This window comes from Motacilla alba, chromosome 24 (genome assembly GCF_015832195.1).
Source record: "Motacilla alba alba isolate MOTALB_02 chromosome 24, Motacilla_alba_V1.0_pri, whole genome shotgun sequence".
Taxonomy (NCBI): domain Eukaryota; kingdom Metazoa; phylum Chordata; class Aves; order Passeriformes; family Motacillidae; genus Motacilla; species Motacilla alba.
In genome coordinates this window covers 326,031-901,208 of record NC_052039.1, presented here as the reverse complement: position 1 = coordinate 901,208, position 575,178 = coordinate 326,031, and the positions used below count along the sequence as shown (strand labels likewise).

Sequence of the window (575,178 nt, the reverse complement as noted above, 5' to 3'; positions counted from 1 at the left end):
CCAGGGCCAGCGGGGGCCTGTGGGGCTTCAGCAGGGCAGGGGATGGAGCTGGAGGGCTCGAGGGAGGGGTCATGGCGGGGTGAGCTCATGAGCAGCAAACAAGCCGAATTTATGCAAAAAGCAGTCTGGAAGAAATGACATTCCTGCTTGTCTGCATGTGTAACACACAGAGATCCTAAAGAAAGGAGCCAAAGATGTGCCCATGAATCAGAGCTTTATCCTGCCAGCCCCCAGAGCCCAGCCCGTGGGTTAGGGGCAGTTTGCCTTGGTAATTGCCCGGCTCTGCAGCACAGGCTGCACCACCAGTGCCCTGTTGGAATCAAACAGGTCCTTTGGGCCTCGGATTTTCTCTGGTTTTCCACCCTCTTAGACAACAAACAAGCCATTAATGTCTGGAAGCACAGCCTGGATTCCCACTCCCAGTGCACAGCTCAGATCTCTGCTGGGGATGCCCAGTTCAATCCCATGTCCGTGCCCAGTGCCACCTCCCATGCCAGGGGAGGCACTCTGGGTTCACAGCTCTGGAAATAAGATCCCGGTGTGCCTTCTCCTGATGGAAAACTCCCAATAAAGAGCAAGCCCAGACTTTACTCTTGACCTCTTTTGGTTCTCCACTGGGATAAGAGTGTTTGCAGAGGGTCTCTGGGCTAATTTCTGATCTGTATCTTCATTAACAGGAATCTTTCCCTGGAATAACCCCTGGTTCACTCTGCTGGCGAGTCATAGACTCATGGAATGGTTTGGGATGGAAAGGAGTTTAAATCCCACCCAGTGCAACCCCTGCCATGGGCAGGGACACCTTCCACTGTCCCAGGGCTCCAAGCCCCATCCAGCCTGGCCTGGAACATTCCAGGGACGAGGCATTGACAGATTCTCTGGGCAGCTTGATCCGTAACTCCAAAGCTTTACCCATCTGTCCCTATCTGCAGGGTCTCTGCCCAAACCCAAACCCCTGGGCACATACCCAGAGTGCCAGCCTGTGGAAAGCTGCAGGTTTTCCCCAGGTTAGCCCTGAATATTCCCAGGCACAGCTGGCAGCTCCAGGATATGGCAATTTTGGCTCAGGCTGAGAGTGGGCGAGAAGGGGAGCCTGGCTCAAGGGAAGGGTGATGGAAGGAGCCATGCAGCAGCATCCTGAGCTGGCATTCCTGCTCCAAAGGCTGGTCCCACATGATGCCTCAGGTTTAGCTTTTGCATTTTTCAGATTCTGTGCTGCTTTAGTGGGTGGGTCTGGGCTTCACATTATGGGATGTTGAGCTCTGCACAGAGCAGGGAGACAAAACTATTCCTGCTCCAGCTGGGCACCAAGGACAAATGATCCAAACCTCAGCCCAGGAGCACAAACAGCGTGGGCTGGAGAGAGAAAAACAAGCAGGGTGGGAGTGCCTGGGCTGGGGCTGTAATTGGACAATTAACTCCAATATGCAAATGGAGCAGAACTGATCAAAGTGAGACCCCGTGAACGGTCGTGCATTTTGGGACCATTTTGAGTTGTGCTGCCCAAGGTGGATCCATTGAGACCTCTTAATAAATCCCAACTTTATTCTTTAGCTCTGTCCAGTCTCTGTTCTAGGTGAGCCTTCCCAAGGCATCACAGATGGGAGCCACCCCAGCACTCACTAGGCAGTGACAGCACAGCCTGAGCCTCCTGCCGGTCCCTTGGGACAGACCCAAGAGTGACTTTGCTCCCTTTTTCCACCTGGATCTGCCGTGTCAAGTGGGCACTGGGGATGCTGTTGCCCATGCATGGCCGGGAATGGATTTCCCGGGGGAAATGCCATCCTTGGCCAGCCTTTCCCGGCCCTGCAGGGATTTCCCCCACAGCCCCAGCTCCAGGTGATGCTCCTGGTGGGCAGGGAGAGCACACCCCACGGGGTACACTGTCCTTGTCCTTGTCGCTGCTCAGAAGGACTCAGCTGCTACCGTCCTGGGCCTTTTGAAGTCAGCAGGAGCCCGGCCTGGGGAAGGTTTATGGGGTGAGCCCGGCCTGGGGGAGGTTTATGGGGTGAGCCCGGCCTGGGGGAGGTTTATGGGATGAGCTCTAGCAGTGCTGACTGAAGCTGTGTCCAGAAATCAGTGAGTGTCATTGCCAGCACTCCGAGGGGAGCCGGGGCTCCAGCGCTGCTCCTTCAGTGCCTGTAAATCTGCCCCTGAGAATTCACCAACCTCAGCTGGAGTTTTATCTCATTTGGCCCCTGGGCACTGCCATGGGCATGGATAAGCCTTGCAAATGGGATGATGAATTATTCTGTTTCAGTCCTATCCTGTGGGCTGAGAGGGACCTTGCTGAGACCCAGCTCAGGCTGGATTCACCTCCTCCCTCAATGGGCTTCATCAGCTCCAGCTTTTCATGGATGCAGCAAATGAGAGAAATAAATACTACAATCAAAGTGCTCAAACCTACGCTTTGCCTATGCCAACACAAACCCTGAATGGGAGGAAGTATTAGGCTAAATTTAGCTCCTCAAGCAAAATCCAAGAGCTTTTATTTTTTCTTTAATTTTTTTTCTCTAGGTTCATACTGTAAAACATCTGCTGAACAGTTTCCTATAACTGTTTTTGGCTTTTAAATCAAAGAAAGAAGAAACAATGCCCCATTTTTGTAGAGAGAAAAGGAGGAGGGGAATAACAGACCTTCCTCTCAAAGGAGGATGACAATGAGGATAGAAATAGAAAGGGGGGAGCTTTGAAACATCTTGAGTCCAGACAAGGAGTGGGTGGATGACAGGTTCAGGTATCTCTGCTTGCTTTGGCCACTTCCCATTCCAAGAGAGGGCTGGCAGAACTGCTGACAGCCAGAGGGAAAAGCCACGGGCAGGGCTGGATCTGCCTGGGTGAAGGGGGGCTGGGAATGGGGTGCAGTGGGGCTGGGGCTGCACACGGAGGTGGTGGAGGAGGAAAACCAAAGTCATTTAGCAGGAAAAAGAAAGATGAGTTGTGCTCGGTTGTGCTGGCTTTTCCCCCAGCCCGGGAGAAAATTCCCTGCTCCTTCCAGCATCCCGTGGTCCAGCTGGGCTCCTCGGGGTGTCCCACAGCTGCAGCCACCTCCACCCACCTGCAGCATCCCCGACACCGGCGTGGGTGGCCCTGAGCTGCCACTTCTGTGCTTGGTCCCCTGCCAGTCTCAGGCCATCCCCTGCCTGGAGAAACCCGCTCTTCCCTGCCCTTCCCTGCCCTTCCCTGCCCTTCCCTGCTCTTCCCTACCCTTCCCTGCTCCATGGAGACCATAGAGCCCCTGCCCCGGGGGCACACGCAGCCCCCAGGGGGAATGTGCAGCCCCTGGAGGGATGTGCAGCCCCCAGGGGGAATGTGCAGCCCCAGGGGGAATGTGCAGCCCCTGGAGGGATGTGCAGCCCCAGGGGGAATGTGCAGCCCCTAGAAGGGATGTGCAGCCCCAGGAGAGATGTGCAGTCCCCGGAGGGATGTGCAGCCCCCGGAGGGATGTGCAGCCCCCGGAGGGATGTGCACCCCCAGGGGGAATGTGCAGCCCCCGGAGGGATGTGCACCCCCAGGGGGAATGTGCAGCCCCTGGAGGGATGTGCAGCCCCAGGGGGAATGTGCAGTCCCCGGGGGGAATGTGCAGCCCCTGGAGGGATGTGCAGCCCCCGGAGGGATGTGCACCCCCAGGGGGAATGTGCAGCCCCTGGAGGGATGTGCAGCCCCCAAGGGGAATGTGCAGCCCCCGGGGGGAATGTGCAGCCCCTGGAGGGATGTGCAGCCCCCGGAGGGATGTGCAGCCCCTGGAGCGACGTGCAGCCCGCGCTGTCACACCTCGCGGGCTCCTTGGCAGCGGGGGCTGTGCACAGAGGCCTTTCCTGCCAAGTCACAGGATGCGATGACGGCGCGGCTGGGAAAAGCTTCAAACCAGCCCAAACAATCGGAGATTGTCTGCGGAGAGCGGGCTCTAAAATTGGCTCCTTGGATCAGCACCAGGCTCACCCCGGGGCCTTTGTCGGGAGCGGCGGCCGGCAGCGCTGCCGGAGGAGCTGATCTCGCTTCCCGGCCGTGCCCGTGAGCCGAGCACCCCGCGCCTGTGGGGCCGCACGCCTCAGGGGCCAGCAATGCCGTTCATTTACCGCCCGGAAAAGGGGCTTAGGAGCGTGCATCCCTATTCTTGTGAGGGCTGGGGGATGGAGGGAAGAGTTGTGCTTTTCAAATGGATTTAGCACCAGCTGGGCTGGATTTGCTCCTTATGAGTAAATCCCAGTTAGGTGGTGGCAGAGCCCTCACGTCCCTTGGGGTTTCTCATCCTGAGGGGCTCTGCCACAAAGCTGCTGTAGCAGCACCAGGGGCTGGGGCAGGCATGGCAACACATTCCCATTAGCCGTGAATGTTTTTCCCCACCTTTCAGCCTTGGCCCGGCATCCCCCTGATCCCAGCAGCCCCGCAGCTCTGCAGAGCTTCTCCCGAGGATGGGTCAAACACGGGCAGCGTGTGTCCGACGGCTCCGGCAGAGCCCCGGCTGGGCACACCGGCTGCTGCCAGCCCCACCCAGCGGCATCCCTGCAGCACCCCTGCAGCACCCCTGCAGCATCCCTGCAGCCCCCCTCTGGCATCCCTGCAGCATCCCTGTAGCACCCCTCTGGCATCCCTGCAGCACCCCTCTGGCATCCCTGCAGCACCCCTCCAGCATCCCTGCAGCATCCCTGCAGCATCCCTGCAGCACCCCTGCAGCATCCCTGCAGCACCCCTCTGGCACCCCTGCAGCACCCCTCTGGCATCCCTCTGCCAGCCCAGCCCAGCCCAGCCCGGCCCGGCCCAGCTGGGAAAACTCAGACAAAAGAAGCTCAGAAGAAAATCCAGGAGCGGGGAAGTGGCAGGTGAGGGGCTGTGTCAGATCAGCTGGAGCCCCGGGAGAAAATAACCAGAACAAGGCTCTGGCACATGCCTGGGATGGGATGGGAGGGGATGGGATGGGATGGGATGGGATGGGATGGGATGGGATGGGATGGGATGGGATGGGATGGGATGGGGTAGGATGGGGTGGGGTGGGATGGGATGGGATGGGATGGGATGGGATGGGATGGGATGGGATGGGATGGGATGGGATGGGATGGGATGGGATGGGATGGGATGGGATGTGCCGTGCCAGGGTCATTCCCTGCCAGCCCTCTCCGGGCACTGCAGGCAGGAGCAGCCATTCCCCTGCCCCAGCCCACGAGAGGGTGAGGGAGATGAGACCAGAAAATGGCATTTTGGTGGAAAATCCTCTCTGTGACTGAACTCCTCAGTCTCCATGGAAGGGGCTTTGCTTTCCTCTGGAGATTCCTCTCAATCCCACCAAAGCTGGAGAGAAAAGTGTTTTAGGCACTTCCCAAGCAGCCAGAACCATCCTGCTCTGCACACACCTTCTCCTCTAGGCAAAAGGGGTCTCCAAACCCTGAACACCTCCAAGGCCCTTTTACCAATCCTGATCTGCTGCAGGGGAGCTGTAGGGGATGGGGGCAAGTGCCCAGTGCCAGGGGGGCTGTGGTGGAAGCCCAGCACTGGAATAAATCTGTGAAACACATTTCAGCTCCAAAGGGATGTCTGTGGGATGAGGGCAGCAGTGGGGGGCAAAATCATTTGTCTCTCCAGGAGAGCAAGCTGTGTGCAGGTTCTGGGGCTCACACAGGGGGAGGGCAGGGACTCAGAGCAATATTGGGAAAACCATGGGAATTGATGGACAAACAGGGAGAAACGTGGAAAAACATGGGGAAACAGGGCTGGGGAGCAGTGGGGCTCCCCAGGGCCACCCTACCCTGGTGAGGACCCACACCGAGGGGAGAGGTGCGTCCGTGCTTCCCAGGGAACCTACCCAGGATCCATGGCAGAGCTGGAATGGGTTTGGATCTGTGCATGGACACACAAGCAGGTCCTTGTACCTTCAGGTGCACCCCAGTGGGCAGGACACCCCGGTGCTGGGGCACGGGTGGCACAAGGGGTCCCATGGGTGTCCCCGCAGTCGGAGCAGGTGTCCCGTGCCCCAGGTGACAGGGAGCGATGCCAGGAGTGCTGCCGGCAAAGCCGAATTCCCGGGCTGCGTTTACATTCCTGCAGGCTGCCTTTGCCAGAGCGCTGATTGCAGGCAAAGCTTTGCAGCTTGGAAACTTGGACGGCTCCGGCTGTTTTCACTCTCCCTCTCTCTCTCCCAGGCTCTTTCATTCATGCTTCCTCTCTCTTTTCCCCAGTGCATTTCTCACTCACGCTCTCATTCATGCTCGCTCGCTCATTCTCATTTTCCTGGCTGTATTTTTAGCTCCCTCGCCGTTCGGAGGATGTGAACATTATCCCTGAGTCATGACTTTGTGAGGAAGCAGCCAGCCAGGGCTCCCATTACAGCCCGGCAGGGCTCTTATCAGCTGCAGCACAGCCTTGCTGGGGAGGGGGCTTTATCTCTCCACTCCTCTCCCCCTCCTTTCCCTCCAGCTGCTGCAGCTCTGGCCCCTCTGCGAGCCCACGAGCCTCATCCCCCCCGGCCGTGTCGTGATGCAGAGCCCGAGGAGTTCAATCAAGATTGGCAGCCAGGAAATGGGAGTAAAGCGTGGGGGCCAAAGAGCATCATCCACCCTCTATCCTCTGTCCTCCATCCTCCACCCTCCATCCTCCATGCTCCATCCTCCACCCTCCATCCTCATCTCCCTCCTCCCTCCTCCATGCCTGGCCCTGGGGTGCTGCCGTGGGATCACAGCCAGGGAAAAGGTGTCTGGCAGAGCTCTGACTCCGAAAGCCGCCGGGTTATTCCCAGCCCGAGCAAACAGCCATGAGGTAATGGCACCTGTGGGCTGAGCGCGGAGCCTGCTCCGCGTTTGCAAACAAAATCCCCCCCAAGGACTTCGCTGGCTCACGGTCAGGTGGAAGCAGCGGCAAAGCTTGCAGCGGCTGTTCCCACCCCGGCATGAGCCGTGGAAATGAAAAACATCCCACACAGAAAGGATTGGAGCCGCTCATTCATTTGGGATTCGTTCCCGAATGGCAGCGACACGCTGCGTGTCCTTTGCAGGGAACAACCAGGGACAGGAGCAGCCTGGCCGGCACAGGCCGTGCCCCTGCCTGCGTGGGACAGCACGGATGACTTCCAGGTGCCCCCGGGTCGCTGCCGGGGGCAGGGGGAGGCCGGAGGGCAGATTTTGGTGTGTCTGACGCAGCCCCGAGCATCACGACAGGGCTGGGCTGGTCACGGCGCTGGGCGGGAGGCGCAGCTTCACCTGTCGGTGACATCCCGGCTGTTTTCAGCTCACTTCCTCTGCCTTCCCTCTCTAACCTTTCTGTTATCTCCCTGATACTCTCCCCTCCCTTTTCCACCCCTCCGCTTATTTTAGCTGCTTCTTCCTGCCTGCTCGTGTGGCTGCTGCCCTGCCCTGGTCCCTTCCTGTGCCCTGTCCATGCCAGAGGAGGGGTCACTGCCCTGCCCTCAGCTCCAGGGTGGAGTTGGCCCCATTTTCATCCCCATTCTTCCTCCCCAAATGTTGCTTCACCCCCAGTCTCTGGGAGCAGAACTTCTTGCCCCCTTTTCCACGCTCACTGCTGGGCACAGGAGTCCCTGAAGCCTTTTCTCTGGCATGGATTGTGGTTATCCCTCATCATCTCCCTAAAAAACCCATTTCCACATCCCAGACACCTCTTCCTGCTGGCCCTGCTGATGCTCAGCCTCGGGCTGCTCTTTCCAAGTTTAAACATCTCTGATCTGAACAGATCTCCTGCCCCCAGGGGATGCTCCTGGTCCTTCACCCCTGACTGCAGGAGGCTGTGCCAGCAGCCAGGAGCCAGACCTCGCTGTATTCCACCCTCAGGGCCATTTGTCCACCCCAGGAGGACAACAGAAGAGATGCCAATGGAAACTGCCAGGAGAGATTAAAGCTGACATGGGATCAGGAACCAGCTCAAGAAATTCATGGAAGAAAAAATCCACTCAGGGCTACCAAAGAAACAAGCTTGGGTCAGGAAATCCCAGTGCTGTGGCTCTTGGAGCTCAGAGAGGATCCCAGGGATGGATCAGGCCCTTTTCTCCTGTTTTCTCTCTGGTTCTCAGTAGGAGCCAAGAGTGGAGCTGCTGGTTTGGCTTAGCAGAACCATTTCTCCACACCCCTCTGAGCTGGGAGATCTCTTCCCTGGGACAGACACAGAACTCTGGGAAAAAGGGATCTGGGCAGGGAACTTTTCCATCTTGGGCCATGGCAAGACACAAGGCAGAGGAGGGGGTGCTGATGGTGCAGGGTGTGTCCCTGTGACACCCTGGGGGTACCCGGGGGCAGGGGGGACCTGCAGGAGCTCGGGGATTTGGCTGGAGGTGTTTGTGCAAGAAATGAGCCCTTTGCAGTCCCGAGTCAAAACACTCCCACAGTGGCAGCCGGGGCTTCCTGGGCTGAGCCCCGTTGCTAAATAAAAGACAAAAGAAAGAGTAATTAGGTGCCATAATTGTTGTTAAAAGGATTTTTGCTGGCAGCCAGCACTCCTCTCCAGGGCCACAGCCCCGGCCTCACCCAGAACGGCTGCAATAACACTCACTGTGGATTGGGGTTATGTCCAGTGCCCTGACTGACCCTTTTCTGCCAGCCCCAGTGGCCACCAACCCTTCCATCCTCCCCATCTCCTCTGGCTGCGCTCACACAGAGGCCAGGGGTGCTCTGGGATGGGGTTGTAAGGAAAGGAGAGGACAACCCAGCACCACAGTGGGATCTGGCCCATTCTAGGCTAACCTGGAACAGCAAATCCATAGATGCTCCCAGGGTGGCAGCCCTGGGAATTTCAGCTGCCCTGTTTGTATGGGAATGCAGTGCAAGGCAATGTGGAAATGATTTTTCTGCAAGGAGAGGCTGAAAGAATTAGGATTGTTCAGCCTGGAGAAGAAAAGCTCCAGGGAGACTTTTCAGTCTTCCAGGGCCTAAAGGGGCTTCAGGAGAGCTGGAGAGGAAATTTGGACAAGGAATGGAGGGACAGGACACAGGAAATGGCTCCCACTGTCAGAGGGCAGGGATGGATGGGATATTGGGAAGGAATTGTTCCCTGTGAGGATGGTGCAGCCCTGGCACAGAGACGCTGTGGCTGCCCCTGGATCCCAAGGCCAGGCTGGATGGGCCTTGGAGCAGCCTGGGACAGGGGAAGTTGTCACCCAAACCATTCCTGGATTTCATGAACATACTTGTAATGTGTTTGGCTTTGGGTGAGCCCTGGGGATGTTAAAAGGCTCCTGTGCCCCTGTCATTCACCTGTGCTCTGGCTTCTGTGCACTCCCATTAGAGTTTATTAATTATGATGGCTGTTATCTTCCTGCCTGATGGACACAGCCCTTGGCAGGCCCTGGGACACGGCTGAGAATCAGAAGCAATTTAATAACGAGGAGCCAATGGTGAGGCCCTGCTTTCACTCTGCCTCCCTGGTGAGGATCCCACTGCTTCTCATCCAGGGCAGAGTTCAGCCAGAGCTCTGTCCCCCCAGCTCCTCCTGGTGCTTTCACAGTGCTCCTGAAACTCAGAGAGACGTGGCTCAGATTGGAAATCAGGAGGAAATTCCTCCCTGCGAGGGTGGGCAGGCCCTGGCACAGGGTGCCCAGAGCAGCTGTGGCTGCCCCTGGATCCCTGGCAGTGTCCAAAGCCAGGCTGGATGAGGCAGGGAGCACCCTGGGACAGTGGAAGGTGTCTCTGCCATGGCAGGGGTGGCACTGGATGAGCTTTGACTCCCTCCTGACCTAAACTGTTCTGGAATTCTGTGATCCTGCTCAGAAACATCACAGATTTGTGAGGCCTAAGCAAGGATCCAAGCACTGCTAGAGCTGTTCCCAATCTGGAGAAGGGGATGCCAAGAGGGAATGCAGCCCTGGGGAAAGAAATAAGGGCATTTGGGGCTGAGACTTTAACTCTCTCCAAATTATTTTTATTTTTCCTTCAGTTGTCCCCAGGCACTACCCCTGCCCCTCCCTCTGCTCAGAGCAGGCATTCCCTCCCTGCAGAGGCCGCGGGGCAGGTGAGGAGAGGGCAGCCACTGCTGGGTCACCAGAGGGACCCAGAGTCCTGCAAACCACCCCATGGGGAGGAGACATGAGCCCAGTCTCCATCCCAACGAGGAAACAACATCCTTTTAGGGACCCTGGTGTAGGCACACAGTTTGAGGTAATTGGGACGGGGCAGTGGCCCAGCCTCATCCCCCATGGTACAGCTGTGAGCAGCACTGACAGCAGTGAGCCATGGAGTGCCCAGGTGTGCTGACCAACCCCAAAGGGAACAGAGGGCACACAGGTGTAAGGCATGAACAGGAGGGGTATAAAAGGTTGGGCTAAAGAACAAGAAGGGCCAAAGCTTGCAGCCTTCTGAAGTGGTGTGGCGTTACCCTGTGTGGGTTGATGCCTTCTGCCAGTCTGTGGTGATGTTCTGTGGCTATCTGTGCTGTGCCATAGGCTGTGACCCCATCTCACATCGGAGCCCGCTGGGGTCGGGGAAACCCCGCATCCCACGGCAGCACTGCAGCCCGGAGTTTGCTCCCATTTTGGCATCCTAAAAGTTGCGTTTGCCTTTTCCAAGCCCCGGGCCTTTGCAGCTCCCCATTAAAGGCGCTTCTCGAGCTGAACTCGGGGCGGCAGCGCCTCCCCCAACGCCGCTGTGAGAGGCTGTGCTCGGGAGCTCGGGGAGCCCGCGGCCGCCGCCCGGAGCGCTCCTCGCCTGCCCTGCCCTGCCCTGCCCCGCTCCCTCGGCTCCCGGCGCTGCTCAGGGAGGCTCCGCGCTCCTCCGACGGCAGCAATGTGTTATGCCCGAGCCGATGCCGGCTTCGGCAGAAATCCCGGCGCTGCCCTGAGGGTTGTGCTCCGGGGATGGGGCCGGGGCGCCCAGGTGGGGTTTTGTCCTGCCCTGCCGGGTTGATTCTTCCCCCTCGCAGCATCTGGAGAAGCTCAGAGCCCTCGGGCTGTTCATCTCCGCAGCACAGCCGCAGGGCAGGGGATTGAGCTGCGGGGTCAGGAGAGCGGCTGGGAGCGCAGCAGTGCCGGAGGGCAGGCACCTCCAGGAGCAGCGCTGGAGCACCCAGCACAGCGAGGGATCGCAGAGTCCCGCAAGGGTTTGGGCTGGGAGAGACCTTAAAGCCCATCTCATTCTACTCATCTCTGCACCTCCCACTGTCCCAGGCTGCTCCAAGCCCCGTCCAGCCTGGCCTTGGACACTGCCAGGGACCCATGGGCTTGGCCAGGTCCGTGCAGGGCATCCACACACAGCAGAACCCGTGGGCACAGCACGGGACAAAGCCCCAGCTCTGCTGCAATTCTCGTCCCCAGCACAAGCCAGTGGCTCCCTTAGGGATTTTGTTATCTTCATTATTCAGCTGGAAACTGGAGCTCAAAGAAAGAAAGGGATCTGTCCACTGTCACCCATTGCTTGGCAGAGTCGCTGCTGAGTCCTCTGAGCTCCACAAACCCCTCAGGCTCAGTGCAGGACGCTGCCATTGCTCCCCCTCCAACAAACACCACACACCGCTGGCATTTATTTCAATTGTGTTAAAAGCCCATTTTCCAACTCAAAGAAAGAGCAAATAAAATCACCACCGGTGTTACAGCAAAGCCCCTCCATTCCTACACCTAAAAATCAGATTCCTTCCTTCCTTCCTTCCTTCCTTCCTTCCTTCCTTCCTTCCTTCCTTCCTTCCTTCCTTCCTTCCTTCCTTCCTTCCTTCCTTCCTTCCTTCCTTCCTTCCTTCCTTCTCTCACTCTTTTTCTCTCCTCTTTCTCTCTCTTTTTTTCTCTCTCTCTCTTCCTTCCTTCTTCCCTTCTTTCTCTCTGTTTCTTTCGTTCTCCTTCTCTCTCTTTCTTCTTTCTTTTTTCTCTCTCTCTCTCTTTTTATCTCTTTCTCTCTTCTCTCTCTTTCCCTCTTTTTCCCTCTCTCTCTCTCTGTCCCTGCCCTGGGGGAATGCAATAACACATTTCACCCCGTCTCCCTCCCCTTGCTCTCGGCGTTCCGCCAGTGCCACTCCAAGCTCCCATCCATCGGCACAGGCACTTGGCTTACAACGTTCTGGTTTTGTTCAAATTAAAGGAAAAAGAGGAGGAAATGTAGAGGCATTTCTCCGCTGATGGAGCGGCTTGTTTGGAAGGTTCCGGTGGATCTGAGCTCTTTAAGGCAGTTTCAAACTGTCGACTTCACTTTAAAGACTTAATCCTACATGAACAGCCTCGAGCTGCAGCAAAGCCGGGAGCACTCCCGGTGTGTCTCATCACTTGCAGCCTTTCCGGGCATCTCTCGTTAATTTTTGCCGTATTTTTCTTTTTTTTCTAGGGCGAAATCTATGCACAGACTTCACATTTTGCTGTTCTCTGGAGTGACACTCTCTGCTCCGCTGTGTTCTGGGTTTTTTTACAGCCTGCAGCCAGCAGCGTCCCTGGGAGCCGCCTGCCCCCGTCCGGCCGCACTGCAAGGCAGGGCTGGAGCCCGACCCGGGATGGGGATGGGGATGGGGATGGGGATGGAGCCCCCCGCTCCCCAGGAAGGGAGGGATGGGGATGGGGATGGGGACCGGGACGGGGATGGGGATGGAGCCCCCCACTCCCCAGGAAGGGAGGGATGGGGATGGGGATGGGGACCGGGACGGGGATGGGGATGGAGCCCCCCGCTCCCCAGAAAGGGAGGGATGGGGATGGGGATGGGGATGGGGATGGGGATGGGGATGGGGATGGGGATGGGGATGGGGATGGGGATGGGGATGGGGATGGAGCCCCCCGCTCCCCAGGAAGGGAGGGATGGGGATGGGGATGGGGATGGAGCCCCCCGCTCCCCAGGAAGGGAGGGATGGGGATGGGGATGGAGCCCCCCAAGCCCCCGGGAAGGGAGGGACGAGCTCGCCCAGCCAAGGGCAGCACAAACCACCTTCCACAACAAGATCTAGCAGGTGCAGACAGTCTCAGGGCTGAATAAAGGCTCCTTTTCTCTGCCCTTTTCTCCTCCAGGGAGGTAGAAGTCGCAAGTGAGATGCTTTTTCCTATTAAATCATGTTAAACATGTCCAAGGATTAAATCTCCCAAACCCCCAAACTTTGGTCTCTGTGCTTTTGGCTTCACCTGTGCAAGACCTGGAGAACAAAGTCACTGTTAACACTCGCTGGATCGAGATTTTCATCTTCATCTTGAGCTCAGTGGATCCCCTCCCTCCTGGCTTTCCTGGCTTGTTTTCCACATCCATCTCCTAAGTGCTGGGAAGAGCCAAAAATAAGTTCTCCAAGTTCATCTCCTTTTGGCCACTCTATTGCAGGGCTGGGGAGTTTGCTCCAGCTTCTCCTGCTGCAGTAATTCGCTGGAGTTTAATTATTATGAGATTGCTTGGGATGAGAGGGTGGAGGAGAGGCACCTCCAGGTGCTGAAGAGCTGGGAAGGGGAGGGATGGTGGAGAACCTTTGGCAATCACGGAGTGCCCAACCTGGGAGCAGGAACCTGGAACAGTTGGAGGCGTTTGGGGGTAGAGTGAACCAAGTCCAGAGCAGAGATCATTTCCTGGGAAGTGACACTGCCTCAGGTGCCAGTGAGGGGAAATCTGCAGCACTGGGAGCTTTCCAAGCATTTCAGAGGCTTTCCTGCACCCCAGGGCGCTGCTCTGCCAGAGGCACGTGAGGAGCCTCCCACTTTGGCTGCAGATGTAAACCTGCACAGCCCTGGGAGCCAGAGAGGACCATCGATTATCCAGGCTGACTTCCCGTCTAACGCAGGCCAGATGAGCCAGCCCCTCACCCTGCTCTCAGCTCAGAGCTCCTGCTGCCTCCACTTCTCCAAAATGCCATCCGGTCTTGATTTAAAGACTTCAAGAGATGGAGAATCCATCACTTCCCGTGGCAGCTTGTGCCAATGGTTATTTCTAATAAAGGAGGAAGTGATTTAGAGCTGGGCTTACATGTCAGGAGCCTCTCTGGGTAAAGGATGGCTCCCAGGCTGCCTCCCCCTCAAACAATGCACAGAGCACTCGCAGAAGAAGGATTTGCCCCCAAGTGTGTCTGTTCTCTCCAATGTTGCAGTTGATATACCTTAAGTTGGTCTTTTCTCTATGAGCATCATCTTCTGAGGCCCATTGTGGCTGTGAAAACATTCCCTCAGCACATTCCTTAGAAGTTGGTTCTTTTTCCCAGAAAAAAATCCCAGCACATTTTTCCAATGCTCACAACAAATCCTCCCTGGGAGCCTTCAGCCACCCTGGTCCTTTCAGCCCCCACAGGCTGCCAGACCAGCAGAAGTTCTGCAGAAAACAGCCCCAGAACTCCCCAATCCCTGTTAATCCACGGCTCCTTCAGCCTCTTTCCCATCCTCCTGGAGGAGCAGGGAAGAGCCCACTGCTCCCAGCCCTGCTGGGTTATCAGGACACACATGGACACCTGGGGCTGCCTCATCTTTCCAGGATTTCTGAGCTCCCGTCCCCCACCACCAGGGCGGGACAGCCCTGGCCATGGCTCAGCTCACCTGGACAGGGCACGTGGGAGCAGGGACAGGGGTTGGGAGAGCTGCTGACAACTGGGACATGCCTTGGGGGTGGGATGTGTGTCCCCTCCCTGTGCTCCTGCCTTGGACTCATCTTACTTCTGGATTCCCCTTGGAGCTGGCAGGGAACTCATTCTTCAGTGCCAGTTTTCAGCTTCTCTTTTCTGCCTCTGTCAAGGTTGGGATTGAAGCTCTTGAGATGGAATTTTGTGTTCAGGTTTAGCTGTTTATTATTTTTTATCTATATTACAAATCATGAGTTCTACAGTATTCTACTAACAAGCTACAAAATGGCTCACTTTCTCACAAGGCCTTTTAAGGCTAAACTGTCCAGTTAAGAAATGACACCTAAATTATTTTTACTTTTAACCCAATAACCAACCACCTGTGCCCCACAATGTGGATTTTTTTATCCAATCACACAAAACCACCCAAACCCATGGAGAAGAAGGTGAAGATGAGGTGCCCCATATATATTGCTATATTCTAAAACTCCAAACTCTAAGTTTTCCACCACGTAATATTCACAGAATCACAGAATCACTGGGTTGGAAGAGACCTTTAGGATCATCGAGTTCAACCCAGCCCCAACACCTCAACTGAACCCTGGCAGCCAGTGCCACATCCAGGCTGTGTTAAACACACCCAGGGATGGGGACTGCACCACCTCCCTGGGCAGCCATTCCAGAACTTTATCACCCTTTCTGGGAAAAACTTCTTCCTAATATCCAACCTGTATTTCCCTTGGTGCAGCTCGAGGCTGTGTGCTCTGGTTCTGTCAGTTCCTGGAGAAAGAACCCAACCCCATCTGGCCACCACCACACACTTCTCTCCAAGCCCCACACCCACAATCCCAGCTCTGTCATTCCATGTTGGGAGCCTTCTCCACAGGCTCAGGTCAATGCAGTGTTCTCCTGGGGGTCAGAGCCTGTCAGCACAGAGAGTCTGAAATTCTCAGCATCCAGGACTCCAGCATTTGGGCAGGCTCAGAGGGCCCTGCTGATCCCCAGGGCCCTGCTGTGGCAGAGCTGGGATCTCTCCCAGCTCCTGTCCCGGTGCCTTCAGGCCACACGGAGTGTGCAGAACCAGATGTTCTCCTGGGTTATTTATAACCCTGGAATATTTGATGTTTGCTACTTTATTAAAGAGCTCCAGGTCCCCAGGTCATTTTTCAGAGCATCAAGGGCCACAGGAGCTCCTGGAGTGTCCCAGAGTCTGTCCCTGCCAGGAGCAGCACAGAGCAGGAGAGAGCTGCTCCTGGTGATTTAATGCTCTGAGATGAGAATTTGTGCGTCCAGGAGGGCTCTGAGGGAGGGAATTTGGCACACACTGAGCACCTGGGTGAATCCACCTGAAAGTGCAGCTGTGGGAACTCCCTTGTTGCAATGGATTGAACACCCCTTCCCCTGCTGGACAGGGATTCCCAGCACTGCAGCTGAGTCCACCTGCAAAAGGAGCTGGAGAAGACCTGAGCCAAACCCACTGAGATTTTTCATCCCTGTCTGGCACTGGCTGGAGGGGACAGAGCTGCCACCAAATCTCAGCTCCCTCAGATCTTCCAAAGTCAGATGAGAGGGATCTCCAGGATGAGGGAAAATGTCTCATGTGGTCTCAAGCTCCTCGGCTGATTGACACAACCTCCCAGCCCAGAGACCACAGGCAGGGCAAAACATGGCATGGAGGAAGAACGGGGATCAAAATCCATCTGGGAAGTTTGTTGTTTGATAACCACATCCTCTGAAAGGGACAGGGCTGCTGCAGCAGTCGGGGGGTGGGAGGAGCAGGACTTCCATATCCCCTCTTCCCCCGAACAAATGCGCCCAATTTCTCCCTTTGCTTACCAGAATTCCATCCCCATCCATCGGGATCCGAAAGAACAGGGCTTTCTCAAAGCAGCAGCTTTGGCCTCAGTAGAAATGTTGTTTTCCCAAGCTGCCACAAGATGCCAGCATTTCAGAGAGTTCCTGAGCTGGGAGCCGGGCGGAGGGAGCGCAGCTGAGCCCCCTCTGCTCCTCCAGCTCCTCCGGGATGTCACCGAGCCCCTCTGTCCACTCATGGACAGGGGACGAGGGCGGGCAAGGTGGAGGAAAGCATCTGCATGGGAGGTGAGGGAAGAATCTGCATTGGAGGGGTGGAAAAGCATCTCCATGGGAGGCGAGGGAACACATCTTCTGCGGGGATGGGGGGAAATATCTTCCTGGGAAACGGAGGAGAGCATCTCCCTGGGAGGTGGAAGAGAGCATTTCCATGGGAGATGGAGGAAAGCCCTTGCTGGGAGTGGAAGCTGTGGCTGTCTGGGCTGCAGGCAGAGCAGGCTCTGCATCTCTGCAGCTCCCTGAGGGTGCCCAGCCCGGGCTCCCCTGCTACGGAGCACATCCCTGAGCCTGGCAGGGCCACGGACCCGCCAGCTGGGCTGAGGCTGCCTCTTTCCTTGCTCAAAGGAAACCTCCTCCTCCTCCTCCTGAACTGTGCACATGCTTCTGTGAATCCTTCCTCAGCATCCCCAGGCACTTGCAGTAGCAGTTTTCCCTCTCACTTCCCCAAACAGAGAGAGCCGAACGAAGCAGTTCCCCATTTTCTCCTATCAGTTATCCCTGGCAGCCCCGGGGAGCTCCCAGCTCTCTTTCAGTTCTGTTTCTGCCCCACCTGCTCCACCCTCAGCCCTCCAGCAGGTCTCAAGCAGGAGGAGAATGACTCTAGGGGCCCAGCTCTCCTTCAGGAGTCACTGCCCAGGGGCACAGAACTCCTGGATGTCCCTAAACCTGAGAGTGCCACTGAGAAGGAGCAGCTGAAGGGGCTTTTCCAACTCGGAGGAGCTTTTTCCTCCTGTGGAAAGACATGGAAGAAATACAGCTCCTCCCTCCCTGATAACCTGCTGACCCCCCCTTGTTCGCCAGCAAGCCTTGGGTAATTCCCCTAATCCTCCAAACATCCCAAACCCCACGTGGGCCCTCCCAGTCCATCCCTTCTGCAGGGGATGAGGGACAGGGGATGCAGGAACTGCCCAAGGCACCTGAAACCCTCGCAGCTCCTCTGTGGCTCCTTTACAGCACATCCAAGGTGGCAGTGGGCTGGAGGACACCCCTTGGCACCCCTCAAAAGCTCTCCAGTAAGATCCAGCAGTCCCTATCCCCTTTTCTGTCCATTCCCCCAGAGATGGGGAGATGGGAGAATCAACACCCATGTTTCTACAAATATTTGTTTCTATAAATAAATGTATCCCTTTCCCTTTTTTTTTCTTGCTTCATGGATCTCCCTTCCCACCCAGAGGGATAAGGCAGATAATTGGAAATGATGGATAATGTACTAGAAACCCAAATCCCTGTTTGCTTTGAGGGTAGCCAGCTGGTTTGGAGCTTTATTAACCAGGCCACAGCACGGGAAGACAATTTTCCCTGGGAATTTGTCTTTGCAACAACAAAATTCCTCACCTCACTGCAGCAAACCGGGATTGATGTCAGCAAAGAACTCCGTTTTCACAGCCTGGAGCCCAGGCCAAGGACTTTTTGTACCTTGCCATGATTTTTACACTTGCCAGTCTTCCAGCACTCTGCTTTCCGCGGCTCCACAGAGGTGTTGGATAAATTTCCTGTTTCGCTCCTGCAGCAGTGAGCCACAGCTTTATCAGGGAATATTTAGGGAGGCAGACACTGCTTCCAGACAATGCTGTCTCCATAAAAGAGCTGGGAAATGGGGCTGTGCAATAATTCCTGTCCTGCTCACCACAGGCTGGCAGTTCAAACCCTCAGCTGGAGCTGATAGTGTGGGCTGGCCTGTGGCACACAGAGACGCTCAGAAATGGATCTTTTTTTCCACACACACTCACATAAAATGGACTTCTCTGCTCCAGAGTGGAAAATCAAATGTTTTACCATATGCTCCTAAGTTATTTTTGTTACAGAGCACCTTATCTCCTTCTTTAACCAACCACAAATTTGTAGTTTCCTGATAATATTTCCACTCTGCAGCTGAGGCTGTGAAGTCTTTGCACCCAGAAAATAAAGGAGTATTTCACCATCACCTTTCCTCAGGGAAAACTTCCCACCAGAGCTTTGGTACGTGGCAGGCTGGAAAGATTTCCCAGGTCATGGAGCAAAGCTCAGCCCTGGCCCCACTGGTTACTCCGTACCACACCCCAAACCCAGCCTGCCTGGCACTGGGAATCCTGGGGGCTGCCCAGTTTAACTGGGACCTGCTGCCAGCCCCCCAAGGCACAGCGTGCCCCTGGGCAGCAGCAAAGGCACCAAAACCTCTGGATTGTGCAGATGTGGCAGGGACATCCCCCCACTGCTGTGTCACCAAGGCAGCACAGAGCAGCTTGCAGAGCCAGCATGCTGTGGCCAGATGTGTCCAACATCTGCTCAGACTAACAAAGCAAAAACAACAACAACAAATAACTGAAAGAAAAGGGAAAGGAGGAGCATTCATGGATCCTGAAGGGTGCAGGGTCTGGCTGACATGGTGGGCTCCTCAGGAAGGGCTCTGGCACAGTGACAGCTCAGCTGGGAGTGACATCCCTGCTCCCAGGGAGAGCACTTCCAGCCCTGAGCAGGCCATGGAGCCCAGGGGGACTGGGACACTCCAAAGGGGGGCTCCATGGGGATCTGCATCCCTCCTGCTGCCCCAGAGCCTCAGATGGACACAAATCCATCTGCACATGGCATAATGGGGTCTGGACTTAGAGCGTCCCTGAGGGTGAGGAGGTGTCCTCATCCCCTCCTGCAGGCTGATCCCAAAGTGCACACAGGCCCCATGCTCCAGGGAAATGCCATCTGGGAGCCAAAGGGAGCAGGGCACGGCAGGGCCTTGGTGGCTCCTGCCCAAACGTTGGCCAGGATCACCCACGAGGTGAAAACCAGGAGTGTCCAGCCAAGCCCTGGATCCTGCTGGGATGATCCAGGATGCTCTGAGCACAGGACAGCACCACGGGACATCCCTGAGCCCGCCCAGAAACACTGCCCCAAAAAACAACACCCCCATTCCAGAGGCAGGAGGGCACAGCCCCAGAAAGGGAAATAATGCTGGGTTCCATGAAGAGTTGGGGCAATCCCCTGTGGGGACACCCTGAGCTGGTGTCCTCCTGCTTGGGGACATCCTGAGCCAGTTTTTTTCCCCATGGGGACATCCTGAGCAGGTGTCCTCCCCCATAGGGACATCCCGAGCTGGTGTCCTCCCCCGTGGGGACATCCTGAGCTGGTGTCCTCCCACTTGGGGACATCCTGAGCTGGTGTCCTCCTGCTTGGGGACATCCTGATCCAGTTTTCTCCCCCATGGGGACGCTCTGGGCTGGTGCTCTCCCCTGGGTGAGCCAGCCCTGCTGAAATGGGGCCATTCTCAGCCTCACCCCCAGCCCGCCTCCTGCACTGGTTCATTGATTTAAGCTCAGCCTCGGAGCTCTCCAGGTGTAAATCCAAGGGAAAACTCCCCTCTTTTCCCCAGCCTGACTTCACCAATCAGTCACAGGTCCCAGGACATCAAACCCCAACCCCGTCCCTGCCTCTGTGTGCTCCCAGCACCCCTGCCACCTCAGGGGCCTGATTCTGCTTGCAGCATTCCATCAGGGCTTGTGGCTGGTTAAGGAAATCCCAGCAACCCCAGCTGGCAGGTTGGGATTGGGTCACGTGTTGTGTTGCACTATGTAGTTATTTAGTTGTTTTGCACTGGATGATTTGGGATTTGCACGGAACGGTTCGTGTTGTATCATGTGGTTTGTTATTCCCTTCTCCCATCACACGGTCTCTCCCTCACCCCTCTGCCCTGTACCCCCTGGTCTGTCCCCTGGTTACCCTCCCCTCACCCCTCCGCAGGGGTGTCCCGTTGGCTGTGGTCCTCTTCCCCCCGCCCCCATTCCCTCGGGTATAAAAGTCTCCCCAGAAGTTGGGAACTCTCTCTTTTCTACCTGGGGGTCGCCAGAGTCTGAGGTGTCCCCTCCAAGCCAATAAACAGAGGAGGCTCATCCCCACGTGGAGAAGAGCGCTTCTGGTCTTTTGCTTTCGTCCACGTAAGGCCGTGTGGGCTGGGGTCCATAGCGGACCCTCAACAGCCCCAGAGACACGGATTTACAGTCACAGACTCACGGAATCATGGAGTAATTCATGCTGGAGAAGTCATTGGAGGGTCTGGATCCACTTGCATGATGCTCACCCCGCAGTGGAGCGTGGGCTCTGCTCCTCTGAGCCCCCTGTGTGGGGCTGGGGAGGGATGGTTTGTCTTGCTTGGGCTGAGCTCTGCTGCAGCTGGGATTTGAACCCAGCCCCGTGACCCTGCTCAGAGCAGCTGCCCCAGGAACAGCCCCCCCCCCCAGGCCTGGCTGGGACAGGGATCCCTGGAGCAGGGCTGGGGACAGCAGGACACTGTCACCTTGCAGCCAGCACAGAGGTGGGTTTGCTCTGTAAACGTCTCTCTATAAATACATTCCATGTCTGAAGTCAGGAGAAACAAATCACTGGGCAGAGGAGGAGCTCTGCTTTGGTGACAGGCTCTGGCTGTCCAGCAGCTCTCCTGGAGACACCAGGGGGTCACAGTTGAGACAGCCACAATACCCAGAGTGTCACTAGGCAATTTCAGAAAGCTTCAACCCAGACAGAATAACACCACACCACTTCAGGCTTCAAGCTTTGGCCCTTCTTGTTCTTTAGCCCAACCTTTCATGCCCCTCCTGTTCATGCCTTACACCTGTGTGCCCTCTGTTCCCTTTGGGGTTGGTCAGCACACCTGGGCCCTCCATGGCTCACTGCTGTCAGTGCTGCTCACAGCTGTACCATGGGGGATGAGGCTGGGCCACTGCCCCGTCCCAATTACCTCAAACTGTGTGCCTACAATTCCTTTTTCTTTTTTTTTTTTCTTTTTTTTTCTTTTTTTTTACTTTTAAATCTACTATTTCTCTACATCAGGGCCTGGTGCTGCAAAGGACAATCCCTGATCTGGGCTGAGTGTCCCAGCAGCTGGAGCCACGTGCTGCACAGGTGACCTCAGGGGCAATGGACAGGGGACAGCAGAGCTGCTTCCAGCTAAAACACACAGGTATCCCCCAAGGAGCCTTCCCCAGCCCCTCTGGAGCCTGCCCTGCTTGTTCCTCCCCAGCAATTTGAAAAGGCCCCGGCAGAAATGCAGGGAAATCCCTGCACCAGCAAACCTGATTTCCTTGCCACTCTGCCCAGGCCAGAACTCTCCTCTGTGCATCGCTGAATCCCACTGGAGTGAGGGGTTAGGTAAAATAAATAAGGAAAATGGAGTTGTGATGCTGAGAGAGCAGAAATTGGCTTCTTTACACAAAGAACATTTCTTCCTGTGGGTGCTGCTGTCCTGTCCCTGCCTGATGTGTTTCACATCTCCCTCCTTGTCTGCCAGCACTGCTCGCCTCCAGCAGGGCCCATCTGATGCTGCCCAGCCAAGTGGAAGCTGTCATGATGTGCACCTTTCCTTGGCAGTTCGGGCATGCAGTGAACAATCTCCAGCAGCTGGAAAAGCTCCTGTGGCACTGCTGTGAGTGAGAGCAGGAGCCTGGCCAAGGCAGGGATCAGCCTCAGCTCCCAGCCTCACTGAAGAGATTTCCCAGTGTTTCCACACATCACCAAATGCAGAATCCTGCTTAGGCAACTGTGAATTTCTGTAAAAATGAAGAAAAATCTGATTCTAGAGGAGCTGGCTGTGCCTCCTGTGCAGGGACAGGAACATCTCTGGAGCTGGGACCATCCTCATCACCTCAATAGGGGAGCTGAGCTTAGAGCGCAGACATGGGTGGGTATGGGAATGAATCACACAGACTCCATTTTCTTCATGCTGGAAAAAGCCCCTCCTTTATCCACATAACTCCTTTTTCTACAGTTTTACAGACCTCGTGGGTGACTCCAAGTGGTTGGTAGTTTCTTACCAAGCTCTTTATCAGTCAGTAACAAGTTTTTATTCTGTATTGATTGGTCACTCAAACCTCTAGGGTGTACCTGCAGGTACAGTTATTTGTGAGAGACAGTTTTCATTTTTCTGTCTAACTGTGTAAAAACACTTTATACAGGTGCTGCTTGTTTGTTTTTGTTTTTTGGTTTTTTTTTTTACCCAGGAATAGATTGTTATGTTAATGAACTGCTCACAACAGGATTGTTTTCACGTGAGAATTTGCAAAATGCTGGCTTTGACAAGGCCAGCCACTGATTCCAGGAGAGTAGGCTGGATTTCATGAAGCTTTTCTTTATGACTTTTCTACCTAGCTGCAACAGGTGGGGGAACTTGTGAAGAGCTCAGGTATGCTGGCAAATCTGGATTTTGATATGTTTGAGGTAGCCCAGGAGGGGAGGGTACACACTTTTTCCTGCTGTTTCAGGGTGCAGCCATCGAGGCCAGCCCAGCTGGAAGCTGTGCCCGTTTTCCTGCAGGAGAAGGACAGTGAGGCCATCCAGGCTCTGCAGTGATCCCTTTCCCAGGGGCCAGCAGGCACAGCAGGTGGCACAGAGTGTCCCAGTGTCAGGAGCCCCTTGACAGACACACAGACACACCCGGGGCGGGCAGGTCACACCCGGGGCTGTGCCCGTGGCAGGGGGCACCCACTCCTGCCCCAGCCCCTGCCAAGCCTCCCGCAGCAGGAAAGGCCTGCCTGTGACCTCCCCAGCAGGAAAAGCTCCAGGAACAGTTCACCCTCCCCAAGGCTTGGGAGGTGCTGTTTGCCCAGGGAAGGGGCAAGGAGCTGCTGGGGATGGAGAGCTCCTTTCTCAGGGCTTCTGGAGACACCCAGAGCAGCCCGGAAGCTTCCGTGGACACCACAGCAAAGCCCCAGGGGATCTGGGCTCATTCCAGCACTAAACCTGGATTGTGGCTTTGGAGGGGATGGGAAGAGAGAGGTGTGGGGTGGGAGATGATGGTTTTCCTCACAGACCTGCCAGCCTGGGAGAGGACAGCCCGTGGTGCTGCCAGGAGAAATCTCCTCTGATGGACACGAATCTCCACCCTGGGTGACATCAGGGCTGAATTCCAGCACTCCCAGGCAGACAGAGCCTGGGCAGGGTGTCCATGCTGCCCTGCCCTGCCCTGCCTGGGGCTCAGCCAGGCCCTCCTCATGCCCCAGCCCCAGCCCTGGCCGAGCCCTCTGACTCTGAGGGGGCCCAGGAACAAAGCCCCTTTGGTAGCTCTGCATTCATGGCAGCAGTGGCACCATCCTTGGTGTTTACAGCAGAAATGTCACCAGCCCTGAGCTCCCAGACCCAATCCCAGCGCTCCCCATCCTCACAGCTGGGGGGGTTCTGGTCCCAGGGGGAGCAGGCCAGGAACAGCCACGGGCCAAGCACCCCAGGACAGGCCATGCACCAAGCAGGGTGAGAAATGCACTTTCTGATTCATCAGGGATTTTGAAGCTTTGCCTGTTCCAGATTTTTAAAAAACTAATAAAGAAAAAGAAGAAAGGGGGGAAGGAATCGTGAAAATATTTATTTTATTTTATAATTTTTATTGTTTTATTTTCTTTTTTATTTATTTTTTAATCTTGAAATATTTATTTTTGACAGAATCAAACCACCTGAATCCTGAGCTGTTGTGCTGTTTGATGTAGAATTAAAGGGCTTTTTTAAACCAAATGGTTCTCAGGGTGCAAATAGAAAACATTTGACTCTTACCAAACCAGGACATCTCAAGTTTGAAAACACTGGGAAGAAAGTCTGAAACTGAGAGACATTTGTGAGGTATTTCAGAGCTGCAGGGAAGCTGAGCTGGGCTCCTGACAGTGGAACCTGGAGCGATCCCCCTGCTCATCCATCTGATTTAACTCCTTCTCCTTTCCACCTCCTAGACCAACCCCAACCACACCCCAAAGCATGGATGTCCCAGTCATGATTAGATTTCTACAGATTTTATAAAAATCAGCAGCTGGGTGGAGGGAGGAGCCGGGCAGGGCCCTGGTGTGACACCTTCTGCTGGGCTCAGCAGGGCCAGCCCAGCCCGGGTGGTGGGAGAGGACACAGTGGGAGGAAGGGGATGAGCAGGAATGGGATCCCACAGGAAAACAGGCTGGAGCCATTCTGCTGTCCACAGGACATCTGTAACCCAGAAAGGATTCAAAAAGCAGTGGCCATGCAATGCTGTTCATCCTCCTCCAGGACACTCCCGGTACCTTTGGGGGCAGCTGGGGTGGGCAAGGGTCAGGGCAAGGCTGCAGCCTCCCCTCTCTGATCCCGAGTGCAGGCTGGCCCCCTCCTGCTCCCCCTCCTGGGGCTCTGCTCTCACTGACGTTCTGCTCCTCTGCTTCTGTTTATTTGTCCTCGAATGTGTCTTTGTCTTAGCCAGGAACTTGGAGAGCTCCTTGGAAAGCTCCTTGGAAAGCTGGCTCGGGCTGCCTTTGCCATCTGGCTGCTGCTCATGGCTGAGGATTCCGGTAGCAAACCAAACCCAAACACTGGGATAGGGGCCTGGGGAGAGCTCGTTTTTATGAGGAGGAAAATGGGATGGGAATGGGAGAGAGCCTGTCTGCTCTCAGGCTGAAGAGGAGCTCTCCCCAGGGCTCCTCAGGCCCCTGGAAGCTCCCGGTGGTTTTGTATCCCCTAGGTCCCGATGAACAGGGTGGGGAAACTGAGGCACAGGGCCACTCCTTGTGTGGCAGAGCTGAATGTCCTGACCCCCAGGAAGAGTCTGGAAGCCCAGCCAGGGGAAGGTGGCTCTGAGGTCACCTCTTCCCCCAGTCTGGGTGCTGACCATGCTGGGGACAGTGGCAGCTCCTCCCGGGGGATCACTGGGAACGGGGCAGTGACAAATGGGCTCTGGCTGAAATGAAGTGATGTTATCATGGCCTCTGTTCCTCCCCCTGGGGGCACCACCAAGGGCCCTGGCTGCCTGGGCCAGCTCCCATTTCCCTGGGTGGTCACGGGTGGCCGGGCACCGTGAATCAGTGTCGGAGCAGAGCAGGAAACGGTGGGATGGGAACGGGAGCTGGAACCACTCTGCCGTGGAGGCTCCACCAGGGAATCCCGCACAGACCTCATCTGCCCTCACCCAGGCACTCAGGGTAGTATTTGAGCAGCTCCCCAGCCCTTCAGAATCCCACCTTGGAACTTTTGAGGCCATTTTTTGATGGCTCAGCCATAAAAGCTGGGAGTTTGCAGCTGGCCCATGTTCTCATTGCCCTCCTCCTTCAATGGCACTGTGGAAACATGAGCAGGTAAAGGATTTTCCTGGGGGAGGCCAGAGATGGTGTGGGGAGATGATGGAGCAGAGAATCCCCATGGACTGAGCTGTTCTTCCTTCCTAAAAACCCCATCTGGTGCTCCAGGCACTCCCTGTGTGAAAGCTGCACTGGTTTCCCTGGGAAAGCCTGGGGCAGGGATGCTCTGCGGTTCACTCTGTCCTTTCCCAGCTCTGCCCTCAGCCCTCCCAGCAGCACCCAGCCGTGGCTGCCATGGCACTGGGCACAGTTATCTCTCAGGGACTGGGGAATGGAGCTCTGCTCCCATCTCCAGTCTGCAGGACAGGCTTGAGAAGCAGATTGAAAACTGCCAGGGACAAAGCACATCAGTGCTTCATCCCCACAACCACAGCCATTCATCCCCACCTCCAACCCTCCCCACCTCCAACCCTCCCCACATCCATCCCCTCAGCCATTCCCTGGGCCCAGGGGTTCTGCCAGTCCCACCAGGACCCCTTAACTTCCACAGGTTCAGACTTCCTTGCACACAGCCTGCTGCAGCTCAAGGAGCTGCTGCTTGGTCCCCAGCTCAGTCAGCAGCTCATGTTCCCCTCCCAGCTCCTGGAGCTCCATCAGCTCTCTCTGATCCCAGGAAATGAGTTTTCCAAATGAGCCGTGCCCAGCCCATCGATACAGAAGGCATCAATGGCCAGCCCACTTTGTCCTTTGCTTTCTTAGGCCCTGTAATGGATGAGGTGAGGAAAGTGTCCCTGCCCACGGCAGGGCTTGGAATGAGATGGGCTTTAAGGGCTCTTCCAACCCAAACCATTCTGGGATTCTGGGATTCCACGATCATTTCCTCCTGCTTCTGGTTGTTTCCAATGTGTTTGTTGCCAAAGTTGTGTAAAAATGTGGCTGTTACCTGCACCTTGGAGCTGCCTGGATCTAAAGTGTGTCCCGAGAGGAGGATCAGCCCCTCGGGTTTCCCTGTGCTGGCTGCATCCCTGCTGGATCCCAGCTTCTCAGGGAATGCATATCTGCATCTCCAAATTCATCCCCAGAGAAGGTCTAAACCTTGTCCCCAGTGGAGACAACAGTGGGGTCTGTTGGCTTCAGCAGCACCAGGAATCAATCATAGATTAACACAGCAATGCCGGGCTCAGGAGCTCCCTTTATTGCTCCCGTCGGCCCTGGGCTGCCTCGGGCCCTGAGCCATTACCTGATCCAGGGAGCCCGGGGTATCTCGGGACCTCAGAGATCAAAAGAAAACTTTGCCCGGCTCAGAGGGAAGCACTCCGGGCTGCTGAATGTGCTCCCCCTGACCGTGTCATCTGTGAGAGCTTTGTCACTGTGCCCAAACCTGTGCTGGAAATCTCTGCCCATGGGCTGCGGTGACACAGCTGAAGGGAACACCCCTGCCTCGCCCAGGGCCACTGGATAAAAGGGTTTACAGCCACAGATCTCCCCAGTTTCCTCCACCCTGAGCATTCTGCCAGCACAGGAGTGTTCCCACACCCCCAGAGCCCCACAGCAGCGAGTCCTGAGCTCCCCCTGAGCTTCCCAAATCCTGCAGAGAGTCCTGAGCCCCTCCTGAGTTTCCCAAAGCCTGCAGAGAGTCCTGAGCTCCCCCTGAGCTTCCCAAAGCCTGCAGTGAGTCCTGAGTTTCCCAAAGCCTGCAGTGAGTCCTGAGCTCCCCCTGAGCTTCCCAAAGCCTGCAGTGAGTCCTGAGCCCCTCCTGAGCTTCCCAAATCCTTCAGTAAGTCCCAAGCTTCCCCTGAGCTTCCCAAAGCCTGCAGTGAGTCCTGAGCTTCCCCTGAGCTTCCCAAAGCCTGCAGTGAGTCCTGGCCTGCTCAGGACCTGGGAAAGGAAATAAGTTTGTTCTGCTGACGAGAACAAGTGACAAGGGCTCACCCAGCACTGCAGGGACATGGAACACAGAGCCTTTTTCATCCATACAGGAGGACAGACTGCAGGGATAGAGGTTTCCTGCTGTCCCAGTTTGAGCACTGGGTATAAATGTGTTTACACTGGGATTTCTGGCTGGTTTAGGGATCAAGTCCCACCATGGGACTTGGCAGAACTCTTCTCATGGGGTGTCCCTCCCCAGGAGCTGTGTGTCAATCCAGCCAAACTCAGCCTTGGGGAGCCTGGGGGAGCTGCTCACCCCAGGGCTGTGCACTCCCCTCCTTTGGGAATGGCCCAAAGTTTGGGCCCAGGGCAGGACAAGGGGAGCACAGGGGCTCCAAGGGCCTCTGCTGAACTCCCCTCATCCATCTCCATCAATCCTCCCTCTCGTGTGCCCCGGTTTGGTCTCTGGACCAGCTCCCTTCCTCTTTCCCCTGCCTCCCACTGCCCCCCAGCACACACAGGCACATTTCCTTTTCCTTAAGCAAACACTTTTCAGATTTAAAAGTGAACTCCGGGTGCAGGCTGCAAAAAGACAATGTGGCCTGGCCCCTTATCTGCTGCTATCTGCTCCCGACAAGCTGCCAGCCCAGATTGGCCTGCAGGAGAGCCAGTGTTTATGGCCACAGGAGGAGGGAGAGGAGGGGAAATCTGCTGGGCCAGATAAGTGCAGGAAATGGGGCTGGCGGCTGGAGCAGAGTCAACAAAGCTGAGCGAGCAACCGGACACCTCGGGAGTGCCAGCGATGTGACTCAGTGTCACGACTCTGTCACGACTGCAGAGAGGATTCGCCTGCAGTGGTCCCTGCCTGCCATGGAGAACAGAAACATCCTGATCTCTTTACACACCTGGAATGTTTGCCAGTGAAGAGCCCAAACTGAAGCTCCTCAGCCCATAAGCAGGCCCCTGAAATAACCCTTTTGGTTCTGCAGGACAGGGAGCACGAGCCGGGCCCAGCAGCAGCTCCCAGCTCAGTCCCACCTGGGGTTTATAAGGTGCTGTGTAAATCTGGAAGCTCTCTGGGCCCCAAAGGATCTCCTGGTCTTTGTCCATGTGCCACCAGTGTGGCTCAGAACCCAGAGCAGGAGGCAGGAGCTGCTCACATGGGCACCAGGAGATTTGTATAACCACCACGTTATTTTTATAATCACCTGCTATCCCCATGTGCACGAGGGGTTTGGTGGTAACTGGAAAAGCCTGTGGGCTTCGTCTGTAACGTATTTCAAACACAAAAATATCTGGGCTAATTATATCCAAGAACAGCAGCTCACATTGTTCTGGCAGCCCAAAAACTGTTGTAAGCATGGCTGTGGAATGGAAAAGTGAGGCTGTCTGCTCTCCTCTGGAAAACCAACTGAAGGGAGCTTTCATGCTCTGACGGCTGCTTCTAAGCAGGAAAACTTCTGCAAGCTCTGTTCTTTGGGGCAGCTGCTCTGGTTTTACCTTAAACTGTGTAATTTATGACAGAGCCTTCATATCTGAGCTCCTGAGAGGAAAGGCAGCCTCATGGAGAGCAGAGTGCCACTGATGTCCCACAGCCTCCAGCTGCAGGGCCCTGGGCCACCCCAGCTCTGTCCTGGTCAGGTTTTACTGGCTGAACTCCCTGAGTTCAAGCATTTTCATCTGCTTGCTGATGGGCTTTACCCTGTGCACTGCTCCAGCCCTGCTTTGGATGCTGCTGTTCCACCCTTACCTCGCTCCAGCAGGTTCCGTTCTGCTGCCACAGCCCTGGCCCACACCAGCTCCAGCTGAGAGCCCCACAGTGCTGCACACACCAGCTCCAGCTGAGAGCCCCACAGTGCTGCCACAGCCCTGGCTCGCTCCAGCTCCAGCTGTGAGCCCCACAGCCCCAGGGCTGGTGTGTTGGACTGAACAGAGCTCTGGGCAGTGTCCTCAGCCCAGGCAGTGCCCCTGCCCCAGGCAGTGCCCCTGGCCCAGGCAGTGTCCCTGCTCCAGGCAGTGCCCCTGGCCCAGGCACCTCTGGGGGCATTCACAGAATCCCAGATTGGTTTGGGCTGGAAGGACCTGAAAGCTCACCCAGTTCCATCCCTACTGTGGATCCCAGGATATTCCTCTGGTGCTTTCCTGGCACAGAGGAAACCAAGCCTTCCCTCCCCCTTCCCACGGATTCCTCTTTCACCCCACACCTTTCCCTGTGAATGGTTTGAATCCAGGTTTCGTCCCCTCCATATTTTGCTGTCCGAGGCTGGTGGAAGATTCCTTGCCCACAGCAGGGCTTGGAATGGGGTCATCTTCAAGTTCCCTTCCAACGCAGGCCATTCTGTGAAATCTGCATTTCTGCCACCTCCTCTCCTTGCACAGGGAACTGCTGGTTCTTGGCTTCTTTTTTTTTCTGTCGAGGTCGGGATTGAAGCTCTCGAGACGATATTTCATGTTCAGACTCAGGCGTTTGTTATTTCTCAGCAATGTTACGGTCTCTCAGCAGTGAGCTCTGCAGCGTTTCACTAACAAGGCACAAAATGGCTCACCATCTTTCTCTACAAGGTCTTTTAAGGCTAAACTGTCCAATTAAGAAATGACACCTAAATTATTTTCACTTTTAACCCAATAAGCAACCACCCCTGCCCCACAATGTGAACTTTTCTGTCCAATTACACAAAACCACCCAAACCCATGGAGGAGAAGGAGAAGAAGAAGGTGGAGAAGGTGAAGAAGAAGGACCAGCCTCTGCTCTAAAACCTCCATCTTGCTTTATAGATATTACTATGTTCTAAAACCTTAAACTCTGAGTTTCCCACCCTGTGACATCACACCCTTCTCTCCAAACCCCACACCCACAATCCCAGCTCTGTCATTCCATTTTGGGAGCCTTCTCCACAGGCTCAGGTCAATGCAGTGTTCTCCTGGGGGTCAGAGCCTGTCAGCACAGAGAGTCTGAAATTCTCAGCATCCAGGACTCCAACAGGGAGCAGCTCTCCCCTCTTGTCCCAGGCAGTTTCTTTGGCCCAGACGTTGGGCAGAGCCGGGCTCAGCCCCTCCTGCTGTCCCTGTCCTGGTCAGGATGCCCCGGGGGCCCTGGCAGTGCATGGCAGAGCCCTGACACAGAACCATCTCATGATGCAGCAAACTCTCACTCGCAGCATTAGCCAGGGACATTTCCCAGATCGTGGCTCCTCCAGCTGGGAGCAGTGACTCCCCAAAGCACCTTCCCATGGAAAAGCTGCTCCAGGAGCCCTTTAATCTGCCTGGAGCCCCCGAGCTGCTGGGACAGTGTGGAGACAAGGGCCGAGGTACCAGAGCTCCTGAAGGGAAAGCTCTGAGTGGGAAGGGCTAAAACACCATTTTTCTGTGTTCTTCTAAATTTCCTCTTTATTTTATGGTTCATCAGATTCAGTGAGAAACCTTCTCTTTGGAGGAGTGAAATGGGAAACACACTTCCATGTCGAAGCCTTGGAATGGCATCAAGCTGCTGCTTTAGTCGTTTATTTTCCTTTCATTCACCTTGGGGTTGGGGTTCTTTTAATCCTTTTCATCCCTCTGCCTGTTTATGTTTTTGATGGCTGTTTTTGTTTTGGCTGCCTTTCTTCTCCCTCCCTTCCCTCCTGCTCTCCTGCACCATCCACAGTGGATCTCACAAGGTGAGATATTTTCAAGAAACTGATCTCTGGGAAGAAATAATGGATGTGTTTTCTTGGTTGGATGTTTTTTCTGTGGAGATCAGAGAAGGTGGAGGCCCTTTAGAGCTCCAGAAAGGTCCTCAGGGGCTGCCTGGTCTCCCCTAAGCTGGAGAGCTTAACTCCAGGTTGGCCAGGGAGGCTCCAAGGGAGAATCAGGACAAGAATTGAGGATTTTGCTTTAAAAAAAAAAAAAAAAAAGGAAAGAAGTAATCCCAGAGTGAGTAAAGACCTGAAGCTGTGGAGCTGGGCTATACAAGGAGGGAAAGCTTTACCAGAGGCAAGGGCAACCTCAAGTTTTATATCCCAAGGAAGATTTGTATCTCTGTATCTCTTCTTGAAGAAGTGCTTCATGTAAAATTTACTGAAAAGCAAAGCAACAGCAAATCTTGCAGGGAACCTGGGGTCACTGGGGCCACTTCTCTTTTCTGAAGAGGCAAAACTCCTCTGGAGGAAGAGGTATGCTTTTCATTTCTTTTCCTTCTTTTCTTCTGTTTTTCCAGCCAGCATCAGCTGGCCAGGGATCTCTGTGGGGAAGGGACCTCAGAGGGTGGCAGAGCTGTCACCAGGGCCACCCAGGTGAGCCTCTGCAGGTGCCATTGTGAGGGTGACATCATGGCCCATGGTCACTAAAAGGATGCTGAAGGGGCTGAACACAAAAATCCTGGGCTAAAGGAGGAGTGTCCAGGGCCATGTGTCCAGCAGAGAGGTCCAGGAGAGTGGAGGCTCCTGCTGGGGACTGCTCAGGGGGGCAGAGCTCGTGTGGGGTGAGGCTTTGTGGGATTCCTGTCCTGCCTCTGCCACAAGGATGAAATTCCTGTCCTGCCTCAGCCACTACGGGATTCAATCCCTCTCCCACAGGAATTCCTGTCCCCCCTCTGCCACAGGGATTAAATCCCTTGCCACAGGGATGAAATTCCTGTTGCACCTTTGCCACTATGGGATTAAATCGCTCTGATACAGGAATTAAATCCCTTTGCCACCATGGGATTAGATGCCTCTGCCACAAGGATTCCTCTCCTCCCTCTGCCACAGAAATTCCTGTGTTGCCTCTGCCACAGGGATTAAATCATTTTGCCAAAGGGTTTTCTGTCCCACCTTTGCCACTCAGGGATTTGATCCCTCTCCCACAGGAATTCCTGTCCCACCTCTGCCACAGAGATGAAATTCCTGTTCACCTTTGCCACTATGGGATTAGATCCCTCTGCCACTATGGGATTAGATCCCTCTGCCACTATGGGATTAGATCCCTCTGCCACTATGGGATTAGTTCCCTCTGGCACAGGGATTAAATCCCTTTGCCAAAGGGTTTTCTGTCCCACCTTTGCCACGGGGATTAAATCCAGCACAGAAATTCCTGTCCCACCTCTGCCACAGGGATTAAATCCCTTTGCCACAGGGATGAAATTCCTGTTGCACCTCTGCCACTACAGGATTAAATCCCTCTCCCACAGGAATTCCTGTCCCCTCTCTGCACAGGGATTGGATCCCTCTGCCCCGGGATTCCTGTCCCTCCTCTGCCCACCCCACTGCCTTGGGGTCTGAGGTTTGTCACCCCATCCCTGGTCCGTGAGGCTTTCTGTGTCCAGAAAACGTCACTGTCACCCTCCTGGCCTACCCCACACGGCCTCAGGAGGATCTCTCCAGGGGCTGGTAAAAACCCACAGGAACTGGGGCTCACACCAGTCCCCGACCCAGACTGGTTTAACAGGAGCTCCACGGCATCCCACAGACAGTAAATCATTCCCTTGAATGTTTATAAACAAGGGGAGTGGAAACTCCATGTTCTGTAAATGATCAGGACTTTAACAACACCAAACTCTCACTTTTTGTAACTCCACAATAAACACTCCTCGAAATAAATGCTCCAAACATGTCCTCAAACCCAGACAGTGCGAAGAGAAAGGTTCTCATTCCCATCAAACAGACAGGGAACAAGGAAATTGAAATTCCTGGGGCATTCATGAACCTTCACCTAACATTCCTTTTTCAGGAATAATATAGCATCCAACAATGACAGCAATCCCTTTTTCCCTATGCCCTCATTTTAACTCTGGAACTAAAGCTTTCCCTGTGTTGTGATAACGATTTTATCAATAATTTATGATTATTTATTTGAATACAGCGATCACATCCATCACTAATATTAGAGTGAAGTGTATTCTATTTCAAAGGTGTTTTTCCTGCTAGAGAGTGATTTAGCAAAGCTGAAATATTTGTCCCAAAAAATATTTACAGTGGGTTTGCTGATTTTCAGTGGACTTCATTAAAGTGCCTTTAATAATTCAATTAATGAGTGGAAATGAAGGAGCAGATCCTTGCTGAAATGGGGCTTCCTGAGCTCTCTGAATGAAACCTTTTTGCCTTGGTAATTTATGACTGAAAATAGTTTTCATGCTAAAATTCTAAATTTGTCCTTCTTATCGATGGAAAATGAAAATTAATTCTAACAGAGAGGAATTTTCTCTCAGACTAATAATTTCATTTCAGGAATATGCTAATTTTGATTCAATTTAACTGCTCCTTGCACCTCCAGCTAGGCAAAAGTACCTTGTATCAGATGCTGCTTTCAGATAGCACAGGGAAAAGGCAGAAATTGCAGCCACAGAGGGTTTTTATCTTGTCCCCAAACCCCCAGCAGCACAGCAATGCAAACCCAGCTGCACACCTCTCCGTGGCAGTTGTTTCACCATTTCTTCCCCGAATCCAGGGAAGTCGAGGTGCCTGCAGCAGGGGCAGGGTGTGGAAGGTGTTTGGAATCCTTCGTTCCCGGGAGGGTCTGCCCTCGGTCACTGCTGGATGCTCCCGTTTTCCCTCCCAAACACCCAAATCGGGTGGTGTGGTGGCCAGTTTCACCGAGGCAGTGGTCACCTCCCCTGTGGCTGCTCTCCCCAGCAGGTTTTGAGGTGCCATTAAATTGTGGGCCAAGCCTGGGAGAGGAGCAGGGGCCAACAAATTGTCATTATTTGCCCATGGCACGTGGGAGCAGCGGTGAACAGTTCTAAACCCCACATTTCCCTGCCAGGAAGGAGAAACTGAAGCGCAGCAGCGTGTGTGTGGTTCCACGTCAAGCACTGGAGCTCCATCTGCCTTCCCAGACTTTCCCCTTATTCCTAATTAACATGTTGAGGAATTTTAAAATGTAATAAACATTATTTCCAAACAACCCGAAAGGAAAGCTTGCTTCTCTCCGGTTTGATGTAAACATTTATGGCGCAGCTCCATCCTTAAACAGTTAATCTTATAGCGACCTATTAAAATAAAATGAATTGTGTTATAATTCATCCTAAAGCAACCTCGGGGTGAGTGTATCAGGTAACTCCTGCTTTTGCAGCCCTCGTGACGTTTTTAATCAAATTCAGCTGTAATTGCTGGAGCATTCACATGCCTCTTTTAATACCCTGCCTCCATTTGGGACTCATATGAGTCTGTTTTCTCTTAACGTAGCTAATAAATAGAAAACATGAAAAGAGCACATTTTGCGGGGCTCGGAGCTTTTGCAGCGTTCCGTTCGTGGCAGCGATTGTCTGCCGGGCCGGCGGGAACGCGGCACTTGTCAGTGCCCGGGATAAATCCCTTTGTGGGGGGGAAGCCGCTGGGTTTGTGTCGCTCACACCCCGTTAAAGGGGACAGGGACAGGCCCGGGAGCCGAGGGAAGGATTTCATCGGCATCTTTACAAACCCACGGCCGCTGATGGACGCTGGAGCGTCGCTTACGAACAGCTCACCCCCGGGTTGGGCAGGAAAAGCTGAAATGCGGGCTCTGCCTCCGAGATGTTCGTGTAAACAAAACTCCCGCGACTTTCCCTGCCCAGGAGCAGGGGGATGGTGCGTTGGGGGTTTTCAGTCTCCGACGCTACAGCTGTTTCCAATTTGCCAGCAATTTTCTTTTGGGCTAGTAAAGCTCCCAGGATGGCTGCAACTGGCCGCATGGCTTTCTCCCTCGGCTGTGGGGTTTGGTTACAAGGGGCAGCAAACCCAGCTCGGGATTCGGGGCAGGCGTTTCCCCTGAACTTGGGAGCGCTTTACATCCCAAATTCCTGTTAACGCCAGCCTTTAAAGGATTTTTCATCACAGGTTGCGGTGTGCTCAGGGGTCCCTGCCGGAGCCAGGCTGAGATTGCTTTAAAAGTGCAGGAAAATAAGAGGAAAAGGAGATCGGGGCAGAAATGCACCCGCGGGTTCCCTGCCCCGCCAGGAAAAGGGGAAGAGGCGTCAGTGAACACGAGAGGAGCCCTCCGGTTCCTCCCGAGCCGTGTTCTGTGCAGTTCACACGTGGAGACGTGAGAAAAGAATGAGCGATGGCTTTGAAACGCGAGCCCGTGCGGTCCCGCCCGGCCCGGCTGGGCACAGAGTTGTTCCCATCCTCGCAGAATAATGAGATTAAGGCTTGGAAAGAGCATTTTTAACCCCGTGCACGCGATTTTTAAAAAGCCATTAATGGTGACAAAGCTGCTTTGATTTCAGAGGGTTTTTTCCCCGATTCCCTCTCTGTCCTGATTGTTGCCCCGATCCCTTCCCTCCTGCGCACCTCGCCTGTCCCTCCTCTCGCTTTGCTTTTCCCTCCATCGCAAGGAAGCTTCTCCCTCAAACCCCGTCCCCTCACCTCGGGAAAGGGTTTCTCTCGCCACAAACAACAACAATTATAATAACAACAAAGAATGCGAAGAATTTCTATATTAAAAAGTGGCGAGGTCCCTACTTGCCGGGTCCAGGTCTGAGTCTGTTTTCCTTGGAAATTGGGAGGAATGCTAAACGCCTCGTCTACCAGGGAGTAAATTGTGTGCGGAGCTCAAGGCACGGCTCCCAGGTTGCCCTTTCACCCCTTCACTTTATATGTTCCTCTTATTAAGGAGAAAAATGTTTCAATATGTTGGAATTTGGGGCAAAGCCGGGAAGGGGAAAAAGAGAATAGAGAATGGAAGAACATTTTCCAAATAGTTTTGGTAACCCTTCTGAGGGTTGCATTTAAAATTGATGTTGTACTAAAATCCCTGGAAGCTTTTGCCCAGGTTAGTGCAAAATATTGTCTGTGAAGGTTTCTGAGATGACAAAATGCACCAGGAACGTGACTCCGAGGGGGAAAAACCATCCCTGGATTGAAGATGTGTTTCCTTCCCCCCTGAACACGTTACTGGTGAAATAGCAAAAAAGAGCAGGAGGTTTCGGCTTGCAGGGAGAAATGCGGAATTCTTTAAGCAAAAGAATCGTTTGGAGCCGATTCCATCGCGCTCTCCCAGCCGTGTGCGTCTGCAGCGTGCTCCGTCATGCTTTGGGTTAACTCTTTTCTAGGTAAGAGTCAGGAAAGAAAACCTAAAAATAAGGACCGATGATTTAAAAACGGATATTTGAAACTTCCTTATTTTTAAAAGGGGATTTAAAGTAGCACTTGAGCTCCACTCAGCGTTTCTTTTCGGTTTGACTCCTCAGCAATATATTTTTTTTTAAGTTGCGATTTTTTTCCCTTTTTTTTTTTTTTTCCCCCTCTTTTTCTGTTTTTGGTGCGTTGTTTAAAGTCGCTCATAGCGCCAGGAGGGCTCACGGGGCGAGGATGTCCCATGGCCACGAATAATCTGAGGGAACAGCTGGAATATTGATAAGGGGGAAAACGGAAATCAAATGAAAAGTAGAGGGCAGAGAAGCAAGGGAAAGGAAAGCAAAGCACGTCCTGGAGCTGCGAGCAGCACAGAAGCCCCCTGAGGAAATGCCTGCTTGATGCAGCCTGTCTGGACGGGCTGGGAATTTTAACTTCAGCGCTGCTTTGGATCCAACAAGTTGAAATCTCTCTTCTCCCCGCAAAACTGCAGCGGCGAGGGCAGTGCTCCACAGCTGGGGGGGAGCCTGGGTTTGCTCTCAACCTGGATCTTTACAAACTGCTCTGCCACTGGCTGGGGGAAAGGCTCTAAAAGGTGAGTCCTTTCAACCATAGCAATAAGAATAAGCGATTCTAAAAGTAGTTTAAGAGGCCTTTTTCTATCGCGGCTGACGCTGGCAGGGCGAGCCGATTGATAAATAATCCGCTGCAGGCTCTCGAGAACCGCTCCAAAATATGCAGATGTATTTATTTACATGCACAGGCGTAATTGCAACAGGGAGGTAAAGGAGGCGGGAGGGGGACGCTAATCAGGGGTAAAAAGGAGAGCGGGGAAAACCAATATGGGAATCCTTGACCCCAGAAAATTTACTGGCGAGGCAAAATTACCTTGTCCCTCCGCTCTGCCTGCCCCCACCCCCCGTCGCAAGTTCAGAAGCAAAAGAAACTGGAATGTGTTAGGAGGGAGGACGACAGGAAAAAAAGAATTGTACTTATCAGAAACACATTGTCCGCCTTAGAGCCGCTTGCCCTCCCGTGCCAGCTGGACGGGCAATAAATACTTTAAAAATCAATTAAAGGGGGGTTACGTGCAGATAGCGAGCTTTTATTCTCCAGTTGTGGGGCTGAGGGTTTTGTTTTTTCTTGTTTCTATTTCTTTTTTTCCTTTCCCTGAACTCCACGGACGGTTCCGCGGCTCCAGGGGCCGGGGGTGTCTGCGGGCTCTCAGCCTCATTAGCGCGGGTCTGTAATTAACCCGGGGCTGGCTCGGATCAGACCGGGACAAGCCGTCAGGACCCCACAGCTTTTCCTCAGGAGCCTGGAGAAAAGCCCCAGCCCAGCCCCCGGGCTGCGCGGCTCCTGCGCATCCCTCCCGTGCCGCCGGCCCCTCTCCCTGCGCTGATTCCCGGCTCCACCTCTGCCCCTTCCTTCCACCCGGGAAACAGCACGGAGCGGCAGGCGGGGTGTGTGTGAGGGTGCCTGCGATTCTAACGATGCGCCACTTACACTTCGCTAATTACTCCCAGCTAATTGTTTCTGGCGCGTTCCAGAAGGGCTGAGGACCCCGAGAGGATCGGGGAGGACAAATAAAATCGGTCGGTGGGATGCTTTGGCGGCTGCGGGTTTGTTTTCCCGCACAGCATCGCGTTTTGCACCGTGGTTGTCACTCTGCGCGGTTCTGCAGTGACGATTTGGGGGCTGGAGGCAGAAAACAGCCGGCTCATCTGGAGCTCCCCAAGTCCGGGGAGCACGGGAAAACAGATGGGGTGCCTTGAGCCTGAGACAAAGCCTGAGCAGGACCCCAAACAGAAACCGGATCGACAACCCTGAGAGTTCTTTTAATATTTGCAGCGATGCTTCCTTTCGGAGTATTTTTTAATTTATGGTTTAATTATTGTCGGTGGGGAAGGTTCCTTCAATCAGTCGGGGCCGGCGGGTTAATGGCTCGGGATGGTTTCAATGAGCCAGGAAAGGCAACTGCCCCTCACTCAGCCCAGGGAAACCTCGGGGTCCGAGTCAATGGGGTTAACTAGGCTCGACATGAAAACACGAGTATTTCAGCTGGCTTTTAATTGTTGGCTAAGAAATTCAGTTAATCAAATGTCAGACATTTCCCTGTGCTCTGGTCTAACGTGAAGAAGGCTCTTTTCCTGCGGAGGAGGGAGAATCCAAAGGAAAAACCAAACTGGTGTTTAAAAAGAGAAATAAACCTCTGCTCTGTGAGTCTCTTACTTGATTTTAGTTACTGTGTTGATGTGGTTCTCTGTCCTTTAAAAGTAGCACTTAAACGCTTGATCATTCCCCTCTACATTTTATTACCAATCTTATTATTTAAATCAAGCTTTATTCCTTTATTTTTCTATATGCATAGAAATGACTGGGAACATTTTTATTATTTATTTCAGGTCAAATTTAGGACCTTTAAATATATCTAATAAACAAGTAAGGATGTTTCAGACTGTACCAGACACTTCGTCTTACGTCAAGGTAAGACATGACAGCATCTTTAAACAGGTAATGTCAAAAATTACAATCCTCCCGAATTCACAGTCGTTTGTATGGGTTGAAAAATCTCATTCCCTTTCTTACTAAATTTAGCAGGAAAAATATCACTTGATCTCCAGTGGGAGAGGGGTCAGAGAGTGAAATATCAGATGTATCATTTTGGAAACGTGCAGGGGTGGGTCAGAAGTTGTATCATCGGGGACAATGAGTTCAAGTGGGTTTCTCTTTCACCCTTCATTGCTGCCGGGTTATCCTGTGGTCAGGCAGTGTCAAACTCCAGTGTAGTGCTGGTTAGCTGCTCTGGAACCAGCACACCCCTGGGGCTGTGCTCCCGGGCTATAGCCCACAGTTGTCACCGTCCTCCTTCAATTTCCTTCCAGCTCTCTGCTTTCCCAGCCCCCCTTAGTCCGGAGCCAGAGCTGAATTTCCTTTCTCTTCTCTGCCTCGCCAGCTCCTGAGCTCCATGTGCAAGGTGATCTGTGGAGCTGGGTGGTTTCTGCAAGGTCCATTTCAGAATGGACTCGGAGGGGGAAAATACTGAATGAGTTAAAGGCAAACATCTCCCTCAGCGGCTGAAGCAGCGGATTGTCACACCAGGCAGTGCTGTGTGACCCCGGGATTTCTTTCTGTGCTCCTGGAGTTTATTTCTGTGCTTGAATGTTTCCATGCAATTTGGTGGGGAAATTACCTTCAGTTGTTTTGGTTTTTAACTGGTATTACCAGATCTTGCACTTTAAATACTTGTTTGCATTTCTATATTTATTTATTTATTTTAAGTTTAAAAAAAAAAGTATCTTACAATGTATTTTGATGGGCTATTTCTGCCTCTTTCTTTTTTAAGGATTAAAACAAAAACCAAAGCAGGGTTGGCACAGCCTCGTCCCTTTATCCCTCAGTTGAGCTCTATATTATATTTGACATCATATAAGGTTTTTTTCACAACAGCTCCCAAGAATGTAAATAAACCAAGCCTGGGACATCTGGGTTACACGTTTGAGGCAAACCCTGCATGCAGCAGCACTTAGGGAAAATCTAAACCACAAGCCTCTCCTGTCCCTGTAGAAACACAGGAGGGTGTTAACTACAGCTGGGTGGATAATTTGTAATGAATAATTTATTACAGGAATTTGGTCTCTCTTTTTTCCCCCTTTCTCTCTCTCAGTGATCTGTGCCCCAGAATTACTGGGGATGATCCACTGAATGTTGGCTGTGAATAATCCCGAGGGCATGGCTCGGTTTGGGCACTTGTGGGACAATCAGCAGTAGAAATGCAGGCTTGGGATGATCCCAGGTCGTGTGGCACTGGCTGAGCTTGTGCAGCTGCTCCACATCACTACAACAAATCCAACCAGAATGGGCAGGATTCCCTATGGGCTGATCTCCCCCAAAATCCCACTCCCATCCTGGTGTTTCAGGGAATCTTGGGGTAATTTTGCTCAGTAAATTTGCATAGCTCTGGATCAGGTTCTGGAACAACAGAAATTGTGGAAAACAGCTGAAATTCCAGTCTGGGGACTGGCTTTCTAAAATAAATTGGGCACAAGGGAAGGCAAATTCCCTCTGAGTTCAAGCACAGGAAAGTGTTCCCCGGTGTGTGACTGGCTGTGACATCGGGGGATGCAGGAAATGCCCCGGGATGCTCTGACTGCAGTGAGGAGAGGAAGGCCCTGTGCCATCCTCTGCAGTGGAGTCACTGCCCTGGGCTGGGAGGCAGATCCAGGGCTGCTCCTGTTGGGAGCAAAATTCCTTTGGAATCGTGGAAGTGAGCCCCGGGCCTGAAAACTGACCCTGGCAGCAGGACTGGGGAGCCTCAGGCAGTGCAGTGCTGCAGGAAAAGGGCTGGGACAGGGTTCTCTTCCCAGGAGTTTGTGCTGTATCCACCAGGAAGAGCTCCCCAGGTGGGGCTCTCAGTGTGGAGGGAGGGATGAGCTGTGGGGTGCTGGACTCTGCCTCTGGCACAGCCTTTCCTCCTCAGCTGATGGCATTTTGGGCAAGGACACTGTCTCTGCTGGTTTGTCTGCTGAGCTTCTCCCACTCTAGTGGCATGGGGTAAATTATTTGTTCCTGTGCTTAAAAAATCAACAGTATTTTCATGGAGTCTGACCCAAAATCCTCTGGAGACAAAGGAAAAGTGTGCCACTGGCTCTTCGTGGTTTGAGTTGGGCAGCTCTGTCCCAGTGGCACCAAAAGGTGCCTGGGCAGCTCATCCAGAGCTGTTCATAAAGGTGGGAGTGTGGTGGAATTCAGGGAAGTCTGAACACATGGGCGAGGTCAGTCTCTGCCCCTCTGGGTTTGGTGGCAGCTTCCAGTGACCCAAATGCACCCAGAGGCAGCAGAGAGGCTCTGACAGTGCCTGTTCACAGAATTGCTGGGGTGATGAGTGTTCAGGCAGTGAGAGGGGATGTGGATCCCCTCCCTGGTACAGTGAGCTCCGTGCTCCTGGGCAGGGCATCTCCACCCTCTGCTGCTGCATCTCCCCATCTTTGGGTGTGGGTGCAGCTGAACCAGGTCCCACTGAGACCCCCCTGCCTTCCTTCCCTTCCTGCTGCCCCACCCTCACCTGGGAGGGCTTCCCAAGCTCTGGGGAGCACAGAGTTTGAAAATGAGAAGGTTGAGAGATGATTGAGTCCCAATTCCTCTCTCTTTCTGTGTTTAGTTTTTTCCATGTCATTCTTTCTCCACAAAGCCTTATTTGCAGTCCTATAGAAGGGAGAAGTATTTTCTTTGTTACTTTTATGGGATGTGTACACCACCCCCACCAGAAAAAAGAGAGATGGGGACTGATCTTTTCTACAAATCCTCCCAAACAGATGGACAGTGTGCATTCACCTCAGATTTACTCTGTGCCTGGACAGAAAATGCCTCATCCCTCTGGGCTGGAGCCCAGAGAGGGCAGCTGCAGGGTGTTCCACACAGCTGCAGGGTGTTCCACACACCTACAGGGTGTTCCACAGGAATCCCAGGAGGAACAAATTCACCAAATAGCCTGGGACACCTTCAGGCCACAGGGTTCTTGTCATGGCTTTCCAAAAGCAGGCTGAGGGGTGAGGTGAGGTGAGGGAGCTGCAGGAGGCAGAGGAGGATTTCATCGAAAATGCTTTGTTTTAACAAGGATTTCTGTGTGGAGTCACTTGGATTGGAGCTCAGGGCTGTATCCTCAATTTCCATCACAGCACAGAGGGGTCATCGAGAGCACTGAAAACAGATCCCATGGAACAGGGGAACCCAATCCCACAGAGCTCCTGAGAGGGGAACCCAATCCCATGGAACAAATCCCACTGGAACTCCTGCCATGGGAGACCAATCCCACAGAGCTCCTGACAGGGGAATGCAATCCCAAGGAACTTCTGAGACAGGAACCCAATCCCACAGAACTCAAATCCCATAGAACTCCTGACAGGGGAACCCAATCCCACAGAACTCCTGACAGGGGAACCCAATCCCACGGAACTCCTGACAGGGGAACCCAATCCCACGGAACTCCTGACAGGGGAACCCAATCCCACAGAACTCCTGACAGGGGAACCCAATCCCATGGAACTCCTGACAGGGGAATCCAATCCCATGGAACTCCTGACAGGAGATCCCAATCCCTCAGAACTCCTGACAGGGGAACCCAATCCCACAGAACTCCTGACACAGGAATCCAATCCCACAGAACTCCTGACAGGGGAACCCAATCCCATGGAACTCCCGACAAGGGAATCCAAGCTTCTCTCTCACACCCACTTCTTGTAGGGGCCTTAATTCAATGAAGGGCTGGGAATTCGTAGAAATAAAAAATAATTTTGATCCTTCATGGCTTATTCTGCATAAGTGTTGAAGAATTTCTATTCCTCAGACCATTAGGGACTGGCTGATCTGCAAGTGTTTAATAATTCACAGTGGATCAGAGGGTGCTAATCTCATCTGAAGACGAGGACTTTACTTTAGAGAATGAAACACGGAATGTAATTGGAAAATTAAATTTTAAAAGAAGACAGCACTGGAATCCTGACTGGAGGAATATGGGAAGAACCAGAGCCATAAGCGAAGCAACATGACCTCTGAATTCTGATTTTTTAATTATTACCATTGCGACAGCTCCTCCAGGTCACAGCAGCCCTTGCTCCCCTCCGGCCCCCCATCTGTGCTTTCAGATGTGTGTAAAGCGGCACAAGGATCATTTGGGGGTTCATTGTTCACCCGCGCTTTTCTCTGCCCTTGAGCAACATCCAAACGCTTCATTCCCCTTCATCGCCTCCTCCTCGTAAACTCAGCGCTTCTGCTTTCGCTTCCCGTGCCCTGCCCTCCCGAGACAGCCCGAGGCCGGGGTGAGCCTCTCTCCCTTCCTGCTCCTGGAGCTCCATCCCTGCTCCTGGAGCTCCTTCCCTGCTCCTGGAGCACCTTCCCTGCTCCTGGAGCTCCATCCCTGCTCCTGGAGCTCCTTCCCTGCTCCTGGAGCCCCTTCCCTGCTCCTGGAGCACCTTCCCTGCTCCTGGAACTCCTTCCCTGCTGCTGGAGCTCCTTCCTGCTCCTGGAGCTCCTTCCCTGCTCCTGGAGCTCCTTCGCTCTTCCTGGAGCCCCTTCCCTGCTCCTGGAGCTCTTTCCCTGCTCCTGGAGCTCCTTTCCTGCTGCTGGAGCTCCTTCCCTGTTCCTGGAGCTCCTTCCCTGCTCCTGGAGCTCCTTCCCTGCTATTGGAGTTCCTTCCCTGCTCCTGGAGCCCCTTCCCTGCTCCTGGAGCTCCTTCCTGCTCCTGGAGCTCCTTCCCTGCTCCTGGAGCTCCTTCCCTGCTCCTGGAGCCCCTTCCCTGCTCCTCGAGGCCAGACCCCGCCGGGAAGGTGCCCTGGAGAAGGGGGGAAGCCCGGGGCGGAGAGGAGCGGCTGTCCCGGTGTCACCCCCGTTTCCTCTCGCCGTGCCTGCGGTGGCCCCGCAGCGCTGCCGCCCCAGCCCTCGGGAAGGGCACGGAGATGGATTCTGCTCGGGAAGGAAGCTCAGAGCGAGCGCGGGGTTCCCGCTTAAACCCGGGTTTAACGCAGCCCTAAGGTTCGTGGTGCGGCACAAAGAAGGATATTCATGCAGGGAAAAGGGGCTGCGTGGCTGGGAACAATATTGGGCTTGTTCTTGGTCTCCCTCCGCCTGGAAAGTTTACAGAAGCCCTAAAGAGAGAGGGGGTAAACTCTTACTTTAAGGACAAAACAGTAGAGGTTTCTTTGGAGCGGGCACTGGCGAGCCTGGCACGGACATTTCCCTTTCCCGCCGAACAGGAGCAGAGGACAGGTTGCCGGGAAAGAATATCCCGGGATTTCGTTTGTTTTGCAGCGGGGTTCGTGTCCGGTGGACCGAGCGCTGCAGGGGACCCGTGAGGGGTCCACAGGTACTCAGGGATGCTCGCGGGGAGCGGGCCGAAACCTGCCCGTATCCCAGGAGCAGCTGGAGAGCCTGAGCCCGGCAGGAAAGGCAAAACCAAAGAACCAAGAAAACCAAAGAACCAAAGCCTCCCTGGACTGGTTTTTCCCCGCTCCGGGCGCTGATGCTCCTACTGAGTGCATCCTCCAGCGCTTTGTCCATTTCTGCTTTTTCTTTTCTTTTCTTTTCTTTTCTTTTCTTTTCTTTTCTTTTCTTTTCTTTTCTTTTCTTTTCTTTTCTTTTCTTTTCTTTTCTTTTCTTTTCTTTTCTTTTCTTTTCTTTTCTTTCCTTTCCTTTCCTTTCCTTTCCTTTTCCTTTCCTTTCCTTTCCTTTTCTTTCCCATTCCTGGCATCCCGGAGGGTTCCAGTCCTGCTCCCCCGGAGCTTCGCGGGCAGGAGCTGCTGTGAGCTCCTTCTCGCTCACCTTTCGCGATCACTAATTACGTTTATACCCATTCATTTCTCTTTCTTTCCCTTTTTGACACCAATTTCTCGGGGTTCAAACGCTGCTAAATTGTCGGACTTTTAGCAAGTCGTTGATTAACGTCTTATGACGACTTGCAGCTTAAGGATTTAGGTCTCGTTTGCCCCGACCTCTCTGCTTGAAAGAGAAAAATCCCTCTCCGTGTCCCCGTGTCCTGCCTCTTTCCCGTGCTCAGCCTCGCGCTGCGTGGGGACGGGCTGGCATTGCTCCTTTGCCTCTTTACCTTCAGGACACGGCTTGAATTTAAGTCGAGGTGGGAGAAAAGTTGTTTTTCTCCTGGAATTGTGTCACGTTGGAGCTTTCTAAAATAAATCGGGCACAAGGGACGAGCTTTTCCGGTGACCTCCGTCTTCAGGCAGCAGCAACCAACCCCCCTCCCCAGCTCTGCGACCTTTTAATGGCTCCAGTCTTTCCCAATTTGCAGGAAAATCGTCCCCCTCCCAACATGCTGGATCCAGGGAATTTTCTATTCCAGCCCTCCCTATGCTCGCCCAGCCCCGTGGTTAGAAGAAGAGGAGGTGTGGAGGGAAAGGGGAGCGAAAAGGGAAGAAAAGAGAGAGTGAATGCTAAGGGGAAAAATGCTTTAAATCTTTCCTGTAAATCTCCAAATATATGAAGTCTGAGGAACAAATTCAAAGCAGGCACGGCCGCCTGAAGAGAAGTTAGAGAGAAATATTCTGTTCCATTCAAGCGCATCAAGGGTCTCGCTGAAGTCTTGTTTGGCTAAGGTCAGACGAGACTGGGTTCTCCAATAAAAATAAATCTCAAATTAATTATGGCCTCAAGCGAGGGGCCAGACGTTCGGAGCTAGTGCACTGCAGTCTGTTTTTTTGGCCTTCAGTATTTTTGGTTTTTGTGCCTCAGCTTTTCAATAACTGCGGGATGGGGGAGGGAGGGCGGGGGCTGTTTTATTGGGACATGGAACTCAAATAAAAGCATCCAGGACACCCCTGGCTCGCCCCGCTCGCCCCTCATTGCGATGCAGCTTCAAAGCTCCTGCATCTTCTCCACCCCACTTTTAAGACATTATGTTTTACTTAGTACCGATTAGCGGGGAATAACTTCCCGGCTTCAGCTTCCAGATCTCCTGGGCTGTTCCTGTCGGGAGGAGGGACCCGATCCTTCAGTTCTGATTCCCTCTCCCGATTCCCTTTTATTGCTGCAGCTGAAAAGCAGAGGTTTGCCAATTAATTTGGTCTAAAATTGGGATTCGTTTCTGGGGATAAGATTCCAGGGCTGCAGTTTGGGCTTTTTGCTTGTAAGAATGTGGGGTTAGAAAAGAAACAAACACGTCGCGTTTTCCTTTCCGCGATGGGGTCAGTGCCAGAGGAGAGTCAGAGCCGGGGATTTTAGACGTTCACTAGAGCTGGGGGAGAGTTTGCCTCCCGTGAAGGCTGGAGAGGGATAAACTCTGGCCCCCTGCAAGTCCAGGATGACGGGAATTGTGCACACGGTCAGAGAGAATTAAACCTGTGGCAGGTTATCTGTGAAGCGGTATTATTAGATACAGAACACACACAACGCACCCGCGCGGGCTGTGTAAATACACGTGCGTGGAAAGGTCGTTTTACAGAGGGGACACTTTGTCACATTTAGTGGGAAATGAGGCACTTTCTAGCCGCAAAGCCAGGGCGTGGGTGTTGGGGTTTCTTGAGCTCCCCTCCCCTATCGCCGCGTTAGTTCACAGCGACGGCTCCAGGCTGGGCTCAACGAGAGCTCAGCTGATGCTGTTGGGGTCAGAGAGAGTGAGAGAAGCCAATCCCTCTCCCCTCCTCGGAAAACCACATTCCCAACCCGCAATGGGGCTGGGGAGGGTTTTCATTCTGTTTGTTCCTAGGGAATAACGGGACGGTTTTAATTATGAAGTGATGCCCGCTAATCCCGTGTGGGTAACAGACAGAAAATCCAAATCTTTGGGGTTCTGCGAGAGGCTGGCACAGAGCTACACCGAGGGTTAACTCCTGTGGGTCTGGACACGAAACAGCTCCAGGCCACATCCCCCCGGTGGCTCCTCATTCCTTTCGGATCGCGGCGTTTTCACGTTCTCCGTGTGGGGCTGCAGCCGCTGGGACCAGCCCTAGGGACGGGGAGAGGGGCTGGGGACGTGCCAGGCGCCCGAGATCAACACTGAGCTAATTAACAACGCCGCTCGACAATTCCGTTCCATTCGTTAACGGAGTGAAATAGAAGTCATAATAATAATAATAATAAATAACAATAATAATAACAATAGAGGAGTAACTGATTTCTACCAGCCTGTCCCGATGTAAGCATTTGAAATCTTCCGTGGTTGCCAAGATCAAATGATTTTCCAGCTGTCTAGCGCTGGCCACATGAAACAGATCCTAATTCCTTTGCTGTACGTACATGTGCATCCGAAGGGCGAGCATCAGATCCAGAGTGGCAACAGATCCTGCTCAGCCCCGTGCCCGCCTTTCCCCCGCCTGTCTCGGCTCCCTCCTTCTTGGTTAAATGCAATAACAGTTAAAAACTCAGATAACAGTTAAATACTCAGGAAAACACCAGTTAAAACCTCAGTCAAATACTCAGTTAAATAACAGTTAAATACCCAGAGTCACGGCACAACCACCTAGGATGATTCAGAGCTTGGCGTCCGGAGGTTATGAATATTTCGGCCTTTTCCAAAAAGTATGGCATAACTTCAAAGGTGCCTTTGGGCTTGGTTTTGAGGTTTTTAGGTGTTGTTTGGTTTTTGTTTTTTGGGTTTGGTTTTTTTTTGGGGGGGGGGAATGGGGTGGAAGGTGGGGGATAAAAACAAAAACAGAAACAAAAAATAATGCAAAGCTTCTATTTGCCGTTATTTGGGCGGAAAAGAGCAGATTGCTCGGCTTCCCTTTAGAGTGTGTAACATCTTCGCTCCTTCCCTTGTCTCTTGGATTCTCCCAAATGTTGCTTTAGACCAAACACGCGGAGCATCCCTGGCAGACCCGGTATCACAAGCGACCTGAGCAGGCTCCGCTCTAGTCGTCCCCAGACATGCAAAATAAACCCCTGCGGGTCACGGTGCCCGTCTGGCCATAAAATGCAGAGCTGGGTTCCAAAAATATCTCCCGGTGGGATGGCGGGGGGTCTGTTTGGCAACTTCCCGTCTTTGGGAGCGCCGGGGACGCGCGGCGGGGGCCGGAGATGTTTGTCCCTTCAGCCCGGAGCTGGGCAAAGGGGCTTTGAGGCTGTCGGGCTCAGGGGGTTTTGGGGTTGTCGGGCTCAGGGGCTTTGAGGGTGTCGAGCTCAGGGGCTTTGAGGCTGTCGGGCTCAGGGGGTTTTGGGGCTGTCGGGCTCAGGGGGTTTTGGGGTTGTCGGGCTCAGGGGCTTTGAGGGCTCTTCTCCCGTGAGCTGGGCCCATTTTTTCTGGTGGTTCCCCCCGCCTCTCCCGGATCCTCAGCTCCCCCACTGTCGGTCCCGCAGCCCCCGAAGTGCCCTGTGAGGTCGGTGGGTGACAGAGGCTCCTTCCAGGGAGGAAGGAGGGGATTTTTTCCCCATCCTTTCGCGGTTCAGAGTCCCAACCTGTCCTCTCCCTCACCCCCCGCCCGCGTTGTTTGTCGGGGCTGGTGGGGAGCGTTGTCTAGAGAGGAAACCATTCGGGTTTTGAAAGGATGCGTTTCACTCTTCCCTTTCACCTCTCGCTCTTCTGGTCGCTGCAGCCTCCTGCCATGCGGGAACGCCGAGGGGGGAGCCGGGACCGGAGCACTGCCGGGGGGGCAGGACAGTGGGCACGGGAAAGCAAGAGGAATGAGGAAAGCAAAGGGTTAACGGTGATTTCTTTTAATTGAACTCCAGTTTTGTGGCCCTAGGCAAGGGGGGACCTGACCCCGCTAGCAGCATCCAGATGTGCTGCTCTCGGGGGACCCCGGCGCAGCCCCGAAGTGCGGAGCAGACAGGAGAGGCCGGGAGCGCGGGGCCAGGGGAGGCGGCCGGGCTGGCCCTGCGCTCCCCCCTCACCTCCCGGCTGCAGGCGGCCTCAATCGCTGGCAAGCAGCGAGCCAAAAACCTCCAGGTCTGGTCACGTTCAGCCCCGTGTCTAAATCCGAACTGAAAAATTGTAGCTGAATTGATGAGGCTAATTTCAGAGGAGGGGGAGGGAGGGAGGGGAGGGAGGGGCAAGGGGGATCTGCGGCTCTCTCCTGCCAGCTTCGGGCTTGGAGAAATAAAGTATTAATAAAGCATCCCTGCCGCAGCCGGGGAGAAACACTGGTGGCATTATTGCATTTCCCTGTTGGAAGGAGCAGGGGCAGGATAACTTTGGATATAATTTTGCTTCCCCTCATCCCCTTCCCCGTGGCTGGACTAAGGACAGGGGGAGACAAAAAGCCTGGACACGACTGGCACTGGACAAGGTAACGCTCTCCACCGACGGGCAGGGCGTCCTCCTGCCCTGGCACGTTTCTCTCTTGCCTTCACCCTCCTTTCCCTCGCTGCTCTGCCCCGCTTTGGGGAAGCGGGGCAGGAGGGCCGCCCGGCTGTTGCATGATGTGTTCCGCCGTGGTTACTTTGGCAAGGGCGGGGAGCGGGGGAGCTGGACAGGCGGGTATTGTCTCATTTCCCCGGTCCTTTGGAAGGGCTCGGCTTTTCCCGGAAAGAGGAAAACGCGTGTTTCTCCTGTGCCCCTCGCTCCGGTTTGAATGAGGGAGGATTGCACGTCAGGGGCTCGCCAGGTCTGGAGCGAGGTTTAAAGGCTGCTGGCTGAGGGGTTTTGTTTGCTGTGCCCGTCAGGACACGGCACCGGAGCGGCACATTCGGCTGTTCTGATACTGATTGTGAGGTTCTGACACTGATTGCGAGGTTCTGACACTGATTGCGAGGTTCTGACATGTTTATCAAATGGGGGTGTCCCCCTCGCTCTGAGGGGGTTCAACATCTCTGCGAGGAGCTCGCACTGGGAGAGGAGGCTGAGAAAGGGCTCCCGGCACCTGAAAGAAAGCACGGAAAACCACCCGTGCCAGTGCCTTCCCTTCCCGGCCCCACATCCCACCCCGCGAGACGAGTGCGGCTGAGGGAAGGGGCGAGGGTGGCCGAGAGCCTCGGCTTGCCCGCAGCCCCATCCGCAGCCCGCGTTCAATCCGTCTGTCTGTCCCGCATTATTGCACTCAGCGCTCGCTCCTGGCAGCGGCTGCACCCCCGGCTCACGCTCCGTGCTGGGAGGCGTGGAGGAGAGGTCTCGAAATATGCTTTAAATACGTTTTAATGGCCAGACTTTTTCTTTTCTCCCTCTGCCTGCCGTCACCGAATTGCATTTACGGTTTTCTCCCCTTAATTTTTCCCGTTGACTGGAAAACGCATTAATAAAAAAATCTGTGGGAAGAGACGGAAATTCAATGAGTCAGGCTAACACTGCTCCAGCCAAAAAAAAAAAAAAAAAAAAAAAAAAAAAGAAAAAAAAAAGCAAAACCCTACGTTAAACGAAGCCGTGAGATGACACAGGCTGGCTAACACGGGCTGGGGTGCGAGGCAAGCTCTGCCCTGGCCGGGCTGTCCCAGCGACAAACAGGAGCTGTGACAGAGGTGGCTATTGTTCTGTCCCTTCTTATCTAAATGAAGCAAATATCCTGTATGTAAAATATATATAGTTTCATCAAGAAGGCAGGACCAGCGTAGAGACGAAGGTTTCCTCCTCGAGTGACTTCACTTCCCAAAATTAGCAGAAAAAAACGTTTCATCCGGTTAACTGTCTCTTTTTCGCTCTGCTGCAAGAAGGAAAGTTAAAAAAAGAGAGAGACCGAGAGGGAGGGAGGGAGGGAGAGAGAGGGGGAGAGGGGGTACGGAGAGAGCAACAAAACCGCTGGAAGGGCAGCGAGAAGAGCGAAAAGAGGGAGAAGGATAAAAACTTCAGGAGGCGTCAGTCGCAGGCTAAACCGGGTCAATGTGTGGAATATTGCTGGTCCCGGCTGGAAGTTATTCCCGATGGACGGCACTATTAAGGTAAGGTGGCAGGAGGGGCTGGGGGTCTCCTCGGGTTAGGGGGGGCTCTGGGAAGGGGCGCGGGGCCGGGGGCCGGCTCCGGCCGGGCTCTCTCCTCCTCCTCCCCCTCCTCCTCCTCCTCCTCCTCCTTCTCCTCCTCCTCCTCTTTCGCCGCCGCCGCGTCTCGGGGCTCTCCCGTCGCCTCCCCGGTGCTCGGGGTTCGCAGCCGGCTCGCAGCCCGAGGAGGCCCGGGCAGTGCCCGGCTCGGGGGCAGGGCCAGCGGCAGCTGCTGCCCGCGGCGTGGCTCGGAGCTGCTCCGCTGTCCGTGTGTGCCTGGCCCTGGTCCCCCGTCCGGCCCCGGCCGAGGCACTCTGGCTCTGGTGGTCGCCCGTGTTCCTCCAGCAGCTTTTTTGGGGTTTTGGCGGGGAAAAAGCCCCGGGCTGGAGGAGAAACATCACCCTGGCTTGGGGGATAGGGAAGCAGAGTGAGGCAAATAAACCACCAACATAACCAACCTCTGGTGGCCTTGAGCAACCAGGGACGCTGCTGGGGCTGCGAGAGCAGTTCCCCCTCCTGCTCTCCGGCCGCTCCTTCAGCCCCTGCAGGGATAAACCGAGCCCTTCCGAGCACCCCGAGTGCTTCTCCAAGCCGAGGCAGCACAGGGCTGGCTTTGGGGGACCCTTGTGTGATTGTGACAGGCTCTCCTTGGGGAGCGCTGAGGAACAGAAGCCGCTCGAACAGAGGAGCCTTGAAGCGAGAGACGCTGTGGGTGTGTTTGGGTTGGAGGATTTCGAAAGATGCCTATCGCCTGGCTGGGTGGGGTGTCGAGCTCGCCTTAAAAGTGCCTCTTTTTTGCTTTTCTAAATTTTTTTCTTTTTTTTTTCTTTTTTTCTTTTTTTCTTTTTTTTTTTTTATTTTGCTGACTTGGGTAGAACAGAGCTGCAAACGGGCAGGAACTGAAACTGTGTCCCTTAGATTGCAGCTTGTGACAAGTGCACGGTTTGGAAAGGTCTCAAGAGAAGGGGGAGGGAAGGAGATGGGCAGGAAGAGAAAATGGAAAGAGGAAAGAAAGAGGGAATGAAAGGGTGAATGTCAGAAAGGAAGAGAGAAAGCTGGAGTGTTGAAAGCACAATATTTGGGAGGTATGGCTGGAATAAGACAGGTTTTCCCCTCCACCTCCTCAGATCTGTACCAAAAGTAACCTGGGCCTCATTCAGGATACATTTAATGCACCACAACTTTCTTTGATTTGCAGAGCTCTAAATATTGTGCAGTGAAAGTGCAGAAATTCCCCATCTGTGCCTTTGCTGTGGTGCACACGTGGACCTGCTTTTCTGCACAGGCCAGGAGCCCCCTGCCCCATCCCTGAGCAGAGCTGGGCTGTTCCCCTCTCCCCCTCTCCCCTGGAGCCCCCGGGAGCTGCTCCTGTCCCCGCTGCCCTGAGCTCTCCCCCCGGCTGCGGTTTGGGGATGAGGAACTGCATCCGAGCTGGGCTCAGTCACGCTGGAGGCTGCGGCCAAAGGAGGAACTCGGCCACAGCCCAGGTCACTGGCCCGGGCTGGGCCTGCCCTGGGGCTGCTCTGCAGCCTCTGCCACTGCCCTGCTGCCCTGCTAGGGCAGGAATCTGACACTCTTGGGGCTGGGAGAACCAGGATCCAGAGGCAGGACCCAGAGGCAGGACCCAGAGACAGGATCCAGAGACAGGATCTCCTCCTGGGCTCCTTTATCGAGCCGTTCCAGGATCAGCAGGTCCCCATGTCCTGTTTGTCCCCTCTGCCAATGTACCCTCTTTCTGTGCTCCTGTCCTGCCCAAAGCATTAGCTGAGACTTCTTGTAAATTCTCGTGCTGGGCAGAAAACTGTGGGTTGGAGGCAGTGCCAGCCTCCCCACGGAGAGATTGGCTGCAGGGAAGGGTGAGACCCCCTTGCCTGGCTTCTCACAGGTGAAGGGCAGCACGAGAGGATGTGGCTTGAGATGCTGCAATGCTTTTGGCGTGCTGAGCTCTGTGTTTAACCTGTGCTGCAGGGTGGGTGTGACTCCGAGGGCACATCCAGAGCAAAGCAGTTTAACAGCAATCGCGCCCTCAGCTCTGCTCTGCCATGCAGGCATTGATTTATCTCAGAGCTCTGCATTTGTGTTGGGAAAAATACAGCAGAAAGATGCACATGAGTGACTGCAGAGCAAGAAAAACACAGAGAAAGGTTCTTTCATCATCTACAGCAAGAACACGGGGCGGTCCCAGATGAAATCTGAGTTCCGGCGTGGGGAAAGGCGCTTCCCACCCCAAACTTAGAAATATTACTGTCCTTGGAGAGGACAACTGCTAGATTGGGACAGGGCTGTGCCCTCCAGATGATTTTCTTCTTGAGCAATTTAAATTCGACAAGTGGCTGTTTTTTTAAACCTATGCAATGCTACTGCACAGACTAATTGTTTTAATTTAGCTGAAGCCTTTAACTGCAGGCTGGCAGACGCAGGGGTTTGGGTACAGCCTACTTTGCAAATCTCTCCCTTTGCCTGCAATCTCCAATATTTGGCTTTGTCTTAGGTTGCATTACCAAGACAGGCTTGTACTTTTACTCTTCATCTTTTTATCAGAAAGGATCTTGATGACTCTCTGACTGCTGGTTTCATCTCTCTAGAGTAATTCACCTGCACACCTGCCCTGCTGCAGGTGAAGGGATGAATCCAGTGGAGCCTTGAGCTGTCCCGAGGGCTCAGAGCCATGCTGGGGAACAGGGCATGGGCAGAGCATAAATGTGGTTGGGGTGATCCTTGTGGACATGGATCCCATGTGGACATTGAGTGCAAGTGTGAACGGAGTTGTCCTCAGGCTTTCAACCCAAGCAGGGAATTCCATGGATATAAACACAGACCACAGGATCAGCTCGGGATTTTAAGTCATCATTCCCCACCATGCACTGACTGACATCACATGTGACAGTGCTGAGCCAATGCACCATAAAAATGAACATATTTGTATTTATTCACTAAGGATTTTTTATCTTGAGGAGAATCAGATCACCTGCTGAGGAGGTTGGTGGCAGTTTTTGCTGCATTCTCTAAATAATCTGTGTAATACCTGCCGTGAGCAGAACTGGCTGGCTTGGGAAGTGTCCCCTGCAGCAATGCTCAAAGGGCTCTGTGGAGGAAGACATGCAGGAAATCTCAGTTATTTCCACCTCCTGTTCATATTCTTCCAATAGCACCACTGGCAGATGATGATTGCAGCCAGTGAAACTCCTGACTCTTGTGTTTGCACTAATTTTAATTAGTCACCAAGATTTTTATTGTGCCCCTAGACATTCAAATCCCATCTTCTTTGGGATGACTTGCATTGTGTTTGGGGGACTTGGGTTTCATTGCCTCACAATAAATCAGAAAAGGGCACATCTCATCAACAGCAAGATGCTCATGCATGCCTTCCTCACAATAACAAATGGTGTGGTTTTGAGCTGCTTTAATTGTTTCAGTTCCACTTTATGTGTGGAGAATAATTAACGCAAATATACTGGCCAGAGCCTGCCTGTTCATGAAAAAGCACATTTCGTGTGGCTCTTGCCTTCATTCCAGGAAAATATAATTATCCTGATGTTGTGGCCATCAAAAAACCCCTCTGAGGGACGTTCAGTGAGGATTTTGCATTATTTAAGGGGAGGACAGCCGTGTCCTTGGATGGAGGACTGGTGTGTTGGCGTTGCCATAGCAAAGGGTGGGGCCGGGTTTTGGAGCAATCCCTGTCGTTTGTGAGCCGGAGGCGTTTGCTCTCGCTCTCAAACTTGGCCATGGGGATCTCAGACTAAGAAAATGCTTCCTTTTTGAGCAATTTTCGTGTCTGTTTGGCTCTTTTTAATCACCCCGGCTTTGGCCCCAGAGGGATGGCCTTTCCTGGCTAAAGGGTGTTGACTCCTGGGGCAAGGCTCCTAATCTCCACATTGGAAAAATAATAAATAAATCACAAAGATTTGAGGAACAACAACTTTCCATGTTGCTGTCCCTCAAAAGCAATTTGGAACAAAACCATCTGGAATTTCCAGAGCATGAACAGCAATGTTCCCTCCTACCCTAATCCTCATTCAAAGATCCTTATATTGCATAATAACTTTCTAACATCAAGAATCATTTGGAAAGATTTTATGATGAGGATATTTTGATGGTGATATTTTGGGGATATTTTTTGATGGGGATATTTTGAATTTTTCCCTTGAGATCTGTGTGCAAAGGGACATCTCCTGCCTTAGCATGAACCTCCAGCCTTGGTGTCCTGCTGGCTGCTGCCAGCCTAGCGAGTTCACTGCTGACTCCCACTTGGCAGCAGACACTGGGAAAGCCTTTTCCAAGCCTGTAGTGTACTTTTTCCTGCTCATAAAAGGATGATTTCTCTGAAGAAAATCTTTACCCAACAAAACAATGCAACTGCTTGGATTTGAAGCCCTTGGGGTTTCGCTGCGAGGCTTTGAGGAGGTGCTGAGAGCCTGGTGTAGTTTCTCTTCACCTCCACAGGATGTGGTCACTCAAAGGAGTAGCAATGTGTGTCTTGAGGATTTCATGCTTTTATTTGAGTTATTGATTTTAATTCTGGGCTATTCCTTCTGTGAGATGAGGGAAGGAGCAGCCTCTGTCCCTGCTCGCAGCATTCCTTGCCCTGGCAGCTCTGTGGGGTGCAGGATGCTGTTCCTTGCAGGGTCACCAGCAGCAGCAGCACAGGGGAGGCTGCACCTCGGAGTGAGCTCTCAGATGACACCCTGAGAGGTGAGATGTGCTGGGGGAAGGGCACTTGGAGCAAGGTTTGCAGGCAGCAGAGTTTATTTCCTTCAGGTCTGCCCTTCCTGGACTTAGAGGAGCCTTTTCCTCTTGAGTTCAGCTTCCATCTGCTCTGAAGGGTCAGGTCTGGAACACATGAATGTACAGCCTCAGCACAGAGCACCTCCCTGCCTTTTTTCTCCCACAGCCCATCGGTGTTTGAGGTTCCTTTACAGCCCCTCATCAGCTGCCCTTGAAACACAGAAGTGTCTCCTTGTGCCTGAGTTCACCTGAGCACTTACAGAGAGACCCTGTGTCCCACCTCAGAGCAAACATGCACCAGCAGGAGAATTAAAGAGGCCAGGAGAGCATTAACTTCAGGGTTTCAGGTATTTGTGGGTTTGCTGAACCCCTGAAGCTGCAGAAGCCTGGTGTGCATGGATGTGCCCCTAGAAAAAGCAGGTCTGACACATCCAGTTGAGTTCTATGGCTTGGTTTGACGGCAATTTGCACCAGAAATGTGAAATTCTCTTCAGATCTCTCACCTGAATTGGACAGCGGTCTGTTTTCCTGCCTGTGCCTCTCCTGTGCTCTGGTGCACACCTGAACACAGTGCCCCACGAAGCTCTGGCATCTAAAAGGAGCTGCCTGAGGGCACCTCAGTGACAGGGGCCTGTCACACAGCCCTGGGCGAGGGCCAAGGACATTTTCTGAGCCAACAAGTATTTTCAGACAAGAGTGTGGCGGCACATTGATAGCTGGGTTTGAAATACAGCCTAAAATATCTCCCCCAAATGTGGGTGTCTGCCTCCTTTGGGAATTATTTGTCTGAGGTGGAGTTGAGTCGTGGGTGCTGTGTCACAGGTGGGCAGGCAGGGTGCCATAGGCAGGCAGGGTGTGCCCTGGGCAGTCAGAGTGTGCCCTGGGCAGGCAGGGGGTGCCCTGGGCAGGCAGGGGATGCCCTGGGCAGTCAGAGTGTGCCCTGGGCAGGCAGGGGGTGCCCTGGGCAGTCATAGTGTGCCCTGGGCAGGCAGGGGGTGCCCTGGGCAGTCAGAGTGTGCACTGGGCAGGCAGGGGGTGCCCTGGGCAGTCATAGTGTGCCCTGGGCAGGCAGGGGGTGCCCTGGGCAGGCAGGGTGCCCTGGGCAGTCAGAGTGTGCCCTGGGCAGGCAGGGGGTGCCCTGGGCAGTCATAGTGTGCCCTGGGCAGGCAGGGGGTGCCCTGGGCAGTCAGAGTGTGCACTGGGCAGGCAGGGGGTGCCCTGGGCAGGCAGGGGGTGCCCTGGGCAGTGAGGGGGTGCCCTGGGCAGGCAGGGTGCCCTTGTCACCCTTCAAGCTGTATGCACAGCAATGTGTGTGCCAGGACAGCGCCTGCTCTGCTCTGCTGAGTTCCAGGTATCAAAGCCTTTAAGATGTTGATGCATTTTCTGCTTGTTTTCTTCCTCCCTCTCATTACCAGGCCACGTAATTACTGATGTGTATCTCCCCCGCTGGTAACACCCACCTGGAAACCTGGCTCTGGTACTGAGCTTACCACAAACGGTGCCTCCCTCCTGCCCTCCTCCCCCACCTGAAGCTTTCCTTCAGCCCGAGGCAGAGCCCCAAACCAAAGGGACATGCAGCAGGAGGCTCAGGCTCTCCTGACCAACCTCTTGCTTCTCCAAACAGCACCAAAGGAAAATTTGGGAATAACACTATGGCAAGGCCCAGGGGAAATAGGGGAAGAAGGTTCAGTCACCCAGGCGTTGTGCAAAATTCCAGCCTTTGCTTCTCTTCAGGATGCTGTGCAGAAAATAACCCTTCATGTGTGATCAGCATTCTTTCTTTTCCTGATTTTTCACTATAATCCAGTAAGAAGCACAGCCCAGGAGAGGAAGTGTCATGGATAAGCTTGCTACTTTATTTGTATTTATTTCCTTCTTGTTCTTCCAGCATAGACCAACCCAGGACTCCACCAGGGCTGTGAAGGAGTCAGAAACAATTAAAATAAATTAGAAAGCCTTAAGCCCAGCCTGCCAAAGCTGCACACCCAGGAACTGAACGTTACAATCCTTGTCAATCATCCAGAGGCAGTGAAAAATAACCCAGCGGGCAGCAGAGCCTCTCATTACTCATCTGCTGATTCCTCATTCAGCAAAAAAACTGCCCTTCTTAATACTGCTGGTTTTGATCTGAGGGGAAGAGATAAATCAGTGAGAATACAGTTTTTTAAGTTGGTTGATGAGTGAAAGAAAGAAACTGGAGTAAGGTATGGTGGGGTCAGGGGAAGGTGTGGTGAGTTCAGGAAACCGACTTCTGTATGATGAGAAAATACTCATCTCAATGGCTTTTGTAGCAGCTTTACTTAAAAAAAAAAAAAAAAAAAAAAAAAAATTAGGAGCGGTTAAAATACTCTTTTTACAGCTAAATACAGAATTTGGCTCTCTGGTTTCTTCTGAATATCTCTTCTTGTTGTTCCAAGCTTGATTGACTTATAACTGCATCTGAACCAACCTCACATCAGTTCCTTTTTATCAGCCAGAGTGAGACTTCCTGTGCTCTGCAGTCTGGTTTCCTGATGTGTTTCCTTTTTCCTTTTAACAGAACAAAGGAAACTGTAACTCCTCTGCTGCTCCTGTTCCCAATCTCCTTGGGACTGCACACACTCTCACCATCCAAGCTTTGCCTTGTCTTTTCTCTGCCTGGAGCTCCAGTGCCCTCTTCATCCCTGCCAGCTGCAGAGGGGCAAGAACACGGTGCTGTTGAAAGGAAACCGCTGCCACTGGCAGCTCTTAGCAGCTAGAATGTAGTAAAGCAGAAAGGGAAACTCTTCACCCAGAGGGTCAGTGCGTCACTGAAGATGTGGGATTTTTAATGTCCTGCCGAAGCAAATATCAGGTGTTGAGGTCTCAGTGATTTGCTCAGGCTGATGTTGTGAACTTTGATACCTCCTGAAGGGCAATTGCCCTCTTCTTGCACTGGTTTTCCCTCACCTGTGAGGGGCTGCAGTCCTGCCATTCACACAAGTAATATCCCATGGCTGCAAAATCCAAATCCTGCCCTGCAGTGAGGATCCTTTTCCTTGGGAAAGCCCTTTTTCCCCAGCTGTTCTGCTGAGATGCTCCATCGCTTTATAACCCCGTATCTCAGAGCTGAAGCTTTTTCTGCACAAAAATCCCAAGTTCTTGTTCACTTGACTGATAAGGATCCCTTGTTTTCCTGTTCATATAGAGGAACACCAGGTCAGAGCAGGACTGAGTAGATGCCTATAAAAATCCTTCAAACACAGCCAGAATCCACTGGACAAGTGCAGAGTTGATGTTAGTGCAGAGTTCAGAGCAAAGCTGGACCTGATTCCGAGGAATAGACATTGGATATCTGCAAATTCCCACTGAAATCAGTGTAAAGAGTTCATGCTAAGGTTTTATCCCTTCATCCAGACCCAGGAGCTCAGCAGGATTTCTGTGAATTCTGTGAATTCTGTGATTAGAAAGGAGAAGGGAAATTGGGCTGTGCAGCCCCTTGGCCACCCAGGTGGGTGTGGAGGCAAGGGAATTTGCCAACTCAGCCTGCCCAGAGCAGGCAGCTGAAATCCAAGGCTCATTTATTCAAACCATCAGCCCTCAGGAATGGCAGAATATGGAACAGGATTGGAGATTCTGGACTTGGCTGTTTCCTGGACATGCCTGAGCGTGTGTCCGTGGTGTGGAAGGGTGGCCAGAGCAAGGCCCTGGTTACACCAGGCTGAGGCAGCAGAGGATTCCTGCACCATATCCAGGGCCAGGCAGGCAGGGTTTCCAGGGAATCCTGCTCACCCAACACTGAGGAAGCTGCATTACTTCAATCCAGGAAAAGAATTATCATCATTGCCCCCCTACAGAACTGCCTTTCTGTACATTTCTGTGCACTGCTTTGAGGTGTTCTCATGCACTTTACAGTCAGAAATGTCATTTTTAATCAAATCACTTTGGGCTGCCCAGCAAAAGGCATCAGAAAATTATATCCCTACTGTAAAGTCCAGGGGAAAACCGAGGAAGTTTTGCCTTTTCTGCTGTGTTCTGTTTATGGAACAATTTCTATACAGTGTAATTCAATTTCCATAAAAACTCCATTGATTTAATCCCTATTAAATTCAGAGGATTTGTCTGTGAGGGTTGTGCTGCAGCTCAGCCTTTAGGACTGGCTCATGATTAGAACCAGAAGTCGTGGCTCTATGATTAATTCCCTGTATTATGGGAGCTGTCCCCAGAGGTTCCCATCAAGGAGAACCCTGGCACATAGATAGAATAAGAGCCCAAAATCCAAGCAGGGGAAGGGAAGAAGGAAAAACAACCAGGAGATGAAACGCAGAAAGCATCTGGTCACTCAGCAAGGCACCAGCAGAGATGCAAAGATTCTGTTCACAAGTTCCTGGTGTCAGAATTGCCCAGAGACTGCTGAATTTTAAACACCTTCCATGGTTTTACAACAGAAAAATCACCAGAGGCAGCAATGATTGATACAGTACAGGCTGAAAAAGGGACAGATCCCTTCAACATTGATCCCAAAAGCCTGAGAGCTGTTTTGAGCAGCTGCTGGGGGTGTCTCCAAGGCCACTGAGGATCCAGACCAGAGGTCCTTCAGGGCCACTTTACTGCATCAGGGACAATTTTTCTGTCCATGACACTCCCAACCCAAACCAGAATTCACATGACACGAGCCATAACAGCTTTCCTTAATTAGATCTAATATGCCCATGTATATCTTTGCAGAGCACAAATATTTATATTTAGCAGATATTTCTAAACTCATACATCTGACTTTGTTAGAACCAACCAAGCTTTAAAATAAGCACTCGCTGGAGTGATTTGTTAGGCCAGAAGTCTCAGTATCATCCTGCAAATATTACCAAAATTGTCTTTAACAGCTCCAGTGATAGGGGAAGGAATGAGCCCTGGTGAGGGACAAAAAGTGTAGGTCCCTGGTCAGGGTCTGGGGTGCTTTGAGCTGCACACATTTCTCCTGAATCTGTTTTTCTGCCAGACAAGTGTGTGTGCAAGTTTCACGTGTGTCACACTTTACCCCAGTGATGGTGAATTCCCCCAGGATGCTGGGATTGTGCTGGAGATCCAAGAGGTCTCCAGAAGGTGAAGGGAGGGATGCCACGGCTCCAGCTCCAGCTCCTGCCCTGCCCACCCTCATCCAGCCTCTGTGCCCAGCCTCCCAGGGCACGGTGTTGTCCTGCCATCTAGGCAGCAGAAAGGGGAGCAGGAGTGTGGGCAGGTCCAGGATAAAAAGTGTTCTTACCCACACAGGAACTGGACAAAGAAGATGCAGGACAGGACTTTGCCCTGGTATCTCTCGGGCCTTTCCTCTGTGCTGCTCTTGGCAGTGAGACTGGATCCTCTGGAGTGTAAGCAGAGTGTGCAAGGCTGGGTAAAAACCTTACTCACATGCATTCTTTTTGTAGCAGGAAAAGTGTGAATCCAATTTTAACTCCAAACCCAAACTCATTCCTGCCAGGGACTGAGCCATTTCTGTCTGTCAGCGTTGAAGTTGCGTCTCTTCCTTTGCTGCTTCCCACAGGGCACCCCAAACCCAGCTCCACAGCTACAGGAATGCTTTCCCAGAGCAGCAGGCAAAGGTTTCAACAAAGGGACAGAGTTCATCCCCTTCAGAAAGGCAAAGCAATGCCCTCAAGTTCAAGCTGGCTTGTGATAAATCCTCTGGATTTGCACCACGGCATGTGAGAGCAGACGTGCTCTCATCCTCACAGGACACAGCCTGGTCAGTAATGGATGGAATAAACTCGCAGTTTGCTCCCTGCTCCTCGGTTTTGGTATTCTCCTATGTCATGTCTGCTGCAGGAAGGATGTAATTATGGCTGGTCGTTAGTGTGAGGAATTATTTGTGCTGCAGCAGTGCCTGGAGACCAATGTGGTCTCTGCTGTGTGTAACAGGAGAGTCCTCCTCAAAATTCCTGAACAGTGAAGAAAAGTTAAGGCACTTAATTTGAACTCCAGAATGGGAGCAGTTCTAGGACTCCGCTCTGCTGTCAGACAGGACCAGGTTCTGTCATTCCTTTTCCCAAAATCTCCAAGGTTTCTGTAAAGGATTTTCTTTCCACCCCCACTGCTCCCCATTGAGCAGGACTTCCGTAACTTCTTCCTTCTGAGGTCTGGACACTTTCTTCTGACTTGGGGCTGGCATTTGCTCATGACTGATTCATGCCTTTCTCATGCCAGCACCACTGCAGCACTTTCCCTTCCCAGGACTTCTGTCCCTGGTGCATTTACAGACCACTGCTGTACCTCCCTCTTGCATTTGCTGGGACAAACAAAACCCTTATGATCCCTTCACACCTTCCTTCTCCTGCTTATTCCTTAGGCCTCAGCTGCACCTGATCCCATCTGGATTTGCCTTTTCTCAAAAAGTGGCACACGCTGTTCCCAGGGCTTGGCTGGAAATGCCCTCCTGATGCAATCCTGGGATTGGGATGCTTTGGCTTTTTTAGGTTCTGGTGAATCAGAAAAATCTGGGCGGTTAATTGACTCCAGCCTTTGTGTCAGCAGTGCCCAGCCTGGCTCAGTCAGATGTGGTGCCACTGTAGGATCTCAGGCACTTCACCTCTCTGTATCTCAGCTTCTCCTCCGTGGGACACAGCAAATCCTCTGTACCCTCCCTGCCTCCTCTGCTCCAGTTGCAGTGATGCTGTCCCAAGCTGGGAATGACTTTGGCTCTGTTCAGGAGCAGCAGAGATCTCAGTGCAGGCCTGTCCTGCAGTGCCATGACCTGGACAGAGAGATCAGTGGTCACTCCCGTCCATGTCCTTCATTAACATCCCACAACCCTCTGCCTGTCCTGGGAGATGGGCGTAGCTCCCAACCTTTGGGGTCCTTCACGTATTTGTACATGGCTGTGGAGAATGGCAGAAGTGTTTTCCCACAGTCCAAAGGCCATTCCAGAGGAGGAGGCAGGGTGTGAAGGCCTCCAGGTTTTCCAGGGGTTTGCAGCAAGTGCCCTGGAGGAGGGGGAGGCAGCAGAGTCCATGTGTGTGCCTGAGGAGCTGCTCCATGGATCCACACACACAGCACTGCCAGCGTTTCAGCGGGGCCTAAATGCCAGATGGCTTCTTGCATGAGCCAAACTTGATGTGTTTAAAAGCCAGCCGCCAGCACAGGCTCAGGACTCTGCTCTGCTTCTCTCTTTCATCCATCCGTTTCTTACCCTATTGCAGGGTGAGGTTCTGTTGTTTCAAAACTAACAGCTGCAGGCTTCCAAAAATAAAAAAGAATTCATGAATTAACATAACCCTAAGCCACAGAAACTCCACCAAGTGAGCAGCCCTTTGCTCACCACGTGCAGCTCTGTGCCAGGCTGGGGGAGCTCAGGTGGCCGGGCAAACCTTTCCAAAAGTGGGATGTGGAAGGTGTGGGCACTCCACAGAGAGGGGAAATGTGGATGGAACAAGGAGCAGAGGAGCAGAGAGGGAGCTGGCTGTGCAAAGAAATCCCTCCAGGTCCTAACAGACCATTGTCCCATGTGCCACCAAGGTCTCTCCTCACCCAGCTAGCCAGATCATGACCTCAGCTGTTTTCAGGTCCTGAGGGCTCCATTCTGGTTGAGCTGAGACTCCACAAGGTGTGTGGAGTGGACACACCAGGCTGGACTTTCACGGCCTCCTAGCACACAAGAACCACTCTGTGGTCCCCTCACATTTCCATCGGTGCCTCATGTCCTCCCCAGTCTCCTCTCCCCAGCCTGGGTGTCTGGGGTGCCACAAATGCAGCAGTGGGGGAGACAGGTGGGCACATGCAGGGTTTGTGCACACAGGGCTCAAAGGATGGGCAATGCCCTGAGTAAACAAAGAGCTCTGGAGTGTCATCAGCTCAGGGATTAAAGGGATGTGCTCTCACCCTGTACAAACAGCAGGGAAACGTGGTGGAGTTAAGCAAACAGCTGTAAAATGGCTCAGTCTCAGGCGATGCTAATTTCTTATAACACAGAATCACTGCACGGGGTGGGTTGGGAGGGACCTTAAAAATCACCCTGTTCCACCCCCTGCTGTGGGCAGGGACACCTCTCCCTAGACCAGGTTTTGTCCTGGCCTTGGACCCTTCCAGGGATGGGGCAGCCACAGCTTCTCTGGGTGATCTGTGCCAAAGTCTCAAAATATGAATTTATGATCCAGGACACCTGACATTCACCCCTGGCTCTGCCAGTGACTTTTTGTGCAGCCTGGAGAAGCCACTGAGCTCTCAGGCAGCCCTGTCATTCCCTGTTTATCCCCTGCTGGCCCATCCTTGAGCTGTTTTGAATAGGAGCCATCTCCAGGGTGCATTTGCCCAGCACAAGCACAGGGGCAGCTTGAGGGTTGCTCATCCTGGGCTGAGAGGTGAGAATTTCCCCAGGAATTGTGTCCAAAACCTGCCCTTGGATATTCACCTACTGTTATGACTCAGTTAAAGGAGATAAGGATACTTCTAGAAGAGAAACTTGTTCAGAAACCTGCCATTATCTGTGACAAAGTTTTCTTAGCATATGAGATCCTAATCAGACATCTATTATTTAGTGAGAAGATAAGGAGGAGAGATCTCTCAGCTGGTATCTGCTCTGCTCAGCAGATAACAATCAGCTCACATGGCCCTCTTCAGAAACTCTCAACTTTGGGCAGAATCAAACCCTGCAAGTGGAGTCGCCTTGGCTTTATTCCTCCTCCTTACCCAGAAACCCAGAGCAAATCATCACAGGTTTCTGTGCCTTGATTTTCCTGATTGTAAAATAATAATGGGAAATGGTCTTTTGAGGTAAAGCTGAGAAGTGACAAATCTCCACAAAGAGTTTTGTAAGCCCTGGATAAAGAACGTGCAGGTGCCTGAAATGTCAGCAGAAAATCTCTCTGAAATCCAGTTCAAAGCAGCTGGATGCAAGAGTTGCAGCTTTTGAAACTAGGAAAGAACTATTTATAGGAGATGAAGTGTTCTGGTGCTTGTGAAACACAGAGAGAAACAGTCTGTGCTCTGCAGCCCTGCAAGCTAAAGCAATGCATTTACAGGGGCCTGCTGGGACACCTCGTACCGGGCTCGTGCAGCCCGAGCCTTCAGCCCCAGCAGGGATGGGGGATGAATCCCACAGCATCCAGAGCCCCTGGGATGGGGCGGCGTGGCCTGCTCTGTCCTCCTGGGACACTTCTCCACCTTCCAGCCCTGACAATCAGAGATGCAAAGGCCACATTAGCCAGGGGCTGCTCTTCTGGGGCAGAGAGGTGTGTGGCGTGTCTGGTGGTGTGGTGCCCAGAACCTGAGAGCAGCAGAGGAGCACGGCTCCCTTGGCCGTGCTTTGGCTCTCTCAATGCTGTCATTGTTTGATTTTGGGCCGCTGGGACAGGTGCAAATCTGCTTCCAGATCACACCCGGGTACATGGCAGGCAAATTTTCCCAAGAGGCTGCAACAAGAAGAAACAGCTCTTGTCTCTCAATGCTCCATAGAACTGGGAGCTCTTCTGCAGCACCTGACAGGGCCTTTCCTCCTCTGCTGCACCTTTGTGTCTGCCTGGACAGTCATTTAGTGAGTGCCATTTGTGGCAAGCTGATTCTTAAAAGACAAAGGGGTGAAAAAAAGGCACTTGAAATGAGTTTTGGTTTTTGAGCAAGCCCAGAGCCCTGGCTGGGTACGGGGGCAGTGCAAGAGTGAGTGCAGGTGTGGGAGGCTGTTGCTTCATCACTCAGAGAGAAAGGATGCAAAGGCTAAACAAAAAGATGCAGAAGGCAAATGAAATGGTGCTGAACTTATATTAAAAATACACAAGTTATACTAAAAGATGCACTAACTAAACAGAAAGATGCAGATCCTAGATAAAAAGATACACAAGCTTGATTAAAAGATGCCCAAGATGTATAAAAAAGATGCCCAGGTTAAATAAAAAGGTGAGCCAGGCAGGCAATCTGAAGCACAGAGGACCTGGTCCCCTGATAAGGTCATTCACCTGCTCTCCTGGGCATGAATTAGTGTGTTTTAGAGAAGTGTTTTTTATCTCACTAGGTCAAGGATATTTCTTAGTGCAGGAGCTGAGAAAGGTGCCCTGAAGTCCAGGCTTCCTCCCTCTGGTTGTACCTCAGTGGAGTGAGGCAGGGTGGGATGAACTTCTGGAATATTAGGACATTCAGGAATATTCTCTGCACATAAACAGCAGGAACTTCAACTGTTACCTTAGTGAAGGAAATGAGGACAGCCTGGAGTTTGTGAGGTTTTTTTATGGACAGCAATATTGCAGATTCAATGAGGATTCTGCACCCCCCAAAGGCACAGAGGACCCTGGCATGAGGCTGGAATGCATTCCCTGTTTGCCAGAAGAGGAACGTGAGGAGCTGGTGGGAGCCATCAGGCAGGTGATAGCAGCCATCAAGGCCCCTGCAGCCACTGCTCCCCTGGCACCGAGCTGGGCCCAGCACAAAGCCCGGGTGTGATGGGAGTGCCCGGGCCAGAGGTGATGGGATCTGAACACCTCATGGCCAGGAAGGCTCTGGGAAATCAGGGAACTCAGAAAAGCCAGAGCAGGGACAGTGTGGGGCCAACTGGCTGCTGCAGAAGGATGGAAAGAGGAACGCTGGGTGACATGGCAGTGCTGCTGCCAGCTCTTGTGGGATTTGGTTTTCATCAGGAAAGCCTGAATTATGCTCCAGCTGCATAGGAATGCCACCTTTTATTTAACAGAACTGAATTTCTTAAGATTGAAGGGAAGAGCTTGAAATGATATCCTAAAAAGTTTGAAAAGCCAGTTATAAATACAATTTAGTTCAATTAAGCCTATGTTCAATTAAAGCACGGGACTGGAAAGTAAAGCCCCTCGTGGCTTGCTGTGTGCATCCTACTAAGGCTCATCAGCACCTGCCATGAATAAAGGTGTAAAAACCAACAGCAGGATGGCTTTAGGAATATAATTTTAGTCTGTGAATGATGAACTGGCAAGGGAGGATCAGGTAGAAGCTGGGGGTCAGGGATGGACAAGGATGACTTTATAAAGGAGATCTGAGAGGACCAAAGCAGACCCACCTGGGGGAGCCTCGAGCCCCACGAATTTGTAGCATGGAGGAAGAAGCCCTAGGGCAGAGCACGGAGCCGGTGTCAGTCCTGCCTCAGCCATCACTCCGGCAGGGATGGGAGCTCTGACAGGTACGAGCTCATCACTTCAAAATTAAACCTGGCAAAGCCCCAGCAAAAGCCTTTTTGGGAGATGAGGTCAGATTGTTCTGCCCCCAGCACTCCCCCCGGCAGCCTGTTCGGGCTCTATTCTTGCCTCTCTCCCACAGACGATGAAAGGAGCGGGGCTCGGAGCATGTTTATTAATTCGGGATGACAATGGGACACCTGGACCAGCACCTGTCAGAACAGGATGCAAATGAGCCCGGGGAGCTGCCCGCGCTCCTGCAGCCCTAATGAAGCACTAATAGCACTGATAATGCCTCGCACGGCATTCACGGGGCATTGGCTCGATTGCAGTAATTAATGCGCCCATCCCGAGCCGCAGCTCCCATTCACGGGCACTTCCTGATGCTTTGCTCTCGCTGTTTGGTTTTAAACACACAAACCCGGGACTCATTATATTTGTAAACAATGGCCTCGTGGAGATGCTCTGATTTACTGCAGAGATAGAGGGGGATGATCTTTGAAAGCCTAAATTAAAGCAGGATTTCCTTCTGTTTTCTCAAAGGAAAGGTTAACATTTGCTAATAACTGTCACAGGCTGCAAACGGTCTCAGTATCATATGATGGATTTTTCTGATTGCTTTTAATCAAGGTTTTCAGATATCATGGGGTGTAAACAGAGAAATGAGCTGAGCGCTCATGAGTTGAACAAACCTCAGGAGATGTGACTCAGATAAGGAAGAACTGTTCTGACAATGAAGTAATAGGAGGTTCTTTGCTGCTTGAGTTCCACTTTTTATCAATTTTATTTTAGCGTTCCCCATTCCATATCTGTGGCAGAGATAAACTGCTCAGCAGGGATGCACATGTGCTTGCAAAGGCTGTGAGGGAGGGTGGAGGGCTCTTTACACCACAGAGATATTAAGTTGCTGCCCTATCTACTTCACCTCCCATATTTGGGGGGGTTTCTTGTCTCTTCAGGGAAATTTAGATAATGGGAATAATTTAGAAAAAGTTTTCTTACATGTTCAAATCAGAGAGAGATGGCAGAGGTGAGGCTGGGGATATGGAGATGATCTGTCAATGAAAATTATTACTTCTTGCTGGATGCCTTCCCTCAAAAAGGGGATAAATGGGGAGGTGTTTCAATACCCCATCTGAAAATATAGGACACAGAAATGATCCCCAAGAGAACTGCAGGAAAGGAGCAGTCTGCTGCAGAGCTGAGCTCTGATAAAAGCCATTTTGTGCCATCAGTTTCTTTGTTAATAGGACCCAAAATGTGAGAAGAACATTGGTGTGGCTGCAGCAGGGCCTGCATTTCTCAGTGACTCAGGTCACTGGCGTGTGAGAGGTTGTTTTCCCCTCCTGCCATCTCAGGGGGGATTTGCAAACCTGCAGAAACCAAGTTTTGGGCAAGCCCGGTGGTACCAGGACTCACTGGGGGAGGGGCGTGGGGGGTACTCCTGGGGCTCAGCAGAGCTGGAACCGTCCAAGGAAAGCCGAGGGGGCTGAGGGAGTCTGGCAGGAGCACATGGGGTGAAGTGCATGCAAACCTCCAGCTGACACAAGCTGTGTCCTCTCCCACGAAAAGCTTCATCATAATCTGTGCAAACATCACTTCAGGATAAACACAATCCTGCTATAAATACCCCCGGCCATTTCCTGTTGTTCTTTCTGCAGCTTGCACAGGGTTTGTGTCTGGCTGAGGGTGTGACTGAATCCACACAGTCACACACATGTCCCCTGCTCTGTGCTCCAGTGAAATGGCTTTTTCTGTTTAAAATCAGCCACTCTGGGGTTTGTGCCACTGAGCTGAATGTTCCTCCTCAATGAACCAGGAATATTCTTTATGGAAGGAATTCAGGGCAGCAAAATGGTAAATTCTCCTGCTATTGAGATGAGTTGAGTTGAATGTCTGTATGCACTTAGTTAAATTAATGACACTTCATTAGTTAATTACACTTTAATATACACTTCCCATCCCTGGAAGTGTCCCAGGCCAGGCTGGATGTGGCTTGGAGTAACCTGGGTAGCAGAAGGTGTCCCTGCCCATGGGGTGGAACGAGATGATCTTTAAGGTCTCCCAACTCAAACCACTCAGGGATCCTGAGGATGCCACGGTTTGTCACATCCATCCACATTTCCATCCCAAGTTATTTCAATTTATACCCATTCTTAATTTTGACTGTCAAAGGAAATCGAGCACATTAAAACCGGAATTGAGAGAAGCAGAAATGCAAACTTCTCCTGCCTTGTTTTATGCCTGATATTTACTGAATTTTGTGTTTTAAGTGGATTTGTTATTTCGGTGAAAATGGAAGCAAAAGTCACACTCCCATCTGCTTGTTAATCACAGAAATACCTCAAGGAGAAAGGAAACAAATTAAGGGGAGGGCCCTGGATCCTCATGTATGAATTAAGTCTTTAGAGAACCAGATTGAAAGTTCCTGCAACTACAGAATTTTTAGCTCAGCAGTTTCATTCAAACCACTTTTTAAATTTTTTTTTAAGTAGTGTTGGCAATGTCCTTTTTGCTAAACAGAATGAACTGAAAGCCTGGGTTATAAATACTTGGCTTAGGCTTTCTACCCAAATAGAGCTAAAAACTTAGGGTCATACATTAAAGATAACTTGGGCACATCCAAGGAAGATACTGTGCTGTTCGAGTCTTTAAAAGTTCCTTCCCAAAGTGGAAAACAAACCCCGATTTGCATTGCCCAGACTTATTGAGCTTGGATCTGTCATTGTGGTTGGTTCTAATCAGAGAGTCATTCCCATCTTTATGAAACTCCAGAAATTATAAATTGTTCCATCAGTTTACTTGAGAAAATGGGAAGGGAATTTTTGAGATCCTGGACAGACTGGAACTCCCCCACTGGGGAATGAACCAGGGCCCAACTGATCCCTTTGCTCCTGCCCACAAAATCAGGCAAGAATGCTCAGAAGCAGAATATTCTTTTAAAAGACGACTGTAAACCAGTTTCCCTGTAACTGCAAGGCAGTGAGGCAGAGTGGGTGTGTGCAATGGAGCTGCTTGCTGTGAGAGGCAAGGAAATGGGAATTGCAGGCAAGGCTGGGGAGAAAAGGCCTAATGAATGAAGCAGAGACAGAATGTTCTGACCCTGCTCTGGCAGGTTGAGGCTTTACCTCTGTGCTGTTTTATATGAGCTGAGTAAAGGCACAGAGTGGGATCTGAGAAGGTTTAAATGAAGGATAAAATGTATTTGCTTGCCTGATTCAGATTTTCCCCCTCAAAGATGCCCCTGAAGAAAACCCCTTGTTTGCACATCCCAGTGTGGCTCAGCACCTGAGGGAGTGCCCTGGGAAGCCAAATCCTTGTGCTCTCAGCCCGATTTTGCTGCAGTTGTGCTGTGTGATCCCCAGTGAGTGACGTCCTTGGGCCTCCTGTGACTGTGTGTTACAGAAAAGTTGTTCAGAGATGAGAAAAGCAGCGTGAAATCTGCCCCTAAGGGTGACCTTGAGCATGTGTGAGAGAGGCAGGCAATATTTTGACATGTTTAACAATCCCCACCAACATTTTTCCTTGATGACACTGAAAAAGTTGTCTCCCCAGGTTAACCCTGAGGTCCCCTGGCATTCCCAAACATGTTCTGTCTGGGGTGGCATGAAGGAGGAGGGGACAGTAAAACATCACTGATTACATCAGCGTAAGATATGTAAAACGATCTGCCCATGATCTCCTCTGCTCTCCCAAACCATTTATCTGTGTAATTAGAATGTGACCAGAGGCTTTTGTCCCACCAGCTTCTCCTGGGAGCTGACTCCTGTTTCCAAGCTATTCCTCCTCACATCCCTGGCAGTGCCCAAGGCCAGGTTGGGCATGGCTTGGGGCACCATTGGATAGTGGAAGGTGTCCCTGCCCAGCGGAGGGGTGGCAATGGATGGGCTTTCAGAACATTCCAGCCAAAACCCCACTTCAAATGACCCTGCAAATCTAATTTTGAAATGCTTTATCCATTTTCCCTCTTCCCCGTGTTTTGTAGTAGCTCCATCAGGTGTTTTGTCAGCAAGTCCCCAGCCAGGCCCCAGGTCCTTTCAAAGCTTTGTTCTTTGTGAGAGAATGATTTTTTTTTTTTTTTTACTGACAACCCTATAAACATCATCTGAAGCAATGTTTGGGATCTCTTTGTTGCCCCCACGGAAGAGAAATTCTGTCATCACCCTCATCTCAGACCCTCAGGAAGAGGCAGGGCAGCCCCCAGGGAGGCACTGCTGAATTGCTGAAATCTCACTCCCCGAGGATGCTGATGAGGAAGGTGACTGTAAGACCTGCCATGAGGCACTCCTGCTGCCTTCCTTGGATGTTCCTGTGGGACCCTCCCAGTCAGGGAGAACCTGTGCCCTCAAAGGTTCACTGAGCTCCCTGAGTGCTGAGGGCTGGGAGGAAAAGCAGACCCCCAGAAAACTCAACTCAGGTTTGCAAGAGCTGCTCAGACCAGTCTATGCCAGGTATCCCAGGAGGATCCACTTTTCCTTTGGTCTCTCTGAGACCTCCATAGTCCTGCCAGGATAAGAATCTGAGGTAGTTTGAATCAGCATGATGTCAAAATGCCAAATGTTAGTGATATTGAGGTACCTGTGCAGTCAAATGGCATCAGCAAGAGCCAAAAACAAAACTGATTTTCTTAAATTATTTCCAAGCATCCAATTGCTTCTTTAGTGTTTGTATAAAGTATTAAAAAAAAATTAAAAGTCTACAGACTCCACCTGCTTGGCTATTGGAAGTTTTTCAGGACAGATCCTGTGTGAGTTGGAATCATTCTTGCATTCACACAAAGCACAAAAATACAGAGTTGCAGTGAAGGTTGGATCACACATCACCCCAAAGGCAAAGGCAAAGCTTCCAGTGGCTGTGCTGGCATGGGGAGCCTTAATTTGGCCCTGTCCCCAAAGGCTGTGACAGAATTCACTGTGTTTGTGCCAGGGACAGATACAGGAGATTCCTGTGAGGTACAGTCTGACCTTTTCCTATGTGGTGTCTTTTCCTCAGAAAGATGCAAATGGATCCAAACCCTCCTGTTCCCTGGAAAGGCTGAGTTCTGACAGGCTGCTCTACTTGGTGCCTTCTCAGGTTTTTCAAGTCTTCCTTTGAAACTCCACTTCAGTTGGAAACCAATTGCAATATTTTAAGGAAACTGAAAAGGTTAAAACTGCAATGAAACACTCAGAATATCCAAAGCAAACTTTGGTTAATTTAAGGTGGAATTCTCTGGATAATTGTTTTGACCTTCTGTCCAACATTAGGATTGAAAACTTTCCCCCAGCCTCCAGAATTTTTTCAGGATACAACAAGGATCTCTGACCACATTGTGGACTTTTCCATCCCTTACCCCATGGCCTTGACACCCTTTTTTCACAAAAATCTTTGGCTAGAGCTGAACAAACAGCTTTGCTGCCGAGAGAGATGGTAAATGAGCCCCCATTTCCCAAATGTCACTGTAGTACTGAAACCACAGGACCATCTTGCGGCCGCTTCCTGGCCATTTCCTGCTTGCTTGAAAGCTGAGGAAATGAGGTATGCTGAGGTGTGAACTCTGTTTGTTTGTATGGGGAGAGCTCTAAGAGACAGAGATACAGCCCATGACCAAGGTGCTGGGCTCAGAAAATAGAAAAAAACCCCTAAGAGCCCCTTCCCAAGGCATTCACAAACAGATGTTAAATACTGCACTTGGATTAACCTGCAGGGACTGCCTGACACTCTCACCAGGGCAGAACCTGGCCATGGCTTAGGACTCTGCCAAAGTGTACCTCAATTGGTTTTCTTTGGGTTTAAGCCCTCAGTTTCACTAAAACCAGGAATGGGTTTTGAGGGGTGGTTGGTTGTTGGTTTGGTCGCGTCTGGCTTGGTTCAGTTTGGTTTGGTTTGGTTGGGTTTGGTTTGGCGTGGTTGGGTTTGGTTCCATTTGGTTTGGTCTGGTTTGGCTCGGTTCGGTTTGGTTCAGTTTGGTTTGGTCTGGTTTGGTCTGGTTTTGTTCAGTTTGGTCTGGTTTGGTTTAGTTTGGTTTGGTCTGGTTTGGTCTGGTTTGGTTTAGTTTGGTTTGGTTTGGTTCAGTCTGGTTTGGTTCAGTCTGGTTTGGTTCAGTTTGGTCTGGTCTGGTTTGGTTTGGTTTGGTTTGGTTTGGTTTGGTTTGGTTTGGTTTGGTTTGGTTTGGTTTGGTTTGGTTTGGTTTGTTTGGCGTGGTTGGGTTCGGTTCAGTTTGGTTCGGTTCAGTTTGGTTTTGTCTGGTGGGGTTCGGTTCAGTCTGGTTTGGTCTGGTTTGGCCTGGTTTGATTTGGTTTGGTTTGGTTGGTTTGGTGTGGTTGGGTTTGGTTCAGTTTGGTTTTGTCTGGTGGGGTTCGGTTCAGTCTGGTTTGGTCTGGTTTGGTCTGGTTTGGAACAGTTTGCTCTGCAGTGCTCCCGTTCTCCTGCCAAGACAAGAGCAGGGCCACCCCTGGCTGTGACCCAGCCACAGGGACAGTGTGAAATGCCAGCCCAGGGACTGGCACCGTGGAGGTGCCCCCGAATTCCTTGGGCTGGGATGGCCCCTTCTCTCCACGTCTTGAGGAACCCAGGTTGATACCAATTGTTCCAGCCCTCTTTAATCAGAGCTTTGGCAGCCTGCAGGTTCTCCCCCGAGCCCTGCTGGCAGAGCTGGGTCTCTGCAGGGTGGCTGCTGCTCGCTGCGGGCAGGGCTGGGAGCAGGCTGGGTTATTAGCAGGGAAAGCTGATTGATTTATGAGAGCAGAAGTCTCCTGTGCTGCAGCACAGGTTATTCTCCAAATGCAAACTCTCCCTCACTTCACACACACAAAGTGGCCAAGTGCTGTGTTATGAATGGGCCCCTTTGTTACCCAGGGCCCGACACCACAGACTGTTTAGTTCATGTCTGTGCTTTAGCAAAGGAGGACAGGGTCTGCAAGACAGATGTGCCCTTTAATTGCAGGGAAATATTAGAAGATCGTTAAGCCATTTCTGACAGGGCTTTCCTCTGGCTCGGGGAGTGGGGAGTTGTTTCGGGAAGACCAAGGAGCAGCCCTGTCTTGCCAGCCCCACAAACAGGACCTTGTCCTGCTCCCTCACCCCAACACTAAACAAAACCAGAGGAGGCTCACTCAGAAGCCCCTCTTTGCTGCCAAAGCTGCAGAGCTACATCTCAGACAGAACTCTCCTTACACTGCATCTGATAAAAGGCTTTTCAACACAGCTCAGGGGACTTGCCCTACTGAAGATAAGAGCAGCGCTATCAGCTCTGCTGAGAACATGGAGATGTGCCGAGGGTTCTGCTTCTTATTTGTGTTACTGAGCCCAGGCTGAGTGTAAGAAACTCTCCAGCAAAAGGAAGACACGCTGCAGTTGGCTCAAAAAACACCCCAAAGTGCAGGGGGAAAGGCAGATCTTCTCTATAGGAGAGAGAGCTTCAGGGGCAAGCTGGGGTTTAGTCTTGGTTTAGTTACACTGACACAATGACTTGGAGCAGTGTTTGGGTGCTTTGTGTTCATTCCCATGCTGAAAAATTACTGAAACAGCCTCATCTGTGTCTGCAGGGCACCCTTGAGATGGTGGCTTTGTTTTTTGGGATCACTGCTGTGACAGAACTTGACAGCCCGTACTTCAGTTATCAACTCAGAGCTAATGATTTTCATTTAAAATACAGCAAAATAAACCAGGACAAACCCATCACATTGATTGTACAGGTGGGGATCTGCTGAGGGATAACATGAATCCCACAGAGGTCTGAGGAGAGGTCCTGGGGATGGCAGAAACCTGCAGAATCAGCCCTCACTGGCCCACACTGGGACAGTGTGAAAGAGAAGGAGAAGGATACAGAGCTGAGTGACCTGGCCAAAGCCACAGCACTGGGTGGGCTCCAGGCTGGGATTTGCCTCCTGGCAGCCCTGGCTCCCAGCCCCTCCCAAAGCCACCAGGAGCTCTGATGCAGCTCTGGTCTGCCCCCCCTGGAGCAGAACATCCAAAATCCCTGCCAGCGGCTCACCCACAGACCTGCTGCACCAGACATTGGATCTCCCAGGCATGGAAAACTATCTCTGGGCACAGACTTGGACCATTCTATGGTTCTGGGACTTCTCAAGATGCTAGGGAACCTAATTTATCTGAGCCGGGCTCAAAGCCTTTCTCAGTACCGCACTGATAAAGCCAACAGCCTTTCTGATAATGGTCACTGATAAGAGATTTTGGAGGGGTTTTTTTTGCTCAGCTTCAGAGGAAAGTCAGTTTTTCTTTTCTATCAATCCTACCCCTGGGATAACACTTGGCTGTTCTGTGGCCTCCTTCTCCAAGGACAGGGGATTAAAAAAATTGGAGCTCTTTGGGGGGCAGCATCACCCAGACAGGGAAACTGAGGCATGGTGACATTAATACAGCTGTGAAAGAGTCCTTTTTTCAGTTTTACTCTCGTGTCTGCTGTTGGGTGAGCCAGGAGCCAGTATTGACTGCCTGGTTCTTGTAGATTCTTGCTGATTCAAGCCTGGTTCTTGTAGGTGAAACACCAGAGAAGGCCTTGGATGTGTTTATTTAGTGGGAATGTTTGTCCTCAGCAAGCACTTCACTACGTTTATGCAGCAGAGGCTCCTTCCCTGCTGCAGCTCCCTGGACTTGTTGGTGGTGTGGTCTTTGCCCTGCCATGTTTGATATCAGAAGGAGGAACAGCACCTTGTCGACTCCTTTTTGTATGACAATGTAAACTTTGGGCTCCAGCCCAGATGCCAGGATGGGATTCAGCCTTTTTGTCCAAGAGGTAGGTGTGATGGCAATCCCTGAATCCTTCCAGGACCTTCCTCTTGCACCAAAGTTAAAACATCGGTGTTCCTTTGTAAAGAAATCAAAAGCTCCTGGGAATTTCCACTGGTGTAAACTGGGTTTTCCTGTTCAAATATCATGATGGAGATTGACAAAGAAAATATCTCAGTGTAATCCTGCCGAGCTGTTTTCCTTGGAATGCCATGGGCAGGCTTGTTCACAAAATCTCTGCTTTTGCTATAGGCGTAGGCAGAAACAATCCCCTCACTGGAGCCGCAGGGGCTGGGCTCGGTGCACAAGGAAAACACAGATTCTGCCATCCCAGCAGGGTGGCAGCCCTCAGCTCCACTGCCAGGCTCAGCAGAGCAGCTGGGGTGTGGGTCAGGAGCCAGCAGAGGCTGCAGCGCTGCTCAGGGGCACCCGAGTGTGCCCAGGGGCAGGGAAATGCAAACCTGAGCCAATCACGAGATATAAACCTGATATTTGAGAGGCATTTAAGGCACTGTGGCTCCCAGCACCTGTCAATGGGAGTGTGATTTGTGTGACTTCAGGCTCTTTAGGAATCTCTCTGTCAGAACCTGTCTATCTGAATCAGAGCCGTTTGTCTGGTGCAGAGGCAGAAATCAGACTCCTGGTGCTGGATCAGGAGCATTCATGTGCTCCTTGGGGAACAAACAGGTTCCTCTGAGTCCTGGACCACCTCTTGCCTCTCCTCTTATCTCTGGGTTCTGTGTGATGCAGGCCCTGACTCAGCCCAAGCAACCTGCTCTGGCCTCAAACCCCGAGTTTGTGCTCTGATGTCTTGGGCACCCAGATCCTGAGCTCAGACTTAACCCAAACCTGGCTCAGGGCGCAAGCTCAGGACACAAACAGACTCAAGCTCTCAGACTGGAAAACCATCAAATTTTGGATTCAGCTGCAGGATTGTGTTGGACATGTGTTTTCTCCCATAGAGTGTCCAGACCTTTGCTATGCACTCTTGGTGTCAGTGATGGATTATTCCTTATACTTCCTTTTAGTTGAGCATTCCCTCGAGAGCTGCTGAGGTGCTCCTGGCCCAGGGAGCAGCGCAGGCTGTGCTCGCTCCTGGAGATGCTGCTGGGATCCTTTCATGCTGTTGTTTTTCCTTAGTCTGGGATAAGTCATCTCGGGCTGCAGGAGCTTGTTTTGTTCTCTGCGGATGGAAACAAACCAGCCCCCGATGGCTGCTTCCTGATGGGCTTCCTGCGATTGTGCAGGGAACGGTGTCAGGAACAAAACAGGATACGGCACGGGCTTGTGAATGTAACGGGGACAATGGTATCAAAGTGGAATAAAAATAATGAATGGGCACTGCTGGAGCCTTGAGTCACAACCTGAAATATTTGTGTCTCCTGAAGCTGCCCCCTCCCACCTCTTGAATTCCTGGGAGAATGCTCTTTTTACAGTTTCCAGTGCTTTGGCAGTAGGAACCCAAAGAGAAAAGATGAGGTTTCGTGGTTTGCATCTATTCCTTCATGCTTTTAAGACTCTGCTCTCTGTCCTTTTCCAAGGCAGCCTGAGAGGAAGCCCAGAGACGAGACAAACCTTCTCTCATAACAAACCCTTAGTATTTTTGGGTTTCTCCATTTGATGTTTTCCTTTCTAGGGCAAATGATTTATATTGAAAAGCTTCAATTTATCTCTGCGTGTTGGAAACAAAACCAGGATTTTCACAGTCTCAGTTTCTGACAAGACTAAAAATACCCCCCAGAAGCTCAGCTTTGAGGGACAAGGTGACACCACTGCAGTGGTAGAGGCAGCTCGGGGTGAGCTCAGCTCTCCTGACACGGTGCTGGGTCAGTCTGCAAAGTCCCGATGGAATACTGGCCACTGGGAAGAGCCTCTGGCAGCACATCAAGGCAAGGGGCTGGGCACTGGGTGCTCCAGGACAGAGCTGAGGTCAGCACAGCATTTCTGCATTTGTGCTCTGGGATTCTTGGGGTTTGTCAGCAAGCCAGACTCTGAAACCATCTTGCAGTTTCCCTCCCTGTTCCCTCAGCAGAGAAGACCATAAAAATGCTACAATAATATTTACTGAAGGGTGCATGTTCCCAGTTAGGTCCATGTGTCTCTGTTTACAAACACATCTGCTCAGAGCAAGGCAATTATTTTAAAAGCGTGGGGAGACGAAGAAATGAAATTTAAAGAAAGGTGAGCTAGAGCTGGGTGCATTTGAGTGCTCAGCCCTGGGAAACAATCACCCAACAGTGTCAGTCTCAGTGAGAAGGGGATACAGTTTTGGCGGAGAAAAGCTGTGGGCACAGAGTGGAGAAACCAGCACAGGAAAGTGACTGAGGAGAGTGTTAATACCTGGCAAAGGCTCATTGATTTTCTGGGAACATGACGCGGCTTGGAAAGGATCTTGTGAGATCATACAGTCCTCAGCCTGAGCAGGGTCAGGCTGGTTAATCCATAGAGCTGAATCCTTTTGAGTTTCGTGTCACTTCAGGCTGCTGGGAAAATCTCCAGCTCAGGACTGTCCATCCCAGTTAGAGCCATTTTCTGGCTTTTATCAGATGCCAGATTTCCAGTGATGCAGTGAAATTACCTGCCAAGATAAGAAACCTGGCCCAAGCCACGGCAAAGGTTCCAGCACTCAGGACAGGTTTCACTCTGGCCTCATCCTGAATTGTCTCATGCGTCCTGGCTGGCAGAACCGGGCAGGGAACAGAAGCCAGGGAGTTCTCTGAGAAGGGCAGCCAGAAGCTATGCTTTGTCCCAGTGGACACCCACCTCATGCCAGTGTCAGTCCCAGCAGGGTGGGGAGCACTGGGAAGGGCAGGAGTGCTTGGGGAGCTCCCTGCTCACAGCCCAGGGATGGGGTGAGCCATCTGGGGGCTGACAGGGCTGTTCCTGCTCCAGGCACAGCTGCTGCTACTCATGTTCCAAGGGAAGAGATGCAGCACACTCCAGGATTTTAGGGATGGGATGGTCCCTCCAGCCTCAGCTTTCACCACATTAATTTCCAGAGGTCAAGGGGCCACAGAGATAATTTGGGCAGGTTCTTTTTAAATTCTACCTCCATTCCTGGGCCTGTGCTGAGACCTCACAGAGCCTTTTCCTTGGGATTTCCCACAGTTCCAGGCCTGGTTTAAGCCTTCTTATCATTATGCTTAATGCAGCAACTTGCTGGGAAAGAGAACCTGTCACCTGGTTATTCCCAGTTGGCTGGAAACAGACCAAAATAGGCCCTGAAACCATTAATGTGAAGTCTAGACTGAGGGAAAAAAAGTCTTTGGTCCAGGTCCTATAAAAGTGTGCCTGAAGTAAAGTGCTTTTCTGAGAAGTGAAGTACAGAAGAATGATTTATGTTTTTATCCTTTTTGAGTCTGCTTTTGGGGATCTTGAGATGAAAGTAATAGAGCACTGATTTTAGCAGCCTTCTTTTACCCACCCACTTGATACAAAATTCCATGGAAATAGTGAGCATAAAAGTAACCCCCAAAAGATAAAGATACATATTTGTTGTTTTTTTTTTTCCTTCTGAGGAGTTTTGCCAAATCATTTTGCCCCAGTTTTGAGCTAATTTCAGCATGATTTTGGTGGCTTTCAGTGTTTTTGCTGTTTCTGCTGCTCTTACTCCTGCTTTGTTTCCCCCTAACATGAGTTACCATCTTGTGATTTCCCATTCATTCCCAAGGATGCCAAGCTACCCTTGGATGGAGTAGCCTGGGTGGAAAGAGAAGGAAAGGGGAGGAAAGGGAAGAAAAGGCAGCCTGGGCCAAGTGGGTGGCTCTTTTTCCAGGTCACTGTCCTGCTCTGTGACTCTGAGCAAGTCTCCAGTGCAGACAGGGGCAAAAACCTGCAGTGTGGGATGCCCTAAAATTAATGAATGAAACCCCTCCTTTATACCCACAGAAATCCTCAGATCTGCAGAGACTTGGGCACAATGTTAGAGGTTTACTGCCATCTTAACCCTGAGTGCTGCTGTGGCAGGGAAAGGGGCTTGGAGCAGCCTGGGATAGGGGAAGATGTCCCTGCCCTTGGCAGGAGGTGGAATAGGAGGAGCTTTAAGGTCCCTTCCAAGCCAAATCATTCCATGACTCTGGGACAGCAGCCTGCATCTCGTCCCATCCCTCCTGGGGCCGGGCCAGCTCTGGGCAGGGATTCCAGCAGCTGGGATGTCCCAGCCCCACCACCAGCAGCAGTTGGGAAATGCTGTGAGCAGCACAGTGGGGGACACAGGGCAGTGCTGCAGGTGGGTACTAGGGGGAAGAACAGGGCACCTTAAAGTGACAGCTCTCATTCTGCTGCACTCACCAGGGGGATGATGGATCTCCAGCTGCAGCCAGGAAACGCTCCTAAGCAAGACTTCAGTGGATTGTGAAGGGCACAAGATTGGATTGAGGTTGTTGGCAATCAAATGGTCATTATTACACTTTTCTAGGGGGAATTCTGGGGAGTCCCTGCCCCAGTCACATCCTCTGAGGAAGGTGGAATAGCAGGAGCAAACCTCAGGAAAATTGGTCTGGAAAAGCTGCAGAGGGAATTCTTGGTTTGCTTGGGAGCAAGGGAAGAGTGGATATCTGAGAGTGTGTCCAAAGGATTGCTGTGTGTGTCCCAGAGGCAGCACTGGCCAGGGCTCAGTGTCCTACAGTGTGCACAGTACAGGGCAACAGAGGAGGGGAAGGGAGGAAGAGGGGAATGCTCCCAAAAATCAAGGGCAGGGATGAGAACACTCTGTCTTTCAATCCAGTGCTAAATCCTCCCTAATGTGCTGCCCCACAATCAACACAGACCTTGCTCCTTTTTTTAATTTCTAATTTGACTCATTTTCTTGTAAGTTTGATGTTATCTCTGTGCTTGTATGAGATGTTGGCAGCAGAAATGCTGACTTGTAACACTGCAGTGCCGAAGTTATCTCTACTCCAGGGCTGCTCCTCGGTGCAAACCCTGGGCCGTGTGTGACACTGCTGGACCTCAGATTTTGGTGTTTTACATCGTTAGGTCTGGGCTCTTCAGGTCTGTGTTGGCAACATTCTCTTTAAAGAAATATTTCAGGAGTGATTTTCTCACAGGAAGAGACCAGGACCAGGAGTGGTGAAATTTTGGGGAGGGGGAAAATGGAAAGAAAACAACCACCTCTCTAGCAGTGGAGTCATCTCTCCATGGCACAATGGTTAGGTACTCAGCGCTGTCTTCTCTTGTAAGGCAGCCTTTGTGGAGGAGGATGAAGCTTTGATCTTTAGCAATGCCTTTTAAATGTGGTTATGGCCAGAAAAGCGATTGTAGAGAGCTAAAGGTTGATGTTCAGTGAAATCTCATTGCACACACATTGCACACCTCAGTCACTGGGGACACCTGGGGTGACAGCACTGACTACTCACCTCACCAGCCCTTGTTCCCCTGGCCTTTCTCCTTTCTGAAATGTCCTGTTCAATTCATTAACTAAGTCAAACCTTAGGTAAAGTGTGTGTGTCATCTCCCTTTGCAAGGAGATAAGGAAAACTTGGTTGAAGCACTGGTGGCGTGTCAGCCCTCCCAGAATGTGAGACTGGCTGTTCCTGCCCTCCGGGCCAAAGCCAAACTGTGCCTCCCGCTATGTACCTCTCACACCTGGGACCTGGGTCAGGATGGCTCATCCAAATAAAGGCAAACCTGATAATTCACTCTCTTGCAACTGGAAACTGCTGTATAAATAAGAGGCACAGCACAGATTCCTGCCTGAGGGATGCAGGAGTGTGTGCCAGCTCCTCCTTTGGGGCAGCCACTGGTGGGCTGCCCTGGAGGGGCTGGGGCTGCGCTGCCCAGGGAGCTGGACGAGCTGCCACGGCAGCATTTCTGCCAGGAATGTGATTAAAACCTGGAAAAACTGAGGCCAGCCTATTCCCAGAGGCACTATAAGGTAACAGAGATGCCAGAGTAGCACACACAGCCCCTGTCTCGGCCTCAGGCTGTGCGGCCCAAGGCCACAGGCTGAGGCAGCGCCGTGGGGGGACCTGGCGGGCTGTGCCCGTCTGGGCAGGCTGTGTTGGCACCTGGACACCTCGGAGTGTTTTCCCAGTCCCCAAACACTGAGCAGCTCTCGATTCCAGGGGAGAGAAGCTCGGTGTGTCACGGAGCTGCTGCTCTGTGCCTCAGGCAATCCCCCCTGAGCAGGCCGGGCCTGGCCAGCTTGCTCGGGGAGCTGGGCCCACAGGAGGGCTGTGCACGTCCCCACAGCTGGGGCCGAGCTCTGGCCCCTTCCAGGAGCGCTAGCCCGAGTCCCAGGCAGCCCTGGCCTTGCCCAGGGGTTCCCACCAGCACAGGCTGTCTGCTGCTTGCCCCCCGTGCTTTTTCTGTGAGGTGGATGTGGGCACAGGGCTGAGCTGGTGGCAGCGGGGCTGGCTCAGTGCCACCCGACCTGCCTTGCATGTCACCAGCGCTGCTCGTGCTGTGCCCCTGGCGCAGAGCAGGTGTCACCAGCCCTATCTCTCCTCATCTGCCGGGGTGGCTCAGCTCCCCTGGGGCTGAGCCTTTGTGCTGCCACCAGCTGGGGTTTAGCTGGAACCACTCCTGCCCCAGGAGCTGCCAAGAGCAGTCCGAAGCATTTGGATCTCTCCTCCTGTTTTCAGGATGAGACTGTTCATGCAGCACAAGGCAGAGCTGCTCCGTCCCTGTGCCCCAGTGAGGTTATTGCTGTCCCAGTTAACACCAGTTGCATGCAGGCAGGTCTGAGCAGCCACTTTGTCTTTCAAGGAAGATCCTTATCTGAGGAGGCTCTCTGTCACATGCTCTGTGTCACAGAGCAGTGTGTACTTGCTTGTATATGTAAAGTTGTACTTCGTGCAGCCCCAGGGTCTTGGTCCAGGGTTATTCTGTGGAGTGTTGATAAGTTTGGTGGATTTTGGGACAGCCAGAGAGATCCCTACTTTCCAATTTCTAAACCACCAGAAAATTTCTTCAGAAGAAAAATTTCTTTAGGTAGAACAAGCAGCCTGGAATTAAGAGTGCCTGACTAAGCTTGAATTCAGAAGAATCCTCCAACCCATGCAAAGGTTGTGCTGAATTGCCACTAAAAATCTTGTGAGCAACCTCTCACACTGTTTTTGTGGGATAACTCTCATTATCATTATTTTCCCAGAAATTGTTTCCCTAAAACAAAAGCCAATTTTTGTATGTTTTTAGAGTATGTTTTTAGACTGAAAATCTCCAAGCTCAAACATGCAGAATCTTTATCCGATGAATTTGCAGTGGTATTCACATTTGCCTTGTCTCTGCCCAGCTGAGACTTGGTCTAGAGGGCCCCAAGGCCGTCCTGCAGCCCAGTGTGGGGTTCACCCACCACCTCAGGTAGGAAATCTGACACTTTCTGTACTGTGAGGCAGTAGAAGCCTGCAGAAAAGGTGACATTGGGAACCCCTGCCTGGGGTGAATCCTGACCTCAGTGAATCAGAGGAACAGCAAATCCTGATCTGTGATGGGAAGGCTTTGCTCCTTTTTAAGACTGAACCATCTCTTGTTCTTGTACCTTCCTGCACAGACAAAGTTTGCAGCCTGGAGATAAAGCTAGACCTTTGAGGGGTTTCTGACACAATTCACACCAATCCTTCCCAGGGACACCTTCCACTTACTCTAAATCTTCCCTTACTCTAAAGGGAGGGGTATTTTTGAAAGGTTGTGAATCCACCAAGGAAAAGCTGCAGGAAAGGTTGAACACAGCGTGAGCTCCTTTCACCAGCCACCACTGGGCAATGTGGGGTAAAGCTCCTTTTTGCTGTTTAGTGGCTGTAACTGGTGTGATAGGTTGGCCACAGAGTGCAGCAAGTGCTGGAACTTCAGCAGGATTTATGCAGATGTTTGAGGGTTCCTCTGAATTCAAGCTTAGCCAGGCTCACTCCAATTCTAGGTCACTTTGGCTTGTTTGGGTTTGTTACATGATCTGAGATCAGAGATAGAAAAGTGCTGGTTTTTGTAGGCCTGACTCTCTTTAAGTGGGTTAACTTGAGGGGGATTTTCATGTTTACCCAGCAGACTCTGAATTACTGATGTTTTTTGTGACAATATCATGAGCCTGGAGGTATCTGATTTGTGCTTAGATTCTCGTGTCATTCCAGGAGCTGCACTTCTCTAAGCTGTCAGAATTTCTGTTTCTCTCCCTGGTTATGGAAGAATTTACAAAACAAACCTCTGAAACAACTACTTGGGGGAAGGGGGCGGGGAGAGAGCAATAAATTATTATTTTTAGAAGCTCCCTGTTGAGGCTGTGCCCTGTGAATGTTGAGCATAGTGGTTAGCACACACCAGGTTTCAGCTGTGTTCAGTGAGCCTCTGCAGCCCACACACCACTGCTGGGAGGCTTTTGAGCACTAAGTGCCCAGAGTAGGTGAGTCTGTAGCTTTGTTTTGGAGTCTGCTCCATCAGCTCACATGAAAGTGGGGGCTGCTTTCAGTGCGGGAGGTTCCTCCTTCGGTTTCTGCCCTGCCACTCATAAAGGCAGCTGTGTTGTGTGTGGTTAGCTGAGCTCTCTCCAGAGCAGGCAGCCCTTGCCAGATGCACTTTGAGTCAGGCAGGGCTGTGCCAAAGCTATCAGGAGCCCGGCACTCCTCGCTTGGAAAACCCGAGCACATCCACACAAGGAAATTGATAGCCAGAACTTTTTGTCAATATTTGGAGTTTCAGCAAGGGGGGGAAAAAATTAAAAAAAAAAAAAAAGGATAACAATTTCCTGTTTTTAAGCATTTCTAGAAATGCACAGTTGGGTAACACACAGCCCTTCATTTCCCACAAAATAAACAAAAAGTGTAAAGTAATGCATTTTTTCCCCTACCACAAACACCCATAACTGTGACCTGCTCTGGCTGCTTCTCCTTCAGCAGCAACCTCAAAACACAAACAGCACACAAACCCTCCAAGAGGAGACGAAGAGACCTTCACATGCCACTCCAGAGGGGTTGCCATACACACCAGTTGGCTTTGGAGGGGAAGGTGGGCAGGTTGGTCACTGGGACTGGGGCTGAACTGCTCGCAGCGAGCATTGGGGTGACACAGCCCGTGTAAGGTGACACAGCCCCTGTGAGGTGACAGCCCCAGCAGCTCCTCCGCTGTTTGCAGAGCTCCAGTGAACCTGAACGCTGCTCCCACCCAAAGCCAGCAGCCACCAAAGCAGAGCAGAGCAAGCCCTGGTTTGCATAGGGGCTCCTGGACCCCAAAGGCTCTCATTGCCCCTGGCAGGTGGAAATGGCAGCCAGTAAAGCAGAGCAGAGCAAAAGCAAAGCCCTGGTTTGCATAGGGGCTCTTGGACCCTGAGCTCTTGCTCCTTGGGCAGGTGGTGGTGGCAACCAGCGCAGGGCAGCTGTGGGGCCCTGCAGGTGCTCCCAGCTCAGAGAGAGAACCAGAGGGCAGTTCCTGCTTTAGCCACAGCTCTGAGGGCTGGTTCTGTCTCTCCCCAGGAGGCTCTGTCGGTGGTGAGCGACGACCAGTCCCTGTTCGACCCCACGTACGGCGCGGCCGCGCAGCTCCCCAAGGACATGACGGCCTCCGGCAGCCCCGACTTCGGGCAGCCCCACAAGATCAACCCCCTGCCCCCCCAGCAGGAGTGGATCAACCAGCCCGTGAGGGTCAGCGTCAAACGGGAGTATGACCACATGAATGGATCCAGGTAAGGAAAGACCCTTTCCACACTTACAGTCTTAAACATGGAATCACAGAATGTCCCGGTTGGGAGGGAGCCGCAGGGATCATTGAACCCAGCTCCTGAACCCAAACCACGAGCCCAAACGAAGGCAAAGCACACATTGTCCATTTGTGTTCTTGTCCTGCACATCAACACACCTCTCTGTGCAGGACCATGCACAGGACTCTCCTGCAATTCCTTCTTTTGTGACTCATTTTTAACAGCCTGAGCACCCTGCTCGTGCAGTCCTGCAGGATGAGCCCCTCCCAGTCTCCATGGACACTCCACAGACTGGGCATCAGACTGCCAGGGCAGAGCTCGTGCTGCAAATCCTGCTGTAAATCCCACATTTCACCTCTGACTTCAGCACCCCATGGATGTGCTGTGTTTTCAGGGGCTCACAGAGGGAATATGCCGCAATAATCGGATTTTGTGCCAGTGAAGCACTGAAAGCTGCACTGCTGGGCTGCCAGGGCTTCCCTGAAGGACACCTTTTATTTGTGCTCTACCAGGCCATAAGCAAACTTCTGGAAATGGAAAGCCTTTTGATGTCTCAAGCTGCATCAAGTGAACTATAGGTTGGATATTAGGAAGAAGTTTTTCCCAGAAAGGGTGATAAAGTTCTGGAATGGCTGCCCGGGGAGGTGGTGCAGTCACCATCCCTGGGTGTGTTTAACACAGCCTGGATGTGGCACTGGCTGCCAGGGTTCAGTTGAGGTGTAGGGGCTGGGCTGGACTCGATGATCCTAAAGGTCTCTTCCAACCCAGTGATTCTGTGAATTCTGTGGAGAAGGCAGAAGGAGGAGACTGAGGTCCTTTATGGGAGTCTGCGAGGTGGAACAAAACCAAAGGCCTGTGCCTGTTGGAGTTCTGGATGCTGAGAATTTCAGACTTTCTGCGCTAACAGACTGACTCCCAGAAGAACACTGCATTTAACCTGAAACTGTAAAAAAAAATCCAAAATTAATTGATAACAATAAAATTACACGTGTATCATTAATTAAAAGTATATAATATCACAAAGTAAAAAACTTAGTTTAGAGTTTTAAAGTAAAGTAATAGATATAAAACAAGGTAAAAGTTTTAAAACAAAACCAAGTTATTTTTCTTCACTTTCTTCTTACTTCTTCTTCATAAGTTTAAGTAGTATTTTGTAATTAAACAGAAAAGTCCACATTGCAGACTTTGAATAATTAGTTATAAAATTAAAAATAGAAATAGAAATAGAAATAGAAATAGAAATAGAAATAGAAATAGAAATAGAAATAGAAATAGAAATAGAAATAGAAATAGAAATATCATTGTGCCCACCCCTTCTGAGTGGATAGAGGTGACACAGGGAATTCAGGAGCCATTGGAGAAGGTTCATTGTGTGAAGCCCCACAGGGTGCCTGGGGATGGTGTAACCTGCCCAGCTCACAGCAAAAGGACAGCCCAGCCCCTGTCATTTGTACCAAGAGGTGAATCCTTTCCCTGGTCAATGGGAAATTGAATGGCTTGAAAACATTTTGGTAATGGATTCTTTGCTTCTTTTCTGCTAAGGCTGGGATTAAATCTGAGATGGTATTTTTTGTTTGGACTCAGATGTTTACTAGTTTTTATCTATATTGCAGTCTCACAAACTGTGAGTTCTACAGCACTTCACTCTAACAAGGTAAAAAATGGCCCCGTAGCCCTGTCTGCAAGGCCTTTTAAGGCTAAACTGTCCAGTTAAGAAATGACACCTAAATTATTTTCACTTTTAACCCAATAACCAACCCATGCCCGCAGTGGGGACTTTTTTATCCATTTACACAAAACCACCCAAACCCATGGAGGAGAAGGAGAAGGACCAGCCTCCACCCTAAATCTCCATCTTGCTTTATGTATATTGCTGTATTCTAAAACCTTAAACTCTGAGCTTTCCACCCTGTGACATCACACACTTCTCTCCAAACCCCACACCCACAATCCCAGCTCTGTCATTCCATTTTGGGAGCCTTCTCCACAGGCTCAGGTCAATGCAGTGTTCTTCTGGGGGTCAGAGCCTGTCAGCACAGAAAGTCGAAAAATTCTCAGCATCCAGGGTTCCAACATTTTGTTATAGCAGCCCAGGTGGCCCCTTTTAGAAACATTACCAAAAATCCACAGCCTGGAAAAAAAGTCACCTTCTTGAAAATAATTTTTAAGTGTAAAAATGTCTATAATTTTTTCGATTTTAAATATAGATATAATATAGACACGCTTTTGGTTTTTAGCAAAAGCTTTTAGAGTTCATGTTAATTTTAAGTGTGATTTGAATGTCTAAGTCACAAACATCTCTGCATTTGTAGTGTTTCATGGTGAAACTCTCAAGGGTTTTTCTGCTTTAGGGTGAGTTTAGCAGCACATTTTCCTGGTTTCTGAGAACACAGCAGAGCACAGAGTTGGAAACAGAAAGCAGCCTTGCATCTCTACGGAGAGATGATGCTGTTAAAGACATCAAACAGCAGCATGGTGGTTTTCCCTCGTGAGTGTACAGTAGATGCTGATATTGCCCTCGGATAAAGGCCTTTGTGGCAGTTGCTCTCTTGTGAGGATTGTTTGCAGGCTGAACTCTATCTCACCCTGACTGTACCTCAGTGGCATTTCTTGACTCCATGAAAACCCCATGGGTATTTGCACTGTGTTCCAAATCTCAGAACTGGGGTGAAACATGGGAAAAGGAGTTATTTCCTGAAAAAGCATAACACAGAGAGAAGGATGGATCTTGAAAGTGCCTGGGGTTTTGATAGTCATGGGGGTTACCTTTGGCTACCAAGGATGGTTTTCTCAGGAAAAGGAGGAAGGAGCCTTTGCAGTGTTGCCAGGCTGCCCAAATCAAGGCTGGGGCTTGGATGAACCTGGGGTAGTGGAGGTGTCCCTGTCCATGGCCGGGGATGGGATGGGATGGGATGGGATGGGATGGGATGGGATGGGATGGGATGGGATGGGATGGGATGGGGTGGGGTGGGGTGGGGTGGGGTGGGGTGGGGTGGGATGGGATGAGCTTTAAGGTCCCTCCCAACCCAAACCATCCTGGGATTCTGTGTTTGCTGCAGTTGCTCACACCCCCAGTGCCAGACCCATGCACACAGAGGGGTTCCTCCCTTTCCACTCCTCTATCCCAGGGAAATCTGGCAGGGAAAAGGAGCTCTCCACATCCTCTGAGCTGCCATGAACCACATGTGTCAGGCCCCTGCAGGTCCTGTAAGCACAGGCTCTGTATCATCCTGAGTGTGTCCATACTTGTACACCCAAATTGTCCGAGTGATCTGTGCGCTCTGCAATGAAAGGTCCTGGGCTGTCCTTCCGTGATGATTCCTGTGTAGCCATTTCCTCTTCTGCTCAGAAAAAAGGGAAATAGCTCTGCCTGGACAAACTGATTCATGAACAACTCTAGGAGCCCTGGGAGCCATGGAAAAGACCCCTGGAGTGTGCTGGTTCTGGGCAAACAGGAAATCCTTCATCACAGACTTGCTCAAGACTCCAAGGTTCTTGGACATAAAACATGTGCCCAGTGTCCCTAAAGAGAGGTAACCCCCTGTCAGGAGAGAAGAAAAGGCTGCTGTGAATGTCAGGGCCATGCACTGGCAGAGCTCCCACCCTGCCTCTGGATAACTCCTTAGCATGGGAGCTTCAGGGCACCCAGGACAGGAGAACATCCCCTCCATCCTCTTGTCCGTTCCCTGCATGTCCATCCCAGTCCGTGGGGATGGACTGGGCCACTCCAATCACTCATTCCCCTGCCCATCAGCTGCCTGGCCAACCCCACACATGTGTGAGTGGCCAATCCCAACCCCAATGCCAATGCCAACCCCAAGATAATCCCAGTCCCAATCCTAACATCAGTGCCAATGCCAACCCCAAGATAATCCCAGTCCCAATCCTAACACCAGTGCCAATGCCAATCCCAACTTCAATGCCAATGCCAACCCCAATCCCACCTAACTCCAGCTGCAGGCTGTACAGCAGCCAGTGCCCCTCTGGCTCTGCCACTCTTGCTCTCAAGTGTCCTCTCCCGGGTTGCAGCTGTCCCCCAGCAGGCCCAGCCTGGGCTGCGCTGTCACCAGGGCGTGCTGCGGGGCTGGGGGTTGTTTGCTCTGCCAGGGACAGCTCCAGGGACTGCCAGTGCCAGGGGACAGCAGGGACAGTGCCTGTCTTTGCTCTTTCGCTCAGACCAGGAGCAGGGCTGAGGGTGTTGTGGGGGTTTGGTCCTCAGCACTGTGGGAGAAGGGTCTTTGAAGGACCTCTCCAAGTGCTAGCCAATATGGAAAGCCCACCCAGCTCTCTACCCCATGCCAGGATCCCCTGGTTTACCCTCAAACTGGAAAGAATTTTCCAGATAAGTGCATCCTAACTGCCTGTAGGGGATGCCCAGGCAGGCATCAATGTTTTAGGGGAGAAGAGGGGAATTCTGTATTATTGTAACATTCAGAGGTAGAAATTTCATGAACTTCTCTACTGTTATGAGACCCTGAGGCAGGTTATGGCCTCAAAATCTGCCCTTGCCCTCAGCATCTTGCTGAGAGCAAAACCCATTTAAAATTATATTTTAAAACCAAAACAAATTTTTAAAAAATTCACATTTTAAATTTTACTGAATAAAGGAAGAGGATCATTTAGATGAGTGCTGGGTAAAGTTTAACCCACTTTAGAACCAATGTTAATAGTAGAGTTTTCCTTATATTTTACATAATTTCAAAATGAATTCCAGATCTTGACTGTATTTACTGAGCTTCCCTGAATCTGTATTTGCAGCTAAACTCAGTGAGCAATTTTTAAAAAACATTACAAAATGTATCTGATCAAATGTGAAAGAAAGTTCTCCTGTGCTGATGGATGTGGGCAAACTTCCCTGGGCAATGCCAGCTGTGGCACGGATTTTGTCCAGCTGGAATAATGAAATTTAGGAATGCTTTGGAGCTGTTCTGCTGAGACATCCCAGAGCAACTGTGGCTGTCCCTGGATCCCTGGCAGTGTCCAAGGCCAGGCTAACGAGGCTTGGAGCACCCTGGGATAATGGGAGTGTCCCTGCCCATGGCAGAGCTGGCAGTGGATGGGCTTGAAGGGTCCTTCCAGTCCCAACCCCTCCGGGGTTCTGATGTTTCTCTTGCTCCAGAACATGAAAATACCGCCAAGGTTCGGGCCTCCAAGTTGTTTGTGCCCCGGGGCTGTGCCAGCCCAAGGCAAGGGACCTGCTCTGGTGCGTGCAGGGATGAGCTCCCCGCGGAGCCCCGTGTGAGCCCTCTAGTGGGATCTGCCGGCTCCTTCTGCCCCTGCACCTCCCTCCTGTCTGCCTTTACCTGGCTGGGACAAACCACCCGAATCTTGCCATCCTTTTGGCCGTTCTGCTGCTTTTTTCAGGGGAGTTTCCCTCCTCCCGAGCATCCCTGAGAGCAGGGTTGAAGCACAGGCAGATGCAAGCTTGGAGGAGCTGGCTGTTCCCTCTGTGAGAGGGGACCACAGGCAGAACTCCAGTGTCTGTTCTTCCTTCACCCAAAAACAACAACAACAAATTAAAATGGGGCTTTACACCAAAAAGCAGCAAATTTTAAAAGAAAAGAGGGGTGGAATAAAGGAAGAATGAAAGGATAGAAAAAGAGGGATAGAAAGGAGGAAATATTCCCCTGAGTCAGGTTCAGAAATTCCTGAAATCTGTTTCTCTTTCAAGCAGAAGCCAAAGGTGGTTCCTAGACAGACCTAGGACAGTGATGGTTTTATTTCCACACCTCTGCAGCCCAGGCTGGAGCTGCACAGAGGATTTACTGGTCAGTGCCAGGCGAGCTGCTTGTCCATTATGGCCAGTCTAGGAAAAACTTTCCCAAACAAAAGATGCAAACTCTTGGCATCCCCAGAGAGAGCTGCTGGAACAAGGAACCTCTGGACAGTGGGAATGAGTTCTGCTTCCTGTTCCTTGGACTCTGCCCCTGCCACAGGGGCTGTGCTCTGGAGAGCTTGTGAAACCAGCCTGTGCCCATTTACCTATGGGCATCCACAGCCTGAGCAAATCCAGCATGGACAGCCACTGGAATCTCTGGAGTCTCTGGGAAAAGCCAGGGATTGATCTGGCAGCTGAAATGCCCTGGCACAAACCCTTGCAAATGATGAGGGAGTATTTCTATGAATCCCAGCCTGCCCCTGTGGGTGATGCAGGAGCTGAGGAAGGAGCAATATTCCTTGAATTCATCCATGGCTCACAGCTCCCTGCTCTCCTCTGACACTGTCATTGCTCCCCAGGCTGAATCCTCCCCTGTGTTACCCCCCTCCTGCTGGGGTAAATCTGTCACCTGGGGCTGGGGCAGGGCAGGGGCTGCAGGGGTGACTCAAGCTGGCAGAACTTCTCAATTCCCAAGAAAAGGCTGTATTTGGTAGGAAATGCTGGGTTCCAGAGGACACAAAGTTAAGGATCTTCTCCCTTGCTGTCACTGAAGATTCCATGGTGCTTTCTCAGGGACAGCTCAGTCTCTTGCCCAGTTGGGTGATGCTATTCCCAGTTATGTGCGTCCTACAGGGTCAGCTCTGGCTGCAGCCGTCCCCAGAACTTCCCCAGAGGGAAGGGAAGCAGCTCTGCAGGCACAGGGACATGACCCTGCCAGGCACCTGGAGCATATTCAGTGTCCTGCAGGATTCATGGAGTGGCTCCTCTGCCCACAGTGCCCAGCAGGGGCACCTCAGTCCCTTAAAATCTCTTCAGACCTTTCTGCCAGAGGTTTCCGGTACTTGGCTGTCTGGGTTGGGCTGCTGAGACACAGAGGAAGGGATGGGCAGGGTCTGAACTGCCAGAGCAGGGTCTGTCATGTGAAAAATCATCCCAAAAACCTGAGGGGATCTCACAGCCCCGGGGTTATTTTGGTTGCTTCACTGCGAGGGTCACTGTGCACGATGTGTGTAGGGAGCACAGCCAGCCAAGGACTCTGCTCTGTGCCTGTGCTCATTCCATGGCAGCAGAAACATGGGGAGGCTCTTTACAAGATGTTGGTATCCAAGAGTCTGGATATCCCAGAGTCACAGAATCTCTGAGAGGTTTGGGCTGGAAGGGACCTTAGACACCATCCAAATCCAAACCCCTGCCATGGGCAGCGACACCTTCCACTGTCCCAGGCTGCTCCAAGCCCCATCCAGCCTGGCCTGGGACACTGCCAGGGATCCAGGGGCAGCCACAGCTGCTCTGGGCACCTGTGCCAGGGCCTGCCCACCCTGCCAGGGAACAATTCCTTCCCAATGTCCCATCCATCCCTGCCCTCTGGCAGTGGGAAGCCATTCCCTGTGTCCTGGAGCTGTATGAGTGAAATATATAGAATTATTTGATCATAAATAGTGCCTGTCCCATCTGCAGGGGCATTTTCCAGGGAAATTTTACTCCAGAGCAGGATGGGAGAGAGAACTCTGATCCCCAGTCAGGGCAGTAGAGGAGGTTGGTCAGTCACCAGAGACAGTGACCTATGAGCACAACAGTCTGAGCCCTTGGAGAACAATGTGAGACCCTGGAGAAAAATGTGACCCCTTGGAGAACAATGTGAGACCCTGGGGCACAGTGTCACACCCTGGAGCACAATGTCACACCCTGGGACACTGTGTGACACCCTGGAGCATCATGTGACATCCTTCAGATGCACAGTCTGACATGCTGGAGGACAGTATGAGCCCTGGAGCACAGGGTCACACCTGGATCATCACACCTAGATCGCCATGTCACACCTGGATCACTCTGTCACACCTGGAACACAGTGTCACACCCTGGAGAACAATGTGACATGCTGGAGGACAGTATGAGCCCTGGGAGCACAGGGTCACACCCCTGGGCATGGTGTCACACCTGGATCATCCTGTCACACCCTGGATCACACAGTCACTCCTGGAGCAGTGTCACACCTGGATCATACTGTCACATCCAGATCTCAGACACCCTGGCCATCCCCAGCCCAGGCTGTGCCCAGCAGCACTCAGCTCTGTGCCCAGCAGCACTCAGCTCTGTGCCCAGAGGACTCTGTGCCCAGCAGGACTCTGTGCCCAGCAGGACTCATCTCTATGCCCAGAAGGACTCAGCTCCGTGCCCAGCAAGACTCAGCTCCATGCCCAGAGGACTCTGTGCCCAGCAGGACTCATCTCTGTGCCCAGAAGGACTCAGCTCCGTGCCCAGCAGGACTCAGCTCCGTGCCCAGAGGACTCTGTGCCCAGCAGGACTCTGTGCCCAGCAGGACTCTGTGCCCAGCAGGACTCTGTGCCCTGCTGCTGCTCCAGGGCGTTTCCTGGCAGCACGGGCACTTTCCCACCTGGCAAGAGCAGTGCCCCAGGGACCCAGCACTGCTGATTCACCCCGTGAAAGCCCCGTGTCCTTGCAGCTCCTCAGCCTCTCCCGGCTGCCCCGAGGAAATCGAGCCTTCAGCAGTTGCCTCTCTGAAGGCAGATTTTGGTTCCCTGCCTGGAAAAACAGTAGGCGAACTAGTAAACCCTTAAATTCGAACATGTGTAAGTTATACATCTTATTTCCATTTTCCAGCAACATTCCCTTCGTCAGACATGAGGAAAAAATTACCGTCTGCCTTGGAATATCTCGGTGGAGCATTTATCTCCCAGCCATGATAACTGAATTTCAGGCATTGCTCCCTCCCCCCCAGCTCAGGTTAAGAGGCAAATTTGTTTAGTGTCCTGTTTGGACCTCTTGCCAGCTGAGCTCGGAGGGTGGGATTTGTGCACTGTCACCATTCTTACCCTGCAGGGAATGGTTCCCTCCTGAAGCTCTTGGCTTCTGCCAGAGGAGGAGGACAGCTCTGGGATTAAAGCCTGGGCTTGCTCTGTGCAGAGGTTGTGCACTAATTCCCCCCTTGGGAAGGTGAGGCAGTGATGAGCCCTTCCCTGGAAGCCCCTCGAGGTGGGATGTGCTGTGTGTGCCTGGCAGGCTCCGGCTGGGCTTTGAAGGGACAAAAGGCAGGAGCTGCTCCTGCAGCTGGAGAAAAGCACAGTCCCTGCTCCCTCTCAGGCTTTGGAGACTCACAGTTCTCTCAGTCTTCCCAAGGGTCTGCAGTAGGCCAGACCTTAGCACGGTGCCACCTGAGCTGCTGGATGTCGCCTCTCCATCACTCCAGCACCTCAGGAGTTAAACTGGGGCCAGAGCCCTTTTCACACCCTGTACTGAGGTCTGCAGTTCCTGACTCATGCCTAGGGCATCCAGGATTCCCAGATTTCCTCACCAGATAGTGAACTGTGACACTATTAATCAGAGAATAATAGAATAACAGAATAATAGAATAATTGAACAATTGAACAATAGAATAAATGAACAGGCTGTGTTGGAAGCGACCCACAGGATCATCGAGTCCATCTCCTGTCCCTGCACAGGACATCCCAGCAATCCCACCCTGCCCTGAGCGCTATCCAAATTCTCCTGCAGCTCTGCAGTCTCAGAACAGACAAGCTCTGTCCCGTTCAGCCCTGGATAGACCAGACTGTGCTGCCATGGGGTGTTCTTGGGGACAGCCCTGTCCCTTTGGGTGGGTGTTCTGGGTTCTTTGTTAATGAGAGGGCTGTTCCTGTGTCCCCGTGAGCTCTGCAGAAACATCTCAGGGCAGGTGAGCAGAGCTCCCGTGTGCCACTGCCAGGCTCCAGTGCAGCACGAGGGGTGTTTTGGCATCGCAAAGGATGGAACAGCCCAACAGGGGCTCCCTGGAGCAGCCAGCCTGCCTGCAGGACTGCTGGAGTGCACTGAGCAGCCAGGGGTGAGGGAGTGGGGTGTAACCCACAGGCTGCTGTCCTGGGCACTGGCTCCTTACCTGCTTTGGGAGTGTTGGTATTTCAGAGCCACTGCACACAGTGCCTTGTCTGGAGTCATTCCCCTGGAGCCTCCAGCTGCATTATCAGAGACCCCCTGTGTGCCCCACAGACCCCTTATGACACCCAGTAACAGGTCAGGAATGGCCTCTCCATGAGGGAAAGGGACACCTGAGCGTCCCGCCGTGGGCCCGTGTCTGTGTGTGAGAGCCAGCCCCTCCTGTGTGCAGGGGTGGAGGGGCTCTGATGGTGACCCAGCTTTGCTTTGCCTTGCAGGGAGTCCCCCGTGGACTGCAGCATGAACAAGTGTGGCAAGCTGGTGGGAGCAGGGACGGAGTCCAGCCCCATGAGCTACAGCACCTACATGGATGAGAAGAACGGGCCTCCCCCCAACATGACCACCAATGAGAGGAGGGTCATCGTCCCCGCAGGTACCGCCACGGGCTGGGGCAGTTGTCCCTGCTCTGCATGGAGGAGATTTTTGTTTGGGTTTGTTTATCCACTCCCAGAGGAATTTTCTCTCTTACAAACTACGCAAAAAATAAGGAAAATATCAGAGTTTCTGGCTAGTGGGAATTCCCATGTCCCAGTGCATGATCTGAATCAGGATCAGGCAGCAGATATCTGGTGCTTTTTCTTTCCTTTTTTAAAATTTTCTTTTAATTTTTTTTTCCCTGGAATGAAGTGTTGTTTTGGTGTGCTGAACCAAATCCATCTCCTGTCATGTGTTAGAGGAGAATCTGCTTCCTGGGACACGCAGGGGATGATCAAAGAGGAATGAAGTGGGCCCAAGTTATAACTCCCCATGTGCTCTCAGGATCCAGCTGCACTTAAGTCATACTGATTGATTCAAAATGAGCTATTTTGCTTCCTTTTTTTTTTTTTTTTTTTTTTTTGTTAGAAGTAGAAACCCAGAAAAATTCTATTTTGCAGGAACTGTGTTATCCTTCCAAAAATTGTCACACAGAAACATTCCTGTCCAGCTTTGTTTGTGTTTGGTATCCACATCTGCTGTCTGGAGCTGGCAGGGTGCTCTGGATGCATTTGGACACTCAGGGGTGAGAGCTGCTGTGGGGGGAAGCCTGAACCTGGAGTGAGGAGCAGTTTCCCTGTGAAGTTTATGAACAGCCAGGGCCAGGAAGTTTCCAGCAAAGGAGCCAAGTGCTGGCCCAGTGACATCCCAGAGGTCACCCAGCTCTGAGGCTTTCAGCAGGGCAGGAGGGCAGGCAGACAGTGCTGGCAGGAGGAAATGCTCTCGTGGAATTCAGCTCCTTTCTCTGAGCGTGGTTTGACCACGAGCAGATGACAGTTCCCAAGCATTTGTTTGCCATTTAGGATGGAAAGGCTTGAACTGAGTGCAGTGAAGAGAAGCCAATAAAGGATTGATGGCAAACCTCTAAGTCCCATTCAGGCTGACGTTTGAGGGACTGGCTGAGCTGCCTGGGGACAGCAGCATAGTTGTGTCCAGTGTCACCCTGCCTGGAAAGGTGCAGCTGGCACCAACCAGTCCCTGCGTTATTAAAGAGTTTCCAGGGGCAGTATTTATCTTGTATGTTTAAAAAAACCAAGGGTGAGCTGAAGTTTAGCATTGTTGAAATAGGGGAAATTACTTTCAGTGCCCCCAGTGGAAGAGAAAATTTGGAATCTCCTCCTTGAAGGAAAGTGAAGAAAAGGACTTTTCCTCCCCTTATGACCATTCACAAATCAAACCCTTGAGATCCTTGTGAAAGAGCAGAGATTTACCAGACTTTGGAAGACAATAATGAACATCATCCCAGATCTCTGGCTGCAGGAGAGGAGGCCCCAGTCATCCAAGAAAGGCATTTGGATATTTTAATTTAATCCAGAATGGAGATTTATAGCGCATTAGGGCGAAGATAAGCAAGAATAATGTCACATTAGGCTTACAATAGTAGTAATAATGAGCTCTAAGCCATGTTTCAAGAAGGCAGTTTTTCAGACACCATTCAATGTCTTTTACAGTGTTTAAAGGGAGGCCACAAATTCACTCTGCCCTCAGATGTTTGGTTGTTTTCAAAACTCCAGACAAATAAGTCTTTCAAAAAAAAAAAAAAAAAAAAAAAAAAGAAGCCTCCCTTGAAAGCATGCATTGTAAAATTCGCAGCCTTTGGCCAGTGCTTAGAAAGCAGACTTTCAATTAAATATTGCCAAAACCTGAAGGAAATCCATCTGTCGTTCTCAGAGCAGACCTGCAAAGGTGTGGGGTTGTAAATTCCTTGTTCTGAATTCAGCTTCCAGCAGCCCAGGTTTTCTGGGGATTCAGTGGGGAAAGGTCTCAGTTACAATTTCAGTTCCTTTGGTCTCAGTTCCCTGCTTGGTGCTGCTATTGCAGGGCTCAGGTGCCCAGGAATGCCAGGTGTGGGCACCTCTTGACCTTTTGTGCCCAGGCTGCCCTCAGCCCGAGCAGCCAGTGTCCAGCCCTGGGCTGAGGCATTGCTTCATGCCCCCTAAATCCAGGCAGAGGCATTTCTTGTTCACCCAGAGCACTCCCAGAGCCCTGGGCATGTTCCTGATCCGTGTTCTCAGCTCCCTGGGATCTGAGTGTCTGAGGTTTGTCTCAGAGCTGGGCCAGCTGTAAATGACACATCAGACATCTCCACAGTCTGCACTCCTTTGCAATCCTGCGCAGCTGCAGCAGAACGTGAATGTGCAGCTCCGGCTTGGAAATGGGATCTGTGTGGAGCAGCAGCACAGGAAACATCTGAGAATGCTGATATGCTCTGAAAATGACTGTCAAGCACTGTGGCACCAGCTCTTGCTGGGGCCCTCTGATCTAATGCCCTTTGCAGAATTCAAAGGCTGATTGCTGTTTCTAACCACTGCTGCAGCCACTCATCTCCACGGGCCCTGAGCTCCAGCCGGGCTCCAAGCGGCTCTTACGTCAGCAGCAGCAAGAAAGATCCCACAGCTGGAGCTCTGCTGACACTCAGGGACGCCCAGACAGCACAAAATCCAGCCTGCCCTCACACAGCTGGCTGCCTTTACAGGGACAGTGGAGGCAGGATTGTGCTCCTGCCCCAGAGTGAATAACTCTGACTCACACCCAGAGCAAGCGGCTCTGTTCTAGCAACACCATTTTATTTATTTTATTTTATTTTATTTTATTTTATTTTATTTTATTTTATTTTATTTTATTTTTTTATTTTATTTTATTTTATTTTATTTTAAAATTTACTTTATTTTATTTATTTTAATTTTTAAACTTTATTTATTTTTTATTTTAATTTTATTTTCTGAGTCCCTTTGCTGACCATGAACACCCCATACTCAGGGTTTCCCCTGCCAGCTGTGGGCTTCCTAATGCCCATGGTGGGACTTGCCCAGCCCCGATGTCACTGCACAGCCTTGCAGAGCCAAACTGGGACAGGAACTCCCTCTCAAAGAGCTCAGCTTCCTTTGGGAAGCTTTTTTCCAGACAGAGAAGAGTCAAATGTTACCAGGGCTATTCCCAAGCAGAGGAGGGAGCTTTGGGCAGGTGGGGAAGGCAGAAGTGACCCGGCCAGGTTGTCCATCCTGAGCCCTGCTCCAGCATGGTGCCTGTTCATCCTGGCAAAGGGGGTCAGTAAATTCAATACATCTGCTTGTGGAAACAATGGCTCGTGCTGTGACAGGGCTGCAGGGACTCTGGAGGTGTGTGTGTGCCCATCCTCTGTTCTCTCCTGCCAGATCCCACCCTCTGGACCCAGGAGCACGTGCGCCAGTGGCTGGAGTGGGCAATCAAGGAGTACGGCTTGATGGAGATCGACACCACCATCTTCCAGAACATGGACGGCAAGGAGCTCTGCAAAATGAACAAGGACGACTTCCTGCGCACCACCTCCCCCTACAACACAGAAATTCTGCTGTCTCACCTCAGTTACCTCAGGGAAAGTGAGTATTGCCCTGGCCCATCCCAGCCCTCGCCCCAGGGATGAACTCCCAGAGCTCCTCCTGCAGCAAGGGACAGGGAAATGAGCAGAGAAAGGCAAGCAGAGAGAGCAAACAGGGAAAGAGGGAGTAAAATGGGCTTGGAAAGTTCAGCCGAACACGGATGGAGCTACTGGTACTATCAGGGAGGTGAAGAACTGAGCAGGGCTCTGGAGGAGATTAGATAAGTCATACAGATAACAACATCTGTGGCTATGTGATAAAAATACACAAATTTGCCATGGAGATTAAGCCTGACATTAACTGATTTGTCTCAGGCAAACAATTCCACAGCTCTGCATGTAGAGGGCTGTGCCCTCCCCATAAGCAGGACCCACAACTGGCCGGGGCTGGAGCTTTCTTGTGTTCCTGCAGGCTCAGGTTGTTGGACAGAGTTCAAAACCCAAGAGTGATTCCCCATATGTAAATCTGCTGCTTGCCGATGTTGTGCAAATGACCCAGGACTCTGAGAAAAAGGTTGTGGAAGCTCTTTATTGCTCCTTTCTGCCCCAAACTTGAATATGGGATGGATCCAATCCCCCTTTTTGCTCTATTAAGCCCCGAACCCAGGAGCTGTGAGCGGCCTGGAAAAGTGTTATCCCAGCACCCAAACAGGAATGATCACACCTTAGGGGTGGCACATGCACCTGATGCTGGGAGTCTTAGATTTCAGCTTCTCCAAGACTTCTGTGCAATCATGATCACATCCACAGCTTCCAAATGGCTCCTCTTCACCTATAAATGGAGCTAAAAGCATTTCCTTTCCCCCAAAGGTGTGCTGAGGGTAATGGTGCTGTGATGAGCCAGAGAACTGGAGCCAGGCCCCACACGCTCTGCTGTTTTTCCCAGTGAAACAGCTTTTATAGGACTATCATTATTTAAGCACTCAAAAATCAGGAGAAGGTGCCCTAAGTCAAGGTGGAAGGGCAGGGAGAGAAAGGCAAAAGTGTATTTTCTCCACTAGAAAATCCAATTGTGATGAAAAGGCAGCTGAAGATTACTCCTCTGGCCAGTGAAGCAGAGATACAGAATTTAGGGTGTTTCTTCAAAGTTGATCTCTCCCTGCCCAAAATCAGTGGGAGTTTCACAGATTCCAGTGGCACAGAAGTTAGATCACAGATGGGTGCCTCTGGAAGCCCCACCTTTATTTTTCTTGAGAAGTCGAGCCAAGGAAATGATTCACAACAAAAAAACCCCAAACTGTTGGATTTGAACAGTTGTCCCTTGTGACTGGACAATAAAACAATTTCCCATCCAAAATCATTGGCAAGTTTAATTCTGTTCCATCAGAAAAGAGTTGCTAGTCCACAGGAAGCTTTTGAAGGATTGCCTGTGGAATTAGACAGTGTCCTGGGAAATGGGAAGGCAGTTTTGTGCAGGCAGCAGTGCTTTGGCCAAACCTGCTGACTGGGGCTGGGATATCGGGCACTTTGTAACCGGAAACTCTTCTAAATTCCCACAAGATAAACACCCATGTGAGACACTTGAGTTGTGTTATTGATAAGGTTTGAGAATTGTCAAAGAGATGGAGTTGGATGGAGTCAAAGCACACGAGCAGGCTGGATTTGGAAAGCTTGGCAGAGGAGTGGAATTCTCCAGGTTGCACCTCCAGGATCATCCCCAGCGTTTGTGTCCCGTTGTTTGGGCAGACCAAAGGCAGTATCAGGGGAATTGCATTGTTGATCTCATGGCATGAGCCCCAAAACCTGGGTTCAGTGTCCACTTTTAGCATCTGCTGCTGCTCATTTCTCAGGAGCAGCTTCCTGCTTGATCCCATGGACACTGGGCTCTGGTCACAGTGGTCTCCATGGCCAGCAGGGCAGCGCCAGGGCACGCTGGCATTCAGGACAGCAGTCCCTGGGTCACACCTTGCCTTTAAATACCTGAAATGAGGAGGTTTTGCTGTCTGTAAGGTGGCACCAGCCATCCTGCCTTCTCTCTGGGCCCTTCCATTGGGATTGTGAGGAATGATACTCGTTTCCAAAAGTTTAGAAGGTTTATTAAAACCTCATAAAAAATACAACAGAAGACTGAATAGAGAAAATATTATGGTGCCAGGAGTAGAGGATTTTTCCCACCATATGCTCATCCACACAATGGAGGTTTTGCTTTTTAACCCTTTAGCCCCTCCCAAAATCTTGTCCAGTGACTCCTTCTTCGCTGTCCAGTGGTGGGGATCACTTCCTGACATCTTGAGATCACTTTCTTACACATTGGAGGTCAGGTGTTGCCATAGTAACAAGCCAACCCTCCCAAATGTCCCAAACCCAGGCCACCCCCTGGTAACAATGTAAAGGGGGGTGAAACATAACTATACATCTGTAAAACTTCTCTTAAAATATACTTAATATTTGCCTTTTAATTGTGAGAGTCAGCCATGGCATTCCTCATCTCCCACAGGATGGTGGGTCTGTGGAGCAGGGGCTGTGCCTCACACCTCCACAGCCCAGCACTGCAGCCCTGGTGCAGCTGCAATATTGAAGCGCTGCTGCAATAATGATCATCAAACATCCTGTCCTGCCAGGGCAGTGCCTGCAGTGATTTCTGTGCTATTAGGCCACTGCAAAACCCAAGGAACTTTGCTGGACTCAGGCAGACTGCTCACTCCTGTTTCTCGGGGAATTCAGTGCCCAGCTTAGGATGATGGATCTGTGCGTGCTGATCCCAGACGTGCTGCGAGTGCCGGGCTCATCGGAGCAGCTCCTGGCTGCTGGAGCTGGACAGAGCATTCCTGCTTCCCTGCAGCTGTTCCCAGCCCCAGGACAGGCTGCTCTGGGTGTCTCCCTCATGCAGTAACCCCTTCAGAGGAGCTGATGGCTTTTCCCGACCAGCTTCCAGTGGATGTTCAGTGCCGAGCTGGAGCTCAGTGCCATGGGGATTTGGGCTTTCATTTTCACAAGTTTTCCCCTTTTGGAAGGGTGTTTGTCCCACAGACATTTTTAGGGTCTGCTTAGTGTAGGGAATAGGTGATGGCCACCAGTACAGGAGGGTCTGGGGGCAGTGCATACCTACAGGCTGGATTGCCTCTGCCCAGGCTCTCTAAAGGTGTTTGTGGTCTCGGGATGTTAAGCTGGATATGTGATGATTTATGAATCCTCAACTTTGGGGTTTGTTTTCCAATAAACAAAGCTGATCTGAACTTTCCTCACCCCACAAGGAGACCCCCTGAAAATGAGCTTTCCCAGAAGGTTCTCAGCATTTTACACTCCTAATCAGGGTGAAAACTTCCTTAAAGCTGCCGATGAAATACATTATTTTGGCACATCTGAGTCCAGACTGAAAAAATAAACCAGCAACATCTGCATGACCTCAACAAAAGCTCAGTCTCAGTTTTAGCAGTGGAAGGTTCAAGGTGAGCTATGTAATGCAGTTGAGAGTAACCCAAACCCATCCCACAGCACCTTTAGTCTCCAGCTTAGGCCTGGCTCAGAATGGTGCAGTTGTTTCCTGTTGCCACAAGCCATGGAAGCTGGCAGGAATTCCAGAGCCTCTGTGATCTTCAGGAGCCCAGTCCTGCAGCACTCTCCATCCTTTAGAGGCTCCCAAAACACCCCAGTGGCTCTTTCAGGGAACTCCCTGCCCACCCCCTCAAACATCATCTTTCTTTGCATGTTCCTTTTAGTTCCCTCTCCAAAATCATGAAGCCATGCCTTGATTCGCCTTCTTTTTGTTCATCTCCACACACCTTGGGGCTCCAGATTGATCTTTCTCCAGCACATTCTGCCGGGTGAATCCTCTCCAGGCAGCAGTCGGGGAGGGGAAGGGAGTTTTGGATGCATCCATGCTGTGTTTGGGATGAAGATCAAAAGAAGCTGAGCTGCCACCTCCATCCTTTCCCTCCCTGGTGGTGGGGGCCAGGCTGTGGGGGGTCCACAAGGGGGAAGAGCCTGAAGGGGAAAGAATGAGGCTGTGGTGAGAAATAGAAAACTGTTCAGTGGTTTTGAGCCATGTGTTAATGCCCAACAAAACCATCCTGCCAAGTGCAGCAGGACCTGGATTCCAGCAGGAGCCCTGCAGGGCCTGGGGAAGGTGAGGGTGAAAAAGACTTTCAAATTAAATAAACCTCGAGACTGTGGAACCAAGATGTTCCTGCCCCTCTGAAGGATGAGCTGTCTTGTGAAAGGGAAGGGTTTATGGGAAAAAACTCTCCTGCTTTTCAGTCCTTCTCCATCTTTTTGTAATGAATGCAAGGGAAATAATAGAAAGGGAAAGGTGGGGGGGGGGGGGGGTGCCATAAAAGAACGTGTTTAAACATTAATTACGGGAGAACAGCCCTCCTGCATTAACCATACCAGAGAGCTGATCCATCCATGGTATCGCTGACCCAGGGAGGGGGAATAGGAACAAAAATGAAAATTCATCACCCAAAGCTCTGCCCCCGAAGGAGAGAGGGAGGAGCAGCCTGGCTTGTGTCTGTCTGTCTGTCTGCTTCCCTCTGTCCTGATCTGGGTCTCTGCCTTTCTCCCTTTCCCTCCTCCATTGAAACCCTTAATAGGAAACACATTTCCCTCTCTGTGGTGTTCCCACCAGAAACCTCAGACTGCCGGGCAAAGGTGAGAACTTTGAGCAATTAAACCGGGGGAGGCGCCGGTCCTTTCCAGTGGCTTGGGCTGCATTTTTTACCCTAAAGTAGCTGTAGGTTGATCCTGCTCGCTCAGTGCTATTCATCACCCCACCCCCACCGCCCCAGCCACTCATTTGCAGCCCATTTAGTCATAGAAAACCACGTTTCTGAATTCCCCAGCACTTCCCTGTCTGGCAGGGGGAAGCTGGGCTGGGCGTTGCGCTCAGGATTTCTTTAAATAACCTGAAAAGGAGAGAGTGGTGGACAGGAGTTTCCCCACAGATATTCAAGAAAGAAATGCCAAAGCCAGAAACCATCCGATGAAAACATGAGTTACGTGGACAGAGTTGTTTCAATTCCTCCAGCAGCCAATCTCTCTAAATATTCCAGCCAATCCCTTTGGCTATTGGCAGCTTTCAGAGCCAGGGTGCCCTTGGGATCCCTCTGAACTCTTTACCTCCTCGTTCACCATCCATCCTGGTCTTTGGAAGCATCCCCTGACTTGCAGCATCTGGTACCATCCATCCTCCCCTCCCTGCGAGCAGCTTTGTTTCCCAGCACCTCCTGCCTCATGTCCTGCTGGCGTGTGCAGTCTCTGGCTTATTTGCCTTGGGGAGGACAGAAATCCACAGCAGCAGAGGGCCAGCAGCATCCAGCACCTGCAATGGCTCTCCAATCTGGCAGGGACCTGCCCAAACCTCAGCTCTCACAGGAGAGACACTAAGAGTCCTGAGGGGCAGCTGAGGTCATTTGGGACCATGTGCACCAGAGGAACGTGGCTCTGCAGGGCTCAGCCCCAGTCCTGCTCAGCTGGTGCTGTGGGACCTGCAGGGAGGGCTTCCTGCCCTGCTGAGGGGTGGGGATGCTCAGGGGAGGGTCGAGGGTCCCCTTCATGGAGATGGTCTGCAGGGCTGTAGAAGCACTCAGGGTAGGATTGGTGCTGCTCCAGCCACAGCCTCAGGACAAACAGGACCCTGTGCCTCGTCAGGGCTGTCACTGACCCAGCAGCAGCTGCTCCAAGAGCTGCAGGAAGGTGAGCCCAGGGGTGATGTGAGCACACTTAACCAGACAGCCATGAAATGGGTATTTCATGCTGGCTTCCCTGGACTCCCAGGATCTCCTCCTCCATTTCCAGGAGAGTTTACAGGAGAACCAGAGGGAAATGCTGAGAAAGGAACATTTCCCTCACCGACTGCACAGAACTGAGAGCCTTCCAACAGGTTCTTTGTGTGCTGCACTTGTGTGTTGTGTGGAGCTGGATGGAAAGGCCTCTCTGAAGCAAGGGAGCTGCTCCCAAATTCCCCCGAACAGGGAGATGCTGGAATCCCAGTGAGAGCTGTGCAGCTGCTGCCCTCAAACCAAGCATGTGACACTCTAAAAATGGCCAAAAGGTCCTGACAGTGCAATTTGTGTCTTTTCTCCTGCATGTTCCTCAAACAGGAAATTTCTCTATCACAGCCAGAGAGAGAAAAGCTTCTTCCTTATCCTGTCACACAAACTGTGCCACAGGCATTTCTGGAGGCTGTGCTGGGATAAATCCTGTACCTGTACAACCTCAGATCAGTTTTCAATGGGGGACATCAAGATACTCAGTAAAGGAGACAAATATCTTTATTTTTTGCAAGTGAGGGAACAGCAGCACATGTGCCCTGCAGCTTTTAAATGAGTTTCACAGAAAATGTGTGCCTAATTAACAGCAAAATTAGCTTTTTTTTCCCATGCCATTAACAGCATTTCCTACCTGCCCTGATGGCTCCCCGTGGCTGCCCAGACTGCTCTAACTCCCTTTCTTTGCCTTGCAGGTAGCTCACTGCTGGTCTACAACACTCCATCCCACACAGATTCCTCACGTCTTGCCACCAAAGAAGGTCAGTGTCTTGCATATAAATGTCCTGGGTTTGATTGGGTTAAAACTAGACCTTGATAATAATATCCTTGGCAGAAAATGTTCTGCTCCACTCTGCATTCACAGCACGGTTAAAAAGGAATAATTCTCACTGTGCAGCCCCACCCAGGCTGGAAATGCCATCTCTGCTTGTCCAGCCAGCCCCATGGCATCAAATGTGTCACTGTCACACTGGTGTTTTGCTGGGCTGGTGAACCGGTGGCACATTTTCTCTTCCTGACGTGAAGAGTTTGGAATCTCACACAGACAGCAAGGCCTGAGACTGTTTCTCTCTGAGTTCACAGTTGAAAGGATCAAATCTTCTCACAATAAATTTCACTACTGTAATGGCCACTCAGTATTCCAAACCATCCATGGATCTGTAGCTCGTTTCAACCAGCAAGCAAGACAAGATGTATCTTTTTGACACTTTTATTTTGGACTAGTTTGTTTTTCTTTTTTGTTTCAAATAACCCACTTTTTTATCTAGTAGAAGTTCTGACCATGTAGCTATAGCTTAGAAACCTTGGAGTTTAAAAGTTAATAACACTCTTGAGGCTCCTTCAGGCTTTGGAGTTGTTTGTGGGTCCTTCAGTCAGGTGTTTCAGGTTTTCCTCTGCAGCTCCAGCCCTGCTCCTTGTTCTTATTTTTTGACAAACTGGACACTCAGTCAGGGTAAATTTGTGAGAGTTGGTGTGATGGGTGTGATCACAGAATCCCAGAATGGTTGGGGTTGGAAGGAACCTTAAGTATCATCTGTTCCAGTCCATGGCCATGGGCAGGGAGAGGATGAAGCACATCCCTTACCTACACAGAGAAGTTGAATTGATGCAGTGAATATTTGGGTGAATTTATCACCCCGAAGTAGGGTGATAAAGAGCAAAAATCTGTTCTGTGCTCTGTAACTCCTGTGTAGGGACAGGAGCCTGTAATGAGGTTTTCCTTTCCCTTTGTGCTGCTGCAGGAGCATTGGGTTTGTTCCCTGGGCTCTGTTCAGCTCCACCTTGGAGAAGTTTCTGGGGAGGGGTGAAACCCCTGCCCACTCCCTCTGGAGCCAGCCTGTCCCTGTGCCAGCTCTCTGGCTGTCACAAATGGTTCTCTGCTTTTCAGGAGAATGTGGCTGCATGGATGAGCCACAGGTTTGGATTAAAAGAACACTGGAGAAAGGCAGAAGGTCTTTTATTGAAGCAGCTGGAGGGACAAAACCTCCCATTGTGCTGAGGGGGCTGCAGCAAAAAGAGCCCACCTTTAACACCTCCTGAAGGGAGGGTCTGGCTGCCTCCTTTCTGTGCTGCCCTCAGAGCCCACCTTTCCCCTTGCATTTCATCCATAACATCTGCCTCAGAGCTGGACATGAGATCAGGGCTTCCTCCAGCAGCTCCTTTTGACAACAGGTAAATGCCACTGGAGCTCCCTGGCACTGTTCTCTCCTCTGAGGCAGCACCAGTTGATAAAACAGGGGCAATACAGGGACAGAGCCACTCAGGCTGTGCTCTGACTGCTGCTTTGACATTAACAATAACTATTTAAAGTCCATCCGAGCTGGGCTTGCACTGTGTAGTAGGGATATAGTGGGAATAAAAGGAATAAAGTAGGGATATGTGCTCCTTCACAATTTCCCCTTACACCCAAACCTCTACTCCTTCTGTCTCAGGCCAGGTAGTTGCTAAAAATTAAGTCAAGAAAAGTCTGATTTTTTTTTTTTCTTCAAGAGAAAATCTCTGTGTAGAACTGCACTCCTCTGAATTTTTAAACACTTTGTCACTTGGGCCTAGAGTCACTCAGGCTGAAAGAAGTTTGAGGGGAAAGTGTCCCTCCCCCTGCATTTTTAGTGGCCTCGAGGGTGTCTCTGTAGTGCAGCTGACAGAGCTCTGGGTTCACTGCTGTCAGCGTGGAGCCCTCAGCTTCACATGGAACTTTCATCATGTGTCAATAAAGGACCAAGCACGCCCAGGAGAGAAGCAAATAAAAATTAAGAACTATGTAGAAATGTTGAAATCCCATCTATTCCTCCCCCATTTCTTCCTATAAGGAATAAATTCCATCATTCCTTCCACAGTGGTGTTGGTGTAGCATAAACTGCCCCACTCCAACCCACAGCTGGCTGAGGTTACTGAGATAAGGTCAGGAAAAGGGACAGGAGAGCACGACAGGCTGGCAGATAAGGGACTGGGGGAGCAGAGTGAAGTGGCTCATCCAATAGCACAGCAGAAACTCATGATGCTCATAAAACCGGACTTGGAATTCCTCAGTCTGGTTTTTTTTAGGGAACAGGATTTTCCTTGTTTCCTTTTCAATGGGCTCACTTCAAGATGATATTCTCACTCCAAAAGATGATATTCTTTTGGAAAAGGAATTTCAGGTTAAAAATTATGATTTAAAAAAAAAAAAATTAACTTCTCAAAAGATTAAACAGTTTTGTTCATGCCAATGCATCTGTAATCTACCAAACCTGTAAATATTTCTCCTCTCTACATCTGTGAATAAAAACAGATGAGTTTTTCTAACCACCTTCCCCTGAGGATTCAAAAGCAGGTGATGAAATAGTACCAACCATACCAAAGATAGGAAAAAAATACAATTTTCTTCACTCTTCCTGTAGGTTTTCTACATAACTAGTGCAAATAACCTGCTTGTGCAGATTGCAGGGAGAGACAGGAGCCTTTTGCATACATTTACACTGCGCTTCACACAACATGTTCCATCCACGGCTGGAAAAAGAATCCACTCGTCAAAGAAAAAAAAGTGCAGCTGCAGCACAGACAGCTGCAGATGTTCCAGATGCAGCACAGGCTCTGCTCCCTCCCCCAGGTCGATGTCCCCAGGAGCACAGGGAGCCTGGCCCTGTCCCAGTGCTGTCCCTGGGCTGGCTGTGATGCCCTGGCTACAGCTGGAGACCTGACTCCCTTTTTCCCTTCTGTTTTCTGCCCTCTCCTTCAGTGCCAGCTCTGCAAACAGGAGCTGCAGCTCTGCTTTGGGGGACCCCAAGTCCTCTGCAGCAGGAATTCTGGAAATCTTGACAGCAGATCCTGAAGTCCCACAGTGGGGCCCAGGGCAGCTGAGTGTTCTCACAGCAGACAGGTAGAACCTTGTCCTGTTCCAAGGCCTCCTGCTGCCTCAGCTTCTCCCCTTCCCAGCCTCATAAACACTCCAAAGGATGGGACTGAGCGTCACTGGGACAAATTGTCTTCAGCTGCCTCAGAGGAGTAAATGGCTCTAATGAAAATCACCAGTGGTTTTTGGCTGGAGAGCAATTTTCTGGGAAATGAAATGAGGCTGCTCTCATGGCTGAATGGAAAGAGTTGTGTCCCACTCCCACTGCAGACATGGTCTGGGTCATTTTCTGGGACTGTTTGGAGAAACGAGTGATCTGCTGTGGGTACTGGAGACAGGGACAGGAATCTGAACCCACAGATCTGCCCCAGTCCAGGGAGACCTTAAAATGCTCTCCTGCAGAACGGTGCCATTTGAGCAGGTTTCCATAGGGAAATGGAAAGACTATTCACATACAACAACATTGGGAGGCCAAAGGGCCACGTCCCCAAAGGGCTCTGAGCTCTCTGGCCTCGCTCCAGCACAGTTTAAAATTTTTAGTGTGTCGGGGTCTGTGTAATTCCTGTGTTTAATACCAAAGCAGAATGCTGTGCAGGAGCTGAGGCCAGGGCAGAGCTGGGGGCTCCCAGTGAGGCAGAACTCTGGTGTGTGGATGTGTAAAGTTCCCTGGGTCCATGCAGCCCGTGGGAATGGCTGGGCTGGGATGTGTGGTACTTTCCAGTTCACAGAATTCAATTCACAGAATCACTGCGTTGGAAGAGACCTTCAAGATCATTGAGTCCAGCCCAGCCCCAACACCTCAGCTGAACCCTGGCAGCCAGTGCCACATCCAGGCTGTGTTAAACACACCCAGGGATGGTGACTCCACCACCTCCCCGGGCAGCCATTCCAGAACTTTATCACCCTTTGCATGAAAAACTTCTTCCTGATATCCAACCTGTATTTCACTTGATGCAGCTTGAGACTGTGACCTCTGGTTCTGTCAGTGCTGCCTGGAGAAAGAGCCAAACCCCCCTGAGCACAGCCACCTTCCAGGAGTTGTAGAGAGTGATAAGGTCACCTCTGAGTTCCCTTTTCTCCAGGCTGAGCACCCCCAGCTCCAACACTTCTGATCCCAGGGAAGTGGTGTTTGTGCAGGGAGGTGGCAGAGGGTGTGAAGGGAGGCTCAGCATCACAGGTGACAATTAACCAGAGGGCTTCCTGGGGCTGTTTGTCTCCAAGTTGTTCAGGATCTTGGTTCAAAAGCTGCATTCAGCACAGGTCTGTCCTCTGCACACACCATGCTCAGCCCAAGGTAACAGAATCCTAGAATCATTTAAATTGGAAAAGCCCTGCCAGACCATCAAGTCTAACCTGTGAACAATCCTCACCCTGTCCCCAGCCCAGGACACAGAGTGCCACCTCCAGGGATGGAGACTCCAAACCTCCCTGGGCAGCCCCTTCGAGTGTTTAACGACTCTTTCAATGAAGAAATTCCAACCTGAGCCTCCCCTGGCACAGCCTGAGGGTGTTTCCTCTCATCCTGTAGTTGTTCCTGGGAGAAACCCCAGCCCCCACGTGGCTTCTGGCAGGGAGTTGCAGAGAGGGATTTGATCCTTCTTGAGCCTTCCCGACTTGGCTGAGAACAGTGACAAACCAGCCCAAAGCCTCAGAAATCCAACTGAAACTGAAGCAGAGCACAGGAAAAAGGGATGTGGTACCTTTCAAAGAGGGAAGAAATCTCTATGTGAATGCATGAACAGGGATGAAGGGGGAATTTTAAGGGTTTATTCTGTGGCTATCCCATATTTATGATCACATTATAGAAGTTGTGTGAACAATGAGGATGTTTGGGTACAAGGTGTGTGTTTGTGTGTTTGGTGGGGATGTTGGCAAATTTACGAGGATAAATAAATCAGTGAACTCTGAAATCCAATGTGATTTTCTGGGGCTTTGTACCAATGTTGGTTGTGAGGCCCTAAGAAAGAGTTTCCTGGTGTTGGAGCATCAATTAAAATCTCTCTCACTCCAATTCCGTGGTACCTCACAAAATATGAGTCTGTGCAGCTGCTTTTCTCACCATCAGGGCTGCAGCCTCTGTTCCCTTTAAACTGGCAAGAACTCCTCAAAACTCTTCTCTCCCACTTGTTAAACCGAGTGACAATTTGGGGTAACAGGTTCAGAGTTTGGGGACTGGGGAGCCAGGGGCAGAGACCGCAGGGAGTGTGGTTGCATAAGCACAGTTCCCACAGGAAAACCTCTCAAATTCCTGCATAAAACCCTTCTCTGAAAAGGCCATTTTTCAGATCTAAAAGGCTGTAGTGAAAAATATTGACCACATCCAATAAACTCTCCTCTGAGTGTGTCAGTGCCGCCCCTTTTCATAGCAAAGGTTTTAAACTCCCCAGCTTCATCTGTGGCAGAGGAAAAGCAGCTGCAGCTTTGTGCCTTCCTAATTGTCTGTACTTGCTAAAACATTTCTTTATGATATTTGTGTGCCTGGTGATGAAATATCCCATTTTTAGCTCGGCAGCAGAAAAAGGGGAGGCTTTTTCAGGTCTCCTTTCATTTTGGCTGTGTGGCCAAGCACAGATTTATGAGTTCAGGGGAGACAGTAGCCAGCGCGCTTGGATTTTGCTTTTTATACTTTCTTTTTTTTTTTTTAATTGTTTTCCTTTGAAATTCCAGAGTTAGTGTTTTGTCTGCTTTCTCCCTGACCCTCTTCGGAGGCAGGCGTGTGTTTTTTCACCAGAAAAAACTGGAAACAAAGAATCGTTGTCTTTAAGCTGTAGCAGGCAGGAAACCCAACTCACAAGGGATCACCCCGAGCCAGCGCTGTCCCAGAGTAGACTCCAGTTCTCTGAATTCAACCTGACAGCTTGTCTGGAGCACTTTCTAAGTAACCATTATCCTTCCTTTCCCCCAGCAAAAGAGCCATTATTATTTTGCCTGGAGTGCAGTGCAAGGAGTGTTTTTGTGCTGGGGAGGGGGGGTCACACGTTTGCTGGGGTGCCAGGCTCTCCCTCCCAAAGCCTTGGAAGTGCTTGGGCTGTTTCCTAAAACAAGAGTTAATTTGTTTCCTGATGATGACTTAAAAGCTGTAAAACTGCCATGGCTGTGCATGTGTGTCTTCCCTTTTCTCTCATGTGTGCGTAGCCTTTTTCTCCATGGATGTGAGGTTTGGGGTTTTTTTACTTCTGCATTTGTGTGTTTTTCAACAAGAGCAACCTCCAGCCTGTCAATGGTTTGGTTTTACACCCTGTGCTGGGGGTAACATCCACACAGTGCTGTGGGCACATTCCTGCCTGCTCCTGGCCGTGTTTGGGTGGTTCTGTAGGTGTGCAGAGCATGTGCAGCTGTGCCTTGGCTGTGCCTGCAGCCCTGCGTGGCTCAGGAACATCTCTGCTGGCTGGAGAGCATCTGCTTTTCCAGGCTGGCTCTGGGAAGGGTTCTCAGGACACATTCTTCAGCCTCTGTGCACTGTGCATTGGGATTTCTGCTGCTGATATTAAAAAAGCAACAACAAGGAAAAAAATCTTCTCATTACTTCCTCCTTTTCTCCATAATGTGTCTTTGTGAGGCCAGCAGGGCTGAGGCAGACGTGGCTCAGGAAGTGCCAGTGCTGCTGGCTCGGGATGTTTTCCAGCCCCAGGCACCAATGGGGGCTGTTGCCTCTGGCTGGGCCAGCAGGGAGAGACTCTGGGGCTGAGTGGAGAGCAGAGCTGGGCTCTCTGCCCTGTGGGAGCTCCTTCCCTACACCCCTGCTCAGGGACAGGGCACAGGGCTCAAACAGATCCACCTGTCCTGAGCACACCCCGCCTCAGGAAATCCCCTCTGGAAATCACAGTCCCAGCATGGGTTGGCTTGGAAGGACCTTAAAGCCCATCCAGTGCCAGCCCTTCCACTGTCCCACACCTTGCACTGTCCCAGATTGCTCCAAGCCCTGTCCAGCCTGGCTTTGGACACTGCCAGGGACAGCAATAATGACTCCCAGTTCTATTCCTGCACAATCCAGATCCTGTCTGACTCTGGAAATAAGTGGCCTCCAGCCACAGGGCTTTAATCCACCCCTGATTTAGAGCAGTTCAATCAGAAAGGTTTGATCCCTCTGATCTGTATTTCTATAAAGGCAGCAATTCATAACCAGGCTCTCAGCTACTTTCAGACACTCCCCAAGCTCAATCTGTCCTTCACATCCATCTCTGCAGCAGATTTCTCACCTACATCCAGCAATCAGTCCCTCCTCACTTGGTTTGAGTTGACTTCAGGTCAAAACCCAGTGTTGTTCCTGGATATGTGAAACAGGTTAAGAGCAATGTAGAGATCAGAGAATCACATAATCATTCAGGCTGGAAAGGCCTCTGAGATCATCGAGTCCAACAGTGCACCCAGATGGATGCAAAAGATGGCTTGGTAATATTTTTCAATTGTGAAGCAATCAAATTGCCTGATAATGTAAAATAGAAGTAATTTTGAAATCATTCTGCACCCAGTGAGTTTCTTCCTCTTAGTGAAGAGACTTAGAATTACTGATTTCCTCCTCTGACCCTGGGAGTGGTGGCTCAAGGAACAGCACATTGTGTCTTGAAGGGGAAAAGAAACATTTGGGGCTGAAGGGCTGGGAAGTCTCATGTAACCATGGGAACAGTCCCAGTAACACTGGCCAGCAATGACAAAGACATGTGGCATGTGTTAATGAATTGTTTTAATTAGCCGAGATAGTAAGTTGAAAAGCAGTTCCTTGCAGGACAAGTGATGCTGTGAGGTTTTGAGGCTCAGTGTGACACACATGTCCCTGCATCTGGGTAAATGTGATGGGAGAGCCTTTGGAAAAGGCCACAGGAGTCCTCAGACCCTGCCCTGCTCCAGTTCCTGTCCCACCATCCCTGCCCACACCCAGAGACAGGTGAGAGCTCAGAGCCTTCACAGCTTGGTGCTGAGGGGTGCTGGAGCTCCTCTGCTGCCTGGGAGGATTGCACTGGCTGAGGGGCAGTCAGAAATGTCCTCCGTGTGTTTGGGGCAGTCAGAAATGTCCTGGGTGTGTGTGTGGGGGGCAGTCAGAAATGTCCTCTGTATGTGTGGGGCAGTCAGAAATGTCCTGGGGGTGTGTGTGTGGGGCAGTCAGAAATGTCCTCCGTGTGTTTGGGGCAGTCAGAAATGTCCTGGGGGTGTGTGTGTGGGGCAGTCAGAAATGTCCTGGGGGTGTGTGTGTGGGGCAGTCAGAAATGTCCTGGGGGTGTGTGTGTGGGGCAGTCAGAAATGTCCTGGGGGTGTGTGTGTGGGGCAGTCAGAAATGTCCTCCGTGTGTTTGGGGCAGTCAGAAATGTCCTGGGGGTGTGTGTGGGGGGCAGTCAGAAATGTCCTGGGGGTGTGTGTGGGGGGCAGTCAGAAATGTCCTGGGGGTGTGTGGAGCACTCAGAATTTGTCCCTGGAGCCAGGGAGGGATGTTATGGGCCCCACAGTTAAATGTTTCTGCCACCATGTAAAGCAGTGCCCTGGATGTTTTGAGGAGCAGCTGGGGGTGGTTTTGGCCCCCGGGTCCCTGCAGAAACTGCAGCCTGGGTTTCTGCTCTCCACTGGCTTTGGACCCAGCCCAGCTCCTCGCTGGGGTCCCCAGGAGGGGAAGGGGCAGCCTGGGGGCTGGGTGCACACACCTGGGCAGGCTGGCAGACGGGCTGGGCTGGCAGCAGCAGAGGGGGCTGGGTTTGTTCCCATGCTGGGACCTTTCCAAGGCACGGGGGGCAGGGTGCCACCACTCCCAGCCTCACCTGGGCAGGAGAGGCCCTGGGGCTCTGTGCCCTCCTCTCCCTCTCTCCCCATAAAGTGGCTGCCACAAAATAGACCCCCAGGGACCACTTGGATTAAAGACAGGTCTGCACCCCCAGGACACCTGGGTCTGCTTTCCCCATTTAGGAAAGCTAATTTAAATTCCAGCCACCAGGCCAGGCACCTTTCTTCCTCCTGAAGCAGGAGGTCTCCTTGCAAAACCTAGCCTGTGTTGTGCATGGAAAGTCCATGGCCCAAACCTGGCATGCAGGAGGAACTGTTCTGGGGTGACCTGTCTCATCTGGACTGGGAGCACGGGTAATTACAGGCAGAACTTGGCCTTTGGGATTTCAGTGAAGCAGATCAGGAGAGAGGGAAGGAGAAGGCTGCAAATCTGAAGTGGGCCATGAGATTCACAAGATTCTCCAGGTACCTGACCCTCCTTTTCCTCTCTCCTTTTAAAGTGGTTGCCACAGAATAGACCCCAAGTGACCACTTGGCCACATCACAAGTCTGGATCCCCCAGGACACCTGGGTCTGCCTTCCCCCTTCCTGGCTCTGTCTCCATGGCTTAGGACAAGCTCCTTCCCACCCTCCAGCTGCTGAATTTCCTTGGAGGTGCCAGCTCCAGAGGTTCCTGGGCTCTCCATCCCTTCCCAGTCTTGCCTGTAGTGCCAGCATGGGTGGCATTCCAAATCAGATTCCTCTATAGTGCCCATAAAGCATTTAGTCCATAAATGACCCAGCCCCACTGTATCCATCCTAGAAAAATAAAGGCCTAAGAAATGTGGCTATTCCAGGCCCCAAGATCATTCTCCTGGAAAGCCTCATAAGGCTGGTAGCACAAAGTGGGGCCTGACTCGGGCCTGACTGAGAAAGCTCCTCAGAGGGAGCAGGATGAAGGGGCTGTCAGCACTTCCCAGCAGCTCAGGAAGCGCAGGCACTGTGAGCCCATTGTTCACTGAAACCCCCCCTCGCCTCCCCTCTGTCCCAAACTCTCAGATTTATAAAACACCAGGGTTGTTTTTTTGGTTTGTTTTTTTTTTTTTTTTTAAAGTTTATCAGAGAGGGTTTGCTCCCTAATACATCATATCTCAAACACAGACTCCCTGAAGCCTTGCTCACTGGGCTGCACTCAGGCTGACAGGACCGACAAGGATTTGGGATGGTGGTGTGGGAATCCACCTAGGTGTTTTCAGGCTGGTTTCCTGGGAAGGGAGTCTGTGTGTCTGTCCATCTGCCCCCAGCTATATCTATCAGTCTGTTCAGACTAAATATGCCCCAGAGGTGCTGGGAGGGGACACAGCTCCAGGGGAGACAGGGGCTGTCTGGAGAGCTGAGCACAGAGTGCCAGGGGAGAAGCCGAGGCAGATTTGGGCTGAGAGAGTGGAGACCAGGGCTAAAAGGGCACAGAGAGCAGAGCTGCAGCCTGCCCCCCACAGCCTGATTCCTGGGGAAGGCAGTGCATCTGGAAAAGGCAGCTAAAGCCTGCAGAAGTGCATTTATGCCTGTGAATAAATAAAATGATATTTAACCTCCTTCCCAGGCGCGCTGTGAGTGCGAATGTTTGCAAAGCTGTGAGATCCTCGCTTGAAAGGTGCTGTGAAAGTGCAAAGCATTATTAATATCCTTTACCTTCCTCCTAATAGACTGAGCATTCATGCTGGGGAATTTCTGGACATAAACCAGACAGCTGCAGAGTGACAGTTCTTGAAAGCATCTATGATTTATTTTCTGCTCTTTAATTCCATTTTGTATTGAACACACATTTGTCATAGGGCTCTTGTTGCATGGGGCCTTTTAAGTCTAAACCAGACACGGGGACCTGATCCTTTTTGGGATAAATTTGCCCCACTTCACTGTAGCCATTTGCTGATTTACACCAGGAGAGAACCCCGGTCCTAGTCTTTTAATTGAATTTCCATCCCATGGCAAGTTTTGGTGTAAAATCCGAGTGGTTTAAATGACAGATAAGACTATTCCTGTCACTGTCTGGCTGCAGTTCTGTAGGATCTCTTCGAGCCACTGGGCATCAGGTCCTGGGAATGATCCTGTTTTTGCAGGAACCTGCAAAAGTCTGGAGGGGTTCCCTGGCTCTGCCTTTTCCATTTTGCTTTAAACACATTCGGCTTTTGAGCCTGGGCCTGGAAGCCAGCAGGGCTTGTGTGGTTCTTTCACGTTGCAGAGATTTTTGTGAAATAAAAATAGCTTTCTGCATTTGGATTTGGGGTTTTGTTGTTGGTGGTGGTGGTTTTTTTGTGTGTGTGGGTTTTTTGTTTGTTTGTTTTTGGGGTTTTTGTTTGTTTTTGTTTTGGTTTGGTTTGGGTTTTTTTGAAGGGGAGAGAAAGAGTTGGAAACTTGCAGTAGCTGAGTGCACACGGTGTTTCAATAGCAGGGCTGATTATCATATTTAACCCTTCTTATTATGGCCAAGTCACACTTAGGGTCGAATCTCATCCTACAACACAAAGCTGCCCCTATACATTCCCTCACTTTGCTCCATAATCCATATTTATAGAGGAAAAACTGAGGCAGAGGGACTCAGTCAGCCTGGATTAAACATGAGGAGGAGGAGGAGGAGGATAATCTCTCCAAATCATGGCCTATTTATTTGCTCAAAACATGCTTATGACTCTGGATTAAGCAAGCCCTTTGTAGCAGTTGATTCCCTTGAGTCAATGATTTAGCCCCCCAAAAAATCAGAGAAAGCTGAAAATTTGCAGTGAGTTCCACTACTTTTTGGGAAGGAAATTTTCCCCTATTTTGAAAAGGATTTTTCTGTTGGAAAAAGAATTGCTGCCTTTAACAGAATCATCATCTGGCATTTCCATTAACGTTACACTGCAGAACTGTTTATGGATTGAACAAACCAAAACGTACATTAACATCTCAGTTGGTGGACATTGCTGAGGGTTTTGCTTTTCTCAGAGCAGAACTTGGGTTTTTCAAAGCATTTCCCCAAACATGGCTCTGATAGCTGTGGTTGTAGTAACTCAGAGGGATGTCCCAGGGGAGCAGTGGGAGTCAGAGCCTGGCTGCAGGGAGGAGATGGGAAGAGGCAGGGCCTGCCTCAGACCCCTCCCTGCTCTGCTGCTTTTGGTCACTGGGACGTCCCTGTCCCTCTGGGATCCATCGGGATTGCAGCCGGGAAACACCCCTGGTGTAGAGCAGGGACAGCTGCTGGACACTGGGGCTGGGGAAGGGTCCCAGCAGCACCAAGGCAGGGGACAGCCCTGCTGCTGCTTGCGTGGCCATGGGAGCGGGGACAGGCATCTGGAACGGGGCAGGGATCCAGAATGGTGGCAGTGATCCCTAATGGGGACAAGGATCCTGAACAGGGACAGGGATCCTGAATGAGACAGTGATCCCTAATGGGGACAAGGATCCTGAACGGGGACAGGGATCCTGAATGGGGACAGGGATCCCTAATGGGGACAGGGATCCTGAATGGGAACAGGGATCCCTAATGGGGACAGGGATCCTGAACAGGGACAGGGATCCTGAATGAGACAGTGATCCCTAATGGGGACAAGGATCCTGAATGGGGACAGGGATCCTGAATGGGGACAGGGATCCCTAATGGGGACAGGGATCCTGAACAGGGACAGGGATCCTGAATGAGACAGTGATCCCTAATGGGGACAAGGATCCTGAACAGGGACAGGGATCCTGAATGGGGACAGGGATCCCTAATGGGGACAGGGATCCTGAACAGGGACAGGGATCCTGAATGAGACAGTGATCCCTAATGGGGACAAGGATCCTGAACAGGGACAGGGATCCTGAATGGGGACAGGGATCCCTAATGGGGACAGGGATCCCTAATGGGGACAGGGGTCCTGAATGAGACAGGGATCCACAATGGGGACAGGGATCCCTAATGGGGACAGGGATCCCTAATGGGGACAGGGATCCACAATGGGGACAGGGATCCCTTTTGGGAACAGGGATCCCTAATGGGGACAGGGATCCAGAATGGAGACAGGAATCCTGAATGGGGACAGGGATCCTGAATGAGACAGTGATCCCTAATGGGGACATGAATCCCTAATGGGGACAGGAATCCCAAATGGGAACAGGGATCCTGAATGAGACAGTGATCCCTAATGGGGACAGGAATCCCAAATGGGAACAGGGATCCCAAATGGGAACAGGGATCCTGAATGAGACAGTGATCCCTAATGGGGACAGGAATCCCGAATGGGGACAGGGATCCTGAATGAGACAGGGATCCCTAATGGGGACAGGGATCCCTTTTGTGAACAGGGATCTCTAATGGGGACAGGGATCCCTAATGGGGACAGGGATCCACAATGGGGACAAGGATCCCTAATGGGACAGGTCTCCTTGCTAGAACAGTATAGATGAAGCTGTCACCTCCCTCTTTCCAAGCTGTCCCATCCCACTCTTTGTCCCAGCTGAAACCACAGTGGTTTGTTTTCCAGTCTGATCTATTTGCAGTGGGGTTTGTGGTTTCTGCAAAAAGGGAAAAAACCAAACAAGTAAAATAAAAATAAGAACAGGCAGATTACACGAGCTCTGTTTTCCCCCATTCCTCTCTCCTCCCTCCTCCTCTGTCTCCCCCTCCCTCCCCTCTCCCATCCCTCTGTGTTTTCCTCTCCGTGCCAATAACTGCAAGGCTGTAATTTCACAGCCCCAGCGGCTTTCCCAGCGCTGGAGGAATGTGCCAGTGCCTGGGATGGATCCTCAGGGAGCTGCACAGCCCCACAGGCAGGAGGTGCTGGGCAGAGGGGTACTTGGGATGTCCCTGGAGGATGCTTTTCCCCCTTTTGCATCTCCTTGAAACGGCCTCCTTATTGTCACCTCAAATCCTCAGCCTCCCCAGGTTTAAAATGTGAATTTAATTTCTGTGAAATAGTAACAGGGTTCATCTCCTCCTCTGCCTGTGGTCTTGGGATGAGAGAAAGGGGTCTCCTTGTGGCTGGGATGGGTCACACTGAATTCCACTGAGTGCAAGGACAGCACTTCATGGTGAGAGCATGCAGGCTTGAGAATTGCCCAAAGAGCCCCATTGCTGCATTTACAACCCTATTTATTCTTCTGTGAGGGGCTGGGGGAGCGCTGGAGATGTGGGAGAGGAAAAAAATGCAGCCCTACAGAAGCCAAGCCAGCTGGGACCACGAAGCAAAGCCAGAGTCTTACAAGTTTTTTTCTAAGAAAAGTTCTTTTCAACCCCTCTGTGCCTGTTGTCTTTTGTCATTAGATCCCTCCTATGATGCAGTCAGGAGAGCAGGATGGGGCAGTAATGGGAATTCTGGCCTCTCCAAAAGTAAGTTGTCCCAGTAGGAATCCCAAACTGTGCAATGGAAGGTTAAAATGAGACTTGGGCACAGCTGGCCTGTGCCAGAGGGGCAGAAGATTTGGGGACAGATAAGAGGTAGAACTGGGGACAGATAGGAAGTAGAATAATGTCATGGACAGAGTAATATTGTAGGGTTTGGTTAAGGGGCAGGAGCAAATCCTCTGCACAGACACCCTGTTAATCACAGGCCTGTCCCCTGCTGTGATGGTTTTAGGGACGGATCTGGACATTCTGAGAGCTTCTGCCAACTTTGCAGAAAGGCAAAGTCCAGCAGGCAGATGGGGCCCCTCTGCCCCAGCCCTGCTCATGCCCAGCTCTTGTTCTTGCTGGGTTTAGGGTGCCTTGGATTCCAGTAGGGGGGTGTAGTGGTTTTGGTTTGGTTTGGTTTGATTTGATTTTTGATTTGTGATTTCTGGACATCCCAGACCAATTCTCTGTCCCTAAAATCCATGTTGCAGCTGGCCCAGCCTGCTGGCTCTGAGCCACTGTCCCTTGTCCCACTGCTGGGTCTTCTCCCTGGGCAGGGTGGGCACATCTGACCCTCAGCAAGGTTCTCCTGCTGTAAATCCACGTGGCAGCCCCTGGCAGAGTCCCCTCCCTTTGCTCTGCAGCTACCTGAGCTGTGCTCACCCCAAATGTGAGAATTATTCTTTGAGTCACAGTTTTCTGTTGTGAGAAATGATACAAAGAGGAGAAGCAGATCCTCCTGTTAAAGGGATTTATACAAATCACCGTGATATTATCAACTAAATGTTTGATGAACCCCAATTTTTTTGCCTAAAAAATAATTTGCACTTGCAAAAATGTGGGAAAAGCTCCAATGTGGTAGGAGGTTGGCATTTGTACATTTAATAATTCAATTTTTTGTTCACAGCATGGATGCACACTAGAATGGAAGTTCAGTTGCAATAAAAGACAGAAAATTAATGAAGTATCTACATAATATTTTCCTTGTCTCACTGACTATTTGGCAAATTATAAATGTCTATATAATGCTTTCTTTATTGGTGTATTTTCATCGTACACTGAAAATTTAAATTTCTAGGGACATCTCTTTATTTTATAGTGCAATCTCCAAAATATCAGCAGTTGCTGTGGTCCCTGTGGGATGTGTTTTGTACTTTGTACCTGTTCTCTGTCCCTATAAATGCCTTGTCTCTTTCCAGGCCCTCCTGTCACAGGGACACAAAATGTGAATAAGACAACGGAGCAGCAGCGGCCCCAGCCAGGTGAGAGTGGGGTCTGTGACCTTGGGCTGGGGGAGCAGCCCCAGGCAGGGACAGGCAGGGGAGGGCTCAGGACAGGGGCTGGGCTGTGCCAGCAGCTCTCCCCAAGGGCTCTGTGCCTGCTCTGCCCCTGCCCATCCCTGGGCCAGGATCTGCAGGGTCCCCGCGGGCTGATCCCCCTGGAGCATCCCAGCCTGTCCCATCCCAGCAGGGCTTTCCCGGCCCACGGCGGGGGCGGGTAAGAAAGCAGCCCCTTGGGGCAGAGCAGGGAGTGTTCCCTCCTGCCTCCCCACCCTCCCTGCCTGGGAAGCACAGCTGCTTCCCATCCCCTTCCTCTGCTCCGGGCTCGGCTCTCTTGGAACTGGTTCAATCCACCAGCAGACTGCAGATCCAATTCACCACAACCAGACAGAGGCAGAGCACAAGTGTAGAGATTAGGGCTGAGGAGGCCCCACAGAAAGGGAAGGAATTCATTCCTAATAAATGCTTTGTGGGGTTTTCAAGAACCACTCAGCCTTGGTGGAGCCAGCAACAAACTCCTGTTACTCTCATCTCCCTAATGCTGTGTTTGCTTCACAATGAGAGACTCGGGTGAACATTCCCTGCTCTCCCAGGGCAGCAAGCTCAGCTGCTAACCAGTGAATCTGAAATTCTCATCTGCTCTCCTTTTTATTTAGCTCTTTTTTGTTAGGAGGAATACATTTGCTTCTGCTTTGTGGCTGTTCTCCTATTCCACAGGTTTTTTTTCCATGTTTGATGTGTTCTGGTTGCCACACAGTGCAGAGTATGTCCAAGGAGATCCCAGACTGCAAAAGCAGGCAGATCTGAGAGCAGTGCCAGAAACTGTGGCTGTGCCATTTTGGATGCCAGAACTACCTGGTGGTTGTTTGCTCAGAAAAAAAGAAGGAGCACTTCCAGGCCCTGGGAGAAGGGACAGAAGGAGTAAAGAAAGAAAATTAAAATTTGGTTTCTAGAACAAACATAATGACCTGGAGTTTCTTTTTGATGAAACATCCTTTAAATTTTGTTGAGTGATTTTTTTTTGTTTGTTCTTTATTTTATTTTTTAGATCCCTACCAAATCCTGGGGCCTACCAGCAGCCGTCTTGCCAATCCAGGTGAGTTCATTTTATATTTCAGACCCCCCCTTATCAAAGAGGTGAATTTTCCTTTGGAGCTGCTGCTCCAGCCTGCACTGGGGGAGCAGCTGCTGTCCCTGCACCCTTGGGGGGACCTGTGAGAGCCGCTGAACTCAGCAGCTGTGACCTCACAAGGGCTTTTGCCAAAATCCTTACAGAAAAGTGAGGAAAGTAGTGCAACATCATCAGTGTTGGGACAAAATCCCCATCCTGGATGTTCTGACCCAAGCCCAGCAATTCCTGAGAAGAGTTTTATAGGGGGCTTAAGTGCTGGTCTGTCAGATTTGCAGTACAGATTAATTTTTCACTGCCTGCTGTGGGTTACAAGAAGAAAGGCAGAAAACATCTCTGAAAGTGACAGTGTATCTGTCCCTAACACATCATCTGCAATAAATAATCCCTGATTTTAAGGAGCGAGTAATTTGCCTGGAGCAAATCCTGCTCGAACTAACCAAACTTGTACACATGAGATGCCTGTAAGGAAACATCCTCCTGAGGCTCTTAACTTACCCTTAACTACTTGTACAACTACACTGAGTAAAACCAGGAGTCATATGGGGAACAAATCATCCCATGTAACTCAGATCACCCACTGGAAAGAGAGCTGGAGCTATCCAAAACAATCTCCGTGGCAAACGGAGCAGTGGAGGGGTGAAGTACACTGTGCTAGGCAGTCAGTGAAAACTCTAGAGAGCAGTGTCCTCAGAGAAAGCCCTGTTTATGAGTAGCCCGAGGATTTTAAGGCCAAAGGCAACCATTATGAAATGTAGTGTGACCTCAGGCCCAGGCCCAGAACAAAGGGCTGAGTAACTTGTTTGCTGGGAACAGTTTATCCACTGCTAGGGCCGCCTTTCCAAGGCCCGAAGGAGCAGTTCCCAGTCGAGATCGAGATAGCCCTTCTGTTTCCTGCCTTTGTGTGTGCCCTGAGCAGGAAAGCCCGAGTCATTTCCTTTCCCCTGGCTGTGTCTGCAGGGAGCGGGCAGATCCAGCTGTGGCAGTTCCTGCTGGAGCTGCTGTCAGACAGCTCCAACGCCAGCTGCATCACCTGGGAGGGCACCAACGGCGAGTTCAAGATGACGGACCCCGACGAGGTGGCGCGGCGCTGGGGCGAGAGGAAGAGCAAACCCAACATGAATTACGACAAGCTGAGCCGGGCGCTGCGATACTACTACGACAAGAACATTATGACCAAAGTGCACGGCAAGAGGTATGCCTACAAATTTGACTTTCACGGCATCGCCCAGGCCCTGCAGCCCCACCCCACCGAGTCCTCCATGTACAAGTACCCGTCGGATCTGTCCTACATGCCGTCCTACCATGGCCACCAGCAGAAGGTGAACTTTGTGCCCCCACACCCCTCCTCCATGCCTGTCACATCATCCAGTTTCTTTGGAGCGGCCTCCCCCTATTGGACCTCCCCTGCAGGAAGCATTTACCCCAACCCCAACGTGCCCCGCCACCCCAACGCCCACGTCACACCGCACTTGGGCAGCTATTACTAAATGCTTTGATCTGCCAGTGGCCTTGAGCAGTCTGTTTGGACTTTTTCATTACTCCTGGGATTTGTATGGTTTTTGGGGGGACCCATCATGGATAATTGTGGCCTTTCTGGGGAAGAATTAAAACTGGATATGTGTTATTCCTGGACCAAACCTTTTACTTTTGTAACTTTGCCTCTTGTGTCTTGAACTGAGAGATGGAAGCTCCTGCGGGCCAGTACTCTGCATTTTCCTTGGGGTTTAAGGCTTGTGTCCTCTGTAGGAAGTGACAATGAAGATGGTTCACCATTCCCTGGAATGATTATTAGCTTTTGGATGAGAGCAGTTTTTAAGTATTTAAAGGCTTTTACAAGGCATAGATCCAGCAGTGGGTCATAGGAAAAGATGACCACAATGGGGCTTTTCTCACTGACCATTTGACCATTCAGTGGAGGACACTGGACTGCAGGGGACCACAACTGGAATCTTAGCTCTAAGGCAGAGGAGGAATTTCACTCAACTGGAAATTAAATATATATATATATATATATTCATATATATATATGTACATGTATATTTTAAGAAGGGCATTGAAGGAACTTCTCTAGAGTACAACTTCATTTGACTGTGTGTGAACTCAGCAAGCAGCAGAAACCAGAACAAAGCATAAGGCAAAGTCAAGCACAGGCATTCCTGGGAAGCAGAAGGGAAGTGAATAAACGACAGCAGGTCCCTGGCTCCGCCCGAGCCGCGGGGCTCTGGAAGCACCGATTCGCGAACGCTGTGCGTTTGTCAGGCCGTCAAACCAAGGTCAACAAACCAGAAGGCAAATTACTGTATAAATTATGCAGAGTTATTTTTCCCTATATCTCACAGTTTTAAAAGAAAGAGTAAATAAAACGAGTTGACCTCGGTCACAAATGCAGGTTTGTTTTTTACTATCAGCTCGGTTGTTTTTTGTTTATTTTTTTAATGTAATTTGTACATCTTTTCAATCTGTACATTTGGGCTGTAGCTTTGTACTTTTTGCTAAAAAAAAAAAAAAAAGACACGAGTAATGTATCTGTTGGAGATAGGCTTAGTCCTGCAATTGGATCCATGACTGACCCCCGAAGTGGCCAGAAACCCTCCAGATTGCCCTGGGTTTGTCTAGAGGAGAGGATTTTCTGTATTAGTCTGTTGTAGCTGTCTGCAAATTAACTCCACTTACTCCCATGTTTGCATTGAGGCTGATTGAAAACAGGCCCAACATCTCAAGGCAACCATTGCAATATTCTGTGATTGCTTTTCACCCAAATCCTGAACTTTGGGAAGATCTTAACCACTTCATAGATAAAATGACAAAATATTCCTCTTTTTGATGGCTTCTGCTGGGGGGTTCTGTGGAAATCCAACCCCTTCCAGACCTCTGAGCCACCCCGGCCTTGCAGATGGGAATGTGACGCTGCACAAGCGGCGGTTTGGTGCCATAAACAGAGGGTAAACCACAAGCGTTTGGGGTTTGGAACAGATGTCTTGGGGGTGAGATTTCCATGTACAACCCATTAGCTGACTTGTATTAAGTGGCAGCCAATTAACAGGATCACAACTATCTAGTCTAGACCAACCCCTGGGACTGTGGGGGCGGGATTTGGTCCATGTGCATCCCATTGCAGGAGGGGAGTCTGAAACCAGAGCATTGGAGTCTGCTCAGAACGTTAAACACAAGCACTGATGCCATTATTTAACAAAGTGGGAAGAGAAGATCAAGCTAATACAGTTAGGTCTTAGTGCTTTCGGGGTGTTTTTAAGCAACATTTCTGCAATAATCGCGAAATTTAAGTATGAAGGAGCTACCCATGGAAATGGGGCTTTTGCTACTATATATATGCAATGTACTTTTTGGATATTAAAATATATATAATTTTGCAAGCTATCTTGATGGGTTTTTTAAAAAAAAATGTATTAATGTTACAATGAAACATTTGTATGAAGAAGATGATGTAAAAAAAAGTGACAAAATAAATGGTGGTTTTCTTCTCTAAGGCATCAAATTGTCCCACTCTCTCCCTCCTCTCTCACACTTGCATGCACTTGAAATTAAATTTAGCTAAAAAGAGAAAGAAAGCAGCTCCACAGTAGTGGCAACACATCCTGATCCCTGTAGTATTGACCACTCATTCCAGAAAATTGTTGCCAGAGATGGTCAGACTGGATCTGGTCGTTGAAGGGATTAAAACCCAGACTCTGGCTTTTGTCCATGGAGAGGCAGAGAAAGTGGGAGGGCAGCCAGAGCTCAGAAGCTGAAGTGTCGAAGTGGCTCTTGGGGTGCCCCAGGGCCCCCCAGGAATGTCAGTGTGTGCCCAGCCTGCTCCTGTTTCCCACCTATCCCCAAACCCCAGGGACAGCCAGTGCTCCACAGCATTCCTGAGGCAGAGGCTGCAAAAACAAGCTCTGCCAAGGAATCTTCTGATTGTGGATAAAGGTCAGGCCGAGGCACTTCCTGCACTTTTGCACGGTGGTCCTGAGAGATATCTGGAGCTCCTACAGACCTGATAAAGCCTTGGGAAGGCAGGGCTGCACAAGTACAGCACTTCCTTCCTGCACAAAACCTTTTGTTGCTGAGCACCAGGACAAAGCTTGATTGGCTCGGGAAAAGGGCCACTTCCAGCACCCCAGAGCTGCTCCCTCTCTGGATTCCAACAGAGTTGCTCAATTTAGTCACAAGAGCGAGTGGTTTGTTGCTTATCTCCGTTGTTTTCCACTGCAGCACCAGCGAGATTGATTCTGGCTGTGCAGCATCAGTGGAAATATCAAGTATTTTATTTGAATACCATGTCCTGCCCGCCTGCCAGTAATAGGAAAATCAGAAGATGAGATTGCACAAAAGCATCTAAAGGCAGAATCTGAAGGTTATCAGAGTGCAAAGATGTCTCTTATAGCAAAATTTGGCCAGCAGGAACCTTGAGGGGGAAAAAGACATTTGAAAATAACCAACAATTTAAGAAGCATCTGATTCTGGGCTGCCCAGGGTGTTAAAGGAGCCCTCCTGAAATGGGAGGTGATCAGCAGCATCCCAGCTCAGGTCTTCTCTGCCTCCTTTCATCCTTCCCTTCAGGCATTGCTGGCATTAATCCTTTCTAAATATTAGTATTCACTAATATTTATCTTTAATTTTTTCTAGTATTTGCTAATATTTAGCTCTAGACAGATTTTGCCTCCTACTCCGGGCATTCCCAAGGAACCCAGAGATCTTAGAGCAAGGAGATCTCACCCCAGAGTGCCAGACAGCCTCACACCGCTGGGACACTTTCCAGGCACCTTTTTAGAGCATTTTCACAGGATCTCAACAGTTTACATGCCTCACACAGAGAAAGAGTAATAAGACAGAGATTGGAGTAGGTAATCTGTACCCCTCAAAATCAGCCTGGCTTTGCCAGGTTGGAAGCTGCAGGGATGGGAACAGGGGGATCTGCCCTCCCAGCCCAAGTTTCTGGGGCACACTGGGACAAAGCAAACAAGGAATTTGACAGCCCTAATGCTACTCTCTCTGCTTTTCCCAGGAGGACAAGGCAGATTGAATTCAAGTATTTCAGGCTTAAATCAGAAAGTTCACCAGGCAGATGGTTGGGATCACTTAGCTGTGAGCTGGGAGTCAGCAGGGGCAGAAGAAAACCTTCCCTGCATCAACTTTCAGGACTCAGAGCTCCTCAGGAAATCCAGCTCCCATTGCAATCAGGGTGAATTCAGCTGCTGATTTCCAGGGATCTGGTATTTCCCCAGGATTTCTGTTCCACCAGCCTCAAACCCTGAATGGGATCTAGCTGAGACATGCCAAGCTGGAATTAACTCTACATAGAGAGTGCAGCCTGCACATGGAGTAGAATCAGTAATGGCTTTACAGGCTCAGAGCTCTGGCTCTCTTGGCTGCATCTCTGTGCTGCTTTTCTCTCTTTGAGCTGGTCCTGCCTCTGTGTGTGAATTCCTCCTGTTTAATTACAACCAGCAGGTTTAGAACCTGCTTTAAACGGGGTTGTGAAGCAGGCTTTTTATCCCCACTGGAAGAAGGAGCTCCCAGCTTAAGCACTTGTTAGCTGCTCTAAATCAGGGGATAACAAATCCTTCCAGAGCCAAGCACCTGAGATCCCTCCTGTCCAGAATCCCTGCATGCCAGAACCCACGTCCTGTGCACACTGGTGCCTTCTTGCTTTATATGCCTAAAAATTGTGTTTTAGCCCTGAGGATGAACTTCCAAACAGCTGCAGATTTCTAACAGAGAATGTAGCAAAGCAGAGGGATTTCCCAGTGCCAGGACAGGGGAGAGGGATTTCCCTGTGCCAAGACCTTTCCTTAGTAAAGACAAAGACAGATTCCTCATACTCATGCCCAACAAGTACACCCCAGCCCAAATGAGACATTATTATGAGGGAAATCTGCCATAACTTCTGTTGATGTAAATATTTAATGTGAGGCTGGAGTTGCCCAGCAATGTTCCATCCACATCCATGGCAGTAAATGTCCAGGCCTGAAGCTTTGTGCTCAAAGGAGGGATGAACCCAGCTGCTGTTTCCCATCTCTGTGTCACAAGGAAAGAGCCATCAGTCTGTAAATGCTGCATGAAAGCAGCCAGCTTCACTTCATTATCCTATTACAATAATAGAGTTTTTACAGGCTGCTTTGCTGTGCTGATCCGGTATTTTTAATAACTTCTGTGAAATTAGTTGGTGAGACTTCAGCCTGCTGCCTACCTAAGTCCGTTCTCCCACATCAAACCAAGTGTGGCTGCATTTGGTGTTAATTAGAGCTGCAGTCCAGGGGCACGTCAGGGGCTGGCATTTATGAATTCACTTCAAAGACCTTATTTGTATATTTTTGCACATTACCCAGCATAACACACACATGACAATTTTAATCTGTGAAATCAGATGAAATCAGATGCAAATAAAGCTCAGACCTTTCTGTCAAATCAGAAACGAATTTAGAGACCTCTGATTAAGGTCGTGTGGAGAATGACAACACGTAATTTAGCTTGTGTGTTCTGATTTTTTCCACTACAGAGGTGGAAATCCCTGCACATGAAGCTCAGATTCTTCCATTATATCGGAATAGAATTAGAGATCCTTGGCAAAAATCAGCTCTTCAGGCTCCAAGAGCAGCAAACAGAGCGTGATACCAAACCCACAGACTGTGAAGACCAAAGGCAGAGCAGTTTTGAGGCCACGACAGCAAGAAGCCGCTCAGCCCTGCGCCCCACACGGGGGGAGCTGCCCAGGGAGCCCCGGGGAACTCCCCGAGAGGCAGGGGATGGCACAGCTGGGTTTGCAGCCGAGCAGCCGCCCCGACCCGGACAGTGACTGCAGCGGGAAGGGCTTTGGGCAGGGGGGGTTCCCAGGTGAAGAGACCGTGCTGCTCCGAACCAGGGCAGGCGCAACAGGATTCGGTCCTGGAGCTCCTGTGTGAAGCCGCAGCGGTGAAGGAGGATGGGGCTCCGGCAGTTCGGGCCGATTTCACCGCCAGAGCCGGCTCTTTCCTTTCCAGGAACTGCTGCAAACTTGTGATTTGCCTTGGCTCCTGCCTGAGTTTGTGTCTGCCGGAGCTGTAGAGCCCAGGGCTGGGCACACCGCCCCTGCTGCGGCTGCGAGCGCCGCGCTCAGCCCGGCGCAGTCCCCTCGCGGCTGGCATCCCGGGCTGGCGGGGACACGGCCAGCCCGGGGCACGGGGTCCGTGTTCCCGGTGTCCCCAACCCGGGCTGGCGGGGACACGGCCAGCCCGGGGCACGGGGTCCGTGTTCCCGGTGTTCCCAGTGTTCCCGGTGTTCCCGGTGTCCCCAACCCCGGCCGGGCAGGGACACGGCCAGCCCTGGGCACGGGGTCCGTGTTCCCGCTGTCCCCAACCCCGGCCGGGCAGGGACATGGCCAGCCCTGGGCACGGGGTCCGTGTTCCCGGTGTTCCCGGTGTTCCCGGTGTTCCCGGTGTTCTGCAGTGGCTGAAGGGGGTTGTGCTAGGGGCATTGGCAGAGGGCACCTGTAGAAACCTGAACACCTTCCCTGGGTTTTTTGTTTCCCTCAGGACCCATGTATAATACATACATATCTATCTGTCTGTCTGTCTGTCTACCATCTATCATATCTGTCTATCATCTATCTATCATCTGTCTGTTATACATATACACTTACCACACCCCTGGAAGTGTCAAAGGCCAGGCTGGATGGGGCTTGGAGCAACATGGGATAGTGCCCATGACAGGGGGTGGGATGGGAGAGCTTCAAGGTCCCTTCCAACCTAAACCACTCTGTGATTCCACATAGATTTATGTATATTTCATAGAACAGTATAGAGGTACATACATCTTTGATACAATTGTGTGTGTGTGTATACCTATTTGATACAATTGTGTGTGTGTGTATGTATACCTATTTGATATAATTGAGAGAGTGTGTGTGTGTGTGTGTGTGTATACCTATTTGACATAATTGTGTGTGTATATATATTCCTATTTGATATAATTGTGTGTGTATATGTACACCTATATGATATAATTGTGTGTGTGTGTGTATATTCCTATTTGATATAATTGTGTGTGTGTATATATATATTCCTATTTGATATAATTGTGTGTGTATATGTACACCTATATGATATAATTGTGTGTGTGTGTGTGTATATTCCTATTTGATATAATTGTGTGTGTATATATATTCCTATTTGATATAATTGTGTGTGTATATGTACACCTATATGATGTAATTGTGTGTGTGTATATTCCTATTTGATATAATTGTGTGTGTATATGTACACCTATATGATGTAATTGTGTGTGTGTATATTCCTATTTGATATAATTGTGTGTGTATATGTACACCTATATGATGTAATTGTGTGTGTGTGTATATGTACATATCTGACATAAGAGTGTACTGCGGTGTTAGGGTAAAACAAATTAAGAAGGAGCTTCAGCTTGGGGCAGATGTTTCTGTGGAGGATTTAAAACTTCCCTTAACGCTCCATTTCTGAAGACTCAAGGCTGACAGGGAGCTGAGCAGCTCCCCAAAATCCTCAGCCAGCACATTCCAAGCTCTGCAGACACAGTGGCACTGGCATCGCACCCTTGCTTTGGGAATTTGGGGAGCAGCATCCTTGTCCATGAAGGACAGAGGGGAGCAGGGGGCCTGGCACGGGGGTGGAAGGAGGTGAGCTTTAAGGTCCCTTCCAGCCCAAGCCATCCTGGCATTCTGGGCTGGTTCCATAGCACTGTTTGGGGAGCTCCAGGCACAGCAGCACAAAGGGATGTGATCTGGGCTTCCAGAACCATCCCAAAGGTCTGCAGGCCCTGCCACAGTGACAGTGACTCCTTGGGAGGGTTGGCTCCCTGCTGCACCAGGAGCACTTCAGAGCACGGGGGAGCTTTATCTGAGCAAGAACCTTGGGCACTGCTGTAAACTAACACAGTGAGGACTCAGGGCCATCCCGGGGTGGTCTGTGGTGGAATCATGAAATCAGTGAGGTTGGAAAAGCCCTCTGAGGTCATGGAATCCAAGCATTAGCCCAGCACCGCTGTACTGTTGGGTTTTAACATCTGGGGAAACTGAGGCACAATGCAGGGAGCAGTGTGTGGTCTGGCCTTCCAGAGCAGAGTTCCCTATGGAATATGCGTCTCCCCAGACCCAACCTCGCCGTTCCTGATCCCCTCTCTCTGCTTTGGGTGCAGCAGCAGCCGATGTTTACAGCCCCCAGCCCTCCACTCACACATCAGCTCTGAATTCACCACCGAGAATTCCCAATACTTCTGTGAAGGGGCTAAATACATCCTGCCGGCACGGCCCGTGCCAAAACCGAGCCACTGAATGCATTGAACTTTGTGTAATAAAACACGGAACAGTCCCAATAAATTCTTGCTTTGCTTTTCAAGGTTGCCGCGGTCGCCCTGCGGAGTTTGGGGATGCGGAGCGGCTGATTCGCAGGTGAGCGGTGCCATCCTGTGGCGGCGGCACAGAAACACCGCGGGGATGGCTGCATCCCTGCATCCCCGATGGTCCCAGCATCTCCGATGGTCCCCAGCACCCCTGTGCTCCCCTGCATCCCCATGCTCCCCAACACCCCTATGCTCCCCTGCATCCCCATGCTCGCCTGCATCCCCAATGCTCCCCTGCATCCCCAATGCTCCCCAGCACCCCTGTGCTCCCCAGCATCCCTGTGCTCCCCAACACCCCTGTGCTCCCCAGCATCCCCGTGCTCCCCAACACCCCTATGCTCCCCTGCATCCCCGTGCTCCCCAACATCCCCGTGCTCCCCTACATCCTGTGCTCCCCTGCATCCCCATGCTCCCCTGCATCCCTGATAGTCCCCAGCACCCTGACCTGTCTCCGTGCTGAGCAGTCACAATGAATTAACCTGGTGATTTTGCACAGCTGGTTGGGATGTGGTTGCCCAGGAGAGCGAGGGCTTAATGTTTTATTTGCTTGAATATGGCCAGCAGTGTAAAAAAAGGAGACACCAAGTGAGTCTGTCTCATCTCCAGCCTCCCCTCGCTCATCCACCTCCCCTGACCAGGCAGAATTTATGTGCAGCAGGGAGTTTGTTCAAGTGAAAGTGTCCCCAGGCAGATGCTTCCACCACAGGAATGTCAGCTTGGCCTCAGGAATTATCTTTTGTGTGTATTCGAGCAGCCATGGAGAGAGCTTCAGCCTTCCTCCCTCTTGTTCCAGTGATGCTGTCACAGGGTTAAATGTGATTTAGGGCCAGTGCTGGTGCTGTTAGAAGTTCTCCAAGCTGCAGCAGGAGAATTCACTAGAGGGTTTAGGAACTTGCACATTTTCCCTCTCTGCTTCCCTGTCTCTGCTCACATTCCTGGCCTGGTGCTGTGTTTTCTCCCTGCTCTTGTGGGGAGCAGGAGCTGGGCCAGCACCATGACCATGGACCAAGGCAGGGCTGATTTTAGGGGGAAAAAATGAGGCGGAAATCCTGGCTGTTCCCAGCAGAATTCCCAAGGGTTTGCCTGGGGAGAAGGAAGGGGATGGAACACCTCAGCTGCCACCACTTGTGTCTTTGCTCCCTGCTGACGGGTCTGTGGTGAGCAGCAGAGTTTCCAGGGAATTGTGTCCAGGCAGGAGCAATCCAGGCATTCTCTGGCAGCCTGTGAGCAGTGGTCTGCCACAATCCAGCAGAGCGAGTCAGTGGGAGCATCTGAACAGTGTGCCAGGGGCTTTTATTATAATTATTGTTGTTATTTTTCTTTAGGGGTGTCTTTTCACCAGCTCCTCCCAGAGCATGTGTGCAGACAGACAGCAAACCAGCACATGTCAGTTTACCAAAAGCAGTTATTTTAATTCATGGCCCTTTCTCCAGCAGTCAGCAGGATGCCTTATTCATTTGCCAGCAGGAGGGTAAATCTATTTCAAAATGATTGAAATATTATGCACAGCTTGAATGAGTGTTTAAAATAAATACAGTAGAAGAAACATGTTGTTTGTGAAATGAGAAGATAAATTAAGTTTAGTGCAGACACATTATTCCCAAGCCTGGCTGCTTGGCTTTCCCAGTGAAATCCTTTAGGCCTTAACCCAGCAGGAATGGTCTGGTTTGCTCCCCTGAAGGGCAGAGTATGGACCAGGATGTCAGCTCCATGGGGTGTCCCAGTTTTTGGGGAGGCCCAAAGGCAGGAGGGCGCCCCAGGGGAGCAGGGACCCGAGCAGAGCTGGAGAAGTGAAGCCCTGCCAGGGTGAAGAACCCGAGCTTTGTCTTCCAGTATTGGCTCTGTGGTCCCCTCCAGCCACTTCTGCTCAGCAAGATTAAATTTATTTTCATCCTCTTAACTGAACTTTCTTTTAATGGCAGCAGGGGTGACAGCCCCCAAAATAGCTTTCCTCTGGAGCGTGTCCCGAGTGGCCTGTCCCCGATAACCTCCTTCCTGGGCCTTTATCTGCAGGGTGACAAACTGCTCTCCCTGGACAGCCAGAGGAAATTCCACTCATTGTTGTGCTGCTGCTGAGCTCTGCCTCAGCTCTATCTCCTGCTGCTGCAGGGCTGCCAGGGCTTCCTGGGGTGGCAACCAGCGGGAGGCTCGCTCTGGGATTCCCAGTCAGCTCCCAGCATGGTCCCGCTCTAAGGGAGCCCGATAGCTCAGCCATGGCCCTGTCAGCTTTGGATCCCTCCCCTCGAATTTCCTCTGCTCCTGGATCCCTTCCAGTAACACCAAGACACACAAGAGAACACAGCCACCCTTCCCCTGGTGCAGCTCCCTTGTGCTGCAGGCTCCAAGGCAGGTGTGACTGTCAGGAGAGGGAGCACAGGCAACCGCCCCCACAGGGGGATCAGGTGTTTTCTCTTTGAGCTGTGGGAGCACTTCATGTTTCCAGAAATGGAACAACACCTCCTCATGCTCACACTGCAGAGACAGGGCAAAAGGTTCCATTGCTGGCTCAGAAGAACACTGAGGTTTAGGATTTTTGAGGAGCCTTTCCAGGGGCAGTACCTGGGGTTTAGGATTTTGAGGAGCCTTTTTAGGGGCAGTACCTGGAAGTGCATTGTTTAGGGACCCTCCAGGCTTTGGAGGGTGTGCATCACCTCTTGGGCAGGCATTGCAGAGCTTTTGATTTCTTTTTCCCACTAGCACTAACATCCCAAACCAGTATTTAAAGTAGGAATCTTCCTTGACTCCTCAAGGAAGCTGGGTTTGACCTTTCAAATGGATTTCCCTTGGACTTGCTATTTTTGTCCAGTGGGGACATTTTTCTGCTTCTATTAAAGGCATCATGATGCATCTCTTCTCCCAGGGGTAAGAGGTGCAGCTTGTGAGCCTTGAGCACTGACAGTGCCACTTTCTGGAGACACTACACCCAGGGAACTGTACAGGAAGCCTTGGGAGGAAATGCAGCAGCAGCTCTGGAAGGATGGAGCAGCAGCTCTGGAAGGATGGAGCAGCCTTTTGGTTCAGACCACTCTGGGACTCTGGACACATCATTTCACTTCCCTGCTCCCTCTGAGATTTCTGTGCATGGCCACTGATTTCTTGATGTTTGTTTTGGGGGATCAAAACTGCCCTTCCAAGCTGATTATATGAGGGGCACTAAGGTGCTATGGTGATTGGGACTGTAAAGTATTTTTTACACTGTTGGTTTGCAATGCAGCACAATTGCAATGCAGCACAATTAAAATATCAGGCAGCATTTGTGAGTTACCTCAAAGGTCTCACTCCTGCTTCTTCATTCACAGTTCTGGTGCAGCCACTGTTGGTAGCTCTGATGTGTGATGGGAGCAGAACTTTGTGTGCTGACCTTTCCATCCGGAGTGGAGAAGGGTGTGACAGTGGTGCACGGAGGAAAGATTGACACAGCTGACAATTGGCTTTTAAAGTGCTTTAGTGACATAATTGTTCATATCATTGCTCTCTGTACAATGTCAGTGTTTATGTCCTGTGTTACCAATGGCAAATTGGAGATACAGAGTAGAGTGATTTGTTCTGACCCAAGAGGGGAGTTCACACTACACTGGGACTATGGCCTGAACACTCCTGGTTCCCAGAGTTTGATTTCTGGACTCACACCATGCTCACTTGCACCACAATTTTCTCTTGTCATCATCTGACCTGCTGAATTCTCCCCTTCTTCTAAAACCACTTAGTCCAGCAGCTTTTAACACTATTTCCATTTTACCACAGCATTGAAAATTTATGAGTTGAGTTACATCACTGGGAAGAGTTCCCAAAAACTCTTTGGTCTGCCACTAGGACTCTCAGTAACAGAATGAATTGGGGGGGAAAAAAACCTGACTGTGAGGAAGTAGAAATTCACTAAAAAGGTATTGAAGCTTCTTGTTGCGTTTATGTCAAAAATCACCACCAGGAAATGTTCAGCACTCCTCAGCTCCCACTGAGCAGGAGTTGTTTCCTGTAGGTATGCACGTTTGGCCGTGGGGGGATGAACAGTTTGGAACCAAATCTGAAGCCAAATGTTGGTAGGAGGCTCCTGGGCTCTGTTTTTGTTTGAACAAAACCTTTGTGCTTCAAAGGGGAAGATAATCTCTGTTTGTATTGGGGATTTTCTGGAAGGATACACCCAGAGCTGGGAACTTCCTCTTTTCTCTCAGTGGAGTGCTTTCTGCCAGGTGTGAAGGAATTAATGTGTTCTCCATCTCCCCACCTTTCTGGAGAGTTGTCTTCAAATGGTTCCCTATTCCCCATCCAGGCAGCTCCTGGGGCAGTGAAGAGCAGCTGAAGGCTGGGACAGCTGGGAATAAGCTGCAAAATTCCTTTTGTCCCAGAGTGGGTCTCTGCTTCAACTTGGTTTTTCACTTGTCATTTCCATTTGGCTCTTTTTCCCTGAAAGGAGTCAAAGGCTTTCAGAGGGAAGAAGTCACATTTTGGAGTTGGAGATGCAGCAGCTTCACCCAAGCTCTGTCTTCTCTATTTCCTAGGCTTGTCCCATCCCTTACTGCTCTGTCCTGCAGCTGTACCAGCCCCAAAAAAAGAGGGAAGGAATTGTTCCAGAACATTCAAAGGTGCTCAAGTTCCAGAGCCAGAGACTCTGTTTTCATAGAGGACTTTGGAAACCAGAAAATTTTTTGAGGTTTTGGCTCCTAAGTCCTTTAGGTTTCTTTAGCTTTGCCTTCTGTCTCACCTTTCGCGTTCTCCTTCCAGCAGCTGTGTATCTTTAATGTCCTAAAATTTCTTTCCATTCTTTTCAGGGTTTTTAACACCTTTGCATGCCCCTGAAAACTTCAGTGAGTTGGACATTCCAACATAGCAGCTTCATTAAATGTCCCATGGATATAAAAATATAAATTCTATTAAATATACATAGTGTAGTTAAATAGCGATCACTGGTATGCTGCTCCTCTTTGATTGGAGGCTTTTGAGAAAACAAATGCTGGGTTAGAGCAAACCCAAACCTGTCTTTCTGTTTTGTTTTACTGATTATTTATTAATCCTCTCAAGACTGAATTCTCTCTGAAAACTCAGCCCCACGAATGCCTGGCACTACATTTTTGTGTCGCTGGTTTCATTGACTTCAGACAAGACAAAGCCAGGATTGTCATAACCTTTCTTCTCTTTGGCTTTGGCTTCCTTCTCATTGTAGAGACAGAAGGCACAGTGGGGAGTCTCCACAGCCACTGTCTTGCTGAAGTTCTGGAAGTCCACTCTGTATTTCCCTTCTTTGGTCTTGGACACGATGGGAGCGAAGCGGTACCCCCAGAGCACCTCCTCGGGGATGTAGGACGTCCTCACCTGGCAGGTGGCACTGGTGGCCTCCACAGTGCCATCCAAAAACACCACCAGCTCAAAGTCCTGCTGCAGGAGGGTTTCTGCTGCCATGTGGAAGAAGGGGCTGTTCTTGTCTATGATGTGGTAAATGGTGAGGGGCGAGATGAAGAAGAGATTCTCGTTGCCAGCATCCACTACGAATTCGATGTTGACCTGGTCCAGGATGATGGTCTCCCCCTCGGGGGTGATGGTGGTCTTCAGCAGCTTCCCGTAGATGTGGCTCCCGATCAGCAGGCTCTTGCGGAGGTTGGCCACGCGGATCAGGAGGCAGAGCTTTCCCCCACGCTTGCTGATGACAGCGTTCTTGCTGAACGTGATGGTCTTGGCCCGGTTTTTGGATCTGGAGATCTTGGCCAGGATGGCCCCACACATGAAGGAGTTGATGATGACACCCAGGATGGACTGGAAGATGAGCAGGAAGATGGCAGTGGCGCACTGCTCTGTGACACACCTGAAGCCGTACCCGATGGTCACCTGGGTCTCCAGGGAGAAGAGGAAGGCTGAGGTGAGGCCGTTGATGTTCTCCACGCACGGGGTGTGGTTGATGGAGGGGTTGAACTCGGGCAGGTCTTTGTGGATGTAGGCCACGACGTACCAGAGCAGCCCAAACAGGAACCAGCTGCCCAGGAAGGCCGAGATGAAGATGGTCATCTTGTACCTCCACCTGAGGTCCAGGATGGTTGTCCATATGTCGATCAGGAAGACAAACCTGGACTGTTCCACGTTGCCAAATTCGATGTTGCACCTCCCATCCTTGGAGACGAGCCTGGCCCGGCGCCGGCTGCGCTCCCGGAGGTGGCTGGTGAAGCGCTCCCGGAGGTAGCTGAACATCCCCGCTGCTGACAGGGCTCTGCAGGGCGAGAGACAACCACCAGGGCAATTTAACCTCTACCTGCAGGCCAGGAGGAAACTCTGACACGGGCTCAAGACGCTTGATTAGGACAAAGTTATATAATTTGCATATTTTCCCGCAGCTGGGGGGGAAGAGTTCCAGTAAGCTGGTGAGGAAACTCAAGAGTTCCTTGCCTAAGGAGCATTCCAGCAAAAACCAATCATTTAGGCTTGCTCAATAAACTTTGAGCAGTCAAGTGTTAATATTGTCCTGTGCTCAGTTGTATAAGTGAAGCCTGAAGCAGCAATAACTCCATCATGGGCATGTGTGGGCAAAACTGCTGGGTTTGGAGGCCTTTTAGGAGATGAATCCTGGTGTGTTGATGCAGTTTTGTGTGCATCTCAACATTAGGAGACCCTGGATGAAACGTGGATAGGAAATTTAGGGACAGAGGGGAGCAGATGCAGAAGGCACAATTAAACCAGACACGCAGTTATTTTTAGCATGGTTAGAGATGGGTTTGGAGGTGTGAAATTCAGACCCTGGAATCACACAAGCATCTCAAATAGGATTATTAAGTGAGAACAAAAGAAAAGATGAAGTTCTAGCAGGAAAATTTGGGAGTTTGTTCACCACAAAGGCAATGCTAAGACTAAGAATGGGTTTCTGAACCTGATCCTTTAAAGGAAAGTGTATCTCTCTGTCCGTCTTATTTTGTCCTGTATGTCCAACCATGTTAACAAGAGGCCCAGGGAATAAGAGTCATTGATGGAGAAAATGCTACAGATGTGTTCAGACTGGAATTTTGATCAACCTATGTCTGAAGAATTCCAGTCTTGGAGTTCCTCAGACACACAGGTGTGAGGACAGGCTGATGTACTGCAGAATCAGACACTGCCTGGGGTGTTCCTGGACCATCCTAGGGCCTGATTTTGACCCAAAACTTAGGAGTGTTCTTAGAAATCATTGATTTCTGAGTTTATCACCCTTGAAGCATAAAATGTGTTTGGTTGCCAGAGAGGATGTTGTTAGTGCACAGTGAGCCTGCCCATGACCCATGTGTGCCTTTTTATCTAGCTTTTGTTGAACAAAATCCTTCTCGAGTGCCTGAATGAGCTGTGTGCTGTGATTATGTGTCCTGGGGCAAAATGCTGCAGCTTCCAAACAAAGAAAGAACTTGAAGGGAAAATATTCCCAGGGCTGACTCACACAGGGTTGTTCTGAGCTCTCCTCTGAGGAGGAGAATCCCCAGCCACACAGAGAGAGGGTTTGGGGTTCCTACAGCTACCAGGGGATGCTTCTTTTGGGAAAACCGGTGAGTGCACCTGGAACGAGGAGATGTCGAGGGCTTTGTGTTTCTGTTGTTACTTTACCTTCCCAATAGGAGGGGACAGTAAAAAAAGCCTTAGGGATGACTTTGTTAGAGCAAGCTAAAGAGGCTAAACCCTTATCTGAAACCCTGCCTCCTATCACCAGCCCACCCAGGCTTCCTTTTGGTCAGCAGCAAAATGCCTGAGCTCAAATTGGTGGCAAGTGGACTGTCCAAGTTTTGCTTGATTTCATGTGCCTAAGTATTTGTGGCAGGAGCTGTTTACCTCTCCTAAACTCTAATTTCATATATCCAAAATGAGGATAATCCCAAGTGAGCATTAGACACTGGTGGGAGTTTCTTGTGAAATGTGTCTCATTTAACTGCAGCCATTTAAACACTGGGGAAGTGTGTGCCAGTCATACAGCTGACACAGGGAGCACCAAGTGCCCCTTCTGAGGGTCCCCTTGCAACCACAACTGCTTTATGAAGTCAAGAATTGCTGTTTGGCAAGGTCCCTTTACCTTGTAATATTAATTTAGAAAAGCTGCCCGATGTCTCAGCTGGCTAAAGCAGAAATCCTCCCATTGGACCCAGTTACAGGTGCCAGAAAACACCTTCACAGGCGTCAGTCAGTAGCAAAAAAACAAAAAATGATCAAGGACGGAGTCTAAGTACAAAATAATTGCATTTTGTAAAGCCAGAAGTAATTCTATTATATCATGTCCTATCAGCAGCCTTCAGAATAAACTCATTTCTATGTCTCTTACAGCTGCCTTCTTTCTGCACTTGGACTGAATCACCTTCCTCCCCTGCTCAATAAAAGAAAGAAATGAAGGTCACTTTGTACTGTACCTTTTCACCGTTTTGCTGTTGAATTTATTGGCTGCATATGGAACTGACAGAGGTTAAACTTTAAGCCTGTATTCAAGGAAAGGGGAATGAGGTCACACTTTCCTGAGCAATTCTCAAGTTTTATTTTCCTGATGCATTTTTAATATGTCCATGTTAATGCATAGTTTGAGCAGAAATAAAATATTCCTGTGCAACACATTATTCCAAGAAATTTTCCAGGGTTTAGACTTACTGTGCAAAAGCACCCAACTTCAGCTGGCCCTTGTGTTCATTTTCTGCAGGAATGTGAACATTGCCTTTACCAGAACAGCAGGGTAAAATTTTGGGATGCCTCACCTTGTACATCATGAGCTGCACATGCACTCCTTCAGCGTAGAGGGGCTCCTGACCTCAGGGAATAGGTGTGAAGGGGAGAAATCTGCAGGAATTCTGGTTTCTAATCTGCCCATGTCCTCACAGTAGGGGTCATGATAAATTACTGTCACAGTTCTGATCCAGCCTCCACTGGAAACCCCCTGGAATTTGGGTGATGATTTGGACATGCGGCTGAACAGATAACAGCCAGAGAAGAGCTGAGAACAAGATGCTCAGCCTGGATCCTTCAAAACAGGTCCCCAATTCCACCATTCTTCTCCTGCCTCTTTAAATTATCCATGGCCCCTTCTGAGGCTCCTTTACCAGCCCTGCTTAAGCTACCCTGGAGCAGATCAAAGAGGCAGAAGAATTACACCTCTCTTCAGGCAGGTTGACAAAGGAATTCTCCTTTCAACAAATCCTTTGCCCCCACATACAGCTGAAATGTGTTGATTTGCTTCAGCAGGAGAAAAATTCCCTCCTGGATAAGCATGCTGTGAGCATATCACTGACTGTCTGGAGAAGATTATACAAAGTTATATAATACAGCAATTAAAAGCCTTTTAATTCAAATCAGCAAAGGTGCCTGACTACATCCTAGCTAATGTTTACCAGGTATGTTTCCTGTTGGCCCCAGAACAGGGCACTGCTGTCTGTGTGGAGTGTGGAATTCTGTGTTGTGGGACTGGGGGAATGCTGCTGTCCCCAGGCATGGAGTGTTTACAGAGGGTGCAGTGCTCCGGGTCCTGCACAGGGGGACATTCACCAATAAAAACCCCATGAATAAACACGACCTGTCAAGGTTAGCTGTGGAAACACAGAGGTCCCACTTCCCTGGCCCAGTCTTGTATTTCCCAGTGATCACCAGAGGAAGGAAAAACTTCCATGTTTCCATTCTCAGCTTTCCCAGCACTCCAGCAGCGCCTCCACCCCAAATATCTGAGAGCTGCTGCCTGTATTTCTGCCTGCTCTCTGCAGCCCTGCAAGTGGCTGACACCAATCCTTGCAGGTCCTGAGCAGCTGGAGCTCCTCTGCTCCCTCAGGAATGTTACTGAGTGCTTCTCTTTGCTCTTACTTCCTTTCAGCTGGTCTGTTTTGAAAAGTTTGGATGTGGGGGATAATGACGTTCAATTGTTCCTTGGGTAAGTTTTAGACCAGGGAATTGGTTTTAATCCCAGCCACGTGCAGCCCTTGAGGAGATCAGAGGGGGGAGGAAGGAAAAGGTGTTGAATGTTTGATGGGAGCCTGATAAGAACAAGGTTCCATCTCCTGCTCTGTCTCTGAAGTTTGGTGTCTGTGGCTCTAGACTCCTTCCCTCCCTGGCAGCAGTGGGTGAGGGAGCCAAGGGGATCACTGGGGGGAGACAGAGCAGCTCCCGAGCCCACAGCCTGCCTAGAAACACATCTTTGTTAGGGATTCAGAGGAAGTTCTAAGCAGCTTAAGTAGAAGAAAGGGGATACAGAGTTAAAGGATTATTTTTTTCAGTCCTGTTCAGTTCTTTGCAAAACTCAGATCTTCTTTCAGGCCTTTCTGTGTTTTTCTTTTTGTTGAACTTTCTCTGAACAAAGTACGTGAAATATCCAATCCCTAATACCTTATCAAATCCATTTTTATTAGAATAGCAATCTCTAACACTTACTCTCATGGTGTATTATCTGCTGGCTGCTTCACTGCTGAGCCTTTTAGGGAGGAGAGCTCTTTTGCCCTTTGCCAGCTGCCCTGGGCAGAGCAGGAATGGGCCGGGATGGCATGGCATGGCATGGCATGGCATGGCATGGCATGGCATGGCATGGCATGGCATGGCATGGCATGGCATGGCATGGCATGGCATGGCATGGCATGGCATGGCATGGCATGGCATGGCATGGCATGGCATGGCATGGCGAGAAAGAACAGGCCTGTTGGGATGGGATGGAGCAGGAATGGGCCTGTAGGAAGGGGATACAATTGCATTATTCTGTCTTGTTTTTTATATCAAAATCAGAATCAAGGACTGCCACAGAAAGCTGAATCAGTTGGGAGTGGAAGAAAATCTAAGGTCCCTGCAGCAGCCAGGTGGCCTTGGGTTCTGTCTGTAGAGATCCTGATTTGAACCATCCTCTGAGCATCCTCCTGACGGACGCATCTGCCAAGGGACCAGACCTGCTGGCACTGGCAAGGTTCCTTCTTGGCCCTGGCAATGCCACCATGGAATATTTATCCTTGGCAGCAGCTTGGAGCTCTTAACACTGTGGCTGTGCCTCAGAGTGTCGCCTGACATGCCAGCTCCATGTGGGAAATGTGATCCTTCCATCCGGCTCAGAGCTAAGCTGGAGTCTTGTCACAGCTCCAGCCCAAGGGACTGCATTTGCCTAAAGCCCAAGTGGAATTTCAAGTGGATACCCCAAAGGATCTTATCCCCTGCCTTGCCCTCTCTCCTGCTAAACAGAATTACTGTGAGCTCTCCGAGCTGCCCTTTTCCATCAGGACAGCCAGAGGGACACCTGCCTGCTTGCCTGCCTGGGAGCTGGGCATAGTCCATAATATCCCCTGGGAAAATGGAATATCCTTGGAAGAGGTGTGTCCCAGCCCAGATTCTGTGGGAGTACACAGCTCTGTGTAAGCAGGGAGAAGGGGGAGGTCTCCTCCTGTTTCAGACCTGCACGAAGCAGGACTGGCCAGGCCAGGCCAGCAGGGCCATAACCAGGACATGTACTGTCCCGTCCCTTTTTCTCCTCATGTCCTGACTGCAGGAGCAGAACCCTGCCAGCTCTGACATCCGTGGGATGTAGGGACTCCACAGGAGCAGTTGGTTGCTCAAGGGACTCAGTAACCTCAGAAGTGCTGCCCTGCCCTGCCCGGGGGGTTCTGCCCCTCTGCCTTACATGAGATCATCTCACTGTGCTTTGTTCCTGGTAACCCTACAGCCTGTAGGGTTTGGTGCTGATGTGCTGCTGCTGAGCAGCCCCAGTGTGACTTGGGTGCCCCTTGGAGCCACTCTCCATCATATTTCTGTGACAACAAACAGTCACTAATTCCACCCAGGAATGCTGTGCCCTGTACACATGGTTTGAAAGGAGGGGCTGCAGTTCCCCCTCCAGATCTAAGGGGAAGAAATAATTCCCTTCTGGGAACACAGGCCAGTGAATAAATGAAAGAACAGGCACTGCAGCACTGGAGACTCAAGCAAATCTTGTTTTCTGAAAGCTTAGGAGTGTTTGAGGTCCTCAAAGGTTAAAATATTTACCTCAGATGTATAAATAAAGGATTTACAGCAATAAAGACATTACTGTCATTGTTAGCAATTAATAATACTGTAATTAGTGCTGCACAGAAATTAATCCAGGGCTGCATTTGCTGGGGGAGAGTTAAAGGCTCCAGCTGAGGGAGAGCAAAGGACACATCCCATACACAAACCTGGGAAGGGTTTGCTAGAGGAGCAGAAGCAGAATTTCCTCCTGTCCTGGCCCTTGGAAACACCTCTGGCTGTACAAAACCATCTACTAAAATTACTTCACAGGCACCAGGGGAAAGATCATGGCTGGATATTTTTGCAGTGCCAGGTAAGTTCCATGGCTGGCCTGAACCTCCTGCTGCACCTTCTGCTGGGACAGGGAATTCCCAGGCACCAGCTCAGGTGCAGCCATGCTGGGATGTTGCCTCTGCACACAGAGAACTGGGAGCTGAGCTGCCTTCCCAACAGGATTTCTCAGAAGAACTCATTTATATTTTCAGACAAATAGGTTTCCACTGAAAATATTCAGGTTTTAGTAGGAAATTGCTGTCTAGGAGAAATAATTTCTCAAGCAAATTATATCTTTTGGGATTTTTAATTTGGCCAAAAAATACCTGCAAATAATTCTCATTGCAGTAGAGTTGTGTGTGACATGTTGTGGTTGCATGAGAAAAAAAATAGAGATTTAACTCACCCCCAGTGTTGCACTAGATTTCCGTTCTACTTTAAGACAATTGATTTTGATGGGCTGAGGAGCCTTGAACATAAAGCCTTTTAGCTGAAATGGTTAATGGAGAAAGGCAGGTTTCGTGTGGCTGCTTCTGCTCTGTGTTGCCAGACAAAGGCTCTGCCCTGTGAATGTGTGAGAAGGGCAGATGGAAATGGGTTCTCACCTGGACATGTGGGATTGATCTGAATGCAGTGAACCCTCAGCAGCAAGGCTGGAAGGCAAATGCTGCATAAACACCCCCAAAAAGCCACAGGGGAAACGGGCAGAGTCATGTGAGCCAGTTCTGCACATTGCCCATGCTGGTGTTCTTTGCTGAGGCATTTAAGGGGTTGAATCATTAACTTCCGTGGTGTTTCTCCAGGCTGGCAATGTCAAGTGTCAGTCACAGCTGCTGCAGAGCCCAAAGGCAGCTGGTTCTGGGCTTGGGGACACAGCAGGGGACAGACTTTGCCAATGCAGAAGCACCTGTGAGCACGGACAGGTCTGACCCTGCTCTGCTGTCAGATCCCTCAGCACCCAGCACTCCCTGGCAGATGAAAGCTTTGCTCCCATCCAGGCTTTCTTCCCAAAGTGCTGGTGGATTTAAGCTAATACTGCTGTGCTACTGCCCCAGACAAGCCCCAGCTCCGGGCTGGGGGCAGAGAGCTCAGCACTGGTCACCTCAGTGGGTTGGGAAAGGGTTCCTCACTCAGGGCACAGGAGGAGCATTGCAGCTCCTCTGCCTGGGCTCTGCACAAGGACAAAAACCAGACAGCAAATGCCGAGTGACAGAAAGCCCCCCCACGGTAGCTCAGAGAGCAGTTCCAGGTGTGGAGCTGGGACATGGGAAGGGGTGCTCAGAACACACCCAGGGGCTGGCTGGCCCTGCCACAGCCATACTGCATCCTTAGGGCAGGATTTGATGGGAGGCTGCCTGTGTGGGAGCCTGAGGAAGCTAAGGGAAAGGCAAAGAAACCCCAGTCCTGTGTGGGACTGCAGCAGGAAGGACTGCTCTGTGGTTTTGGGATACAAAAAGCTGCTGGTAGCCCTGGTGTGAGTGCCACCCTGGGGGTCACTGCTCTGCTGCCATCTCTCCCCTGCTTACAGCACCAGGGAAAACCCCAGTCAGCGGGGGAATGTTTCCATGGAATGTGAAGAGCACTGTCCTCACCTGAGGCTGTAATTCCAGCAGCCCAGACTTTGGTGCTTACCAAGGTGACTTTGGTTTCTAAACTCCCCCTGTGCTGTGCTGGCTGGGTGCCAATAATCCGAGCAGAGCACAGAGGTCTGTCACACTGGTCTGGATAAGCCAGACTCAAACCCTGCTTTGCCAGGTTTCCATGGGGAATGGCAGCCCCTGAGCACTTCCCAGACAGCAGGATTGGAGAGGAAAGGCTTGGAGATGTACAGCAGGATGTGATGGGTGGGAGCTGCGCTGCCCAGCCCCCTGAGATGGTTCATGTGAGGATTCGCTGGCCTGGAAACAGCAGTTGCTGAGCTGGGGCCCTGACTCTGCATGCTCAGATGTTTCCATCTCTCTCTAACTCCTGGTCCCTGACTGCAAAGGAAATAAGAATCATTTCTCTACTTTACATGCAAGTCTGAGGCTATTTTAAGGCTGAGGCTGGGGTTTCACCAGGTGTTGTTTTAGTGCCCAGCACCCTCTGCCCTGCCCTGTTAGAGTAGTACAATTGCTTCAGTAGTAACTGCAGTGATCCCTGGGCAAGCTGTCAGGGATTCTGGGACCTTTCAGGAGCACCACTGTGCTATAAATAGAATTTATTGCGATTTGTTTCCCACAGAAGGCAGTTCTTTCCCATTTTCTCTTTCCTCATGTAAACACAGAACAAAGTGAGGAAGGCTTCCTCTCAAGATCAAAGCGTGAGTGGAACTCTTCCCTTGGATCATTCACATCACTGCACTGTGTGTGAAGCATTTCCCAGCTCTGCTTGTCTCACCTGCCAGGGATTAAAGGCTGCACTGCAGCCCGAGTTCTGTGCTGCTCACGACTTAGCACCTCACATCCCCGTCTTTAAATAACAGTACTTTCATAGTAAATCCCACAAGTACATAGTTTACAGAGGGCTTTTCTACTCTTAGTTCTTCTGCTACTGTTCTGTCTGTTCCTGACTCCGCTGTTGCTTGGATTTGGCTTTGTTTTGGTTTTGCAGTCAAATTGTCCTTGTTTCCTGAACTTCTGTATGTAGGATCAGTCTCTCTCAGACAGGAGTATTAACAGACCCTGTGCTTCATGGGCATGTGCTAGGTTCCTCTGAATGTGTCCTGCCTCTCATTCAGTTTCCCAGCAGATGTGGTGAAAGGAACATCACTCCAGACTTGCTCTCCATTAATAGACATTTTGGACTTCAGCTTCTGAACTCACTTTTTACCTCAGAAGCATAAAGGCCCTCCCTGATATCTGCAGTCAAAGTCAGCTGGGCTACAGTGGCACCACAGGGAATGGGAGGATCAGGGAGAATGCAGCCTCTTAATTCTCCCTGTACCTCCAGAAAGCAAAGAAACCTCTCATGATCCCACAGAATTGCTCAAAAGGGAAAGGATTTGTTGCATTCCTGAACAGATGCACTTTTCCTTTGGATAATACAGGTTTTCTGCCCTGTGAATTCCTTTAAGTGTCTGCCCATGTGATGAGCTGAGCTGACACTGAAGCACATCAGCCACTCCCTGTTGATTTTCCCTGCTCCCCTTTTGCTCCCTGGCCCTGCTCTCCTGAGCTGCTCAGGCTGGCCCCTGCAGGCTGATGCTCCACCATGAACCAGTCCAGGCTGCACAATCACAGACCAGACACCAGTGGCTGGGAGGATTCCTGTCCATCACAAGTGCTCCAGACTGGGACTGATGGGTTTTGTCCTGCCCCTGGTTCCTGAGGCCTGATTCCCATGATTTTCAACAACATCCAGTGCCATTCCAATCTCACCTCAGCAATTTCCATCCCTCAGCTCTCCCTGGCTGCCTCCCAAGGTGTGGATAACAGCCCTAATTCCAGGGGTGCAGAGCACAGCCTGCAGCCCCTGCTGTGGCCTTTAGGCTCAGCCCAAGACCTAGGCTGTGAGAAGCCTGGCTTCAGAACTTCCCAGCTGAACCCAGAGCTGCTAAAGGCATTTTGTGCTCTTTCCTACAGGGTCTGATGAAGCAGATTTTGTCCATCTGGATTAGAGTCTGCTTGTGCCCAGCAGATTGCTTAAAATGTTCCTGGGATTTATTACAGTTTAATGCCATGGAAGCTAAACAAATTTCAGAAACAATTTTGAGGCTCAGATCTCAGCAGGCAGCTATTTGCCTAATGTCCTACTTTTTTATACATCTCCTGCAGAAAGAAAATAGCTTTTAGTTACACAGGAACCTGGTTATTGCCTGAAATACTGGCACTGAAAATTGCCCCTTTTCAGGCCATTTCCTGCTGTCAGGGGAATGCTCAATGCCCTTGGAAGGTGCTGGGGAGCACGAGCTGCACATCTAAAGGCAGGAACACTCTGCTTTGCCTGGGATATGCAATATTTCACCAGCAAGGCTTTTTCTATCCCCATCCTCCAGTTACTTTTGTGCTCCTAATTATTTCTAGGAGTGTAATTGACTTACAAGACATTCTTGGCTTGCAGGGTGCACGGAGTGAATTATTGACCCGTCACATGGGTCATTGATGTGAGGAGACGTCAGAACAAACTGGGTGCAAAGCAGCTACTCTGCATTCCTAATAGCAAATGTAAGCCATTAATAACTGTGCTGCCTGCTGCACTCAGAGCCTGCCCAATTTGGGTTTGACATGCATATGGCTGAGTTCATCCTCAGTGTAATTTGAAATTCATTGGGCACGGACTTCATCTCCTTCTGCTGCTTGAAAATCTCTCCTGTGCCGAGATGTGCTATGCTAATTCCAGAGTTTATGGCTGACTTGAGATGCTACATTTGAAAAATCAAATCAAATTAAATCAACTTATTAGCAAGGTCAGAGACCAGCATTCAGTACATTCATTCCTTGCTATTTCACAGCAAGGAGTAAACTTAGGGAGCAGATTCTGTCTTAACCCAAAACCCAACTGATCCATCCTAATCTAATGGCTTTTGGCTGCAGAACCTAGGAAGTGCAGTCAAGTGATAAAGCCTTCCCCAGAGTCCAAATAGCTGAGCTGAATTTCCAACTTTCCACTTTTTTGTGTACTAGGGGACAAATATTCTCCTCTTTGTGCCTGTTTCCCCATCTGCTCGTAAGATGGCAGAGGAAGGAGGGGGTTGGGTGGATAAATTCAGCGATTGCAAAGTTTTGAGTGTGGAGCTGTGGGCTGGTAACAGCATCAGCTTGCTGCAGTCAGAGTTGGAATGGTGCACAGATTTCAGGAGAGTCTCAAGAGATGCCCCATTGCTTTATTGGCAGGCACCTGTTTATTATCTGTTAAGGGAAAAAAGTTCTGTGAATATAGTATCTCAATGTTCTCGGCAAGGAGTGAAACAGAGGGAATATGCAATGGCTTTTGGAGGGGTACAACTATAAAGGTGATTTGCAGATCCTTTTGCAAATTAAAGTCTTAAGTTTGGATTTATGATGAGCTCCCACACTGTGCGAGGCTTTGTATTTAAATTACACCATCACCAAGTGCCCAGTGGCTCTTTCTGACTCTTATTTTTCAGCACCTAATGCAGTTCCTGCAGGAGGTCCTTATGTTCCAGACAGAACCAGACAGAAAAGCGAGAGCAGTGTTGACCTCTTAGACTCCCTTTACATATATCCCACTGTTTCATTTCCAGGGAAAAACAGCTTAACCTGTCCAGGCATCTCACATCCTTCCCACTCATTTAGGAGCCTAAATCTCGATGGAATTTTCTGTGGTGGTGATTCATTCCACCAACCTGAGGGAACTTATTCAAGTGATTCCGGTGCCTCAGAATTCCGCTCAGCTCTCAGAAACTGGCATTTCAAAGTGAATTGCTTCAAACTTCCCTGGATCATCAGCTACATAAGCAGTTCTAGGTACCAAGATTCCTACTTTAAGTTTCTGCTTCTGTTAAGTACCTAAGTTGAACCTGGGACTAAATTACTTCCAAAACTGAAGCTCTGACCTCAGCCATTAATGAACCTTTAAAAATCTTGTATCAGTTGTGCCACTTCATGCAGGATTCGATTATGCAGCAAACCTCGGGATGTTATTTGAGCTTTCCAGAGTTCTACCAAAGTGGAGTAAAACCCATGAAGGATTTACTCTACCTCACTTTACCCCTTCAAACATTTGAAGAGCCTAGGCAGATCATTTAAGAGAGGCACCAGAGCTGCAGTTTAAATTTGAGGGCTGAAGGAGATGCTCTTCAGAGCGTCTCCTCTCACCCAGCGTGACAAGCTTAGACACAGCCCCCAAGTTTAAACAAGAAAGAGAAGTGAGAGGGACTCCTCTCGATATTAACAAACCTCCGCACACAGGGTGGCCATTCAGGTCGCAGCAGCTCTGCCCTGTGATGCACATTTGCAGAACTGCCTGGTTTTCTCTTTGGGACGGGCATTCCAAGGGCTTTGAGCAGTACCTGGCAGCTTGTTACCCATTCTGGGCTCCTCTACCCACAGCACACCGTGGCTGGGAGAGTTTATTAAAGCCTGAGCTGCGTTAAAGTCCCTTGCCTTTCTCATGGAATGCTGCAGAGGAAGCAGGTTCCCAAGTCCCAGCCTTGCTTTCCTCCTCACCAAAACCAAGCTCTTTCAAATCACCATATTGGGCAAAGCAAGAAGGGAACGAACCCTTACCTGAGGAGGCTCAGCAGGGAGGGTGAGCCCTCATCAGCCCCGTGCTGCTCCCAGCTCCTGCTCTGGGGACAGGACTCCTGATGGGGGGGACCCAGAGCACTGGAACTGAGCTCTAAAGCTCCTTTTCTCTGTGGGCAGGCTGAGCTGCAGTCCAGGCAGGATGTGTGGTGCTGGTGCAGCTTTGGGATTGCGTGCCCAGGGCACACACAGCGGTCACTCCTGCAGCAGCCTGGCTGGGAAGGGGAAGTTCCGTTCCCGTGTCAAACTGCCCTCATTCCTGCTGTAATCCAAAGATTTAGGGATGTGCCTTGGTCACAGGGGGCTGAGGTGAGCTGCTGAACCCAGAACAGCCCTCTGGAGCTCTGAACTCCTCTTGGGAAGGGCCTCTCCCACCACCACCCCTGCAAGAAGCCCACAGTTCCCCAGGATGTGCTGCTCACCAGTGCTGGAGTGGGTCCACAGGACTTCTGCCAGAGAGGTGGATTCCCAGAGCTGCACTCTTACATTTCTCCTGTCAAGGACAAACAACAAATCTGGATGGAGCTGGAGCCCAGCAAGAATCCCATGGCAAGAAAACGAAGCATGGGAGTCTCTTTCCCTCACCTCCCGCCTCCATCTCCTTCACATCCAAGCACAAATCCATGATTAAGGCTTAGTGCCCTTTGCCCTCATCCTTCCCCACTCCACACAACACTCCCAACTAAGGGCTGTGTTTCAAAGTCTCCACACACTCTCCCCTCAATGTCTTCTTGCCAGCCTAGGTTCTGTCTGGAAGTAAGAACCTCCTGCAGGAGCTGCAGTAGATGCCAAGCAGTAAAAGGCACAAGGGGTCACTGGACAATTGATTGAGGTACTGAAAGAGCCCATCCCTAGAGTTCCATGCCCTCTGCATCCAGCTCCAGCTCCTCTCTCCCGTGCTCTGTGCTGCCTTGTCCAGCTCCCCCAGACTCTGCCAGGCAGAGCCTGGAGGGGTCCTGCAGCCCCAGCTGTGATCAGGGACCCAGAGCCAAAGGCTCTGTGCCTGTCTCAGGAACACTGCCCTGTGCATGGAGAACACCTGTAACTGTGAGAAGCTTTCACACTGCACCTCTTTGGGCCTTTGGGACAGAGTTTAACTCTAGAGTGGCAGCTCTCAGATAAGCACCTATGGAAAAAGGCCATGGTATGGGAAATACAGGCCGAGTAGGAATAGCCACTTGGTCCTTTGTGATCATTCAAACCACTACCTGGTTATTTTTGTAATTCTATAGGGGAGCTTTTCCCCCTCTTGTGCACTGAAGTTGCATGATGCAGAAAATTGGTTTGTTTAAGCAAGAGCTCTTATGGTGTCTTTCATCAAATGTTCTCTGAGAACATTACTAATAATTCATTAAAGCAGGACTGTCAGCTGGAACACTTTTAATTACCATTTTCTGACAAGTCAACCCTTAAGTGGTATGCCCTGATTTTTAAATTTATTACTAACACATATGCAGATTTTTCTCTTTCCCTGCTGATGTTTATAGGGGTTGAGAAATGCAATTGACTGTGAGATTAAGGAAGTGAACCATGCACTACACGTTGTTATGCCCAAAATGGAAGAGAATTTAAGGGTGGTTACTTTTTTTAACTTTAGAAGTTTTGAGAACCTTGTTCCTAGAGCTCTGAGCATCTCCTGCAGCTGATCTGGGGGAACTTTTGCTCTGAGCCGTTGCTTCTGGGGAACTGAAACACCTCCCAGCTCAGGTAGGGCTGTGGAAACCCTGAGCTGATGCTCATTAACTGTCCACTTACACACACCTAATTAGCCCTTCAGTTACTCTGAAGTTACTGAAGTCATCTTGAAGCCCAGGTGGCTGCTGCTAACACAGGGTTAAACAGCAGTGCTGGCAGGTCCCACACAAATCTAACATGCTCTGAGCTTGTACCAGTTTATCCCACCCCAGTTTTTCACAGAGCTGAGGCTGAAGGCCCTTCTAGCTCCATGCCAGAAATGCACTCAGCATTGCCAGAGAGGAGCAGTGCCTGAACTGCCATCAGCTGCACTCGGTGGCCGAGGGGACTCCAGCAGCTGCAGAGATTTTCTTTGGCAGTGTTCTCCTCAGTAGCTGCTTAGTGGGAGCAGAAACGGAGGCAGAGAAGGGGCAAAGACCTACCCAAGGAGAGGTGAGCCAGTGGCAAAGCAGAATAGAATCCACTCATGCTATTCCACACACAAAAAAAAAATATTTTGTTCCCTTACTGTAGTCCTGACATGGCAAACTTGTGCAAGGAGACAGAAGAGACAGTCTCTAGGGAAATATGGTGGAGAAGCAGTAGAACACAGCCCCTTACCTTGTGTCTCACCCAGTGCAGAAGGGAGATGGGAGAGGAGCTGCCTGTGTCCCCCAGAGCAGGGAACTCCCACAGACCTCGGGTCCAGCAGCTCCTGCATCAAGAGAAGAGAGCCCAAGGCCCTCCTTGGCTTTTATGTGTGGCTGTGGCAGGTCAGACTGGCTGCCAGCTCATCTGTATGCAATGGCTCATTAATGCTGGGCCTCATCTGCACGGGGCATGGGGAAGGCAGGGGAATGGGCTGCAGGATGGATGGGGAGGCAGTGAAGAGCTGGGCTGCCAGAGTTAAACAGTAATGCAGCCTTACCTGGAGGAGCTGAGCTGCTGCTGAGTTACTGCTGCTGCCCAGCGCCCGAGCTTCGCGTCCACCCCACCAGCACAGGCACGGCACAGGTGCCTTGGCCACCTGTGAGCTCCAGGCCTTGCCTTTGCATGGGGAGATGGTTTGGGCAAGAACCAGGTGCCTCTTGATGCCCCCATTTGCTGCAGAACCCTCTGCAGCCTGATTTAATGGGGCTGTGCTCTGTGAGCTGGCTGTGTCCTTGCCCAAACTCCTGGTCTTACTTCCCCCCAGATTTGAGCTGAACCCCTGAGTCCATCTGAGCTGTTTACAGAAGGGATGCTGCAGGAATGACTTCACTGGGGCTGCAGGAGTGACCCCACTGCTGTGGGGCTGCAGGAATCACCTCATTGGGGCTGCAGCAGTAACCTCACTGAAGCTGCTGTCTCTCTCTGCACTGCTGTCACCTTGGAGCTTAAAGAAATGTCCGTCTTTTGTAGTTCTCCATCCTCTGCATCCTGAGGGACCAAGTGACCAAGGCCTGGGATGATCCCACCCACCTGCAGGCACACAGACACGAGGTGTCTGACAAAGCACTTCTGGTTCCCCTTGTGCTCAGGAGGCATCTCCTCTTCTCCCTCTCAGGCAGGTGTCCAAGGCTGCACTGCTTTGTTGAGGTGCCCATCCCTCTCCATCAGCAGAGGATGGCTGGGGAGGCTGTATCCCTGAATTTTGGAGGCTGTGCTGTAAATAAAGGAGTTCTTCCCTCAACACCACCAGCCTGGAAGCTGCTCTCCCCTTGGGGATAAAGCAACAAGCGCCCGGTGCCTCTGGCCACCGCCAGGGACAGCTGGAGATGGGATCCTCCAAGGCTTGAGGAAATTTGGAACAGGATTTGGATGTTCAAAACAAGTTCTTTAACACCTAGGCAGAGCCAGGTGTGCTCAGAGTGAACCAGAGGAGCTCTGTGGCTCAGGGAGGCAGCGTTGGCCCCGCAGCGCTGTGAGGACAAAAGCACAGGAACAAGGAATTAACTCTGCTATTAGACACCCTTGTTCTAATAGCTCCATCATTAATAACAAATTTGATCTCAGGCAGCCCATTTCATCTGCAGAGCATGTCAATCCCTCTGTTACACCTCCTGGCAGGCAGGTGTGTTACACCAACACCTTTGGGCTTTTACAGCACCAGGAACTGAGGATGGAATTGCTCCAGACCCTTTACCAGGAGCTGATTGATGAGGTACACCCTGAAAGAACCTGGTTATTTTTATACCCTATCTACTACACTCAGGATTCCCATCTTTTTCACCTATTGGCAGTTCATGATGGCACAAATTAATTTTCTTGCATCACTTAACACACTGCAGATTGTTTAACATAATTTTCCAAAGCATCTGGCTGGTTCTTCTGCACTGAAACTCAATGGGATTTTTCCCTCTAGCTTCAAAGAGCATAGCTGAGCCCTTAAAGGGATTTACTTCTGTTAAATATTATCCTCAAAACTGAGAAATTAAAAGCAAATGAGCTTTCTTCCTTTTTCCTCTAAGACATGTCAAAAGAATATTATAAAATAGAATAGCCTTCCCCAGCTTTCAGAGACTCCCCAAGTGGATTTCAATTGCAGGTTTTTAGGAAAGAGTGTAATTAACAACTTTATTCAGTCTGAAGCCAGAAAATACATTCTATATTTAGCACGGAAAAAAAGCAGAGCAGGAGGAGGGGAGTAAATGACCTAGATTTTCACAAGTGACAAATGACTCCAAGGTGCTTGGAGCCCCCTTGGATGGCAGGGATTCCCATAAAGTGCAGAAGGATTTCTCCTCCTTGTCTCTCATGTTGGACATTCCAAACCACCCAAGGCACTCTTAGAAATCCAAGGAGATGTATTTGTGAAACTGTTTATTTTATTCACCTCGGGTAATATTCCCAAAATTGCATCCATAACCAAGCAATTAAATCCCATTTTCAGCAGCGACCTTGGTGTGCTGGCAGCTCTCCTAATTTCCAACACTGCCCACTTTTCTGAGCTTCCTTCATTGTTTTCCTGGAAATGTGTGTGATGAGAGCATCTCCCACCAGGAAAAATGGGGAAAACAAGGCATGACTGAGCTCCCATTTCCAGAATGTCCCTAGCTATATTTGCATTTTCTTGTCTTTCAGCATTCTGTTTGCCACGATAAAGGCAACATTTTCTATAAAAAGCAAGAGCCTGCTTGCCTACCAGCAGTTTTTCTGTCTAAATGCTGATAATCTCTGTTCTGTCAAAGGAAACATCCAATGCTTTTATCTCTTGGAATGGTTATTTATGGAGAGGTCTCTCGAAGATGCAATCAAAGATATAGACATTAAAAATAGGAGGCGAGTGAGTCCTGCAGGCGGTTGTTTATTCATTAACCTCGGTGCAGGAATCCTGGCAGCCTCCCAGTCCTTATTTACTGTGTGCTGGCCATGGGATGGATCTGAGCTGCAGTGCACTCTTGGGAGAGGTGATCCTTCCTTCCCAGGAGAGGTGATCCATCCTTCCGGGGATGAGGTGATCCATCTTTCCTGGGGGAGGTGATCCTTCCTTCCCAGGAGAGGTGATCCATCCTTCCGGGGGGAGATGATCCTCCCTTCCCAGGAGAGGTGATCCATCCTTCCAGGGATGAGGTGATCCATCTTTCCTGGGGGAGGTGATCCATCTTTCCTGGGGGAGGTGATCCCCCTTCCTTCCCAGGAGAGGTGATCCATCCTTCCTGGGGGAGATGATCCTCCCTTCCCAGGAGAGGTGATCCATCCTTCCGGGGGTGAGGCGTGCTCTGAGCGGGTTCCAGCCGTGCTGGAGCAGCAGGGATGGGGGGCTGAGCACTCACTCTGCTGTCTGAGCACCTCTGAGTCGCTCCCAAACCTCCTTCCCTGGGAATAAGTGCCGTCACAGCCCAGGGAATAGTGAGAGCAGGGCTTTGGCTCCTCTTGGCTTCCCCTAAATAATCCGAGCAAGCAGGCAGGCAGAGTGTGTAAATCTCTGAGCACCTGCAATGGAAGAACAGCCTTACAGATGGAGTAAATTATACCCCTCATCCCTCCCAGCACCTTCAAGCCTTGCTAGTAATGAAAGCAGAGGGTTTGTAATCACTTCACTCTCACACGTTCTGAGCAGCAGCTTGGTGAAGCCTTGTCCTCCTCTGCTGAGTCTAATGACAAAATTTTAGTGCACAGGCTGTTTAAATGCTGGGAGGGCATGTGGGACCCCAGAAAGGCAGAGACCAGTGGGATTAGACTCCTGGAGGCCAGACACAGCAGCAGAGCCCTTGTGTTCTCTGCTCTCTTCTTTACAGAGCACTGAGGATGGGCCCAGAGACGGGACAGCCCTCCTCGGACTTGACAGCATGAGAGATGCCTTGGTGAGTTATCATGGAATCACAGAATCACGGAATATCCTGAGCTGAGAGGGACCCACAGGGATCATCCAGCCCTGCACAGGACAGCTCAACAATCCCACTCTGTGCCTGGAATGTTGTCCAAACCCTGCCCCTCCTGAGGATGCTGAAGTCACCCTGAGGTCTCCCCTCAGCCTCCTCCTCTTCAGGCTGAACAAACCAAGTTGTTTTGTGTCTTTCTGACACGTTCACACACTTCATTTTTCTATCATTTTCAAAGAACTGATGATAAGAATTTAGCACTATCTTTAAGTTGTTACACTGGAGCAGCTCAGCTGCCATAAAAAATTCCTAAAACCATGGGATCTGCTGCGAGGTCCCTGGCAAGGCCTCAGGGGACAACACCTCTGCTGGCAGTGCCACGTGGGGAAAGTGGGGCTTATGCAACTCTGCTGATGGAGGGAATTATCCTCCAGCAAAGCTCCTTACCTGTATTTACTTGTAAACTCGGCTGCTCGGCAGAGCAGGGAGCGCCAGGGAAGTCCTTCCTTCCCTGGAAGTGTAGGGCATGGGGGCACTGCACAGAGGCTCCTCTCTCCATCCTGCTGGGCTCGGCTGGGGCTGGGGGCTGCGGAGAGTGAATCCACCCACCCCCGTCCAGGGACGGGGCACGGAGCAGAGAGTGCCATGGGAGTGGGATCAGAGCAGGATCAGAGCAGGATCGGAGCAGGGACTGGAGGAAGGAGTGGGATCAGAGCAGGGAGTGGGATCAGAGCAAGATCAGAGCAGGATCAAAGCAGGGAGTGAGATCAGAGTAGGGATCAGAGCAGGGATTGGAGCAGGGAGTGGGATCGGAGCAGGGAGTGGAATCAGAGTAGGGATCAGGGCAGAAAGTGGGATCGGAGCAGGGATCGGAGCAGGGAGTGGGATCAGGGGCTCATGGCACCTCAGGTGGTGGGTGTGCAATCCCTCCTGCACAAACAGCAGCAGGGTTACTTCCCTTTTCTAGTCACTGAATCCTTCTTTCAGAGAGTTAAGCTGAGCCTATAGAAGATAAGATAAGATAAGGCTTGTAGGGATAAAGAGCCATATTCCTGCATTGGCAGCCGTGTCTTTGTCCACTTCCCTGCACTCCTAAGCAAAGGAATCCATGGAAAAAATGAGTGAGTGCTCTGAACACTGGCACTGGCACCTGACTCAGAGGTATCTGAAATCTCTCCTCCTGCTTGAAGCTCGAAAAACAGAAGCTTGAAACCCTGTGTGTAGGAAAGTGTTTGAAGCCACTGAAGAGCTGGCCAGCAGGTAACACCTGCTGGAGTTCTGTTTCCAGATTTTCAGCTGGGTTTGTCTGGTACCATCAGGTTTCTGAGGGACGTCGGAGCTCTCAAGCTCTCACCCTTTCTGGTGCACATGATGGTAATAAAAGTGTTAATTGGTAGCTGCAACTCGGTGACAAAGTTAATTAATTGGGTAGAAGAAGGAGCACAGATGTCCCAGGTTCACACAACCTACCAAGGTTTTTCTGAACAGCAATCGATCAAATACTCTGAAGCCTTAAAACGAGCTCACACTTCATTTCATCCTCTGCATGTTTCCTCTCACATTGGTTACCAAATAAACACACTTCTGGAAGCCCTAAAAAGGGCATTTGGGGAAATTTAAGTTTTTCTCAAGGGCCTGAGATGTTCCTAAATTGCCATTTGTGAGGTGCTGATCCCACACCAACCCCAGAGAGCCCCTGAGGTGTCTCCACACAGGTTTTCCTCTGGAGCATTTGACATCCTGCTTGCCTGAGCCAGCCTGGGAGCTGGATAAGGGGCAGGATGGCACAGCCAGGCATGGGGACTGTCTGCCAGAGCGAGAATATCCAAACAGGAAATAGCAGATATGGGTATATTTGGCTTACTTCAGTTGTTTTCTCGGGGCTGTGTTCAACATCACCAGCAAAATTCAGTTGGGAATGGAATATCAGCTCTAGTTCTTGAGAACGAGTTCTGGAGAACCAGATGTGGACTTCTGGTAAATCTGCTGTCTGTGCCTCAGTTTTTCCAGCCCTGGTACTTCCCAGATGAAGAAAGGAAGAGTTCTGTGTAGCTACAGCCCTGCCTCACTCTGCCCAGCAGCGGCCACTCCTCGTGCTGCTGTTCCCAAAGTCCCTTGACAATCCAATGGGCTGATCTTGTGGCTCCCCAGAAGTTCCCAGCTATTGTCATGGCTCTGGTCTCCTCTGCAGCAGGACCTGCTGGTGGTGGTCGTTGTCCCCTTTGGGATGTGTCTCTAAGGTCACCCTTTGGCTCAATGCCCAACTGACCATTTTAGCCTTCCCTTCCTTCCAGCTTCAGGAATTCATTCCATCTGTTCCTTAAGCAGGCTGCCTGGCAGCCTCAGCTGCACTTCACAGACTTTAGGCTCAGGTTTTACTTGGGTTTGATTACTACTACTGCTTTTACTTTGGACAGCGTCAGTAGGTGCTTTGAAAAGAAACAGTGCAGCACAATCCTTGTGCAAGGTAGAACATTCTGTGGTGCCTCACCCTGAGTCTCCTCATCTGCACGTCCCCAAGGGCTCAAAGAGAGCATCATTTATTAATTATCATCACTAATAAATGAAACTCACCCTCTCTTTGGCAATGCAGGTGAGGCAGAGAAAGAGGCAGGAAGCAGTCGCCATTCTGCTTTTCCCAGAGGATAACCAAGGTACAGACAGGCAAAGCAAGGCAGAAAGCCTGGTTTGATATCCTGACCCACTGAAGTCAGGCACTGATCTCCCCTGGGAGCCATGCAGAAAGTGAGAGCACATTGTGTGAAGGAATTACAGCCCTGCTGAATTCCCTCAGCAGGTAATGGCTGGGATGGAGCCCACGGTGACAGGAGAGTGAGGAAATGAGCGAGTTGTGTGCAATGGTTGTTTATTTAGTCATCTCCCAAGAGCACTGAGGTCCCAGAGGCTGCAAAGACACACGACAGGCTAGTGAGGAATCCAGCACATCCCCTCCACATGTGTTATGCTCTTTGTTCTGCTCTTTCCCTGGGAGAAGGGTTATCTTTGGCTGGTGTCTGAGGGTAGCTCACAGGCCTGTGGGGCCTGGCGCTGTGAGATTTAGGCAAAGCTTCCAAAGGAAGAGCTGGACCCAGGAGCCAAGCCTGTACCGCTGAGCAGGAGTTTGTGCTCCAGGAAGGCAGCGCCAAGGGGAACTGGAGGCTCTGAATCCCTGCCTCCCTCAGGAGCTCCCAAGCCCTGGGAACAGCAGAGCTGGGTGGCAGCTTTGTTCCTCAGAGCAGCAGAGAGGGCTAGCAGTCCCACACTGCTCCCACTAATGTTGCCATTCCTTTTGTGTGTGGTGGTTGCTGCTTTCAGAAGAAAAAAGCATGGAGCCTCCAGCAGGGCTTTTCCCCTCAGCTGGGGCCTGCAGATGCCTCAGTGCTCCCTTTGCAGGAGCACATTTCCAGAGAAGGGTGCACAAACCCAGACCTTGCTTTGGAAGGTCAGCACCTGAGGAATGAAGGACGGCTGATCTGCAGAGTGAGCCCATCCAGGCAGTCACCCCGGAGGGCTCTGCCAGCAGGCAGGGAGCTGCTGCCACCCAGGCTGAGGGAAAGCAGCCTCAGGTGCCAGCTCACCCTGCTCCATGTGCCCCAGCACTGGCAGGGGCTGGAGAAGAGGGGGGCAGTGCCAGAGTGTCTCCTCCTAGCTCAGTTTGGCCAAGCTGCCCTGGGTGCCACACGGCTCCCCTCGGGAGGCAGCTGGCTCCAGAACCTTCCTGCTGGAATGGGAAGCAGGAATTCAGCCAGCTCTGAGTCAGGTTGGCTCCTTATCTCTCTCAGCCTGACAAAAGCCTACCAGGCTGGGTAGATGAAACACTCCTTGCCCTTCCTCTTACCATGTGTCCATACCCTGAGGTCTCTTTGTGCACAAGTTTCCCCTTTAATCCCCCTGTGATTTTATTCCACAGAGACTCCTTCTGAAGAGGAACTTGATTTATGCCCAGGCAGGCACCTCCAGCTCCTGTACCAAGGTTTTTGGGAGGTCTCCATCACTCACACTGAGGTGAAACTTGACTCTGCACAACCTTTTCTGCAGATGTCCCAAAATGTGTTTGTCCTGCACAGTACTTTCTAAAACTGTGAACTCTTACCTAGGCCTCATATATGGGTAAAGAACTGAAAATCAGTGTGTCTTTGCCATCAGACTATGGACAAAGACCTTGTTTCAGTAAAGCTTCTGCTTCATGCTTAGAATCATAGAATAGTTTGGGTTGGAAGGGACCTTAAAGATCATCTGGTTCCAGCCCCTGCCATGACCAGGAGCACCTTCCACTAGAAAAATTATGCTTAACAACAACAACAACAAAAAAGTTTAATCTTTCTTTGCAAATAGGGTGTGTGGTTAAATAATGTCTTAGAGATGTGTGGCTTTACCCCAAGACTGGGCAGGAGAGGAAAAACCAGTGTGGTGACCCACTCCCCTCTGCTGGGCTGTGCAGGGACTGCTGGAGGCAACACTGGCTGCTTGTGGTGGGAAAACCTCTGGAAAACATGAAATAAAGGTGGAGGAAGGGGGAAAAGGTGAAGCTTTGGGCAGGAAATGTTTTAGCATTTTCATGCCATACCTGCCTGAGCCCTACAAAGATCCATCCTGCTCCTCAAAATAGGGCCAGTGTCATCAATTAAAAAAAACACTCAGTCTTTTGTCAAAACCCTTTTGCACAGCAAATGGTGAAATCAGAGAGGCTGATCTTTCCACGAAGGGGTGGTTTTCCTGCTGATGTTTTGGGGATGGGGCGGCCACACATGGGAGCCAAAACAAGGGTGGTGGCAGCACTCCCTGTCTGTTGGTTTTAGCAGTTTTAGCTCAGATTTAACACAGCTCAGATGAGAGCAGCATCTGGTCCAGGAACAGCAGGGAATTTTCTTGGCCTTGGCTCCGAGTGCCGCATAAGTCTTGGATAAATCAGCCAAAGCAACAATCAGAGCCTTTCTGGCACCTCAGGGACTTTGCTGGGTGACAAGGTGTGTGCAGGCTATCAGCACAGATGAATCAATTCTCCACGACTAGGACAGTGCAGAATGCACAAGTTCCAGTGCTTTTGTCGGTGTGGAAACACCACAGCCCAAGGCAATTTCCGTGCTGAGCTGACACAACCCAGCGCTCCTGCTCGGAAACATTCTGCCGTGGCAGTGCCTGGGGAACTGCCAGGAGCCTCACCACAACAAAGACCATGTCCATATGGCATCCTATTTCCTGGGAAAGCTTATTTTTATGCTTTTTGACATGCCTACAATTCTGGTGTTATGCCTCATTTACACTGGTACGTCCTGGGAAATCCAGTCCGTAATTCCTCGTGTCTGTTCCTGCACGGAGCAGAGGGACCCTGCAGTTGGCTGAGTTATGGCTGTGGTTGTGCTCCACACTGAGAAGGTTTTATAAAACTGAGATTACACTGATCTCCTTCATCTTGGGCTCAGATACATCAAACAGAGGATGAAATTCATGACTAACCAGAAAGTAAAGTAAATTTCATCCATCTGGGTGAAGCATCTTTTCTCGCACAATTTTAGCACTAAGCAGCAGTAAAATTTGGTGTGTGGAGTGGCACAGGAAGAAGCCCCAGGCAGATCCAGGCAGAAAAGAAAGTTCCACTGAGGGCCTGTGGGGTGAATCCAACAGTTTTGCTGCAATTTTAGAGAGGTGTTGCTGCTCAGTGACAGCATGGGAGGGAGCCCTCCAGTGTCACTGAATCCTGCAGCGGATCCAGTTTGTCTCCCAACAGCCCAGCCTCATTCCCAGGACTCCCTGAAAGGTCCCTGGCTCTGACCTGCAGCAGGTTTCACACAGGTCACAGCAGAACTCATCTGTTCACTCCTCAGGAGGATTGGGAACTCTTTGAGGAAGGTCTGCCAGTTAAGGGTTCTCCAAAATGCTGGGCACTGCCCAGGCTCCCCAGGAATGGGCACAGCCCCGAGGCTGCTGGAGCTCCAGGAGAGTTTGGGCAGCACTGCCAGGGATGCCCAGGGTGGCATTGTTGGGGGGTCTGGGCAGGGCCAGGGGCTGCACTGGATGATCCTGGTGGTCCCTCCCAAGCTGGGCTATTCCATGGTTCTGTGAAAAGCCATTCTGCAGCTGGGTTCCAGGAGGAACAGCTGTACCGGCTGGAGAGGGGCAGGGTATGGCAGCAGTGCCTGTATCCCTCCTTTTTCCAGGGAATTCAGATCCCACAGTGCAGCACCCTTCTCTTGGGCACACAAGGGTGCTCCAAAGGGTGTCCCCCCTCCAGCCCCTCGGGAGGACAGGAGGGGGTGTGGAGAGGGCTGCCAGCCCCTGCTGTCACAGACAGAGGCTTGAGGCACCTGAGTCCCACAGCAGAGGCTCCATCCTCTGCCCTGTGGGAGCAACAAGGGACACGGAGCCTCCCAGAGCCAGAAACTGGGGGAGGCAGGAGCAGGGGCACCCCAGAGCTTTGGCACATTTTGTTTTCAGTGCTTGAGCCAGGCACTGCTGCAGTTTTATATTTATGAACCCGTGCCAGGGGATTGCTGGAGAGGTCTTTAATTTCTTCTGGTTTCACTCTGAACATGCCTCTCTTGGGACAGAGGGAACATTTTCGGTGTTATTGAATGTCATTTCTGTGCAAACTGAACAGAGGAAAAATATTCTGATAATAACTGGAATATATGGAGGGTGGTAGCTCCTGGCTGCTGATTTTTTTTTATTTTTCTCCCTCTGATGAGAGTTTCAAGGTCAGCTGGCTCCACAGACACAAATATGCCAGGAACAAAATGTGCAGATGCTCAGGAGTGTGGGACAGCCACGCTGGCTCTGTAAACAGCCCTGGCTCGTGGCCAGCACTGCCTGCACCCAGCACACAGGAGGGCTCAGGAAAAATCACTTTATTCCAGCCAGATCAAGATTTATCTTTTCTCTCAGCTGCATCATTAAACGTGAGTTATTCGTATTTTTGTGGGAAAACCTGGATTCAGCACAACCTCAACATTTTATTTGGAGGATCAGGAAGGGTTTTATTTAGAACCCAAAAGCAATATCGGAGTGCATAACAGCACTGAATGAGTGGCTTGAACAAAAACAGGGGGAAAAAATTGTTCTTTTCCTCATTCTGCTGCTGATTTATTGTGTAAACATAGACAAATCTTTCACTGTAGCTCTCGCAGTTTCTTACACAACCTCTCTTTTCCCTCCTAGATATGTCTGCTTTTGTCAGTTACTTGTGTGAACTAAATATCAGCCAGTCAGGCAAAAGCTGGCAATATCTTCCTCCAGCAGTCTCAGGCAGACTTAAAATATTAATGTATTTTATAATGTACTTATTTTTTGTAACTGTCAGTCGTTGCTACCAAGACAGGGAATTCCTTATAAATATTGAATGCTGCTGCAAGGTCTGCAAATAAAATTCTAGAAATGGTTCTCTCGAGCTCACAAATGACTGAAAAACTGCTGAAAATCTTGCTAATTTTAGTAAACTCTGTGGAAATCCGAGTTGCGTAAGTGTTTCTGGGGTTTTCTACTGAACAGCGATGGAGCAGTGGTGGGTTTGAATTCAAGCAGGGCATGCAGATTCCTCACTGGCCACACACACTTTGGGGGCAACTGGAATGATTGGTTTCACTGTGTAGGACTCCCTTGAACGTGTGGATGCACCTCAGAAATCGGCTTGAAGGTCTATCATGTGTAAAAGAATAAAACTTAATTGCAGAGGAGATCCAGTGCCCAGCTCAAGGGCTGGAATTGTGACAGAGCAGCAAATTCCCCTGTAGAGCATTTCCAGCCCGTGCAGGGGACAGGGAGTGCAGCCAGGAGGGCTGTGCCAGGTGTGGCCAGCAGCCACTCCGTGCCCCTGCTGTGGCAGCAGGAATTCACATTTTGGTTCTTTGGGACCCTCCCACCTACAGAATCCCAGGGCAAGACTGAACTGGGAGTAAAGGGTGGGTGGGACAAGCTGCAGGGGCCAATCTGCTTTTAGTTCCTGAGAATGGATTGCAAATAGTATCAAAACATGGCATTTACACAAATTGGTGCTGCAGGGCCTCTCGTTGCTGCTTTTGCTCCACAGATTGTGCTTTCTGCTCAGTGACCACAGGATGTGCTGGAAGAGGCCGGTTATAGTGCCCTGATCCCTCTTGAAGGGATCCCTGGCTCCCCTGATCCCTCTCCAGCAGATCCCTGGCTCCCCTGATCCCTCTCCAGGAGATCCATGGCTCCCCTGATCCCTCTCCAGCAGATCCCTGGCTCCCCTGATCCCTCTCCAGGAGATCCCTGGCTCCCCTGATCCCTCTCCAGGAGATCCATGGCTCCCCTGATCCCTCTCCAGGAGATCCATGGCTCCCCTGATCCCTCTCCAGCAGATCCCTGGCTCCCCTGATCCCTCTCTAGCAGATCCCTGGCTCCCCTGATCCCTCTCCAGGAGATCCATGGCTCCCCTGATCCCTCTCCAGGGGATCCCTGGTTCACAGGGACACAATCCAGGCCTGGAGGGGAGCACACTGGGCTTTGGCTGAGCTGTTTCCAGTGCCCAACGGTAACACTCATGCAGAGACATTTATGGAATCTTTCAGAACCAATTAAATCACCTGGAAGATTCCTCATAGGCAAATGAAGGAATTGCTGGCTCTGCCTCCTGACCCTCTCCTGCCAGCGCTGGGAAAGCCGCGAGCTGGAGCTGAGATCCGTGTTCAGTGAAGGGGTGAATGAGTGGCTGGTTTGAGAACCGGACTGTGCCTTCCTGTCACACCCTGTACCCCCCACCCCATCCCCCCAGCAAAGGGAAGGCTTTGTGCTTTAGGAGGGAATTAATGTAACAAGATCCCCACCTGGAAGAACTGAGGCGGTGGCTTTTGTCAGAAACCTTTCCAGGTCTGACAGCCTAACAGGGAAATTGTCTCCCTGGTTTGCCCCAGCCAGGGTACCTCTGGCCGGTGCCTCTGTGGTTCCCGAGCCGTGGGCAGGGAGAAGCCCGCTCAGGAGCGGTGCTTTGCTCACGGGGGTGGCACACAGGAGATGTCACACGGCTCCGCACTGTGCCCCTCCCGGGCATCCTCGCCCTGGGAAGTTCAGCCTTAGGTGCTGCTGCTGCACCTGCAAAACAAGATTTAATAAGTGTTAATCACCACAGCAGCTGGCTCAGAGCAGGACTAACCCACAATCCCGAAGGTACGAGACCCAAGGGCTCGGCTGGGGGGATCGGCGGCCGGGCCCAGCCGCTGCAGCCGGGACAGAAGCGCATCCCTGCCGGGCTCGGGTGGGATCCTCGTTATCACACCAAAGCACGTCCAGCCTGACTCCTCCACAGCCGAGCGGGGGAGTTGGCTGAGGAAACTTCCCCTCGCCTGCCTCTGCGCCTGCTTCCCAAGTTTCATTTTGATTCTGGGGGCTGGATAAGCCCCAAACACAAAAGGAAGTCGAGACAGAGTGGGTGACTGTCACGTCAGGAGTCTCGGAGCCTCAGCTCCCGTTCAGGCGAGTACCAGGGGAGGCTGGAGGCGGATGAGCAATCCTAGGAGCTGTTTCCAGCACTGCCTCTTACAACTCTGTTTTCTTCTAGTGGGGCGGCTGACAAACAGGAAGAGACATCTCTCATTCCAGAGATCAAATTGCACAACAAATTAAAACACTCCCTGGAGGCACTGCTGCTCCCTCTCCTCTCAAAGCCAAAGCCTGCCCTGACTGCAGAGCAGGTGCCCCTGTCGCCAGGGCTCACCGTCCCTTTGGGTGACGAGTGTCAGGGCCAGGCTGGCCTCAGCAGAGGCGGTGGCTCATTTATATCCCGTGAAACCTCAGGGAAATGCAGGGAACTCCCCACTGGCTCCTGACAGATCAAAAGTGGGGCTGCCCTGCTGTGTTCTACAGGAACCTGCAAAAATCCAAACTGTTCATTTTAGGCAAGCTTTTGATATATGTAAGATCCTCAGAGAGCAATTTAGCGACACCACAATGAGATTAGAGCTTGTTCTTGTTGTTCTGCTTACAGCTCCAGGAGCTGAGCATTCCACAGTTGCCATAAATCCCCCCTGTAAATAGCTCTGGATGTCCTTTGAGCAGTACAGCTGTTAGAGCTTATGAGCACCCCCAGGAAAATCAAGATGTTGCACTAATGTGAAATCTGTACCTCTGTGCTCCTGGAATTGGATCCTTCATCCCGTTCCAGCACAAGGTTTAATTTGGCTGCCTCCTGCTCCTACCTGTCTCTTTGCATCAGCTGGAAGGGAAGGAGCAGGGCTGCTCAGACTCAGAGCAATGCATCCTGAATGCCACTGCCTAAGGTGAATCCCATCCTGAACAGAAAATCAATCCCTCTGCATTTCCGTGTTTCCATCCCAGCCCAAAAATATCCAAACTGTGCTGCCATTTGGTGTTAAATCAGCCCTTCTGCAGCCTGCTGATCCCTGCAGCTCTGGAACATATTTCAAACCTGTGAGGCCATTGAAAACTTTTTCACCACCTCAGCAGGGGCCCTGTGATGTCACCAGACTTGGCTTACAGCTGAAAAACTGCTCTTAGGTCTGGCTGGTCTTTAATCAGGACAAATTGGGAGATGTCTGTTGAAATAATATGTGAAACAAAGCAGAGTTTGCAGTGTAGGGATAACGAAGCAAAAGCAGGGACTCACATGGACCAGAGGAAGGTGATCCTGCTTGGTGATCAAAGAAAAGCTCTTGAAAGGCCTTTAGTACTGATTGAAGCAGTGCCTCTCAAGAGCCCTGCTTGGTGTGGCCTCGGCTCTGCTTGGTTTGGTGCACCAGCCCCTGTGACAGGCACAGAAAGGCGCTTCCAGCATGTGCGGGGTGGGTCTGGGGTCAGGAATTCTGCTCTGCTCCGGGCTGAACCTGGCCAGAGGGGTAGGCACAGCGCTGTGCAATCCCAAGGTGGGCAAGGGTCCCAACCATCCACCTGCCATGGACAGCCATCCTTAGGGGAGAAGCCTCTAAGCCTCTGTGTATTCTCCAGCTGGAGAATCCATGGAGGATGTTGGGGAAACTGGGATTTCTGCAGCCGCAGGGGCTGGGGGGACTGTGAAAATCCAGAGCCCCGTTTAAGCCCCCGCTTTTGCGGTGGTTTTGGGGCCGGTTTGGAGGGATGGCCGCGGTGCCGGCAGATGGCAGTGCCTGTCAGAATTCCACTGTCGGGAGAGCAGAATTCCAGCGCCGGGAGCCCCGGGAATCTGCCCGAGCCGGGAAAGGTGTCAGGGACATACACGAAGCACGGAGCTCCTCCGCCATGGGAGCCGTGCGGGCTGGCAGACACCCAGCCAGCACAGCGGGCACCCCCCGAGCCCGCCCCGCTCCCGGCCCCGTTCCCGTGCCCGGGGCGGCCGCTCGGGACAGGCCCGCGGGGGGACGGGAGGCTCCCCAGCCCCGGCCATGGCTCTCCAGCCTTGCAGACACGCCGCTCCTCCAGGGCCGCTGGCTGGGCGGCACAAAGATTCCTTCTACATTTCCTAGCACAAAAATTCATTCCAAATCTTATTAACAGAGATGAGATGAGATGAAGGAGAAAGCAGAGCTGATGCCATTCTGAAGGTGGCACTGTCCTTAGTGCTGGGGAAGCAGCATCCAGGGACCTGCTCTGAAAGCCAATGCTGTGATTTAGGGGGGCTGACTCTCCCACTGAATGAATTTACTCTTTAGTGCTTTTTAAGGAAGTTTGAATGCTCATTAAAAATACCCAAACTGTGACTGTATTCCCCAAACAGCACTTTTATAAAGTTATCACAGATATACCCCTGAAAGGTAACAGTAATTCTGCTGAAAAGACATTCCCAGCAGTTATGAGCAGGCAGAAGATCTGATGGAATTTCACAGAATTTGGTTAACAGTTCCTTACCATGGCTTTTGCTTTCCTTGCAGGGGGTTTCACTGCTGACTGGAATTCAGCCCTGAGCTGTTGCAGCCTTGCTAGGCCACCCTGAGCTGCTGCTGGGCAAACAGGAGCCAGGCTGGCTGGGCTGAGCTCGCTGCCCACGCTGTGCTGCAGTGACAAACATGAACAAGCATGTGGAAAAGCAAAATTACATCTCAAAAACTGATTTTGATGGCTGAAATCCTTGGTCTGGCTCCAGATTCCTGTCCCATCTGGACAGATCCAACATCTACAGAAAGAACCAGAGCACGGATAAAAGGAGTGTGTGTATAGAGATGGGCTTTCTTCTCCCAGTCCCTGGGCAATATGACTATTAATAATATTCAAACCTGTGGTTATTTCCCTTTCTTCAGCATGTCTGTCTTTGATTTTCCCAGTTTAGTCTCCATAATAAGGTGTTATGTAGCCTAGATTTAAGCTGGTTAAGACCAAGTTTTCTGATCTGCATGAAGTTCCATTAGTTCCCTTTCCCTCCTGTTAAAAAAAAAAAAAAGAGTGCAAATAACAAATTACAAAATGTCGATTTAGGAAAATAAAAATATCATTCCAATGCTAATGCATTTCATTAGTGATAGGGTAATTTTTAAAAAGAAAAAATTGAAAATCATTCAAAGGAGAACAAAAAGTAGCTTGCAGGTTCCAGAAATACCCACACCGTGGGTAAATTCTCTTTTCCCGACCAGACAAATCTTCTGTGAAAGCTTTTCTGATGGGCTGTAATGTGTGTGCTCCTGGAATAGGGAATTAGGGAGGACAGGGGGACAGGGCTGACAACAAAGCCTGGGGGTAACCTGCAGTCACCAGGCAGATCTGCCTGAGAGATGCAGCTGGCCTGACATTTGCTTTTCAGAAAAGGAAATATTTCACTAAGCTGGGGAGACAGTGTGGTATTATCAATGACAAAAAAAAAATATAAAATAAAAGAAGAAGAAAAAAGAGGAAGACAAAAAATTACGGCAAAGCACTGAAGCGCTTCGAGAGCACTCCCGGGGACCGGCTGGATCCCAGGCAAAGCCCACAGCTCCGCCGGCAAACACCATGGGAATGGAATGATGGAATCACGCTGTCCCCCTTGTTCCCACCGTCCCCGGTCCAGCCCGGCGGAGTTTCCACGGCGCCGGTGACGATGTTCACACGTGCGAAATGCGCGGTTTCCGCGCTCTCCCTTCCTCCCGCCTTTGGGAGATGCTCTGTTTGTGTGGGGCTGAGCCCCCAGCCCCGGAGGATGCCAGCCCAGCCCGACTCCGGGCAGGGCGATCCCGGGGCAGCGGCAAGCGCTGGGGGAGCCGCCCGGAGCCCCTCGCCGGTGGCTCCGGGGAGCTCGGAGGTCTTTCCCGAGCTCCCCAGGCAGGGATTCGCCTCTCCGCCTGCCCACCCTCCCTCCCGGCAGCGCCCAAACCCCTCCCTCGCCCCCCGCCCCTGCGCTCATTGAGAACAGATAAGGCTCCGCCACACGCAGCCTCCGCGCCCTCCTCTGCCCCGGCCCTTCAAAAGCTCGGGAGCAGCGCGGGTCCCCCGGAGCCGGAGAGGGCACAGCAGGGCAGAGCAGAGCAGGGCAGGGCACAGCAGGGCAGGGCAGGGCACGGCGGGCGGAGGAGAGGCAGCAGTGGCACCGCAGCGGCGGAGGGCTCGGGGCAGAGCGGGGATACCCGGGAACAGGGGCGTCGGCAGCCTCCGTGCCACATCAATGTTCGCGGCCGGCGGGCAGCGGGAAGGAGGCGGCAGGCGGCGCGGGGCCCCGAGGACGAGCCCGGCTCCCTGGTGATGGCATGGACCGGCCGCTGCTCCCGCAGCCTCGCCCAGCCCCGCTCCTGCCCCCGGCCAGCCGCCCCCCGAGCCGCGGCGCGACCGATGCGGAGCCGCTCGTAGCAAGTAAGTTACGATTCCTTTGTTATTGCGGGTCACTCCCGATCTGCTCTGGCTGCAGAGCATCGGGACAAACGCGGAGCTGTTGAGCCAGCGGGATGCCGGGCTCCTGTGCCCAAACCTGCCCGGGAGTGAGCTCTGGACGGGCTCCTGCCTAACTCACAGCTGCCACGGAACTCTTTGGGAAGGCAGGGATTGGATGCCGATCTCGGGCAAAAGCACTGCCAGATCTAAAGGTGTGATGCAGAAAAAGACATTAAAAAATAGGAACTGCTCAGATATAGGATTAGTGGAGATCGCTGGAATGCAAAGGGCACCAGGAGACTGATCGGTGAGCAGCCCTGAATTATGGAGCGATTCCATAATCCTTATCTGGAGTCCAAGATTGAATTCTTTCATAATTAGGATACTTGCCAGTCAGCTTGGAGTTACAGAGCCCTGGCAGTGCAGCCTCCAGATGAGCAAGTGGCATATTCAGCCCTTGGAGGGGACAGGGAATGCAGTGCACTGGGAATCCCTCGGGGGTTATGGCTCTGGGAGGTAAAAGCATGACTGATTTTTTTACCAATGTCCTGTTGCATCACTCAGAAAGGCGCCTGGGGGTCTCCTTGTGCCAGCACATAGTGGTTGGGAGCACCAGGTTAACTTTTACACAGCCTCTCTCCCTTGGGTTTGAACAGGGAGTGTCAGGAACCAGCCAAGAACTGGCAGGAACTGACCCTGTCCCAAAAAACTTACCTCTGGCTTTTGGCGATTCTCATCAAGCAGCTCCTTCCTCCTGCACCCTTTTACTTTAAAGCAGACCTTGGATTTGTGGAAGAGGAGCTCGGAGGAAAACCAAACTGGCTTTTCTCACTGGTTCTCTGAGCAGTCCCAGCAACCAGGATCTCCCGAGAAGGTGGGGAGCGTGTGAGGCAATGTTTGCTGGGGGGTTATTTCACTTCTGGGCTTCAGTTCTTTGGCTCACTCTTCCTACCCAGTTGGACATAAAGGATTAGGATAATTTCTGATTCCCATGGCAGAATATTTTCCGTCTCTGGAAAGTTCCAGCCCAATTATTTGGGGGGGGAAAAAAAAGAGCTTTGGAGTAATATTCCAAGGCAAATCTCCAGACTCCACTGTTTAAGTCACCGACTTTCTGCTGGGTTTGAGGTCAGGAGAGGCCCTTGGACACTTGGGGCGAGCACTGGCCCTTGTCCAGCAGTTTGGTATGAGGTCAGTTTGTCCCTCTGTGACTCTGACTCCTTTCTGCACTGGGTTCAAACACTGCTGAAGGCCTTGGGGCAAAAAGAGCCTGTGTTTGGTAAATCCATCTGTGAACTCTTTGGGTACAAGGTTCTGCAGAAGTGTGAAGCGGTCCAACCGTTTAATGTAAAGTTTTATTGCATTTTTTAAAATTTTTTGTTGTATTTTTTAAAGCAGCTGCAGATTAGAGTGATTCTCTGTTGCTGTGATGGTAAATTCCTAAACAATGGAGAGTGGTAACATTGCTGTTCCTGGAGCAGGATTTTCTCCTAGCACTGAGATTCTGCGTTCTCAGCCTTCAGTGTTTGCTGCTCAGAGTGAACAGCCAGGAGCAGGAGAAACAGGAGTGTCTGATGAGGACAGAGGTGTCCCTGGCTTTGTTCAGTTGTGTTGGTTGAAAGACAACGGTCAGATTTTCAATGACACCATAAGTCCCTAAAATAGAGCTGGGGTGAGAGGCCAGGGACAGAGAGGCTGCAGAGTGCCTCAGGCACAGTCACTGCCTTGGAGGTGGAAGGCTCAAATTGATTTATTTCCAGGCTTTATTTGTTGTTGGTAGAGAAAACATCATTTGACTGTTCCCAGTCATGGAAAACACTTAAGAGCACAATATTGTGGTTGCATCCTTTGCTCAGGGACTGGTCATGCTCAAGGTCTTCAATGCAATGAAGTACAAGAGAATTGCCTGGGAGTTACATGGATTAAATCCTCCCATCCTTCCTGTGCAGTGCAACTGTGCTGTAGGAGATAGTCCCAACCTTAGGGAGACTCCATATTCTCCAGTCCTTGTGCTCTAACAAGTTGTAAAAGCCTGAATGATGCCTCAAAAAGCATTTTCTAGTTTTCATCTTCTTTTTCTGTAAAAAAACCTACTCAGTCTCTCTCCTGATCATGGTTTTGTTTCTCCACTCTGTTCTGTATAGGTCTGGAGTCATTATATTTAATGCAGCTGTGAACTTGTGACATGTGTGGGGGTTTTATACTTCAATCCGTAGCTGAGGGAAAATGTATTTGAAACCTGTAGCCATTTGAGAGAACAGAAACTGCTTAGTTGGCTTTGGAAATAAGCTTGGTGGGTTATTCATCAGGTGCATCAGGAGGCTCTGCAGAGTGATCTTCAGATACACCTGAGGCAGACAGGGACTGCATTCCCTGCTGCTGGAGTGGGGGAAGGAGGAAAGAGTTCTGCAGTGATCCCAGGGGCTCATTTAGGATTTTGGAACTGCAAAATTTAATTCCTGCCCTGCCACAGACTCCCAATTGAGGGTTGAAGAACTAAGTGTCTTTGTGAGTGGCTCCCCTGTGCTGAAATATGGGACATAGAGCCCTTCCTTGGTCCAGACCTCTTGGAAAATACATAAATAAAGTTTTACAGCATGTGATATCTGTGCTGAGTGTTGTAAAACACTTGGATGCTCTGAGAGTAGGAGAGTCACGTTCCTCCCTCACAACTGACAATGGAAGGGCCCCAAGATCTCAGAGGAGAAGGATGAATTGGGAGGTAACCCACAGGTAAAAGGAAAGTGCAAATGTTCATAAACCCTTCCTTGGGGTCAAATTGGCTCCCTGGCCAGAGAGATTTTCTTTGGAAAGACTGAGCACCTTCTGTTGGGGTATTCTGAGCCAGGGCCACTCTGGGCACCCAGGAGCTGTCTCAGCCCAGCTCTGTGACAAGCACAAAGCCACCCTGGCCCTTCAGGTTAACCAGCAGCCACCCATCTTTGTGACCTGGCAGTAGGGTGAGGCCTCCTCCAGCCCCAGGGGAATCTGCTGTCACATCCTGAGTGCCAGGAAAGTGGTACTGAGACTTACCCAAAACTCACAGAGGAGATGAGAGGCACCTTCCCACTTTAGTGCTGAGTGAGGTGACTCTTGGAGAGGCAATTACTGGGGTCAGGGAGCTTTGGAACCACGTTTGTTTGCGAAGTGCCACAGGTCTCCCTTCTTGGGCAGTGTCTTTGAGTCTTTTTCCCGGGCTTTCAAGGGCACAACTCTTCTGCAGCCTTCCCTCCACCTGTGGATCCCCAAGCACTTCCCAAAGAGGCAGCCACCAAAACCCCAAACCTCTATTTATATCAAGTCAGAAAGATGGAATATTCCATGGTTTCCCCCAAATCCACCTGCCTTTCCTCACCTTGCATGCACAGGGGTGTGTGGAAAGGCAGGCTGGTGGAGCTGACTGCTCAGTCCCACTCACACACAGGCAGGGAATAAAAGGATGGAGGAAAGATGCCTTTCTCAGGCATCTTTCAAAGCCCCACCTCAGTCAGAGCCTATCTCAAGTCATTTTTCTTCAGATTGTCAAAGGCCATGTTCTCCGAAGATTTCTCCCTCCTCCATCTTTCCATGAGCACTCAGTGTTCAGCAGCCAATGCTTTTATTCTTTTCAGATGCTGCTGCTTTGATTTCCTTTATTCCTGCACCTACTTCCCTATGTTGCTCCTGTCTGACAATTAAGAGTTTCATTCCCTTGCAGCACTGTAACCTAAAGCAGAATTATGTGGCCCAGAGAGAGCTGGGCACGGTAACCTGGTTTATGGGGTGTGGGCCAACAGGCAGCAGAAGAACCAGGTCAGGTTTTTCAGTAATCTCTCTTCAGTATTATTGGTTGCATGTTGAGAAGTACAGGGCTCATTGTCTGGAAAAAAAAAGAAGATAGGGTTAAGTGAAAAAAAAAAAAAATTCTGGGAAGTTGTGGGAGGTTTGCTAAAGAACAGTTGCTCAATTATTCTCCCAATGTGAGAAAATACAGGCATCGGGTTTAAAAGAAACAAAAAGAAGTCTGCTTTTACACAAACTTGATGACAGATTCACATCTTTAAACTGCACCTGCCTGCCTGTTTGGTCCTCTCCAGCATCAAATCCCATCCCAATGGAAATCTGTGTGTTGACTGCAGCCAGATCAGCAATTGTTTAAATGGAAAAAGCCCCCCCGGGTCAGCAAGGAAAGAAGTTTCTTCAAGTGTTTTATAGTTCTGACCTCCTTGATGTCTCTGGCAAATTGCTGGACCTGCCAGGAGCACACCAGCTCTGTCAGGAGGGGTTGGGAGCTGTTCTGCCAAACACTGTCTCCTGGCGATTCTCACCCAACCCCAGCCTGACTCCTGTGCAGCAGATGCCAGCCCCTAAATGTCACTGCCTGCCCCGAGTGTGTCATCTGGGCAGAGCTGAACATCAGCAGGGCTGATAAAAACCTCTCTGCAAGGCTGATAATGCACTGACTCACAGCTCCTCATGCAGTAGCCTGTCCTGAAGGAAGGCAGCTTTGTACAGAAGTGACATTTTTATTATCCTGGCCTCGTTTAACCAAAGACAGTAAATGCCAGAGAAACAGAACAGTGCCTGTGACTGTAAGAGGCAATTTCACCCCATGGCTCTCTGTGCTGGAGGGAGCAGGGATTTACAGACTGCAGCTGAAATCTCTGGGAGATGCATGAACAAATTTACTATGATCTGGCAGAGATGCTTATGGCTGGCAGCAGTGGCTGTGCACTGCACAGGGAAGAGTTAACCAGGTCCTTCCACAGTTACATCGCTCCTTTCAGCACCTCCTGTCATTTGGGCTAAAGTTCCCCAGGGCAGTTAAAATCATGAAAGAATGACAGCAAATTTTCTAGAAGATTCTGCTGCCTGGGATCTCACAGACCATCCACATCCATATCACAAATTTTACTGTTGAGGAATTAAGGCAGAAGGAAGAGCAGTGATTTGCTCAGAATTAGAAAACCTTGGAATCATTTGGAGCAGAAAGCTGGATAGTGTGCAATCATCCAAAGCTGTGCTCAAAGTGATAACCAGGAACATTCTGTTTAAAGACTCTGAAGCAAAAATTCATATGCTTAATTATTTTCAATAACCACCGACTGAAGTTATGCTCATACTACAGTGGAAGAGTTAAAGATGAAATCTTGGTCGGAATTGTAATGCCACTGAAGCTGTCAGTGGACTTTTTATCCAGCAGGAATTCTGCTTTACTGGATCACTTGGAAGGTGTTCCTGAAGGTTTGCAGAGATGTTTCAGCTGAGCTGTTTGCTGGAGATCAGTAGCACCACCAGGGATGTTGCCAGCCCTGTGCTTTAGTTAAAAAGGTTCCTCTGTACATTTGTTAATGGGCAGTTCCGCAAACCTGCTGCACCAGGGTGATCTTTTCAGGGATTTACGATTTTTGGTTGCTTTTCCTCTATTCTGTTCTTTGTAATAAGTTTTAAGATCTTTTTGGTCTCTTTGGTGTGAATCTAGAACATGTAACCTTCCACTCCAGACTGAAGTCTGAAACTGGATTGTTTTCTCTCCATGGTGCCAGTGATAGCTTCACATTTACTGTTATAACAAAATAATCTTTAAAACAAGTCTTTTAAAATTGAAAGCAACAGGCAACACTTGCCTGGTTTTACATTTAGATTGATGACAGGCTTTTTAGTCCAAATGGAGTAATTTTAGATTAATCAATCAATGCAAACATACATCAAGACTATTATTGGTAAGAAGGAAGTGAGGAGGTTTTTCCCTACCTGATTTTCAGTGGATGGAAGGCTTCTTTCCCTATTAAAGAGGGGGGGAAAGTGCATGATTGTTCTGCCATGTGTTTTCACATGTTGGGAAGTGAGAGTCAAGCTGTGCCCCTGTCAGTTTTCAGGATCTTGAAGCACTTTGCCCATGTGTAAGGAGAGGAACCTCAGAGAGCAGAGAGAGCCAGGCCAGCGGGTCTGCAGGTTTGCATTGCAGCAGGCAGTGAAAGGCAGCTGAGGATGTGTGTGAATACACCCTGAGCCAGCTCTCAGGAGGGACAGACGCAGAGCAGGGGTGACTCTAGTGTCAAAATCCTGTCTGGAGAAAGGGAACCCGCAGCCCTGGGATTATCTACCCCGTGTCCAGGGCAGGTGGCAAACCCGATCCCCCCGATTTCCCATCCCAGCCCCTGGAATTGCCATTCCCAGCCCCTGGTGAGGCTGCAGGCTCAGCCGTGCCCTGCGAGCAGGGGCTGTGGCAGCAGGCAGCAGCGCTGGGCTGTGCTGTGCTGGCACAGATGGTTGGGCTCCCTGCAGAGCCGAGCCAGTGGGGCCGCTTCCAGCAACAGGCTCCGGCTGCTTCGTTGGAGCACTGATCGATGGTGACTTAGACAAGGGCCACGAGGAGTTCTCTGCCATTAACCAGACTTGGCTGCAGCCGAATGGAAGTGAAAATTTGTTGCTTCATTTATTCATCCTGCCTCTGCTTCCTTCCCGCCCACCCTTTGTGCTTTTTAATACCGAAAAGATGGAGCTACTTTGCTCGGTCTTAAAAATTGTCTCTCCCAAGATACTCTTAATTGTAGCTCTACACCTTTTCTCATTCAGAGGCGCATAAGAAGATTAAAGACAGAGGGAACAGTAATAGATTTAGTTAGGTTTTAATAGGATTTGCAGAGGACAATAAAGGGAATGAGCGCCATAGAAAATATTGCTGCTCTATCTTTGATATCCCTAAGGCTCCTTAGGTAGTCTTTGACAGAGATTTTGTCTGTGCCCTGCATCTAGAGTCAAGACTCTCATTTTTTAAAGGAGTATCTAATCACCTCTGTAAACAGGATGTTACATTAGGACTGGCAGACAGCATTGCCACCCTCATCTCGTGTTATTTATCTGTATCCTGGTAAGCATTACTCTGAATGTCGACAGTGGGCTTTTTTATAGCTCTGATGCATTCCTAAAAGTGCCCAGTGATTTTGTCTAATGTCAGGTGGAGCAAAGGGGTGAGCTCTGATAGATCACATTAACAGCAGGTCTGGATTCATCACACCCTGACACATGGGATTCAAGACGCTCAATTAAATGTTTGTTTCATGTTTAAAGCCCAGGCTCAGGAATAAACTTCCAGAAGGTGATTCAGCACTCCTGAAATCTGAGTTATCCCTGGAGATGCCTTTCTCTGCTGACTGCAAGGGAAGCCTTCATGCATAATTTAGACTCATGTGAGTTTTAGGTAGACAGTGGTGCTCAGCATTTTCTCTTAATTTCTAAGGTTTCTCTTGATATGCACCCAAAACTTGAGGCATGAAAAAGCTCCAGTCCCTCCTGAAAAGATGTTCATGTATCTTACTGAGTTGTGATCTCAAGCAAATTTGGTGTGTAAAAAAATCTAAGGACAAAAAGAAAACCCCAAAATGTTCCAAGGTTTAAGTGTTCCACGCTCCCACAGCGTGCCCATCACCGCAGTAGTTGCTGATGTTTGAAGGGCCTGTGTGTGATAAATCAGTTTTTAATTCTGGGTCACTGCAGGGCTGTGTTTAAAATGTGGCTGTTGTGGGAGAAGTGTGAACCCTCCAAAATCAATGTCCTGTTGGTCCAGACTGTGAAACAAAATGGCTTTTTTCTCTTTGCCTGCTGCCTGAAACTGTCTTTGTTTGTTGTGCAGCCCAGCCATGGCTGGAGATTCCCGGATCTTCATGAACCAGGACATGGACATCGGGGTCACATCCCGGGAGCCCAAGAAGATCCCCAAGCAGGCTCGGGATGATGTCCCCATCGCCACGGACAGGACCCGGCTCATTTCTGCCGAGGGCAAGAAGCCACGGCAGCGGTACATGGAGAAGAGCGGCAAGTGCAACGTGCACCACGGCAACGTCCAGGAGACCTACCGGTACCTCAGTGACCTCTTCACCACTCTGGTGGACCTCAAGTGGCGCTTCAACCTGCTGGTCTTCACCATGGTCTACACCATCACCTGGCTGTTCTTTGGGTTCATCTGGTGGCTCATTGCCTACATCCGGGGAGACCTGGACCACCTGGAGGATGAGAACTGGATCCCCTGCGTGGAAAACCTCAGCGGGTTCGTGTCGGCATTCCTGTTTTCCATCGAGACCGAGACGACCATCGGGTACGGCCACAGGGTCATCACGGAGAAGTGTCCCGAGGGCATTGTGCTGCTCCTGGTCCAGGCCATCCTGGGCTCCATCGTCAACGCCTTCATGGTGGGATGCATGTTCGTCAAGATCAGCCAACCAAAGAAGAGGGCGGAGACCCTCATGTTCTCCAACAACGCCGTCATTTCCATGAGGGACGAGAAGCTCTGCCTCATGTTCCGGGTTGGGGACCTCCGCAATTCCCACATTGTTGAGGCTTCCATTCGAGCCAAACTGATTAAGTCCAAACAGACCAAAGAAGGAGAGTTTATTCCCCTGAATCAAACGGACATCAACGTGGGATTTGACACGGGAGACGACAGGTTGTTCCTGGTGTCCCCTCTCATCATCTCACATGAGATCAATGAGAAAAGCCCCTTCTGGGAGATGTCCCGCACCCAGCTGGAGAAGGAGGAGTTTGAGATTGTGGTCATCCTGGAAGGAATGGTGGAAGCCACAGGTAAGGACCTGTCAGCAATCAGTCGGCAACTGTTGTGAGGAGGACAGGGGCACAAAACATTGTGGGCAGTTTGGCATTAGGATTTCACTGTCCACGTTACCTGGCCTGGGAACATAGTGAGGTTTGTCCTTGGGTAGTGCCTGACTCAGGTGGGGTGTCTGAGATAAGCAGCAGTGAAAAGTCAGGCCTTTAGCACGTGCCGTGGGGTTTCACCCTCTTTTTTGTAGTGTTTCACCCTCTTTTATAAGTCTGGGATTGAGGTGAATGGGTTAGTCTTGGAGCTCCTCATAATCACTTGGAACTGATCCAGCGGAAGAAAAAGCAATGGATTAAAGGAATTCTTGAAGTCTGTGGTGGTCCTGTTTCCTGTGATCAAAATTCATGGTGCAGATCTTCTCCCATTTCTTCTCTGTATTAAAGATAGGCTGTAACTGTGCTATTTTAGGTACTGCTGTAGGGTTGACTTTAATGGGGGCTATGAAGTGCCCAAGTCTCACTGTATCCCATAAAGCAGCACGTGCTGAGGCTGAATGACTTGCACGTGGTGCAGGACACACATTCCCAGAAGGAGCTCAAAGAGGAAAAATACAGAAACTGCTTTTGTGACTCTTGCAGCCCTGCAGCTGCTTAGCAGCTCAGACAAAGCTGGGTAATGGGAGATTAGGAGATATCCTCAGCCCATTCCCAGTTTCTCCTAGGGGTGTTTTTGTGGCAGGCGAGGAAAGAACTCTGTGTCCGTGTAAAGTGACTCTGGAAAAGGGATAACCCTCAGCTTTCCACGGCGTGGGAAAGGCAGCTGAGGGAGGGATGGGCACAGAGGCTCCTTCCCACAGGTATCTCCCACAGGAGCTCTGGCTGCACCTGGCAGTCATTTCCATGGGTCATTTCCACTCGCATGAATCCCTTTGCTCCGGGTTCGGGGAGGAGCTGGCAGCTCTTCCTGCTGCACTTGCGGCACAGGGAGTGTGTCCAAGCCCCTGCGATGCTCAGGTGCATTCCAGGCAGGATTTTCCAGCCTGGGGTGGGCAGAATGCCTTAATGGAATCAGGGTCTGCAGGGAGAAAGTGCTGCAGGCAGCTCTGGGGAGAGAGCTGCTGTCTAAAGATGGACAAACAAAGCCAGAGATGCAAAAAAAGCTTTTATAAGCAGTTTCCTCCTTTGGTGTTTCAGAATTTTAGTTATGAACACAGAGTTTTCCTGTGGGTGATGGTTGGATTTTGTTTTCCATCTCAATGAGGTTCTCTCTGAGTCATTAGCAGGGGTTTTCAGCTTGTTACAAGTACTCAGTGGTGTCAGCACCCTGTCTCACATATTCTGCCCCTTGCTGACTGTTAATGTTATCCTCTCCTGGAGATTTGCTCATTAGTTACAACAGCCAGAGGAGGAAAAATCTCTCAAATTCCTGCCTCCCAAACCTTTGCTCCCAAAGGCAGCGGTCCAGAGAGGTAATTCAGTGTCCCGGAGTCTCCCTTTAGATGGTCAGCAGTGGCTGACTTCCCCAAACAGAGCTGATGGGAGGTGATGGATAAATTACATTCCACTGGGGGTAGAATATGTGCTGTGGAAGTGGAATTCACCTGGCATGTCCAGGGAAATGCTCTTCCCCAGCAGAGCATTGTAGAGACATGGCAAAGGAAGGGGTGGGTGGAAAAGACTATCAAAGGCAAGGATTTGTAACAGTGACTTATTCTGGCAGCCTAAACATTTATTAGAGGCTGGAGCCTCCTAATCTGAGCATGGCATGCAGCTCCTTGTTTGTCCAAAGCTTCTTTCCTCGTCACACAGTGACACTATGAATGCTTTGAACCCCTGCTGCTCTGCCTTTCTCACAGGAAGGCTCAGCCTCTGCTGGGGATGTGCGAGAGGAAGTCATTATCAATAACAATGTCGGAATTAAAAGCATGGCAGAGGAATAATATTGCCTTACAAATGGGCTCCTGTCCCAGAGGGATTGCACAGGCCAGGCTGTAAGAATATTAAGGAGCATACATCTGTGGAAATGAATTATCCTGGGCTCAGAAGGCAGCCTGGGAAGTCCCACCCTGGAGCTGGAGGAGGCATTTTGCACAAACTCAGAGCTGAGTGGACCTTGGATGATTCCAGGATCCAGTTTGGAGGCTGGGATGGGTCCTGAGGGACCTGTGGCAGCCAGGGGAGTGGGATATTTTGTGACAAGAAGAGTGGTGTGCAGAGACAGTGTTTGTGCTTTCCTGCTTCATCCTCACACTTGGGAATATAGATAAAGCATTTTGAGGTTATTAATCCCTCCCTCCACACCTTAAAATCTGCTCCAAACAAATTCTTAAGGTACTTCCCAGCCCATGGCACTGCTCAAGCCCCATCTGCTCTCAGGAGTGGTGTGATATTTACTCCCAGCAGGACTTCTGTTAAATCCTGACACTGTCACAGCCTGATCGGGTTCAGGGCAGTGTAAAATACAACAGAGCATTTGTTCCCTTAGCAACTCCTACAGAAAATGAGGACTCCCCCCCGAGTTCAGAGGTACCGCTGGTCAGAATATACAGCTTTATTTTCCGTAAGGTGTTTGGAAAGCAGGTTAGAAAGGTGATTGACAACATATCAATGACTACAGAAATTGAAGCACGACTGAAAGGGGGGATATTTTTCACTGATAATTTGGGACAGTGATTTTATAGCTGTTTTCAGTAGATTTAACCAGGCACACATGTATTACAAATGTAATGTATTGTCTCCTCTCAAACAAGCAGCTCTATTTACTGACATTTAAGTTTAATTCTGACCCAGTGCAAGGCAAAGATGGTAAATAGCTTCAAATGAAAAGTGTAGAGTAAATTCTGAGGAGTTCACACCCTTCAAGTCATAGGGTTTTTTACAAAGCGAAACACTGTGACTTAAAGATTTTGTGTTCAAGTTGCCTTGGCTTTTCAAAGGCCTGAGTAACAGCGCAGTGAAGAACAGCAGCTCACCAGCTAGCCTAAAATCAGCAGGTTTATTTGGCTGAAAAAGATAAAAAGCTGGTGCTATTGCAGTGAGAGCTGTGTGGCGCCCGGGGCTGCTGCCCTGAGTGACCCTCGGAGCCCGGCACAGCCCCAGGCGTGGCTTTTCCCATCCTTGTTTGCGACGGGTGAGGAGGCACTGGGGCTCTGGGAGCAGAGGGAAAAGGCCAGAGGGAGAGTGAGTTTCTGGGCAGATCTGTTGTGGTCACTGCTGGGTAAAATGAGCACTGTGAAGACAAAATCCATATTGCTGACAAATGTTCTGACTCCCAGGGGGCTCTGGGGGCAGCAGCATCACCCCCAGTGTTCCTGGTGAGCTGGGCACAGGCACTCCTTCAGGGAATTGGTTATCTTTGCCTTATCAGAAAGGGACTCTTGTCAACATCAGCTGCCCCAAATCTGATTTGCAATAGAAGGGAACAAAGCAAAGATGGAAAATCTGTTTGCACAGTGAATACCTTTTTGCTTTCCTTGCCTCTCTGCTCCCTAAAATCTCAGGGCCACCGTGGTGAAGGACAGCTTCTGCTATTGCTGGCCAAAGTTCCTGCCCTTGCCCTGCTGATCCCAAACTGAACAGAGTGCTTAAAAGCTGCTGGGACAGGGGAGAGCAGGGGAGGTCCAGGCCCCCTCCCACGCGGCGCAGTCAGCTGGGTTATGATGAAGGATTTGGCTGATCTGGTTAGGGAACATTAGCAAGTCCAATTTTTTAAAATACTGTTTTTCTCTGTAAGCCATCACTACATGTGCTGGCACACTCTGCATATCCTACAAGACTTCCTGGCAGGTAATTTGAAGGGACTCTCTCCTCTTCCAGCTTTGTCCTTCCTCTGCTGTTTGCTGACAGTTATCCAAATCCTGGATCCAAATCCTGCTTTTTCTGCGGCTTCCTGCTGCCCTCATTCCCTGGGCACAGCATCCAGCACTGCTGCTCCCTGGGCACAGAGGCAGCACAGCTTGTTACGCCAGTCCTGGTCCTCCCTGGTTTTCATTGCCTCTTTTTCCCAGCACAATTAAATAAGGCACAAGAAACACTCCAGATGCCTGATTAGTCCAGTCACTAAATGAAGTTTTAATGAACTCTTATGTAAGTACAGGTATATATTTTTCTGGCTTAGAATCAATGTGATAAAAAGGGATTTAATGATTAGAAGTAATTAACCCATCCTGTCCCTGTGGGAGTGTAGGCAAACAGCAGAGTTTTCACACCTCAATTTATCCACCTTTGCAGAGGACAGAGTACAGTTTCCTGGCTGTAAATGTAGGGCCAAATGGAGTAGTAATAACAAAAGATATGCTGAAATTAATCATGATTTTCATGGGAGCACAAAGGAAGAGTGAAATTACTGAATGGAGTTTCTGGGCATTCATCATCTGTTTTGGGTTGTCTTGTGTTGCTTTGCATTTTGCATATAAATAAGTTTTCTGCAAGGAATACCTTGCAGAAGTGTTACAGACACTGCCTAAAAAATGATAGGAAGAGATGTCTCAGGTCATTGTGTTCATGAGCTGAGCTATCCTCTGGAGGCAGAGGCTGGCAGTGGTGTCTGAGGTGCCTCTGCAGTCACTGTAAACCCTAAATAAGTTACCTGGTGTGAGCGTGGCTCAGGCTGGGCCTGCTAGAGACATGGCAATTGAATCCAAGGTCTTTACATCATAAAGTCCTTTTATTACATTTTTTTCCAGTGCTTAGGAGCTTTTGCATGCCTGGAGAGCATTCAGATAAATTAAAATCCTATTACTCTCCTCCGGCATAAATATCAAAGTGAATCAAGCCATGTCCTCTAAAGGAGACAAGCACAAATAATTGGAGGATCATGCTCCTACCTTCTAATATTCCTTTTCAAGCTGGAAGAGTATTGACTTTTTGGATGTTACAGTGTTCTTTGGTCTAATTAACACAGAGGGAGTAATAACTTTTATAACTTACCATATGCTAATGCAAATTGAAAGACACATATTGCTTAATTACAGCAATAGTACTTAAATTTTTTATACCTTGCCACCCGTAAACTTCCATCACTGGCACTGCACCTCCGAGGCAGTCAGCTCCTGGGCAGTGGGTGTTCCACAGCTTCGGAGCATCCAGGGGAAGGAGAAACATCATCTTGGCACAACAGAATGGGCAAAGGAGGGCAGAGGAGGGAGATCACTGCCAGCAGGGTCCATGTCCCAGGGGGCCGAGCAGATCTGGCCCAGCCCAGGCAGGCACATGACATTTCCCAGCAGATAATCACTGAGCTCCCTGGCATTTCAATGAGCACAGTTAATTTTAGCCTGATGAAAAATGTTGTCTTGACAGCCCCAGGGGCTGGGCTGTCTCTGCCCACTGAGGAGCTTCAGGCCGTGGTGCAGCACTGGAAGGTTCACCTCTTCTGGGGATGGGATCCCATGGAAGCCTGGTGAGATCTGGGGTTGGCAGAGCACCCTCTGTGTGCCCTCGTGCTCTCCCATTAACTGAGGTCACCTGGGATGGGATGTTTGCCAAAAATCGGCGTCCCCAACAGCTGGAGAGAGCCTTTGGTGGCTCACCCAAGCAGCTGCAGCTTTGGGGTGGTGAGGTCTGGTTTAGCGGGGCCCCGGGAGCACTGGCCCCTTCCCGGCGCAGACTGTGCTCCAGGGCAGATCAGAGGGATCAGCCCGTGCTGAGCCGGCTCCTCCCGCTCCTTGGCAGCAGCTCAGACATTCCAGCTCTTTGATAACCGATTGTGATGACAGCAAAGAGCCTATTGCAGAGTTCCCGGCACTTGTTTTACACCCCGGCATTTGCTCTGCTCTCAGATGTGATGAGACACCGCCTTTAATACACATCACAGTCTGCTCTGGATGTTTCCTCTTCTGGGAAGCAGAACGGGGCTGTTTAAGGAGCATCCCTGGCTGCCTTGAGCAGGAACAGGCACAGCTCAGTTATTGGTGTGTGGCTCCAACCCACAGACAAAAATTCCACTTCTTAGGATTCTGCTGTAATGAAATCATCATTTAAAACTCCATGCAATGCTTATTGCACAGCTTGAAACCAGGACACAGTGCCCTGGTCTGCAGCACCTCTAAACCCTGGAACTGGTTCTAGCTTGACTGAAAACTTGGTGCATCTGCTTCTAACTGTGAACAAGTTTTATCATTAAAATTGAGTTTTGTATGCATGCAACTCAGCATGAAGCTGAGCTGCTGCATTAAGAGATGAGAAAGCTGCAACTAAAAGTGGACATCTGAAGATTTCTCATATCATTCCATGTTTTCCTCAACAGACAGATTGCACAGATTTATATTAAACATACTTTTTCATTTTGAACTAGATTGTTTAGGAGAAAATGAAACTTCTAATGGCCTTACAACCCAGAAAATATGTTAGAGTTGAAAAATATCTGTCTATGAATTCAAGTAGATCTACTTGGACTGAAAGAAGGAAAATGAGGCTATAGGGCTGTGAAGATGATGGGATGGAGCAGCTCTCCTGTGAGGCAAGGCTGAGACAATTGGGATTGTTCAGAAGAGAAGGCTCCAGGCAGAGCTCAGAGCCCCTTCCAGGGCCTAAAGGAGCTTCAGGAGAGGTGGAGAGGGACTGGGGACAAGGGATGGAGGGACAGGATACAGGGAATGGCTCCCAATGCCAGAGGGCAGGGATGGATGGGATATTGGGAATTAGGAATTGTTCCCTGTGAGGGTGGGCAGGCCCTGGCACAGGGTGCCCAGAGCAGCTGTGGCTGCCCCTGGATCCCTGGCAATGTCCCAGGCCGGGCTGGACAGGGCTTGGAGCAGCCTGGGATAGTGGAAGGTGTCAATGTATAATGTCCCTTCCAACCCAAGACATTCTGGGATTCTGTATTCTTTGGCATGAAGTTTATTTAAATGAAACCCCCAAATACCACTTCTCTATATCTGCACAGTTTATACCCAAAATGTGTAGTTATATATTCTTTAAGGAAAGGATTAACAGCCTTTACTGGGGCCATACGTGCTATGATTAATTCTGCAAGAAATTCGGAGAGTCTGGAATCTCTTTTGAGCTCTTGTGCTCCCTAAAGTGTCAGTGCTTCAGGGCTGCATGAGTGATAGAAGAGCAGTAATGTCACAGTTGGTGAGGTACCCAGATCCGGGTCTGTTTGCAGCCAGGGGTTGCATTTGGTGATCCTTGTGGCTTCCTTCCAATTCAGGATATTCTGAATTCTGATTCTGCTTGATGGATAGGAGCATATGGCAAATGATTCCCTATACCAAAGGCATCCCACAGGCTCAGATAAACCAGAATGAAATGAAACAGGTGATTTTTTCAGGGATACGCAGTGGTCCGAGTCTGGGGATTGCTGTGCCTCTCTACAGGGTGGCACTGGGATATTGCAAGCATGGAGGGCGCACGTTGTGTTCCAGTGGCAAGTGGCTGCATCCATGTGCTCTTAATAAAAACAAGGTTTATTGTTTCCACACCTCTTCTGTCATCTTTTCGCAGTCACAGAGGCAATAATTAGCTAGGGACATTACAGATGCATTAATTAACCAGGCTGGAGAGCACAGGGCAGCCTGCAAAGCAGGCACTTAATGGAATTTGAAGCAGAGACAATGGTGTTGTTTACTGGGTGATGTGGGAGTTGCCAAGCAGTGTGTCCCCACGCAATTAAACACCACTGCACATGTGCTAAAAAGGAATATTTGAATGGGATTATGGAGCAATTACAAGTTGTCTTATTGTGCTGGCTCAGTGTCCCCCTGGGGTTACAGAAAGCAGCTCCTGCAGGAAGCTGGCAGCAGCAGTGTTTGCTTGCTGAAAGCTTTCCATTGTTCCTGCCCTAATTGAATACTTAAGAGCGGGACTGGGATGGTGTCCCAGGAGCTCAGGTTCACTCAGGTGCTCCCCCAGGGAAGGAGCTATTTCAGGCCTGGATTGTAAGACAGGAGTTCCCTCAGAGAGCCCCAGGCCCCCACATTTCACAAGGATGCCCCATCTTTGTCCTGGAGACTCCTTGATGGTACCTTGATGCAGCACTTGGAAAATCAGGATAAGAACCAGCTGGTTCATCCACAGGACTGATCCTGGAGCCTGCAGGCTCCTGGATCCTCCTCTCCTGCTCTCCTTGCTGGCTCTGGAGGAGGCACTTGGAGGCCTTTGGGATTTCTGGTGCCAAACCAGCTCTGTGCAAAGGGAAAAGGACTGGTTTGTTTTAGCCAGCTGCTGGTTTCCAACCTCCTGGCATGAGGCAGCACCAGGAAATGGGATTAGCCCTGCAGCCCTGACCCCCAGACAACAGGAATAAAAGCCCTTGCCCAGGGAGATCAGGGTAGCATCAGTGCCTGTAACACAGCTCTCCTGGCAAAACCTGTACCAGGACTGGGAAACCAGCAGCACTCTTGGGGCTTCCAGGGAGTGAGGAGCTGGTCCAGGGCAGGAGGGCTGACCCTCCTCACCCCAGGGCTGGTGATGCTGCACATTGCAGAGCCACCAAAGGCAGGAGTGGCCTCACCCTGCTCTTCAGCTCTAAAGCAAAAGCTGAGTTTCCTGAAAAGACGCTGAACTTCCACAGAGCTTCTCCTTGAGGCAGCAGCACTTGGGGTGATTTTCATTCCCTGGCTGTGTTTCTCATGGCAGCCTCTGCACTTCCCAGTTCCTTCCAGCCCAGGAAGCAGGCATGCTGGAACACTGTGACTAACGCTGTACTTGTTGTTCCCGCCCAGAAGCAAACACTCCTGCAGATCTTCTTGAGGGGAAAGATTAGGTTTTCAGCCTGTGCTACAGAACTGCAGATGTCTCAGCATTGCATGTGTCACTGTCTCTTCCCCTTTCAAGGAACAAAATACTCCTGGCCTGGTGGCTTTAAACCATGGAAAGCACTAAGAGGCTTTCAGCTTTGCAGAGAACTTGCCTGTGTGGGTGTCTTTTAATGGTCTGTAGCAATTATAAGAACAAAATATTCCTCTTTTCAGAAAGGTGGGGGGTTTTTTAAAGGAAAGAGGTTTTCTGATTGCTCTGAGATTTCAGTCATGAGCTCACAGAGTGAGGATATGTGATATGCTCTTCCCTGACGCATCTGACACTGAGATTTTTTTTTTCCCCCTATGCATTACTTTAGATTTCTGTCCCTGTGCTCTGGGCTGCAGGAATTAGACTTGAAAGTATTGGCCAGAAACTGGATCAAGTGCATGTTTTGAATCTATTCTAGTCAGGCCAATCCCTCACCCTCTATGAGAGAACAGTGGGAGGACTTTGTGAGGTTAGCTTTTCACTGGAAATTAATTCCAAAATCAAAACATAATTAGGAAAAAGAGAAGAAAAATGTTTGGAAGAGAAGACAGCCTTGACACTGGGGGGTGATTCCAAGAGGATTTGCTCGCAGGTGTGCTTATCCCTGCTCTGCAAAGCTTCTCTTTAAACTTTTTCAAAGTAAATAAACTCTGACCCATGGGGCTGAGAAGCAGCTTGTCAAGTACCAGCTCCTGTGAGCCACTGCTCGTTCAAACCACAGCCCAGCAGCACAAGGGCTTGAACCCTCCTGGGGGACTCAGAAACCAGCTGGGTTGGGAACCCCTCACCTTTGGGCTGAGCATCCAGGTGTGTGCAGCTGTGTGCAGGGGAATTGTGACACTGCTGCACAGGGAATTGTGGCACTAATGCAGGGAATTGTGGCACTGCTGCACAGGGAATTGTGGCACTAATGCAGGGAAATGTGGCACTGCTGCACAGGAATTGTGGCACTGCTGCACAGGGAATTGTGGCACTAATGCAGGGAAATGTGGCACTGCTGCACAGGAATTGTGGCACTGCTGCACAGGGAATTGTGGCACTAATGCAGGGAATTGTGGCACTGCTGCACAGGAATTGTGACACTGCTGCAGAGAAGTAGGGATGGTGCCAGCCCCAAGGAGGGCAGGGCAGTCCCTGTGCTCTGGGCCATGTGAGTTGGGGCTGGGGCAGATGCAGGGCTGGGGGTTGTTCCTGCTGGATCCACCGGGAGCTGTTTGTGTCAGGCACACAAACAGCACCTCAGCAGAGCAGGGGGAGGCAGAGAGAAGCTGCTTAGAGCCTGCAAACCCCTAAGCACCAGGTTCAGTAGGTGGAAGATACTGAGGTGAATTCATCCCTTTCCCTCTGGGTGCTCAGCTCGTTCATGATAGAGGCTTTTTTGCCAAGACTTTTCCATGTCCCAGAGCAATCAGGTATGGAAACGACACAGAAGTGCTTTTAAGTGCCAGGCGTGGTTGGGTGAGCACATAAGGAAGCTTTGCCTCTAACATCCCTCTCTTTCCACCCAGGGATGACTTGCCAGGCTCGCAGCTCCTACATGGACACCGAGGTGCTGTGGGGACACCGCTTCACCCCCGTGCTCACCCTGGAGAAGGATTTTTATGAGGTGGATTATAACAGCTTCCACAGCACCTATGAGACCCACACGCCCGTGTGCTGTGCCAAGGAGCTGGCCCAGTCCCGCCGGGAAGGGCAGCTCCTCAGCCCCTTGCCCAGCCTTGGTCGGGACACAGGGACAGCCAGGGAGGACGAGGAGGAGGAGGAGGAGGAGGAGGAGGAAGGCAGGGAGCCGGCAGGACTGAGTGGAGCCAACGGGACTGCGGGAGAGGGGAAGGAAGAGGTGCCTGTATAACCCCGGAGCCGCTGGAGCACAGCCACCCTGCTGGGACACTGGACTGGCCAGCCAGGACCCCCCTGGGAGCCTGAACTGAGATTCGTGTCCTGCTGCTCATCCTGGGAGTCACTGCACTGCACTGCACCGTGCCTCAGTTCCCCTCCCTTTTCCTAAGGCTCTGAGCTTTGCCCTCCTCTGCAAAGCATCTTGATTGCCACGGACAAGGCCCTCTCTTCTCATCACTGTCAAAAGCTAAATTCCCACTGCTGATTGTTTCAAAAGGTGTTCATTGGACCTGCAGAACTCTGCCCCTCTTGCCAGGGTGTTTGACCAGTCCAGAATGTCCTATCTCAGTATGAAGAATGTGATCTCATACCTTCACTTAACTTGTGAGTCAATGTATTGTAGACATTGTTCCAGCTAAATTAAAAGAAAAGGTAAAAACCTCCCTGCTATGTAGTGAAGTGTTTTGCCTTCATGAATTTTACAAACAAATGTTAGTGTTTGCTTCCAGGATCACAGCCATTGGAATTTATTTTTACAAAATGTCTGATATGAGCAGGGCACCTTTCCCTGCAGACCTTTAACACGTTTATCCAATGTTTTTGTCTTCTCCAGCTGAAGTGTTTCGTGTGCTCTTTTCATGGAATCTCTGACACATTTCATCGGCTACCCACGGTCAGAGAAAGTTTAGATTTTGTCCCAGTGAAGGCTTTTTTCTGGCCTGAATGTCCCAGTTGCAGTTCCAATTGATGATTTAAAACTAAGGACGTAGTCCCCTGCAGGTTGGAATGTTCTGGAATTTCAGAGGCACTGGAGTAGGGAGACTGGGTAAGTGGCAGTTTGCAAAATTCACTGCTTTTCTGCAAAGCACATACTTAAAATAAAGGTTGAAGTGCTGATGTTCCTGCAGCTAATGGGACATAACTGAAGCCAACAATTTTGATCTTTAGAAAGGGGCAGAAAACCAGATTTTCCAAAGAGGATTGTCTTCCATCCAGAAAAGGAATGAAGAAAAGCAATCTGCGAGATAAAAGATTTCCACAAATTTCAACAACACAGGAAAAAATAGCCTTGTTGGGGAAAATCTCTTCCCTTGCTCCTAAAACTTTGGTGGAAAAAACAAGCTACCTGCAGAATTACTTCTTTAATAAAATAAAATGAGGAATACATAATATGCAAGAGTTATTTTCCGTAGAGAAAGGACTATATCTGGGGAATAAATGTGCATTGTCTGGATTGAGCTGCACACTCAGGATCTGAAATACAGTTTTGCCTCTTGATTTTAATACAAAGGCAAGATAAACTGGAAATAAAAAGCAGTGGTCTTATTGACATGGAAACAAGGAGGAGAATGCAATCTGCAGGGGTCAGAGATACCATTTACTTAGAGATGCAATCTTATAATGTAGGGAAAAGAGAAATTTGTGGGGGTTTTTCTGAGGGGGTGGAAAAATGGCCACGACAAGGCTGTGTTGTACTTAAACCATCTTAGGAGCCAGCAGCCAGCTTTGCCTCCACAGGAATTACCTCTCACTTATACAGCACATTTCAAGGGAAGGAGCTCCACTGGAAATGCTTATCAGTTCTAGAAAGCATCTTGCAGCCTCAGAGTGGGCAGAACTTTTCCAGAGGTCTCATTTTTGTTTTTCTGCTCAGGTTCTTCTTTTTCTATCCCAAGCCTCAGAGGAACAGAGAGAAGAAAACAGAGAGAAAAATTAGATCATTCGGATGGCTTGTTCATTTTCTGAGACCTTCTCACCCAACCTCTGCACAATAATTATGTGTCAAAAATCCAAACTGTGTTTCAGATTTTCTTCTTCTGTAGCTGATCTCCTACTGCAGGAGATGGAAATGTAAAGCAAACCTGTAATGGGTCTGTGCAAGTCAGAGGCAGTTGGAGCCCTTGGAGGGATGTTACAGAAACCATCCCAGTGAGTGCCTTGTCCAGCTCAGCTGGACATGAGAGAGGTTTGATGGGTCCCTCCTGTAAGGCCAGAGACAGAGCCTGGAATATGGCACTGGACTCCCTCTGCACCTTTCTCCTCCCTGGCACTTGCCTCCCAGAGAGAAAATGGCCATCTTCAAGTATCCCAGAAGCTCTTCAGTCTGCTCATTGCCCTCAAGGTCTCATCCCACAAAACTGCTCCTTCCTAAGACCATCGAGCCTGGGAGTTCATATATCCTCCTGTAAGGAGTTTGGGTTGTCTGCTGAGGGGTGGGTTGTGCAAATCCATCCCAGGGCATGAGGGGTAGCACAAGGCTTGTTCTGTGTTTGGAATCTGAAAATGTGCCCCAGTGACTTCCTGAATAGAGGTTTCAAACTGTGTCTGCATGAGCTGAGCCCAGGAATTTCCCTGGTTCTGGAGGATGGAGAAACACCTTCCTGCATTCCTCATTGAGCTGAGCAGATCCAGAGCAGAGGATCCCCCAGGGCTGGGGGCACCTTATATGCTTCCAGTATTTTCAAACCCTATTTTCAAGTTGTGCAGCCTGGCCACCACTTCTGGGGGTTTGGAGACCCCTTCCAAAGCCTGTCAGGCAGGCCCCAGGGTTGTCCTTTTCCTGAAAGTTTTAATTTAGTGAGTGTATTGAACTTTCCTGAAAGTGAGGGAGAGCACCTCTTCCAGAATTGTCCTCTCTGACAATTGGATCCGTTTCCCTGCTGTTCACCAGCGTGTGCAGGACAAAAAACCATGGGAATAAAATCATAAAAGACCCACTCTTTGCTGTAATGAACATTTAGATACAAAGCTGCATCTCTTTTGGGAGTTGAAATAACTCACACAGATACATCCACCCACGTAAATACCCCATATAAACTCTACACTCATCAGTGTACTTTTAAAAATGTTAACTAATACTCCACAAGAAACATTTATAACCTGTAAGCATGCTATTCACCCATGAATAACCATTTCTATAATGGACCCAGTAAACAAGCTAAAAATACATATTCAAAACATGGAAAACATCTGCTTTATGAATGTATCACTGATAAGGCAAAGTCACAACAGAATCCATCCACAACTCATGTAGGAGCCACTTATGCATAAAGGGGCTCTCAGAAGCTGCCAGTGTTGTGTGTGCAAACATTTCCACCTGAACGCTGCATTTTAACACAGCACCTGAGGGCTGGCTTATTAAACATGAGCCCAGGTGCCTCTCTACACACAGTGTGTCCCCAGCAGGCAAAGCTGTACCTTCAGAGCATTTCCCAGCAGCACAGGGGCAGACCCCACATGGCCCAGCACAAACACCCTCAGCAGTGCAGAGCAGGAGGAGCTGGATGCCAGAGTGTGCTCCTGCCCTGCAATCACCCATGAAAACTTTGGAGCAGCCAAAAGCTGCATTTCCTGTGCTTTATTCTCCTCCCTCTGCAGGGAGGGTGGCCAGCACCTTAAGAAGAGAGTTGAGGGGGCAATGGACAGGCAGGGGGAGCACAGCAGAGGCTCTGTGCTCAGCTGGGTTTCGTGGGAGCTTTGGGAACACGCTGGGAGGGAGCCCTGTGTCTCCATCTCTTATCTGGGAGCCTTCTCAGCAAAGCCCGGCTGGCCCCGGCCGGCACACAGCGTGGGGGCAGCCCCCAGAGCGGACCGACAGCCGGGGACACTCTCTCGTTCCCGGGGTGCTGCTGGCTGTCAGGCCATTTGCCTTTGCAGCAGAGAGACTTCTGGAGACAGCGGTAGAAGATAAAAGGGCGACTCTCAGCAGGAGGCCAAACCAAGGTTTATTCAGAGCCCCAGAGGGACCCTGGTTGCCTCAGGGGGGGCCTCTAGCTCAGAGCCCCGAGGGAAATGCAGAGGCTACATTTGAAGATGGGAGGGAAGGGAAGGTATATACATTGCTTGACCAATAAAGATCCCCAGGACAGTAGTTGGGGGGCTGACCTTTGCCCCCTAGTAAATCACCTGATGACTTTGTCCCAAAGTTCTGGATATAGGGGACGGGATACCAAGTGATTGACAAGGAAACTAGGGAGGGGGGTTTGGGGATGATCTCAGCAAAAGGAAATGCCTAGATAGGCAAAAGGGAAGGGGCACACTCTGGGATAAACGTTTGGGAACAATGAGGGAATATAAAATCATGCGATTATAAAGTATTACAAAATATAAATGCACAATACTACAGCCCTGCACACCCTGTGGTTTTATTTGATCAGCTGCTTTCCCAGACCCAGCCTTTGTTCTGTCCTTGGGCAGTGCCATTGGTGCTCATGGAGGGCCAAGCTGCCCTGTGTGCCTTGGATGCTTCTTTCTCCTGTATGAATTCCCATATTTATGCATATTAAGACTTTTCATTTTGACTGGAGTTAATTTCTTAGACTGATCAGAAGATAGAGTGGAAAAAACCCAGCCTTTGCCTTGGCAGATGGTTCTGGGCAGGGGTTAATCAATATCCCTCTTAGAAATGTACCTTTATTTTTCATTTTAATTATCCTGGTTTTAATTTTCACTCATTGCAAGACTCATCACTCATCTTAGGCTTAAATTTACCGCCCCATTGTTTTCTCTCTCTTGTTACTATGAATATATTTCCATCCAAAAGGGTGGATCATGGACCTGAGAGAAGAGGGAATGTTTTTTATGCTCAAGTAATTAATACCCAGTGATAAGCTCTGTTTGCTGCCAGCCATATCTCCTGCAATATATGAGGGGCAGGTTGCCAGGATGTGTTAAACAGCGGTGTGGTGGAGGATAGAGGAGATGCTTAATTAAGGTCCAGGGAAACCAGGCAAGCTTTCAGAAAAGTGGTTCCATTCAAAGGCCAGGGAAGCAGTGATGAACTCCTGAGAGTCTGCTTGGAGTGACACCAGTCAGGGCTCCATTTCCAGGGGTGCTTGATCTCTTTGGTGGCTGTGAGGAGCAGCAGAATCCAGATGCTGGCATTTTATTCCATGAGGAAGTCTGGGCTGAATTCTGATTTCATTTTGGATGATCATTCTCTCTCAGGGAAATGGGGAAAAGTTCCAGGGGAGCCCAGTGGGTCGTTCAGTTTTGCCAGCAACTATCAGACCAGAACTTGGTTCTTAAATCCTGCCTTAGGGAGTGGAGGGGAAAGTTGTACTTTCAGTCACTGCTGTGTATAAGAAAATGCACACAGGGGTGTCTGTGCTGAACAGCTGGTGCTGGTGGATAATTTTTGCTGAAAAGTAAAATCTAATTCTGCAGCTTTGCTGAAGGGAGTTTGTTTTTCTCCTTGCAGGACTGAGCTGTCCTGCTTAGCTAGAACCACAAACATGGAACTGCTGCACAAACGTGGAACTGCTTTCCCAAGAAGGTGAAATCTGAAGTTCCACTAAAATCTGTGCTTCACATGTTGGGGTGGATGCAATTCTAGAGCTGCTCCAGTTTAGCAAGCACTGAAGGTGTGGGCAAATACAGACTCTGGTTCAGCTGAGTGATCTGAAAGAATGAATAAAAAAAACCAAACAGCCTGGTTTCATTAACTCCAGTAAAACCAGGAATAACTCCTCGAAATCAGAGCTGTATTTTGGTTGGATTGGTGATATAATTTTCTCCATTGGGACATGAAGTGGTTGTAAAGCTCTGCTTTAACTCGTGAGTATTTGCATCATGGTCCATCTCTGAATAGGACAGAGGAGGAAATCAGGGGCCTTTCTGTACCTGGGAATAGAAAGGAGCTGATCCATTCAGCACAGTGGAATTTGCTGCTCTCTGGGTGTCTCTCAAATCCCAAAAGGACAGGATGGCCTCCTGATGCAAAGAGGGGCAGGTGTAGCACTGCACAGCAAAGAGCTGAGCCTTTCATTTACCAAATACTGTAAAGAACAGCAGATGAGGAGGAGGGGAGGTCTAGAGCAATCAGACAGGGCTTGTTTGCCCCAGGGGTGACAAGGGCCTGTATCTGTTCAATGAAGCCAGGACTGCTCTGTTCCAAGCAGCAAAGGGGGGCAGCCAGGGGGTTCCAGCTCAGGGAGCTCCATCCTTACCCAGTTTGTGTCAGATTTAACTGAATCTTGTTTCCTACCAAATAGGGCAAGTTATTTAAGGAAGGGTGATTCAAAATTGAAACAACTCTATCCTTTCAAGCCTCATCTTGTAATTGAAATATTCATAAAGCTCTTCATTCAGCATAAGACCATTGCAGGAATATTTTAAGGATTTCATGCCTTTTGCAGTTACAATGTGCAAATTCAGCAAGACTAGCCTGCATTTTAGGAGTGCAAATGAATCATATTTTTGACCCATCTTTCTTTCATTATATTTTCCTTTATGGGATTTTCATCAGATTGAAAGAGATTGTGTTTTTACTGTGTGTACAAACAGCTGCTATGGGTTAGGCTGAGAACCACTGAATTCACTGTCCTGCTTGATGAATGTTTTGGGGCTGGATGTAAAAAAAATAGTAATCTTAAAATCTGTTCTTTCTTAATTTTACTCAGGTCCTCATATCCTGTGTGATTTAGAGATGAAAACTAAATGCAGATAAAGCCCAAGGTTAATAAAAAACATATTTCCATCCCAAAGAAGAGCAAATGCTTCCACAATTCCACAATTCATGGAGGGCCAAGCTGCCCTGTGTGCCTTGGGTGCTTCTTTCTCCTGTATGAATTCCCATATTTATGCATATTAAGACTTTTCATTTTGACTGGAGTTAATTTCTTAGACTGATCAGAAGATATAGTGAAAACCAGAGTACTCAGAAGTGCCTCATGTCCTGGTGTGCAGCTCACTGAGCAGGGACACAGCCGTTCCCACCTCCCAAAAGTGCAAGAAATGCACTGTAGGAAATCACAGCAACAGACCTAAAAGCTCCCAAAGAGAATCAGGCTGACAACTTCAACCCTCCGCATTGCTGCAGATTTATCCCTGAATGAGGAGAAATCTCACAGTAACAGGAAAATGAATGATGAGGAAAGCTGCTGGGTGCTCACCCCGTGTGTGCTCCCGCTTGTTCCATTGCGTGCCTGTCATTTTTGTGCCAAACAAATGAGCAGCACAGCCACACTGAATCCGTGCCCCATCTGCCTCCCGGTCGCAGCAGGGCTCAGCTGCTTCCCTGCTCCCAGAATAGAAGGAGGGGAGGCAGTGCCAGGTGCAGGCAGAGACAGCCTTGGCCTGCTGGACCCTTCCAGGGAGCCCAGGAGGGCTTTGTCCTTCCCTGGCAAAGCCTCTCTGCGCTGCCAAGGCAGATAAAGGGACAGAAACAGCACTTGGGCACAGAGAGGGAGCAGGGCCAGGACAGGGCTCGTGGGGCTTCAGGGACAGGGAGAGGAGGTGTTCTTCCATGATGGGTTTCAGCATGTCTGGTTTTATGGGATCAGGGCTGCTCGCTGCCCTGTGCTTCACCCACCCAGCTCCTTTCCCCATCCACTGCTGGGAGAGCTCAGCTACCGGGCTTGTGTCTGCAGAGCCTGAGCTGGGCAGCTCCTCCTGTGTTACACACCCAAAAATCAGCACCTGTGCAGCTCCTCCTGCATCACACACCCAAAAATCAGCACCTGTGCAGCTCCTCCTGCATCACACACCCAAAAATCAGCACCTGTGCAGCTCCTCCTGCATCACACACCCAAAAATCAGCACCTGTGCAGCTCCTCCTGCATCACACACCCAAAAAACAGCCCCATGAGGAACTGGTCCTGGCTGGTGTCCCTGAGTAGCCAGCCCAGCACAAGGAGCTGCCCCTCACTCCAGACAATGTGGGGAAGGCACCATGACCGAGGCTGCCTCCAAGCCCTGCGTTTGTCCCTGGCTCCCACTGACCCCACACAGTTCAGTGCTCACACCTGTGGCTTAGTGGGATCTGTTAGGCTCCAGCTCAAGAAGGCCCATGAGCATGTCCTAAATTTTAAATGGGTTGGTTTTTAGAGCTGGGGCTTTATGGCTGCGATTTAATCTGTTTGTTCACCCAGGTTTGTACAACAGTGGGGTGGGGCACTGGCACAGGACATCGTGCAGCCCTTGAGTGCAGGGTGGGACAGCTCTCTGAGCATGGATGCTGGGGATAAGAGCCCAGAAGAACTCAGTCCATATAGAGGAGACCGAATTGGAGACTCAAACAGAGGGGAGGAAAGCCCTGGGAATATCAGACCTTGTAACCATGCAAACCTGGGACATTTCCTGCCTGCAAAACCTGCAGGCCCTCAGGATTTTCCATTCAGAAGGTGGGGTCTACAAACAACATCCCAAGTGGGGTTTGGGACACACCTGCACGAGGTAGCCTGGCAGAGGTGGGAATGGCTCCCCATCCCCAGGCTGAGCTGTCCCTGCACAGTCCAGTCCTTACAGGGACCGTGATCAGCCCTTGCTGCGTTTTGGGGGTGGACAGGGAGGGTCTGTAGAGTTCTGACAAAGACCAGGTTCCATACCTGGAACAGTAATTGCTCCATTTACATAAAACATATCCATTAATTGCCTGAGTTTCTGTACTCCCTGATGAGCTCCCTGCCTCCCCAGACCTCACATGCCTCAAGCTTTATTTATAGGTTCCCCTGACCTTTTCATTACTCAGAGTCTCTCATGGATCCTGTCCTCTGTATGTTACCACATCACTTTTTCTTGTCCCATCTGACATTTAATTTTTATTAACTGTGGTGTGAGGTAAAGCTGGTTTTCTTTGTTTTCCTTACTGTGTTCTTCTGCTCTCCAGGCCACAGAAAGTCACTACAGAATCACTTGGGAGAATTTTTTCCTTGACATTCTGAGACTTTCCAGCAGGACATGGAAGATTAAACCTGGGTTTAAGATTAATAATGTCTCCTGAGCCCATGAGAACTGTACAGTGGGTGCATGAACACGAGCCTCACTGGACCTGCAAGGGTCTAAGTGTGGGTCAGTCTCCTGTACACACCAGAAGGTGAGCACTGGTCACTGGAATGACCCTCTGCACCTCCTGGTTCTTGAGTGGCTGGCTCTCATTCCAGTTTGTGCAAGAAGCAGGAGCACATGCTGGGATTTGGGTATGATGGAGACATGTTGCAGTTTTCCAGCCGTGTTTAACATTTGCCACGCCCTCTGCTGAAGAATCTCTTCTTGTTACTCATTTAACTGAATAATCACATTAACTCGTACAGTTTAAGCAGAACACATCCAAACTCCAAACCAGGAATATTTGGGAGAGACAGATAAAAAAATAATTCCATTAGCAGCTCTTCATTTGGGAGGTTCCTACCAATTAATAGCAGCCTTCATTAACTCTTGGATGATGTGTTGTCTCCTGAACTACACTGACTAATTAAAAAATCCTTCCCTCAAAAAAAATTAAGTCCTCTTCATTTTTTTTGGTGAGTCACGATGCATGTTTCAGTGAGAAGTGCTTCACGCTGAATTTATAGCCTGCGTGAATCTGTATACAAACATGTTTGTACAAACATTTATTGGAATAGATCCATAGCTCAGTTCTGACACTAATGGACAGCAGAGAAGCACGAGCTAATGCCAAATCTCACTAAATTAAATTTTTTAATTCTGTTCAATAGAGCAGCTAAATTCCCAAATGCTGGAAAGGAGAATCTCAAATGCAGGCACTGGGATGAGTGGCTCTAAAGCAGAGAGGGGGTGCATGGGGGGCTCCAGCCCAGGGAGCCTTGGGGAGCAGAGGGAGCTGCCAGGGATCCCCAGCTGGTGCCAGAGGCAGGAGCAGTGGTGGCCAAGCCCCCCCAGCCATGGAGAAGCCCTAAAAGGACCCAGCACACACTGCTGGGGGAGGGACAGGCTGTGGGTCCCCATACCTGGGCTTTGGTAAAGCCTCTGCCATCACTCCCCAGAGTAAAGTATATACTTCCCAGAGTATACTTCCCAGAGTATTCTGCTGAGAACCCCTCTGCTGGTGGCCTGGCCGGTGTGCTCAGGTAACAGCACGGCGGGGAATGGGTTAAACCCAGCTGGGCAGGGCTGGTGCTCCCCAAAGCTCAGCCTGGCACCCGGCCCCGGAGAACGTGGTGAGTGGATGGAGAGCACCCCTGTCAGTGCCACCCAGCTGGGTGGCTGTGGGGCTGGGTGGGGTGTGCATGGGTGTGTGTGGCTGTGGCTGTGGTGGGTGTGCTGTGGATGTGGCTGTGGGTGGCTATGGGTGTGCTGTGGGTGTGCTGTGGGTGTGGGATTGGTGTGGGTGTGCTGTGGATGTGGCTGTGGGTGTGGGATTGGTGTGGGTGTGCTGTGGATGTGGCTGTGGGTGTGCTGTGGATGTGGCTGTGGGTGGCTGTGGGTGGCTATGGGTGTGCTGTGGGTGTGGCTGTGGGTGTGGGATTGGTGTGGGTGTGCTGTGGATGTGGCTGTGGGTGGCTGTGGGTGGCTATGGGTGTGCTGTGGGTGTGGGATTGGTGTGGGTGTGCTGTGGATGTGGCTGTGGGTGGCTGTGGGTGGCTATGGGTGTGCTGTGGGTGTGGCTGTGGGTGTGGGATTGGTGTGGGTGTGCTGTGGATGTGGCTGTGGGTGTGGGATTGGTGTGGGTGTGCTGTGGATGTGGCTGTGGGTGGCTGTGGGTGTGGGATTGGTGTGGGTGTGCTGTGGATGTGGCTGTGGGTGGCTATGGGTGGCTATGGGTGTGCTGTGGGTGTGGGATTGGTTTGGGTGTGCTGCGGGTGTGCTGTGGGTGTGTGCGTGTGTGGGTGTGGGATTGGTGTGGGATTGCTGTGGCTGTGGGATTGCTGTGGCTGTGGCTGTGGGATTGCTGTGGCTGTGGTTTTGCTGTGGCTGTGGGATTGCTGTGGCTGTGGGATTGCTGTGGCTGTGGGATTGCTGTGGCTGTGGTTTTGCTGTGGCTGTGGTTTTGCTGTGGCTGTGGGATTGCTGTGGCTGTGGGATTGCTGTGTGTGCTGTGGGATTGCTGTGGCTGTGGCTGTGGCTGTTTGCTGTGGCTGTGGGATTGCTGTGGCTGTGGCTGTGCTGATTGCTGTGGCTGTGGTTTTGCTGTGGCTGTGGGATTGCTGTGGCTGTGGGATTGCTGTGGCTGTGGGATTGCTGTGGCTGTGGCTGTGGCTGTGGGATTGCTGTGGCTGTGGGATTGCTGTGGCTGTGGCTGTGGCTGTGGGATTGCTGTGGCTGTAGGATTGCTGTGGCTGTGGGATTGGTGTGGCTGTGGGATTGCTGTGGCTGTGGCTGTGGCTGTGGCTGTGGCTGTGGGATTTGCTGTGGCTGTGGGATTGGTGTGGCTGTGGCTGTGGCTGTGGGATTGCTGTGGCTGTGGGATTGCTGTGGCTGTGGCTGTGGCTGTGCAGCAGGGCGGGGTCTCTGCAGGGCGATGGGCATGGCTGGACCCTGGATCCCACAGGGCCACCAAGCCCCGTGCTGGCTCCCGCACCAGGGTCACACCAACCCCGTGGAGCTCCAGGCTGCGGCAGAGGGGCTGGGGAGCTGGGAAAGGCCCTGGTGGTGCTGTGCCAGTGGCTGGACACGAGCCCAGGTGGACAATAGGCCAAGGGCATCTGGGCTGTGCCAGCCAGGGGACAATCCCTGCCCTGGGCATCTGGGCTGTGCCAGCCACAGATCCACAGGGCAGGGATTGTCCCCTGTGGGCCCTGCTGGGGCACCTCCAGTGCTGAGGGCAGCCCTGGGCCTCTCTGACAAGGAAGACATTGAGGGGCTGGAACATGTCCAGGGCAGGAACAGAGCTGGGAAGGGGCTGGAGAGTTCCTGAGGGAGCTGGGAAGGGGCTCAGCCTGGAGAAAAGGAGGCTCAGGGGGACCTTGTGGCTCTGCACAACTCCTGACAGGAGGGGACAGCCGGGGGGGGTCGGGCTCTGCTCCCAGGGAACAGGGACAGGAGGAGAGGGAACGGCCTCAGGCTGGGCCAGGGGAGCTCAGGGTGGATACTGGGGACAATTTCTTCACTGAAAGGATTGCCCAGCCCTTCCACAGCTGCCCAGGGCAGGGAGGGTGGAGGGTGGAATTCCCATTCTGTAGCACTTGGGGACATGGCTTAGTGGTGGCCTTGGCAGTGCTGGGTTGTTGTTGCCAGGTGGCTGCTGCTGGACTTGATGGTCATAGACGGTTTTTCCAGTTCTGTGGCACTAAATACAAAGTTTTCTATGTGAATATTGATATAGTCAATATTCCAAAATGATGGAATATTTCACAGTGCTTTTAGATTAAAAGTTGAAACAAAATCTCTGAATTTCTCTGGTATTATTTACTGAGCAATAGTATTGTGCTACTGTGTGTACAGGGGAATATCAGATGTCTGGAAGAATTAATGAATATTCAAGGAGTTCTGCTTTGCAATGAGCTTCAGCTGAAAGCTGTGTTCATTCATATATATTTAAGTAAAGCTTAGATTTGCTCGTTTTTCATAAATCTTCTTTCGAAGAAAGGGAAACAATCAGGCTGTGCTTTTATAGGGTGAATTTAAAATTAAAATTAGACATTTAGGTGTCATTTCAGTTGTAAAGTAGCCCTTAGTCTGACGGTTGGAACAGGGTTTCAAATTATGTTTCATTTGTATGCACAGGGCTTGGTTAGACAAAGCATTAAGAATTCTTACTTGTTCATAATATTTCTATCATGTGCAGGGCTTTTCAACACCCTCACTAAATTAGTTCTTGGAAGCCCTTGTTCACTATATTAACGTAATCTATCCCACACATAGTAAAACAAACTGTTTGGCCTTTCAAATGAGAGGACCCCAATCTTAATAAATATTGAATTATAAAACCCCTGCGTGGGGAATACAAGCTAATTCTTTTCTCTTTGCACCAGCTGTGAGCTGCTCCGTGTGATGTATGGCACAAACTCTCCAGGAAAGAGGAGCAAATTGAAAACACCACCCCTGTGGGTTCCCTTATTAGACTGGAAGTGACTGTGAAATTTGCAGGACACAGCTCATTAAAACAAGGCTGGCAATCTGTGACCCTGGAGTGGGAAGAGGCTGGAAAACAGGCTGTTGCTTTGATTGGGGGGAACTTGGCTAGGGAGGAGGAAAATGTGTGTGGCTGCTTGTTAACCCCCTCCTCACCAGAGCTCCTTACGAGGTGCAGGAGGGAGGGCAGCAGTGGCTCAGGCCCAGTTGGAGATGAAGGGATGGGTTCCTGGAGAGCTGCTGGTGTTCCCCATCCCAGCTCCACGCTCCCAGGGCTGTTTGTGCTGCTTGGGCACTGAGTGGTGCAGAGGAAATATCAGTGCCTGGGTATTTCATCAGTGGGAACTCAGCATGCCACAGGACCAAGGGCTACAGAGCTGCTTGTTCATTACTGAGATATTTAATTGCTATGAATTTAGTGATAATTGCAGTGAGCCCCCTGACCCAGACGAGTGTATCAAGAGAAGATTTTCACAAAATCCCAGCATGGGTCAGGCTGGAAGGGATCTCAGAGGGTCATCAGCTCCCTGCTCCAGCAGGGCCATCCCGGAGCACAGGGCACAGAACTGTGTCCATGTTCTGGAATATCTCCAGTGAGGAGTCTCCACACCTTCCCTGGGCAGCCTCTCAGGGCTGGGCACTGCCCAGGGCAGGAGTTGTGACTCCTGGGCAGGGGGAATTGCTGGGATCAGCCCCTGCCCGTGGCTCTGGGGCCATTGCTGGGCCTGGAGCAGAGCCTGGGCCTTGCTCTGACCTCCTGCACACAGGGACAGGCAGGGACAGACTGGGATAGACAGGGACAGATGGGGACACCCAGAGACAGACAAGGACACCCAGGGACAGCCAGGGCTGAGGCCCCTCTCAGCTGGGGCTCCTCTCCAGGCTGAGCAGCCCCAGCTCACTCAGCCTTTCCTGGGCACCAAGATGCTCCAGGCCCTTCCTCAGCTCTGCAGCCTCCACTGGCCCTGCTCTAGGAGGAGCCAGAGCTGGGCACAGCACTGCAGATGTGCCTCCAGAGCTGGGCACAGCACTGCAGATGTGCCTCCAGAGCTGGGCACAGCACTGCAGATGTGCCTCCAGGGCTGGGCACAGCACTGCAGATGTGCCTCCAGGGCTGGGCACAGCACTGCAGATGTGCCTCCAGGGCTGGGCACAGCACTGCAGATGTGCCTCCAGGGCTGGGCACATGGGCAGGATCACTCCCTGACCTGCTGGCAGTGCTCTTCCCAGTGCTTCCCTGGACATACCACTGGCCTCCTTGGGCCCCAGGACAAAGTGCTGGCTTATGGACAGCCCCATTCCATTCTGGGCTGTCCATGGAATGATCTCTTGGAGTACCTGGTGTTGAATTCCATCCTTCTGTGCTCGGTGTGTGGAAAGCCTCCACTGCAGAAGAGCTGTCCTGGCTCTGTAAATCAGCTGCCAGCACTGTCAGAAGCCAGACCAGACCCAGACTGCACAGCCAATCTCACTTGCCCTCAGGCACAAGTCTTTAAAATTCCACTATGTGAGTGTGCACTATCCAGGGTGCTCCCAGACTCAATCTAGTGCAGTTTGGTGCTGAATATTCAGATATCAGTTGTTTGCATTGAAGGAAAGAACAGGATAATTTACCCCAAACTTACTCCAGGTTCTAATAAATCCCATTTTCATGCCACTAGAACCCAGGGAAAAAAAAACAAGGCAAGAATATTAACATTTTCTGCTTGAAAAAGCAGCTCTCATAGTAGTTAAGTTCAATCCCTTAAGTGATCATCTAATTCTAGTCTGACATTTTCTGTAAGTGAATAAACCTGTATCTTAATTCTCCCCCGTCAAAGATTAAATAATGCTACATCAGCTTTTAGTGTGATTGATCCAAATAAAGACCATGAAAAATGTAGCCTGGTTGGAAACATTCAATGAAATAATATATGTGGGGAGGGCTGCCCCCCATCCCTGCTGATGTGGAAGAGCTGGATTGTGGGAAAAGCTGGGATGACAACACTTAAGCTGACGTTGCTCTGCATGAGGGAGAGGAGAGGCTGAGTACAAAAGGAGCTCAATAATTGTCAGTGAGATCCATGCTCTGATGGCTTGGGAAAAGCATGTTCCCTTGAGGCACATCTAGCTGGATTTCCAAAATGACCACTCGGTCACAGATGAAGATTTTGACCCTGTTTACCATGACAGAGGAAAGAACCAAACCCCTTACCTGTGACATGTGGGGGATTGGTAACTTCCCCTTGGACCTGGAACTCTCCTTTAGGAAGAGTGGGAAGGGGGGTGGGGTGCAAAAAATGAAAGTCCTACAGATTTCTCATGCCTTCTGTGCCAGTATTGCTTTCCCCTCAGGGAGACTGAGGGATGAAGGGACACCTGACTTGAAGTGACAACAAGGAAAAGGCTTTATGATTTTAAAACTTTGTGCTATTGTGGTAGTTGTCCATCTCATCCCTGTGAGTATTCTGGAGTCTGAACCATTTCATTTGTTTTTCAGTTGAAAATAAGTTCTAAATTCTTCCTGCTGTAATTCTGACATGGAAAAGCTGCCTTTTCCTCATCCAAATCAATTCAGTGATTCACTCCTTACACAGTCTGCTGATGGTTATGAGGATGGAATTACAGGCTTTGTAAATGATTGTAAAACACAGGCCTGGCTCCAAAGTGGTTTGTTTTCATATCTGTGATTTTAGAAAGTGAACTTAAAAGTGCTGTTGTTTTCCTTGTGTGCTCAGAGGCTGGAGAGAGGAGTTTTTGAATATTTGATCCACACAAAGTGCAGATGAGAAGATTGCTGGATAGGTGGGCAGAAGGAAAGAGAGAAAGAAAACAAACAAAGAAAGAAAACAAAGGAAAGAAGAAAGCCAGGAGAGCACACGTTTATTTTTAGGAAGTGTTTATTCTTAGAGTGGGAGCTCACAGCCAGGCTGCATTCAGCAGGGCATCTGCACACAATGTTCTGACCTGCAGGTGCCCAAATACCCTTCCAGAGTCCCACACAACCCCAGCAGCTTTGGGTCATCCCAAGAGAAGTGGCTGATTGCTTTTGCACCTATGCTATTAATAACTGAGGTGGAGGGCAAAACGGATAGGTTTTAAATACTGGGATCATTCCTTAAAGTCAAATTATATTGGGCTTATGCATTTGTTCCCATCCCAATTAAATTTGTGGTCCTCTCTCTTTGAATAGTGCACGTTCCAAAGATTAAGTAGAAAGTTACTGGAAAAACTCTGAACTGATAACAAGGGATTCATATTTCTTACCTAATCGTCACTGAGATGGATGGTTTGGGAATATTTCCAAGACTACACTTGGTTTAGTAGCCACACCTGGAGCACATCTTGCTGCAGCCTTAGCAAGTGGTGAGGGACAGGGATGTGTTTCCTGCATGGCGACCCTAAGGACTCTGGGGTGAGCTGACCCAGCCCGGCCCCATGATCCCAGTGATTACAAGGGAATCTTTAGCACATTTGAAATGTTTGTTCAGTAATTAAATTACTCATCTGGGACTGTGAGTCTTAAACTTCCTCTGTGGATACGTTGGAGCCCTTGTGGAAGGTTGTGCTCCCACACGGAGAATTTCAGGAAAGTTCCAGCTGGGATGCAGTAATTCAGGCCCTGACTGGATGCTCTTCTTGACGGCTTCCACTCCCAACTGGTTACAAGGAGAGAAGGGATAATCAGGACAGCAGCTGAAGGAGTAAAGATACCCCCCCTTGCCCTTTTCCCTCCTGACCCCCCAGAGCCACAAGTGCTGACAGCAACTCCGGTTCCCATTTGTCCTCCCGTTCCAGGGGAGGGATCCTTTCCGATGGCCAGGTCCTTGAGGGCTGTGAAGAGTAAACGAGGTGTGAACAACACATCAAGTGGGCAGCACAGGGAAGCGGAGCCGTGAAAGCATTTGGTCCGTAAAAATAGAACGGGGCTGTTGGCAGCCAAAGGTGTCTGGAACAGATAAAGGCGGCAGGGAGTGATGGGAGTGGGGTTGTTTTATTAACGCAGCAGTCTGAGCTTCCTGACCTCATGAGAGAGGACGGAGCTGGGCAGGACAGGTGAGCCTGTAACTTGTTCTTCAGCGCTCGGAGGATTGCACCTCTCCCGATTCCGGACGGAGCAGCCCCGAACAGTGTTTGACCCCGGACCTTCACCTCCTCTCTCAGCTGGAATGGGGAGCACAGGGCAGATTAACACCTAGCAATGATCCCGTGGAAAGGCGTGAGCTGCACGCCCGTTTGTTTTAATGGGCTTTTCTGTGGAGGAGCTGCAGCTCTGGAGTCCCCCTGGAGCCCCAGCATCCATCCAGCCGCTGCTCTTTGATCATCCCTGGGCACTGGGAAGCTTGTCTGTGTGCTTGGAATTAGCGTGGATGTTCTTCTCAGGTGAAATATTTATAAATCAAGAGGAAATTTTCTGACTAAACAATAAATCACAGCGTGGGTTTGCTATGAACATCCCTCGTGTATAACTGTCATAGCACAGCACTGCCTCCAAGCCAGGGATCTCATCCATCCCCATCCCACAGAGATCAGCATATCAACAGCAGAAAGTGATTTACCAGACAAGTCCCAGTTCCTGCTTGTATTGTTCAATGATTTATGGCCCATCTGATGTGACTGTAGCTGGAGTGCAAGAAAGAACCTGTTCTGCAACACAAACAAAGGGTATTAGACTAACAGATCTGATATTGAAAGATGGATATCGCTTTGCATGGCAGCTCTCTGGCCTGTTGTTTATTTGCTGTCTCACCCAACTGCAGCTGTAGCCTTGCTGCTCTGCTGCCAGAAAGGCTAAAGCATAAAATGGAATTACAAGTATTAACATCTGTGGGTAATGTCACTTAGGAACACACAGCAACTGCTGGAATGGCCAGCAAGGATGGGCAGGGACAGCAAAAGGGAGCTCAGCACTCAAACACGTGAGGCTTCCCCCACTGGCTCCAAGATTTCAGGTTTGGCCTGATGGAAGCAACAACTCTGAGTGAGATTTCAGCCACTCCGTGGCTTTTAAAAACATTAATAGATAATCTAAATTTAGAGCACTGCACTTTTGTTTCATTAAGAATTCCACTTTAGATGCAGACAGACTCCATGGAATGTGCCCCTGGAGCAGCCCCACTCTGCTGCTTCAGGGACTAACAGGAGCTCCCACTCCTCACCCTCAGCTGCTCCCAGCTTGGGGCCTTCCTCACATCCCTCCTCATTCCTGCACCTTGAACCTCAGCTGACCCCCGTGCTTTACATGTCATGGGGCAAATGCTGCCCAGCTGAAAACAGAGCTGGTTTTAGCTTCCAACTGAGTGAGCAGGCCTGGTGTGAGTGCCCGCAGACAAAAGAAACTCATGCTGGTTTGCAAACATCACTGGTGTTTGCATTGCCCTTCTGTGCCATTTTGGGGTGAACAGATAGATACATCCAGGGGTTCTTACAGATCTCATGGAAGCTGAGACTCAAAGGTGCTGAAATCAGGCTTCAAGCAGCACTGCAAAGAGCTGAAATCAGGCACTCCTCTTCTGAACACCTCAGCCCAGCTTCGGCACTGAACCTCTCACTTGGAGGGCTTTGGATGCTGCCAGGTGTCCTGCTGGTGGATCGTGTTACCCAGGAGCCAGCAGAAGCCCTGGGGCAATGAGCTGAAACTTCGGGAAAGACAAGTACTGGTGTAACAGATGCGACCTTGGCCCAAAGCTTAGAAGTAATGAGAATTAGAAGTGTGTCACCAGGGAAAAGCAAGATCAAATGCTTTAAATCACAATACAGCACAATAAATCGCTTCCCCCCAGCACTTTAGCAATATACAGCCTTAATGCTTCTTTTTTGCCCTTTATTAGGAGAAAGAATGCCTCAGTGTGGACTTACCTAAACAGCTTGGGAATTTTTTAGCACTTGATTATTCTAAAATATTGAGGGTTTGTGGCACTTGAGCAGATGGACTTGAAATCCCTGGTTTGCATCTTCATGGTTTTTCTCTTTGGCCTCATTTGTTAAAGGCAGAGGGATTGTTAGCCACAGGCATTTCTGTCATCTCTTGTGAGATGGTGCATGTGACTTTCTGTTTTCCGTGGAAACCAGAGCAGGAAATAGTTAACAAAAGGCTCCCAGCTCTGCAGTGTGAGGGAGCAGGTTAAAAGGTCTGGAGAAAAAAAAACTCCAGAAAACAAGAGTATCACTCTCAGCAGCAGCCAAGGGCAGAGCTCTCCAGATCTCCTGTCAGAGCCTGTTCCTGGGGCAGTCAGGCTCACTCTGTTCTCCAGAGCCTCGTGTGGTTTGAGGGCTCCACAGACCTTCCTCACCCTCCCCTTTAGCCTGAAAAGCCTCACTGAGGAGCTCTGGCAAACTAGGGGAGATAATTTGATCTAAAGCTTGCAAAAGCACCTGTCTGGCCTCCTCAAAGCAGGAAACCTCTCTGGTTTAGAAGTGATTATTCCAGGGCTGTTTGGAGCCCTGGCCACTCCCATTTGATTGGAGGTTTCCTTGCTCTGGACATCACCTCTGGAGCCTGACCCACCAGGCAGCTGGGCCCTGGGGCTGGAGAGCAGCACAGGAGCCACAGGGCTGTGCTGCAGCCAGGAAGGTGCCAGTAATGGACTAACACAGCTTGGCTTCCTGGCAGGAAAGTGTCCACCAGGGATGTCTGTTGGGACATCCTTCCCCCTCTGGTGCCTCAGTTTCTCCTTTGGTGTGCAATGGGAGATTTCCCTCTCAGCTCTTCTGTGGCTTCACTGATGCTGATGAAATGTTAGTGCTCGAGAGGGGTCATGCTGGAGGTCTGTTCTTGGTTCATTTTCTCCTCGTGGCCATGGGCTGTGGACAATTTCCCTGCTCTCTCCCAGGGTATTTTGTCACAGCTCGACACCTCCCCTCTGCCAGGCAGCTGTTCCCTGGGGAACTCCAGCCTCTGCTTTTCCCTGGCAGGCCATGCAGGAAAGGAGGGCTGCGATTTAAGAGCAGAGCAAAGCACTCAGAGCCACAAAAGCACCCGGAGATTCAAAGCCTCCCCCACGTGTGTTCCCAGGGAACTTGCTGAGTCTCAGCAGTCTTTTCCTGAACACAATTGTGCCTGCAAAGAACCTGTCTGAGCAGCACAGAGCAGACTTTTAAGTCCTTTTTTCTTCCTTTTATTCCTGTATCCAAGGCCTTTCTCTCTTTGATTTATGGATTTGGAGCCCATCTTTAATTATTTGGCCTGCAAAGCTGCATGAAGCAGGGCTCAGCAGGAGTCAGACAGAGGCAGCTCAGCCCTCCTGGCTTGGCACGGCAGTGTTCCATGGGAATGACCATTCCCAGGGGTGTGTGAGGGGCACAGCTCCCTGCTTCCTGCTCTTTGGGGTGGGCATGTACTTGGGTGTGCTGGGCAAACTCAGGCTCCAGCACTTCACATCCACCCCATCCCCCTGCCCCACAGGGCACACAGGGACTGTCACAAGGCCCACTATAGACACAGAACATTCCAGCAAGGCAAATCATCATGGATGTGATGCCCAAAGGCATTTTCAGTGCTAGGAAATAAGGGCTCATTTATTCCCTTGAAGATTTCTGCTCCAGGATGAATAGCAGTGATGGAATTCTGCCACAGAGCAGGCAGGTCTGCACAGCCACACTTGTACGGCTTAGGAAGACCTGTTTGGGTCTGGGAGCTCCATTTTCCCTGTCTCAAGATGCTTTGAAAGGCTCTGCCTTGATTGCACTTCCATCCACTCGAGATAAATAATTGTGTTATCAGTCCACAGCAAAGCCTGAGCCTCCATGTCTTCACAGCAGCAGCACTTCCAGCCTTGCAGCAGCCCTGCAGCTCCCTGTGCTCACACGGCACGGGGACCCAGAGCAGCTGGGGCTGCCCCTGGATCCCTGGCAATGCCCAGGGCCAGACTGGACGGGGCTTGGAGCAGCCTGGGACAGCGGGAGATGTTCCTGCCATGGCAGGGGAGTGGAACTGGATGGGCTTTAAGGGCCCTGCCAACCCAACCAGCTCTGGGATTTTGTGATTCTCTTCCCCACTGGCTCAAGGGATCATCCTCCACTGTGCACGGTGGGATGCAAACCTGGAGCTTCTTCCTCTATGGGCAAATCCTATTTCAGCTGCCTTAAATAATTTCTTCCCCAAAAAAGCTTACAACGGCTTTCTGCTGGAAGCAGGGGGATGGTTATCAAAGCCTCAGGAAACCCCTTTGATGTGGGGCAGGCAGCTGGGAAAGGTGGTAATGAGGTGCTGGGAGAACTTCAGTCACCAGGGAGGGAGAGCAGCAGTTCTGAAGCTGCCCGAGCAGCAGGGCCCCTGTGCTGACACACCACAGCGTGAGGGGATGGCTGATTGAGGCTTACAGGCCTCCAGTGCTTTAGGGACAGACTCATTCTGAGGCTCTGAACAGAATTTCTGGACCTGCAAATTAATGGAAACACTTTTTTGGGCAGTAACGGGGGGAGCAAACAGGTATTCAGTTATCGGGTCATATTTGTGTGTCCACCACACTCCAAAGTGAGCTCCCTGCTGGCTGCTTAAATTGAGAATTCTCTGGGGCAGGACTTCTGCCCTTGTGCTCTTGCAGGGCTCAGAATAGAAAGGGATTGGAGCCCCGGGACGAGTGCACTGATACTGTGGCTATAAATACAGTGCTGGTGGCAGCACTCTCTGCTGGGGCTTCATGCCAGCCATGGCAAGTGAGGGCCTGATGGAGGCTACAGCAGCCAAAAACAGACCTGTGTACTGCAGATAGTCCTGCTCCTTGGCACAGGGGCACATCCCTCGTGCTGCCATCCCAGGCACCTCTGAGGCTACTGCTGTAGGGCCACATGTGGCTGGGCTGGCTTAGGGACCTGCGCCTGTTTCCCAGCAGGAGACGTGTCATCCTTGAGTCTGAAACAACACAGACTCTCCACAAGGCTGCTTTGTGTAGAACACCCATCTTTACCTCTGATCCTCTCTTTTTATACACTGTTCAATACAGATGGACCTGGTTGGTCAATTAATCAGTACATTTCACCTGATTGGCTAATTAACAAGACACCTATCTTATAAACAATCTTTGAGAAAAACAAGAAAACAGTAGGAAAACACCACCTGCGGGTTGTTTATAATACTAACCTATCATTGTTTATCTTCAACTCCCTAAAGTCTCTCAGGCCGATTCTGGGAAAACTTACCCAGTTTTCTCGCTCTCTGACCAGGCTGTCACATCCACAGAGATGTGCAGGGACAGCCAGCACTGTCCCAGGCTGTCACCCAGGATAGCTCCGCAGCTGGGACAGCAGCCACCTCCTGACATTTCCCCTGAGCCTTCCCACCTTTGCTTTCCCCAGAAATGCTCCTGCTGCTCTTTGTTCTGTGGAGTTGGGTCGTGTGTCCTGCTGCTGCCAGCCCTGTGCTCCAGGGACACTGAAACCTGGCTGGGACAGCTGAGCCTTCCTGGGAATGCTGTGAGTTATGGGATGCTGAGTGCTGTACCCACAGCATCCATCTGGACCAAACCTCTGCCTCCTGACAGCTGCTGTGAGACACAAACTCTGGATGCATTCCCCATCCAGGATCCTCCCTCACAGCCCTGCTGCAATCTCAAAGGCAGGACCACAGCTCACGTCCTTTGCTGAAGAAGGCAGAGCTGAGCTTTGGCCTGGGCTAAGCCTCCACGACCTGACTGCAAATCGCAAATACAGATTGTGTGCCAGATGGATTTTTATCTTTTCCTGACTAAAGTACTGCTGGTAGCTCCAAAGTGCTGGCAGGAATTTTCCCTGCTGTGAGTGTGGACACTGGGGAGGATAACAAAGTGTGTTTGTGTGGCTTGGGCTGCTACTTAACTCGAGAAGGGACTCCAGCTTCTTTTTAAAAAGTACCATTTTACCTTTTTATTGTTTTTTAATGAAACCATTTCTTCCCAAAAGAGAAGAGAATTGCCTTTTTCCTAAGTGGACATTTTCATGAAAAAATAATCCCTGAGTTTTCATTACAGTCTTGAACAAGAACTTGAAAATAAAATCTGCTTGTTTCGTCCCCTGGCACTCTGCAAAAAGGAAAAATAGAAGAATAAGAGAGCAAATGTGAATTCTCAACACACATTTTTGTGGACAGAGAGGAAACATGTAAAAGCTTTTACAAAAGGCTTTGAGATGCTACGAATTGAGTTGACATTTTCCAAAGTCCTCATAAACCCCACAGGATTATTTTGGGTGGATTTCAGCTCTAAGCCCCAACAACCAGAGTTACCAAGTGGGAGCAATGTGGTTTTGCTCCCAGGTACCTCCCAGGCCCTCAAGAGGACTCCCTCCAGCTGCTGAGAGAGCAGAGCCTACTGGGGTCCCTCTTTTGTGTTCTCCTGGGATGAAAAGTGTGGTTTTGCTCTGGGAGGAAAATAGCTTTAGTTTGGTTGGAGGGGCTGAACTCTCCTGGTGGACATGGCGGGCTTCTTCTTGACTTCTGTGCTGCTTTGGGGTGGGAGGGACAGGCTCGGGTCCCCTGCTGCCTCCTGCCCTGCTGCACTGAGGACATGGAGCAGCCTCGGGGGAGGGGAGGAACCTGGAAGGAGCTTGCCTGCTGCCCTCCTGGTGTATGTGGCCAAAACCAAGCTGGCTGCTCTCTGAGGGGCTCACCCTGTGTGCTGTTACTGTCCCTGGGGTGCCCAGGGCTGGTGCCTTTCTCGAGGGGGGGTTGTGCAGTGGCTGTTTGGGTGCTCTGGCTGTGCTGCCAGTGCTGGTGTGAAGGATGAATGCACCAAGCTGTGTCTTTGTCAAGAGGTGCTTTTTGCTTTGCTGAGCACTGAAATGAGGACAGTCTCACTCAGTTCCATCCTGCTCTGACCCTGGGGTTCTTGCCAAAGCCCCCTTTGCCCCTGCCCCCCTAAAAGCTGCATTCCTTGGTCACAGCAGGAGCACAAGCTGTAGCTGGTGTTCAGGGGTTTGTGTTCCAAAGCCCCCATGGGTGGCTGGTGCCACTTTCCCCTGTACAGAGGGAGAAACTGGAGCACGTAGCAGTCAGGTAATGGGATAAATGTTAAAAACAGGTTTGTATGGAAACTTGCTGGGCCTGAGAACTTTTTATGAGCCCTCTGTTGAGCTCTCTGACCTCCTTCTCAGCTGCTGACAGGGCTGTGATAGCACAAAAAGCAGGAATTCCTCATTGGCTACAACAAGAGTCCAGCCCAAAGAGTCAGCGAGGTATTGCCCACCTTGTCCTTAGACCTGCTTAGGGCCCACTGGCCCTCTGTGACCCATCTGTGAAGGGGAAACTGAGGCACAGAACTCGCAGGGCTGGTAAGCCCCCTGCTTGTGCAAGCAGGAGAACTTTGCTAGAAACTGTAGCACTTCTGGAGAAAGTTGCTGGTGGCAGAGCAGGTCCTTCTCCTGTTTGGCATACCTGGCACTGAAGTGCTTTGTGGGGTTTCTCCTCCCCTTTGGCACCACAAGGGCAGCACCTTCCCCAGGCTTGGCCTCCTGCCTGTCCTACTGGATTCTCTGGACACCTAGAACCATTGTCTCTTCTCTCCCCTCCCAAATTCAGTACAAAGCTGCTTTTTATGCTGCCTGAAATCCCTGACACAGGAGAATTTCCACCCTGCTAGGATCATTAACCTTCCTGCCTTTCTAGTATTTGCAACTAATGGATAATTTCTTTGTTGTTCTGGTGATTGTTTTGTTTTTTCAACTGTTATTTATTCAGGGAAGCTCTGGGACTGCCACCTGTCCTGGTCCGTGGGCAGAGCCTTCCCTGCACCTCAGCAGGGCTCTGAGAGCACCGGCTCAGGCCAGCATGGAAATCACACCAGTGGAAGCCCCTCACAGGGCACCATTTGTGTTTGGAGGTTTTGTTTTCACCAACGGGACACACTGCTGGGGCACATTCCTTGAGCTTTACTGCAGCATCAGCCTCACTACAGGGCTGAGACAATAGGAAGATGACAAAAGCTCATGTACAGCCAGCAGCAGCCAAAGATTGCTTTGTTACAGAGCATTTAAAAAACTTTCTAGCCAATAGCACATTGCTAAAGCTTACAGACAGTTGTTTTAACCAATTGCTACAAGCACACATACACCTGCTTCACGCAATGCTGCCTCGTCTTCTTTCTATGAACAGTACACAGTGCACCAGTATTAAGCTTAAAATCTTCTGCTATCTTATTAAACATATTTTTCTGTAGTCTTGATGTCTATCTTAACCAAACCTAAATCTCAAGCTATTGTTCCATGTCCTTATTTGCTGTACTATTGTAACTTTTTCTGCCTTCAGACTTTGTAGCTACAACTAGTTCTGAGTTCTCTGTTCTTTCTGTTTCTAAAGCCTGCTTTCCAAAAGTCTTCTTACCTTTACTATTTCCCACAGGTGCTCCTTGTTAGGGCGTTGCAGCTGTTAAACCTCACCTGTCCCCAGTTCGGGGCAAGGAGCAGAGAGGTTCCCTACAGCATCATGTGCAGGGAGGGGGCTCAGTGCTGGCACAGCACAGCACAGCTTCTCCTGCCCAGGAACAGGGAGCTGTGGGGCTTGGGATTGACTTGTGCAGTCCCACAGTGATCCCTCAGTAGGTAAAGCACAGGTGCCCTGGAAGTGCCAGGAATTCACCTGTGGAAGGCAAAGGAGGAGCTGCTGTGCTGGGCTGAAGTGCCTCTGGGGGCCTTTTCTCCAGCCCCAAAGTGAGATCATTCATGTGTTCAGGAGGCACCAGACTCTTCTCCTGACATCAGGAACACTCAGAGCCATCAGGAACAGGCAATCCAGCCCACCCCTGGGACCCTGGGCAAAGTTAGCAGCAGGGTGCTGTGCCACGAGGTTGTGCAGTGGGAAATCCTTTCAGGTTGCTCCCAGTGCAGTAGGGAGGGTTTCCAGCCATGAAGGGGAACTGAATTCCTGCTGTATGGAGATTCATTTGCTGTCTCAGCCACCAGCTGGCTGGAAAAGCAGCTGAGGATGCAGCAGTCCAGCTGTTAATGTCTTTATTGGGATGAATATTATATATAATTCTTGGAGCAGTTCTGTTTCTTTGCAGAAGGCACAAACCACAGTAACAGGATTTAGGAATATGGACAAGCCTGTGTTCCATAAAGCCATGTTTGATGGCAGGACACGATGGAGGTGTCTGTCACATGAACACCCAGTGTTAAAGGTTTGATTAAAGCTGCCCCATGATCCTGTGGAGCTCCTCATGTCCTTCCAGGCTCAGCCTTCCCACTTCCTTATCCATTCCCAGTCTGCAGACTTCTCATTGCTGACCAGGTTTCTCCTTACAGATTTATAATCTGCATTTCTTGTTCTGTAGAATTGGACCACTCTGTTCCCCTGGCTTACCTGAATTCCCCAATCCCCACTCTGACCCTGCTGTAGTTGTGTTCTGTGCCATTTCCTTCTCCTGGACTCTGCTCAGGTGTTTCCAGTTCTCTCCCTTTCTTCCTCATGTTCTGCAGCTTCTGCCAATTCTGATCCAATCCTGTGCTGTCCCACCCCCAAAGGCTCCTCCTGCTCTCCCTTTGAGGTGTCCCTTTTCCCTTCTGCTTCCATCAGGTGAGGGGGCCCAGAGGGGACATTGCAGGAGTGGGGGATGCTCCCTAGGGAAAGGGGGGTGTGTTTGCACCACTGTTGGAAAGGGAGGAACTTGGTGCTATTTTAGAGCCTTCAAGGCAACTCCTGCTTCAGGTGCGTTGTTTGGGTAACAAGGCAGATAAGGATGTGCCTGGATGCAAACTGGAGTCCAGTGGATGTTTTTCCATATCCCAAGAGATGTGATGAATTTTCAGTGAGGCTTTGCTGGAGAGCCCTGTTGCACTGCCTGGATGTGCTGGGCAATATTTCTGTGGCTCCACAGTTAAGTTTTTATGGAAGCCTCGTTCTGTTTAATGTAGCTGTAGTTGGGTTATAAATTAATAATCCCTGCTGCTGGGACTGCTGTGTAGCAAGATGGCTTGTGTGTAAATAATTCATGCCATTAAATTCGTTGTGTTCCCTGTCTACAGCTCATTTACCTGCTGCGACTTCAAATATTCCTCTGCCCGGTGGAGAAGGTGTTGGGAGATGCCAGGCATGAGAGGTCTGTCAGGAAGAGGCTCCTCCCCTGCTGAAATGGAACTCCTGGGACAGGGAGTGCCAGGACAGTCTGGTTTGTAAACATGACAGGATGAGGATTGCACCTTGGGTTTGGAGACTGGGGAGTCCAGGCTGTGGGAGATGGGCTTCCGGCACATCCATCCTGGGCATCAGGAGGAATTTCTTCATGGAAGGGGTTGCCCAGGGAGGTGTGGAGCCCCCATCCCTGGAGGTGGCACTCAGAGCTCTGGGCTGGGGACAAGGTGGGAATGGGGCATAGGTGGGACTCGGTGATCCTGGAGGGCTTTCCAACCTCAGTGATCCAGTGATGGCAGCTCTGCCTCCTTTCCAAGCTCTCCCTCTTTGTTTGTAGCTCTTCTAGAATTATTTCAGTGCTTGTCCTTACCAGTAAGCCAGGAACAATTGGAATTCTTCCCTGCTTCACATGCAAATTCCATGGGGTTTCCAATGTATTTTTTAAATTTAAATTCCCCCATGTTTCCTTGGAAAGCAGCTCCCAGGAAGAAGTAAAGAATCCTCTCCAGCCTCAGGCACCACCACTCTGTGCTGCAGTGAGCAGAGTAAGGTAATGGCATAAGCCCTGCACAGATGAAGGTAAAAGGAGTACAAAATGAAATAAAATTTAAAAAATTATTGTGTCCAAAAGATGTTTTCCAGAGTTCTAATGCACAGTGTCTAAAATGTTTGCATATTTGTAGAAATTTGTGGAAACCTGATGTTTCCAAGAGCTTTGATGCTGCTTTATTGCTCCTGTATTAGGAGATTATTTCAGACCACACTGGTAATGCTTTTCTGTTGTGTTGTTGTCAATTCTGGTTTGTTTTCCCTCAGCCTTGCTGCTGCTCTCATCTGCCTGTGATGATCCAGGGCAAGACTTGAGGGAATCCAGGGAAGACTGTGCTGGAACAACTTTCATCTTCTCCTCACACACCAGAAACCTGATCCTCTGACAGTAAGTAATATTTATGTGCTTTTATGCATCATATATAACCTGTAAAATTGTGTTATTGTCAAGTTACCATCATATATTATCTAGAAGCAACTTTAAAAGGTTGGTTTAGCTTTATATATAAATATTGATGAGAAATCTGAGGCATGTTTTTCTGCAGAAAATACTTATATCAGACACAAAATTTATCTGGAAAAGATGTTATCCCTTTTGTTTCTGCTGAAGTCTACTTAGGAGACAGCCTGAACAAGGCTGTGTCTGTATAAATAACCAGGACTATTAGTTTGGGACCAATTTATTCACTGCTGCCCTGCCTGGGTGTGGTGAGGGGGTTTGGAGGCTCGCCCAGCCCAGCACTCTGTGTGATGCTGTTTGCACAGAACATGGGGCATAATGGAACATGAAGTATTGTGCCTCTTCCCTAACCTATTTACATGACTTCATTACCATTGAATTTTACTGAGCATGTCAGGAGTGGAGAGGGAAATATAATCTAATAGGAAGGAATGTACCTCTCTGGAGCAGGGAAACTGTGAGATAAAAAATGGGGTTTAGACAGGCAAATGAACTGATGCATGGAGGAGGGAAGTGATCACACTCTTATTCTTCCCCCAAAACCAAGTTAAAATTCTTCCCACAACTGAATGTTGTGGCAATATTCAAGTGTCCCAAACAATATATTTAGTAAGCATTGAAAGGAATAACAAAGCCAAAGGTGATGGAAATAACTGGATTGTGCAGTGGACAGCGGTCAGTTGGGACTGGGATGTCCATAGCCCAAAATGCATTGATCAAATGCATGAATGTATCTCAATATTCCAGATTGTTTGCCTTGAAATGGAAGCAATTTAATCTTTAAAAAATGTGAAAGAGCAAACTGTAAATGAGACCTTCTGGCAGCAGGACAGGCTGTGGTCCCAGAGGCAGCAGCACAGGCCAGGATGACAAATGAGGTCATTAAAGTAAATAGTGTAAATTGAGTTTTGGCAGTGGGAAGGAATCCTTATAATGATGAAGGGCATTAATATGGGAAGAAGAAAATGGGGAGGAGGAATTCACTGGTGACAGGCTTATCTGGGGCAGGGAGCAGTGTAATCCTATGGCTGCTCCTCCTGCCTCCCTCATTGCAAGGTAAGGAGTCCGTTTAATTTCACAGGGTTTTCAGCAGGGCATGGTTTCAGAGTGCATTAAAGATTGTAAAGCGTCCCCCCTTCAAACAGCATCCAGGAGGCTGCTGAACCAAAGCCTTGGATCCTTTACTTACTGGGTCTCGTCTTTGACATCACATTTGCAGCACACTTATGCTTTGCCTGCTGATTTTTCATTTTTAAAGGGTTTCTTAATATGAGTGTTCAAAACCTGAGCACTTGGTTTCCTCTGGATAGGCTTTGATTATGGAAAGTGTAAAACATGGTGTTAAAGTGCTGTGGCAGCCAATTCCCACTGCCTGACCAGCCAGGGAATTCTGGCCTCTAAATCTGGGCTTCCTTAGGTGCTAGTGACAGCCAAATTGATTATCCAGCTCAGATTAAAGGGGAGTTGTGACAGTCCTTAAGGTCACAGGGACTTCTTAAGGTTGTTGAGCTTTTTGAAATCAGTGAGAATCAGTGGATAACTCAGAATCCTCTGTGCAAAGTCTTGGGGTTGTTTTTGTCTGCACTGATACTGAAATAAATCCTTGCTCCTGTAAGAGCAGATGTAACTGCCAAGTTTGGGCATTGCCCTGGGAATCTTGAGCCCTGAGTGTCACTGTCCTCTGGCCTTTTTGTGGCCACTCTAATGGCACTAGTGATACTTACACTGTGTAAAGGCACCTTAAAGGATGTTACTAATTAGGTAAAAGTTCACATGGTCCCATTAGTAAACTAGAGTTCTGTGGTTTTATTCTCTGAAGTTCAGTTCCTGTGCTCATCCTGTTGTGAGGATGAATCACTTGTGAAAAGCAGTTTGAATTAATGAAAAATAGGTTTTGGCTTCAACGAGATTGTCTTTGAGGACCCTTCCAACCAAAATCTGTGCCTAGGGCCAGGTTTTCCTACATCCTCCTGAGCTCTCAAAGAGGGCTCTGAGGCATTCAAAGGCATGGAAAAGCACTTTCCCTGTTTAGCTTGCAAAGACAGATTTATCTCCAAGTGTAGCTCCTACTCTTTCGCAACATGCCTTGAAAAAAATGAAAGCCCAACCAAAACCAAACAGAAATTTCCTCCCTTTTCCTTGGGAATGCTGTTTTTTGTTGAGCCCATCATGGTGCGGTAATAGAGGTTTGCATGGGCTGTTGAAAGGAATGAGCTCCAAAGCTGCTGGGAACGGCACTGAGCTGTGGGAGGAGGAAGGAGCAGCTTAGGGACAGTTCAGGGTATTTGCACACTGCTGGGGCTGCAGCTGAGGAGCTGAAAGAGTACATTTCACAGCAGCATCTCTGTGAGTGCAGCAGGATGAAGGAACACTTCCACAGGGTTTTGTGGCACACAATTGGAAGAATTGCTGCAGAATGGATGGGCAAGAGCAGGGAAATGGGATGTGAGGGAGCTCAAGCAGCACCTGAATTCATGACAGTCTAGACAGAGAGGAGAGAGCTGCTCAGGGAATTTTGCAAGACCTCTAAAATCAGTGTGCACATAAAGACATTGAAGGATTGTTGTGTCAGACTGGAGACCAGGGAAAGGTTCTTCCCCCAGAGGGTGCTGGGCACTGCCCCGAGGCTGCCAGAGCTCCAGGAGGGTTTGGACAGAGCTGCCAGGGATGCCCAGGGTGGGGTTGTTGGGGGCTCTGGGCAGGGACAGGGCCTGGATCAATGATCCCTGTGGGTCCAGCTCAGGATATTCCATGGTGGTGTGATGGGACCATTCTAGACCCCTCTGGCATTTGGGATTGTGTGGGTCCCAGCTGCTTTCTTTGGCTTCTGCCTCGCAGGCACAGCCTCCCTGTGCCGGGCCTGGGCAAGCCCTGGGGTGCTCCCAGGTGCCACCCAGGTTTGGGGAGCACTCACCAAGCTGCTTGCCCCCCTGCACTTGGGATTTCCTGTGAAACTCTGATACCAGGCACGGGCAGCCTGCTCTGTCAGAGCCCAGGGAAGCATGAAACAGGGGAGTTGAAGGTTGAGGGTTAATTTGCTCAGGTTTTGCCTCTAATTGCTGCAGAGTGAGAGTCTGCTCTGCTTTTCTGAGGGTGTTGAATCCAACCAGAACTCAAATCAGAGGGCAATAAATGCTTCTAGAAAATGGGAGTAGGAGAAAAGTGCTGATTCCTCCAGCTCTGGGAACTAAGGAAAGTTTGTGGTGAGACTCAGCCGTTGCTGAGGGAAAGCCCTGCCCTTGAGAAGATGAGATGGGTTTTTTGTTACACTGGGTTGAGGAGTCCCAGCCACATGCCAGGTCCTGACGCTGGGAAAAGATTGTGTGGCATGTTTTGTGTGAAATCTGTGTGGCTTTGTAACAAAACGTGTTTGGTGGTGTTTTGATGATCAGAGATTTTCTGTCATGAGAAGAAGCAGGAAGCTGAGCAGAAATGAAAACTCTGTCTTCAGCTGTGTGCCCTGGGTCAGGAGAAATGGAAGGATTCACTTGATGCGGTTGTTATTAGTTAGAACATCTATATGCTGGGAAAACACTCCTAGAGTATTAATAAAATGACTATAATTTTTTTTGCCAAGAAATATTCAAAACCTTTTAAGTAAATACTGGAGAAAAGCATTTATTGGAAGAAGAAGGGGAAAAAAGGATTGATTCTGAAAAATGGGATTTCAAACACCTCCCTCACTTATAGAAAAACCTGGAGCTGTGCTTCATCAGTAGGAAACCAAAAATGTGGCTCCAGTGCCACAAATCCCTAAACAAATGTGGCTTGAATAATAGATTGCCTTGCTTAGGAGAGCTTTTCCCTAAGCAAACTTAGGGATCAATAACTAATTATTTGCAGGAATAGCCTTGCAAATTTCCCATCATAAATAGATCCAGGAAAACTCTCAGTTGCTCCAATGCATTTGTGACCAAAGAAGTAAAAGTAATTATTCTCTTAGCTCACATACTGATTTATCCTTGGGTTTTTTTTTTGTTTTTGTTTTTTTTTTTATCTGCTTGTTTTTGATGGAACAGCTGCACTTAACCCATGGCCTTGTTTATGCTGGGAAAAACAGATCCTTTAACTGCAAACACATCACTTGTAAAGCTGAGCCAGTTCCTCAGCTGCAGGTTCCCAGTGTAGGTTCCATTGCTCTTTAGAACCTGAGTGCCCTGGGAAGGGTTTGGATGAATGAACTCCTGTCAGGCTGGGATCAGGGGCTCTGCTCCGAGCAGGGGCTCTGCAGCTGCCTGACCTTTGCCTGCTGTGGGAGCCTTTCCTGCCACAGGGCTGCTGCAGTGGGTTCTTTCCCTCTGCCTGGCTGCTGTTTCCATAAAACTTGTCAGATCTTCCTTATCGCTGGGGCTTCTCTCCTCCAAAGTGATGCCCTCCCATGAGCTCCTGGCTCTGCCCAAGGTGTGGCCTTGGTACAGGGGAATGCACTGAAACTTAAAGCTTGTGACCACCAGTGTTGTAGGTGTGTTTTTCCTTGCAGAGGACAGAATCTGTCTCAGATATTTATATGTCTTTGTATTTGTTCTTTCCCCAGATATAAATCTTCTCACAGGGGCGAAGCAGATCATGTGTCCTGATGGGTCTCTGTCTGCAGCTGAGCTGCTGCTTATCTTATCTTGATAAAACCTCTCCAGAATGTCTCTTTCCAGCTCAATGAGTTGCTGTGTAATATCCTCAGTATTTGCTGTTGCTGTTGTACTGGAAGCAGGCCTGTGGAAATTCCTGTCTGTGGAAAATGGGGATGTAGGATCATGAGTGGGATGAAGCATCACCCGCCTCGCCTGGAGCTGCTCTGATCAACCCGAGGCTGGCAAGGAACTGCTGCTCCTGCCTCATGTACAGAGCCTGTCCTGAGCATCTCTGCTTTGCAGTGTCTGCTCAGCCTTTTCATTTCTCCAGTGTCACTCTGGCTCCATCCCAATAACAATTCCTGGGGCTCTGTCTCTTGTCAGGCACTTCCTCTCCACAGTATTTTATTTTGCTCATCGACAGCAGCAGCTTTATCTGGAGAAGCAAAATCCCTCCTTCCCTCCCCCTTCTCCCCTGGGTTCCTGTTAAATAACCTTGTGCACAGCCAAGCCAGAAATGGCTCTGGGAGAAGATCAGGCTGAAAGCCCCAGTGCTGCCTGGGCACTAACCCAGGAGCAAATCCAGCAGGAATCCAGAACTCTGGGGGCAATGAGGGACTGGACCATGAGGACAGACTTGGAGGGTGGCAGAGCCCCAGAGCAGCTGCCCAGGACACTGTGGGGTCTCCTGCTCTGAAGATGCCCAAACCCCACCTAGGCTTCTTCCTGTGCCGTGGTGACCCTGCTGCAGCACAGGTTCCCTCCCTCTCACCCTGAGTTTTGGGTTCTCCATGGTGACAGAACCTTTATACTCCTGTGCCAGACTGGAGCAGAGAGTCCTGGCCTGTGGTGCCAAAGGGGAATCTAAGCTCTGAGTATGGAGCCATCCTCAGTGTGTGAGTTTAGGAACCCCCTCTGTTGTTTCTGTGCCAAGGGACAAAGGAGGGGACGAGGCAGATGCTCAGTGGGATGCAGGGCCCTGCAGAGGGGTCAGGGCTGGCCCCCACCCCATCCCCTCAGCTCTGAGCTGCAGCAGCCCCTGGTGCTCTCCAGAGGCTCCAGGCTTTGATCCTGGCATTGTTTTGCCAGCTGGGCTCTGCTGTGGTCTCTGTTCAGCCCCAATGATTGAGGCAGCTCAATGTCATTGCAGAAGGAGCTGAAATTGTTCCCAACTTGCCTGATCCCGTTGCTGGTTGGTGTTGGATCTGTTTGGCTGCCTCCAAAGCACTGGCTGCAGTCAGCTGAGGAGGACTCTCTGTCCTGCTTCAGCTTTGTTTGGTCAGGGATACTTGGGTGAAAATTAGTCCAGATTAACTAATGGCAAGGATTGAAGGTGGATCACTTCACCTACACTGGCATGGCTGCTCTTGATCAGAACAAAAGTGGCCTTAATTAATTACTTCAGAGCTAAAATAAATAAAAATCTTGCTTCTAGCTGTGCCCACACAGTGGTTTAATCCAGTTTATCTATGCCAGTCTTACTCAGATGAGCTGCCTTGGTCATCTACCTGTGAGTAACTTTTCTGAAAGCAGGGATATTCCAGAGAAGGGGAGAACTTGGTCCATGGATCCTCAGTGTGTGTGTCACACACATTTCCCTGGGGGAGCCTATGGGATGTGACAGCTTTTGCCATCCATGGCAGGAGTCAAAGTGGTCCTTTATAGTCATCTGTGTATTCTCTTAAGTCCTGGAGCCCCCCATCCCTGTCCCCTGTCTTGGTTTCTTTATCCAAGACCTCTCAGTGGTGGATAAGCACCAATTTCCTTGTCTAGAAGAGCTGGAGAAGGGAAAAAACCAACCCCAATTTGTATAAGTATAGGGAAAAGCGAGCACTGCTAATATTAGTGTTGCTTTTGTATTAATAATTCTCTGATAAATGCCTGGGTTTTTTTCTTTGCCAGTCTAAAAATACTCCCCCAGCTTGGCAGCGTGTTGTGACTGTGATAATGAAAGTGCAGCAGCATGTGCCTGCCACAGCTCCTGCCCTTTCCTCCTGGGCTGGCAGAGCTCTGGGGTTGTCTGAGGGAAGAGAGGGCACACATACTGAGATGAAGGAAAGCTGGTCCTGACTCCTGCCTTCCAAAAGGCCACAGCCTGGGAATTATCTCAATTTCAGTGGAACCCAGTGTGTTATGGAAATGTCACGTCCCTGAGCCAGGGAGAGAAGTGGAGTACAAAACCAAAACAAGAATGACACCAAATTTTAACAGAAGCAGCTCATTTTGAACTGAAGTTAAATCTACATTTTTTAAAAATATTTTTTTAATCTCCAAGACTGTGGAACTCCCTGCTAGAAGTACTTGTGGAGCCAAAGGGACTTTGCATGTGTTTAGGTGATGAATGTGTGGTTTGCAGTGCCCTTGGCTAGGAGAGGACCTTGTTATTGTTACAGTTTAATTGTTGTTATTGATGCCGCACTGTACCTGTGCCCCACAACTTTCACTCTGCCACAACATTCAAAGCAGAAGCTGCAGCACGAGGTTGACTGAGTTCCTGCCCAGATGCTGGGGATCATCCTTCTGCTGGCTTATGGCTTGTGCCTACACAGGATTTTTGGGGTGCAGCTCTGCCAGCTGAGCCTGGGGTGCCTGGGGTGGGTTTGGGGTGAGCTGGGTGGGTTTGGGGTGAGCTCCTGCTGGGACGTGTGGGAAATGGATTGGTAGAGAATTCTTAAAGCTTGACAGAAGGCTCATATAGTATGCATCTGTATTGGGTATTGTATTGTCTCACGCTCCACATAAGATTGAAAATAGAGTAAAAGTTTTTAAAATGGCTCTCAGTTGCCCCATCTCTAGGTCAGGAAAGAGCATAATCCAACAGGAGGCAGCTTCTTGCTGGGAGCTCCAGGTGGCGGCAAGAGAACTCTGCTCTGCACTTGGGTGTCGTTCCCTCCCTCCCACCCTGAGTTTTGGGTTCTCCATGGTGACAGAACCTTTATACTCCTGTGCCAGACTGGAGCAGAGAGTCCTGGCCTGTGGTGCCAAAGGGGAATCTAAGCTCTGAGTATGGAGCCATCCTCAGTGTGTGAGTTTAGGAACCCCCTCTGTTGTTTCTGTGCCAAGGGACAAAGGAGGGGACGAGGCAGATGCTCAGTGGGATGCAGGGCCCTGCAGAGGGGTCAGGGCTGGCCCCCACCCCATCCCCTCAGCTCTGAGCTGCAGCAGCCCCTGTTTGCACCCTGCAGAAGGTGCCTGCTGCCTCCCCAGTCCAGGCTGGAGCCAGCACTGGTTCCTGAGGCAGCCCCTGGCAATGGGAGAGGAGCCAGGGAAGGGGAAGGATGGATCCACAGGGGTGCCAGCCCCTGGCCTTGCAGAGATGGGTGTGAGGAGCTGTGTCCTGTCCCTTGGGCTGCCTCAGCTCTTCTCCCTTAGCTGGGGCTGTTGTGGTGCTGAGCTGGACTGGGATGGGTGGTGTGGATTGGGGAGCATTGGGGCAGCTCCCCTCCTCTCTTCCTTCCCTGTTTCAAGAAATGAGGCAGTTCTGTTTTTATAAAGCTGCTGTCTCATGGCAGCCAGGGTGCTGATGGTCCTGTTGGCACCAGAAGTCCAGTCTGGGGTGTTTGAGCCCCCAGCAGCCTCCTGTTGGGAAACAGGAGTGGAAATGCTCTCCTAGAAATGAGCCACAGCTCTTGAACCCACTCTGTGGCCTCAGAGGCTGTGGGGAATCACTTTAGGAGGCAGCTGAAGGATTTATTGCTGCTTGCAGAGGCATTGGGAGAAATGTCCTTATCTTGCACGCTTTCCTTCAGGTTTGTCTTGGGTTGATGACTGAAAGGAAGGATTGCATTTATCTCCCCAGGACTCAGGCTCAGGAGGCTGCTCAGGACAAGAGGAGCCCAGAGAGGGGTGGCTGAGGGACTGGGGAGATTTGCTGTGGCCACAGCAGCCAGGCCAAAGGAAGCTTGAAAGGCCACAGGAAAATGAGGTCAGCTGTTCCCTGTCTGCCTCCTGCCTCTTTCCACAAGGACAGGGAGCTGCCTTCCAGGGTTTGGATCCTGGGAAGTGTCCCCAGTGGGTTTCCCTCTGCAGGAAACATCCACCACTGACCTTGTCCATGACAGAGCAGGGCAGGAGGAGTGGGACCAGCAGGGTAGTAACAGCTTTTTCTCTCAGGTAGAGCAGAACCACTCAGGAATTGACTCTGGGGGTGGTCCCAGCACAGTCAGAGCTGGTTGGTGGCCTTGGGCCCCGTGACTCCTGTTCAGAGCTTTCGGGCTCAGTAATTTGGCTTTTCCCCACTGTTTGAGGGGTGTCCAGTGGCACATGGGTGGTTTCCAGGCACATCCCAGGAGTTCCCCTGACTATGGCTCAGGGAAAACGCTTGGATGAGGGTTAAAATGGGAAATGTTTTGTACACACTGGAGGAAAATCACAGAATTTGAATGGATAGAAAAAGAACCTCTTCAGACTTAATTGCTTTGACATTTCTATTCCTCAAGTGCAGAGTGCCCTCCTGAGCTCAGGATGCTTCAGTAGGAGTCCTGTGAGTGTCCAGAAGCAAACCTGCAGGATGGGAAAGGCTGAGCAGAGGTCTGTCTCAGCTCCTGGCAGTGCTCCATGCTACTCTGCTGCCTGCTGAAATAAAGGGGATAAATCAGATTTGTATGTTCAGAGGCCCAAAACTGATTAGGTGCATAATTCCCTCTGAAGGTACTGACTTGGTTGCTGGTGTCACCTGAACCTGGGAGTTGGGCTTTGAGGGCTGAAGAGCCTAGGAAGGGTCTGCACTGGGACCTGTTCCCCACCACTGTGCAAGGATAACCAGGAGAGAATAAATCTGGAGTCTGCAGCCAGGAAAATCGGCTCAGTCCCTTGTGGCAGGGTCCCCTGGGGACACTGATGTTTCTGGGGTCCCACTGTCACATCCCAGCTACTCTTTGCCTCCCTAAACTCACTGAGGTCAGCCTCTGGTTTTCCTTCAGTAAAATGGGGATGAAACCTGCTTCCCAAGGCCTGGGAATTAGAAACTGGAGTGTTTTGAAATCCATCTTCATAAAATGGTTTTGGTTGGAAATGAATATCAAAGTTCATCCAGTTCCACCCTCTGCCATGGGCAGGGACATCTTCCACTATCCCACTTTGCTCCAAGCCCTGTCCAACCTGCAATCATCCATTCCCCAATCTTTTAGGGAATGGTGTTTCACAGACAAATTAGTGTCCCTGTCATGAGCTGGGAGTTTCTATGAAGGTGCTGCTGGCCCAGGTTCACACTGCAGGACCCCTTCTCCTCATGAATGAGAAATTCTGTGAGCAGGGTTTTACTGTTAATGAGTAATTAGCCAGTGGTAATGAGGTCCTGGTGGGGGAAAGGCCTCCCAGAGGTGAGGATGGATCATCTCTAATGCACTGCCCAGCTCAGGGATGCTCCAGCCCATGGCACCTGGCAGGACATGGATGATCTCGATCTGAGTTTGTCTGTCTTACACCCAGAAAGCCCCAATATCTGTAGGGGAAAAAGGAATGCAAACCTAATTCCTTGTTCTCTTTATTGCCTTTTATGATGAGGGGCCTTGCCAGAGCCTCCCTCCCGCTGGTGCTTTTGTGGTGAGACACAAACCATCAGGGCTTCTTCCTGCTAAGTCAGGTGCTGAGCTCCTCTGTGTCTGTCTGACTCCACATGGGCGTTTCTGCTCCCTCCTGGTGCTCACTGTTCCATCCCTCATTCTCCTGAGCAGAGCTGAAAGGGAGCAGGAGCAGGAACACTCAGCTGAGGTGGGGCAGGATGTCGTGGGGGTGTGCAGGAGCAGAGGTGGCATCTACAACACAAACCCACAAAAGAAGTCCTGAGGTGAAAAGTGAGGGACCCAAAAGCAAGGAACTGCCAGCAGAGGGATGGCTGGGGAGTCCCAGTCTGCACCTTTGTGTCTAAGCATTGTGATGGTTTTTCTCTGTGCAGCTCTACTGTCCTTTCCCAAGGCTCCCAACCCACCTCTCGTGGGGTGCAGGATGGATCATGTTCACCTGCTCAGCCCCTATTAAATATTCTTTTTTCCCATGGTCTCATGTCTGTCCCTTTATTACTCGAATCCTGCTCTGGAAAAGGGAGTGATTAACTTAGAGCCTCGTGGGCTTTTATGCCGCCAGTTGCTGTTTCACCAACAGCAAATAACCCCTCTGGCTCTTGGGAAGGAGCTTTTCCTTATTTTCCTGATGGCCCACCTGTCCCTCAAAACCTGATGTGAAAATCACTCTGTTAAGTTGGACAAGATGAGCTTGAGGGGTTCCTTCCCACCCAAACCATTCCATGGTTCCTCTTGCCCTGCAGGTTCCAGGCTCTGAGAGCCCTGAGGGAAACCTCCACTCCCATCCATGAGAAGATTTCCCTGTGGGTGGGGACGCTGAGCCTGCCCTCATCCTTCACCTTAAAATCATCCTTGAGGTGCAAGGGACAAGGCTGTGGATTGGGGGTGTTGTTACAGTGGGATTGTTTTGCTTTTGAACTTATTTTGTTGATTGAGGAAAGCATTTTATAAAGCAGCAGCACTTTAACATTGGCTCCTTTTCCAAGAGCCTTTCACACAAGGAAAAAGTGAGGACGTTTGAGGCAGCCTCTCTCGCTCTCCTGCAGCAGCTGGTGGCTGCTCTGGAGTGTGTGAATGTGCCTTTTGTGTTTGAGATTAGTTGGGAAGTTGCTGCATTACCAGCGAAATTCCACTTTCTCCACATCAGTGGGGTTTCTGGCCAGCACAGTGTGGGTTTGTGGTGGGATCCACCCCCCTGCTTTTGCTGTGCAGCCATCCCTCCCCAGCTGCCTTTGGCCACAGAGGATGAGGCAGATCTTGCTTCAGTTCCCACCCTTGTGGGGCTGGATCAAGGGAGAAAGGCTGGCAAAGCTTGAGCTGGATTCAGAGAAAAGAAACTAAAGGCTTGAAACAAAAACCCCATGGGTGAGGTGATGCAGGTCCCCCTCAGAAGGCAACCCGGGGGAATGTGAAGAAAAGAAAAAAGAAAAGATGGGAATAAATAAAAAGCAGGGATGGGGAGGAGGAGGGGGCAATGCAGATGTCTGCCCGTGCTCAGTGTGTTTGTGCTGCTGGCTGCCTGCCTGCTTGTCTGAAAACCTGGCCCCGTCTGGCACCTCTTTTTTTATTCTGATGTTTGAATTTATAGCTTGAAGTGCAGCAGAATGAGGTTCTCTGGAATATTGCTGTGGATGGGATTGGCTGCCTGGGAGGGTGAGGGTGGATTTGGAGGAGGAGGTTGATTTGGTTTTCCCTTGCAAGTTTCATGTGGGCTGCTGTGTTCTCCTCCATCCCTCTGCCTTCCTGCTGCATTTCCGTGTGTGTTTGCACCACTGCTGTGTGCCCCCGTGGCTCAGGAGCAGCTTCTCCCTGGTGCATCCTGAGTGTGCCCCGCTGGGGTTTTGGTGTAGTCTGGGAGTGCAGGGGAAGCAGAGCTGCTGTGAAATGCTGGGGTGCAGAGCAGAGCCACAATCCATGGAAACCATGGATTCTGCCAGGAGGACACATCAGCCACACTTCCTCCCTGGGAACATGCCAGGAGACTTGTTCTCACTGAAGGTTTCCAGGTCTCCAGGCTTCAAACGGAGAAGTTTCACACAGTTTGAATAATGCATAAAGTTCCAGCACTTGCTGGAGTCAAATACTCTTCTCCAGCATCTTTAAAAAATGGATGAACGCATTTTTACTTGAACACCTCCCCCTTTGTGTAACCTGTCGTTCTTTTCTCACCTGTCACACCTACAATCATTGTGTCCTTCTAAATGCACAACCCCATCAGGCTCAGATGTGCACGAGGATCTCATTCTGCTGCCTTTGGTATTTAGAAGGGCATCTTTCATTGTTCAGAAAGGTGGGAGCCTCCTGACTGCATCTGCCTGTAATTAATGAATTCAGACACTCTACAGATGATGGTTCTGGGGAGATCCATCTCCCTCTTTCCCTGGTGAGGGAATCAGAGCACTGAGGCTCCCCCTGTGATGCTGGGCGGGCCCTGATGGCACGACAGGGATTGTGCCACAACAGGTTGGACAGCAGCTCTGGCCTGGAGGAGGCTCCGTGGGGCAGGGAGACCTTTCCAGGCAAATCCTGGGGGAGTCTGTCCTGCAGTTTGACCATAAAACAGACACAGTCTGGACTCAGGCTGATGACTTTCTTTGGCCCATTGGGAAGGATCTGGAGCTGGAAGGATTAAGAAGCACAGGATGAAGTTGAGGCAGCTTTAATTTCCCTGTAAAATGCACCAAGCCCTCCTTTTTCCAGAACAGCCCATTCTCTATTCCAGGGATGCTTTCTGGAGGTCACACCTTTGGTTTGGGCTCTGCTGACTCTTGAATTGATGACTTTAGGGGTGGGAATGCAGTTTGGTCACCCCACAGGACTGCAGTGACTCAGGGTGTGCTCAGCAGCCCTGCTGGAGCCTGCAGCCCCCAGGTTTAATCAGGCAGTGGGCGATCCCTTCATCGGGACACCTCAGCCCTTCCCAACACCCCAGACTTCTCCCACTGCCTCTGAGCATCCAAATGGCTCAGGATTAACAAAAACCCTTCAGGAAAGGTTGATGAAGTGACGGCAGAGGGGCAAGGAGTGGTGTTGTGACAGTTCCTGATGCAGTGCTGCTCAAAGCTTTTGCAGAGGCAAAGCAAAGGGCAGGACCCTGCCCTCTCAGCTCTTCCCGAGGGAGGAGTGGGAGGAGGCTCCTGCTGTCCTCAGGAAGGATGAGAGGAGCATGAAGGATTGCTTTTCCCATCCATTTTGTTGCTGTTGGCCCCACATCATGAATTCTCCCTTAGGAGGGGCCGGTCTACGCCTCGGCAGGATCCTTGCCCTCCATGCCAGCTCTCTGGAGGGGCTGGCAGGCAGTTCCTCCACCAGGAATGCCAATCCAGGGGATTTGGGTGACCTCTCTACCCCTCCTCTGTTCCTGTGACACTACCAAACTCCTGTCAAGTCCTGCTAGAAGGGCACCAGCAGCTCCAGTTTGGAGGGATCTGGGGCAGAATCACCTCTGTCCCCTGCCCTGCCCGGCCCCCAGGCAGGTGATGGGAAGGTGAGAATACAAATGCAGGCTCGGCTGTGGGAAAGGAGGAAGGGAACAGGAAGGGAGGCTCAGCCATGGCATGGCTGGGGATGTATTTGCCCAAGCTTTGCTCTGGCAGGTGCTGGGCTTGGAGCCTGTGCTGGGGGCTCTTCTGGCTCTGTGAGCTCATAATGAGTCTTAGCAGGGCATCCGTGCACCAGCTGGAGGGAGGAAGGAAGGACCGAGCATCTTCCTGGCTTTTCCAGCATCAGTTGCTGGTTTTGGATGACTTTTAGTGTAGAAGTGAACATATTATTGTGTTCCTTAGGGATGAGGTCCTGGAGCTTAGTGGAACTTAGTGGCTTCCCTAGCGAGGTCTGCAGGTCACCTCCCAGTGGGGTGCTCAGTATGTGGGGGGAGTGGGGCTGCTCAGCTGGGTGCTCACAGGGGCTGCTCCTCAGGATTGCCTTGGGATGCTGCCGGCATTGACCACTCTGCAAATCCCTTCTAAATGAAAAAATTAAAAGGAAACCCATCCTTAGACAAAAGGAGTTTGAAAGCCGAGCAGAAACTGCTAGAAAGGAACATCATCATCTTTTTCAAGGGCAGGTCGGGTTTGAGAGGCAAAGGCTGTCTAACAGCGCTGCCTGCTGGAAACTGCTCGGGAGGAAAAGAGATTCTGCGCCCCGGGTTCTGCCACTCCTTTGCACAATTTAAACCCATCCTTTTCCCTTTTCCTCAACCTGCTCTGCCCACAAACCTCAGCTGCTTGGGACAGGCTGTCAGAGAGGGATGGAGTTTCCATCCTGTCTATCCTTACAGAGTGGCTGGAGAACTGGGGGCAACCGGGCAACCGAGCTGCTCCCAGTGCTGCAGGGGCGCCCCGAGCCCTCTCCTGGTGTGTGGAAGCCCCCGCCCGCAGATTTTGGCTCACTGGATCTCGGTGGCATTGAAGGAAATGCCCGTGGTGCTACTTCTGGAGCACTTCAGGCCAAGCCAAGCTAGGGAGGTGGGTTGCCACTTCTGGGGCTGCTCCCTGAGGAAACACCCCTGAGGTTCATCCTCCTGCTGTTCCCTTTCCCACCCAGCCTGACGTCCTGCCATAGATTTACCCACCCTTGGCAGGGTGCTGTGCAGAAAACGGGCTGACCAGCCACCAACACTTCAGTTAAGATGGGAATTAGTCCACTGAACTTGAAAGTCAAGATTTTTATTTGTCAAGTCAGCCTGGTCATGTCCTGCCCTGCAAGGGCAGCTCTGGTATCCTCCCATGAGGAGGGTCCCTGTGGCACAGCCTCTGCTCCTGGCTCAGGCAGGAGGGGTGCGTTGCTGGGTTTGCTGGTGGGACCGTACAAGGACAGAGGTGCTGAGTTTGGATGTGGAATAAGCAGATCTGGACTGGAGTGAGGATTTGGGAGCAGATGAGGCAAAGATTTCCAAAGGCCTAATGCAGCCCCCCTGCAGCCACAGAAATCCTCTGGGCAGAGCTGGACTGCACAGCAGGAGCCACCCCACAGGTCCACGAGCAGTGGGGTCGCCTGTCCTCCATGCAGAGAAGGATTAGGTTGCTTTTATTCCTGGCAGCAGGTCTAAACTCCGTATTATTTACTGGATGAAAAGACTGTGAGAGATCCTCCTTTGAGTGTTAAAAATGTCTGAAATTCACTTCCTTTAATCATCTTTTTGCTATTAATTAACTATGAGTAGTATTACTGTGGTGCCCAGAATCCCTCCCAGCCAACTCGGAGGTGGCCTGTGCCATCTGTTTATCCTGACTTCATCTGCCCTGTGCCTTCAGTGCCAGGGCCAGGCTGTTTCTGCTTGTGCTGTCGTGCTGGGTTAGAGGAAAGGGATGCTTAAACAGCCCAGGCAAGTTTATTTATTGTTAGGAAGCAGCAATGGGCACAGGTGGAATGGCACAGACAAGCCCAAGCCTTGGCATGGGACTTCAAAGTCACCTCCTTCATCCTTAGCTGCCTGCCAGCATCCATCCCTCCAAGGCATGGCCCCAAGCTGGCTCTTCCTGTTTTGTTTTTTAAGTACATTGTTAATTAACGAGGCAGAGGAAAAAATACACACAGGCACACCTGAGTAGTTTTTAACCTGGCTTGATTAATGCTGTCAAGTTGCACATCTGAGTGTGAGCTCAGTGGGACTGTTGCTTTTGTTTAATACCACAAGACACCTCAGTCTGGATTGTTGCATTACAGTACAAATAAAAAACAGAAACAAAACCACATCTGCATCATACAAGGTGAGAAGAATATGAGAATTCTAAATATTTACAGAGAAGGGCAAGTGGGGAACCACAAAAAATATTTACATAAAAATACATGAGCTTGTCGGCATATACATTTTACACCAGTTCACAAAAAAAGACACTCTATAAATTAAAGTGAAGGGAACTCCAAAGGTAACCCAAGACTTTCTGGGATGTTTCTCTCATGCGGCTCAGGGAAAGAAAAATCAAGTCTTCTACAGCAGGAAAATGAACGGCAAAACAACCCTTTTGTCCCCCCTCCCTCCCCCCAGCTGGACGAGGCAGGGCTCTGCACACAGGAGGAACGTGGTGTTTGCTCACACCACACCATGCCTTTCACAGGGATCTGGGCTCCGGGGAACAGAACATGCCTAAGCCGCCACAACGAAAGGAGGGAAAACAACTTCTCACCCAGATTTCCTGACATGTAACACACCACTTCAGTCAATGCCCTGTCACCAGCCCAGGGGATGGCAGAGGACACTTGAGGTTCTGTCCCTTCTGGGGTCAAAGAGGAACAGAATGTTTTCAAGTCGGTTTTGGTTTTGTGTAGCAACTTACTACCACTGTGCAATCCTCACTGATCCCCCAGCGGTGAGCAGGGGCGGGGGATCACTGCAAAGACATAGGCACAAAGTTGTGGGGGTGTTCTCAGAGATGCATATAGATATCACCTGATAAGACTCTGCAAAAATCAGAAATTAATGCTTTACTTAAGACTTCATAGGGGCCAAGTCCTCATTACTCACCTACGACTGCACTCCCCTTCCCAAGGAAGGTCTCCTGTGGGTCATGTCCTGCTCCAAAGCAGAGGTGAAAATCCAGAGCTGGAGCACACTCCTGGAGCCTCATTCCTGCATGCACTGGGAGACCCCCTTCTGCAAACAGAGGGAGTGGCAGCTCAAGATGCAGATAAGTGTCCGTGTGAGGGAACTGCTGAGGAACAGAGCTGCTGTCACCTTGTGGGGATGTGGTCAGGCAAGGAATTACTGAGCCTGAGCACAACTGCACTTGGATTAGAGGATTATCTGCGTTGCTGTCCCCCTGCTCTCTCCACTCTGGGACACATGACTGGGCTGTCACCATCCTCCAGCTCACCCAGCTCAGACTCCTGGAGTCACCTGCCTGCCTCGTTCTGATGCATGACACCCTTTCCAACCTCACCTAGGAATTTCGGGTTAATGAGGATGTAAAACTCTCTGTATGACCAGCAGACTGAGCCCAGAGCAGGAGCAGGACTGCATAGTTCAATGTATGGCTTGGCAGGGCAGGATCATGCAGGATGCTGCTGAAGCCGTGGGCAGGAGCAACAATAAAGGAAAGGTTTTGGTCTGTGTTACCTGGGAAAAGCTGGTGCCTTCACCTTTTAAAATTCTGTACGGTGGCTCAGCAGTGCTGGACATGAGTTTGGGTTCTTGGAGATCTTCCACCCTTGGGGCGCACCTGGCTGTGGCTGTGTGCCAAGGGGGAGGTGGCTGAGAGTCACTGCTCTGCTGTCTTCTTCCTCTCATTCCCAAAAGGCTGTTTGCAGCAGCCCTCTGGGGTAGGGTACAGGTATGCACTTCCAAAAGCCCTTTGGGAGAGGTGCTGAAGGGTTTGTTTCCAATGGGGTGAGCGGGTGCTTCGTACCTGGCACTTCACACAATGCAGGGAGAGCAGCACAGCACTGAGGAGCAGAGGCTGTCAGGGATGGCACTTGGGCTCTGCAGGGAGACAGTGGCTTCGAGCAGGAAAATCCAGAGGCGTTTACAATTAACAGGAGCTGGGACCAGCCCCTCGTAGTGGAAGGAGAGTCCTGGCTGACATAAGGCCCAGGCAGAGGGAGGGAGAGGCTGCGGGGCAAGGGGGGAGTTAAGGCTTTCACAGAGAGAGAGGTTGGACCTGCAGCTCTCTTTACCTGAATCCCAAATAGCCTGAACCAAACACTTATCCCTGCTTCAAATGGAGACCTGGCAGGTAGCCAGGGGCTGAGGCTGGTCCTGGCCCTGGCACAACACAGCTCTGCTGGGGAGCACAGTTAATCCAGCCTGGCTCCTGAGGAACCAGGGCAGCTCAGCCTTGCCTGGGGGTTACTGCCAGTGGAGACAGGGTGGCTCACCCAGTGGTCCCTTTCTGTGCAGTTCTGTCAGTTTTCCTTAAAGGAAAACACTAAAAAAAGCATTCCCTCACCAAAAACCCCAACTCCTCTACCTGGAAATTCCTCATGAGGAGATTGTGGTAACCTGGATCACAGTGCTGCTTTTTTATCTTTTTTTTTCTTCTTTTTTTCTTACTGCCAGATTTTGTTCCATAACATGTGAGAACTCTTCTGAACAAAATGCTTAAAACACCAGCATTGCACAATAAAATAGAACCAGAAGGTAGTTACTGAAATAGCCCCAGACAAGGCTCCAAGGTTAAAAGAAGCAAAAAGCTACAGAGTAGTCAGCAACTAGAAGCAGGCTTTCCTTAGGATTTAAAAGTCCCAAAATAGCCATGAAACTTTTTGTTCAAAAAGCCCCACCTAAGCAGCTGTGTGCTAACTGCAGGACTTCCAGGTTTTTCATAAAACATTAGAGATTCAAAACAGGTAGAGGAAGTTATTCAACCACATGGAACAGGAATGGCCTTGGAATTTATCAGTGAACATTTAAAAACTGCTAAATCTCAAGTATTGCTTGCAAGCCCTACCTAATGGAATGGATGTGCTTTATTTGTACAAGGGGGTGTGAGTCCGGGGGAGTCTGAGAGGCAGCACGAGGGGCTGCCAGGCTGTTTTTACACTATCACAGCCTTTCAACAGCTTGGACACCGTTTTGGGTGTATTTTAGAGTGCACTGGCCTTCTGTCCCTATTCACTGAGTGCTGGGGGAACTGCACCTGGGCACATCACTGCTCCCTGTGTGCCACAACTCCACAGGGATCTCTGCCCAGCATGGAACTCAGAGGCTGCAGAGAGTCTGGACACCTCCAGCTTAAGCTCAGCAGGAGCATTCCCAGATGGAATTGCTGCAGGACTTGGCCCAGGGCAGCTGCTCATGCAGACAACTTGTCACACACAGCTGGCAAGGTGGGCTCTGATTTACATAATCCTATAGACTTTTTTAAAAATCTATTTTTCTAGTATTTTTTGCAGTGAGATGACAGTCTTGCCAGCCACAGGATGGAACAAGCTTATCTGGGCCACGGATAATCTTGCAGCAAAGAGGAAGGACTGGCATGGAATGGGTGTGCTGCTCCCAGCTCTGGGGGTCGGGGTTTGGTGTAGTTTAGTGGTTTATTTCTTTTGGTGTGAGAAATGCAAACCTGCCCTACATGGCTCCTGAAGTTGGCCTCTGCTTACAACAGAGAAATGTGAAGGAAATGGACTTCTTGTAGGCAGAAGCAGCTTGTTAATAAGCAAGAAACATAACGAGTGTGTTGTGTTCTGAGCTGGCTTCAGAGCCTAATCCTCAGGCTTGAAGTCAAAACAGGCCCCCCCACAGCTCAGAGCAGCTGCAGTGGGTGCAGCCATGGGAGAGGCAGGGCCTCAGCAAGGAGAGGATCTCTGGGGAGCCCTGCCCAGCCCCACTCCCTGTGTAACTCCAAGGTTCCTCCATGGCCCTTTCCTGGGAGCCAGCCTGGGATGGGCAGTTCGCAGCAGGATGGAGCTGCAGGCACAGTCCATCGTGCACAGCTCATCATACATGGGACCCAGGGCGTGGGGAGGAGCAGCCAGTGTCATGTCTGGGAAGGGAAAACTCCTTCCCTCCCTGCCCCAACAGCATCTGTGTCAGCCCTGCCCGGCCTCTGGCAACCCCTGTCTGCCAACAGCCTGCCCTGTCCTCCCAGGTGGCTCAAAACTACATGAAAATCTATACCTCTACTACATAAAAACAGTGAGTGGGGGCCAGGGGAGGACTTAGGGGGGTTTGCTTTGCTCACTGTGGCAGGGTGGGGGAGTTTTTTACTGTCACTGAAAAAATAAAACAGTCCACTGTCCAGCAGAGGCTGCTTAGACTCTATCCCTCATCCCCCCCACAGCTCACTCGACGTGCACCTCTGTCTCGGGCCTCTGCAGACACAGCTCTGTGGGGAGGAAGGCTCCCTGTCCCAGCGCCGTGGCGTAAGTTCTGCTGTGCACGTGGGGGAAGCCAGGGGGCACGAAGCCCCCTGCTCCAGCATAGCCCCCTCTTTGGTGCTGAGGCAGGGTATGGTAATCCTCCAGATTATCGTACTGGGACACCACAGTCATCGTGCTTTGGCGTTTGCCCAGGGTTTGGTAGGGGTACAGCAGGGCAGAGTCCCTCTCCATGGGCTCGGGGTGCTCCCGCATCCGGAGGCTGTGGCTCCGCTCAGGCTTGGGCGGCGGCGCCACGGGAGGGGCAGCGTGTTCCTCCTCCTTGTAGCAGTCTCTGGAATGCTTCTCCATGGACGCTCTGCCTCGGAGCCTCTCCAGGTCCGGCCTGTCCTCTGCCAGCCTCCCCTCCTTGTGGTTCAGCCTCAGGGTCTCCTGGCTGGCTGGGATGTACTTGCTGCCCGAGTGCTGGTAGCCCATAGGCTCGGAGGGCTCCAGGCTGCCCTTGGGCCTGTACTCGGGGTAGGGGGGCCCATTTTTGGGTTCGGAAGGCTGCCTATGGTTGGCTTCCTGCTGCAAATACGTCCTGTGCTCACTGCTGCTGCTGCTGCCTGGTTCATGCATCTTCCTGTTTCGGATGCTGCTCTGCTTCTGGGGCAAGGACGGCTTCTCGGGCTGCCCGTTCCCGTAGCCCCCGCCATGATAGAGGGCTCGGTCCAGCTCAGGCTCCACGTGCTGCCCATAGTAACGCTCATCCCCTTCGGGCGTGGCCGCCTTGGCTGGGTACCTGCCCTCCTTCCCTTCTGCCACCGTGAGCAGGCCGCTCTTGCCAGGATCCGATTTGCTGCGCAGGTGGATGGCATCCAGGCCCCCCAGCTCGTCCTGCAGCAGCGGGGCCACGTTGTCGTACTGGGACATGAGGGGCCCTTTGACCTTCTGGCGCGTGCGGCTCTCCCGGCGGATGGACTGCATGCGGTACTTCTCCATGTCCTCCAGGTCCCAGGACATGTACATGTGCTTGATGTCCGGGGCGGGGGGCACATCCCTGCTCACGAAGCTGTGCTCTTTGCCCAGGTGGTTGATGAGCCCTGCCCGGGGGTAGGCGGCCAGGCTGGGGTAGCGGTACAGCCCCTTGCCCTGCAGCCGGGACACGTAGGGGCCGAACTCGCGGCCGGGCAGGCCGTGGAAGGGTCGGGCCCGCACGGTGCTGTAGGGATCCAGATCGTAGAAACTCCCGTCGGCTGCAGTGTAGTAGGGGGAGCTGGAGGAGCTGGAGTAGGGACTGTAGCGATAATGGACCCGCCCGTTCTCAAAGTAAGGCTGGAGCTGCGTGACGTGGTAGTCGGAGTGGGGCTGATATGGCTTGTACTGGTAGAGGGGCCGCGGGCAGTACACGGGCTCGTCGTCCGGGGGCACCTCCGTGCGGGAGATGGGCACGGAGCGGATGGCGGCGGCGGCGGCCGGGCCGGGCACGTGCAGCGACTGCACCCTGCGGATGGTGGGGTACGGGGGGGCCTCCTCGGCGTAGCTGGTGCCCCGCAGCCCCGTGGGGCTCACGGAGGACACAAAGTCGGTGCGGCCGCGGGGCTTGGGGTGCAGGCCTGTGGCAGAGCCCTTGCCCTGCGCGCCGTAGGAGCCGTAGCGCGTGCCTGCGGCGACAGGTGGCTCCGGGCGGGGCGGGTAGGGCTGGTGCTGCTCGGCCTTGCCGTGGTAGCTGTGGGCAGGGACGCTCTCAGGCCGGTACTGGTGCTTGGTGTGCAGGTAGCCATCAGGCCCAACAGGCTCGGGGAGGCTCTCCGTCTTGGGGTGCGGCACGTACACCGGCTGCAGGGACGAGTGCTTGGGAGGTGGCGGTGGTGGCGGCGGCAGCAGAGCCTCCTCTACAGAGGATGCCAGCATGGAGGAGGCCAGGAAGGAGTGGTAGTTGGAGTTGTTGATGGTGTCCGTGTTGTTGGAGTGCATGGCCGCGGCGATCTTGCTCTCCAGTGTCCTCACGGGTGGCACGGGCGGGGTGAAGCTGTAGGAGGAGGGCGCAGGGACTGACTCGGAGCGCAGGTGCAGCGGGGGAGCCCTCGTGCTCTCCCGAGGCTTTTCCAAGTGGCTCTGGTGGCCTGCAGGCATGGAAGAGGAGCCACGGGCACTGGAGCTGCTCTCAGGGACAAAGCCAGGCGTGGGGTCCGGAGGCTTTTCAGGTGCAGCCGTGCTCCACATCTGTAGGGAAGAAACAGACAAAGTTAGCCCAAGCAGCTTTTTCTCTGCTGTTCTGTAGTTGGAACATCCCAGACACTTGTATGGACCAGCTCCATTCCAGCATGTCTGTGCCTGGTTTCTGTTTGCTGGGGACTGACAGATGTGTAGGTTCCCTCTCTCAGCATGGGAAGGCATGATGCCACTGGCAGTTTTTAGGGACCCATCACAACTGGTGTGTTCTGCAAATGCCAAACCAGAGGAAGATGGCTGTCTCCTCACACAGTACCCTTAGTGTTTCGTTAGGTGGTCTGCTTTTAAATGTCTGATGTTAATGAAAACGTTCCTGGATTTAACCTCCTCAGGCTCTGGTGAGCAGATCAAGAAGTGCAGTAAAGCAGAAATTCCTGCCTGAAATGTGGCTGCAGGGCTCAGGATGGGCTGCAGCCAGGTGTGTTTCATGGGCTGGGGGCTTTGGATTTCTGATGAAAATCTTTCAATCCTGCACAAGCAATCTGACCTGCTTTGTTTAACAGAATCACTGAGTTTCAAAAAGACCTCTGAGACCATCGAGTCCTACCTGAGACCAATCCCCACCTTGTCACCAGCCCAGAGCACTAAGTGCCATGTCCAGTTACTCCCTGGACACCTCTTGTGATGAGGACTCCACAAGCTCCCTGGGCAGCCCCTTCCAGAACCTTATCACCCTTTTGTGAAGAAATTCTTCCTGTTGCCCAACCTAAACCTCTCCCAGTGCAGGACTTAAAAACTGTGTCTTCTCATCCTTTTGCTGACTGGGCAAGAGCGTAACCAGCATCTTGTCAGAGGATGCAAAAATTCTTTTCTGAGCATTCTGAACTATCAATCTCTCTGTCAGCTACCCCTGCAGATAATTTTTTCCTTAAAACCAAGGAGAGTAGGTATTCTGGGATGCTCCCTTAAGAAAGCAGCACAGGATTTCCTGCAAGGCTGTGTCTGTGTTATACCCACGTCACTCCCGGTTTCCTGCAAATTACCCCCCTTGCCATTTGGATTTGGACCGACATTCCCAGTGCTCAGCATTTCAAAGGAGCTGTGCAGGGAGCAGCACGTACCTGCCCAGAGCCGCTGGGTGCTTTGGCTGCTGGCACCTGTCCCACGGCTGCCTGGTGCTCCTGTCTCTGTGCCGGGGCCGGGGCCGCACGCGGAGCGGGTGGGACGGTGACATCTGCCTGGGGGGCGGCCCCGGGCGGGGCACGGGGCTCGGCTGTGGTGCCCGGGAGGGTGCTCAGGTATGGCACCGCAGCCGGGACGCCCTTGTCCCCAGCAGGACCCACGGAGGGAGACTGCAGCTTGTCCTCGGCCGTGCAGGGAGCGTGCAGCTTGTCCCCAGCCAGGCCCACACGAAGGTGGGGCTGTTCCACAGCCAGCTCCGTGCCGGGCAGCTCCCGCTCCGGCAGTGTCCCCGGGCCGTGGAGAGCCGCGTGCTCCCAGTCCCCCACATGGGCCGGGAAGGCCTCCTTGTCCCCTGCTCTGCTGAGGTGGAAGCTGGACTGCTCCTGCTCCGCATCCCTGCTGCCAGGCACGTCCCCAGGCATGCCCGTGTCGAGAGGCGGGGGCTCTTGGCCTCCAGGTGCGCCGGGCGGGTGGTTCTGCTCCCCGGCCGTGCCTTGGCAGTCCTGCTCTAAAGGTGCCCCGGGCTGGAAGTGCAGGCGGTTCTCGGGCAGAGCAGTGAACAGGTGGAGCTTGTCGGGAGGGCCCGCAGAGAGATGGAGCTTTTCTAGAGCTGTGCCAGCTTCAGCCTCTCCATAATTTGTGCTTTCAGCATGAGCATCTCCTGGCCTTTTGTGGGACTGGGCGGATGCTTGCTGTGCGGACTCGGCTAACGCTAGGGCCAGCATGCGCGCTGCGTTTTTCGGAGGAGGAGGAGGGATAAGAGACACAGAACTGACGGGAACAGGATCCTGGGGGGAGTCGAGGGCAACTGCTCCTAATGGGGGGAAAATTGAGAGAGAGAGTGATTTTATGTTACCCAATAAGGAGAGTGACCTTAACGACTATTATAAAAAAATAGATGCTCTCCACACTTTCACAGTGGCAGTTCCTTCTGATGTGAAACACTTGTGTCTCACAGGCAAACGCTGCTTGACAGCACAGCAGTTCATCACAAAGAGGAAAAAACCCAAGAGATTGTCTAAAGGCTCCTCTTGCATTTCTAGAGGTAGGAAGGAGGTAGCAGAGAATGAGATACCCTTACACAATTTTGATCATAAGGTTTTAGGCGGAAAGGTCCCTTCTTCGAGTGTTGGCAGATTTTTAATTTAAAGAAGGAAAAGTCTTAGATGATCTATTGGCTGAAATGATTGAGAAGGGCATGCTAGAGATTTTCACGTATGAGAGGATGGAAAAAACAAAAGCGGAATATAAAGCATTATGGAAATTATCCGAGATTTGTGTGATGTAGGGAGAAGGCAGAGGTTAAGACTTTACTGATCTGCACAGCCCTGCAAGACACTTTTGACCAGAACTGACGGGCAATCCCCTCTCCTAAAGGCACGCAGAGGAGGACGGTTCTGAGAGCAGCTCCCCTTTGGAATTTAAAGAAAGAATGGAGGAAAATGCACTGTACCTGGCTGGGTGTGTCCACTGGGTACAGTCTTATTCTGACTGCTTGGCATGGCTCTCTCCCCTTCTTCTGGCAACTCTGCTTTGCAAGCAGCCACTAGCTGGGGGTGCTGCGGCTCTTGGTGGGCTCCTTCCCCTGTTCCTGTTTCACTGTTTTTCAGGGGCAAGGACATCTGGGTTGGGGACCTGTTTGTGATCTCAGTGATGCCAATCTCTTTGCTCCAGCTGGAAGCAGAGGAGTTCCTGGATGTGGTGGGCACTCCTCCCATGGCCTCTGGCACACGGCTGGGTAGCACAAAGGAGGTGGGTTCTGTGCTCAGTGGTGGAGATTTGATAGGCTTTCGGGCTGTCTTGGGCGAGAAACTGAGGGGTTTGCAGGCCTGCTCTTCTGTGGGGCTCAGGTCCAGCGTAAAGAAGGGACTCATCTTCTCCTGGAAAGGGGACACTGGCTCAGAGCTTGTGGCACTGCCTGGGGTCTGGGACTGGCTGCCTGATTCTAAATCCTTCTTGAGCAGGCTTGGCTTCTCCTTATTGATATCGCCGGACTCCAGCAGGGAGGCGCTGCTGTCCAGGCACTCGGACTCCGCCTGGGGGGGGCTGCACTGGAAGGACATGGGGTCGAAGTCCAGGCTGGCAACGCCAATGTCCGGCGGGCTGAGGTCCACGTCCTCCGAGGAGCGGGGAGAGATGAGGGCAGGGACATGGATGAGCCCCTCGTCCCCGTCGCTGTCGTCATGGGGGAGGTTGTCGTAGGAGTTGCAGCGGTTCATGTTCCCCAGGAGCTCCCCGTTGAAGGAGGCAGACAGGGCATCACTGCTGGACCTGGGCCTTCTGGGCCGGAACAGTTTGGATTCACCTGGAAGTGAGGAGACACTGTGGGTCAGTGACAAGACTTCCTGCCCAGGCGGCCAGGCCCAGTCGGGGGTGGGGGATGGTCAGAGCAGTCCTAGGGCAGCAAGAGGCTCCCCCGTGACCTCTGCAGACAAAGTAACATCACTGGCAGTGACTGCTTCTTCCATTTGCCTAAACTCTGTTACAGCACTTGCCGGGCATGATTTAGTGTGAAACTAAGCTGTGTGCACTAGCAAAGACACTTTAATTGTGCTGAAGGCCTTTCTCAGAGAACATTTTCCCCCACAATGCTGTCCTGTCAACCTTGAAATAGCAAGGAGAGGAGCCCAGGAATGAACATAAGCAGCGTCAACTACACCAGAGCAAGAGGTTTGCTTTTTTTAACCTTAAAAGCAGGAAAAGCCATGAACAGCATTTCTGTGAGACTCATCTGTGCTGTGAGCAGAAAGCTGCTTCATCAGTTAGCAAGTTCAGCTTCCCTTGGAGGGGTGGAAAACCTGCCCTGTTGAATATCTACAGCCAGAGATGTCAAAGTGCCTCCCTTAATGCCCATTTCTTGGAAGTGCAGGTAGGATTTTGCCTTACCATCCACGGCATGCAGGGAGGTGAGGGACTCCTCGCTCTTGGCCGAGCGGAGCGTCCCGCTGTCTCCTCGTCCTCCTGAGGGAAGGAACCACACAGGGAAAGGATCAGTTAGCAAAGGGGCTTACATTTAGCTGGTAATGGTGGCAGAAAAAACACAAATACATTTCTAGCACCAACATCACTGTCCTGAGAGTAATCTTGTTTTGAAGGTGGGTTTCTGATGCTCATTTTACCTGGAAACAGTGACCCGCCCAAGCGATGATTGCTGCAGGTGACAGACAATTTCCCACAAGCAAAACCCCTCAAAAAAGGGGAGGGAGGGAAGGCAGGAAGGCAGGCAGGAAGGAAGGCAGGAAGGAAGGAAGGAAGATTTACAGACCCTGTTTTATGGGCACTAAACAAGTACAATTTCAGTCTCTGAGGAGACAGTCCTGAAGGGCATCATAAGAGAGTGTGAAGACTGTGAGGGTAAGAATTTAAAGATCAACCTTGGTAGATGAGGGGATAAAAATTCTCCTGGGCCCATATTTTAGGATTTGTGATGTGTTTTGCTGCAAAAACATGTTGTTGCTATTTTTAAGTTTGGAAAGAAATAGAAAATTATATATGGAAAAGGCTGAGAATTTCACCTACATATACTGGCTGTGGCTACAAAGGATTGTTGGCTCCCTTCTCTGGGTACTCTGGTACAGCTTTTGGAGGGAATGTGTTTGTGGGAAGGTGCCTTTCCCTCTTCTGAGAGCAGCAAGGGGAACCAGAACTGTATTCTCATTTCATAATGAGAGTGTCACAGAAGGAATTATCCTGTGACTTATGAGAGCAGCAGCCACATCTTATCTTTCCAAAGCCGTTCCAAGCAAAGCACAGAGCTGTGAGCTCCGGCAGGCTCCAGAGCTACCCGAGATCCATTGGGAAAGAGCTACTGGAGGTGTCATGCACGGCTTGGACGCTAGAAGGAGATAAAAGCCCACTGGAAACATCACTCTACACTGCTGACAGCTCCGGGTTTTGGAAGGGGGCCTCACCTGCCAGGGCTATGGCTTTCATTTCCGAGGGCTCGCTGGGGTTGCGCTGCAGTTTGCGCTTGGACACGGAGGAGGATTTTCCCAGGTTGAAGAAGGAACGCCAGCTCCCCACTGGAGACTTCTTCATCTTGCTGGGAGGCCTTTTCCTGGGGATAGAAAATGGAACACATGAATGAAGGGTGGGCTGCAGCTCAGTCCTGGCTGCTTGTTATCAGCACTCTCTGCTTTCTGCTCAGAACCCCTGGTTTCTGCTTGGAAGCTCCCTCTTTTCCACAGCTGAGGATGTTTTCTTTCTTCCAGCTCAGCCCTCAAGTCATGCTGTGTAAATTCCCCCAAGCTCCACAAAGCAGCTGCAGTGCAGGTGAGGAAAGGCTCTTCCTTGTCCTGTCTAACAGCCAAGGGATGGATTTTCTGGAGGAAGCCCCAGTTCTCTGGGAAGCTGGGCAGCCATAAAGGTGTTCAAAAGCATCTCTCACTCCTGCTGTAAAACCACCTTAGTCTCCTCCACTGCCATTTAATTTCCAGTGTCCTGGAGCCTGTTCAACTGCTCCATTTCAAGGGAACCTGGATTTGTGACAAGCACTTAGTCCTGGAAAACCCCAACATCTGCACGTGTTCACCCTGTTGACATTTCTGTGTGTCACTGGTCCAGGCGTCTCTGCATCACAGACAGCACGGATTTATACATTAAATGATATCCGTGGTGAAAACAAGAGGGAGTGGAGCACAAATTATTTGGCTAAACCAAGACCAATGATATGAGCTGAATCCTCCAAGAGTCAAAAGCAGGTGGAAAACTGGCCACAATATTTACATATATAACAAGTCTCAAGCAATATAAGCAAATTCCTCCTGTATTCAAAATAACACAGTTATGACACATGCTGGAGAGGAAACCTGTCTCTACCTTTCAGATGGGAAGTCAATGACTGTGTGGAATTTCCCCTGCAAAGCTGCTGGGCCTTCTCCCACTTCGATGTACTTGCTGTCTGCCACGATGGGAGAGTTGATCTGGGCCTGTGTCCGTGCCTGAGCCTCCTCCAGTGTGAGCAGCTTCGTGGAGGGGGAGGACACCAGCAGAGACTTAGGCCGGGATAAAGAGCTGTGTCCTGCAAGGGAAAACCACAGGCAACAGGGAGAGTCAGCAAACAGCAGTGCAGAGATCAAAGCTCAGCTCTGTGTGTCTAGGGAGGTGCTGTGTTTTTCTGTGCCTTTGTTATCCCAGCCATTGAAAGATGTGGACAAAACGTGGTCACAACATCACAGATATGTTAATGACTAAAAGAATAATGGCTTAGTGTATTTAAAAAAAAAAAAAAAAGCAGAGGCAAGCAGGTAGGATGGAAACTTTTGTGACACACTTTCCTTCATCTGTATGCAAGAGCCTGTAAAGAAAATGATGTTTGTCTTTTGTATAAAGCCTGTCTGGGTCATTCCCAGATTTCACCTCTCAGTGTAGCAGGAAATGCCACGTGTGACTGAAGCTGCTACAAACCAAAGTGCACCTGGACACAGCAAGCAGAATCTGCTGTGTGGTTTGCCCGTGACCTTTAGAGCTCGTGCCTGGTTTTGGTGATGAATGTGCAAAATCTGAAAGTAGCTGCTGCTGCCTCCTGCTGCTAACAGCTTCAGTGGAGAGATTATGGGGAGCCTGTTGTACAAGCAGCTCTCCTGTGCCTGCCATTGCCTGTTGTACAGGTGTTTCTAGGGTTATGCCCAGGTGAGGGAATTCCCTGAAGGGCTTTAGGGGAGATGTGCCAGTGCAGAACATCCTGCTTGGTCCAGTTCCATGGCTGTCCCTGAAACAGCACAGCTCTGTGTGAAGGATGCAGAGTCTGTGGGGGGTGTGGGAGCTGTAAACTTCACCCAGCTGTCCTGGGTCAAGTTTGGGTTAAAACAGGTTTGGCAGCACCATTTCCCCCTCTCACAGGTGGGTGCAGGAGCTGTGCTCACACACAGAGGCTCCCAGGAAGCCATTCTGGAATGCAGAACTCCTGCACTTAGCCAACCCAACAGCCTGACCCTCCTCCCTGCCAGGTCTGTGTCAAAGCCACTGAATGCAAATGACCAAGTCGTTAAACAATTAGCAGAATTTACATGGGCCATTCTAAGCCTGGATAATCATCTGGCTGGGATTCTGAGCATGCTTATCTTCCTTCCCCTGGCAGAGTCAGCCTGCTGGGGCTGGCACTGCTCAGCCAAGCTAACCTCTGGCTTCCATGGACTTAGAACTGCCCTACAGCAGGAGAAAAAGCTGGACTTGGATCAACTCTGCCAGCCTAAGCAGAGGAAGGGTTTGTTTAAAAGAAGGGAGCAGCAAATACAGTGGAAACATATCTCTCTGCAGTCCCCAGGTGGTGCTAACTGCAGTAGCTGTGCATGTTCCAGGCACAGGCAGGTTATCAAGGCAGATGAGGCAGCCTTAATGCTGCTTAGGAGCAGGAACAGCTTGTGGCAGCCATTTTAACACAGAGAGTAAACTTTCCTCCTGGTGCAACTCTGCTCCTTCTCGATGGAAAAGATACATGGTCTCAGTTACTCAAGGAAATCTGCAGGCTCCAAGGCTGGATGACATATCAGGTGCTCCAGGTTCATTCCTCATCCTAAAGCAACACCAGCCTGAGCAAGTGCAAGATTTCAGTTTCTTAGCCTCAACATAACTGAATGCAGAGAGACTGCTTTACACCAGCTTGTTCTATTTGTGTTCTAAGGTATGGATGAGGGCAGACAGACTTAGCTCCAATGGGTAAGTATGCAGAAGCACCAGTAAAGGTGGTTTTAAAAAGGAGAGGGAGCAGGAGAGACGAAGATTAAAGTGATTCCTTGCAATTTTTCAGAGGTAGAACATAAAAGCAGAAGCCAAACATTCATCTCTGCATTCCTGTGGGGGATCCTTGGCTTTTAAGAAAGGTACTGACAACAATTTCTAAAAGCAGGCCATCTCTGTCTGGGTTCTGGCACCCTGACTCAGAAATGTGCCCTCTAGGTTAAAATAAAAACCGTTTCTGTGTCCCAGAGGAGGCTCAGCCAGCCGTGGAGTGCTGCTGCTCCTGCCTGAGGGAAGCAAGCCCATGAGACACACCTGCCCCATCGCGGATGACGGAGCTGAGCTTGGAGCTGAAGAGCACATCCACGTGGTTCAGGATGAACTCCACCACCACCGACTGGATCCGCACCTCCATGAAGGCGGCCGTGCCGCTGAAGCAGGCGGACTCGATCTGCTTGGACCTGCAAAGGGACACGGGGAGAGGAAGAGGCTCCTGCTGGGCGAGGCCTGGGCACCTGTGGGGCTGCAGGGCCTGGGGCTCAGGCAGAAAGGGCTTTAGGGCAGTTCCGGGGTTAAATCTCAGCAATGCTCACGAATGATCAATAACTGTGGGGATTTATGGCTGAACTTCAGATCCAGGTTCAAGCCTTACTGATGGGGCAGAAGGAACACTGGGCGGGGAGGAAAAGGGACTGTGGGACAGGTCTGAAGGTTAATACACTGAACACCCAAAATCAAGAGCTTTTTGTTAACTCATTTCCATGACTGGTACAGTTTAAGGCGGTGCTGTTGTACAAACCTACTGTGGCCTTTAAGAGGATTCTCCCTCAAGCATGGAGTGTCTCCACCTGATCCTACTGAGTGAATGCCCCAGGATTCACCACAGCAAACTCAAACACGAGGTCACTCCACTGCTTGTGGGAGAATTGCCAGAAAGAAGAGCCTACCTGCATGAACTGGGGATGTCCAAGGGCAGATTGGACAGGGCTGGAAGCGACCTGGGGAAGGTGTCCCTGCCCATGGCAGAGGGTGGCACTGGATGTTTAATACCCCTCCCAACCCAAACCCTTCTGGCATTCCATGATGAACTGCACACTCAGATTTCTCAGGTTGATAACAACAGCAGGTCAGAAATCAGTACAATAAAGGGCAGGGGGATAATATTTTTTTTCTTTTAAAGCAAAATTTTAAAGTTACACCATTAATATTAAAGTGCCCTATCCTCCAGATTCAAAACAGATTTATCCAAGTTAATTTCTGTAAGTTTGAATTCTTGCAGCCAAAAGCTGTCAAATTAGACTCTAGAGACTTATGCAGTGGGAAATCAGTGGTGCCACTGTAGAAATTCTACTGAATGATCAAGGACACATCAGTCTAATCTAAGCAAGAGAGGAGAAATTATCCTCTAAAAGAGGGTTCAGGGAATTCTTCCTTGTCACTACTGACAGAACTGCAGCCAGTGGCCTGTGTTGTGTGAGACAGGATAACACAGGGGCTGTTTTACATCACTAGGTCAGGAACTTGCCAGCTGATCTCAAATCCTGCTTAGAATAATTTCCCATATTTTACAGGAGGAGAAGAGTGCACTGGGTGAAGAGAGGAAGAACTCTTTCCAGCTGCTGAAAGCTGGGATTTTCTGGAGTATCTGTTGCTTATGAATGTAAACATTTCTTTTCTATTAAAATGGGAAAATCCCAGAGTACCTGAGGAGGTTTGGAGCCCAGACAATGGCCAAGTTCTTGGTGTGCATATTTGTGATGGAGCAATAATCAGCCAGACGAGCCAAGTGTCTCATTAGGAACTCCAGTGTCCTGGAAAACAGGAGAGAGGCAAATGTTCAGCACCACTGAGCAAAGCCAGACCGTGATCCACAGCACAAACCCAGCTCATTATTTCCTTGTGGTTTGACAGCTCCCAGAAAGGAATGCTGAACTCCTTCCCCTCAGCCCCACCGTGGACCGGCTTTGGCAATACTGACACAGGCTGGGCTGAGGGGAGTCTCTCCTGACTGGTCCAGGCTCAAGGAAAGGACAGTTCCAGGAAAAACCCTTTGCAGCTGTGTGACAGCTGTGAGGGGCTGCTCAGGGATGTGTGGGGAAGGATGTGGAACGCTAATCCTGGGATGGGGGGAGTATTGATTTAGACACCCCAGAACACTGAAAATACTGGCTGCAGGTTTCTCAGAGGTGGGTAAGACACATAGAAGGTTGAACTTCAGAGGCTTCTGTTCACATTAAAAAATGGTGGGATTTGTATATTGAGCACTGTTGTGTTCAATATACTTTAGGGAGGGAGCAGGAGGTGGCAGTGAAAATGCTGCTATACCCTCCTGGTGCCCTTGTCTTCTGTCTGTCTCACAGCCTATCCTTTTTTGGGGGGAAGGGAGATGGAACAGAGAGGATGTTCCGGGGCTCAAAATTCCACAAATAGACAAGATTGGAAGTGAAGAAAATGGCTCTGTCTGGAAACCAAACAGACACCTCCTGCCTGCAACTTCTTATCACTGAGTAGCAGAAAAATGAAGTGTTTTTTCCTTTTTCCAAGCAAACCCCAGGAAAGGAGAGCAGCACCCTGTGACCTACAGCATTCCACATCCTGCTCTTGGCAGTGCCCCCTCTCTGAGACTCCCGTGCTGCTGGTACCAGAACCCAGTTTACCAGCCGTAAATTAAAAATAATTTCAGGGAAAAGGTGAATGGAAAAGAAAGAGAACAGTTTATTTTTGAAAGGGCCACACCCCCTCAATTAACATCAATATTGCAATTGCTACTACAAGCAGCAGCTGTTGCACCAACTAGCCAACCTTATTTAAAGAACAAGTAACACAGTTGTAGTTTATAACACATCCGTTAAATCCCAGTTAACTTTTATAATTAGTTATTCATACCACCCATTGCAGCATTGCAATTGTCCAGCTAATCACCACATATCACAGTTACTGAAATTTAAATATTTATAGGCAGAAATGACTATAAATAGTTATCAATAGCTGTGCTCATGTGTTACACCTGACCCCTTAGACCAGAATTCTGACTTCACCAGTAGATTAACATACATTACAATAATCAATTGATGATCATAATGAAGTATTCTTATTAGGCATCAATAGCCAAATACTGCCTGCATTCACCCCAAATGGTCACCTAAACCACCGGGGCACATCAGGGGAGCTGGCCCAGCCAATTAAAATAGTTACCTATCTGTAAATAACCTCCACCATATGTTGTCATTAGCTATTTCTAGCAATTAGAATTCACAATTAGTGAATGCTACATACCACACATCAGTAGTTATTACTATTAAAGTCTCATTAACATACAGTATTCTATATAGTTATTAATCTGTCTAATACCTTTTCACCATACCCTGCCATAATTTTTAATACTAAAGACTGTTAAAATATTGTTGTTCTTAGTCAAGACTCATTACCATATACCATGATTTCTTATTACTACTAATTAGCTTGAATATAGTATTTTAATTGGTGATTTTTAAACACCATATTATGCTACTCTAATACATGACACTAATATAATTAATTACATCAGTTATTCTCAGAGCATTGTTGTTATTTGCTAGTTACTATTATTGCAGGGAGGGGCAAACTGGAGACAAAATACAGTTGACCAAGTCTGGCTGAAGGCCTGAGCAATTTTTTGGCTACATTTCACTTTTTTTTAAAGTGGTCTTAGCACTGGTATTGTGCCCCGCCCCCAATAAAACTGTTTTCTTACTCTGACATAACAAGCTCCTATTTCCCTCCTAGATGGAATTTCCAAGGACCTGAAGTAAGACCATGTTTAGTGCACAGTGTTTGGTAAGGAGCTAGTTAAAATATAAACCAACTTTCTACAGCTATAACCATTTCAATATGCAGAGGCACAGTGTGGCTGTCTTGAGAGGGAAACTGGAATTACAGAATTCCTCTCACAAAATGCCCACAACACCCCAAAGGCTGCACTCACCTATAGTGGGGAGGGGGCAGCTGCTGGATCACATCGTGGATCTTAACCAGCCTTTCCTCATCTGTAGCAGCAGAAACAGCATCCTGGAATGAGGCAGGAAAGGATTTAGCTGCAAATAAATCCCCAACGCGCTAGCCTTGGCAGTGAGGCGGGTTTTGTTGCTCTTCTCCCCCTTGGGTAAGGGGGTCTGTCTTGGAGACAGAGCAGCACATGGATCATGTAAGGAAGGGCAAGTAAGTCATGACCTGGGGCATGCTAATGGCACAGAGAATTCCTGCAGAAGACATTCAGCTCAGAGCAGCATCTGCTTCCAATCCCATTCCTGGGAAATGGCAAACAAGAGGGGAATTCCTGCAAAGCATGGGAATTGTGCCAGGGACCATCTGCTGTGGCCCCACAAGTGGAACCAACACAGACAGCATGGCACAGAGGACAAAGGCACCTCTGAATGACCTAAAAGGGACACGGGAAAGGCCCCTCAGACCCTGGGGCACTGCCAGCCCCTTCTGGAACGGCAGGGTGGAATCGGGAGTGTGGGCAGCACAGTGTCAGGCTGGCAATTTTGGTGACACACCCTTCTGATGGCTCTAAAAACCCCAAGTGAGGCAGAGCAGAGAGAGAGGGAAGTGTGTGGAAGGCAGGTCCAGCTTCCAGGATTTCTCTGCTCTGCTCTGAGCTGAAGGCCCACTGAAGGGGGAAGTGCCCCACATTTGCCTCACACTCACGGAGAACTTCTCGTAGAGCTGGTAGGTGAGCAGGGGGTTGGGGAGCTCTCGGAAGTACAGCTTGCACAGGGAGCCCACACAGTGGATGTCCTGGATGTAAATGTCCTTGGTCAGGTCGGGAATCTGCTCGGAGTCAAACTCGTGGCTGGCAATGAGAACAGAGAAATGGGTAAAGGGCTTTGAGGAGGAGGAATGAAATCAAACCCAGCACAAATTACAGCAAGGCTTTCCTGATTTACAGGAAAAAATAAACACTTAATCACCAAAATCACATGACCCATGACTGTGGGGCAGCCAGTGGGGATATTTTTCAAAAAAGAGACTTTTCCTTTTTCTAATTAAGCATTTTCAGTTAATTTTACAACCAACTGGCTGCAATCCCTTTTGCTGCATCAGGGCTTTTTGCAAAGTCTCCAGAGAGCATCTTCCAAGATCACAAGTTTAACTCCCAAGGGCTGTGAGTGGGATTGCCCATAGGAACGATGGAAACTGCTGTCCCTCTGCATTTCAAAGGCCTGGAAATGGCACTAATAAAGTCCTGCCAGCAGCACTTCCCTGAGCAGCACATGGAAACCAGTGAGTGCAGGAATTCCTGGGGGATGAGCTGGTGAGCTGAGCCTGCCTCTGCTACAGGGAGAAGACAGCCAGGAACCACATGAAGAAAACCCCATAGCACTCTCTTGGTTTTCAGAGAGAGAAAAAGCCCCAATCACCCATGTTTATGAAATAAAAGCTGAGCTCCGAAGGCTGAGGGCTGGCTTGCTGCTGGCATATATTCTGGGAAGTGCTGTTTCCAATTAGCAGGACACTCCAGGGCGATGAGAGCTGTGAGTCAGGCTCTGGGAGCTGGAGAACCTTGGGGTCTCTGCCAGAGTCTTCAGGCTGCTCACAGCCACGGGGACTCATCCTGTCAGCACTGCAACCACAGTGAGTGGGCTGGGTAAAATGGCCCATCCCTGTCCCTGTCCTGTCCCCCAGCCAAAGCTGTCAGGTTGCGCCCAGAGGGTCACACAACCCCTGAGCCCACCCTGCCTTAGGAGCAGAATATGCCCAGGGCTCCAGGTGTGCTTGTAGCTGAACCCTTCTGGAATCAGGATGAACTCCTTCCATCCCTGGACATGGACACTGCTCATGGGAAGCCTTTCACTCCCACCAGGCAGGGGGCAGGAGAGGTCCCCACCTTCTCAGGGTGAACAGCCCATCCCTTCCTCACCCTGAAGACAGCAGAGGAGGAAAGGAAGCTTTCAGTTTTCCACACCTCCAGTGTGTCCAGCACACACCACTTCCACAGGCATCTTCTGACTCACCCCTTGCTCACATCTGGGACTGAAACTCAACTCCTGCACTTGGCTCTAGAGAAAAGCCCAGGAAGGCACCAGCCCACCCTACACAAACACACTCAGACCTGGCTCAAACTCCCTGCCCATATCCTGCCCTACTCCAGTGGTTTTTCCTAGGAATAAAGCTCACACTCTGTCAAATGTTCCCTTGCAGAAGTGAATATGGAGGGAAGAGAGGGATACCCCACCACATTCAACCCTCCTCCTCTCTGCACTGGCTGTTTCCAGAGCTACATATTATTCCTTCTGACCCAAAGGAAGATTTTTGTTAGGTGAAGAACAACTCCACAGCTCCTCAAAAAGAGCCAGGATATCAGGATACAGGCATCAACACCCCAAATCAACAGTGCCTGTTTGCCCACCTGCCAAATAAAGGCAGCTACTGCACTACTGAAGAGCCAACATCTGTCCCATGGAAATCTCCCACGTGGAGTAAATTCTCTAACCTTCTCTCTAACAAAAGTGCCCATTAAAGCCAGGAGATCCAGTTCTTCTATGGGAAACCTAAGCACAGTGATTCATTTATAAGGATACTGCAGCCCCAGCTTTGGAATGAGCCTAATGCCCTGTTTATACAGCTGAGAACTGCAGCAAGACGTGTCGTATGTTCATCAAACACTCAAAATCTGTAGGGATTTACATGAACAGGACAGTGTCAATAAGTTATGCCATGTACGCCCTTCCTTTTGTCTTTGGAACATCTCAGAAACCTGGAAAACAGGCTGTCACTTCATTCTCTGCACAACAACAGGGAATGATGCCATTACAATTTTAGAAAACCATTTTTAAAGCACCTTTGATACACAATGAAGGAGAAAATGGTCTTGGCAACACAAAACGAAAAAATGGACTAGGACAGAAATTAGATGGATGGTCCAGCACAAGGCAAAATGGGGAATAAAGGGATATAACTGAAGCAATGGCAAATGTTTTATTCAGTCACAGCTCTAGTCAGAGCCTTTAGATCCTGCATATCAAAACCTTGGGACCAGATTTTTAAAATGGGACTTGCTGGGATAAGAAAGAGGATTAATCTGAACCAGAACAAATCCATCCATCCAAGGGTTTGAACAGTCACTGTACCAGCTCAAACCTGCCCACTGAACTGGGGGGACAGCTGCTACAAAAAAGATACCCTACCCATGGCAAATAGCCCTGTGCTGCCTCGGCCAGGCTGTGGGCCCAGGAGCAGTGCTGGTGAGCCACATCCACTCGGCACATCAACGCTCCACAGCAGAACATTCTACACCAAACAACAGGAGGACAACAGGCTCATGAAAGAAGAAAGGAAGTTTGCTGTGGTGGGAACAGCTCCTAACCAGAACACACTCCTGGCCCTTCCCTGCGCAGCACGGCAATGCCCCCCACCAAACTCAGGCACGCATCCTTTGCACATTCCCAATTAACTGGTAAGCCAGGAGCCAAGGCAGCAGGGAGAAACATGAGCTGCTCTAAAGGGCTCCTGGAGAGAGAAAGAACAAAAATGAAACATGCCAGCACAGTGGCACCAGGATCCTGATACTTTATCCTGAAGGAAAGCTTCCTGCAGGACGAATCAGCCAGAGGAAGCCCAGACTGTGCCCTGCCCATGCCGGTGGCTCCTGGGCAGGCCCTTACCGGAGTTTCTGGATGTTGGAGGCGATCCCAGAGAGCCGGTATATCCCATCCACAATGCCGTGCTTCTCAATGAACTCCGTGCAGCTCTTGAGGACCTGGGGCACTGAACAACAACAGCCACAGTTAGTATAGACCTACTTCAGGCTGTGCTCTTGGCAGCTGCCATAAACTGCTCCCACCTGGGCCATGGCTTCAGTTCCTCATTAGGGGAGAAAGCCTGTAGGAAATTAAACTTCAGGAGTCGCTGTGGAAACTGGTCAGAGGTGTTCCTGCTTTAAAAAGGGAATGCTAGAATATGAATCAGGTCAAAAAAAGCCAGTTCTGGTCAGAGACAGTGCAGGTGCCATGGCAACTCCCACAGGAACTGCGGTGTGAAATCCCATTCCAGAAGAGCTGGAATAAATACTGTCTTTCAAATCTATATAGGATTAACCTATTCTGCTTGGTTTAAGGAAATACAAACATCAGGGAGATGCTACTTTTGGTGGCACAGATGGGAGAGCTTTTATAACTGATAATTTCATCCCAAATGTCTGCCAGAGCATGGCTGGATACGGAGAGCTCCACAGCATCCACACTCACAGAAAGTGCAGACAGAGTGGGGCATGACAGAATGGAAAAATCAGCCCAGGGGATATAATTAGGTGTCAAGTTAATATTGCAGCCGCTTCACCACCCTATTCCTTCCAGCTGGCTTCCCAGGCTCATGCACATGCAGCGCTGGAGCTGTGTGTCCATCCATGTAAGCTTGAGGAGGAACAAATCACTGGATTTACAAAAGGCACTAAAACTGCCCCGAACACAGAGAGAAAAGCAGGACCGAGCTCCTGTGAGCATCAGCAAACCTTCACGGAAAAAGCTGGGATCCCTGTGGATTCCCCTGCCAGCCAGCTTTTTGCAGCAGTTCCTCTGCTGATCTCAGCGTGTTCTTTAGATGCCAGGTCTGATCAGTGTGCCACGTGACACCAATGCCAAACAGGTCATGTGGCAAATCCCCTTACACCACAGCAAATGCCATCTGCCAGGCAGTGTGCTCCCAAGTGCTGCTGCACTTGGATGCCCCGTGCTCCCCCCAGCCTTCACAAGGCTGCTTCCCCAGCCTGCAGCAAACCCTCACAGCTGGAGGAAAGGCTCATTTCAGATGGCTCCCTGGAAATCAGCAGGTGTATCCAGGATAAGGGCACGCCTCCTGTACACTGGAGCACAGGACACGGTGAAAGCTGTAAATCCTGCAGCACGTCAGCCACAGGCTCAGCGGGAGCAGATTAGACCCTGCACCTGGGATGCTCCAAGGCACCTAGAGGCAGCCAGAATTGAGCCACCCAGGCTCCAGAGTTACATTCCCAGGGATGTACAGCAGCTCTCACCTGAGCAGGGCAGACTTTGAGGCAAGCAGAGCCCTTGTACATTAAGCCAAGAGCCTTGGGAACCAAGTGCTGCTATTTGGGGAACAAAAACCAGTGGAGGTGAAGCCTTGTGCTACCTCAGCATTGGGGAGCTCCAAGGAAGACCACAGCTGATGGCTTCAGGAACCAACAGACACACCCTGAACCTGGGAAAGGCAACAGGTTCTCAATGAACACACACCTAGGGCACACTGGGGCCATGTCCATCAGTCACCCACAAGGACAGATCCAAGCAGAGCAGGTGGAACACGAAGCCTGAAATTCTCGTAGTGTCTCAAAAACATTCCTGGAGGACAACACTTAAGCTTTTATTAAAAAAAGATTCAACACCTCTTAAGGAGGTGAAGAAGGAAGTTTTTAAGGCTGGAAGTGGACAGGGAAAGAGTTCTAGCCTACTCAATCAGTGGCCAGAAAGGGCTGAAGCGTGCATTGTACTGCACCACAGCACTGGGAGATGAGTGGGGCCCAGCTGCGACCTGCGCAGGGCAGCAGAGGTGGCACAGCTCCACCCTGTGCAGCAAAGGACAAGGACAAGCCTCTGTGTGCTGACACAGCCAGTGGTGTTTGTCCCCTGTGGGATGTCCCTGCATGTCTGTCCCACAACCACCCCTTACAATGGGCCAGAGGTCACAGATCTCACCAGTGACCTGCACAGGGCTCAGCCCCCATCAGCAGCATTTCCTGCATGCAAGAGTCCCAGAAGATTGGGCAAAGGAGTTTTCCCAAGCTTGGAAGTGCTGTGACAAGATCTGCTAAAGCTGCAAATCCCAAAGACCTTAATGATCCATATGTGACCACAGGAGGGGTCCCCTGGAATCAGTAGAGCCTGCTAAATAAGTAAATCAAGATGCAAATAAATAAACAGACAAATAAATCAAGAAGCAAACACACCAAGAAGCAGATAAATTAACAGCACTTGCCCTGCCTGCCCCATTCCCAGCAGGAAGCCTGGAGTGACAGTGGAGCAGGGCAGGGGAGCCAAAGGGAAGGCAGGGCTGCAGTACCAATGCTCTGCCTCAAGATCTCTTGTCATGGAAGAGCCTGGGCACAGTGAGAGTAATTAACATACCCTGGAAAGATCCCAGCAGGCTTGTTCCGAGCATCTCCTCATCTGGTTACCAGGACGATCTGTTCTTTAAGCTAAATATACCATACCAGCACCACAGATATTTTGGGGGAATTCTGCAGCGTTGGAGAAGGGACTGAAATTCAAGTAGGGCTAAAATTGTACCTGAGGGGCCTTTGCTGGAATGGTGACTTCATTTTTCAGATTTCTGAACAAAGATAGCACCTGGCCATTGGGTGTGTGTTTAACCTCCCTCTGCCCTTTGCATCCCCAGCCCTTTAATAACCATTTTAGAGCTGTACATCCACACATGGAGGGAATAGTGACTGTTCCCTCAGAAGGAAAAGGCAGGATGACAGCACAAGCCAAGACTTAATTTTGCAAATGTCAAGTGTGCCCAGACCAACACCTGCAGCAGCTTCTGACACCACACTGTGACTTTTTCAGGTACCGTGTCCATCTGCTGCAGAAATCCCCCCCCCCCCGCAGGTGAACTTCTCAGTCCAGGAACTTATTTTGGCTTCTAGATTCCAAACCACAACCCAGATTTGAACCAGGTACCTCAGCCTCATCTCAGCAGGGAACCAAAGGAGATTGTCTCTCACAGGATGCACCAGCAGCAACACTAAAGTTCAACTAATGGCAGTTAATTACTGTGGTTTCCTGCAATTACAACAGCCAGACTTGATGGCACACGTGGTTTGCACTAAGAGCCATAAAGGTCCACCTGGGTCAGCACCTGGCTCCTGGCAATGCCCAGGAGCTTTGGGAAAGGCAGGAGGAGGGAGCAAGTGACACTCGGTGCATTCCTGCAGCCCCATGCAGGGAACTGGGTCAGGGAACCTCTGAGCCCAGAACTGGTGCCTGGGTTATCCAGGCACACAGCCCTTCCCAGTGCCACATTCCCAGGCAAGTAACAAAAATCACTGATCCTCAGAGTGGGATTTTAGTCCTTTTTCTGAGCCATGGGGTCTTCAGCCTCCAGTGACTCCAGAAAACCTCCCAGCAGTGCAGTCACTGCCTCAGCTGCAGGCAGCTAAAATGCACTGCCAGGTGCACCCTGGGAACACCCAGCTCTGCGTGGACATTGCACATGCCTCCCTCTGAAACAATCACCCTCCCTCCTTTCCTCCAACATCTCCAACACCAGGTGCTTCCAGGAGACAAAGTGCAAAGGGCTGGAAATGTGGATGCCTCACCAAAGGGGACCCCAGCACATTTCATCATCACAGCAGCCAAAGGAATTAATTCAAGTCCTTCCAGAGCATCTCTCAGCTGGTTTGAAAGGTTTATTGCATCTCTGAGGGCTCATTAACTGCTTAATTCTCTGCCATTAAGAGGAAGCAGAAGTTCTATGGTTTTCATTCGATTCATCCTCGCATGAGGCATATTTCCTTTTCTATCATCTTCATGGGTGGGGTTTTCTTTTTTAATATTTTGTAATGTTCCATCCCTGGGCTTTGAGAGGCTTGTTTGTGTTGTGTTTTATTTTCTTAGCACGTTACTGGAACCAGAAGTGTTTGTTCAGCCCGGGACATAAGGCCTCCCACCAAGCCCTCCTCTGGCACTGGCATTTTCCTGAAATACAGCAGTGGGGTGCAGGTCCCACAGGCCAGGCCTTGGGGCTGGACAATGGCCCAGAGCACCTGGGCTGCTGCTCCTCACTGAATTCCACACATAGCAAACCCACAAGGGAGCTCAGCCTCCAGGAGCATGGAAAACAGACTGCCCTGAGCTCTGCCTCAGCAGAGGTGACAACCAGCACACAGTGCCAGCAGACTTGGGACTCACACTGAAAATCCAGACCTGAGTAACAGACGGTTAAAGGCTGTTTGGAGCCACCAGGGTAGAAACTGGAACAATCAGCCATCAGATAAAATGCAGGTGGAGAAGCTCATCCCTGGTTGTCCAGGCTGCATTCGGGAACATCTGAGAAGGACAGGCAGGGGAAAAGCCAGCAGAGGACACACACCCAGCACAGCACAAATGGTGCCACTGCAGCAGGATGAGCCCCTTTCTTGGAATTCTGTGCCTGGCCAAGACTGACAACTTCCAAATATCTGGAATTAGCCACATGAATCCCAACTCCCCTGCCATTAATGAGGGATTATGTAAAAACCTAAGGGGGAATATTCCCTCTTGAAGAAATACCGTTGCTTTTCCTCCAATATTTCCTATTTTAACTCAATTTTAGAACCATTAAGATTGGAAAAGACCTCTAAGATCATCAAGGCCATTTTCCAAAAAAACTGTCCAAATATTTCCTTTAAAAAAAAAAGTAAAAACCCTGTAATATTTCAGCCTGTGACTTTAAAACTTCTCATTTCTGAAGCTCTTCCCTCCACCTTAGTTACACAAAGGTGTGAAGCAGCAGAGGAGAGAGATTAAGGATTTTCTCTTTATTGTTGCATGAGGAGCTCTGTGTCATACAATGCTGTCTGTACCTGCATGTGCCATTCCACAGGCACGCCGCCCCCACCAGCCCCTGCACATTCAGAAAAACATCCAACTTTAAAAGACTCTATTTTCAGGACTTTTGTCTCACTTTTGTCTCATTCCTAAATCTCTGTCCTCATGTTTGAACCACCAAGAGAAATACAAGACCAACCAACTAGACACTTTCCTTCCTTTCCAAAATGCTCAAGGCCACGGTCGATGAGGCTTGGAGCAACCTGGTCTAGTGGAAGGAGTCCTTGCCTGTGGCAGAGGGTGCGACTGGGAGGGATGTGAGGTCCCTTCCAACCCAAACCAGTCTGGGATTCCATGATTCTTCAATTCCCTGTCCTTCATTACCAGGCTGTGTGCCACACTGACATTATCCACACAGATGATGAGTCGTGTAAAGTCCAAGCTGCCCCAGTTCCTGGTCCCAGGCACACAGTTCTGACCTAGAGCAGGACTTTTGCACTTGGGAGAGAGCAGCCACGGCAGAGCGGAGCACAACCCCTGAGCTGGATCCCTGACCCAGGCAGGGCTCACAGAGGGAGCAGCTCTGGACTCTGCTTCCTCAGCCTGCAATTCTTTTATGGCTGCTCAGCCAGGACTGTGGAAAGCAAAGTGCAAAGTTCAGGCCTGGGGAACAGAAATCCCCCTGGGCTGCACCAGGCAGGGCACGTCACTAGCCACGTCTGTCAGGTCCTGGCAGACGAGCAATGCCCCTGGCTGTGCCAGGACAACCTGGAATCTAAGGGCTGCAGGGGGTCATCCCTGCCCACTATCCATGATGGGGATGTTGTACAGCCAATCCCTATCCCAGGCTGCACCCACCCACTTTCCAGGGCTCGGGTTTAATTGGCTTTAATACAAAATATCACAGAATCATTAAGGCTGGAAAAGCCTCTAGATTGAGTCCAACTGCTCTCCTAGCACTGCCACGGCCTGAACCATGTCCCCAAGTGCAACTCCACAGCTTTTAAATCCCTGGGCAGCCTAAGCAGTTCCAATGCTTGACAGCTCCTTCAGTGAAGGAATTTTTCCTAATATCCAACAAGACACTACTAATAATCAGATTTGGCCAGTGTGCTGGAGCTTTTTTGTTTAGACCAACTACATTCCCTGCAATAAATTGAGAGGGGGGGGGAAGTTCTTCTCGTCCTAAGAGCAGCAGGATAAGAGCACAAGCAATTCCTGTACTGACTGTGACATTTGTCCTCATGTTTGTTCCCTCCACAGCTGTAGTGTTCCAAAATGCAAATTAATTTTCAACTCCCAGCTGTCCTCAGGGTCACTCAAGCACAAAGAATCCTCTCCTCGCAACTGCAGGCAGGGCAAGGGGAGAGACAAACTGGGTCTTTTTTAACAGCAAAGACTTGTGCTACCTGCCCAGCAACCCCCCAGGGATGTCCCCTCAAACAAGGGATTCTCCACAGGGATCCCATGTACGCCTTTGTAATGCTGACCCCATACCCAATAATCTCGAGTTCCAGCAACTCGGAGGGCAGATGGTGAAGCAATAACAGTGCCTGTTGTGGTTGGAAATTTGCCCAAAATAACGCAAAACTATTGGCCTTGAAAGTATCAACTTGTGTCCAGTCAGTTTGTGCAGCAGAGAACACATCTGCAGCAAGGGGAGTTCTCTACTTATTCTCCAATTTGGGTCAACTCTTCTTTTTTTTCCCCAGGCTGCTGGATCTGCCTTTGATGTCACACAGAGACACTCATTGCCACATCCAGGGGGACTTCAGGCACCTAAAGCATTCTTCACAAAACACAGTTCAACATGAGAAATGTTCGGATTTGGGATGCAAACCCAACCCGAGGAACACAATAAATACAGGGGGAACACACAGGTAAATTTTCTTAATTTCTACAGACATTCACAACTGGATGTCACATGCCAACCTGTGCTGGCACTTGGATAAATACTATTTGATATTTATATCCCACTCCTAATCTCCCAAGTGCCTCCTGGGTATTAGGAATTTACCTTGTGGCACCTTGGGGGCAGACACAGGTTATTAATTTGATTGTACAAGCCTGGAGATGGAATGGGAGATAACAAACGAGTTCCCCAAGGCCAAAAATTTGTGGCAGGGACAGGTTTGAGCTCCCAGCTCAGGGCCAGAGCTCTGAGTGTAGCTGTGACCATTGACTGCCCAAGTCCTTTGGAGACTGATTTTGAATTTAAAAATTACTATAAATCAGGAAATACCAAAAGGAAACTGGTTTTGGCATGCTTGAGGCTGCCTGGTTTCAATATACTGCCAATTCAATTAAAAAAGGGACAGTCAGGACAGCAGGATGGAGGGAAGGGGGTGGCTAAGATTACCTGGAAGCCCAGAGGTTGTATAGCCACAGATGTCCCACAAAATTCCTGTCCCAGAATGCAACTTTAAAACCTTTTCCCCCTCATTTACACCGTGTGTGCACAGAGCTGTGCACAACAGCGACTCAGGTGCAAGTGAAAATGCTGAGACAGGCCAGTGTTTCCTCAGTGTGTGACAGAAAACTGTTTATAGATACACAAACGCTAATGAGGGAGGCAGAGCAGGAGGATTTCCAGTGTCCCCAGTTAGGTGGCCTTGTCAGGAAACAAGATCCACCCCTGATTTGTGAACAGCAGCTCTATATATAAACAACCAAGCCCAGGTATCCAGGAGAGCATTACAGAAATTACTGGATGAGTAAGGATGCCTTGTTTTTCCTGCTGTGCCAATGGAGAAGTTAGGATCCCCTTTTTTAAAAAAAACACCTGGAGTAAGTTAGACAAGGTGAATCACCTCCAGATATCCCCACCTGCTTGAGTAACAAGCATAAAGGAGGCAGGGACTTTAAGGGACTTGCCAAAGTCACACAAGAAATGTCTCAGCAGAAAAGAGAACTGTGAACAAAACTTCAGAACTCTGGGTTGTGTCCTAATCACAAACTGCTTCAGGCATATAAATGCTTAAAAATAAAGACAGAAGGAAAACTGGGATAGCAGGATGCCAGAGCTGAACCTACTTGGAGGTTTGAAACTTTTCAGTTCACATCCGAACTTGTCAGCTTGGATACTCTGAAAATACCTACTGAAAGCACAAAAATGCCCCAGGGGTTCATTCCCAGAGCGAGCACATCTAACACAACCCCCAGCCTCACACAGAGCCAACATTCCCTCCCATGCTGGAATGGCTGTGGCCCATGTCACTGTTCTGAGGGAAATGTCACACGTACGTCACATAACACCAACACTTCAATAAACCTTTGTACAGGAACAAGTTTTTACTGCCTGAACAAACCCCTTGATGTGGCTGCAAGCATTCAAGGCATAATAATTCCAAACATACCTGGGAATCACAGGCCAGGCTGCTGAACTGCCACAGAACTCCACGGAGCTGCAGGTAAAAACTGAGGGGCTATTTCACATGGAAGCTCTGCAAATATTCCAAAGTCTTTCTGAAGAGAAAACCTTGGAGCAAAGCCATCACGAGCAGGGACTGCACGTGGGGCATCAGAACACTGAATCCCAGACAGGTTTGGGTTGGAAGGGACCTTAATGCTCCCTCAGTCCTATTCCTGCCATGGACAGGGACAGGGCAGTAACAGGGAATGGGAACTGGTTACATTCACTCTCTTGGAGTTAAAACAGCAAGAAAAACTGAAATTATTTAATCTGTAAGACTCCGCTGTCCTGAATTCCCAATCAAGGCTTCCTTCAGGATAGCAAAAATTCCAAGCCAGTCAGGCAGCCTTTTATTGTAATTACAATTCTGAGCTGGTAAAAGGGGCTCCTCACATCAATACCAGGAGCCAAAGGGGTGACACAGATTGCCAAACCTGTGCTTTAGCTAAGGGAAAGCAGGCTTTCAGAGATCCCAGCCAAGAGGCTGCCAAGATCTCATTCCTTGTGTTTCTCTGTTCTGGTAACAGTTCCCTCTATATCCAACTCTGCCATAAATTACTGTCAGAGGCAAATACATTACCCAGCAGCAGGGCGAGGATGGCTCCAAGGGATGGATAACTCCAGAGGACCCCAAACAAGCCATGATGTCATCAGGAACCCCAAGGTGCTGCTATGGACCTTTCTGAAAAGTACCTGAACCAGCACAGGAGAATGGAACCATCCCTGGCAAACCCTTGCTGCTCCTGCACAGTATATAAAGGGATACCCCCATCTGCTATTTCCTGCTATTTTCTTCCACTTTATTTTTTATTTAATTCTACCCACCTGTCCAAGTTAGTTCTGAATAAATGTGGAGAACTGGAAGAACAGGAGAGACCCAGAGCAAGATGAGGTGAGTTAGTGAACTTTGTCTCTTTTAGGCATTTAAACCTTCAGCAGCAGTCAATATTTCTCGCTGACCACACAGCACGGGCATTTTATAACAATTAAAAAATCATGCATAGATCCTTCACTATAGGAAATTTTTCAACACAAATTCCACTTGTAAGTGTATCTTTTCCAGTGAGGGAAGCTGATGATATATGAACGTCAAATGCATAAAGAGGTACAAAGCCTTGTGCCATTAGCCTACAAAATCATCTGTGGACACAGCTAGTTGTATGATGGATTATCTCTGGAGGCGGATCCGTGACACCACCCCACTGGGGGACCCCAGGGCTGGCTTGTGTTTCAGTCCAATTGTTAAGGGAGAAAGGATCATTTCCAACAAGTGACAGGAACACTTCAGGCTTGGAAGAACAAACGAGAGAAGACAAACAAAAAGAGTCCCCATGCTCTGCAGTCCAAGCAACCCCAGCACGTGAGTGCAGCAGTATTTGAATAAAAAGTACATTGTAAAGTAACTCCTCATGTGCAGCAGCTCAGGAGTTCCTCACTCGCAGAATGACAAAGTGGCTTTTCCCTGGTGGGTGCTGGCAGACCCTGGCCTGTGCTGACCCTTCCTGCTGGGTGTTGGCTCATCCCACTCCCCAGAGCAGCCCCAGCCCTACCTGGGCTCCCCATGGGCATTGTGGCTCCATCTGACCCCTTGTCCCTCCATCAGCTCTTCAAGAAGCTGAAGACTCCCTGAGCCCCGCCTTTTCTGCAGCCCAGCTCCACGTTCCCCCTCACTCCCACCCACGTCACACCCCCAGGAGCTGTGGGGAGCTCCCTGGCCAAACATTCCAAGGCAGGAACCAGGGCACGGTGCAGCTGCTGCAATGCAGCACTCCACCAGTTCCCATATTCCACAAACATCCTCTGCCAGCACAATCCTGCTAATTGGGGTTGGGCTAAATTTAAGTGCTATTTCGTTTCCTTCAAGAGAGAAAAACTTGGGGGAAAAAAAAGAATCTCTGCCTACAAAGGGAATAAGAACAAGGTCTCTTCAGGAGTCAGGAATTGGGGTGGATTTGCTGTATCTCACAGCTCCATAAAATTGCGACAGGATACAGGGAATGGCTCCCCTGTGTCAGGGAAGGTTTAAGTTGGACACTGGGAAAAGTTTTTTCCCCCAGAGGGGGCTGGCACTGCCCAGGCTCCCCAGGAAATGGGCACAGCCCCGAGGCCACCAGAGCTCCAGGAGTGTTTGGACAGTGCTGCCAGGGATGCCCAGGGTGGGATTGTTGGGGGGGGTCTGTGCAGGGCCAGGAGCTGGACCAGATGATCCTTGTGGGTCCCTCCCAACTGGGAATGCCCCCCGAATTTGTAAAACAAACCAGCAAGGCAGGTGGCAACTGCACCAACTCAATTGGGAGCATTTCTGAGGGCAATGGAGAAACAGCAACTCCCTGCTGAGCAGGGTCTGCTGCCAAGTGACACTTCCCAGGCACGGAAACATTCCAAACCCAGCAGGAGCCAAGAGATGAGTAAGGCACTGGATGGGATGCAGGCAGGACCCTTCAGGCAGGCTCCACGGGATGTTTGGAGCTGACTGGAGAAATATTGTGCAAACCAACATACTTGAAGGGAGCATTACCACAGGCTCTGCCAACAGAGAAGTCCAAAATCCCTCATATCAAAACTGGTTTTACTCCTGCAGGTCCCAGCCCATCATTCAGTGCTGACATGTGACAAGAGAGAAGAAAAGGACACCCTGCTGAGACTTTCACTGGAAGCAACACACCTATGCATACCCAGTCCCATGCCCAGGAGCCTTGTGACTCCCAATTCCCTCTTTCCCAAGCAGCTTGGAGCACAGATAATTTTGAAAAGTAATCCTGTAATCTGCCCATGACTCAGAACCTCACCAAAGAGACTGGACAGCAATGCTTCCTTCCCTCCTTTCCCTTCCCTCCAAGGGCCCTTGGGGAGGGATTGCTTGGCACCCCATGGAGGTGTAACTCCTATGCTGGAAGGGCTCCAGCGCTGTTTGGACAGCTCAGAGTGTCAGCACAAACCAAACTGGAACTGAAAGGCAAACACACCAAATCCAACCCCCAGGACACTGCCCAGCACTCACCATAGTCCCCACCATGAATGACCAGAAACACAGGAGGGTTTAGGGTGTGCTGCTCATCCCTCACACTTGTTAAATCCTCACCTCCCTCCCTGTAGCTGCTCAGTGCTCCTGCTCAGACCCACACAGGACACTCAGGGAAACAACAAGCCACACCCTCCCCAGGGCAGCAGCACCACCAGCCAGCCGCTGCACTCCTCCTGCCTTCCCCAGACACCCTTCCTTAGGGAGAAACCTGGGCACAGACAGATCATATCCTGATCTTTAGAGCTGCAGGTTCTGTCCTGCCAGCCTGGGAGGCACCTCCCAGCAGAGAGAGCATGGCCTCACCTTGGCACAGGCCCATCCCAAAAACTCGATACCATGATGGCACACGTGGTTTGCACTAAGAGCCATAAAGGTCCACCTGGGTCAGCACCTGGCTCCTGGCAATGCCCAGGAGCTTTGGGAAAGGCAGGAGGAGGGAGCAAGTGACACTCGGTGCATTCCTGCAGCCCCATGCAGGGAACTGGGTCAGGGAACCTCTGAGCCCAGAACTGGTGCCTGGGTTATCCAGGCACACAGCCCTTCCCAGTGCCACATTCCCAGGCAAGTAACAAAAATCACTGATCCTCAGTGGGATTTTAGTCCTTTTTCTGAGCCATGGGGTCTTCAGCCTCCAGTGACTCCAGAAAACCTCCCAGCAGTGCAGTCACTGCCTCAGCTGCAGGCAGCTAAAATGCACTGCCAGGTGAACACCCTGGGAACACCCAGCTCAGATAACCACAAAATGCTCTGCTAGGTCAGGACTCAGCGAGTGCAGCACATGGAGCTCTGCAGGATGGCATCCCAGGGCTCCTGCTCCCTAACAGCAAACCAGGGCACATCCCGGCATCACTTTCCTCCTGTGCATCCCATGCCAAATTTATCCTCCTCCTGACAGTGGCTCAGAGGATGCAGAACAAGGGATTACTTGCTGAGCCCACAGAAAGACAAGGTACTGCAGTAAGTGAAACATCTCCTCTGTGTTTGTAAATCCCCTCTGGGTACACAGCAAACATGTCTTCTCCTCACTAAGCAATCTGAGCCAGCTGCCTTGGTGCAGGGTTTATTAAAAAAAAGTTACACGTATTGCAGTTTTTGTCCTTATCCCTTTTATTTTCTCATTCTGCTTCTCACTCACTAAAATTGAGCAGAGCTTCAGAGATTCATGACTACAGAATTTAGGCTGCTCATGTTGTTTCTCAGCAAATTCTTGAAAATTTGTCATCTTTACAAAGCTGGTAACTAAAAAAAATTCTTAGCATAACTCCAGTTTGTTTCAATATTGCATTTTTGAGGTGCACATGATGCCTTGTCACTCGCTGCAATCACTAGGGACAGTGGCGTTTGCTCCTTCAGCCCCGATAAATATTTTTGGGGAATTGGACATTGACCCAACAAAACCATTATGAGCCTAAACAAATCCATAAATATATTGGGTTCTTTTTGTTCTTCTGAACTCCCATGTTCTAGGTTGTGATTCCAAATATCACCAGCAGGTACCATGCTCAACCAGATTGTGCTCTGAGCTCCTGGAAAAAGCACTTGATGTTCTGATTATGAGAAGCAGCTTTTTAAAATCACCTCAGGTCCCTTTCGGCAGGCCAGCACTGCAAGAGGCTCCACGACTGAGCTACAGTAATGCCGTAGGAGGAGGGAATCTTAAAATGCTGTGCATGCACAGACCCAGAAATATCTCCATGAGCCCCATCCCAGGGATTACATCACTTGGAATACAGGTCAGGGAGCTGAATCACATGGAAAACAACAATCCTGCAGTGGGAAACGGAGTCATGCCTCTGTTGACAACACTCAAATTGGATCTGCTTCACTCCAGGGAGTTAGGAAAGGGTTATTAAATCAAGGGTGAAAGCAGCTGGTGACTCCTGAGCTGAGGGACCTCATTAGCACAGCCCAGTCAATGTCACCCCCAATGTGTGGGATGGTGGGGAGAGACCAGGACAAGGACAGAGCTCCCAGAGACTGTCAAACAAGAACCTCCAGTGGAAGTTCAAGCAGTTCAGTTCAGCTCAGCATGTGTCTTTGAATGCTAAATAAACCCCTTGAAGTCAGGGGAAGAAGTCGGCACAGAGGGCAGGGAAAAGCTTTGGCCATTGCTGACTTGTGCCTAAGGAAAACAGACAGGAGGAGGGCTGGGGTGAGAGGGAATTCCCTCCTGCCCATCAATGAGCTCGCTCTACTCACACGGCTCCTGCCCTCCAGGAGTGCTCCCACAGCACGCACATAAAACCAGCTCCAGAGCCACCCAGTGCTGTGAATTACCTACTCCTGATGCAGTTCCACATGGGTCAGTGCCTGCTCCTGACTCCAAACCATCTCTGGTGCTTTGCAAGCCCCAATAAGGATCTCTGCTGGCTCCAACTGAGCCAATGAGCCTTGCCACAATTCTGACTCTGCACCAGCTGGTAGTGAAACACTTTTATGTGAGGTGATGTTGCTAACTAAATCAGCTGGAAAAACAGCAAGAAATGCCTCCCTGCCCTTTGCCAGCCCTTTTACAAAAGGCGTTTGGATGAACAAGAAGTCTGAAGACTCACTGAAAACAACTTTAACAGAGAAACTCCTTTCCTGCCCCACACATCCTGTCACTTCTCCCTCTGCCTGCACACAAAAGCTGGGAGACACCAGATGGACAACTGTGGCACAAGGGATCTGCTGCAAAGCCACCCAACAGATCCCATCACTGCTTTCCTGATGGCCTTAACTCCTGGGCAAACTACCTACAGCCCACAGCTGCTCCAGGCTGTGTTCCCAAACATCCCTGGGTGTGGGCTCCCGATGGGAACAGCTGAGCCTGGGGACCTGGGACAGCATCCCAGTGCTCTGGCTGCTCTTCAGCATTGCAGGAACCTGGACTGGAGGTGGCACAGGGAAAGAGGAGGAAAGAGCCCATGAAATCTAAGTTCATCCCAGGAAGAGCGGTAACAATTGTGTAATTTTTTTCTAGGAATGGAGAGGTTTGCTCTTCTGCCTCCCTGAAATGTTGATGGGGAGGGAAAAAGGACCCTGAATGGAGAGGAAAAGTCAGCTGTGAGGAAACACAATATCCAGTTAATTCCTGTAAATCCTGTGAAATCCAAGGAAAAGGCAGATGAAGGATTTACACTGCAAATTCTGCTAGAATCATACAAAGGTACTGAGTTAAGAGAAATGTAGGGGTTTAACATGCCTGTTAATTAATCACTGACACTGACATACAAATAAAGCTTATATTCCTAGGAAAAAATATTTGAAGACTTGAAGAGGTTGAAAACCCATCTGCAGGAGCTGCAGCTACCTTCAGTGCTCCCACACTGAACCATGATGCTTCCCACGTCGAAGCACAATGATTGCTTCTCATTAGCCTCAGCCTCCCATTCAGCCACGGATTTGTGTCACACATTTGTCCCCCTGAACAGCAACGGTCACCCTGACAAATTCCCAACAGAGGAAGAGTTGTTTCTTACCATCATGGCCGGAGTTGAGCAGGTGCTCCCCTAGGTCACAGCCAAACACCCTTTCCTTGAGGATCCCCCGCTGTTTCAGTTTCTGTTTCGTTGGGCGCGACTTCATGAATGTCCGGAGGAAGGTGATGAGCTTCCCGTGCTTCTTCGACACTGCACAAGACAAGGAACAGCCACTTCATTCCACACCTGGCAACCACTGAGCAGGACTCCTACAGAGCACGTAAGAACTGCAGTAACATTAGTATCAATTATTTACAGGAACAGATTTCCCAAGGTTTGACACTAAACAGAGACTTGGCTTTTGTCCCAGGCCTTGGCTAGTGTGGCGTTACCAGAGTGAGCTGGAATGGAAGGACTAACACAGAGACACATTTCCTGCAGAGCAACTTCAGGCAGGAGCCACCTGAAGGGCCGATGGTGGGCACTACCTGGGAGGGGCAATTTCATCTCTGGGAAAGGGAATGAGGCTCAACTGAGAAATCTAGTAATCTCCTGTGCAAACCAGTGTGTAATCTACACACAGAAATAAAGCTTTGTGACTGGCCCTTGCTCTGGTCTGAGATCCCTGCAGAACGAAGGGCTGGCTATAACCTCTGAGGCTGAGCAGGCGGAGCTCCCTGAGAGCCCAACCTGCCTTCCCAGCACACCAGGGCCTCACTGCCCCTCACTGCACCTGCCTCAAGCCATCACAAAATAAAAACACACTCACAGAGTCACTGAGGTTGGAAAAGCCCTCCAAGGCTATCAAATCCAACCTATGCCAAATCCCCACCTTGTCACCCTGCCCAGAGCACTGAGCACCACATCCAGGTGTCTCTTGGACAACTCTAGGGATGGAGATTCCACTATCCAGCCCACTGAACAGGTCACAAAGGCAGCTGATTGAAGAGATGCAGTTTATCCTCTCCAGAATGAACACAAGCAACCTCCAAAGAGAGGAGGATGTGGCTCAAGACCTGCCTTCCTACCTCCTGCCACGTCCCTCTGGGCTGTGCTGGGGAAACTCTGGTCCCTCTGCTAAAACCACTTGCTCAGGAGCTGAACCCCAGTGCAAGGCAAAGGAGAGCAGTGGGAAACAGCAATGACCTTGCCCTGGCAGGAGAGGCCGGGCTCAGGTTGAATGGGAGCAGAACAATGCCCTGGAATGTCAATGTTCCTCCAGAGGCCCTCGGAGCCTCCCCAACAAAGGTGCCATTGTGTAAACGATTTAAAAGCAGTTTAATTCAACAGAAGAGGTCTACTGAAGGGAACAAACTGCTGGGTACAAAGGGCCGTGCTTTGTGGAAGCCTTTGCAGCTCGGGAAGTTGTAAAGGCTCCTGCAGCAGCAGCAATCACCCTCTCCTGCTCCTCCCTCTCATCCCAGGCAGGGAAGACAAGAACCGTGTATGCTACCTGCATTAATACTGCACAAGTACTGCAATCAAGTATCAGCAGAGTAACACCTTCCACAGCAGCGAAGATCCCTGGGGACAAAGGTTCTTCCCTTCAGTGTCACCTCTGCTGCCTAATGAAATGTGAACTACAGAGAGCAGCTCTGAAACTGGGACTCAGCAAAGCAGAGACGGATGGGCACTGCTTCACTCAGGGGGTTCTTCAAGCAGGGAACATGGAAAACCTTGTCTCAAGATCGTCGTTATACCACACAATGCTTCAGGATGCTTTAATCCCTTCACACAGCTGAATATTTCTCCTTCCACTTTACCAGACATTGATACAGTCCCTCTATTGATATATGTAATAAACCTGATATATGTATATTTATATAATAAACCTGATTCCACTGACCGTAACAAATTTGTACTGATGTGAGGAAAGCAAACGTCTCCTTCTGCACAAAGTCCCCTGTAGCAGTACAACACTTACTTGATCCTCAGCACCACCTGAATAACTGAAATCCCAAAATCCCCACCAAACCACACATCTGCATCCTCAGCAACCAAATCCAATTTATTTAACAACCACAGGAGCCTTGAACATGACAAACTGTGGCTGTGGGGGCTTTAATTAAAGGAGCGTTTGCAGTTTGATGGGGCTTTTTAATTGCACGCAATAAAGGAACAGACTGTGCTGACATGCCAAACAAAGTTAGGATGGGGTTTGGTTGTATCTATCACCACAGTAAAATAAGGGCTCATTTATCACCTCCTGTCGGCCCAGCTCAAGGATAAATGGAGAGACAGTCTCATCCTGATTAGTGTGGAATTTCCAAGGTTAGCACCCTCGGGCTGCTGTGGTAACACCACTGGAGGTGAGAGACCTGAGACAGATGCTTTTACAACAGTCAAACAGAGCACCCACTAATCCAAATAAAGCAATCATTAATATGTGTTTATTCACTTGAATCATTTCACACTCTGTATACTATGTACCTTGCTTGACTTCATGAAAAAATGAGCTCATCAGAGAATGGATTTTAAGTGGCGAAAAATGCATCCAATTCTAGTCCTGAAGAAATTCTACTAATGCAGATCAACAAGTGACTTTTGGGTGTCACTTTGGCACTAAAACCAGAAAAAAAAACTGCAATGGGTGCACTTCCATGGTCCAAAGATGTACTTGACTTAGTAATGGCATCATTGACCAGAAAAGTGAGATGAGTTTTTCAAACATAGTAAATCTGTTCTGCCTTTAAGCCACTCAGTGCAGGTTAAAATAATTGTCCTGCTTTCTGCACCATTAAGCGGACTCCCACAAACTCCTTGCCCCAGAGAAGTGTGGCAGCAGCCAAGGACTCTGCGAGGGCAGGTTCAGCCACCAGAAATTCCCTTGTCCCCAGCCTGCAGAAGGGTTAGCACGGCTCCTTGGTCACACAGAGCCTGCTCTGCAAGCCTCTCTGAGGCTGAGCCCAGCTCTGAGGGCTGTACCCAAGCAGGAATGATTCACTCGGGCTTCTGCTGGGTGGGGGAGAACAAGAGAATGCCAAGAAAATCCAAGCAATCATCTCCCTGCTGACAGGTTATTAAGGAGAAGGAAAGCAGGTAGGTGTCTGAGAGGGATGAGCTCTGCTCCTGCAGCAGCAGCAAAGGTGGGATCCCCCCACCCTCAGGCATTACCGACCCTCCAACCCTCGAAGCACCAGTGCATCCTGAAGGATTAACTCCTGCTGCATCCTGGTTTCGGTGAAAGCAGCACAGCAGAGCCAGGCTCTGGACAAGCACCAATGCCAAAAGCTGCCAGGAATGCTGCAGAATCCGGAGCAGCATTTTGGAGCAGTTTTCTGCTCCAAAACACTCATCCAAGGCTTCACTGCCCCACAGGTGACAGTGACAGCAGCAGCCAGCAGTGCTCTCCTGCTGTAGCACCAATAACTGTTCTGCACCCAGAACTGGTGACTGCAGGAAAACCAGGGAAACAAGGCACAGGGTTTAGACCTGAAACAATCTACAAATGTTACAAACCAAGCAGATGTGGATAAAACAATTAACATTTTCCTACCATTACTGTCCCTCTAATAAAGCAGGGGCATGATAGAGCTGATCCACTCACAGCTTGAGTCTCCACACAAGGCGTTCATAGAAATAAATTTGGGAACCAGCATTACTAACAGAAAATTTCAAATGGTTGCTGTGCTTTAAGTTACCAACTGAAAGTCAAACCAATCTAAACAAAAATTCCTACATTTATCTATATTACTTTCCACCTCAGACTTAACCACTATCAAACACACTGTTTACCGAGAAATGGAGACTTTCCTAGAAGGAGCAAGGGCTGCTTGCCTGGCTTAATATCCTGGCCTGAAGAAGCAAGGGAAATTCTCCATCCAGTGGAGAGTGCCTGGCTGCAAAAAAGCCCCAGATGAAACCCAACTGAAAAACCCTACCTGAGTCTGGACCACTTCTGAAGTTTTGCTGGCACAAATATATCAATTAGGAGCATGCAAAAATCTCCCCCCACCCCTCCCTTTGCTGTCATAGCTGTGCTGGCCAATGCCTTTACGTGGTGGGGAGGAGGGGAAGGAAAAGGATTTCTTGTGCCAGGTAGTTCATTGTGGCTTTGGGAAGCTGCCCAATACCTCCCCCAGGAACATTTATGGATCAGGCAGTGCTGATGTTGCTACACCACCAACATTGGTGGTGCAGTGAGGCCCCACATCCCCCTGACACTGGTAAAAGCTATTAAATAACAACCACTCCATTAAAAGCAGGGCTCCTTCACCCTCAGGACATGCTTTCTGCAGCTTTACTGGACAGCTGTGCCAGCCATCAGCTCCTCATCAGCTTCACGCTCTTGGTCAGCACAACTCGCCCCCCTGGAAGCCCACCCATCCCGTGGGATTTGATGAGGACTGCCGAGCCTTCCTCTGAGCTCAGCCCACGGTGGCACTGCTGGGTGTCCCCACACCTTTCCCTGAGGCTGAGCTGAGGCACTGCCGTGACCTGGATTAGGAATAATCTGCTGCCCCTGATGCTCTTACGGCAGAGCTGGGCCAGCCCAGGTGAGACAGCCCAGAACTGACCTGGTCCTGATCCCTCCTGTGCCTCATGGATTCATTAGGGATGCAATTATTTGGGATTCACAGCACAGTCCAACAGCACCACGTGGCTCAGCCCAAACTCCACAAGTGACGTCTGGCCACAAAATCCTTCCCAAGACCACTGCAATATTTAATTAGAATTGCCCAAAGTGCTGCCAACAGAAGGAAAGGTAGGATGGCAAAGAGCACTGTCTCCTTCCGATTTCTTGGCTTTGGATCACGGAGACCAAACAGGAAAAACCCTTTTAACAAACAAATGCAGCCTTACTGTGTCCCCAGATTTGTTCTGCTCAGCAAGAAAAGCCCAACGAGACAAAGGCTTGAGAACAAAACACAACCCAGCCAACCCTGCAGCAGGACAGCATCTCTCATCTGACTCATCCTGCCTCTTCCCAAAGGCCAGGGGACATCCAGGCAAAGGTTACCTGGCAACAGATTCTAAGCACAGAATCCCAGAGTGGTTTGGGACAGAAGGGATCTTGAAGCTCATCTTGTTCCAAACTCCTGCCCTGGGCAAGGACACCCCCCACTAGACCAGGTGGCTCCCAGCCCCACCCAGAGCAATGACAACTTCCTCCCAGATATGACAAATGACACCCTCCCAAACTCCCTGCCTGTTTCCCAACCCCTCTGCCTGTTCCCTGTAGCCTCATTAGCCTCCTCAAAGAGAAAACAAGCCCCTGTTCCACAAAGAGCGCCTGCCCCATTCCCTGTTGGTAGCACTAATATTTGGGGTTTGACAAAACCCTCTTCCCAGGGTAATAGCACCATGTTTTCTGATGCAGGGTTAGCAAACTTGGACTCCAAAGGAATAGTCTTGGAGGGTGTTTGCTGACCCACATTCCCAGCACATGGGCAGCCTGCTTGTTTCTGTTATTCCCAGTGATTTTACAGGTCACAGCACCCAGCTGGCCCCCGCTGCGAGGGGAGCCTGGTGCTCAGACCAAAGCAACAACAACACGTGTGGCTGCAGAGCTCCACAGCAATCCACAAACTGCACTGGCAGGCACAAAATCAAAGATGGACAAAGGTGTGGGAATGTCATAAAGAAAAGCATTACAAAACAAAAGTGAAATCCATCCTTTCTTAAAGGAGATTTACAGCAAACCAGGCAAAAATTTTTCTAGGCTATTAGTCCCTCCAGAGCCATTCTCTTCTAAAATTAAACTGCTGCAGGGAGAGAAGGAGAAGCAGCAGACTCTTCTGAAAAAAGGGCAGCACCAGGAATCAGGAGATGAGAAGCTGGGGTTGTTTTTGCCACACATCTCCTGCGCTCCTGATTCTGCACACTCAGGATCACACTGAAGGGTAGGAGCAGAGCGAGGCCAGCTGGGTCCCCAAACAGCAGCAGTTACCCCGACCTCTCCTAAAAACATCAGCCAATATACTCAATATCCATCCCCTCACACTCGGAAAAACCCACTCTGCAGACCCACATCTCACCGAGAAGTGATGCCAAACCAAGAACTGAGTCACATTTCCCAGTTCTCTGTCATGTTCCTTAGCAACAAGACACTTTCCTCCTTCCCTCCTGCCACAGCACATTCTATTTTGGAAGCTCATTTACACAGCCCTAAAAACCCCAAGCAGAATGTGGAACCACGCACCACCAAGCACCATCCCTTAGTCCTTGAACAGGATGCTGGGTTTGAAGAAGAACCAACCAACATAGCAATAATCTCATTAATCTCTATACTGGGCTCTCTCAGTAGGCATGAAGATTTTCAAGAGATAATTTAAAATTCCATAGATATGAGAGCCTAAAATGTCTTTCTATCTCCAATAACATGTGTACTGACTGGTTTGCCATAAACAAGAGCAAAATAAATTGTGTTTTCTGATGCTGCAGCATTTTTCTTGTGCCAGGCTGCCATCAGTTAAGGCTTGTCTCTGAAGCGAAGAAATATGTTAAAGGTGATTAATGTCAGTGTAATTTGATAAAACCCATTCAAATTAACTAAAACAAGAACCTGCCAAGGAAAAGGACAGATTTCCAGCTACCACAAGAGCCCCACACATATGGAGAGTAAAGCAGATCATTGATAAGAGGCGGTGCTGTTTATTTATAAAGCCTGGTATTAAGGAAGCTGCATTTCTTGCATCTGCCCAGGGTCCTGCAGCCATCCCTTGGGCAGTGTCTGCAATGATCTCACCACAACTCCAGCTATTCCCCATTCCTGCCAACAGCAGCCCTTGGCTCAGGTTGGCTCCTCCTGGTCAGCACAGGAACATCTGGCCCCAGAGATCCACCAGCCTGGCAACTCACAATTCCTTCAGCTTCTGCTGCATCTGGGTCTGTCACTCTGCCACAGACAGCACACTGCAAATCCAGAAGCTACCAGCATGGTGGCTACTTTCATTAACTGAAATCACATGTCTGTGGTGACATGCATGAGGATCATCTACAGTGTGAACTGCCTGGAGAAGTTTCTTTATGGCTATGAGAAAACACAGATGTGAACCAGGAGCCAATGTACAACAGCAAAACCTCCTTCCCTGCTCTTCTGCCAAATTTTTTGAGTGTTTGTAATGGCTTAAGAATGATAACCACGAGGTTAGTCTGATGCAAAAGTCTATCACATATGTCTGATACCAAGAAATCTGTGCTATTTTCCAGCCTTAAGACATGACTGATCTTTGCACAGAATCTAAGATCACAAGGGAGCACTAAGATGATACCTGACCTCCTGAACAAACAGACCCCAGGACATCTTCAAATTGATCCCTGAAGGACAGCACACCTGCCCCAGGGCAGTGGTAGATGGCCAGGAGATATAAATCAGTTATTTATGCAGCTGAAGGCTAATGGAGACATGAGAGAGGTTTCAAAGGTTCAAGGGCTGGCAAGGTCAATGTATTAATTCTATTAACAAGTTTAAATAGTATTTTGAAAAAACCAACAGTGCTGACTAACAGAGTCCCAGTGATGATGCAGCAGGGACAGGCTGGGACAGGTGACTGGGGGAGGAAATAATGATAGATGTGGCTGCAGTGCAAAGGAAACCAGTTATTAGAGGCTCAGTCTGGATAAGGAGTGGGAACTGAAAACAAACTGATAGAGATTTAGCACACGTGGCAGTGGGGTCAGCAGCTCAGGTGACACAAAGAGGTCACAGGGCCAGCAGCAGAACTGGGAGACAAGGGGAGCAAATTGGGAAACATGGAGGTAGGATAAAAATATCCATAGAGACACTTGAAATATCTTTTTTTTCTCTTTTATTCTACCTAAATCTCTGTTCTAGCAGAGCTTAATGCAGTCCTTTTGCTTATCTCACCTGCCCTGGAGACTGAGGATCCTTTAGAAAGGCTGCTCTAACTCAGGTAACCATCACAGGCAGAACTGAATACCAGATCTGCCCATCAGGGAGATGGTGTCAGCCTCCTGCCCACACTCACTTTGGCGTGTCAGGATTGTTTTAATTTTGCATGCCCAAACCCACACCACATCCAAAGATTTGAGATCTGACACCAAAATGTGCAACCCTACATTCCCACTGAAGAGGATGTGACACTGTCATCTGAGGGTATCTCTGAAACACAATTTGCACGGTTTGAGAAGAAACCCAATTTTAGAATAATCCCAAAGGTTGTGCTGTGTGCCCATGAAAGGTGGTTTTAGTTAACAGAATTTCTGGAACCTCAGCTGGGGCAGCAGAATTAAGGGTAAGGTCACAAACATCAACAACCAGTGCCCTGTGCTGGGTAACTCTGCAGACACTTGCAGCTCAGGGGGAAATCAAAGAACATTCAAGAGGCAAGATGTCACTTTGGCATTAGGTGACACCAGAGCAGGGCCATCTCTGCCAGAAGCTTCTCCAACTCACCAGTCATCACCAACAGGAATGTGATCCACAGAGAGACAGTGATGGCAATGCCACACATTTCCTGCTGGAGTTGCTAGCTATCCATACAGATGAAACTGCCTAATGGACAAGCTCAGCCTTCTTTTAGACAATCTAAACCAAACATTTTTCTCCTGGCTTCAGTGGCCACGGCCTCAGAGAAGACAAGAGCTGACTGTTCCCAAACTCACACTCACTTGAAGGCAAAGTGCCTTTGCCCTGCCTAGCTCACAGCCCAGCTGCGCTCCATGCAGCTCCTTCCCTGACTAAAACACTTCCCAACAGCCCTGTGGAGCTGCAGCTCGGCTGAGCCTCGCCCACGCAATTCCTGCAAGTGGCAGCAGCACTGCAAGAGATCTTCCAAAAACTTGACAGTAACCGAAGCTGACCCTGCATCACACCAAGCCCTCTGGACACAGGCAGGCAGCCCGGAGCCTTCCTAGGCCATTCCAACACGAGTGTGGCACCAGCTGGGCCGGCATCGCCGCAGTGACGGCGGCACCGCGCCCCTCCAGCCTGCTCTGGTGGGAGGGGGTGAGCAACGGAGAAGGATCTGACAGGAATCAACAAACAACACAAGTGGAATAATGAGGAGCTTGGCAGATGGAGCCCGAGCCCACAGTGAAAGGGTGTTTGCTCTTATGCAAGGCCTTGGGAAGGCACGGGGAAGGAACAAACCCATTTGATTCCACGGGGAAGGGGCATGAGCGATCCCACTGGAAACAGGAGGAGGCCCGGGTCAGGGCACACTGCCTCGCTGCTCCTGATGCCCGTGGCACAGCCTTTGCCTTGGGTACAGACTGTCCTGAGGTACATGGTACTCTCAGTGCGACAGGCAACATCCCTGCTGCTCTCCCAGTCCCTTCCCAAAGGCTGCCTCTCTCATTTTTACTGGCCCGAGGGCAAGTGTTTGCAGCCCAGACCAGTTATATCCAAACTGCAGTGACCTACCCTGCCCAGATCCATACTACTCTGGTTCTTCTCCTGTTTACAGCCCTGACTTCCTAAACTGCTCATACTTTCACTATTAACCCCTGAGATGATTCTGCCTTTGGAAGTTAAGTTTCCACTCACCTGAAGTGGAAACACAAAGACCATGACCACAATTTTCATTCACATTACAGTCACTTTATACAACACAAGAAGGATACAATAGCTAAAAGAGGATAAAAATTACATTTTCACATACATCCTCCTTACACAGCTAAAGAAGCGCAAAAAACTTCACTGAAAGTGAAAATTGGACCTAAAAGTTTGGGAATTTGAGGTGAATTAAATCTGCTTTTTAAGACTTAGGAATGCAGACAATGTATTGTTTTGCCTGCTTTATATTCTTTTTCTTTCACTTCACAGAGCAGGGCTTTGATTTCAAATGAGCCTCTTTTATCATGCCTGTGTGGTACCCAGAACAAAGGAGGCCGGGGAAGAGCGGAAAGGGAAGGCCTCCTGTCTTCTCTGTCACAAATAATCAGATCCTGCAGGGCATTTAGTCCTTAAAATGGGCTCTGGCTTTTAGAGGTTTTCTGAACAAATATGAACAGACGAGCCATGGCTACTTGCAAAGTGTCTACTGTGATCACAGTAATGTCTCTCCCTGAGAATTTTATTTTCCAGAGTGTGCATTCCCTGCCCCAGGGCTCCAGCAAACAATGGGCTGGCAGTTTTAATAGGAAGCCCCTTTCTCTTGACCAACAACATCAATAATATTAATACTCAGGGATGTGCCAGTCTGGGAAGGGAGGGAAGACAAAAGGATAAAGTGATATGCAAAAATCTATTGAAATTTAAATTGCAGATATTCGCCTCTGTCAGCTGCCTCTTTGGGAGGGAGATATAAATCTGAGAGGGAGGCACTGAACTCCAGCCCTGCAGCCCCAGGATCACAGCTGGGGTGGAGGGGGTGTGCACGCTGGAATTCCGTCTCTGCTGGGATCTGGGTGGGAATCCTCACACAAATCATCCCGGACATGAAAGAGGCTCCCTTCAACAGCTCCGGTTTGCTACACACCCATGACCCGAGAACAAATCCAATAAAACAATTTACAACAACGGGCCCAGTATGGAGGAAGGTGGAACAGAAACCTTATGGTAGAGATTAGTTAGAGGGAAACAAAAGTAAAACAATTAACAACGAGGGGGAGAGGGGTAAGTATGTAAATTTAATTGGTATTTGGTCACCAAGCCAGGGAACCTGCCCAAGGGCACGGATCCCCAGGATCTTTTCCCACTGCAGAAGCACAGGTCTGTAACCAGTAGCTGGGGATGAGAGCAAAATTACTGACAACAGGTATATTTTCAGCTGGCTGAACACATGATCCCAGGCAGGGAGGCATTTGACCACCTCAACGGCATCACACCTGTGCAGGACCAGCTCTGCTCCAGGCAGTGTCCTGGGCAGGACACCCCAGCACCCCTGGGCCCAACCAGAGGGTGTTAAGTACCATCAAATCATGGGATGGTTTGGCATGGAAGGGACTTTAAAGCCCATCCAGTGCCACCCCTGCCACGGGCAGGGACACCTTCCACTCTCCCAGGCTGCTCCAAGCCCCGTCCAACCTCTGGCCTTTGACACTGCCAGGGATCCAGGGCAGCCACAGCATCTCTGGGCACCCTCTGCCAGAGCCTGCTCACCCTTACAGGAGGAATTTCTTCCCAATATCCAATGTAAAGTATGTACCAAGAGCCTCTTTCTCGACGCACCATCACCATCGGGAAAGAGTAATCCTCATCCAAAGCCACTCATTCCCCACACACACATTAAGTACCTGGCAAGTTACTAAGCAACAAGTAGCGCAGACACCTCGGCCGCCTCTCCGAGCCCCGGCCGGGTAACCGGGGTATCGCTGCCTCACCTGGCCCTGCTCCCGGCCGGGTCCCCGCGCCCGCTCCGCGCCGGGCTGGCTCGGCTCCGCCGCGATCCGCGGGATGCGCCGGGCGCTCGCAGCCTCTGCGGCTCTGCCAAGCCCCTCCCCGGCTCCTCCTCCGCAGGTGCCTCCTTCCTTCCTTCCTTCCTTCCCTCCCTCCCTCCCTCCCTCCCCGGCTCTCGCAGTCGCCCCGGCGCTGCCCCCGGGCCGGCACCGCCGCGGGACCCTCGTGTCCCTCCTGCCGCCCCTCCCGGGGCCGGGCAAAGGGCGCAGGGTGGGCAGGGAGGGATGGGAAGCAGCACACGGCTGCCCGTCTGTGGAAGGTCTAAAACATAAATGTAAAACAATACCAGGTATAAAAATCTAGAATGGGTGTGCTGAGAAGATTAATCAGGCTGTGCTCGTTGGCACCCAGCAATAGGACAAGAGGAACGGGCAGTTCCAGCTGAACGTGAGGGGAAATTTCCCTGTGCAGTCATCAAGCACTGAACAGATTGTCCAGAGACAGTGTGGAGTGTCCTTCACTGGAGGTAATCCAGAACCATGGACACAATCCTGTGCCTTGCCTGTGCTCTGGGATGGCCCTGCTGAGGCCCCTTGCAGTGTGACCCATCCTGGGATTTTGTGAAGGTCTGACCGCTGGTATTGCCCAACGTAACACACGGCTGCTCCAGGAACTCCACCACGGGGACAGGCCCGCTGCCATCCCCTCAGCATGTGAGTGCCTCCAGGAAAACACGCAGGCCAGGAAAGCTGCACTCACCTTTATTCACTTTCTCCTTCCTTGGTCCTTCATGCCACAAAAACTACAGAGGACACTGTGGTGAGGGCCACAGCCCAATCCCACCAGGACTGCGGAGCTCAGGGGCACATCTGTGCCACCATCCCTGTCCCTCAGCCACTGCTCCCACTGCAAATCCCCGAGGCCACACTGAAGATCTGTCTCAGCATGTCCAGAAGGAAGGGAGGCACACCGGGCAGGCCGGAGTGCTCTGGTGGAAGCACGTCCCAGCCTGCAGATGTGACACAGGCTGGGCCCCACAGCCCAGGGCCCACACCTCGCACCCACTGTGTCCCTGATAATGTAATCCCAGGAACAGTGTCCCCTCCCAGTCCGAGGGGCTAGTTGGCATTGAGCTGAATCAATGATCAGATCACTGAAAACAAACCCAATTAAAAACTCTCTGGGAGTTCTGCTGTTTGAAAGCAAAGCCAAATGATGCGATCATTTCCCAGTGACCCAGTTGGAGCCAGGCTCCAGCCCAGGGCAGAGCACGGCGACCCTGGGACTTGACCTGACTCCAGCACTGCCATCCCTGCCCAGCCTCAGCCAGCACCTGGAGCAGGAACAAGAACCAGGAGGGCAGGAAGCCTCAGCCAAGCTTTTTCCTAGTGCCAGTGAGGTTTGTGGGATTAGTTCTGCCGTTGTGTTTTTTGACCTCGAGCTCCCCCATTAACACCAGTTCATCAATCTCAATAATTGCTGTCACCCACTTTAAAATGTGGGCTTGCCAGCTAAAGGTGGGCAACCTCAGGGTCAGAAGGATTAAGGAGGAATTTGCTTCTCTATCTGCAGATATCTTGATGAGCAGGAGGGGAAAACTAAAATTTCTTTGGGTGCTCACACTTTCTCCTCTGTGCTATTTTCAAAATCGTTTGCTGACTCACATCTCCCAGTGATCCTGTTCTCCAGCTTCTCTTGGTATTCACTGCTGGACTTGCTTGGCCTGGACAATGAGCACACTATCACACCAGGTTTACCTCAGCAGCCCAGCACAACTCCTAAATCCACTTCTCTCTGAATAATTCCAAGTGCAAACCCCTTTCCCTGGTACCAACTCACCATTCTGGGAACGTTCTTCCTACCAAACCCACTGATTAAAGCTGGGAAAATCCCAACACAGATGAATACAGCAGAAGCAATGCTATTCCAAATTAACATGCAAAATGCACATACAATTCCAAGCAGCATCTAGGACTTCAGAGCAGTAATGCTGAGCTGCCCAAAGCTGCCAGGATGTGTTGCATGCTCCCTATATATATTTTTTTTTTCTTTTCCCTGTAGGCCAGGCTTGGCTAGGAAGACTCCTTCAAGGCTGGTGACCCCCCCATTCACACACTTTGCTGGTGCTCAGTTTCAAACTAAGGCCAGGAGTTGCCCAATCCTATTTTTGCTAATCAGAGCAGGAATGTAACAGCTGCATCCTCAATAACGCAGAGCTGCCTCAGCTTCAGGCTTGGGTTTTACCTTTCAAATTACTGCTCTGAGGAGGTATTTTACTACCTGGTGTACAATGACACACCTTTCCCCCATCTGCACTTTATTTCCTGTAAAGGAAAATCTTTCTTAGAAACTGCCTTTCTTTTAGGAATGAAACCTGAGCAACCAAGATGTGACTCCTCTGCACCTGGGACCTTCTGCATCTGCACAGGGGTCTCTGCTGTCCACTGCACTGAACAGCACTGCAATGTCTTTTGCTGCTTCTGAATATTTGATTGAAAATAATAAAAGAATCACATGAGTCTCATTTTCTGTTCTAATTTCTTATGCCAGATGATTTTAAGTTTGTTTTTTCTTTTTTAATTAAGCAAGTGAAAGAGATGCATTCCCCACACTCCTTAGGGGTTTGTCTGCTTGCCATGGAGCAGAGGAAGCAGATAATGAATAGCTTTTAAACCCAGCTAAGAAGCCCAAGCGCTTGAAACCACAGAAAAAAAGGTCCATCTGTGTGCCTGTCACAAAGTCAATCCTGAAATTCACCCTATTCTCCAAAAGTTACTTCAGACAGAAGAACAGGGAAGGCAAAGCAACCCAGAGAATGTTATTAGTGCAGCCTGTAGCTTCTTCTGCTTTCTGGTTTTGCAAATGTAACCACTGAAGGAGGTTCAAGCCATCATTAGGAGTTGGACAGTCAGGATTTTCCAATGCTGCTTCATCATCAGCTGTCTTTATCATGCAGTCAGCTACTCCCAACACACACACACACACACCACAAATAAACAAAAACCCCTTTAAAAATAAGGGGTGTTGCTGAGAAATTATAGATGAAAGCAGAGTGGGGCGTTAAAAAAACCCCAATAGAGCAGCATGTCATGGTATGGAATGCCTTAAAATGATTGGATTTGATTCAGAGCTGTCAGCAACCAGGTTTGACATGCAGGGATCTCATGTCACAGAGTATGGAATCATCAAATCCAGAATGGGTTGGAAGGGACCCTAAAGCTCATTCAGTCCCACCCCTGCCATGGGCAGGGACACCTTCCACTATCCCAGGCTGCTCCAAGCCCTGTCCAGCCTGGCCTTGGACACTTCCAGCCTCTCTGGGCACAGTGGTACCATGTGGTGACCGAGCTTTTGGTGGATGGAGCCATGGTCTACCATGGCTTGCAAGAAAAATATTCCAACTACTCCATTTATGAAGTCTTTGTGCACAGAGGGGTGGTGGTGCAGCTGCTCAGCCTTTGTGAGCTTCCCAGGACCAGTTTTAATGGCAGAGTTGAGCTATGCACTGGCATGACCCTTGATAAATCCATAGGCCAGGAAGAGATCAGAGCTGTGTGCCATCGTTTAGGGTTAAAACTGCCTGAAGTATTTTCAAGCCACAGTCTGACTCCCACACTAATTTATGGAATTATTCAGGAGAAAAGAAGAGGAAAAGCAGAGCAAACAAACTGCCTCTTGCCATTATTTCAGAGATTTTAGCATAACTGCAGAATTTTGCTAAGCCAACTATGACTACAGTTAAGTCCCATTTTGACAGAGCTTGTGAGAAAGGAAAAAAACCAACTTGTTTAAAAATAACAGCCCCCCCAACCTGAGTAAGTGGAGAGCAGGCAGAGTGAGAAAGCAGCACAGAACAAGTGAAAAGGGAAGTGGCCTTATTAAAGCACATTGGTGCCTCCAACACCCTGCACTCGGCCAAGTTTCACTGCTCTGCTTCACACTACTCAGCCTGTTCTGGGGGATCCAGCCTCTCAAACACCAGGAATGTTTTCATAACAAACATCAACACGGCTCTTTCTTACCTGCACAGAACACAGATGAATGTCATTATTCATGAATTGATCTGTACAGACTGTGCACAGATCCACACACCATGCTTGTTCCTTTCCTTTTCCAATTAAAATTCCCCAGAAAACATGGTCAAGACTTACCACAAAATTATCTGTCAAAGTGTGAGATGCCTGAAGCTGCTGTTTATGGGCTCAGCTTCTTTCCAAAGCCTCAGTGACCACACTCGAGGAGAAACTGCCTGATAGGGAACAGAGGAATGAATCTGGCTCTTCCCTCTACCTGTGCTCCAGGCATTTCCCCGTGCCTGGAGGCTGATTTCCAGCGCTGTAATTACACCAGTAGTGCCTCCCAGTGGGGAAGTAGGATATGCTGGCATAGAGCAGAGGATGCTCCTCAACTGGCAGAGCTCTGCTGCTCCCCTTGCTCCCCCAAGCTGCTAAAGGGCTCCTAGGGCAGGAGCCTGGACCCTGGCAGGGGGTTGGGGTGGGCAGGGATGAGGTTTTTTATGCCAGCTCTGTGTGGGATCTTTTCCATACTTCCAGGAGAAGTATGGAATGCCAGGGAAAAACCTGAATGCAAACTTGGAGCCTCTGAACACAGAGGCTCATTCACTGAGACCTCCACCTTTGCCTTACTGGGATTGTTCAGAGAAGGCAGAAGGTCCCTGGAGCATCTCCAGGCTCAGCCTGCACCTGATGGTCCCACAGGACAACACTGGTGTCCACCAACTGTCCTGGGACCACTGGCTCTGCACTCATGGCACTTTCTGAGGGGACACAGGATCCACTCTCTCAGGGCTGGGAAGGCTCCAGAAGGGCTTTCATAGATTAGAAAACTCTTTGAGTTCAGCTAAAAAAGAAAAGAAGATATGAGTGAAGCAGCAGGACCAAAGGGTAACTTCCTCCTGCTCCTGGGTCCCTGAGCCTCCGGGTCCCTTTTGTTTCAGTCCAGCTTCTCTCCAAAGGATGGATCTCCTGCCTTGCTCCAGCTGCTCTGCCCCTGCTCCAGCTTCCCCTGTGCCCTCCAGACATAACACTCATCCCCAAATTCTGCTCTTCCACTCCAGGCTTTCAAATCCAAGCCTCTTGAAGAAAATGTCAACCAACTCACTCAGAACTTCCTGAGAACCACCCAGACAGTTTCCATAGCACCCAGGAAATGTCACAGAAACATGGATTTGTTCTCACTGCAAATACTGCATAAACATCACCTAAAACTCCTCAGTGTGGGGGCAACGAACAGCCAGGGGTGCTCCTAAAGCACTGCCAAAGTGCACTCCTGGCTCTCAGTGCCATTGTCAAAAACATCTGCACTGTTAAAGGATTAAAGGATTATGGAGAAAGGAGAAATACATTAACTCCTTAATGCTCTGCATCCTTAGGAACTTTGTGAAATACAATTCCTGCTTGTCTCTCACTTAGGAGTTAGCCAAGGTTTAGAGATTTTTTTAAAGAGAAGTGTTTCAGATTTGCCACTGAAGGCAAAAAGGCAACAGCAAGTTACAAATAAAAACATGTCCCCATAGGCAGAGGGTATAGAAAGAATATTTGACTTTTTAATTCTAAAACCTGCTCCTTGTAAATCCATTACTTGTCCCAGTTTGGTGAAGAACTCCCCAAACTGCAATTCCCTGCCATCCTGTGTTCCTGCAAGTCTTCCCATGGTACACTATGGAGAACCCTCAGGTGGATTTCCATGCAGGTCTAGAGGAACACCCAAGCCCTGCCCCCTTGCAGAAGAGAAATGGGACAGTTAGAAGATCGTTCACAACTTCAGCCCACAACAGGGAATGCTGTGCTTCCATGGAATGCCAAGAGCATCCTGTGCCCTGTGGGGAGAATGCAGCAGCAGCCCCAGATCCAGAGCCCTGCTGGTTCCTTCTCCCAAACTACTGCTGGAACAGCAGAGCAGCACAGGTAGTGCTGCGTGGCAGGCTGAAGCACAGAAGGACTTTCTCCAAATCCAGTCCCCCAGAGAGGGCTGCGAGCAACTCCTCATGCCAGGCAGGACAGAGCTGCTGCTGCTGCTTTTGGGTTGCTCCTACATCCCATTCCTGCCTGCCCAGGGAACACTGAATTTTTGCCATGTCTGTTCCCAGCACACAGGCTCAGGAAGCTGTTCTCTCCAACTCCTACTTTTCCAGCAGAATCTCAGATTTTATGGTGCAAATTTCATAGAGGACCAGATGAATCCTGTATTTAGCAGCACTTCCACAGATCAGCCCACAGCTCTCACCCCTTTCTGCCAAAAAATGGGAAGGAACAAAAGACGAATCACTTAAAACAAGGGAGGGATAGCAAAGAGAAAGAGAAATGAAATTAAAAACTCAGGAAAATGATTCTGCAGTTCTGATCTGCAGTACAGACCTAAAAGTTAAGACCTTAAAGGACTAAACAGTCTTATAGTCCTGAGCAGTCCCTGCAATAAATCCCCTTCTCCTGACACCAGGTAATTACTGGAGCAATTCAGGGTAAATAAGCACTTTCCAGAGCTCACTGCACTGAAATCCAGCAAAAAACACAATTATTGAAGGTGAAGGTTGACATTCCTAATGTATCCAAGATCCATACTACCAGCAAAATAATATTTTTTTAAAGCAAGCTTTCAGCACTTCTGGTGGGAGTGAAATAAAGCCCCAAAGCCTAGTTTAAAAATAAATCCTCCTCCAATGACTGGAGAAGGAACAATGGGCATCCACACAAGGACTGCAGCAGAAGCAGAGCTTTACACCTAAACCACAAGAAGATTTGCAATCAGTTCAAACACAATTGGAAGAGAGGCCTGGCACTTACCAAGCACTTCAGTCACCGAATTGTACCAGCACTAGCTCCTTCATAAACTGAAATGTTCTACAGTGCTGTTGGGTATGAGGAAAGATTCCTCCTCTGCTTGGAATGGTCACAGCTGCCAGAGCTCCAGGAGTGTTTGGAGAACGCTCTCAGGCACAGGGTGGGATTGCTGGGGTGTCTGTGCAGGGCCAGAAGTGGAACTGGCTGATCCTTGTGGGTCCAGCTCAGGGGATTCCATGATTCCAAGGTTTTGTGGATAGCAGGACTCAAATGAGCTCTGACTGGCTGCATTTATCAGCATTGCTTTGATATCAAATATCCAATAATAACCTGTTCACCTTGGGATGACCTCTAGGAAGGTACAGTTCAACCCCAGTCCCAAGGGACTGGGTGAAACAGAGGGACACAGGGGACAATGTTGTCTGAAGCCTGTGCAAGAAATCTGCCATTTGCCTTGGTGCCAAGCCCTGCCTAGAAATAAAGCTCCCACACTTTGCTGCTCTGCCTCTCCTAAAATCCCACCTACAGTCTATTTCCAAGCACTTATGAGATCCAGGGAAACAGAAGTCCAGGTACGACTTAACACAACAAGCAAATAAATGGGAATGTCTGTTGTCAAATACCTTTCAGTAACTGAGGATCAAATGTTTAATTACATAAAATGTACCAGGGACACATCTCAGCTCCTCAGTTCCACTGGAACACTTTAATTTCACCTAGTGCCAGTTCTGACAAGCCACAGCCATGTTGTCATGGCAATGACAACACAGCACAGTTGTTTTCTGCTCTCACGGTGCACTGGGCACACAGGAGGGTTGTTTCCATTGCCATAAAACTATATATTTAACCACATTTCTTCCCTCTCTTATTCAAGCAAGCTCTCTCCCCCAGAGCATGGTCACAGAGGGTTTGGCAAACTCTTTGGATAGTGAGGCACAGTTGAAAGCCTGAGAAAAGAAGAACACTTTATATTTAGAAATGCGGCAGCTGGGGGAGAAAAGAGGCTGATTTCTGATACACAGATTAACACCCACATGGCTGCTGATACTGCAGAGTGTGCACAAGGCAAGACCCAGGTGTGCTGAGCAGCATCTTAAGATCTGGATTCACTCACTGGGTCTGGAGATCACATGCAGAAAATCTGCCCCTGAGAAGGTGGGTTCTCAGAACCAAGCACTGGCTTTTCTACCCAACAGGTTTTAATATAAAAAGAAAATAATAATTCTCTATTTCACTACGTGTTACACTACAGCTAGGTTCTGCCAGCAAGCCTAGGGGTTAGTGAGTGGTTATTGCTACCACACACAGGGTTAGATGTGGTTAGGACAGAGAGCGATGGCACAGAACAGGCTCTACCTGAGCTCAGCTGGGACTGGTTCAGAGCCTCAGTAACAAATGCAGAGCCTGGTTTTACACTATCCATCTCCAAATCTGATAATCAGGGGAGGGGGCACAGGGACAGACAGAAGGCAAGAGAGAGGACAAGGTTAAAAATTTCCTAGAGGGACTGCAGGAGACCAACAATTCAGCGTGGAGAGACAGCAATTAGAGAGACGGAGCTGGAGAAATCCGGACTTCAATGCTGGGCATGCAGAGCTGAGCTTCTCTGGGCTGTTCTAGGCCTGAAATGTTCCTGCCCATCAATGTCTGCGTGCAAGCAGGAGCAGACACTGTGAGAGAGTTTATCCACTGAGCTCACAGCATGAACAGCAAAAACCATGGGGTGAGCTGAACTAAGCTGAGTGAACACCCAAATCCCTGGAAAACTGAGCTGCTGGGGATGAAGTGGGTGGTGCTGGGGCCTGAACAACTGGGCTTGGAGCGGGCTCAGGAGTGAGCACAGTGTGTGCAGGCCAAGTCCAATTCCAGTCCTTGCCCACGGCAGCAGGTGGAACCAGATGATCTTTAGGCTCCCTTCCAACCCATACCAGACTGGGATTCTGGGATGTTGTGCACAGATCACCCTAAGGAGAGTTTTCACTGTAAAAAGAGTGTTAAAAATTATATAAAATAGATGTCAGTTTATGTTGGCAAATGCTGGAGGAGAAATCAGTGATTTTTAACACAGCACAACTCCCAAAGGAACAGCCTTTGCTGTGGCTGGGAGACCAAAGATTTTGGGCTTGTGGCCAGGGGCACTTTGTCCCAGTTACAAAACCCTCTTCCAGCCCTGCCTCTGTCCAGAGCTCAGCTCGTTTATCTGAGCCCAAAAAAGAACTTCAGTGCCTAAATGACCCCAGAAAGGAACTTCCCCCTTGCACCAGCAAAACCTGAACAGGACCTCAAATTCCCCATACTTAAAAACCACAAATATTTCTAAATTCCTGGTAGTGAAAGCCATGATCTGTGGGACACAGGAATAATATAAAACAGCCCCAGAGCCCAGGAGTGCTCAGCCATGGGAAGATGTGGTTCCCCAGCTCTCCAGTGGTGCTCTCAGAGCAGCCACAGCCAAGTTTGTCATCTCTGTGGCAATTCTGTGATTCACAGAGGGACAGGGCTGTCACAAGGAATTAATTTCACAGGAAAAACAAGCAGAACCACTAATAAGCCTCATAGCTTTGAGCAGAAATATTAGAGCTGCTCTGTTGTCAGAATCTTCCTTCTCACAGCTGAGAGAGGAGGGGGACTCAACACTGACCACTGGCATTAAATAACCAGAAATGTGGCCATTTCTTGTTTTTGTGTTAAAAACCTAATAAAAAACTCTGCCTGAAAAAACAGACAGGCTAAAGCCTCCCTGTGTTATCTGAATTTAACTGCTGCTGATCCTTGGCGGGAATTGCATCTCTGAAGGGCTCAGGGATCCAAGGAACTTGACTGTACAAATGGAAAAACATTTAAGAAAAATCTTTTCTCCATATTTGTGTGCCCAAAGGGAACTCCCTGCAACTTACAAGATTCGCTATTCTGATTCCTCCCAAATTTTCTGTCAGATTATTTATCAGTGGACATGGCCAGTAACAGCAATAAATTCTGCCCTCATTCTTAAAACCTCCATCCCAGTTTCAGTATTCCCTGGCTCTGTCGGTTTGGACACGGGCAATGGAAGAAGCCTCACCTCACTCTCAATGACAGATCCCAAACACAACCCCTGTTCTCCCTCTCTGGACATTCCTTCTGCCTGCAGGGCCTGATCATGTTGGCATGTGCTCAGGAAGGTGCTCAGGAAGCCAACTCTTCCCACCAGGACCAGGTTTTCCTGTGCTGGAGGGAGCCCTGGGAATGGGAGCACTGCCTGTTCCCCACTCTCCAGGGACAGCAGCACGGTCTGTGCCAGCAGGCTGGCAGTGGGTGTGTGGGCAAAGGATGTATCTGTGTACATTTACATGAATATTGTATCTTTTATAATTATCTCTTTACAGTATTTGCATATTAAGTTTTCAGACTGACTTAGGGAATCCAAACAACATCCCAGGGGGAACTGATGTGTGCAAGTGAGGCATTTGCTGTAAAAAATGATAAATCTACATGACCAATCTGAGGCTTTACTGACACCAGGTTATTGCTGTGAGGTTCAGACCAGCACTAGCAGGATCTAAAAAAGACCATGGCAATGTGAAGCAGGACTCTGAATAAACAAGCCAAATATTAGTTCACTTTGGGCATTGTCAGATGTTAAGCACAAACACCATTCCCTCATTAAAAAAAAGAATTTGGCTTCTGAAGGTTGTCATGTTCTAACAAACTTCAATAACTATGTTTAATTCCTCCCCATCACCCATTTTTAATCTTCTGTTTCTTTCACACTGACATTCGTACTTGGTTGTCTGACACTTAATTTCTTTCTTTTCAGTCTTTTCAAGGATTCAAAATGATTCTCTCATCCCCAGCTTTGTTCTTTCCCTGCTGTATTATTTTATGTCCAAATATATTTTAAAAAAGCATCTTAGAACAAAGGTTTGTTTTGGTTTCCCCTAAATATCCTTCAGGGCATCAGTGCTACTGACCTGCATGTACAGAAGAAGAAGGAAAGAAAAAGGAGACAGAGAAACAAGGCAAGAATGAAAGAAGGACAAAGGAATAAATGAAGACATACAAGGGGGGAAGTAGCTCCAGGATGCTGGACGGGCTCCATAGGCAGGGGAGACTGGGAAGGGAGAAATAAAAAAAAGAGAAAAAGGCAAAACAAAAACAAAAAGCAGCTGGTTAAAATATGCTTGCACAAAAAATAGGCTCATTTCACACAAAGCTCAGCTGGGCTATGAATAGCACAATCCAACACACTCAATCCTTCAAGTTGTTTGGTGCTAAACACCAAAATTCAGAGAATCCAGGAATTCCCACCCTGTGTCCCAGCTCAAAAAAAACCCCAACATTTGCATGTTCCACCTTTCGGCACAAGGCCCATCCCAGTCCTGCCAAACAGCACAGGGTTTGTTGTATATTGAATTTTGTTATATACTGAATTTTCCTTCTTTTCTCCTGGTACTAAAGCAGAAGCTGTTCTTACTCTTCACCCTGTACAAAAAGCAGAGTAATTGTCTCAGAGCTGTGTTTTGCTGCTGTGCTCCTCCTGAAAATCATACACTGCAGAGGAGGCAGGCCCAGCTCTGCCCCAGCCCCATGCCTGTGTTCTGGAGGGAAGGAGAAGTGTGGGATGTGGCACCTGGGGACATGGAGGAGAACATGGCAGTGCTGGGCCATGGACCTCTCCAGCCCAAGGACTCCACGAGCAGGCACGGAGCTGCTGGAGCTGCTGGCTGGGTCCCGGTGGCTCTCAGAGCTGGGGAAATTCCTGCAGCACCTCCTCCAGACATGGACGTGGACTCTCCTTGAGGGAGTTTGCACACTCCCCCTGCTGCCCTTTGCTCCTGCATCCCCATGCCCAAGAGATCAGGATTCCCTGCAGGATTTTGGTCCTGAGGCCTGGCATGGCTGGAAGCAGTTCCTGTCTCATCAGCAGCTCCAGCTGGGCAGCTCTGGGTGCTCAGCCCCTCTCTGCCTCCCCCTGCAAATGGAGACCTGCCTTGGCTCAGCACTTTTCCATTTCATTCAGCTTTAACGAGACAGTGGCATGAGCACCAAACAACCGCTTTGTTTACTTCAGATTAACAAGACTGGTACTAATTATGTACACTTTCACTTCCCCTGTTTTCTTTATAAAAGCACTAATTAAGACATGATGCTCTTATCAGTGTCAAATGGCTGCTCAGCCTGGGCATCTGCAGAATTTAAGCTCTATTTGCACTTTCTTCTTTCTGATTTTTATTAAAATAAATATTGACCACAATATTTTTTTTATCCAGGATCTTTTTTTTTTATCCAGGGATTAGAAATGAGCCTGTTTCAAACCAGGCATGGCCTTGTTGTGATTACAACAGCTCAGTGAATGTGTCTCAATTTGCATTTTTGCAGTTAAAATTAATTGCTCCAGCACTGACCAGAGCCTGCAGGAGGTCAGGGCAGAGCCCATTGCCTGATCAGAGCTAAATTTCAATCCTCCTAAAATTCAGTGGATTATTTGTATTGGGTGTGCTGACCCAGATCAACTGTTATTGATGTTTTAAAAAGAAAATTAGTCATTCACAACAGCCTGTAATCCTGACAGGGGACCTTTTAATGCTGCGTCCCATAAGAGCACCTTCACCTCTCAAACATAAATTGAATGGATGAGACAGGAAGTTGAAAACTCCTCCATAAAGCTGGGCAGAGCTGCTGGGGTATACGTTCTTTGTGAGAATGACCCCTGAGGCTTTAAAAATGCTTATTTTGGGGGGAGGAAAAAAATGTGAAATATTACCTTCTTATCCCCCATTTCTTCTCTTCAGCTCTAATTGTCCCCCTTTTCTTAATTCTGTTTCCCCACTGAAAGCAGCTGCTCCCCAGCAAAGACCAAGTCTAAAACCTTCCCCAGAATGACCCTGCCAAGGCCACTGCAGTGCAGCTGGGTCACAGGAAGATGCTGCTTGTTAGGAAAAGACAAAAACAAAGTGCAGGTGTGAGGTAAGGTGTGAGATATGGGTTAAAATACTGCTAAAGTATGAATATCCAGAATTCTGAGGAAGAAAGGGACTGAAAGAGAGAGCTGAGACACTGACTGTGACTGAGGAGTGGGGACAACACGAGCACACATGGACATAAACACACTGTTCCCAAAAAAAGAGATGGACAGAGGGGGACAAGAAGAGTCAACACAGCACAAAGTTCAGGCAGTTCACAAATGTTCACTTAGAAGGAAAATCCAGAGCAGCTATTCACACTTTCCCTTCTAAGTAGCACTGAATATTTAAAAGATTCACTTCTCCCTGAATATCTGAAATTCAAATGTAGCCTTTATCCTGGATCTCTAAAAATGCTCATGAATATGAGCTGATTCCATTTATTCTGGCACTGAAATTCAGCAAAATTGATAATATTAATTATGAAATAGTAGATATCAATCCAATATAATATTTTAGGCTAAAAAATACTGGGAGAATTTAGAGAAAAGGAATGTGCTCAAGAAATGTGGGATTTGATGAGCCCGCAGAACCTTCCTAGATCTTCACAGGTTTTTTTTACATAAATAGAAACAGTCAGGAAAACATTTGCTTTCCCAGCTGGGGAAAAAAAAAAACAAAAAACCAACATTTGCTTACAGGACTGAAGATGAAAAAACAGGGCACAGGCTTAGTCCAACATTGGAGGGAAAATACCTCTCAACAAGTACCTTTTCTCTCTTGACTCCAAACTTTATTGTCAAATATATTGGGTGGTGACTTGGGGCAAAACTGATATTCTTTCATATGACTCTGACTGTTCAGAACGGAATAAAAAGACCAGTTCTCTGTTTGGTTTTTGTGGTTTTCTGTATTTTCTGTATTTTCCCATTTTCCATCATTTATCCCAGGCCCTGGCTCCATCGCTGCTGGTGCAAAGCACACCCTGCCACAGTCCATGAAAATATTGTTTCCAAAAGCAGTTTGCCCTCAAACCCAACCCTCCTCTGCCCTTCCCTGTGTTTCATCTCCATGGAACTGCAGTCACTGCCCTGCATTAGAGACCACTGCAATATTTTATGGCTCCATTAAAATGCTGTCCCCATCCCTTGTGCACATCAAACCCTCTAATTATAAATAATAATAGAAACAGGGCAGGAAGTTCCATCTGCTTTTCATTAGGTTCCTCAGCCCAGCCAGATACAGGCACAATTAAGCAGCACGAGGAGTTCTGTGTTTGGAAATTCCTTCGTGGCAAAGAGCTTTACTCTGCCCATACACAATGTCCTGGATGCTCCACACATCGTATTTTGATTAAAGAAATCAAAGTTGGCCTGTTGATAAGTGCAGCTCGTCAAGGCCAAATCTAAAACTTCACATTAATTCAAGATTAAATCCCCTGCTAATGTCAAGTGAGGATGACAGCTCCAAGTGAAACTTTTAGGAAAGTCTCTGGTCCTTGGGGACAGCCAAACTGATGTTTTAAATACAGGTACCGGGAGAAAAGTAATTAATGTGGGTATTTAAGTGCATGAGAAATACCCTGTGTGCATAAGGTGTGGACTGGAAAACATAAAATGCAGGAATATGGGCGAGCAAAGTGAATTATCCCAGCAATGCCATTCCCAGCCAGCTCTGCAGGGTGCCCTTGGGAAGACCCAGCTTCCCCTTGGGCAGCACCTCAGTCCTGCCCCGTGCCACCTCCCTGGGCTGTGCTGGCACACCTGGAACTGGAACTCCTTCCTGCCTTCCTCCTCACTCAGCACTTTTCATCCAGCCAAGGAGTTCCTGGAGTCCTCCAGCACCACATCCGCCATTCCCTAACTACAGGAACCTCCTCCCTGACTCCTCTCCCAGCAGCTTTTGCAGCGTCCAAGGAAGGAATTCCAGACTCCTGCCAACCTCACTCAAGTGCTGTCACTTCCCAAGGTGCACAGAGAATGCACCCAAGGAGTGGCACCAGGAATTGTGCGTGCAGAGGAGGGGCAGGATGACAGAATCAGCTGCAGCATTCCCTACATCTTGAAGCTCGTTAAAGCTCGCCTAGAGGAGCTTTTTGATGTACCCATGGAACAACCATCAAGGAAGGTAAGGGGACACCTTTGTGACTTGGCAATATCTTCCAACTTATTACTTTTCATGATACATGGACTTGTCGCGTCAGCTTTGTACCAAACATTTCCCAGGGCTGAAGGGGGAAATCCTCCCATGGTGCTGTTGAAGCCAAACAGAATCTCTTCATCCATTCTGCTCCATTATCTCCCACCAAAGCAGACCCTGCTCCCCAGCAGCTCAGCACACTGAATTGCCTGAGTCACATTTAACAGCAAATATTTGCTTCTGTTCAGGCTGAAAGTTGCCTTTCCTGTTTTAGCTGATGGAGCAGTGACTGGGCACAGGCAGGTCCTGGATCCAGGGAATGCCCATCTCTGTGCCTCTGATTCCAAATGCATATTCCCAGGAGTGTCAGAGGCTGGCAGTGCCAATGGCTGAGGACAGCTCTGCCCTGACCTGCCAGCTCTCCAAAGCACACAGATCACTGCAGAGCACTCACAGCTTGGGTATCCATGACTTCCCACAAAACCCCAGAGCTCTGAGCTGATAAAATGCTGTTATTTGGCAAATGTCAAGCTTTTGAATTGCATCTATTTGTTTAAAAGTATCAAGTCAGCAATCTGCCAAGATAAGGAACATCATTAAAACAGAGAAGAGGAATGAGAAGAACACCAGCAGTTCAACACCAGCTTCACTTCCCAGCTGCTTAACATTTTAAGAAAGAACAGCACATTGAAACTTTTTGATACTAAAGATATATAGAAATATATTTACCTATATGAATATAGAGATATTTTTTTAAAATTTCAGCTTCCTCACCAGTAAATTTTACAGACATCTCAGTTATGCCAGCACACCTATTGCCAATCACTTCCAGAACACACTGAAAGCATGGGAAGGCTGATAGTAGAGTCAAATCCAAAATCCCATTCTCTGTTTATTACTCCTTCCTTCAGCAGAACTTTGGATTAATTTGCCTGGTTTCCTATGACACAGAACTGTCCAGAAGGCAGGAGGAAGAAGATGTACCCAGAGCACAAGCAACCAGCATTCCAATTCTATTACATCCAGCTTCCTCCATTTATCCTCAAGCAGAAAGAACCTTCCAGTGCCAAGGTGATCTATTCCATCTGATCAGCACAAACAGTCCTGCTCATCTATGTTCTGTTTAAAACATCCTGGCATGCAACACTCCCTTGATCATCCAGAACTGGGATGTTTCATTGAATCTCTCCTTACAGACTGCTCAAAGTATCTTGAAATTCTGACAGGCTTAAATCCTTCAGGTCAGGCAGGAGGTGGACAATGATACAAGTCTGTACAGCAGGTGGAGGACATTCAACAGTGGGAGCTCCCCAGAGAGGGGCAAAGTGTGAGTGATCGACACACAGAGAGGGGCATGAGGATGTGCAGGGGATGATCAACACTCATGACACGTGTGAAGGAGGTATTAAACACAGAACACACAAAGAGAGCTCCAGTCGAGTTCACTGCATCAAGAAAAGCTAATTACACACCTGGTTTTGGCACTGAATTGGTCACGGACTGAGGGACTTTGTCGTTGATGAGTTCAACACATTCACTGGGAAAGAATCCAACCTGGAGTAAAACAGAAAGAGGAAATGGAGTGTTATGATCTGAAGTGTTCAACCAGCACCTCCCCTGAACTCCTCCTGGGTGATGCTCCCTGACATTATCCAGCATCAAATGACCAGCAGTCATTGACAACTGCAGGTTCTGCTCTGCTGCTAGCACCCTGAAAGAGAACAATCTGAGAGCCTCAGGCACTGCAAGGTCCTGGAGTGATTAGCTTTGAATGTTAATTTGCAGCGTCCCTGCATTGACCTTTAACTCAGCATTTCTCCCTGCAGCCCCTCAAAGGCAGAAAGGCTGGAGAGCCCCTCTAAATCAGCCTAAGGGCTAAAGGCTGTGGGAAGGATCCTTATGTGTTCTTGGAGTAGGATGTGCCTGCGACATTCCCATGCCACTCAAGAGGGGCTGCTGTTTCTGGGCAGAAATGAAATTATTTCCCTTTCCCTGTTTGAAGATTCTGGCTGTGACCAGAGAGGAATCTGGCACTTCCCTGCATCCCCACCTTCTCTCTTATTTCCCAGCATCTTTCTTCTTACTCTCAGACCAGAGCAGACCTTTGGTAACTTTAATCCATGGTGCATCTTTCCTCACCTTTTCTCTGTGTTTCTCACCCAGCACAGCTCCTGTATTGTGAGATGGAGCTCAGGCACCAGCACCTCCCCAGACTCTCACCTGATGCAGGGCAGACTCCCTGTCCCATTGTCAGGCCTGTGACTGGGACAGCTGGAAGCACCAAGTCTGCTCAAACACCACAGGAACATGAGGGAAAGAGCCAGAGGATGGCCCCAAGCCCTTATGAGCAGAACTGAGCCAGGACTGTGCCAGTCATGTTGGTACATCCATGAAATCCTCTGGAGGCACAGGGGCAATCAGCACCTGGCAGACACTCCCTCCTCTATTCACTCATCTTACACAATTCCCTTTTGTCTCCATGGAGAAAAATTGATCTCCTTCCTACTCCAAGTTCATTTTCACTCACTAGCCTCCCACCAGTTCGGTGGCAGTGTCATGTGTGGGGTGTCCAGACTGAAGTTATTCCAAATTCCCCAAATGAAGCAAGAGTTACCAGAGCCCACACTTTCCTCTTCCCAGACCCCCACATCCAGCAGGGCAATGCTCTGCCCAAGCTCAAGGACAAGCTGTCACCCATCACACAATGTCACAGACTTGAAACAGGATTGTTGTCAGGACTCTGAACTCAGGGCAGAGCCTGCAGGAGCAGCACTCTGGGCCAGCAGCACTCAGGCTCTGAGCTGGGGTGCTGTAACTGGACTGGCCTGGGCATCACAGGAGACACGCAGAACCCACCCAAAATCCAACACCAGGCATGGCTGCACCAGCCACTGCCTCAGCTGGGTGTGCCAGGTCTGCAAGGGCATGGCATTCTGAAGTTTTGGAACACATTGGGGATTTTTGTGCAGTTTATAGACAGAATAACAAGAATTAACACAAGAAAATGAGCATGAACAGCAGCATCACATAGAGAGGCCCCTCCTCTGGCACTCATGGCTCAGGGACCTGCTCTGCTGGGAGATGCCAAGGAATAGGCTGAGTGGCATGGACACTGAAGTGTGGGTGTTTAAACAAAATACATTTCATGGTTTTACATCAGGGAATCCCACGATGGGTTGGGTTGGAAGGGACCTTAAGGATCATCCAGTCCCTTGCCAAGGGCAGGGACACCTTCCACTGTCCCAGGTTACTCCAAGCCCCAATGTCCAACCTGGCCTTGGACACTTGCAGGGACCCAGGGGCAGCCACAGCTTCTTTGGGCAGGCTGTGCCAGGGCCTCACCACTCTCACAGGGAGGAATTTTCCCCTTAAATCTGTCGGAACCCAGGATGTTCCTCAGACGTTTCTGGATGTTCCAGGTCCTAGCCAGGACCGTTGGAGACCCTGGCATGCAGCCAGAAACCCCTGTGGCTTTGAACCTGACACATGGAACAAATTACCAACCTTACATGAAGAACTAACTACAAGTCACACAAGTTTAGGTAGCATAGTAGAAATAATCACAAGGTGAAGGGAAAAATTTTCAGTGTTGTACATGGGGGTTTTGACCTCTGTACAGGGGGGTCAGGAGTTCCAAGATGGAGGGATTTGGGCATGCCCTGTCCTCCTTCTTTCTTCTTCCTAACCTCCATGTTCAGGGTGAGGATGGCTTTCACAGATCGGTTTAGAGCAGAAGGTCACTGTTCAATATGGGTGATAGGTATTGAGGCAAAACTGTAAATATCAAATACGAAGCATACAGTATAAAAGACAACATCAGCCCTGTGGGAGGGCAGTGTGCCTCTGGCTGACCTGCTGAGCAGACCTCGGCAGCTCAGGAGAAAAATCTTTTAGATAATATTAAATAAACAACCTTGAGACTGACAGCTGAAGACTCCCGAGACATTCTCTGATGGCGCGGGTTGGAGAAGAGACTTTTCTACCTTTCAGGGTCACCCCGACCCGGGGTGACTCCCACATAAATCCAACCTAAATTTCCCTTTATTCATTTTGAACCATTCCCCCATGTCCAGTCACATCAGTTCCTGATGCAAAGTCCCTCTCCATTTTCCTTGGAGCCCACCCAGCCAGTGGAAGGTGCTCTGAGGTCTCCACACAACCTTCTCTTCTCTTCCCCCGGCTGAACTTCAACACTTCACTGTGGCTGAGAGTCTCTGCTGGACACTTCCCATGTGAGAGATACAGAAGGCAATTTTTAAATTAGGAAAAATGCACAGATCCAGGGAAAGTCTCAGCCCACCACACAGACATCAGCTGGGAAACTCCACAGCTGGAGTGATGAAGTTTCTTCCATTTTCAGTAACTGCCCACATTGTCTGTGTAAAGAAACCTGAAGTCCTGGGACCCCAACCTTCTATTATTCCTCTAAATCTGGATCTAAACCCAACCCCAGATCCCACACTGTTGAACATTTAAACAAATGCTGGACATGAAATCAAAACTCATTTGCCTTTGACTGTTAACACAGTGTTTCTCCTGTTTCTGGATGCACTGTACAACACACTAACCAGGAATTCAGAAATGAAAGGATGGTGATGTCACTGCTTCCAGATATCCCAGAACCTTCCCAAATCAAACATTCTACCTGCTCTCCATGTATCACTTTTGCCATGTTCACACCAATAATTACAATGGATTTTAGGGGCAAGAATTGTGCTGGCTCCCTCATGTTAACTCATTGCTAGAAATTATTTACATTTTCAGACTGACTTATTCTAACTTCTTGCAAGATCCCCAGGAGATCCTTGTCAGGGTTATAATCCACAACTTGTGCCTCATTCCCACCCACTTAAAAGATGCTACTTCTCCTCCTATGGGAAGATTTCCATGATTTTGTATAAATAAATGAGTTTAGTCCAAGAGTTAATCTCAACAGATGTAGCAAGGCACTATTAGAGCTTGAACCAGGATTAAAGGATTTGGCAACATAGGAAAATTAATAGCCAGGGTAGTATATATTTAGATAAATGCAAGGTCATCTAAAGGTTAAATATATCATGACAGACCTTCAGCAGAGGAGGAAGGTACAGGCTGCTGGTGCATGAGAACTGTTCTGCAACACCTACTACAGCTTTACCTTTTCACTTCTGTAACAGGGGCTGCTAAAACTGGAGGACACAAGAGGCTTTAAGGGGAAAAGTCAGAGTAACAATGGTAATTTTCAGTATGGGGAGGGAATTCAAACAAATGAGGAACCACCTGCAACGTAAATGGCAAATGAAACATTGAGACATTTGGATTGCTTTTTTGGGTCTGACATAATCTACAGTGTGGATTCAATTTTAGTCAAAAAGTTTTCTCTTCTCCTTTTAAATCTGATGACAGTCTAGCAAAGCCTGACAGGGAAACTGCAACTTTTTACGGCCTATTTGGCCTTCCTGGGGAGGATTTTCACTGAGTCTTTGCCAAATTACGACACAGAGAGCAGGACAGCCTCATCTCATTCCCAAAGGAGCCCCTGCTGATATCCTCTTGCACTTTAAGGCACTACTAACTCCTGATAAAGAGAGTTGAATACCTGGGCCATAAAACTATTTTGATTTCTTTTATTAACAACAAAAAAAAAAGTCTGTGTGGGATGGTACTTGTTGATTATCCATTCCTGACTGGTGTGCCAGCAGCACTTTGGGAAACCAGAGAGCTGGAGAGGGACTTTGGACAAGGGGTGCAGTGACAGGACACAGGGAATGGCTTCCCACTGCCAGAGGGCAGGGATGGATGGGATTTAGATTGGATATTGGGAATAACTTCTTCCCTGAGAGGGTGGTGAGGCGCTGGCACAGGGTGCCCAGAGCAGCTGTGGCTGCCCCTGGATCCCTGGCAGTGCCCAAGGCCAGGCTGGATGGGGCTTGCATAGTGGAAGGGGTCCCTGCCCATGGAAGGGGTGGGATTGGATGATCCCTAAGGTTCCCTCCCAACCCAAACCATCCTGGACTTTGTGGAACTGGGACCTGCAGTCTCACAACCAGCTGAAGCTGCTGCAATCATAGTGTGATTAAAATCAGCCCAGTCCCCCCTGGCTGCACACCCTGGTTTTGCTGTCACCTCTCCAGCAGTGCAGGCTGTGGGGCAGCTCTCCACCTCAGGAAACTATTCCCAAAAACCAGAATAATTCATGACAACCAAGGGCAATTATGCATCAAACAAGGGCCTATCCCCAATGACTCAGCTCCCTGACACAGAGCTGATTGAAAAGACAAAGCATGAAGCAAAAGCAGAGCAGAACAAAGAGGGCTGAAGGCTGTTAATGTGGAGGTGGCTGTAATTTAGGTAACAATCTTACAGAGAAAGCACTGACTCATACTGAGGGCATTGGAAGAGAAAAAAGCTTGAGGAAAAATATCTTAAAAATCATTTTACTTCAAGCAGAGCAAATGCTAAGAAGCCTCGTGGGTTGTTTTGTTCACACAGGATTAGGTGTGTTGCAAGGCAGTCGTGAGCTCAGGTATGCACAGAGCACAGGCACTGTGCCAGGGAAGGGTGATGTATACAAACCCAGTGAGTCATCCCTGAAGGACAGCTCTGGCTGGCAGAACACTCTGACTTCCATGCTGAATCCAAGCTGCAGGTGTTTGCAGCCTGTCAGAGCCAGTTTTTGGCTCACATCTGCAGAGCTGCCTCCAGTTCCTCACCACAGCCCTCCCCTTATCCCAAGGGATGCAGGACAGACAGGAGTGAAGGCACTTCTGCTTGGGCACACATAACTCACAGCTGCTTCAAGTGCACAAAGTGTCCTTTAAGTCAAGAAGCAACTTTTTTCCCTTTCAGCAAAACAAGAAAATTTTTTCCCTGTTCTTGCTTTCCTCCTATCAAGACATGATTTCTAATGGAAGCTGTGGTTGGTTGATAAAACCCTGCTCCTCCCTAACATGAAGCAAAAACCCAAGAAACAACAGGACAAGCTGTACAAACATTTGGTGGCAGGACCTCCTCCTTTTATCTGCTCTCAGAGTCACAACTATCTGGCAAGAGGGGCCCTGTTGATTTATTTTATTAATTCAAATGACTGGATCAACAGATTGCTATCATTGCAATGTTCCTAAACAGGAACAGAACTATTTGCCTCTAACAAATGCTTTAGAGGCTGCACAGCTTCATCTGTGCCTACACCTCTTGCTGAAATTCTTCACCTACACACTCTTTTTGAGCATGCATCAAGGACACTTCTGCCTGTAACTCATCTCTAGGTCTGCTGTAGCAACACCAGAGATAAATTCCCTTTCTCTGAATTCTTACTGCTCGTATCATCTAAAGACTTCATTCCATCAGGAAACGTACATTTTCTGTACATTTAGAGCTCATGAGCCTTAAACTTGACACACAGTTTAAGACTTTGAGCAAACCCAGCTCCTGGAGCTGAGGGAACACAGAGCTGCATCTCCATGGTGTGTTTGGCTGTCACCTGCTCACACTGTGACCACTCCTGCTTGTCATTAAGGACACAAGATTATTCCACCCCTTGTTTTCTGTTAAGCCAGAATATGGTGCTGTATTTCTGCAGCTGCTCATATTTGTTGTGCCAGGAGCCTCACTATGCAGGGACACAGAAAACCCCCTTTTCTGGCAGTTTGCTCATCACCACATTTTAATGCCAGGCAAACCCAACAGGATCGCTGTGATCTGAGAGGCACAAAGCTGTGACAAACTGCAGAAGGGCTGCCTTACTTCTGTGCCTTTCATCAGCAGTGCTGTTCTCCACACCTGGCCCCAGTGTCAGCCAGCCTGAATAATGGGATCTACATCCCACATAGGGCTTCCAAACCCTGTGCAAAGTGCCCACTCTCAGGTACAGACCACAGAGTAGGTTTGTTTTGCTTTATTGATTCACTTGGAAGTTAATCATGGCATAGGCTGATCATTCCAAGCAGTATTACAGCATTTAATTGACTGAGGGTTGGAACTGATGTTTGAGGTCCCTTCCACCCCAAGCCATTCTCTGATACTATGACAGTACAGCATATTCAGCTTTAAGGCTTCTAAGATTAGACGACAAGTCCAGCAAAGGCACAACACAGTTCAGAAGCAGAAGTTTGTTCAAAGTAGTACCTGTGCGTTGACTCTAGAAAGAAATGAAACTTCAGAGCAGGTACTCTATGCCCATGCTGCTCCTTTACAAAGGAGATGTCACCTGAACTCCTACACCTGACACAAAACCAACACAAGCTGTGTCTCACGTGCCCTGGCTGAGCAGACAGCACTAGGGTGGTGTAAGCACACGGCATCCAGCTGGGATTGGGAGATCCAACCACTGGGCATTGACAACAGCAGGGCCACAGCCTGGTCTGGCACAGAAAGGGCTGTCAGGAAAAACCTGAGGAGCCTTGAGACGACTTTCCATGCCAAATTACACAAGTGTCTGGTCAGTCCTGAGCCTCTGCAGAGCAAACTCCTCATCCCACCCACTCACAGACAGCAGCTGCAGATGGAAATCCCTGTGGCTGAAAGCAGCTGAAATGTGAGACAGCACAAGTCAGCCTCCCAGCCCCAGTGGCTCTGGGGTTTGCTTGGTTAAAAGAGACTTTTAAATCTTTTACATTTCCTAGTGGCAAAATCCAAAGGATTAAAAACTCCTTGGAAGGAGAGTGCCATTTCAACACACAAGGTTTGGGACCTAAACCCCAGGCATGCTTAGGACCTTTTGAAAATTGTCTCCATCTCTGTGCTGTGACTTTACAGGGACCAGCAACACTGACACCACACAGTGAACACAGGCATGGATGGGTGGCTTGTCTAAGTCAGCAGCACTGTTTCCTCAGCTGGATTTCTCCAAATCCTCTATGTTCTGCCTGAGCTGGTTTTAGCTACTGGAAGGAAGGGGATGATGTGAGTAACAGTGTCAGCTGCCTTGGAGGGGGTGCAGCACAAGCTTCCACTGCCATCAGGCCAGCTGTCCATCACAGGCCATAGCCAGCCCTCCTTCCCGTGGTGAGGGAGGAAGGAAACTTCCAGTGGAGACCCTGTGTCTGCTCCAGCCCCAGCCCAGAGAGAAGGGGAGTCCCCTGACACCAAGGCAGGGACACCCTGCTTGTCCCCTGAGCCACCCTGAGCAGGCACAGCAGCTCCAGGAACACAGCCCTGAGGTTCCTGCTGAGGTTCCTGCTTTTTTTCCAGCCCCACTGCCATGGCTGGGCTGCTGCCTACCTGGAACCCGTGTTTTCCTCTCCACCACGAGGTCAGCTCCTTTGGTGGCATGTCGATGACGGACACGATGTCCCCCACCTGCAAAAGGTTGACAGCATCAGTCCCAGCCAGGAGGAGAGCACAGTTCCAATAACCACAGTCTCACACTGCAATAAACTGCACAACTCTGGAGCAGCTGCACATCTGCCTTTGCAAGGCCGAGCTGTGGGGTGGAAGAGTTCCTGCACTGTCCAGCACACAGGATACAGCTGCTCCTAAGGAAAGGGCCTGAAGAGCAGCAGGCTCCTGGGAAGGGCTACAGAGGGTTCTGGTTAAACTGCAGTGATGTGTCAAGCACTTGGCAAAATCTGCTTCAGTAGCTGAACTTATTTTTACTGCCCTACCCACGAGTCTGTAGGCACTGACATGTGTCTCCTTGCTCCCTCTCACAGCAGAGTGAAGAGCTGCCTTTGCAGCTCCCAAACTGCCCCAGGTGAGCTGCCCAGGGTTAGGAAGTGAACAGAGGAGAAGTAGTGCTACAGTAACAGGATGGAAAATGGCCAAGGACACCAGACAGGCTTTCTGAAGCTTTGTTCATTCCCAATAAAAATGTAGTACTCCAATAGTTCAAAAGGAAATCAGTATCATCAATACTAAATTTGGCTTGGTTTGAATCAAGCTCTGTGTGGCCTCTATTACAGAAAATAAGAAGGGGCAGAACCTAAATAAATACTGCAGGTATTCCAGGTAGGTGGGCAAAAATTCATGCCAGTAATGCCCAACTTTCACCAGATATTTTACACTGATGGATCTCAAAGTGTTTTACAGAAAAGGCAACCCATCCCCCGTTTGCAGACAAGGATGGCTGAGATGTGGGGAAATTATTTCCTCCAGGGAATAGTGAATCAAGAGCAAAGCAAATGTCCATGAAGGAAACTTCTGCCACCACAGGAGCAGAGAAACGGAGGATGTTTCTTAGAACTGGGGAGCAAACCCCAGACAGCTGCTTGTGCAACTGCCTACTAGAAATTTAGAATAATAAACACACAGATAAATTGGGTTAGGGAGCAGGACTCAGCATCATAAACCCCCTGACCCTGTTCTGTGCAAGTTCTGCTGTGGTGTCTCATTGCACACCCTTGTAAACTACACGTGCCTCAGTTTCCCTTATGCACAGAGCAGGATTTACAAGCAGGGAGTGTCATTTCAGTGCTCTCATAAGCTGACAACCAGCCTGAATCCTGTGCTGCTTGAATTCCAGCTCAGAGCAGCCATGCCCACACATCCCTCTGACCACACAGTTCTTTGTGGTGTACTAATCCATGCCTTGATTTAAACATGAACAAACCCCTGGCAGCATCAGACTATCACTGTTATTTTTCCTTCCTGTGCTGCACACCAAGGATGTGATCACAAAGCTCCTCAGGGCACTGTTTTCCTTCACATGTTTTGTAGAAACAGCACCATTGCACAGGGCAACCAGAGCTCAGACCAGTGCTTTTTGGGTAAAACAGACAACTTGCCAGACAAGCAAAAGCTTCCAGGGTCTGATCTGGATATCTCGGATGGGATGTAGAGCAACCTGGGCTACTGGAAGGTGTTCCTGCCCACGGCAAGGGGTGGAATGGGATGGGTTTTAGGGTCCCTCCCAAGTCAAACCATCCTGAGATTCAGGGATTCGCTCCACAGCAGCTCTTGTGCTGGATTTTCAGGCCAGTTTTAGCTCATCACCATTGCTGCCCTTTAAGCAGCAATCCTTTGCCATTCTGGTTCTTTACTTCTCATGGGAGCAGAAGCTCTTAGAAATGGTTGTGGACAGGGACTCAGAGAGTGTGTGTAACCTGGGCAAGGAGAAATGAAACTTGTGTCCACACACACAGGGACAGTCACCCTGAACAGAAACCGCGTGGGCTCTGCTCAGGGACAGCCCAGAGGAGCTGGCAGGAGCTGGTTAATCAGAAGATACTAATGCCAAGTAAAGCTGTATTTTAAAGATGACAGAGCATCTGCCCGTATCCAACACATTGCAGATCAAATATTTAACTCAATCTTCCAAGCTTCACCTCACGAAACATTGTGGAAGTGTCTGGACATATTCCTGATGGGCACACAGACAAACAGATTACACTCATTTGGAGCTGACAACAAGGAATACAAGTGCTTTATTTACCTCAAAGGACAGTTCATCTGCTGCTTGGGCAATGTATCTCTTAATGACATGGGCAGCAGCAATAGCAGGGACATTAATGGATGATTCCTCATGGACCAGCAGGTGATTCCCCTTGTTATCAATCTGAAACAAAGAGCACAGGGGACTGTGAGGCAGCTGAGGACAAGTGAGGAGGCATTTCAGTGGTGCAAAGGCTTCAAGCTGATTGAGAGAGACAGCCCAGCCCTGGGCCCCAGGAGAGAGGGCACAGCACAGCCAGAACAGCTCGCTAGGGGCTCCAGAAGGTTGGGTGTGCCTATCCAGAGGAGAGAAATGCTGGCTTGGTGCAGCTTTGTGTACAAACAGTAACACACAGTGAGGGTCGGCACCTCCCTTTAACACCTAAGCATGGTGGTTTTCCATGGCATTACAGATGTGCTACAAAAATCCTCTAGAGGTGGAATGCTCGAGGTACTGAGGCAAGGAGAAAATGCTGCCAACCCAAAAACTAGTGTTGCTTTCCATTTTCTCCCACCCTTTTATTTATTTTTTTTAAGAAAACATGCACCCCTGTGCAATCATCAGCATACTTCCAAAACTCCCGCATTTCTGTGTAAAATTGTGTAGGATTCTCAGTGAGTCACAAAGGTTACTCTGCACTGGGTTTGCTGTGATCTCCAGGCCTACTGTGTTGCTCTGAATCCTACATCTTATTTTTCCCTACAGCTTCCTCCCTCCCTTTGCTGCTTTCCAAATTTTTTCTCATCCCAAAGGATTTCAGGGTGAGAAGGATATCAGTGGGGAAAACTGCAGGAAAACACATTCAGTCCTTATCAAATCCATTTAAAAAGGAGCTGCAAGTCTATTAATAGCTGTTTCTATTCCTGGTGTGCAATGATGGAAAGCCACACATCTGCAGGCAGCCTGAGCAGGGACAGCTGGACACTCCTCCAGCCTCCCCTGCCCTCATCCCCACTAAGGGCTATTGTTTAAAGGCTACAAGACCATTAAACCTGAAAGCAGAGCTGCAGCTGTAGCTCACAACACACAAACTGTGCCACTGCAGGCACAAGGCTGCCTCTGTCTGCAGGGGAGCCAACAGGAGCACGGAGTGTTTACTGGGTTTGGAGCTGCCACAGGGAAAAATGATTTAAAAAACCAAGAGAGCAGGGAAACACTACAACAGAGATAGCTGAGTTTTAGAAATGTGCCATAGTAGCAGCATTGCCTTGGCATAAAGAAGAGCAGGAATAAGTGAGCTTTGAAATAAGTAAGCCTTCTGCAACCCATTACTGGGAGATCCAGCCCTGAACCTGGCATTCCCAGGCAGCTCACTGGGACTGCCGCTTCCTCTGTTTGTGAATATCAGCAGGACAATACATTTCTGAGAGACAAAACCCAGGTTACAAGGGAAAAAACTCTATACTCTTAATACTGGTTCTGATTCTGTGTGTCCTACACCTTCTGTGTGCTGGTAACAGCAGAATAAAGCTTTCAGGATAGAATTTCAGTAACACTAACAGGGCTGAAAAGAGCAGGTGTGTGCCTGCTGTGTTTCCAAGGTCAGGAAACAAGGAACACTCCAGGTTTGTGCTGTACCTCCATCCATGTGAGGGCAGGGCCACAGTTGATCTTGTTGCCTGCGATGTTGGAGAGCCGAGCCAGGTAAGCCATCAGCATCTGGGTGACGAGCTGAGACACAAACACACACACAGTGGTTCTGTTAGTGCACCTGCCTTTGGGGAGCCTTCTGCAGGCTTAGGGAAGACCAGAAATCACCCACTGCCACAAGCAAAGAGTTACAGAGATAGTTCCCTTCTACAAATAAATGCATTTCTGTCGTTTGAAGGACAGCAAGCAGCACACAGGGTTATAATGGTTACACCAAAAAAAGGGTGAAGAAGCAGCTCTCTGTGAAAGTAATAATGCTATCATTGGGTAAAGAAGCAGCTCTCTTTGAAAGTAATAATATTATTATTATAATTTTGTAAGATTCATGCAGGTTTTCATAACTTCCCTTGTCAAGATACCTTAAATCTAAAGCTTTGCCCTCATCATGGACACACACACAAACAACTTGTGTCTTAGGGCCACCAAACACACCTGAGAACCACGCAGTGAACAACCCCTGAGTACCATCCAGTGAACAACCCCTGAGTGCCACTTCCACACACCTGCACAGCCTAAAGAATGCAGCACCTCAGAGTGACCCCCTGGCCAAAGACTAACATTTCAAGCAGTAGAAGAGGGGTTTAAAAATACAATTTGCCATGTCCTTTCTGCAACAGTAAACTGGTTTTTATTACAGAGAAGCCACTGAGGTCCTTCCAGAATCTCCCAGTGACAGTGGTATAAAGCAGCATTGTAGCCCAGAATCTGTAGGACTGTTTAAAACATTGTTCTTCTCAAACATCTGTTCCAACGTGGCCAGTTCAAAAAAAAAAAAAATATGATGAGACACCCCACAGCTGCAGAGCAGCAGAGCTGTTCAGCATTTTCACATCCTCTGTGCTTGCAGACAGAATGCAGATTTTCAGGCTCTTGCTCTAAAGTCCAGTTAAATCGGTGGTACAAGTAAGGATGCAAGAGATAGGAATGCCTAAAATATAATTAAAAGTAAACCAGGAATTCATTGTCCTGAATATTGCTGCCTCTGCTGAATTTAAACTTTAAATCCTCCTCAGAAATACCCTGTGTGAAACCAAAGCAAGTGTTAAATCAGCCTCTCTGCTGAGTGATGGGGCTGCATGATCAGTTCCTTAAATTCCATGGCAAACACCCTGTAAAATTCCAGGGAGTACTAATTTCAGTGTCCACATCCTCCAAAACGATGCAGCCAAGATTCACCTGCTGCTTTCCAAGAGATATTTTTGGACATGAATAAATCTTTCAATTATCAGCTCATCATATTCTGGATGAAGACAGTAAGCCAAGAAATGAGAAGTATCTCTTTGAGGAAAAAAAAATCATTGAGGAAAAAGAGCTTTTTAAAGACCATTTAAATAACACACTAATGCAACTACTCTTAAAAAACACTTCAGGAATACTCAGTTTAAAATGGAAGCCTAGCACTCCAAATGGGATTGCTCTTGCAGTGCAGCAGCCTCAGACAGCATGATTCCCTGGGAATGCTGAGTTGTTAACACTAAGCCAGGAAATACCCACATCATTGACAAAGTTTACGAAGAGAAAACCAAATTCACATCTAAGGCACCACAGGACAGCAGGTTTCGTGACACTCAATTACCATTCCAGATTCAAGAGCTTAATTAATTTGTCTCAATTCGCAGGACATTTCCCTTTAAATCACTGAAATTAGGGGGTGGAAAACACTGACTTTATTTGTGGTAGCCAATTTTCAAATGTAACCAAGGCTGCATTAAATCTACTCTCTACTAGAAGTAAGTATACTTATTAGTAGTATATTACTAGCAATAAGTATACTTATTACTATAATACTAGAAGATACACAGACTGTTATGTGAGAATACTCTGTGTACTAGAAATACATGGAATTGCTGAGGCTGGAAAAGACCTCTATACACGGAATACTCAGTGAGAATACTCTGTGTACCAGAAATACATGGAATTGCTGAGGCTGCTAAGTCCACCACTGAACCATGTCCCCAAGTGCCACATCCACACACTTTTGAACGCTTCCAGGGATAGTGACTCCACCACTGCCCTGGGCAGCCCCTTCCAATGCTTCACAGCCCTTTCTTTCCATGATGGAATTGTCCCTGACATCCAAGAAACCCTGCCCCGGAGGTCATTCCTTGCACAAATCCCATGCCTAGGTGGTGCCCCGGGTGCCCCAGAGGGGCCCCTTACCTCGGGGCTGTCCTTCAGGGCATCGGAGCGGGGCAGCTCTGCCAGCTGCGAGAAGCGGCGGTCGTAGATGCACAGGTGGAGGTGTTTGTCCAGCACCCGGAAATCCTCATAGCTCCTCTTCACAATCCAGCTCCTGCCCTGCACACACAAACACAGCCACACTGTCAGCAGCTCCTCAGCATGGAGGGGAAGGAAAGGGAAATCTGAGCACAAACAGCACTTTCTCCTTGAAACACCTGAAAGCGATCAAAGTGCCCGAGCAACATTTTCATGTTTTAATTTGCAGGTAACATTGTCATGGTTTAATTTGCAGGGAACATTTTCATGTTTTAATTTGCAGCAGCCATTCATGCTCAAACCAGCTGTTAGTGGTCCTGTTTTAATTATTTAACCATGGGTTTGGATGTGGCCCAGCAGTATGAGACCCATCCAGAGCTTTAACTTCCACCTGTCTTACAAGGATTTTGTAGCATTTTCCTACACGAGGTGTCCTTGCGCAAATGTAAATCACCAAGTGGTTGTATAAACAGTGTGAAATTAGATTCCAAACAGATAGAACCATATAAACCCAGAGATCTGAAGGCAGGATTGAAGCTTGAAAAATTTCTGCCAGGTGCCCCAGGCAAACCTTCAGCTGAATTAAGAAAACAATCCATGATGAACAATTCTAGCTGCAGATTTATTCCTGAGTGCATATCATTTCCCCAGTTAAAATATAGACAAGATACAGACTGCTCCAGGGGACAAGGGAGGGACTGTGGCAGCACAGAACAGTTTGCTTTGTGAAGCTTTTAATATCTAATGATGACTTTTAAATGCTCCACGGCCTATTATGGTCAATAAAAAATGTTGTAATAATGCAGCAGTTTACGGGTCAAAGCACTTTATGAGGAGTCCTTAATCACAGAATCCCAGAGTGGTTTGGGACAGAAGGGAACTTAAAGCCCATCCAGTCCCACCCCTGCTATGGGCACAGACACCTTCCCCTGTCCCTGTTTGCTCCAAGCCCCGTCCAAGTTGGCCTTGGACACTGCCAGGGATGTGGAAGGAATCAAGGGATCAGATTGCTCCGGGTTACACGGGCACACAGAGGCAGTGCCAGGGACTGGAAGTGACACAGGGATGCCTGAAAGTGGAGCAGAAAGCAGGGGATACGTAGGATAAGGGGGACACAACAGGGGACAAAGCTGTAAATGCTGACCTGCTGTGCCTGGCTGGCAGGGCTCTGCCAGGTGCCCTCTCCCCTGGGATACAAAAGGTATGGCCTACTCTGAATTCCCAGTCATAATTCCTCTACACTGGTTTCTTTATCAGCAAAGTTCTAGGCATCAGTTTTACATTAATATCCAAAGCCTGCGAGGCAATTGCAGATATAAACCCTCCAATCCAGCTACATCCTGTCCCAATGATTTAAGACAACTCCACACTGTGACTGTGTCCATAGACTCTGCTTTCAGTTCATGAGAAATCACTGTATTGCACAATCCTACAAAGAGGCACCTACACAGGATAAATGATTTGGGATTTCCACATTATGTCATTTCACTTTTGTCTACAAGAGAAAAACAAAATCAGGAGTGCAAGGCTAATTCTGTTCAGGGAGGGGTCAGCCTTCCCCATTTCTCCATCTTTTGCAATTAAGGGATTCTTGCTCTCTCACTGAGCTGCCAGTGTGACCTTCAAGGTTCAGTCAACAACATAGGGAACAGCAGCCTGAGAAATCCCTGTGATCCTGGATCTGCCTCTGCCACCAAACCGGGCACTACATTCTACGTGACCACCCAAACAACAAAATCTGTCAAACGATCCTAAACCTGTCACAAATTCCATTCTATTTCATTTTAAAGGCTGGCCTGTAGCTTTGCAGCCTAGTTGCCATGAATGAGGGCAGCAAGAGTTAAAAGCAGCCGGGAGGCAGAGCTGGGTCAGCCCCTGCTGTGCCAGGGTGTGCAGGATCCCACACCATCCCGGTCACAGGGCTGACAGCAGCAGGAAAAGGTGATGGATGAGCAGGGACAGCTTACCCCACACCAGCAGCAGTGTCTCTGGCCCCACGGGAGGCTCCTGGAGCAAGGGCAGGCAGCAAAGCCGGAGCGCGGGCAGGGAACCGGGATCCTCGGCTCCTGCACCTCCAAACTGCAGCTCGCAGCTGCTAAGCAACCAGCAGAGCTCTCCCTGAGCTCTCCCATCGCTGAGATATCCCTGAACTATCCCTGAGCTCTCCCATCCCTGAGCCATCCCTGAGCTGTCCCTGAGCCGTCCCTGCCAGCAGCCCAGGCTCCAGGAGAGGGATGCTGTAGGTGCCTGAAGGCCAGAACCTCATCACCATTCCCAGGTCACTCAGCCTAGGATCGTGGACATCAGGCTCTTGTGCAAAAGGATCATAGTTTACTATGAGTAAACTATGAATATCCTGAGTTGGACCCACAAGGATCATCATTCCACGTCCTGTCCCTGCACAGACCCCCAATAATCCCAACCTGGGCATCCCTGGCAGAGCTGTCCAAACTCTTCTGGAGCTGTGGCAGCCTTGGGGCCTGCCCATTCCCTGGGGAGCCTGGGCACTGCCCCCTCTGTGTGAAGAACCTTTCTCTAAACCCAACTTAAACCTCCCCTGGCACAGCTCCAGCTGTTCCTCAAGCCCTGTCACTTCTCTCAGAAGAGCTCAGCACCTGCCCCTCCACTTTCTGGGAACGGGGCTGCCCATTCCTGTCTCACTCAGAGTGGCCGTGCACAGGCTGTGCTGGCACAGAGCAGCACTTCAGGAACAACAACACACATTTCCACCCAGCAGAATGTTATTGCAACACCCTAAAGGGGAGTATTTACCAATATTCTACAACTTTAGGCCTAGCATAACTCATTTCAAAAAGCTCCCATGCTTTAGGTTGGACTTCAAGTTGTATTAAGCCAAATTTTTTGCAGATTTGGAGCCTGAGTGATGAATTTTTATGCCACATTTCCATGGGATGCAATTAACTTTACAGGAAGGAATCACTGCAGCAATGGAGGAAGGAACTGGACAGTAATTAATGCTTCCCCTTAGATCTCCAGCACAAATCACAGGAAAGCAAAGTATGGATTCTCCCAGCCAGATTCCCAGAGAGCCACAGCCAAAGCAGCAGCAACAGCAGCAGCATTGTCCCAGATGCAAATACTACAAAGGTTTCCAATATAACTGGAAACCATGTAATATAATTTACCGATATAAAAATTGTACATCTTGCTCCACTTTCCTGCAAATTCTCAAGCACTAGAAAGGTTTGGCAAAAGGATTCTTTTTTAATTTAGAGAGCTAATAAAATATTAGACACAAGTAAGTGCCTGTTAAGTTGGTCTTGTGTTGTCAACTATGTTTTATAGCAAAGCTCAACATTTCTGGGGCTTCAGGCACTCAAAATCCATAAGGCAAAAATGTCTTCTTTGTGTTTTTAATGTTTTCCATAAACTGTTCCTCAAATAAATTTCTGATCAGCCTCTAATTTTCTAATTCAATAATTACTTTTCATTTCATTAATTATTAATGGTCTTGATTTACAGAAGCACAAGCTTAAATCCCATTCACTTCAGCTGGATATAAGAGGTGAAGTTAAGCACAAAGTGATTTCCCAGATTCAGACCTTCAACTCCAAACCTTGCTGTGACAAAGTTCTTTAATATGAAAAAATGAAATATCAAGTAAAGATTTCAATAATGCCATTAAATAGTTTCAGGATCTTTAAAAGGAAAAATTGACCACTGACTTAAAAACAAGATCCTCTTGAAAAAAAAAATCAATGTATTTTTTGATATTGCTTTTTACAGAAACATTCACAATGAAAAGCATCATGAAGAATCTGGAATTTCTCTCAGAATGAAAAATCTGGTCTCATCCCCACTCTTTTCCCATCCTGATCTGTTCTCCCTCGCTCTGCTGGCTAGCATTAAATGTACAATGAGAGCCTGGTGAGATTTCAGCCTCTGCACAGAGCTGCTGATCTTTTTCTGATTATCAAAGCAAGGAGAAATGTCATGCTAAAGAAATGACTTAAAGATTGGAGACTACTGAACTGATGATTTAATTTCCAGTGAGCCAGAGATCTGAACCCTCCATCAGCGGCACCAGCACTGCAAGATCACAGATCAGAGACGCTCCCGGGCTTCACTTGGCACGGGAGGAGATGGGGAGGGACAGGGACCCAGAGCCCAGCTCCACAAGGAATATTTTTAGCTCTGCTGAACAAATGGCCTGCGGAGGACAGTGAGCAGCCACAGCCTGGAGTAGTTTCCTACTCCCTTAAGCTCAGCTCAGTCCCGTGGCACTTGAGCAGCATTGTCAATCCCACTGCCATTCTTCCCAAGCCCATCCTGATTCCTGCAGCTCAGTGATGCCTTCATTACCAACAGACAGACATTACCCACGGCAAATCTGACAGGAAGCAATTTTAAACCGTTCCCTGCGGGTTCATTCCCCCAGTCAAAGCCCACTTTGCTCCATCATTCCTTAAACTCTTCAATTATCAGTGCAAGAATCGTGCTCATTTCTAACTGGGGCTCCCCTAAGTCCAGGCCAGTTCCATACTGGAGTATTTGTACTTGGGTTTAACTGTTTCCACTCAGCATCTGGCAGAAAACTCTTCCTGCTGTGCCCTGAGCAACACCCAGAGGTACCCAGCCTGCAAGAGAGGTCCAGCTGCTGCCAGGATTTGTGGTACCATCCATTCACAAAACTTACACACTAGAATTTTGTATTAAAGATTTATAGATCTTCTTGCTGCATAAGAAAAACTCCTGTTTCCAGCTGGATCTGTCTCCATGTCAGCAGGCAGGATGCCACCCTGTCCATCAATCCTTCTCCAAGCCAGCCAGGCTGCCACTGAGCTCCAGCACACACAACCTTCCTGTCCCTCAGTCTGACTAGGTTTGCTCTACAGCACTTAGGATTTATTTATTTTAAGACAGGGATAGACCTTTCTCTTCTGGTTCAAATGCTTATTTCCTCAGAGAGAACACATGGATGCTCTTCTGAACCTTGCAGCCCACATGGAGAGCAAGAGCAGAAAATGAGATGAAAGTATAAGGCAAAAGTCACTTCAGTTTGACCCTTCAGTAAGAAAACACCACAGATTAAATGGCTGGAAAAGCAGCAGCATCCAGCAGGGCAGGTTAACTCTGCCATGGGTGACTCTTACAGCTGTCTGGGGCTCAGGCTCTGTATGTTATTCCAGCCTGACCCTTCAGCCCTTTCCTGTTTCAAGTCACAGCAGAAAATGGTTTAGAGATTTAGTCAAAACAGAAAGCAAGATGGATAAAATCCATCTCGAGGAGTTCACCCAGGAAGTGTTTTTAGCTGGTGCCTTAGGTCGCTTTATCTACACTTACATTTGTTTACCAAAGTGATTCCATGACTTCTGGTGTATTATTCTAACTTGAAGGAAATTATAAATCTTTAAAACTTAAAGGGAGTTTGCACTAAGGCAACATAAAAGGACTTTATTTCTGAATGAAACACTAAAACTTCAGCACTCCGCCTGGAATCACAGCTCATGGACACGACGGAGGAACAAGCACAAGATGGAGGGAAAATACAAATGGACAGAGTAGAAGGCAGAAGAGAAAATTTGGTATATTTATGTGGTGAACCCTTATTAGCCTTATTCCACAGCATAAATTGATCTCTCAGCATTTATTATCAGTTTATTATCAATTAATTTCGGTCACTAGGAAAAAAAGGTATTTTAATGGAAACCACTGCAGCTTTTCTCCCCTAAAAATTAGACTTCCTTATGCTGCTGGATTCCAATTACAGATAGGAGCCTCCAAAGCACAGTGACACAGGGCTGGGTCTGAGGGACAGCAGTGTCATCCTGCGTGTCCTCACTGCTTGGGAAATCACTCCTCAGGTGTGTGTGGTTCTCTGGGGGAGAAGGGGACACCAGCCATGAGCCCCGGTGGTTCCTGTGTCCCGCAGAGGAACAGCTTTGCCAGGAGTAGATAAACACTTGGCTCAGGCTTTGGGGGTGAGTGGTTTTGTACAGGTACAGAGGAGTAAGAGCCCAGCAAGACAACCCAACACAAACAGAGTGCCTGAAACCCTAAGAGCCATCTTTCCTCCCAGAACCAGCTCATTTCTGAATGGCAGCCTGACAGACCTTGAACACGACCCAGGATTTACAGCCCTCGACATGTGAGTGACATTCCTGCTCTCCTGCCACGCTGTAATTTAAACACTTCCATATCCATCATCTCTTTAGCAAAATTTCACCATAGAGCAGCGGGTCAGGGGTGAGGGGAGGGCGGGCACAGCATGGGGTGCTGCTTTTCTGCACTTCAGAAAATTACAGTCATGACATGAGAGCTTGGAGCCACAAAGAAAACCCTTCATAGAGCAGAGCTCAGGGAGCTGAAATTCCACCATCCTCCAGGTAGCAGAGCAGTGAGGGGGTGTATGTACAGCTACAAATGACTGTATGGACCTTGCAGGCATTAAACACAACTCCCTCCTTACCCCACAGCCCAAATGTGCCACAAACTATTCTGCACTCAACCACAGGGGAAAGTTCCATCAAAGCCAGCAGCCACTACTGGCCTTCAGAGCAAAACAAACAAAAAACCTTTAAAATTACTTGTCTGAGGTTGTTAAAACAAAAGAAAATCACAGAATCCCAGGATGGCTTGGGTTGGGAGGAACCTTAAACCCCATCCTGTGCCACCCTTGCCATGGCAGGACACCTCCCACTGTCCCAGGCTGCTCCAGCCCCAATGTCCAGCCTGGCCTTGGGCACTGCCAGGGATCCAAGGACAGCCATAGCTGCTCTGGGCACCCTGTGCCAGGGCCTGCCCACTCTCACAAGGAGGAATTTCTTCCCAATAACCCATCCATCCCTGTCTTCCAGCAGTGGGATTCCCCTGTTTTCCTATTTCCAAAAACTTCCCAAATTCCTTGCCCGAGGTCACCTACAGCATCAGCAGCTTTGGCAGAAATCTCAATTTTCTTAAATCTCGTTTCTGAGGCAGACCATGGCAGCAAACAGCTGACTTGTATATATGTATGCGTGTGCATATACATACATACATACATACATATACATACATACATATATATATATATATATATATATATATATATATATATATATATATATATATATATACATATGATCAGAGCACAGAAGCATGTTTTTGTAAACACAAACTACCAGCAAGAAAAGAAATGTTTTGTAGGTCCAAACCCAAAAAACTATTTGAACACCCTCCATGACCCCGTTAGGGCTGCTGTGCCACAGGTCAGACATCCATGACATCATTTACAAACAGCAGGCACTCAGGAGCACAGAAATAACAAAACCCTGTTGTACCTGCCCCTCCTCCCTTCCAGCCCCATTCATCCTGACACCCCGGAACGAAGCAACACTACCAGTGCTTGGAAAATATCACTAACAGGGTAAGAAATGCCTCTGGGCAAGGTTGGAGATAAAAATCATGAGTATTTCCAGGCAAAAGATCTGTGTTAGAGATGCAGCTGTTCAAGTGTCAAGGACAGAGGTTGGAAGGGTGAAACATTATTTTGAAAGCACAAAAAAAAAAAGCAGTTATGGGGAGGTTTTGTGAACAAAGCTGGAGTCAAAATGGAAAATCAGCTGCTTTTCTGTCAGCTGCAGCCATCAGTTTTATGAAGAAAGAGTGAAAAGTGGTGCTAAGGCCCAGGAGATGAAATATTTAAGACAGACGATCTTCAATATCTAATATCCCTGATGGGGGCTTTTCAAAACCTAAACCACAACGTTTGAAATAAAGGCGTGGTTTTTAACCCACAAATGAGTTAAAAATGCACCATTTAGAAAATAGAAAATCCTGATCTGTCAAAACCTGAGCCCTTGGTGGCAAACCTGCTCTATGGTCTTGGAAAATAAAGTCTGTGTTTATTTCTGATGCCTCCATCCCCCAGCCTGTGGCATATCCTCAGAGTGACAATGAACACCTGCTCCATGCATTTTAACAAACTTGGGACCCAAACCTGCTCTGTAACTCTGGGAAAGTCCCCACAATCTAAGGAACAATCTCAAATTGGGTTTCCCCTGAGAATTGACTCCTCTAAACAAAACTTATTTGTAATGTGACACAGGGTCAGGAAAAGCACCTCTGTTTACTGAGTGCAACAGCGGCACTCTCAGCCCTCTTATTACCCAGAAGCTCAATTGCAAATTATCTTCAGAGTATCAGTTTAATAATCCATGTGCACTCAGTGTAACTGGTAGGAAAGAACTTCAGAAACTGTTGTGATTGTGTATTTTGCCACCTGGCTCTGTGCCAGTAAATATTTGCTACAAATAGCAAAAATTATGCATCTTTGATCTACCACTGAAGTATCTTTAGGACAAGATGCCCTAAGGAGAGTTAGATTGGATATTAAGTTGAATTATTTTTTAATGAAAAAGGTTGTCAAGTCCTGACAGAGGCTGCCCAGAGCAGTGGTGGGTGGACTCACAGTCCCGGGAAGAGCTGAAAAAACTGTGTTGATGTGGCACTTGGGGACAGGGATTGGTGGTGGCTGGGCAGTGCTGTGGCAAAGGTTAAACTCCATTATTTTGGAGGTTTTTTCCATCCTAAATGACTCCATAAGTCAATGATTCTGCCTTTACACACAGACTGCTTATTATGATGTGGTTTCTGTGCCTTGAGAGAACCTTTTTGAAACCATCCTTTCCTGACCTGCCTGTTCTGCAGTTGTGTGCAGTTAATCTGTTATTTGGAAGTGCAGATGCTGTTTCAAGGTCCATGAACTTCACCTACCCTGAAGCTGAGCATCCCAACTGCTCACCTGGGCTGTCTGCTGCTTCCTCAGCCTCCTACACCCAGCATCACCTGGTGACCAGAGCAGCTTTGCAGCCTTGCAGAGGATGGGAGTGGATGAAGCAGTTTTAGATGATTTGTCCCACCAGCCTGTCACCTTCCCCAGGTAAACAGGTATTGAAAACGGCAAACCTCCCCATAAGGAACAAACATCAGGAAAGGAAAGAATATCCTTACAATCCTCCTCCCATTCTGGACGTAAACCAAGCCCTGCTCTTGGAAAAGTACTACAACAAGTGAATTGTAGGCAAAGGGCTCCTCTGCAAAGCATCTGCACTGCTCAGTTGTGGGGATGACTTGGTATCTCATCAGAGCAGCCCAAGTGTCCCCTTCAATTTGTGGCTGGGCCCAGCCTTGTCTCCAAAGCACCGCATGAGGGTCAGGAGCCCTGCCAAGATCCCCATGGCTTTCTGCAGTGGCCCTCACTGCCAGAGCCCAGAGCACAGTCTGGGCACCAGCAGAGATCTCTAATTCTGGGCTGGTTTTCTGTCTGAAGGCAAAGGACACGACATTAACAAACGACCACAGAATTGTGAGAGCCTCTGCTGATCACAAAAACCCTTTCAGGACAGCACTTCGATGTGATGCTGCACTTAATTGTGACAAAGGATCTTCCTTCCCTCTTGCTCATCATCCCTCCCTAGAGCAGGGCCTGGCCCTCTGCTTCAGCTGGGGGGTTTCCACCAGGGAAAACCATCTGAAGTTGTTCTGTATCACTCACATTCCCTTTGACAAGAACTGCCCAGCAGCTCAGCCTCATGCAGGTTTGATGAACTGGGAGGCTCTTGTCTTGAGGAAGTTATTTCCAGACACCCTCTTTCCCCAGCAAAACCTACCCTCAAATAAATTCCTGAGCATTTCTCCACTGGAGTTTGAGCACAGAAAGCCTCTGTCCCTGGCATGCTGAGGGGACAGCTTGAAGTACACCTACGTTTGCACCTGCTGAAAAAATGTGCTTTAGCATCAACAGCTCCACAACAGTTTTTATTTCTGCAATGTCATAAATATATTCTAAATTAATTATTCCATTCAAAATCCACACACGGCTACAACCCTGGTTTTGGATCTCATGCATCCAGAGTTAAGAAAACCAAGAGCCCATTTCTGTCACAATACACGTTTAAATAATTAAATTGAGAAAAAGAAATCTGGAGAGCCATGAATGGAGCAATTAAAGACCAAAGTTGAAGGGTGACAGTAATTTGTCATGTCTCATGAGCAGTGGATGGATCTCCACAGCAGAGCAGCGAATCTGCCCTGGCTGGGGCTGAAGGACCAGCTCCACCAGCAGGGAAGGGAACCCCAGAGCCCCAGAGTGCAGCTGGGACAGTGCAGTGTGCTCCTGGAGGGACAAAAATCCCTTCTGCCTCAAAACTGCCACTGCCATGGTGACATGTCCAAACAGGATGAGGGGAAACAGCCCCAGGCTGTGCCAGGGGAGGTTCAGGTTGGACATCAGGAATTTCCAGGAATTTCTTCCTGGAAAAGGTGGAAAGGGCTGCCCAGGGAGGTTCCTAGAGTGTCTAAGGAAGGCCTGGATGTGGCACTCAGTGCTCTGGGCTGGTGACAAGGTGGGGATCAGTCACAGGGTGGACTTGATGGTCTCGGAGGGCTTTTCCAACCTCAAGGACTCCATGACTCTGTGTGAGAATCAAGGATCACAGGCAAAAACCCCAGGCTGAGCAAAGGGTATGATGAATCTGCTTTCAGAACAGGACACAGCAGACCCCAGTGTTAATCCTGCTGGATGGGAGTGCTGCCCTACCCAGTCCTGCAGGAAATCTCTGAGCACCAGCCAGTCAAACCTTTGTCCTTAACAACTACTATCCCAATTACTAAATGAATTTATCCTTTAGTGTTACCATGCCAGCTACAGAGTAATGGACGGTAATTAAGCAGTTCAGATGTAATTCAACCCCTATAGATGGCAGTTTACTTCCCCAAAGCCTGGAAAAGAGCCAGGTGTTTCAAAGCCCCTCCAACTTGGCTTTGGAATCTCCTGAGGTCTGAGCACAGCCCAGCAGCACCCTGCAGGCTGCCCGCCAGCTTCAGGCATTCTTGATTAATTCTCATTCTCACTGTCACTTCACTTTTATTTACTGCTGCTGGGAGCAGGAGGCACACAGTGTGTGACCTCAGATCCACCGGAGCACAGCACGTGGAGTGACGGATTAGCAGGGTGGAGACAAGGAATTCTGCTGCTTTCTGTTGCCTGATGTGAAACAGCCCTCAACACCCGAGAAAAGCTTAGGACAGAGGTTTCAACATGTGTGAACATCTGGAAGGATGGGGTAGAACTATCCAAGTCAGAAAGGCCTGTGGGCAGATTGTGAAAAGGTTTTGTGGATTTACAAAATCCAGGACTGGCTACCCAGAGAAGCTGTGGCTGCCCCATCCCAGGATGGGGCTTGGAACAACCTGGTCTAGTGGAAGGTGTCCCTGCCCATGGCAGGGGCTGGAATTGGATGAGCTCCAAGTTCTTTTCCAACTCAAACATTCTGTGATTCCACCTCCAAACACCTGCACACGTGAGGCACCAAACTCATGGACAACCTGTCAGTGGAAGTCTCATTTCTCTGGTCATCTTCAGGCAAGTGGTGTCAAGAGGCAGAAAAGAACAAATACAAGGCAGGGGAAAGGTCATGATGGTGACCAGAATTTTAATGCATCTGAGAGCAGAGCAGGTTTTCTGAGCCCTGAGCACACACAGCCTGGCCCTGACGAAGGAGTGAGGACACACAGGTAGGGAGAGGAAGCTGCATCATGGGAAAATTTACTGTTTAATAAAAGCACCCATTAACTGCTTCTGCTTTGTTTAAATCCTAAACAATTCTGTTTGTAAAATCCTAAATCAAAGCAGAAAATCCTATATAAACATGGAGAAGGAGCTAACACACATTCTGAAAACAGATTTTGCACTGGGTAGGATCCAGCTGGATGCTCCACATACCTTTAAAAAAGGACATGAAAGCTTTCCCCTCTCTGTGTTTCTGTATGTATATAAAGCACACAGAAGAGTATCTGTGAGTTAGAATCTGTCCTTCAGACATCTGTTTAAAGAGCTTTTCACAGGAGCAAAGTAACATTTACTCAGTTCCTGTTCTCCAGGTGTTTGAGTTTCAGTCAGAAACTATTAGTAAAGAAGACAAAGAACACAACCATATTTTGAATGTTTGACTCAAAAGTCCTGCTGCAAACAATTTGTGGTTCCAGCCTGGACTACCCAAGGCAGCCAAAACCAGCAAACCACACTTGAGATGTTGCTCCTCTGACTCAGACATCTCCCCTGTGGGAAGGATCTTCCACTCTCTCCTCCCCACAAACCACCCTGGAGGGGTAGTCCTGCCTGCTCTTCCTCCTTGAAGCCTGCCTTTCCTGGCCTCCCCACTGTGCCCTTGAACACTCCTTACTGCACACGGAAAGTGGGATGGGGGCACCTTCAGAGCTTGGCAAATCCTGCTCTCCAAGCAGAGGGTGCCCAGCTCAAACCTCCTGCAGGGCAGAGCTGGGACAAGTGGCTGAGGTTTGGGGCAATGTCCTCTCTGGTGCACCAGGGACCTGCTTCCATCCACCAGAGCAAACACAGCCCCTGCTGGAAGGAAGAACAGGAACAGGGCACAGCACTGGGCATCCCGTAACACAGGAACAGCTCAGCTCCTGCAGTCTGAAAATGGGAGCAGGAAAATGGAGAAAAACCCTGCTTGGACTACAAGAATTCCTGCTCTGGGAACAGCCTTAGAAATGTACCAGTGCTGGAGCAGAAAAAGGCTTCCTTTGCTGGCATTATCCCTGGAAAGGAGGAGCAGGAAAGGTGCTGTGGCTGGGCTGGCATCACAGCAGTCAGCCTTGTTTAATCCCTGAGATTGTGTCAGCCCTGGCTTGTGCTTGTGCAGTCTGACATCCCTGCTGAGCAGTGCCTGTCACTCCTGTCCCAACAATCCACCTGTGAGCATGGACATGAGCAGCCAACGCCTCAGGAAAGGATGGAGGTTACAGCCCCCCTGAGAATGTGAACATCTCCACAGACAGTCCTTGTTTTCCCCCTGCCACTCCAAATGTCAGCAAAAAATGATGCTTGAGGTGTTCCAACCCCACAATTTCACACTGTAAACAGCATGTAAAAATTTCATTTTTCAGAACAAAAGCTGAGGCTGGGCATTCTTCTGTTGTAATATTTAAGTAAGTACACAGGGAGTTGCTGTAATGTCACACAAACCAACCCCAAAACATCCAAAAGGATGTTTCCAGCCTTCCTTACAAGTTAACTGGATTAGCCCATTCCAGCCTTTTTGCAGGCTCTGAATTGTGCTGATTTATTCTCCACAGACAAAGTAACCCGCTCTTAAATGTGGTTCAGACCGTGTAAATTCTTTGTTTATCCCTGTGGAAACTCCCAAGGATTCCAAACACTGTGCAAGGATTTTCACAGCAGCAAGTACAGCACAAATTCCTCAGGGGTCTCAGCCATCCCCTGTGCTCCTCCAGGAACTACAGGGATTCCCAATTCCTGTCTCCAGGTTCAGAGGGTTCACGGGTACAGTCCTCACACCACCCTTCCAGGACTCGACCCTTTTATTTTAATAATATCATTCTTTTCACAGAACTCCTGAAATCTATCTTCTAGAAATGCAAGTTCAGTGCAATCTTACTTGGAAAAAAAAGGAAAATCCACCCGAATTGCAGAAAAAAAAACCACAAACCAAACCCTTCCATCATTATCTCTTCCCAATAGGATTTAATTCCCTCCCTTTGTCATTTCCTAGTTTTCATGGTTAAATTTGTCCAAAGGAATCAAAAGGAGAATCCTATATCTCCTCTTTTCTGAAACAGCTCTCTATATATTCCTACTTCTTCTTAAGAGCTAATAAACTGGATTAATTTTTTTAGGTTTATAAGTAGAAGAAAAGCTGAGCAGAGACTTAACCCCTCCTCTGAACCTTGCACAAAGCCTGGATTTCACAAGCTGACTTGCAGCACAAATACATCTCCCAAAGAATGCTTTTTCAAATCCTATCTGGGAAGGTTTTGCAAAATAGGCAACAAGCACTAATTCTCTTTACACCACTAAAATGATACTTACAGCTGGGAAGGAGTGGGATAGAATTCCCTCAGTGTAAGTAGCTGTGTCCTGCCAAACCTAGCAAAGGCTGAGCTGGATGTCTGAAATACCTGCTGCCCCACAGCTTTGCTTTGCTGCTTGCCCCAGGGGGAATGGCACAGTAAATGCCATCTGATGGGTGACAGCACAGGGCGGTCTGCGCACACTGGCCAAGGCCAGCACGGACCCCCAAATCCAGGGGTTTTACTGATTTCTCCAAGTCTGCAATCAAAAGTTGTCAGGATGGCAACACCCTCGCTCTTTGCTATTTGCTTCTGCAACAAATCACAGCAATTTAGAGCTTTTACATTCCTGGGATCCAGCCTCCCTAGCAGAATGCCTGTGTCCATCTGAGCAACCCGGGACATAGCTCAGGCTGCTGCAGTGCCCAACCACCAGTCCTGGAAGCACATCCAAAGGGTGAGGAAAGCCACATTTGGTTTTCAGGCTGTTTCCCTCCCCGCTTCAATATTTTTTCCTGATCCAGATGTACCCTGCCCTAATCTGTCCCCACTGCACCACCACTCCATGAGCTATTTCACACCTCCCATTCCATTCTCCTGTGGAGCCAGCTCCAAGCAGACACTGCTGGTGTCCAACATGGGATGGAATGGAATCTTCCCCTGGACACGGGAGAGGCCACGGGGGGGCCAGGGCTGAAGGATCTCCATTGCAGAAATGATGCTCAGCTGTGCAGTTCCTCCCATACCTTCCTGGTCTTTGGATCCAAATGTCACAAATGTCTCGGCTTTCCCTGGATTTGAGAGACAGGGACAGGCAGTAATGTGGGAGAAGGTGATCACAGGCTTGGGGAAGGGAGAAGCTCCAGCTAGCCAGGGGGAGTACTTTAAAACAGAAGAAAAATAGGAAAAAAAAGAGAAAAAATAAGGAAAAAATACAAGAAATATAAGGAAAAAAGAGAAAAGGGAAAGAGGGGGAAACGGCAAAGAAGAAGAGGGGAAAGAGGAAAAGGGGGAAAAGAGGAAAGAGAAAAAGGAGAAAGAAAAAAGGAAATGAGGAGAAAGGGAAAGGGGGAAAGAAGAAAAGGGGAAAGAGGAAAAGGGGGGAAGGGGAAGAGAAAAAGGAGAGAGAAAAGGGAAGGGGGAAAGGGGAAAAGGGGAAAGGCAAAGAAAAGAAAGTAAAAATAAAATGAAAAAAAGAAAAAAGGAAGAAAGGGAGACAAAGGTGGCTGGATCTACACCCATCCTTTAACAGATGAGGCCAAATCACATGGTTTGCATTTGAGCTCAGTTGGGAAGGGAAGGGAAGGGAAGGGAAGGGAAGGGAAGGGAAGGGAAGGGAAGGGAAGGGAAGGGAAGGGAAGGGAAGGGAAGGGAAGGGAAGGGAAGGGAAGGGAAGGGAAGGGAAGGGAAGGGAAGGGAAGGGAAGGGAAGGGAAGGGAAGGGAAGGGAAGGGAAGGGAAGGGGAATTTCTCAGGAGCTGGGCCTGGTGCACAGTGGCTACAATTCTGCTACAAAAGGAGCAATTCCCTTTGCCAAGGCTCAGAATTCCCCCCATTTTCCCCACACAGATGAAATCCATGCCTGTACCTCAGACATATCCCAGGAAAGTACTGGAGAGTGGGAGCAAGGCACCAGAGGAGCAGGGTCAGGCCTCACCTCCATTGTTCCTCACCCCCACTCTCTGCTGCTCCTGGACGTCCCTCCTGCACAGGGGTACTCTGCAGAGACTGAGACACAACTATACCTCAGGCCACCCTGTGAATCTCTGGAGGTGTCAGGTGGGGAAGGATCAGTGAAAAACTGCCATGTTCTCCAGGCGCAACAGCCAGGGAATAATCCAGGGCTCATCCCTCCACTGAGCACTGCAAATGTACCCCAAATGTGAGGGCTCAAAACACACTGAAATTCCAATTTCCTGCAGTCCCCTGAAAGTCCTTTGCCAGGCACTGCCCTGCCGTGGCTGGGACAGAAGTGTGCCCACCCCCAGGGTTTGCTGTGCTGCCTGTCAGCCTAGGCTGCTGGGCTGGGAAGTGCTGCTTTTGGGCCAGGCTGGCTCCAGGGGGTTACAACAGTCCCAAAAAATGCCAAAACACTGGCAAATCTGAGAGATGTCCACTTGGAGCCTCTCTTCCCTCTCCCGAGAGCACATTCATAAACACATACAGGAACATGTGAAAGCTGCCCACAGAGACAAATTCCTGCTGGAATTAACACTGCTGGAGCTCAGCCTGGCCAGGCTCCACCTCCAGAACAGGGCAAGAGACTCTGCTCCTCGAGACATGGGATGCTCTGCTCCTCAGGATGCAGGATGCTCTGTTCCTCAGCTCTCACAGCATCCTGCTCTGAGCACAGAGCTGAGGCAGCAGAGCAGGGACCCTGCAAATTCACCACCTGTCAGAGTGTACTCACTGGTGAAGATGGATGCTTGGGGGTGCTGAGGTGAATCATGGAAAGAGCTGCTGTCCTGAACCTATGAAAACAACCCAACGTAGGCAGTAACTCCACACTGAACCTGCCAGCACCCTGCATCTCCCACAAAGGGTGACTCACTGAGCATATTAAAACACACTCATTAGGCAGCATCTTACAAAGGCACACAGATCAGCAGATGAAGAATTCATGGGACAGAGCAGCAGATTCCTCTGGCCAAAGCATCCTGAGATGAGAATTCCACACCAGGTGTCTGGGAGCAGATCAAGACTCCTGGCAGCACACCGTGGTAACAAACCTCTGGCTGGGATTCTCCCTGGTGGGGTCACTGGTGTGTCCAGGCGTCCATGCTCCCCCAAAGTGACCTCAGCCTGGGCACACCCACTCCTGTCTCTGGACTCATCCCTGGCCATCAGTGAGGATTATTTGCTTCACACTCTCCTTTTTCTCCCCTCAATCCTTCTCTCCTAAAACGTGCTGGTGGCAGCACCACAGGCAACACCCCTGGGGGATCAAACCAGGGAAGAGGTGGAAAACCCTAGACACGCCACAGGGAAGTGTCACATCTCAACATTCTGGAGCTGTGTGGGAAAGAGAACGAAACCCAGGCTGGGGAGAGAAAACAGGGCATTTACCTGACAGGAGATCTGCACCAGGTACACCAGCTCCTTGGACTCACAGCCATTCCTCGTCACTTCGTTCTGCTCCTCCGGAAGCGAGAGCTGCGGGGCAGGGGGAGGGAGAGAAGAGAGAGGAGCAGTCAGTGAGGGGACAAACCAGGCACAGAGCAGCACACGGAGCTCAGCATCCACAGCTCGCTCCCAGACATGCTGAGTCTCAGGGAATCAGGGAATCAAGCAATCAGGGAAGGGCTTGTCTGGCTGGAGCTGCCACAGGGGAGACACTCAGCACACACAGACCCTGCAGTGCCACTGGATTCTGGAACCTCACCTGACAGGTTAAAAATAAAAATACAGCTCAAAAATAAAACAGTTACGGGGAGGCAAATGGTTCGAGGCAGGAATCAAACCCTCCAGCTTAGAAGTCTGCAAAATTAATTGCTCACTGAAAATATCTCTATAAATGTTCACGGATAGTGAATATAGATCAGAGCTTCTCCATACCCCCTCCCCATATTTTTTTAGTTTTTTATTTTATATGTTCAGGCAGACATTAAATAATAAAACATATCTCCCAATTTCAGTGCTGTCAAGCAATTCACCCCAGCAGAGTTTTATGGCACCATCCATCACACCCAGAGTCATTAACTGCATCATCAGGATGTGTTTGTGTGAGAGCACTGAGGAGACATTCCTGTACATGGACTGAGCCTGGAGCATCCCACTCCTGGCCCTGTTATCCCACTAAAATGGCTTATGTTTAATGATCTTCTCTGAGAGCAGAAATTACAAATAATCCTAAGCAAGTTAAGACTGTGTGCAAAGCAAATAAATAAAGGAAATGTGTGCATGAAACTTAAAAGGCCATTAAAAAAAAAAAGTTAATTAGCCAAGAGCAATAAAAAAATCCTGAAACAAATGAAAGGAGAAATGAAAAAAAGGCTGAGGAGAAGAATCCCAAGTTGCTGTATTTAATGAATGTAAGCAAGTGAAAATCAGAAGTGGGTAGTGAGAGCCATCTCATGAAAGAGGGACAAAGAAGGCAAAGTTCTCTCCATACAAATGACCATGATACTTGGAATTTATTTAACTTTGCTCTGCCAGAATCTCCCTTCTCTCTGTAGGGAAGTCCCACCGCACACGGATTCAGCCCTCTCCCTCCACCAAGCCAGCCCCTGGAATTCTGACTTCTTTTCTGATGGCTGTACACAGGCAAGCCCAGAGAAGGAGTTTAGTTTGTATGATTTATTACCAGCGTAGGCTGCTGCCATTAATGTGATTGAACACAACCACTGCTTCTGTATTGCACCTTCCCCCCACCTTTATCATCACTCTTTGCTATCGAATGTCACATCTGAAGTGCTACTGAGTTTTGAAACGACAGCCAAAGGAAACCCAAAGCATGCAGTAAAGGAAGGCTCACACACACTGAAGATATTTGCCATGTTTGCCAGGTATGAGGAGCTCTGGGTCAAGGAGGCCACAAAGATGATCCAAAGGCTGAAGCAGCCCTTCTATAAGGAAAGGCTGGGAGAGCTGGGGGTGCTCACCTGGAGAGGAGAAGGCTCCAGGCAGAGCTCAGAGCCCCTGCCAGGGCCTGAAGGGGCTCCAGGAGAGATAGAGAGGGACTGGGGACAAGGGATGGAGGGACAGGACACAGGGAATGGCTTCCACTGCCAGAGGACAGGGATGGATGGGATATTGGGAATTAGGAATTGTTCGCTGTGAGGGTGGGCAGGCCCTGGCACAGGGTACCCAGAGCAGCTGGGGCTGCCCCTGGATCCCTGGCAGTGCCCAACGCCAGGCTGGATGGGGCTGGGAGCACCCTGGGACAGTGGAAGGTGTCCCTGCCATAGCAGGGGTGGAACAAGATGGGCTTTAAGGGCTCTTCCAACCCAACCCAACCCAATTCTGAGATTCTATGAATCAATGTGGGTTTCCTACTCCTGGGGAAAAGTTTCCATCCTCTAATCTCCCCTGTGCTCCTCAAGGGCACACAGACCCCCCAGTCTCAAGGGAATTTCAGGTGTCCCCTTCACTGAGTGTATCAGGGGCAAAGCTCATCACCACAGGCCCTGACAAAACACCAGCCAGCTAACAAAAATCACCAGGAGGCAACTGCAACTGAAAGGAACTCAGGGTCCACCTGTGCAGCAGAACATGGGGAAGAGAAAGGCACAGGGTGAATTCATCACCCTCCCCCTCACACACCGACAGCAGGCTGGGCTCCAGCCCGCCAGGGCTCTGCACAGACCTCAGGAAGAGCAGAGATCAGCTGGAGGTGTGAGCAAGGCACTGAGGCACAACAATCTTCCTTCCCGAGGCACTCCTTCCTGGGGACCATCCTCAGGATCACATTCAGGGGGGTCACACCTCGCAGCCAGCCCCTCCTCAGTCCCTGTTCACACAAACTCACTGTGGGGAGAAAGGACATTCCAGCCCACTGCTGGCCGTGGTCCATGCACCTGTCCCTGATTCCAGAGGGGTAAAAACCAGCTGAACACTGCTCCTCTCCCACGGGCAGCCTCGTGCTGACTGAGATAGAGACAGAAACTGTTTACACAGGAAAATCTGTGGGGTTTATCCTGCAGTCCAGCTGTCCTCACAGCAAAATGCCCCCAAAGATGAATTTTCACTCATGTTCCCTGTACCCACGTGGTTCAGTTTGTATTTTGCTTTGTTAATAGACATGCACCAAAGCTCTCCCAAAAATCATGGATGTCCTGATGTTTAAAAGCCTTTCCTGCTGCTGCATTCCTTGTAAACAGAACATCCTGGAAAGCACAGTTGCCCCCAGGCTTGATCTGAAATCCAAGCACAAAGCAGAGGCCTCTCCTGACCTTACTGGATTCTGAACATGACTCACGGGCAAAATCTGGTTGGCTCCAAAGTGAGACGTTGATTTTTGCGTTCTTAAAGAACAGAGCAGACAGCAGAGCCTGGTGGATATCCCTGTAATTGTGCCAATGTGTTTTCCTAAGGTAAGTAATCTGTAAATAGCACTTATTGCAACTGATCAGAGTTAAACAGCATATACTTTATAACATATAACCTGCAATGTTCCTTCTTCACATTGAAATTGGCTGTCAAACCTTCTGAGCCTGATGAACAATTACGAGGCATTCGATCCCATTAGGTTCGTTTATTGTTGGAATATATATGCTCAGCTAGGATGAGTGGTATGACAAATTTCATAAATGGCCTTTAGAGTATCCTAAAATTTCATTGGTAGCATTTGATGATGCACAAAGAAAGCCTCAAAAACAGTCACCCCACACTGTGTGCATGCATAATGCAGAGTCTTGAAAACATTACAGAATTAGGGAATCCCAGAATGCTTTGGGTTGGAAGGGACCTTAAAGCTCTGGTTTCTTGGGCAGGGACTCCTTCCATAGTCTCAGTTTGCTCCAACCTGGCCTTGGACGCTTCCAGGGACAGGGCAGCCACAGCTCCTGTGGGCAGCAAGGCCAAGGCAGTGCTCAAATTTGTCTTTACATGGCTGGGGACAAGTCTGGGAGCCTGCACACACCCACTGAGAACTGATGATGAATTCAACACAGATAATTCTTCCTCTACCAGCAAACTTATAACAAAAGCTTTGGGCTCTTTTTGCCCAAAAGAGCAGTGCTTGCTGGCCAAGACCTTGCTGATCACATCTACAAGGAGGTTAAATTTAAAAATGCTTCTAGTTCATGTCTGAGGCTCATCTCTGGCAAGCTGGGTGATAAGGGGACTGATTAGAAGGGTCTCCTGCAGAGCAAAATTTATTGGTCATTCCTCTTGTACGGAAGAACGGCAACAAAGCAGGAGGCTGAGTTATGATATGGCACATTCAGAATTAAAAATAATTAAAAGATAACTCTTGAGATCTGTGCAATCATTTTTTTACTTCCAGCCACTGCGGAGTTTTGTGTGCTCCTCTCACAAATAGCAAAAGCTAGTAGTGAAAAATCATCTCAGGAAAAGCACTACATAAATCTGTTGAGAGGACAGGGATTGTTGGCTACTAACAACGTGCCAAATCCTGACCAGGTAAGACCTGGTGCCCCTGAGCCCCAGATGTCAAAGGAAGCTCATTCAGCCAGCCTTAACTTTCATCTCCTTGTTTCCTGAGTAATGTCAACCTCATCATCCAGCTCTCCTGGTGTAAGGGTGATTTGTGAGAAGCCTGGGAAGTGTGGATTTGATTTGTCTGTGGAATTTACTTCAACTTCTGCTTCATAAAGCCATGAACACAACTGATCTCACTCATGCACATCACAGCAAGTGAGTAACAAAGGGTTGTGGCAGAGAGCTCACAATAAAATAAAAATATGTAAGAAAGAGAAAACAAAACATGAAAGGAAAGAAAAAAGTCCGAACAAATCCCCCTCCCCAACAGAACTAGCATTAAGGTTACAATTTAACGGAGAAGGCATTCAGTAATTACATGACAATTAATTAATAAGAACTCTAAGTTAGAAAAATCATCTTGTTTTGAAATAGAAGGAGCAGATCATCCTTCCCAAACTCCAAACCTGTCAGTGTAGGTAATGGTGTAAACTTTTATACTTTAAAAGTATAAAAGACCCCCTCTTGCATCAGAGGAGTGGAGTCAGCGTGGAGCTACACTGATCTGGAGCACAGCCAGGGAATAACTCTCCAGAGAACAGCAAAACCCTGTAAAATAACTCCTACAATTCTTGGAGCTGATTTCAGCCCCCCACACAGCACCTCCCAGGTTTCATCTCAAATCCTTGGATAATGATGCCCTGGCTGGGAGCCAGCAGAAACCCAAGACCTCAAAGGTGATGCTGTGTGTGCACACCAGGGCCTGGCTCCTGCAAGAGGCTTTAGGGACACCGTTAGTGCAGAGCTGAGACAGGATCAAGCCACAGGGAGCAAACAGGAGCTCCTTCAGGAAAATATTGGGACAATCGCAAATATCAAAATGTCACCCATCTGAGCTGACAGAGGCGTTTCTGGCATCTCTCACAGAGGGTGACATAAACCTGCCTGTCCTTGGCCCTGCCCTGGGGGTTTCTCAGACATTTCATGGCCAGCCAAAGGAATTATGGAGAATCACAGAATTATGGAGGTTGAAAAAGCCTATGAGATCATGGAGTCCAAACATTCCTCCAGCACTGCCATGACCACCACTGACCCACGTCCACAAGCGTCACACCCACATGGATTTAAAAACCCTCTGGGGATGTGAACTCCACCACTGGCTCTGGGCAGCTGTGGAAGGGCTGGACAGCCCTTTCCAGGAAGAAATTTTCCCTGATATCCAATCTAAACCTCCCCTAGAGCAACTTGAGGCCGTTCCCTCTCCTCCTGTCCCTGTTCCCTGGGAGCAGAGCCCGACCCCCCCGGCTGTCCCCTCCTGTCAGGAGTTGTGCAGAGCCACAAGGTCCCCCCTGAGCCTCCTTTTCTCCAGGCAGAGCCCCTTTCCAGCTCCCTGGACAAAGAAACACAGCTGCTCCCTACAGCTCTTTCTCTATGCTTCAAAATATTAATTATTAATATTAATTATTGCTCTTTACAACAGTATTATTCACCTAATAGATATAATTATATTGTGGTATTTATCTAAACATATGCATATAAATATTAATGCATTACTTGTATAATAAATATTATTATATTCATATAATAAACTACACCCATAATATAAAATACAATAAATGTAAAACTGTATTTACATACTGACTATAACTTAGTTATTTTAAGGTAAAGTACAAGCAAGTTGAGCCTCATGATCAGACCCTCTCCCCTGTGATCCAACACAATCAAGTGGCAGCATCTGGCCCAGCGATCCAGGTGGGATGAGGAGCTCACCCCTGCAGGAGTCTCTAGGAGACAAGGGATGGCAGGAATGCTGACCAAGGCTTTAGCCAGGAGTTGTTATGCAGTGGGAAGGCTGCTGCTTTTCCTGGCAGAGGTTGTGTCAATGTTCCAAGGACAGCTGGTGATCTTGTCACATTCTCCCAGGCTGAATTTAAGGTTAAATCCCTGGGGAAGGCAGCCAGACACAGGCAATGGGAATTGCTGCTGCTCACACTCGGCCATGGCAAAAGCCCATTAATCCTCCAAAGCACTGTTACATCTGATAACTTTTTTCTGACAGTATTAGGAATTACTTTTTTTCGCCTTCCTAAACCACCACACTTTCATGTCTGTTAATTTCTGATGCTGGTGTAATTTAGCAAATCAAACTAGGGCAAAGCCCCAGGACCAGTGGCACCTTCATGGAATGTGTGCAGTGGGTACTAGTCTGTCTAGTGGCCAAGGGCAAGGAGAAGGACGCTCATTTCTCTGTGAAACAGGGCCATGTTTGATTAAAACCCAATAATTCAAAGACCCAAATATCCTTGGGACAAATCCTGAAGAAATTAAAAGCTGATTAAACTCCAAGATACTGCCTCACTATAAGGAAAAGCTTTGACCACATCTCTCAGCTCCAGTCACCAACAGCTGTTTCCTGCACCAGTTCCTAAATTATCCTGCTGGTCCTAGCCCCACTTCACTCTCATTACCCAGGCCATTACTCACAGCAGCTTGTCTAGTAATGGGACATCTTCCAGACCTGCCTTTTGATACATGTGAAGATTTGATTTTATTCTATCTGAAATTTTAGGTTGGCAAATCTTCTCAAACAGGGAAACGTTTTCTACCTAATTACTCTGACAGCATAAATGTATTTATATGGCCTATTTTGCCTCACTCCAGCTTTATCTTGCTAAATGTACTAATTATCCTCCCACACACTTCCCATCTTCTCCTGCTTTCTTGTCTCATCCTCAACTGTGGCTTCAGAGCAGAAAAAGAACATTCTTCACAGACTGGTTTCTGTACCCAAGCATAAATATCCTAAAGTAATGATCAAAGTGAAGACAAGAAAGCCCTGTTTAAAGAGTATTTTTCTATCTGACTCTCCTTTTTTCCTCTGCTATTCTAAATCACCCCTTTGACAACTCCAACACAGTGCTCAAAAAGCAGCAGAAAAATACACAGAAAATCAAACAGGGCTTGATAAGAGAAAAAAGGAAAATGCACCTCCTGTAATGCCACGCAATCACTGCTCCAGGCTCTCCAGGGTGTGAGTAAATCCCTCGATGCACCTCATCTGCACCATGCAGAGTGTTGGTCATTATCTCTGGACAGTCCATGGAGCACCAGGGGCCAGTCTGGCCACACTCAGCCACCACCAGCACCAGGTGAGCAGAGATCCAAGCACAGCTCTCCCACAACAGCTGGATTTTGATCTTTAAGAACCCTTCTAAACCCAAGCATTCTGTGTTTCTTTGGCTCCCCTGCCTGGTTTGTAGAGTGTGAGGTCTCCCATTGTGTGGAAGAGTTTGGATGCTGGAATTAAACTCCAAGGCACCTATGGAGTAAACAGGCAAAACATCTCCATGAAGAGATCTCTGTGGTGCCCAGTGACACATGTGGGAATGGCTGAACCTGTGCCAGAGATGTTTAAGTTGGAGCTCAGGGGAAGGTTCTTCCCCCAGAGGGTGCTGGCACTGCCCAGGCTCCCCAGGAATGGGCACGGCCCCGAGGCTGCCAGAGCTCCAGGAGGGTTTGGACAGAGCTGCCAGGGATGCCCAGGGTGGGATTGTTGGAGGGTCTGTGTAGGGCCAGGGGCTGCACTGGATGATCCTGTGGGTCCCTCCAGCTCAGGAGATTCTGTGATCTGTCATACCCTGTTTTCTCCCCACAGACTGAGCGCAGTACAACAGAAAACATCCCTGTAATGTGTGAGGACAGAAGGGATAGATGTGAAATTGACTGATGGAATCCCAGAATGGTTTGGCTTGAAAGGGATCTTAAAGCCAATCCCATTCCACTCCCTTCCACTGTCCCAGGCTGCTCCAAGCCCCATCCAGCCTGGCCTTGGGCACTGCCAGGGATCCAGGGGCAGCCCCAGCTGCTCTGGGCACCCTGTGCCAGGGCCTGCCCACCCTCACAGCGAACAATTCCTAATTCCCAATATCCCATCCATCTCTGCCCTCTGGCAGTGGGAGCCATTCCCTGTGTCCTGTCCCTCCATCCCTTGTCCCCAGTCCCTCTCCATCTCTCCTGGAGCCCCTTCAGGCCCTGGCAGGGACTCTGAGCTCTCCCTGGAGCCTTCTCCTCTCCAGGGGAGCACTCCCAGCTCTGCCAGCCTGGCTCCAGAGCAGAGGAGTTCTAGCTCTGGAACATCTCCACGACCTCCTCTGGACTGGCTCCAGCAGCTCCACGTCCTTCTTTCATGGGAAACCACAGAGCTGGACACAGTAAATCCCTTTCCCAGCAGACGCAATTCCCATCCAATCACAGGTGTACTCAGAGGTTGGGTTTTATGCAGGAACTCACACTGAGTCAATGTAAGAGCTTGTGGGATGTGTGTTTTGCCGGTAGTTACTTCCAGAACTATTTTAAGCTTGCAAATCACACAAGACAATTTCTTCCTATGTCAGGATGATTATTCAGCAGTCAGCATCCCTTCATCTGAGCTTCACCTTCAAGACTAATAAATCCTAGCATGGTTTATAAATATGAACAGCTAGAGAAAAGGGCAGGTCCCAACCCCAGCAGGACCCTCGGGGAGCTTTACAGGTACTGGCTGCAGCAACTTGTGCCTTACAAGCACAAGAAGACATCTCCTTTGGGCTATTTGGTTATTGTGTTTTAATATAAGCATCCAGCGAGGTCATGCACAAGTGCTACACATCTTGGTGCTTCTGAGAGAGCTGAGAACAGCTGGGACACTCCTTGAAGTCCTTCAAAGTCAAAACTCTTGCAGAGAGTAACTTTAAAATCAAAGAATCCCAGAATGCTGTGGGTTGGAAGGGACCGTAAAGCCCATCTCATTCCACCCCCTGCCATGGGCAGGGACACCTTCCACTATCCCAGCTTGCTCAGAGTTCTACCCAGCCTAGCCTTGGACACTTCCAGGGATGTGGCATCCACAGATGGAATGTATGGACACTGAGAAGAGCCTGCTGGGCTCCCATGGGAAAATGGAGCTCCTGGTGTGGGACATACTGCTGCAACTTTTAAAATACACATTCCCTGAGCTCTTCCCAGAGGTATGGGAAATGGCATCACTTCGAGGTGGCAGCAAAAACTCCACTGCAACCACAGCATCTGAGATCTGACCTGCTGGGTTTTCAGATTTCCAGGGACTGGGGCAGGACAGGTCCACTCTTGTCCATCAGCCACAGGGTAAAAGATAAGGCACGTTAAGGGATATTAATCAGCTAAAAGAGAAATCTAGAATAAATATGAAACCAGGCAAAACACTAGCCCAGTGCCACACTTCTCCTGCATGCAGCAAGGGTGGAAAGGAAAGGCAATTCCTTGTGAATTTTACCCTTTCCCATTTCACAAGTTGTTCTGGACAGGAGAGTCCTCCCCATGCTGCTGCTGTAGAGCTGCTCTGAGACACAAATCACAGGGGATCCAGCTTGTGCCTCTCTGGAGATGAAATCAGGAGTAACCTTGACCTAGGTGCAGTCAGAAATGCACAACTTGGAAAGATCCCCCTTTCAATCCCCGATGCCAGGTGGAACTGCCAACACAGGCCACTGTTGTATAACTGCTGGAGTCTGTTTAACTCCTGAGCCAAGTCTATTTGATGCCTAAGCTTGTTGAGACACAAAATCTCAGAGTTCTATCAGAGACACTTTCCTCAGATTTTCCTGTATTAAGCTGCAAATGTTTTCTCAAGTGGTCTCAGCCTTTTATCTCCTTTAAATGTGTAAGAAGGTCAATCTTCATAAGCAATTAAATATTTATAAAAACTTCTTAGATGCAGCCACTGGAGACCCCATTAGGCAAAAACAACTTCTGAGTGTCTGCAAACAGAATATTTTCATGGAATTAAAATATCTGAGGTTATTAAAAACAAAGCAGGAACACCCCTGCGTGCAGCTGCAGGCAGAGCAGGGCCTCAGGCACCGGGGATTGGCACAGAGCACAGAACATCCTGGATTGCTCCATGGGCTCCACTGCCACCCGTGGGGTTTCTGGTCAGAATTTCCTGGGTCTGCCTTTTGACTCTAAAGCTCTCTGTGTCGAGAAACTTTCACACTCCTTGGATTCCAGGCTACGGAAATCACAGCCTTCAGATAAACAGTGCTGAACTTTACAGACTGAAGCCACTGGGTTCAGAACTGCTTCTCAGCCTAGCTGGTGAAGCCTGGATTTTATTTTTTTATGACACAAAATCTATGTCACTTGGAATGACATTTAGGAAGACATGGGAGAAACACAGTGGTACTGCCAGATTTGCTCCACAGATTTCTTTCCTGCAGGTTTTTTTGCTTCCATGACAACTTCACATCCTTCTCCTTTAGGGGCACACAACTTCCAAAAACTTCCTCTGGGGTTTCAGGAGACAACATGGAACACAACTCTAAGCAGAGGCTCTCAAACCAGCCGCCACAGGCACAGGAAGCTGCTCTCTCACCAGACTTACAAGAGGTAGGAAGTTACAAACAGTGGGAGCTTGGAAAGTCCCTGTGCTCAGTAACTGTGCCACAGCTGGGGAGTCAGAGCCCGAGCCTGGCTGGGAGCGTGGGCTGGTTCAGGCAATCCCATCCCTCCTGCAAGCTTGTCCCAAGGGGGGTGAGCAGGCCATTCCCAACACCATAGGGCACAGGAGTGACGTCCCTGTGCTCCCCTGCATGGACATGTGCTCCAGGGACAGAGAACTAGAAAAAAAATGAGCAGAATCTGTTACTGACTCCTATCTATGACTTCTGATCACCAAGAGACATCCATGGGATCAAACACAAAGCACAGAGCTCTGCCAGCACACCTCTGGTGGGAATCTCAGCTCCTCCAAGGAGAGCTGGCAGGGTCAGCCCAGCCTGGATGCATCTGGCTCAGCACACACAGAGCCTCCATTATGGCAGGCTGCTGATGGAATTGTATGTTGTTGTTTGGGGAAAACAGCCCATTCCAGGAGCATGTGTGATGTCCTGCTCTTGTTCCCAGAGCTCCATCCCTGGCCAAACTCACCTCGAGCTCTGCATCCCCTGGGGCTTTGTTTTTCCCAAGGAAAGGAAATAACTGTGGTGCAGCCGCAAGGAAATGAAAACAATCTTGGGGTGCACAACTTATCCCTTCTAAATTCAATTTCCATAAAAAATACAGCATAAATGAAACATTTCCTCAATAAAAGCAATTGCAAGGCTGGGTTAAATGGCTGTGGGCACAGGTTCCTGTTAACACTGCACTGCTGGCCAAATCTAATGACATACAACAACAATTCCTGGCACTGACACCTCCAGGTACCATAAACCAGGCCCCAAGCAGAGAGGTCTGATGTAAAAAGAGTTTGAAGACATATTTGAGTGACTTTACAAAAAGCAACTTTTGGAGCATTTCAGGACCAGGCAGAGGATTTTGAACTTCTTGTTTTGTTTCAAGCTTCTGAGATTTGGCTCTCATTGAGCTGCATAGTACTTGGAAGGAAGTACCTGCAGGTACCTCCACAGCACACACAGCTGTTCCCCATGAAATCAGGGAAGGGAAGGGAAGGGAAGGGAAGGGAAGGGAAGGGAAGGGAAGGGAAGGGAAGGGAAGGGAAGGGAAGGGAAGGGAAGGGAAGGGAAGGGAAGGGAAGGGAAGGGAAGGAAGGGAAGGGAAGGGAAGGGAAGGGAAGGGAAGGGAAGGGAAGGGAAGGGAAGGGAAGGGAAGGGAAGGGAAGGGAAGCCTGGTTATTCACAGATGTGTGCTGTAAGAAATCAGTGTAAGGAAAAAGCCACAAGTCAAACAGATCCCAAATAATTAATTTAAATCTCAGAGTGGCTGAATGTTGTGTGTGAAAAGCAGAGCCATTCACACCGTGCAGGAATTTGAAAGCTTCCAGTCCAAATAATCCTGGTTACTCTGCTCAGTCTGCTCAGCCAAACACACACAAAGAAATAAAACACAAAACCCCCTCAGTTTCTTTAACTCATGGCAAACATTAAGCTCAGAGCTCTAAGTGACACCGGTGCTGCATCAGCAGCACCACCAACCAAATGAAAGATGTCAGCCTGACCAATTTATGGAGGGGTAAAAGTCTGAGAAGATTCCCTCTCTTCACATATGCAAATCTGGGTACTAGAGATGAAAGGCTCAGTGGCCCTTAGGAAAAGCAAGGAGCAAAGACAGGCAGGAAACAGGAAGTGGTTTAAGTCCAACTCTCCTACAAAAAAGCCAAGGAGCTGAGCAAGCACAAAGGGAGCTTTGGGACACATCCTGACAGCTACAGAACCCTGCCCTGGCAGGGCAAGGAGCAGGGCAATTCTCACAAGGGTTTAGCAGAGTGCTGGAGATGCTGAGCACCCCCTTGTGCTGCTGACTGAGAGCCTGGAGTTGCACTGAGCTCCCAGGGCACAAACTCCAGAGGTGGCACATGGAAAAAGTCATTCCTAGAAAGTCCGGATGCTGATTTTGTGTGGTTAATAATTTACTGGCTATGACTGAAGAAATACATGTAACCTCCTAAAACTTCTCTGTTGACTGCAGATTGCTCTGTGGCTCTTGTCAGCTCAACATCCAAGTGAGCATTACCTGTCCCTGCACCTGATGAAAGATTTATCCAAGTCTGCTTCACATACCCACAGCTCTGCCTCAGAAACATGGAATAATGATCTACAAAATTATCCAGGTAGAAGTTCAGAGTCAATATACACTCACTTTGACAACAGATACTCCTTTATACTCAAAAGATTCTTTTTTTAAAAAGTGCATGAAAGAACAAAGAAGAGGAAACAAATGGTAAAATCTCCTTTGCTACCCCTACCCTCATAATAAAGGGTATGTCCTAGGAATTACTAGCAATAGTTTGGAACACATTTAGCACCAGAAAATGCACTGGCCTCTCATTTCTCTGCTTAGTAGGAGATGCACTAGAGATTTAAAAACATTTCTCTCAAAAGCCATTCCCTTCTCCTGAGACAGGAAAGCTCTGCTGGGATGTTCCCCACCCCACTCCCAGCTAATTCCCTATACCTCATTAATATGGCTTTCAGACTGACTTCCTCACTGCAAAAAGATCTTCCCAAAGGCCACAGGTTAATCTCTGGGAGGAGAACCACAGTTTGAATTATCCTGAGCTTTAAAATCTGTCATGGAAGAGAGTCTGCACAAAAATACAACCACCTTCCCCCCCCCCTTCTGAACTACTTCTGAAGATTCTGCAAAGAACCCTTGTTAAACTGGAATCTGAATCGCTCTTTATTGCCACAGCAGCACTTGTGCCACGCTGCAGGCGCCCTTCCAGCCCCTTTTATTTTATCCTGATGGCTGTAGCAAACAAAAAGGATCTCAGAACAAGCCCAGAGGTTCTCTGAGCCCGTGCACTACTCACCCCTGCTACAACGCCCTTCTTCCCATGGATGGGCTCCCTAGCCAAGGTCTAACAGCTCCAACTCTCTCCGTAGCGTCCCAGCAGCCTATTGAGAAATCCTCGCCGGGATCCAGGGCAGCAGCTGCGGCGAGCGGCGCTCGGGGCCGGGGGCTGGCGGGCCCTGCCCGCGCTGCCGCCCCGGGGCCGCCGCGGCCGAGCGCTCCTAGGGCCGGCCCCGGGGCTCTGCCCCCGCCACGCTGCCCATCTCATGCTCGACTGGCACCGCGGAGAAACCCGCGCTGCTCCTGCCGCTGCCGCTCGCTCTCACGCTGGGAAGGTCCCGCGGGACGAGCCGTGCAGTTTGACGGGAGCCAAGAGAAACAGGGAGGCAGGGAATGCGTGCAGGGATTGTGCTCTCAGCGACACACGAGCGGCTGCACGGCCGAGAGCAGAGCAGCGGCAGCAGTGCCAGCACATGTCCGGGAGCCGGCACAGCCCGGGCCGGGCCCAGCCGATCCCTCCCAGCCCCGCTCTCCCGCCGCCGGCAGCCGGCTCTGGGCCGGAGCCCCACGGAGCTCCCTCGCAGCCAGCCCGGATCGCTGCAGGATGTGCGCCCAGAGCCGAGGCACGGCGGGGCTCTCTGCTCGCTGCACAGCCCCCACAGAACACAAGCACTTGCTGTCAGAGCCTTCCCTGGCCAGTGAACAGCCTGAACACGTCTGCGTGCCCGAGAGGTGCGGGTGTGACAGAGTAAATAAGATTCATCTGCAACATCCAATATTGCGGGTCATTATTCACTGGCTGGATTTTAGCATTCAGCACCCGAGACCCGATCGACACTGACAGGGACACCACCCCCTTCCCCACAGACCCAAAAAGTTCGGTTCAGTGTGAGTTTCAATTTTTAAATTTGAGTGGTAATTTAGTGGATTGATTATTCTCATTAACACCACACCACATGCTACTGCAAGTCAACACTCCTTCCAGTCCAGAATATCCAAGTTTAGTCCTTTCCCTGCAGAAAGAGGCATTCTGGGAATCACTAGCCATGGAAGTGGTTCTATCCCAGCCAGCCGACCCCTGCCTGGTGATGATTTCACCACCAAAGGGAGAGAATGCCATTATCTCCCTCTTCTCCACGGTAATATGGTAACATTACCGTATTTATGGTAATAAATATTACCATAATTATGGTAATATGGAAATATTAAGATCTTACACTTTCCCAGCACAACCTCGTGCTTTTATTACATTTGGTCACAGAGGTCCCTTGTCAAATTCAGGTGCAATTTTTGCAGTTCAAGTCAGGGAAGTTGCAGAACCAAGTCAGTTCTCAGAAACTGCAGGTCCCTGTCAGAGCCTTCATCTTCCACAAGCCATGAAGAGCCTTTACCCTGAATATGCCAGAAGTCAGTCCTGTATTTCACTTACTGTTTTACTGTAAACGATGCTCTGTTTGAAGGCCACTGCGCTTCAGACTGCCAGTGTCAGAGATGGGCTGGGCAGCCCAAAAATGCCAAGGAATGATCACCTCAGCACCCAGCAGGGTTAGCAGAGTGGTATGGATCAGTAACATCACACAGCAGGAACTCCCCGTAAATTCACGTTTTTAATCTGCAGAGAACAGATTTTCCAAGCCTTTTCCCCACTTTTCAGATTTATTTCTCTAACCATGCAGGGAAGGGACAGAGAGTTCTGCTCATTCCAGCCCTGATATCTCTCTCCTGCCCATGGGCAATTCTCCCAATTTTCCCCATTTGCTGCCTACACTGACAACGAATTTCAGTCTATTTTACATGTCCTTTGTCCATACTCTACATGACAGTGTAACACAAACACCCTTGAGGCCTAAAAGGCATCTTCACGTGGCTGTGAAGACAATTAATCAGCTTTTCCTCCTCACAAATGACGAGTGTAGCACAGCATGTACAGGAACATACACTTTTAGTGCAGGAACGCAGATTTTTAGGGTAGTAAAATGGATTTTTACAATAGGAACATAAACTTTTCAAGCCCTCTTCATCAGCTGATAGAGATTTCCCCCTCTTCAAAGTTTTTCTTTGTTCTTTCAGCTCTGAAAATACCCTTGAGAATTTTTAATGCTCAATGCAAGCTGTTTAAAGAACTGAAAATTAGCATTGTTAGAAAGAAACTCTATTTCTTTCCTACCCAATGTCCCATTTCTCCCAAATCTTGGAAATTTCCTGTGCAATAAACTGCCAAAAAGGCCTTTAACTGTTACACTGGAAAACTTATCAAAAGGTGTCACTGGTTGCTGCATTTTCAGGTATGACAAGCTGGGAAAATTTATGAGATGGCTTCTCATTTCCACAAATAAAGACTATGAGGTGCTGCAGCACAAAGAAGTACACATTTAGGGAATGTTTACGAAGGAAATCAGTGCCTATAAATTACACAGCCTGGGCCACCCCTGGAGCAGCCTTATTTAGTGCAAACAGGGTATAATCAGCAAGAATGAGCCCTCCATGTGCTGCTCTCCCCTCAGGGTCCCTCAGCCCATCTGATTCTCAATCCCCTCCTGCACCTGGTTGTTTCTGATAAAATTAGAATGCAACTCCTGACACAGAGTTGGTGCCACTACACATCACTATGTGCAGCCTGGCCAGTCATGGACAAAGGGATTACAGGAAGTGACAATGAAGAAAATCTGTTCTGAGGATGGAAACATATTTGCTGAGGTCAAAAGCATCCTGAAATGACTCATAAGAGGCAAGAAAGAGATGTCTGAATGTGGTCCCTACCACACATTATAGAATTATTAGGGTTGGAAAAGACCTCCAAGACATCAAGTCCAACCTTTGAGTGAAGAATCAGAATTTACAGTTTATAAATATATGGAGCAGAAAAGGATTTTATCAGTGTAAGACCAGCCTCATCATAAATTTTGCTCCTTCTGATAAACAAGTTCTGGTATTTGATCACTAATTCCTACCAGAGAGCTGATTTCCTTCTAAGCAGGAAAAAAATCACCAGCAAATAAGCAAAATATTCTCATTCCCTCTGCTGACAAATCACATTTTAACCAGCCATGATATGGACCATTCTCTAGATTGAGTAATTAAATGAAATCATCGCTCTCATCCTCACAAACAACATACAGCTCTCACTGGCACAGGCAGATCAGAAGCCTGGTTTAATTCCCAACTCTGAAATAATTTTTCTTTGATCTCCTTGGTACTGTGGGTGTCTATGGACTTGGGGATGAGCTGGGGCAGTTTTGGAGAGTACACATGTGCTGTACACCCCAGCAGGTTCACGTCTCCATTGTGAAGTTCTCTAGAGGAACAAAGCAAAATTTTCCTTGAATTTGCCTCGAGTCTTTCCCAGAGAAATCAAATCCACAATTTTCCCAGAAAGCCAAGCCCAGTGGCTCTGCTGGACCAGGGAGTATTCTCCAGGAGTAACTCTGTGCATCCTGCCAGAGCCAAACCCCTACAATCACCTTCAGCACTACCAGCACCAGGCACTCGCTGTCCCCTCACCCCACTGAGCTGAACACAGGTAACCAAAAATTCCTTCTGGCTGCAAACCAAGCTCTGCTTCCCACAGACATTCCCATCAAAGCGCAGATGCACCACTGCAGCAGCAGCACACCCAGGTGTCCAACAGGAAACCACCTTCAGTCACTGGCTGATGGAGCCTGGTGGCTGCAATGCCAGCCCTGGAGATATGCAATGCCAGCCCTTGGATACGCCTGGCACAGGTGGCCACCTCCTGTGCCAGCCCTGCCACCACAGCCACGTCCCCAGAGGGCACAGCAAAGGCCCTCCAGTGCTGTTACTGCTCAGAGCAAAGCCAGCTCAGCTGGCCATGGGCCACAGCCGTGGCAACTTCACGGCTCTGTTTGGGGTCTCCCATGGCTGCTAATTTGAAAAAGAACAAAAATGCCCCTGATCTTCCAGCTCTCCATAAAGTACACGTTTTTCAAAGTCCTCAGCCAAATCTGGAGTGTTTCAAACCCTCTGAATGGCTCAAATTTAATTTGTTGTTGTTTGGGTCTGTGTTGATTAACACATGTAAATAAAGGCAGCTGGTGTTACCTCTCTCTATTTCCATTTCACACCCTATTAAAGCCTGGTTTCATAATTAATTGAACGCAAAAGGAGATTATTCAGAAATGAATCCTCTCTGGCAGGTCTAGTAAGAACCTGGGGAAACCCAGACCCCGTCCTGGTGGCATCCAGAATCCAAAATCTTGGATACCACACAATGACACAAAAACAGTGCTGGAAAAAGAAATCAAACCCCTCACACTGCACATTCCTCAGCACAGGAGAAGGGAGGAATCTTCTGTCCTCCTGGCAAGAAAACTGTCTTCTTTCACGTGCAGAATTTAAGAGATCAAAGTACCAATGAAGACAGACAATGCTTCTTCTTCACCCAAACTATCAAAAAACAGGCCCCAAGAAACAGCCCAGTCATGTTCAAACACCTCCAGTCTGGTGCAGGAGGGGTTTGTCTCAGTGTAGAGGCAGGACTGTATCTCATGAGCCATGAAAGACAGCACTAACAACTGGATAGAAACACCTGACAACCTCTGCACATGCTCTGAACCCCAAAAACTCACTTATATGACACATACAGAAATTGTACAAAGCCAGCCCAGAACCACAGAAATCTCCTCCTTGGACTGTGTCACTGTTTCTCCTGCCCTTCTCTACACCACAGCCCATCCTCATTCCCAAGAAACTCCAAGCAAGCATCAAGGTAAGAATTTTGAAAATTGGAAGTTCACAATGCTAAAATTGTACTAGAACCATCTCCACCAAATCATAAAATCATCAAATCCCAGAATACTTTGGGCTGGAAGGGACATGAAATCCCCTCTCATTCCATGGGCAGGGACTGCCCATGCCACTATCCCAGGTTTCTCGAAGCACTGTCCAACCACTTGAACACTTCCAGGGATGGGGCAGCCACAGCTTCTCTGGGCAGAAATGAATCTGTTCGGAGCTACCTGGAATCAGATGCAGGTAGGGGAGCGCTGCTGTGCTGAATTTCCAGAGCAGGGCAATCCTGAGAGCCCTCTGCACACTAGATGGCATTGCACTACAAATGATGACAGGGATCAGGACAGGATCCTGGGTCCTGGAACAGCAGCACAATCACCCTCCTCCTGCTGCAGCCCCGGGTTTCCATGAGAGCAAAGCCCAGCCCAACTGAGTGAATATTTACAGGACCAAGACAATGGAGACAGCTCTGGAAGAGGAACCAGCACCTGGTGGCGTTGGGCTAAAACAAAGAGGCAATTAAGTTAAAGGACCTGCTTGATTTATTAATTTATTTAAAAGAGAAGTGGCCTTGCCACAAAACAAAGCATCCTTTCTTTCACTGTTTCCCCCTGGACTAAGCAGGATTCTTCCCTTGGCTGTTGCCAATCAATGAGCACAGACACACAGCATTCCCTGTCAGCCTACCAGGGGACCATAATTTATATTTATTTGGCTCATTCAAGAACCATTTCCACAGAAAAGCCACATGAATGCACCAGGAATGAGGTTTTCTACAGTGTTTGCCCATCGCTTTTTCACAGGTTCAGTTTATGTGCTGGTGGCATAGGTAAGGATATAAACCACTCGAACCCAAAACACATTTAGGCTTATTGAGAAGTGCATTCATCCACAGTCAAAAACATAAGACTAAGGCAGGGAATATAATTTTTTATACAGCTATGTAAGATGTATACAGTTTTTGTCTTCCTGCATATGGCATTTCATAAAACTGCTGACTTTCAAAGAAAGTGCTTTAAAATCACAGAGTTAGTTATGACTGTCTTTTTTTCTCTGCGCTCCAAAATCCATTACATTCTGTGGGAGGCCAGTGACAGTTTTACTCCTAGTCTACTTTTCCATTTGCTGGGAACAAGCACATTATACCTCTGAGGGAAGTGAAAATTGATACAGCCGTGTCATTCCAAGCTATTAGTCTCTTACTCACTTCTGTTTTCTCCCAAATTAAATCAGTACTAACTTTCTTCCATGCTGACAAGAATCAAAGTCACTGGAAAAAAATGCCTTATATACGTGAGATATCAGCAGGAGTGCCAAGGGAGAAGAAAAAACAACACAGAACCCCCACAACAGTAATTCTGATGGAGGGAAGAGTGCTGTGGCAATGAGCAGCTTCATTGGCTTAAGGGAGTCATTGATCCTCTCTCACAGTCACATTTTCTAAGCACCTTTTCTACTCAGAGTGAAGATACATTTCTGCTGTGATTTCTCAGCCTCCTGTCATCCAAGGAGAGGTATTTGTGTGATCTGAACTGGGCTGTGCTGAGTAAGATTTGGGATTTTTCATGTACAGAGAAGCAGGACCAAGACCTGAACTCCTGGAGCAAAGGTAGGAAACACAACTTAGCAAAGCACACAAGGGAAAACCAAACAGGGATGGACAGCCTTGGAGCAGGAGCCTGGCTGTACCACGTGTGGAGGTGCAGGATGTGAATAAAGCTGAATTCCCATCAGGAAGTGCACTCCTGGCTCTCCTGGGAGCAGTTCTGCTGGAGCACAGCCCCACCAGACCCTTTCCACAAGCAGGACTCGGTGCTGGGCGAGGAATGAAGGCTGGAGGAAGCAACACCAACATTCCTGACACTCCAAAGGTGGGACACTCTCCCCTCCCAGCATCAAACACCTCCAGTCTGGTGCAGGAGGGGTTTGTCTCAGTGTAGAGGCAGGACTGTATCTCATGAGCCATGAAAGACAGCACTAACAACTGGATAGAAACACCTGACAACCTCTGCACATGCTCTGAACCCCAAAAACTCACTTATATGACACATACAGAAATTGTACAAAGCCAGCCCAGAACCACAGAAATCTCCTCCTTGGACTGTGTCACTGTTTCTCCTGCCCTTCTCTACACCCCAGCCCATCCTCATTCCCAAGAAACTCCAAGCAAGCATCAAGGTAAGAATTTTGAAAATTGGAAGTTCACAATGCTAAAATTGTATTAGAACCATCTCCACCAAATCATAAAATCATCAAATCCCAGAATACTTTGGGCTGGAAGGGAATTTAAACATCTCATTCCACATCTTCCACTACCTCAGGTTGCTCTGAGCCTCATCCAACCACCTGAACACTTCCAGGAATGCACAGTCCAGAATCTCTCGGGGAAATGACAGCAAATGTACTTTCTTGAATGATGAAGTAAGCTCTGTAAGAATAAATAATGCTGGCTCAACTTGCACACCTTTATCTTTGCAAGGTGTGCAGAGTCTCCAAAAACCTTGTCCATGAAAAGTGAACGTCCCTGTCAGCCTGCAGTGACTGACACCAAGAGCTGGCAAATTGCAGCCACAGCTGTCTGAGCAGGACCTGGCAGCACCAGGCCGAGCAGAAGGCAGGGAGGGGGAGATCAGTGCTACCACAGCCATATCTGGGAATTCCTTCCCCACAACAAACATTATCTATCATCTGGCTCAACACCAACTTCTCTTGCTGACAAGAGGAGCAACAAGTGAAGGACAATATTCTCTCTCTACCTATCAGCAGGAAGTGATAAAAGCTGACGGGAAACTTACTCCATTTCCTCCCATGACCCCACAAGTGGGAAAGATCAACAACCACTCATGTGGACAAACCAGGCTGTGTGAAGCCCAGCACTGCTGGCACTGAGGTTGTGCCTACAACCCCTGACATGAAGCAGAGGTCAGGTTGTGACCAAACTGACTACTGGGTGCACTAGAGAGAACACAGCCACAGCCAGAGCACTTCCCAATGAAGTCCTTTAGCTTCCCACTCTACCAGACCTGAGCTGGGGGAAGGTACAAGCAGGATTTTGTGAGCCCATGCATGAGAAATACTCCAAATCCTCACATCTCCAATCTGCACCCACCCTGCTTTTTTAACCAAAGAAACAGAAAACCCTCGTCCCACAGCTGGGACAGATTTGACCCATGTTTTCTAACCCACTTCCATTTCTGTACAACTTGAGCAAGTGTTAAACATGGAACAGACTCCATGGAAGCACTTCCCTCAGCAAAAGGGGGAAAGGGGGGGCTGGAAAATGAGCAGTAGAGGTACATAGTCAAACTGATTTTCTAAAACAAAAGCTTTTCTAGGAGTAGAACCCAAAACTTCCCCCCTTAGCTGACTGTTGCAAAAAACTTCAGCCAGACTAAATGAATCTGGCCTTAACAGGAAACTCACAGCTCTGGGCTTTATTGCACCTCCCCATCTCTTCAGGTGTACAAACACATCCACACACGGTCCTGTCTCGTGCTGCTCACAAATCCCATCCTCACAGCTCCAGCACATCTGCCATGTCAGACCTCACCAGCAACAAGGACAAGCTGGGCCCTGCACAACTTCTCCAACTGCTCTTCCTTGGAAGAAATGGGTGTCCCAGGGAACCTGCAGGCTTTGGGCAATATTCAACTCACACAAGCATACAGAATTCAAAACGTAGATGACAAGAAATTCAGGTGTAGAGGGTCTAAGAATTAAATGTTTTCTACATATTGGAAAAAAAAAAGACCACACACTGCAGGTGTTTACCTGCTCTGCACAATAAATATTTGCCAGATTGAAGAGAAACATTTATACAAAGTGCAGAACAAGCATAAGTGAGCTAAGACAAAGCACCGTAACCTACCTCACACCCACACATGATGTTTTAATATTAGATTTTACATTGATCAGAAAATCCCAGAGTTGTTTGGGTTGGAAGGACCTTAAAGCCCACCTCATTCCACCTTCCACTAGCCCAGGATGCCCTACCCAACCCGTAATCAATCCTACAGCTACAGACACAGGCAAATTAGGGTGGGAAGGAACTGAGTGTGTTTGTGACGAAAACATCCAATGGCATTTCATCAGGAGTGAACGGATTTAAAGAAGCTACCCTGGAGCCATGAAGGAAGTCCTGCAGAATCCAACCAAGTAACTGTTCACACCCACAGCCACTGCTGTGTGCTCGGCAGTGATGGGGTAAGGGAGAAGAAGATGAAGAGGAAGGACAGAGAAAAGGCCTGTTTCTGCCACATCCTGGGAAATTCCCACGATTCTGACAGAGGAAACGGAATTAATGTCTTTATCATCAGTATTAACAGTCTTCCTACCAAAACAGAGATGGCCAAACCTTGCTAGAGGTCCAAACAGGCACCAATATAAGCCCTAAAATGAGTGCTTGGGTTTGATTTCATATCAACCCAATGAAGGAGGAAAATCTCTAAGAAGATACTGAATGTTAGATGTTTCATCAGAGGCTGCATAAGACTCAGAATTCCATAATGGTTGATATATGAGACTCCAGCCTCCCTAATTCTGGCAAAAGGCACTTCCCAGCAAACACAAAGCTGCTCTAACTCAGGCATTAAGAATAAAACCATTGACACTACAGTCAGTGATTTTTGCTTCTGAAAAGAAATGAGTTTGGGAAAGAGACTGAAATGATCATATTGAAATCCTAGGTCTTAAGCAATTACAGGAGAAACTCAAGCTTTAAACAAACAAGTTTCTTCACTCTGGTTCAGAAAGCCTTGAAGATTCTTGTACACTGAAGGGTTTGCACAGAAAAATCCCTAGGGAAAAGTGAGACTTATTTTGAAATTTAATCCCCACAATTTTTTATCTCATTCTATGATTTGGTGATATTATTTCTTAGAGACAATATGGTGGAAAAACTGGATTCTACTGCCTGTGGTTGGTCCTGATGATCTAGGAGGTTTTCCAGCCTCAGTGACTCTTTGTCAGTCCAGGGACATCAAACTCATGACACTGCACTGAAAAGCAACTATGCTCTGAAATACTAATTGTAACCTTCTTACTACCGAAAAGTGAAGGCAATGGGGATTTTAGAGCTCCTCTGGTGAGTCACAAGATGCCAAAGTTGGATTCCTGCTAAAGTCTGCCTAGAAGTGATGCTCTTAGTTCACTAAATAAGCCCTAGTAAGGACTCACAGCCAGTCAGGGGGACACAACACACAATCCCCTGGAGTAAGAAGAAAAAGGCCAGGAAAATCAGACTCTCCTGAAGCCTGGAGCACTGTGCCATCCAACCTCCCACATTCCCTGACACTCCACACCGTGAGCACTTCAGCAGCACTGGGTGTTTTCTAGGGGTTACATGTAAATGTACAGCAAGCTCACAGGCAGGCCAGCTGGACTACTTGAAGTTGTATTTTCCAGAAGACAAGCACACACAGGAATTACCCTGTTACTTGCCTCTCACAGGTCATTTATGTCCTGTGCAAGAGCACTGTATCCAGTATGGATCCAAAATCCCAGGGAAGGAAGAAAAATGCTTTCACAGATAAAAAAATGCAGCTTCTGTATGCTGACTCAGTGAAGGGCAGCAAGAACAGCACAACAAAATGGCTAAAATTCAGAGTATTAGGGAAATTATCTTGGAAACCTTTAATAAATAGGATGAGCTTTAATTCTATCAAGTAGTTAATAAACAGTGTCTTGTTTTTTTGATCCATCTGTCAAAATCTCAATTGGTTGTGTCCAGAGGATGGACTCGAAGAGTTACAAGGTTAACTGCATAAAGGGTCACAGACAGATCTGTAACTCTGTTTTCATTTTTAATGTAGAAAATTCTGCCAAAATGCCAGAGGCAGGAGATACAATAGTAGAGATATGAAAAGAATGTTCTAACCTTTAAATTTCCCAGATGACAGCTCAGGGAAGGTGGGTTGTGAATAACTCGAGTTACACCGGAAATGGTTCATGTCCTGGGAGCTACCCAAAAGCCTCTCAGTGGAATTGGAATTGGGCTTCTGGTTTTTAACCATTTCATTCACTCCCCAGAGGGGTTAGTGTAACCCTCCCCTGAGCAATGCACTGCTTGAAAGCTCTTGTTCTCCTCTCAAAGAGGCCTCACCCTGCAGCCCTGCCCTGCTCCCAGTTTCTGCACATTTCAAGGGAAAAGGGTCTGTGGGATTCAATTCTTGCAGTGTTTAAACACACAAGCATGAGGACAAGAGTCCAAGCTGGGACAGCCCCCTGGAGTCATCTGGGCTGGCACTGCTGTCACACTGAGTGTGACTCATTAACCCAACCATGCTCATTAACCCAAGTTAAATGGCTAAGCCCTTAAATCACCAGGCAAGGGAATTAGTGGTCACAACAAATCTGGGACCTCTCAGAGGACAGCTCTGCTTCACACACCAGGACAGACACAGAAGTTGACACTGATGACCCCTGGGGGTCTCTTTCAACTCAGAATTTTCTGTGGTTCTGTGGAAAAACAGAACCTTTCCAGAACAAGTTCCCACGCTGCTCCACACTGTGGACAAATGAGACATTTAAACCTTTATTTTGCTTTCTAATATTGGTATTTCAGTCAAGATTTGTACTAATAACTGATTAGTTTTCAAGGGAAAATAATGAAATAATGACTTACCAATAGTTCTGCGCAAAATAAACATCCCTCTATAGCAAACACTGATACAATAACTTGTCTAAATGGGCACACAAAGGATGTAAAATGCTCCAGCCCTTCTTACAGCTCAAACCACTTTCAGCCATGGGGCCAAGCACATTTAAATGTGAACAAACTGCTGTGGAACACTGGAGCACACACACAGAGCCTACAAACCCCAGAGCACGGGGCCTGTGTGGAAGGTGCTGCCATCCAGACCATTATTAATTCTGCAGGCAATTCAACTCAGGGTTACTGCTGCAGACACAGTTTGCTTTACAGGGGCTGTTTTATCCTTACTCTGATCATTACAACTTACAAAACACAGACACTCATAATCCTAACAGAAAACACATCATCCACACCTGAATTGCTTTTATAACAGGAAAATAAACAATTCATCCATATGGTGTACCACAAAGAATTCTAAGAGCTCATGGGTATTTAGTTGTTAAGAAGCCCAAGTCTTCCCTCTCCCCTAGGTTATCTGAAAATCATAAATGGTACATTTGGAACATTATTCTCCAGACTCTCTGAGCGAATTGATTAATGGCCAAAGTTCTGCATCTTTGTGACACTGGATAGGCCTGAGCAGTTCAAGTCTGCTGGGAGAGGAAAGCAGGGCTCCAGACCAAACCCTCCCCGTGCCCTGGTCAGCATAGACCTGCAGCTCTGCAGAACCCTCTGTCATCTTTGAACTGCACTTAGTGGAACAGAGCTGGAAATTGAGGGATACAGGGAGGCTTAAAAGAGTTCAAAGGGATGAGAAACCAGTTGAAATAAAGCCCAACACAGCTGTCCAGGGTGTATTCAAAGTGCCCATCAGAGCTCAGTGTTCCTGCTAAAACCCATCAATAATTCAAAGTGCACCAGCCTAAGAACTCACTCCTCCACAAAGAGCTTCCAAACCTAACCCAGCTTTTATTTAATCTGAAAGCAAATGGCAAAGCACAACACTAAATCAAACCTTGAGCCAGGGGACTCTGAACCACTCTGATGCTTCTCAAGTCTCATACCTTTTATTAAGCCTCAAAAACCCTGAGCTCCCCTCACCTCAGCAAGGGAGCCCCCCTGTCCTGATACGACATTCCCCTCCTTTCACACAAATCCTTTCTGCCCAAGGCTCCAGCTCCCAGTGGGTTCCCTGCCCATTCCAGCACTGCTATACCTACAATTATTGCAAGACTTAGCAGATAAAGAATTATTCAAAAATTTAGCAACATTGCAAAGTGAATTCCTGGGCTCAAGCTGTAAAAATAACAGAAGATGTTTTGATTTTTGAACTACTTCAAGCTGGTAAATGGGAACCCGGTCCAAAATCAATTCTTTTAAAGGCTGAATGTTTTGACATGTTGTATTTGAAATAAATAAGATTCACACTTAAACACCACACAGAGGAATTACAGCTCCACTGCAAGGTAAATCAGAAAAGTTTTGATTGGGATCTAAACATAAACTGTCAGGACCAGGCAATGCCACTTCCCCAAGAAGTGCATTTTTCTAGTCAGTTTGTTTTATAAGCATATTTATAAGTTTCATCAGTTTTCCAATAGAACAGAATGGATTTTAAGGTGTGTTCAAGCATTCTGAACATCTACATCTACAGCATCTATGGCACTATGCATTTTTATTTCCAACTCACATAATACCGGATTTGTGGGTGTATATTAAGGAACCACCTTCCCCTTAAATTATTATTTACATAATTCTGAGTGTGATGTTGCCAAAAGCTCTCTCCGCAGTCAGAGTTGTCAATTCTGACTGCAACTCCCAAACCATGCCCTGAGCCTCCAAAACCAGCTGATGGAGCTTGAAACATCTCTGTGCAGCCTAAACAAGCTTTTCATAAAAGCTCCTTCTGGAGCTTTTGAAAGGAAGAAATTTGAAAGGAAAATAACTCAGGATGGTGGTAGGGAATGTCTTGCACTTTAAAAATATGTCCCAGAGTAAGTTTTTATTAATATTTCTTTTACTCATCTGGTCAGGTGGAAGCAAGAATTAGTGAGTAGAATCAAAGTTTGTTCGCTTAGTTTTAAGAGATAAAAGAAGTTAAATTTCAGGGGAGGGGGGCTGGAAGAGGCAGTGAGATAATCTTATGCTTCTCCATGTAAGTATTTGCTTTTCAAAGCCCACAGCCACACATCTACGTGTAATGGGAGCATTCCCTTTCCCTTTGATGCTTCTTTGCCAGGAAAACAGCAGCCTGAGTTTGCACGTTCTGCTGAGAAAATGGCCAGAAATGACAGGCCAGTAATTGATACCTTTGGAATTCTGAGTCAAAACCAAAGAGCTCTCTGCTCTGGATGCTCAGGAGAGCTAAGGGTCTGTGCCTTGCCTGCAGGACAGGGAAGCAGGAGCCTCCACCTTCTACTCACAGCCCACAGCAAGGGATAAAATCACAAACCCATCAAAGCCCACAAACTTCTCCAAATGCCTTCCAGACATCCAACAGTCCGTGCGGGGGGAGCGTGTCTCTGTTCCTCCTCTGAAAAATGAGAAATCTGCCTGAATCCAGCCCTTTGGGAATGTTTATGTTCACAGGAAATCTTCTGCCCCAAATCTCTCTTTTGCAGGTAAAACAAACAAAAGTGTGGTCTCAGTTCAGCAGATCTAGAAACACCCTCTGTGACTCCTGTGCAGCTGTACATCCAGAGCCCTGGCACAGGACAGCAAACACTTCCACAGGGAGCACCCAAACACCAGGACCCCAAATTCTTCCCCCTCCCCACAGGACAGCTGGGCACAGGCTGACAGTGACAGGACAGTGCTGAGCACTCCAACAGCTCCTCCCTGATTTCACCCTGAGAAAACAACCCTGAGCTCATCACAACACAGTGCAACACTGTAGTCCTGAGTGAAGCAGTGCTAATGTTCCAAGACTGGAAATTACCTGGAAACCAGATCATGGAAGCACCATGAAGAAATGGTCACAAGATTCAGGACACAGGGCACACCTGCAGACAGAGACACAGTGCGTGTGGGGTGCTCAAATCTGACCCCGAAAGATGTCAAAGCCAAGAGAGACAACAAATGTTGCAGGATCAGGTTATATTCTAGACACAGAATTACAGAATCCTAGAATGGTCTGGCTTGAAAGGGACATCCAAGCCAAAAGCCCATCCAGTCCCACCTGCTGCCATGGCAGCGACACCTCCCACTGTCCCAGGCTGCTCCAAGCCCTGTCCAGCCTGGCCTTGGACACTGCCAGGGATCCAGGGGCAGCCACAGCTGCTCTGGGCACCCTGTGCCAGGGCCTGCCCACCCTCACAGGGAGGAATTTCTCCCCACGTGCCATCCATCCCTCCTTGTGTCAGGTGTCCCAGCCATGCTCCTGCAGCAGAATGAATGAACACATTCCTACGGCAGGGCAGGGCAGGGCTCCCACCCCAGGGAGGGCTGAGCTGATGAATGAACATGTAACACCCCCAGCCTGACTCGCTGCCCCTGAGCTGCCAATTCTGTCATCAGCCCTCCAAACTCTGGCCCCTGAGCAGGGTCTGAACAAGCTGCCCTTTCTGTAGGCAGCTACAGGTTAAACACAGCACAGGAATGTTCCCACAGAAGTTTGGTTTCACAGCTCATACATCCTCTGGCTTGACAAACCTCCACGAGAGGGGAAACACAGAGCCCTGCTCCTGTAAATCTCAGGGATCATATCTACAAGGCAGTTATTAAATCACTCCAGCCTGGCATGCTGGCAGATCCCTGAGCCCAGCATTACACTGCATTTTAACACCATTCCTGGTAACAGGATGGCTGGCTACAGATAGAAACACACAGGATTTCATGTCCCTTCAAGCACTACTGAAACAGGCATTATTTTTCAGGAGCCAACCAAATCTTTTCAAGTTTATAACATATTTTAATAATGTATATAATACAGCTCTTTGTTTTTTCAGGTTGTTAAACTGCAGGAAATAAAAATTTTCCAACTCAACTGTGTTCCAGTTACTAATTAAACCAATTTTAACACTTTTCTGCAACTTGTTGGTAAGGATGATTTATGGGGCTGGCAAACAGCAGGAGGTCAATGTCAAAATAACAGCTGGATTTATTACAGCCACTTGAAGATTTACTCATGCCATCAAATAGCCACAATGAACAAAAAACCCCTACAATTCCACAGACAAGCTTGCTGTATTTCTAGTTGTAAATGCTGGAGAAGGGAAAATAAGCTGGAGTCCTGCAGGAGGTCTCTGTTTTCTGTCCCAAATGGGGCTGTTCTCCTGTGGAGGCATGGACTATTCCCTATAAACTCATAAAAACATCCAAAAGTAAAAGGAGATGGTGAAAAAGCCCCAAAAATACCTGTTGTACTGAACCAACAGGTAAAAAATGTCATTTGCTCATAACACTTCTTTGTGGGTTCTAGCCCATCCTTCCATGGGGTACAGCTTCACGAGCATCTTTTTAAAATAAAGAACATAGATGGAATCAGACACAGCTGATCAAGATAAATAAATCCAGGGAAATACAGAGCCCCTGTGAGAGGCCATTCCATGAGCTGAGCAACGCCATCCCAACTGCGTTTTCCTTCGTAAAAAAAGATGAAGTACTGATTCAGAACAGTCAGTCAAAGGGAGCAAAGGGTGTAAAACACCTTCAGAAAGATTTAGCAGTAAATCCACAGAGGAACACCAGCCTCAATCTCCTTCCTGCCCTGTGGATCAGCCACAGCTCCACAGTTGAAGTTATCCTTCCATGACAGAACCCATGCTGGATTTCTTCCCATTTCACCACAGGAAAAAAACAGGGAACCTGGAATTTCACAGGTGGGATCTTGTTCCAGGGAAGAATTTTTCTGAGGAATCTGTGGCAAGCTGGAAGCAAGACCAGGAAACAGCAGAATCCAAAAACTGAGGTGAACTTACTCGAATATTTTCATAACTCCTTTGACAGCAGAAACCTTGGCCCGGAGACTCCAAATTTTTGAAATTTGTTGATCTTGGCAGGAGGCTGTGCCAATTTTCAGGGAGTTGTGGCTGGAATTATTAAGTTAATGGAGGCAGTTTCCACCTACACTCTGTACAGTTGTTTTTATATACCCACATCCTTAAACCAGCCCTTGCAACATCCCCAGCACCACTTTGGAAGGCAATAGGAAAGAAATCACATGGAGAAGACAGGGAATGGGAGGGCAAGTCCTCAGTTTAAAGAAGAGGAACATACCAGAATCCAGCTAGGTAACTCTGGGACGAGATTACCAACATCCAAAGGTGAAGGACTGAAAAGGGGCCCCTCTTCACACATAATCTGGATCTACGTCTCACTCAAATATTCATAAACACAAAGCAGAGCAGAGCAAAACTGTCTTTCAAAGCCCCAGCACACACAAAAATTCAGGCCAATTTTTATCCTTCTTACTAAGATCTCCCATCTTTTAGAGGGACTGGGAAGGGGAACTGCTGTTCTAAGTTTTGCCTTTAAAAATCAAATACTTTTTCCTCCTTAAACACTTCACAAAATGAGTGGGATAAATGATATTGCAGCCAGGAGCTACTCACACTGCTCCTGACTGCCATGCACTGACAGCATCATAACCACAGAAGAGCTGGGAACAAACAAACCCTCCTGCCCCACAGGCACTGAGCAGGCTTGGGGTCAAATCCCGATGGAGAGATCCAAGCTAGGCTATCCCACCTCTGGCAGACACAGAGCAGGGGGCACCCCCAACCCTGCTGCTCCCAGCTCATCCACAAGGCTCCTTTTAGCTGTGGCACCTGAAACTACCCCAGTTAACCCCAGCCAAGGGTACCTGGCCAGGCTTTACCAGTTTTGCTTCCTCTGCAATCTATCTCAGGAAAAAAATTACAGAGACTCCTTCACAAGCACGTTCCCCTTGTGTTGCCCCTTCCCTGGAATATCATTATATGAAAGAAAAAAAGGCAAACCAAAAGCAGATGACCTCGAAAAGAATCTTCTCAGCAGGCTTTGCTGACAACAGGCACAGAAGAACTGAGCCGCTCTTTGCAATGTTTCTAACTCCTAAGGCACAGCAGGAACATCCACTTCCAGGGGCAAAGCCCAGCTGCTGCTGGAGGCAGCCCATCAGCTGGGCTGCAGCGGGGCAGAGGTATTCCCACAGGACACAGCTCCTGACAGCTGATGCCTGCACAGGCGGAAGTGATTCTGCCTCAAATACTTCCTTTACCACTGATAACACAATTCCTGCCATGGCCCTGCCAAGGCTGCACTGATAAGAGGAGGATCTGTAACCCAGTCCTGCTCCCACAGGGATTTATTTTTAGACATCAGATACAGCGAGGCAAACAGAGACTGTGCTGTTTGAAGGGATAATTCTGTGTCAAATGCAAGATGCTGAAGTGATATGAATGTGCATTACAGCACTTGCCCTGAGCAAATGGCTTTTGAGGGAGCAAAGAATATTATCTGGGAAGTGTGGAGCTGATCAGCTCTCCATATTCCATTACCAAAACCTACTCAGCTGAAGATAATGTCTTAATTCCTTCAAGTGAAGTATTAACAAGTGAAGTGAGTATTAACTCCTGACAGGAAGTAGATATTTAAGGAATTCCTAATCACTCTTTCTCCTGTTTGTATTAATGGCATTTAGCACTAAGTAAAGTAAAACCATATTTGATAGAATCACAGAATATCCCGGGTTGGGAGAGACCACAGGGACCATCCAGTCCAGCCCCTGGCCCTGCACAGACACCCCAACAATCCCACCCTGTGCATCCCTGGGAGCATTGTCCAAATGCTCCTGGAGACTCGGCAGACTTACTTTAGCATATAGTTATTGAATTACATTAATATCTTCTTAAATTATAAAAGAAATGTAACTCTGTCTCAGTCTACAGTCAGTTCTTAATGCAAGCAGAAGGATATGGGACTCCATATCTATTTTTCTATCCCACATTTTTAGACGTGGGGAATTTGAAGTTGCTTCAATGGGTCCCACAGAGTTTTGATTAATTCTTTTCAGTTATTTATTCATAAATCTGATAGAAACCAAACAGATATAAATAAAGCTTGTACTTGCTAGATGCAAAGTGCTGATGTTGAACAGTGGGCATTTTTATCATTTCACAGGTGTAATTACAGACTCTTCTGCACAAATGCAATTTAACCACTCGGAAATGATCTTCTATTTGTACAAAGATTTTTATGTAGACTTATCATCAATGTGTCCAATAAGAGAGAACCAGGTCAAAAAGTTAAAGGGGGAATACCTTGTATTTCATGTAAATTGAGAAGAAGCTAAATTAGGAAAAAGGTAAATTGAGAAGAAACATTGTATCTCCCTGGGAGATGGACCATAAAAAAGCTGAACCACGGTTCTGAATATTTATCCCATGTCAGTCTAAAACACATCTACGAGGCAGACAGAACCTGGCTTTTCATTAGAAATTAAAAATTAATGATGCAGCCCTTAAAATAAATACAGTAATGAACATAAGGTATTTCAGCAAAATGCCAGTGAATTTTGGGCACTGATGCAATCTGTGAGGCTTAACCTGTCGGTACACCTTTGACATCACTGCCTTTGCCTGGCAACCAGCAACTTCCTGGGATGCCACACGTGCCTGGCTGGCCAGCCACAGGTGTGGCTAAGATATTGCTGTTGGAAGCAGTGTGGAAGGACATTTCTGAAGAGAAAAAGCCCCCCAAATGCACCCAGCCTCACTAGCACAGTGCAAGGATAAGAAGAGAACAAACCCCTTTTCATACCTCTCAGCAATTTTTAATTTAAAACTATCTCATCAGGTGAAATGTCGAGCTATTAATACCTGCAGCACCATGAGACCATGTTATAAGTGACATAAACGTTACAAAACAACCTGAAATTTGGCCAGGCTGTTAATAGACAGCATTACACAATTCCTGACATGGACAGATAATGCTCTATTTTCTACTACGCAAATTTCTAACAGTGAATAGATTTCGAAAGCAGTTTACACCCACCAGCCCTCAGATGCAACTCAGTAATTCTCTATTAGGTGCCAAGCTGTCACTTCCCATCACTCCAGCCCACTGCTATTCTCTGCCCTACCTTGGGAGCACAAAGGAGCCTCCAACTTGATTAAAATGCATGAGCCCTGTGTGAACCTATTTTTAAATCTCCCAACTAATACTGCTGTTGTATTAACAGCTTTCATTTATTTTACCATTAATACTGGTATTCTAAGGAAATGCTGCAATGCCTTATCTTTTCACATTTCAGCAGCAAAGCTCTTGTTCTCAAAGAGATTTTTCACCATATAAAAAAGTCCTGACACTGTGGGGATTTATCAGAAATCTTGCTTAGGAAAAGGAAGCAATTACAGGCAAAGAGGGCCTGAGTCACCTTATTTAGGCACAAATTTTGCTTTAGGTACACAAATAGCTAAACACACAGGGTTTTTCAGAGACAGATGTGGTGGAAACAGAGAACTGAGCCCTCAGCACACAAAGAGTCTCAATTTTATGACAGTTCTTCTCATGCTCTCACCAGTCCCTGTTTTCTTCCTGGTTTCACAGCACAGATACAGAAAACAGCTCAGGGCTAAGATAACCAACAACAGCTCAATAACCAATACCATTTTTATTTCCTGTGCTACATCCTTCCACAATCTCTGTTTTTCAGGCAGACCTCTTCTGGTTATAGCCTCTGGTCTGGTTGTGCCAGGAGACCACTGAGCAAGAGCAGGGGAAGCTGCAGGAGCAGCAGTGACATCACAAAAAGCTGTGCCAAACCACTCCTGCCTGTGGGAGCTTCCAAGCAGAACGTGCTTCAGGAAAACCTGGAAAGGATGTATCACCTGGTTTTACTTCTGCCTCTCGCAAACATAAAGATGAGCCCCACAGGTCTGCCCTGCCATCCTGAAAACATCCCAGGAAATGCTTCAAGCCACAAAAGAATTAATTACTGGCCATCAAAACAATGTGCCATGTACAGCTTGTGCTCCCTCTCCAGTTGCACATTGTGCTGAACACCCCTGGATGACAGGAGGGAGAACTCATAGAACCACAGGATGCAAAAACCACAGACACAGACCTATTCCAACATAAAACTTCTCTCCACAATTACTGAAAAATTAGTTGTGTCAAATCAGCAAATTACCAGGAGACAGAAAGCAGGGACATGGATCAGCCATGCTGTTCCCATACACAGAAAATGAAAAGAAACAGTTTTCAGCAGAGTGAGTTCTGCTCCTGCTTGCCCATTTCCTGGGGCCTCCAAGGGAACTGAGCTCTTTGCCCTCTATTTTGTGCCCAGTACTTTGTGTGCCTGGGTCTGCAGAGCCCACACCCCAAAACCAACCCTCCCACAGCCACCCAGTGTGAGCAACAGTAGATCCCAGCCCTAAACAGGACCCAAGCTCCTTCCCAGCTGGAATTTTACCGAGACAGAGAAAAAAACCCAGCTGCATAATTCTGCTTGCGAAAGTGTCAAGTATGGCAGCATGGAAGGCTGTAAATAATTCACTCGGTATTACAGGAAATGTTTTACAAATGAAAAGGTTGTAACCTCCTTTTTTGGCTACAAGGCTGGCAGATGCTGGAGGCATTCCTGCTCCTCTAAGTGCAGAACCAAATGTGTCCTGTTTGTGAGAAAAAACTCCTGGGTCTCAGCCCTCCCTGGAAAATGCTTCTGCCTGTATTCCTGAGGGAGGGATCACAGAGGAGCAAAGCCTGCACACTCGCAGAAATGCAGTTCAGGCTGACAAGCAGTTTCTGGTTTTTGATGACACAGCTGCTGCAATGCACAATGCAGAGCTAAGGGAAGGGGTAAATTTGATTTATTTATATTTACATAAATACATTCACACAATTTTTTAATCACACACACACTCAAACCAAAAATACACATGCAGTGATTACAAATGACTCAAGAATGAATGTTTGATACAGTTTTAAAACAGTGACATCAGCCAAATCCAGTGGAAATAAAACCATCTCCAAGCTCAAAGGAGAACTCCACATGACTGAGTGCACACTGTGCCCCAGCACACAGAAGCAACTCCAAATAAAGTCTCTACAGCTTTAACTTCTTACCACTAAACACTTAGCAACAAACTAAGCCTCAGTGGAGGTCCCTCCACACCTCCCCACCGGGTCAGCTAGCAGGAAGCACAAGGTGCTTTATGTGTAAGAGAAATCCAAGACTCACCTGTATGTTGCCAAAGTCCACGTTTTCATAGTGGAAATGCGCACACTCAGCCATCTTCGGGAAGTGCCCCTTTGTAAAGGATAACCTGGAGCACACCAAGAGCACACCATGAGATGGATGCAGACCACTCAACACAGATAAACAACAGCTACTGATACAAAACAACAACAACTTTCTCATCCTAAAGCCAAGGGAACACAGGGGTTTGTTGATGTGATGCACCAAAACAGTGGGGAAGGGAATCAAGTGAGAAAGGAAAGCTGAAATGCCAAGTGGCTTTTCCACTGCATCCCTACAGAGCTGTGTGACATTCCAGCAGCACCACATCCCACTGCATCCCTACAGAGCTGTGTGACTTTCCAGCAGCACCACATCCCACTGCATCCCTAGAGAGCTGTGAGACATTCCAGCAGCACCACACCCCGCAGGATGGACAGGAGCAGGGACAAGCAGCTGCACCTCACAAATGCACATCCACAGCCTTACACGAGACACAAGGAAAGCAGAACTTTACCTGTGAAAGGCATCACAGCCCATCAGTCCCGGGGGGATGTATCTGAGGGTGCAGAACAAACTCTATTTATCCTTTGCCTTTTGCAAATTCAAAAATCAGGCATAATTATTCCCAAGTGTCTCCAGCAACACTGGTGGCTGCCGGGGAGCTCCTCTGGCTCTGCAACACGCTTCTGCTTCTGCTGAAGCTATTACAGACTCCTATAGATATTCCTGGTGGTGAGCCAGTGAGATTGTCATTATCTAGCTCCCTCTTCCCACGGGAATACAAGTGGGAAGTGAGATGCAGCATCTGGTTGCTCAGCACTGGAACAAAGAGCCATTTCCCTCTCAGCAGAGCACTAGAGGGGTGAGCTGAAGGCTCAGATCCATCAATCTCGGGGCGTTCCGCTCCTCAAGTCAGCATTTTTAGCAAAAGTAATATTGATTATTTCTGACCCCTGTTGCTGCACACATAATGACTTGGTTTACAGTCTCTAGGAGACAGGCAGAAACAGAAATACAGCATGAGCCCACAGAAAAGAAAAAAAAAAACAAAATGGGAGATTAGGGAAGAAAAAATATCCATTAGAAGGGAAAACTGTGTAAAATCCATTGAAATGAAGTTACAGAGGGCATAATGCAAAAAGAAAAGAGAAAAAAATCAGATAAAAAATACATATAGGCCACCCACTTGTCCTGGTTTAGCTTTCCAGAGCATAAGGAGACAAGGAAAATTATCTCATTTACTCATTGACTGGGCTTCTTTTGAGATTTTTGTTCTATTATAATATGTTCTATTGTGTTTTTTTTTTTCTTTTAAATAATCACTTTCAGGAAGAACTGCTAAAGAAAATTAAAAACACTGCAACAGTGAGGTTCAAATCTTACCTAGCTTTGTTTCTATGGTCAGAAAGAGGAGAGTGAGCCAGCAAAACCTCTCATGCCCAGTTTTAGGCTCCATTAGCTCAAATTGCCTTAGTTCCACATGGATTTTGGTTGCTCTGCTGAACATACACCATCAGAAATTGTTGCTGAATGCCCTGCACTGCAGCACAACAGCCAAAACTCAGCACAGCAAAACTGGAAGCCCAGGAAAGACGGGAAAATCACAGAATTCTGCTCTTACTTTTTCACATTCTTCACCTTCATGCTGGCTGTGCTGCCGCAGGAGCGGAGCGGCAGCTCCCCTGGGATGTCCGGGATGTCGGCACCTCGGGCCTGCAGAGGAGAGACAGGAAAAGCAAGGAGGTTAAACGTGGCTGCAGGCTCTGGGCTCTGCCTGCTGACAGGAGCCCCTCTGTTCTGCGTGGGGCTACAAACCTCACACGTGCTTAAGCTGAATTCTGCCTTTTGACCAGGGAAAACTGACCCTTGGGATGGGGACCAGGGAGGTGGCAATCTCCTCCTGCCCCAAGCCTTGCTAACCCTTGGGGTAACTCTGAAATCCAGTATTTAATTCATTGCTACTTCGGCTTTCTAAAGCAGAGATTTTCAGAGGTGGGAGTGAAATAGATATCCCCAAATTCCGTACTGGAACTCCTCAGTAAGTACCTGATTTTCCAGACATCTGTGCATTTAGACTCAGGCAGAGGCACTGCAAAAAGCTGGATTGCTCACACAATGGAAAACAAGTTAATGACAGAGCTGCTTATATGTGGGAGGTGAACTTCTAAAATAGATGTTTGAAGCTATTGCTTTAAGTGCTTGAGGATATTAAAATGCCTTAATTACTAAAATTCATTTACTTCAGTGAGGCCAGAACTCCAAACTCCCTCCTTTCTGTTCTGTCATACTTTCCCATCCCCTCCTTCCTCCAGCTGCCTCTGCCTAAGCCATGAGCTCTGCTGGGGTTGAATTCTCCATCACAAGAGACACAAACATTCGACTCCATGGGTTTCTTCCACTGTGATCCAGAGGAACGAGGAGGTTCAGTGAGGCTTTTATGGAGAGAGCAGTGATCCAACAGTGAGACCAGCACAGGCTTTACAGAGAAGGAGGAGAAAAAGAACTGATGCTGGCCAGAGATTGCCCATCAGTGATGTGGGTGACATCAGCTGAGTGAGCTTTTTCTGCTTTTTACAATGCACTAAAAACATGAACAATGTCCCAGAGAGGGAATGCTGAAACAAGAGGAAGAAAGGCACTTCAGTGTTACTTCTCTTACAGGCCTGGAACCAAAAACTATTCCATCAAATCCCTTTTCTAATGATGGGAGCAAACAGATGATTGCCCTGATGTTACATCAGTCCCAATGGTTCTAACTTAGTCCAGCAGAAGATCTCTGAACAGAGTTGGATCAGTCCCAAAGCTGTGACTGATAGCAGAACACAGCTGCATTCTGCAGTGTGAAATATGGAGAAATATGGCAATATGGTCTCCACCCCAAAAACTTTATACTTGGAGCAGCACAACCCAAGCTAGCAGCCCATGTGTGGGATGAACTACAGGACAATCTTTGCCACCCCTCCCTGAAGCTCCCATTTGATCCTGGCACAGGTTACCTGTACCTGAGCTTCACCACATCACCGAGAGCCGCGTTGAGTCAAGTCACTGCCATTCTCCTGCTTGTTTCCACCAACCAGAGCAGTGCCAGAGAGAGAGAGGGATTCATCCCACTGAAGCCCAGACAGGCACAGGGGCAAGGCTACAACCACGTTATCCATGTGAGGCTCCCACTACAGTCACCAGGGACACTCTGGTACTTGGGGTCCATTCCCCTGCTTTTGGTAACAGGAGGAGAGTCCTGAAATGATCTGGGGTGGAAGGAACCTTACAGATCATCCAGTCCCACCCCTCCCCCTGGGCAGGGACACCTTCCACTATCCCAGGCTGCTCCAAGCCCCATCCAGCCTGGCCTTGGACACTGCCAGGGATCCAGGGGCAGCCACAGATTCTCTGGGCATCCTGTGCCAGGGCCTCACCATCCTCATAGGGAAGAATTTCTTCTTAATTAAGACATCCCATCTAACTACTCTCTATCAGTTTGAATCCATTCCTCCTGTCCTGTCCATCCAGGTCCTTGTCCACAGTCTCTCTCCATCTTCCTTCTCAGCCCCTTCAGGCTCTGGAAGGCCACATTGAGGTCACCCTTGAAGTTTCTCTTCTCCAGGCTGAACAATCCCAATTCTCTCAGCCTCTCCTCACAGCAGAGCTGCTCCATCCCTCTGATCATCCTGATGCCTCCTTCGGACAAAGTCAAACAGGCTGCAGGAGCACCCACTCCCCTGGACAGGGGGCTCCAGGCTGAGCCTGGCTCTGGGGAGATGAACCCCAACAGCTGCAGTAACCCACCAGCAGCTGCACCCATCCAGTTCCTGGTGCTTCCAGCATGGCCCTTGGAAAATCTACTCTGAGTGAGCTCCACCCTCTGAGCACCAGTGAATAAATCTGAACCCAGGTCTCACTCTCTCCCAGCTGCACCTTCCACAGCCCTGACCACAGCCAGCGCTCTGACCCCGCTGTCCCACAGCTCTGCACAAGAGGCACAGCCACTCACCAGAGGAAAACAGGAGCAATATTTATACACTTAAATAAACCTACCCTGGGCTGACTGACTTACTGAGCACACAATCACTTCAGGATGTAACAGGACACTTGAGAGTCTCATTGTCAATTTTAGCATTAAGAGGACCACCAATTTAATAAACCTTACAGGTCTTTTACATAAGAAAATAACTAATTACAAGAATAAATGTGCCATGCCAGTAAGCTGCTTTTAGGCCAAGCTGAATGCGCTTGCTTAATTTCCTAAGGAACAGAATTTCTGTAGGAAGGAAAGTAATTTTTCTTCCCCATCAGCAGTAGGAGCTGGTGGGATATAAAAATGGATAAACAATCTCACAGAAAATGTGGGCTTCAAGCCAGTTTGCAGCAGTGGGCAGAGACCTCCCTGGATTTGACTCAAAGCAGAGGAGGCAAAACTCACACCTCCGGGAGCCCAAAATGCCAGCACCTCTCTCGGAAAAGTTTTATTATCCTCTCCTTCCCAATGGAGTTAAGTCCAAATTGAGCTGGATTTCTGTGTCTCCTGTTTTCTGCATCCAGTTAACTGGACCACAATGAGATGCAAGGCAGTAATTAACTCCAGGGGCTTTTCCAATTAGATCTGAGCTCCATGGACTGCTGCACAACAATGATCTCTCCAAGGCTCACAGTTGAGGCAAAAGCACAGAAAGGTAAGGGCACAAAACTTGTGCAAGCTCAGATCTTTATTAAGAGATATCAATATGAGAAAAAAACCTTGGTGAAGAGACAGATACCAAAAAAGAAACTTACTGCAATTTTAGAAACTGCATTAATCCTAAATAACCACAACTCCTTTCCATTCAAACCAAAGATATACAGCTACATAAAATAGATTTTATACACTATTTTGCACCTGTTTTGATGCAAAACTTGGCATGTAGCATGCAGGTCACTGTCCCCTCAAAATACAAACAAAACCCTCCAAATGAAATTTGTCATCTTTTGTGCTTTGTGTCACAGTAATTTAATTTTAAAAATAATTTTGAAACAGTTGGATTATTTACATCTGAAAATTAGCTACCTGGCATCATCAGTGGCTTCTCACTTCCCTGTTTTCTATGCATCACTGTACTGTGGAAACCTGGTAATTGCAGAGCAAATCTGTTTATGCAAATTGTTTAGTCCCATTTTCACAGCTGAATGTCACTGCTGTATCAATCTGCTCCAGTCCAAAACTTGGTAAACAAGTAAGAGCTCAAGGCAGAACTCAGAGAATTGATTTATCAGGAATCTCAGTCACTTACCTTTGCAGGGAAGGCTTTGGAGCAACACCCCTTCACCAGCTTGCCCTAAACCAAGAAATTCTCCTTCCAAAAGCTTGACTTGTATCAGTAGTAGTTGAGACAGTATTGCAGAAAGTCAGTATTTTGTCACAGACACCTGCAGGGATTGCCAGGCAGGGAGATCTCACTAAACCCTTCCTCTAGGGAGGAGGAAGAACGCCTGTTTGCCTGTCCAACCCTCCCATGGATCACAGCATCACAGGATTGCTACGGGTGGGAAAGGCCTTTAAGATCAAGACCATCACTCGCTGCCACCCCTGTGCTCAGCACTAAACCGTGGCCTAGGACTCCACACCCACAAGTTTTCCGAACACTTCCGGGGACAGTGACTCCAGGCCTACCCTGGGCAGCTGTGGAAGGGCTGGACAGCCCTTTCCAGGAAGAAATTTTCCCTGATATCCAATCTAAACCTCCCCTAGAGCAACTTGAGGCCGTTCCCTCTCCTCCTGTCCCTGTTCCCTGGGAGCAGAGCCCGACCCCCCCCATCTGTCCCCTCCTGTCAGGAGTTGTGCAGAGCCACAAGGTCCCCCTGAGCCTCCTTTTCTCCAGGCAGAGCCCCTTCCCAGCTCCCTCAGCCTCTCCTGGGGTCCAGCCCTTTCCCCAGGTCTGTTCTCTTCCCTGGACATGTTCAAGTGTTGCTCCTAATCTCCCTGGGAATCAGAGAGCTGAATCTGAGAGCTCTCACAAATCAGGCTGTTTAGCTTCAAGCATTTGAGATTTCTAGTCTTTTTATTTATAGACATGATTTAGAAAACTTCAGCTTTGTGCTCTCTAGCACACAAAACCTCAGTCATAAATAATTTATATCTAACGATTCCATAGCATAATATGAAAGGATTTTCTCCTAAAAAGTCTCCTTGCATTCATCAGAAAACATGTCAACCTGTCTCCCTCACATGCAGAGATGTAACTCAATCTGAAATATGGGTACAACTCAACACAACAGTCCAGTGAACACAACGTGATGAAGTTTCCACCTTGGTATCCTCGACAGAGGAGAATACTGAACCAGTGCAGAACCCACAGCCCTCCTCCTGCTGCTTCTGACTTACTCTGGGATGCACAAGAAACCCTGGAATCCCACAAGTAATCCCATAGTTGGTTTTCCACATGGCTACAGAAAGACTCCTGAGGAGGCACCACAGATACACCTTGGCAGGTGACTGAATCCAGGTGAGATTTCTGAAGGCAGGAATTTAATCCAACATTATCACAAAGCAAGAATAACTATTAGATAGGCACTAACATATATTCATGTTCCACTGTCAGTCTCTCAACAAAACCAGTTTGGAGGGACCAGATTGCTCTCGATTCTGTCAGCACATGGCCTTGTTTCTAAAAACAGCAGAGCTGATTCCAAATGCTGTTTGGTTTCCATGACAGTCTTTCCTTTACATCATCTTCATTTCCCCTCAGTCTTCTTGGAAGGAAAAATTACAAAGAGAGGAAAAAAACCAAAACCACCTTTAGAGCTCTCAAAAACCCTAAAGCTTTGCTTCAGTTCTACCTCTTTGCTGGAGAACAGCAGGGAACAGAAATGTTGTTTCAGGAGAAGTCATTACTCTGTAGGGAGCAGTAATTTCTTCACTTGGCACAAGGAGGAATGAAGAGGGCTGAAGTGGGTGCTCATGTACAAGGACATCAACAGCTACCCCAAATTTTTGGTACCAGCTCACTACGCAGAGCTGGCTCAGCATCTACTCCATCAGGGAGTTTGCTCTGCATCACTAAAAAAAAAAGTGTCCCACAAAACTCCTTGCTCCCTGTGAGGTGGAAGGTGATGGCTCCCTCAACACCTGCTATCAGGAATTATTGCTCAGGAACTCACCTGGAGCACAATGAAGGATGAATTTTGGTCATCTCAGCTTTGACCATGCAGCCTTTAACACACTCCAGGGAGATAAAGTTCTCTCTGCTCCTCCTTCAGATGTTGTGACAACTACCCTGGGTCTCCACAATAAATAAATCAAAGAAGGAAAGGGAAAATGCTCCACTAAACTGAGAGTCACCATGTTGAAGCTGCTCCAAATAATTCTGAAGGAAAGGTCCCAATTCCACAGCATTTATCCCTAAAAGGATTAAGATGTACTGAGCACAACAAGGCTATAAATGGGTCACTGTTCTGAATGGCAGAAATATATGGGAATGGATGAAGAGACAACATTCACCCCAAAATGTCAGAGGTACAGGGGCAATATGATGGAAATGCAAATATTTGCTAAGTTCTTCATGTTAGCACTTTCCATGGATTCATTTAGTGGAACCAAATTAATTTCTTAAGCATTTTCATACAGCATGGCTCTGTCACGTTAGCATATTGCAGCTACATTTTTCAGAGCTGCTTAAGATATTTGAACACATTTAAAATAAAGAAGCAACACCCAGTTTAGGTACCCAGGTCTGACAATGCCATCTTAAAGAAAAATATGTGCTTGTCATACTACGGCAACTTTACCAAAGAAGTTAAAAAATAATATTAAATATTCCCCTCCAATTCTGCATTTCTTAATTGGCATGGGAGGTTGTGGTCTCCCTGTCCCTGGAAGTGCTCCAGGCCAGGCTGGACAGGGCTTGGAGCAACCTGGGATAGTGGAAGGTGTCCCTGTCCATGGCAGGGGATGGAACTAGATGGGCTTTGAGATCCCTTCCAACACAAACCATCCTGTGATTCTGTGATTTTAAGGACTAATCTTGTGCTGTTCATGTTCTCATCAGCAGAGTGCAGCACAGGCACATTCAACAACACCCAGCACAAGGATGTTTTCCAGAGTGAGAAACACTGGAACCTTTTAAATTTAATAATTTTTTTTAATTGAAGTCATCACTTAGCTCCTTTCTTAGTGCAAATATCCTTTCTGGCTGGAGGAGCGCTTTAGGTGCAGAGCTCAAGGCCAGGATGGCCTAAGCAATTACAGGTAGTACTGACCTTTTTATCTAGCTCTCAGTTTGGGGATTGTGGAATGTGCAGAAACACTCACCCAGTCAGAGATGCCTTTAAAATCTCATGGCAACTGAGATAATGGGATAGACAAAAGGAATGAAAAAATGACAAGTGCTTACAGTAAGGAAACTCTGAACATTGGCAGCGCACATTCTTAATCCCATGTCTAAGAAATCTGCATTCAGTAAAGACATGTGAATATGTATCATTTTGTGAGTTTAGAACTTTTAATTCCATTTTTCAGGTTCTCAGTTCTGAACTGCTCCAACCAGTACTTAGTTCATGGCATGTATAAAAGGGAACTCGTCTCTTTTTTTTAAAGGACCACACAGAATGTGTTTTTTCTACTCCCAGCATCTCCATGAAAAGGGGGGGAAGGAAATAAGAAAAAGCAAAACAAAAAACTCAACACTTTAAAGCATTGCCATGAGCTGCCAAATTCAGAGAAACCTCTCATTCCAGAGACTTTGCATCACAGAGGAGTCAGTCCAGGGCATCCATTTACCATAGTTTAAAGGATCAGCCCGGAATGAGCAAAGAACTAATTCTTAACTATTTGTCTACTGTGTTTTCAAATGAAGATCTGCAGCTCACAGATACGTAGGTGAAACCTTCTCCAGCTCCCATGTAAAACCACTGAAGTGGAATCCAAGACATGGAACAAACAGCTTGGCAGCTCTGAGCACCTCCTTTGGCACTGCCACTGTCACTGTGACCAAAATTCACCTCTGCACAGCAGCATGAGTTTGTGCCATGGCAACGTTTCCCAAGTGAGCCTGAAAGAGACACAGATTCTCACTGATTCTCTGCACATGAATCCAGTGCACCCAAGGGGTGCTGGGGATTTTCAGCAGAACAGTCTCACACTTGTGTTTCCCTTCACAGAATCCACAGTTTTAGGGCTAAAAGGGATGCAACCAAGCACAAATGAATGGTCAGCTACTGAGGGCAGCATTAGCATGATAACTCCCTGACAGCCCTAAGTTTGGATCTGACATGCCCATAGTGAAGCCTGATTACCATTCCCAAAGCCCTGGGCCCAGGAGCTGCAGGGTACAGTACACAGCCTCACACAATGGAAGAGTGGCTCAGGAATGTACTTTCTTTAAGAACAAAAATCCCACATACAATATGCGTGGGAAAGGCAGACAGGGTTAGAGTCCTGCTTCTGTACAGCCTACAAAATAAATTACAGAGAAAAGCCACAGAAAACAGAACATCCAACAAGAACAATACTTCTGATTCCAGTTTCTTGTCGCTAAAAAAAAAAAGACCCCAAAGATCCCAGCTACTATTTGATGCACAGAGGGAGGAGGGGATCCTAATTATGGCTTGGATATAAAAGGACTATTGGAGCTTTGCGTTGTTATTGTAGAAAGCAATTTCTCATCACATAAAACACAACAGAGATATATTCAGGCTCAAACAAGCAAATCCCACTCTGGTAAGTCCCCTGGCCACAGCCAGTGATTATGCAAATAACAATGTTATGTTATAGGTATAAATTGGATTAGCAACTCAGGAGTTGTCCCTGTGCAGCAGCAGCAAGATGGGGAAGGTGGAAAAAACAACAGCCTGACATTCAACCTCAGCATCTGAGTCAGGACAATTAACAGGAATTTATATTTCTGTGTGTTAAGCCAAACTGGGCTCAGCTTTTGTTTATAGAGAAGAGCTGTGTCCAATGGCATGAGCACAAAACTGGGATCCACTGCACTCCCTGCCCAAAGCCCTGTGACAACACAGCAATGTGAGGAATGTGTCTGCCTCTAGCATGCACTTTATACCATACAGTGTCCATAAACTTCTGACCAACACAACAGAAGAGTCATTAACTCTGCCCAAGGGGAGGGGAAAGCTCAGCCTGGGATCACACACCAGGCTCCACAAACGTGGCAGGACTCCTCACTCCTGCTGCCCTCCAGAAAAGAGGACGTGAGCTGGAAACAGGAGGTGACACTGCTCTCCAGAAATGACCTGGAGGTCAGAACAGGCCACTTGATGCTGAAAGAGCTGTGAAGGTGAATAATGACTATGAAGGTGCTCCAGGGCTGGAGCCCCTCTGCTCTGGAGCCAGGCTGGCAGAGCTGGGGGTGCTCACCTGGAGAGGAGAAGGCTCCAGGCAGAGCTCAGAGCCCCTGCCAGGGCCTGAAGGGGATCCAGGAGAGATGGAGAGGGACTGGGGACAAGGGATGGAGGGACAGGACACAGGGAATGGCTTCCACTGCCAGAGGGCAGGGATGGATGGGATATTGGGAAAATTATTCCATGAGGGTGGGCAGGCCCTGGCACAGGGTGCCCAGAGATGCTGTGGCTGCCCCTGGATCCCTGGCAGTGTCCAAGGCCAGGTTGGACGGGGCTTGGAGCAACTTGGGATAGTGGAAGGTGTCCCTGCCATGGCAGGGGTAGGACTGGATGTACTCTAAGGTTCCTTCCAACCCAAACCATTCCATGATTCCAAGAATAATCTGTGCCCTGGCAACCATGGTATTTGATCAAATCCCAAAAACAATGTGCAGCCTTACACCAACACAGCAGTGACCAATACTATGCAGCAAGGCAGAAATGTAGGAAATGACTTGTATAAAAAAGTCAGGCTAATGATTACCAACATCTTTAGGGAATAATTCATCATTTTATAATTAAGAAGGCTGAATCATGGCAAAAAAACGGAAACATTAATGCCTACAATCTTCAGAAAGACAAACTCTGACACGATTTCTTTGTCTCTTGGGCTTAAATTAGGGTGGGGAATGGAAGGGGATGGTTGAGCAGACTGTTGATAGCCTTTAAAACTGTTCCATCTTTTCTTGCATTATGGTAACTAAGAAGACATGGACACTGAGTTAAAAAAAAAAAAGCCAGTTAAAATGAACCACTTATAAATAAGAGACTTCTTTTCCTTCCTTAATGTTCCACCTTATTTTTAAGCAGCTGGGACTGGGGAAAAGTGATTGACAGTAAATAAATTATAAGTTTTATCTCCCAAATAATTACATTTCGAACAACTGTGGCATTTCCTGCAATCTGACAACAAAACAGGCATAGAAAGAGATCAGCTTCAGGGTGTGAAGGAAAGAGGTGGAGGGTCATGACAGTGTAATCCTGACTTCAAAGCTCATGGTAGGGAATAACCTGGAGTAGCAACAGCAGCATCCCCAGCGCCACGGGAACAGCACCACCAGCAACAGCAGCCTGGCTGAACCAGAATTAGGAAAGAAATGACAAACAGGGTGCATTAAAATTGGTGATGATGGCGCAGAGCAAGCTGCTGATCCAGCCATAGCAAATTCTAAATCATTCCTTCATTTGGCTGTATAGAAAAAGACTTTCAAACAGATATTTACAAAACATAATTTGGATCTCCTGGCTCACCACTGTAGTACCAGAGTGCACATACTGGCAAGGCTTTAAATGTAACCAGAAACTGTTGCTGCTCTTGCCTATGAAAGCTAAATTATTACTATGAATTAATAGTTCCTGCCAAAAATACAGTATCCATTCTGGATTAATTGAATTTATTTAATTGGCAAAGCCAAATGGAAGCCAATGTGCCAATTAAGTGATCCCCCCCATTTCCAAAGATTCTCGGGGACAAGCTCTCTGCTGGGAGCCAGCCCGTGAAATGAAAAGGCCCCTCTAACCAAGAGGCAGAGAAAGAACCTCACACAGCAACAGAAACCCTTGCCAAAAGCTTAATGAGGGAAAATAATGCCAGATCCATGCAGCAATAATAAGGAAAAGCAAGTTATGTGGATTGAATAGGAAATACAGGCTACTGGTGCAATGCCAGACCAGAACTGCTTTGACCAAAATATTATTGCACCTGATGGATGCCTGGTGTGCTGGCCTGTCCCAAAACATTTGCGTCAGATCAGTGCCTGTGCTGTCCACACTTCCTGGACTCCCACTCCCATTCCACCCTTCCCTCTGTTATCCCTATTCCCCAGCCTGAGCTGCAGCAACTCCATGAAAATGCTGCCCAGCGCTGGGCACAGAAGCAGACACACTGCAGTTCCTGTAGGATTAACACAGCTCTGACTCACTAAGCCAGGCAAGTCAAGAGCTTGAGGACCTTCAGCAGCACAAAACCAACCTCCAAACCTACAGGTAACATCTTCTATACCATCAAGGCAGTGATCCCTCAGATTTAGAACCGGAAGCCAAATGCTGGAGCATTTAGGTGGAAAACCATCGAAGTCAGGCTCTGATGCGGTCAGAGCTCCTGGAGAATTTGGACAACGCCCTCAGCACAGGGTGGGATTGTTGGGATCCTTAGCGCTCCTGTTCAGGGCCAGGAGTTGGACTCAATGACTTGTGGGTCCCTTCCAGCACAGGAGATTACACAATTCTAAAGTTCATTTCTCCTGACTTGTTCAAGCCCTTTAAAAGATAGCAGAAAAGCCCCACAACTACAGCCTCATATCTCCTACAACTTCCCCTTGCACTTGAGAGCTTAAAACATCAGACTTTTAAAACGAACTTGCAGCTGGGCAGTCAGAGTTCAAAAGCACATTTTTCCCCAAGAAATTTTTTCCATGATGTGGAACCCATCTGAGAACAGGATCAGCCTGACAGAACTCCATCAGTGACTTCAGAGCTCCCAACCACATCCTCAGCTGTAAAATCCCGGTGTTGCTTCACACACATACAAAGCATTAAGAAACACAGGGTAAAAAAATCCAAAATATCAATTTTAACATGTTTAAAGGTATTATATCTACACATCTCAGAAACTAAAATTAGATCATTATAGTAAACCACTATTTGGAAATCACTACAGCTTACAGGGCCAAGTAAATGGATTCACCACATTCCCTTTTTATGCAGATTTTTCCCCAACTCCGGAGGTTAGTCCGCATCAGAAACAAGCCTGATGTTCTGTGAATTAAAAACCAACCAATGAACCAACACTAATTAAAAAAGAAGCCCCTTGTATTCTATTTTTGGCATCTATTCTTGCAGAAGCCCCACTCAAGACCTGGGGCAGCACTGGCCAAGTGAGGTACAAAGAATGAGAAACAAACATTAAGGACATAAAAATCTTCCTTTAAACCCTTATAATGAACTAATCTCTGCACACATTCATAATTGCATTTAAAAATAGTTTCCTCCTCACTCATGTCCCAGATTTAACAGTGATATATTGAGGTCTCATTAAAAAGCCTTTATTACCTTCACAAGCCACGGAACCTTCCCTATCTGGCATCAGATGCAGAAAATACTACAGATCTCAGAACCCCTCTGACCTAAGAACTAAGATTATTCCAAGGACTTCATAGGACAAGCTCTAACCCTGTGCCTTTCTAAAGCATTTATGAGCTTGCATTTCTCCTAAGAAAATTCCAACAGCAAAATCCTAAAATGATGAGTACCAACTGCAGCTGCTACGTTTGCTGCTGCCTACTTGTGCACTTGTCAAATTCACAGAGTCTTCTATATTTATTCAGAGATTCCCCTTTTCTAGGCACCCTGATTCCACACCTGACCCCAGCTGTCACCTCTTGGCCCTGTTATGGACAGCAGATCTCCCAGATCCCGTGAGATCCCAGCCAGAGGTGCACCAGGGGGACAATAAACCTTCCATGGGCTTGGAGACTCATACTATCATATTCTGAAGGTCTTCAAAGCTGAAGGAATTGGAAAAGTGCAGGAAAAGTGACTTCTTCAGAAGCACATAGAGAATCACAGAAAGGCTTAAGTTGGAAGGGATCTCAAAGCCCATCTCCTCCACCCCTGCCATGGCAGGGACACCTCCCACTGTCCCAGGCTGCTCCAAGCCCCGTCCAGCCTGGCCTTGGGCACTGCCAGGGATCCAGGGGCAGCCACAGCTGCTCTGGGCACCCTGTGCCAGGGCCTGCCCACCCTCACAGCGAACAATTCCTAATTCCCAATATCCCATCCATCCCTGCCCTCTGGCAGTGGGAAGCCATTCCCTGTGTCCTGTCCCTCCATCCCTTGTCCCCAGTCCCTCTCCATCTCTCCTGGATCCCCTTCAGGCCCTGGCAGGGGCTCTGAGCTCTCCCTGGAGCCTTCTCCTCTCCAGGTGAGCACCCCCAGCTCTGCCAGCCTGGCTCCAGAGCAGAGGGGCTCCAGCCCTGGAGCATCTCTGGGGCCATTTGTGGCCTGGCTCCAGCAGCTCCAGGTCCTTTCTTGAGTGTATTGCCCTGATCTCTAGTGTCCGGCGAATGCAGCTCATTCATGTGGCACCTCTCTGTGTCAGCACATTTGAAATGGGCGCATAAATTAAGATTTCTGTGTTTATCTCAGCATTTAAATCCTGCTTCACAACAAAATTCAGACAAGGCAGGAACAGAGGGTCTGTAAGCACAGCAGTCTGATGAGGGGAGAGCCATGGGCTCAGTACTTTCAAACAATGCAACTCCCTGAACTCATGAAGGGGAGAAGGGAGGAACTCAGGAGGTCAGCAACATGTGGTAAATGTAATATTAAGCACAAATATCAATTTATGCTAAAGTTAATGCAGGCTGAGGACAGCTGTTTTGTAGGCTCATGTGAGATGTATTATAAAAGGCTCTTTCACAACTTCATTTCTTGTAACTCAGAAACAGAGCACTCAGCAGGGCCTGACCAGGAAAAGATACCCCTTTCCTTTAAAATAACATTACTGTCTTGGAGAAATGTTAGAAAATCCATAAACTGCAATTTTCCTTGGCTCACACAGGGCTTTGCAGCTCCAGAACTCAGAAGTGTTCTATGAAGAAAGTCAATATCATCAACTGCATTTTCTGAAGTGGAGCAGAGACAGAAATCCCAGGATGTATGAAGGTTACCCAGCAGGTGCAGCACAGTGGGAATTGGGGGCTGAGACAGGAAAAATGTGTCTAATACACCCAAATTCTAAAAATACAGAACATGAGTCGGGGGGGAATATAAAATATAGCAATGCTTGAGGAGCTACAGGCAGCTGCCTCATTACCCAGCTCCTGGGAACTCTGTCCAGCCAGGGCTGCCTCTCCTTCAGCCTGGACCTCACCTACAACACAGAACTGCACTGGAAATACTGAGGAAGAGATGACCCTGGATCCCTGGAAGTGCCCAAGGCCAGGCTGGAAGGGGCTTGGAGCAGCCTGGGGAAGTGGAAGGTGACCCTGCCCATGGCAGGGGCTGGAACTGGATGAGCTTTAAAGTTTCTTCCAACCCAAACCATTTCACAATTCTGGGATTCCCCCCAAACAAACCAGGTCTCTCACACTGAATCACTTGCCCCTCTGCTGAACCACAAACACAAAATAAGCAGTGTTAAAGCAGATGAAAATATAAATAATAAACTAAAGAAGACAAAAGAAGTTGCATCAAACAAAGGACTGCAGCTACTCAGGTGCCAAGAATAAACTGGCAATGACAGAAACATTAAAAATAAAGAGGTTCTGTCACCTTATATTTACAGTATAGGAGGACATTCAACCTCCACACATTTAGAAAGACCTTCAGTTTATTTCTTATTAAGAAAAAGCTCTGGAAACAAAGCATTTCTATAAATTAATAATAAGCCCTTTGAAAAGTATTATGGATAAAACTGGGAAGGAAGAGACTTGTTCATGTAACTGTGAACGCATAAATTGACTTTTCTTAATAAAAGCCTGTACCAAGGCAAAGTTCAGGAGACAAGTGCCAGGACTCCCCCAGCTCTCCAGAGTGTCCCTTGTCTCAGCCTTTGCTGACCTGGGAGAAGGTGAAATTCATGCGACGTGACAAAGCCTGGTGCCCATCAGGGCTCCAGCAGCAGCCAGGGGAACCAATGGAGGGAACAACTTCTCCAACCCTGCATCCTCCATTCCCTGGGGGCTGGAGCTTCAAGCAGTAACAAAACCTAAAATCTGCATCTTCAACAACCACTAACCAAAAATTAGATGTACTGTGGCACTCTGAGACAGTCACATACCATGGAAAGAGCAATCTCTGGGACAAGGCTGAAGCAGAGGCTGCTAAAAATGCAAAGTGAAGGAACAGAGTGAGGGAAGAAACCTCAGGCTTCAAATGATCCGGGAAAAGGCAGAATATTAAAGATATGCTGGTTAAACAGAGAGCACTGTTAGTGCTGAACAAGGTCCTGCAAATATTTACATCTGAATATAGCCCCTGACTGGAGGTAAGGAAAGTGGAAATTTGATTCACCCAACACAGTAAACACAAACAAGAGAGATTTTTCTCCCCCCTCTTTATACTGTATTCAGAGGACCCTGAGGTCAAACCAACACTGTGAGCACAAATCCAGCCACTCTAAATACAGGTTCAGCAGCTTTACATGTCCTTCATCACTGCGCAGCAATTCCAGCTGGGAATTTCCCTGTTTATCATCCTCTAAATCTCTTCTCCACTGGACCAGTCAGTTTTGGCATTGCTGGCACAGAGCTGTGCAAGAGGGCACGTTCCAAAAAGTGATTTAATTGGGCAGAGGAGCATGATGCAGGGTAAAATAAACACTGAGCAACATCCATGAGCACAACAGCCTCAAGCAGGTGAACATTCCCTTCACTGCAAATCAACCAGGAGAAAAAAAAAAAACATTAACGAGATATGCCAGGAAACCTGTGTCACAGGTGAGGACACTGAATTATAGCCTGACAGCTCTGAGACACACCTGGAGGTCACAGACAGCAGTGAGGTGTCACAGAGTGACTCCCACCAGACTCCAGAGTGTGGGAAGCTCTGAGCTGGGAGCAGGTGCTGCTGTGCTGCTACCTGAGCAACACTGATGGGAACAGACAGTGCTCCCAACTGTGGCCAAGGTGGAGAGAAGGCAAAAATAGCCACACATGAGGAAGGAAAAAAATTACAAAGTGAAAAGTGCAAAAACTGACAGGCTGGGAGAGCTGGGGGTGTTCACCTGGAGAAGAGAAGGCTCCAGGGAGAGCTCAGAGCCCCTGCCAGGGCCTGAAGGGGCTCATAAATAGGTGGGTGAACGACTTTATACAGGCAGAGGGTGACAGGAAAACGAGGAATAGCTTCCCACTGCTGAGGGCAGGGTTAGATGGGATACTGGGAAGGAATTCTTCCCTGTGAGGGTGGTGAGGCCCTGCCACAGGGTGCCCAGAGAAACTGTGGCTTCAAAAACCCCCATGTATACTAAGGTAATCCAGTTGTCTGTGGCCCACTGCCCACCTGAGTGCCTTCTCTGAGATGAGAAGAGCACCTTTGTGTGTGCTTTTCTTCAGCTCCAGTCTCTCTGATGGCAGGTTTGCTCTCAGGGTAAGGTTTTATTTATGTAGACTTAACCAGCATTTTGCTAAAATCTCATTCTTTCACAATGCTGCATGCTTCAAAGAGCATGTTTTTACAAGAAGTTCCCTTCATGCTCAGAAGTCTTGCTGAAAAAGAGGTTAATGCAGACTGAAAATCGTTGTGACATTATGGACCTTTTAATTGGTTACAAGACCTGCTTTGGGGCACATATTAATAGGGCAGAAGCACTGTGAAAGCACCTTCCCTCTCCTTGACAAACTGCCAGAGGAAGGGAAGCATTTTGGCCTTGTTCAAAGTATTGTGCAATCCATTTAAAAAAGCTGAAACTTAGGGAGTATAAATGGAATAGAGGAGCAGAGTGCTCAGAATGGGAAATGATGGGAAAAGAAGATGTAGCCCAGGTTTACCATGGCGCTGAGCGTCTCCTCCCAGTCTGGCCTCTCCCTGGGATGGATGCTCCTCTGCAGCTCTGGGACAAAGTCATCTTCTTCTGCGTGGACAGAGGACTTCATCATTCTGCAAAGGACAGAAGTTGGATATTCACTGACAATTTCAAGGTAATCTCACACCCAGCCTGTTACAGTGCTCAGTTATGTGACAACATAAAATGATTCTACACATCCAGAAATCCCACAGGCTCCTGAGTTTCTCCCACTTCCTCATTATATAAGCAGGACAAGAGTGCAAATTTGGTGGAGAGAAATCTGCACTTCCTAACCAATCAGTAGATAATTTTGTTTAATCACTGCACAATTTGCAAGTCTCACAACACAGAAAAATGCAGAGGAGTGATTTTCAGTCCACTTGAGAAAAATGGCTCCTATTGCCCAGGCAAACAGCAAGAGAAACACACATTTGTAAGGAGAAATATACATATTTGATTCCTCCTCCTTTCAGGAGGTTTCGCCTGAAATGGGGATAACAGCTTCCAAATCTTAGTCTGACTCCACATCCCAAGGCCTGATCCATCAGCTTTCATCCCTTCCTGATTCTACCTGAAGAGTGAGCACCTCAAATCAGCCTAATGTGACCAGGTAAAACTTTTCTTCAGATAAGGAGCCATCTTCCAAATACCCTGTGAAGGTTATTCCAAGCCTGCACAGAGATCAGAGGCTCAAAATGAGAATTGAGAAAAAAAATTCATAAAAGCTTCTCAGCCCCTCCACATGACAACACTCTGTAGATATGTATGTTTTTTCACTTTCTGTTTGAGTAAATGTGCCTTTGCAGAGATTATGGCGTAGACTTGAAGCACCAAAGGCCTGTTCAATGTCTGGTATCACCCATTCCAGTTTCATTAAACATGATATTCAGGCAGGCTTTTATTTCCTTAATAGATCACCACTTATGTACTTAGGATAAGCATTTTGATAATCAGCAGTGCAAAGGCATGGCCAAGAAGGGCTGGTTTCTAACCCTGCTGATTTATGCACCACTTGACTGAAACTCGCCTGGTGAAAGCCAGTTAATAAAACTCCTTTGCTTCAGATCCAAGATGTGAAGTTCTGAAACCCCAACATGCTGCTTGACACTGGGCCAAATCATTTAACTCTGCTTTGTTCTCTCCAAGAGGGTTAAGGATGAAGTAATTAACACTGCAGTTAATGGCACGGCTGGGTTAGGAATTACAGCCTGTATAATTTCATCCCCAGCTTTGTGATCATATTTCTGCTCCAATAAAAAACACATCCCAGAAAAAATGAGCCTCAAAACCAAAAGTCACAACGCCCCAGGGAAATGCTGCTCACTGTGGGGTCTCTGTGTCATTCCCACCCCCAACATCACCTACTGTCCTCAGGAGAGAAGAAATGCACCTGACTGGGGAAAGCTGCAGAGAGCTGAAAAAAATCTGCAGGAAAATGCCATGATTTAGAATACAGAGGTGCAATGTCAGCTCAGAAAGGAGACCCTCACCTTTGCAACAGATGTTTAAAAGAATTTGGGGGTTGAAAGACTAAAAATTTGCTGCTTCAATTTTCCTTTGCATATCAAGAGGAAGAGACCTGGCCACACAGCCCCAGCTCCACCACAGGAGAGGTTTCCCTCTTAACTTAAAGCAGAGGAAACCAAGTTGAGCAACTGAGAAACAAGGCGTAAACAAAAAACCAACCAACCAACCAAAAAAAAAAACAAACCCAAACCAAACCAAAGAAAAAACCACAAAACCTCAACTTTTTAAATCAGCGGATGATTTTGAAAAAGGCCCAATACAGTTTTCCTGAAGATTTCTAGATGTTGGGGTTTGACCACATTGCAGCTGAATAAAAAGATTCTAAGCAAATTATCCCACAGCAAGGTCAGTGTAATTCCCTGAGGTGATGGAATGGAAGGAAGGGTGATGAGATCAAGACCCACCTTCTCCAGCAGTTAAAGCAATCAAAGTGCTTCCTCATTTAAAGACTTGAAAATAACAGGACTGCATTTACATCTTTATCAGCGCTTGGGAGTACAAATGGATTCACTACACAGCTTCTCAGGCTTCTGGCAGATCCTGCCAGATTTCTCCTCTGAAATGTGTTGGCTGCAGCGGTGAGACTGAGCGCAGAGGATGGTATGTCCTATTTTAAATAATCCTGGGAACCAGGCTCATGTTCAGGGTCTGTACCTTCACACTGGATCAACATGCATGTCATAGCATCCAGCTCTTTTTACCACACCCCAATCTATCTACTCACATCATTTCTTTAATCTCTGTTTATAAAACTTCCACGATAAAGTCGTCACAAACCTTTCCCACTGAGATCCCAAAATGCAGTCCCGTTATTTATCTTATGAAGGCGTTCTGGACTTTTACTGCAAATTGGAAAAGCTCCACATGCAAAATTGAGCCTTTAAAACAGTCAATTCTTTGAGCTTTTGCCAGACTTGGAATATTGTACTGCTGAGGGAAATTCAAACTTAGTCACAATATCTCAGAAACACTGGAAATGATATTGAAGATTTTCTCTCTGACACAATTACCAGCACTTGATAACCATCTGTGCACCCTTATTAATTTTTAATAGCCACTATTTAATTCCATGCCATCTGAGACAGCGAGCAAGGAAGGCTGAAGTTGCTGCAGGTAATATTAGTTAGTCCCTTATGAATTAAGTTTGGTGGCTTTTTTCTGCCCATCAGTGGCCTGGATGAAGGAAAATAACTTTGTGAACTTGCAGCAATGAAACAAGGAGAGGAGTAGGGGCAGAAACGGGGGAGAGTAGGAAGAAAAGCAGCTTCTGAACACACTCTCTTTTTTACAATGTTTCCTCTGGGCATGTAAAACCTCAGAGCAACAGCGGGGGAAGGAGCTTTCCTACCAGCTGGCCGAGGGAAAACTCTGGCCTCACCCCAAGACAAGCCTGGAATATTATCTCTAGGTCTAATCACATTCACACATTTTTATATGCATGTGCATTATGTATATTTGACGTTATTTTAATTTATATAATAAATAAATATCACAATATACATATGTCTGATACACAGCACATGTCAAGCTGTAACAAGACAAATTATCTTTTTTCTGCCATGGATTCTTTTCCACAGGAGAGGAAAATACCTCAAATCCCAGGAGCACTTACACAAAACACTGACACATGGATCTTGTAAACAGTAAAGGCCCAAACCACTAAAGAGATGCTCTATAACAGCTCCATTTGGGTATATATAGTTGGGGCAGATGTAAATGAGTGAGAAGTCACTACAGAATTTAATCCTGGCCATTAAAATAGAAATAGCATTTTATTTAAAATGCCACTTCCTCAACCTCTCAGCAGCTCTGCCCTTGCAATGAAACGTGACACTGTTATATTAATAAAAGTTCTGGTGTACAGAGGCCATTAAGCAATTCCCCTGCAGATGAATGAACCCTTCTTCATTGTAAATTGAGAACCAAATGTACTGGAATAAATGTTTACAGGACATTTCACAAAAGGCCCTGCCCACTTTCACACCCACCCTTTGAAGTTCTCTGGTAGGTCAAGTTGATTAATTTAGTTAGAACTTATATATTTGTGCATGACACAACTGTATCAAGAAAACATCTCACGTCCTTTTCCTTCTTCTCAAATCCAATTGGCTGCTCCCCTCATTTATGGTATTTCTGTGCCATATCAGGAATCAAAACCGTCTGGTGCCTTATCCAAGCATCAAGTCCTGCCTGCTAACACTGAGTTGGATCACAGGCCAGGAAACACCTATAGGAGATCTGTAGGGTGATTTGTATTAAGTAAACTTTATCTTCAGTAAATGTAAACTTCGTATTAAACAGATGAATATTCAGCTTGACGTCCCTAAACTTTACAGCTACTGCTTGTTTATAATACTGTAAATTTTAAATACACCTTTCACTAGACAACAACCTCCCCTAGGGCTTTGAGGGAGTCCCACATCCACAAATCCAACATATTTTCACATTTCTGTCTGTATAAGAGAGGAAGAATCACAAAAAGGGGGTTTGTGGAAAGAGTTCCTTAAGTTAAACAAAAACAGAACTCTTCAAACATTGTGGGACCCCTACAAGAGTGTCTGTTCCCATTACTCAGGTTCTTTGGCACACCCCAGTGCCACAGCAAAGAAACACAACTGTCATGGCCTCAGTGCCATGTGACACCCCAGTTCATGGCAGGACACAGGACGGTGACAAATTCCTTCCCCAGGTGCTAATGGTGTGAGAGTCCTGCCAGGCTCCTGCCAGAGAGTCAATTCTCTGCCTGCCCCATCCCAGCTGGACAGGCAATTGAGTTCCTTAGATTAAATGCCAAATATGATTTGGAGTTGTTCTCCTCCTTAGGGACATCAGGCACTGCAACTTCTCCTGGCTGCTCCCCCCACCAATGACTTTTCTTCCTGACCTCCAGCTGAGAGGTGAGAGCTGATGAGAACTGATTTATTAGTTTATTTATTACTTCTATCACACTGTTGCTGTGCCTGGAGATTGCTCACCTGATGCAAAAGCACAGCTCTGCCCTAACAGAACACCAACAATTCAAGAGGATTTAGAGCTCTACAGAAAGTGATGCTTCCCAACATATAAATTTTACCTCAAAGGCTAGTATTTAATTAAGGCCTGTGATGACACCAACCGAAACCAACGAGCTTCAAACACTATCTGATAAAATCTCACGTTTGTTTTGTTCAAACAATTTGCACAAAAGGAAAAAAAAAAAAACCATCCTAGCCTGGGTGGAGCATCCCTGTCCTTCAAATGTAACAGGTAAGAGTTTTAATCCCATTACTCTCAATCACAGTTTGGAAACATAACCCAGCAGTGAATGAACAGAGAAATACCTTGAAAACTCTGCTTCAGAAGGTTTAAAGTAAGTCAATCAAGATGGAAAGTGCTGCGGGTGTCACCCTACAATATATGACAGCAGAATTAAGTCAACTTTGCACATCTCAAGAGCTGCCCATTGCCACCAGGAAAGGAAGAAAAATGATCAAACAAGAACTGAGATTTGACCCAAAGTTTATAAACACTTGGGCAAGAAGGTGGAATCATGCAAGAAACCCTGATATATCTTTGCTTCTGATCTCAGACTTCTACCACAAACAAAAAAAAAAAAAGGGAAATTACATTAGGGAGATGGGGAAAACACCAAAATGCACATAGCTCTCTTAGCCCAATTTTCCAAGTAAACTCTATGTCCATGCAATTAAAACTAATACAGTGGAAAGGAAGAAAAAAAATCACACAGTATGGAAAGCAGAGATAGCTCTGCTCTCAGATGAGCCCCAGGGAAAATGAAAGAAGAGATGGGAACTGCAGGCTGACAGTGCTGACCTGATGAGGATTTAATTTCGGGTGTTTCAAATCAGCTTTGTCAACACCTCCCTGATTACATTATGTCTATCTGTATTATACAAAACAAGACTTCTGAAGTCTGACTCCAGGATCACACGAAGCTGGAAAAGCCTGGCAAGGGCAGCTCCAAGCCCACCTCATAAATAATGCTAAATGGATTGTGTTCAATCCTTGGCCACAGAGTGAGAACCTGGCACAACTAAAGAGTCACTGTGATTGATTGGACAACGTTGAAAGCTGTAATTGCTACTTTTGATGGAAGTTCATCAGAGGAGAGCCAACATCCAATTAGCTGGGAAGGCACTGCACAAGGAAAATCCGGAGTGTAACAGTTTATTACAATAAGAGGATATCTAAAAATCACTGGAATGAAATGTCATTCAATTACCAGCACAGAGCAAACTGGAACCTCTCTGCACTCTGGGTGCTCCAGGGCTACTCATGATGCATTTATTTATTTATTGCCTGGTTCTGAGTTGAGCTCAGTGGGTTTCAGCCTGGAGGATGTGGATATGTGAGGGTCTCAGAACTGCAACTGTGGGTGGCAGGAGTCAAAAAAATTAAAACAAGTTCACTGTGCTGCGCAGCTCTTCAGTTCATGTGCCCTTCTCATGGAATGCAGGCTTCCCTGGCAGATCTATCCATGTGCCCAAATAAAGGAGGCTGGAAAACTCCAAACCATGGGAATAGGGGTCTGGGCAGGATCAGCACTGTTACAATGAAATTCCATTTTACTGGTTGTAACAGCTTTCAAAAATTAACAGTGTTAGTTACAGCTACAAAGGTAGGTTTAAAATACTTTAAATATCAAATATTCTGGTTTTCCCAATGTTCAAATTCCAAATTCATGGCATACCTATGCCCAGGGAGCCTGAGATCACCAATGCAATAGGGTGGTGTGGAAGGGCTCATGGGATGCCCAACACCAATTACTGTCATCCAGCTACAGAAGGCAACTGGTCACCACAAACCACTTCACACAAACTTGTGATTCTGGGGTTTCTATTCCTACAAAGATTTTTTTTTTTAAGAAAAGAATCACTTCCCATTTGATGTGCATCTCTACCTGTTAAATGAGATCCTCAGCTACCTGAAATCTTTTTTTCTAAGGAAGGAAAAGAAATGTGAGGGTTTTGGGGTTTTTTGCATTAACTTCTCTTCTTAGATGAAGAATATATGAAGTTAGAAAAACTTTTTAAAAATTAAATATAGGAAGTTTTAAATAAAGATCTTTTTGCAATCAGCACTATCACTTGATTAATTTTTAAAATGCCAGAGTGGACATGACAACCCTTCCACTGTGTATGTTCCTCTGCAGAGGGAGGCAGATAAGGCCAGTGGCACTGCAGAGATTAATTAACATATTGGTTTCCTGCCCTGCTCCAGCTCTCTGGACATGCTTAAATATAAGCTCCAATATAGTCAGACAATTATCTTTGCTCAAGGGCTTTACTGTGGTTTCAGACTTCCAAACAGACGTCTTGTTTATTCATTTGCAAGAGCATTAAAACCACATTTTCAGAGTCCTCAAAGAAAAGTTGCACAAACAAGACCAGATTACCTGGAATTTAAAAGCTGTGGGCAAAAGGGCAAGTCTGGGCAGGGCAGTTCCCCTTTTAGCAAAAAAAAAGGCATCTCCAGGTACCACAGACAGCCTCTCTCACCTTGGGAATCAGCTTTTTATTCCCAATTGACTTCTTGGTGTCCCCAACACTGAGCATGTCCTAACCCCTCCTAACCCTCACTGCATAAGTAAAGCTCCCAAGCCCAGGAGGGAATGTGGTTTTAAAGTGAAAAAGGATAAATTTAGATCAGATATTTGGAAGTAGTTCTTTTCTTTGAGGCTTACACTGGCACAGGGTGCCCAGAGCAGCTGAGGCTGCCCCTGGACCCCTGGCAGTCTCCAAGGCCAGGCTGGAGAGGGCTTGGAGCAGCCTGGGACAGGGGAATGTGTCCCTGCAAATGGCAGGGGTGGGATGAGATGGGCTTTGAGGTCCCTTCCCACCCAAAGCAGTCCAGGATTTTGTGATTCCAGAGCTTGAGGGCACTGCCTATGCTCTCATACAGCCACAGGGCTGTCCCAGCAGGACCTTGGCATCACTGGGTGGGTTCCAAAGTACCAAACAACTGAACATTTCTCCCACCCATCAAGGAAAGGAAGGAGGATGGAACAGGAGAAGCCAACACTGTACTATAAACAAACCTTCTGATTGTTTTCTTTCCTCCAAGCACAGTTCTGTAGGTACACAGTAAAATCAACCCCAAACCACCTTCAGTAAATCTCTTAAATCTGAAAGCAGCAAAAAGCAATAGACTCACCTTCGTTTGTCCTACCCTTCCACCATGGTTTTGGCAGCCTCTTGTCTCACCTGGTTGTGTTTTATGTCTCAGCTCAGTACCATTCATCTCCAAGTACATAAGTGAGTACAGAGAGATGCATCCATGTTATGGAAGGGACTGGAACACGGAACTAAGGGCTTTGTGCAACTGGGCTGTAAGAATCTGCATTCAGGTTTTGCATAACTGGCATTTCTTTAAGCACTTCATGAAAAGAATAAGTTATTGGAATATTCGGCCTTTGCAAGCTCAGAGACGTATTCTTAGTTATTAAAAAGCTTTATAAAAATAATCACAGAATCCTCATGCTTTTGCATACGTATTACTGAACAAACCTGCTCTTTTATTTGGCAACACATAAAAGATGCTATTTTAGTAGGTGCTCGGCATTTTCTTTCAGAAGAACACAGTGACAGTCAATAAAAAAATTCCTCTGGAATACATTTCTCTCATCACTTTGCCCAGGATGTGAAAAATAATAAGGAAATCACTGAACAATCAGAATCTCTGAGCCCTGGCTTGGATTTCTTTTATTTGACTCAGGAACAAGTATAAAAGTAATAAAAAAAATACCTCTAGGGAAAAGGGCACAAACCTCTTATTTACCATTAATAAACTGCTACAAGCAGCTCTAAAGTTGTAACACAGAAGGGAGATGGGAAAAGATGCTGCTTCCACCCTCCTGCTCTGCCAAGGGTTCTGAACTTGGGCATGTCAGCAAAGGTTCCTCGTGAGGCAGTGGGATGTCCAGACTTGGGGCCTTTCCCACTCCTGCTGGCTGTGGTGGGAATGATCTAAACCCCAGAGCAGGGCTCAGCCTCGCTGACTGTCCTCACCCAAGTGACACCAACAGGGACCTCCCTCCAAGCTCTCAGTCAGAAGCTGTTCCCTTCACTTCCTCTGCAATCTCCTCTTTTTGTTTGTCCGGGTAAGACCAAGCTCTCTCCCAGCCAGCCCTTCTCAATGCCCAGCAAGTGCTGTTCTGCCCCCGGCTGGACCCTTCAGACCTCACCACCACACAAAGCAGAACAAACCCCACCAGCTCCCAGCGGATGCAAACGCTGCACACATCAAAGGAGACCCCAAATTGTACAGAATGACCTAAACCTAATCCAGGACATGCATCTGGGCTCATCGGGGTTTGTTTGTAGTTCAGTGCCAATGCAAACCCATAGCAAATTTACTCTGCCCTCATAGAAGCACATCCTGGAAAAGGATGTTTTCAGTACATGGAATGATCAAGAGCAATCACCTCATCAGTTACAATCAGCCCCACATGCTGCTAAATGATAACTGTTCATAACATGAAACAATGTTCAGAACGTGCCCAGTCAGACAGCTGCTGAGCAGGGAAACCTTTCTCCAGCTAAAACATTTATATGGAGCCTGACACCCACCCAGAGCTATACTTCCTATTCATCCCACACCTTCTATCCATCAGATACATCCAAACTGCCTGTGTATACGGTTATGGGGCACTCTGTGGTTAAAACCATGGGAAAAAACTCATCCCAAGCAGACTCGCTAGTGAGTTCTTACAAGGAAATTAATGGAAATGAACTCTGGGACACCAGAACCTGAATAGCTGAAATAATAAAAGATAAGCATAAGCAAATAAATAAAGAGAGCTCAGTTACTCTGACTTAAATAAACAGTCTTAAATGACGTGTGGTCCTTGCATCGTATTTACAACAGCCCTCCTCCTACTGTCCTACTATCACTGCACTTCAGTGGTATCAAAAGTAAACAGGAGGCTGCTCAGCCCTTTCTCCATCTGGAAATCACTACTTATATATTTCACTATTACTGTTCCTATTGGATAGCTCCCGACCACCTAAATGGAATTAAACGGTGGCCTCCAACTGCAGCAAGTCATCATCAGGGACAGATTTAAGCAGGTGGGTGTCACACAGGCAGGGAATGTGCAAAGCCACACTGTAATTAATTCTCGACAGCACAGCCCATGAATCCAAACGATTCATGATTTCCTGGGCTCCCAGAGCAGTGGGACAGACCTGCCCTGCCACCCCCCTGCAGAGGTGTTTCTGATGCAGGGAATGGGAAGATGGAAGTGGGAGGGGTGCAGAAGATTCAGGGGGCACAAGGAGAAGCAGTGCCTGAGGGCTGCAGACCTTCAGGGGCACAGTGCACAAACCCTCTTGCAGTGTCTCAGAGCACATTTCCCTTCAGTGACAACACACCCATCACTGATGAAGTCTTTAACAACCAGGAACACATTTACTTTGGCTTTTGGAATAATTTACAATTGTTAATTAGCACTTTCAGAGAATAATAAAACCCCCAATAACCAGGAAAGAGCTCCTCACTCTCCCTTGCCTGGCTCTCAAGGGTCCAGCTGCAGCCACTACTGTCCCTTTTCCCCTCAACACCCACAGGCAGTGTGGGACAAAGGCAGCCAAGCTGGCACACATGGCTGCTCTCAATGGAAACCCTGCTGCTTGGTTTCCTGCTGCCTCACAGATGAATACAGAAAGAACAATTAGCCAAGCCTTCAGTCTAATTTAGATGTATTTTTCTTTTTGGAGGGGAGACTGAGAGATAGTACATCATAAACCCAAACCTTAACTCTAAATATGCTCAGAGGAGCACAAGACTGAAACACCAGGTGTAACCTGTATTATATGGACTTCTGATAATAAACGGTGACACCAGTTATACTAAAAGCTGTACTTGCATATGCCAGGAGATCATAAAACATCAATGCAAGGACTGCCTACATCAAAGCATCCAAGAGGTGCATAAAGAGAATATCTCTTTAACGCTTTATATAATCCATTTCCCAAAACCAAAGTAACTGACAGCTCAAGTAAGTTGTCCAGTGTTTCAGAGGAACACTGGCCCTAAAGCAGGAAATAACTTCCGTTTCCCAGTCCATCACATAAGGAATTATCAAATACCTTATCAGGGCCTGGAGGAAGAAGAATAGAGGCTCAGGGAGAACAACACCCTCCTGTGCAGGGGATCACGCCCTGCTCTCAGTCACTCCTTGCCATGAAATGTTGTATCCTGATGGAGCAGAGACAAGAGGCAGTCCAGCTCCCAGCAGGCAATCAGGGCACTCTCCCGAGGAATACGAGAAGGTTCTCTCAGAGAAGGCTCAGGAGTGGAGCTCTGTCCTTTCCCAACCTGTGCCTCTGTGCATGGAGAGTTTATGCAACACCTCCTCCTCACTCATTACTTTATGAACTCCTTCCAAAGAGGAGAAAATGAGAAGAGAAGGCAACATGCTGCACACAGAAAGACTGACCAGGATCACTGAGCAGGGAAACTCAGGACTGCAGAGAGCGGTGTCCCCAAAGAGCTCAGAGCCAACATCCCCAGCAGGCTCCAGGGACACAGCCCTGACAGAGCTCCCGCAGGGAGCAGCTCCCATCTCCACCTGATGCCCAGCAGAGGGATTGCACATCTCTACAGACACTGCCCTGGAGGAAAAGTGAACCCATTTAACACAGGGCTGGCATTGTGCCGGGCCAGTAGAGCTGCCAGGCCCCCGGGAGCAGCTGTGGGCAGATCAGAGCTCCAGGGTGGGGACACCCGGTGCAGCCACAGCAGAACTTTGGGTCACCTTCATGGCTATGGCTGCACAGAGAGGTTATGAAGGACATCATCACCTCAGAGACCTCTTCTGATCTGGGCCACCTCCTGCCCCGTGAGCCCCAGGGGAGCTTTTGCACGTCAAAGAATCCCAGAAGGTCTGGGCTGGGGGGAACGCTCAGGATCATGTAATTCCAGCCCCCGGGCACAGGCAGGACGCCACTGACTAGATCCAGCTGCTAAAGCAGACTCAGGATCCTGGCCTGCTCTCAGCCTGTGTCTCCTCCTACTAACTGAGAATCTGGACATTTATCTTTGCTTTGCCAATGCTGGAGCTGAGTCCCAGGGCATGGAGGGCCACTGAGTGCTTCATCATGCAACATCACCCTAATCCCCTGGAAATGCCAGAGATCAGGAAAAAATAATAGTTTTGTTGGTTGTTGTTATTTCTAATAACTGGAGGGGGGGGGGGGGGGACATCTGAAAGACAAACACTTCTGGGAAAAAATTAGAGGTCATATTTGTGTTTTAATTTTAAAAGCAAACTATGAACAAAAAAATAAAGGAATTACAGAAACAACCTGTAACTGAGAACAGGGAGATTTTAAAACTGGGGGAAAAAATTGCAACCTTTTAAAACAAAACATTTTAATTGCACTGCTTCAAAATTTTGTGGGCTTATGAAACCCTATTTAATTTTGTATCAGAGCAGACAAGAAAGTCTCTGAAATACCAACCCAATTTTAAAGGCAGAAGGAAGGTGGGATAAAGAAAGAGGAAAACAGCGAACTATTTATTCATAGTCAAGACTGAAAAAATACTCAAAGAACAGAGGCCTTCTCTAATACATTATAGGGGATGAAAAATATGAAAGGTGTTGAATTGCCTAAGCCGATGCCAGCAGTGCAATGCATGGAAACTCAAAAGCAAACAAGGTTTCCTGTCCCCTCAACTCCAGGAGAACGTGTCTGCATGCACCAGCTGCCCTTGTGCAAGGAAAATGAACAATTTCAAAATGTGAACATCACAGGAACAACAGCTTCCTGAGCACAGGACAAATCCTGCCACTAGAACATGCCTCACTCACCCTGATCACAGAGGGTACCATGGGAGCAGTACTGCAGGAATGCTTGGATGGAGTGCTGGTACACTGGATGCAGAAGGAGAGCAGAAAGGGACGTGACAACCAAGTCAGGGTTCCAGAAAGCAAAGCTCACAAAGGACTGGTGAGCTCTGCAATGACTCAGCAGGAAGAAAAAAATACAGCAGCTGATAGGCAAGTCTCTTCAGTAAGGACAGGTACCAAAAACAAGTAAAGTGACACAGAGACAGAAGCAGAGCTCCCGGGTTGGAATTCCGCCTGTGTGCACAGAGCTGTCTCTGCTGCTTGTCCATTCTGATCCCCTCCCAGCATACCTGAGAAGGAAGAGGAGCAAGAAAGCCTGGCTTTAACCCCTGCTGCCTCCCAGCACCTGTCATGCTCACTGCAAAGGTGATTTTCTTGGTGAGCCACGTGAGAGGAAGCTACAGCCTGGCCAGGAGTCAGGAAAGCACAGAGCAGACAGAATGCCAGCCTGGGGAAGCCAGGGAAAGGAGCAGGAGTGTGGTAAAGCAGGAGAGTCAGCCTGTTGCCCTGCCAGGCCCAAGAAGGTGACAGAGCATCCCTGTACCTCCTCTGTTGTCCTCCTGAGCATGAAATCCCACCTCCTGCTTTTCCTGTGTAACTTTCCAGGAGGGCTCTGCCATGACTGTTGAGGCTCAACAGATCCTCCTGGAATGGGAAGATTAAATGTAATCTGTAAAATAGAGATAGTGTGCTCCAACCAGATGGATGAGAAAGACAAGCTATGCAGATTTCACTGCTCAGTTTGAACATATTCTCACTCGCACGCTCCTTTGCAAACCTTTATGCAAATAGCTTTTCAAGAACACTTAATCCTCCACCCTCCCAAATTACCACAGCAGCATCGCTGTCCCTTCAGTCCGGAGCCCAGAGAGACCCCAAGGCACTGGGCATCTGCTTGGCCCAAGCCAAGTGACATTCAGTGACATTTGAGCAGATGCTCATGTGCTCTGCAAGGCAGGAGGAGAAAGGAGATGGATCAGGTAACTGCAATTCCTTTCCATCATTCCTCCCTGGCAAACCCAATCCCTTGAAAAGCATTATGAATTATCTCTACCTTTTGAACCTCACCTGGCCTGGTTCCACTGGTGTCAATTCTGCATCTCTGCCACTCTGCTTCTGCACCAGGGTAATAAAAGAGGAGAGAATGCTAGCAGCTCCTCTGGGCAGCAGAATAACTGTATAATTGTGTTGGCTGGAGCAGGGAACTATAAAATCAGAGGGGAGGGGAGAGAAGAAAAGGGCAGCTGAAAGGTAACAGCACCTTTGCCACCACATCATCCCTGATAGCCAACACAAGCTGTGAAAACTACTGAGAAAATTAACCCCTTCAAGGCAAGGGAAGCTGGGGCTTCATGACTGGCACACAGAATTATGTGTGTTAGAAGAGCTGGCAGTGGCAGATCAAGGCAGACCCTGGCCTGGTGTATCAAAACCAGTTACATTTAAAACCAGGAAGCCAGCATGAGGACAATCACAACATCTGCAACATCCTCCTGACACCTGTGTCAACATCCAGCTCCTCAGGCCCTCAGGCACAGCTCAGGGGACTTGAGGGGTTGGGATGAACAAGGACAATCCTGCTGAAAACACAACCCACCTTTCAACCCTCTTTCAAAAGACCAACAGGAATAAAATAAAAAATTTCCCTGAATTAGTTTTTCTACTTGAGCCATGAAGTTCTTCACAATTAAGTCAAAGTGTTCCCATAAAACAGCTATTTTTGTTATTCCTTCTTTAAAAATGGTGTAAATAATGCACAAGAAGACTCAGCATTGCCTTAGTCAGTGAAGTCTGGATTAAAACCCAAGAGTGCCAGCTGCTGTCTGTCCTCCATAAAAGCCTTCTCTCCATAAAACATGACCATGGACACTTTTTTAACCCAAGCTGACAATCTCTTTACACACAAACACTGAGAACAACATTCCCCCTCCCAGGAGCTCCCAAAACACTGTGCTTTGGGGGAAGGAGTAGCTGGGAAGGGCTAAGGAAGCATAAGGTACATGAATTGTTTATTTTCAGTATGACTAAGGTAACACTCCATTCCAGTTGCATCACAGTAGAGGCTGCAATATTTCAGTGCAACCTTCAATTGTCCTGACTCATGCTGTCAGTAATAAAATACCCTCTTGGGAAAACAAATAAATAGACAAATGATTTGGTTAAGTACCTACCAGTGAAAGCACACTGTCCATTATTTTGAAGGCATTCAAAAAGGTCGCAGGTGTGATGTGCTAGAGCAAATGATGAAGGGATTTACAGCTTTGTCACTCTGACAAAGAAAAAAAAAACAACAAAAAAAGAAAGTGTGGAGCAGCTTTTGAAAGCATTTGTCTCAAGCACCCAAAGGGTCGTCTGGAAAATGAAAGCATTTCTGTTCCGCTGGCACTTGTGCAGAGCAGCAGGATAATGAAGCGACTGGGCTATTCCCCTTCCCAAAGCAATGAGATCTTGCTGAAAGCAGCACACATTAATCTCAGAGCCCAGGAAAAGGGCACTAAACAGTGCTCTGCTAGCCTCTTACCCCCTCTCTCAGTAACCAGGATCATTTTAGAACTGACACCTGCAACAGAGACTTTTTAGTGCGTAATGAGTAACTCGGCAAAAAGACAAGGCTGTGAGAGAATGGGTAAAAATATAGTGAACAAAGGAGTAAAATTACAAGATATAATGCAGCCTCAATGAATAGGACAGCCTGACAGCAGCACTTCCAAAGACTCCTGGTGAGATGTGGCTTACAGAGGCCATGGAACAGGCAAGGAACCATCCTGGAGAAGCACCTGCTCCTTGCTGCCACATTACCCCCCCACTGTCAGAACGCTCGGAAAAGACAGTTCCTCTTGTCATCAGGGCAGGGAAAAGTCCAGTGCAACAAAAAGGAGCCTGATCCCTAAATCTCCTTGCCAAAGAGGACTGGGATTTCCCCAAGCCATGAGGTGGGCGTTAGAAATCTGACTGATCCAGAAGCCAAGTCCCTCTCAGGTCACGGGAAAGTTCATTCCTGTGGCAGGCTCCTCTCCCTGCTCTCCCCAGAACGGGCTGGTGGCTTCCCACAGGGATGTGACTCGGTGATCAGTGTCTCCCTCTCTGCTCCCAGGCAGCTCACACAGAGAGACTATATTCCATGTGACAGCCCAAGCCACAGCTCCTTCTCTCCTCTGAGGTTTTTCATTCCCAGAGACAAACGAGCTCACTTGAAATGTTCTCTGCAAACTTTGTACAGGAATTGGGAGTGGGTTTTTTTAAAATATTTTTTTCCTTATTTGGACTAACATTTCATAAACCATGGAGACACAAAACAGGTTGGGTTGGGAGGGAACTTAAAGACCACCCAGTGCCAACCCCTGCCACAGACAGAGACACCTTCCACTACCCCAGGCTGCTCCAACCCCTGGCCTTGGACACTCCCAGGGACCCAGGAGCAGCCACAACTTCCCCGGGCACCCTGTGCCAGGGCCTCAACACCCTTGCAGGGAAGCATTTCCCCCCAGTATCCCATTCAACCTGCCCTCAGGCAATGGGAAGCCATTCCCCTTTCTCCTGGCACTCCAGGATCTTCAATTTAAGTATCTCTAAGCTATCTAAGTGACCTCTTCAAGCTTGCTCTGCTCTATTTTTCAAGCAGTATCTGAACAGGCAACACAACCCAGATCCAATACTTCCCTTATGTCACAGAAAACCCACAGGAGAGAGCATGGTTAGTGAAAAAGACAAACCTTTCTGTTCCTGACTGGAGCTTGATATCTTTTTGTATTCCCATTATATAATTAAAGCTTTCAACACACTTGTTTTATTGCAAATGCAGCAATAATTAAATATGTTCTCTAAAATAACATGATTTTATTTTCCCTTGCAAGCAGATCCAGTGCACAGCTAGAACAGAAGATTTGCTGCCACACAAAATATGTCTGCACGTGAAGCTTCCTGTCAGACCACACTCACACCATGCCAACACTTCCCACTTTCCCAGCTCCCACAAACAGCCAGCACCAACCCTTTGCACACAAAGCAACAGCAGGAACGGTGACAGAAAACAGGGAACCAGCCCCTTTCTCAGATATGATGGCTGTTTTCCCCTGATATGGTCCCACACACTCATTACAGCACAGAGAGCCAGCCAGGGTCAATTCACTTCTGTAAGCACACTCAAGTGGCAAAAAGGATTATTTTACGAAGTTCCGAGGCTCATGACAGTGGCAAAAGGTATCCCTTGGTGTCCTTGATTTTCCTTCCTGTTCTGTTGGCACAGAAAGTGTCAAATCAATCAGTGGGTGCTGTTTCTCTGATTTACTGACTTAGGGGATTGTTTTAGGATAGCTGGGAAAGGGGAATATTTGGGAAAGGATATTTGAGAGACAAGGCATTAGTAGCCTCATAAATACTTTATTTATAGCACAAGCAAAAGCAAAAATATTTCATCCCTTGAGAGTACACACCTGGACATATTCTAATGTACTCATTGGCTGCTGGCTTCCTTTGAATTCCTTATTTCTCCAAAGAGAGCTGTATCCCAATTTTTAAGAAATACACATGCAAGGTAAAATCAAGAGTGGGCAAACAACAGTATCCAGAAAGATCTGCAGTTTCTGTTTCAATATTCCCCCTCTCTAACAGTGCTGAACACAGGAAAGCTTCTTCCCAAACCAGTATTTCCTGTTTGCTCCCTGTGCTGCACAGGTGACTGCTGATCAGCACTTTCAGAACCTGATGGATGATGATAAAACACCTTTAAAGCCCCAGCTACTGCAGGAATCTCAACACTCTGGCCAGAGCTTCCCACACATGACTTGGCAGCCAAAGGGGCTGGAGCACAGAGAGCTCAGCAGGTGACACCTCCAAAATCCATCCAACACCACAGCATCCATTTCATCCCGAACTGCACAACTCCTTTCAACCAGGAAGCAGCAGTCTGAGGTTATTTCCCATAAGCCTTCCTGTTCCTGTGCACCCAGACTTTGCTTTGTGCTTAGCAGGCACCAAGGAAACTTCTGTGTCTGCACAAGAGAGAATGGGCCAAAACCCTTACCTTCTGTTCTTTTATGAGCCACTGGGGATTTGTCAAAAATGTTCCCTAAGCAGAGGCACATCCTGATTCAGAAATGGGCCAGGTACTAATTAAACATCCTGTGTGTGCAGCAGCAAGGGTTTTACATCTCAGTGGTGTCTATTTCCAATGCCATATCCAATGTCTATTCCTTGTTAGCTGAAATCAGATCCAACATCTCATTTACAAAGTCTGCATCAGGCAGAGCAGTACCTTTTCTCCCAGTGTCACCGTGGAGTTTGTGAAACATGTTACACACTCCAAAGTCAAGGTGGTACTTCAGTTATTTCAACAGGATACACAAACATAATCAAAAAGTACAGATTCAAGTTGCTGTCATTTCCCTGTGGGAGGTACAGAATAACTCCACAAGGCAGGGAACGTTGTCCCAGTGCCTCTTCCAGTACCTGAACCTCCCTCTTGACCCAGGCAGAAGGGAAGATGAGGTTACCTGCTGGTCCTCTGCAAATATTTATAAAGCCCTACACAGAGCAGGAGATGCTGCCACAGAACCTCACAAATCCGTGTGAAGCTGTACTTGAAATCCCCTCAAAAAAACCAAGAAATGTGTGCACAATTAACAATATGTGTGCAGAAAAAATGTCCTGCTGCTAGTTTTCAAGGAGCTGAGGAGAAATGGGGAAATATTTTTACTGCCAGACCAACCCCCAGGACTTACAAGACCTGTACAGATGTCCTTGGGACTGGCCATGACCTTGAATTATAAGCATATGAAAACAATGTTAGAATTTCTCACCATTTCACTGCAAGTCTCTCAGCATTCCATATTTTCAAAGCTCCAATCATGGAGTCTAACAGTGATGAAATATTCTCAGTTTTCAGTATAATTGTTAAATTATCTTGTGGAGGAAATGTGAACAACATGACCCATCTCGCACAGAAAAACTCATACTGGAGAGCAAATAAAATTATAATCAAAGCACACCTTGAAAGGCATAATTTTTACAGTCAGACTTACGATTTTCAGAAACTTGATTGCTATTTTTTAAATGCTGGAGGGGCCAGTCTTACCACAGATGACAAGTCACTGCAAAAGGTGAGGATTTCTTTAAAATGAGTCCTTGGGTGCAGAAATGAAGTGTTTTGCTCCCTCTGCTCAGGCTCAGGGCACGGAGTCAGTGCTGGACCACAGGGACCCTTCGTTCCTCTCCCCCTGAGGTGGCCACGGGCCCTGGGCAGAGGAAATTCAACATCCATGGACACAGGAAAAGCCAAAACCCTCCCTGGGAGATGACAGGAACATGTTCTAATCAAACAAATTTCAGGTGCAAGTGCAAACTTATAAAAGGTCAGTTAACTGCACTAGAAAAACCAAACAAGTACGTGAAGGAGAAATCCATGCTGCTTCCACTCATGGACTTGTTTTCCATTTTGAAAGGGAAGGGTGAAGGGGGAAGGAAGGGGAGGAGATGCAATATATGCAACTGCATTTCATCTTTTTCACTCTACTCTTGTGTATACACGTAATTTTAGTAATTTTTAGTCCATCTCAAAGGTACTGCATTCTCCTAACAGCACTACATGGCAGCTCTGAGACAGGCCCTCTCTTTCACCCAGCTTTATCTCATTCTTTCATCTACCAGCTGCTCCAAAAGCCAGTCAGATCTGCCAATGCAGCACTTGTGAAGGAAGGATAGAAAATACACAATTACTTCATATCAGTCCAGATACTTTTTCTCTTCTGATGCTTGGTTGTGCTATTTGCTAGGATAATTAACCCCACTGTACACAGATATGAGGACTGAACACAAAGAAAACACATAACTGAAAATACACTGGAATTTCCTGATGTTAATTTCCACCATGATGGTATTATAAAGCGTGAAGAGCAGAGTTCACAGGGTGTGAGGAGGTGAGTTTATAAGGCATGAAGAGAGTTAAATAAAAACCTGAGAAACAGTTTACCAAGTCAGCTTGAATTTTTCCCCTTTCAGTAATGTTGTCCAGCAATTTGCCATCACAGCTAGGTGGTGTTAGCACCCAAGTACATAATTTTTAACACCCTTCCTACTGCTCAAAGGAGCAGAAAGTGCTGCAAAGGCCCAGGAGGAGGTTCCCACTCCCTGAACCAGCAGGGTATACTTTCACCATTGTTCTAAAGCCACTGAAATCTGCAATTATAGAGCATTCCTCATGTGTCATTAAACCTGTCTCCACAGACTCCAGAGGAAAAGTGCATGGTAAAATCCCTAAGTGGTACCAGGCTCTCTCAAAGGGTTGTGCTCCAGGAGGTAGGAGTTGTTCTGAAGCACACTGGTGCTAGAGAGCACAGGGAGCAGAGCCACTGATAACCCATGGAACAGTTCATTCTGCACAAATACACTCCTTGTTGGGTCCTCTGGCTGCAAATTAACCCATCCTGGCTTTCTGAACCCACACAGAACTCATCTTCACAGCAGCAGGTTTAAAGCCCTTCCCTCCAGCCCCGCAAGCCAAGCCCCCAGTGAGCCCTCAGTGCCCGCAGCCCACGGAGCTCAGGGCTCTGTGCTGGCAGGGCTCAGCACCAGAGGCAGCCCCAGCAGCAGCTGCATTGCAGCTGGCAGCCCTGCTCCTGCTGCTCCTCAGCCAGCTCCAGCAGGGCCCAGCGCTCCCAGGCCTGGCTCTGCTCCATGAGGCTCTCCGGGCCCTTCCTGTGGCAGCGCAGCCAAGCACAAATCCCACTGCTCACTGCCTGCACGACGGCTGGCTGAAACTGATTCACAGCGTTTGCAACCGTCCTTGCTCTGACATTCCCCTGCCAAACGAGACACGAGAAATAAGGAAAATCAGAATCAAGGAGCTGAATTCAATAGTCCTGGAAGGAAAATCTTTATCTTCACGGAGTCCTGTGGCCAAGTGGCTCAGATTTTCCCTTTGCCAATGGTTCCAACCTGAGTGCTGAACTGAACAACAAATTCTCAGGGAAATAAAGTTCTCTCCTGAAATTCATAAGCAGCAAAGACAAGACCAGGATTGATGTTGTCTGCACACTCAACAGCTGTGCAGACCCTGCAAATCCCACATTCTTTCTAAAGGGACAGTGACAGCAGCAGCCAATCACCCTTTGTCTACCAGCCCCAAATGGAGAGAAGAACAGAACAACAAATAAAGGGAGTTTTGCTTTTTGTCCGTGAATTTTGAGATTTAAGTGTCTTGAATATGTATTTTAAATGAGCAAAGAGGTGATCCTGAACCCAAAAAGCAAGAAAAGGGATTGGAAAAGGTCAGCACAAACAGGCTCCATACAAAACAGAACACTGTATTCAGGGCATCTGGAATGATTTGTTAGCAGCTGCTCCTGAGAAGTTCCATGAGTGGTCAAGCACTGAAAAGGAAGAATGTGCTCAAACCCAGGAACACTTGCTGGAGAAAAGGTTTTTGTGTGAATTGTGTGTCTCCAATGTTTGTTAAAACTGACAAGTGCAGAAAAGCTGTATTATTTCTGCAAGTCATCAGTCCTGCACACAAGGGAAGAAGCAACATCTCCGCCAAGGTTCTACCACTCCAGAACTGAGGAAAAGCCTTTTTGTCAACTGCAGAGACACCAGTGGGAAACTGGGGGAAATTAATTTAAAATGAGGCATGGACTTTGCACAGAAAGGGCTGTAAGCTGGGCAGATGTCCAGCGAGATCAAATACACAGATTCGGGCAGGTTACCACAAAGTATGTGACAAAACTGTTATCGCCTCAACAAGGCTAAAAACACAGCATAACAAAGCCCAGGAGCACAACACAGCTTCAGAATCAATACTTAGTTGGAGTTTTGGTTCATTCTGTGCTGCTTATATATATACATAAATATTTATATACATACATACATACATATATATACACACACACACACACACAGGAACTGTGAGAGTTCTCCTTCATTCTGTTTCTGTTTTAAAGAAAAAGCTTCCCATTTTGCACTCAGAGGCAATTAATCATGGATGCTTTTATAAGCAGGGTAAAATATAATTCAGATGTCCATCTGCATTCCTAAAACAGACCATGAAGTGTGTCATTTTAAAATAACACACTTCATTAGAAACAGCAAACGTTTTTCGGGTGAAGCTGGCAAGGAAAGCCAGGGCAAGGAGGTAAGGAAGTTCTAAGTGCTCCAGGACAACACTGTGCCTGCACACCACATTAACTGTGAGAGAAAAAGGAAGGAATTGGTATGTCTACCATGGCTTTTTCCCCACAAGAACTTCATTTGTGGTACTGGGAGCTGTCACAGCAGTTTTTCCAGTAGCGTAATTATCTCCCTAGGAAACTTGCTTCCCTCTCCAGAGTCCAGCAGGAAAAAGGAGGGGGTGTTTGTCTTTTCTTTCCAATAATGAACCCCTAGCTGGCAGCCTCAGCAGCTCTGCTGTTTCCCAAACTCACGCTGGCTCCAAGGCTGCAGATGGAAGCTCAGCTCCTCCATCATCCCAGCAACCACATCCCAACATGTCCCATAAAGAACAACTCTGGGCTTTGCCAGAGGAGCCCCCACACAGGAGAAGCAGAGCTCTGAAACTTTCACAGCTTCCCAGGGGGATTTGAGGATCAGATATGGAAGAGGCTTGTTAATCTCACCATATTGCTCCTGCAAAAAGTAATGAGCAACCGTGGCAGTAATAAACAAATTACTTTGTACATGAAAAAACACAGCTTAGGTTAACCTTCTGGGCACAAATTTAATGGCTCTCTGCAACCACAAATACCAGGATTTAAGAACGACCATCCTCTGAAACTGATATCTGGTGTGTGTTGGCCTTGTTTCCCCCACTACTAATAGCGAACGGAGATTCCCAACCCATGAAAATCTAAGTGTTCTCATGTGTGCCCAGAAGCAGCTCCCCAGGTGCCACTCAGAGCTGCAAAAGTCCCTTTAAAGGAAGCTGTCAACACTGAGCATCAGATGAGACCCTGCAAGGTGAACACATCAGCATGGTTTCCTCTTCTTACTCTATTTTTCACAAGCCATGCCTTGTTTCTGGCTAGGAAAGTCCTCCAGCCAGCCTGCTCCCCTCTCAGTGCTCCAAATGAGATCAATTTAACTACAGAAAAGGCTCAGATCTGCTACTACACTCTGGCTATTCCCTGAGCTGACACCACCAAGAGCTGGTTTTGCTGTAGATTTTGCTTATGCAAAAGTATGTCAAGAGGAGTCACTGCCTTTATCCTCACAGGACAGTGCCTGAGTATCCAACACCTGGCATCAAATTTGTTACAACACATGCCCAAGGTCAAAACTCACTCTTATTTCACCTGTAGCAAGAGGTTTGCTGGGTGCCTGATGCCATTCAAAGTTCTACTAAAGGAAAACATGAAAATCTGGTCCTGGTCCCTCTTCCCATCACTCCAAATTATGAAATTTTCTCAGAAACGGTGAAAAAAAATGTACAAAGTAGTTAAGTGCTCTTTTTATTTACCTTTTGACTCTCAATTGCATGGACTTTGGGTTGTCAAAAGCTTTCTCCTAGTACATCTTTATTAGAACACAAACAGATTTTCACAGAGCCACTGTAGGCATATACACTTAAAATAGTTGGATATTTTAAGTCAATAGTTTTTAAAAAGGCATGGCATGCACTGGCCCAGCACATTTACACCCCCAAAACAGAAGCCAGCACAGTGACACTGCAAACAGATACAATGCTCATTTACAAATGACATTTATCTCATACAGCAAGCAAAGCTATTCCACTAAAGTATCAGTAAGAGCAAACGCACAGATAACAGTCGACTGAAAAGTCTTGGAAATATTGTATTTATTATTTCTGAAAAGGTTTGTGTGGTATCTTGTTATGTTTCACTTCCAAAAGGACAAAACCTTCTGAAATAGACAAATGAAAACAAGTGGCCAGAGAATCAAGCCAGTTTGCACAGTTAAAATACTCCTTAAGGGCTGAAATCCCATCTGCCACATTCCAGTCCTGAACAAGGTTTGAAGCACTAATTTATAAACCCAGGGGGAAAAAATTTTGAGAAATCTTTGACTATTCAATAGCCCTGTGAGTAGGAAAATCTCTGTACAATGCACAACGAACGGGAGAAACCCCAGCCCGCGGGTGTTCATCAGTGTCACACTTGGAACAGGGACACACACCCAGTGATCCATGGGAGAGTCACAGCCACAAAACTGCCCCTTCCAAGGGTGGTTAAATCCCACCAGGGCTGCACACTGCACTAAGTCCATCTGCCAGGAGAAAGCAACCACCACCACTGGTCATGTATCAGCTCTGTGTCCAGGTAAACATCATCTATTATTCCAGAAAAGCCCCAGGATTTCCCCAGCTAAAACTGCCCCCAGCTTGAACTGCCTGAAGCAAGAAACAAAGAACTGAGTTAAACTCTCGTCAATGCCAATGAACAAGGGCTTTCTAGTCTTTAACATTATGGGAAGTATCAGGTTTGAAGTCCTTCCCCAAGATGGATTAACTGGAGAATTTAGACCTTTGAGGAGCCTCAGAGTGAACCTGGAGTAAGTCTGTAACCCAAGGAGCAGCAATGCTGTGTCACCTCTGGATGCTTCAGGAGTTTAGTCAGGCATAGGACCTGCTGATGGGAGAGACAAGGCCCAACCCTTTATAAATGCAGTAAAATCTGACACAGATGATCCAACACATGCAGTCTGTTCCTGGGCATGCCTGGCTCTGCCCAGTACAGCCACTGCAGCCAAGGGTGGCCTCTGCCACCACAAAACTCCTCGAACCAGACTGAAGGAAAACTGGAACAGATCTTTTAGCAAGTACTGCACTTTTACTGCTGTTTTACCCAGGGGAGGAAGCAAACTAGATTAGATGTGGATTGCGTAAGGAGAGGCAACTGATGGAAAAGCAGGTGCTACATCACCTCCAAGGTGTCTCCAGAGGTGCTGGGATAACTAATTCTACAGTCACACTTTCAGAAGGAGTGAACATGGGATGTAAGAGATGATGGAATACAAATGGTGCCTTAAAGCAAGGTACCAAGTACAAATTCCCGACTCCTTCTCCTGTCATACCCACTCTAAACCACACTGGATCTTCCCACCAGCCAAAGGAGCAGCTGGCAGTGCAAAATGCACCCAGGTGCTGAGGGTTATCCTTCAGCTTCTTTCTGGATCCCCAAGTCAGGCATGTTTGCAAGCTCCAGAAACAGCACACAAAACCTCCTCCAACAAATGCACAACAGCGAGCAGCTGAGTAGCTGCACCACTCCATCCTAAGGAGCTGGATGGAATTCTAGAAATATGCCCACTCCTTCTCAGCCCCTGCCACTAATTTCACAGAATTTCACAGAATTTTTAGGTTGGAAGAGACCTTTAAGATCGAGTCCAACCCATGCTCTAACACCTCAACTAGATCATGGCACCAAGTGCCACATCCAGTCTTTTTTTAAACACATCCAGGGATGGTGACTCCACCACCTCCCTGGGCAAATGATTCCAGTATTTGACCACTGCATCCTGTCACTATTCCCAATATTCAAAAAAACACAGAAAAGGTATACATGTGCCTGTTTTTTTCTCTTTACATGAAAAGACACTGGAGTCTACCCTGCTCTGGCTCGACAGCTAACAAGCTGAGTGCTTTGCTCTTTATCCTCAGGACTGGGAAGCTCAGATCCCATCCCAGTTCTCCTGCTTTCTGTCCATCACATCCACCATTTCAAACTCACCTTATTTCTTTTTTTCATCAGGGATTCTGTAGGGTTTTCTTCCTCTTTTCTTCAGGCTGATAACTAAATAGTAGCTGGGAATAACATTCCTTTTTTTCAACATAGGTGAAAACTAAGGATTTAATTCCCTTTAATGACAATTATCAGAAGCAGAATATCACAAGATTAAACTGTGGTCCCTGACACCAGAGCATGAAGTTTTCATAAAGTATCAAATAATAAGGAGAAACACGGTTCAAGACAAAGGAAGATTAAACCAAAATGCTTGACAAAGCATTAAATGATTATTTGTGTATTTTTTATATAAATACTGAGGATATGTCACACGGGACATTGTTACACTGGTTGTTGCAAAAAGATCTGGGGGAGCCAAGGATGCGCTCACTAACGGACTGATAAAATTGTCCCCTCCTCGCATAAGAAAAAATGTGGTTTTTTTTCCACGGAAAGCATCCCGGGGGGCCAGAGCCTGGGAAAGCTGTGTGCCGGAGCTGGAGGGCACGCAGAGGTCAGGAGGACAGGCAGCTCAGCCGTGAGCAGGGGACACGCTGTGACACCCGAGTCACCCCGGGCTGCCCGTGCCGAGCGCCAGTTCTGAACATCAATCCCCCAGCCTGGCTCGGAAGATATTCCCCATCCCTGGAACACACACGGCTCTGCCCCTGCCCTCCCAACCACTGCCCTGGCACAAGCTCACCACTGCTGCTTTCTGCCCCTCTTCCCTCCAGCCCCAAAACCACTGTTATGGGCAGGACAAGGACTCTGCAGCCCTCCGATGTGCCAATCAGAAAAGGACGTTTTTCCTCAAGAAAATCTGCATCAGCACAGCACATTCACTTTGACATCCATAACCAGCAAACTCCCCGCACTCCAAGCATCCATCAGGAGCACTGGAGTGAGAGCAGGAAGTTAAAAATACCCCTATAATCCTGTTAAATGCAAGCTTTGCTTCCAAAAAACAATACCAATTTTATCTCTGTGCTGAAAGGCAGGACATGAGCAAGAGATCTGCATTCAGGGAGCCAACCAAAATAAGCTCATCCTTAGTTCTGTCATACTCTGGACTCTCTGCACAAGTGACAAAAAAAGGGGATGGCACTGCCAGAACTAAAACCCATTTAATCTGCAGACTTTTTGGATGACAAGATCAATTTGGAGGAAAACTGCATAGATTTTATGAAACCACTGCTAAACTGTCTTCAGCCAGAAACCTTATACTGCATATACTGACAGTGCCAGCTTCTCACAAATATCAGAGCTCTCATTCCCAAGGGAATTCACACCAAACACAAATTCTGTAGCTCCTATTTACAAAATTCCCTCTGGTAAGCCTGTGGCTCTATCCTAACAGCATATTGCCAATATATTGCATTTTGTGCCTTTTCCATGACAAAGGAAGCCAGGGAGTGTAAAGCCTTCAGCATTAGCTCACTAGACACAGTTAATTTTTAAATACAGTTTTGTTTCCAAGTAACTGGAACCAAAATTTTCCAACTACTTTTCTCACAGTGCCCAAGTCAAACAATGAGCAGATATCCAGCAGCAGCTTTCCTAAGGATAAATATTTCAAGGAAGAAAGAAAACACAGACAAATTCAAAGAAATTTTGCAATATTCATGTGAGCTACTCTCCTTTGGTTTCTGGCAGTGTCTGTGAAGTAGGAGGAGCCAGCATAAATTACCGAGACTTTGTTGATAATGTGTTAAACAGTGAAATAAGAATCTGCATCTCCAGCTTCTGGCACCTTGGTTCATAAATAACTTCTGGTGTGGTAAAACCACCTTGATCTGTAACCCAGGTAGGTGGTAACAGCAAATTTTAAATGATACTGGGTCCACAGCTCCCTCCTTTTTACCTCAGCAGTAAATAATTATTCACTTTCAGCTCTGAAGTAGAACATCCCAATTGAACTGCAGCAGCACCAGGCATACTTCCTATCAGGCACAGCACAAACCCAAGCCCAGGGTGAAGGAAATTATTTGCTCTGAAGATAATCAGCACTGCCTCATTCCACAAGAATTTTAACACACATAAGATAACCTGGCCCTCCAAACTACTACTCCTAAACCCATATCCCATCAACAGTTTGTACTTATCCATTAGAAAGGAAAAAAAACCACACTCAGCAAAGAGCCCTTTTGACTATTGCTGCTTTCACACAAAGTACACACTGTGTGCTCCTCTCTGCTATGCACAGGATATAGGACATTTTGTAGTAGAAAAAAAGCATTTTCTGTCATGCCGATAACCACATTCTACACACTTTACCCGAAAATGCCTCAAGGACTGCTGTCACAAAAAGGATGGGATGCAAAATTAGACTTTGTCTGCTTCCTGCATGCCGGTGGGAGCTACAGTGTAATGTGGCTGAAGCAGGCAATTAACCTTTTCCATTCAAATGCTCAACCACTTAAGACACACAGTCATTTACATGGGTTAAAAAATACAGCAAATATTAAAATGAACTTGCATTTGCTGGATGGAAACGCCACGCTTGCTATCCGTAATCCCGCTCTACATTTTTATTAGGCATCGCCGGCTCTGACCAAGTGTGAAACAATTACATTCCGCGGAGACACGGTCTCAGCACGCCATTGATGAGGGTTAAAATAAAGGAGGGGAAGGGAGGCTCGTCCCGGAGGAGCGTCCTGAGGGTATGACTGGCACTGACCTGTGCGATCCATCGAGGCCGCTCCCGGCTCCGGCTCCGGCTCCGGCGGCGTCCGCGGCGAGCGCGGCCGAGCGGCTGCCGGAGAAGGCGGCGGCGGCGCCGGTCCCTCCCTCCATGTTGCGTGTACGGCGCACAGCGAGCACAGAGCACGCAGCACAGAGAGAGCACCCACAGCACAGAGCACCCACAGCACAGGGCAGAGCACCCACAGCACAGGGCAGGGCACACACAGCACAGGGCAGGGCACCCACAGCACAGGGCAGAGCACCCACAGCACAGGGCAGAGCACCCACAGCACAGAGCAGGGCACACACAGCACAGGGCAGAGCACCCACAGCACAGGGCAGAGCACCCACAGCACAGGGCAGAGCACACACAGCACAGAGCAGGGCACACACAGCACAGGGCAGAGCACCCACAGCACAGGGCAGAGCACCCACAGCACAGGGCAGAGCACCCACAGCACAGGGCAGAGCACCCACAGCACAGAGCAGAGCACACACAGCACAGAGCAGGGCACACACAGCACAGGGCAGAGCACACACAGCACGCACGGGGGCCGCGGCAGCAGCGGGATGGAGCTGCCGGGGTTAGGAAGGGGCAGCGGCTGGGGCAGGGGCTGCTCCCGCGCCGGCCGTGCCGCGATGCTCCGGAGCCCCGGGTTTAACCCCCCCAAAAAGGGGTGTTTATAATGGAAAAGCACAAGGCAGCTCGCGGGTCTGGGCTCCCATCCTGCCCTCCCTCAGCAGCACCGATTCATGTTTTCCTGAGGCTGCTACAGGCATTTCAGCTGTAACCCTTTCCCGGCTGCAGGAGAAAAAGGCATCTCTTGTCCTGATCACCTTCATCCTCGTCCCTCGGATACACGCAGGGATGTTTTCACCTGCTCTGCATGGTCCAACCCCTAACTAACACTTAAACAAGTGATCAGTAAGGACCGTACAAGCAAGAGTTATTCCCAGTTCTGCCAAGTGGTTAACCTTGGATATATCATATTAATGTGTTTGCTGTTCTGCTTCCTCCTTTTGGAAAACAGGGTAATATTTACTGCATTCCCAGAGGAGACTTGTAAGCCTTAATTTATTTCTCTGTTTATGCAGCCAGTTTGAAAAGGAGCTGTGTAAAACTGCTATTACAATTTCTAGTTCATACACCAAACCAGAAATGAGAAATAATTATTACAACCCAACTTTCAAATCCCATTAAAAGACTGAAATCCTTCACCAGACCACCAGTGCAGCAGTGAGGATGATGAGCTCTCCATCCAAAGCACTGAGGTCTAGCAAATAAGAGGGAAGCTTGGATGATGGATGACCCTCAGTCCTGGCTTGGCCATCAGCTTGTTGCGTGACCTTCATCAAGTCATTTTAATCTTTCTGTATCAGTACAGAATGCAGAGCTCTTCTCACTTCTGTGAAACAGCCCAGGAATTTCTGTATTGTTTTCACTGCTATTCTTCTATTCCTGCCAGAAGCTCAAAGGTACAAGCTAGAATTTGTAGCAATACTGGCTATTGTCTGACCACAGCTCATGGAAGCTCCATGTGGAATCTAAAGGTTTTGCACATAGCTCCTTTCAACTCAGTAGGATGCTGAGGGTTATCAGTGTACATGAAGATTTGGGGGGGGGGGGGGGGGGGGGTGTGGTGTTAAATTCTGTATGCTTTTTGGACTCAGCAAAACACCAAGTTCAGAAAGACAAAAAGATTTCCAAAACAACACCTTTTTGTTTAAAATTCAACAGAAGAGGCTGCACAACCCCTAATTACACAGAACAGAGTGTATAACGTTATTTTTTAGTCTGTAATGGTTGGATCAGCATTGCTTGCTAAATGCTGTATAACTGAGTGACTTTAACACCGTTCATCAGCCCTGATGCCTAAGGACACAGCCAGGCCAAGCATGAGCTCAGCACTTACAGGAGACAGGGAAGATTCAAGCTTGGCAAAGCTGAGCAAAGTCAAACAGGTTATACCCGTTCTGTGCCTAGAAAGCTTAATCATCCTTCCCAAATCCCTCTTTCCCAATGCTAATTTTTCTTTGTTTCACCAAAACAGACATGCAGGAATGGGACAACCTAAAGACAGAAGAACTTAATAGGAAACAACATGTCCATTGAGGAAAAAAAGCTGTTCCTTTTTTGCATCAGTGGCTGCTGGGCTGCAGCAGCTGTTTAAAGGTACTTCCTGCCCCTGGACACCTCACCTGCAGCTCCGAGTGACAGACACCAAGGGATACTGGGTGGATTCTTCCCAGGGATTTTATACCTCAGCTGGTGGGCTTGACTTCTCCAACTTGAGTGGGGAAGTTAATTCAAATTCCAAGACAGGAGAAAACCGAAGCACACTGAGAAGTGAAGGATTTGCATGAAGTGATGGGGACAGAGTCAGGGCAGAGGTCCCCAGTGGTCCACAGCCCCAAAGCACCAACAGAATCAGAACACAAGGTAGGAAACTCTGTGGAAATTTTCCACCCAGGTGTGCCACAATAAAATACTGCACCCTAAGGTGACCACAGATAGAAGATAAACCTCTGCTTAAAGGAGTGAGACTAAAACCCAGTTCCAAAGTTCCTGGTGAACAGTGTTCAATCCAAGTTGAATGAAACAGAACCAAAGCAAAACCAGAGCTGTCACTTCAGAAAGTGATAAAGCATAAAAGCACAACAGACACTGTCCACACAGCATCTGCTACAGCTTAAGGTCTACTACCCTGCTTAGAGGAGTAGAAATAGCTGTGGGGAAAAATTAGGGAAATGTATTCACTACAGCTCCATGAGACTCTTCCAACTATCTGGAACTTATGGCAAGCAGAGAGAGGGTGCATTTCAGTGCAGAGAGACTGAGCACATGCACTCCCTACACAACCAGGCGTTGGGGGCATGGCAGAGGATTGTGCCCTCCTGCTGCTTTGAGTTTCCATGCTGAGATCCCACCTCCAGCTCCTCCTGCCAGCTCCTCTCTCCTCATCTAGAGCTACCTGTTCTCCTGCGCTTTAGCTACAAACTCACCATGGCCAGAGCCTCTCTTGCTCTTTATCTGTACATTTTTCAGTGCAGCACAGCCTTTTTCCAAGGCCAGGGCTTGGGACTGTACAGATAAACAGTAATAAGGATTTTGTTTCACAGCTAACTAGAATTCACCAGTTATTAGAAACACCACTGTGCATGTCCAAGTGTCACATTTAAAAAGGTCTTTTAAGATCTCTTAGACAACCAGGCTCAAAACTGCTATGATTTGATGTAACCTCACAAGTTTCCTGTACATGGGCTGGGTTCTTTCTGCTGGAGGTAAGTTTTGACAGTAATGGATCATTTTTCCAATGCAGACAAGATCTCTCTCCAGTCAGCTTTGCTTTCCCTCTAGTTACGGCTTGAATTATCACAATAACAAGTGACTCAAATGGGGGTTTGTTGCTGTTTTTTCAATTAGGAGAGCAGAGCAGAGAGGTATCACTAACTGCAAGCTCTAATTTGCTGTTAAAATAGGAATTGGCTTGGAAACATTTTATGTCTTAATCCTTGGAGTAACACCAGGTGCCTCAGAGTCAAATTCAAAACAATCTCCAACCTGGAAAGCTGCTCTATGACACGGCTGAACCCATGACCAATTTGTTTAACTTCAGGTTGATAGAACTAACATGGATAATTTGATTACATAATAATTCAGCTTTCTACCACGTAAATAAATTTTGGGAAGCTGCAACAGCAAGTCGTATTTCAGTCTATTCTCTCCTAACAGAAATTTCTGTCAACCACTTAAGGAACAGGATTATACAATTCTTTACCACTTCTCACCTCTGCCAGTACTTTCTTTCCACCTTTGATCGTTTCTCTGAGTTTAAACACTGTTCCATTTAAGAAGATAAAAATGCCAACCAAGAGAGGATTTTAAATATAACCTCTTTGATTGCTTGAGGTTATCTAGGCAGAGAAAGACCAAGGATGCTGCAAGCCTTCCTCCCTTGCTCCTTGCATAATTTTTCATTACATTAAAAATGGATTGTCATTAATAGTGTATGCAGAAGACACTGTAGGATCGCTTTTGTTTCCAGAAGTAAATTAATTTAATGTGAAAACAGTTCAATGTTAAGATATACAAATGTTTGAGTAAATTATTTGAAGTACCACCATTCTTTGTAGGGTATTTTACAACCACAATTTTAGCTGAGGTGCTGCTCAATATGCACTGAAGCAAGTTCAGGAAACAAAGACCAACTGGATGGCTGGAACCAAGAAACTAAAATATTTAAAACAAAACCTTGCTGCTAGCTCAAGCTGAGAACTATCTCACCGCTAATTAATGATATGGGTCACAAACTGCTCTCTCCTGAGGATTATGACAGGATATTTGCCTCTCCTAGCCACAGAGTGCAGTTGTTCAGGGCCTGTTTAATGTAATTTTATATGAAAAATGGTGGTTTTATACCAGAAGGACTTGGTGAATCACAGCACAAGAAAGAGAAAACTAGGCTGCACTTTTGACTGACAAAACATATGTAAAAGCCTTTCAAGCTGTGCCCACATCAGAGGCTCCTCAGGCACAGCTAGGGCTGGATGAGCCTCTGAAAGGCTGTTTGCAGCCATGCTCCCACATGAAGGCAGAAGTGCTGAGCAGGCACCTCCCAGTCCCTGTCCAGAGGGACATTGCTGCACACTCTGCTGGACAAGAGCTACGCCCAAGGCTCCACTTTAAACACAAGTGTACTGCCACTGCTGCACACCTCCCAGTTAATCATCTTAAGGGCCATTTACCCAGCTATGCGTTATTGCACCTCCAGGACAGTTATTGCATCTCCAGACCTCTGCCCTGCTGAATTCCTTGGGATAGACCTCGGGTTTGTGATGCCCAACCAATCTGCTGCAGGTGTGTTACTCATTTCATAAACTGCAGAGTGTACATGTTTATCAAGGGAAGGAGAGAAGAAACATTCAGGATTTCAGTGAAAACCTAGCCCTGCAAACCTCAGAGCAAAAGGGTGATGTGGAGACCAAACTCTACTCACACTGGGTACATAATGTGGGACATCTTCGGCTCCCAACCAAGGCTTGTGTTTAAAGGTGTCAAATGCAGGTTTTGCTACAACACGGTCTGTGAAAGGATCACTCAGCAGCACAGCCATTGCTAGAGATGCCTAGCAAACGCATGGAACTGAAAGTCCCACCTCCCCCTCCTAAACCTGAGCCAAGCTGAGCCATCAGGTGCTGTACCTGTGCAAAGACACCGGCACATTCTGCAGCACTCCTGCACAACCCTAATGCTGCAAAGCCTGACACTCCACAGGCAAGCCCACACTGAAAACTCAGATCCTTTCTTATGAGTTTGCATTATAAAATGCACAAGTGTCAAGCTCCAACAGCATACTCAGACTTCAGCCCAGACACAGCACACAAAAAGGAAGCTAAGGAGTCCCTACCTGGCTCCAAGTCCTGCATGGCACACACAGCACGTGTTTTTAAGTCATGAACCACAATCTTCACTGGTGGAATCCCTGCCAGAAGAAGAAACAGATACTCCCTGCAACTTATTCCAGGGTAAAGGGAAACCAGCCTTGTGGAGCAGACATTTAACTAGATGAGTAATTGCAGCATTCCTGCACTGCTTTTCTTCCTCCCCCAAACAGTCTGAGCAAGCTGCTGATCAGGATAAGTTTGTGCTTGTCCTGTGGTACTGTGCCCAAGGTGTGTCTCTGTGTGTGATCCACCTGCTCTGTTCAGCACTGTCCATAATCCCTCAGCACCTGCCCTCAGGGAATGAGCAGGCACTCAGAGGTATTCCCCTCAAAAGTGTCTTAGACATGGCAAAAGAGAACTCCGTAGTGCAAAGTAAACAGCAACCTTTGTTAAAAATTTACATTTTCACAAGTTCACTATGGAGAAACAAATCATCAGTGTCACAGCTGCTCAGGAGCAGCTCATTCCTTGGACTTGTTTCCACCTGGCTTAAGATTTGAAAACCTGTCTCACTGAACCTTGAGAAAGTGCAAGATAAGCTACAAGGACAAGAAAAACTCCCGAGGGATAGAGAGCAGAGATGTGAGAGAGGGAAGAATGTATAGTAATTATCACACACAAGGTCTGGGTTTCTCCAACCTTGGAGAAAACAAGAGCAGGTTCAGCAGCAGGGAGGAGCAGAGGCAGCTCAGGGGAAAGAAGTGTTTGAGTCCTGACACTGCTGTGAAGAGCTCTGCCACCCTTAAAATTCATGGCCAAGAGAGAAACTCTGTTCATTAAAGCTGGATGATAATAGGGGCCCACAAGGGAGAGCCACAGTTTGAGACTGAATGTGATGGAAAGCAACCAAGTCTGAGCAGTGGGGGAATAGACCAAATGGTAGCAGCACAGACACATTTCAGGGCCCCCAGTCACAGCTGCCCCAGGTAACAGCACCTGGCAACCAAAAGAAGCAACTCACGGAGTAGCCTCTTCTCCAGAGCAAGAGCTCTGCACTAGCAAGGACACATGAAGAACATCCTGCAAGTGATTTGAGCATCCATGTATCTATAACCAGAGGAAACTGCACAGGAGTTGAAAAATTTCAAATGCTTCCCCCCTCTGTCCATCCCTCTCCTTTCTGAGCATTGTTCCACATTTCTCCAAGACCCTTTTCAGCCCAACTGCTCTTTAAGTACAAGCTGATCCTCTCTTCTGTCATATGAACTGAAAAACATGTGTCAGTTGTGAGCACCGTGGACAGTCCAGACCACCAGAGCAGTGCGCCTTTAGGCTGTAGGAAGGTGTCCCATGGGATTGCAGTCTCTCCTCTGCAACAGGAGTGACCTGACTCCACACCTGCACAGCAGGGAGCTTCCCACGTGGAAGAGCTGGGAATTCCATTAAGCATCTCTGGTGTAGCTGTCAGGTGCTAAATACACTGCGTTTAAATACACAGTCCTACAAAGGACTCCAGTTTGCTTTTTCCCCAGGTGTAAAGCTGGCAATGAGCTGCTCTGGTTTTATATTAGGCAATCATGATTTGACTCACAGGAATATACTGTAATAACTCTAGCAATAATTCTCCCTCTATTTCACCTCAGTCTCCTCCTGGATGAAAGCTTTTATTTAAAATATCCCCCAAGACAGTTGCAAGGAGAGAAGGAGAGGACAATTTCTGTCTTCTGTGTCACTGCCTGCTCTTATAACAGCCATCATTCTCCTTTCACTCTGACTGACCCTCTCTGAAACAGGGATATAGTTTTGCCTGTTCAGACATTAAAGTTTGTAGAGAATGTGGTTTAAGTACCTCCATCTGTACAATCTCTCAGTTCTATTCTTTCTAATCATGTTAGATTAGAAGGCAGTTAAACCTTCTTTCTCCACACTCAGCATGCAAGCATCTCATCTGGTAAAGGATATTGCTGATGTTCTCCCTGTAAAAAGCAGGGAGTTGAAAGTCAGAAGAGCAGTGATTACTCAAACATTCCCAAGGCTGCCTGTGTAACCTCTCAGAGCTTGCACTCAGTGTCATGCCAAGTTCTCCACATTAACCCTTAAAGAATGTGCACTATTTCCTCAGAGATCAGTGATTTGGGACTGATGAGGGAGTCAGGGCACACATCCCAGACGGTGAGCCTGTGAATCTTGCAGGAAGCTTCATTTGACTGAAGCTGGATTCTGCACAAACACTACTGAACAGGAAGGTATCTTTAAATGACCCCTCATGACCTCTGCCTTGTTCTCATATTATTAGAAAACATTTTCAGAATCGTTCCTCCTCTGCTTAAGTGTGTTTTAAGCCATATTAAATGCCCCAAAACCTGACATCCAACTTTCACTTTGCCCTGCTCTTCACATCCCTCTCCACTGCTTTACTTCATCAGGTTCTTACTCAACTGCTTTCTCTTTTTCAAGTTCTCATCCTTTGTTTCCTGCTCTCCACCTTATCACCCCACTTTCCCACTCACATCCTTCATTGTCCTGCTTTTACTTCAGCCCTTACACAACCTCTTATCAATATTCTTCTTTCCATTCTTTCACTCCTTCATTATCACAAAATGTCCTGTATCTCCTTTCCCAAGCGCTGCTTTCTAAGAAACTACTTAACCCTGCAACAATTAAAAAAGCAAGTCTTTTCAAGGAAGTGTTGCAATTTTTAAACCTATGGAGAGAGGTTGGAAAAAGCTGAGGAACACCGCTTGGTTTTTAACACTGTCCTTTTACTGCCCCTAAATCAACATTTTATGCCCACAGCTTTGATGGGCAAATGAAATGCTAACAAAATGCAGCCAAAGGTAAATCAATTATCCAGAGGTCTTGACACAAGCATTGCCACCTTGACACCACTTGACAAAGTACAGGATTTCCTCTCCCAGGCCATTTATCCAGACATGGGACACACTGTTATGCTAACAAAGATCTATTTTCTTGGCTCTGGAAATACGGCTAGGAAAAGCATTCCTTCTCCAAGCACAACACAGGTGAGTGTCTCTCCCCTGCTCTGCAGCAAGTTTGAAAGCTGAAGAAGGGAAAGAAATCCAGTTAAATCAGCTGGGACTGCTGAAGGGAGACAACACACGGTACTGTCAAAGTGGGAGACACAGGAGAAGCAATAGAAGGATCAGCTCAATCTCATAAAATCCAGACAGTTCTGCACCACAGGGCAGACTGGGAGAGGAAATAAGGAAATTCTTGGTATAACCCTGGTTTTAAAGCTTGTGTGTCAAGCAGCATCACACAGGTCACCTCAAATTGGGAACTCACCTTTATACAAGGCTTTTTCCAGCTGTGTAAAGGTATCGGGGCTTTTGGGAGGTAAATATATGAAAGCCATGATGGAGCTACACTGGAAGCTCAGGAGTGACTTGGAACACTCTGCTGATACCTGGATGTGACTCTCGCAGCCTTGGGAAGCCTGGAGCTACACAGAAAAGGAGCTCAGAAAAGCCCAGGGAAAACCCAGCAGCATGGATAGGCATGTTCAGAACCCTCTGGAAGAGCCTGTGATCTGTGCTCAGCCCTGAAGCACCAATTCCTTCTAAACACAAGTAGATGGAACACCCCAAATAGATGAGGTGTGGAGTTTGTCCTTCACAGAAGGTGCTGCCTCAACACAGAGGAACAGCCAGCAGGACAGAAAGGCAACATGCAGGAAGTTCCAAAACAGGTGAAATTTCTCATTGTTCAGGGATAGTCTTATTTGTCCCGCAGGGCATTTATTTGGTCAGTCACAGCTCTGTATCTGCAAATTCTCCTCCATTCCAGTGCTATAAACACATGAATATTCTGTTTTATGAGGCTTGAGTAATATTCATGGAAACTGTCACTCAGTGTCTCTCTCTCATGCTGACATTCACTCTGCATCGAGAAGGACGAGATCACTGAGATCCTCAGGAAAGGATCGTTCTGCTGTTCCCGGGGGGTTATTTTTTTGTTTAAACATTGGAGAAGGGGATAATGCATAGAAATGTAGATCTTACGTTACATAACACAAATGTTGCCAAGCAAGAAATGCTGCTCCTGCTCCAAACCCCCAATGAAAACCAGTGCACCTCCAAGCTTTAGCTCATCCTCTGATGTTCCAAGGTAAGGATCAAGTCTGGCCAACACTCAGAAAAATACACAAACAAAGCACAGAATGCATTTTTATCCTAATCTTTTCATGAAAAAACACTTATTTTGTTAAAAACTGGACATAAATGCTTTCTGTTAAAAGGTAAGTTCTGTATTTTCTCCAAGTACAGCTTATGTGATTTTTTTTCAACACCACTGAAAGCTTTTTAACACAGCACATAGTTAAATGACAATAAAATGGCTGTTTTGAACATTAAGGAGATTACACTTTTTCTGAAACAGAAAAAAAAGAACATGAAAGACAAATCTAATTTTCTCCCATTATAATCCACTGATGCATAGATTTTTGTTAATTGCTTTCCTTATAGGTATAATCTAAACATTTTAAGATATAATAAACCTACGAAGCACCACAGGGAAACAGTAGAGAAAAAGCCTGGGGAATCTTCTAGCAAATTTTCATTAGTTTTGCATAGAGAACACCATGTGAGAAGCCTGGGTGTGTGTTATAGCCAGAAAACATCAAAATGTAATGGTCGGGGAAAAGGACACACAGAAAAGGATATTCCAGCCCTGCTCCCCAGGCCCAACACCTAGAATTCCTAACACTCCCACTCCTGGAAGTCTCCAAGGCCAGACTGGATGGAACTTAGAGCAACCTGGTCTCGTTGAAGGTGTCCCTGCCCATGGCAGGAGGTGGGACAGGATGGGCTTTAAGATCCCTCTCAACCCAAACCATTCTGGAATTTCATTATTGGTTCGGTGGCAAAGTGCATAACAGAAGCTGTTGAATACACCTACTAGAAAAGCGAGCAGTAAGGTGTTCCAAAAATATGTCTGGGAAATAAAAACCAAGGTGTGCCCAGTGTAATTTACCCCAGAGTCAGGGGAGCTCCGCCAGGCTGGTCCACACTGCAAGGCTGGGGCAGCCTTGGCCACCTGGCCTCCAAACCCCCCAAACCAGCCCTGCTGAACATGCACCAGCAAAGCTGGGAATTGTCCACACCAGGCTTCCACATTAAGTTTCCAGAATGTAATGAGCACACAAGGTGTAAAACCAGCAGTTTAAAACCCCATGTCTCCTGTCTCCATGACAAAACACTTCTAGACATCCCCACATCCACAGGTAACTAAAATTAAATACAAACTGGAAAATAGATTTAAAGCATTTTCTCAGTAACTGGAATGAACTGAGGATTTCATGAGCTATTTGTCTTTATGCTCACAGTTCTGCAGCAAGGCTGGGTTTTACTTTAAGCACAGCCCTCTACAGTCCACATTCACACACCTTAGCAGTTATCATTCAGTTATGGGTGAAACCCAGTATTTTACACACATGCAATACTCTTTTTAAGAAATACTAGATATATTTCACTCAGCAAAAAGGTGGTATGTTTACAAGTATTACCAATCCTTTCCTCCATCATGGTTTGACATTGGCCAAATGCCAAGGACCCATGAAAGTTGTTTGCTTACTTTTTTCTGCTACAGCTGAGGAGAGCAGGGGAAAAAAATGAATGAAGGGCTCATGAGTTGAAATAAGGACTAGAAGAAAATATTCTAAAGGCAAAACAGGTTCAAATTTAAAGGTATAAAGTAAATTTATTATTAGCAGAGTCAGAGGAGGAAAATGAGAAGTAAAATAAGCCTTCAAAACATAATTTTTCCCCCCAGCTCCGCCCTCCTTCCACCGACAGCACACAGAGAAAAGGCATGGGGGTGTTGGTCAGTTCATCACTCAAGATCTTCTGTTCACTCGGGGCAGGGAGTCTTTCCTCTGCTATGCCATGGGGTCCCTCCCACGGGCAAACAGTCTTCCCAAAACTATTGCAGTGTGGGTCACTTGTCCACAGGGTGCAGTCTTTAAGGCTAGGCTGCTCTAGTTTGGATGTAAGGGCCTTCTCTCTTTATTTGGGTCTCCCACTGGATCACAGCTTTCTCCAGCATCCACCCTCTCCGGGGGAGCACTTCTCCCATGGGCTGAGAGTGAATTTCTGCATCCTCCGTGGACTTCATGCCTTACAAGGGGACAGTTTGTTTTACCACAGTCCTCACCATGGTCTGTAGAGGAATCTCGGCTCTGGCACTTGGAGCACCTCCTCCCCCTCTTTTTCGACAGACCTTGGTGCCATCATGTTGTTTTCCCTCACATGTCCTCACTTCCTCCTCTCCTCTGACTAGAAGAAAAACTGCTGCCCGTAGCTACCATTGCCAACAAGTTCCACTAATTTAGAGATTCCTGCAGATGGCACAGCACCAAGGGGATGACTTCATCCAGGTTCTGCACAGGGGAGTCGCCCACCACGTTCTCACCATCAGCCACATGGCCCCACCACCACGGCGCGGGCAGTGCCTGCCACGGCGCTGGCGCTGCTCAACACCTGTCCTCACATGGGGCACGGGGAAGGGGCAGCCACTGGCACTGGCCCTGCCCATGTGCCCACAGCACAGCAGGCTGGGCAGCCGGGCAGGCACGGCTCACCACAGGCCACGCCGGCGGCCACGGCACCTCCCCGCTCCTCAGGAAAAAACTGCACGCGTGCCATTTTGATCTTCTGAAGTATGTCGTTCCAGAGGCATTACCAACCTCTTTAACTGGGCCAGCAGCATGTCCATCCTCAGAGCCATCAGAGTTGGCTCTGTCAGACATGGTGGGAGCTTCCAGCAGCTTCTCACAGAAGCTACCCCTGTGCCTCCCCATTACCAAAAAACCAGGCTGTGCCAAATCAACACAGCCCTAAAGGGGTTTTCACAGATTCAATGGTAACAGATTAAATCACCAGAGCTCAGATCAACAACCTGAAGCTCCCAAGTCATGATTCAGGACCCTCCTACAGATACAAGATAAAGGATCCATAAGGGTGCTCCACTGTTGCCTGCCTTGCTGCAGTTGGTCATGCGTAGACTTTTAAACACACGTCTCAGTGACTGCTTGGAGTTACAGGCTTGTGAACAGTGCTTGAGAGGATGCTGCTCTTAGGGGAAAAAAGACTGCAGACAAACCCAGCCCAAGGAGCTAAAGAGAACACTTGTTTGTATCCTTTGTAACTTCCTAAATATGGGAAAGTAACATTCCCTTAAAGTCACCTCGCTGGTCGGGCCCCCCTCTCTTCTGGTTCACAAACTCACTATCATTATTTCACAAAGAACTGCTGCTGGCATAAATCAAATTCCTCACAGATTAAAGAGAAGGAATCCAACATAAGTCACTACATACAACCTTTCCCTGAAAAGCACCACCTGAACCCTGACTCAAGGCTTACCCCCCCAGTCTTTCAGGGGGACAGGGACAGGATTTCTAAGCCATCCATTGCCAGTTTGCCAGTTATTTTAAACAGATCTCCAGCATCTACTCCCCACGGACATGAGAGCTCAACAGCATTAAAACTTCAGGACAAATGATGTCAGTAAATCAGAAGAGAATACAGGATAAGATACCAGCACCTGAGTGATTACTATCACTAAAGAAAGCAAATAAATCCACTTTTCCATTCAATGAGATAGTTCCAGTTGTGTCTGGGAGTCCCAGCATGGACTGAACTCTGCGGCCCCAGCACTGATTGAACTCCACAGTTCCAGCAGAAACATTCACCCGACAGAGGAGTCTGCACAGAAAAGCCAGAGAAGAAACGAAGGAATGGGGCATTAAATGACTAGTCTGAGCACACAGTTAATTACTGTGGGATATCAGTCAGGTCTCCAAAATCCCAGCCCTGTCTCCCCATCCCTCACAGGCCATGCTGGCTCACTGATACAGACTCCTCTTCCTCAACAAAGCAGGAGGAAGAAAAATCATCATGTGGGGCCAGCAAGGAAGGCAGACAATCTCCTGCACATTTTGGTGAGCCAAAAATAAGTCCTTTGAGTTCACACCTGAGCACTCACAGAAACCAAACAACTAACAATTTTTTTCACAGACTGTGAAAGGAAATGAGTGTTTCATTTGACCCAATATAAGATAATTGTAAATAGTGTAGCAGAGCAGCACATTATGCATCAGCAGAGAAGCTTTCAACAAATCATGAGCAGCTGAAGATCAGACCTGCAACACAGCAGAGCTCCTACACCAACCACCAGCTCTTACTACCATGAGCAAGACACAACTCCCCACAGTACCTTCACATAGTGACATGGCAAGGTAGGGCATTGTTCCCAGGGAAAAACACGTGGACTGTGTGGAATCACTTGTGCCTATTTTTCCAGTCCCACCGAAAACCCCGAAAACCCAACACCTCTGATTTCTCTCCAGGAAGAACAGGCTGTCCCTTTTTAACATCTCAACAATCCACACACGGCTTTTAAGATGTCTTGAGACTCAATTTCTGTAAGAGGAATGGAGGGAAATGAGTAAGTCATTATGTTTAAGTCAAACCTATAAAAAGAAACACAAGTGTCAGACTCCTGGCTGACAACTGTGGGCTGGCAGGTGACTCATGACCTGGCACAGGCACACTGTAATTTGGTGCAAAGAAGTCATCATAATCAATATTTACAGGTGAGTATTTTTATTAAAAAGTGCACATTTGCCACAACAGACTTAGAGATTGCTCTTTGAATGCAAATAAAAGCATCAGATGAAAATTTTTGCACCCCCCTCAAAAACAGATATGTCTTTAAACATCTTCAAACCTGACCGTGGAGATGAACATTTACCCTGGGTCAAAAGCACCACCAGAACAGCCCCACCGGCACCAACACCCACAAGCACGGGGTGAGAGAATTTCTTCACAGAAAGGGTTGTTAAACACTGGAAGGGACTGCCCAGGGAGGGGGTGGAGTCCCCATTCCCCGGAGGTGTCCAAGGAAGGCCTGGACATGGCACAGTCAAACCAGGACAGGCACTCTGAGCTGGTGACAAGGTAGGGATCGGGCACAGGTTGGACTCAAAGGCCTGGGAGAGCTTTTCCAGCCTAGATCCAACCTGATCCTGTCATTCTGTGACCACTCCATGGGGGATTCTGAAACTTGTTTAAAAGGATCAGCGCTATTATGCAAGTGTTAAATATGTTCATATTTCCAGCGTGAAAATAAACACTGCCAACAACTCCTCAGGGATCAATCTTGGGAAGCACCACATAGATTTCAAGCACATGAGGTGATTACTTGGATGTTTCTGACAACTTCATGCCTAAGGGCTGCAATTGTGAACCAGAAATGGTAGCAGAGCTGGTGCCTCTGCTAAGGGCCTCTAATCTGCAGCGGCAGTAATAGTCTTTTTTCTGTGTCCTATTATCTGGGAAACAAAGAATAATTTTACAAATGAAACTAGAAAAATATCCTAAACATATGCAATAAGCTTAAGAAAAATCCAGATCTTATAAAAGAAAGAAAGTTTAAACTCTACTCATTGCACCACATATAGAATACACTTATTTCTCAGCTTCTAATGCTCACTGCAGGCTCTCCAAATGAACAGCTTTTACTTACGGATTTGCTTTCAAAATATAACCTTATACATAGGTTATATATAGGGCTTACCTGCAAGAACGCCCAATATTTGCAAATTAAAAACAAGACCATCTCCACCACTTTAAATCACTAGAGAAAAGCTCAGACACATCTTTCCCAGATCAAATAGGAGGACTCACAGCTGATTTCATTCCAATTCTGTTAGTGCCAAACACCCAGCAATTCCAGAACTAGTAAATTGTGTGTCCAAGTATCACCCTTGGAGTTCAAGAGGCTGCATCCAAATGAAGATTATGAAAATGAAAGGAACTCAAAATGCCTTTCTGACTAGAAAAGTGAGCACTGAAATTGATAGTTGCTCAGAGAAAGCATTTCTAAAAACATTAAGTCTTACCAAGTGTGGTTTTAATAAAGATCTAAAGACTGCCATTATTTTTTCTTGCTGTCCCTCACTCCCACCCCATGACAAAGTACCCTACAAGATACAAAAAAGGCGGAGAAACAAAGACTTTCAGTAAGAGAGGCTTTGAGTGTGAATGAGAAGGGGGGGAAGATATACTGAGGGGGAGAAAAGAAAAAAGGAAAAATATTCTAAAAGAAGAAAGAGATTAAAAGAAACAAGGAACCCAAACAATAGTGGAAGTTAAAAGCATTAGAAAAAGATTGCCTCTAAATGGAGAGCAGACACTGCAAAAAGAAAAGTCTGGGCATGCTGAAGCACCGTAATTTATGGAAAAATGCAACTAGGCAGGTTCCCTAAGTGCAACCCCACACCCCTGTGAACCAGCACATCCAGATGCCTTTTCCCTCCTTGACACTTCTGGGGCAAGTTCCCTCTCCCAGAGTACACAGTGACCAACACATCAACCTTGGGTTACAGCTACAGAATTTCTGCCTTTTATATGTCTATTCCACTCAGGGAAGCTGGGGCTGCCCCATCCCTGGAAGTGTCCAAGGCCAGTTGGACAGGGCTTGGAGCAGCCTGGGATAGTGGAAGATGTCCCTGCCCACAGCAGGGGTGCAATGAGATGGGCTTCAAGGGCGCTCCCAACCTCAACCACTCCTGATCAGTTCTCAGGATGGAGATCTACAGCTCCCTGTTACAAAGTTAATTCTAAACAAACAATGTGCCACAATCGGAAGTTCCACAGGAACAGAACTTATATTTCATGCCTAGAATAGGATTTTGGAAGGGTCACCATTAACTAAAATAATGTTTCCAAATACATCTTTAGGCAGAAGTTTGAAAACAGTAAGTTATTTCCTCAGCAATCTCAATTTCAGTGCCTGATGCCCAAATGATTTCCCAACATTGCTTCCAAAGCAGAAAAAGCACAGAAACATTTATTACAAAGAAGATAAAATAAAAATCATTTGGCATAATTTTTCTATCACAGGCAGGAGAAAGACAGGTGAAAAAAGAAAGTGGCTACAAATATTCCCAATTTAAGTTCCTACACAGCAGACAAATTGATGGATTTGATGCATTCAGTAATATAACCTGTATCTTAACAAAATCTACTCTAAGAACATTCCTGGGGCAGCAAAAGTGATGTTTGAGCCCCTGTGGAGATTGAAAAGAGGTTTTCTCAGCTCAAATGCAGTAGCAGAGCTCAGCTCTGGTGCAGCTAAGGACTCTCTGCCTGTCAGGACAAAGCACAAGAGCCCAGCCCAGCTCCAGGGAAGGAGTTGCAGTCTCAGGGCTGGCAGGGAATCCTGGATCACCCGAGTTGTGCCAGGCAGTGTTTTCCCTTGGGAAGATGCACAAAGTGCACAAAGTGCTGTGTAAACGAGCCAGTGTGGTGCATCAGCCTTGTCTGCCTTCAGTCCTGACACACAGCCCATCTCATGGCACAGGATTTCCCCCTTATCTAAACTACAGCTTTTAAAGCAGATTAATGCAAATGTTATCCTTGCTGTGACTGGATTCCTGGGCATGGGACAGAGTAAGGACTGATTTAGCCACAGACCTCAAATTAATACCTTTACGGATTTCCTGTCAAGTGATGCAGTATTCAATTTAGCCCTTTTAGGTGAGCTATGAGAGTACTACAAGTAATCACATTCTGGAGAATTATTTTGAATCACATTCCCGGTCACAACCAAATGGATGGAATTCCTGCTCTGCTCCTCCAGAATTATTGCTATCATATAAATTCAGCCTCTCTGTTTTCATGCCAAACTTACTGTTGTCAACAATGAAAGCAAAACCCACATTTAGCGCTGGACAGAGGTTCTGCTCTTTCTTGTGATTTGATCCAGATGCAAGGGGTTTATAAATAATAGTTATAATAAAAGTAGTAATAATAATTATTAATAATCATTAAATAAATAATCCTACTGAATAATTAAGCCAGTAACCATCTCCTTAAAAATGTCTCCTGGGTGTCTCTCAGTGCATGTAAATAAAAATCTTTTAAAAAATGATACAAATTTTCAAATTACATTTCTGTAAAATTCAATACGTTTTTATCATTGTTGAATACCATGACACTCCTACAGGAAAAAGAAAGCAGAGGGATAAGAAAAATAGGGAGAGGGGAAAAAATAAACCAGAGCTTGCAAAAAGGAGAAAACATTGCTCTTCTCCCAGTGCTTCTTTATAAAAAGGCTGATGAAATTAAGCAATATATACAGTCCATGTATTCCAACAGAGGCTTGAAATGCCACTTTAACATAAGCCAAAACAAAAAGAAAAATCCAATAAAGTAATAAAAAATGCTCACATTACTGAGAGACTAATTTTGTTTTCATATTTGGAGCCACAAGCTCCTGCTTTATGTGGCATCTGAGGACCCAAATGGATTATTTCAGTGTTTCCCAGCATCCTCAGTAGCCTGTATTCCTCCACCTTCTCCCTTGCACATCGTTCTTCAAACTTACAGCTAATCAAAAGAAATTTCTGGGATCTTCTCTTCCATTTTTAGTGCTGGCCTAGTTAAAAAAATTAAGGGAGCCCAGCAATAAATAGTAAGACAGGCTCCTCTTTTTTTGCTAAAAGGGAAAGAATCCCTCTGTTCCTCCTTGATCAGATTACTGAGGTAAACAGGCTCTTCAAGAGCTGTTAGCAAAGCACCCAGCATGGTGGAAGTCTGGAGGGAAAGGAGATGCCAGAGAGATTTCCTCTCTGGAGAGAAAGCCATCCTGGAGCTGAAAGCCATTCAATGCAGCACCAAAGCAGACATCCGGCCATAGCACTCCTGGGAAGTGCTGGTGGGACACCTTGGCTGTGACTGAATTTCTGGACTCCTGCCCCATTCACATTGGGAGGATTCAGTTAAATTCTCTGTGTGTGACTTCCTGAACAGGTACCTGCCAGTCTGTCCCAGCTTATTTTTAAAGTCCATTAACTGCCGTTCTGTGCAGGAGGGAGATTTTCAGAACCCTCAGTTACAACACCCTGATCACTTTTCCCAGTGATTAAGGATGAATGGCTGACAACAAACCTCGACAGGTCACATGGAGGCAGCTGGCCTGGAGCAAGCGAAGCTTTGGAGAAAATCACCCGGTCCTTTGGAGGCATCACCAGGTCCTCCTCATGGAAATAAGCAAGGACTCAACTCTGCCTGGATTTGTACTATTCTGAATCTTCCTTTTCCTTAAGAACCAGGTTACCTTACACTTGCTTTATGCCAGTGTACATCTTCAAGATGACTGAAATAAAGACTGAGTGACAAACTAAATGAGAACACAAACTTGGGAATTACACCACAGATTCCATTACCACAGGATTTCACCTGCTCAACAGCACAGTGGGATCAGGTACAGAGATCAGACACTCTGCATGTAAAACACTCTGCATCTCATTTCTTGGGCACAGTCAGTTTCACAATGACAACCTGAGGCTTTCAGTGTTCTGGAAGAGACCAAACTGAGGCTTCTGAAGACTGATTTGCTGAGCTGTTCCCAGTACTCTGAACTGCAGAGGAGAGGAGAAGCTGTGTGTGCTCAAACAACCCTGAGTGAAGGAGCCTAAACATTGCCAGGCGTCTCTTCTGCAGACAGCACTACCAAGAAGTCAAGGACTCTCCTACTCTACTCTGGAAATCATTGCAAACTGGAGAAATAACACCGTGGACTTCCAAACCCATCCTGAGTGAAGACACAGGTAGAAATAAGGTGACAATCCCTGCATCAGCTCCAAGAGAGTCCAGGACACCCTTTCCCGCCTGGCACAGCACAGTCCCTGTGCAGCACCCCCAGCTCTGCTGCAGCCATCCCCACCCCTTGTGGTCTCTGCTCAAACTTCAGGGGTCTAAAATGCACTAATTACAGTGTTAAATGAACCTGCACTTGAAGGGGGATTGGAGGGAGGAAAAACTGATGTGCAGGTGCCCATGGCAGCAGCCAGAAAAGACAGGCTTCACAATTCTGTGAACATTTCACCAAGGCAGCTCTCCTGCCTCTGAAGTATTTCTGCTGCAGCTTATCCAACGTGCTCAGCACTTCTATTTATACAGACATGGCTCACCTTACAACTGCCTCAGACAAGGTTCCTCTTCCACCTTCCCTCCAAAAAACAATCGGAAAACACTGTGAGAGTAAGATCTCTTCCTAGAGTTCATCCCCAGTCGGTGACAGGGCTGTAAAGACAAGGTGATACATGAGGTTTGGAATGCTCAGAACTGCCATGGGGATCTGGGGTGAGCACAAAGGGGAACTGCTGGACCAGAAACAATCACCCCCATCCCACCTGACACTGCCATATGCCCAGCCCCGCAAAAGCAGCAGGAAAGAGAAGATCCAAATCTCATCTGCATTCAGAACATCATTTCAAAGGTGTCTTCAATGGGCAGACATGTCACACAGTCATTTTTTTACTGCAGTCCCTAAGTGAATTGTTATGTTGCTTTTATTATTATATTGAGGACATTCATTTAAAATAAGAAAAATAAGGAAGAAAGCAGTGAAGCTTGGCTGGAAAGTTGGGTAGACATGTCCCTGGAGATCTCCCATCTAAAGTCTGGGAAAAAACAGCTCTAATCTCCTCTGGTACTCCTTAGACTGGAAAAGAGAAACACTTGCAGATGGTGATCCTGAGGGGGTGTGGGAGGCAGGGAAAAGTAATTTCTCCAGACTCAGCCTTTCTATAATGTGTAAAAGTAAATAGATTTCTCTCACTTCTTCAAATTCTGTATTTTGGTTTGTTTTTTTTTTTTAATTCAGCCCTGGTTGCTTCCTTCTCCCAGTTCCGTGGATTCCCATCTACATGCTCTTTCTCCACCACACTTCATCCCCCTCATCCCATGGCTGCAGCACCTCATCACCAAAGTCTCACAGTTCCCACTTCCCAACAGCTCTTTCCTCCCAAGAGCTTCTTAGCAGCTGTACCAGAAGGGAATTTTGCCTCTTTTCTCCCCTGTGTAACATGGTCAGAAGAGCCAGACTGACTCACAGGCACCAAAATGGACATTCCAGTGAATTGGAGAGTCTTGGATACATGTCCTTCCTCCCACACAGGACGAGGAGCTGAGCTTGTGGGTTCAGCTTAACTGAAACTGGGAGTCACAAAAAGTCCCAATGGAAGAATTTATAGGTTCATTATCAATATCAACTATCAGCAATAAGGCTGATTTGATCAACAAAATCACACCAAAAAAGCAGTTCAGACAGAAATAAGCAGAACACTTTGCCATGCTGTCCTCTGTCATGTCACAGATTACCCTCATCCACAGCAATGTCTTCTGCTTAAAACTATTTAGTGTCAACTGCATTGCTGGTAAAACTCTCATGTTCTAATAAGGAAAGTGTTTTGCTTGTTTGTTTCAAAAGCCCAATACAAAAAAGATCAGTTTCTTCCTTTATGCTGATCTAACGCTCCAGTGGGCACAGCTTAATAGTAATAACTTTCACTGGGAAGAGGCCGACTTGCTCTTCCCCAGTTCTCCAGCTGTAAGTAATCCTGTCAACCACTGAGAAAGAAGTGAAAGCCTGCTTGTGCTCCAAGTGAGCCAAAGTGTCAGCATCCCTCAGTGAGGGCCAGGGTCACTGGGAGCCCTTCAGTGTAGCTAACCATGTGCTGAAGTGCTGCTGTGAGGTGAAAGGCCAAGAGAACCCTCTCTCAACAAACCATTTCTCCTGCTCCCTGTGTGTTATAGTGTAAAATACAATTTTCTTGGATGCTGAGACTGCACCTTCAGCCCACCCTGGAAGAATTCAAGGTATGGTCTCCCATTTCAGCCCTGCCAGGTACTGCTGCAAAGCACATTTTAAAGGAATTCAGCCACAGATACATCACAAGACAATCCAATATGGACACCGAAGCAGCACAGACCTATAGGAATAGGAAGGAAATGCTGTCCAGCAACTCTCACTCCATTCTCTTCCAGCAGGATGGAGCAGAATTAAAGCTCTGACATCACCAGAGCTATTAAGGAACAAGGAGGTGCTGCAGTTACCTGCAGACTCACTCAGACCACAGGATGACTGTTCTGGTACAGAAACTGCAGAGGATGACCTTGGATTTCCTCCTGAGGTGAAATCCTATTTGAGCATGCCTCACCTCACAGCCACTCCAACATTTCAAGTGCCATCACCCAGATATCCTTGGCTTCCATGGGCAAGTCCTATGAATGGAAACAGAACCAGGGCAGAGGCTGTTGAACACCATTTTTGCTTTGCTGCTGCCTAATTAGATGATGCTGACTAATCCTCTGCATTACTTCACAGTGAAAGGAGCCCAGCAGGAATGTTAGGATGGGTTTGAAAGAGCTAAAAGCCATGAATTATTTCCTTTTACAGAGAGCATTTCATTTGTACAAGTTGCTTCCATCAAGTGTTCTTTTCTGAGATTATATTACCCACAAAATGTCTCTGTGGCCTCCAGTGTTGCAAGTTCAAAGAACAGCAGTCAGAAACAGAAAAACTGAGAGAAAAAAGCTGATGTGTTCCCCTGAAATATTTTCCATATTGAAGCAGCTACAGCGAGAAGTGATTTGCAGAACTGGTCTCTTGACCTACCATTAGAAAACAGGGGCTATAAATTTTTGTTCTCCTCTTGCAAAACTGTCCATCTGTGGCTAATAATAATGCAGCCCCTGAGCAAATTCACAGACAGCAGTTCACGGGTTTAGAGTGGGATATGCACAAGCACCCCTTGCAAAGCTCAACCCCACACTTGAGGGTCCTGTTGAGCTGAGAGAACCTCAACAGACTTAGCACTGCCAGAAATTTAAACCCAAAATATTCTGATTGCCTTTGTTTCCTCAGAGATTCTGCTAAACCACAACTGCAAAAGACACAAGGTGAAAAGAAAGGCCACAGACTGAAACATTCAAGGATAGGAAATAGTTCATAATAAATTTTTTGAAGCTTTAACAGGATGACATCATCAGCTACCTCATTACCTGAGCTGGTTCCTATGGCAAGTCTTTTTTTTTTTTTTGTTCTCCAGGCTTAGCCTGGTAAGTGATGATCCATAGGGAGCACAGCAGTGTTACTGGAAAGACAGGGGAAACAACGACAGCTCAGTCAGCCGGGGCGTAGGGCAGCTCTGGTTAGGAACTACTAGTGCTCTACAGCCCTGGTGAGTACAGATAGCATTCCCCATTTTCACAGAATCACTGAAATTGGAAGGGACTAGTTGCAAGGGACCCACAAGGACCACTGAGCTCAACTCCTGGCCCTGCCCAGACATCCCACCAATCCCACCCTGTCCCTGAGAGCATTGTCCAACCACTCCTGGAGCTCTGGCAGTTCCAAGCAGAACACGACATCAGCAAAGGAAAACAAATGCACTTTGTTGGTGAGTTTTCAACAAAACTTAAAGTATAATAAATTACTTCAACGCTCCAATCTTTTACTTTCTGTGATGCAGAGCTCCCCAAATCATTCAGGGATAGATAAAACGTTAACTCAAAGCCCAACTTCCTCTGTGACTTGAGATACATCAAAACCAGCCTCCACTGCCCTGGATGGACAAGTCTGAAGAAAATTCATAATGCACTTCTGGTGCTGGTGACTGGGAGAAATTTTACCCCTCCAGTCAGGAGCTCAAGGCCTCCCACACTGTATCAGCCTCCTATCAGCTGCAAATGAAAGGCTGGGGTGTGGGGGTGTGTTCCTCAGGTTCCTCCATGCACATCTCAACCTGTATTAGAAAGCACCTCTTAGGAAAGAACAGAATTTGAACCAGTTTTATCCTTCAAAATAACTCCACACAAACAGCCTCTTGCCCTATAACACAGCTCCTGAAAGCTGCCCACAGTCAAATGTGCTCCCTCCTTTAGTCACAAAACCAAGTCAGCACAACTGCAACTTCACCTCCTCACCCATAGCAGATCCCCCAGGATGTGATAGGGCTGCACCACTCACTGAGGGTAGGTTTTCAGTCTTAGCCTTACCTGAGCACAGAAGCTGGCTGAATATTCTGTCACCAATTACACAGAAATTTGGGTCAGTGATGGAGGAGAAAACAGGAGGAAAAAAACAGCTGGGTTTACAGAGGATGCAGGTTTGTGCAAGGCAAAGAATAAAACCTCTTCTACCTGTACTGCAGCCACACTTGGTCAGGAAGCAGAATGACTAAGCTCAGGTCCATAGTTATTTTCAAAGTAATTTGCTTTCCAAAAAGCTTCCCCGGTGTACCTGCAGGCCAATCCCTACTGCATGTGCCCTTTTATATCTCATGTTTTTATTAGCAGATGATTTTATAAGTACCTAAAGCAATAATGCTCAAAAAAAAATGTAATGCATAAATACTTCTGCATACAATTAAACTAATAATTAGTTCCCATCAAGGACATGCATGCAGGAATGTGGAACAATAGCTGAGCAGTGGAAGTGTGCAGGCATTCATTAAGTCACTACATAAATGCAGGAAGATGAGCTGCTGGAAATAACTTTTGCTCAAGGTCACTAGTGAAGTTGTTTTAATGTAATTAATTCAGTAGCATTCAGAATAATAAAAACTGGCATAAAGCACTAATTCAGCTGAAGGACAACAAGCAGCCACAGACTGTGTATCATCCATAAACAAAACCATGGCAGAGCTGGCAGTGCTGCACTGGGCCAGGGTTAAGCAGCCCCTGCTGACTCACCGGGCAGCTCTGCCACCATCCCTTCCAAACAGCAAATGTCCCCTGAAAGTCAGGACCCAAAATGCAATTCCAAGGGGGAAAAAGACAGGAATTCAGTAAGTTTAGTGCTAGCTGCTTTTTTATTTTAGTAAATAGCATGTCTTTCCCCTTGGTACTTGGATAATGTGACAAGACTGAGGAAGAATTTTGGTTGGTCTCAAATGAATAGGAGTGAGAAACCATTTCAGCTTCTCTTGTTAAAGACAGAAGGCTCAACAGTCTCACACCCTCCTTCTCTCCTTCCAAGGAATCTTGTCATTTTATTGCCCAGCCAGCAGACCTGTCATAGCAGACAGGAGGAAGATGGGAGAGCAGTAGCCAGGGGAGGATCAAACACCCAGCATGGACTTCAGGCTCAACCAAGCAGGTTTAATCATTTTCAGCACATTTTATTCCAAACAGCATGTAACCTATTTTAGGCCTCACTCTGAGCTGACTATAATTAACTGTAATTTGTACAGATTTCAATTTAATACATGAAGTGGCTTGCTAAAAAAAAAAAAAAAAAAAAAAATCAGGGCGATTTCCAAAGGTAAAGAAAGTCAGAAACCCATTTTTAAGTTCAAACATCAGACAAAAACACACTGTATATTGCCTCTACATAATAATATTTCCAACATAATTCCAAGGTAAATATTTTAGAGGCTTTTATGGTATCCCAAACTTAGCACAAAGACAGAATGTGATTTCATACACTGAAAAACTCAACTTCTCTTTAGTAAAAAATGCATTTAATATTTGCTTTCTTAGTAGCAGTAGAGGCTTATATTTCAAAATTTGGCTGGGTTTGGGGTTTTTTGCTGTGACATAAAGCACAATTGTGTTTAGGTTCAAATGAGATCTCCAAATCTGGTGCAACCTGGCCTTATTTCCCATCTCCAATTCTGTTCTCTCCTATTTTATTACTCAAGAAAACACCACTATTTCTAGCCTCCCCTTCCACTCCTACCCCCTGTGTCACACAAAATCCCAGCAGTGAAAATAAAGAGAAGAAAGCTCTGTTTTGGAACCTCACGTGGACATTCCCCGAGGGAAAAACCCACAAGAATAAACTCTTACTCATTTACATCCAGGCCTCTCTTTCTTCTTCCCTCCCAGGCACTCTTATCTATGCTACAGAATTTTCTCTGCTGTAGGTGAGTTATCACAAAATCCCTTTTACAAACAACATGGCAAAGAAAACCAGAAGAACCCAACAAGGTTTTGAATCAGAACTTGACATACGGTACAGTTCCAAATGGGTAAATCTGCCTGGCCTGCACCCTCTTTTTGCTACTTTAATTACATTTATGTGCTTTCCATCCCTCCTTTGTTGGAAACTTTTATTTCTCTGGTAACTCCTAAGACAAGACAGCAGTTTGTGGAGCAAAGAAGAATAAACCTGTGAAATTTTTTGTAAGGAAGGAAAACAAGAAAAACTCCCAGTGCCCTTATCTGTATCAGCACCTGCACAAAAACACCCTTGGATTCCTCTCCAGCACATCCCTCCAATGCAGGCAGCCACATCTGCCTTGGAATTCAGCGTCAGGCTATTGCCAAAGTTTTCCTGACTAATGCTGCACAGCCTGGCTGTGAGCTAAGCTGCAGTGACTTCAATTGGAAAGCAAGTCTGATAGTTTTGCAGTGCTGTCTGGCAAGCCAGGAAAAAGATGAGGGATGGAAAGAGTGACGGAAATGGAATTAAGAAGTAGTAGACGAGGTGACATTCAAGAAGAGAGAGACTATAAAAGCAATGACACCGTTCTGACTTGACACACTTCAGATAATGTAACTTCAAGCTGACAGAGCATAAATAGTCGCTGATGCTGATGATGTAAAAACAGAGATAGGAGTACTTGGAAGTATTAACTTTTCCTGGGCAACTGTCATTCCTACAGCCCAGACAGAACTATTCTGCCTCTCTGCAAGTTAAATGGCACCATTTTGCTTTTGGCTTCCAAGACAAGTTTGTTCTAATTACAACAGAGCAGAGTGAGTTCCCAGCAACACAGCAATTCTTGCAGAGCAGAGTGAGTTCCCAGCAACACAGTAAATGAATAAATGCAGCAAAGGCAGATGCAACTTCCACCTTGCAAGGCTGTTCAGAAAGTTTTGAATTCATTCAAACAAGAGTAGGCAATGTCCAGCCAAAATCATCACAAAGCCAAGGAGAAACAAGCAGAGCCCAAACTCACCAGTGGAGTATAAAGTATGAGCAGAAGAGCACTGCAGAAGTGTAAGATGGTCGGGCTCCAAGGCATCCACACCTCTGCGGCTCTGAGCTGAGCTCCCTACCAGCAACACAGAAACACTTAGGTGGGAAAACACCACTGGGATGTGCCTGAAAGTGCCAGAGGATGTGCACAAAAAGGCACCAAGCTCTGGTACTCCACAGAGTAAGTGAATTTCCAGCACACTGCAAGTGCAGAGAAACTGAAAGGAATGATTCAATGAGAGCCAGGGCAGGAACAGCTGCATGACCCCAGATGTGCCCTAATTCCCAGTTCCTTCCTTGTCCCTTCCAGCAACTTCAAACCATGAGAGAGAATCGTCCCCGAAGCTCCAGAACTGTCCCAGCAGTTCACCTTCTGCTTCTGCTTCCACTTCCACATCAGCCCTCTTAGACAGGGAGTAACCATGGGCTGACTGAAATGTCCCCCAAACATCCACTCACAGCAAAAGTGTCACCCCAAACAAATCAGAGGGAGCAGAGAGCAATAACATAAAAACATCAGCAAAGAAATACAGCACTGGAATAAGAAAAGAAACCCCAAGGAAAGCAAAAAAGGATTCAGAGACAGGAACCAAGGACTGTGCACCACAACATGCTCGGTGTGGTTGCTTGTAGAGGGGCAGAAGGTAGAAGGTGGGGCAGAATCACCCTTTTCTTGGAAATGCTATGATTGGGCTTTATCCAAAAAGAACAGCGTTAATTGTTTACACCAGCAGCAATTGCTGTAATCTCCATTTTCTATTACTCCTCTTTGGTTTCCATTTTTTCCGGCTGTCCTGGCAGTTATTTCTTACCCTAAACAATAAAGAATACTCCTATTTCAGACTGTTTCTTATTTGTGCACTCAACTCACCACTCTCAAACACAGGGCTTGTCATAGGACAGGACCCCCACTAGGGACAGTATGGGGATTTTAGCCTTCTAGGAGTAGCCACCAAGGAAAAAAGCTTCTTTTAAAGATAGCACCTATTAAAAAAGCATCATTGGCCTTCAGAGCTTGAATCAGAGTTTTGCCTTTCTGACCAAACTAGTGCTGCCTGTTCTGAATTTCAGCTCCCCTTTATCTCAACCAAGATAAGATTTGTATCTTGCCGGCCTTTGGACTGACACCCACATAAATGCCTTTTCATCCAAGTCAAATGAGTTTTCAGCTGTTTTTCTGGGCTGTAGAGATTTGCATACCATGTAACAGTGATGACACTGCAGAACTGGGACAAAAGACAGGCAGAAAAGCAGTGCCAATAACTCCATAACATACTATAGGTGCATTTAAGGAAGGCAGAGGGGCTTCCTTTTTGAACATCCCAGAAAAACCGCATGCTTTTCCAAGCTGATCATGTGGCTCTCAACAAGCTTCATATTTTGCCCAACCAAAACACAAGCCATGCAGACCACATCACTGAAATGTGGCTGGAAAATGGAAAACATTCCCCTTTCACAAATGTACTCCCAGGAAATAAATAATCACTCATTAAACACAGAAACACAAACAATGGCATTGCCTGCTCAGAGCTGGTTTGACTTGTCTCAATCTACAGTTTCTTTCTAAGTCTATCAGCTGAATTCTCAGTAAATACTCGTGGCTCCCTGCCCATTTTTAGTACCTGAAGCTGCCTGGTAACTCGAGTGCCTGAAGCTCTTTGGTGTACTCAGTCCCTCGAAGAAAATAAGTTGTTTAGAGGGAAGGGCAAAGGAAAATGTGCAGCTTCCCAATCCTAGAATAGACATTGTAAAATCAATGGAGTCAACCACAACAGCAGTAAAGTATCACTTCTGTCCTCCTGGAAAATTCTGCTATTTCAACTTAAAATGCTAACAAGATTTGCCCTTACTCCCAAAAGTCCATCTTTATCTTGAGTTTTGAAGGGGGAAAACCCTAAACAACCAAAGACTGACACTACAAACACATCCCAACCCAGCATGAAATAAATAGAAAGTTCAACCCTGTGATTAATCTTTCTTTCACTTGCCCAGTACAAGCAAGGGAGTTATAAAGCCATCTTGGCTGAACTTTGGCCCCTCAGATACAGCAAAACATGTTAGAAATAACTGAACACTCATAATTCACCCGCTGCCTTTCATCTTCAGCTCTGCCTAAGCTTCGCAGTAAGTTTCAAGGCAAAACAAGTTCTTGCCCCAACAGGCCCGGCTCATCCGGAGACTCCTCTGCATTTCCCCGTGCCGGCTCCCTCAGGAGCGTGCGCAATTCCGAGAAGCAAAAAGCACCAAGCACAGTCACTTCCCAAGCACTTCATGCGTTCCAAGGAGCGAGGTGGCCCCAGCATGGAACAGCCTTTCTGCCGAGCTGCTCCGGGGCAAAGCATCCAAACATCTCCCGCTCTGCTCGCTGGGACACGCGGCAGAGGATGCTCAGGAATGAGGACTAGAAGATTTCGGGGTGGAAAGGGAGGAAAAAGAGGGGGAAAGGGAAGGAGAAGAACAGGGAGAATAAGAAGGGAAAAGGAGGAAAAGAGGGGGAAATGGGAAGAAAGGGAGGAAAAAGGGTGGGGGGGAAGGGGAGGAAAAGGGAGGAGAAGAGGGGGAGAACAAAAGGAGGGGATGGGAGAAAAAGGGGGGAGAAGGGGAGAAATAGAAGGAAAAGGGGGAAGAGGGTCTGTTTGCTAATTTGCAGTTTATTGTTGTACTTCACCTGTTGCAAAGCTGGATAATAAACACAATCTCAGTGCACAGGAGAACAATTCCACCACCTATTTTAATCACATCCTGGTCTCTGCAGCCCCCCCAGTTCTTCTCAAGAGGGGAAAAAGGAACTTTCAGAGCTCAAAATGAGGTAAAATATCTCTTCTGACACATATGAGAAAATTAAGCATTGATTAGCATTGAAATCCTGTAGCCGTTCCAAAACTTATTTTTTTTTTGTGCAGAGTGTTTAAAAAGTTATGTTTTACCTGCAGACCTTGTTCAGAGATAGAGGGATGCTAAACACCTATTACCATTTGTGTAAGAAATCCAGGTGCAAACTATTCAATCCTAGATTACATTTAGAGTCAGTGCAAAAACCCTGATACACTGCTCAGGGGGAATTAATCTTATCCTCAGGCAAGAATTAGACAGGCCAGCTTCATCCCTCTGGGGAGGTGCTTGTTTGTCAGCATCAGCTACTGAGGAAGCCCAGAGATGACAGCCATCCAGTATTTAAACTGGATGTTGGGGCAGATGTATCCTACCAGAGGAGGTGGTTCTCTAACACCATTAATCTAGTCCAGTGACTGGAACATTTCTGGGAAAAATTTCAGGACTCCGTACAATACATAAGGTTTAGACTTGGCTGAAGTGATAAAAAACCCCACACAAAACCAACAGTCCTAATTTTAAATATTCCATTAGGTCACATCCATTTCTAGCCTACATTTCAGGGGGGTTTCATCATTGATTTGGTTTTATAAAAGTTAAGTATAAAAAGCTTCACACGTAGGGGATGAACAACTGAATCAGGTGGATTCAGTGGCCTTAGGCACAAAGAAAAACAAAGCTCTGCAGAAGAACTTGTCCACATGAAGTTTCTTCCAGCACAGCTGCTATGCTGTCAAATGTTATCAAGGGACACCCAATTCCTTCTTTACCTCCAAATCTTACCCTTTGTCCTAACTGTGAAAGCCAAGTGCTCTCTTCTCCAAAAGAATGATGTGCTCTGTTTGTTGGTCTGCATTGAACAAGACATGTTAATAAACCCTTCCCGGGGTGCCAGGTGACATTCACCCTGGCAGGTATGAGCCAGCAGTTTCACCAGATGAGCCAGCAGCACAGCACTGACTAACTGAGCAGCAAGAGATGCCTTTGAGGAAGGATTACTTCATTCCCCTCCTCCACCCTGTTCCCAACTGGAATGATGAAAAAGCCACACTATTCATAAAAGACAACAGCCAATTGAAGTGCCAATACACAGTGCAGGAAGAACAGGGAGGCAGACGGACATCTCCCTTTTCTTCCACAGCTCTGCCTCCTGATAAAGAACATCTGCAGTAGAGCAAAATATGCAAAAAAAAACCCAAGCAAAATAAGCAAAACAAAAATAGCCCCACTAATTTAACAGAAGATTAAGAAAACCCCCACAGAGCAGCTCATATTAAAGAAGAGGCATTTTAGGGCACCTCAGAAACACAGAGATGGTTCTCAAAGCCCACAAGAGCCCCAGAGGTCTCTTTTCCCTTCTCCCCCACACCTAATCTCTCTCAGTTGCACATGATGTAAACAGATGAGGCTCAGAATACAAGGAAACAACTGTGTGAAAGAACAACTTTTTTCTCTTGCTTTATGAAAACTAAAAGGCAGAGGGGGAGGGTTGGAAGCAGATTCCAAGATGAGAAAGCTAAGAGAATTTGGTCCCAGCAAACTCTCCTGGATCGCATTTTTGCTGCAATGCAAACTAGCTCCTTGTTCCTCCACAGCAGAGACACCCAGGCCGGACCTTCTGCCCCCACTGCACCTGGGATGGCAACAGGAATATTCCCATTTATGCACAGCTGGAGAAGGCACTCAAAACCTCAAAAGCAGTGACACACCGCAGGTATGGAACTCACAGCAGCACCCACAAACCTGCTAAACCTCCCCAGGATAAATGATCTCAGCAGCAGCTCACCCAAAACACCAGACATCAAAGCCTGTGCACTGACAAATAGCTGGTGAAAGAACTACTCCAAGAGCTCAGAGATGTGGATTTGTAACAGCCCTGACAGAAGGTAAAACCACAGCTCCAGCAACAAAATGAACTCTTTGATCGTAGGAATAAGACACCCAGGGAACAGCACAGCCCACTGCAACAAAAATGATTAAAAGAAAAATTGATCACCTAAACCACAGAGTTAATAGCAAAAGCATAAGTATGAAGAAATGGAGGAAAAGGTCACCCTGTCTGTGACTTGAAGATTTAAACAGAAAACCAATCAGAAACAATATATGGCACCCAAATTCATAAAACCTATTAAATCACCTCTTTGCAGTCTTAATTACTGACAGGAGTGATTCCTTATTAATTGATAGGGCACCCTCAACTCAAAGACAGCAGTGAAAAATTTTGATACACAAGGTTTTTCCCAAAGCTTAAGTAAATTTATATCGTACCCATCCACTCCCACAAATCCACAAAGGTCAAAAACTAGAGCAACACAGTTCTTTGGCCACTGTGGTAGCAACTTAAAAACAAACCAATAAAAGCAGATAAGCAAGAGATTCTCTTCCTCATGAACACAATATAAAGTATCATCATTCATAAATTTCTTTCATTTTAAAGAGAGCCTTGAAGATGCATCTTGGGTATGCAATGTGAGGCTAAAATTCCACTCAATTTCTGTGCTATTAAATACAACTGAGGGATTTGATGAGGCTCTGGAAATATATCACATATAGCACTGAAGGGATCCCGCAGTTAAAGAGGAGGATTCAACCTCCTGGCACTTCTCAGAGATGAGCCACTCAATCATTCTTGGCACCAGCAGTGCCCCAAACTATGTGTGCCCACAGCAGCATCCTGCTGTTCACATATACACTTGTGTTTGTGCCCAGCAATTACTTACTTTATATTCATATAAATATAAACAAAACGTGGGATTCAGCGTGGGCACAAACACCATTTATAGAAATTAGGGTTACATTTAGAAACCCTGATCTGCAATTACCTCATTCTCGTGTTCTACACTGAGACCACATTCACATGTACAGTGCACAAACCTGTTCCCAAACTCATCCAGAATTAAATCAAATTGCTACATTACCAAATTCCAGCTTACAGGTTTCATATTTTTTGAATTTAAGGCTAAGCTAAAATGAAAACAAGAGGCAGGTGAGTATTTCCCACACAGAGCTGTATTTACTGCTCAGATGCTGAGTATATACTTAGGGAACACCCTTCCTGCCTTTTAAAATGGTAGAAATAAAACAGGATATGTGTGTTCAGAACACCTCCTAGGGGAAAATAAAAACACAAACACAAATACTATTTCATTGATTCACCTGAGAATTGGAACTTATTTCATTTTCAGACACCCACATTGAAGCCATGAATCACCACACCTCCCAGCTGGAAGCCAGTGCTGCAGCTCCTGTTTCCATGACAATCCTGATGCCTCTCTGCTCCAGAGTCTTCCTATCAAGGTATTCATTCAAAAACAAACAAGGGGGGGACTGTAAGCCAAGTGGTGACTCAAGAAAATGCTTTAATATGCTCATACGTGATTCCAGATTTGCTGAAAACACAGTTAGGAAACAGCCAATCTATCACAGGAGCTATTTCTGCAACAGGACGTGGCTGAACTTCATAAATACCTCTCTCTGGATCAAAACTTTCCCTGTGTAGGCTTCCCCTCTTCTCATGGCAGTTAATGCAGAGGAAAGGTCACTTTTAATCTTTTTTATTACTATTTTTGCTTGGACATCTATTTGCTTCTCTCTGAAAGGATACATTGTTATCCACATGCATCCTGACCCACCTACTAATCTTCAATTCAGCTTAAATTGTTCCCAGTTTGAAATCCTTGACATTACAGGAAGAAATGGGACCAACTCCTACTCACTCACATGAAAGATTTAATAAAACATGCCTATTCTGGTCTTCTGACTGTTTTTTCCTGGATTTTACAAGAACAAAACAAGCTTAATGCACAGCTGAAATATATATATGAAATACATAGTTATGGTATGGCCTTCTGAAGAAAAATCAGGGTGATGTTTCAAACCTCAGGCATGATATATGAAACCATTCATGAGGAAACACAAAATTCTGTCTTTTCAGAGAGAATTTCACCTGTTGTCAAAGAGCTCATCAGTTGAATGAGAGGTTTCTGCAAAGTGCAGCAATTTTAAACCAAACACAGGGTTACTCCAGATGAATCTCCTTCAAAATACAACTTTCACTTCTTCCAAGAGGTGAGGACATGAGGAAGTCAGCAGCACTCTCAAAAGGAAATACATTTTGGAGGATTTACATTCTGTGTTAAAGTTATGCTGATCAGGCACTAATACAGAGATGCTCCCTTTAATCACAAGTCTTCAGTCTCATCCAAGCAACCTGGGCAAGTTTTCCAGAACAGCGGCAGAAACAGTATCTCAAAAAACACAGTAGCAGAAGGAAAACTTTATCTGCTGGGAGTACAGCGCGGTGTCAGGCACAGAGCCCAGCACAAGCCTGTGGAAACAGTCAATGGGAACAATAAAAATGAAATAAAGCTGACAATTCCTGTCATAGTCCCTAGCTCCGCACTACATGGGAGCACCACAGCCTTTTAAATGTACTTATCCCAGCCAGGAAACCCTGTGCTATCATTCTTGCTGTACAGAAACAGTCAGACAATTGCAGTTTGTCTGGGTAACAGCGAGAACTTGGGTAAGTGAGTAAAGCAGGTTCAAAATTAAGGTCTTTTACCTGGAGTGTAGGGGCCACTCTCCCAGCCCAAGTCTCTCTATGCCAGCACAGACCATGGTAATTAAAAATTTTTGAGTGTCCTCCAGCATGTCTTTAACACACCACCGAGCAAATGGATCCAAATGACCGGGTAGCATGTCACCTGACAGGCAAGCACTGCACCTCCTGCCCTCCATGGGAATGAATTCAGGAGCCTGGCAGTGGCAGGACAGGAAGACCTCGCTGTGGAATGCCCCACTCGGCTGGGCTACATTCACTTTGCCTCAAGCCCTTGAAATTAATTTCCATTATGGCAGTAAACACCACTTAGCTGACATAAGTTGTTTATTTGCCATGTAATTGTCTTCAGAGAGTTGCAGTGTCATTCCTCCTCATTATAAAGGGCCCTGCAGTTGTCTCTGTACAAATCAGTGCTGCCCATGGTTTCACAACAATCCCCATGGATTCCCCCCCTCTAATTAGTAATAGAAGTTAATATTTTCACCTCAAACGATCTGCTCTTCTCCCTGGGAAAGGCACTTCTGTTGCAAGTCCCTTTTTGTACGGTTTTGCAGCAGAAACACATCTGGCCCTCATTAGAAGCATAATAAGGTACTGCTGAATGTGTTCTCACTAAAAAATGCATAAAATTCACACTAAATAATGAAACTGCCCTTTCAAAAGGAGGCTAGGTCATTCACACACTCCAAAAACCTGTGCAAAACCATAAAAAAGCTTCCTGTAGCATTCTAGAGTGCAGAATTTCACCTGAACACCCCCAAGCCCCTGCCCTGCAGGAAAGCCGTGCTTGTAAGAAACCAACAATTAGCACTGGTCTCATTCTTTTCCTCTTTTAAGCTTCAGAGCCTGAAAACTACTTAGGCTAGAAACTCTCTCCTATCAAAAATAAAGATCTGACAAAGACAGCCCTTAAGGCCTGGTAATGAGAGCACCAGATCCACATGAGTGCATGTCCTACCAGAAAAACCTAATAATCCCAACGATTCCAGTAGATCTGCTAGATTTGAAGATTAATGCTTTATATAATTCAATATATGCTCTTTTAGAATTTCAGCAATGGCTTCTCACAGCTAAAATTACATGGGGGAAAGCAGTTATCATCTTAATCTTACAACTTCATATCTTATGACTAGCAGGAACTAGGAACACATTAGTTGGCTGGTCAAACCTTTTGGGATTTGCAGGGCTGGGGTGGAATTTTGCATATTTGATCTTTGCATCTTTTTTCTTTTAATGATATGCTGTAAGCATTCAGGAAGTAAGAGAAGTTTTGTCTCCTGTATCTTCATATTTGATGGCACTTGAAGATATTAAATAACTGTAGAATTCTCTATTTAATTGCCAAAATGGATGTCAAACCTTGAGGGTATTACACCTCTAAGCCCACTTTAACCATACAAATATGTTTGATTAGTGAACACAAGGTTTAAGAAAAATACAGAAACTGCATCCCCTTGAGTATCACAACCTGCAGACGCTGAAAAACATATGGAATAAAAATAAAAAGCATTCTGATTGGTAACAAAATATTCCTGAGAGTTTACAAAGCCCAATGGAGCACTGGAAAGAGCAGAGAGAATAAGTGTTTGTGCAGAGCAACATACAAACTCTTTGTCTTTAGTAGGGAATTTGAAACATGTTCAGACAAATGGGTTTTGCCATGTCTCATCCTGCCTAGCTTTTTAAGGCCTTCCAGGTGTGCTGCTATACCTGCATATTAAGGAATTGCCAGGTAAAAAGGAATGTTTTTTGCATTTATGAGCAATGCTGACAGTACACTATTCAAAAAAGGGTCTCTGTAGTTTGTCCCTCATAGTATTAAAGGTCAAGGATGGCAAGGAGCCAAAAATAGCTGTTTCCTTTCCACAAAAAACAAATGTACTGAGCTGTCCACCCACATTTCAGGCAGCTGGGGAAGATTTAGGGTATGGAAACACAGGCTAAAGAGGGTAATCCCAAAACAGCCAAACACGAGTACGACAGCACATCCAGGCACAAGAGCTAAGGCTGAAGGTTTCTCTCAGTCAGAAGAGTTGTTAGTTGGCTATGAAAATGAACAAAATTCAGAACAACTTGTTCAGTGCAGTCCCTTCACTCCAATCAGGAAAAAACTCAACCCAAAACTCAGGCAAACACCCAAATCCTGAAGTGTTGTATGAAGGGTCAGAATGAGAACTTCCAAACAGCCAGATTAAAAAGAATAAAAACAAAACCCACAACAACAACAAAAAAAAGCAACAAAAAAAAACCAAAAAAAAAAACCAAAAAAAAAAAACCACCACAAAAAAAACCCAGCTTTTTTTTAGTTATTCAGAACTGAAAAAATTCTGTGCAAATGGCTGTAAAGGAGGAAGTTAACATTTTCTGGTTTAATTTATTACCAACACTATAATGACAACAGAAGGTTTTTTTGCTAGAAAATGACAGTAATATCACAGAGAGCATTCTGCAAGTCAGGCATCCTGGCTCAGTATTTCAAGCTCTAGACTCATTTTTGGTTTGACACAGGAAAGGCTTTTCCCTGAGCAGCTTTATTTCCCAATGACTTCAAATGATTACAGTTTCTCTCCTCTATGCTTTTGCTTTTACATGTCCAGTCTGGAGACATCTCCCTTATTATCTCACAGCACTGTTAGCAGATCAATAATTACAAAATCCTGACTTGAAGTCAAATCAAACATGCTGTAAGTATCTGTGTGAACTTCCTGTAGCACTTGAACTCTCTCAATACCTGGTTTTACCCCTCTTCTGGCAGTCAACACTGTCCTCCACCAAGAGAGAAGTACAAATTCAGCTCATCCCACATCCATACACACAGGGGCTGGGAAATCAAAGGTTGTAATAGAAGTGGGTGCTGCAAAAATATTTCATTTTTAAATCCCTCTCTGCAATTTGGTTTGGTTTAAATTATTTTCAAAGCCATAATCCAAACTCTTCAGAAATAATTTTGCTTTTCAGTTATCTGGGAAGAAAGCCAGCTGTAGCAGGAATGGTATAATGTTGTCAAGAGAAGGGACAACTTTATCAGAGGCAAGAAAATTTACCTTCAGTTTACCATCACCTCTAACAAGGTGCTGCTTGCTCAAATCAGAGATTCAGCACTGTACTGGTTTATGGAGCAGAAAATAATTTTTTAGAAGTGTCTAGGGATGAAATACGCTTCTTACAAGTGGAGTTGAGAAAGGAAATGGTGAGCCAGGAATAATCTGAGGCGTTACTATTAATCATTTGCACAGTAGCACGGTTTTAAATACATTATTTAATGGGACTTTCTTTCAAACAATGACAAAAATTATTTCCAAGACTAACAAAGTTGATGCAGGCAAGATGATGGGTCTCCTTCCTCAGCTGAGGCAGGACTTACAGTGAAGCCTTTCAGCCTTATCCTTCAGGGCACATCTCAAAACACGGACTCTCACTAAATAAGGTTATTCCACGAGTAGAATGAGGGGGTTTGACAATCAAGCAGGGCAGGTAAGGCCCCACAAAGCCTCTCACTTTGCCAAAGCAAACTTCATTCCCAAAGGATGGCAAGGAGGCACATTCCCTGCCCAGGAGGGACAGAGGACTCATTTTAACAGGCTCACAGCACATAGCAGAGGCACAAATTTCATTTCCCAGTATTTACAACTCTACTCAGTTTTGGAGAACACATAAAAATTGGTTTTTCACGGCATTTAATTCTTCTCTCACCTGTTCCAATCACCATCTATCTCAACTCTCACAAAGCAACCTCAGGTATTTTTCGGCCTGCATTTGGGAGCATCAGAAATACCAAAACACAAAGCAACCCAGAAAAGCCCTTAGCCAGCTCTGACAAGAGTCAAGCCACATTGTTTAACAACCCTCTTAAATAATGAAGTCAAAATCTGAAAAGAGACAACACAGACTGAAGCTCTTAAAGTGCCAACAGCATCTCCAACAGGACCATTTAGGGTACACAAAGATACTTTATTCCTTACAATCTGTGTCTGCAGTGAACAAGGCATTTTTGTGCCTCCTGTAGCTTTTTACCTTCTCCCTCAGCACTTCAGTTTTGAAGAGGGAAGCATCACCTCTAGCATCAGTGATTTCCCCTACAGTATTTTTTTGTTTATCCTTTAGTTTGAACCAAAACACTCTTCACATAAGATCATCCATCTCTAACTTTTCTTGCTAAAACTCTTTCAGAAGTGTTCTTGTCTCTCCACTAAAATAAAAAATAAGCCTCTTGTCACTCCTCTACCCCTTTCTGACAGCCTTCTAAACATCCTCCACTGATTTTCCCTGCAAGCTTTCCCTTACTCTGGGCAAAGCCCTCCCTCTACTTCTCCTCTTCTGCCCAATATCCCTTCCCTCCAGGCTTTTGAAAACTCCATAATGCGAAAAACTTCACAGCTGTGCAATTTGCACTGTCTGGCACTATTTACTGACAGTAAATAATCCAATTACTAACTTCTGGAACCATTTCCATTACATGCCATCCACAATGCTAAAGCTCTGGGGGAAGTTTCTGCAGAGAAGATTCCATGCTCTGGAACTTTCTCCTTAGCACAAACACTCCCACTAGAGAAGCAATTAGAATGCCCACTTGACTTTTCACCAGGAACTTGAGATGACAAGTACTCTCCCCAAGAGCTCAATGTAATCCTTGTCTCAAGGTAACAGAAGTCATGCCAGAACAGATGTGGGGGGAAATATCCCACCACGCAACCAAAGTTTGTGAGTTTAAAAAGTAGAGGTCATGAACCAGCCAGGAGCAGAACTGGCTTCATCACATTTATCAAGTTCAAAGTATCACCTAAAGCCAGGCATGGCACAAGATGACATTTTGCAGTCATTCCAATAAAACCTTCTCTTCCCAACGAAATCCTGATTTATGACCGAGACGGCTACTCCAGCCAAGCTTTGAAGTGTGTGAGAGGTGCTTTCTACTACTGAAGATTAAAAGAAAAAAGCAGAGTTAAAACTATTTATCCTCTAAAGGAGGGTTAACCCCCTTTATTTTCAGCCTAGCAGGAGAAAACTGGAAAAGGCACCTCTTCTAGCCCAAAATCTTAGAAGGGCAGGGGACAGAAGTCGTTCACTGCCTTTTTCTGGCAATGTCCAGAGGCAGGAATGTGTGGTGGTGCAGTCATTGAGGACTCCACTTAAGAAACACCCAGGATAGCAAATTCCACCTTTATGAGCTACACAAAGGAGCTGACTTAGGGGGAAGTCCAAATCATCTGCAAACGACACAGTCTAATTTACTGCTCCCCAGAGTTCCAGTCTGTCACTCTTCCTGATCCAAATATAATCGCCAAAATCTGATTTCAATAATTTGTAAATACATGTGGAAGCCCTTCCCCATCTGCGGGTTAATTGGTGACTCATTTCACAGCACTGCCGAAGGATTTGTGCTCTTCCCTTCTTACTCCTGCTAAATTCATCACTCCATTCTGCTGTGCCAGTAAGCTTTTCCACGCCAGCACTGGCTCATCTGTTGCCATAGCAGCCACGAGAAACAGAATGCAACGTTAACAAAAGATTATTCGCCCCCTCCCCCCGTAATTTATTTATATGCAAGTAACCCACTGAGAGCTGACAATAGCAATGACTTGTCATTCATTCTAGAGCAAAAGGGTTTGTTTTTTTTTTTATTCTTTTTTTTTCCACACATGTATTATCAAAAATAATTAAAATTCCTGTGAAGGGGGGGAAAATCCTGAACTGTTCAGGATTAAGGAAATGCAGTAGCAGATCTGTATAGGATGCTGATTTGGAATTAGAGCTTGGAAGAAAGAGGCTTAACGCATACACTGCTTGAATATCTCCCTCCAGAAAGCTTTTCACTATTTTCAACAGCACCATTAGAACCATTGAGAGGCTAAGCCATGGAAAAAACCTAATTCCAAGTATTTATATCTAACTAAAAACCTAAGGGAAAAGGAAAGCAAGCTAACTAGAGAAAGACATAAAGCCTTTTGAAAGGTACCTGTTCCTGATGTGCTTGTGACCTGCACAAGTTGAATTCAGCTGTTTAGTTATTAATTCCCCTAAGAACTGCTTGGGTAAAAGGAGCTGTTTACAGATCGTGAGAGACAAACAGTTAAAGTGAACTACATCCCGGTTACGGTGCCTCTCGTGTCTCCGAAAATAGACTGGATGGCAGGATCCACCATTCCAGAGCAAAACTCTCTGCCTGGCCACATCCATGGTAAAATCCTCAGCTCAATACAGAATCTGGAACAGAGTTCTGGTCAAAACATTGCAGGTAGCCTCCAATTCGTGTTCTCCCAGGTCTAGAAGATCCAGTATCTCACACACATCTCTAAGACACCTGCAGCGTATGCCAGAGCTGGAATTTAATGCCAAAATGAGAAATCCCAGTATTTTCAAGGGCATAATGGCCATCTCAGCTGAAAGATCTTATGGCTGCCTTTAAGTGGGTTTAGAACTTGATATATTAAACAAATTGTAAATTAACCAACACTGTAAAAGTAAGAGTGGAACATTAAGAGAAATCAGAGCAGAACACTAAACAATGCTTTAGGTAAATGCATTCACAGCGTGTGGTTTGTGGTTCTTAACAGATTACAATAAACATATACACACAGTCCTACGCTATTGGGATGCAGTTTTTCCAAAGACAGCACGGACTAGAGGCACTCCTGGTTTTCAGCTCCACTAAAAATCCATAAAGATGCATCAGTTTAAGCCAACTGGCCCGTGAAACTCACGAGTTTGGTCTTCTTTTTAGAATGGGAGCAGGAACGGCCCTTCAGACACCTTTAGTTTGCATTAAATAACAACTCAGATGTGCCTGGTGCCTCCTCAGGAGGACACAGTGCCTCTAGGGCAGCGCACGGAGGCACCAACCCACAACTGCATCACTGCACAGCATCTTCAAGTGTCCTGCTCTGCAGATACCCAATGCAAGTCAAGGAAAATGAGACAGCACATGCTCAGCTAAATTCCATCTCATCCCTCATCCCTACTCTCTGTCAAAGACTTTACAATTCAAATCTAAGGGGCAAGTCAGCAATATTGGCTACCAACCTCTGTACCCCAACCTATACCCCAAATTTCTCATTATCCCATTTATGCTATTTATTTTTCCAGCCATCATATACAAGGTGATGGAAATAGAAACACTTATAGAAATCTGATTCCAGAGAGGGCAATGGATTGAAACCTCATTACACAGAACCTCTGCAAGAGAGATGGGAATACTCCACTTCCTGCTCTACACTAAAGCCATAACTGCAAGGTTTCATGTATGTTGTGTACATACTCTGCAAAAGAACAAAATAAGATCTAGCTGAAGAGTCAGAATTTAAAATACTAGGAAATCAACAATTTCAAAATAAATATGACAAAAAGACTTAGGAAAAAGATTAGTTATACGTGACTCCTGCAGCTTAACCACAACAGATTGTTGTTGTTGTTAAATCATCTTAAAACTGGAAGCTGCAGCAGCCTATTAAGCAGCATTCAAATAATTTAAAGTAGTTTTACAACTAAGTAGTTCTTCCTTGAGCTTCTTTATTTTATATATATATATATATATATATATATATATATATATATATATGTGAAAGAGTAGTATTTAAACTAAAGAACAAAGAGCTGAGAACTAGAACATCAACTGTCTTATGCTGGGGAGCAATTCTCTAGCAACCTTTCTTTGGCAAGATGTCACTAAGCCAGGTGTAAGTAAGTGAGTGCTTGACTTAGGTAAATATCTGTGTTTTAATAAAAAAATAATCCAAAAATGAAATAACACCTGAACAGCCCTTGGCAGACAATGCCTCGAAACAAGGATGATGCTGCAGAGTTGAATACATTTTAAATATCAGTCTGGGAATAAAGAGAACACTAATTTGCCAGCCCAGAAATTCAATTTTTAGGCAGGAAAATTCCTATACTTTGCTTATAGCTCCCTTTGGAACATTCTGCAGTTATTAGTCTCCCCATTATTTGATTCTAAGTATCAAATATATAATATATGAATTAAAAATACTCCCCAAAGAAAATGGGTGTTATCATTGCATATCTTCTGACCAACCAATTTCCTAAACAGCTCAATTAGAGAAAGCCTTTGAAATGCCGGATGAATTTGGGATGATTAGTTTGCCAATAATCAATGCTTTCATATCTGCTGGAGCTTTTAAAACCCAAAGTGTGATGTGCAAAATCATAACGGATGAGCTGCTGGAGGTTTATGTTTGAAGTAATGCAGAGAAACATTTGATTCCGAGGCCTCCAGGCCCCATTTTCCAAGACCCACTTGGTTTTATGAGCAGCTTGGAGCCTGTGCTGAGCATTTCTGACTCCATCGATCGCAGGAACAGATCCCATACACAGGGAGGAAAAGGTCATGTGGGAACCCTCATTTGTAGCTGCAGACTTGGGAGGAGGAACTTCATGCAATAAACAAAAATGATGGCAGGCCCCAGAATAAGCAAGTATTCGCAGCTGAAATAAGCATCCGATCCAACCCACAATCCCACCTTTGCCCAAAAGTCAGAGTTTATTTTGATGTCACCAACAGCAGCTGGAAGAAAGCCAGGAAAGAAAGGAAATGTACAGCTTTTTTTCCCAAGTAATATTTCAAAATTCTTTTCCATGAGTTCTGTGTGCCCAGTGCTTCTCTGTGGTCTTTGAACATAACTTCCCCTAAAACTTTCAGTGGAAGCAGAAAGCAATGCTAAATTTCATGACAATAATGACAATTCTCCCCTCAATATATATCCTTGTTCTATTTTTTCTGTAATTAAGGACATCCCTTTGCATTATAAACTGCCACCACCGTTATGCTCTAACATCTACGGAAAACAAATCTTAACTACAACATGCTAAACAGAGAGAGGTCTCCAAAGTTATTAATTTTAAAAGTTCATCTTGCTAAAGTATTTGTTGCAAGGCATAAATTATTCTATTTTAAAAGAAGACTTTTAATGCCATGATTTATTCAATGTGACCATAGGGTGAAAAATTCTGAGCGTCCAAAAACACTAAAACAAACTGGACTACTAAAAGCTCCTTCCAATACACACAAACACACATTTCACTAATTTAATAATCTAATAACCCCAGGAAAACCTAAAGACACTCCACGATGCAGCACTAAGGAAGAGTGAGTACAATATTCTGGCTCTATTACCCATTTCCATTTGTGCTTGCCAAATGCACAGGGCCCATTCCAAACAGCAATACACATAAAGTAGGCTGTTCTCAAAGGAATTCAAAGAGACAAGTATGCTCTTTTGCAATTCAATAACCCACTTTTTCTCACGCTCAAGTGGTGACCTCCTCTTAAATACACAAGTTGCTGAAGAGAAGGTGCAGCCAAAATCCAGCATTTGTCAGATAAAATAATCTATATTTAAAGAGGCAAGACTAGACAATATGAGCTTCAAATTTTTGTTCTAATAAAAGGAGAAAGAAGGTGGAAAAATAGAACTAGTGTTGTGGCCTCAACTCAGATGTTCAACAGCTCTAGATGAGTAGAGGAAAGTCAGCACAATGGAGTCACTCAAACCTGGCAGGTTTCTGACTGAAACTAACTCTCCCTTATCACTTGAGCTATGAATGTTCTGAGATGTCTTCCTGCTCAGACTGAACCCAAGCCACTTTTTTTCCCATATGTTATTGTGGTGAAGTCTTTTCTATATAGTTCAACTACAGAAGTGGGGAAGAACTATGAAGTTTCCTATTCAGAAAAAAAAAAAAAAAGGAAATATATAAATCTTAAAATGTAACAAAGAGGAATAACCAAGCATGGGCAAAATGTCCTTTTACTCCTAGAAGTACAGAGCAATGATATAATTGACAAAACGCAATAATATCCTGGTTTACATCCCATTTCAGCTCAGCATATGCCTAAAGTTAAATCTATGTCCTCCCTTGAACCTGTGGGGCTGTGCTGATGGTTCAGCAGTGTTGGAGCACCCTCCTAGATCAAGTGCATCTGCAACTTCAATGAGGAGTGGGAACGAAGCAAATTGTTGCTGAAATGTTTGGCTTTCTGCACCTCCAGAAGTGTGAAGGCTTGTAAAGGGAGCTGAGCAAAACCCACTCACTTGAAAGCTTTCCCTCTCCCAGGAAGTCAGCACAGCTCATCCCCAGAGCTGGGAAGGGCTGAGCCTGGAGCACAGGTAGGGCTGGGCAGATTCTCTCCTACTGCAAATAAACCAGGCAAAGGATTTTTAAAAATGCATTTTTAAAAACTAGATGGTCGAATTATTTAACTTGGACACAAACTGGTTTATTAGCAAAGAAAAGACACTATAAAAAGTCTTTAAATAAAACCATGCGAGGAAGATATAGCCCTAAAGTCCTGTTGGTCTTAAATGCAAAATTTCGATGATAGTGATTTTATTTTTTCTGAAATGCTGTCAAAAACATTCTTCCCCATCCCCTCCATATATTTTTAAAGTTTCTGAATGTATGAATTATGAGAAAGAGCTTGATTAAATGATTCAAAACACTCGTTAATGAAGGCTGCAACTAACCTGTCACAAAATTTAAGTGAATCACCAACAGCTCAACAATAGGAAAACAAGTTGGTTTCAGGTGTGGTTCATGTTGGCTCAAACATCCTCACAGCCACAAAATGACTCCTTCAGACAATGAATTAAAAATATCCTTCTTTGTGTTGTAGAATATTGTTTAGGATGATGAACCTGAGTCATTCTCCTGGTACTTACATAGGAGCCATGAAAACGATGGCTGAAACTGTCACTACCTGACACCTGCCTGATCCTCCTCTCTCTTTGTTTAAAACCGACAAGATCTTATGCAGGAACTTTCAGCTATACCTGATGGCACTGTGCTTTTCTAAGGCCACAAGTTATCTGGTAGCTCCTTGAAGCTTTTAAGGGAGTAACAAGAAGGGGGAAAACCACCAAAGCACCACAATAAAATCAGTCAGAGGCACAGAAAATTAATTTGTTTTTAAAACTACCTTGAGCCAGGGATTTTTTTCCACTGTATTATTTCAAGCTGTGTCATGTTCATTCCACCAAGTTCTGAAAACCTCACATCACAGGGTATATAATGAATGCTTTCTTCTCAAAGGAGAAAAAGACATTTAAAAGCAGTGTGCAGAATTAGCAATGCCAAGGTTGTGGTTTCAGTCCCTGTACGGACCATTCACTTAGAGCTACACTTCATAATTCGGGTGGGTGCCTTCCAATTCAGAACATTCTGTGATTCTTTGAAAAGTGGTGCTTTAACAATTCTAAAAAGAAACAACCAATGATCATCAACAGCCATGAAAAGTGAAAAAATCCTTTTAAAAATGATCTCCAAAAGGCAGATAACTATGAAATCCCCTGGGATTAAATAGATAAATAAATTGATAAACAACACTATTCACAGCATCTTGCTTGCCATGCCAAAGATTTTTTTGGTCCTAACAAATCTCCACTTACACTTGGGAGTGTTTTTTTCCAAGACTTCAGGGACTGGAATTCCCTCAAAAAGTTTTCCCACGCTGACCTCTATCCTAGCACTTGGGAGACATTGGAACCACTACACTGTTGAGTGTTGGTTTTACCAGATGCTGCTGTTTCTTCCTAAATGCTGAACAATTTCAAACCCATTTGAAGTTAGCAGGAGCACAGCTGTAGGAAAGACACATAGAAATTAATGTTAATGCTGAACTCAATGCTGCTGCTGCTGGCCCAACATGACAGGAGTAGCTGGGACTTATTTCCTGGACTTCTCACCATAGTCTGGGGTACTGCTAACCCAGAGAGCTCTGGCAGAAGTGGGTTAAGGAGTGCCAGCATGGGGGGGACAGCAAGAGGCAGTGAGAAGATGATAATCTCTCACTGTAGCCGAAATAACTTGATGGCTCATGGCTTAATACCAGAACCAAACAGTGGGGGAGTATCAAACCACTGGGGGAAAGAGTTAAAAATTATATTAAGTAATAAATTAGAGTTTGCTTTTCTTTGTAAAAAGAAAAATACCTGCAACAAACCACAACTACTAATCACCTAATATAGATTCTAAAAATAAGTCTACCCAGAGTTAAAGAAAAAACAAAAACTACCCACAGATGCAGAAGAATAGAGACAGATGGTGACTCTTACAGAGGAGAACATTCTTGCTGAACAAACATAAATATGTTTTTAGTCAATAATATTTAAACTGTCAGAAACAACACAGTTAAAAATTACTTACTCAAAGATTCAACCCCCTCCACTGTCCCTACAATTCTGTAATTCAGAAATATTGTTTGTAACATCCAGAAGGCAGATACACTCAACAGATAAATCATATTTAAAGGCCACTCACCTTGATAGGTGTCTGCTCAGCAACAGCAATTCTTTAACATATTTTGCATTTAAAATAGTGATTGTACACCACAGAGGTGCCATGGTACAGACCAGGCTTGAGCTGTGCAGGGCACGTGCAGGACTGCTGCACCCAAAATATACACTCTTCCAATTCATCACCTATGAAAACACACTGCTCAGTTCTTCAAAGGACAGCAGCACAAATCCACCCAAAATTAACCAGAAGAGATCCAGAGATTTGCACAAGAAATTTTTAAAAAAGCAAAACCCAAACAGTTGCCTCAATTCTACACTGCAGACCTGCCCCTCAAAAGCTGGCAATATAAAGTAGCAGCTCTGTATTTTTAATTATCATGAAATAAAACTGCTTCAATTAAAGCACTTCAGGAATCTGCATTTGAACTTGATTAAAAAACAAACCAGCCACAGGCAAGCGATTTATTTGTTCAGAAGCTGATTATGGAGCATGTTGTAGAAACACTTTACATGGGTCTTAATTGGTCAGTCTTGCTATAAATGAAGAATATTAGATGAAAACCAGTTTATCTTTTGGCTAAATGGGAAGTTATTAAGGAAATTTGTCTTGTCAGTCATTCGCCTTTCCTGCTCCTCTTGCTTCAAAGTAATATTTGGGGCTATTTAAAGCAACAGTGAGTTTGAGGAGATGTCAAACTCTCACACATCAAAGGACGCACAAACGTTACTGCTCTGTCAACATTTCCTCCAAAGGATGGACATCAAGGCTGAGGAAAGGTTTATTAATGCCACTTCAGAGAGATTCATCCCCACTTCCAAAACATGGCCATTTAATCTCCCCTTTCTACACTAGGAAGAGGAAAAAAAGCAACCTAAAAAGCTTCTAATAACATGGCTAAGTAAATAAATTATTTGAAATTAAAAACAACATGAAATTCATTTGACAACCTTTTTTTACCTTCAAAAAGGTTTTTATTCAGAACCTTAGGAAAATGTTCAAATTCAGCCTTCAGGTTCTGCTGAAGCAAAGCAGCACATTCTGCAGTTTTTACAAAAAAATATCTCGAGGGGTGTGAATGAGACATCTCTGCCACACTTCAGTAAAACACACAGAATCTGATACATCCTGGAAAATGTAACGGCAATGAACGAAACGCAGGGACAGAGGTCCAGGGCTACAGCATCCAGCTGGGTCACAGCTGTGCCCCTGGCCAGCGGTTGGCGCCCCAGGGAGGAACGCTAGGAAGTCTGAACTGAAATGCAAGGAAATATGGCTTTGCAAGAAAGTACCAAGTGGAACTGGGTCTGGTAAACCTCAAATACATTTCTTTCCTGCTGACACCTTAAATTGGCTATTCCATTGGTTTGGAGGCAGCTGGAGCCTTGATGGAATCCCCTCCTCATGGACATATGTTCCCAATAGGAAGCCCGGGGGTTTCGGTACTGGCACACCTGGATCACATGTTTTAATGATCTCCTTGCTGTGGGGCAGAAATCCCAGCTGCGGGTCAGCAGGGTCCCAGTGACATTTACATCACAAAGACGTCCCTTCAACACCAGCAGCACTGAGATAGTGGCTCTTATGGCCACTGGCAGGTGGATTTTCCTGTGCTATACCTCTTTTTGGAATGGCTGAGGTGTAAGCACAAGGTCTCTTCCATTTGATGCGTCATTTTCCACCTCTGCTGAATTCCAAGATCCTGAAAAGAACATCTACAGACAGGAAAAGGAGAAGACTACCAGACTAATGACACTGCAATATTCCTTTAGGCGGGGAACCCTTTGATATCACAATCAGCTGATTCTACTATTGCACCAGGTTTTTAAGCACATAACTTCCAGTATGCAGGGTAACACACAGTCAAATTTACCTCAAAACACTGACAGTTTTCCTGATTACCAACAAAAAGGTGCTACTTGGCAAACTTAGGCTAGCACAAAGTCCCACTGGGAGAGAAGGGGAACATGTAAGGCGTGTTGGTTTAAGTCTTCATGAAGGCATGCAGTTGTGTTTACATTTAAAGCTTATTTAAATGTATGGCCTCTGTAAGCAAAACCAGCTCTCATTTAAACGCTTTCACGAGGAACTTTTATCTACTTAAGAAAGCCTCCAAACATTGTCTTCTGTATTTTAAGCATCAGACTAGATACCTAGGTTGCCTCCTCTTTATTGTACAGTTCTTAATCTCTTCAGCATGTTATAAACACTGGTTTGAATAAACAAACTTATAAATGACAAATCCACCCAGATTTTTCTGTTTAGAATCTCTTAATCTTTGCAAAGCTTCCAATAAGTAGAGAATACTTTTTTCTGTTGTGTGAAAGAGCCTCACACCACAAAGAACCTAAGTAAAAACCCCTTTCCTTTACATGCTGCTTACCATTTGCATTGAATATATTACAAATACCAACATTTAGCATCCTGGAACGAGATTCTCTATCCATATAGCTGCAATAGAGAGGACACACAGGAAGCTGATGGAGGCTGGGCCTTCACTTCAAAATTCTCTACCACCTTAACATTTAAGCAGCAGCTGTAGTAGTCTATACAGGTTTATTACTCAGAGCTTTGACCACCATTTCCTTATGACTCGAAGGGAAAAAAAAATAAAAGAAACAGGCAGAGTCTAGGCAAGGAATGGGGGAAGAGAAACATTTATTGCTTTCTCTCTACAGGAATGTTCACAAGGTGACTGATTGCTCAGAGGGAAGAGGCATAGATCCTGACACTGTTTTCTGAGGATGTAGACCCACACTTCAATCAGAATGTTCCCAGTGAGACTGGAGGAGGCAAAAGTAGGAAACATTCTCAAAGTGTTTGTATACATTCCTAATTTATCTTTCTGTAAAATTGCAGCCTCTTCTAGAGAAATGATACTAATATAAGGCAGAAAGATGGAAACAAGCTCACAAAACACAAACCATTCTACATCTCCCTCTATATTTCAGGTTCTTTTTTCATGTCTCTTTTATGTAAATCTACACTTGAGCATTTGTTTCACTTTTCTTCATCTTCTTAATATTTGCAGTCCTGCATATAAAAAAACTTAAAGTTGTCTTTGAAAAAACAATAATACAAAAGCAAATAAACATCTTTAGTATCTTCATTGCAATGCCTACACAGGCCCAGCTGGAAGAAAGCAAACCCACCAGCAACTTACATGGTGTCAAAAGTTGTACCTGAAAAGCCAAGAGCATTTTTCTCCCTTTGAAACCTTTGTATTTCAAATTCTCCCACCAGGGCAAAAAGGACTGATGTACTCTTTGAGAAACTCCATGATCTCAAAGCTCCAGTTGCCCAAGTTTTAAGGTAACGATTTTGTCCCGTATTATTTTTTTCTTCTTCCGCTACAAACCAGATTTTTAACCAAAAAATGGCACCTCTTGACATCATTTCTTCATCTTCACTAACACTTTCATAAGTTTGCTACTCCAGGGGAGAACTAGGATAACTTGGAAAGAAGATGTTACACCAGGCTGTATTAGCATTTTTTCCAGTCCAGTAGTTGGCCTGGCTTCCACTTCCGTATCATAGCAAGGTCTGAGACAAGACACCTTGGAGGCTGCAGGTAAAAAGCTAAGAGAGATTTGCAAGTGCTTGATGCTACTGAGACCCTCAGCCCTTGAAAATCTAAAATCTATTTATAGAATAAAAACAAGGAAGAAAACAGTCACAAACAGATGGGACAAGCTGAATAAAAGGAAAGTGTAAATTGACTTGGCCAGGGCAATGTTGGAAGATGTCTACAAGTACTTAATAGAGTTAAATGTTTAAAAAAGAAAATAATTTCCCTGTAAGTTCAGAGTCTGAGGTGGTAAATAGCACCGTATGCCACACCATATGTCAGTCAGCAAACAACCTTCACAAATCATCTCTCAAAAACCATTCTCTGAATCGTCTGGATTTCCCCACAAGCAGGAACAAGCAGTGACACAAGAAAATCCACACACTGTCCATGCATTAATCCTTCCAAAGATCAGGCAAATACAGGGCAGGATTTCAGTGCTCGGAAGGTGTCAATTTACTCCACAAATTAAGACCACACTCACCGAACCCACACACTACTCCAATTTGAAACGAAGACTATTTCTTGTCCCCTGTCGTAAGTGACAAGAACAATCCAAGTTCTTCGGAGTTACTGGTTTGTTGGACTTGCTGAGCTCAAGAGCTGCTGAACCAACTGGAGAAAATCCACGCACCGCTTCCCTGAGTTTTACAAGGCCTGCTGTATGTATTTGAATGGCACACAGATTAGTCTGATTTAGAATACGCAATCTGATTTAGAATACGCAACATTTGGGGAAAGAACAAGTTGCCTATGAATTTATTTAGGAAAATTAAATATAACCGTGGGAACTTTCAAATCTCCATACACCGTCTAGCCCTTCATATACAGCACTCTGTCTAGCAACGTGCTAATAAAATTTCAGGCAACAATCAGAAGGCTTAGAAGTGAATACTTTTAACTCATCTATACACACCCATGAATTAATACGTCAAATACCTCCATCTTCATTTCTAAAAGTCCTTATTGGGTAGGTAAACTATCAGCAACGCTAATGAGGAATGAGATTTTTCTTCATTTTAAGAAGATACGAGTGTCACCAGTCCCAGAAGCTGGCTCTGGTGTGGCATGAGGAATGCCTTGCTGGGAGGGAAGACCTTTCCCAGGAGATGCACATGAGAGTGCAGGAGCACTACATGTGTATGCACACAATTAGGGCCAGAAATTAGTTCAAGGAAGCATGAAAACCCCAACAACAAACAACTCCTGGGTCTTACTGTCATTTCACTGAAACTGCTATTTACATAAATAGCTTTAAAAACTTGTGAAAGGTAGGCAAGTTCAATAATTGCAGTAATTTTTAACCAGAAGCATTTCAGCAGTGTGTGCTTCAGAAAGGCAGAAGATCTCTGCCTGTCCCAAAGCATATGCCATGGGATCTCACTTATCCATTATCATTAGCTGGTCCAGAACCATGTGTTTGTTCAGTAATCAAAACCCTCCTCATTGTCACAGTACCTGGGAAACTAAAATACACATATTATTTTCCAACTTGTTTGTTGATGTTTAATGTATCCCTCTGAACACCTCTGAGAAGCCTCCAGAAATGAAGTAACAAAATCAGAGAAGGAAGACCTAGAGAAAATTTTACCCCTCGTGGATTGTATAGGTTATGGGGTTGCAATTCTGTAACGACGATATATTTTGCCCTCTGTTAAATCAAGATTTGCTGCTCTAATATATCAAAAATGTGGAAGAACAGGATGCATAAATCCAACAGAGTAAAACATGTTATTCGCAGAATTTTTTTAATAAAAATTTCAACAGTATTTAAAATAGAAGATTTGACTTGATAGTTCAGAACTCTTGAAACTTCTCACAGCTTTTCCATTTGGACATTTTATTTGCACCTTGCATTCAAAACAAAGTGCACTATCCATAAGGACCCTTGAGTTAGCCTAAGTCACTGCATTTCTAATGAATTTTAAAAATACATTTAAACACTTCACAGATTTCTCCTGGGACCCCATGAGCCAAATAATTGGCTCAGCAGGGGATGCTGAAAAGACCTTCACCCCAGGAGTGTTGGGAGCATCATCCTGCCAGGTTTCTCCAAGATGACAAGGTCACCAGGTTAAGTGCATCAGGCTTTTCTGGTGTTTGGCTCCAGAATTCTGCTGACTTTGCTCTTCATGCTGAGGAATCCTTCAGACCTGTTTAATGGGTTGTCAGCTTTCTGCTTCACTAGCCAGTCCCACATTCATTCCTCATGCAAATTGGTGCAACCTCCAGCAGAAACTACAATGTCAAAGCATTCACAGAGCTCAGTACAAAAACACCAGTTAGGGGCTACTCATGATTTTGAAGCAACCCAGTTTCTGAAAAGCTAGTTTGAGTTTACACAGTATTGAATAAAACACTAACATTCTGCCCTCAGGTCTGTTATGTCAGAAGCAAACACAGATGTGAATACTGTCATATACCTCTGCATTTTTCCTGACAGCTCATGTTTTGGGTTCCTTATCTGCAGCAGTAATCAGTTCTCAATAAACTCCCTCCTACTGTTTGTGAGAAAAATGCACATGTAACAAACCTGGATCCCACTGGTCGCACAAGATTATTTTAAGAGTTTACATTATAATTCTTTCCAAACTGTTTCACCAGATGACTTGAACAGTTTCAGTTCATTCTGCCGTTCCTACTTTATTCTCCAAATGTAGGCAACGTACTATCTAAATCTGTCCTGAAACTCCAATCAGCACTTACCTTGGAAAAACCTTGAAAATCAACATCTACATTAATTCCTCTTCTTCTCCTTATTTTAAACACAAATAATTAGGAAGATTAGGGAAGGTAGACTGAGAGACACTTTCTATGCATTTATGACAACTCTTTTAAAGACTTACATACTTTTATTTTCTACCTTGTCACACCAAAGTTGTGGCCCAGGCTTTCTGAAGTGCAGTTTTCCATACCTGCTCCCACACAACAGCACTAACACAAACGTTCTGCACTTTCCTGCCTACAGCAATACTCAACAGGGAAATTCCAACATGCATATGCATAAGTTAACACTCAGTTGGAAATCCAAAATAATTTAAAGAACTGCAGTTCTTTGTGTATTCAAATTTTTCTGAAATTTTAACACATATATGAGAAAAGCAACACAGTCTCCAGGAGCAGCCAAAGCTCCCAGTGCCAAGAATCTCTCAGCAACTGTCCCAGCTGGCCCTGACAATGTGGTCCAGAGCAAACCCTCCAACTTCTCCAAGCTAAGGAACTCTTGTCCAAAAGGGTAGGGAGTATTTTTAGGTCTCACACAGGAGTATTATGAAGATTAATTAAGGTCTGAGCAGTGCTTTGAAGATCAAAACTGCTATGCTGTTATTTATTATTAAAGAACAACAAAGCGCATTCTTGTTGTCTGTAATTCAACTTCAGAGTAAACAGTGGACGAGCACATGTTCAAGTGCATAAATTAATTCTCCCTGCCCCAACAAGCTATGATTTGTATAACTGCATTTTTAGTCACCAAAACTCCATCAGAAAGTCTATACTCATCCCTTTGAAATATTTTAAAGGCCTGAAGGAATATAACCAATACAGTTTCTCTTCTGATTCTTTTCAAGGATAAGCTTTTCCTATCAGATATTTCTGCCTCAGTTCAGCAATGCCTTTTATCCTATCAGGAGCCCTTGGATTAACATTAGACATATACTAAAGTGCTTTGCTAAATCAGTTCAATGCCTATTTAGGATGCTTGCATTCAAAAAAGGAGTGAGAACAACTGTATGGCAGGCTGGGTAATTCTTTTTTTTTTTTTTTTTTTTTGGAGGGGGAGGAAATCACAAGTATTTTGGAACACTACTTTCTTCACAGGTTTTCTCCTTTACAGATTAGTATTTCACAAAGTATTTCAAAAAATATCCACTGCTGAAAAATACCTAGAAATACTCCATTGCACAGTGTTTGACTAACTTACACTTCCTTCAAATGCATGCACAGATACAATTTGAAAATACTTACTAGAAATGCTCTCATATTTCAACTATAGTTGTAACCTTAAAATATGGGATCACATGTATTTTGGCAGTATGTCCACACAAAAAACCACAAATGTTAGTATTAAGAAAAAATTTAAAAACAGAATTGAACATTGTGAATAACTACCCTCAAGCCTTGCCACCACAGCCCTGTATTCCTGATCTTATTCACAGAGCTCCAGTAGGTCAAGTTCTCCACCATCCCAGCACTGGGCTGCGGCAGTGCAAATATTTAAAGCAAACAAGGATTAGGAACTGTTGGACCACAAGGGTGGTGAGCAGAAAACTGGTGTAACTGGGCAGTTCCTGCCACCCTTCCACAGCAGACGCTACTGAGAAAGGGTCCAGTGTCTGCAGGATGCTGAGCACCTCCCCAGTGTGTCAGCCTCTGTCACCTATCACAGGAAATACGTTCATTGGATTACTTTGGGCTCTCTTCCCATTACCTTAGTCTGCACTCCAATTCTGCAGCACATTCTTATTAGCAACGTGAACTTCTGTACTTTTTCAACTGCTTTCAGGAGCAAGTTGAGTTATATTTAGCAGCCATATGGCATCCCTCCTCCACACGTTTGCCAGAGATAAGAACTGACAAATTAAGTTTTCTAAAACACCAATCTATACGTTTTCATTTCCATTTTTAATCATAGATGTTAACTGTGGTTTAATTGTTAACCCTGGCATTTGCCAAACAGGAAATGCAAAGAGTACCTCCAGCACAGGATGCAATCACAGAACTAAGTTTTCTTGCAATCTAGGTGAAACTGTTCAGAAAGCTCCTAAACTGTATTCCAGACAGTTACATTCTTCTTAAATTAATACAATATGGCTACATAACTAAATAGCCACGAGTGCATTGGCTTCCTTACGCAATTGGCAATTGTTCTGTGTATGGGTGACTGAACGTAGGTTACTTGAGCAGCTCAAGCTGCTGCATATCTTAACAGGGGAGAAAGTCAAGAGCACAGAGACAACCAATTGTTGTCATACTCCCATAAAGAACTTAAAAGACAAGGGCAACCACCACAGTTTTCCCATGCTCCTGGGAACCAGGTTTACAAAGCTGAGTCTCCCCACAGGCCAGCCTATTTTCACAGAAACTGCAGCCAGAGGTTAGAAAGAGATCAATAGTTTTAAGAACCAAGACAAGACATTTGAGAGCTGCTGTCATTCAGGACAGCTGAAAAGGCAGGCTGAACATATGACAAGGATCTACAACAGCCTCACCCTGAGTGCCACTCCATGTGTACATCCCTCAGGGAAAAGGAAAAAGAGGTGAAGGACTGGAGGCCGCTGATAATTTGGAAGAAATTGATTTTTTTTCCTCTCTAGCAGCAAGAGGAATCACTGCTTCAAATACTCATCTGTCAGCCAGATCATACCAAATGGCTAACTCTTCCTTCTGGTAACTGGAGCTTTCCCAATTCCTTCTGTGCTTTTCTGGGAACCAGGTATGCAGGGAACACCCCGAGAAAAGCTCTCACTCAGGTGGCTGTAGCCACGAACATCACCTGGCTGCAAACCGGTGTGAAGCAGCCTCTCCAAGGGTGACTGCACAAAGACGACCAGATTCCAGGTCTCATTCCATGCCTCCACTTGTTTTGCACCTAATTCAATTCTTAAGGGGCAAACCCAGCTTCTCCCTTCTGTCCAAACTGCAGAGCAGCACAGAGTGTTTCTCCAGGAGGGGAAAGAGGGACAGACAGGCACATCACACGCATGCCTGAGCACACTTATGAGCTGCATGTCCAGGATGAGAAATATAAATGAACAACTCTGTTTCTTCCAGCTGGTGTGTTATGTTCACTACTCAAGGAAAAATAACAAACCCTCTATACTGTGGTCTCTCTCCCTCTGCACAAAGCAATTTGGAGAATCTTTTCATCCAGTACAGCCCATCCTCTGCTTAAGCCTTGTAAAATTCATGAAGGTGAATGATAAGGCACAAATTGCTGCCTGCAGCAGAACCTTCATGCTGGACAACCCACTGGAGACCCAATGTGCCAGTCAACACATTTTGCAAAGAAGTAACAATTTCTTCAGAACACTGATAATTCCCTACCATCTTCCTTGAGGAGACAGCTACCAGTGAATGAAAAATAATTGTGAAGTCAGAACACCAGGAAGCAGGGGAAACAAATCGCTTCACACGCCAGAATCTCTAGCACAGAACATTTGAGAGAGAACAAAATGTTTAAGGATGCAATCAATCATTAAGTTTTCTCCCAAAAAAAGAGAGCACACACACTCATTTGTTCAAAGCTTGTCTTGGTGAAAAAAAAAGGTAAAAATAACCATCCCAGCATGCTTGATCATCAAATCAGAGCTTGATGGGAAGAATAAGTAAGGGAGTCTTCCAATTAACTGACTTTTTTTTTTTTTTCTTTAAATGCAATCATTGAACACTGCTGGAGAAAGTTGTCGGGAAAAGCAAATCCCTGGTCTTCTGGCAGTTTTTCCCATTCCTGAACAATTCCTCCTTTAGATGCACAGCCACAAGGGTTCAAAGGTCCCCGCAGCCTTTGTTCTCAGTTCCAGAGTGGTTACAAACAAACTTTTGTTCCAGTTTCTTCAATGAAATACGCTGCAGAAGTTACCAATGACTGAACTTTACATCTGAAGCTTGCCTTGTGCATCATGCAACAGGACAACTATGGAATCTCATTTACACTTCCAAAAATAAGTTATCAGAACTTTTGCTGAAATAAAAATCAAGTACTCCTTACCAATTCAAGCTCCAGTGAACATTTTACATCTCTGCAGATTCCTAGAAGCGAGGAAGGAGCAACACATTCTGGTTTACAGGTTGTGCCAAAGAATTCTTTTTGGTCTATCTGAATATTTATACCTATTGCTCATTCATTTGTGAGTTTTACAAAAAACCTACATTTTATATTTTAGTACAAAAGCGCTATCATCATCCGTACTTTATAAATACACATATAAGCATTAACAACAAATCATGACACCCAAACAGCAATTTTCATTTCTATCCCAGACAGAGTGTAAGGGATAAGATGATAATCATAAGGGCAAGTTATGGAAAGCAGCTACTGAAATGTATTCAAAGTCTATGAAAAGTTGATTTGCAAATTGTTGATAAAATTTGTAAAGATTCCACCACATTGTATCCACTGCTATGTAAATTTGGGGGGAAGAACAAGCAAGACGCATTATCAAGCAAGATAATAGTCTTTTTGAAGTCAAAATAAATTTTAAAAACTACTGAAATCACCCTGTTAAAAGACTGATTGTTCCCAGCAGGCAGGAGCTGACTCTCTAGAGATGCTTCTTGTAAAACACAAACACAAAAGGCCTGGCACAAAGCTGCTATTATGAAATCTAATGAAGACATTCATGAATCATAACAAGGAGGAAAAAGGGTAAATATCAGCAAACACTCAAAGGCTCTTGCAGCAATTAAAATTGTGCACAAACAGGGTTGTCCAGCTACATTCTTCATAACAGCCACTCTTATGCCTTAGTGAAGTCTGTAAGAATATGGCCAAATTATGACATTTAGATTTGCAAAATTTCTTCGTTTTAGGCTGGCACCAAAAAACCAAACTGTTTTCAAAACACCAAGCACTGCATCTTCTCTTTTTCCCTAAACAACTCACAGACACCTTGAGTATCCTGAGTATCAAGGCTAGAAAGTTCATTGCCTAAATGCCAGCAAACATTGCTACTGAAATTAAAGGGAGGAAAAAAGCACAACAACTTAACTTTAATATTTAAATGGAAATGGTTTTAGTCAGTAATAAATATCTCTCAGATAACAAAATACACAGATAATTAAATATGTCTTTCTGTAAGAAGCAAGAATTTTCAAATCACACATAACCTAACACCTTGCCATCAAAGATGTTTTTGGGGAAAACTGATTTTCTCAATCTCCCAATAAGGGATGACAAAGCTTATAGCAAACCACCTTTCATCCACGTATCTTAAAAGCAATACACCCATTGGAAGAGCTGCCACCAGAAGACCTAAGGCCACCACTTAGGTCTCACCAAGTGTCCCTCCATCCACCAAAAACCTCAATGATATTTAAGCATTTAATTTTACCCTGAAATCCATAGAGAGCCAGGCTCCAAAGTGCTTGCAGTCCTAGTTTAATGAATTAATGGTGGAAATTGGAGAAACTCCAGTTTCTCTCCAATTCTTAATGAGTTATAATGGATACACTAAAAATCAACGTATTCTACCAACAAACATCAGTACTGAGATCAGGGCAGGCAAAAACCCCAGGCACATCAGGGATGAGATGGAGGGGCAGCAATTGCAGCTTCTTCGTCAGCAAAAGTAACTGAGATGACCGAGAGGGTGAAAGATTCATTGATCGGCAACAGATGCACAGCTATTGCTGCAACCACTGACCTCATACCATGTCGGGACACAATCAAAATGTTGCAACATAGCTACTGAAAGACAATAAAGGTGCCTACAACAACTATTTTAAAAAGTGGAGATATATTTTATTTTCTAAACCAGGGGTCTAAAGCTGCTGAGCCATATTCTCATCGAATATTTGGAGATGACATTATGAACTCCAGAACTACACATGCGTAACTTAAGCACAGAGCAAGAACATCCAGTGAATGGTAACGTCAGTGTCAATCATCACCTGACAATACTAAATACATCCAGATCGTGAGCATGATGAGAGTTAACACCGGTTTTAATCACAAAGCAAGACAAGAGCATGAGGAAGCACATACGTGGCACATTTACCAACCTGATTACAGTAAACCTGGTAGCATTGGTTTATCAGCTTAACCAATCAGCAGGTAATTAACTGTGCATTTAACAACTAGGTAGTAAAGTTTCTTCCCAGGGAAAATCTGATTGGAAAAGTCAACATCAGCTTAAACACGATTAACTTCCTGTTCCACTGCTGGCAAAGCAAATCCAATTTACTAAATAGTTTAAAGGGCGGTTTTTAATTATTTTGCACACTTCCAAAGAATCCAACACTACACACAAATATGGATAAGCGGATCTACTGCAGTGAGCACAGACCTCAGAACCACAAAACACCACTGAAATAAACACCCAGAGACTTCTTAATGTGCTTGACAGCCACAGCACTTTGCACTGCAGAAATCCCATATGTTATTGGGGATATTATACAAGACAGAGGCCACAAGCAGCTGCAGTTTCCTCTTCTGTGCAACAAAATCCTAACTTGGAGCATCTCCTTCAGACTTCTCCAGTACCTCATATTTCTAAAGCAATCGTGGAAAACCAATATACAAGGAAATCTTGTGAGTGAGATTTACATCTTTTACCTCGTTTCTAGTGGCACACACACCTCCCTAGGAACATGCACAAACTACTCAAAAATCTATTTATCTAAAATCTTTTACACTGCAGGAATTGAGGGCTCACAGACAGTGTGGGAGAAACACAGCAAGGCACACATAGAAACAGAACAAGGATTCCAATGAGCAACTCAGTTTTGCTGCCTTCCTACACTTCTTACCCATCACAATAATTAAAAATTGAAAATTGAAGTTTTCCGACTTTAAATAAGCAGCAAAGATAACTTTTCAGCTACAACACGGATTTACAAAAATAAAACCTAAGCAAAGCAAACAAAAGCCCTCAAAACTAATATTGAAAAGTAACAGTTTCAGCCAAACCGGGTTAGAATTGCTAAATTACTCCTGACTCGCAGCATCACATCCTCGGGTTACGCAATTCTCCAAATTCTGGTTGGCTGGAAAACCTAATCTGCATGACAATAAGTACCAAAAATGGCTTCTCTTTAGTGTCCTCGATGTGCACACCCCTCCTTTCCAACAGCGCTCAGCCAGCCTGCTCAAAAGATTAGCATAAGAATAGAAATCACTGGGAAAAGCCACATGCTCCGACTGCCCAGACTTGTTGACCTGCCTCACCCCAAATACCAAAATGACTGCTTTTTCCAAGGAAAGCTGTTATGGACTTTAAAAGTTGATAAACACTGCAATCTGTTTCTCTTTTATTGCAATATCAGATATCCCAAGAGCAGCTACCAGAGCCGAAGAGAAACCCAGAACCATCTCCACTGTTGGAAGCACAGACTTAGAACACGCTCAAGTTCAAATTCCTGCGCAAGTCTGGTGGGGAAGAACCGCTCTGCCAGGATCCTTCTCAGCTCGGACCTACCTGGCCCATCATCAAACCCATACAAGCAGCAAACTCATCAGCCTTGCTGGTACACAATGCTGCTGCTGCACAGCGAAGGCTGAAACCAGATCCAGGAGCTGCAGGTGAGGAACACACCTGGGAGAGGACCTGGCCCAGTGGATACCACACCTGGCAGAGGCCATCCGTGCTCACAGTCCCACGGGATCAATTTGGTTCTGCAGCAAAAATTCACAAATTTACCTACATCTTCTTCCCTTTCTGTCCTTACCCTGGCACCAGGAAAGACAGTAGCTCTTGCCTTGGTCACAGCCATTGGAATCAAAACTATTGCAAAGATAAGAATATTTTGAGGAAATGCGAATTAAAATAATCCCCCAGTTCATGAAAAAGCCAACAAGTTCCTCTTATTGGTGGAGAGCAGTTCACAAAGGCCAAGGGAACCCATCTCAATTCTTCTCTCCTACAAAAACTATTCTAGCCATAAAAAAGCATAAAAAACATAATTTTTTTGGAAATATGGACATTGGGATTCTGAAAAACACACTGAGCTGTTGTAAAAACATATTACAGTATTTGACGTGTTTGTTTTGAAATGGGGGAAGTTGACTGGAATCATCCCCATGATGCAGTCTGACACTTCATGCAAAACAATGCACTCAGACAGCAAAATGACATTTCCTTTTCATAAGTTCACAAAAAAAAACCAGAAGCCAGAAGCCCAGGGGGAAAATGGCGAAAGTAGCACTATTCCCCTTTCTTATTGGATTTCCTCCACTCCCTCTGGGATCTTCTCTCCGGGCAGTAAGTCACCACTGCAGTCATCCCCCTCAAATTGAACATGATGATCATCATTCCCCTTGCTTTGCATTACAGAAAACAGATTGTCAAGGACTGTGATCCTGATATTTCACAACCCAGCAGCAGCAAGTGATACAAAACCACTGCAACATCCAGCTACAAATTGGACACAAAACCCAAAAACTAAAGCAGTTCCCAGATGATATTTCTGCTGACTTGCCTCAGATGTATTTGTCGAGTTTCTGAAGAAACAAAGAGCACTTCAAAAAAAACAAACCCCAGATTAAGACCACAAGCTGAAAGACTGGCCAGTAATTTGCTTCTGGCAATGGACTAATATTTCTTCTGTACATTATACATGGCATTAATACCACAGTAACACCTTCAGTTCTGTTTCCCCAAGTAACAGGTTTTGCATTTTGCCAGACCGACCCCATTTCCCCCCACGTTATTATCTCTATCACCATATGCTCTCAAATGACTAGAATTTTGATTCTTGCAGCTGGCTCCAATGTGTTCAAACACTGCAAACCCATCAGCTCCAGTGCACACACCCTGGTAAGGCTCGGATAAGTTTCATGAAAACAAACCAGTCCAAGCACAAGAACTATTTACTGCTCTTTTATCATAAGGAATATATAGTATTTTACTTACCAGTCAAAATAAGTTGCTCACTCAAGGCTAACCTGATTTTAGGAGAGAAGACATTTGTGCAGTGGGAAAGAAACCGCACATTCTCAATAAGCACATGCAGGATATTTGTCCCTATGCTGCAGAAGCTCCAACCTTAAACACTTGAAATAGATTTTAAGAGTCCTGTCAACCAACTCATTCAGTTAATTTCAAAGAAGAGTGTTTGGTCACCTTTGGATTACACACAGCTGTTTCTTGAAATTAAATGGCATATTTTAAGCTTCTACCTTGTTGCCTTTCCACCTACTCCTCTCAATTGCATTCTTCTCAGCGCCAAGACCAACCAACACAACAAACTGGGCGCCCACGGAGGCTGTCCAAGCCTCTGTCCAAAGTGCTGTTTTCTGCACAATCTCACGTGGAAAGGACAGAGAAGGAACAAAAACGGACTCGTTCCCATTACCTCCAAACAATCCAGCAGCCCTCGGTCAGGTCTGGAGCAGCCGTTTGCCATAGGAGACAAATTCCCAAGGGAGAACAAGATGGGACACACGGTTTGCAGAAAAAAACAGCACCACAGGTGGGTACACAAGTGCGAATTTCAAAGGTTCATTTACCTTTTCCCTAAGCTGCCATTGCTCACTCAGTGCCCAGAAGTGTTATGGATCCGTCCCTATAAACCTCACTCCGGCATCCACCGCTCGCCTCCTTCTGCAACTGGGCGGGAAGCTTACCGAGGTAATTTGGATGAATCACCTCCGCGAGCACACGCAGCACCTGTTGTGCGCTGCTCACACCGTGCCTGCTCAGGGCTGTCCCCGGACACGAACCCTGCGTGCCCGCAGCAGCCGCACAAAGGGCAGCAGGACAATGGAGCCGGCACAAAGCCGCGTCCCCGCGCCGAGCCCCACGCGGGGATGGCACGCATGGGCTGAAATGCCCATTATCCCTCCTTGCCAGTGATTGTTCCCCGGCCACAGGAGAATTCGCCCATCTGGGAGACCCCCGGCGACACGGGCGGAGCTCCAGGCGCGGGAAAGGGGAGCTCCGGGACGAACAAAACGCCGCCACGACAAACCCTTTTATTCGGGTTTTTTTTTCCTTTTTCTCTCCCGCCCATGACGGCAGCGGCCGCGGCGCGCGCCCCATCACCCACCCCAGCGCCGCCCTCACGACCTGCAGGGCGCTGTCGCGACACTATCGCGACCGCCGGTGCTATGCCGATCTGTCCCCTCAGCCCTCCCCCTCTGCTGGCCGCGCTCACCTCGCTCCGCCGCCGCGGGACCGCGCCCCGACCGCCGCTCAGCAGCCCGGTCCCGCCGCCCGCAGCGCCATGGCCGCGGCCGCCGCAGGTAAGGAGGAGCCGCCGGGAAGGGGCCGGCAAGGGCCCGGCGAGGGGGATCCGCGTCCGGCACACGCCCCCCGCTCGGGCTCACGGACAGGCGGCGGGGCCCATGCGCGCTGCTGCTGCCGCCGGCTCCGCCCCAACGCTGGGAAGGGCGGGCGTGAGGCGGCGGCGGCGGAGGGAGGGATAGGTGGATGAAGGGAGGGATGACGGGCCCGGAGGATGGCGCGGTGTCGGAGTGGCCGTGAGGGGGACACGGAGGAGAGAGCTCAGGATGTCGGCTCGGGATGGCAGGGCAGCGTGTCTCTTTCTACCACTCCCTGGCAGGAGGCTGTAGCCTGACCTGAGGGTCGGGCTCTGCCCCCAGGGAACAACGACGGGATGAGAGCACAAAGGCTTAACCTGCACCAGAGGAGGTTTAAGTCCGGCATCAGGAGGAATTTCTTCACAGAAAGGGTGATTAGATGTTGGAAGGGGCTGCCCAGGAGGTGGTGGAGTCCCTGTTCCTGGTGCTGTCCAAGAAATGACTGGAAGTGGCACTCAGCTGGGCTGGGTAACAAGGTGAGGATCGGTCACAGGGTGGATTCGATGGTCTCAGAGGTCTTTTCCAACCGAAATGACTCTGGGATTGCGGGACCAAAGCCACCACAGCTGTACTGCCGGTGATGGGGAAGGTGTGGGTCTGGGCACAGGGAAATGTTTTCTCCTCAGTGTGGGAAAGCACTGTCAGATGTTCCTGGTTTGAGGCCCGGAGAAGAGGGGGAGGGTGTGAGAGCTGAGCGGGACTGTGAAGGTTCTGGGGTTATTTGACAGAGTCTCACGATGGCTGAGGCTGGAGGGGACCACAGAGGGTCTTCAAGTCCTAGGTCTTCTCTCCAGCAGGGCCATCCCAGAGTACAGGGCACAGGATTGTGTCCAGAGGGTTCTGGAATATCTCCAGTGAGGGACACTCCACACCCTCTATGACAGTCTGTTCAGTGCTTGATGACTTCACGGGGCAGAAGTTCTTCCTTATAGTCAGCTGGAACTTCCCGTGCATGAGTTCCTGCCTGTTCCTCTTGTCCTGTTGCTGAGTACCATGGAGCAGCGCCTGGTCCCATGTTCTTAGCACTTAGAGGTGTATTTGGGGTTCAGGGATATGTGAGGTGCTGGGGCTGATCCAGAGGCAGGAGAAGGGATGGAAGTGGCAGGGCCTGCAGTGGTTCTATGTGTGCCATAGTGAAGCCAGGGCTGCTCCTGTCACAGGATGGTGGGGTTGGAAGGGACCTCTGGAGATCATCTGGGCCAACCCCTCCACCAAGACAGGATCACCTGGAGCAAGTGACACAGGAACATGTCCGGGATGGGTTTTGAATGTCTGAGTATGCAAAAACTCACCAAAGATGTCCTGAAGTTTGTTTGTGTGTTTTTTACTGTGTCTAAGGCACGCACACCTGAGGGGAGTAGTCCCAGCCTGAAGGGATGTACAAGGTAGCTGCCTGCACCACAACCCTCCCACCTCACTTTGCTAGTGCAAGACCAAGAAAGGTGTTTTATTGTAGTCACATGCAGACATGTTTATCTGTGGACAGGCCACTTGCACACCCTGTTCACAATGCAAAACTTTCCCCTCTAGTTGAGCTTCAACTTTATTAAATCTGTATGGGACAGTGTTGCTTTATCAGTAAAAGTTAATTCACACTTTTTAGTGAGGTTTAAGTATTAACCACAAACTCCTTTCTCCAGGTAAGTGCCTCTGTGAATGCAAGGACCTGCTGTGCTGTAGTAGAGGATCTTTTGGATAGAGCCATTACCTGTGTGTTGTGTTTCAATGGCTAACCCTAAACCACTTCATAATGTGATTTACTGTTTCATTAGCATGGCCAGGAACACAGGACTTGATCTTGCTGTCAGTAAGAGGTGTGGAAACCCCTCCCTGATAATTATGGCATTTGGTGACCGCAGAGCTTACAAGTCTGATTGCTGGTGGTGTTTATTTCTCCAGCAGTGGCACTGCAAGGCAGTTAACCTGGGAGCACTCCTTGCCTTTGGCCAGGGCCCAGGGCCACAGGGTGAGGAACATGGAGTGGGGGTGTGGATCATGGCCTATGGATCATGTGCCTGTGCTTAGCCACATTTACATTGCAAAAGCAAATATGAAATGGCCCAGTTGATACATTTTCAGAAATGTTCTAAATGAAAGGCATAATTGAAACCATTCTGCAAGCTGGATTTGATGCATTCTGGTTTTCATTCCATCTGTGAAACACTGTAAAGGAAGTATATAATCTACATTAGGGCTGTGGTGATACCAGCTACCCAGAATGAATAAATGATACCACTGTTGGTGAATGTATTGGGTGACCAAGAAAGGCAAGCCTAGGCATCCAGAAATTCCAAATTGTGAGTTTTGAAATTAAGGGATTTGAAGAATTTCTAGTTGTTGTGATGAAACTTTTCAGAGCCTATTGTGAATAACTGATGGTAACTGTAAATGTGCAGAGTCTGGAACAATAGCTGTGAGATTTCAGCATATGCTGTGCCAGATGCCAACGAAGAAAATTGGAGTTAAGAGCATTGGTGGGGCTGGGGCTCCACGGGTAAGGAGACGGCAAATCATGAAGATGTTGCACAGTAGTCCCTAAAACGGCAAAGAGCATAATTATGTGGGCTAATAAACAAAAAAGGTTGCAGAAAATATACAAATTACAGTGATGACAAGGCAAAATGATGTGATGTATTGTGCTGTCTACAACTCTGGTCCTGTCAAACCTGACAAGTGAATTAGGATGAGGCAGGGTAGTCCCTGCATGGCTCACTGCTGATAAACCCCAGGGTGCCAGAAGCGATTTGTTGGCTCTGTATTTAGGAGAGAGAAGATTCAGTAATGTGCAAGGAGGTGATCCCTATCTATCCATCCCTGATCATGGTGACTGAAATTCCTGGAGGAAAGATACCAGGAGCATCCCCAAGCAGCTGTGCCTTTCTTGCAGTAATAGATGCCATCATCTCACTTTTGTGGTTTTGCCTCCTCCTGATTTTGACTGGCTGTTGCTGCTTGCAAGGCCTGTTTGTTGCTCTTCCCTAGCAGAGCATTTTTCATTATTCCTCTCTAACTGAAAACAAATGGTGGGCTGCATGTGGGAATGCGGCTTGGGAAAACTGCAGATCAAAGAAAGGTCTTGACTCAGTGCTGAGGATCTTGCATGAATTTCCCTTTAACTGCCTCCCATGAAGCTGTGCCTTGTGATTTGAATCTCACTGCCTTCACTTTTGTGTCTGAACATTTTGCTTAAAAAGATAAATAAATAAGGGGAGAAAGTTTACCTCTCCCCTTCTCAAATGTTCTGTTTCTTGTCAATTCTTCGTGTTGCTAATTTTCTGGAAAACTTTAATGGCTCTTGGGGATGCCAGGAAATGCTTCACCAGCACAGAGCCCTGATATCCAGCTCTGCCAAACAGGAAAGGACTGATCTGAACTGCTTCAGCCCTTGCCAGTTATAGGTTGCTCTTGTGTGTCCACAGGGCCTGTCTGCCCTTTCTATGGATCTGAAGGTCACTTGGTCCTCATCACCTCATCAGCAAGTTAGCCAGGGCATCCAGGAAATAAACTTCCCCAGGCGATGGGAGGAAGAGATATGATCAGGTGGCAGTTCTTCCAGGTCCGGTTTCTTGGTTTCAGCTTTTTAAAACTGGTGCATATCTATTTGTTGGCAAGGGTACAATTTCTTTTAATCATGAGTATTTTTGATCCATAAGGTTTTCTTTTTCTGCTATATGTTTTTTCCTCTGAGGAACAAGATGAGGGAAACTGAAAGGGATTTTGCCTAGCTTGGACTTGTTGGGGTTTTGCAGGTGGCTTTTTTGCCTGGAAATGTCAATGGCAATATGCCTCTGCTGAGAAAAGCCCTAGAGAGCACCTCTGTGCTAGCTGGTACAGAATTTGGTTCTGGTTTCCATCAGCTGGCCTGGCTGTGCTTTGAGATGTTGATGTGAGATAACTGTATCTTTCCTTCCTTTACTTCATGTTTTTCTTCTTCTAAATATTTTTCTTGGAGTGAAATGATAAATATTTAAGAAATCAGTTGCATTTGGAGACTTCTTCTGAGCTTTGTATGTTTGTTCTGAGAAGATGCTGATGCCAAACAGTACTAGACTCTGTTTACAAAATAGACTGGGACCACAAGGAAGACATGTGAAAGATGTGTTTGTGTTCCTGAAAGCTGATTCGCACTTCTGTAGCACCCTTCCTCGCAGTGTTTCAGGGCACAGCACAATCATTAGTCATGGCTCATGCCAGATTTGGGAGATGAGTGAGGCAATTCCTGTCACCCTTCAGAGGATGAATCTTGGGGATATGAATAACCCAGGGAGAAAGGCACGTCCTTTCTGGAACAGGGCTGTGGCAGCTTGTGCTAGGGGTGGTGAATTTGGGCTGGAGCTCCGAGATAATATCTACAGAGACATGAGCTGGTATATCAGAATCCTTACAGTGGTTTTGCCATCAAGAAAAAAGCATGAGCATAAAAATATGACTGCTTTCATTAACTTCAGTTTTGAGCTAATCTTCATTCCTGCTGGAAAAGCAAGTAATTCAGTTAGGATTGGGATATCATGTGTCAAATCTTGCCTCTCTTGAAGCCACCAGGCACATTGCTGTTCACAATTGAAGTCAGACTCTTTCCAAAAAGTAGATATTAATGATAAGACCAAGAGATTTCATCCAAATAACTTCAGTAGCAAATTTGGCATGTTTGAGAGGACTCTGCAGGAGGAGAGATAAAGGCTCTACTCATTTACCAATATTCTAACTCATGTTTTCAGAGAATAAATGTATCTTTTCCTGGCAATGGGTGTATTGACTCTGTCTGGCTCATTACTCAGCTGGTCACTCTGTTGTGACAGGTTGTGCTCCATTCCACAGTGCTTTGTTTTCAGACATCTCAACTCATAATCATCAGATACAGTAGATTCTTCTTCCCTGGCATATTTTATAGCTAGAATATTTGGTTTTAAATATGAGAATCCCCCTGATTCATGCAGGACAAACCCAACAGCATATCTATATTTTTAAAGATGCTTATCCTTTGGAAAGGAAAGGGTGTGGTGTTCACAAAATGAAAGCTATCAGTCTGTGACTGGTTTTTGTACCTCCTACACCCAGGGACTGAGCCATGAGTACTTGTCACTGGTAATGCCACAGCTTGTTGCTGTTGCATGATGTTTTCTAAAAGCAGTGATAAACAGGAAGATAGCTAAACAATGGGCATGTCAGGTGTGATGGTGATGTGTGCCTTGTGCATGGTTAGAAACAGAGTTCAGTAACTCCGAGATTGTGTTCAGGATTAAAAACTCCTGGTGGGGAGGACTACCCGAGGTAAAACGCTGCCAAATTTGAAAGCATCATTGGTACAGACCCATTAGCTGGGCACATTTCTGTACACACACAGAGCTCTGTGAATTCAAGTCACTTCTGTACTCACAAAGATAAGCATTCAGAGTAACTGAGATCAGATTTTTAATGAATCATTCATTTAGATTATTTGGCAAAAAAAATTACCCTCCTCTGAATTGGTTTGGATTAAATAGTCACTGAATACTCAAAATGCTTGCAAACAACAGTCTAAATTTGCAATATTCTGTAGCCTTTATGCCAAGGATTTTTCCACCCTTTAAAAATTATTACTATTCTGTCAGCCCTGTGGAGAACATTGTGTTTGGTCATATGAGGCAATGAGAAAGATTACAAATGTAACTGAATAAATTCATTTTTAAAGCCTTGAACCTAAGTGTTTACAAAATACTCTTAGTGTACACTCAGCTTCTAGGACTGTGCATATGTAAAGTTCAGCGGTGTATAAATACAAGCAGAGCAGAATATTACTTTCTCTTCTAGCCTGTCTCTTTGATGGTCAAATCCACCCAGACGAGTGGCCAGGCTGCCAAATGGAATTCTTCTAGTTATTGGGCTTCTCCTTGCGTGCAAATGTGATGCTGTGTTTGGACGGAGTAAAAGTGTTCTTTTGACTGCTTGCTTTTTAATCCTTCCTTCATAGTCTCATAAATGCTCCTGGAGCTACTCTGCCATGCAGCATCTGTGAAATGAAGTGACTCGATGGGTCAATCACAGGCTGTTGCTCCCAGAGCAAACTTCAGGTGAGCGCATTCCAGCTGGTGAGCTTGGTGCAGAGGGAGGTGGGGATGTGTTACAACTTGTTCACACAGTCTCTCTGGAAGCCACTTGTGCCGAATTTGCTTGGAGGTTGCAGACTTGCGGTTCCATTGGTATAACCTGGGACAGACCCCCCCACTCCCCCGCTGCAGCATGGGTTTGCAGCCCCACTTTTCCAGGCAGTTGCGGGCACTGGCGTGGGCGGAGAGCTGGCGCCGTTTGCTCTGGTAATGAGAGCAGAAATTGAGAAGAGTTAGGGAAGCAGGGCCCTGCAAGGCTTAGCGTTTGTGCACCTCTGTGACTTGCTAAACAAGTGCTCAAAACCTCTGTTTAGTAACTTGATGCTTGGGTATTTTTTTCTGCTGGGAGCTGACGCAGGGTTTGGGAAGTAGGTGTGAATTACGACACACTGGTGCTACACCCGGTGAAGAAAGCACTGAGAAAGAACGTGAATGTAAAGCATCGTGTGATGAGTAAAGATACTGTATGGAGGGAAATCCAGGAAGGCCCTGGAATGCATTTGGAAAAGGATATCCAAGGCACTGTGGGATGGAGATCAGATGTGCAGGGTAAACCAGCCCCTGCCTTGTTTTTACAGAGACTGATTCAGTACTGCTGCTCCACACCATATTTTGTGCAAATTCTGTTGTGTAATAATTTGTATATTTATGACTGTGTGTGGCCAGAGCTGCCTATTCCCATTCTTGTCTCTCCTGGAATTGCCTGGAGTGAGTGAATGTGGCAGACTGGAGCAGACCTGAGGTTTAGCCACACAAGCTGGACGAGTATGCTGTAAGAAGTGCACTGAATCTTGCATTTTTAACCTTAGATTTTCTCTGTCTCTAATACAGAGTGGCTTAACCCCTGATGCAGGAGCTGTAACATCCAGTTGTTGAAATGATGATAATTGTGGTATTTCCTTATAACTGAATGTTGGACAAAGCTTGGCTTTGAGTTGGACTGCTGTAACCCTGAGCAAGTGGGATGAGGTCTAGAGGCTCTTTAGTTTGGAAAAATTGTAAGTTGCAGGATGACTTCGATGGGGGCCTGAAAACATCATGGGAAGGAATCTGAGAGTGAACTGCTGAGATGGGGAGAGCTTAAAACAAAGTGACGGCTGTCAGGGTTGGAACGGGGATGAGATCTGAACTCTGCCTTCCCAGTCACACCCACTGAGTTACATTCCTGCAAGAAGGGCAAGTGAAAGGAGGGGAGGTGAGGGGCTGCACAGAGCAGGTGCCAGAAATGCCCTCTGGTTCCTGCTGGCAGAAGCAGAGCTGCTCTCTGGAGCTGGGACAGACGTATGGCATTTGAAGAGCCTCCAGGAGAGCCTGACAGAGCTGTCAAGTAGGAACATGTCACATATGATGCAGATGTTTGGTGGGGTCTGGCTTATGGAAACTTGTGGATGATTTTTCCCCTCACATGCACTTTAGACATAGCCGGATCCAAGAGAGTTTTTTGGAGGGAGGAAGTAGTGAAATGCATAACAAAGGAAAAAGCTGTTGTGTCAAGAGGGCTCACAAGCAAGCAGGACAGAGCCAGACTTCATTATTTTGCTGTGTCCCACATTTATCTTCCATTTATTCCTTTCCTGAACTGGAACACTTCATCTGATCATCGTGTAAGCCTGATGTGACGAGCTCACCCCTGCACTGTGATGTTTGGGTTGGTTAATCAGCATGGGGAAATCAGTGAAACTTTTGGTGAAATCTTCATCTACCTTAGAACTCAAGTGCTGGGGCAGCTCTTCTGCTGTTCTGTTGTTGTTTCAGGGAACTGATCCCCCATCTAAGGAAAGAGGGGTGATTATTTCTCAAGCCTTTGTTTTGTTTTTTTTTTTCTTGTTAACTAATCTACTGTGAAGTTCAGGGATGGGTAGAACTTCCCAGCAGTCACAGTAAGAAAAGCCACAACTGAACCAAGTTCTTTTATTTGGCTGTGGACTTTCCAAAAGCTCAGGGTGGTTACTTACATCAAATACACAAACTGAGAATTCCTGTCTTTATAGACTTAAAACTAAGAGCAAGATTTTTTTTTCATGCACTCAGATCAGAGCTGGGGGAAGCCCAAGTTGATCCTGACTTCTGACAGCTGTATAATTACAATCAGCAGCAGTTGCTGCCATAAGATACTGGTGCTAAACAGGAATTAGTGTTGCATATTTATCCAGAGGATAAAAATATCTACAAATATCTATAAATATACTCAGTTATTATTAGAAGAGGTATTTAAATCTTCTAGTGCTTGGGCGTCCCAGATATCAACTGATGGAAGGGAAACCTCCTCTTGCAAATGAGTTGCTGGGTAATTTTTCACCACAAGTTTTGCTGCTTCGGGGTAGTTTTCATGGGCAGGGCATTCATTTCAGGTCAACTATTCATCTCATCTTTCACAAAACTTATTTCACAAGTGTAAATATTTATGGCAGCTTGCCAGTGTTGTATGACCTTTGCACAATGACAGAAAAGCTCTGGAAGGCTGGTGATGTTTTAGGGCACATTCTTTAACAAAACTAATTAATCTAGCACTATATCAATTGTTATTTATTTATTTTATTATTTTTTATGGAAAACTACATTTGCTAATCCAAAATACTGGGTGGTGATTTGTTTAAGTAAATAAATGATATTGTAGGAATTTAATAGTCTTACAATGAAATGTAAGAATCTTTTGAAGAGAGTATCGCCTACTCTCAGCCCTCACAGGCTCCCTGTACCTGGCTTTGGGCCTCACAAAAGTTAACACAGAGCTATAAAGCTGAAGCCTTTAGAACAACTCAAAACTTAGTGGTTACCTTCACAAAATTTGTAGCAAAAACATACTAAATTACTTAGCAATGATCTAAAACTTCACCCTGCCTTTTGCTGAGAGTCAATTTGTAATATTGCTGCAGTAAAAACCAGAAATTGCACTTATTTTTAAGGGCAGGCTGGACCTCAACACATAATTCTTTTAGACTTGTATAGACATTATTTCATTATAGACAGTACTGCATAAAAACCTTATCTGTAGATTTAAAAAGGGTCAAGGCTGCAAAGTTTAACCTGAATGAATGGACTAGAAGAGAGTAGATAGAAAGCTCAGGATATGAACACTGAATTTAACAGCTCTGCAGTTTCAGGTTGATATTGAGCTGGAGAGCTTGGCAGATACCAGGACTACAATGCTGGGAAAATTGCTGGTGTTCTGGATATTGGTGTTAGCCACCCTGAAAGTCTGGAATGGGAGAGGGAGAAGTCCTGAGCACCAACCTGGACTAAATTATGAGTTAGGAGAGGTGATAAGAGCCGAGCACAAGAGATGCGGCAAATGCAACAGAAGAGATTACATGTTCCAGCTTTCTGTCCCTACAGGGCACTGCAATTCCAGGGTGGGTAGAGTTCCCCTGGAGAAGACTTCTGCAGGAATTGAGCTGGAACCAGCAGACAGGGTGTTCCAGACCTGGGTGCAGCCAACAGAGGCTCCTTTGTCCCTTGGGCACTGGTCAAGAATCCCAGATGAGAGGAGGGAACATCACAGAGAGCCAGAGAGCTTCTGGGGCCAGAAGGGACAAGCTGGGGAAAAAAACCACTGGAAGGAAGGGAAAATTGAGGGTGGCTTTAGGCAATGGGTAGGACAGAGGAAGTATGAGAAATAAGCAGGGAATTTTCCTAAAAGGTTCCTTGGCTGATTGGTTGAACTTATACTGGAGAGAAACTGGCCTTAGGTCAAGTCTGCAGTGCTTTTATGTGATTGCTCTCCCTCGGAGCATCCCGGAATGACAGCTGGGCCAAGCACTTCGGCCTGTGGGCAGCAAACAAGAAAGGCATAAGAAATGTCCCTTCCAAGGACAGTTCCCAAATATGTCCTTTACTTGCCCGTTCAGAAGTTGTGAGTCTTTTTTCCCCCCTTGGCTCCTCTCTTAGGAGATGAATAGGAAGTGCACCCACCTCCCTGTATCTGCAATTTTGTTTAAAAATGCTGTATCATCAGTTGTGGAACATTTTTGGAGCTCATTTATGATCTGGAAACTCTCTGTCTGTCCTTGGAGCAGAGCCATATGCTACCAGCCCCTTGAAAATACATGTTGAATAAATATGTAGGTCAGAAAACAGAAAGCACATCCCAATGTATTTAGGAGATGGGAGTTTTGTTGCCTAGTGCTCTATCACTGGGGCTGCTGATCAGTTTTTGAAAGTAATATGGTAATAGGTTTGTTCTTAGCTCAGAGATTAAGGAATGTCACCCTTTGATTCCCAAAGGGGAGGTACAGGTTATATAGGGATAGAACTCAGGGTAATGGCCTTAAGATGGAGGAAGACAGGGTTAGATAAGGAATTAAGAAGAAATTCTTCCCTATGAGGGTACTGAGGTCCTGGCATAGGGTGCCCAGAGAATCTGTGGCTGCTCCATCCCTGAAAGAGTCCAAGGCCAGGTTGGACAGAGCTTGGAGCACCCTGGGGTAGTAGGAGGTGTCCCTGTCTGTGGCAGGGAGTGGAATGAAATAGGCTTTAAGGTCCTTTCCCATCCAAACCATTCTGGGATTCTATGATTTACTGGCATTAATAAATAAAAATACCTACCAGGAGATAAGGATGAGGAGTGCCCTGAGAGAAGATTTGCTAACAAGCAGCAAAGTCTTCAGAATCTCTCCCTGTTCTATAAATTGGCCAAACATATACCAAAGAGCTTCTCCACAGTTATATCAAACCAAAAATAAGCCTGAAATTCTACTGGCAATTGTTGCCCCCAAGCCTTCATTATGGCCCTATTTTCTTTCTCATCTTCCAGCCCTGAAGGAATTGGCCAGGGAAGTCCTCCTGGCTGGCTGGTTTGTGCTGATTGTCTTCCCCATTTGTGCTCTCTGTATCAGCCTCACACAACACTGAGTGAAATTAAAAACGTCTGGGGCTGACTGAATCATTCCTCATTAGATCAGTGGGCAGTGGATTTAGGAGCTAGATTTGCAATGAACACTTACTAGATTGTGTGTCTTCTGGGGATAGCTAATTTTTTTAATCATCAGATTCCATGACTTAGCAGCATAATTAGCTATTAGACATATATACTCCATTCAAGAGTTGCTTTTAATTTTTTTTTAATCCTGCTTAATCTAGGAGACTTTCTTTTCTCATTTATAGGGGAGTTTTGCACAGTTCTTCTGACAAGTACAAGATAGTCAGTGGGAATGAGACCTGTAATTAATGCATTGAATGTTCAGTGCGAGCAGAAGGCTCTTGGATGAAGAAGCTCTTCTGGCTCTGTCATGTGTCTGACAAGAGGACAAACACTGTTAGTCAGAATGGTGGAGTCTGTGATATGGTGGGGTTTACACCCTGCAAATTCATTTAATGTAAGGTATTGAGGACAGGAGGGAAAATTATGTCTTTTCCTATTCCCCTGAATTTTGAGCAGTCACATGTGCTTGATTCTGCACTTTCTCAACGAGAGATGATTCACTGGCTTTCTAGTAACAAAAATAAATTAAGCCCAGTGTACTGCCCCTTTTTGTAGGTGTGCATGTGTTGAGGGGGTGATGTGTTAAAATGGAGCCCAGCTGTGAGAGCCTGAACTGTGGGAGGTCCAGATTCAGCTGGGGGGTGCCAGAGACAAATTGTATGAATGTGGTCACGTATCCTCACTGTGCTTTGGCTTGGCATCCATGAAAAGAACTTCATCGATTCTGTAGTAATATGAGAGCCCCTTGGATGCTGTAGTATTAGGGTGTCTTGTTGGTTTGTCACAAAATATTAAGGGTGGTGGAAGCCTGGAGTGGGGATGGTTGTCCCTTTCAATTCAGTTCTTCTTTTATGTAATGCAACTTGGTTTATTGCTCAGGAAATATTCTTGTTTCTTAGCTCTCTGGCTACAATGGTACCTGCCATTTCTTGCAATTTACTTCGGAGGCAGTTTTCCAAGTGCCTCGTGTTCTTGGACCAGATACAATCCCCTTTGATTCCTGTTGTCCTTTTGTCTTTGCTCACTTGGCTCTAAAGAATTTGTTCCCTGAACATGGGCCCACGTTCTCCACTCTCCCATGCTGCAGCAAACCAAACACTGTTTCTGAAGCAATTAGTTAGGAAGCATTGACACACACAAGGGGAATTAGGACTCTTGACTATTTTTTTTTCCAGGTTTTGTCAAGGATTCTGTACTGCTTTTCCCAAATCATCCAGTATTAGTTCCAGGACTGAGTGACTACACTTTGAGTGGTGGAATTTCCAGTTACCTGATCATCCTTCACTGCCTTGTAGTCACAGCACAAGCCACAACACCAGTGGAGCTGCCTGGGTCCTGATGAACTCAGCTGGATGGATATCCCAGAAGACAGGTATGTCCAGATAGCCATGTTCTCAGGGCAGATAGAAACCTCACTTGGTCACAAGACACTCCAAACATGGAGTGAAGACTGGGGCATTACTGGTACAGAAGGCTGCAGAGTCTGCAGCAGGGCTGACTCTTGAATCCAGAGGTGAGACCTTTGCGAATGGTTTCCTAGTGGAGTTTGCCAGAAAGAAGGAAAGTTACTTTCCTGATGTAAAATCTACTTTTCTATTACCTTTCCTGATCTCCAGGGAAGAGTGGAACTGGCAAGAAATGGAAAATAATTAATGTCTGAACAAAAATTACAACCATCCTGATGTCTTTGGTGTTATTTTGTCTTTATTCAGACTGAGTCCCTCTCCTATTTTATTGCTATATTCTGTGTCAAAAAGAGACATCCTCACAAATATATTTGGGCTAAAGTGCTGTTTCCACTTGGACTGTCGCACTTTGGTTCTCATTAGCACCTACATGTCCTGGAAGTGGTTTGCGTTCACCCAGCAGCTCTTTCCTTGGCTTTATGGCAGATGTTGCACCACTGTCTATTTTTATCTGAGTGTCATGGTTTGGCACAGGCGTAATGTCAGTGCCCCCATTAAACATATACTCCCTGGTATCTGCTGTGAGATGCGATCAGAAACAGAGCAAAGCAGGCCTCTACTTGTGAACAAAGAGGAAAAAAACTTTATTATCTTAGAACTACAATAAAATGAACACACAGAGCAAAATGGAAACCTTTCAAAACATTTCTCCTCCCCCCACTCAATTTCCCGCAGCATAAAACAAAACCTTAGATCTTTACCCAGTCCATCACCCTTCAAATAATCAACTCTTAGTCCATCTCCACCCTTCCGACAATCACCTCTCATTTCATCAAGGAGAGAGGAGTCCCTCTTGCGCCACAGGCTTCCCCTGGAAACACAGCCGAGTCCAGTTGTGTTTCCACGTCACTCAGCAACCACCTTCGTGACTTGTTCCTTCCATGTTCAGTGCTCTCACCACTGCACATGGACCAGAGCTGCTTTTAGGGTTCCCTTTTCAAGGATGCTTCGCCCAGTTCCAGGAGAAAACGACAGTCTCTCACTTTTTTTTGGACACTAGTCCCCCCCAGATTTCACCCCTGGGGCCGAGGGGTCCCAAGAGCACCATCGCCTCTTCACCCGTCGTCTCCGCTCACATCACTCCTTCGGCACCAAGCCATCGCCCCCCCTTAAAATGCAGTCTCTGTATTACAGGAAAAATGGTTCTGTCCATGGCCATGCAAGAAAAGTCCAGCCAAAAGCCACTCCCTCATCTCCTCCCACCTAGAATTCTTCTCAACGTCTCTCAGTCATTCTCCACTTGCCCAACTTGCATCACACTTGCCCGTGTCCTCCTATTTTATCCCTATCTCTCTTCTCCTTCAGCTCCCGGAGGATCAGCATTTGCAAGGTTCCCATCATCCCATAGAAGGGTTAAAATCATAGTCTCTGCTCGTCCAGAACTCCCACGCTGGCCCGGCCGGGCACTCTTCTCGCCGCCCCCCCTTCTCCTCTCTCTCTCTCTCTCTCTCCCTCCTGGGAAAGGGGGGCTGCCTGATGCCTCACAGAGTTCTTCCACCCTTCCATAATCTGTGGGGAACTCACTCGTCTTGCCGGGGCCAGGGGCCTTCACCTCCCATCTCTGCCCAAGGCTCTGGCCTACCTCCCTCCGGCCTCGTGGCTTCCCCTCCCGCGCCCAGCCCGCAGCTGGGCAGGGGAGGTCTGACCTCTCCATCCACTGGAACCAAGAGGGCGTTCCCCTGGGAGTTCTTTGCTTTTACCCCTGTGTTCTCAGAGGCATATCCATATCCTCAGTGGCCAAACCAGGTGCCAGTATTCACATCTGAGCACCTATTGGTTTGACCACCACCTTCCAAAAAACTCAGTTCCTTTCAAACCACAACACTGAGTCTCAGACAAAAAAAAAAAAACAAAAAAAAACCAAAAAAAAACCCCAAAATACCCACAACCAACCACTAACAAAAAGACACACACACACACACAAAGAGAAGTAACTCTCAAGGCCAGGTTGGATGGGGCTTGGAGCAACCTAGTCTAGTGGGAGATATCCCTGCCCATGGCAGGGGGTGGAACTGAGTGAGCTTTACGGTCCTTTCCAACCCAAACCATTCTGGTATCCAGTAGAAGCTAATCTGAAGCTAATCCGCTGAGATAGGGCTGTGAACAGGCTTTGTTCTTCTCTCTTGGATGATGCCAGAATTTTCACATGAGTTGAAGTGCTTCCCTGCTCAGGTCAGGGCCTCTTTAGGTCTGTGCAAAACTACAGCAGATCCCATCCAATAATTATTTACTCTTAAGTTGTATTTCGCCTTAACAACCTGAAAAAAAAAAATTGGCATTTCTGGTCTCTTAATATTGCTGAGAGAGGAGGAAAATTGTTAACCCTGTTTTGTAAATGGCCAAAGCTGCAGAGATTGACTGGAGTGGAGCAGGCACTGTAATCCCTAATTCTAAATTCTCTATTAAAACCCTAATCCCTAGGCTATCCTTCTGCTTCAGGCATTTGGGATGGATGGTGTATAATTTATCTGAAGTGATGCACCTGCCACTGTTTAAAGCCAGTTATTTTCCTTCTGTCCCCGTGTCAAAGTTGCTTCTTTAATTGCCAAATTCATCTTTTGCTGGAGTGATTAAGAATTGTGTCTGCTTGCATTTTGTAGGTCTCTGTCAGAGTCCTGTTCAAACAGTTCAACAAATTCCATGTAGACTCACAGTATCTTGGGACTGGTAAAGGTTGATGCCTGGACTGGTTAAAGGGGAAAAATCTGAGCATGTGGTTTCCATCATTCACTGGCTGGTGAGAATCAAAACCTCTCCTCATTTGCCCAAGCATCCTACATTTTTTTGAATTTTTTTTTTCAGAATATAGATGGAAAGGAACAGTGGGATAAGGGGAAATGTGGAAGTAGGTCAGATACATTGCAGACAAAAAAAAATCATTATGATTAGGAGAGATTAGGGAAGGCAAGAGCAAACAGCATCAAAGGAATCCAATTTATCAAGCCATTTAAACACAACCATTCCTTGCAAAGCAAGTTCTCTATACTGTGCACAGACTTGGAGCAAAATGAGAGGAAGGGTGTCCCGTGCTGTGTGTTTAATTTAATAGCTGGTCTTCTCTACAGCCAGCCATGGAGGACTGAAGAAACCTTATTTAATTGTCATGAGAACAAACACTGCAGAAGAGTTACCCACCTTCCTTGCTTGAGTTCTTTTAGATTTTTTCATTTTTTAAGCTGTAATTCCCAGTTAGGTGTGTAGGTGAAGGATGCAGCCAGGGTAATGGCAGTGCTTGCTGACAGCTCTCAGTCGCTGCTGCAGCATCATGTGCTTTATATGAGGAGATTCTTGCCTCGAAGGTTGCATATACAAGGCGATTTGTAAGGGTGAAGTTATTTCATCTGAGGGAATTAGAAAATTGACAATAACAAGTAGATTCTGTTGCTTAATTTTTCAGCAGCTAGGAGCCTGGGAGATGTGACCAACATGCTGTGATTTGGTCTCCTTTTCTCCCTTTTTTTATCTAGTTTTGATGAGCTTATCTGTCCCATGTACCATAACAGCAAGGAAATGGATTTTGATTTGGAAGGGATTTGCTTGCCTCATTTGTATTAAGGCAGAAATGAATACTGAAAGCCTTAGCTCTGTAAAACAGAGCATTCTCCTCCTCCAGCATGATGGGTTTTTTATGTACCAAACAGGCCTTGATGTCAAACATGGGCAGTACCTCTTAATTTGCAAGAGACCCACAGCCTTTTGTAAGACAGGCTCTTTGTGGTAGGAATTCTGCTGGAACCTGGGAATCTGGGCCTGTTTCTGCACAGCACGAGTTTTGTTGATGTAGAATAACTACATTTTCTTTGATTTTACCAAGCTGGAGTGCTCCTTGCAGGTTTTTAACACTGGCTTGGGTCCTCTAGACAAAAACCACAACCTCAGAGCTCTGTCATGTCAAATGTTTCTTAGCAGGAGCAAGCAGTCTGAGAAATTTAAACAAGATGTGGACTTCTCTTAATAGTGGGTTAAATACTGGCTGAACATCTTCCCAAATATCTGACCGCTGCTGCCAGGGGCTGTGGGCTGGTGTGCAGCCTGAACCAAATCCTGCAGAACTGCTGACTTTAGCCTAAGCATGGAGGAGGTCTGGCATCTTAGAAGCTCTTAATTAACAGCGCCTTTTATGCCACGCATTAATTTCCTGTTCAGGAGGAATTGGGGTATGAAACAAGCTGAAAGTTCCAAGGGGTGGTTGCCTCTACAGCTGAAGTTACAGCTGGGGCATCCTTAGCCTTCTGAGATGAGAAGTAAATTCTTTCCTGGGGCTTTTGCAGCAATTTGGGGCAATACAAGCCCAGACTTTGGTTAACTTTTATTGCCGACTGGCTGCCACATTGTCACTCTGACAGTGTTGCCTTTCAAGTCCAAGCACTGCCAGAACTCTGCTCTTTGTGTAGCAGAAGACTGACGTTTGATGGAAATAACCTGATTCTCCTTTGTTTAGGCAATAAAGTGAGTGTGTAGGGAAAATCTCACCGCAGTCCTCTTTTGGATCTCTTCCAAAGTTTGGCATAAATGTTGAAGCAGGATATTTCTCTTTTCATCATGATGAAACTACAGATCTTGATGGTTTTATGCATGTTGAAGGCTTCCTTCGAGTCTTGCTGCCATAGCTTTGACTGGTTTAAGTTGGTCTGGAGTTTCTGCCGTCAGTAAAATGCTGGTAAATTACACCTGGCAAGATTTTAGTCCCTTACTGCTGTGTGATTTTTGCCTGACAATAGCAGGTAACTCAATCTCAGCAGTCTGTGGTCCAGCACCCTGTGAAACCTTGGCTATGACATTGCAAGGTTTAGCATTTTAAGCACTGCTTTGGAGTGCAGTGTTGAGGATTGATCCAGTCTGATGGTCTGTGGGCTTGGAAGGAAAAGGAGAGCAGCAGGGCATGAAGTACTGCTGCTTCTTATAAATCAGCACCCTAGAAACACACGTTAATGATATAGTCAAGAGGAGTAAGGAGAAATTAGGCCTTGCCACAATTGTCTGGATATTTGGACTCTGTTCCTAAATGTGTTACTAACTCCTGTGAAACCCAAAAGTGCTTTCAAACACTGTGTGCTTGAGATTTCCCATTTACAGAAACACTGGCAATGGTGTAAGGCTTAATTAATGATGAAGAATACTGCATTGCTTTGGGAGCTACTGGAAAAAAAAGGGCAAGTCTTGCCATTATTATTAGTATTTTTCCATCTTTCCATCTTTAATCTGTCAGATTACATAAATCTAGGCAGATACCTTAAAGCATTGTGTGCAGAGGAAAGCCCTCTTAAGGAACAAATTCAATTTTCCTTTGTCTTGGACTAAAATATCATAATTGTGTGTGAAGATAGGACAGCTTTTTCTGAAAAGGAGGTAAAAAAAGGGTAGGAAAGAAGCTAGTGCAGCACTAGAAAAAGAAGAGATGGGAGATAGCTTCATCCAAACTGATAGTGAAACATAAATTATTCCCAAACTGGCCTTTTGAAAGTATGCCATAAACATCTAGACATTAAGGGGCTGTGAGACAATGGCTGTTGTTCGCTGCATGCAAATGTAATACCCTGAAGTCTGAGATATTAGCATTTACTGCTCTTCCTTTTTTAGCTTGTAAGTCTCAAAGGTGTTTTAAGCATCAGCTGGACACACAAACTCATTTGCCTTTTTCAGGCAATCGTATCCAACTAATCCATAAACTATGTTTCAGAGGCTGGAAGTCTTGATTTGACTGTTTCTGTGGGCATTGGAGATTAGGGCTCCTGAGGGGATTCTACACGGTACTTTTAACCTAATCTGAACATGATGAACAGAATTATACTGCTGATTAATGGATCTGTAAAAGGGAAGTATTAAACCACGTTGCCCCGTAATATTATGAGTTACCTATATACATTCTCCTTTCCTTAATCCCTCTCCAGGGCCTTGTACAGAACTTTTTAGGCTCTTTCTTGGGCTGCCACCATTTGTTGCATTGCACTACAACAGCTGTGACATATCTGCTGCATTTTGATGAAATTACTGGAACCGGAATCATCAGTGGTGCAATTACTCCTTATACAGATGATTTAATTACAGCAGTGTGATGTTACAGGGTTAATTAATTGTTGCTTATTAAGTGCTTTGAGACTTTTGAATGAGAGATGCTACATATGTGCAAGGGATGATTATTAGTTATTAACAGCAATGCTCCCAGCTATTTGGAGGGTAAAAATAATTTAATTTGATTATGAAATATTAAATTTGCAGTCTAGTCAGATGCATGGCACATTTTAGTTTGCAAGTGAAAAGCCAAGTATATACTTAAGTAGTGATGCACTGTGCCAAATTTGGCTTGTGGGAGTGGTTACCATCAGTTCCCGTTTGAACAGAAAAGAGGTGGAAATGCTGCAGGTTGCAGAAACTAGAGGAGGGGATGGTGTGGGAGAGGTTCCTAAGATTTCAGTAAAATCAGTAGGTAATGGAAGAATTTGTAGGAATATTGAGGTACAGGCTCTAATTTAAGGATTTAGCCACAGCTGTTGAAGAGCATCTACTGCCTTCAGAGCCACCTTCTCCTTTTGAGGCTTTTTCCTAAAAATTTTCTCTACCAGCAGCAGCTGTAGGCTTGCCTGAGCCCATGGACAGTGTATCTGTGTGGAAAATCAGGCTGCCTAAGCTCTGGCATTTATCCTGGCACTTAGGCTGCAGTGCTATGTCTAGAGAGATTTTTCATCAGTTCTCAAAATTTAATAACTCAGTGTGTCAAAATATGAACTGTCCAATTACTGGAATTCCTTTACTCATTTCAGAGAAATCTCTCTTCCCTTTGCTCCTTCTTGCTACACTTATTCTTTCTTATATTGAGGAATAAACTTATTTATTGATGAGAGAGGAGGAAGAGACAGACTTTTGTCCTCATGTTCCTTCCCATGAAGGAGAACAAAGTGCCTTTTAAGGCTTGTTTCCATACCTGGAAGTTCAGCACTTGTCTCCATCCCAGAGATGAGCCCACTGACCGGGGGTGTTTGTGTGAAGGTTCTGCAGTGCCTCAGAGAGGAAGGAAACACAAAATGAATTCTGTGAAATCTGTGCCAAGCAAAAATGGCTGACATCATTAAAATTAAAGTCTGTCTCTAGGTAATTATCATGTACATGGATAAGTAGCAGCTCTTCAGGGCGCTGATCCATCACACAGGGGAGAATTGGGCAAGGTGTGAATACAGGAGCCTTAAAGCATCCCCTGAGCTGGGGAATCTGGGCAGTGGGGCTGGCAAGGGTATGAAATATGGAGGGTTAGTGCCCACAGCTCCTACTGAATTGCACTGGAGGGGCTGCTCAAACATGGATCTAGGTAGGAGAGAACCAAAGGAGTTGCCAGAGGGTGGAATGGACCCCTGCAGCACGTTTCTAAGCTCTTGAACTGTCTAAACCAACCTCTAGATAGAGCTGGAGCCCTACAATGGAGTGTCTCCAACTCCTGCACGCCTTAGGTGTTTAGTTTGTCATTTTCAGTCTTTTCCCAAATCCCTGTCACAAGAACAGTGTTTGTCTTGCCAGCAAGATGCAGAGCTGCCACTTTCCTGCTCAGGTATTTGGTGCAGCACATCTGAGCACCATGAGTCACCCTGCATGGATGGGCTGTGAGCTGCATGCTTAATGCTTCCTAAGTTCCTGCAAGCCTTAGTCCTGCTCTGCTGGTGCTGTAGGAATGAGCTTCAATACCCAATGGATATGTTCAGCAGTCCTGGATGCAGAACTGCCTGATCAGAGCTGCTGCAGAATACTCAGAAACCCAGAAAAGTGTGTGTGGTCTTCAGTTCTGCTTGGATAAAATCTCCTGGAAGGAAACACAACAGCAACAACAACAAACAATTCCCATGTATCTGAGAGCCCTAGATGAAAGCACAGCTTTGGGGGATTTATTTGGGGTTTTTTGGTTGGGTTTTTTTTTGGTTTTTCATCACTGTGCTGTGCAGTGTCCAATTTAGGACTGAATTGTGTCATCTAAGCGAGACAATTTTTAAGAAGTGTGCAAGACTGTCTAAAAGGTTCCTCCCAATGAACTGGCATTATCCTCTAGGAAGTTTTCACCAGTTTTAATGGACCTAGACCTCTTCCCGTTCTCAATGAGCAAATATCTGGGTCTGTTTTCCAGCTTCAGGGAGCTTAATTTTGTATGAACTGGCTTTATTATTTTGGTTTTATGTATTATTTTATTTATTTTATGAAATGGCTTTACTTCCAGGGAGTGGAGATGTCTGTGAGTGTAAATCACTTTCCACTTGTATGAACTAGCTGTGTATATGTGTATGATACATAAGGAGGATTCAGCAAGTCTGATCAGAGGAACTTCCTAGGGTAAAGCCTTTTGCGGTTTTTCTGTACAACAGCTGTTTCTGCTGGGCTATGATTAGGATTTGAGATACTCCTGCAATGCTGATGATCATAATAAAAATACCCCACACATCATTAAGTGAATCAAGGAAAAATCCACCAAAGTTACAATTGAATCTTTATCTATTCTGATGGTGCAGGTAGGGATTTCGAGCTTCAAAAGCAGGAGTGGGGAGGAAGGGCAATTAGGGCAAATTCCATTGAATTTCTGCTTATCTTGGGCTGTTCTGTAGTATGAGATATTGCAAATGCTGTAGCAAGTAGAGATGTGCATTTGTCTCACTTACTGCAACAGCCCAAAAATGCAAATGCTTTCTATGCTGCAATTGTTTTGACTCTGGAGAATTGTTCTTTTCCCTGTGTTCTGCCTCTTTTGGACTCTGATTGCCTGTCAGCTAAGGAATGCTTCTAGACAGAGACAAAGGGGAATGGCTTGGTGCCCATCTTTGTGGCTGAAAGACTATTTTATTAAATCTTTCTGGACAGTGCATTCCAATTTCTGTTGCTCCAGGGCTCTGGAATCCGAGCCACTCAGGGAAAAAGGCCTCCTTCTCCTCGAGGTGCCAGGAGTGATCTGAGGGGAAATGAGAGTGGTGGCCAAGGCTTGTGTCCCAGGATTCAGCCATCGATTTCCCCACTGTGGGGGTGTTCAGAGACACAGAAATCCCTGTGGGGAGATGCTGGGTGGGTCATGTGAGTCACCAGAGAAACACAGCCTCAAAAGACAAGGCGGAAAAGCAAATTGGTTTTCTACGGATGAGTTACTACAGTGACTTACTAAAGATGATCTATAAAATTTGCAGGATCTGGTTTACTATTTTATTCATGAAAGCATTCTTTTAATATTCAGCTCTTGCTCATGGCGGGGGGGGGGAGGGAATGGGGAAAGCATCTGCAGCATTATTAGCAGTCTTAGAGTGAAAGGGATCCTTTAGCAAGGTGTTGTGGAAGTCTCCCTCCTGCTTGAGCCAGCCCCTCCACCCCAATCTCTTTATTCCCCTGCTTAGTCAGCAGGTTCTAAAACAGATGAAAGCACACAGCCCTAAAAATGCTGACTTCTCAAAGTACTGCACCCTGTCAGTCAGGCACCCAGGAACAGAAGTACTACCAACACATTCCTCATAGTAGACTTTAATCTCCTTCTAAAGCCAAATATGTAAAATGGAAAATAATTTACAAACAGTGATGCTAAAATTAAACGCTTAGAATAAATAATTCCTTATTCAACCGGAAATGGTTGGCATACAGAAGAAAGAGGAAAAAAGCAAAACCAGTCTAGTTTTCCCTTTTCTGACTATATTACTTTTTTAAAGCTTGGATAAATCAGCCTGGTGTATTAACCTTCCAGAGTGGTGGATGGAGTGCAACCTGCAACCTGGTTTTTGTGTCTCACTCCACTTGAGAGCCTTTGCTCACAGGTCACATCTCTCACAGTTTAGTATTCCTGGGCAGAACAAATTGTCAGCCCTTTACAGCTGGAATGGGAATAGGTCTTGAGGAATGGCTTCTGGTACTGTTTCTCCAGGAGTCCCACTGGCATTCCCAGTGATAATACCATACTACTTCTACTATTTTCCATTCCATGACCTGCTCCAGTCCCCCTGGCCTGGGCTTAGGGCAGTCTGGCAGCTCAGTGGTGGAGAAGAGAGGAGATCTAAGGCTGCACATCCTGAACTGAATTCCTAGGTGTGCTTGGAATCTGTATTTGTACGTGGGACACTCAGCTTTCTGGATTTATTCCACATGAATTAGGATTTGGTACTTCCAGCTACAGAGAGAAGTAAAAGAACCTGGTTATCATTGATTTAATGTCCAAACTTTTTCTGCCTTTTAGAAAGGCTCTTTCTGTGTAACTGAGCTCCTCGTTTCCCAGAGTAATTTAATTTTAATTGAAGACTCAATTGTACAGTTATACAGGTACAACTGAGTACAGGTAATACAGTATTATTCAATGAAAAGGAGCTTTTCAAAGCAGAACCAAACAATATTGTGGAGTTTTTCTATTTTATTTGCTTTTGTTTTGCCAGTTGTCTGCAACACCAGGTTTTGCCTTTCCTGCTGCTGCCCTTCACCCAGTGGGCCAGGGTTATCTATGAACCACTTATCGATGAGTCAAGAATGCTATCTTATTTCTCTGCCTTCAGTGGGAGCTTGTCTTTGATGCATCCTAGCTGAATAGGAAAAAATAATGCATATTTACTGCAGCCCAAGCCAGAAAAGGAGCCCAGTAAAAACCCAAACAACAAACCCCTTCTTTGAAATTCACTGATGTTTCTTACCTTCACAACTGTTTGAAGGACCAAAGCTTTTAAAATCTTGTTTAGAGAAGGCACTAATAGCACCTGATTCTTCCAATAATGCTTCTTTAAACTGTTTTCCTGTTTTCAATATAAAATCTTGGGGTCCTGTACAAAGCAAGGTCAGTATTCTTCCCTGTTTCAGAACTGAGGAAACTGAGACACAGGCTGAGTGGATGACTAATGCAAGATCACACAGACAGCTACAAGATGTTCTGCTTTTGAGTTAATTGATACAATCTGAAACTCACATTATTTTCCATAACTGTCCTGGTGTGGGAACTCCAACCTGCATTGCTGTATTAATAGAGGAGCTGTTTTTTTCCTGTTTTCATGGCGAAAATGAGTCTGGGAGACCCTGTGGATCTTTGGGGATGGTAGAGAGCACTTTTTGTAAGAATAAAGACTTGTCTCACTGCTTTCCCTCGGTGACCTGAGACAGATTCTAGTCAAGAGCTCCAAAAGAAGGCAGGACATAAGCCCCTGACACACAGCTTAGGGTGCCAGAAACCAGCCCTTGCTCTGGGCCTCTGGAAAATTGCAGAGGGACTGTCAGGAATGGAGAAATGGCTGGTGTGCAGGGAAGAGGGAGCTGGAATGGTGGGGGGGAATGAGAAGGAATAGGGCAAGAAAAATATGTGAGCACAAGACGTTCAAAGGCATTCTTTGGCTTCTTCTGCCTCCTGTGCTGGCTCAGCCAGTGCTGGGGCCTTGAAGACACCTCTTAATCTACATTTCCTTTTCCTCTTTCACTGGGAATGGAAGAGTCATGTGTAGTTGACCCTGCTCGCCCCCTCCTTCCCTCTCCATTTCCTTTCCCAGCAGCGTCTCTCTGGGATACGCAGCCATCTGGCTGTTTATTGCAGCATGAGCTGAACTCTTAGATGTATCCTTTGGAATTTGGTTCTGGTTTAGTGATTTCTCTGTCATTCCTTTGCATTTTCCATACGTCTCATTCATGCCCTCGGAGCCACTGCTGTGTGAGTGCACTCTATCCTTTTGTATCCCACGTACTTTCATGTTTCCTATTTGCCCCAGAACTTCTCAACATTCTTGTTTGGTTTCTATTATTTTTATTCTATTTTTTCTCACGTTTCTCTGCTTCCTGTTAGCACAGGGAGCACCATCCCACTCTGAAACAGTGAACTGAGGGTAGGCATCAGCCTCCATCCAGCTCTAATCCTATCCACTCTGGGTCAAGACAGTGACCTCAGAGGTATTGCTGGAGGCGAAAAGGGAAGGTGCAAACGATTACAGAGGAAGTTCAACTTTAAAAGCTTTTAAAGTTCAGCACTGGGATAATCAGCAAGACTTCTTAGTCCTCTCCCTTTGTGCTATGAGTAAAATGCACAGTACAGTCTGCTTAACACCTTCACTGCCAGCGGCAAAGGTGTTGGTAAAGAGATAGGGAAACAAAAAGGAGCACCTTCCATGAAAAATCCATCTGTTCTGTATTGGTAAGAGAGCACAAGATACTGAGAGTATAATGATGAAATAGAAGTCTGTCCTAGGTACTTTCATACTCCTTTCCTCTTCCAGCATTTCTCACAGGAGAATGTTAGCCATACAGCTGCTGGAAATTGATTTCTTGATGGATTTCTCATGAAAGAAGGGATTGATGCTGAGAATGAAATCTTCATTTGTGTCTGGTGGTGAGATAAATTATGACTGAACCTTTCTCTCCTCTCACTGATTAATTCTCTGATTCTTAGGGATGTCCTGTGCAGGGCTAAGAATTGTGTTGGATTGTCCTTGTGGGTCCTTTCCAGCTCATATTCTATTATTCTCTTAGAGTGTTCTTCTAGGCTCTTTCAGTATGTAAGAGTTTTTTCTTTTCACTTCATTCCTCTTGCTGTAACAGTGAACTTGCCGTGGTTGTTTTCTTGTGCTGGACACATCAGGGCAGGGCTGAAGGTGCAGCTGATGCTCCTGTGCCATCACAAGTGTTCCATGTGACAAGGAGCCCCCAGGGCTGGTGTGCTGGGATCTATGCCGAGGAGACTGAATAGCCACTGACAATTTAACAGTGGCAAAGGATATGCAATAATTAAAAAACTGTGTCTCATTGCAGCCCATGACAGCTTCCAGATGCTGCTGGAAGTGATTCCAGATGTGGTTTTGGAACCTCTGGCTGTTGAGAGCACCCATGTCTTGGGAGGGTGAGAGCACGTCCTCTTCCCGAGATGCACGTGGCATTCCTGCCTTTCTCCCTTAGACATGAGAGGTCAACAGCACTTAGAAATACACCCACGGGGCAAAACATTTCCCAGTCCCTCCAGTGCCTCTGTTGTTCCGAGAGATCACAGATGTGCACAGCTGTGCAGTTGAGCAGGGCACAAAGGGTTGTCTCTTCCTGTCACCTGTAAACCCTTTTCCTTGGGCCCACTGTGTCCCATAGTGGAGACATGCAGACCAAAGCGGCCTTAGCGATTCTCTTGTCTGTCAGCACAAGGCAGGACTTTCTCATGGTTAGCCGCATATCCTTGGTTTTCTTGGCCTGATACCTCCCCCTGCTGTTCCCTGTCTTTTCGACACTCGGCATCCAGCCCCATCCCAGCTCTCCTCCGCCCCTGCTGGTAACTCTGGTGACTCCAGAGCTGAGGTCGGACTGGCGTGGCAGGAGAGCAGAGGCGGGGCAGCGGGTGAGGCTCACGGAGCAGGAGAGTGTCTTTAAGGGAGATCGTGGGCTTGGCTTTCTGAACGAGCTCCGAGGGGGGAAGGACGCAGAGGTCAGAGCTCAGCTCTGGGAACCCCAAAATCAGGAGCTGAAGGCCACTCTAGTACTGGTGGCAAGCACTTCTCTGTTTCCTCACTTTTAGGACAACACCGTGTCCCCATCTCCCTCTTAATGCTGGGTTTAAATGATTTCTTAAGCTTTACATAGTTGATTTTTTTTTTTTTTTAATGATAGTTTATGCACCAGTCCTGGTGTCATAAAAATTCTTCTTTTGTCCTTCCCAGTATGAACACTTCTAGGCTGAGACTGATTTATATGTTAGTGGTTTTAAATTAACAAATGTAATGAGTGCTATAATTATGGGAGAATATAGGGAGGAAAGGAGTGTTATTGGTGTTCATTCCAGCCCCTTCACTGCACCATGCAAACCACCCAGTACGAAGCAGGCTGGCAGCTTTCCCAAGGCATGTGCAGGGTAACAGCATTCTGTCTGACTTCTGCCCAGGATGTGGCAGGGGAGGAAAGGGTCTTCATCATCTGTGAGGGTGCCCAAGAGAAAAGGAATAACATTAGATCTTGGTGAAAGGGACCATTTTTATTGCACAGGGATTCAATATCCTGCACAAAGGATGTTCATCCCAACTGGGTGCCAGCCTAGTAAAAGCACTTAAAAAAACTCCAACTAAATGCATCACAAAGCAAAATAATAAGTAGAAGTTTTACAAATAAAAGGCCAAACAATCTTATTAAATCAGCACTTGGATGCTAGAGCTGAATGCATTAAAATTAGATGTAAAACTTTGATGGTGCAGTGGCATACCTCAGCAGACTTGTGAATTCCATGTTACAGGTGCCATCACATGAAGGCTTTGTGGATGGTTTTCTAAAGATGCTGTTTCACCTCAGAAGCACCAACCAGAGCAGTCCAAGGACATGTGCATTGAGCTAGTGGATAATTTTATGGTATGTGCCTTGACTCCATGAATGTGCTGCCATTGCTTGGTAGAAGGGTGACTGGAAAAAAGGAATGAGAAGGCTGGGCTGAGAAGGTTCAGAACACATGTTCTATGTTTCTGTCCATGGAGGGAAGTGCTGATGGTTGTTTCATGAGCCTGGGTAGCCCTGTCTGTGGACATTTGTTTAGAAACACAGTTACACCAGTAACACTACAGTGCCAGGTCAGTTACAATGGAATTGGCTCTAATGGTTTCCTTTTCAGCTCAAATGTATGGCTATAAACTGACCTGTCCTCCCAAACCCTCAATGAGCCTGTGCCCAGCCAGTGCTTTTCCGGTGCTTTTAGGAATATCATACTTTGATTGATGGAAATCAAACAGACCTGAGTCCTGTGTGGACTAAATTGGAGGGAAGACCATTAGTGTCTTCCCTTCTTTCTGGGACACAAGAATGTGACTCATGAGGCTGTTCCTGTCTGTGATGAAGAACTATCCAGAAACATGGATATGCAGGATAGTCCTGATATTCCTGATGGGCAGGAACTGACGATAAGGCTGGTAGTGGCTTAGGAACAGAAGGAAGGAATGACCCAGAGTTAGGCAAGATGGTTTCTATAACAAGTATAAAATACTCATCCCAGGCTCATTCCCTAGTCTTCTATTCCCCAATTTTTATGGTATTTTCTATCCAACACTGTTACTGTGAGCATATTGCTCCCTAAGTGTTTCCATAAGTCCTTTGAGCAGAAGGATGCAGACTTTGGTTGTGATTTTATTTGGTTCAGCTGGTGAGCCTGTCCTTGGCTTGTCAGGAGACAAGGGGAAATGCTCTATTTAGATGAGGTGAGCTCCAGCAGGGAAGGACTATGACACAAGACATCTGGTCACACTTGGAATGCTGCCATGAAAATCACTCTTATTTCCCTGGACAAATCTCATCCTTCATCTTTGCCTCCAATTGCCCACATGTGAAAAAAAAAAAAAAAAAGGGATAATGTTGCCTGATCTTTGAGTGCTGGAGAACTCAACTACTTGCAGGGCACTCAAGGCTGTGGAAAAAAGCTCGAAGAAAAGCCAACCAATAAAGAGAGTGATGAAGAATGCAGGCTAATGTAGGTCATTCCTTGGCCGTGTTACAGTGGTACAGCTCAATATTAATGACTCATGGTCTCGTGCAGTGTGAAACAACACCTTGGTTTCTGATAGAACAATAGTTTTTTGTTGCATCCTGCATCCAGTGTTCCCAGACATGTACAAGGAAAGGCAGTTTTATGTTTTATTCACCTTTGCTTTTCAACCTTCAGAAAGATTTAAGGGGGGTTTATTTCAAATCTGCAGCAAAGCCAGTGTTTCTTCCTGAAGATTAGTAATTAGATCCTGTGGGAGCACTTAAATATTTTGGGGATGGGTCCTTTAAAAACATCTTAGATTAGATAGTAAGATAGGAATGCACGATAATAAACTGAGCAGACAGGGCCAAGTGCTGAGTTACTGATGATCAGTTCAATCCAGGCTGAACACTAAAAAGACAGAAAAGTAAAGTGGGCTTCTTAAAAGTAATGCTATTTTTTGCTCTCCATAATTGATTATATATACTTGTTACACTAGAACAATCCAGAAGAGAGGACAAGGAATATGTCATTTTATGCTTTCCTGTCTTTTGCTGAATTCCTAAAAAACTGCAGCTTTGAATAGATACAATGATACTCTGAAAGTCTAAATTATGTTCTATTAAAAACTTTATAAATGGGCCCTCCATGAAATAGCAGTTCTGATGGCAGTGAGGCAGGCTATGTTTCAATGGATATTAGTGGGAACTCTGCTGCCTCCAAACACAGGATTGGACACTTGTAGAAGGGAACCTGATCCCAGAAAGGCCCTGCGGGATGCCATTCACAGTTATGATTAGAAATGTCCCAGGAATGTGTGGGGAAGGATGAATGCACAGCCTGCCTGAGGTAGTGCCAGCATGGTCTCCAGCTCTCTCCGGAGGAGCCAGATGGCATTGTCTCTTTTTCCCAGTGATTTTGATTCGATAAGGTTGCCTTTTCCATGTGCTCCACAGTAACAGCTCCCTCAGTTTGGCTACAAAGGACCTGGGAGAAGGGGAACATCTGACTCAAATCTTTGCTGTGGGATTCTCTCAGGATTTGCTGCTGACCCCACTCCCCAGTGCTGGCATCCAACACCATGCTGCAGCACTCCAACAGCACAGGGACACCACACTGGACCTTCTCAGCCTTACAGCCAAATTTCCACTCCCATCTTTTTCCAGGCTCTCTGGCAGCTAATGAATCTTTACAAGAGGTTTCCTTTCCTTTTGCCAGTGTAATAAATTTAAAGCCTTTAGATCACTGTACAGAGACCTAACAACACTGCAGCAAAAAAATGTAGTTCTAAGGGCTAAATCAGCCAACAAGTTACTGGCCGAGTATAATTTCTTTGACAATTTGTCATTACCTCCCTATATGCTTTAATTACTTTTTTCCTTGACATGCAGACTTTGTGATTTGCCTGACATATTTACCTTTGAGCTTTATTCAGAATGAGCCCTAACCCAGTCTTGGATTAATTGAAAATATGTATTTCTAATTTAAATCCTGTTTTTAAAAGAGACTTGCAACTGCAAATTTTGCCAGAAGGTGGAACTGAAGCTCCATCTCCCAGCAGCTGCTCCAGCACAACTGACAGGAATGCACTTAAAAGCCTTGGATTCAGTTAGTCCTTTCCCTCTTTCTCTCGAGGCAGCTGCTGGAAAGAACTCTTGTCTAACATTCCGAGTGGATTAATTATTCCGTTAGATCCGTTTCACCGAAATCCAATGATCTAGACATCATATCAGGTCTGAGGGGACTTTTAGTACTCATTTAAAATCATGAAGATTTTATTATTACAGATACTGCCTGAAAGCTTTTTTTGTTCAGTCTTTTGGTACTTTAGTTTCTCAGCAGTCAGAGTTTATCGGGCAGAGATATGACTATTTCTAGTAACAGAACCCAGGGAGCTGGTACTTTTAGCAGAGTGTCAGCACATTTTGCAATGAATTATTGGGTCATATTATTCAGTGAGAGCCCATTCTAGAGGCATTGATCAAGATGCAGACCCTGCATATGAGGTTGTTCCTTTTCATCTGTATAGAGAGTTCTCCAGAGAGCTGTCAAAGCAGAGAACAGCAACAAAAAAGGTGTGCTGCAACTTTCCTGGGGTCATGGTGCAAGTGGCAAGTGGCACAGCAAGAATTGCATCCATCTCCTGAAACAGAGATCTTTGCAGACAGCACTGTGCCTCCCCAGGGCACAGCAATTAAATTTATTAATTGTTCAATTTAGCATTAGATCCATTATCTGTCCCTCCTGTTTTTTACTTCTCTCTCCCCTCCCTTCACCCAGAATCTCAAACCACAGCCAATTCAGTACCTCTTTTTGGGGAAGAGAAGTGCTCAGAGAGACTCACAGCCTTAAATGTAATGGAAACATTTGCTAATGAATGAGCCCTCGTTATGCATGTTACAAGGAAACACTTAATTGACAGTGGCCACCAGATAACAGGGTTTAATTAATAAATCTATGTGGCGTCACATACACCACAGGAAGGGATTACAGGGGTTAAAGTGTCTGTCTGGCGGACTTTTATGGAGGAGTTGTGTTGCCTGTCTTTTAACATGAATAACCCACATGTCTGTGACCTAACACTTGCAAAGGGAGGGTCAGTTGGTTCTGAGAACACGGCAGCCCCGTCTGGGTGTTTGAACATGGCATCTGAAGCACACCAAAGGCACATTTGTTTTCTTGCCTCTCCAGCCAGCATCTGGGTTCCTATGCTGCTGTCTGGTCTACTGCACACATGGCCCTGAGTTGGGCAAACAGGCTTCTCAAACTCAGCGGTTAATGACTGGGTCATTAGTGCCTCAGACAGGCTGTCAGCAGCCACACCCCTGTGGGAGCATGCTCCCAAAATGGGGACTTGATGACTGTATTGATAAACTAATGAAGCTCTGCTGACCTTCCCCTACTAATACAGTGACTCCATACCCAGTGGGGAACAAGGCTCTGGAGATCCCACTGCAGTCTGTTAGGGACTATGGATTACTGTCAATCTGACCTGCAAGCTGTTCTCCACAGCTGTTTGCTGTGTGATGTGAAAAGGTCACAAGGCGTCCAGGACTCCTGATCAGTCTGTTTTTTGATAACACTGGAAGGTTCTGTGCCAATGGTAGGGGCTGGAACAAGGTGAGCTTTAAGGTCCCTTCCAATCCAAACTATTCTGTGAGTCTGTGATTGTCACCCTCATCTATTTGCATGCTCATTTTAGAGCTGAACGTGTTTGTTTGTGACACACAAAGGAGTAACATTCATAACCACCCAGCCCAGGAAGACTCACCTTTCCCACTCTCTTCCTGCTTGGACGCACATCACCCCCAGAAATCCCTGCAGAGGGGTCAGAGAGCAGCCACGTGAACCTTTTCTCTGGAAAGCTGTACCTCCCAATATCGGCTGGCCAAGCTCTGTGGAACCAAACAGAACCAGCCCCATTTATCCCAGCCCATGGGCCAGGCTGCACATCTCCTGTTACTCGTGTGTGCAGAGTGACTACTGGGCAAGAGGGGAACAAAGGCTCTCTGCCTGAAGTGGTGTCTGAGACCCAGAGAGCCCTTTGGGACATGGCAGAGTTATTTTGTTCTCCTACACACAGGAGCATCTTGGAGAAATGTGGCCATACCAGTTCTGCTGAGAACAATTAGGGACAGAAAACTCTTTAACCTGCTCTTTGCCTTCCCAGCAATCAGTTGTGGCTTACCAGTACAACCCCAGTCACCATCCTTTGCCTGAATGAAGATGTCATTGTCCTGCCTTTAGTGCAGATGCTTAAAAAATAAATTAAAAATCACACTAAGTTGAAAGGAGCAACTTTTCTCAAGGATGCAGGTCTTTATTGTTAACCAGTTACTTATTCAACCAAGAAAACAGTTGGACCATGGAGACCTAATTAGCTGGTAATTATTCTCAAGCTTTGCCTTATCTGGATCACAAGACAGATCTTTATCCTCTATCAGTAAAATCCCATTGCTGGCAATGGAACAGGTATCATCTGTGAAACTGGATCCTGTTCACAATCCCAATATTGGATTGGAAGAATGGGGGTTTTCACACTCAGGTCTGCAGAAACATCTCACTGCAATTAATTTATTACTATTCATCACTATAAGGCTATGAAGGATTAGTAATAAGTTGAAAAGAAACATGGTTTACTGTGAAAAAATGTGTACTTTGGTTTATTCTCTAGCTGCAGCTGCACAATTTCTTTCTGTTCTCTTAATAGGAGACTTTCCATAAGCCTTGACCTTATTCCATGTGTTAATATACATACCTACTTTAATGCTTCTATATTAATATTCTTCTAGACGTAGAGCTACAGCTGTGGTAAACCGTGATTTTCTTTAATACACAAAGCACAGAATAGGACACAGAGACGGATTAAGACTAAGGAGTCTCTTAAGTGCTCCCCGACTCCTGTAGCTTATAAGGAGATTTCCTGCCTACACCAGGGGTCCATAACTGATGAAAATAAAATTTTGTGTGAGCTAAAAAGACTTCAGAAGCTAAGTGTTGGAACATTCTTTTTTTTCAGTGCTAAAAATACATTCATGGGAAATTTAGAATGGAGAAAAAAAGAGCTCTGTATAATAATGAATGATCTATAATAATATGCCCTTACTATAAGAGTTCAGACCTTTTTTTCTTCATGGCATCTTTCTAGGCCAATATTGTGCAATTATAACCTATATAAACTTGTTTTACATTAGCCTTGCCTATTTTAACAGTTGAAACACTTTGTTTTCAAGTGCTGACATTAACATTGAGCTATTAACACAATATAACCAGCAATCATAACTATTACAGCTCTCTTAGACTGTCCTGTCCCCTTCTTACAGTGCAGAAGGCACTTAGCACAATGACCCCATGTTATTGCTTGCAGGTGGAAGTGCAAGGACTTGGACATCTTATGAAAAGGGGAAGATGAACTTTCCTTCTGTTTATTTCTCTTTTTCTCTTCTCTTCCTTATAGCCAGAAGACTTCCACAGCAGAACATGAAGTCTTGACTGGGGAAGGAAGGTGTTGCCCCAAAATGAGAGCATAAAATGGAACTAAGCCATGAAGAATTTAAATGTAAAATATTAATGCAGTTAAGTAAGAGCATCTCTGGAATATGAAGAAATGCTAATGGCAGATTGGTGGCAGACGGGGAGCAGGGACAAGCTTTCAGGCTGAGTCTAGAGACCTTTCTTTTCTGTGTTAAGGATACTCTGCAATTGCTGCTGTTGTTTCCTCCAGCAGGAAAGTGGAACTTTATCTACCCTGGGAAATCTTTGAAATGTGTGGAAAGCAAATGAGAACAATTCTGCCTTGCAAGCAGACACGATGAGGATCTGCGCAGTCTGTGTTAAGCCCTGAGTGAAAGACACAGCTCAGTTATCAGCTGAGACAGCCCCGAGGCTCCCAGCAGCTGTAAGATCCATGGCAGTAAGGATTAAAGTCTTTCAGAATGCCATTGGAAAAGGAATGGGGAGAGCAGGCAAGAAAATAGGTAATGGTGAGAAGAAGAACAGCTCAGGAACAAGCATAAAGCTAAGACTATGGGCAGAAAGATGGGACAACTGTGTTAAGGGACTTGGGGGTGCTCCTTAAATAAGGGGATTGGACACACTGGGCACATATACCAGTTGTTTGATGTCCTACTCCCCCTTGTACTGATAACACATTGAAAGCTCTGGGGCTTAACTATTGGCACCAGGGTCTTAACAGCTAAGTGTATTTGAACATCCTAATTACAGGGAATGGCAATGGAATTAGAGCTGATTCCTCCCTGTTCCTCACTGGCTGGTTTGCCTGATCCCAAGGCTGGGGTCAGGGCCTGTCTCTGCATGGAGCTGGGATTACCCAAAAATCTCTTGTCTGTGTTGCAGGGAAGGGAAGTGAGGCAGAGCCTGGAGCTGCGCAGTGGCAAAACTTGATGGATTGCAGATACCTGCAGGTGCCTCAGTGCTGTTAAGTAATCTAGAGTGTGACAGATTTGCTTCTAGAGTAGCACTGGTACAGCCAGGTCATTCTTCAGGGTCAAACCTTTTAGTCCAAGGTTGCTCTAAAGATTTCAGTGTTCTGAGCAGTTCTGATTGAGCTGGGGCTCACTCAGAAGAAGCTGAGTGCTCTGCAGACAGCCCCCCTGTCAATGCAGAGTGTCCTCTGCAGCATTCCCAAATCCCTGGAGCTGGGTGCTGCCTCCTAGCTGATGTTGAAATACCCAACTGCAGCAACCCAAGCAACAAATCCTTCTGGGAATGACACAGTTCTCCAGCTCTGGTGATGAAATTGCTTCCTGAGCTCTTACACAGGTAAGGATTCTATGACTTTGTGGAAGGTCGAGGAATGACACAGAGCATCATAGGGAGCCAAACCAGGCACTTTAAATAGGAGAAAGATCCTCTGTGTTTCAAGCCCCAAACCCTGCCTTGGCTGGCTTCCACACACACAGTCAGTCCTCTGCCTGCTCCTCAGGAGGGTAAATTTGGCCAGGACCTCTGGAAAGGACTTCTCACTGTATCTGAGGTTTTGCTCTTTCCTTGTTTAGAAGGAATTAATCTATTTATAGGCATGATCAGGTTCTTCCTCTCTGTCCTTCCCTTAGCATTAAGCAATGAAAATCCTGGTCTTACCTGTGGATGCAGGAATGCCACAGTTAATTTTGGTATGCTCTGTTATTTATTGAGTCCCAGACCCCCTGTGTCTCCTTGTTTGTCCTTGTATTAATTAAGTACAAGTTTACATCTACAGCAGTGAACTGCAGCAGCACAGCACTTGGTAAGTGAAGAGCAAGTCCTGGACTGTTCCAGCATACTGGGATAACTGGGCTTCTAGCTGTCAGGAGGGGAAGCTTAAGCAGTTCCTGTAGGACACTCAGCCCCTGGGCTCTCTGGAAATGGGGGTCCTGGTTTCTCTTGGATGACTGTACAAAGATCTATCTGCAGGTTTGGATTGGGGTTCTGCAGAGCCCAGAATGATGAAGGCTGTCTAGAAACCATTAATAAAGATCAGAACTTGATGGCATCAATAACTCCCTTTGGGCTTCTTGCAGGCTGAGATAGAGGCAGATTGTCAAAATTACTTAACGTCCTGGAACACCACCCATTCCAGTATGAATAGGTTTCTTGTGTACAACTCACATGATCCTGGTGTTTTCCTGGTGTCTCTATGGAGACTGGAGACATTCTTCTGGTCTATTGGTTGGGAATCTTTGCTGCTTTCAGGTAAATTGTCTTGTAGAAATAACGAAAGCAGAGATAATCCTCTGAATAATGAATAAAGCATCAGTCACAGAACACAAAAACATCCTGGCTGTTTTATAGAAGGAGTTGCAAATATTTTGATTATTCCTTTTTAACACACTACCAGCTTGGCAGAGATTTAGCAAGACTTGTGCAAAAATAATTGGCCTTAGGCAAAGCTGGATAAAGCATTTACATGTGGATCCTCATCCAAATGAGGCTGGAGCATGGATTAAAGAGTGAAGTAGTGTTAGATTTGGGAAGCCTTCCCTGCCAAAAATTGGGGGTGTTTTTTCAAAGATGTTCCAATTCCAAACACTCTCATTCTCATGAGATTAGATACTTCCCTTCACAATTGGCTCCAGTCCCTCCAGGAAAAATTAGTTAAATGAGATTGTTGTTACTTTGGCCATATTAAAATAGTTGTCTCTGTTTTCACTGGCAGCTAGGAGAGGAAAGCAATGTGGGTAGGAGGAGGATGATGGTTGGGCACTTCTTCCCTTTAAGGGTGTACTTTCACAGCAGTGTGGAATTCATTGGAGAAAGGGGAAAAACACTGTTTATTGTCCCAGGAATATTTGGGATGACAAGTAGGGGACCAGGTACGTCTGTCTTGCCCAAACTGGACCCTCAGGTGGCACAGAATGTTTCTTTGCATTCCTGGTTGCCACTCCCAAGCTCCTTAGCCCTAGTTTATAAGTCCAGAATGTAGCCTCTTAGCTATAGCCTGAAAATTCCACTTGCTGAAAGATGGGCTCTGTTCCTTGGCATAGCCTCTGGTGTACGTGGTGTCTGTGCAACTCCCAAAAAATCAGAGCTATCCCATAAATATCTCTCTAGATGCCTTCAGTTCTGCCAGTGGGTCTGCCTCAGGATTCATAGTGACTGATTCCTTCTGGTTTAGTTCCTTGGTGCCCTGTGTAGTGGCACAGCAATGCCCTGGGAGCTCATGGAAATACTCCAACTCCAGTGCCAGAGTCTGGTTGCAGGGTTTTGGTAGGAACAGGTAGGAAGGAGAAGCTGTTCAGGTGTTGTGTGTCCTGCAAAGAGGTAACTTGGAAAAAAATAACACACTGTCTCACAGCCCCCAGTGTGCTATGGGGGAAAAAATGAGGTCACAGAGGAAAATTCTGGGATTTAGATTCTGCTGTGCATGGAGAGGACGTGATGGTGAGTGAGATCTGGCTTCTGTCCCAAGCATTAACAGAGGGAAACTTTGCCTCAGTTTCTCTGCATGTAAATCTGAGGCCATATCTAGGTCTCCTTTTTAAGAGGTTTTGCGAATGTGTCATGAACTTTACGGCTTGTGTGTTCTAAGCCTGCTATCAGCACTGATAAAAATGGTTATTAGCTGTACTATTACTTTAAATCAGAGCATCTTAACTAATTTGGGGACTGGCCAGTGGCTCCAGTCACATGATGAATACCCTTATACTCTATTTCTAGATGATTCAAAGTTGGCTCTAGGCAAGGGAGATTAGGTTTAGGGCTTGAGGCAGAGCAGGAAATAAAACAAAGGTGTCCAAATTGATGGTTCAGCTTTCAGTATAATTTTATTGAAGAAAGTAACTCAAGCTTTGGTTTATTCTGAGCATGTCAAGGACACCTTTGTAGTGTTGCTGCCCTAAGCCCAGAGCTGTCCATTAAGGGACAAAACTGGAGCCAGGAATGGTTTGTAACCACACAAATGCTGCAGCATCACAGTGGGGAGATAGGGAGTAAGAGGGGAATCAGTTGGACTCAGAGTGAGGTCTGGTGACACTCAAAGAGGTTGCAGACAGATTTAGGGTGACAGGGAAATAATGTAATTGAGGATTTGAGACAGGCTCCATAGCTTTGGGGACTGAAAAAAAAAATAAATTCTAATGAAACTGCTGGACTTGGAGCAGTCATATTCCATAGTCACTTAGACCAGGAGTGAAATTTGGTTGTGAAGATAAGCTGGGAGCAAAGAGCCCCCCTAAAGGTAATGGGGGTATGTGAGCTTGTGCAGTTGCTGCTCTGCAACTTCTGTTTCCTCGGCTGCTCAGAGGTATCGTCATCTGCAAAGGGGCCAAGGTAAAGCTCAGGATCAACAAACACTTCAGTTTCTTTTCCGTCCTCTGCCTTTACAAGGCTTTCCAGGAGGCAGGGAGGAGACCCTGCTCAGAGGTGTCTTTCTCTCAATGAGCATTTCTGTCAGGGGAATGCACAGGACTGAGGGGCTCACTTAGCCACCCAGCAGGTGGGTTTTCCTTCTATGTACATGTGTTGGATGTTTTACACTCTCCCTGGCTTAAAAAAAAAATCTTCCTGGGCAATGCCTTTTTCTCTGGCATGGGGCAGATACTAGAAACTCACTTTATTTATGTGAGGCAGATGCTGAGATCTTTTACTCAAAGGGATTTTTATGCACCGAGACGCTCATGCTGAGAGGACAAAGCCTCTGGATTCCCTGGAGCAAAGCATTGGCCCAAATTGTGCCTTCCTCTTTCTAGCCACACATTTGATTTTTCTATACTGGATCCCAATATCATGCTGAAAAAGGCATACACTTGAGATTAGAGCGTCAGTGTTTAACAGGATTGATTATGTCTGCACAGATCTGTTTTCAAAGATGATTGCATTTCACTGGTAAAGGGACTTTTCCAGTGATTAAAAATGGTAATGTCAGTGGCTTGTGAAAGGTATCTTTGCCCTTTCGATATAGAAACCAGCATTCAGACTAAGAGCCAAGTCACTTTCAGACTTTGGCACTTTAGTTCATTCTGCCCATTCTGTCAAAATAAGTTTGCATTTTAAATTCTTGTGGAAACTGGAAGCAGAAAACCCAACAGACTTCTTCTCTTCAGGCAAACAATTCTAGTGTGCTTGGCAATGTACTAATGCAGCAGCAAAGTGATCACAACCAGCTGACTCCTAAGCGGAGCCATTTGGGTACTACCTAAATCCCAAATCTACCTAAATCACAAATTTAGTAATACAGCAACAACTTAATTCCTCTTTCCTTAATCACCGTCTCTCATGGTAATGTTTGTGCTGGGACTAAACAAGTCAACTCAAAAGTGCTTAATCATTTTCCCAAGGTGCACTGCACATGTTGGGCTCTGGCACTGCACACAAAAGGCCTGGTAGCACAAATTGACTCCAAATTTAAACTAGTTGTCTCCAGAAACCCAAGTTTAGAGAGTGTGCTGCCATATCTCTTCTGATTGAACACAACTGTCCTCCTGGACAATCTATTTCCAGCTCTCTGGTGCTGGGCTGACCTCCCTGCTTTTCCTTAGAAATTACTTGTTACTGACTGACAGACTCACTACAGTTCTATTTTCCTCAATTCTGATTGCAAAAATGCTTTAGTCAGTAAAATGGAGAATTGTGTCCCTTGGATTAACTCCCTCTTGGAAAAGGGCAGAAATCCTGGTCCCTGGCTGTCCAGCTGCCATTTGTGGCGTGCAGGTGCCAGCCTGGGGCACACAGACTGTCAAATCTCCTGCCCTCCAAACCTTCCCGAATGCGCCTTTCACTTCCCAGCCTCCCATCCGATCCCAGCTCTCAACCACAAGAGAAACCTCAGGGAGAAACACTTATCAGCAAGGCTGTCCTACATGGAAGAGTCCTGGGGCTCCAACAGCTGCTCGGGGTTTGAGTCCCCTTGGCAGATGTTCGCTATTCCAGCCATTTCATTAATTTTGGAAACAAAACCCTGATTATTCCTGACCAAAGCACCCCCCTTTTGATTGACAGCCAGTGTGTGTTTCATCCAACATAACTCACCGTATTGCTCTGGCACTTATTTAAAAAAAAAATTCCATTAATAACAAGAAATAAAGTTTCTAGAGATGTGTTAGTGTGGGCTAATCCCACCTGCCAGTTCATCTGCTTGGGCTGAGGTGAAGGCATCACATTTCTAGAGTATGGACAGAGGTGCCAGCCACACACCTCTGGATATTCAGCCCTCCAGATGTGAGAAAGAAACATTTAAAGACAAGCAGAGTCCCTTGTCCCATGAGCTTGGAAAGCCCACGGTTTGCTTCCCCTCTTGATTTCTGGGCTGGATCTTGTCAAGCTCCTGAAATACTCTTCAGGAAACATTCTTCTGCTGTGTTGTGTCAGATTTTTCAAAGGCAAGAAAAGCAGGATAATTTTGAAGTGGGGGTAGGGTAGGCTGCAGCTCCTGGCTGGACCCCGAGGAAACGTAAGTAGTAAAATGCCATTTGCTGCTGCTTTGGGGCTTAAATCAGTGGCTTGCTCACTGTTGCTTCCAAAATATTCTTTGCAATAATTATCAGCACGTACTAATTGCTGAAGTTAATGTTGCTGGTAATTACTTTGTTTTCTAAAAAAAAAGAAAAAGACGTGTCTGAAAAAGACTAAGAAAATATGCTCCTAAAATGGTTTATGTCTGAATGAAGAGGTGAGTACTCATAAAACTACAGTCATAACAAAATCAGTCCATCTGCTTAAATAGCCGTAGTTTGTTTAGGAATTAAAGCAGCAGTTTAAGTAATTTAGAAAGAGTTATAATGCTGTGGAGGTGAGAAGTTCTTGAACTCCTTAGTTGTTATCCTTCTCGGTAAATTCCTCATCGTAAGATCACTTTAGTTTCTCAAAATCAAAATAAATAAAACCATTTCCAAACAATTTATTTTAAATGAGAATGTCATCCCAATGCTTTAAAATTAGCAAAGCACTTTGCTTTACATTTGTTTCATTATAATTGCTGTACTATATTAAAAAAAATGTAATGAGGTTTTAAGAAAAAAATTTCAATGGCTATATCGAAAGTCTGATATATTCTTGCATCTGCCTTCCAGTTCAGTGTGTGGACAGTGCAAACATCTTATTTTGATTTTGAGTTTCTATAAATGAACAACTGTATTGCTGAAGACAAATGAAACTTTGAATTGAAAAAAGACGTAGTGCTTTTACAAAAGAGGTTAAAGATAGTTTACAGTGTTTTGAAGGATTTAAAAAAATACAGTTGAAAAAATAAAAGTGGTTCAAATCGTTGATGAGAGTTTGAAATTGTTGTTGCCTTTTGCAAAAACAGATTGAGTTTCCTGTTATTAAAATAAGTGTTTGCTGCCATTTGGATTGCCAAAGCATGAGAACCGAAGGATGTCTGATAACTTTTTGCAGATTATATTTAAATCCTTGTGTGAAACCTGCAAGTAATTTTTTTTTGGAGGGTGATAAATCTCCATAATGAGCCTCTCTTTATCCATTTAAAGTTAGTGAGCTGGCTGTGGGTTCTGGAAAACCTGCAGCAACCAGTTAATCCAGAGGATTCCTCCTGATACACCTTTCCATGAGTAGGGTGTCCTGGTGATTCCTGTCGGAGGCCACGGAGATGAGCAACAAAATTCAGCCCACAGCCTGGTAGGAAAACTTCCAGTGAGGAAGCCTCAGTGCCCCTCAGCAGAAGGGGCTGAAAGCTCAGCTTTGCAAAAATCCAGCTGAACTAAGCAGGGATCCGCCAGAAAATAATCTCAGACGTGGGGTCCAAGTAACGCCGCTCCAGAGAAAAATAACTGTTACACAGTGCTCCTAGGCAAGGCACCTATAAACAGGATTTTGTTCCCGTCTGCCGCTCTCCAGCACTTTGTGGCTCGGGAATAGGTTGGACGCCGCTCGGGGAAAGCTGTCGGGGTTGGGGAGGCGGCAGTTCCTCCGGCAGCCCGCGTTTTGACTTTTTTAGATAATTACAATCCAGAGAAGAGGAGGAGGGGGAGAAGCAGGGGAAAAAAAAAAAAGAAAAAAGAAAAAAAAAAGGGAAAAAAAAAAAAAAAAAAGCCACACACTCCAGTATCTTAAAATAGCGAGCAGGGAGGGGAGAGGATCGGCGGATCCTCCCAGCGCGGCGCAGGGTAACAATGGTGCTGGCGGGGAGCAGCGGGCGCCCTGATTGACAGCCCGAGCCTCCTAAAAAAGGCCGCGGAGCGATGGGAGCGATGCTTATCGGCGGCTTTATATAGCGGGGAGCCGGCGCCGCGCAGCGCGGCCCAAGCGGCGGGGACAGCGTGGACACAGTGGGGACAGCGGGGACAGGCTCGGCGAGCCGGGCGCCCATGCGAGCCGGGCGCGGCTCTGGCCGCCCCGCAGGGGTCCCGCCATGCACGGCCAGCCCCAGCCCCAGCCCGGCCCGCAGCCCCCGGCGCGGCTGCCCGCGTCCGGCCGGCCCAAGGCAGGCAGGAGGCGCTACAAGACCTTCATGATCGACGAGATCCTCTCCAAGGAGACCTGCGACTACTTCGAGAAACTTTCCTTGTACTCCGTGTGCCCGTCGCTCCTGGTCCGGCCCAAGCCGCTGCACTCCTGCGCCGGTAAGCGTGACCCCAGCGGTGCCCGCAGCGGGGATGCAGCGGGCGCGGAGTCGGGGGTCTCGGGCGAGCGCCTCCTGCATCTCCCACTGCGTCCCCCCCAAACCCTGCCTGAACGAAGCCAAGCTTTCACACTCCTACCCCGCTCCCTGGGTTTGCCGCGCTGGGATCGTTGTTAGTTACTATCAGTAACAGCAGCTATCAGTTCGTTACTATCACTTTTTAGTTACTCTCAGTGTGTAGTGGTGGGGTTCAGCCCAATCCGGGGTGTGCATTGGAGCCAATATATCAGTGCTAATGATAATGAGTTAAGGAGATCTACAGGAGTCCAGCTCCTGTGCAATCGTCCTTCATCTCATGCTCATTGAAACCTCCAGTGTTTTTTTCATATGTCTTTGTGAATACAAAGAAATTAATAGAAATACTGTGAAAAGGAAAAAAAACATCTATAGAGGCAGAGTTTTTCTACTCTAAATTCTCTTTTTCTTTGAAAGAACGTAGGTTATTTCTAACAGCAAAGATGGGAAAATACTTCTAAAGATTTTGCAGACACCACAAATAAATACGCACAAACGGCTCTGCCCTGCACAGGCAGCGCAATGAGCAATCGGGTCTTGACCATGGGCATTATAAAATTTCACAAGCAGGATGGTCTAATGTGGGCGCTTAAAAATCTACATGAAAAGTAAAAATAGTATTCTTAGAATACATTCCAGATTTTAAAAAATATTTTTAAAAATCCCTTTTTCTGGTGAAGCAGGCAGTTTTCCAGATTTCTGTTCTTCCCATAAGGCCATACTTCCAATGGTGACACATAATGTGTCAAGAGAAATGAGGTGATGAAACCGCAACTTAAAAATGCATTCTTCAAAAAAATCTTACCTATTGAAAAATATTGGTAAAGGACTAATTGCCAATAAAAATAATACCTATTTCAAGGTCATAGAATTATATTTTTCCTCTTTCTCTTTGCTGGAAATGTTCATTTTGCCCTTGTATTAGGCTGTGTTTAAAACCTCAATGCCTGTCCTTTGGCTTAGATTTGCTGGTTTAGTTTGAGGTTTTTTATTGTTGAATATAAATAAGAAGGATCTTTTCAGCTCTTACCAGAGCTGTGCTGATAGAAAACTTGCTGTTAGCTAGTTTTACCCTAAGAGTTTGACAAGTAGAGTAAATCCTTGCTCCAAGCATAAATCTTCCTTCAACCTCAATACTTATTTTGTAAATACTAGTTATTAAAGATCCAGGAGGAATTAGGAGGCTGGATCAGAATTAAGACCCATGATGACCAGCTTTTGGGAAGAAGTTGCATGGACAATTTGATTCTCCATCAACATTTATTTCATCCAACAGATTTGTGCGTGACATCCCTTGCCTTCCCTAACTAATCGCTGACATGTTTTATATAAGAACTAGTTGTTAATCAAGATATTGCTGACAAGGGAATTTTTGAGAGCTGATCCCTCACTACTGCGTAGTGAAATTCAGTGCTTGGCCAAAACGTCCTGAAGGGGTTTGGTGTGTGGCAGTGACGCACGAAGCGCCTGATTCTGCCTGCAGACCTCAATCCACCAGGGTAAGGACACCAAGCCTCTTGGCTTTTCTCTCTTTCTGTACAGAAAGAAGAAGAATTAGAAAAGAAAGTCCCTTTAGCACCCAAAAGGAATATTAACCTCGATATTATCAGTGTCCAGAAGCATGTACAACTACCTCAGCATAAAAATTACAGTCTGAAAGTCACCTAATAGATCCTCGGGATTTTGGATGGGTGAGGTGCTTCCTAGCATCTGGTTTGACTCCTACCACCCCCTATGGAAAAAAAAGAGGGAATTTTTTTAAATACACAGTTCTGGGTCAATTATAGCAAGCATTGTCTTTGCAAGGGTGATGTATATTCAGTAAATAATCATTAATAATCCTCTTATGATTCAGCAGTGGATTGAGAGTGATGCTAGTGAGTCTCTTGTGGTTACTCTTCAATTAAAGTCTTATTTCTTTTTGTGCCTGAGATCTTTAATGAATTTGCCCTCAAATTCTAGCCCAAGCTCTGGCCTGTGTCCCTATGTCAGTCCAGGTTGTGAATATCTGCCTCTATTGGACTAAGCTGTATGGAATTGCAGCATTTGTGAAGTGCAGAGAGAGATTTGCTTGTGGAATTAAAATCACAGGGGAAACTACTATCAAGTCCACACTTCCAAACTGTCAGATTCTAAGCTGTATAGGCCTAATTCAGTTTTTATGTGTATTAGGCAATGGTTTTTTGTTTTTTTTTAATGAAAGGAAACTATTGGCTAAGAAATGGACAATACCACAGAAATATCTAAATGTGAAAGAATTTGAAAAATATCCAATAAAAATCTGTAACTAAACTAAACTAAAGTATAAAACCAAACTCACAAAGAGACACACACAGAGTGAAAATAAACTAAAAAACTTCTCCCAAACTACTTGGGGGCTAAACACTGCAGAAATATAGCACTATAGAAATACTGTATGGCATTTAACTTACGGCCTGAGTTTCTTTTGCCTCCAGAGCTAATCAGGAAGGGAGTGAGCACTTAGTCTCTTCATGATCTAAGAAAATGCATCTTAACCTAAACCACAGAGATTTGTTACTGTACCATCATAGCTTGGACTTGGGAGCATTTGAAACTGATGGAGTGATGAGTAATGGGTTACTCCAGCTGAACATCGCCTCAGTGGCTTTTTCTCAAGGCAGGAGTCAGGGTTTGAGATGTTTTCATGGGCTAAACAGTTAATATTTCTTTCATCTTGGGTGAAGTCAGAGAAGGCTGATATGGCTTTATAATTTATTTGGAGCTGAAAGACATAAGATGTTGTACTTGTGCCGCGTGTGTGTACAACATCATCCCTGGTTAAGTGAAGAGAGATCAGAAAACTTTGCTAGCCCAACAGAAAAGAGTTTTTCTTTTGGCTCTGATGAATTGCTGAATATTTAACTGAGTGCGTCTGAATTGGAGCAAAACAGATTTGTCAAGTAGAGGCAGAAGGAGGTGGAAGAAGCATTTGGGACTCTTCCGGTGAATCTTGAGGTCGAAGATTGATATTTTATTTGTGAGGAGCGTTTGTCCGGTCCAATGCAAAGCTAATGCAATGTCGCCTGGGAGATTCCCATTGAAGGAGAGCTTGGAATGAACCCCAACCCATTTTTTTTTTTTTTAAGAAAACTGCAATTCCCTGTGAAAATGTTCCATCATTAGTTTAAAGTTTGGTAATTGAACAAGTATTTATGTTTATTGAGCCAAAAAAACAAGGCTAAACCAGTACCAAATCTGTAACAAAATGCTCGTCTGGCTTCAGAGCCGTTATGATTGAAATTTTAAAGACTAGAAATATTTTCAGATGGTGATTAATGCCACTTTGTTTTATGACTTTTTGGGCTGTGATGCCTGAGTGAAAATAATATATATCTTGTTTCATGATGCTTATATTTTATTGGCTTTTTGTATTATGTCACCATTGATTAATTTGTATAAGTAAAGATACACTGTTCATATGCTTGGTTTGTTATGGTGATTGCTGACGGTTGCTTTTTCACTGAGCCAAGTCCTACAGGAATCAATTTTCAAATTGCAATTTAAAATTTAGTTTTTCAATTAAAAATATTTGTAGGCAAGCCTACTCCAATTCTAATTTGTTTCCTCTATTTTTATTATGTTGGTTTAGTGATAGATTTAGAATCCAGTTGCCTTGTTGGTAGTTTTGGGCATGGTAAAGAATCAAAGGACACTGTCAGTGCCCAGTGTGACAAGGTCAAATTAGAAAAGCTCCTTATTTATCAAAGAAACTAAAATAGTTCAAAAATGAAAACTAGGCTGGGGTGGGGAGGGGAGTAGTGTGTGATCCCTGGTCTTAGTGGAATTTGTGACATTGCGTGTGAGTAATCAGTAATATTCGTCTTGGATGGCCTTTTAAAACTCTCCAAATGAATTGAGATGGCTGGATTAGAAAGAATCGCGTTGCCTTCAATTGCAGAGTTCAGTTATTTCAGCAAAGTTGGTAATACAAATTGTTAATTGTCTGTGATGTGTATTCATTTGTACCAGGCCCTATTCCAGCTCATTAAAAAACCCTCAAATTTGAATGTATCCTAGTGGTTTATAATGTAAATCCTAATGAGCAGCAGAGTAATTTATGTCTATGCCAAGGTTTTTTACTAGTCCATATCTCAGGTAGGGGTGTGCTGATTTCTCTTCAATTGCTATACCAGAATAACACCTTGTAAGGCAAAAATATACCTTGGATCAGTGTGGCCTTGTTTATTTTATGAAAGAATTATCTGCTAAGATATAAAATATTTACCCATGTTTTAGGGCAATTGTGCTGAAGAGGATTCTACTGCTATATGTGCATTTAAAAGTGTTGTAACTTCAGGAAGTAAATGCAATCTTAAGTTTCTCCACTTGTTTTTATTTTTCTTTTTTAAAAAAATTTACTACTCTTCTTGCTGGTCTATGCAAAAAGTTTCCTTTAAAGAACATTAATTATTGTTATTATTATTATTTGCTCTCTTGAAATAATTTTTGGGATTTTTAGTTTGGTGATTGGATTTTTTGGTTTGTTTGGGTTTGTTGGGTTTTTTTTTTAACTTTAAAACATTCAGGATTTGTGTGGTTTGGATTTTAAAGTAGGCAGGTATCTAATATAGAATTGTTCAAATCTTGAATTCTTCTCTTCCAGTTCCATGTCTGTTTTCTGTTGTTTTATCTTAGGATGAACTTGGGAGCTGGTTATTCCAAAGAGGTCTTTTGAACTGTCATCCTCATATAAATGATATTTTCTGGATTAAATTCAGCCTTTGGGGAATCATTGCTTGGGAGATAAACTATGAGATGTGGTACTTCTGGTCCTCACCTAGTCTCATTGGCATTTTTAGGAAACCATGGTGAGAAAGTAGATTTGTTGTGAATTAAAATAGCTCAGTTTTTATGTGTAACCTCACAACAAAGGATTCCTTCTAATTATCTTCTAAAAGGCCTTGATACAGGCAAGGCTTGATTTTGCTGTGGGATGTTAAAATTGGGGTGAAAGCCATTTCTGTTGCTCAAATACCTGCTGAATCTTTTCCTTTACATTGAATAGATTTTGTTATGGAATTCCTGGGGGAAGGCAAAATGCTTGGGAAAGAAAAAGGGAATCCATGTAGTGCCTGTGTTCCAGAACAGGGAAAAATGAAATGCCATCCATTCATCCTGCTTCCCCTCCGGAACATGACAGCTGGATAAGTCCCATTGAATAAAGCTGGTGTGGGGTGGTGGGGCCACCTTCTGCCAGGCTCACTTGGACTCGCGCGCGTCCTGCATTCCCCGAGCCTGGCATCTGCTGCTGGGCTTGGACTGTCATCCCCCAGGACACTGCTGGGAATGCAACGGCGTCCCAGGCAGTAGTGCAAGGTCTCAGAAAGAGTTTTCCTTCTGTGCTGTGTGAAGTGAGTGCTCAGGAGATCTACATGTCTTAAACGGCTCCCGAGTACATGAGAAAAACCTGTGTCCCAAAACGTTGAGGGAAGCAGGCCAAAATGAATCTGTGTGTTTGTACGAGAGGTGCCAACCTAAATTGCAAAGCTGAAAATGTCTCCGTGTGGAAATCTGCATTGCTGCCAAGGCTGTTTGGGATTTTTGCTGATTATTTGTAAAAACATAAGAATTAAAAAAAAAGATACTTTAAAAACTGCCTGCATTTATTTGGTTTATCTTGCAAAGATCAATAGAATTCTATAGTTGAGTAGTAAAAAGTAAAGGCAAAATTAGAAAGGAATTCTAGTAATCCTGAGAAATACAAAAGTGTTTCCTCTCTAGATGTCTTTGGTCTAGTATTTGTGAAGCTATTGAGTATTTTTAATAGCCATAAGATAGTTCAGATATGACATTTCTGCCTAGAAATGGCAGAAGGTGCAGTCACAGTTACGCTGCTGTTTCTGAGCATTCCTCTGAAAACCCAGAAAAGTCAGGGTTTCCTGTCAGGACTGTGTCTCTGCTCCTATAGTAGGATTTACTCAGCTGCAACATTGGGAAAATCTGAGTTTTCTCAGACTCTCCAAAATTCCCTGTCTATTTTAGCCCTACAAGGGAAAGCCTGTCTGTGGATGAGGAACACTTTATTAACAGAGGTAAATGAAACAAACCTATGAACTGAAATGGATTCCTCTGTAAGTGCTGTAGACTGGGCACAACAGTTAATTTTAAGGAGCCTAGTGTTTTTCAGGGGGGCCATCTTGGGTTTTAAGTGTTTTGATGTCCTTAGCAGAAAATCTAGTTCAGAAATGCCCAAAAGTGGCATATAGGGGATAATAATTATGACCTGGGTGATGATAAATGGATACTTGAAGAAATGCCTGTTAAATTTTTTCTGTTGGATCACATGCAGTACTAGATGTGGCATTTCAGAAGGAAACGTGGATTTGAATCTGGATTTGAAAGCAGATCTCAGGACTGAGCAGAGAAATCTGTCTCTAAAATTTCAGTGGTAGATACTAAAATATCTGTAACAAAGACTGACTTTTGCTGTCTTATCTCGGTACTGTTAATAGCAAATAAAAGGATTTCATGAATGGCAAAACTGCAGCGACCAAACCAGAAGATCACACCCCAGTGATTGCAATAAAACCTATTGTGGCACGTAATCAGCATTGTGGTTGTGGTTGGGCATGAATAAGCATTGTGTAGGAATGCTATAATAGGAGGCATTAATGAATCTGGGATTCCACTGGGAAAATTGACACCTACGCCTCATTTTCTAAAGCCTCACAGCTGGCACTGAGTTTAAATCCATCTGCACAGTGAGTTAAGTTTAAATGTAGCACTTTCGTTAGGTGTCCTCAATTTGGTCACTGCTCATGGAGACTGCACAGTGCAGACTGAGTGCCAGTATAATTTTGAGGACTTTTATTTAACTTGCTTCTGTAGAATGCAGGAAAAGACCATCTCATCCTGTAGAATCAATGACACTCAGCATTGCTGCCTTCAGGACAAGCTGGTCGTGAACAGGCGCAAAAATCCTCGCTGGGCAAGGTGAGGAGAAGGAACTGAGACTGTTTGGAGCTGATGTGTTGTGTGGAGCTCCTGTCACTCCACCCGGCCCAGGGAGCAGAGCAGGCAGTAACTAAGGAGACTTTGGTTTTTTTCTTCTGTTGTGTTGAGCAGTACATTTCTTTGCCATCTGGGTGCGGTGACGGACAGCTCCCTGGATCACAGCTCTGGCAATGTATGGATCGGGGCATTGATCCACCTTCAGGATGGATTTTCTGCTGATAGGAGTGTTGTGAGCAGGTTTGGGTGATGGAACAAAATCTGCGCCCATCCAGCTCAAAGTCACTTCCATGCCCTCGGTGCAGGCCTGTGGGGAAGGCAGATTTGCATGGAATGCACACAATGGATGGCAGAGCCAGAACTGATCATCAAGTCAGGAACTGAGCTCTGGAGGCACTTGCTCAATAGAGTGGCTTAAGTTTTTTTCTAAAAAAACTGCTGGGCTGGAGAAAGGTTCTGCTCTGGTTGCTCAGAGAATTTAGTTACTTGATTCTGCTGATCGGTTTCTTCTGCCCAGCCTTTGGTAAGTTGTCCAGTGTTAGAAGTGACTGTAGCCCTGCTTGAAACATTGGAAACCTGGGTTTGCATTTGCAGGCCATGTACAAAATCTCATCATATCCAAGTGAAAATAGGAGAAGTCAGAAAAATTGATCTTTTGGATTGCTGGTAGATTGAAGAAATAATCATTATGTGTCCTTTTCAGTTCAGAACAAGAAAATGTAATAAATTTAGCTTGACAATGGAGAGGTTTAAAAAGGGTGTGTATGTGTAAGACAAATCACAGAAAATACTCGATCAGGAATGAAATACTGAAAACTTATCTTCTAAAGGCTGAAGCACAACTTTATAGCACTTTCATTTTTACAAGTCGTTTGGCAAAGCAATGAAGTTACTTTCAGTATTGCAAAATTTTATTTATTTTTCAAGGAGAAAAAGTAACAACCAAACATTTTCAGTCATTCCTATGTAAGAATTGCTCCAGCTAGATGCAGAACCCAGAACATGTTCAAGAGCTTCACTTTCTAGGAAGCAACAGTTCCTTGGAAAATTTGGGACTTATTTTGTGATCTCACTTGTATTTGTGCAAAGTCTATAATAGAATAGTATCACAAGGACAAGCTAATGGGAGCTGAGCAGTAGAAGTCTGGTGTTATCCAGTATTTCTTGGGTTCCCAGGATTGTGGGAGAATTTAGCTGAGCGATTTCTAGCCCAGAATTCCCAAAGCCACATTTTTATGGCATCTTTAAAAATACAGAGATTTGGTATAGGACCTGGCTAAGACAGTAATATGTAATATTTTCCATTTTCCAGTATTTTCCCTTTTCCTCTCATGCACCTTTACGTTTTCACCCATTCTTGGCCAGAACACAGCTCAGAACACCACCCAGATACCAGCTGCAGGTATTTCAGTTGTTTGGGAGCAGCTGAGATCCATTTAAGTAACTAAAGAGAAGGGTGAAGAACAGTCTTTCAAAAAAAACCCCATCTTCCTGAATATGAATCTCTGTACTTCTGCTCAAAATCTTTGGACTGCAGGTGGCACATCCAGAATACTTAAGCTCTGTCTAAAACACAGAACCTGAAAGAATCTTAAGAGACAAATCTCTTTTTCATTTTTCTCTTCTAAAAAAAATCATACCTTTTCTTTTCTTTTTTTTTTAATGAATGGAAAAAAAACCAAAACCACATTTTCCAGAACTTCCCATGCAACAAAATTACAATTCCCTTTGGAGATGTGATAACAGAAAATTTGCAAATATATGGTCTTTTTCTGGTAGCATCAACCTTTCAGTGACCTTAGTGTGTTTGGATATGAATGTTCAGGTCTTATCTTGTAAATTTTTTTACATGCCAGTGGTTTCTATTCATGTAGTTCGTTGTCTGACTCCAACAGGATGACTTGCAGAGAAGGGGATAAATTGGAAGTATTTATATTTGCCCTGTATTTTGGATAATCTTATTATTAATTTTTTGGATTTTCATCAGAATAGGAGAGTTTTCCATGTAATCTCTAGATAATTTTTAAATACTTGGCCGCCCTTTGCCTTTGGATATTTCTTTTAATGATTATTTTGCAAGTCACAGAGCAGTTAATGGCTATGTTTCCTGCCAGTGAGTTGTTTGTTTTGGTTTTTTTTTTCGAACTGGGATTTATTTCACCTTACAGGGATTGAATTTCATCTGAATTTAATTTTAATAGTCATCTTGAGAATTAATGTTGAAGCAACAAGTTCCTGTACCTTTGAGTGTGCAGGTGCCTATTGCCACATCCAACGCAGAGCTGCCTACGTTGATCCATTGAAAAACAGAGCTCTGTTGTGTGAGCACAAAGGATTGAAGCCTTAATAAAAACATGTCCTTTTCTTTTAGAAGATGTGCATGATATGTTTCTGGTTACTTAAATAGGGATTCTATGACAGATTAATCTGTCACCTTTGAAATGAAATTAGCAGTAGTGGTACTTTATTATGGAAAACGTCACCTTGTATGTTGCACGTAACATGATATGCCTTATGGAAGGCCTAGTGCTCTGGATGGTGTTTGATCCTGTGGCTCAAAGAGGAAAAATATGAAAAGAAATAGAAAACAGTAATGTAATCATTGATAGAAAAAAATTATAAGACTGAAGCAAATGGGATTTTTTTGGCCAAAAAAAATTTGTGAGTGTTTGTGAACGCATTTCACTTCACCCTTCTGTCTGTTTTGTTCCAAGCCTCCTCTTGACAGCTTTGCTAACAGTTCATTTTGTTCCTGTGGTGACTAAGCTATGGAGGAGCTTATATTTGGAGGTTTCTGTGGATAGTACCAGGAGGTTTGGGGCTCAGCTGTTTTGTGCTCTTGGCTTTCCTTGAACAGGTCTGGTTTAGGTGGCTCCATATGGTGAAATTCTCCACCGAGGATCAGGGTGCTGTGCCAGAAGTTAAAAGGGTTGGTTTCACCTTGTTGCAATAAATTACAGAGCAATCATAAATGATAGGAAGGAGTTTGATGAAGTGGGTGAGGAACAATTGATGGATTACTTTAGTTAAAATTACTTAGAGCCCAGTCCAACTCCCACTGAAGTCAATTAAATCGTAGCTGGATCAGGGCCACAATGAGTCAAATTCAATTATGCCTTAGCTGTAAACATTTTAAAGCACATTACTTTAAGGTAGTTCGGCACTTAAATTACATTAAAACAAAAGCATTTATGAAATCCCAACTGATTTTATTTTATTTGTACAGCCCTATTAAAAGCCTTTTTCTTGTGGCTGAGACAGAGACCTCTTTGGCTGGTGCCTAATCCCCAGAGCACCTGTCTGTTGAGAAGAGATGTCTCAGCCATTGGTACTGTTGATGAATTTGTCCGTCATGGACTTGATGCTGAAGTGATTGCATCAGAAAAGGCAGCAAAGATGACTGAAAGAAGATTGTAGAAATCCCACTGCTGTTTCATCTAATTGTCAAGATTTACAGAGCTTACTTGTGTAAGTATCAGCTCATAAATTAATGAAACTTTTTTCATGAGCTAATCACAAATTCCAAAGCTGAAATGGTTATGGGTATTCATCTGTTTCTCAGCTGAACAAAGTACAGCATCCAAAATATTATTTAAAAAGAAATAATCTACATGATAAAATGGTGGATTTAGAAATGAGTTCAAGTATGGCAGTGTTTTCACCAAATTGGGCAGATTATCTTTTAAATCATTATTATCTTTTAAAATGTAATTCACTTGGCTCCTTTAAGATGATTTATGTATTTTTAATACATTCAGGATTCATTCTTTTTGTTTATCATCAGAAATTTTCCTCCCTGTCCATTTTCCATCAGAGCCAGGGGGCAGCTCTGAGTTGCAGATGTAGGGTTTCCTGGCTTGCATTTGTCTGTCTGTCTTGGGAGGTCAGAGCTCCACATCCCAAGTGCCATCCCATCAAAACCTTGGGTTATGGCAAGCTGTGCAGACAGCAGGGAATGTCTGTGCACTGGGATCATTCCCATCTCTGGGTGAGCTAAATTTGTCTCTGCACAGATGATCTCCCAGCCCATGCCAAGTCTGCAGGTGTAGGATCGATCTGGCTTGGTCTCTGTCTTTGTAGCAGTTGTGCTAAGATGAAAGATAGGGCCTGATCCTGATTTTCATGGCATGACATCGCTTTGGCTCTGTGAGAGGTTCTTTGTAGAGGATGGAGGTGCTGGACACATGTGGAAATGGAAAAGATGGATTTGACTGCATGCCTAGCTGGCATGGGAGTGCTGGAATGTCTTATTGCTGTGTACTTGGCTCCATGGACTGAGCTTTGGTCTGGAAAACTCAGTTTGGCAAATCATTTCCCTTTCTTTTGTGCTGTCACAGGTTTGTAATTGTTTTGTCCTTTTCTGTTTCCCTTGTTTTCTATTAATAGTAGGATCAATTAATAGCTTCCACTGTCACATTCTACTGAGTTGGCAACTATGAAATAGAAATTTGGCCTTCAGAAAAATTATACTCATCCAGCAGTTTTAATGAGGAAAAAGGACAGAACTGTGATAAATCTTAGTACAGGACTTCTGTGGCACATACTCAACCATGGAAAAATACTGTTCCTTTTCTTCCCTGTCACGGAGCAAAACCACTGCCAGGAGAGCAATGAGACACTTTGGTGGCAACTGGTGACTCTATGGCTTTAATATGTTTGAAAAAGCTGATTTCTGTGATCCAGGCCTTATTTCTCCCTTTTCAGCATTAGCACAATTAATCATGATACAACTTGTAAAAATGCATTAAAATCAGTTGGCAACTTTTTAAAACCTGAGCATTGCCGTTCCCTCCTCACAGACACTGCTCAGCACAGCCTTGGCTCACCACCAAGCTCAGCTTTGGGGGCGCCTTTGGAAAAGCAAATCCATCAATAAAGCTCTCACCTGCTCGTGGTTTTTATCTCTGAGCTTCCACCCACAAAACAAAAGTGGTGCTTTCCTGTAGTAGATCACAGGATAGAAGTTCTTTGGCAGTGAAGGATACTGAGAAGCCTTTCATTCATCACAGTGTCTTCATGGTGACTTCAGTTGAAGAAAACCTTTCCTGTAGAAGAAATACCTTGGGAAACCTCCTGATAGTTCTTCTAGGAAGTAGAGCCAATGCTGAATTTCTGAGTACTTCAGGTGTGATTTTGCCCTGTGCAGGGCTGGGAGTTGAACTTGATGGTCTTTGTGAGTCTCTTTTAACTCAAGATATTTTTGATTTTAACTCCTTGCTGATGATTTGCTGGGACGTATTCCACTCTGAACCAATCATGCCTATGAAGCATTCACTGAGTATTTCTTACATATGGAGTAAATGATAATGGAATTGCTGCTACCACCCATTGCTGCAATGTTAACTGAAAAATCCACCCAGAAGAAAGTTAAGTGTTCATTTCCAGTACCTGGTATGTAGTTTTAGTGTAATTTAAAATATGGTGGACTATTAATTTGTCTTCTCAAAATGTTTGTTTTCCCCAAAGCCAATCATGGGTCATTTGCCTCCAGTAATTGATACCAACAGTGGAAATATTTGTCGAGTTGATGACAAACTTAAGTGTTTGACATATTATCAACTCTGTTAACCTGGAGCCAGTTTACACCTCAGGAGTAAATTCAAATATACACCTCATCTAGTTTTTCTCCACAAGGATTTTCTTCATTGAGGTGTTTCACTTGTTACAGCTACCAGTAAATCGTGGGGCTTAGGTACTTTTGCCTGCTGCATGGATGTCCAAATACTGCTTTTCTCGGGACCTCTGGATTTTCCTTGTGTCCCCACTTATTTTCTCCTTTAAGTCAGTAGAAGTTTTGGGTGTGTAGAAAAAGAAAAGGAATTGCATCAGACTGCAAATAAATGACCATTTTCTGAGCATTCATTTATCTGGCAGCTTGGGACACGCTGTGTTGGGAGCGGGGATAACTGAGTGGAGCTGCGTTTTGCAGAGCCCAGGGAAGAGCTGAGAGCTTTGCAGGCAGCACTTTGTGCTTGGGCCATCCGTACTTGCCTTTGTCCTTGAATTCTTATGTGATATGGAGGCACAGTTGAATTTCTCATCCTTCCCATTTTTTAAAGAAAAATGGTGGTTCTTTACACATTAGCATTTTAAATTCCTTTGCTAAGAACTGCAAGAGAAGCCTGAAGTCATATGGTCAGTGGGGACTGTGTATGTTTAACTATGTTCTTCATGAGTATTAGTTACGTACAAGTAAAATCCTGTTGTTTTTTCCCAGCAGAGGGAATTTTGTAGGGAGGGACTTCCCCACAAATCACTTTAAGATAGGTGTTAAGACAAAACAGTGTTTATTATTTTGCAAGAGTTTCAATTCTTTCATCACCATTTTTTTTCCATCCTTTGTCTCTTACTGGATTTTTACACTCAGTCCATGCCCTGTAGGGATTTTCTTCAGTTTTCTTCAGTTTGCTCTTTTGCTATCTTCCTTCTCTTATCTTCCCTTGAGCTCTTTGTTCCCTCAGCTCAAACTGCACCTGAGAATGTTCGAGTTCAAGTCGAACTTTTGAACCCATGATGTCAGGTTGGTTTGGAATTAAGCAAAACCAGTTTGCCTATCCCTCACTGTAAAAGGGTTAATCCTCTAAACTATTGAGAGACAAGGGCAGGGAATTGTGAAAGGAGCCCCTGTTTTATAAGCATTTGTATTGCCAGTGCTTGAATGCCCGTAATAAGCAGGTTGTGCTGTGATTAATGACTGTGTTTTACATGCTGACGATGGATGATGTGTCTCATTGAAGAAGCCATTTATTTTTATTCAGACTCCTCACCCCAGCAGCCCTGAAAAGTCCTGGTGGGAGTGTGTTTCATCCTCAGCAATTTAATGAAAGGTGACCAACAGAGAGGAGAAAATAATTTAAATTTGCCTTTCCCTTGCCTCCATAAATGTGTGAGAAGACAACTCATATAATTATTTTTTCATATGGGATTTTTCTTTTTCTTTCAAGATTCTTATTTTGTTCCCTCTGAATTGGAAACAAGTAGGAATGTGTTGTCATTCTGAAACTTCATGCGTTTGGAAGGAGCAAGCTAATCAAATGCCTTAAACTTTGTTTTCTTAAATTTATTTTTAATAAAAGACTAAAATAATTTGAAATATTTAGGTATTTGAGCCAATATTTGTATCAGATTATAAGTTTCTGATTTTACTGCAGTTTCAATTGCACTTTGCCCTCTACTTGGTCATTTTGTATGTGTAAAGGATGTGGTGATGAAGTGTTTGTGGTGGTTGGAATACACAGAGCGGACACAGAACTCGCCTTTTTATTAAACAACTATGTATTTATATCCATATGGATTCAGCATTGCATCCATCTAAGTTCAAGTTTTTAACTTCTGTAGAATGGCTTTAAGTAACGAGGAAAAAGACTTTCAAAAGTACTTTTTAATTAATTGGAGAAAATCTGTTTCAAGGCATTGAAATGGGATGCAGCATCCAAGCAAATCTTTCGAAAGCTCTACATAAAATTAATGCCCTTGGATCTCCTTCCCGTCACATCTCCTGGGATGGAAACACAGACAGCTCTGGGCAATGCATCAATACTTCACCAGAGAGGAAAAATAGGATTAAAAAAAATTAAAATTGAAACAGTTTTTCATATGAGGTTCACCAATTGTGAATAATAGGCTCTTTAGAGTCTCAGAATTTAAAAGCTCCCTCAGAACTATCACACGATTGCTGAGCAGAGCATACCAATTCCCATGATGGGTCAGCAGTGTTGGGTGTTTTCATCAGAGAGCAGTAAATGCCAGTAATTGCCTAAATTCTCTGGACAGCTTAATAACATTCCAGGTGGGATACACCCCCTATTTCAGAGCTTAATGAAAACAGTCAATGTAAAGATTTTGTCTGTTTGCATGTGGAAATGCCAAATCTAACATATGTTTCATCCCAGCAGAGCCAAATCAGAGTCTGGTAGTGGTGAGATTTGGGAGATGAATAAAATATTCCCTGCAGAATTATTTAGATCAGCATCATGTTAAAGTTGGCAGGGACGGCTGATCCTGGGCAGAATGTCTTTCTTGAGTGAAGAGAACTTTTTTAAAATTGAGCTTTAAAAAGCTATTTTTGTTGGAAAAGCCCCACGCTCTATCTGTGCCTGTTATTGGAGGAGTTCCCCTGGAAACATTACTGCTTGTGCAAGAACAGGACACACGCATTGCTTCAAAATTAACATACATATTAATGGCACATTGAGGAATTTCATCATCGTGTGACACAAAAGAGGGTTCTCCACACAGCACTCATGCAATGTATTACTGGGCAATGTCTGCAGCGAGCTGGGACATAGCAACATCTCTGCCTCCTCTCATGGCTGCTGTTGAGTCCTTTCCAGACCATATCACTGGTGTGGTTGGTGTTATTGCCCTCATTTTGCATGTGGGGAAAACAGAAGTCCAGTGGGCTTCAGGGAGTTGGCTGAGACTGACCATTAAGGCAGTGCCACGGATGGAAATATTGTGCCTGAGATCCTCTTTCCCCAAAATCTACATCCAAGTGAACAGAACTTTGTTCATTTGTTTCTTTTATGAGACAGAGTAAAGTTGATGGGAATATGACAATATCCCCATTAGCCTGGAGCTGTTTCTTATGCTAGTGGGAATTATACACCTACCTACACGTGAAGGGAAGAAAGGGCTGTGTTGTTTTTTGCCTATTTTGTAACTGGCATTGGAATGAGATTATGAAGCCCCAACATCCCTGTGGAACACAGCAACGCTGCGTTTCCCAGTGACAGGGGTGTAGAAAACTCGGAGGAGAATCTATGAATGATTAAACCAGAGGTGGGTGATAACCAAAGGTTTGACTTCAAATCTTAGATTGAGGGAGAGTTTTCCATTTGGATCCCTAAATTTCCCACCTTGATCCCTAAATCAGAGCATTTCCAGGGGCATGTTTGTAGTTCTGGATTGAAGCTGTTTGCAACAGTTGTCCTTCTAACATTTCTGCACATAAGGGCATTAATTCACAATAAAGGCTGAATTTGAGCACTGTAGGAACCTACTTCCATCCATTATGATTAGTTAGGGCCTTATCTCCACCTGAAGTCTAATCTAAATTTGTCTGGAGATGTGAAAACAGTGTTTCCTCCTATCAGAACAGAAAAAAGTCACGCAGACGAATGTTGGACATGAGTGAGGGCTTGCATTTGGAGATCATTGGATCATGGAATTCCAGAATGGTTTGGGTTGGAATCTCATCCAGTTCCAGCCACAGGCAGGGACACCTTCCTCTATCCCAGGTTGCTCCAAAAACTTTCCAGCCTGGCTTTGGACACTTCCAGGGATGGGGCAGCCTCAGCTCCTCTGAGCAGGTGGAGGTCAGGATAGCTGGAGTTCACCAGCTGGAATATCTGGCTCATCCTTCTGTCAGGGCTGTAGTATGGATGCCAGGAAAACCTTATCATCACTTTTCTGGCACATACCTGCTTTTATCCCTCCAAAGCACTTTGCAACTCTGAGGCTGACATTTTTCTCATGGAACTGTTAATTCTGTATGTGTCCATTTGGGGACTGCCCATCCTTGAGACATTTTCAGATTATTTTTTGAGATTAGATTAATTTCTTTAAGAGTGAACCTTGCTTTGTGTTTCCGCTGAAAAACCCCAATATGCCACTGACCCTGGAATGAACATGATGGGTCTTGGCTGCCGTCAATCAGTTGGCTGGGGGACTGAGTTATTAGTGGTGTGAGCATCCACCTCCCCATGTTCATATGGGACACTCATGTCTGCAGGGAGAGGTGGAGATGGAACCATGACTGATGGTTCTTGCAACATCTTCAGCTCATGACTGACTTTATGTAATACAGAGAGTCCTGAAGTCAAGGAAGCTGCTTCAGAAATGAAGTTGCCAGGACTGATTTTTATGCTGCAGAATCATTGGCAGTGAAAAGTTTCTGTAACCTGGAAATCCAGCTGTGTATATTCCCCCATCCAAAATGTGAAAGCTTAGTTGTCCTAAATTCATTCTCTTTTGATTACGATTGGATCTGTGAGGTGACATGGATGTGCTGTTATTTGATGTGACAAGGATAAAAATATCCATGCCCTGTGCTTTTGGAAGCTGTGAAGTAATCAGATTACTCAAACAAAAAGATCAGGTTTGGAGGAAATCCTCTTCCAGGGTGCTCTAGATTCTGTTAACAGGGTTTCAGCTTCCTGGAATAACACTGGGATGTCCATTATGCTCAGCTTTGTTCCCTGTGCGTGTCTCTCCTCCTTACCGCAGCCACCAGAGCTGGGTTAAGACCATTGATCTAATTGTCAGCCACAAAGGGAAGGCAGGCTGTGAACAAAACCTGCTCGTGTATCTTTCGCATCCGTCTAAATTGCATTGTTTGTGCAGCTGTTCAGCCAAATTGCCCACAGAGTTTATTTTTATCCATAGAGGAAACAGAGATGGGTTTTCTCTGTGTTAGGGCAGATGCAAAATCAAAGAATCATATATACAGCTCAGAGAGACCAAGCTCTCTGCTAAATGTGTCCTGATGGGGGCAAAATTAATAATAAAGCAACCCTTGAGATTATAAGCCACAGCTATAAGAGGGAGAAGCTTTGCCAAGATGTGACAGTCCATTTTAGGTTAACACTAGCAGTTGCTGAAGTCCCCCTTTCATTTCAGCGGGGAGGAAAAGAGCGGGATGTCTGTGTATTTTAAACACTGACCCACTATTTTCCTGAAAAGGAAAAAGTGTTTTCCAAAAGGTCCATCAGGCAAAATTTACACAGTCTGGTGTTGAGAAACAATTGCACTCTCTTTCTTCCCATGTGTCACTCTCAGCAGTGTGTTTTAGAGCCTTGGGGCAGGAAGAGTTGTGATATTTATGGCCAGCTTTCTGCTGGAGCTCACACAAGGGTGGGCTTGAGAAACCTGAAGAGTGCTTTTGTGTGCACGGCCAGTGAGCTGGCCAAAGCTGGTGTTTGCTTATGGATACTGTGATAATAATTAACAGAGCAGGAAGTGAGGGACTGATTGATTTATGTGTCCATGGCATTGTGTGTTTGAACTTGGCTAGAAACTGTGAAATCGTCAGAGAAGGCAGAATCGTTTGTCGGATGTGTGAGGATGTAAGAATGGCCATAATGTGTTGGCCCAAGGGTCATATAGACTCAAAGCTTGGGCAGTGGCCAGGGAGGGATGCTCGGGAGCAGAACAGAGCACAGGACGGGACTTACCCTTCTATCAAACTCCACCCTCTCAGCTATGAGCTGTTTCTCCATCAAAGTCCAAATCTTACTCCTTGACCAGTGACACTCCCTGGACAGAGGAATCGATTTGGCCTCTCCCAGTGTCCCATGATGTCTGGTCATGTCTCTCATTGGTAAATGGTTGCAACTTCAGCTGAGACACCCTGAGAGTTCTGGTGCTGTGTTCCCCCTCCATCCACAATAGCCTAGACCAGAAACTTCCTGTAAATCTACCCCTTAGAGCTGTTCACACATTCTCTCATCCTTTGGCTGCTCCACATGTGAAGTCTGGGTCAGTGGATGATGAGTTCTAGTGCTGAGCCTTCTCCTCAGTGTTGGAAGGAACTCTTGACTGAAGTATTTAACACAACTCAGTTCAAAAGAAAAGAGTTTCAAGCTGAAGTTGGCTTAGTGGACCCACAGTGTCCCTTGGTGCAGATCTGGGCAGGGAGCTGGAAGACTGTATCCCGGAACTTCCCTGCACTGCCTGACTGTTGTTGTTTATGGAGATGTGCTGGTGTTTATTTCTCTGGGATTGATGTAGCCCAGACTTAGAACTCCCTCCGGGTCCAAGCAATAAGGGTCTGGAATGGAGGTTCACTTCCAAGCCTGCCTTGCCTTGGGAGCTGTTTGAAGTCACGATGGCCTTGAGCCCATGTATCCAATAAATATTAAGGCAGATCTGCTTGTGTTCAGAGCACCTCCTTTCCCACTAAGTAGGATTTAAAGGACTCATCAGCTAAAGATGAGGAATCCCAGACAGAGACCCTTTTGTGTAGCCTTAGACAATGATTAGGACCTCTCTGAGCCATGCTCAGGTTGGCTGGAGGGGGCAGGTTTGAGTCAAGGGGGCCCCTATCCAAAGGGCAGGTTGTCATTTGAGTACGTGAAGCAGAATAATTCTAAGTACAGAAGTGGTGTCTGTTCTGATTCATTCTCTGCTGATGAAGCCACAGTGCCATTACATTTGCCACAAAGGATTTCTTGAGTGCTGGCCAAATAGATTCTTTAAATGTTTCTTTAAAACAAAATAAATCTTCTTTATATATAAATTTTCCTCTTCACTGAGAATCTGACAAGGTCCTGGCATGCTCCTCTGCTTGACTGACAGCCTGGAAGAAAGGCTGCTCTGTGCAGGGACAGCAGCCTTTAGCACCAGGTGCTGCTGGTTTGTGTCTTTCCAGCATTTGGGAATAAACTTGGTGGCTGAGGATTGTTATCCCAGGATATCCCAGTGATTGCCCCAGGACAGCACAGCCAGGCCTTTCCACTCCAGCTTCTAAAGGTGCATTACCATCTCCTCCCCTGTACGGCTGTGAACAAAGCCACTTTGTCAGAATGGTGATTGCCAGCCCTGCCAGAAGATCCCAGGTGCCGTCCCTCAGGGATCTGGCATCCCTGGAGACACTGCTGCTCTAGGTGACTTTCAGATTGTGTTTTTAAGATGGATAATTGCCGCACATCCAGCCCTGTCCAAGGCAAGGTGCCTGTGGCAGCAGGGAGTGAGACGATTCTTATTCAGGGAGGCTCTCAGGCTTCTCAGCTGTTCAAGACCAATTACGTACTGTGTGCAGGGCCTTAAACACACAAAAAAGTGCAATATGAATATCAAATGTCATTAATAAGTAAGGATTAGTTATTTTTCTGTTGGTTTTTGTGGAGGCCTGCAGCATGCATGCCTTGCATCATTCAAACTTATTCATTGCTGTTATTATTGAGAAGAAATACAGCAATGTGTTGATAAATTGCTCATGGGAACAGACTTAAAATGGAAAATCTGGATCCTGCAGAGCTGAGAAAATTTCCCCTGTGTCTTTGAAATTGGGCTGAACTCAGCCACAGCTCCAAGTGTCCCAGACCACAGAGAGCAGAAGCTGGAGTTGTGTCCAGCTCCAGTCGTCCCTGGAAAGTTGTAGTGGGATTTTCAGAGTGGGAGATGCTTTGGGGAGAAGCATTTTTTAAGTCAACCTCCACCAACATCAGTGGTTTTGTTTGCAACAGATTTGGCTAAAAGCCTGCTCCCCCCAAAAAGAGTGATTGAAGAGAAAAGGGACCATTCTCTTACGCAAGGTTAAACACGACTCCTGGTTGAGCCCAGGTTTTCTCTCACCTGAAAATCTGAGGTCCAAAATTGCCATTTGATTAGATGCCAATTTTTTCTCCCATTCCCACTTGGCTCATACAGAGGTGTAGACTCCTGAAGAACTGGCTTTCAGTCAGAATGCCTAAAAAAAGGATCATTTTACCTGTGCTAAAATTAGCTGCACTAATTTCCTGTGTTTTGTTTTGTCTTCTGTTTTCTTTCTGTGGGCACATGCGTGTGAAATCCTGGCTCCACTGAAGCTGATGGGTATTTTGCCATGGACATCAATTAGGTCTGGATTTTTCCACAATGAAGAGAAGCCATTTGCTACACTTTTTGCTGTGTTGCTGAGTTGTATTTAATGTTTGCAAGACTTGTGGTCCTTGTCAGATTAATAGGGTTCATTGAAGTGGCAAAAAAATCTAGTGTTAATGTACTGCAGTCTTTGGTCGAGGAGCAGTTAAACTTTACTCCAAGGAACCTCACTGGTGCTGTTTTAGAGTATCAGTGGTGTCTGTTCGTGTTCCAGTTCTGCACTTAAGATTTCAGGGTTGATTGCTCTGCCTTCCTGTAGCTTCCGTGACACAATTCCTATGGAAATTTTGTCTCTGTGCATTTTGGCTGAGTCTTGAGACTATTTTTGGAAGTTCTCAAAATGTCCCAGAAGTGTCCTTCACCTCTGCTCTTGTGCAGAGACTTTAGGTCTAGCTTAACTACCACCATTTTCCACATGTATCCAAAGAAAGAGAGCAAGCAGAGAAAGAAACCAAACCATAGGCAATTCTCCTCTCCCGAAACAGGACTAAGTCTGTCACTGAGCTTTGAGGTGCTGAAGAAGACGAATGGCAACAAAGGGCATTTTCAAACACTCCCAGTTCCAGGATTCCCTTTTAATACATAATAGTCACAGAAAAATCTGCTTATAGAGCTGAGCTATGGCACTTGTAAAGGCTCAGAGGATTATGTGCAGGTTTCCCAGCTCTTCCAATACTAAGAGAGGTACAGGAAATGTAAGAGTATCTGAGGGTTGTCTTTCAGAAAGACTGGAAAGGATGAGAAGAGAATCAATGCCTGAACTGGTTGATAAAAAGGGATTCTGACGAATTACTCATCTCCACCTTTCTGGCCAAGCTTTGTTTGAGAGGGCTGTTGAAAACATGTAATTCCATACCTAGGTACCACCTGTAGGCTCAATTGCCTTGCTCAGGGTCAGCTTAGGGAGGCTTTATTGCCGTGCCTGGACTTCCAGCTCTGAGGGACCGTGTGTGCCAGTGTGTTCCAAGGGCTGCTCCATGCAAATACATGGACTCACAGCTGGGAAGTGCCAAGCTGTCAGCACTGTGATCGCAACCTCATTAGCCCACCTCTGCCCAGGCCATAATTGGCTCAGGAGCAACCCTCCCCTGGCATGGCTCTGCTGCTTCCCATTCTGGAGATAATTCCCACCATGCTGCATACTAGTAACATCACCCAGGTCATTTTTTAAACTTGGGATTCAAGTGTTCGTGACAGTGCTTAGTGGGCCAGGCACCTTGGAAATGGCTGGATCAAGGAAGTCTGAGAGACCTGGCAATTCCCCTCAACCCTCTCCTAAGCACTTGTTCCTGAGAGAATGTGACTTTTTCTGATATATGCGCAGCCTTTTACTGTTCTTTCCTTTCCTCGTGCCTTTATGTCTGTATCAGCGTGCTTGGTGGAGCACAGCGTTGGTCTTGGGAAGAACCTGATGCTTTCTAATAGTTAATAAGAAATAGTCTCCTATGCCTGAGGAACTTCTCAGTGCCTAAGCCTGGTATAGAGGGAGCAGAGTTTTAAATTTGATGTAATCAAAAATAGATGAAATAAGGTCTAACCTAAGTGCAAGAATTGCTTTCCTCACCTCAGTGGGTCTCCTAATGGACAAGAGAGGTGCTACAGCTCCATGTGCTGCCTGAGGAAGCTCAGCAGAGGAACAGAGCCCTTGTACAAGGGTCAGGTTTTCTCTCTGGTCAGCTTTTGGCAGGTCTGGCAACCATAAGGCAAAGTCCCACTCTGACTGAGGGGACATCATGTGTCCTGCAGCACACATTAGGTACCTGGCTGCTGTCTTTAAGCACTTGGCTCCTGGGCCACATTGAGTTCCTGGATTGTACCAGGTCCCCGCTCAGCTCTGGATGAGGTGGTAACTCTAACTGAGATCCATGGAATTGGTATTGTTGGAAAATCTTTGCATTTTGGGATCTGTGGTGGAAAAAGTCGATGTAATGCCCTCCCCACTAAAGAAACTGTGTGTGGTTCAACTAATTCTCAATGTTTCCGTGCTTCTTTTGTTTTCCTTGCTTCACGCGGGGATCATTTATTCCTGTCAGGAGACTGCCTGCTCCTTCAGCAAAATCCAGTTCTTTCCTAAATGAACTCAACTCCTTCTTGGTTCCCTTTGTTTTGACACTCAGGAGATGAGAGATTTATAGACCTTCCTGAGTCGTAAATTCATTTTCTTTTATTATTTACCTTTTGCTGCAGCTCATTCTGAGTGAGATTCATTCTGCCTCTGAGCAGGGCTGACCTGCCAAGAGGAGCTGATCTATAAATCTTTCCTTCCTTTTTCTTTCTTGCTTTCCTAAACAGCATTTGGAAACTGAGTTTGCCTGGGAGGAAAACTGTTCTTCCATTGCCGGCAGTCAAACCGTGCAAGTAATTAGTGCTTTCCGTTTTCTCTTCCTTCTATTCTGTGTCTGCCGAGGTTGAAATTAAGCCAGGGAGGAGGGGAGGAGGGGGTAAATAAGGGGAAAAGACTTGTTTCGAGTATTTATTTTTAATTACAAGTTCTGCAAGGGGATCTGGTGCAGTGGTGGTATATCCACTGTGTCTTAGGTAGTGGTCAGAAGTTTAAAAGAATTTTATTAGAAACATCCCAGAAGGAGAGTGGAGATGGCTTCAGGTTAGTCTTCTTGATGTAACATCTTCTTGTTGTTGCTGCTGAAAAGAAAGACAAATGACAAAAAAAAAAAAAAATCTTTGGATACATCAAACCATAATAGTTTTTTTTCAGAAATATCTGACATATAATTAGGAAACAGGAGTCGAGGGTTATCCTATGTGTGGCTTGAGTATGCCAATTCATGCTAAGGTGATGTGGACAGTGCTTACTACAGATCTGTTATTCACTGTACAGTGTCTGCCAACACAGATTTAAATAGCAAAGCAAAATGTTTTCAGATCATAGAAAATGCTCTGCAGATCCAATGTCTTTTTTATTTTTAGCCCTTAGTTTTAGCAAAATTGGCCAGATGTTTGCTTTGTTGGGTGGACAGAAATAAGAGCGTCCTTACTGCTTGAAACTAAGATTATTCAAATCCTTAAAAAAAAAAACTACAGGAAAAATCTGTTGTTTAGGCAGTGCTCCTTCAGTAGTGCATGGTATGAGGTATGTGATTATACTTATTTTTCCCAAGTATTTGAGAAGTATTCAGCAGCAGAGTGAGCCCAAGAATACCCTAGGCTTTGGGGTGATTAAGATTATTCTAGTAGATAAAACTGGGATTTTTCTACAGAAAATCACGTAGTAAGAGACCGTTGTCCCTGTGAAGAGCAGTGAGACCTCCTGAGTCCTAAACCACTGGTGGTTTCACCACTGGAGTGTGGGGCCTCTTGACAGTTTTAGATGGAAATAGTAAAATGCTTTAGGTGTGTTTCCACGGTAACAAAGTCCTCATATTCTGGTTTATATGGGTATCTTTTGGGTTTTCATGTACAAAAGAGCAGTGGGTCAGAAAAAGTGCTCACGCAACAGTGCAGGTGAGAACGTGTTCAGTGGAACCATTGTGAAAGGCAGTTATGGAAAGAAAGAGCTCTTCACTCCCATTTATCCCAGTTTGGGAGACAGAGCGTGTCACAACAGTGCTGAGCAGACAAGAGCTGCCTGCCAGCATTTAATTTGTTGAAGATTAGGAAATTATTCCATTCTTACAATACCGTGTCAGTCTAGAAGTACCTTTGAACTCTGGGGGATGTGAAATTTAGATCTCGCCTCAGATTTCATGGTGTTTGGAAGGCAAGGCTTTATCAGGGTGAGAACTGTGCAGATGGTTTAAGGGGAGTCATATTAACAGTGTACCTAGAGACTATGGACTGGCTCACCCTCAGCTGCTTTGAACTTTGGGATAACTAGATCCAGAGCAGGACTCTGAACTTGGGCTTTTTTCTCTGGGAACTGAAAGCTGCCTCGTGTAATATAGAGGTCAGTTATTTCTGGTTTGCTCTAAGTGCAAGAGGCTGATGAAGCATTGCCCCCTTTCTGACCGGTAGCTTTCTCTCAAAAAATATCTGCAGCCTTGATGCTCATGTCTTTTCTAGATGCCATCCTTATTTCTTACTCTGTGCCACATCCATCCTGTGTCCTCACCAGGCTGAGGACACAAAACCGAGCAGTTTGTATAAGCTGGGCTGATCATGATGATGTCATTATTTACGGTGGTTTCTAAAAGCACTATCACAACTGTTGGTGTCAAACCATAAGCAAAGGTTACTCTTACAAGCACAAATGATAAACAAATACATGACACTTAGTGTCAACAGCCTCAGAAATCTGTTCAGCCCCTGGAACTCGAATCAGCTTGGCCGTTGTAAACCACGAGTTGCACAGAAGCAGCACTGCTGTTGCAGAAGGGCCATAAATAAATTTGTGTCCTGACGTGGGCTCCAAAAATAAGCATGTGCTGAGCTTTTCTTACTGTTTGACCAGGGCACAGCTGCTGGCTGCTGAGAATTTTGGAAAATGTATCCCCTCATTCAGGTGCTCAGCACTTGAAAACCCAGACCCAGACAACTCCAGTGTCATCTGCTTCTCTAATAACCACTGTTGTACCCTGCAAAAATAGCCAAGGCCTTGCTGCTGATCTTGAAAAGCAGTTCTTGTAATCCTAATCTTAACATGACTATTAGAAAAATAACCTGAAGAGACATTTTTTGTTTGATGAAGGCACATCTTGTGCTCTGGGATGACTGTAACCATCCTCCCCTCCCTTCAAGCACTCCCACGTGCTGCTGCCATGCCATACAGAAAAGAAAATATCCCTGGTTGCTCTGATATCAAATAAATTTGATGACCTCCCTTGAAGAGAGTTTCTTGTAAAAATCCTTTCATCCAAAGGTGTCAGTCACTTGGAGCCTTTCAGGGGTTTCTGAGCTCTGGTGATTTATTATTAATGAGTAATTTTGTGCTTTATGGAGAGCCCTGCTGAAAATGTATGGAGGTACAAAAGTGTTGATTAATCAGTGATCTGGTGCCAAAAGCTACCTATGAGTGAGAACAGGAATGGGCTGTGGGATAAGGTTTGGAGGATGAACCTGTAGAGGAGCAGGAGCTCTGTGATGGGCAGGGTTGAACCAGGACCCCATAGCAGTGGATAAGGAGATGTAATAAGACTGGAGCCACTCCTTTCTGGAGTAAGCTTAAGCTTAAGTCTCCTTTTCCAGAACAGGGTGGAACTGGGATCCGAGAAGTCCGTTGGAGCCTGAGTGACCAAGAGCAGTTGTGTCCTGGGCTGAGTCCCAGCACTGCTGCAGATGAAGACATCAACACATGATGTCCTCATGAATCTCATGGCACACCCAGGAACACCTCTCATGGTGGAGCTGGCTTCAATGTTCCTTCATAGGACTCTAGAAATTGAGAGACCCTTCGAGGAGGCAAGAGGGGATGATTTTTGGGCAAATTTGGCTGAAAGAGAGGAAATCATCTGTTCTGTGGGTGGGCCAGCAAGTTTTTTGTTATCCCACAGTGTCAGAAATGAACAGCGGTGGATTGACAAGAAGGACATAGGCTATGGCAACAGCATCCACTTTACCTTCTGTCTAGCTGGGTGGCATCAGAGCATAGATAAATACCAGCATAGATTTAGTGTGTAAAGCAAAGGACAGAGGTGTAAAGTAAAGGACAGTGGTGTAAAGCAAAGGACAGCACACTCTGCCCTAATTTATGATCTTTGAACAGCCACTGAAGTTGTAAATCAAGGCAAAATTTCCACCAGGTTACTCAGTGGTGCTGTAGATCAGCACAGTCTTCAGCTGGAAAAAATACCCAGAAAAAAAAAGGTAGATAAGGCTTGACACAAGCTAAAGGTTGGCTTGGCAATTCTGATCTCATCTTTCAAATGCTTCCTTGGTGGTTTAAGTGGAAAGCTTTACATTTAATGGAAATACTTTGATTTTTAGTGTTGCAGAGGTGTGGAGGAGAAAGCAAGACTGAAGCCCTAAATGCCAGCCTGTAGTCACAGCTCTTTAGGGTTTTGACAATAGTTCCCCCAGCTTGCTTTGAAAGTGGCTGGATTTTGTACAACTTGCTGTGGTTGAGGAGAGAAGTAACGATCAACAGTCTATGATGTTCTTTGATGTACCCAGCTCACCTGGGACCTGGTTCCTGTGATCACAATCCTACACCTGGGGAGAGGGCTGAGGAATACAGGTCATCAGCAGGCCAGTCTGGGAACTCCTTTCTTCCGCGGTGCGGAGTTACTCACCCCAACACACTCATTGAGGTCTAGAGATCGTTATTTTCATTAGTGGTGATTCATGTGAAGGGTTTCACAATCGGGCCTGCTGGTGTAATATGTTCCTTTCCACAGTCCCATTTATCTAAAGATCTCCAAATACTTGTGTACATTAAATTTTAATCCATGGTTTACCACCTGTGATGTAGGTAAGGAGGATTGTTTTCATCTTGCAAATGAGGTAAAATGAGGTACGGAGCAAGAAAGTGAGTTGCCCAAAACTCTGCAGGTTGTATATCTTACAGTGAGTTTATGTTTCCCGTCTGTAGCTCAATTTCTCTGCCCAAACTTTAAAGGAACATTCAGTTTCCTGAGGCTAAGGCTCAGCAGGAATTTGCTATAGCTGTAAATCAGAAGGCTTGATGTGGATCAGAACTTCCTCTAGTGTTTGGGAATGTTCGGATTTGTCATCCCAGAACAGCCCTGATCTGAAAAGATTGGAGCAGAACTGGTTTGTTTTTAGGGCTGATATCAGCTGGGTGGTGTAAGATGCAGAATTAAGTCAGTGAAGAACTCTTGGGATCTATTCATCCTCATCTTCCTGCATGGTCAGCAGGATCAGTGTGGGCAATGGAGGGTGAGAGTGGTTCTAATCCAGTTGCCTATTAGGGCAACTGGACTCTGTTATCTATTACCTGCAAGGGGAGGGGGACTGTCTCAAGTGAACCCTGTCCTAGTTTCCCCAGAGAAACAAAGTTGGGAACAGAATGGGGATATATTTCATCCTTTGCTTGGAATTTAATTCTCTTGCAGAAATTAGACAGATGATTTCAATGGTTATATCTCCTAAAAAAGGAGTGGAAAGGCAGTCCTTCCTTTCCCTGTTCAAGGGTTAGGGTTAGGGTTAAGGTTAGGGTTAGGGTTAGGGCTCCCAAGCCCAAGAAAAGCTGTGCAATTTGGGAGAAGGAACAGGTCTAAGGAGGGGAATATTCTTGCTTGTCCTTTCACAAGCAAGCGGCAGAGGCAGGAAAGCCCTTCCTGTCTCCCTCCTCTCCTCTGCGCTCCCATTGCTCGAACACATCAGCACTGATATGACCTTCACCTGCCTATGCTTTCTCCCTGCCAGGCTCCCCTTCTCTCCGGGCCTGTCCCCTCATCTCTGTCATCACCCGGCAGCCGCCCGTGCTGCCCCAGCTGCTCTCGGCCGCCGGCAGCTCCCGGGTGCTGCCAGCCCAGCCCTGCGTGGGCCCCGTGGGCACAGAGGTTCCCCCCAGTGAGGCCCAAGGCAGCAGCGAGTCGGAAGCAGAGCAGCCCCCACCACGCTCGAAGAAGCCACGCCGAAGTAGGACCATCTTCACTGAGATCCAGCTCATGGGCCTGGAGAAGAAATTCCAGAAGCAGAAGTACCTCTCCACCCCCGACAGGTAGGTTGGTTGCTCACACCAGGAATAGGGATGAGCAAAAGGGATGCTCCAGCCCTGCTCAGCTGTTCTACACTGAACATTCCCTGGCTGGGGGTGCCGCCTCTGGCTCCACCGAGTTGCCTCTGCCATTGAGGTGCCATTCAGGTTACCTGCCATTACCTGCAGCCCTGGCAGGTAACCTGAATCAAATTCAAGGCTACTTTTCCTGGGATCAAAGGTGACACAAACAGATCATATCAGTGGAAATGTCAGGTGATGATACACATGGTTGGGAGCGGTTCTCCAGGCTCAGAGATCTCCTCAGAGAAGAAGGAGCTCTGCCTTTCCAACTCTTACTGCACACTTGAAAAACAATGGAGCCTGTCTCCCCCTGGGATCTGCTGGTTCAAGGCTGTGTGTTCATGACATCTTCAGCTGCTCCTGAGCTGGCTTTTATCCAGCACCTTGGGCAGCAATTCAGTGGGAAGGTGGTGGCCTGTTAATAAGCTTGGAAAGCAGAGCCTGGAGTTGAAAGGTGCCTTGCAAAGGCACAGACAAGTTCTTAGGCACTGCTTGGTACCACATGGGCAAACCAAACTAAGAGAGATTTTAGCTTTTTTGAGGGCTTTGAATCCTACTCTGGAAATTTAAATTGTAGAAAAATGTCCCATCGAACTCCTAGGAAGTTTGTAAACCTGGAGAAGGTTTGAAAGGTATCAGTCCCTGCACTCCACAGAGGGCACAGAGGGCAGTGTCCCAATATTTAAATTGATTCTGAAATGGCATTTTCTGCTCCTACTGCCTGTCACTAAATTGCTGCAAGATGAAAATTCCTAGCCATAGCCAACCTGCCTCATGGAGTTTCAGAGTTCCTGCTATGCCTGCACTGACTCCTCACAGCTTCACATCACCAGATGGTTGACACTTTGCTGAAGCACTCAAGGCTGGTAATTAATAATCTCATATGGTTCCTTGGCTTCAATGAGGCCGATGAGCAATTCCTGCCCATGTACCACTTCCCCTGTGTTTGTTTCCTTGGGTTTCCAGGCAGTGCTGGTTGCACTGAGGTATGTGGCAAGAGATGGCAGCTGGTTGCAAGTAAACCAGGTGTTACCAGACATGAGCACTAAGGCACAAAGGGTTGGCTAAGCCAAGCTTTTCTCTGCCAGCTCATGGCTGGAAACATGGCAAAGCAGTGAATTGTGATCTGTCTTCACTTCTGCAGCTTTTGGCCTGGACAGTAGATTGGAGCCCTGGGAGGGCACCTGAAACCCCTGGTTTATCCATAGTGAGGGAGGGCAGTATCATCAGGGCAATGACTCTGACATGTTTTACTCTTAACAGGTGTCTTAGATCATTGGCTTCAGATGTGATGTAGTGGCAGAACAAGCCTGCAGGTCCAGAGTGAATCCAGAGTGGGGGAGAAGCATGAATCCTTCAGTGTGAGGTGGAGCACAGAGAGCTGGGGTGGGGTATGTGGGTGTTTACAAATGTAAATCTGGTTGCCCAAGGAGCCCAGCTGTAACAAAGGTTTTACTATGAAAAATTTGGCCTTGACAAATGTGTTCACCCATCCAAAGGCAAGGAGATATTTGCCAAAAAGTCACAGAATGCAGAATACTGTGGAATGTGGCTCTGAGTTGGACCCGTCCCACATGCAGGACTTGCATGACTCCAAGGGGCACTTTCCTGGCGTGGCTGAGGATTTCCAGCTCCATCCCTGGTGCAGCTCCTTTACAAAACCGCCAGATGCATGGTGCTATCACTTGTGGGGAAGGATCGGGAGCTACTCTGAGCCACATTTGCTTCATATCCTGGGCTTTAATATAGAAATAATGAATGGGTTCACATGGACTTGCAAGGGTTGGAGATTTGTGAAGGATGAATCAGGATTATGGGCTGTCTGCCGCATACACCCTGCAGCTAAACATGCAAAAATTAAATTCACTTAGAAGCTTAAATTGCCTCAATAGCAGAATGTATATTAAATTGATAGATTCAGATGTACTACTACTCCATGAGAAATGGGCAAGTACCATGATGTCCATTGTGAAGGCAGTAAAGGAGAAATATGATACAAAGGGTAACTGATGCTGTGTTTCTGTTCCTACCTGTTTGCTTCAGACACCAGTGACCTGTTTTTCAGGGATGTGATGTACCAGTAGCTCCTAATTCATGGACAAACATAGAGTATCAGCAGCTGGAGTGTAGCAGGTTCATGTTTCAAAGAGGGCAGACAAACCCTCCCATGTCCAGAAAAGAGAGTTTGCAAACACCTGCATCTTCCGTAGAAGCATCTGTCTTTGCATCCTAAATTCATGGGTTTTACCACTTTTGTGTGACTATTTTTGAGACAACTGATCAGAGAGACAATGCTGAATGCTCTAACAGTGTTGCACTGCCTAGACCTAGCACCTGAGCTCTTCTTGGCTTCAGTAAGCTCATTTTGTTGTCTGGTTTGTCTCCCAGGCTTGACTTAGCCCAGTCCTTGGGGCTGACTCAGCTCCAGGTGAAGACGTGGTACCAGAACCGTAGGATGAAGTGGAAGAAAATGGTGAGTGGGTGCTTGTCATTTCTCCCTCTCTTGTCATGGCTCTTAAAAACTGATTGCAAAGAACAGATTTGGAAGCTGAACATAGTGGAGTGACTTGTGTCTATTTATACCAAATTTTGTTTTATTCCTGATCTTTTTTCATAGAGATGGTCTCTTTTTTTAAAGTGTTCATACTGCGGTGTATGTGGTGCAGGGGCTAGAGGGGACTAAAGGCAGTAGGAGGAGGACAAACCAAAGAGGTGAAAGAAATGAGAATAGAAGTGAGGGAAGAACCAAAATATCTCCTTCTGTATTTTTCTGCATTCATGTGATCTCAGTGCTTCTGGGATTGGTTTTGCGCATAGAAAAAAAAGACTGTGTTGCTCTATGGAAACAGAGCAGTTTTGAGAGCTGATATTAATTTTTGCTTCTCATATCTTCATTTCATCTTTCACTTTTTCTCATCTTCAAGGTCCTTTTCCAGTTAAAATGCTTTTTTATGAAGGACAGCCACGCAATAAATGCTGGTGGGAACATGATGCTGTGACATTCTCTAGTGGAGGTGTCTATGTTTTCCGATCTGGCAGATGAGATGCAGTTCTAGGCTGTTCCTCTGGATGCATGTGGCACCTGCAGAAGTTACTGTCACTTTTAAAAATTTGGCATTACGTTGGATATAGATCCTTGGCTGGAGTGTCTTGTTGCTGCAGGAATGGTGTGAAGAGAGAGGGAGGTAGACATAGGAACAAGATGTCTGAGACCAGCAGAGTTCAGAATCCTGACAGTTCATCTCTTTGCTCCAGGTGTTGAAGGGTGGACAGGAAGCTCCAACGAAGCCCAAAGGCCGTCCAAAGAAAAACTCCATTCCCACCTCGGAGGAGATTGAAGCAGAGGAGAAAATGAACAGCCAGGGTCAGAGTCAGTTGCAGGAGGGATCTCAAGCCTCTGAGGAGCCAAAACTAACAGAGGAGAACCCAGAAGAAGTCATGTTGGAGAGAGAGAAGTCTCCAGAACATATACCAGAGCCTTCCTCAGAGGAGACTACACCATTAAGTTAAAAGGGAGAGAAAGAGAGAAAGGAGGGGAAAAGAAGAGAAAAAAAATGATCAGAGAGAAAAAATGAAAACCAAATATATATATATATATATATATATATATATATATATATATATATATATATATATCTAAAAATATGTATGTAATGGTGTGTGTGTACATATATATAAATATAAATATATATATATATATATATATATACACACATATATATATATGTATGTAGACCTTGTGTATAAGTCTAAAGATTGGTCACGTTGTGCCTTTGGGAATCAGCCATCATGGGCCAGGTGGAACAAAGACATCCTGTGGGACTGGTACCAGCCTGTTCCTCTGGCAGGGGCCTGAGCTTTCCTGCAGAAAGGGCTGGGGGCGGGACATTTCCAGGAAAAACCACACCAAGACAGCTCCTTGAGAAGCCTGGGGCTCTCCCAGGCAGTGGGAGGCCGGTGTGTGGCTATGTTGGAGGGCCCTTGGCTTTATCCTTGCCTTGTGTGGTGCCAGTGGACAAAGAGCTTGGCCTGGGCTCAGATCAGGGATAGCCAAGGAATGGGAGCTCTGACAGCACCATTTCTTTGTGTAACCAGCACTTAATTCTGTTAGGGATGGGCCTGACTTAAACAATTTTAGGAAACAGTTGGTTCAGACCCCCAGGTTTGCTTTGGCCCAGTTAAGATCAAGCTTCCGAAGGAAGATCCGTACCTGGGTCAGCTCCAATTGCCTCTCCTTGGGTGGTTTGGGTGCTGTGTCTGTGAATTTGCAGTGATGTGGGATAAAACTTGGAATGAAATGAGCATTTGGATATAAGTCTGCTCCAAAAGCTTTTGGGTGCTTGGATCTGGGACTTTTGCTTTGGGCCCACTTCTAATTTTTGTAGGGATTTTTTAAATGAACTGTTAAATGTTTTCAGGATTTGGGGAAAATGGTGGATTTCCAAAGTTGCTGCAGGAAGCTGACATTTGTTTAAGATGTGTGCCAAGAAAAGATGTGCATCGTGTTTCATAGAGTCTTGTTAAGAGTGCATTTTGCCCAAAGGCTGCAAGAGAAGTATTAAGATAACCTTTATTTTTTAATTAAAAATAAAATACATAAATCCAACAGTTGTTGCTGTTGTTTCACTTCCAGAGATTCTCATTTCAAAATATCAAGTAGAGGCTTTTCTGGAATAGATTTTTCTCTTCCAACAAAATCTGGAGGAAATGGAAATCATCAGATTTTCCTTAACATCACTGCACAACAAGCTCTGTGTAAACTATTTGTAGCACTTGCTAAGGGAGGTGAGGGTGTTGTAAATGCCACCTTGTCACTGGGTGAATGTGTCAGAAGAAGGGCACTATTTTCTGTCACCTCCTCCAGTTTTGGACACATACTTAGTGGCTCTTTGTGGCCCTGTGAAGATGATTTCTGAATATCCCTTTTTTGGGATGGCAAGGATTCACACACAGGTCTCAAAAGGTTTATTATCCAAGCAGTGTTGAGTGGGGAGAAAAGGGATTCTTTTTCCCCCAGTTTCTTGCTCAGTGGTGTTTGGAAGTGTCTGATTCCAGCTCTTCATTAGCTCTGTTGCATCGGGTAACATAAAATAGATATTTGGTAAAGGATTTGTGCAGTTTATATTAATGGTTGAGTGTCTCAGCTTGGCAAGGCTTTTCCACGTCTGCCATGCATCCAACCCTTCCTGTTGTTTGTTCTCCATTCAGTGACTGAAGATGTGCTTTAAAACTTGAAAACAGCTTTCAGAAAGGTAAAAATAAATGAGTCATATAAGCAACAGTGGTGTTTGTGGGACATCCTGTCCTAGAACAGTGCTAATGTTAAAAAATGTCGGTTTCTTCTTTCCTTGAAGAAATGAATCTTCATATTCCTGCCTGGGGACTGGTTTTTGAAATGGCTTAATAGAGAAATACTTTCCAGGTAATCCTCTTTGTGCTGCTCACTGTGTATATTTACAGTGTGTGAGACAAACATTAGAGTTTCATGTAGTGAAACTCCAGCTTTAGCCAAGCCAGGGAGGGACATGCTCCACTCCCTGTGTGTCCAGTACACAATAATCAGCTTGGAAAAGGCAGCCACTGGTGTTAAGTGCATCAACAGGTTTGCACCTAAACCTCAGCCAAATTTACCCGAACTGGGCAACACTCATTTGCAAGGAGCTTAGAAAATACCTGGTATTTGTTACCTTTTAGGTCCTTTTTTTCTGTGTCACAGTGAACTAGAAAGGGGATGAAACATTTCCCTCCTGCCTGTTCTGTTGCAAACATAGGCTGTGAACTGCAAAGTGTTTCCTCTGCCATTAAATGCATCAAAATTTAGTTGTCTTTGAACATTTTTCTTTCACAGAGCCCGGACATGCTTGTGACAGCCCCAGTGAGTGGCAAAGGTGGTGAGGCAGGATTTTGCTGGAGCTATGATACAGTGTCTGAGTTGTTGCACATTCTTTATCTGTGGATGTCTTTTTTTTTTCTCTTCTTTCCAGAATTGTGCTGTAGTTCAACCGTATCTATTGGACTAGAAATAATGTTTAATTTAAAAAGGCCTATGGCCTGTTTATACAGGAATTGGATTACATGGTCTATGAAATCTGTAATCAGCCTCTATTGTTCTTGGATAGTGGCATCAGCACTCCTATCTCCACAGAAAATGTTTCCACAAGTCTCAAATGCCGCAGTACTCAGGGAGAGTGAAGAGAGCAACTGAGTGGAAATCATTTGTCTAATAATGAGTTTCACCATCAAGTTGCAAAAAAACTCTGCAAGAGTTTCTACTCAGTTGATTTGTAAGCCTGAACAGCTGATTAAATCAAATTTTGTGTGCGGATGATTCTGGAAACAAAAAGCTGTCAGGCAAGGCATCAAAGATATTTCAGCTTGTCTGAGTCAAAGTGAAATATTTAGTAATGAATCTGTTCTCTTCCAGGGCACATTGGACAGGGCTTGGAGCAACCTGGGATTGTGGAAGATGTCCCTTTTCATGGCAGGGGTGGGACTGGATGAGGTCTAGGGCCCCTTCCAACCCAAACCATCTTGAGACTTTTTAACTTACAAAAAAAACCCAATCAGAGATGAACTGTAAACAAAGTATTTGGAAACTTCAGTATTTTCTTCAACAAAAAGGTTTTTCATAAAATGGATTATGCAGATGCATTTGCTGGGGTTTTTGCAGTTGGTACCCACTGGATTTGTCCAATTTGAAGAATTCCAATAGATTTACGTAACAGGGTGGGGAAATAAATGTAGAAACAGGAAAAAAATATCACTTTCTTACCCTGAGATAGGAAGCGGTGTGTGGGGCTTCTTTGCTGTGCAATGAAACCGATAAATATGAGAATACAAAATTTACAAAAATTTTAATGCTAGGTCTTAAGTCCCAAGGAAAGCCAAGCTGGCCATTTTCTAACAAAGGGCAAAGTAAGTTTTACATAATGGCATTTCCCACTTCCCAGGTGAAAATAATTGTTTCTGACTCAGCCCCACTTTACAGTGGGAACAGTTCCAGTGATTTTAATTTTTTTTCCCTCATTAATCCCATTGTAATAATTTATGAGTCAGTCTGGGTAAAAATGCAATTCTCTTGCTGTCTGGGCTAGTTTTTCATGAGTCTACAAGACACTAAAGATGTTTTTATTCCTCTTTTGGCTGAGTAGCAATCTTAACATCTTATTTTTCAACATGATTATTTAAGTCCAGAATTAGCTTTTGAAATGCTCTCTGCTACTGCTCACACTGAATTACTTTCACTGATAATACCTTGAGTGATCATGGAAAGCCCATTCAGAATGTGTTTGGATGGAGGAAAAACAGCCTGGAAGAAATGGGGAAACCCATTTACATCTGCAACTGGAGTAAAATTACAAATTCTAGTACAACTAAACATAGGGCTCCCAGCTGCTGCTCCTTTTCCTCTTGCTTTAAGGTTTTTTCTACTTTGGGCTTATTTTTGGTCGGGTCACTGAAATGCCCAGAATTGAGTGACTCGTCCACTGGCTTTGGGCTGAGCTGAGTTGGGTTTGAAGGCTGGGCTGGGATCTAGCCCTTAACAGGGGCTGTGGGCTGAGAGTTATGTTTGCCTTCTGCTCCTAAGACCCAGGAAAAACAGCAGAAGCCTGATTTTAGGCTCTTGAGGAGAAACACAGGGAGCAGCTCCCTGAGGCAATCTACACAGTCTCATCCTCACCCCCAGTGACAGCCAAGGGCTGCCTGGGGGCCTTTGGGCCAGCCCTAGAGATGGTTTCATTCCTTTAAAAGCCTCTTGACTCTCAGGATCTGCTGTCCCAGGACTGCTGGTTGCTCATCCCAGAAATCTGACCCAAGACAAGAGCCCTAGGGATGGAGCCCCGATGATGTTCAGGGGTATTTGGCTTCCAGTCCTGACAGAAAGGAACAAGCCCCGATGTCAAAATCCCAACTCTCCTACAGGGATGGGAAGTGCTCGTATTTGGAGTTCTGGCTGGGACCCACCTTTTATTGTACCCACTCCTGAGATAATATTGCAAAGCACAGAGCTCACCCCGCAGAAGGGTTTCCCCGGGTCCCAGCAAGGATGAGTAAGGAAAGAAATAAATCTTTATTCATTTAATTCAGGCCAGTACAAAGAAATTTGGTGTTTGAGAGGGTTTGAGAGTTTTTCTCCTCTCAGTCATCTTTCCTCAGCAGCGAACTAGAAAAGGATAGTACACAAGAATGGACTGGAAAAAAGAGAAGAAGTAGTTGAAAAAACAAAGGGGAAGAACTTGGCTGCATCAACCTACATGGAAAATAAAACTAGAAAGAAAAATAATCATGGTAAAAAAGTCAACCTCTATTTTTCTGGACAGATGAAGCACTAGTTCTGTAGAGAGAGATATTTTTTGTGGTTTAGCTATATGCGCAAGGATGGTTAATGTTTTTCATGTTTCCTTTTATGCACAATAAATTAAAATATAGCTGGATAAAGAACAGTTCTTGGATTAGACTTAAGCTACGATACAGGATTTGGGCCCACATCTCAACAAAGGCAGAGGTTTGGTGAAGTCTAGATCCTGCAGAATCTTAGATGTTGGGCATGAATATCCTGTAAAGATCTCACTTCCTCTTTCTTCCCAAGGTCTGGTACTGCCAGGTAGGATTTATCAGATTTTATTGTAAACTGAAGTGGTTTGGGGGCATCAATCTTTGGAGCACCGTAGCTTTCCATTATTATATTATAGCTGCAATTGAAATCTCTTAAATTAGTGATATTTGGTTTAAATTACTGTCTAAAAACTGGCAAAAAAACCCCTCAGCTTGTCCCTTGTCTTGTGTCTAGGAATCCACAACTGGATACAAGCTTTACACCTTGAAGTCGTGGAGTTAAAGTCCATGAGGGTGATTTTCAATGCAGGGGTTTGAACCCTAAGATCTAAATATATATTTTCTCTGGCAGAAATAGATTGTCTGGTTGTTGTTTTTGTTTAAACCGGACACCCTGTTGTTCCTAGGCTTTCCCCACTAATTCCAGTCCTTTCCTGTATTATAAACCTCCCTGTACACAGTGTCCCAGTGCAGTGGAATTATAGTCACTGCTCAAAGGGAAGCCTCTGGATCTGCTGGGATCCATGGATCCTCTCCCAAAGAGAGAACTGTGGGCAGCTGCCAGTGGTCAGGGAACCCCTCCAGGCTGCTCTAACAGGTCCCTTCACTGCTGGAAACACTGAAGCTCTTGTTTTGTCAAACAACTGAGGGTAATAGAAAGTGTTACTCACTAGAAGTTCCTGAAATAATTGACAGCCTGCCTTCCTTCATGAAGGTGGGAGTGGGGATTTTCCCTCCAGAGATTACTGAGGAACAAATTTATCAAGATAAAATTTCAGGAGCCAAAATTTCCTGGGGAAGGAGGTGGCGAAGGCTGTCGAGCACTAACAAAAACAGCGGAAGTGATGGTACCTCTTGGGCAAATGCTTCTAATATTTGCATAAACCAAAGGAACCAAACCCTTGTAGAGAAAACAAAAGTGAAATATTTCAGGCCTTCTTTGCTTCCCACACGGACCATTAATGCCCTTCCCAAGCAGGAGCCAGCCTTGTCAGGTGGAGAAGGTTCCGATTTCCTGGACGCTGCAGACTTCACCCTTCTCACCACACCCAAAGCCAGCTCTCACTTAAGCTGAAGTAAAACCTTCATTAGTTGTATCAGAGCTTCAATACCCAATTCTGATGCTGATCCTTGCAGACCATAATGAGCTCAGGTAGGTTTGGTGAGGACAAAGAGTACAAGGGATCCTGAAGCCCTGAAAGGTGTCACAGAGGCTGTTGCAGAAAGGGGATTAAGTTAAAGCAGGTCTGAGAACTGTCTGAAATCAATCAGGCCCTGCTGTTTCTGCCAGAAGGAGCTCACTGTGAGAAAGCTTTCAGCAGCATCCCTTCCTCTCCCAGCTTGGGTGGCTGTTACAGCAGTGTCACCTTGTAATTACAGTGCTATAGTAATGGAAAAATGAGTAGTAAACTGCCATGAAAACAACAAGGGCTCCATCCTTGAGGCTGCTGGGTACAAACCCTGCAGATTTTTGTGGCTTTCAAGAACCTTTTACAAGCCGACATGGAGGAAGGGGGTTATTTGTAAAGCTAGGTCACACAGCTCCCCAAGGCTCTTTCTTGGTGACTCTGGAAAATTCACATTATCCTATAGGACTGGTAGCTCAGTGAGGAGCAAACAAGCTGAAAGTGGTGGATTAAAAGTGATAAATGCACAGTAGATCACAGGCTGGGAGTTCTTGCTCACAGTGATTCTGCTGAGAGATGGTGGCACCAGATCAGTGTGGAGACCCTTCTCCTCCATCATCCATCCTTGTCCTTGGAACATCAGTGTGCGTACAGGCCTTGGTGCTTTGGGCTCAAGGTCCTGCCAGGAGGGATGGGAATTTCCATCTTCTTATGGACCTTTGGATTGCCCATAATTCTGTCTCTCTTCCCAACCTTCCTACCTTGGAAACTTCCTGATCATTGTTGCTCCCACAGGAGGTCCTTAGGGCTTTGACAGCTGGGGAATTGCACCTCCTAGGACTCCCAGAGCTGTGGTCTACCAGTGCTGCTGGGATTTTTAGCAGACACCCGAGTGTGCTCTCAAAGCACAGGCTGCCACACCAGGGCTGTTTTCCACATCCAGAACAATTGTTCTCTTTTTCCTGTGCTGTGCCCATCCCTGGATTGGTGTAGGAGGATTGGACGAACGTGCCTGCAGTCTCAGAGAATTGATCCCTGCCAAACAAGGGATGCAGAGCATCAGCTCTCTGCAAACCTCAAAGAGAACAAAGCTCTAGAGTCTGGGCCACCTAAGGAGGGAGAGCAGCTTTCCGGCTGGGATTTGCCCAAAGAAGCTGCTTCATGGTGAAAATTAACAACAGCTAATCCATAACGTCACCTGCTCCTCCACATGGAGGTATTTCTATTATTTGGGTGGGGACCATGACTCAGAGAAACTATTTCCTCTCCTGTCCATGCTTTTCATTACTGGAAAGACAATGGTATTTTCCCCCCTGTGTTTCATTTTGTGTTATGTAGGATAATGATGCTGATAATAATCCCTGATAATGGGATTAAAAACCCAGACTGGGAGTTACCTGCCTTATTTTCCATGTGCCTCAGTGAATATTTACCCCTGAGGTAATAATTAGATCTGTTCCTGCAGTGAAAAGTCACCATCTTGCACAGTGAGATGAAGATGTCAGAGAGCAGAGGATGGCTTGGCGTTTGTTCCAAGCTCTTGCCAGGAGAGAGGGAACAGCTCATTTCTGAAGCATCAGCCAGCCCTTTACCTGCTAAATCTGAGGGTCACTGTTCCCCTTCCCCAGGTACTGCCTCTCTCCTTGTGCCATGTTACCACCCTGGGATGAGCAAAAGCCCTGAACTTGATCCTCCCCTTGACAGGAACTGACTGGAAGCTGTGGAACAGTCTCCCTACACCCTTTCCCGAGGAATGCTCAGCTCCCTGGCGCCCAGCCCTGGGCTGGATTAGGCTGAGTGTGCTGACCTTTTGGGCACAGCACAGAGCCCATCTGCTCTGGCAGCAGTCTGGGAGCCTGGGGCAGCAAAATGAGATTTTCATGATTTACTCAGCACCCAGGGCACCTTATGTAGGACACAGGCCTGGAACAAGGGCCAAGATAAGGATTTAAAGTCTGAATTGGAGACATTTTGGGAGAAATGCTGATTTTGAAGCAGAAGATGATGCTCCCTCTGAAGGTACTGAGCTCCTTGCAGGGGTGTCACACACTTCTCCTTGCAGCCCTGGTCTCCCAAAATCAGGAGTTACTGCACATCCAGCCCCTGGCCTGCAAAGGCAGAATGTTTTTCTTTCTTTCAGACACCCAAAGCTTTCTACATTTTAGCTCTTTTTCAAGATCTGCTCTTGGCAAAGAAACAGTTCTAGTTGTGCACAATAAACTTGGAGCATGTGAACAGGGGATTATTGCCAAACAATTGATGCTCCCCAAGTGCTTCCCAGAGCCAGGTGTCCTCTTTGGAGGATCCTATTTTGATCAGTTTCATTTCCTCCTTTTCTTCCTAACAGGTTACATTGATTAAACTCGGCGTAGTTACAATGACAACAGAGCAGGAAATTGATGTTTGTGAAATAGAACACAAATATTTCCCTTTTACCTGTGCAGGTTCTGTGTAGGTAGTGCTGGGGGTGCCTTCTCAAGATGGTATCATGGCAGGAAATAAAAGTCAGGATCAGCAGGGTTGCTTGGATTACAAGACCAGGTTGTTGCAATTCCATATTGTTCATACTTTCATAAATATTTCTGTCTCTGTTTAAAAACAAATGGAGGGGGCTTTAGTTTTCTACTCCTCTTGGAAAGCTGTTGCAGAGGCCAGTTCCTGTGGCAGCCCTTCATTAAATTTTCTGTCTAGGCCTCTGTGTGTCCCATTCCATGGCCTTTTCTTTTTCCCTGGTATTGTCCACAAGCTGATCTCCCTCTCTACTGCTTTTCTCCTCGGGTATTTAAAGCTGGGGATCAGATCTCCATGTAATCTTCATCCTGTCAGGCTCTTGGAGGCTTGTCCCATGAGATAATCTCCTTCCCAGGACCACTCCCATATCCTTTTGCTGTTTCTGTTCCAGGCTGGATTTATTGTTCTTGACCACAGGTGATGAAAACCATACCCGCTGCTGTAGTGAAGGTCTTACAGCAGCACCTCCTCTACCCCAGATGTCTCATCTGGCTCATTTTGGAGTTAAAATGGTGGGGATTTTTAAGGTGGGCCACCTGATTTTGGTAGCCAGAGACCTCATTTAATCATTCAGTGATTACGACATGGTTTGTTTCTGCCATATCTCATTTCTCAATCTCCTGTTTCCGTGCAGGTTGTACAATTCCTTTGGTAATGGCAATCTGACTCAGCTTTTTGTCATCAGCCAACTTTGATGGCACAACTCTGCTTTTACTGCCCAGGGTTTTAATTAAAGACTTATATAAAATTTATCTCAGTTGGAATCCTGAACAACTATGCCCACTTGTCTCTCTCTCTCTCTCTCTCTCTCTCTCTTCCTCTTTTCCTTTTATCTCCATCCACCTCTGGACCCTCTCGTTCCAGCCCTGCTTTTGTTAGTGAAGATACTACTTCTCTTTGCAGAATTGGAGAATTCATACAAAATGCTGGTGGATGACATTTCCCTTGTCTAGAAAATCCATTCCCTTATTGAAAAGAAATTAGCCACAGCAAAATCTTTTCACATTATCCCATTTCCCTGTACCTCTTCTGCTTTATTTTCCTAAGCTGTTAAAATCTATTTTATCAAATTTTCTTACCAATTCTTAAATATAGGTGACAATTTTTCATGCTAAGTCGATTTATTACAATCTTTGCTCTGGGGTTTCTGTGATAAATTATCTTCTTTGTGACATGAGATTAATTTATTACAGAATTGTTATTGTTCCAAATTTTCTGCCTGAATTTCCCTCCCTGCTTTCAACAATTTGAGGATTTGTCTTACCCAGGAGGTGCCAGTGGATGGGGACACCTGCATGGAGAGATGGATCTGCACCATTCACTGCAAGTTTGTCTTACTAAATACAGAGTACCCAGACATCAGCCTAGCCCTGTTTCTTCTGAGGATTCAAAGGTCAGGCAAACAGGGGAGGGCAGTGGGAGCAATGCTGCTCAATACCATTCCAAACAGTTTTAATTACAATGGCCTTTCATACCTGCCACTGGGGTTTAAATTTTTTTTTTCTTTTTAGCTCTCTGCCTTTGTTAATCTTTCTTCCCCCTCTCATTCTCTCTGTTTATTTTTGTTGCAGATTTATTAGGTACACAGTTAAGTGCCATTTAGCTTTGCAGAACTGTCATCACCAGCACTTTATGAATGAGATCTTTCACTGACAAACTATTTAAACACTAAAAGGGGGGAAAATTTACTGCTCCAGGTCAATGAAGAAGCCAAGATCAACTGAAACTCAGCTGTGTTTCTCCTTGAGTACAGGAATGTGATGAAGGTGCTCAGAATTTTCTTTAATGTATTCTCATCCTTAATTTATCCTCACACGTCAAATGGACTGTCACTCTGTTTTGCAGTGCTACTTTCCTAAAATAATGACTTTTTCATTCTGACAGCTTGCAAGAGCCCAGAGATCTAAAAATATAGCTAAACAGGCAGTCACACACCTGCTAATTTAGGCTATGGATAAGCTGTAACCAGTCATGCAGGCACTGACAACCAATTCCAGTCAGGGAAGTTTTTTCAATAAAAAGGGGGAAGAGTTCTACAGATCAAATGCAATCCTGGATGTGGGAGCCTGGGAGTAGGTCTCCCTCATAATCTTGAAAAAAATTCTTACTATATTTTAATATTTCTGATCCAGAGCTGCCACAAGTGCAGAGTGATGTGTTCTTTCTTCGGCCAGTTAATTCCCAAGAATTCCTCCCTGCCAGGGTGGGCAGGCCCTGGCACAGGGTGCCCAGAGCAGCTGTGGCTGCCCCTGGATCCCTGGCAGTGTCCAAGGCCAGGCTGGACAGGGCTCGAAGCCACCTGGTCTAGTGTCCCTGCCCAGAGCAGGGGGGTGAAATGAGCTTTAATTCCCTTCCAAGACAAACCATTCTGGGATTCTGGGATTCTGTATCAGAGCTGGACTTTTCCCTTGGTCGCCTGTTCAACCATGGAGCCTGGTATTAATTCTGTGCGTCAGAATGCTGGTTACTAGTGGTTATCTCTGCCCTCCTAAAGTCTCCTAGCCCAGGGAAATCCTGCAGGAAGCTGTACTTGCTGTATTTTCCTCGGTCCTCTTGCAAGGGAATTGTCTCCCTTTTTCTTTTAGCCTTTTAATGTATATAACCTTCAAACAATGGTGCAAGGCTGTTTGTTTGCTTATGTGATTTCATGTGTTTATCACGTCCTTCACATCCTAATCCTTCGGAGTTGTCTTTAACTACTTGGAGTTTGTAAAGATACATTTGTGTGTGTGTGTGTGTGTGTGTGTGTGTGTGTGTGAGACTATAGGTTTGCAGAGGGGCTGGCCAAGCTCCAGGGTGCACCCAGGGAGGACTGTGGGGTGTTGAGTGAGGGACCAAGGTGGCCTCAGGTCTCCCGACCCTCTGAATTCCACTACTTTGTTCCCAAGTGAAATTTTCCTCTCCATCTGATCCCAGGATATTTCCAGGCTTACAGCTCATTATACATGGGGGGATCAAGTTGTGTTGGAAAGCTGACAAAAGTGACAATTTTATATATTTTTCTCTAGCAGTTCCACATTATATGGAAACTTTTTGACTAATCCGTTCAGATTTGGAGTTTATTCTCCTGGACTTGGAATAATGGCATGTACATATTTGAGAGATTTAAATGGACACCACTAACCCCTATGGGTTTTTTTTTTCTTAATATACCTTAGAAACTCTATCTGTGGAGGAAGATGAGAAACAAAAGCTGGTTTTTTTTGTAGCAATCTGATTTGATTTTATTCTCTTTACAGGGTGAAATCAAGAAAACAAGAATTCTATGGCTATGATTTTAATGCTTTGACAACTTCAGTTAATGCAGAATTTCTGTGTTAGGGGAAGTGCCTGTTTTACAGATATGGAAACTAAAGGTATGTGGGAACCCAGGACTCTCCTCTGGGTGTCCTGGATGGCCAGAGCCACTGGCAGGGGGCTCTGAGACCCTGGCATGCAGCCAAAGACACACGTGGGGTTTTGATCTTAGCCCGTGGAGCAAATTACCAACTCTGTATGAAGAATTACAAGCCACACACACAAGTTCAGGTATTGCAGTAGAAGTAGTCCCGAAGTGAAAGGAAGGGTTTTTGAGTGGTGTACAGGGGGGTTTTAAGCCTTGTACGCAGGGGTCCAAGTTTTGTACATGGGGGTCAGGAGTTCTAAGATGGAGGGACTTGGGTGTGCCCTGTCCTCCTTCTTTCTCCTTCCCAGCCTCCATGTCTTTGGTGATGTTGGCACTCACAGATTGGTCTAGAGTAGAAAGTCACCATTCAATATAGATGATGGGCATTGGGGAAAAATATAAACATGTAACACGGAATGTGTGATATAAAAGATGGCAGCAGCCCCTGGGAGGGCAGTGTGCCTTTGTCTGAGCTGCTGAACGGGCCACAGCAGTTCAGGGAGAAGAATCTTGTAGATAACCAACAATAAACAACCTTGAGACCGGACAACAGAAGACTACTGAGTGTTTCTTTGAAGGCACGGGTTGGAGGAGAGACTTTTCCATCTTTCGGGGTCACCCCAATCCAGAGCTGAAACCCCACAAAGGTACAAAGAGATGAAACACAATTCTTAAAATAACAAAGACAAAAATGGCAGGAGTGCAAACCCCAGGGGTCCTCTCTGAGAGCAGTAAGAGTATGGACATGAGTTCAGCGGCTCATAAGAAATGTATTTTAATTCCTTTGAGAGGCTTTGACTGGAGTTTCTCTTAAATTCTCCCAAATGTATGTGCTGTTGGTGTACTGGGAAATATTTTAACAGCATTTATTTTTACTGCCTGCAATTCAGCAGGTGCAGGATGGGAGCAAACTGAAGAATGCAGGTCTGTAGCTGGATCATGATACCCCACAGTCGAGTGGAGTTTGCTGTCAGGGGTGAGCTGGGGAAGGCACCCAAAGCTGAGTGTCAATAAGATCACCCAAGTGCTCCTGTGGGGCTGTTCTTCAGGGCTGGAGAGGTTCAGGTTGAAGCCACCAGTTCTTAATGTCTGAAGTTGGATCTCCATCCCCAGTGAAGCCTCGACTGTCTTTGCTGTCCAGTTTGGGTCTGAGCCACTTCAGACACCGCAGGTGCCACCACTGTGTTGCTGTAACTCACCTCCAGATCACCTTGTCAGTCATGTTCTTGAGCCCAATGAGCCAATACCAGTGGATTTCACCAGGATTTAATGGATTTAATGTCATAATTTCTTGATGGAAATTGCTAATGATTTACACAATTTTGTTTCTCCTCCAGTTTTGGTTGGTAGTTGGTTCAATTTATACTGTCTCCGGCAGAGGGGAGTCATTCTCTGGAGATACCACTAACTGTACACAGAGGGATCTTTCCCCTAATCTCCTTCATGTTTCTAGTTAACAGCTGAAGACACCAGACCTTGATTTGCGTGGAAATTGATGATCACTGGGCATTTTTAGCAAAAGCAGATGTCTTAGAGGTTTTTTTTAGCTGAAAACTAACACAGAATGGTCTAGGGGAAGGTGCCCCTGCCCGTGGCAGGGGATTCAATGAGAGGGTTTTAAGGTCCCTCCCAACCCAGACATTCTGTGGAAATGGAGAATATGGAGTAGCTTAGAGAAGTGTCTGACTCCTATGTGTCCAGCCTGTGTCACACTGGCTGCCAAGGGAAGTACAAGGAGCAGTTCAGACAGATGGAGAGCAATCTTTCCTCCTTTTCCTGACCTCCAGCAGCTGGCTTAACCCCGGTACGTGGCACCGTATCTGCCTTCCAAATGCTCCTTACTCCTGGCTGTAATGACCCTAGGTATCTTTATCCACAGAAATTACTTCAGTTCTTGGGTTCCAGAAGCATTGTGTGGCAGGGAGTCCTGCAGCCTCATTAGGCTCTCTGTGCACCCTCCCTCCTCCTTCCTGTGCTGATCATCATCATCATCATCATCATCTTCTTCTTCTTCTTCTTCTTCTTCTTCTTCTTCTTCCTCATTGAAGATGGGGACAAGGACATGCCCTGGGCAACTCCTCATGTGCCTTTGGGTCACAGTCCTGCCCTCCTTCCCTCACCTGGTACTGTGTCCTTGTGCTGTCAGTGGGTGAGAGGAGAATTGAACCCATCATCTCTGTAATTGCTAAGGTTTATAATTAATAAAAATCAATTTTTATACAGTTTTTTTTTCTTTTCAGGAGCTCTTAGTTATTAATAGTACTTTATTGTATTGACAGATGTCACAGTAAAAATGGGTGATCTCACTGAGCAGGCTGTGAGTGGTGATGTTGTGCTCAGCCTGTGTTTTTAACCTGGGGAAAGAGCAGAGACCTCAAGGTTGCTTACTGAGATAAAAACCACCTGCTGTTAGAGCCATTCCATTTGGAAATACTCCTCCATGCTCAGGCTCAGGGGGTCTGAATGGAGGCAGTGTGAACATGGTTGGGGCTGTACAAAACCTTTTATCACAGAGCTGGGCTGTGCCAACTCCCCTCCAAGAAGGGCACTTGTTCTGTCAGGGAGTTTGTCAGCTCTTGGGCTCCAGTCAGAAGAAAAGAGCTGCAATTGCAGCCTCCAGATTATTGTGTCTTTGGGGACTGGTTTGTTTTTTTTTTTTCCTAATGAACATTATACTTTTTTTTTTTTTTTTTTTGTATTAAAATCTGAAATGATATGCATCTAATTTTTAAATCTACCGGATTTTCCCTAATGGAAAGGAGGGATAATAGAGACATCAGGGGAGATGTTTTAACAGTGTGGCTAATTGAGCATGGAGAGTGTGCCTGGGGTATGGTGGAGTTTCCATCACTGGAAATATTGATATCCAGGGTAAACTTCTCTTCTTAAGAGACTTCCTTTAGTTAAAATTAATTCTGTTCTTGTATTCCAAGGAAGATGAAAAGAGGGAATCACACTGGTTCCCCCTCATGGTGTTACATCGCCTCCCAGCCTGGCACCACTGGGATACAAATAACTCTTTAGGAGAAGGATGGGATAAGTCCCAGGAGCTGATGGATGCTCTCAGCTGGGTCTGTGGCCAGTCCCAAGCCCTTGGCTGCGTGTGGTAGGGGATCCACAATTCCTTTTTCCTGCAGAAAGCCTGGAATTGCTGCAATGAGAGAGGCTTAATCCTGTCTTGGCATTGCGTTGTTTCGGGCATGCCTCCCTGGCAATCTTGCTTTATATATAGAGGCAGCAGGATTGCCAAAATCACAGACAAGGAGCGTTTTGGGCCTGTGACATGGTGCCACCATATGTGAATCCGCCAAGGATGAGGAATGGATGGCACAGAGCTCCTCTCATCTTCAGCCCCCAGCACGGCACATCTCCATCAGGTTTTCAGGATCAACAGCAGGAGGAAAAGAAGGAATGGACCGACATCTGTGCGTAGGGCAGACTGGAATGATGGAAAATGCAGAGAAGGCAGCATCTATTATTATTGGGGTTTGTATCTCGCCCCATATTGAGGTTTCCAGAAAAAAAAAAAACCCAAATTAATTTATCATTTAATTATCTTGCAACACCCAGTTTCCAGCATTCCCAGCACCCAAGGCCTGGAGTTTACAAGTGAAACACTGACAGGTTTATGAAATTCATTAGCCCAGCTGGTCAGAGCACGGTGCTAACAATGCCAAAGCTGCAGGTTCAATCCCAGTATGGGCTTTTTGCTTAAAAGTTGAATTTTATGATCCTTGTGGGCCCCCTTCCAACTCAGAATATTCTGTGGTTCAAATTTCTTCAGGAACCAGGAATGCTTATCCAAGTGTGGGTCTGATAGGAAATGTATATCTAGGGGCAGGGTTGTTGCTTTCTGCTTTGCTTGGGTTTTTTTAAATTAAATTGGTAATCTGCATTCCATTGGGGCAGGAGAAAGGAACAGCCCCTCATTCTTTTCACCTGTTGTAGTAACTTGAAATTTTTGCTTAGCTAGAATTCTTGGGTTCAAGAGCAGCACAGTGCAGGACTGTACAGGAACCAAGAGATGTGGTCAAGTTGTATTTTCAGTTGACATAAATCAGTGGGGAGACATTTATACCGTCTGAGCATCTGGCTCAGAAGGGATTACGTGTCTCCTTCTGTCCTCCCTGCAAGAGGCTCATCCCATGAATAAGGAAAAGGAATAGCCTTGACCTGGAGATGTTCCCAAGAAAGATCAGGGTGACACACAGCAGCTCCTGAAGAGCCACTGAGGATGGGAATTTGCAGCTCTTGATGCCACATCCATGGGAAGTTCTTTATCTTTCTGTTTTGGAGAGGGAAGGGGAGAAGAGAATGCTCCAGCAGTGGAGGCAGTGATGCTGTGGGTTTCCCAGGCTGAGGAACTGGGCTGGAAATCATTGTGTGGAGAATATAAACTACAAGAAAGTCTGGTGCTGGGGAACAATGGGACCTGTAATTGCAGATAAACACTGGGAAAAATCCATGAATCACGAGCCTGTGAATTGAATTGTTACAAATATTTTGGAGTGGAAAAAGAGGAGTCTTAACTGGTGAAGCGTGGCCTTGGCAGAAGAAGCTGTTCCCATCTATTATCTTTTGAGGCAGCCAAAGGCTGAAAGAAAAAGGGAAGAGAAGATAGAAACCAAATATAAACATTAATTAATGCTCTCCAGGCTTCTTTTTTCTTGGTCATGTTAAACCTTTAATCTCTGGAATTTAATAATACTGTGGCTTTTTATTCATCTCCAGATAGTAAGTGTAAAAAGGGAGTGCTGGGGAAAGCCTTTGCATCCGACTCCTCCAGAGTGACAGCCTTCATCCCACTGGAATGTTGGTTCCCCAGAGTCCCTCCACTTAAGCTCACCTTCCCTGTGCTTTAACCCCTTTCCTTTCCCGTTTGCAGCAGGTTAAGGGAGTGCCCACAGTCCATCACATCACCTCCATGGAAAGATACTAACTTTGGGGAATGTATGATATCCCCTTCATCAACACATAGAGAATCATTAAGGTTGGAAAAGCTCATGGAGACCAACCATCCTGACACTCTTCTAACATCAGTGGTACTCCAGAGGTAGCACAGCTACCCGAGGCAGGTGGCACAGGAACCCCAGATGTGTCCCTGCCACGTGGGTAAAGCACTCAGTGGCTGCTGGCAGGGAGAGCTGGAATGGATTTCTTCTCCAGCGATTACTGCTGCTCCTTGGCAAAGGGAAATGCTCCCTCACTTGAACCCTTGAGGTTAAGCCACATCATTCCTGGGTGTCATCCAGTGCTTAAAGGTGCTGTCAAGAAGATGACACAAGAATTTGTAAAGAAACGAATGTTTCCCCTCATCCCCTGCCGTCCCTCAGGGCTTGTAGGCACCCGGGCTCAGGAAGTGGTAATGAGAGGGGAGGAATTAAATCACATTCCAGTTGCCCCAGAGCCATCACTGGGGACTGGCTCCCACCTCTACCTGGGCTGTGTCTCCCTCTGGGGCAGAGGGAGAAGGCAGAAGCTCTGGGCACTTTTTCTGACTGTATCAAAATTTTTAACCCCAATTATTGTTATTGATGGGACCCCAAGGATCTCCAATGTTTATTCCTTAACTCCATTTTGCAGATGAATGGCTGAGACTTGACTGCCCAGTGTTTCCCAAACTGACTCACTGTTGCAAGCAACAGATAGTATCAAGATAATAACAGTTTTAAGAGATAGAAAATAGCACATTTCCATGGATATTTCTAAGAGCTGAGCATGCAAGAAGTGTTCATCCCACCAACAAGTAGGAGAGAGCCCAGGGAGAACACTCAGACTGAAAGAGTCTCCTCTTTCAGAAGCCTTGCTCTTTTTTTTCATGTGCAGAGCAAACCATTCATTTTCTCCAGCAAATAATGATAGTTTGAGGTTAAGATTTATGGCATGGCTGTTAGTGTCTTGATGGTAGATATGCAAGGCTATTTAGCTATTGCCAAAGGTGGAAATTCATAAAGATGATGGAAGAGTTTCTCCCCCGACAGCACAAAAGGTCATTTGTTTTTTTACTGAAGATCTCATCAAGCCAGCGATGCTGTCAGTTTTTCTCTCCTCCCCTTTCCCGTGGCACATGTGGTGTACATGACTCTGCTTCTCTGGTTTTATGGGCTAACAAGGGTGCAGGAAAAGTACTTCTCTTTTTTTTTTTTTTTTTCTTTTCTGTCCCTCTCTATTTGTATTTCTCCCCTGACATCTCTCATTCAAGTTCAAAGCCTCCAGCCTAAGCATCTTTGTACCACCTTGCTCCCAGCTCCTTCCCTGGCTCCTTCCCATCCAACTGCTTCACCCCACTCGGAAATTTTAAAGTGGTTTTTGCCCCATTGCTTGCTTAGTCCACAGGTTCTCCTCAAAAATAGATATAGTATTTCTGTTGGGAAAAAATAATCCTGAAGTGGGTATTTCAGTACAAGGTAACAAAGGATCTCTTGAAAGATAGGTGGCCTTTAGGGAAGGGGCTCAGCCCCATGACTCAACCAGACCCTGCATCCACTTTCAGGAAAAGTGAGACTCACAGCAGCAGAATAAAAAAATCAGAAGTTCCCCTCTTTCCCACCTTCTTCCACTCCAGCAGAAGTAGAGGGATGGCACAGCCATCCCTGGATGCTGGTGACGCCCCCTGCCAAAACCTGACCAACCAAATACCTCCAGCTGGGAAGTGATGTGTCCTCTCCTTTCATGGGGTCTCCTTGTGGCTTTCAGGCTCATTTAATCCATTAAATAATTGGAATTGCTTCATGAATAGGCAAGAGAGAGCAAATTTGGGGGTTTTTAACCTTTTCCCACAGGCATTGGGTGTATATTGGCTTATATGGTCAGAAACTACATCAGTTTGAGAGGGCTGGAAAGAGGGGCCATGTCAAGTGTGTACTCTGGCACAGAGCACTTGGTGTTGGGCACTTGATCACACCATCCCAAAACCCCTGGGCAAGGCCAGCTGGGTACAGTGGATGGATCCTTCTTGCACAGTTTCTTGGAAATTGCAGGCAGAATGTGCCATGGAAGATGGGAGAGGTGGAGAAGGTATGCAGCAACTCAATAACAGCCTCAGGTTGTTATTTCAGGTTCTGGTCCCAGTGCTTCAAGTCTCATGTTAGAATGATCTTTAAAGAAAAATTGAAGAATTCTGCACTTAGGGAGGAGGGGAAAAAAAAAAGATTGATGGGTAAAACTTCATTTTGTTTCAGATCCATGAGCAACAGATTTGACTTCCCATGGAATATATTCCACAGAATTTTCTGTTGAAGGGTCTGTGTCAGAAGATGCCATGATGGCACTAACTTGGTACCAGGAGTGATGGACCACTGCAGATTTCTTGTCCTAGGGAACTCATGGTCTCAGCGGATAAAGCAGGAGGAGAGAAGGAAGCATGGAAAAATGACTCTTGCAAAGCTATGCTCCAAAAGAAGTCTCCAAGACATTACCACTCCCAGTTTTGGTCAGGTGCCTGGAGCATGGGATCAGGAGAGTACACAGCTCTTTGCTGTGTGGGTGGTCACCACATGGACAAGGAATAAGGTGAATACAGCATCAGCATGTTCTTCTTGACCACAGCTCTCCTGCCAAGGAGAAGGGATGGGAAGAAGCTTTTGAAGGATCTTTCTTTTGCCTCACCACTTCCCTCTCTGGTGTGATGGACATTCATTTTCCTAACAAACTTTTGGGACAACCATGTCTTTCTGTCTCGTTCCCCAAACCTGCACACCAAACCTCTGTTCTTCAGAGGCCGTGTGACAGCCAGGAAGAGCTTCCCTGAGGCATGGAAACCCTGAGTGGAGCTCTAGCCCTGCCCACTCCCGGATGCTTTCTGATAACAATGTTTTAATAAAAGATCTGTCACTCAAATATTATCATTAAAGAAAGAAGGAATGAAAAGTAATTAGAACCCTGAGCCCAAAGGGATAATGTAAAAAACCCCCAAACATACAACCCAACCAACAACACAGGGATTGAGAGACCCTAAGCTTGAAGCTGAGCTTCAGAGTCCCTCTGGAAATTATTTTCTAGTCCAAAATCCAGAGGGGTCCATGATTAATAGCCTGATCCTGCTGTACAACAGCAGCTGGTAGGAGGTTGATTCAGGTGTTAAATCCTTTCTCTGTCCTCCACCATTGGGTCTGAGCTGGGAATGGAGCAGTGGGAGGAGAGCCAGCAATGAGTAAAGCATCCCGAGCTGGAGCTGATCATAGCCCAGAGCTCTTGTTCCCACACAGCAATGGTCCCACAACATGACAGTAGGCCTCTGCTAGCTCTGGGATTCTTTTTGCTGTATGTTGAGAATAGGCATTCATCCAAAAATCCCTGACTCTAAGAGTCATGGGATCTCCTGAGAGCTCTGTTTCCTGGGAGAAGTGAAGAAGCAAATAAATCGGAACATTCCTACGTCTTGTAGAAGGTGGGAAAATCTGGAAAAGGTGCCGTCCATGAATGAAGAACTTAGGAGAGAACTTTTATTGCGTTCAAGTTCTGGTCGCTTTAAAGCTGATCTCATTCTCTATGGCAATGAGTCACAGGGGGTTGAATTTGAGTGGGTGGCAATTAAAAAATTTCCTCTGAGTAAGGAGAGCGGGGTTTGGCAAGTGGGCTCTTGGTGCTTTCTTCTCTCCTACACCAGGACAGCATTGCTCCCAGAAGTGATGGAGTGAATAATTTCTCCTTTTAATGGCACTTCTGCATCTTCATAGTCCATCGCCAGCCAATTATTGCTTAAAACCCATTTGGCAGAACCCTTCAAAAAAGATTTTTTGCAAAGGGTTTTCAAGTAGGAGAGAAGTTTGCAGGCTGGGGGGCAGGGGGAGGGTTCTTTCTCATCCTCCCTCTTGGCCAGAAGCATCTCCTCCATCCAGTGCATGCAGTTAATTCAATGGCAAGAGAAAGAAAATTCTGCTGGGGTAATTAATCAAAACTCAGGGCTCGTATGGGCTCTGTATCTGCTCTCACTGCACCTCGGGCAGTTCCACTGTCAGTTCATACTGTGCTTCATCCTGCAAAATACAAACTTGGGTGGAGCTTCCCTTTTCACCCCTTTGATGGCTCACCTGGAATCCCAGGGGACTGGAAGTGAAATACATTGGCTTAAAGTGATGTTCCCCAGATCAGCAACTGGATCCTGGGAGGATCCCCTGGGGCGGTTTTCCACCAGGTGGGAAGAGGGATGTGCCTCTCTGCTGTGCTGACCCCTGTGAAGGCAAGCACATGCCTGAGTCACTCACTTACCTTTATTTGTGTGATTTAATGCAATAAATCACGCTTGTCTTTCCCAGGCTCCCCCATGCAATCTGGACATTTTTCCATCCCATTTTAAAGCCTGGAGCTGAGCTCCCATCAGCCTGCACTGCCTAGGGACTCATTTTACCTGTTGATAGACATCTGTATTGGCAGCACTCACCCCTGGCAGGTGAAGGTTCCACCTTCTGCCTTGCTGAAAGGTGCAAAAGGGAAAGGACTTGTCCTTTGAAAAAAAAAATCGACTCTACTCATCTTCTTGGAAAGTAATTTCCATTGACAAATAGAAACATTAACGCAGGTCATTTATTCCTTGAAGAAATAAGTGTATTGGGTAAAATTCCCACTGTTGGTAGGAAGGTGTTTGTGGTTAAAATGCTTTGGCTTTATCCTTCCAGCCCATTTTCTGTTAAAGAGAATTCAAATTAATCACTTCTATCTCATCCTCACAGATGTTATTTATGTTTCTGTCTGGCCCAGCTTGGTGGAAAACCACCATTTTAGGCGCTGTCTGGCAAAACAGCCAACAACATGCCTGGGAACCCCCAAAAATCCTGAAACTCCACCCTTCCAGGACACAGAAGTTGTCTGGTTTTAGTTATTTATCAGATTAGCTATTCTGTAATAATTACTTTGGTAGGAACATTCGCATTCTAAAAGAAGTGTCTTTTTCCCCTTTATCTTAACACAACCTGAAAGACAATTTCTCCATACCAGCATTGGGCAACTCCTCACCAAGGTAGTCACACACCATCATGCATAGTAATATTTCCTTCTGGGGCTGGATCTTACGCTCCAAGATTTCCAGGTCTTTGACAGTTCACAGCACCTTCAGTGACATGATTAAGTCTTGTTTACTCTCCTTCACAGAGAGAGGGAAAAATTGGTGCAGCAGATTTGCTACAAGAGGACCCAAAAGCATAGAATCATGGAATTATTTCATTGGAAAAATCTCTGGGATCATCAAGCTCAACCATTCCCCAGCACTGCCAATCCCACCACTAAATGATGTCCCCCAAATGCTGCATCCACACAGCTTTAGTTCACTCCAAGGATGGTGAATCCACCACTGCCCTGGGCAGCTGTGCCAGGGCAGGACAGCCCTTCTGGGAAAGAAATGTTTCCTAATATGTTACCAGAACCTCTCCTGGCACAACTTGAGGCCATTTCCTCTTGTCCTAAACCACTATGTTTGGTTTGTGTGACAGCCACACCACTCCATCTGTTCCTGCAGATGTGTCCACAGCCTGTTTGGGGTCTCAGGGTGGGGGGCGAGTAAAGAGCAATGATTTCCCCACCCCTCTGAGTTCCTCTGGGCTGTGCCAGGTGATGTCTTGCATGATGCCTCATGTAAATACAGGCACAAAACAGATGGAGGAGGTTGCCTGCTCCGACTGAGCACAGAGCTCTGTTGTGGTGCCTGTTGCTATAAACACACTGGCGATTTGCACAAGTATGTGACATTGTAAAAGTTCCTGAAAGATATTATCTGATTGGTTTTGGCTCAAAGCCCTTTATTCACACAGATATGCCAGGTAGAAAGACAATACATGTGTATCCATGTGTATATTTTCAACTTCCTAAAGGCGATCAAATTGGAAAGGGAGTAGTTCTGCTTTACTCAAGAGTTGAAAAGAAGGTAACCCAGGAAATGCCTTTCCTCTTAAAAAAATACAAATTATACGTGTTGCTTCTCCCTGTATAGATTGTCTGAGAGATCTGTAACAATCTCTTGTACCTGTGAGGTTTTTTTTGACTTTAAAATATTAGTTCATAACAAATCTTGAGTTGTCAGAAGTAAAGGATTGTACAAAATAGCTTCAAGGTTACATAAACAGAGTAGCTGGGAAACAATTGGGTAACACGTATTCATCCGGACAGCAAAGATGTTTATTTTTTAAAGAAATTTTCCACCTGAATACTGGCCCTCTTTGTTTGGGGAAATGTTGATTTAATGGGTTTGAAATACTTTGTGTCATGAAGAGGTGGGTAAATGGGAGAGGGGGGAAGAGAGGAGCTGGGGCAACAATTGCCAAAGGTGTGTTTAAGGAGGTTTTTAATGACAAGGAACTGGGGATGGATGGGAGCTGAGAAGGACAAGGGATATAAACTAGGGTGTGCTTGGACTGGGGTAAAATAATTGGGAAAAATCAAGCGGAGAAGGTAAGTGAGAGATGCTAAAAGTGAGGTGAGGAGCTGGAAAGATCACCTAAAAGAAAAATCCAGGATAGATATGGGTCAAAAGAATGGAACATGAGAATAAATATGAGAGGGACTGGGAATGGGTTCTGGACTTTGTGCTGGAGGGGGGAATGGATCAGTTCAGCACAGCGGTCCTTTGGAGACAGTGGGTGGAGGAGTGACAAGGAAGAGAAGATTCGTCTGCAGTGGTGAGGGGAACCCATTCCCTCTGTCCTGGCTGGATTTAGGACACAGTACCTGTGTAAAAGAGAAGAATACAGGGTATCCCTGCAGCTGGATGTAGAAAGGACAGCGCTAGGAGGCTGTTTGTGTCTGATGAGCTCCCAGGGCTCCCAGGGAAGGAAAGTGGTGGGTGAAAATCAGAAGGAGCAAATTGCTCTTTGCCATGTGGGATGGAGGAGGCTACACTGGAAGGAGTATTTGGAGTTTGGGGTGAGAGAGCTCTGCATGTAAATTTGCTGTGCTGGAAGGAGGGGGCTGGACTGGAGGTGGAAATAGAGCAGGAGAGAATGTGAGTGTGACAACATAGAGCCTGTGGTGGGGAAAGGGGGGAAAGGGGGAGGAGAGGGACAAAGAGGAGGACTGTGATGGAAAAAAGCTGGTAAGAGGACAGCTGGCAAAATTCTCCATCCTTCGAAGCCCTCTGCAATAACCTTCTCTTCCTAGAACAGGAAATCTTACTGCACCAGGGCATATGCCAGAGCGAGCTGCCCCTTTCCCCAAACATGAATGTTATCCTGCTAAAGTGACTGCGATCAAAAACAGGAGGTGCCTCTCACAGTGCCCCTTCTCAGTCAAGGCTCCAGCTGCTTTCTTTCTTCATTATTTTTGGGACATTTTTTTCCCCAGCTGCAAATCTGCATTCATTAAATCAATGTCAGCACAGCTTCCTAGATGCTTACAGCAGTTGTGTATTCACACTGACCCTAATTCGGCAAAACACTTAAGCACATGTCTGACTTTGAGCAACTGGACAGGGCTCTGTGTAACTAAAGCTAAACATAACTTGGTGTCTTGTTTATTGAGGGCCTACTCAACTAATTAGTTAAACCTTCCATGAAAAGTCACCAAGATCCTTAATGAAGCAATGCTCCACAAACAGCTGCTGTGGGACTCTGCCCAGGTCACATTATCTTGTTTGCAGTTTAGATGCCTGAAATATCTTTTTTTTTTTTTCTTTCATGTGTCTGGAGTTTAGTGCTCATGAGTGCTCCCTCCTTTTCCAGCGAGGTACACTAAAGCCACCAAACATTAATTGATTTAAATCCACATGGTACCTACCAGGTAGATGTGGTAAATCACAGTTGTCAGGTAATTAAACACAACCCGTAAATCACACTGGAGCATGTGAACCAAGCATTCAGTGTAAATGCTTTTTAATTAATGTTGTAAAACAATATTTTGGGCTTAGATTGGGTGTATGGGGCGGGTAACATATCAAATTATGGCTAATAAAGCATGAGCAGTAGGAATGGCACTAGGAACCAGTAGCCTCTATGATCCCAAATACCCTAGCTGCACCCCAACAAGTGGCCCTGCCTTAGAAGGCGGAATGCAATGTTATTGCAGGGGGATTAAGACTGGGCATTAGACTCTCATTGCTCTTGTAACGCTGGATTAATTAAACAGAAAGCAGAATTATCTGCCCCTGGATCCATCACCTGCTAAAACGTACCAGCAGGTCATGAGAGATTAGTCTTGGGAGGGAGGGAGAGAGGAAAGGAAGGAACGAGGGAGGGAAGGGATGCTGGCTCTGCCCTTCCTCACAGTGTCGATGTCTGTGTTGGTGGTGGGTTTCCCAGCCCTGGGAGTGGCAGGAGGGGCAGTCTGGAAGAAAAAAAACATGATTTATAACATGTACGGAAAGGGGCAGATTTTGAAAGCAACATGAAGGAGTGGGGTGTTGGTGAGTGAGAGACTTCACGTGACCCCAGAAATCCGACCATGACTTGAACTCATACCACAGCATGGGAAGCACATCAAGGGGGGATTCTGCCCATCTGCTCTGGGGAGACCCCTCCTGCAAAGCTGAATTCAGCTCTGAGACCCCAGACAGCAGGGGGATGTGGAGCTGCTGGAGCAAGAATTGTCCAGGCTGGAGAAGAGAAAGCTCCAGGGAAAACTTAGAGACCCCTTCCAAGGCCTGAAGAGGATCCAAGAGAGATGGAGACAGACTTTGGACAAGTGCTTGGAGGGACAGGACAAGGGGGAATGGCTTCACACTGTCAGGGGGCAGGGTTAGATGGGATACTGGGGAGAAATCCTTCCCTGTGAGGATGGTGAGGCAGAGGGTGCCCAGAGCAGCTGTGGCTGCCCCATCCCTGGGAGTGTCCAAGGCCAGGTTGGACAGAGCTTGGAGCAGCCTGGGACAGTGCAAGGTGTTCTTGCCCATGGCAGGGGTGGGACTGGATAAGATTTAAGATCCCTTCCAGTACAAACTATTCCAGGATTTTGAGTGTGATACTGTGTTCAGGAGGCAAACTCTGGTGCTTTTGAAAATCCTGTGCTTATTTTCCTGCCAGTCTCAGATGGGTCAGTGGCTTGGAGCAACTTTCTTTCAGAAGGATGGGGTGACCAACCAGGTTCAGTGGCAGTGGAGATACTCCAGGGTCCAGATGGGTGCCAGGGATGCCAAGGGTGAAAGTCAAATGTTGAGTGGCACATCCCAAATCCTGCAAACTCCTTTGTGATGTCCTGCCCAGGTTACAGTAAATCCCCTGCTGTGCATAGGGACTTTGGGGTGGATTAATGAGTGGAAAACCTTTCCTTAGTGGGTGTTTGCTGGGGCAAAGAGCCAGTGACCATTTATGGTCTAGACATCCCACTTGGTGCATGAATGCTGGGAATCTGGGATAATTGAATTATGTTGCATTTGAGAATTATTGAGCAATCAAGATGAAAAAAAATTGAAATGTCCTTTTAAAATAAAATGAATGCTCAATGTTAACAGCCCTGATTTTTCACCAAAAGCTTCCTTTTCCAAGCAGAAATCTTTGTGTATAAGTCAGTGCTTTCCTGATAAAGCCCTTAGCTATAACTTTCTTAAAAGCCACTGATGTAGAAAAAGCCTCAAATGTTGAAAAAGGATCAATCCGAGCCCTTCAAAATGCTTAACTTTCATATTATGATCTTCTTGTTTTCCCCACATAAGGAAAGAAATTCATCTCTAAGCCAGCTACTCGTTTCCTTCTGTCCACCTCCAAACTCTCCCATGCTTGAAAAACCTGTTCTCTTCCCACGGAACACTTTAATTCCATCAGGCCAGCATTTCCCAAAATAATGAGCATTTCTAGGGGCTGTTAAGCTGGTCTCCTATTTAAATTTACATCTAATTGATTTCTTCATCTCTTCTTGCCTCTTCTCACCCAGCCATTTAGTTATTAGAAGTATCCAGATAGTCTTTATAACCCCTTACATGCAAATTTTCTGTAATTTATTAAGGATTAAGGTTTACCTAAACCCCACTACTTTAGTTACATATCCATTACATCACTCCAAATTTGTCTTAGAAGTGCTTTTTGGCTTGCTGAGCTCCCCGTGGGAGGAAGCTTAAGTTCAGACCAAATTTATCGTGTCCCAAACGCCTGGTGGGAAAGAGCCAATGTCGTCACTCAAAATTTCCTGCAGATCTCTGTGATTTAACAGGGCTTAAAGTCCACCACTAAAAATTCCCAGGAATTTGTTGTGCAAGTGAAATCCTGGCCAGTGATGTTTGTAGGTAAATTCTAGTTGGTGGCTCAGAAGTGGGTTTTGAGGCAATGCAGGTCCTCTGGAGCCAGGAGGGACACGATGCTGTTCCAAATTAGAGTGGACTGTTTTGGAAGGGACGTGTCCAGGAATCCTGGCTCTGGAACTCTCCTCTTCCCTCCCTTGCAGAGCTTTGGCCCTCCTGCCCTGATCTTCACTCCTTTTCCTCTTCTCCCTTTAAATAGTAGCTCTGGGTCATTGGTTTTCATTCCTCAGAGCTGCTCGACCAGTCCTCCCACCTGGGAGGCAAGTGGGAACAAAAAGGCTTTGTGTGTCTTCCAGAGGACTGTCAAAGTCCCATGGCATAAATATTATTTGCCTGAAAGGGAAAAAGACTCTAGAGAAAAAGGCAAATAAATATTTTCTCCTTCCTCTCTTACACTGTTTTTTGTTCCTTGACGTGTTTGTTGTACAAGCCTGGTGCTCACTTACTGCTTGTCTTACCAAAGGGTCTTGACTTTTTTGATTGCTTATTCTTTCAGTGTCCTTGGGTGAGGAAAGGGTGAACAATCCTCTGGCTTTTGAAATGCTTCTGCAGGCCAGGTTGGACAGGTCTTTGAGTAACCTGGTCTAGTAGAAGGTGTCCCTGCCCATGGCAGGAGGTGGAACTGGATGGGCTTTAAGGCCCCTTTCAATGTAAATCACTCTCAGGGATGCTTGGGGAGACTGGAAAAGAGTATCTATGTTTGAAGAGCTTTTTTCTCAGGTTCACTGCTCACCTTGATTATAATGCTGCAGCTGGATGTTGTAATTAGGAGGTGTCAATTGAGACATATCCTAATATTGAGGAGCAGATAACAGAGGATTTAGAGAAATAACTTTCAGGTTTTTCCTGCATTTCCACTGGTCCTTGTGCTGTTCCAGGCACAAGGAATTTCAAGCACAATTGTTCCAAGCACAATTTTCTAATTTTTTTTTTTCCATGGACACCAAAGAGTGGAAAATAACTGTGAGCAATAGCTGCTTTTCTCCTTTCCTTCTCTCTCCTTCTTGCACATGTGAAGGCTGTCTGCTCCCTCTGTGCTCCTCCTCTGACGAGGGATTTGCTTGTTTGGGTTTGTGTTGTCTCAGTGCTTGGCATAGAGGGTGTCTAAAGCTTTATGGGTTCCACAAGAACTACCATAACTCATAGTGCTTATAATGCTCATGTAGCTCCAAGAACTGGAGTATGAAGGGAACCCTTTCTGCCACGAGCTGAGCAATGTTGTCACAAGTTATGGCAGCACCACTGCAGAAATACTGGTGATTCTGCAGCAGAAATGTCATGCTAGAACCTCTACTCTCATTTGTGTTCTCTTCCATTTTCCTGCTCTTTTACTTTTACTGTCTTTTTTTTTTCTTGTTTGCTCCACATCCCCTGCCAGCAAAGCAACAAAGTAAATCAGACTTGGTGGCATTTCCTCTCTCCTGAAAAGGGATGTTAAACCTCCTGCAAGCTGCCAGTTTGACTCAAAGGCAGCAGGACTTGGGGTGTTGCATTTAAACTGCCAGAGGGCAGGGTTAGGTGGGATATAGGGGAGAAATTCTTCCCTGTGAGGGTGGGCAGGCCCTGGCACAGGCTGCCCAGAGAAACTGTGGCTGCCCCATCCCTGGAAGTTTCCAAGGCCAGGTTGACAGGGCTTGGAGCAACCTGGGATAGTGGAAGGTGTCCCTGCCCAGGGGAGGGGATGAAACTGGATGGGCTTTTATGTAGTGGAGTGCACGAGATTTCTTCTGACCCAAACCATTCTACGATTCCATGTCACCCTTTAATTGAGGGAAATGCTCAACTACAGGTTGGCATTAACCTCCTGTGCAAATCCTCAGGGTGGGTTCAATATCATGATAGATTTTTTTTTTTTTTTTTTTGTCCCATGAGACAAAGCAGCAATTGGGGGCTGGCGGAGTTTGGGCACGATTCGTCCCCTGTATGTGACACAGCTTGTCTGCACTTTCCAACTTCTATCTGCCATTGGGCTGGACTAAATACCTCACAGAGCTTAATTGTTCTTCCACAGCACTAAATAATTCACACCCCAGGGCTTCATTGTTCCTGTGCACCAATTTCCCCATAGCACTACAGGGCTTCCTGTGGATTTTGCAGGCACTGTTCATGGAAACTGAGGAATGGGGACAGATAGGGCAAGAGGGAGTGACCTTCCCCCTCTGCCTTTCCACTTTCCAAGTCTTTCTCTCTCCAGGCACACATGTTGGGGCAGTTCACACTGATCTAGGTGAGGAGCTGGCAGAACAGAAGCTCAAATCTCAATTACCTTCTTCCTTGTCCGTTTGCACAGGATCCTTATCTCCCTCCGTGTAACTCTCTGTATTTAATTATACGTAGTGATAATACTTCACACACTAAGTGCATTATTAAGCAATTCCTAAGGTAAGTAGCTTTCTGGATCCCAAATTATGATTAGATATTGGCAATCAAGCTGTCTTCCACTCTTCCTCTTGGGGTTGGCCTGCCAAGGACAGGCTTGTTTGAGTAAGTGAGAGACAAGACCTGTGTGAGAAGGAGAAATTTAGATAAGAGACTGCTCATGGGTAAAAGGTTTAGTTGGTCATACAGGGCTCCATGAAGCTTGTTCCACAAATCTAGGTCTGGATTTGGGGGTTGCTTTGCTGTTCCAGGCTGGCCAGGTGCAGCCAAGTGTCTTCCACAAGTGTTACACATCCTAATCCATCGTTTGAGTTTTGGTGGCCACACAGCTCTTGCAGCTCTTAGGTTTTGTGGTTTCCTATGTAACCGCTGCCATGGTGGAAGGATGGGAGAGATGTCTGGCAGCCAGCTTGTGGTGTTGGGTTTGTTGTAGCTTCACGCTCTGAAACTGAGGATCAGTGGAAATTAGTTTCTTCCATTTCTTTGCATAGTTTTTGTTCCCTGGTCCTCTGACCATGTCAGTTGAGCTCTTCTGCTCCCTCCCAGTATACAGAATCCTAGAACAATTTGGGTTTGAAGGGACCCTAAAGACCACCCAGTTCCAAGCCCCCTGCCATGGGCAGAGTCTCCTTCCTCTAGAGCAGATTGTTCCAAGCCTCATCTTACCAGTGCTGGGAAGATGAACTGAAGGTTTTGCAACTTGGTAAAGGCTTTGGCAGCACAGAATACTTTAGTTTTCCCAAGTACAGCAGGGGAGGGATGAGGGCCAGCAGACTGTGATCAGGCTGGCAGAGGAGCTCCCTGATATCCAGCAATGGGGTGTGACTAGGCTTCGTGCTCAGCGCACCTCTTGTGGCAGTCTTCCCTCTTTTGCCAACAAAATTTCTTGTGCCATCTCAAGATATCTCTGTGCAGTTCCTTTATCCAAGTGATCCCCTACCCTGCATGCAGGCATGGGATCTCTGTGCTGCAATGGCTAAGGGATTATGGAGTCTGCTTCTAATTCTGTGAAGGAAAAAGCTGCTTGTAAGCGTAATTGAGAGGGCGGCTTTAGAGTTGATGACTCTAAGCTCATATTTTAGATGCATCGTGTTTCACCTCTTTCAAGGCATTTAAGAGCTTACCAGAAAAACAAATGTCATTGCTCAATCTGTGGAGTGTCTATAATGCAACTTGCTGTGTCAGTTCCTTCCCTCCAAGACACAGTGGAAACAGATTTATTTTGCTTTCCAGGCCCTCCAGAGGTCACAGCTGTCCTCACCTTCAGTGTTAATGCATATATGTATGTATTTGTGTATGTGTGTAAGGTGCATGTGTCCATTTACCTGCTAAGAGCACATTCACCCACTCTCCAGATATTTCTGGTGAAAGAAGTATTTAGTCTTAGCTGTTTGTAGGAAATCTTAAATCTTAATGTTGCTATATATGTGCCTCTGTGATTTGCATAAGGACAGACTGGCTCAGGGCAGCTAACAGACTGTCAAGCAAGGTTTTCCCCCAATCTTGATATTCAGTCATGATTAGCTCAGTCCTGATACTTGCACTTGAATGTGTGGGAGCAGCTTAGATAACCCCCAATGTCTAGAGCTTTCTGCCCTCTATTGAACCCTTGGACCACTGGTTCATACCTGGCATGATGGTCTGTGTGAAAACATCCTTTTCTCTCAATGTCTTCTTTTGCTCTTTGCACTGAAAGGTCTTTGGGATGACAAGAGGCCATTCCTTATTCTGTGCTTGCACAGCATAGAAAATAGTTTTGGGTTTGTTTCTCCATGGCACCATTTGTTGCTTTAATCTTCCAGCTTTGAGCAATGAAGGTAGGGAATACCAGTTGGAGAAATTTTGGTTGATGGTGAATGGTGAGGCAGGCAGAGGTAAGAGCAGGATTACCTGGGCTGATTTCATGTCATCTCCTTGCCACTTGAGTTCTAATTCCCACGTCAGCAGGGTTTGTTGAGTTGCACAGCACAGCTGCATCTGCAAAGCACCCCCCAGCTGTCAGGCTGGGCATCACTACTGAATCTGGGAAGAGATTTAGTACCCTTGGCTTTCCCACAGTACTCAGGTTGTTGTCATAGCTCTCAGCTGGAAGTTAGTCGACCTGGTATTACCCTGATCCCCTCACTGCCTAAGAGGTTGGATCATTACATGGACATATTTCTCCAGGCCCTGGAGAAGTCCCTGGAGAGAAAGCAGGCTGGGAAATGCTGGGATAAAGCCAGCAGCACACCTGGGAGCAGGTTTCCAGCCAGGTAGGGTGGTACCCAGGGCTGTCCCATGGACTGGGCAGAGCTGAGGGTCTGGCCATTCCCTCACCACTCTCACATCCAGCCTGGTTCTTTTCCAGCACCAACAGGCCTCAATGCAGACACCCTGAGAGACACCATAGAGGAGCAATTAGCTCCTGTGAAATTTTCCACCATTAGGAACAATGACTCGCTTAGTTCTCATCTGATTGAATTAATGATATTCTAACAAGTGGCTTTTTTTCCTTTTAAATTCTCTCATTTGGAAGGAATTGCTTGTCGTAAATTACACTTATAAAAATTAGGCTGGTGTTTTGTATTGTTTACAACAAGCACTTCAGGGTTATGGATGTTACTCATTGATTTATAATGTTTAATTCTTCCCCCTTTCTTCCTCCCTCCTTTGAGCTGTTCATAAATCAAGCAGCGCTGTCAAACCTGTGTCAACATTTCACTCAGCCTGCAAGTTGCAGGCAAGTTGGGACAGTGGAACTTACAGAGAAGGTTGACTCTTCTCCTTCACTGTCTCTCCTATTTTGATGAAACAATAAAAAGGTGAGGCTGGCACTTGTCAGTTATTTCTGAGTCACTTTTCATTAGGCCTATTTCAAACACTCCAGAGAACAATGTTGGAGGCAAGTGATCCAAACAACTCATGTTCCCGCTTGTGCACTTGTGGGTTAGGGCAGCAGCTGCCGTGGAATTACACTGGGAGGCTCAACAGGTGTCTGATGGTCCTGGACCAGATCCGGATGATGTCAGGCAGCCTTATCCTGGCAGCCTCCCTTCCCCACCAACCTGGGGTCATCATTTCAAAAGCCTGGGGAGGTGGTTTGATTTTTTGAAGAGTTCTCCAAGAACTGATGGGACTTCCAGGAGTGTCCAAAGTTGGGTAGAGTCCCTGGGGATTTGCAGGTGACCCAGAGATGGTGCCTGGGTAAACCCTGAGAGAAGGAGAATTTAAGGGGTGTCAGTGACCAACACAGAATCCTAGATTGCAATGAGCTGGAAGGCAGTTCAGAGAGAATCTAATTCCAACCCCAGCACTGTGGCTCCAACATGAGGGTTTCAACATTGTGCAAGTGGTCTGCGGTATAAGGGACTGATATTTGAGGGAAATTAATGGGAATTAGGGGCTGA

General features: G+C 47.5%; 5 protein-coding genes and 1 long non-coding RNA gene across 24 annotated transcripts; 4 read left to right on the top strand and 2 right to left on the bottom strand.

Moving 5' to 3' along the window:
- The first annotated feature begins 36,561 nt into the window (after positions 1–36,561).
- Positions 36,562–124,900, top strand: FLI1 (Fli-1 proto-oncogene, ETS transcription factor). 5 transcript variants are annotated; one of them, XM_038161682.1, is made up of 10 exons: positions 36,562–36,962; positions 38,773–38,881; positions 84,657–84,865; positions 94,925–95,079; positions 98,336–98,539; positions 104,942–105,007; positions 119,048–119,113; positions 120,313–120,375; positions 121,442–121,489; positions 122,483–124,900. In XM_038161682.1, the coding sequence occupies exons 2-10, from the start codon at positions 38,816–38,818 to the stop codon at positions 123,010–123,012; spliced, it is 1,407 nt and encodes a 468-aa protein (XP_038017610.1). In that variant the 5' UTR covers positions 36,562–36,962; positions 38,773–38,815; the 3' UTR covers positions 123,013–124,900. The 5 variants fall into 5 exon arrangements, with proteins under 5 accessions (XP_038017610.1, XP_038017606.1, XP_038017605.1 ...); XM_038161678.1 differs by lacking the exon at positions 119,048–119,113 and having other exon boundaries at positions 36,566–36,962; positions 38,773–38,854; XM_038161677.1 differs by lacking the exon at positions 119,048–119,113 and having other exon boundaries at positions 36,566–36,962.
- Positions 124,901–134,306: 9,406 nt separating this feature from the next.
- On the bottom strand, positions 134,307–151,715 carry KCNJ1 (potassium inwardly rectifying channel subfamily J member 1). 2 transcript variants are annotated; one of them, XM_038161684.1, is made up of 3 exons: positions 151,561–151,715; positions 149,688–149,758; positions 134,307–137,075 (listed from the first exon to the last, which is right to left on the bottom strand). In XM_038161684.1, exon 3 carries the CDS (start codon positions 137,054–137,056, stop codon positions 135,941–135,943), a length of 1,116 nt encoding a protein of 371 aa, XP_038017612.1. In that variant the 5' UTR covers positions 137,057–137,075; positions 149,688–149,758; positions 151,561–151,715; the 3' UTR covers positions 134,307–135,940. The 2 variants fall into 2 exon arrangements, with proteins under 2 accessions (XP_038017612.1, XP_038017613.1); XM_038161685.1 differs by lacking the exons at positions 149,688–149,758; positions 151,561–151,715 and adding an exon at positions 149,248–149,677.
- Positions 151,716–168,637: 16,922 nt separating this feature from the next.
- KCNJ5 (potassium inwardly rectifying channel subfamily J member 5) lies at positions 168,638–188,515 on the top strand. The gene is made up of 3 exons (XM_038161683.1): positions 168,638–168,941; positions 176,575–177,521; positions 187,739–188,515. The coding sequence occupies exons 2-3, from the start codon at positions 176,582–176,584 to the stop codon at positions 188,080–188,082; spliced, it is 1,284 nt and encodes a 427-aa protein (XP_038017611.1). The 5' UTR covers positions 168,638–168,941; positions 176,575–176,581; the 3' UTR covers positions 188,083–188,515.
- A 42,421-nt stretch (positions 188,516–230,936) lies between these two features.
- ARHGAP32 (Rho GTPase activating protein 32) lies at positions 230,937–469,100 on the bottom strand. 14 transcript variants are annotated; one of them, XM_038161674.1, is made up of 25 exons: positions 406,662–406,833; positions 378,921–379,029; positions 362,684–362,775; positions 361,577–361,618; positions 361,063–361,147; positions 326,261–326,347; positions 309,303–309,440; positions 307,071–307,163; positions 305,493–305,615; positions 303,344–303,421; positions 295,615–295,696; positions 290,161–290,211; positions 287,478–287,552; positions 268,137–268,286; positions 253,358–253,460; positions 250,401–250,545; positions 249,676–249,758; positions 247,415–247,522; positions 246,027–246,172; positions 243,852–244,053; positions 242,945–243,090; positions 241,920–241,994; positions 240,487–241,338; positions 238,973–239,847; positions 230,937–237,902 (listed from the first exon to the last, which is right to left on the bottom strand). In XM_038161674.1, exons 1-25 carry the CDS (start codon positions 406,775–406,777, stop codon positions 235,659–235,661), a joined length of 6,300 nt encoding a protein of 2,099 aa, XP_038017602.1. In that variant the 5' UTR covers positions 406,778–406,833; the 3' UTR covers positions 230,937–235,658. The 14 variants fall into 14 exon arrangements, with proteins under 14 accessions (XP_038017602.1, XP_038017587.1, XP_038017600.1 ...); XM_038161665.1 differs by lacking the exons at positions 287,478–287,552; positions 290,161–290,211; positions 406,662–406,833 and adding exons at positions 391,861–391,961; positions 392,385–392,521; positions 393,488–397,505 and having other exon boundaries at positions 235,659–237,902; XM_038161662.1 differs by lacking the exons at positions 287,478–287,552; positions 290,161–290,211; positions 406,662–406,833 and adding exons at positions 426,048–426,159; positions 468,871–469,100 and having other exon boundaries at positions 235,659–237,902.
- Positions 469,101–469,156: 56 nt separating this feature from the next.
- On the top strand, positions 469,157–509,054 carry LOC119711442. The gene is made up of 4 exons (XR_005259723.1): positions 469,157–469,512; positions 481,219–481,415; positions 495,680–495,792; positions 501,852–509,054. It is a non-coding gene; the product is annotated as an uncharacterized LOC119711442 (long non-coding RNA).
- An 871-nt stretch (positions 509,055–509,925) lies between these two features.
- Positions 509,926–542,257, top strand: BARX2 (BARX homeobox 2). The gene is made up of 4 exons (XM_038161582.1): positions 509,926–510,411; positions 538,323–538,620; positions 541,069–541,153; positions 541,936–542,257. Exons 1-4 carry the CDS (start codon positions 510,201–510,203, stop codon positions 542,188–542,190), a joined length of 849 nt encoding a protein of 282 aa, XP_038017510.1. The 5' UTR covers positions 509,926–510,200; the 3' UTR covers positions 542,191–542,257.
- The last annotated feature ends 32,921 nt before the right edge of the window (positions 542,258–575,178 follow it).

Coding starts and splice junctions, on each gene's coding strand:
- ARHGAP32 (XM_038161674.1), bottom strand. CDS start 406,777: ATGGAGGGAGGGACCGGCGCCGCCGCCGCCTTCTCCGGCAGCCGCTCG. Junction 379,030..406,661: donor GGCCTCGATGGATCGCACAG/GTCAGTGCCAGT, acceptor TGTCCTTTGCAG/AATGATGAAGTCCTCTGTCC. Junction 237,903..238,972: donor CACCCAGCGGCTCTGGGCAG/GTACGTGCTGCT, acceptor TCTTCCCTACAG/ATGTGGAGCACGGCTGCACC.
- KCNJ5 (XM_038161683.1), top strand. CDS start 176,582: ATGGCTGGAGATTCCCGGATCTTCATGAACCAGGACATGGACATCGGG. Junction 177,522..187,738: donor AGGAATGGTGGAAGCCACAG/GTAAGGACCTGT, acceptor CTTTCCACCCAG/GGATGACTTGCCAGGCTCGC.
- BARX2 (XM_038161582.1), top strand. CDS start 510,201: ATGCACGGCCAGCCCCAGCCCCAGCCCGGCCCGCAGCCCCCGGCGCGG. Junction 538,621..541,068: donor TACCTCTCCACCCCCGACAG/GTAGGTTGGTTG, acceptor TTTGTCTCCCAG/GCTTGACTTAGCCCAGTCCT. Junction 541,154..541,935: donor GGATGAAGTGGAAGAAAATG/GTGAGTGGGTGC, acceptor TCTTTGCTCCAG/GTGTTGAAGGGTGGACAGGA.
- FLI1 (XM_038161682.1), top strand. CDS start 38,816: ATGTTTCAGACTGTACCAGACACTTCGTCTTACGTCAAGGTAAGACAT. Junction 38,882..84,656: donor ATGACAGCATCTTTAAACAG/GTAATGTCAAAA, acceptor GTCTCTCCCCAG/GAGGCTCTGTCGGTGGTGAG. Junction 98,540..104,941: donor CCTCAGTTACCTCAGGGAAA/GTGAGTATTGCC, acceptor TTTGCCTTGCAG/GTAGCTCACTGCTGGTCTAC.
- KCNJ1 (XM_038161684.1), bottom strand. CDS start 137,056: ATGTTCAGCTACCTCCGGGAGCGCTTCACCAGCCACCTCCGGGAGCGC.